The following is a 576,716-nucleotide window of genomic DNA, read 5'->3' as shown; positions in this document are numbered from 1 at the left end:
CCCTAGCTCGAGAAGTAAAGCCTGCAGCGTGGACATTGCTCAGCAGTCCTTTAGTGAGAGAAATGGGGCTATCCGGGTGAAGGTGTGTCTCCTGTAGGAGGGCTAGGTCAACATTGTGTTTGTAAAGGTAGCTTAGAATTTTACAGACCTTTCTGTGATCATTAAAACCATACACGTTCCAAGTAAGCAGGACCAGTGTGTCAAGCGCGCTATCAGGATCAACCACCGATGTATCTGTCATAGAAGGGCATGTAGCTCAGAGGTAGCAAGAATATTCTCATCAGGACCATGTCACGCCAGGGCTGCGCAACATGAATTAACACAACAAGGAATACATCCAAAAACAGTCCCAAAATGTACCCACCTCCACTTGTGTCTGGACAGATTCGGGAGGGCCAGTACTTTTTAGCTGCAATCCCACAATCATGCAGTACGTAGAAGCAATCAGTGTGAGTGAGCCCAACCCCAACTTGGCCACGGTACCATCCCTCCCTCCCAAGAAGAAAACCCACCCATTCCCAAACAATAAAACGCATCCCAGGTGTGATTCACGCAGGGGTGGATGTAGCTCGCACCACAATAAGGGTGTGTGACATGTAAGGTTCCAGCTCCTCACCCAGCCATTCAGAAATACTCACAGCCTTGAGATAGTGGAGTAAAGCATAGCTCAACAGATCTCTCAGAGACGTGGATATATCGTGGACCTCATCTTTAAACCAACCCGGAAATAGCAAAGCGGATCAGTCAATCCTCCCCATCCTCACTTCCAGGTGAGGTCAAGGCAAGGTAGTATGTGGAGGTCAACCCAATGTATTCCCCTCTGTCTAAGAAAAGAAATCCCAGCCCCCTGCAATGTAAGTAAGGCAACCAAAACACCAGGGAACGCCACGGAAGGTCCCAGCCACAGAGGATCTACGGGTCGCACCCCAAACACAGTGCTGTCAAAAAACAAAGCCCCCAGCAACAGCAGGCTGTAATCAACAGTTTGAGTCACCATGTCATAGTCAATCCTGCTCATCCATTGGGCCCCCCAACGCTTCATCCAGGGGATGTTGTTCAGGGTGGGATCTCTTTCATTCAATCTTTCAACACTTTTTGTAAGGCCTTCGGGTCTGTGAAAATATGCGAGTGCCCTTGCCAGTTTACTCTTAATTTTGCGGGGTATAACATGGCGTAGTCCGCTCCAAGTTCCCGGAGTTGTGCCATTATGGGGGCAAACAAGCGCAGAGCCTCTTGGACTTTGACTGTGAAGTGTGGGAACAATGAGATCGTCGACTCCTCGAATCTTAGCAGTTATTTCTCATGGGCCAGCTTAAGGGCAATATCCTGGTCCCTTTAGTTTAGCAGTTTCGCTATGATCGGTCGGGGGTTGTTCCGGCGCTGGTCTCGGGCCAAGAGAGGGGTGTGCCCTCTCCACCACAAACATACTTGAAAAAGAGGAGTCGCCCAGTAGTGTCTTTAGAAGCTTTTCTGATAAGAGCTCCATGTTCCCCGTAAGTGTGGATTCTGGAAGGCCCGTAATGCAGAGATTACAGCGCCTGGAGCCGGCCTCCAGGTCCTCTGTTTTATCCTGTAAGACTTGGAGCACTCTACACAGCTGTTTGTGTTCAGTATTGAGGACAGTTTGTTCTTCCTCTGCCTCCGACAGCCTACGCTCCGACATGTCAGGCCGTTCTGCATGCTTGTCTAATCTTTCGGCCATACGGTCCATCCCATAAGTTAGGGCATCCATCTTGGTGCCTAGAGAGGATATCCTGCCTTGGAGGTTCTTCTCCAATTCCCAACAATAGGCCGCAAATGTCTTGGCGTTTGTCATCAAGGACCTGTTCCTGTTCTCCGACGCCATACTCAGCGGTGGACTCGCCAGACTTGGACCGCTTTGGGTCGAATGACAGTTTGGATTGTGTTCTATCCACTCGCCTCATTTTGGCTTCGCGTACGTGTCACCTCTTGTGTACCTGTCAGCTCGGGCGTTGGGGTTTTAGCGTGGAGCACAGCCGCAGCAACCACAGGGGGAACCGCAAGGTCGTCCTGTCCAGCCCGGGGTCCGCCGCAGTCACTGAGTAATAGAGCAACCACCCAGCGATGTGACAGCAGATGTCTCAAAATGGTGGCACCCCACGAGCCTCTCAGTGTGAATTCAACGGGCAGCACCTCAGTGTTAGGGTCCTTTCCCAGTAGAATTCAGCTGTTTGTCAGGGGGGGCTCCACCAGCAGCGTCTGGCATGAATTTTCTAGAGGGCTTCAAAGAGCTGCCGTCTCCCACCAACCCGTGTTCATTGATTAAAAGTGACCTGCACGCTGCGGGGTGTCCAAAATATCTGGCAACAGTGACCACTTCTCTCCTGGTCAACCCTTGGCCAGCCCGCCGCAGTCTACATAAGTCTGTGAGGGGGTCGCAGGACAGCGCACCCCTCCCCAAGCATGCACCAAGCTGGCTGTGTAAGGCATCCAGGTGTATGGGGCCCAGGGCAGCGCGCCTTCCTCGGCAGGGGGTCCACAGGCACCAGCGGGTCCAGTAAGTAGGGAGACACCACAAGCGCCGGTTCACCGAGGTAGAAAGCAGCAGGGCCCCCCCAGCGGGTCTCAATGTCCCCCAGGGCTCACTCAACGGCATTCCTTCAGGGGTGCCATCAGTAATTCAGGGGGTACAGTCCACGCACTCCCCGGTGCACCAGGCCTCGTAGTGACTCCAGGCCATGCCGTCCCGTCCTGTAGGCAGTCAGTCCCGCCGCCAGGGATACCAGAGGTCGGTAAATTTAGGTAGGGGCGGCAAGAACGTAGTAGAGCCAGGTCGGCCACACCACAATGAGCCGTCCTCCGCCAGAGGACCACAAGAGACAGCAGGTCTAGGGAGGGCACCTCACTCGCAGGGCCGCCAAAAAGAAACTCTGCAGAGGTCCCCTGTCGGACTCAGAGTCCTACGAAGCCAGCTCCCCAACTTCCACTCAGGCGTTCTGGAGGCATCAAAGAGGGCGCGGCCCACGCTCTCCCCCAGGCACCGGATTCACAGTTATCGCAGGGCCGCTCCGCAGCTCCCCCAGGCAGCCGGCTCCACCTCTGGCAATTGCAGCTCAGCAAACACAGGCAGGGGCAGCCCTCCAGAAGCATTGAGGCAGAATCGCCGCTTCGTGGCGGTCGCAGCAGGATTGCCGTGGGTGCCGGTCGTCACCCCCTCGGCCGAGGGGGGGGGGAGTAGGCCTTTGGATCTCAGTGGGCCAGCGTCCAGGCTTGAGCAAGCCCCGGCTCAGAGATGGATGTAACTCCGCCTAGGAGACAGGTAGGCGAGTCGCCCGTCATGCGATCGCCTCGACGAAGCCTCTGGGGATCATGAGTCACCGTGTAGTGGGTAAAGATGAGGCACAGCTGTAGGATATTTCGTGGATATTTGATGGTCTATCGGAGCTCTGAGCTCAAGCGGCCATCTTGGTCCCAAGCTAGCTATGCCCCCAGCTGTTTTTAATTACACTTAATGGGAACATTAGACAATTAGAGACAGGAACTGAGTTTGAGGTAAAAGAAATTTTGGACTCTAAAAGGTCTAGAGGTAGGCTGTACTACTTCATAGATTGGAAGGGCTATGGTCCTGAGGAGCGGTCTTGGGAACTGGAAGAGAATGTTCATGCTCCTAGGTTGATCAAGTCTTTTCATCAACGATTCCCCACAAAACCGAGAGGGAAAGAAGCTGCCTTGTTGGGGGGTACTGTCAGAACCGCCATGCCTAGTGCCAGTATTTGTGGTATAAACACTTCACAAAAGAGTCAGGGGCTCTCTGATTACTGTACTTGGACCGATCGGGTCCATTACTGGAGACATAAGATGGCCGCCGTATTGGAATTGAAGGCGGGCGTTCTAGTCTCCGAGGGCACAGCTTGCTTGAGAGCTAGGTGAAGCGCAAGCGTTTTAATAACAACGCACTTCACTGAAGTTTCCTGCCTAGACAGTCCATTGTGAGGAGCGCTCGTTTCATTTAGAGTTTAGAGCAAATTAGTGTAATTATTTTTCCCCGAAAGCATTCTCTATGAGAAGAAAAGAAGATTTACGACCCTCCTTGACAATTTAATTCAGCCCGAGTGTTTAACCGGAGCTGAGGAATTCGGAGCTGAAGCTGAAGGGAGCCGAGTCCTGTCAGCAGAGAAGAGCAGAATATTCAGAGCTAAGTTAAAAACAAGAAATATAGAACCTGGAAATAATCTGTTGTAAAACTTTGGAACTCAGGACTATGTTAATTTGTAATACACACTAGAAGGGTTAGGGAGAGATAGAGGCTATTAATAAAAAAAAGATTACAGAATGCCACCAAGCAAATAAGTACTGTTCGTTTTTACCTGAATGTCATTCGAAATTCTCAACAGAAGCCAAGGCAGAGGCAAGACTTTACTGGAGATTAACCTGTGTTAGAGAGTAAAAGAAAAGTTAGTTTTTCAAGGGCAAATGAAGGACTACAGAACTAATACTGAAATCTATGTAAATATGTAAATACTCACCAGAGCAGCAGTGGTGTTCTCCAGGATAAACCTAATAAGAGAAGAGGAGAGAGATTAACAGTAAAGGCGCCAAGACAGAAACCCATTTAAAAGAGAGTTTCCTCAGTTAGTGAAGTAAGTGACAATCCTAAACAAAAGATATAATTAACTAGGATTAAAAGATAAGAGAACTAATAATGTTATTTTCTTCCACTAGTAACAACTAACTGATGAGGAATAAAAACATCATTTAAAAAACCAGAAGAGCAGCTAAGGTCCAGGAAAGCCAGGGTGGGTGAGAGTTACAATAGAGAAATTCAAGTAATAGGGTTTTGAATGTTAGATAGTAATGATGCATTAATTTACAGGTTCCATTAACAGAGCAGAGGGTGTTCGCCAACCACTGACGGAAGGAGCCTTTCTGGACCAGTCTCTTCTTTGTTTGTTATTTTATCCAATTTCCCCCTTCCCTTAGGGTAATGATCAGAAGGTTCTGAGTATAGACATGCTGGCATTGCCTAGAGGGAGTTGGGACCTGGCATCTCTGTTCCTGTGCAAGAACCGGTAAGAAATTAAGGCATAAAAACCTCAGGTCTGACAAGTTCCAAGTCGGGAGCACTAACACCCCCCATCTTGTATGGCAACTTCAATATCTTCCAGGCGACGCATGGCTGTTTGCCCGCCGACGCCAGGCGAACCATTAGTGAGTGCAGACGCTGAAAGAATGTTTTGGACAGGACAATGGGGATGTTCGTAAAGAGGAAAAGGAAGCGTGGTAGGACAATCATTTTTATTAATGATACTCTGCCCATCAATGATAGCGGGAGGCTGAACCACCTATCAACATCATATTCCAGCTTGGAGATAGCAACTCCTTAATTTTCTCTCAGGACAACCTCTGAGTTGGTATGTAGCCGTATATCTAAGTATCGCACCGCCTCTTGGTCCATTGCAAGGGATATTCTGGCTCAAATCGCACCGTGGCTGGAGTGAGGGGGAACATGACGGAGTTGTTCCAGTTGACATAGACACCGGAAAGAGAGCCGAAGATTACCACCTCGAGCAGAACCGGAGAGAGGTTGGTTTCAGGCTCTCGAACATAGAGTACGCATATGTAGATACAATTAAGCAATGGTTTGGAAACCGTATGCCCTTCTGCCCGTGATATTCCCTTAGGGCGCAGGCTAGAGGTTCTGCCGTTAGGGCATATAGTATTGGAGACAGGGGGCATCCCTGTCTTGTGCCTCTGCAAACTCGTATGGGGTCAGTGACCAGGGATCCAATCCGGATTCGCACAGTGGGGGAAGAGTACAGCGTCGCGAGAAGTTGCAGGAAGACTGCCCCACTCCCATCCGACCAAGGACCTGTCTCATGAAAGGCCATTCGATCGAGTCGCAGGCCTTTTCCTTGTCCAAAAATACCGCAACTGCAGGGACCTCCGGGCGGGTTTGTTGTAGAGCCGCAAAAACGGTGCGTAGATTATAGGTTAAATTCTGGCTAGGTACAAAGCCTGATTGCTCTGGTGCCACCAAGGTGGTGACAAGCGGGCTGAGACGATTGGCTAGCAGTTTCAAGAAGATCTTTGCATCCACATTCATGAGAGACAAAGGCCTATACGAGGCACACTCATCTGGAGGCTTCCCCGGTTTGAGTATGGCTACAAGAATCACTTCTCGCATAGTGGGAGGCATCGTCCTGGAGACGCAGATATCCTCAAACAGTGCAAGTACGTGCGGAATTAGGAGGTCCCGATACACCTTATAGAAGGCAACGGTGAGACAGTGACTCCCCGCCGTGCTCCCCGCCCTCATCTCCTAGAGGGCCAAGACTACTTCTTCACGCTCAATTGGGCGCATTAAGAACTTACGATGCACGTCGGATAACCACAGGAGTTCAATGTGGGTCAGGTAGTCTAGTATGCGCTCGTCTGGGCTGCAGCCGTGGGAGGAGTAGAGGTCTGCATAATACTTTCGGAACAGCTCCGCCACCTGGGCCTCCGTGAGTGGAGGGTCTCCCGGTTACGGTTTAATGTCTGGTATTGTAGTCCTTTCCCTACGTTGTTTAAGGATCTGTGCGAGGATTCGTTTCTTAGGGGAGGCAAGTGTCAGTAGTAGTGGCGAATGATCTGAGTAGGTACGGGAAAAGATCATGCATGCACAAATATGGTGAAGTAGATGCCGTAAAGCAAACCAGGAGTCGATTCTCGTGTGGATATTGTGATGTGCAGAGTAGTGTGTGTAACCACCTTGGCGTGTGTGTCTGTGTTGCCATACATCACACAGGTCTACCTCAGGGACGTCTCCACCACTCTGGCTGAGGCTGAGGATCGTCTGTCTGGGTCATCAGTCCTATCCAGAGCTGGGTGTCTGGTAAAATTAAAATCCCCTCCCCACAAGATATGATCTTGAGCGTATGGTTGGGTCAAAGTTGTCAGGATAGTATAAAAGTCTGGATGGTCATAGTTAGGGCCGTAGACATTTGAAAGGGAAAATTCCAGTCCCTTTCCACAGCATTTGGATAGGACAAATCTGCTATCTATGTCCCTTTCCAAGGGTGTGAGTGTTATCTGTGTTTTCGGATTCATCCACGTCATGACCCCCCTAGCTCGAGAAGTAAAGCCTGCAGCGTGGACATTGCTCAGCAGTCCTTTAGTGAGAGAAATGGGGCTATCCGGGTGAAGGTGTGTCTCCTGTAGGAGGGCTAGGTCAACATTGTGTTTGTAAAGGTAGCTTAGAATTTTACAGACCTTTCTGTGATCATTAAAACCATACACGTTCCAAGTAAGCAGGACCAGTGTGTCAAGCGCGCTATCAGGATCAACCACCGATGTATCTGTCATAGAAGGGCATGTAGCTCAGAGGTAGCAAGAATATTCTCATCAGGACCATGTCACGCCAGGGCTGCGCAACATGAATTAACACAACAAGGAATACATCCAAAAACAGTCCCAAAATGTACCCACCTCCACTTGTGTCTGGACAGATTCGGGAGGGCCAGTACTTTTTAGCTGCAATCCCACAATCATGCAGTACGTAGAAGCAATCAGTGTGAGTGAGCCCAACCCCAACTTGGCCACGGTATCATCCCTCCCTCCCAAGAAGAAAACCCACCCATTCCCAAACAATAAAACGCATCCCAGGTGTGATTCACGCAGGGGTGGATGTAGCTCGCACCACAATAAGGGTGTGTGACATGTAAGGTTCCAGCTCCTCACCCAGCCATTCAGAAATACTCACAGCCTTGAGATAGTGGAGTAAAGCATAGCTCAACAGATCTCTCAGAGACGTGGATATATCGTGGACCTCATCTTTAAACCAACCCGGAAATAGCAAAGCGGATCAGTCAATCCTCCCCATCCTCACTTCCAGGTGAGGTCAAGGCAAGGTAGTATGTGGAGGTCAACCCAATGTATTCCCCTCTGTCTAAGAAAAGAAATCCCAGCCCCCTGCAATGTAAGTAAGGCAACCAAAACACCAGGGAACGCCACGGAAGGTCCCAGCCACAGAGGATCTACGGGTCGCACCCCAAACACAGTGCTGTCAAAAAACAAAGCCCCCAGCAACAGCAGGCTGTAATCAACAGTTTGAGTCACCATGTCATAGTCAATCCTGCTCATCCATTGGGCCCCCCAACGCTTCATCCAGGGGATGTTGTTCAGGGTGGGATCTCTTTCATTCAATCTTTCAACACTTTTTGTAAGGCCTTCGGGTCTGTGAAAATATGCGAGTGCCCTTGCCAGTTTACTCTTAATTTTGCGGGGTATAACATGGCGTAGTCCGCTCCAAGTTCCCGGAGTTGTGCCATTATGGGGGCAAACAAGCGCAGAGCCTCTTGGACTTTGACTGTGAAGTGTGGGAACAATGAGATCGTCGACTCCTCGAATCTTAGCAGTTATTTCTCATGGGCCAGCTTAAGGGCAATATCCTGGTCCCTTTAGTTTAGCAGTTTCGCTATGATCGGTCGGGGGTTGTTCCGGCGCTGGTCTCGGGCCAAGAGAGGGGTGTGCCCTCTCCACCACAAACATACTTGAAAAAGAGGAGTCGCCCAGTAGTGTCTTTAGAAGCTTTTCTGATAAGAGCTCCATGTTCCCCGTAAGTGTGGATTCTGGAAGGCCCGTAATGCAGAGATTACAGCGCCTGGAGCCGGCCTCCAGGTCCTCTGTTTTATCCTGTAAGACTTGGAGCACTCTACACAGCTGTTTGTGTTCAGTATTGAGGACAGTTTGTTCTTCCTCTGCCTCCGACAGCCTACGCTCCGACATGTCAGGCCGTTCTGCATGCTTGTCTAATCTTTCGGCCATACGGTCCATCCCATAAGTTAGGGCATCCATCTTGGTGCCTAGAGAGGATATCCTGCCTTGGAGGTTCTTCTCCAATTCCCAACAATAGGCCGCAAATGTCTTGGCGTTTGTCATCAAGGACCTGTTCTTGTTCTCCGACGCCATACTCAGCGGTGGACTCGCCAGACTTGGACCGCTTTGGGTCGAATGACAGTTTGGATTGTGTTCTATCCACTCGCCTCATTTTGGCTTCGCGTACGTGTCACCTCTTGTGTACCTGTCAGCTCGGGCGTTGGGGTTTTAGCGTGGAGCACAGCCGCAGCAACCACAGGGGGAACCGCAAGGTCGTCCTGTCCAGCCCGGGGTCCGCCGCAGTCACTGAGTAATAGAGCAACCACCCAGCGATGTGACAGCAGATGTCTCAAAATGGTGGCACCCCACGAGCCTCTCAGTGTGAATTCAACGGGCAGCACCTCAGTGTTAGGGTCCTTTCCCAGTAGAATTCAGCTGTTTGTCAGGGGGGGCTCCACCAGCAGCGTCTGGCATGAATTTTCTAGAGGGCTTCAAAGAGCTGCCGTCTCCCACCAACCCGTGTTCATTGATTAAAAGTGACCTGCACGCTGCGGGGTGTCCAAAATATCTGGCAACAGTGACCACTTCTCTCCTGGTCAACCCTTGGCCAGCCCGCCGCAGTCTACATAAGTCTGTGAGGGGGTCGCAGGACAGCGCACCCCTCCCCAAGCATGCACCAAGCTGGCTGTGTAAGGCATCCAGGTGTATGGGGCCCAGGGCAGCGCGCCTTCCTCGGCAGGGGGTCCACAGGCACCAGCGGGTCCAGTAAGTAGGGAGACACCACAAGCGCCGGTTCACCGAGGTAGAAAGCAGCAGGGCCCCCCCCAGCGGGTCTCAATGTCCCCCAGGGCTCACTCAACGGCATTCCTTCAGGGGTGCCATCAGTAATTCAGGGGGTACAGTCCACGCACTCCCCGGTGCACCAGGCCTCGTAGTGACTCCAGGCCATGCCGTCCCGTCCTGTAGGCAGTCAGTCCCGCCGCCAGGGATACCAGAGGTCGGTAAATTTAGGTAGGGGCGGCAAGAACGTAGTAGAGCCAGGTCGGCCACACCACAATGAGCCGTCCTCCGCCAGAGGACCACAAGAGACAGCAGGTCTAGGGAGGGCACCTCACTCGCAGGGCCGCCAAAAAGAAACTCTGCAGAGGTCCCCTGTCGGACTCAGAGTCCTACGAAGCCAGCTCCCCAACTTCCACTCAGGCGTTCTGGAGGCATCAAAGAGGGCGCGGCCCACGCTCTCCCCCAGGCACCGGATTCACAGTTATCGCAGGGCCGCTCCGCAGCTCCCCCAGGCAGCCGGCTCCACCTCTGGCAATTGCAGCTCAGCAAACACAGGCAGGGGCAGCCCTCCAGAAGCATTGAGGCAGAATCGCCGCTTCGTGGCGGTCGCAGCAGGATTGCCGTGGGTGCCGGTCGTCACCCCCTCGGCCGAGGGGGGGGGGGGAGTAGGCCTTTGGATCTCAGTGGGCCAGCGTCCAGGCTTGAGCAAGCCCCGGCTCAGAGATGGATGTAACTCCGCCTAGGAGACAGGTAGGCGAGTCGCCCGTCATGCGATCGCCTCGACGAAGCCTCTGGGGATCATGAGTCACCGTGTAGTGGGTAAAGATGAGGCACAGCTGTAGGATATTTCGTGGATATTTGATGGTCTATCGGAGCTCTGAGCTCAAGCGGCCATCTTGGTCCCAAGCTAGCTATGCCCCCAGCTGTTTTTAATTACACTTAATGGGAACATTGCCCCGCACCACCAACAGGGAGTTCTAAGACCCTTTTGGATATATTTACATATTTTACAAGTTTTGATAAGTCAAACCCTGGCTTATACTATTTTAAATTAAATTCTAAATCGAATACAAAAGTTACGCTTACCAACACTAAATTGTTTATACTCGGGTTCTTTCATCCTTAAATTGGCGGTGGGTGGCTATGAACATTGGAAAAATACAGTTGATTTAAAATCAGTTTGGGGTTCCAAAACCTGTCAGGTGCAGGGCACAGAAGCTTTGTATTGTGCATGTCTTATAACAACACAAATACTGGTTTTAAACGATTCTATCAGACTACTTGTCTGGGTTTAGCTATGACTAAACAACTGAAGACTCCTGCTTTTCCTTCCCTTGCTGAATATCGAGACTGGAATGTTACTACCAATTATACATTTGAGAAGTTGCAGCCTTTATTTACAAATGCAACATTTAACATCTCGAATTTTGACTCTATGGGGTGGTTGATTTGGCAGACCAGTGCAGATGCATGCCAAATGCGTTTCCATAAAAGGGCTCCAGGTTACACGCAGGATAGGCCTGATCCATGTTTTTCAACAAGACATTCAGTTACAACATACTCTGTTGGTAAATCATGTCAAATATGGTTACAACACTCTACCTTTGCTTCTGTTAAACAGCATTTGTCAATGTTATCGAATGATGTGGATTTATCGGATTTCATAAAAGGCCCGATTGGCCCAAGGCCTAAACAATGGATATATGCAGTTTACAATTCAATTTGGAAATTGTCTCAAATTGAAGCCGCTTCACGTTTAAGGGCTATAGACCAAGCCAATATTGAAAAAGTACTTGCTTTGGTAGATAACAGTATTAATACCCTTTCTTCCAGGATATACATATTGGACAATATTGTTTCTTCTGTTGTTGATATTGTACAGGATGATGTATCTGTGTTATATCATGGTCAGACTGCTCTTGTAATTTAGAGGCGCCTAATTTAGCATGCATTTCAAAAGGAAAACCGGTCCCCTCGAATAAGCCAACATTCACACTGCTGTCTAACGGGAGTTATTAACTTCTGAATAATGAAAAATGTTGTGGCTTGTTAATAGGCATACCGTACATTGTGACTGTGTCACAACGTGTGGTTTGATGCAAAAATGTGCTGGTTCCTCCATCTCGTAGGAGTCCCGATGTCTCAATTTGGCCTTCCATTCAGACCTTGAAGGCAGAGTACGACAAGCTGAGCTGAATAAGAGCTTTATTGTCCCAGAAAGAAGTTTCTCTCACTTCTGCCCGTGAGATCGATGTCCTGCAGGTGGCTAATACAAGAACAGGATTTCAAGCACTTTTAAACACTGACCTCCCACAACATTTTGGTGAGCTAATACATATTCTATCTTCAATGCTTCGCATACAACGGGGCTGGCACATTTTGTTTTAAACTGTGGGCACTGGCCTTGTAATGTCTTTTCAAACTATTTTTGGTGTGATCCCGGCTTTTATTCATTTTATTTTTTCCAGTGTCTTCCGGGGGTTGCCACTAATACTGGCCTTAGCTGCCGGGGTCTTCCTGTTGATTTGCCTGCTCAGAAATGGCTGCCCTTCTTGTGGTCGTTCACAACCCGGCCCCGCTACAGCTGCTTCATAACTGCATGCTTCAGTGCTGCGGTAACTGGCTTGTAATCTGTCTTTCCGATTTCCATGGTACACTTGCATGCAACAAGTTCTCAGGCTTAGAATGTCCTTTTCAAAGGGCTTTGGATCTCTTCCTCACAAACACAGCGTCTCCTGACCACACTTTGCCTTACTGATGAGCACTCTAGAGTCTCATGAGTTGGACTGTTCCGGTATGGGTTTGATAGCATGTGAAGCTGCGCTAGGAGTGCTAGCTCAGTGGGATATCGGTGCAGCAGCACGTGATTTCCTGCAACTGAGTTACATCGAGTATCACGCAAGTTGCTCATCGTTGGTGCTGGAAGCACCCATCATTAATTAGCATGTTTGCTCGCCTATACACTGATGGATTGATAAGACCAGGCTACCCGAAAATTTCTCTTTTTTTATTGTTAATTTTTTCACTTACTGCCAAAAGGATATTTTTAAAACAAACAAGACCTTTGCTCCTTTTGTCACCCACTAGACGTTCTTCGCTTACAGGTCTCATAAGCTCTTGTTACTCAGACTTTTTGAACTCTATGTTCTACTTCGATCAATGTGCATAGCACTGCCCAAGGGGAGGGTGTCATGAGGGTTTAGGGATGCAAGCGGACAGTGCTAAGTTAGCATTAGTTTGTACTTTGCATCACTGCCAAGTTGCCGCTTATGCACACGATACTACAGGCCTTGGTTCCCGTAAATACTCTTGCTCGTGCTGCTTCGCATGGGAACTGTCTGCCTTTCACTATTTCTGTTGTGCTCTGAGTTCTCATCCATACATCGTGTTCAAGGCCAGACAACAACTTCACTGGTTTATAGGCTTTGGTTCATCCCACACACATATAGACATAACATGGAACATAGCTGTGCTACTGACTTTCGGGTGCTTTTAATATTACACAGGATGCAAGTTAGAAACACTTGGAGAAAACTTTTCCAGAGGAAGAGCTGTGCTTGTCCGGAGATGTAAATCCTATCATCTAAGGCTTGAGGTAGGGGGTTCTGCCGTCCAAGCCCAGAGGTCTTCCACTTATATAATAAACATAGCTTGTAGCAAGGGGATGGTGGTAAAGCGCTATAAGGCTTTATCCACTGTCATTATAATATGCTACCCCCGTTCTTATTATATATAATTGTAACTATGCTGATTATATTGTTTTTATGCATTTCTTTCCTAATGTTCGCACGTGTACTGCATTACAGAGCATGTTAGTTGAAATAAACATTTTAAACTATACAGTGTCTCTGGTTACTCACATTGTGAACAGGTAGGAGTATCTAAGAGAAGGAGTGTCTAGTTCCCATGAATTCTGAGAGACCCTGTGTCACATGTTCCAGGGTATCCAATCATTGGTAGCTCTGCTGTAATACGGAGAACACATGGGATACTATAGCTAGCTGGATAGGGGTTCTGGGCACTGAGGCGTTTTTTGGTACACCACAAAAAAACCCAAGGCCTGGGTTCCTGTGCATAGTTCTGTATATGTGCAGAATCCCTGCAACAGGAGTACAGAGGGAGAGGTCAGGCCTAGGGGAGACCCAGGGCAACAAGAGAACCTACCCGAAACACGGGCAGAGGGAGGGAGAAGAAACAGGTACACTATCAACAGGAGACACACGGGGACATCCAGACCCACCACCTAAATTACAGGTGGTAGGAAATACACTAACTACACCTAAAAACCCTATTGTGAATTTATCCTCATACAATTTGAAGCCAGATGAACAAAAAATCCTGGAGAAAGGTCTATCATTTGTACCTACTACACTACCTAATAATTTCAATCTTAAAATGGAATTAGATCCGTTTTTTCGTAAAATACGGTTAAAACGTTATTTCCACAAAGTCCCCTACCAACCTACCTTTTCCTGTACTGGCCTTCGTCCTCCATCCAAATTTGTCCAACCGACCCATCTTATGCCACCCAAGATCATGGCATATGAACAGGTGAGAATGCGTGTTATCACAAAAGCCCTTTCCAGTAGGCAGTATGTCAAGTACAATGTCACACATTCGGAACTTATGGCACTCACAGCTGTCAGCAATAATGCTGAAATAGTAATCAAGCCTACCGACAAAGTACGGATGATTACAAAAAAGAGATCCTATGCCAATTAGGGGTAGAGGGTAATTATGAAAAACTAAGATCAGATCCCACTAAAGAGATTATGAAGGCCATTAAACATATCACACCTGAGGGTCTTGAGTCTGGTTTTCTAAGTGCACATGAGTTTGACTACCTGAATAACAAGTATCCGAGGATCCCGACCATATATATCCTCCCCAAAATACATAAAAGGATGCATGATCCACCGGGGAGAACCATATTCTCGGGTTGCGGCTCCACTTTAGATCCTTGATGCAAGTATATAGATGTATTCCTAAAACCTATCTCTGAGAATACCGTTACTTACCTAAGGGATACCATGTATACAATTCAACTTGTGGACGATCGCCCATTTGATATGAATTGCAACCTCCTGGTCACCATGGATATTACATCCCTATATACGAACATTCTCCAGGGTGAGGCATTGAGCGTGATGAGAGAAGTTCTGAACAAACGTCCCAGGCAACACACAGTCCCAACTGAATTTATCATCAAATTCCTTGATGTAAACATGACTAAAAACTTCTTTAGCTTTCAGGGTAACTTCTACATACAAACGAAGGGAGTTGCTCTGGGGGCAAGCTTTGCGCCCAACCTAGCAATTATCTTCATGGATGTATACGAACAGAACAACATCCTGAGCGAACAAAACCACTACAGTTAGTGTATAGAGCTATGGCGTCGGTACATTGACGACACACTACTGATCCGGCAAGGGAGTAAAACCTACTTAAGGAATTTCACTCTTGGTTGAACAACTGCTCCAAGGATATACAATTCTTTTTAGACTATAGCATTTCCACAGTCATTTTTTGGATCTAGCTATAAAAGCAGAAGAAGGCAAATTTTACACCAGCCTTTATAGAAAGGTGAGTGAACGCAACACTCTCCTGCGTTACTAGAGTCACCATCCACACAATCTTAGGGACAATTTGCCCTTTGAGCAATTCCGAAGGGTGCGGAGGAACTGCTCCAGAAAGGATGACTATTTTCTAGAGTCAGCTGAAGTTATGTCACGTCTGACTGGCAGAGGCTACCCGTGCAGACTATTAAAAAAGGTGGGTAAACGTGCATGGTTCAACAATAGAGATTCCCTTATGGAACCCAAAGAAAGAGGGTCTAATGATCAAGACAAGTTAGTTTGTGTGACTACATTCTGCACAAAGAGCAATACCATCAAGAAAATCATAAACAACCACTGGCACCTGGTGACAGATGAACTTGGTGGACTATCACTTCCATGCATGCGTTAAGCAAAGGCATGAATGTAAGGGAACAGGTTGTCAAATCCCTATTACCCATAGAAACAAGAACTTCCCCGATGACATTTTGTAACATCCCGAACGTGAAGGGAGATTTTAAATGTAGGGAGAGTCCCAATGAATTGAAAACTTTCACACACAACAACTACAAACAGACATTTCAAGATCGTACTAACTGTAACTCCAGCGGGGTAATCTACGCCATTTCCTGTCCATGTGCTTTTGTATATATAGGACAAACTATACAAAAAGTAAAGTACCATATCCTGCAACACTGCAGTCATATACAATGCCAAGTACAGGGAGCACCCCTCGTGGAACATTTTACATCATTTGGACACACACCGTAGAGGCTACGTTGGTGTGTAATGGAGAAGGTACACCAAAACCCCTGGGGAGGGGATTTTGGTAGAGTTCTGAGCCTACGCGAGTGTAGATGGATACATCGCTTTGATACTGTAGCAAGAGGATTAAATTAATACTAGGAGATCACCAGACAGTTTTCCACACTCAGCAATGTTTGTTGACAATAAATCCTGAATGCATAATTTCATGGCAATCTCCTATATAACACATATATAAACGTTGTTTTTTAACCCAATCCTGTTTGCTCCTAATGCAGGCGTCCTATGCCTTTAGATGTGATAATTTACTGTTTCTTTTCTTTTTTAAATGTCTGTATTTATGTTCATTGTGAAGTGCAATTGTGATGTAATTTGTGAATAATTGCGTACCACTAGGTTGGTACTTAATCTGTGAATATATCCAAGCTTCAGCACTGGTTGCTAATTGTCTATACACACGGATTCCTAAATCTGAATTGTGAGACTGCACCTTTTGTTTAATTGTACACTGTTAGTTTTAAATACTCATTGACTGATTGAGTCTATCTTAAATTTTAGAAAGGGGACATCGCACCTTGAGGCGTTTTGTACTTACATTGAAGAAGCTACAGAAAGAGGAGCAGGCTTTTTGTTTAATTGTACATTGGCAGTTTGAATATACATTGAACAATTGTATCTATCTACAAATATTAGAACTGTGACACAGCACTTTGAGGCCTTCTGTAATGCTGTAGAATCTGTGAGCTTACGGAGTCTTTCGACCCTTTTTACTAGTATGTGGTTGACACCGGCCCTTTTCACGGCCACCGCCCCTTTTTCTTAGTATAAATGCTCCAGCGGATTGCTGCTCAGTTGGCTGCTACCGCGGTGAAGTAAGGACGTCAATCAGATCGTCTCCAGGTAATTCTCTTTCACAACTGACCATCACCTAGGAATGCCTTGCGCTCCTTAGATAGTACTTTAATTAGAACTCCCTTCCTCCTTTTTTCTAGTCGTATAAATTACGCTGTGCCTCGGTTTGCATGATTCATTCAGCCAACTCCTGCACACACACAGGCCTGAATATTACATTCCACGGATGGTCTGGGAACCACTATCATGGTTTATATCTACTGAATAACGAGTTGGCCCTTGCCACTTTATGGGTGAGTTGCTACAGCCAGTCCTTGTGTACTTTTAGTGTACAATCCTTATGGACCCTTGACAAAAACTGTTATTATTGAATTGCAGGCATTGGTGTAACCAGATTTTGGACTCCAACAGAGCATTGCAAGATTGATGAGGTGGGTTTAATACATTACTCCTGCCATTTGATGTGCAGACACCACGAATAGGTAACCTATTAGGTCCCGGCTCTAAGTTCCTTATTTTTATTCTGTAAGGTCACTTCACCTGTCCCCTTGTCCTGAGGAAGATCCGCATGGCTGAGGTATTAAAGTTCCTCGGTTGCCGATAAGCCGGATCGAAACGTTGATGCTTCTCCCTACCGCACCTGGACCAGTTTTCCCTTCCCCATTACCCCCGTTTAAAGCCTTAAGGAAACTCTCCTTACAACTTTAGAAAATATAATTCAAATGAATAATTTGCATGTGGCCAGGTTGCATCTAACTGTTATTGGATACCAGTTCTGTACAGTCTTGTAAATATATGCCCTTTACTTCTCTACAAACCTTGAGCTCTCCTGACTCCTATATATACACTTGAGCACTTTTTCTTACACATTCCCCAGAACATTCTCCTACCTTTTTGACCCTCTAATGATTGTTCCTTTAAATGACTAAATAAATATATTGTGATAATACTTAGTGGTTTTTCTGCACATCTGTTTAATTATTTTCACGATTTACAGACGTTTGTGAGCTGATTAATGTAAGCTTGAATTAGTTGATAATTCTGTTAATCTAACTCTTCCTTGAATATTGGGTCCAGGATCATTGTTTCTTTATAATAACCGATACCCATGTCCAGGGACAATTTTGGAATACCCCATTGTTTATAATGGCAAGGTAGCCAACAAACACACAGAACACAACAAAGCCATTTATATAACACACTAAAAAAGTGAAATACCCCACAAAAACAAATTTTGAAATTCAATCCAATGCGATCCATGCCCTAAATGATGTTTAAATTCAACAGAACACACAGAAACAGTTGTTTCATGCACCCATGACTACCTCTGGGCCTACTGGATGAAAGGCCTGTTGGCAGACTAGGCCACAAGGTTGCAGGCCTACTACAACAGCACACTGCCTGGCTTCAAAATGGCCACCAGCCACATGGCCAGGCCCACAACAACAAGAAGCCTAGGCCAAAAAGGAACAAAGGAAACACATACAGCCATATATAGCAATAGCAGCACACTTATAACTACCACCACAAAATGGCCACCAGGCACATGGACACACACAGTCACAAGCAACAAGCAGGAGGCCTGGAAAACAATGAATTGAAACAAGCCTATAATAGCCAGGCAAAGGCATGCTTTGCCAAACAACATTGCTTTAATACAATAAAAAAAATGCAAAAACGAAAATCCACAGGGCTAAACAAGGTAGACACCACACACACAACAAAACCATTTATTTAACACACACCAAAAAAGTGAAATACCCCCCAAAAAACATTTGGCAATTCAATCCAATGCCATCCATGCCTAAATGAGGTTTACGCACACTGCCTGGCTTCAAAATGGCCACCAGCCACATGGCCAGGCCCACAACAACAATGAGAAAGCGAAGACAGACAATACAGGCCTATGGCAAAAGCACACTGCCTGGCTTCAAACTGGCCACCAGCCACATGGCCAGGCTCACAGCAACAAGAAGCCTAGACCAAAAAGGAACAAAGGAAACACATGCAGGCCTGTATGGCAAAAGAAGCACACTTGTATAACTACCACCACAAAATGGTGACCAGCCACATGGAAACTCACAGTCACACGCAACAAGCAGGAGGCCTGGAAAACAATGAACTGAAACAGGCCTATAATAGCCGGGCAAAGGAGGCATGCTAAACAACACAACTGTAATGCAATAAAATTCAAAAACGCAAATACACAGAGCTAAACAAGGTGTGCAAAGAAGGTACAAAACACACCACACACACACACACAACAAAGGCACTTATTTAACACACACCCAAAAACTAAAATGACCCAAAAAGTACACATTTTGCAATTCAATCCAATGCCATCCATGCCCTAAATGATGTTTAAAATAAATTCAACACACACGAAAGGAACAGTTGTTTCATCCTGCACCCATGACTAGCTCTGGGCCTACCCACAATACATTTTATTACAAAATAATGAAAAGTACCGAAATTGTAGTTGCAGCTACTGCAATGCCCCAATCAAACAAACAACACCACCAACTTACTTGTAAAATCTCAAATCCAAAAGTCCTCAAATCCAATGATATATGATGCAGCAGAGAGCAGACACAAAGAGTGATCCTTCCAGCTCCAAATCCAGATGAAAAATGAAGAGGAGTTGGGCAAAGCACTTGAAGGAGCCTGCTGGTCAGGAACAGGAAGTTGGAGAATCGGTGGCACTTCCTTTCTTTCCCCAAAAAGTTTTTTTTTAAAAGGACTCCTTGCACAAAAAAGTGCAGCCAAATGTCAATCTGAGGCGCTTTTTCATCCAAATCATAATTTAGAAAAGGTTTTATGCTGCTCTAGATATTAATCTTCTCCAAATTGTAAATTTTGCGTGTTCGGCATCGCAAGTTTCACCAAACGTCTGCCGGATGTCTGATGGCACGTCTGAATGACGTGTTTGCGATCCCACACTCTTGCGGTGTCTGTTGGTGCGGCGAATGACGTGTTTGAATCGCACACTCTCGCGGGAACACGCGGCCGGCTACCAAAATCTTGTGGCGCACACGAATGGATAGGAAAACTCGTTGGATAATGCAGGGATCCCGGTAAGTCGCTACCGCGCGTGCGGGAACCCATTTTTAAAACGCGAGCAAGGAAATAATTCTGCTACCCCGCGGATCCCGGAATTTCTGGTACTTCCGCGGAATTACTAAAATTCCAGAAGCAGAGCGGATTTTACCGCCCAGGGTTAATCACAGGTACAAGGGCTGTGACCACAAGCGTGTAGTGACAGAGTATTGCCTTAGTACAAAACAACAATATAAAACTGAAGCAGGCCCTGACGCATCAATAAAATAACATTACAGCCTGGGCATGGCGAAACACCACGGAAGACTATGCAGCAGACAATCTATATATAAGTCTGGATAGTACAAACTCTAAGATGGTAGAGAAAGAAGATGTTTAAAGATATGTAATGAGCATACAAATACAATTGAGCATATGATTCTGCTAAGAGAGGTTAGGAGGAATACAAGTTCTAGTTATCTAATATTATATAGTGAGCTTCAGTTTGCTATGGAGACTGAAGTGACGGCATGGTCGCTATTGTGGAGACAGATGTCTTTTGAATTGGATGGGCAAGCAGTTTGGAGCCTGCGGCATGTGACTGTGGAGTGGGTGGTATTTAGGGAAGTTAGCATGCCATGGTTCATAGGTGTACGAGATACTTTACTCAAACAAATAGATGAGTGAAATGACATTCAGCATGCATGGGGAAGCGAACAAGTATGGGAATTAACATGCCTGGCAAAAGTGATAGGCTGATATTTCTACCCTGAATGTAAAATTACTCTGTGATAAGGGTAAGAGGAAAGTAGTGGTGCAGATGGCAGTTCTATCAGGCAGTCACCCATGACAGGGTGGGCACAATACTGATAGAGACACCAAAGCCAACTCTGATAATAGGTATTGATTTTTTTTATTTGTGATGAACTCTAACATAGACAGGACCACAAGGAGGGAGAGGCAAGTCAGTAACAGTAATTTTGTGAAAAACGTAGCCCTGGTCTACCTATGGAGGAAGTCACCTTGAGATGAAGGCAAGATTAGTTTAACTCAAATGAAAGCAATTCGAATTTTAGGTTGAATTATCTACTTTTTTCCCATGTATTCAGCACCAGATTTAGAGACACAACATATCTTAAATATCTGTTGTCTACATTAAAACTCAGGTCACTAAGGCCATCAAGTTAATGGAAGTTAGATGTGTCGAGTTGAGACAGGAAGATGTTGCAGTGTCAGATAACCAAAATGGATAACTATTTGCAGAAGAACATGGGGTTCAGCGATCTTTGTCTGATTCTAGCTAGAACAGCAAGGAAAAAGCAAGAACAATTCAAGAAAAACAGATGCAACTTATCCAACAAGAAAGTCTAATACAAAAAGTGCTAAAAACATGGATCTTCTAATTGCTCCTAACTCCGTTGCCAATACCTGCTGGTACCCTTGCAGCAGCGCAATGAGACCCTAAAAGGGTGAAATGTCAGCGCTTAATAAGATCCAAGAATAATAGAGGATTATCAAAGTATTGTGCAGAATGAAGCCCAATCCGACTTTCGGACCATTCAACACCACCTATATGATATAGGCAATAAAGCTAGTAAACTACTCACACAGTGGAGTAAACATGACAGTAGTGGATGTACAGCGCAGATTAAATATAAGAGTGGAGTTATGTTACATACAGATGGGGAAATAGCTTATGACACTGGCGGAATACTACGGTCTCTTATAGAAGTCAAGAGAAATGGGTCTGCATGAAGAGAAGTAAGGAAGAGGCCCCCATTCCAACAAGTATTTGAAATGCAACCGGTCTCGCCTTTGGGACCTTATATATACTTAGCTATGCAGCCCATTTGCCTGGGTGCTGGAACATCCACTGTTCTTTAACATGTAGGGAAAGTAAGCACCAAACTGTGTGACACGCCAGGTATGGGAACACATGGAGAGAAATGCTGCATTTCAGCGGCAAACGGTATAGTCCAAAGCTCTGTTTAGGTCGAAGCCTAGCGTAAGCTGGTGAGATTTAGTGATACCAGGTGAGATTCACTAGAGGGCTTTAAGGCCCGCCCCGCTTTTCCATTGGCTGGCGTCACCGTTTAGGGTAAACGGGTGCTTGTGGAATACAATTTCTATGGACTGGAATCTAGAGAATGCTAAAATGATTCTGGTATTTTACTGACCTCTGCTGGGCGTTTTCTATCAAGAAAGTTAAAGAGAGGCAGTTGCTAGAAAAAGAAAAAAGAAAGTGAATGAAAGAATAGGCATTTCTAGAGTGCATGGCTACCCGGAGGTATCCCAGCACTTAAAGCGGTCCACTCATAGAACTCTGAGACGTTCTTCAAGGAAACAGAAAAGTTTTAATAAGTTTTCTAAAGGTCAGATGATTAGCTTCAAGATGAATGTGAGTGGGAAGCTGGTCCCACAACTTTGCGATATTGTAGGAGAACAGACAGCCTCCACGCTGGGACCTTATTATCATAAGTCTCTCAGCAGAAAGCAATTCTGGTATTTTACTCACCTCTGCTTGTCGTTTTCTATCAAAACAGTTATAAAGAGGCAGATGAACAGAAAAAAGTCCCTAAGCAGAAGCAGACAAGTCCTAGGGCCGATCTCCAGAGCCCACAAAGTACATACACATATAAGTATATAATAAGCATATACTAAATTAAAATACAAGAGGTCTCGAATGCTCGACCAAAAAATAAACAATGCAGACAGGGAAATGGCGGAAGTGGATGTTACGGTGGAAGAACAATTGGCAAAGCACCAGGTTAAAGGGAGAAAGGCACCAGGACAAAGGAGCTCCTCGCTAAAGTGTATAAGTGGTTATCTTATAGTGAACAGCTTTAAAAGTTAAAGAATTCAGATCTTTCGTTTCTTAATATTTTTCTTTTTAACTTCATTGGTTTAGGAATCTTACTGTGTTGTCTTCTGGCATTAATGTTATTATGCTGCTTAAATACAAAATTGCCATATTTCTTCGAAAAAGGCCTTTAGCACTGTGCCACTGCTACCAAGGGAGAAGCACAGGTGTTCCTATTAAAACTGTTTTTCCCTCACATGGACCTGAATTCCAAGTTTGGTGAAAGCCCCCCAATTAGTATTCCAAGACCTCAAAGAACAGGTATCAAGAGGAAAAGTTATATCTACGTGGCTCATTGGATATAAGGGAAATAAATGGAATAAGTCCTGATCACTTACGGGTAGGTGGGTATTGTGAGGTTGGTGATATGGTACTCTCATTATGTATCCCAATTAATAAACTACGTGATTATAGATGGGTAGATTGAGATAGCACTTCTAGACTACCTTCAAAATCCTTTGCTAGTTGGTGGGATGTGATTCAAGATCCTATCTTCAAGGACACAAGAGGCGTTATTACAATCAATGAACAATGGAAGTTTTCAATTGTAACCCACATTCATCAAAGAATGACTCAGCAAATGTGTGTTGCTTTGTTGAGCCGAGGAGAGGTTTTCCAAGGGTTTATTAGCTCATACTGCACAGTGGGCTATAATCCAAATTTGACAGCACTAACAATTGTAACTCAAAAAGGCATTTGTCATGGGGTGGTGCTACTGCATTGTACATTCGTGGACTTATCATTTGCCATCAGATATGAAGATTGGGTAAGATTGTGAGCTATGTTGAAGGATATGGGTGGCCTCCTCTTCTCATATTACTTTGGTAAGTGCACTACACAATGATAGTTGTGTGGATGGAAAGCAAACATGAACTGTAAACTTAGTGCTGCTTGAGGGGACTCTTCACTTAAGTCATAAAAACTTATTAGTCCTGTTCACACACAAGATCTTACAGAACGGTTAGATAATACACATAATTTAAAAACATTCTTTTGAAAAAACAATTATTTTGAGCACAAAATGTATTTTTGTGGCCTACTACGTATATAATAATATTGGCCAAATGTAAATACTTTTTATATTAAGTCACACGTGTAAAACAAGTGACAGAAGCATCACTGGGGGGGCTTATTTATGGGAAACTAACGCAGCGCGGTGCCGCAAGTTATTTTGCTGCGCCACACTGCGTTAGTTTAGAGGCACAGTGATGCAACATATTTACAGCAACATGTCGCATCTCTGTGCCTTTCCCTGCGCTAGCACACAAACTGCTGCCAAGCGCCGGCGCAGGTACCCTTGCCCCATGGTGCAAGGATGCCTGTGTCGTGGAAAGGTTGTTTTTGTGCAGGAAGGGGCACCTTCCTTCACAAAAACAATCACTTGAGGTGATTTCCTCTTACAACGCGTGCTGTAGAAAGCAGCACGCATTGAAAGAGGAAAAATCGAGGAGGAATGAAAATATTTCTCCTCGTTGCGCCTCGCACGCCACCCCTGAGGGGTGGCATAGTATACTGACGCACTTCCAGGTTTACGATTGCTCGTAAATCTGGAAATGCATCAGTGGACATGAGTGTTGCGTGGGAACACCCACAACACCCATGTCACGCCCCTAATACGCAACAGGGTGGCTTTATGAGTGCTTGTAAATTTCACACCATAGGTTGAGCCATCGCTGCGTCACACAGCGTGATGCACAGACGGCGCAAGGGGCTCATAAATAAGCCCCTTAGTTTTAAAGGAATATTAAGTGAATACAGAGCGCAATGTAACTAGATAGGCTACAGCCTTTAAAAACTGGAAATATTACTTTGCTCAACAAAGGAAGTAAACAATATCAGGGTTCCATCGTGCCTTATCCGTGGAGGCTATTAAAGTTAATTATTCTTGCTTCAATGAACAGGGCAGTCTCAATGCACACCATCTCCTTACAGAGGCCATTTCAGAACTGTGTAACACAACGCACCCATTCATTTGGAACAACTCCCTTTTCATGAATTTTATAAAAAAATATATATTGCTGCATGCTAGTTTGAAAAGTATGCTAAATTAGCAAACGCTAGCCTGGCTGTCAGTAGTAAGATTTCATGTGGGTTGTAGAATTTTGCAGCCAAACAAAATGCTAATATCTGATGTATTTGAACGAACCACAATTTACTCAGGAATGAAAAAGTAACTAACTTTGAGTAGCAGAATCCTCACTATTTGGATATCGCCAGATGCAGGATGGAGCTGGAATTTTACACAGAAACTGATTCTACGTGCTGGCAGGTGGCGCCCTAGAATTCCACGCTGATCTCGCACCACCTTCTGAAGTGACATTGCCAATTCTGCTGTGCCCTCAGACACAGATTTATTAGAACAGACTGGCGATGACAATGTGCCCAGCTTAACTCAAAAACTTCTTCCACTCATAGCAGTCCACTCCATAGAATGGGGAGAAGGGAGGACAATGAAGCCTGCGCTCGCAGAGTTCCACCAGAAACATCACTACCAAAGTTAAGCAATTTGTTCTTCTGATGAATCATTCTAACTGCAGATTACTCACCTTCTAAACACCTACCAAGGCAGTACCTCAAAAAAATGGACAGTCTGAGGAATGTACTCGCACCAAGAAGTCCTGCAGTACCATATCGTCCCTTTTGTGGTCTTAACTGTTGTGGCATTATTTCCTGCAGAATGTATGCACAGACTCCGACGTATTAACCTGGCAGGGTTCCAGGATTGGAATATCCCTCGTCAATATACTCATGAAAGCCTTGGCGCTGGTGTAATGAACCAGTACACCCTTTGGGGGCCCTTCTTGACCAAGGCATAGATTGTTTTAATACAGAGGACAACCCACCTGGACAGGGTTTGTTTCTGCATCATCCTTTAATTCTTAGCAAAGTTAAGGTAAAAAGATGGCTCTTTCTGTGTCTAGTTACTGAACACTTCCCTCCCTCTTAGAGGGGCTTGGTACATTTAAAAAAAAAAAATCAGAATGGACTGGCCCCACAACTATCAGTAGAACGACCTTCCCCTGCATCTCAGGACCACCCCATTGCTCCAGCAATTCAGGAAAGGACTCACGTCCTGGCTGTTTGAATGAACGGAGCACCACCAAGCAAGTAGCAACCTGTTGTGATGTACTAATTACCCAATGCACTCTCCCTACAGTGGTTCTCTGCCTTGCTGCTCAGCCTATGATGAGGTCATATAGAATGTTGAGTGGGTTTGTGTGCAAGAGAGAATGAGTTGGTGTGAAGGACTGAGCAGCAAAGTGGCTGCTCCTGGTGGGGCACTTTTATGGCTCAGAACATCTTCCTGAATCTTAGAACCTGTGATGTAACTTGAAGAATAAATCTACTATCTTTACCTACAAGACAGTGTTAAAACGAAGAATGATGTGCAGGCATGTCTTGTAGGTAAAAGTAGAAGATTTATTCTTCAAGTTACATCACAGGTTCTACGATACAGGAAGACGTTCTGATCCATAAAAGTGCCCCACCAGGAGCAGCCTGTTACAGTTGAAAGAAAAATATGTTGTCCAGAGGTATAGTTAAAGATCACAGCTTGAGTCTTCAGATCAGATCAATATCATAGGCCCCACCAGGAGCAGCCACCTCGCTGCTCAGCCCTTCACACCAACTGATTCCTTCTTACACTCAAACTCTAAGAACATTCCGATGACATCATGTAGGTCAAGCAGGAGAGCAGAGGCAACCATAGAGAGGGTGCATTGATCACTTGCTAGATTACAACACATCCCCTCTTCATCAAAATTATAAAAATACAAGCATGTGAGATTATAGTACATACATGCAATATGACCAACAATTAAAAAATGTGCATGGATGACATACACACATACAAAAAAAAATCAAAAATGAATGTTTTAACACCAGTGACCAAAGACAGGTTGGCCCGGCGTGGACGTACCAGTGTTTGCTGAATTGGGTGAGTGTTCCCCATATGAGTAACTAGAATAACTGAAATTCCTGTCATTCCTCATCACCTGTGAACAGTCAGCCCTAGCCTGGGCCTGCCAGTTCCTGATGTTATTACTGTTGAGCCTGCTGTGTCTTCAATCGTTTATGTGGAGTGTCAGTTGTAACTGGTGCTAAGGTATCACCACCAGTGATGGGTTCTGGAGAAAACGGACACCCCTGTGAGGAGTAACACTTGGGAGGCCTTCTACTTGTTTTAAGCCGGTGGAGAGAGGCTTCTGAGGTGAATGCTGAGTGTGTAAGCCCTGGCGCTCCAGAGCAACGGGAGCAATGTGAGAATTTGAGCCTTGGTACTCCAGTGGAAAGGGGCGACGCGCTGTGATGGAAATCGGCACTGGGCACTCCATGAAGGAACTTTGTGCAATTTCAACCATCCGATCTACGGACAATATCTGGTGTCACTTTTTTTTTTACAATGACTGGTATCATTTATCCTACACGGGACGTCAAGACCAGCATTTGTGGAATTGTACGGAGGCTTCAAGTGGAAAAGTACTTTTGTTCCATGTGAACGGTCTCTCAGCCCCGTTAACTGTCAGTGAGTGTGTAGCTTTTCTTTTATTTTGCGATGATCACAAAGTCTATTTGTGCTTGCAAAGTACTTTGGCAGCCAGTGAAGATGCCATTATTCTCTGAAACATTGGTGAGAGTCTGTATTAGTTGTTGAGCAAGTGTTGGTTAGCGGTTTACATACTTCGCGCAACATTTGAATGGAAAACTAGGGGTCAAATAGTGAGAGAGACCTTACACTCACACAGAGTATATTGACAACCAAGCACACTAAGGTAACCAGGAACACTACACACTCACCTCCCCTTTTCCATACAATTTCAGAAGCAAAGACATTACCAGGTACACACTACCCCCCACCAAAACAATGTATAATAGTAAAACAAAATTAAAGTCTTTCACTCCGGTGAGCGACCTCTCACCCGAAGTCCTCACCCAATTTGAAGTCCTAGACCATAAGCACCATGTAGCTGTAGTCACTTAAGGTAGTTAGGGTGCTTCCAAGTTTCGCCACTCTGGTTTTGTGGCAAGACTTCCCTGCGGCATTCCATGATGTAAAGGTACACTCAGGATAGCCAGCTCCTCGCGGACTCTGTCTGGAGCACAGTGAACTGCAGCCCAAACTCGTCAGCAAGCATGAAGCAGTCACCGCGGGGATCAATTACATATTTATGCTCCTGGTGCTTGTCAAACAATGCCCTTTCACGTGCCTGTAGAGTGCTTAGTGTTATGCGTTCTGTTCATTTGCACGTGAAGTTAGTTCTTTTGGTCGCGCATCTCTTGAAGAATGTTTATCTTCAAGAGATGCATTTCTCGAGGCGTCTTCATACAGTAGCTTCCAACTGTGGCTCTAGGCATACATACAGTTGGAGGTTGCTGGGTGCAGACGTGCTCCTGTGGATATGCTGTCTTCATGGAAATAAATCTTCTTTTACAACCAGTTCGACTCCAGAGTGTTCCTGCATACAAACTAACTATTCTATTTCACATTTTTGGCGATGAAGGACTCTTTTTAAGAAAAAACAGCGTATCACCTACTTTGCACGATCTTGAGATAACCTCATTCATCGGTTCAAGGCTTCTATGAATCTTCACTTCCTGAAAATCCGCCTTCAATTGATTTCTACGGCGAGAAAGCAGATATTTTAATCCTTTTTGAGGATTAACGAGCTCATTGGCAGTTCCTCTGTGACGTGAGCGAGATCGTAGTCTCGTCTCGAACATACGTCATCACGCGTATGCGTGCAGGAACGTAATTACTCATCGGGGGCCATCTTGGATTACCCGATGGAGTAACCATGGTAACGATTTATCGATCGGAAAGAAAATTACCGATCGTGAAGAGAGAGAGCCTTACTGGTGAGCGCTTTAAAAAGGATTTAACGAAATCAAAGCGGTTTACTCACAATTTCATTCCTTATTGAGAGACTTAAGAGATTTAAGTATTTTGAAGTGTTTAAATTTAAAAAGTTTCAAAAATATTTTACGTGTTTTGCTGTCCTAAGTTTAAAAGGACTTTAACTACTTCATAAAAAAAAGGAGAATGGCTACAAATCAGCAGATTGTGAATTTGAATTATTTTTTACCAGTTCCTGGGAAAGCAAAAGAACCTTGGAGACTCTGGTTTAAAAATTTTGAAAGCTACTTGGTTGCCATAGGAGCAGATGAGTACTCTGCAAAGAGAAAAATGGCAATTCTTTACAGTAATTTGGGCAAAGAAGGAAGGCAAATTTTTGACAATTTACCTAATCCACTGTCAGCTTCTGGTAGTGGGGATGAAATGAATGAATATGCTGCTGCAATTTTGAAATTGAATAGGAAGTTCCTTGACAGCCTAGTGTCATACTTGAAAGGTATAATTTTATGAAAAGACGTCAGGAGCAGGATGAGACTGTAGAAGAGTTCATTTCTGCACTAAGGAATCTTGCGGCAGAGTGCAATTTTGGCACATACTTGGACAAGGTTTTAAGAGACCAATTTGTGTACAAATGCTGCCACAAAAAAATACAAGAAAGAATATTGAGCTGCAGAGACCCTTCCTTGTCTCAAGTTTTAGAAATAGCTAAAGGGATTGAGAGGTCAATTGTCTCTTCAAAGTGCATTACTGAAAACATTTAATCTTTTCATCAAACTGACTTGAGTGTGAATGCGGTATATTCCAAAAATAGGTCATTTCAGAGACCATTTCAGAGAAGGTCAAGTGCATTTTGTTTTCGGTGTGGATCTAAGACACACCTTGGTAATAGTCCTGTATGTCCAGCTCAAGGGAAAAAATGTACCTTTTGTCAAAGAAATGGGCCCTTTCAATCTGTTTGTCGAAACAGAAAAGGTTTTCAAATTAATAATATTTCTTCCTTTACAGGTGAAGATTCGGATGTTCAGATTATTGACTCTGAAATGAAAAATACAACCATTAGTTCTGTTGACATTGATGCTTCTCAAGGGGGTCAACAGAGAAGTTTAGTAAAAAAGGAAATTCTTTCTATTCACTTAGTTTCCCTTTTAATGGTTGATTCCATTGGTATGGAACGAGTGAAGGATCCTACTTGTGAGGTAATTGTTGATCACATAGTAATTGATATGATGGCAGATTCAGGCGCACCCATGAGAATTATATCAGATGTTTTATTTAATACACACTGGTCTTGCAAAGTTACACTTGAACCTTTGGATGTCATACCAAAGGGATATGGGGGAAAAGTGATTGATATGTGGGGTTTCTTCATAACAAGTGTGACTTGTTTGGGCAGGAGTATTTATACAAAAGTGTATGTGGCTACTGATGGGAAATGCATCGTGGGTTGGCAGGATCTTGCCAAGATGGGCCTCAAGCTGGTTCCTGGATCCGAATTTCCTGTACAGATAAACGAAGAAAGTAACTTTTGCTCTGTTAATTCTATTGATGTAGGAATTGTAAACAAAATTGTTTCTGAGTTTCCAGAAGTTTTTAATGATTCTGTTGGCATGATCAAAAATTATGAACATCGTATTCGCCTTAAGCCCAATGCGGTCCCTGTTATACATAAGTTGAGGAATGTACCTCTTAGTGTGAGAGATGATTTGAAGAAAGTGTTAATGAAGATGGTAGAAGAAGGAATTATTGAAGCTGTGGACTCATCTTTGTGGGTCAGTCCAATTGTGGTTGTTAAAAAAAAGGACTCTAGCATACGTTTGCGTGCTGATCTTAGGTCGTTAAACCAAAACATCTTAATTGACTGTCATCCTTTGCCAAGGATACAGGAGCTTCTCACTGGAATTGCGGAGTCTAAATTGTTTTCTCTTTTGGATTTGAGAAGTGCATATCACCAAATCCCTTTGACAAAATGCTCAACGGAGCTCACCACATTTATAACCCCTTTTGGGGCCTTCAAATACTTGAGGCTTCCTTTTGGGTTGGCGAGCGCTGCGAGTGTATTTCAAAAATACATGCACGGTGTTTTATGTGATGTTAAGGGTGTCCAGGCGTATCAGGACGATGTCTTGATTCATTCAAAGAGTGTGGATGAGCATATCAGGGATCTACGAGTTGTTTTGACACGTTTCAGAGATGTTGGTATTACTCTTGATGAAAAGAAATGTAAATTCTTTGTAGAGGAATTGGACTACTTGGGTCATTCGATTTCTACTATGGGTATTAAACCTAAACTTTCTCTTACCCAAGCTATCTCAAATGTGCCTGTACCAAGTAATAAGGATGCTTTGAGGTCCTTTCTCGGTCTCACTGAGTATTATTCTAGGTTCGTCATGAACTATTCCCAGTTGGTTCAACCCCTTAGAATGTTAATTAAAAAGGATATTGCATTTTTGTGGAATGCAGAAGCAGATATAGCCTTCAATAACATCAAGAAGGTAATTGTGAATTCGCCTGCGTTATCTTTTACTCCAGGTTTGAAATGTGGCATTTATGTGGATGCAAGTCAGAAGGGCCTTGGTGCTATTCTCTGTCAGTGGAATGGTTCTGTGGAACATACTATTGGGTTTGCATCTAGGTCACTCAACAGTGCTGAGTGCAACTATAGCACCATTGAAAAAGAGGCTCTTGGTTGTGTGTGGGCGGTTGAAAAGTTTAAGGTCTACATTTTGTGTTCTCACTTTTTGCTTTATACTGATCATAAGCCCTTGTTACATCTTTTGAACGGAAATGGCACTGGAAAAGCCTCTTCGAGGTTAGTGAGAATTCTTTCCAAGTTACATGAATTTAACTTTAGTATTCACCACATTGCTGGAGGTAAGAACATGAGAGCTGATGCTCTTTCGAGGTTGCCTTTAGATAATAATGATGATGTGCTGGAGGATGATGTTGAGTGTGTTGTGGCCTCCTTAGAAGACTTAGTGTTTTCTCCACGGTCTATTTCAGAGGAGGATTGCTTTAAATGCTATTCAGATGATGATGTTCTTTTGGCTGTCAAGAATTTGATAGTATCAGGTTGGCCCAGAATACGTTCCCTTCCTGCCCCTTTGAAGTCTTTTGCGCAGGTATCTGGGGATTTAACAATAATTAACGGAGTTATTTTTAGGGGAGATCGATGTGTTCCTCCTTTAGCCTTGCGTAAGAAGTTATTTTTGGCAGCTCACCAAGGTCATTTAGGTGTTGGTGGGACTTCACGTAAGTTGAAGGAACATTACTGGGTGCCTGCCATGGAGAGAAATGTAAATGAATGGATTGACGCTTGTAGTACTTGTTTGGTCTCAGATAAACACTGGAAGTTACAGAATCTACCACTGCACAATGGTCCAGTTCCTGAAGAATCCTGGGACAAGCTGGCCATTGATTTTTCTGGTCCGTTTGAGATTCTTTCGCAATCTCAGCGTTACATAATTTCAATTGTGGATTATCATTCAAAGTGGTTTGATTTTGATTTTTGTGCAAATCCAGATTCTGTGTCAGCAATACGTTTCTTGAAACGAGTTTGTAGGTCAGAGGGTCCTCCAAGAGAAATTGTTAGTGACAATGGTTCACACTTCTGTTCTGGTGTCATGGAGGAGTTTTTAAAGGGGTTTGATGTAAAACACTTAAGAGTTGCTCTTTATTCTCCCTCGTCAAATGGTTTGATTGAGCGTTTGAACAGGTTTTTGAAAGAGGGTATTCAGACTGCAACTTCATGTGGTGTGGATGTTGAGAAATTTTTAAGGGAAAAAGTTTGGGCATACTTAGTTACTCCTCATTCTACTACAGGCATATCCCCTTTCAGGCTGTTAAAAAAGAGGAATCCACATGGTATTATCTGTCCCTCCTGGGTTAAGGATTTGGCTTCAGGAAAGACTAAATGTATAGCCTGTTCAGACAAATTAGTTGTTAAAAGTAATGTTGCAAGACAACAGGAAGTGCAGAAGCGGAACTTTGATTCTAAAGTAATTTCAATTCCAGAGTCATTTGTAGTAGGTGATTGGGTTATAGTGAAGACTGTTGATAGAGTGAAGAAGGGTTTGTCAAAGTTTTCACTTCCAACTCAGGTCCTCAAAGTATCTAAAGGATCACTGTTTTTGGATAAAAGAGGGTGGCGTAACAAACGTGCTGTTGTAAAGTTAACATCTGAACAGGCTAGGAAGGTTCTTAGAACAAAGCATGGTGATGAGAGCCCCTCCTGTTCCTTTTATGATTTTACAACTCAGCCGGAAGCTCCAGTTTTAAATGATGTTCCTTTACCTACTCAAGATATCTTGAGTGATGTTTCTTTTCCTTCTCAAGATATTTTAGGAAATGCTGAAGCTTCTTGTTCTTCCTTCCCCTCTTCCGATTTACCATCTAGGTCTCATAGAAATTGTTCGTTTCCTTCACACTTTAGAGATTTCTATTTAAGTTAAGTTTTCTTGTAATTTCTTTATTTCTTTATATTGTGGGGAGGGAGGAGATGTAGAGTGCTTAGTGTTATGCGTTCTGTTCACTTGCACGTGAAGTTAGTTCTTTTGGTCGCGCATCTCTTGAAGAATGTTTATCTTCAAGAGATGCATTTCTCGAGGCGTCTTCATACAGTAGCTTCCAACTGTGGCTCTAGGCATACATACAGTTGGAGGTTGCTGGGTGCAGACGTGCACCTGTGGATATGCTGTCTTCATAGAAATAAATCTTATTTTACAACCAGTTAGACTCCAGAGTGTTCCTGCATACGAACTAACTATTCTACTTCACAGTGCCACATAGGCATCTTCTGTCATCCAAATGGTAATCCCTGAAGAGTGCGAGAAAGTGTTGGAGCTTGTAGGGTTCATTGAGAACTCCCATGAAAAACGTGATTGGCAAACCGGTAGCGTGAACAGCATGCTCTGCAAATTCCAAGATGGGGGCACGTTGCCTCACGCCGTGCCGAGTTGCTCACGGCATGTTTGTGCAGTAGTGTCGGTCAGCAGCTCGGAGAATGCGAAGATCACGAAGCGTCACTTGAGATGCCACGAAGAATCCATGACGGAGGTATGGGCACGTGCAATAGCAGGCGTGAGGATATTTTGAAAAATGCAACTCGCACTGAGATCCAAAGTCAAACTGCTTCGCCGCAACGAGACTCTGTGTGCACAATGCGCAAAAAAAACCAAAGTTACCTTATTGACACTGTTCAGCCATAGAATGCACTCAACTCCTCCAGGGTTGACAATAAGAGAGGCGGAAAGCCACAATCTGAATAGGCTGGCTGGCAAACGGCTCTTCCAAAGGTTCTCCCAGGCTCCTAGTCCTATTAGCAAGTCCGCTCAAAGTACTCCAACTGTCATAGACTACGCTCCTGGTTCCACTGTAACACTTGTGATGCTTCTCGAGTAAGCACCCATTTTCTCACACAGGATAAACACAGGCAGAATAACATGCAGCGTCAGAGGTTGTTGAAAGGTTTGCCTCAACATGCTATGCTTCCCGGTGTAGGAAGTACTCACTTTGTCCATAAACAATGCAGGCAAAAGCTGCTGTTAAACCACAGTAGTTAAATAGCAGCAATATGCACAGTCAAGTTACAAGGAACAGCAGTAGAAGGTCAACGAACAGAAAGGCAGGTAACATCCAAAACAGAGAAAACCAGTACTACTGTTCACAGGTCACAGGAAAGTCAAACGCTCTGGTCTGCATGATTCACGAAGTGTCTGCCACTTATCTCCTCTGCAATAGCGGTATTTATCTTCTTTTTCGCTATATGTACATGGCGATGTGTGTCTTCTTTTTGCTTTTCTTTACAACACAGTTTGTGGGACAAACAGACCGTGCCATCTCTTCTGCTTATCTGCGGTGACACACACACCTGAAGTACTTTTTACAAGTTAACTCAGCATGGTAATATTACTGTGCTCTTTTATCTGTAAAGTGAAAAGTGCAATTGTTTTCATCTCAACTTTATTTGATTTATCCTGTGGCTTGCATAATGTTTTTTTAATGCTTAAAATGCTTAACATGTAATCTTAACGCATCTTACAGCGTTTCTTTAAATGTAGTTCTATTATTAAGGTGGTCTTCTGTCCCTATTATGTGTAATTTTGGAGGGTGGTGGTTGTTCCAGTTTTGGGTGCATAGGAAGGTGTGTTACCTGTTGTCAGGATTTCTGTAATATTTCTGAATTTGTTTTACTTTGTGTTTATATATACCCATATAGTGTTCAAGTGTGTTTTGGGTAAGGATACCCAGGATTTGCCTTGGTTCAACTAATATTTCTGAATTTGTTTTACTTTCGGTTTATATATACCTATAGAGTGTTCGGGAGTGTTTTGGGTAAGGATACCCTGGATTTGCCTTGGGTTTAACTATACCCCTAGAGTGTCTTGAGTGTGTTTCATGTTTAAAGTTATGCTGGATTTACTTTGGGTTTATATGTACCCAAAATATGTTTGCCTTGGGTTTAAAGAAACCCATAATATGTTTGCCTTGGGTTATAGGTAATCATAATCTGATGGTCTTGGGTTTCTAGTTACCCGTAAAAATGTTGAGTCTGTTTTGGGTTAAAGGACACCCTGGTCTTTCTTTGGGTTTAAAGATATCCATATCAGTTTCTAGAGTGTTGGGATTATAAGTGCTCTGTCTTGGTATATGTGGATCTGATTCCTCTTATTTTAGGTAGACCTGCCCTGCCATTAGTTTGTGCAGTTGAGGGTTGTAGATCCCCATTTTGCTGCAGTCTTGTGCCTTAGTTGTGGCGCAATGGATACTCTGTGTGGTGAGTTGGATTTGTAACCGCAGTGTGTAGTTTAAGAATGTATCTTCTTGTCTTGCATTCCTTGTTGCCTATGATCATTATTAGGGGGAAGGATGTGTTAAAATGTTTTGTTGTTAATGCACCTCCTGTTCTGATATGTGAGTTTTAACACCTTCTTACATTTTATTGTATTATTATTATCAGGGGGATGGTTGTGTTCGGTAATGCATCCTCCTTTTCTGTCTAAGGTGTGTTTTACTATCTCTATGCATTTTTGTGTATATGATCATTATCAGGGGGGGCGGATGTGTTATATGTATTGTTATTAATGCATCCTACTTTGCTGACATGTGTATCTTATCACCTTCAGTCATTTTGAATGTTTTCCATCATTATAAGTGGGGAGATGTGTTGTGATGTACTAATTACCCAATGCACTCTCCCTGCAGTGGTTCTCTGCCTTGCTGCTCAGCCTATGATGAGGTCATATAGAATGTTGAGTGGGTTTGTATGCAAGAGAGAATCAGTTGGTGTGGAAGGGCTGAGCAGCGAGGCCGCTGGTCCTGGTGGGGCACTTTTATGGATCAGAACATCTTCCTGTATCTTAGAACCTGTGATGTAACTTGAATAAATCTACTACCTTTACCTAAAAGGCATGCCTGCGAATCATTCTTCGTTTAAACACTATCTCAGTGCCTCAAGGCCCCCACTGGTAAATTGCCACACTTTACCAATCTTTCATTGATTGATTGAATTGAAGAACAACTCTGCAGCACCAATTTGTGAGGAAAGGTTTTGATGTCCGAGGACATTGACAACACCTACAGCTCACTGACACAGCCTGCTGACGTAATGCCAACGTAGAATACCGTTTTGATAGCTGCTGCAGAGTAAAGCAGGGCATTGGATCAAAAGGCATGCACATCAGAAACTTAAGGACCAAGTTAAGGTCCCATATAAACATCATGAAAGATTCTGGCTGGAACATGCATTTGAGTTATTTTCTTTTAGAACTCACGTCACATAAGCGGACTTGAATAATGAAGGTTGGTCAGGTAAATGCAGAAAGGCCCAAAGGGCTGACAAATACCCTTTAATAGTGCCTATAGCAAAGCTTTGCTGAGATAGTGCAAACAACAAAACGTCATAACTTCAGTGATCAACCTCACCCAATGTACCGAAACAGAAACTGCCCAGTTGAAGCAAGTCAATCTCAGTGCATAAAAGTGTGGGTTGTGGAGATCTGAGTGCAGGACTCTTCCCTGTTTCTGTGATAGGAGGTCCTCCCAAAGAGATAGAGTGAACAAAGGGTAAATGCTCAGGCTCAACAGATTGGGACAGCACATATTACTGACCGCCTAATCTGTAGCTACCAAACTTATATGTATTTCCTGATTGTCTGAACCCTGTACAGGAGACATAGCAGTGGAAAGGCATATAGGAGACCTTCACTCCCACTGCAGAAAGAATGTGTCTCAAAGGGAACTTTCTAGTATAAAGGCTAGTTCATACTGATCATTACACTGCACGCTTTAAGCAGCAGCATAAACAAAGCCACGCCCCACAGGGTGAAAATGCCTTGAGCCAGCTCAAGGTGAAAACTCCCTTTATGGTCTATCAGCTGACATTTGCTCAGCCGATCCACCCGGACATTCAGTGACTTTGCCAAATGATTGGCTATAAGGGCGATCTCCTTTACGCTTACCCATTTCTAGAAGTGCCAGCTCTTCACTGCCTTGCTTGTTGCCATACACCAGGTTATCTAATAAGACCTCCATTCTTTACTGAGGGCGCGCTAGCAGATCACGATAACTTTGTCCGCACTCAGGGGGGGGGGGGGGGAGGGGGGGTGTCCTCCCGACACTTTTTTAATTACACGCAGCTATTTTGCACCACATTAAAGTCTGGTGGTCCCCCTGGCGGTATTGAACCCCCTAAGCATGAACTGATATATGCTACACATCTCATGGGAAGAGGACGTCACGTCACCCTCTGGCTATATAGAGGTGTTCAGGCTCACTCAGGGATTCCATCACTGCCACTCCATGCGAAATGGTCATTGGAGCTGGAACAGGAATTGTCAGACAAGGACTGGTCCACTGTTTTAGAATTCCCTAAGAAAGTGTCCCGCAATGCTAAATTTAAATACATACAGTACATGATTGTCCACAGGGCATACCTCACACCACATCGCCTTAACTGTATGTTTCACAACTCACCTGCCCTAGGTGTCAGAAAGAAGATGCAGACCTCATACATATGCTGTGGGGGTGTCCGCATTTACGCATGTTCTGGCAAACTGTGGTAAATAGGGTGCAGGAGGTCACTGGAACGACTGTTTGGTCTTTGGCGGAAAGCTGCTTGCTGGCTGGGTCTGCATAAATAGCCTAAGGGACGGAAGGTCCAATTCAGATTTGCTGACCTGGATATACTTCTAGCAAAGCGAGCCATCACAATGCGGTGATGGCTCCCCCCCCCCCCCCCCCCCCCCAACACCTCTCTTATGGCAGACGGAAATGGTCCGCTGGGGCACTGCGGAGAGTGTGATTATTAGGCAGGAGGAATTTAGAGGGGTACGGAAGGTCCCTATCGCACAAGTTACTTACCTTCGGTAACGATATATCTGTGAGAAATAGTAGTTAGTATTAGATTCCTTACCTTTGAATATCCACAGGCGTCAGACTGGATCCAGAAAATGTTGCGTAGCAGTACCCCTGCACGTCGGAAGGCGTCGTCTGCAGCTCCGCGGCCGTCGTTGGTGCCGGAATGACGTCGGAGTACTTGGACACCGCCCTCGCGTGCTGACGTCAGTTCTTATGCACAGCTTTTCCGCGCCAGAAAAGCAGAGCCATGATAAAAACCAACACTGGTGCCATGAAAACTAGGGCCCTGAAAGGGGATGACCTTAACCTAGATATCGGTTTGCAGAACGGGGAGGATGGGTGGGGGGGTAAGGAATCTAATATTAAACTACTGTTTCTTACAGATATATCGTTACCGAATGTAACTAACTTGTGCATTTGAAAGAAACAGGTTAGTATTAGATTCCTTACCTTAGAATAGATACCCCAGCAATACCAACCCCGGTGGTGAGTCTGCGAACCAATGATCAAACCATTATTGCTGCAGCCGAGCAATCCAGTCCGTGTTTTCGCCTGTACAGAGAGTCCTGCACTTGGCAGTCAGTGAGAGAAGTGAAGCGAGGAGGCACCAGTTCCGCATCAGCCCCGCATCAGCAGGAGCCGCGGAGGAACCACAGCTACCACCCGTGAGCAGAAAACGCAGGAGAAGCCCAGCACCTGCACCGGCAGCCGCGGCGGGGAACCACAACAAGACTCCCGGGAGAACATCAAGGTAGCGGCAGGAGTCGCAGTGAGACCCCCCACCCCTGGGCAAGCAACCAGGCAACAAGTCAGCAACACAGCAGCAGCGGAAACCAAGACTAGACTCCCGCAGGAACAGCCCGGGAGCACTAGAGGAACAGAGCACTAGAGGGGGCCGCAGAAGGACACTCCCAACCATTTTTTCCAACAACCTCCGAAGGAGGCAGAAGAACATTACACACAGGGAAAGACACTTAGACACGGAGATACTGAGAGGGACTCAGCAGAACCACCATGAGGTCGGGAAGAGAAAGAAGACTTCCAACAAAGCAACCAACTAAACGAAAAAGAAACAACACAACCACGAGCTCAGTGTCACCAGGAAAAAATAAGCGAGCATCTAACACCAAGGAAACCGACAAAACAACCAGCAACACCATCGTGCCGAAAAGCAGCCCCAATGGAACCAACGTCAGCACAACCGATGGTCTGCCATCTGATATAGATCACAGCCCAACTCTATATCCAGAACAAACCAGAAGCAACAAAAGGAAAAATACACACCAACTAATTAACTTAGCAGGACAGCAAACGAAAACAAAATACAACTTCCAGCCGAAAATGTATACAAAATGTACCTTTTTAAAAAACCCAGGGAACGTCATCTATTCTTCAAATGACTATCACAGGCCTCCAATCCCCATTGCAACCTGCCAGCACAAACAACGCTTTGCCCCAAATTAAAAGCTACACAGCAGCAGAAATACACATGGCACGGATGCCAAGGAAGAGCACAGATTATACCGGAGGTGAAGCAGGTGCTGGGGACCACTGGGCACAAGAAGCCAGAAGGCGCCATCAGCCAAGCCCCTTTAATAGAGGGATGCATCGAGGAAATAAACCTAACAAGCCCACTGCCAAAGGCGGACACACCAAGTAAATACGCCCTAGAGCTGGAAGGCTCCTTGGGGCACCCCAGCAGCAAAATACGCTGCCGGCTATCCCAAACTCATCCCTCCTTACTCACCCAGCAGGCAGTGGCAGAGGCAATAAATAAATCAAGAAACAGTATCCCCTCACGTACATGCCTACTCAAATGCAGAATCAAAAACTCAAGGCGACACTGAGGCTCCCGACACACAGGGATTAAAACCCGACCCCGCAAACTCCTTACCAATCATTGTAGAAGGGGATCAATGCTCCCCAGACAGGGACAGGACCTTCCTGGTATCACAAGAATGGAGCGATCTTCTGGCAGCATACAACATCAAGCAATCTACAAACAGCACCAGCGAAGAAAGCTTCCACCTGTCCACAGAGGAGACCAGAGACCCCGTTCACACCTTTTGGGTAACCTTACTCAATACAATACAGCTGTCATCAACGGCACTTCAGTACCAATTGGACAAGCTAGACCTACAACTGACAGTCCTACAAAGGCTAGCAGAGGCCACCATGGGGATAGACAGAAAACTCCCAGATCTCAACGGCCTCATAAAAAGAGGACAAGAGTCAGTTAAACGAACCCAAATTTAAAGAACAAACTGCGTCTGTTCGCCAATCATCGACAAACTATCATCTCTACCCATGATGCTGGGCAACCTCTTGGAGGACATAAAATCAAACACCACAAAGTCTCCCCCAACAAAGGTCAGGTCTGACAGGTCTGTCATAAAACCAAACACAATAAAACTCCCACCAACAGAGGCCAGGTCTGATAGTCCTCCCAACAAAAGGGCATCAGGAAACAGCAACGACCCACAAAAATCAATCATGCAGTGGCGCCAGCCTCCAATCACCACAACCTTCTCAGAAGAGTCTCCCCAGAATACCCTCACAAGAGGACGAATCGAGCCACTGGGGAGCCCACCGAATGCCCGGGCCCGACGAAAGCAAAAAAGAAAGGGCCGGAATAGGAAGCTAGCAGAAGCGGACTGCACAGAACAGAATTGCTATCTAATCACTCCGGGGGCATGGAGCCACCAGGAGCCAGTAAGCACCAAAGGGAGCACACAAATCTTTCACCACAACTTAAAAATTCATAACATGCAAAGATGCTAACAGCAGCTGGAACAGGAACTCTCACGTGAGGGTCCCAGCAAACACTCAGAGCAGAACCCTGTTGGGCAAACTAACAACCCAGCACCCAGTAACCCAACAGAACTGGCACAAAAAGGGCAACGGGTCGGCCAAGTAGCAATAACGCAATCAACCCCGGAAGTCAGAAAGCAGGCCCAAGAGGAGCCTAAACCAACCTGAACAGAGCTTACAACAAATAATTTCCCAAAAAAATGCACCTGCGATAAGACTGAGACCACAATCAACGAACTAAAGAGGAACCCCCGAACTACAAGCGTCACCAACGCAGAAAGCAGTCAGATTAAGGAGCAATTACAGCGGGTGATTTCCAACTGCAGATCAACAACTTCGAATACCCACCAGCCACATGGGGCCATCCAAACCGAGCAACAAACGCACCAGAAAATACTGCCCCCTGGGGAAAAGGACTCGGACACAATCTTATTCATTCCCGAATTTAAATCTAGAGGAAGAGTGGACACTCTAAACAGGGGCAATATATTAAAGCTAATCAATTCAATAGACAAATTAAAAAACATAAAAACCTCCGACTTGCTTACAATCGAATTCCATCCAGCCCCTCACCCACAAAGAAACGAAACAACAAAGTCCACATGGATAACAAGGGATGTAGCAAACTCAATCATGGAGGAATCACCCAGATTTTCCCAGTGGGGAATCAAGCTCGAAGCAGCAAAAAGACTAGCTTACCCTACTCTGTTCCTTCAAGAAAGGAAACAAGAATGCCTCCAATCGGCTAAATCAATACTGAAAGGAGCAGTTACTCCCCAGGACCGGAAAAATATTCACCGCATTCTCATAATCCAATCTCTCAGCAACTAGTACCACGCAGATTAACAATAACACGTACCATACCTGGAGGTGATACTAACTGACGAAGAGCACCAGCCTTAACTTCCAACTCTGCGGTCCCCCTCAAAACAAAATCAATATATGTAATTGGAATATCAATGGACTCTCAGATAAACTGGAGGACCCAGACATTTTAAACTACTTAAAATCTTTTGACCTGATCCTTCTCCAGGAAACATGGGAACCAAACAATATACCTCTACAAGGTTATACAACCTTGACTCACCCGGCAACCAGAGGCTCTCAGTATGCCGCAGCTCAGGTGGCCTGGCGATACTTGCCTCAATATCAACTATTGGAACAACCGAAGCAATAAGAGTAAACATCACCCCACCGAATGCGATACAGGCAATATCATTCACAATCAAAAATATCAGGTCACCCAACAGCTATATGTCATAAACCCGAAGCACAAGCAATCTGGGTCAAGGGAACTCATCAAAGAATTGACAAGGCTCATGGAGGACGGGAACATGGAGAACATACTTGTGGCAGGAGACTTCAACCTCCACCTCTTTGGAGAAAAACCAACAGACGATATGACAAAGGAAATGGACACCATCTGCAAAATCCCAAGTCAATCCATCCCCTCCCGAAACAAACACACGAATACCTCAACCCAGCTAGTAAAAGAACTTGAGCAACTAAACTTGAGAGTACTCAATGGACGAGTCACAGAGGACACCCCTCCAGCACCAACATACTTCTCATCAAGCACTTCCTCACACCTTTTTTACATGTTTGCGACACTTCCACTGTATGAGAAAATCAACTCGTTCAAGATAGGAGACAGTGCTCAAAGCGACCATTTGCTGCTGGAAGCCAACCTAGGACTGTCTTGCGTGAACGAAGCAGTTGAAAGAAGATACATTGGAACAGAACATACCGCCAACTATAGACGAATAAGGTGCAAGACCACTGAGTCTGAGGAACTATCAACTAGTGCAAAAATAATCATACACCAGACATCCAGCTCAAACAAAAACCCACTCGACGCCTGGGCAGATTTTGCAACGGAATTAGGAGCTAAACATGCCACAGAGATAAAAATTCAAAAAGGGAACACCCCAAGGTTTACACACGGCAAAGTAACAACAGCAGAGACAAAAAATATAAAGCGTGAAATAAAAAAGACCCTCAAGCAGCTCCGAATAGAACCAAATAACGAGGTCACCCAAAAGAATCTCTGCATGCTAAAAGCACTGCTAAAAAAGAAGACATGGGAAAGGAAAAGGCAACTGAATGAAAATCTCTGGATAAAAATTCTTCCCAACTCCAAACAGAAGAACAGTTCCAGTTTTTGGAAAACCATCCACAGCCTCCAACAGCCAGGTCACAAAGGCATCAACTCCAATATATCCAAATCCGACTGGGCTATCTATCTATCTATTATTATTATTATAATTAAGTTTGTAAAGCGCTCAGCTACCCGTAGGTTTCCCGGCGCTAGAACCATAAATGAGAGGGGAAAGTCTGAAGAAAGACTGTTAGATGTTGAATAACCAAGTTTTTACCTGTCTGCGAAACCTAAGGTAGTTGGGTTCAGTTCGTAACTGAAGGGGAAGAGAGTTCCAGAGTGAGGGGGCAAGCTAGGCGAAAGAGCGGCCACCCATTCTGGCTTTTTTAATTCTGGGAACTGAATATAGGTATTGGCTAGATGATCGTAGATTGCGAGGGGGACAGTATTGTTGTACCAAGGAATTAAGGTAAGGTGGGGCAAGGCCAGTATTTATTCTGTGCATGATGCAGAGGGCCTTAAATTTTGTCCGTTTTTCAATACGAAGCCAATGCAGAGTGCGTAGGGAGTTGGAGGTAGGGGATGTATTGGGTTATTTGCAGAGCAGTCGCGCTGCCATGTTCTGGACTGTCTGCAATTTACGAATCACCTCTTTACAGGCTCCCAGGAGAAGGATGTTCCCGTAGTCCAGTCTAGAGGTGATTAAGGCCTGGACCACGGTTTTCTGAGTGTCCAGGGGAAGGATCCATATGATCTTACGCAGCCACTTAATGATAGTGATGCAGGTGGAGGAAGTTTTAACCACGTGGTTCTTCATGGATAGCTGGTCATCAAAAATGACGCTGAGGTTACGTGCTGTTTTAGACGGGGTGGGTAAAGTGCCCATTTGAGAGGGCCAGTGTTGAGGTCCCCATAGGGTGGTGTTATTGCCAAACAGAAGAAGTTCTGTTTTCCCCCCGTTCAGTTGCAGTTTGCTGTCCAACATCCAGGCTGCGATGTTGCTAAGTCCTGTACAGAGGGAAGAGGAAGGGGAGTGAGAGTCAGAGGAAAGAGAGTAGATGACCTGGGTATTATCGGCGTACGAGTAAATAGTGAGCCCAGCTTGCTCCGCAATAGTAGCCATAGGTCTGACATACAAATTGAAGAGCAAGGGGCTCAAGATGGAACACTGCGGAACACCGTACGCCGATGTAAAGGTTTGAGAGGCGGATGAGGAAGAGAAATCTTGGAAGGTGCAATCTGAAAGAAAGCTAACAAACCAGTTTAGAGCTGTGCCTGTGATGCCAGATGATCTAAAGGCATTGATAAGAATGGGGTGGGAAACCGTATCAAATGCTGCACTCAAATCAAGCAGGATGAGTGCCACGGTTTCCCCCCTATCCACTCGGCATCGAATGTTTTCAGAGACCCCTAGCAGAGTAGATTCCGTTGAGAAACCAGATCTAAAACCGGATTGAGATGGATGTAAAATTCCACTCGCTTCAACATGGGTTGACAGTTGGGAAAGAACTAGTTACTTACCTGTACACTATGGTTCTCCAGTATTATCTTTCATAGATTCACATGCTTGTATCTTCCCCGTCGTCATGGTGGGAGTCTCCCGGTAAATAATAATCATAGCAGTAGAAGAAAAACTGCCTGAAACCATAGAGTAGAGAAACCAGAGGGTAACCTCTCCTCCTCATTATGTGGCCCAAACTACAGCCAATCAGCAACCAGCCCCAGCCTACACCATTCCCAGCAGAGCCACCATACCTCAGATTTCCTACCGCCCAAGAGTGAGCTATACAGGAAAACCAGAGATAAAAGGCGGTCTACCTAAAGGAAACGGGGAGGCGGGCGGGCGCATGTGAATCTATGAAAGATAATACTGGAGAACCATAGTGTACAGGTAAGTAACTAGTTCTTTCTCCAGTATTCAATCTTTCATAGATTCACATGCTTGTATCAGATTAGATAGCAGTTCCTGTAGTTAGAGCGTTTCCAGGCTAGACCCCTTTCCTATCTCGGGGTTGTGTGCCATAAATTGCTTCCATTACAAAAGAACTTTCCACAATACCAAGGCATGATCAATTAAACATTGACATCATAATTATTTGCGTAAAGAGAAAAGCATATTATACAGTAAACAGAAATTTGCAGAATACAAGTCATAAACATGTACCTTATTTAAAGAGATGTCGCAGGACTGCCTGTCCCACTGCTGCATCTGCTTTCCATTCCGTGTCCAGACAGTAATGCTTGGTGAATGTATGAGCAGTCGACCAGGTTGCTGCTCTACATATGTCTGGAAGGGGTACTCCTGCCAGCAATGCAGAAGACGTCGCCATTTTCCGTGTATCATGGGCACGGACTTTCCTGTCGAGAGGTCTACCTGCTTTCTCATGACAGAAGCAAATAGCGGAAGCAATCCATCTGGATATGGAGGAACGTGAAAGGGCCAGCCCTTTTCTGACCCCTGAGTAAGCAACGAACAGTTGGTTTGATTTGCGAAAGCTTTTAGTCTTTTCAATGTAAAATTTTAGGCATCTGCCGATGTCCAAAGTATGCAAGGCTTTTTCAGCCGCCGTGGATGGGTTCTTAAAATATGTTGGCAGGATGACAGGTTCATTTAGATGAAAATAAGAGGGTATTTTAGGCACAAATTTAGGGTTGGTTCTTAGCATCACCTTATCCGGCTTGAATTGAATGAAGGGATCCAATATAGAAAAAGCTTGTATCTCGCTCACTCTTCTGGCAGACGTGAGCGCCAACAGCAAAGCCACCTTCCATGACAAAAATTGTAATTCTGATTTGTGTATGGGTTCGAAGGGAGCTTTCATCAACTGCGACAATACTGTGTTAAGCTGCCATGAAGGTGGAGGATGCTTGACAGGAGGAAACTTCCTGAACAGCCCTTTCAAGAATTCCTTGATTAGCCTATTAGACCACAAGGAAGGGCATCCTGGTGATCTTCTATACCTGGAAATTGCAGCTAGATGGTCTTTTATGGATGAGTGAGCCAGTCCTGATCTGGCTAAATGTAGTAAATACGGAAGGATTTGCTCAGCCGAGGACGTTAAGGGATGCAGTGCCTTAGTCATGCACCAACTACAGAATCGCTTCCATTTTGCTACATATGTCCTGTTGGTAGACAGAGCCACAGAACTTTGCAGTATTTCACGACATTCTGGGGTGATATCTAGGGACCGGAATTCGTGCTCAAAAGGTTCCAAGCAGACAATCTTAGCGAGGTCAGTTGCGGATGAAGTACTTGGCCTCTGTTCATGGAAATCAGATCTCTGGTTATCGGGAGCTGTATTCTCGGTTCTACCGACAACTGCAGAAGCTCCGTATACCAGAACTGCCTCGGCCATGCCGGGGCTATCAGTATTATCTGGCAAGGTTCTGCTCTCATTTTCCTTAGTAGTCTGGGAATTAAGGGAAAAGGAGGGAAGGCATACGCAAACATCCCTGTCCATCTGAGGTGAAGAGCGTTCCCCCTCGAATCTTGTTGAGGGAATCTGCTGGCATAATGACTGCATTTTTTGTTGCTCTGAGTCGCAAACAGGTCCAGACCTGGTTTGCCCCACACTTTGAAAATCCGATTCAGCTGGATCTGGTTGATTTCCCACTCGTGGCAAATGTCGGATGACCTGCTTAACCGATCCGCTTTTGTGTTGTCCACTCCCGGAACATGTTCTACTTGCAGCGATATTTTCTGACACAATAGCCATTTCCAGATTCTTTGTGCCAGAATCGACAAGGGTTTTGATCTCGTTCCACCCTGTTTGCGCAGGTAAAACATTGTTGTTGTGCTGTCTGTCCGCACCAAAACCGCTGAACCTTGGATCCTGGGAAGGAAAGCCTGGAGGCCCAGAAAGACTGCTTCCAATTCCAAGAGGTTGATGTGACGTTTCGCCTCTTGAGGAGACCAAAGGCCCTGAATTTCTAGGTCTTGCAGATGAGCCCCCCAACCTCGCAATGAAGCGTCTGACGTCATGACGTAGCTTGGTGATTGTGGTTCGAAAGTGAGGCCCTTTGTTAGGTTGCTCCTGATACCCCACCATGACATTGCCCGTTTGATCTGATTTGTTATGACCAGCTTGTCGTCGAAGGAACCCTGGGCTTGGACCCACTGCTTGTCCAGGGCTTCCTGTAACGGTCTCATTTGCAACCGGCAGTTGGGGATCAGCGGAATGCAAGAGGACATCATTCCCAGTAATGATTTGAATATCCTGATGGAAGTGAACTTTTTTGCTGCTAGGGATGCAGTCAGATTTAAGATTTTCATTATCCTTTCCTCTGAAGGGTAAGCTTTCAATTCTTGTGTTTTCAAGATTGCTCCCAAGAACTGAAGAACGCAAGTCGGGACAAAGGATGACTTTTCCTTGTTTATCCGAAGACCTAGACCTTGGAAGAGATCCATGCTCATTTGTAGAGATCTTCGCGTTGCTTGGAACGATGGTCCTTTTATCAACCAGTCGTCCAAGTATGGGAACACCTGTAGACCTTGTTTTCTTAAGTGCGCCGCTATAGGGGCCATGCATTTCGTGAAAACTCTGGGGGCGGATTTCAGTCCGAAAGGTAAAACTCTGAACTGGTAATGGCGCCCCTCCACCATGAATCGAAGAAATTTTTGGTGCTTTTCGTGAATCGGAATGTGGAAGTATGCTTCCAGCAGGTCTAAAGAGACCATGTAGTCTCCTTTGCGAAGCAGTAGCAGAATTTCCTGCAAGGATAGCATACGGAAAGAAATCTTTTTTATGTATGTGTTCAGATCTCTGAGGTCCAGCACCTGTCTCCATTTCGATGACTGCTTTTTCCTTATAAGGAAAAAGTGCGAATAAAAACCTGTTCCCCGCTGGTTTGGTGGTACCTCCTCTATTGCTCCTTTCAGAATGAGCGATAAGACCTCTGCTTTGAGAGCCGTTAGGTGTTGATGAACTCTGCAAAGGGGTGGACGATTTGGAGGTTTTTGCGAAAATTCCAGGGTGTGACCCTGTGTAATAATGTCCAATACCCATCTGTCCGATGTTATGGACTGCCAATACGGGAGAAACTGAGAGAGGTAGTGGAACTGGTTGATCTGAAGCGGCAATAGAGGCGCCTGCGGAACATCACTGTCTGCGCCCAGAGTCCTGCTTTCCTCTGGCTGCGGACTTTCTCCTTCCCTGCTGCTGGAAGGAAGTGTTTGAGGACCGATATTGTTGGTTGGAGGGGTACTGACGGTAGCCCTGCTGGTTATACGGTTGGTACCGATTCGATTGATAAGAGGAACGTTGTTGTTGAAAGTGTCCTCTGGATCCTCGACCGCGAAAGGACTGATAACGGCCCTGTTGCAATGATCCCAAGGATCTAGCAGTGTCGGTATCTGCTTTTATCCCCTGCAACGCCTCATCAATCTGTTTTCCAAAGAGACTTTCTCCATCGAATGGCATATCCAATATCTTAGACTGGACTTCCGGCCGAAAAGACGTAGCCTTGAGCCATCCTTGCCTCCGTAGGGTTATCGCCCCGGCCATTTGGCGAAAAGCTAAAGATGATATGTCCATTGCCACATCTATGGACTCCGACGCTGCTCTGGCTCCATCTTGAAGAATGGTAGTTGCCTCCTCTTTCTTGTCCTCCGGAAGGTGCGACAGGAAAGGCGCGATGTCCGACCACATCTGTCTATTGAACCGACTCAGCAGAGCCATTGCGTTGGTAGCTTTGATGGAAGCCGCTGCCATCACCGCAAAGCGTTTTCCTATGCCATCCATCTTCTTGCCCTCCTTATCTGGGGGCGCCACGCATGTGGCCATCGGGTTCTTGGAGCGCTTCTGGGCTGCTTGAGTCACCACCGAGTCTGGACGAGGATGTCCAATAAGGCATGCTGGAGCCTTCTCTACAGCGCGATACTTCTTGTCCAGCCTGGGTATGGACGCTGGGACTGAAGCTGGATTCTTCATCAATTTGAGTCCTTCCTCCCAGATATGCTCAATGATAGGAATAGCTCTTACTGACTTCCTGGAGGACTCCTTAAAGTCATAAAGGAAGCAATCGTTTTCCTTTACTGGCATAGAAAGCTTGAACCTTGTAGCCGCTTTCTCCATCAGGTCATGAAAGCTGGCTATATCCGCTGGAGGAGAACTTGATTGAGGCAAGGGTGACGCCGGAGATGTTGGAGCAATATATTGGTTCCATTCGTCTCCCACTTCCTCGTCCTGAGCAATTTCTCCTTCTTCCTCCTCATGATCCGACTCATTCAGGTCATCACGAATTGTAATTACGTTTTGAACCTCCTTCCGAGGAGGGGGAGGTGGTTGAGTTATAGGTGCCTCTTTAACAGGTTGAGAGCTTTTCTCAGAGGCCGCCGGAGCATTATCTTCTGGAAAACGCCGATAATAGTTGTCTATCATACTCCTTAAGTCGGATATTAAAGAGATTGGTACCGACATTGACTCATCTCGTGCAGGCGTATCCACTTCCTCCTCATCATCATCATAGTGATAGGCCTGGTGGAAAGACTCATATCTCATTTGGCCCCTGACCGGCCGGTCTGTGAAGGCATAGTCCTCCTGTTGATCTTCCTCATCAGTGTCCTGATGCTTAATATGGAGCTGCGAAGGACTGTACGCCGCTCCAAAAGATCCTTCCTCCTCCGATTCCTGGCCATCTAGAATGGTGGAAGGTAGCAGAGGTGATATCTTTGGCGTTGAAAACTCTCCTTTTCTGCTCGTCTACCCCCCCGTCGACGGAGCAATCCTTTTAACAGAAATGTAAGTTGACGTTATTTTTGTTGGAGAAGACATCTTCAATGATTTATCCGCCGTCGACGGGGTCGTCGACGGGATCGTCGACGGGATCGTCGACGGGGTCGTCGACGGGATGCTCGTCGACGAAGATCTCGCCGTCGACGAAGACTTAACACTCACCGTCGACGGAGTCGTCGTTGTCATCGTCGTCGACGAAGCTGTCGACATCGAGACTGTCGTCGTCGTCGTCGTCGACGGACTGGTCCTGGTCGTCGACGGAACGGTCGTCGTCGCCATCGTCGACGGAACGGTCTTCGCCGCCGTCGTCGACGATCTCGTCGTCGATCTGACTGGATTTTTAACAGATCTCGTTGACGGAAGCGACGACGGAGCCCTCTTTTCTGAGGAAGGCTTGAGAGGAGTTGGAGGGAGTGAAGTAGAAGGTTCACCTTCCTTAGATTTTCCTGCTTTTTGCCTCACATCTCCCTTTTCCTCAGAGGACCCTCTTAACTTCTTAGAGGAGTGTCCCATGGCTTCTCCTTCAGATTCGGAGTCATGAACCTTCCTTTTCTGAAGCCATATTAGGAGGCGCCCTTCCCTATCCCTCAGAGTTTTGGGAGGGAAGTTCTGGCAGTACTTGCAGTCCTTAGGGATATGCTTGGGGTACAGGCAGTACAAGCATTCCTTGTGAGGATCCTCAGAAAAAAGTCTGGCCTTGCCACAGGATCTGCAAGCTCTGAAAAGACTCTTCTTAGAGCTTTCAGACATCGTGACTGAAGTAATTCCAACAAGAAAAAACAGTACCTGAATCCAGCTGACAAAGGTCAAAAGTTCAGTGAAGAGAGAGAAAAAACTGAGCAGAGCTCAGGGAGACTCCTTCTCACACGAAGGCGGTTAGAAATCTGAGGTATGGTGGCTCTGCTGGGAATGGTGTAGGCTGGGGCTGGTTGCTGATTGGCTGTAGTTTGGGCCACATAATGAGGAGGAGAGGTTACCCTCTGGTTTCTCTACTCTATGGTTTCAGGCAGTTTTTCTTCTACTGCTATGATTATTATTTACCGGGAGACTCCCACCATGACGACGGGGAAGATACAAGCATGTGAATCTATGAAAGATTGAATACTGGAGAATTGATGTGCTTTTCCATGATTTTTGAGAGAACCGGAAGAAGTGAAATCGGGCGGAAATTAGATGGGATGCTAGGGTCAGCATTAGCCTTTTTTAGCAAAGGCACAATCATTGCATGTTTCCATGCGGAGGGTACTGTAGCTTCTCTAAGGGAGGCATTTAGAAGATCCATAATGAGTACAAGGGAAGAATTGTCCAACCTTTTTAGTATTTGGGGGGGGGGAAGAGGGTCCAGTGGGGAACCGGATTTAATTTTGCTTATAATATCAGAAAGAGTTGTGATGTTAAGCGGATCCCATGTGTCGATCAACAGTAAAGCAGGAGGAAAGGAATCCCGAGGAAACCTAGAATCACAGGAGAACGTAAGTTTGGGTGGTGTGGGGGGGGGGGTCTGCTGAACAGGAATAGCGGACTTGTCCTCTGAGGTCACACGGTCAGAAGATGGAAATGGGGCAGGTAAGTATGACAGAGAAGGGGGGGGCAAGTTTCTCAAAATTGGAGTAAATGGTATCGATTTTGGCGATGAAGAATTCAGCCAGTGAATTGCATTGTGCAGTATCTAGACATGGTGGTTTGGGCTGACACAATGCGCCCAACAGCTTCTGTACTACTTTAAAGAGTGCTTTGGGACGGTTTTGTGCTTCAAGGATAGTTGTGTTGACATGTTCAACTTTAGCAGTTTTACATAAGGAATGGTATTTGGTTAAGGCAGCTTTGTATATTTGCTTGGAGCATAGGTCATATTTTATGCGCCATTTGCGCTCAAGGTTTTTACAGATGTTTTTTTCTTTTTTTAAGGCAGCTGTAAACCAGGGTGCAGGCGGGTGGTGAAGATTGTGCTTTTGCATGCGTTGGGGTAGGCAAGCATTGGCAGCAGCCTGTGCTAGCCAGACATGTATAGCCTCGGCTGCTTCAGTACTAGTAACTTCCGTGAGAGGTCTAGTGTTCTCAAGACGGGAGTTGAGTTTCTTAAGGTCTAATTTGTTCCAATTTCTGGATAGTCTAGATTCAGTAGGGTTAGAGGGGGTGTTCGGTTGACGACCAATGGTAATAGTGAAAGTCACCATAGAGTGGTCAGACCATACAATAGGTGAGGGAGCCTCACAGTCGATGATTTCTAAATTAGAAAAAAATGGGGTCCAAAAGGTTCCCTGCTTTATGCGTAGGAACAGAATTATGTAGAGTAATGTTTAAAGCAGCCAGGTCCTGTAAAAGATTGCTGCTGATGGAGCAACAGGGATCATTCAGGTGCAGGTTGAGATGACCAATAATTGAGAAGTTAGTGGAATTCTGGATTAGAGGTGCTATGTACTCAGGAAGAGTGGCGTCCCATGAACTCGCAGGGGGGCGATAAATGAGCATCCCGGAAAGAGTGAAGTTGGGAGACAGCAAAAGCTTAAAAAGACCTGCCTCGCTGTTAGGTAATACAAAGTCTTCCCATTTGCAAGAGTACCGTCTGTTGTAAACTATAGCTATCCCTCCACCATCTTTCAGTACTCTGTTTTTTCCAACATAAGTGTAATTGTCAGGGAGAGCAGCAGCGATATCCGGGCCAGAGTGATCTTTTAGCCATGTCTCGGTAAGGAATAGGGCTGCTGGTTCCTCAGAGACGAGTAGATCAAAGATTTCCCTCTTATGTTTGACTAGAGATCTGCAATTTAAGCTAATCAGCGTCCGAGTCTGAGACAGGTCTGTAGCTGTAGGTTTAGGGCGTGAAAGAGGAAAGTCAGATGAAGCTATGTTGGTTATGGAGGGGAGGGAAGTAAGGGGGAGATCGCAAACTGAGCAAGTGAAAGGGACATGGTGGGGATTCATGATAGTGCAGTGTGCACATTGTGGAGGCCTGAGTCTGAGGAGAGCTTCCCTAGAATAGGTATGCAATGGACCAGAGTATGGAAGTCCAGGGGTCGTAGTCCCTAGTCCCGGCCCGTCGTCAGCTCACTTCAACACAGCCAACCCAGAAATGGTCATTTCTAGAGGGGGAGACTGCTTAGATGGAGCGCGTGAGAGCCCCGACAAGATCGGCACACTTAACAACAATGAGAACCAAGTCCACAGGAGGAAACCAACCCTGCTCCATATCTCAACTGTGGATAAAGGTCTACTAACAACTCCCGACCCAGCCGCAAATGGAGAAGAAAATCCAACCCTGGAAACAGCAGACAGGATTAGAAAACGAATCTCAAAGGGCAAACTTGAGGGGGCCTCTGGTCCCAATGGGATCCCGCCGATACTATACAAGCATGACCTTGTCTTCTGGATTAACATCTTGACACCAGTATTCCACGAAATAAGGGAATCAGCAAAAACACCAACATCCTGGAGTGGCTCTATAATAAGCCCGATCCACAAAAAGGGTGCCAGGAATGACCCAAGCAGCTATCGCCTCATAGCCTTAATCGATACCGAGGCAAAGTACTATGCGGGCCTCATCTTGGAGGATTTAACATCTTGGGCAACTGCAAAGAACATCATCCCAGCAACCCAAACCGGATTCCGCAGCGGCCAGGGCACCTAAAAAAAAAACGTCATGGCGCTAACAATTCTGTCTGACGCATCAAAAGCCTCCAAGAGTTCCCTCTTTGTGTGCTTCATCGACTACAGCGCCACATTCGATCACGTAGACCGGCACAAACTCTGGCGGAAGTTGGATAGATGGGGAATTCCAGGCCCACTCCTACAGCAGCTGGTAATGCTACACACCAACACTTGGGTCAGGATCAAACTGGGACCCGGCACGCACCTGTCAAGACAAATCAGGACCAGCAAAGGTCTGAAACAGGGATGCGTCCTAGCCCCCATGTTTAATCTCTTCCCCACAGATCTCCCTGGCAACTGGAGACAGTAAAATCTCACGCTCCTCGGCTTGGCAACATCACGCTCTCATATCTCCTTTATGCAGACGACCTAACCTTCATCAGCCGGTCCCCCATTGGCCTCCAACACCTTCTGGACAAAACCAATGCATTTTCCAAAACCAACACACTAACAATCAACTTGCACAAAACAAAAGTCATGACAATGAACTACCACAAAAAACGGAAATTTGCATTGTTCCTGCACGGACAGAGGCTGGACCAGGTAGCTGCTTACAAATACCTAGGTGTCATAATAGACGGCAATGGCTCTTTCAAACATCAACTAGAGGCCATCCGTCGGAAGGGCACATCATTCCATCTATCGATAAAGCCTTTGCAGAAAGCACTCCCCGACCGGTCACTAGGCCATCTCCTGCAGGTACTAAGAGCTCGCCATCAGCCCATGCTCACTTACGTCAGTGAATCCATGCGAGGCAAAGATGCAACAACATTAGACAACACCATCAGTCGAGCATACAGGGCAATATTTCACCTCCCCACCAACTCATCACCCGCACAAAACCGTCTCGAATTCTGACTGCAGAAACAAACGGTGGAGAGAAGAGGCGTATACATAAAAAGCTGGCAGAAAATCAGAGACGCCGACCGCGGATCCCTAAATGCCCACCTCTGGACAGAACTGTCTGTCAGAGATTACTCACCTGCAAGGACTTATTTAACGGAATCACTGGAGACCTTAGGATTAACAAACCTATGGGAGTCTTCCACTGACCCTGGCACCTTCAAAAAAGTGGTGTCGAAAGTCACTAAGATGGTCTCATCAATTGAGGATAAAGCTACCCTAGCCAAGAGAGCGCATGGATGGGTTGTGTTGAAAGGTTACAGCGCTCTAAAACCACAAGAGTATTTAACAACGGGCCTCACACAGAAGACAAAAAACAAGTTCCTGAACATGCGCCTCGGCAATATACCTATAGCACCCCACCTTGCACCATGGAAAAGGGAAAACTCTGCAATTCAATGCCATCTCTGTCTTTCTGGGAAAGAGGACCTCATACACATTATCTGCATCTGCACAAACCTCTTGGACATAAGGCACGCTCCGCTTCGGCGTTGGAACCAGAAGGGCATAACAAGCTGCAGGCAGGTTGTGATGCTTTGTTTTAATCCCGAAGAAACTCAGCTGAATTGCAGAACAACAAAATTCTTCAATATAGTGGCCACCAGACTAAATGAATTAGCCAGAGGGTTTACTCAAAGCATTAGCCAAACAAAAACAGTGTAAATCTCCCCGGAGACCCTCGCCTCCAAAATCTGCAAGCATCATGGCCACGTAAACCCCAAAGGACCCTATTTAACCCAAACTGAGACTTTTATGTTCTTAAATATTTGAGCCACCAGCTCCTTTTATGTTTTACAAGTAGCTATTGACCTTTTTAAAATATCTGTACGCTGTAAAATTGTGAGTTTTTATTAACTGTACAATAAACTACATCTGAATCAATGATCACACCAGAAAGTCCTGGAGAACAGAACGGCCGAAAAAGCCATCTCTTCGGACTTGGCTGTCCAGGCAGTAGTGTCTTGCGAACGTGTGCAGCGAGGCCCAAGTAGCTGCCTGTCAGATGTCCTGCAAGGGGATTCCCCGACCCAGGGCAGTAGTAGCCGCCGTTGCCCGAGTGGAATGGGCACGTAGCCCCACAGGAGGCTCCTTTTTAGCCAGAGAATAACAAGCCTTGATGCACAAGATGACACAACGAGAAATGGTCCATTTGTGCACCGCCCGTCCCTTCTTAACGCCCACGTAACCAACAAAGAGTTGGCCTTCCACCCGAAACTGGCGTGTGGGATCCAGATAATATGACAGCAAACGTTTGGGTCCAGACAGTGGAGCCTCTCTTCCTCTTTCGAGGGATGCAGAGGCGGAAAGAAGGTGGGCAAGGTGATGGACTGCCTGATGTGGAAGGCTGTGACTACCTTGGGCAGGAAAGAGGGCCGCGTACGCAACACAACTTTGTCCGGATGGACAGAAAGGAAAGGAGGTTGAGAAAAAAGAGCCCTGAGCTCACTCACTCTCCTGGCAGAGGTGATGGCAACCAGGAATGCAGTCTTAAGAGTAAGGAGACGAAGAGGACAGTTATGAAGTGGCTCGAAGGGAGCGCACATCTGATAAGTCAGAACAAGGTTCAAGTCCCACTGAGGCATCACGAAAGGAACAGGAGGAAACATATGAGTGATGTCCTTCAAGAACCTATTTACAACTGGGGACTTGAACAAAGAGGGCCGATCAGGGAGCCTTAAGAAGGCAGAAATGGCAGAGAGGTAGCCCTTTAGAGTGTCCAGAGCAGAGCCCTGCTGGGCAAGAGAAAGAAGAGGAGAACCTCAGAAAGGGGGGCAGAAAGCGGATCCACAGCCTTTGCTGTGCACCATGCCACACATTTGTTCCACATGCAGGCATATACCGATTTTGTGGAGGGACGCCTGGCTGCCAGAATTACATCACAGACTTCAGGAGGCAAGTCAAATGGCGTCAACTGTCGCCGCTCAATCTCCACGCATGGAGGTGGAGGCTGGACAGGTCCGGGTGGAGGACCGTCCCCTGCTGCTGCAACAGAAGGTCCTCCTGAAGAGGCATACGAATCGGGGGATCGACTGACATGCTGAGTAGCTCGGGATACCAGTATCTTCGTGCCCAGTCCGGAGCCACAAGGATGACTTGGGCCAGGTTGCGCCTGATCTTCTTCAGCACTCTGGGCAGAAGTGGTATAGGTGGAAAGGCGTACAACAGAGCGCAACTCCACTTGCGACGAAAAGCGTCTCCGAGCAAGCGCCACCTTGGAAATTCCAACGCGCAGAACTGATGACATTGCGCGTTCTCTTCTGTGGCGAATAGATCTAATCAAGGCTCTCCCCACTGCTGAAAGAGACCTTGCGCCACGTCCGAATTCAGACGCCATTCGTGATCCATCATGCACCGACGGCTGAGTTCGTCCGCCCTGGCGTTCAGGGAACCTGCCAGGTGTTGAACCACCAGGGTCACGCCCTGATGTTCCAGTCACTGCCAGAGGCGCAGAGCCTCCTGGGATAGGGTCCACGACCCCACCCCGCCCTGCTTGTTACAGTACCACATGGCGGTGGTGTTGTCCATGAACCCGTGCTCTACACTCCCCCGGACAGAGGGGAGGAATGCCTTCAGTGCAAGCCGGATCACCCGCAGCTCCAGAAGGTTGATGTGGAGCCGGGACTTTGCCGGAGACCAGAGGCCTCTGATCTCAGCCTCTCCCATGTGGCCCCCCCCCCCCCAGCCCTGGAGGGACGCGACCGTCACAACTACGTGCTCCGGTTGGGGTAGGGAGAGGGATCTGCCGCTGACCCAATCGCGGTCCCTGAGCCACCACTGCAACTGTCTTGCAGTGCCCTCCGAGATCAAGACATGGTCGGACAAGTTGCCCTTATGCTGAGCCCACTGAAACTTCAGGTCCCACTGCAGAGCCCGCATCCGCCACCTGGCGTGATGCACCAGAAGGATGCAGGAGGCTATCAGCCCCAGAAGCCGCAGCTTCAACCTGACACAGACTCGGGATAACGGCTGAAAGATCGGAATCAGAGCCTGAATATCCCGAACCCGCTGTTCGGGAGGAAAAACCCGAAACTGCGCCGAGTCTAGAACGGCTCCGAGAAAGAGGAGCTTCTGAGAGGGACACAGGTGTGACTTCGGCACATTGATGGAGAACCCCAGAAGGTGCAGGAGGTCGGCCGTAGTCTGGAGGTGGCTGACGACTGTCTGGGGCGAGCCCGCCTTCAACAACCAGTCGTCGAGGTAGGGGAAGACTGAAACCCCTAACCTGCGCAGATGAGCTGCGACCACCGCCATCACTTTCGTGAACACCTGTAGGGCGCTGGTAAGGCCGAAGGGAAGCACGGTAAACTGAAAGTGCTCGTGGTCTACCGTGAACCGCAGGTAGCGCCGGTGGGCCGGCAGGATGGGGATGTGAAAATATGTGTCCTGCAAGTCCAACGCTACCATCCAGTCTCCCGGATCCAGGGTAGCTAAGACCTGAGCCAAAGTCAGCATCTTGAACTTCTCCTTTCAGAGGAAGCCGTTGACGTTCTTTAGGTCCAAGATAGGGCGTAGGCCCCCTTTACCCTTCTTGGGAACGAGAAAGTAGGGGGAGTAACAATTACGTCCTACTTCTGGCCCAGGAACGTGCTCGATGGCCCCCTTGGCCAAGAGGGCCGAAACTTCCTCTTGCAGAAGTTGCAAGTGATCCCCCGACACGCGGTGGTACTGAGGTGGCATGGCTGGAGGGGTCGCCTAGAAGAGGAGGGAGTAGCCCCTTCGGATGATTTGCAGCTCCCACCTGTCCGATGTGATGGTGCGCCAGTGGAGGAGGTGATGGCGAACCCTGCCCCCCCACTGGCGTCAAATGGGCCTGAAAGCTCGGACTAGGAAGGCTTTGAGCGGATGCTGCGGGGGTAGATGTGGACTGGCCGCGCCGCTGTCCCCTGTTAACGCCGCAACACTAACCATGTCCGCCACCGCACTGAATGTTAGTCTGCGGCCCGTGGCTAGCAGGACGTGTGGGAGCACCCCTTCCATGGCCACGAAAGGAGCTCTGGGCAGAAGATTGCTGGCGTGGGGCCGACAGGCCCAAGGACTTCGCCGTGGCCCTGGAGTCCTCAAAGCGTTCCAGCGCATGATCTGCCTTGCCACCGAAGAGGTGGCTGCTATCGAAAGGCATGTCCATAAGAGTGTTTTGGACCTCAGCCAGGCGTGGCGGCGAACCGCCACAGACGTGGAAATCGCTCTTCCTAGTGAGTCCGTGGTATCCAGTCCACATCTTATAAGAGTATTGCGCTGCGTCTCTTCCCTCAGCGAGGGCTTGAGCGAGTTTCGACCGGGCTCCTTCCTGGCACTCAGGCAGCACGGACGCAACCATATCCCACAGAGAGTGGGTGTTGACCGACCGCAACCCCAAACTAAGGGAGGAGAACATCTTCTTTCCGAATTGTTCATACCTCTTGGATTCCCGATCTGGTGGTGCAGTCGGGAATGCGGATTGGGAAGTAGAGGCCTGGATAACCAGGCTCTAGGGGGTGGGGTGGGTGCACAAGAAACTAGGGTCGCCCAGGGCTGGGCGGTGGCGCCTAGCGACGTTCCTATCTACAGGGGGACATGTAGTGGGCCTGGACCAAGTGCCCAACAGGACGTCTGTGAGAGCCTCATTAAACGGCAATAGAGGCTCTGGGGAGCTTACCTGCAGTTTAAGGACCTCCGTGAGTATGTTAGACCTCACCGTTGCGACGGGGAGCTCAAGAGCTAAGGCCTTGGCTGCCCTCATCAGCACCACACTATAAGCAGCCCCCTCCTCCGTAGCCACGGTAGGAGGGGAGAAAAAAACAGTGTCTGGGGAGGTATCCAGGCCACTGGCTTCCCCTAGTTCCTGTGTCCAGTCCTGAAATGACTGGCACTCACGTGCCAGAGGGTCCTCCGACCCCCCCACAGTCTCCCCCGTCGTCCATGTCCTGAAATTCAGGGATAAAGGATGGACCCAGATCTTCAAAGAATTCCTCTTCGGCCGGCGCCGAGCGATGCCGCTCCAACGCTGGATACGGTCCGAGGGGTGGACCAGGGACGGCATTGTGCGGTGATGACGCTGGGGATGACACGCTAGGGTCCGTCGCCGGTGGGGTCGTAAGGTCGACCAGCGGCGACCCGGATCCGGAACCGGATCCAGTGGGGCCTTGCGGCGCCGGAACCGAAGTCGCCGACGGCACCGAAGCACCCGTCGGCACAGGGCTTGAACCCGGGCATCCCTACCGGCACCGATGGAATCGTACGACTCGAAACAGATCCAAAAAGGATCGAAAAAGCTTAGTCAAAAAGTGACTAAAGGGTACTACTTTGCTTGCTGGCGCGGAAAAAAGAAGAACTACCATCAGCGCGCGAGGGCGGCATCTAAGTACTCCGACGACGTCATCCCAGCGCAGACGACGGACGCGGAGCCACAGACGACACCTACCGATGCGCAGGGGTACTGCTACGCAAAATTTTCCAGATTAAGTCTGACGCCTGGGATATTCTAAGGTAAGGAATCTAATACTGACCTGTTTCTTTCAGATACTCTAGATTGGGACCAGATGCTTGAAACATTCAAAGCCATTGATATGCTGACCCCTTCATCATCACAGAGCTGCCCCACCCCACATTCCGCATCCCCAAGAGGAGAACTGCTTGCTTTCTGAAAGAGCTGTTCCCCTCTTGTCACTCGGAAAATCTAGAGATCTGTATATATGCCTGATGTGGAATGATCTGTTATTTCATGTGTAGATGCAAGCTTTATTCACATTACACTGTAAGTTAGTGGAACAGGAACTGGGATGGGGAATTTTTTGTATTTGTATTAATGTTTATAATGTTTAGTTTGCACGATATTCATTGGTCTGCTAGGACTCTGCTACCTCGCTATTTTATTAGCAAGTATATCTCATTTTTTCTACTCCTTAGCTAATCTATCTCTGCCAGGATATGTATTCTTGGATATTACTGTCCACATTATCATTTACATTCTGGAACTAATGTATGCACTCATGTTCTATATTTTTTTTCTCATTCCTAGCACCCAATTGCTATGGAACTGCAACACATTTATTATCCTATTTGAAAACTCAAGATTGTGTTAAAAAAAAAAATCTAATAAGACCTCAACCAACCTCCCCTTGATGGATGGGAGGAAGGCCTTCAGAGCCAAGGGAATGGCGCAAAGCTTTAAGAGGCTGACATGGAGCTTCCCCTCTACTGGAGAACAGAGGCCCCTAATTTCCACTTCTGCCAGATAGTGGCCCCAACTCAAATGATGTAACTGTCACTACTGTAAACAGGTTTGTGTCCACCTGCTAACACTGAAGGTCCCCTGGTGTTGAGTCGATTGGAGACAGATGTTCTACTCCACGACTAGTACGTGCCATCGTGCACACTTGAGATCATTAGCAATTATGAGTTCAACAGTCTAATAGGCCTCAGAACTGATGTCTGAACACGGGATTGAGCGTGCCATGTCAGGATCATACCCTGAATATCTTAGACTCGCTGCAGGAGTGGAAAGGGCTTGAACACCACTGTGTACAAGATGGCCTCTATGAAGTGAATCGCCCGCATGAGCATCAGGTGGGACTTCTGTTCATTGAAAGAAAACGCCAGGATGATGGAAGGGTTACTATTGTTGGAGGTAGTCCACACCTCCCTACAGTGAGCACACTTTCTGCAGTCAGTCATCAAGGAACAGGAATACATGCAACTTCAACCTGTGAAGTGCTGTACCCATTTGCATCATTTTCGTAAACACTTGCGGGGCAGAGGGGAGCCAAAATTTAGAGCATCAAATTGTAAATGTTGCGACCCGACCACCAACTGAATGTAGCTTCTGTGAGACTGCAGGATGGGCACTTTAAAGTATGAATCCGGAAAGTCCAAGGACACCATCCAATCCCCTGGATACAGGGTGGACAGGATCTGGGCCAAAGTCAGTATCTTGACATTGTCCTTTTACAGGAAGGTGTTCCGAGGATGAAGATTTAACTTTGGCCTGAGTAACCTTTCCTATCTTTTTTGGGCACTAAGAACCAGCTAGAGTAACACAAGATGCAAACGGGCTGGACTGTCTGCACAGGTTGCGAGAGTTGTTGCTTATGGTAGGAGAAAACACCAGAAATATCTTCTGAACTTTCGGCACTGCCAGTGGAACAGATAAGACTGAGAGGTGAATGCGCCGTAGGCCAGCTGCCCTTAAAGCAATCCAATGCAGAATCAGCCATCAAATGGCATGTCCCTCAGGATTCCGTGCATGTACCTAGCGCATCCTATAGTGAGCATTCATGGCACTGGATCACCACATTGATGCCCATGGATCGTCTGACACAATTACGAATGTCTAGACCAGCTCTCAAAATTTCTTTGGCTGCATTTTGCCCATCTTGGATTGTGTGAGCAAAGAGGTTTCAAAATGTGTTAGGGATGGCCAGCATGATCTCACTGAGCATGCAGGTATTGTCTAAAGAGGCAGGCAGAGTTCAGGGTCCACAAGTCACGCTAGCTGAAATTACTTTTCCAGTAAGGTATGATGAGTTTTGTTTCTCAGTCTAGAGTCAAAAGCATTTGTATTGATTTTTTTTCTAGTAGATGCCTGAACTACCAAGCTCCTGCGTTGGATGATGGATCTGGAAGGCTGAATAACCATGGGCAGGCCTCTGACGCCTAGCTGCAGGGTGACTAACAGGTGGGGGCGAACACAGCTTAGACAAGTTGCCATTGAAGCTTCCTACAGAGCTTCACTGAAGGACAGCATAAGCTCATAGGTTGCAATCTTGTCAAAAAGTGTTCTATGGTTTCTATTGTAGGTAGCTGTAGTTCATGCTCTGAAGTCTACTGCCCAAAGGAGGCACTGTTAAGTCCACTGGCATTCTTCAATCCAGGTAAAGGTCAGCATCAGTATAGTGAGGGGGCACAAGTTATCCACTTTCTCGTCAAATGGGACATTTTAAAACCTTGAAAGGCTTAACAGTCTGACCCGAAAGGAGCTTAAAGCCTACTTTCACAATTGCATCAAGGGCGCAGCTGGGAACTCCTTCAGAGTTGAGGGTTGAGCCTTATCTCATAATGAGAGTTCTAGCACATGCCAAAGTTAGTTTTGGATCGGAGATGGGCATTAGGACAGAAAGCGGTGCCAGCACCAATGGAGTCTATGATAGGGCGGACAGCACTGGTATTGACTATGGCGCCAGTATTGAGGCATGCGTTACAAAAGAGAAGGGGCAAAGGCACCACAAGGTCAGTCAGCGATGGGGCTGCAACCACTGGTGGAAGTGCAATTTAGGGATCCTGCAGCTCTGTGGGCCCTGAAAGAACTACAGGAGTTGACATTTTCTTGAACATTTGCAGCATGGACGGTCTTAAGGCCTCCAATTGTTATGCGGCCGACTACAGAGGGGAAAACACTGAACACACAAGGACCAGACTCAGGACAATGACACTAGAATCAAATCCTTGGGGTGTGGAATTTGAGGCATACCACCAGCTTGGGGGAGGCATGGTGGAGAAAAATCCCACTTGGTATTCTTGCTCCTGTGACGTGATTTGTCATTGGGCTTTGTCTTCGACTCGTCTGAAGACAAAGACTGGGACCAGGACCAGGATCTGGTGAAGGCCCACAACTTCAACATGAGCGGGTTTGATATTTGGAGTATGACCTACTTTGGTTTTTGTGTTCCTTAATGTTAGTTTAGCCTCCTGCTCCCGGTTTGCTTTCAGGTGCACCAGAGAACATTTGTCACACAATTCCGGGTTGTGCCAAGAATCTAGACACCACAGGCAGACAACATGGGTGTGCGCCCCCTTAACATTGAGTTAATAATATCGATGTTTGAAAATAAAATAGACAGTTTTTTTTCTATACCTGATTTTCCACAGCAAAACAATACCGTTGCACCGCAATCTCCGTCAGTTACCACAATTCTATTTTACAACATACAAAGTTTAGACTCCAAGAGAGTATTCTTCAGTCTCTTCTATACCTCAACTCCACATATGTACCTACATGGTACATATGTCTTCAAGGTACTCGCATGTGGAGCTAGGAATAGTAAATCTATACTAAGCTATATGCATTTACCTTTTGATAATTTTTCCCACAATATTTTATGTTTGCTATTAGTATGCCACACTATTGTTGGTGTTGATATTCAGTAGTACAATCAACGTATGCTTCCTGCACTTGCAGCACAGTTTGAAGTCTAACTATTTCAGGGGGACATTTTCCCTGGCACACTGTCTGGAAAAAAAGATTTTGGTGCCAGTAAAATCCAACAAAGTAGGGAGCACAGCTCTGGATCCAAATTGAGGGATGTGCAAGAAAGAAACTGACTTTCGTGCACAGGGGTGGAAACTATATGCAGGTCACACTGTCATGTCCTGAAGCGGTGCGACATCGCACAATCAATGGAGCTACCTGCAAGAGCATAAAAGCAACTGCAATGAAAATTTCAGTTCCAGTCCAGGACCTACATATAATCAACATTTTTGTTTCAACAAGATGAAGCATTGTGGCAACTGTAGCCTAATCCAATAGGCTGCATAAAAACATTCATAATAACATTCATAAGTGACTATGCAGACCCTCCTGAAGAAAGGCGGACTTCAGCACTAAGAAAGATGTATTGGAAAAAGCGCTCAGTGGTCCCCGCAGGTGGACAGAACTTTTCTATCATGGAAATACCAATGTGAGAGAACTGGAGTTACCGATAAGAAACTAAACCTTCTGTCTCAATGGTCCACATATGTTATATCGCCACTTAGCAGCAACAGGCAGGAGTACATGAATGTCTTTGGGGATAAGAAATCATACTTGTGGGTTAGTAGGTGGTAAGTCAAAACAGGGGCCTGCTTTAGGGGCCCTGGTTCTCCAATATTTGAAAGAACATTAATCCCAAGTTATTCTGTTACAAGAGACCCACTTAATACGGCTGGAGAGCATAATTTTTCACAAATCAAAGATGGCTAGAAAAAGTAGTAGTAATGGATCAGCAATATGTACAAAAAGAATACCTATAGTAGTTAAGGTAAACACCAGGCTGGAAGTGCTGAGATACAAGGTTGATGAAGGGGGACGATGGATAGCTGAGAATAAAGTTGGGCAGACTTTGTATACCCTGGTTAGTTATTATGGACCAAATGTGGATGATGTCTCAACATGACCACTCCTTTCTCTAGGCAGTTAAGAGTTTGAAGCCGCTCTTATTCTAGGAGGAGACTTTAACATCCTATTAGATAATAACCTAGAATAGGTCTTCGGTCTGTATTAACCCTTTCGGCGCTATTGACGGAACCGTTCCGTCACGCCCCTCGGGTAGGCTGTGCTCATGACGGAACGGTTCCGTCACGGCCCGCTCGCCGCGCCTGCGGGGCACTGATTTCATTAAGTGGGCGGGCCGTGACGGAACCGTCCCGTCACAAGCACAGCTCACCCGCGAGCCGTGACGGAATGGTTCTGTCACCCGCACAGGTGAGCCGCAGAACAGGGAAGAACATAAGTTACTTACCTGTAAACTGTGGTTCTCCAGTATTGGTGTCTTTCATAGATTCACATGCTTGAATATTCCCCGTCGTCGAAGTGGGAGTCCCACGGTACATAAAATAGCAGTAATATATGCATATATAGATGAAAAAATAACAATCATACATATATGCATATAGAGCAATAAGATATAAAGATATCAAAGTAAAAAAAGTACCATAGAACAGAATAGGCCCATAGCAGCCTAAGGGAGAATTCACTTTAGTAACATATTAGAGTCATTTTAATGGTCCACATTCCAGCCAATCAGGCTACAGCACCCTCTAAAACCTTCTCCTCAGAAGTCCAAGTCCTCAGATTTTCATAGCACAAAGTGATCAAGAGTGCATGAGGAGAAGAGAGCCTCTGAGGGGAGTAAGGGTGGGTCGCATGTGAATCTATGAAAGACACCAATACTGGAGAACCACAGTTTACAAGTAAGTAACTTATGTTCTTCTCCAGTATTAGGGGTGTCTTTCATAGATTCACATGTTTGGATAAGAATAGAAAGCAGTAACGCACAACATGAGTCATAAAGGTAGCATAAGCAAAGTACATAACACAACTGTGCATAATTATGATTAGTTTGAGAAAAAACCTTTATGACTGAAGGCGGGAAGCAACAGAGGCTCACCTTATTGGAAAAGATTCCGTAGCACCGCTTGTCCCACAGCCGCGTCTGCTGATCCGAGATAGTAGTGCTTCGTAAACGTGTGTCTGCTCGACCACGTTGCAGCTCTGCAGATGTGGCGTAGAGGCATTCCCGCAAAGAGGGCTGTGGAAGTTGACACCGCCCTTGTGGAGTGGGCTCGAACAGGAGTAGAGAGGGGCTTTCCAGCCCTTTGGTGGCAAAAAGCAATGGCAGAGGAAATCCTCCTAGTGATGGATTGTTTGGTAACTGGCTGTCCTTTGCAGATAGGGCCATAGGCCACGAAGAGCTGATCTGATTTTCGAAAAGGGGCAGTGCGCTGAATGTAGAATTTCAAACAACGGTTTAAGTCCAATGAATGCAGGGAACGTTCCTCATGAGACTGAGGATTAGGGAAAAATGTCTTAAGGATGACAGGTTCATTAAGGTGGAAATCGCTTGGAACCTTAGGAATACATTTTGGGTTGGTGAGTAGTGTAACCTCTTCTTTGGAAAACTGAAGAAAAGGAGGTTGGATCGTAAATGCTTGAATGTCACTTACTCGCCTGGAGGATGTTAGTGCGAGTAGAAGAGCAACCTTCCACGTGAGGAATTTTAAGCCCGCTGAATGGATGGGCTCGAAAGGGGGTAGGAGGAGCTGAGATAGGACCAAATGTAAGCGCCAAGCAGGCGGATGGCGACGAATGGGGGGAAACATCCGAAAAAGGCCTTTGAAAAACTGTTGGATAATTCAAGAGGAATATAATGACATGGAACCATCATGACGGAAGCGGGAGAGTGCCGCCAAGAAGACTTTAAGGGTGGAATGAGAAAGTCCTGATTTTGCAAGGGACAGGAAAAAAGGCAAAATTTGTTCAGGCTTGGCGGTCATTGGATCCAAGGCTTTAGTGGGACACCAGACACAGAAACGCTTCCACTTTAGTTGATAGGTTTTAATGGTGGATGGAGCATGAGCATGAGCCAGCACTTCTCTGCAATCTGCGTCGATGTTTAGACGTGCAAACTCATTGTGTTCAGGTTCCAGGCATGTAGCTGGAGATACGCCAGATCTGGATGGCAAATTTGCCCTTGCTTCATTGTCAGGAGGTGAGGCAGAGGATGAAGCGGAATTGGATCGCTCTGGGAAAACAGGAGGAGATCCGTGAACCATGGGCGCTGTGGCCATCTGGGTGCTATTAGGATGACATGACAGGGTTGAAGCCTCATCCTGTGTAACAGGCACGGAACTAGAGGGAGCGGAGGGAAAGCGTAGATGAATTCGTTCGACCAATTGATCGAAAATGCATTCCCGCTCGATTCTCTGTGGGGGTGACGACTTGCAAAGCGTTGGCATTTCCTGTTGGAGGCAGTCGCAAAAAGATCCATCTGTGGCTGGCCCCACTGACGGAAGATGAACTCTAGAGTTGGTTGATTGAGTTCCCACTCGTGATCGTCTGTCAGAGACTTGCTGAGTGAGTCCGCTAGGACATTGGAGACACCTGGCACATGGATCGCAGAGAGATGGACTTGATGGTGAATCGCCCAGTCCCATATTTCTTGTGCTTGCCTGGAGAGCATAAGAGACGTGCCGCCCTGTTTGTTGTGGTAGTGCATGCTGGTGGTGTTGTCTGTCCGCACCAGCAGCGATTGGCCCTGCACTACCCTCTGGAAAGATTTTAGGGCAAGGAAAATTGCCAGAAGTTCTAGGCGATTTATGTCCCACGTGCGTTGGAGCGCAGTCCACTTTCCTTTGACGGACAAACCTTCAAGGTGTGCTCCCCAACCCTCCAATGACGCGTCTGTCGTAAGCGTCAGTGTCAGAGTGGTCTCTTGAATAGGCCGTCCCATGGAGATGTTAGGAGGGTGAGCCCACCATTCCAGTGCAGATTGAATGCGGGGCGTGAGGTGAATCTGGTCATTGAACGACCCAGAGATCTGTTTCCACTGCTTGTCTAGTTCCTCTTGCACGACTCTCATATGTAGTCTGCAATGTGGAATCAGATGTATGCAAGAGGAGGCAATGCCCAGGAATGATTTTAACGTCCGGACAGAAACTTACTGTTTTGACTGCAGGGAAAGTACCATTTTGAGAATGCGGTCCTGTCATTCCTGGGAGACAAACACCTTTGCCAGTTGAGAATCTAGCAAGGCTCCTAGAAAATCTCGCTGCTGTGATGGGCGAAAGTGTGACTTTTGGCGATTGACTGAAAGGCCTAAGGTGCGAAAAAGCGAGATGCAGACCTGAGAGTGCTGATTCGCCAACTGGTATGACAGAGCCTTTATAAGACAGTCGTCTAGGTAAGGGTAAAATTGGATGCCCTGAAGGCGCAGAAAAGCAGCTACCGGAGCCATGATCTTTGTAAAGATCCTCGGTGCTGAGCGAAGGCCGAACGGCAGGACTTTGAACTGGAAGTGCAGATGTCCAACTGTGAAACAAAAATATTTTCTGTGTTTGTGGTGGATCGGCATATGAAAATATGCGTCCTGGAGGTCGATAGTGGAGAAGAATTCTCCGGGATTGAGGTCATTTAAAATTTGGAGTAGTGTTAACATTTGAATGTTTTTGCTGTGATAAAATTGTTCAGGGCCCGCAAGTCCAAAATATGGCGCCACTCTCCCGACTTTTTCTTGATTAAAAAGAAGCGGGAGTAAAAGCCCTTGCCCTGCTGCACCTGCGGTACCACTTCGACAGCCCCTTTTTTGATCATCAATTTGACTTGAGCCAATAGTTCTTTGTAATGAGGTGGGGGCGGACCATATGGAAATTTTATAAATTCTAGAGTATGTCCCTTTAAGATCACATCCAGGACCCAATGATCGGAGGCGATGTTCGATCAATTTAAGATGGACTTGGAGATCCCACCTCCAATTTTCATAGACGGTGTGTACTTTACGCTGGGGTTGTCACTGTTTTAGCGTTGGAACCACCTCTGTACATGGTTTTTCTCTGGTATGGTCTTGAATTGATCTGGCGACTTTGAGACTTGTAGTTATTTCGTTGACTATTGTCGTTATAGGAACGATATTGGCTGGAGCCACGAAAAGTGGAAGAGCTGCCGCCCCTGCCACGTGCTCCTCGAAACTGCGGTTTCTTATACTGGAGGGTTGCTAAAGCCTTGGCCGTATCCGTATCCTTTTTAATGGATTCGAGAGCGTCATCAACATGTTTGCTGAAGAGCGAATCGCCATCGTGGGGTAGATCAAGAACTCGTGCTTGGACCTCTGGACGAAAAGCAGTTGACTTTAACAATCCTTAGCGTCGCAACACAGCGGCCCCCACCAATTGCTTGAATCCCGTAGATGAGATGTTGACAGTACAGTCGATGATCTCTGAAGAGATCTTCTCTCCCTCCTGCACAATGGCTTGCGCTTCCGCGCGGATGGCCTCTGAAAATTGTGGAATTAACGCTGCAATTTCGGACCACATCTGACGGTCATACCGTCCAAGAATTGCTAGTGAATTAGCCGCCCTAACTGTTGTGGCCGCTATAGTGGTAAAAATTTTCCCGATGGAATACAATTTGCGGCCCTCTTGATCAGGGGGAGATGTGAGTGGTGTTGCAGGATTGCGAGACCTTTTCTGAGCCGCCTGTGTTATGACGGAATCCGCCTTTGGCTGAGAAAGGAGGCATGCCGGAGAGTTCGTAGGCGCTTTATATTTTTTATCAAGTCTAGGTAAAACGACCAGGATCGAATTAGGCCGCTCCATTAGTTCGAGACCTTCCTTCCAAATGTGCTAGATGATCGGAAAGGTGTGGGATTGCCTCGGAGGAAGGTCTTTGAAATCATATAAAAAACAGTCTATCTGTTGGACTTCTAAAGTGAGGTGAAACCTTTTGGCAGCACGGATCATCAAGTTGTGAAAGCTGCCAATGTCCACTGGAGGCGAAGCTCTTGGCGATGTAGGCGGAGTAGAAGGTGTTTGGGCCCTGTAGTCATCCCAATCAGCGATGACGTTGTTGTCATCTTGATCCGTGTTTTGAGGGTTGAGGAAATATAAAATTCTATGGTCAAGTTGTGTTCCCTAGCGCGTACCCCACCGACTCCATGTACCAGCTTAAAGTGCATGTAACTTCCCTCCTGTGCCAGCTATGAAGACGCAAATACATTTGCGTCCAACGTTAACTTGTTCTCTTTCAGACCCACCCTGAATGGGTTAAATAGTCCGTTCCTAAGTATGCTATGCCAACGTCTTTTTGTAGTGTACTTTACATGTTTTTCCTGCTCTGGCAAAGTAGGCCCTGACTTTCTGCCATCGAGCCTCTTTTTCTGGCTTTTGACTATGACAGCCTCAGCCCAGGCTGCCTCTGTACCCGTGAACTCTGACTTACTTCCAGCGCGGCCCCTCGCGCTCAGCTCAGCCTGCTTTCTGCCAAGACTGACTATAACCTTCGAGTTATCTGTTCCGCTCCTTGAAAATGCATTCCTGCCTACCAGCTTCAGTAAACATCCTCCCCAGCTGCAGAGCCAAAGGGCCGACCCGTCTCAGTGCAAGTAATTCATAGCCTCTGTTACCATGCTTCCATGGAAGGCCCCGTGCCCCCACACTTCTCATGCAGACACTTAGGCGCTTATACACGCATCCACTGTTAACATAGAATAGCTTCTGCCCTAGAGACCTTTTCCGCCCAGATAATATGGTTCCTAAACATCAGATATCAGATATGATAGAAGTACAAGTTGATCTGACATGCCAGACTTCTGTCTCTTTCCGTCAGTGTAAATGTCAAGTCCCCTGCACCCCTCCAATCACACGTCATGCAGCTGCGCGCGCATCCAAGCTTCCGATTTCTGCTGACATTGCAACTTTTCTGTTAACGCCACCCCTTGGTGCCACCCACTTGCGTCACCTATCAGTGACGTTTTCTAGCACACACCTCCAGTTCACGCCTCTTGATTACGTACTAGTACCACGTGTATACTGTTATCTTGTCTTCTCTCAACTGTTACGCCTCCTGCACTGTTGCTTATGATGTGAATTAAGTATATAAGCTATGTATTGTCAATAAAATGCAGCGCGCTCTATCCCTTCTGACACCCCTGTGGTGGTCAGAATCCGATATCCTGGTCATGACCATTCCTTTTTGAGGAATAAAACCCTTAGAAACTCTAACACCACGGACTCTGGTTTTTTCTTTCCGATCTGAGTTATTATTGATTAAGTACTTACCTGCATAGAAATTAAGAGAGTAAATTAATTATTTACGTCATTTTGGCGCCCGAACAGGGACCCTCCCCCACCTCACGCGCCGGTTGGCGCATTGCAAGCTCTGTCCCCTGCCATCAGTTAGATGGAACCAACGCGTACCGGCAGGATTTCCTGCATCTCCCTCTGACCCACGGAGGTGACGAAGACTGAGATCAGTGCCCAGACGAGGCGGTGAGGAGTGCGGAGGATCCCGACCAGAGCCTAGCCGAAAGAAGCAAGGTCCGAGGTGTCAAGAGGCCCACCAGGTTTCCGAAGTTTTCCGAAGTTTTCCGAAGTTTCCCGAAGTCGAGCCGAGTCGAGTCCAGTCCAGTCGAGTTTTCCGAGGCCTTCTGTTTCCGTGCTTCCCGGTGAGTACCATTGCTGGGACGTATCTAGACGGGTTTGGGTACACAAGTCCGGTCTGCACTGTTTTTAGGCAGTGTATCTGTACTGTTTAGCAGTATATCTAGTATTCTGAATTTCTGCACTGTTACACCAGTGTATCTGTACTGTTTAGCAGTACATCCAGTATAGAAAGTAGTCATCTATGTCTCAAATGTTTTCTTGTGTGATTAATGTCGTGGTATGAATGCGACCGTTTAAATGTGCATTATTGTGTTTCTTGTATAAACTAGCTGTATCCAGTATTAAGTAGTAAGGATTGAGTATTCAGTAATAAGTAAACAAGATGCCGTTTTTCAACAAGTTAAAGCAGATAGGAACTAGGAAAGGGATACTGGAGGAAGAAATTCCTATTCCCCCAAGGGACACTCCAGGTAACTTTATGTATCATAAACATGGCATAGATGCCATATTGTATCTAGACTTATGGGCAGATTATACTAAACACCTAGACGAAAGACACAGATGGCCTGTTACCGGAACATGGGATGCCGAGTGCATCATGAAGGTAGAAGAAGTATTATGGAAAAAGAAAGCTAGACAATCACAGAAAGACGCCATAGAATTTTGGCGTAAGGAATCACATAAGCGTGCTGAGAAAGCACTCCGTAGAGAGGACAGACTTAAAGAATCAGAAAAGGCCCAAGAGAACGAGTTAGTTACTGAAGGGATCCGAGTAAAAACAGAACAAATAGACCGTGCCCGAAACAATCTCGTAAATGGTATGCATCTCGCGGCCGAGGGTATACCTGAGGCCCTATCAGAAATACCGAAAAACTTACCGCCACCATTAGTTCCAACTAAAGTAATGCATAAGACTACTAAAGACATATTCCTAAATTCTTATCTAGAGGATGTAGCACCGGCTTACACCAATCTGCCTGTTCGTGCCTTGCCTAATGATAGGGACGGGGGTGGCACCCCGCCCCCGGATCATGTCCCGCCAGTACCGCGACAGACCTCCCCCGCTCCGCCAGCTCCGCCACTTCCCATACCCAAAACTGACCTACCGAAACCACATCTACCTGATCCTACCAAACGACAAATTCAAGTTCAGATACAGACTCCACAGGGAGATAATGCCCAAGCGTCCGCCTCAGGAGGTGCGACCGCGGGTCTTCGGACCCCGCCATTAACACACAGATTCAATCTCAGGGATATGCAGAGTCCTCTCACGTTCAGGTCACCCCGCCTTGACGCATTAAAGGAAAACATCTCAGTTTGCAGATATGATCCAGTACCCGGAAAAAACGATCTAATGATATTGGCATCACTACGGTTAAGATCTGCTACTGATATCTTGCTATGCTATGTAGGAATGAAGGACCGTCTAGATAGAATATATGAATTTGTTCAGACAGGGAAAGACCCTGACAGTATCAAGGATGCCATGGAGAAACAGAAGGTTGACATTCAAGCACAAATATTACGATTTTTCATAAATTGCCTAATAAGAGAACGAGACAGGCCTGGAACAGATCAAAGTGAATTAGATGCACTGAACAAGTGGGGTCAAAATATAGCCGATGGAAAACATGACAAGGGGGCTTGCATAGCCAGTATGTACAAGAAAATTAGAAAAGCAGTGATAACGGTACACCAGAAAGGGAATGACAAAGCTTACTCCAAGGAGGAAGAAGAACTTGAAGAACCAGAAAGGACTCTAGATACTATAGCGTATGTAGGTAAGGGAACTTACCTTAGGAAAGGCATCCGTCCAGAAAGCAAGAGAGTTTTTCTCTCTGCTTTAACAAACCCGAATTCTTCTGAACACCAGTTCCAGGAGACTGATAAAAGACTACGAGAAAGAATGGGGTACCATGTACTCAATTCGATGGATGAACAAGAACTAGCCCGGTCAGCCATCTTATGGGCCGAAAATCCGGACATATATAATGATGATACCTTAGCACAGACGTTTCTAAACCTTTCCCCAGACGAACAGAAATTAGCAGGTGTATACATGATTCAGCACCTCCTCACGAAATACAGAAATAAACATTCCGATCCAGGTCCCTTACACGAAACATTAGAAGCACTACTCATGGATAGATGGAGAGGTTTCAGTACCAAGTTAATACAAATAATTCTAGAACAACGACATAAATATAACACCTTCATAAGTTCTGAATATGTTCCCGCCCCACCTCCAGAAAGGAAAACGTACCACATGCAATGCGGGAGTGGCATTGAAAGTCAGAACCCCTTACGAGTAGTACACCCAGTTATGGGTGCGGATCACGCCTTGAAACGTGTATATGTGCACACGCCACTGACTAAGTTAGAACTGTTAGAAATGAAGAAACTAGTTCCGTGTCATGATAAAGACCCTGCAGGTTTTCACAGAGAGCTTAAAGACATGTTGTTAATGGGGGATTACACGTATGATGATATTATGAAAATGTTAAAGGTGTTGTTGCCCACGGGCATTTACGAGAAATTAAAGGAAAAAGAATGGGAGGTGGGGGACACAAAGATAGCATGGGCAGAAATAGAAGACGAAGAAAGCAAACGGGTCCCAGGGGTAGGCCTTGGGGACAAGACTAAAGCATTACCCGGATTAATAGTACAGGTTTTGCCAAGATTATTGACAACTAGAAAGGAAGATTGGGACGCCATCTCGTCCTGTAAACAGAAACATGATGAAGATACTAGTGACTTAGATTCGAGAAATGTTTCATTATAAATAGTGGCCTACAACCGAGCAGCGAATCATATCCACACCTTTTTGTATCAAAACTAGTCGAGAACTCCCTACCATTAGTTAAAAACAGAGTGTACAAAGTTGAAAGTACTTGGCAGGCAAATACGCCATCCCAGATGTTACAAATGTTACAATATCATCAGAACAGAATTAGAGAAGAACAAAATCAGGAACAGAAACGTATGAAAGACACCAAGATGAAAATGTTAGTAGCTCAGACGGTCCCAGCCGACGGTCAGAGAAAAGGTGGGACCCAGACAAGTCACACTACAGCTCCCGTTAAAGGGACATGTAATTACTGTAAACAGCCAGGTCATTACGTACATGAATGCCCAGTCCTGAAACATAACATAGCAACAGGTAAAACTAAAGAAAGACCGCATCCGCCTAGACAAGACCAGGTTCAGCAACAGACCTCACAGAATACACAGCCTATATATGCTCCATCTCATACAGCACAGACAGTAGCAGGACCACAGCCCATTGCCGCGACTCAACAAGTTTCGCAACAGATGTACCAGTATGCCCAATCTGCATATCCAGATTACCCCCGATATACATGAAACAGCCTAGAGAGGGAAGGTGGTTTGCCTCTTATTGAGATTCCTGTAGATCAAGAAGGTCCTTATGTACACAGTCACGTATTGGGAAAAGACAGAAAGTTTTTAATTGACACAGGGGCAAGTCGCACTACAATCAGTCATAATGAAGTCCCAGGGGCACCCCTCTCAGGCTCACAGAATGTTTCCCTTGGATTTTCAGGACAGCCCATCGTAAATGAAGTATCGGAACCAGTACCCTTGGCTGTGGGTCCATTATCACGAGTTACAGATTTGCTACTTACGAATTCATGCCCAGAAAATCTGTTAGGAATTAAAACTCTGAAGGCTCTAGGAGCTATAATATGCTGTTCCCCGGAGGGAGTTAGACTCTTTCTACGGGATTTCAAGGGTCATTATGTTTTACGAGAATTTGATGTCAGATTGAAAAACGTACCAGATCACCTATGGGCAAAAGGCCCAGCTGACGTAGGTTGTATGCATATCACTCCATACCGTGTTTCACTCAAGCCAGGAGTTGTTTTACCCAGAATCAGACAATACAAGTTACCACCCGATGCTGTAGTGGCTTTACTGAAAATAATTGAAGAGCTTATTGCCCAGGGAGTGGTAGTAGAGACCGACTCCAATATCTGTAATTCACCTATCATCCCAATTCTTAAACGTACTGACCTCAATGCACCGCCAGTATATCGGCTGGTGATTGATCTTCGAGAATTGAACAAATGCATTGTACCACAGTACCCTGTGGTCCCCGATATCTCTTCCCTATTGACTGCTATTGATTCAGAAGCAGCGTTCTTTACTGTAATTGATCTCAAGAACGCTTTCTTCAGTGTACCTATTGATCCGGAGAGCCAATATCTCTTCGGATTCAGTTTAAATGGACGAAGTTTCAAATTTTCCCGCGCACCTCAAGGATTCACAGAAAGCCCCAGCATCTATAGTCAAGCACTGAAAAGACAACTAGATTGTATTCAAATGCCAGTTAACACCGCTTTACTGCAATACGTCGATGATCTACTGATCACCGCACGAAGTGAGCCCGAATGTGAACAAGCATCATTGACAGTTTTACATTTTCTGGCAGACAAGGGACACAAGGTGTCTCCTTCGAAGCTGCAATTCTGTGTTCAGCAAGTTGTATACTTGGGTCACTTGCTGTCCAAAGTGGGGAGACAGCTCACTTCCGATCGCATTCAGTTAATTGTAAACATGCCACGACCCCAGACACAAAAGGAAGTGCGGGCCTTCATAGGCCTCACCTCGTACTGCAGACAATGGATTCCTCAATATGCATTTCTAGCCAAACCACTCATCCAGTTAACGACGCAGGAGGCAGCAACTTCGATTGCCCTCCCTTGGACTCAGGAACACACACAAGCCTTTGAGGAATTAAAGAAAGCATTATGCCAAGCACCAGTTTTAGCGACACCATGTTACAGCAAACCGTTTACACTTTTTGTTACAGAACGTGATGGTACAGCATTGTCTGTCCTCACTCAAGATCAAGCAGGTTCACATAAGCCTTGCGCTTATTTTTCAAGTACATTGGATTCAGTAGCCCAGGCACTCCCTGCGTGCTTAAAGTCAGTAGCAGGACCAGCGTTAGCAATAAGACAGAGCGATTCAATTGTTTTAGGCCATCAGTTAACAGTACAAGTTCCACACTCTGTAGAAGTTCTTTTAAACAGAACTCAGACTCAACACTTGACTATAGCACGATTGACAGGTTACGAATTGACACTATTTCAGCCACACATAGAAATCAGACGCTGCAGTATCTTGAACCCAGCAACACTGTTACCTACCATTATGACAGATCCAGCTCCGCATGATTGCATAGAGATCATTAATGCAGTAACAAAGCCCCGACGAGATTTAACAGATGTTCCATTGACAAATCCAGACCTGACACTTTATGTGGATGGTTCATGTATGAGAACAAGTACAGGAGGGTTAGTGGCCGCATATGCAGTGACCACTGAAACTGAAGTTAAAGAAACACATCGTATTGATACACTGTCTGCTCAAGCGGCAGAGCTCATCGCTCTGACCCGAGCCTGTATTCTAGCCAAGAACAGAAATGTCAACATATACACTGATTCCCGTTATGCGTTCGGAGTTGTACACGACTTCGGCATGCTATGGCAAGAACGAGGTTTTCTGACCTCTCATGGTACCAAGATCCAACATGGTCCCCTCATTCAAGCACTGTTAGAAGCAATACATCTGCCTTCAGGAATATCCGTCATGAAGTGTAAAGCACATACTAAAGTCACAGATTCTGTTTCCCAGGGTAACGACCTGGCAGATCAGACAGCAAAACATACAGCACTGACTCACACTCAGACAACTGATACAACAAAGACAACCGAACAGACAAACTGTATGACAGTCAGGGATCCCACACTAGATGTTATTGATATTCAGACACACGCTACCCCAGAAGAAATAAAGAAATGGATTGAACTAGGAGGGATCCAGACAGATCAAGGTTGGATGACGAAGGGAAAATCTATATGGTTTCTCCCTGACTCTATGGTTCAAGTCATGATAAATACAGCACATAGCCCAGCACACCTAGGAGAGAAAGCGATGTTAGACAGTTTACAAAATCTTTGGAACAATAAACACTTACGAGCCGCAGCGAAACAGAAAGTGCGTACTTGCATGATCTGTTGTCAGTTCAATCCAGGTAAAAGCGTCCCTGTAGAGCAAGGTGGATTTCATCCTCCCGATCACCCTTTTGAAGTCCTCCAGATGGATTATATCCAGATGGACCGTTGTCGAGGATTTAAATATGTTCTCGTAGTTGTCTGTGCTCTGTCCCGCTGGACCGAAGCATACCCAGTCCCAGATTACACTGCTCCGACCACTGCTAAGCAGCTGGTTCGTGAATTCTTCCCACGATACGGCTTGCCTCGTGTCGTGTACTCAGATAACGGTCAGCCATTCTCATCTGCATTAATGAAAGAAGTTTCTTTATTATTGGGATACCAGTGGAAATTCCATTGTGTCCGACATCCCGAAGCCGCAGGCCTTGTAGAGAGGCATAACCAGACACTAAAGATCCGCCTTGCCAAAATATGTCAGGAAAAAGGGGTCGACTGGATAGTCGCCCTGCCAGTGGCACTATTCTACATGAGAATGGTTGCCCATTCGAGATCAGGGCTATCCCCGTACGAGGTGGTCTTTGGCAGACCACCGAATATGTGGGGGACGCCCATTCCGAAAAAGATTACTGATGTTGATTGTAACATGTTGACAGATTACCTTGCCTCCTTGATGTCTGCACTCCAATCATGTCGTTCACAGGTTGCCGCAGCCTTCCCTGACAACACTGATGTAAAGCCGCATGACGTCCGTCCTGGGGACCTCGTCTTAGTGCGCAATTTTGATAGAAAGAGTCCGTTGGAGCCCCGCTGGAAATCACCGAAGACCGTCCTTCTCACCACGAGGACCGCCGTGAAGATCGAAGGGAGAAAGGGGTGGGTTCACACGAGTCATGTGAAAAAATTCTTTGGACTGAAACCTGATCGAGACTCGTCCACCCCCACCAAAGACTGTGTTGAGCCAAAAGACTTTACAGAATCTGAACGAGAAAAAACTCCCCAAGAGGAGTATCGCATGAAACTCCGATCTAGCAAGTCAGACAGTTTAATTGTTTAAGTCCTCCCCTAGGTGAATCGGTTAAATAGTTTCTGACATGTATCCCCTAGATCGAGATAGAGAGAGAGAGAGAGAAGCCAAGAAACGTACATACTGTAAATCACTTCGTAGTCACTGTATAGTGACACTATTAATCATGTTTATTCTGAGTATTTTAATTATTGTTGCTAGCATCCTTTTACCTATCTACTACCCTATTTTCAAGCGTGAACAATCTGTCTACAATGTCTCTGCTGAACACACTTTTAGCAAGTTACCTCCACATGAACTCTCCTACAGACTTGCGCTGCGCAACAACACTTTTATTAATATGCTACACCATTCCCATCAAACTAATAATGCTACAGACTGCTGGATATGTGGCCGACTCCCTCCCTACCAGAATTACAAGGGAGCTCTGCCCCTCTTTCCGTACCCGTTCACTCATAATGGCTCCTGCGGCGCATGGTTTAAAATAATTAATTCCTTAGATCCTGATATTGCTGTTTTCGATGGGGGCTGGGTTTGGGGAAACCTGAACTTAGTCCTGCTCGACGTCTGTTACCCTGATAAGGAGGGACTCCCCACTAGAATAGGAACTGATCTAGAAAATGAAGTGTATGGATTAGGTAACTATACAATTAGCCTTATGATTCTTACTGTTGAATCCGAAGCCGCACCTGTTATACCCACTATGTCAGTATTGCCAGTTACTGGCGAATTATGCATCAGGAAGAAAGGTTCAGTACACTTAGGTCATAGTAAATGCACTACTGTGGTCGAATTCAGCGATCATGGAAAATCGTCCTTTAAAGCTATCAGTCATTCTTACTTTGTTTGTGGTCATACCGCATACATACGTCTACCTCCAGATTGGGATGGTACCTGTTACATTGCATTCCTTCTGCCACCTGTTTTCCTAGCTCCCCCTGATTACCATAGAAATACCAATCTAGTAAAGAATAGACCCAGAAGAGATATCCCACTTGTCGACTACACAGAAACGGCATGGGAACAGTACACTGATTTTAATAAAGGATTCTTTTTCTTTTTAGGACCTGTTCAGAATAGTAAATTAATACGTAGATTAACTAGAACACTTGAAGCAGTAGTGAATGAAACTGCCTCCGCCTTAGGTAACTTAACAGAAGAGCAGTCCGCCATGCGGGTTGTTGTCCTTCAGAACCGTCTTGTTATTGACGTCATCTTGGCAGATAGAGGCGGAGCTTGTAAGGTCATCGGGTCAAGTTGCTGTGTTTTCATACCACAAAACGCACCATCTGTATATCAAGCTATCACACGTCTCCATAAAATTGCAAATCAGATACATCAGGATCCAGGCACCTGGACTTGGTCCGGTTGGTTCTGGACAACGTTAACAGCTTGGGGATGGAAGATCCTATCCTTCCTAGGCATTGGCCTAGTCCTAGTATTCAGTTGCTGCCTGTGCCTGCAGTGTGGGCCAGCGATTTGTGGACTGTGTGCCACCTCTTGTATTGAACATTCCAGGTTTTTATCAAAACGTGAAGGAAAGAAGAACAAATGATGTTACGAGAACAAACTGATCGATTCATGAGGATCGATATATCATGAAGGGTCCGTAGGGAACAAGGAGGGAATGAGGAAATATAAAATTCTATGGTCAAGTTGTGTTCCCTAGCGCGTACCCCACCGACTCCATGTACCAGCTTAAAGTGCATGTAACTTCCCTCCTGTGCCAGCTATGAAGACGCAAATACATTTGCGTCCAACGTTAACTTGTTCTCTTTCAGACCCACCCTGAATGGGTTAAATAGTCCGTTCCTAAGTATGCTATGCCAACGTCTTTTTGTAGTGTACTTTACATGTTTTTCCTGCTCTGGCAAAGTAGGCCCTGACTTTCTGCCATCGAGCCTCTTTTTCTGGCTTTTGACTATGACAGCCTCAGCCCAGGCTGCCTCTGTACCCGTGAACTCTGACTTACTTCCAGCGCGGCCCCTCGCGCTCAGCTCAGCCTGCTTTCTGCCAAGACTGACTATAACCATCGAGTTATCTGTTCCGCTCCTCGAAAATGCATTCCTGCCTACCAGCTTCAGTAAACATCCTCCCCAGCTGCAGAGCCAAAGGGCCGACCCGTCTCAGTGCAAGTAATTCATAGCCTCTGTTACCATGCTTCCATGGAAGGCCCCGTGCCCCCACACTTCTCATGCAGACACTTAGGCGCTTATACACGCATCCACTGTTAACATAGAATAGCTTCTGCCCTAGAGACCTTTTCCGCCCAGATAATATGGTTCCTAAACATCAGATATCAGATATGATAGAAGTACAAGTTGATCTGACATGCCAGACTTCTGTCTCTTTCCGTCAGTGTAAATGTCAAGTCCCCTGCACCCCTCCAATCACACGTCATGCAGCTGCGCGCGCATCCAAGCTTCCGATTTCTGCTGACATTGCAACTTTTCTGTTAACGCCACCCCTTGGTGCCACCCACTTGCGTCACCTATCAGTGACGTTTTCTAGCACACACGCCAGTTCACGCCTCTTGATTACGTACTAGTACCACGTGTATACTGTTATCTTGTCTTCTCTCAACTGTTACGCCTCCTGCACTGTTGCTTATGATGTGAATTAAGTATATAAGCTATGTATTGTCAATAAAATGCAGCGCGCTCTATCCCTTCTGACACCCCTGTGGTGGTCAGAATCCGATATCCTGGTCATGACCATTCCTTTTTGAGGAATAAAACCCTTAGAAACTCTAACACCACGGACTCTGGTTTTTTCTTTCCGATCTGAGTTATTATTGATTAAGTACTTACCTGCATAGAAATTAAGAGAGTAAATTAATTATTTACGTCAGGGTCCTGGTCCTCATTATCAGTATCCTGCTGAAGGCGTACTGGTGATTTGGGTGTTACTGTAGGTACAGAAACTTGTGGTTGTGGAGGAGGATGCGGAGCTTGAGAAGCAGGCTTAGATGGCGGAAACCTGCGATTATAATCATCCAGCATGTGCTGCAAATTAGACACTAAAGACAGTAGTATTTGTGTCATCTGTTCCGATACGGGTGTTTCAGAGTGATCTATGGGGTAAAGATGTGCCCCATCTTCGGTTTCCTCTTCCTCCTCCTCTTCATAGTCCTGGCACTTAATGTTAAGTTCAGAAGGGCTAGACGCGGGTCGAAACGCATCATCGAATTGTTCAGGAAGTGCAGAGCCACTCTTTACAGGACTTAAATGCAGAAGAGGTACCCGTCTTTTGACCATTGAAGTGGTGACCACTGTGAAAGTGGTGGCTGTGGCCAGTGGATGATGTGAGGTTGACGAGCTCGTCAACGAAGCGGCAGAAGATTCTGAAGGAGGCTGAATTGTCAGCGCTGGGTCTGCTGATGTAGAATCCGTAGCCGGATGTGGCTTCCCTTTATTCTTCGTCGACGAAGGTTTTTTTGCCGTCGACGACGCCGCCGACAAAGAGGGTAGCGTCGACGCAGATGTCACCGTTGACGTGGATACTGTCGTCTGAATTTTACTCGTCGACGAGGATGCAACCGTCGACGGAGTTGTCACCATCGACTAAGAGGTTCCCGTCGACGAAGGTGTAGCTTTCGTCGACGAAGATGTACGCGTCGACAAAGATGGACCCGTCAATGGAGGCTTTTTCGTCGACGAGGTCTTGGCAGTCGTCGACGAGATCTTAATGATGGAAGCAATGGGTCTCACCTCATGGGTCGTCGTCGACGAGGTGGATGTCGTCGACATAGTTCCAGAAGACATTGAATATGTCGTCGTCGACGTAGAGACTGCATCAACTGATTTGGTGGTCGTCTATGTCGTCGACGGACGAGTCGACGAGCCCGTCGACGAGCCAGTGCCAGTTTTAGAAGATGATGGCACGGCTTTGGACTGTGACACCAGAGAACCAGGTCCCCTAGGCGTTGGAGGCAAGTCCTGTGGGGAGACATTCTTAAGAGACCTCAGAAAGTCTTCTTTTCTTGAGGAATGGAGAGGGCATCTCCGTCTCAGACCCACGCTTCTGAGAGGCCTTGGAATGAAAAGAAGAGACACTCTCAACCTCCGAGACCACAGAGTCAGATGTCTTCAACCTCTAGCCACAGAAGAAGACGGGCCTCTCTGTCTCTTAAAGTCTTATTAGAAAAAGTACGGCAGTACTTACAGTTCTTGACTTCATGATCCGGATAGAGACAGTAAATGCATTTACTGTGTGGATCTTCATGAAACAGTCTGTTTGCCACAGGATGAACATTGTCTAAATAAAGATTCTTTTGAGGAAGACATTTGTCAAGTGGAAATGAGCTATGAAGTAGAAAAAACAGAGCAGAGCTCAGGGAGACTCCCTTCACATGACGTGCGGTAGAAAATCTGAGGACTTGGGTTTCTGAGGAGAAGGTTCTAGAGGGTGCTGTAGCCTGATTGGCTGGAATGTGGACCATTAAAATGACTAATATGTTACTAAAGTGAATTCTCCCTTAGGCTGCTATGGGCCTATTCTGTTCTATGGTACTTTCTTAACTTTATGATATCTTTATACCTTATCGCTCTATATGTATATATGTATGATTATGTAATTTTTTCATCTATATATGCATATATTACTGCTATTTTATGTACCGTGGGACTCCCACTTCGACGACCGGGAATATTCAAGCATGTGAATCTATGAAAGACACCCCTAATACTGGAGAAATAATGTTTTTCACTGTGGGAACCTTCTCTAGAAAGATAGCTTTATACGCTGACAAATTGATGTTATAAACCTTGAACATTAAACATGCTCTACCAAGTTTGATGGCAGAGGTGAACTTGTTTGGAAAATTGTCTGGCTATGAAATGAATAGTAGTAAAAAGGAGGTATTGGTATGGAATCAGGACCATCAAGGTATCAGGTTATTGAAGGATCTAAGGTATCTGGGTAGAATAATACTACGCGATCTGGAGATGTTCTCTACAGGCAACTTTGAGAACGTTTTTAGAGGTAGATAGGATTTTAAAGAATTGGCAGAATCTCCCCCTTACCCTGTACGGCCGTGTTAACCTGGTTAAGATATCTATTCTACTTAAGTTTTCTTATTTGTTTGACAACATACTGTTAGTTCAATAAAAAATGTCTTGCGTGAAACACAGGGGAGAATCAAATACTTTATTTGGGCTAATAAGGGGATAAGACTTTCCTGGAAGAAGCTGAGAAGGAGGGTTGGAAGTGGGGGCTAGGGCTCTCTGATTTGCATTTGTATTGTTGGGCATACCAACTGCAGAATAGAAGAATGCTTATGCTTCGCCCAATAGCTCATTGGTGGGTCACATGTATTGTGCTATGCTGACTAATCCACCTGAGGGCAGTTTCATGTATAAGTTTGGGGCCCCCAAATTAAAGAAAGTTAGGCCGAAGATCCTAAAAGCTGCTTCAAAAATGTGGTTTGGGGCTCGCTCCAAATTTTAGTATTTCATACTACAGTGATTGGACACCTATGTGGCATTCACCTGGAACTCCGAAGTGTTTACTGGACAGTCTGGCAAACCCCGAAAGACTATGTTATAAGATGCTGGGGTTAGATGGTGGAAGGGGGCAAGTGCCGTTCTTGGGATACTTGGAGGGATTTGGCAGATGGAACGCCATCCAGGTTTAAGTTCTATCAGATATCAGCGTGGCTAAGACATCAGAGGTCGTCGGACTCTGGAGGAACATGTATGGAGATGGATCTTCAAGATCTGAAACCAAGACAGGGGGAGGTATCCTACTGGTATGGAAATCTGGTTGCAGCAGCAGAAGAAAGTATGGGACCCCCTCCCCTGGTTTGGGAAGGATGCTTGCCAAGCGTGGAGTTGGAAAAGTCATGGCAAGTATATATAAGCATGCTTTATTCTATAATAAAATCTGCTGCATTAAGGAGAAGGCTGTTACTTACCCAGTAAGTATCTGTTCTTGGCATGCAGTTCTTTGCAGTCATGAGATAAGGTGACTCCTCCTTTCGGTTATCGGGCATATGGGCATCGACTCCACTGTTAAATTGTTTTCCCATAAGAGGCTGAGAATGGAGTAAGGGAGTGTAGTACGGAGATGTCCATCAGTATGTAATGTAGATAAGGTGAAAAGCAACAATTGCAGGTGCCCGGGGAGGTGGGAGGGCGCTTGTAAATCTACAGCTCTACATGCTAAGAACAGATGCTTACTGGGTAAGTAACAAGCCATTCAAGCATATATGTTGTAGATACACATGCTTTGCATAGACTATATAGCAGTATTCTCCCAAATCAGGGGCTAACCAGTAGATGTTGCAGTTGTCTGAATAGTGTCTTTAGCACTGCTTGGTCTACATTGGGTTGTTGACATGCTAACACATCCACACAGCAGTGTTTGGTAAATGTGTGTGGTGTGGACCGTTTTGCTGCCTTACAGATGTCAGCTATAGGAATGTTACCTAAAAAGGCCATAGTTGCTCCTATTTTGCGAGTTGAATGCACTCTAGGAGGTATAGATAAAATAATTTTAGCTTTAGCATAGCAAGTCTGAGTGAATTTAATAATCCACCTCCGAAATGCCAGATTTAGTGATAGGATTGCCCATGTGAGGTGGTGCAAATGCAACAAACAGTTGCTTTGTTTTACAAGAATCCTTTGTCCTTTCAATATAGTGCAATAGTGCTCTTCTGACAACAAGTGTGTGACTAGCTCTTTATGCTACAGAATCAGGTTGAGGGAAGAACATAGGTAACCCAACTGATTGGTTAAGATGAAAAGCAGAAATTACTTTAGGAAGGAATTTTGGACTGGGAAGAAATACTACCCTATCTTTATGGAGCAGAAAGAAGGGTTCTTCTAAGGTTAATGCCTGTAGCTCACCAACTCTTTTTAACAGAGTGAGGGCAATGAGGGAGACAACCTTCCATGAAAGGAACTGTAAAGGGTAATGGTTCAAAAGGACCCATGAGTCTTGTACGTACAATGTTGAGATTCAAAACCGGTGCTGTAGGTGTTCTGGGTGGAATGTATTGTTTAAAATCTTCCATAAAGGCTTTAATTACTGGAACTTTGAACAAACATAAATGCTGTCTGTTTTGCAAATATGCGCCTACGGCTGCAAGGTTCAATCGAATAGATGTGTAGGCTGGACCAGCTTGCTGTCGATGCAAAAGATATGTTTTGTACAGTACCATCTAAAGAATCAATTTTGTTGTTGTTACAATAGACAACAAATCTCTACCCTTTAGCTGCATAACGAGCTCTGGTGGAAGCCTTTCTTGCTTCTTTAAGAATACTCATACAATCTGGTGGTAAATGGAAGTCTCAAAACTCTGACTTCAGGAGCCAAATCTCCAAGTTGAGCTCCTTGGGGGTTGGGTGCCTGACTTCTCTATGGTTCGGATTTAAAAGGGTGGAATTGTGATGCAACTTTTGATGTGGAACCACTGATAGCTCTAATAGTGTGGTGAACCACAGCTGACAAGCTCATGTGGGAGCTACCAAAATATGTGTGAGCGAGGTTTGCCTGAGCTTTCAAACCAGAAACAGGAGGAGTCGGAGAGTAGGAAAACCGTAGGCAAATATCTCAGACCAATTCATCCATAGGGTATTGCCTTTAGACAGAGGGTGTGGGAACCTAGAGGCGAAGTTTGGGCACTTTGCGTTGTCCACTGTGGCGAACAGATCTATTTGAGGGAATCCCCATTTTTGAAAGAATGGAAAGGGGAATTTAGGGATGAAGTTCCTAATCGTGTATTTGTTGACTCCTCCTGCGGAGGTCTGCAATTTGATTGTTTACTGCTGGGAGGTGTTCTGCCAGAAGATGAATTTTGTGTTGGATTGCCCAACGCCAAATGGTCTGAGAGAGGTGTGACAGTTGTATAGAGTATTTCCCCCTGGTTTTTGTACATAGTACATGGCAGTCATGTTGTCTGTGCGGACTAGGACAACTTTGGCTGTGAGGTGAGACTGAAAGGTTTTGAACGCTTGAAATACTACTAGAAGTTCTACACAGTTTATGTGAAGACGTTTGTGCTTGTTGTCCCAGAGCCCCTGAATTGTGTAGCTGTGGAGACTGGCACCCCAACTTGTGAGAGATGTGTATGCTTTTGGCACGATCTGTGGAACAGGGTTGATGAAGTGCCACCCTTTTGATACGTTTTGTGTGTTCCACCACTGCAGAGAGCAATGGGTGCGGCTGTCTACCAACACTAGTTCTGTTAATTGACCCTGTAATGGATTCCACTGATGTGCTAAGCATTCTTGTAGGGGACACCGGTGTAGTCTTGCATGAGGCACTATTGAGATGCATGATGAAATAATCCCTAGCAGTTGCATGAAGGTCTTGGCTGGTTAAACTGGTTAAACTGAAACTGTAATAACAGTTTGAATATCTCAAATCCTGGCTGTATTGGGAGAGGCTAAAGCTGTGTGAGTATTGAGTCGCTCCCATATAGTATTGTGTTTCATAAGTCTGAAGAGGAGACTTTTGCGTACGGACCATAAAACCAAATTGGTGGAGTTGGTCTAACGCAGTCTGAGTGTGTTGCAAGCACTTTTTGGTTGTGCTGGCTTTGATGAGCCAATTGTTTAGGTATGAGAAGACATGAATCTTTTGTCTTCTGAGAGAAGCTGAGACTACTGCTAGGGATTTTGTGAACCCTCTGGGTGCAGTAGTTACTCCGAATGGGAGTAGTTTGAACTGATAGTGTTTTCCTGCTACCACAAATCTGAGATATTTTTGATGAGCTGCATGGATTGGAATGTGAAAGTATGCGTCTTTTAACCACATCGCTGCTGTGCATTTCCCCCCCGGTGCTGGGATCTTAGATTCCCCACTGTTCATGACGAGCTCAGCTCGTCATCAGCACAGCTCAACTGTGCATCATGACGAGCTGAGCTCGTCATGAGCATGGAAAGGGTTAAGTATAGTGTGGACATAAAATCACCTTGTTGTAGAAGTGGAAGCACTTGTTGAAGTGTTACCATATGGAAATGTTCTGACAGAATGTACCGGTTTAGCTCTTAGATCCAAAATCGTTCTTGAAGAACCATCCTTTTTGGGGATTAGAAAGTACAGAGTAAGGAAAATGCTACTTACCAGTATGCATCTGTTCTTGGCATGTAGAGCTGCAGATTCGTACACTATGCATTAGATCGCTACCTGGTGTTGGGCTCGGATGATTGCAGGTTGTTGTCTTCTTGGAGAAGTCTTTGTAGTCACGATATAGGTGACTCCTCCCTTGGACAATACTGCGCATGGACATCGGCTCCATCCTTAGATTGTTTTTCGCCATGAAGGGAAATGGAGTTAGTATAAGTGAAGAGAAAAAAAGGGATGTCCATCTAAGTAAGATGAGATCTGGAATGGATACAAGTCCGGGGAGGCGGTAGGGCGTGTACGAATCTGCAGCTCTACATGCTAAGAACAGATGCATACTGGTAAGTAGCATTTTCGTTCGAGGCATAGGAGCTGCAGATCGTACACTATGCATCGATTGTGAAGCAGTGTCTCCCCTAGCGGTGGTCGCTTGTATCCATTGCAGTAGTCTGAAATAGTGTTCTAAGGACAGCCTGGCCTACTGCAGCTTGCTGCTTGGTTTGCACATCAACACAATAGTGTTTAGTGAAGGTGTGTGGTGTAGACCATGTTGCTGCCTTGCATATGTCCTCTAATGGTATATTTGCTAAGAAAGCCATAGAGGCTCCTAGTTTGCGAGTGGAGTGTGCTCTAGGAGGAACTGTTAGTGTACGTTTAGCTTTTTGATAGCATATTTGTATACACTTTACAATCCACCTGGCAACCCAACCTTTAGAGATAGGGTTGCCTTTGTGTGGAGGAGAGAAAGATACAAACAATTGTTTTGTCTTTCTAAAGGATTTAGTTCTATCTATGTAGTATAGCAGAGATCTTTTAACATCTAATGTGTGTTAGGCCCTTTCTGCTACAGAGTCTGGGTTTTGGAAAAACACCGGTTACTCTACAGATTGGTTTAGGTGAAAAAGTGTGATAACCTTTGGAAGAAATTTTGGATTAGACCCAAGAACCACTTTATTAGGATGTATTTGAAAAAATGGTTCTTTTATATTGAACGCTTGTATTTCACTTACTCTTCTGAGAGAGGTGATGACAACAGGGAAAGCAGTTTTCCATGTCAGAAATTGCAGTTCACATTTATGTAGAGGCTCAAAAGGGGGTCCCATGAGTCTCGTAAGGACAAGATTCAGGTTCCATACTGGAGAAGGTGGCAACCTGGGAGGGATTACTCTTTTTAATCCTTCCATGAATGCTTTGATTGCAGGTACCCTAAAAAGAGACAGGTGTTGCCTGTTTTGTAAATAGGCTGCAATTGCTGCAAGATGTAGGCGTATGGAAGAGTATGCCAAATTAGACCTCTGTAGATGTAAAAGGTAACAAATGATATTTTGGATGGAAGCATCCAGTGGATCAAATCGTTGCAATATATTGCAAATCTTTTCCATTTGGCGGCATAACACGCTCTAGTAGTGGGTTTCCTAGCCTCTTTAATGATATTCATACAGTCTGGTGGTAGGTTAAGATAACCAAACTCTAAGACTTCAGGAGCCAGATTGCCAAATTCAGTTGGTTTGGATCTGGGTGTCTTATTTCTCCATGGGTCTGTGTTAATAGCGAGGGTGTGAGCTGTACCTTTTGATGTGGAACCAGAGAGGGATCTAGTAGTGTGGTGAACCACGGTTGGCGTGCCCATGTGGGAGCTACTAGTATGAGCTTGAGAGACTGTTGTTTGAGCTAGTGCACTACTAGTGGAATGAGGGGGAGAGGCGGATAAGCGTACGCAAATCAGCCTGACCAGTTCATCCATATTGCATTGCCCTCGGACCGTGGGTGTGAGAACCTGGCGGCGAAGAGTGGGCATTTTGCATTTTCGTGGGAGGCAAACAGGTCTATCTGTGGATGCCCTCACCGTTGGAAGAATGGCTGAAGAACTTGTGTAAGTAGTTCCCATTCGTGAATCTGTTATGACTGCCGACTTAACAGATCCGCTATCTGATTGTGAACTCCTGGAAAGTGTTCCGCTAACAGATATATGTTTTGAGGAATGGCCCATCTCCAAATGTTCTGTGCAAGCTGGGACAGTTGCAGAGAGTGTGTACCCCCTCTTTTTGTATATAGTACATTGCTGTCATATTGTCCGTCCGGATTAAGACCGCTTTGTTCTGTACTTGAAGTTGAAAAGTTTTGAGTGCTAAGAATATCACTAGCAGCTCTAGATGGTTGATATGGAACAGTTTTTGTTGGTTGTTCCATTGACCTTAAGTAGTATGGTGTAAGAGATGGGCTCCCCATCCTGTGAGGGATGCGTCTGTTGTGAGCACTATCTGTGGAACAGGCTCAAGGAACGGCCGTCCTCTGGTCAAGTTTTTGGTGTTCCACCATTGCAGAGAGCGATGCGTACGGCTGTCGATCAACACCAGGTCGGTGAGGTGACCTTGAGCCTGATTTCACTGTTGTGCCAGACACTCTTGTAATGGACGCATTTACAGTCTTGCATGTGGTACTATGAAGATGCAAGATGCCATCATGCCTATTAATCTCATGAACACCCTTGCTTGGAGAGACTGTTGGTGTTGAAAAGTGGAGACTAAGGCTTGAATGCTCTGTATTCTGGCTGGACTGGGATACGCTAGAGCTGTAGATGTGTTTATGGTAGCTCCTAGATGCTGATGCACGTGCGAAGGCTCTAGGTGAGACTGTGTAGTTGATCGTGAACCCTAAGTTGTGCAACAGTTGAATTGTTTGCTGTGTGTGTTGAACACATTGGTGGAATGATATGGTTTTTATGAACCAATCGTCCAGATAAGGGAAGACATGTATCTGGTGTCTTCTGAGATGTGCTGTAACTACTGCTAAGCACTTTGTGAACACACGTGGTGCTGTTGTGACACCAAACGGAAGGACTTTGAACTGATAGTGTTGTCCTTGTATTACAAACCTTAGGTACTTCATGTGAGCAGGATGTATTGGAATGTAAAAATAGGCGTCCTTCAGGTCTAGCGTTGAAAGGAAATCACCTTTTTGCAGTAATGGGAGCACTTGTTGCAGAGTGATCATATGAAAATGATCTGATTGTATTAATGGTTGAGGGGCCTGAGGTCGAGAATTGGTCTTAGTGTCCCGTCTTTTTTGGGAATTAGAAAATACAGCTAGTAAACCCCTGTTCCTTGTTCCTCTAATGGGACTAGTTGAATAGCATCTTTTTGTAGAAGTGCTAGAACTTCTTGTTGAAGCAGTCTCAGGTGATCTGTAGACATAGGACGCTGCCTGGGTGGCATGTTTGGGGGGTTGCTGTAAGTTCTAGGCAGTAGCCATGTTGGATAATCTGTCTCATCCACCTGTCTGTTGTGATGGAGTTCCAGACAGGCAGAAACTGTGTCAATCTGCCCCCCACAGGAGTGGAATGCTGTTGGGGGAGCAGAGGGAAGTCACTGTTTAGTTGTGGAAGAGGAGCGATTGTTGTTGTTACAGTGCCCTCTTCTCGTGTTATTATTGCCTCTGTATCCTCCTCTACGATACTACTGTACAGAACGAAGTCCACCCACATGAAATTAAACGATGGCTCAAAGAGAGTCCACTCACTTTAAGGTACAACTAGGAGCTCACCAAGGGGTGACAGAAAGGTCACAGAGAGAAGAATAACACATATCGATAAAAAAGTTTTTATTTCATTTTTTTCTCCTTATTCTTATTCAGTTTATATATTTTTTGTTCAGAACATCAAATAGCATCATACAAGAATAAATAATTACAAAGACATAACATCAATAAATATACATCATATCGTATCCCGACACCAACCTCTCAGACACATATTCAAGTCTCGTTCAATCACACACACACACACACACACACATCCTCAGATATACAAAACCTCATACACATTCCTCAACGCAATCCTCAGGGTAACATGAGGAGGGGACTCTGTAGGATCTCCGTGGCACACAGCCAGGAAGTCCAGATTGATAACACAGGATCCAAAATTTAAGTAACTGACGCGTGTTTTAGTCCAAGGCCCAGATCTACGGGCGCACCTTCGTCAGGGCTCTCACGTCGAGGTGGGGGGGAAGACATTATCAATAGGCAATATATACCCGTGACCAATCTAGGCCAATGTTTTCGGATCCACCAGGATGCAATTCGGTAGATCGCTAGTCCACTCTGATAGGCCTTGGCGCACTCTGAATCTGCTGCTAACGAGGGTTCCCCCCAGGATTAAGGATCGGTCTCACACGGATGGAGATTTCGGATACCAGTCAGTCTCGAAAACGTGAATCTGCTGCGAACATACGTTCCTCCTGAGATTAAGAGTCGGTCTGTCAGGAATTTACAAATTGCATCTACCTATGTTCCAAAAGTGGGGAATGGTGGAAAGACAATTGTAAAGCCTTGTCGGGTAAATATTTGGTACCCGTGTATTTCCAAATAGATTCCTTTCGTTATCATGTAAATAGGTTCAGGTCATAGTGGGTTTAGTTCCTTCCTAAGATGGCCGCCATGATAGCCGCTGAAGCCATTAAGAGTTTAGTACGTGAGGGCTAGTTGATGTGCGCCTCGCGCAGCGTTCAAACTGCGCACTTCAACTGTTCGGGTTCCTGAGGAAACAGCTAGAGTCAGACGCTCCGTGTCAAGTATTCGTGACAGGAGTTCATAGAGTAGTTTAGTTATATTTTCGAGTCCGCTAACCTAGTAACTTTCCTAGTGAGAGTAACATATGCCAAATGTTACTTTTGAGTGGATTCCTGGAAGTTCGTGAGGTAACGTTCTTCCGTCTGCTGCAGTGACTGAGACTTCGTTCTTCTTCTTCCGTCAACACTGTGGGATCCAGTACTCCCGGCAGAAGCTCGGCAGGGGTTTCCTTCACGGAAGGTTCAACGGACTCCTTTGACCTCTTGTGGAGCCAGCGAGAGGAACAGTAAGCCTGCGACTGCTTCCCTTTCTTCCCCCATTGTCGGCGAACTATGTGCTGAACAGCTATTCCCCTTTTGCGCTACTCCTGTTCTTTCCTTCCCCCCTTTGCCTCCCTTGTTCCTTTTTGCGCGCTTCGTTTCATTCTGCATTGGAATCCTTGGAGCCGCATGTTCCCTGCAAGACATTAACAGCTATCAACAGAACCCCAGTTGGGGCGAATACAGAGAGCTTACAGGTAAAGAAGGAGTGAGAGAGTATAGTTCCTGGGTCGTAGATTTTCAGTAAGGATCATCCAGTAATGTTAGTCTTTGTCCTGCAGGCATGAAGCTCCCTGAAAGTACCTACACATCATAATGAAGAGTAGCAATACCTTTGGGAACAACTGGTAGGATAAGATTCAATATTTACATAGAGTGAGAACTTTGGTAGGTGGAAGTTGTTGTTTATTCTTTCCCCCCCCTTGTTCTGTGCATTAGGCATCTACAGTAACCGAAGTCCAGGTCAAGAGAGATCTACCCAATCGGTGAAGGTGCCAGAAGCTCTCAAGGTGTCTCTTCTCTGTCCACTTCCCCTTTCCCTGTCACTAGTGCGTTCGCCCATGTGGCGGAGTCACTGGTGGAAGGGTGATCGGGTACAGCATCACTGCCTCTGCGAAGATTGGAGCCTTCTGACACGGTCTTACACGGATGGAGGCTTCGGGTTTCAGTCAGTCTATAGGACATGCATCGTAAGATGAAAGGCACAGGAGGTATCATAATTCACTGTCCGCATTCAAAAGGAAAGTTTTCTGTGCCTTCCGCCCACAGATAGAATTCTTTGTATCCACCGGCCGCCTGCTGTGACCAGCTGACGAGAGGGAAGTTAAGCGTACGTTGCCGTATCGGAGAATACAAAGAATTCTATCTGCGGACGGAAGGCACAGAAAACTTTCCTTTCGAATGCGGACCGTGAATTATGATACCTCCTGTGCCTTTCATCTTACGATGCATGTCCTATAGACTGACTGAAACCCGAAGCCTCCATCCGTGTGAGACCGACTCTTAATCTCAGGAGGAACGTATGTTCGCAGCAGATTCACGTTTTCGAGACTGACTGGTATCCGAAATCTCCATCCGTGTGAGACCGATCCTTAATCCTGAGAGGAACCCTCGTTAGCAGCAGATTCCGAGTGCGTCAAGGCCTATCAGAGTGGACTAGCGATCTACCGAATTGCATCCTGGTGGATCCGAAAACATTGGCCTAGATTGGTCACGGGTATATATTGCCTATTGGTATTGTCTTCCCCCCCACCTCGGCGTGAGAGCCCTGACGAAGGTGCGCCCGTAGGTCTGGGCCTTGCACTGAAACGCGCGTCGGCGTTACTTGAATTTTGGATCCTGTGTTATCAATCTGGACTTCCTGGCTGTGTGCCACGGAGATCCTACAGGGTCCCCTCCTCATGTTACCCTGAGGATTGCGTTGAGGAATGTGTATGAGGTTTTGTATATCTGAGGGTGTGTGTGTGTGATTGAACGAGACTTGAGTATGTGTCTGAGAGGTTGGTGTGGGGATACGATATGATGTATATTTATTGATGTTATGTCTTTGTAATTATTTATTCTTGTATGATGCTATTTGATGTTCCGAACAAAAAATATATAAACTGAATAAGAATAAGGAGAAAAAAATGAAATAAAAACTTTATCGATATGTGTTATTCTTCTCTCTCTGTGACCTTTCTGTCACCCCTTGGTGAGCTCCTAGTTGTACCTTAAAGTGAGTGGACTCTCTTTGAGCCATCGTTTAATTCATTTGGGTGGACTTCTTTCTGTACAGTAGTGTCATTTCCCCTGACGTCTGCCCACATTCGTTGCAGGGGGCCCTTTTGTCTATTGAATCCTCCTCTAAATTACCCTTTGTTAGAGGATGTTTGTGTTTGCGTCTTGAAAGATGTTGTGGTATCTGCTCCAGTTTGTTTGGAGCCTCCTCTATAAAAGGAGCGATGAGAAGAACCTCTAGTCTGTGTGGACTGAAGCGCTCCCATTGACTTTGCCGTATCCGTGTCTTTTTCCATTTTCTCCAGTGTGGTGTCTGCTTCTGGGCCAAATAATTGGTTTCAATTAAAAGGCTGGTTTAAAATTGTGGTTCACACCTCTTGTTTGAACCCTGAAATGCGCAACCACGCATGTCTTCTGAGTATGACACTAGTATTTACGGCTCTAGCTGTTGTGTCTGCGACATCTAGTGCACATTTTAATGAGTCATTTGAAATTAATTTGCTTTCTTGTATGAGCTCTGTTGCCTGATCTTTGTATTGATCTGGGAGGTGTTGTAGTAGTGTCTTTAAATGGTCGTAATGAGCTCTGAGATAATGTGAGAGAAGGGTTTGTGTATCTGCTATGCGCCATATATTTGTAGCTTGTGCAGCTTTTCTTTTACCGGACGCATCAATAACTTTGGATACTTTGTCAGGTGGGGGCGTTTCACCAGAAGTCTGTGAATTCGCCCTTTTTCTTGCATTGGACACTACTAAAGAGTCTAGTGGAGCATGTCCTTTAATATAGGTTGGATCAGAAGGTGCAGGCCTATATTTCTTTTCTAGTCTTGGATTTAATACCCTAGTGCGTACAGGATCTTTGAATATCTCTGGAGCATGCTTAATAACTCCTTTGATCATTGGAAGAATTTGAGTAGATCTGTGTGATGACTCAAATGTATCTAACAGAAAATCTTCCTCAATGTCATCAGAATGCATTGCAACATTGTGGTAGAGAGCAGCTCTGTGTAAGAGGTGATTAAACCCAATGCTGTCTTTTGGAGGAGAAGGGTTTTGACGGGTATAACTGTGGATCAGGGACATCAGGCACATTATGTGGTGGAAAAGTATAGATATCCTCATCTAAAGGATATGTAGTTGGGTCTGCATGTGGATCCTCTCCACCATCTAAGTCATACTCCTCATCAGTTTGTGGTGAATGTGATGATGCAGGAGAGGGAACAGGAGAGATTTGAGGTGATATGTAAGGAGGGACAGGAGAGAAAGGAAATACAAGATATGGAGGGTTCATAGGAGAAGTTGCACAGTCCTTCCTTTTGGCAGGAACCACAGGTGGAGGTGATGTTTCTGCTGGTCTCTTTTTATGAGGTAGAGCACCTACATGTACAGTCTTTGGGTTTATGTAGATCTTCTTTGGTTTAGGATCTGGTTTAAACCGTTCTTCTTCCTCTACAACCAACTTTGGCGTCGATTTATTCGGTTCCGACAGAGGTTTTTTTGGGCGTTTTGCCTTGGGAGGTGTTACAGCGTCCTGTGGCAAAGTTCTCGGTGCTGAAGGTGTTGTTTTCGGCTTGGCAGGCGTATCCGAGGACTTAGGAACCTCGGAATCAGGCTTTGTGGGTTTTGGCACTGAAGCAGGAGTCTTCAGAGTGGAAGCTGGCCTTGTCGACTTTGTGGAGTCGGACGCTGGCTTTGCCTCTCTAGTTTTGGTATTCGACCGCTTAGGAGCCGGAGCTTCTTTCCGTGCCTGTACCTCTTTAGGCTTCGGTGCCGAAGGATCTTTCGCTTTCGGTGCAGAAAGATCTTTCGCTTTCGGTGCCGAAAGATCTTTCGCTTTCGGTGTCGAAGGGTCTTTTGGCCTTGGTGTCGAAGGGTCTTTGAGCTCCGAGGCGGATGGAGGTTGTGGAATTGGCACGTGTGGTCTGCTTGGTGCCGAAACACCTGAAGGCGTAGTTGTTTTCCTCGGAGCCGAGCTCGAAGGCTGGGCTTTAGGAGGAAGTACTTGGTCTCGACTGGGCCCCTTGGGCGGAGTGCTGACCTTTGCCTTTGGCATTGGATGTGGTGCAATGGCAGGAGTAATCACGGGTTGACGTGATGGAATCGAGTTATCTGAGTCTTCTGCCCCCAGGCGAATCCTCTTCTGGAACGAGCGGAACCTAGTCATCGAAGATATTCTCCGGTGCTGGGGCTGATCTCATCTCGTGTCGGCGGGCCCTCCGATCACGGATGGTCTTTTTCGATCAGAAGGATGCACAAGCTGTGCAGGTCGACTCGTCATGATCTGGCGATAGACAGAGGTTGCAGACCTTGTGATGATCGCTATGTGGAAATTTTGCTCGCCATACCGGGTATCTTTTGAACAGAGTTCTTTCCATGTGCTGTAGGCCGCACGGCGTAGATAGGCCCAACGGCCTGCGTCGATGGACCGGAATCGCGTCGATGGCGTCGAAAGTTGTATATTCGACGTCGATATTAGTTGTAGGAAGTTTTTGCGCTTCGAAGCTGCTGAAAGTTTTTCTAGCCGGAGCGGAGAAACTTTCATCCGAACCCAGTGTCGGAAAAAAACAATCTAAGGATGGAGCTGATGCCCATGCGCAGTATTGTCCAAGGGAGGAGTCACCTATATTGTGACTACAAAGACTTCTCCAAGAAGACAACAACCTGCAATCATCCGAGCCCAACACCAGGTGGCGATCTAATGCATAGTGTACGATCTGCAGCTCATATGCCTCAAACACCCTTATACCTTGGTACTGTAATGTAACTGGTTCTATGGCTCCCTTTGTCAACAGAAATTGTACTTCCCTCTAATGAGAGATTAGGAGTGCGAGGTGGAATATTTGGAGGATTGGTGGTAAGCTCCAGGCAATAACCATGTCAGTTAATGTAAATCACCCATTTGTCTGATGTTATGGAATGCCAAATGGGAAGAAATTGTTGAAGTCTTCCCCCGACAGGTGTTAAGTGATCAAGGGGAAATGAGGGCAAGTCACTGCTTGTTAGGGGAGAGGGAGTTATGCGTAGTGGCTCCTCTACCCCTACCTTTGGAATGGTTTCCTCTGTACCCTCCTCTATAAAAACATCTAGAGGGAGAGGGTTGTGTGTTGGATTTGTAAGAGGAAGCAGTAGGGTCTGAGGATGTGCTTTTGAACCCTGCTCTGTAAAACGTGCAGTGAAAAGAGCCTCTGTTCGGACTTCGCCACTTCTGTATCTTCATTTTTTCTAAAGCGTCATCGACTTGAGGTCCAAACAGTTGCTGTTTGTCAAAGTGGGTGTTTAAAATGGACTGTTGAACTTTGGGTTTAAACCCTGAAATCCTAAGCCAGGCACGTCTTCTTAGAAGACTGCTGGTATTAATTCCCCTCGCAGCAGCATCTAAAGCACATCTTATGGAGGAGTTAGAAATGAGTTTGCCTTCGTGGACTAACTCTTGTGCTTTAATTCTGTTGATCTGCGAGATATTGAAGTAGTTGTTCCATCTCGTCCCAGTGGGCTTTATCATACCTAGCTAGTAGGCCCTGTGTGTAAGCAATGTGCCAATGGTTAGCGGCTTGAGCAGCCACTCTTACCAGGTGCATCAATTAATTTAGACTCCTTGTCTGGAGGAGGTGCATCGGCAGAGGTTGTGAGTTTGCTCTCTTACGAGCATTCGAGACAACTAACAAGTCTAGAGGAAATTGTCCCTTAATAAAAAAGGGATCAGTTGACAGGTTTATATTTTGTTATCAACCCTTGGAGTTAAAACACATACATGGCATACACAGGGTCTTTAATATTTTGTCAGCAGGTGTTATCATGCCTTTTAACATGGGAAGACTCAGACTTGTCCTATGTGTAGACCCTAGAGTCTCGTATAAAAAATGTTTCCTTGAAAGATTTTTAATGTAATGCAACCCCATGATACTCTGCTGCTCTAGAAATAGGTTCTTGGTAAGCTACATTATCATCTGGTGGTGATGGCTTTGCAGGGTATAGATCTGGGTCAGTGTCCATGGGAGGATCAATAGTGTAGTCATTCCATGGATCTACAGGCAAATGAGTATTATCATATTCATCATCTATATCAGTTGGTGTATGAGGAGACCCCTGAGGTGTTACGAGTAAAGGATCTGAACTTGGTAAGAGTGGTGAAAATGGTAGAGGTGGATGAATAGGGTTTGTAGCCATGTCCTCCTTTTTCTTAAGAGGAATCTTATAAGTAGGGTCCTCTAAATGAAGTTTCAGTTTGGAAGGTGTCTTAGTTAAAATATGTCCAGTATCTGGATTGATGTACATCTTCTTGTGTTTAGGGTCTAATTTTTCTTTGTAAAGTTTCAGGACAGGTACCGGAGATTCCATGAGGCTTTCCTTCATTTTCTGCATTGACGGTTTCAGTGCCGAACAAACAAGTCTAGGTTTTGGCTCCAAAGCATGTTTATCTTTCGGAGCAGAAAGCTTTGGTTCAGAACCAGTCTTGTCTTTCGGAGAGGACGGTTTGGGATCTGAAGACGACTACTTTGGGTGTCTCGATACTGGGCGAGGAGGCTTGACTGTTTGTTTAGGTACTGTGCCAGAGGGCAGGGCATCAGAAATATCGTCTTGGTGCCGACCAAGGCCCGAAAGCAGACGTGGTGCCAAAGCCTCATACTTGATGGAAGAGGTTTTGTGGGGTAAATGGTCTTTAGTACTCACTGTACCCTATCCTGGAGGCTCGTCTTCGGGCTCCAAATCAATCTTGAGTTCAGAATCAGATTCTGGAACAGAGAAGGCTTCTTCCTCTTCTGCTGCCAACGTGTCAACCTCTTCATGTTTGGATTCTTCACCGAAGATATCTGGAGTATATTGAACGCTTTTGGTGTTTCATTTCTCTTCATCGAGCCAGATGATTGCCTAGAGTCTTTTTCAACCGGAACGGCTTACAGGCGTTGAACCTCTTCCTTGTGCTCCAGTGAGAGGCACAAGTTACAGAGTTTATGTAGATTGGTGCGAGGGTACTTGGAGTGGCACCAGGGCAGAATTGGAATGGAGTCTGTTCCATCGGTAGAAGGGTAGACAGACGTGGCTAGGGCAGAGGGTCACTCACGATGTTTGACCGAAGATAAAGGTTTCCGAATCGATTTGATACCCGGAGAACAGGAAAATGTGTACGAGAGTACCGTTGAGGGTACAGTGGATTGCACACCGAAAGGGAACCCGAAGAACGGTTTTAAACCGGAGCGCAGCAATAAACGTCCAACCCAGATGGCGGGAAACAAAAACCCAAAGAAGTTGATGCATATTCGTACTATCACCGAAAGGAGGAGTCACCTTACCTTGTGACTGGAAAGACTTGTTTGAAAGAAAACTTGCAAACATCCAGACCCAACAGTAGATGGCAGGAGTATGAAAAGCATGTGTATCTACAAAAAACATGTGTAAAACCACTTTATTTTACTTTACATTGAGTCCATTGGACCCCGGCGAAGTTGATTAGGATATGAGGTGTTGGGAAGTCCAAATTTAAGAGGTGTGGAGCCAGAGAGGCGGATGATACCCAGGTTTGCCAGCTGTCCGGTCTTGGAAAACCTCTGGAGGAATGTGGGCAAGACAATTCGGACATCTTGGGAGTGGAAATAGAGGTTCTATCAGCTACTTTATTGGATGCTCCTGGCTAGGAGGGGAATATGCAAAATGTGGTGCAACTTGGAGGGAGTGGTGGAACTCTATGAGACTTCAGGGAACTGGGGCAAAAGATTAACTGGAATAGAAGGAAGGCTGAATTTGGCTCATTCTGGAATTTGTGGGAGACTAACAGAAAATCATAATGTCCGATGATTAAACCTTGTGGTCAGCTCTTGATGCATGGTGCTGGTTGGTATCTTGGCGCAGACATTGATTGAAAACAGACCCCACGATATTAGCACTAGAGGAAGTTGAGCTCAGGAGGGTGTTTGCTCATTTGAAAGGAGGGGAAAAAAATCTTATTGCATTCAATGCATGTCTACTTGGACTTTTCCCCTTATGTTTCAACAAGCTGAAGGATTTGGACCACTGTAGCCTAATCCTATAAGCTACACAATAAAATTCTCACGGGACTATGCACGCATTCCTGAAGAAAGGTGAACATCAGCACTTAAAGATTTATTGGAAAAAGTGCTCTGGGGTCCCCCCAGGTGGGCGGGACTATTCAACGCTTAGGACTACACATAGAAATCCCCTTCGAGAGAAATGTCTTTTCCATAAGCATAACTTTGTACCTTTTCAATGACCAACTCCATATTTGCAGAGACAATCAAGACTACAACTAACAATGCAGTACAAAAGGGGGTGGTAATGGACGGAGCATCCGAACCAATCAAACACTCACACCCACTCAAAAGATCTGGGTTTAATCCATCACCGTTCTTTAGCCCACTCTGCCACCCCAGTTCAGACATGGCTATATGCAAATCAGTCTGACCCGGTGCCTCATGGGACCAGTCCAGCCCGAACTGCCAAGCCATGCCTTCCCTGGACCGGAAACAAGCTTCCGAGGACCGGTTTCTGGCATTTCAGCCGTCTTCAGCCCGGCTTGCTTGAATCCAGTGGCAAAGTGAGCAAGGGACTCACGTCTGAGCATACTCTGCCACACTTATGGCGGCACAGGGTCAGACTGATTTGCATATAGCCATGTCTGAACTGGGGTGGCAGAGTGGGCTAAAGAACGGTGATGGATTAAACCCAGATCGTTTGACTGGGTGTGAGTGTTTGATTGATTCAGATGCTCCGTCCATCACCGCCCCCTTTTGTACCGCTTTTGGCCGCCATAAGTGTGGCAGGGTATGCTCAGACGTGAGTCCCTTGCTCACTTTGCCACAAAAAGCAGAAGCCGTCATAGCACCTTTTTTCATTTTCTCTTTAGCCAGGCTGTACAGCATTGTTACAAACCGCTAGCAACGCCAACAGGTCCCCCAAGGCATGACCTATTGGTTTCACAAATGCTTGTTCACACTGCACCAGTCCCTAAACACATCTCAGACTATCCCCAGGGGAACTGTAGTGGATGTGTGTGTGTTAAACGTTATTGTAAAGACAAGTAAAGGAGGGTACAAGCAAATTCCGACATCCCCTCCCATCCCCAAATTAGTGATTCTCAGCCTTTGAAACTTTTTGAGTCCCTGATTTGAATTTTTTTATTTTGTTAAAAAAAAAAGTATTTCATTTAATATGGACACAACAGGCTAGAGAAGGGATGCCAGATGCAGGTTCAGGAGAATCAGAACCATGCCCCATTTTAGGAATTCACACACACACACGAAAAATATACAATTCTAAATAAGACTCACTTAAGTAATGGTCATTTTAAAGATGTGGCATGGATCTGTCCCTCCAGAACTCACAATGGAAGTCCCTTAGCTACAGTGACCAAACGCGCCATTTCAGGCGACCAAACGCGCCATTTCAGGCAACCAACTCCCGCAGGTAAATGAACTTAAATACAACATACAAATAAGATAGTGTTCAACAAGAAAACTTTTTTTTTTTAAACAAATTTCTCACTGTATGTAAAAAAAAACAAAGAAAAAAGGACATACAAAGATATAGAGCCACTGTCATCACCGGCAACAGAAAACAAAACTCAATTGGGAGTGTGAAACAAAGAGACAAACTGAAGCAATGCCTCAAATGAATGCCAGCAGGATGGGCACACATAAAGGCAGTATGAAGACAGAAAATTACTGAGGGTAAGGAACCATCTTCCTCTCTTGTAACAACACCCCTCCCCCACCACTTGTCAGCCGAGGGGTAAATCTGGGTGCATTAATTCTAGTATGATAATTCATACTTCAATTGGATTCGGTGTCTGGTATCCCCCTAAAGAGGACTGTAGCTTTCTGTTCTCCATATCCATGTCCACCTCCCACAGCAGTACCATCTGACGCAGTTGTGTTGCTCAGTAGCAAAAGGCGGCAGGAGCTCTGCAGAAGGATTACCACACCCTGGTACACTTATCAGGGCCCAGAAATTCGAGATGAAAGGCAAAGTGAAACAGCTAGAGTTCAGTTTGCTTTTTGGTGCAGTGACATTTAGATTTTTTACGAGGATATTTTCGGCATCCATAAGTGAAGCACAGCACAAGAACAGGCCTGAGGATATTTTCAGCATCCATAAATGAAGCAGGCACATGAACAGGCCCGAATGGTCTGCCCCAACCTGCCAACTCCTGTCGCCAGCAGCTCAAAAAGAAAACAAGACATGGAGAAGCAGGTCGTATGCCAACTCCCCCTGAACGTACTCCACCAACTTGTCCTTTTCACTGTACTTCAATGTGGGTTGTGTGCACTAAAACACTGTGCTTAATGCCTGCAGTTTGCAACCTTCCTTCTGTGCTTCCACGCCACCACCAGAAGCCCTTCAAAGTCTTGCTCCACATCAATTACGAGCATCAGTATTTCACACAAGGCCAGGGAGAGCATAATTTCCGTGGTTGTACTTCCATAAAGTCATACATGAAGAGGGGACTTCTGCTTCTAAAAAGTTTGTCTGTTCACATAGGTGTGGGCTGGACTGACTTTGCATGTATGATGGAGAAAGATTCGACGGGGACCACATACCTACCTGCAATTTACTTAAGTTTATACTTTACATATATTGTTTCCTATAAAGCCATACACTTATGTGGATAATGCCCAGATAGAGGATGAGAGCCCGGCTGACCAGCCTCACTGCAAAACTCACAAGGTTCACCTTTTATTTCTCAAGCTGAAAACGCTTGCTGAAAGGAGAGAAGATTCTTTAAAGCACATCTTTACTAGTTTAAAATACTCTTGTGTTTAGATTTCCTCTACTCCATGCGCAAAGATCATGACGAGGCCAGGCTCCATCACCATGTCTTCCCCCATGTGCTGGTTCTCGCAGGCCATTACCACCACTGCCTGCTTTCCAGGGATACGCTTGGCCACATAGTTCTCGTAATAGCGCCGGTTCATCTGCCGTGTCTCCAGCGTGGCCAAGCCCTGTGGCCAGTTGCGCTCGTGCGCATTCTCTATGAGCTCGTTGACAATTGAGGTGGGACAGCCACTTTCTACCAGTGACCGTTTGATGACTGCCTGCAGCACCGCATCTGGCGTGGATATCATACCGCCCCATCTCGTCACCCGCGCCGGCTGCAAAGAGTTAACCCACCTATAAGACAAGGAGAGCAGAAATTAGTGACAATTTATAGATGGCTAATTTCAAAGCATGACAAGAAAGTTCATGTTATGTGCAACTATCAAAAGAAAATATAAAAACGTATAAACAATACAACTAGTTAACCCATGTGAATTCAGTGGAGGGGTGATGCAGACAGCTCAAGTTCCTGGTAACATGAGTTGCCCAGTGCAACGCCTGCTGAGCAATGGCAACAACGCCACAAGGAAATTGTAGCAGTTTGCCGTTGCTCTGCACTGTATCAAACTAGACCAGGTTTGGCTTCATCTATAACTAAGGCTCAGAATTTTCTGTTTTTAATGATATTTACAAAATACATACAGACCTAAAAACATTAATTTTCCTGTTGGTATTTATTTTTAAATGCGGATAAAAACAAATAAGAATACTTTGCAGTAGGTAGTACGTTGACAGAAACGCTATTTTCCATAATGCTTTCTTGGGAATGTTAGATCCTTTTCCGTATTGAACTGGTACCAGTTGCCCTCTGGGAGCTACCTGCTCCTGCTAATTTAGCACAAACTGCCTCACACCACCATTGGATAATCTATCCACTAGCACATACCAGGCTCAGAAAGGGACAGAAAACAGGGTCAGGTACCAACATAGAAGCGGGCTTTATTAGTAAATTAGATAGCTAAAAAAAAAGTAGTTAAATATCTGCAAATTGAAGCAGTTCAAACAAGTAAAGGTACGCTGTAAAAGTTTTCCCAAGGTACGGAAGACTGCATGGATTGAGATTGCTGCAGAGGATATTTGTTTTAATTTTCGGGAAATCAACAGCAAAAAAACTGGCCCAGCAGACCGTACAACAGTCTCAGACAGCCAAAAAAAAGGCCCACACACTGGCTGTCAGGCCAACCCACTGAGCACTGCTAGAGTGCCCTGTAGGACAGTCCGACCTTGGTATATACTATTTTAGATAAGGCTTTCGCTCACCACAGCAGCCTGGCTATTCAGGTTTACACACTTTGCTTTCATAGCAGTGGTCTCCAAAGGGCTGTTTTTTATTATTTTAACTAGAATATGTCATACATACATGGCACTCTACATACACATGTAAACAATTACCTCTACAACTTAAGAGAAATGACAAAATAAAGGAAACATTTGTTTCACCGTACATTGCATATTTGCAACTTGCCATGAAACATTCGGTACCTGAAAATAGAGAGTAAAAAGAAATGAACACATCAAACAAGTCCAAGTAGTAAATAATGCCCGCCATTATGTATTTAGGTGGTAAGCCTCCTTTTGTGCTATCCTACAAGTTTAGTGGTCTCCACAGGTCGATGGTATTGACGCTCTAGGCATGATAATCCTACGGTTGTCTGTGAAGGTAAGACACGTGGTCAGAACTATTGGTAAAACTCCTCTGCCTATAACTTGAGAAACAAGCATTGGCATAGCCAATAGGTCTCCCCTTTGGAACCTCATAAGTGTTAAGCCATGCAACAGTTAATGTTGTTGCAGTAAGGATATTGTGCTGCATAACTAAATACTTATAAGGTCCCAAAGGCGAGACCTACTGGCTATGCCAATGCTGGTTTTTTTTTAAGCACTGTTCCAGGTTTGTACCATTGCACTGCTAGGCTACATGCAAATGGCGCCAGTGGCACCCGCAGGGGGATGCCTGAAAACATGTTTTCAATTGTAGGCTTCTGTCGTTTCTAAGAGAATGTCACTAACCGATGTTACTACTGGCCAAATGTATGGTTCTTAATGTACACATTTTGGAAAGGATGGACGACCCATCCTGTCTTTTCTCACCTCCACAATTGGACATTTTTTGTACTTACCAATAGATACAGTTTTGGAAGCAGGCACGAATGGACGAAAAGGGTAAAACACACACACACTGGTCTGACAGCTGTGCACATTGTGGGCTGGTATTTCATGGACACACCACACAGGTTAGGTACAAACCACAAGAACAGGCAATACACAGATTCACTGGCCTTCCCAGCCCTGCTTTGCATTACAACAGCTTTTGGGATAAGAAAATGAAGTACTCACTAGCCCTAACTTGGTTCGTGCCATTTCCTCTGCAGTTCACATAGAAAGAGAGAATGTCGAGGCAGACAACCAGCTGATAAAAGAAAAGCGGGATGTGAAACCCGCCTGTTAGAATCACAAAGTTTGCACGGTTTCACACACTTTGCCAAAGGACTCCTGATAAAGTACAACAGATGTGGACTTTTCACACAAGGCTTGGTGCAGACTATTCCCTTCACATCTGGAGCCCCTCAGGTTTGGCAGGCGGCTTTAGAGAATGGGAAAAATCATGAAACGCTCAGTCGCATGAAGTGTGTGGCTCCAGGGATAGGCTCCAGAACAAAAGCACAGCATACAAAGTCGAGTGTCTTCTTAAAGTATGGCAAGCTAAGCACACTGCCCTTTCACACAACACAGGGCTGCCTGATGGAATTGCTTAACATATCAAGCTACTACAGTTAAGTAACAAGCCTTTAGTAACAACCACTCAAATAAAAAAACAGGTCGGCAAAAGTAAAAGCAGGGGTGCGCGCGCGCGACTGCAAACACGCAAGTGGTGCGCGCGCAGCAGCAGCAAAAGTGAAAGTAATCACGCTCCAAATGGCGCCTCGGGAGCTGAAAGCTGGCGGCAGTGCGCGTGCTAACGTGTGTGACCGCAAGCGCTAGGGTAGCAGAAGCCTGGGGTAGCGCTTTTAAAAGCACATTACTAAATGTCTCGCAGAGCAGCGCATGCGCTGGCTCAGCAAGACCTAAAATCAGAACAAGGGTTTTTTTGTTTCACCAAGCACAAACATGTTTAGCACAGTTCCCTTCAGGGTTTAAGGCATACGACAGGTGTCCATTTCCACATATATGCCGGTTTCCTTTTGAGGTGGACATAAACATGTTACATACACAAGCTCTGCCTTACCAACTCCTTGTCTGGCTTGGAGCCCATTGCAGGCTATGTTGCAGGACTGAAGTATGTTTTTTTCCCTATTCCTTCAATAGAAGGCAGTTGCACTAAACACTACCAGTACTTCAATGTCCTCTAAACCCATTCACTTACAGATGGGGGAGGTGCTAGCGATGAATTAAGTAGGTGGTGACCAGACAGAGTGAGCAGTCCCTGTCCAAGTGGTGAGAAGGGGCAGGACCTTCAAAAGTAAACTTTTGGGCACAGACACTTTAAAAAAAAATAAAAAAATTAAGCACTGCCTAGGACAATTGGTGAATTGATGTTCTCTTTCTCAAACGTATGATGTGCAATGTGTAGTGTAGTGCCACACAATGGATATCAATATAAGTAGAATATACCATGCTGTAGAATCATTTCAGAGATCCACAGTCTATAAAACAATCCTTGCCATAAAATATTTTCTAGGGCCTGTCCAACTATGGCTTAGCAACCTGAGCCCTTTAGGTTATAGATGCAGCTTCCTACTATTAGCCAGTGTCTCCCATATAGTCTAGGCAGTTCCCTTTCAGGTTCAACGTCAAGCATGTTTAGACTTCAGTAAACACTTCGAATGTGAAGGCTCTCAGTTCACATTATCTCACTAAGTGATGTTTTTAAGTCTGTGTTCAGGTAGGCACACTAGAGTGGCTGACCGGACTCCTCCACTTATCTGCTCCTGAGAGATAGAAAGCTGGTAGTTAGTCAGGACCTCTTTGGGCAGTTGCATGTCCGAAAAGGCAACTTTTGCCCTTCATCCTGTGACTGGGATGATGTCTCGCAGACAGGGATGGTTGTTCCGGGAGACTTTGAATTAAACAAGGGCAATGTAACAAGTGCTCAAAGATCGCCACAGCCCTGCTTGGGCTGATCGAGTCCAGATTGGCGCGTCAATGCGAACACCAGACATGGTTGGATAGCAACCCACAGCACATGCCTCACTCTCCGGCGAATGATGCTTAGGTCAAGCAGTAGTTTCACCTTTGTGCACAGCAACTCAGGTCATGCTGCCAAGGATCAGAGTCCAAACTGAGCTCCAGCAATCTTTGGCCATGGTGCGCAGTACCAGCCAGTAAATGGACTGCTGCCTGGTGGCACCAGGAAACTCAGATCTCTGCAAACTTTCTCTTGTGGTAGCCCCTACTGTGATGGAGTTTTGCACACCGCGCTTCTTCTGAACATTCATCGGTCCTGAAGTGGTAGAAGACTCCTTCCCTCTCTCAGCAGAGAGGGGAGGGTTTTTTTAACTTTATTTACCATTTTGTCATAAACAGTCAGATCTCAGCCACCACTCTACTCATGTTATCTGTCATGCAGTAAGTGATTGAACAGCCGGATAAGGGAAAATATGGGGAGCCTCAACCCACTCCAGTAGGAACTATCCCAGGAGGTCGCTGAGGTGATGAGGTCTGCACAGATTCTAGTAAATATGTTTTTAAGGGGTCCCATATATCTTTAGGTTTGGATTTCACAGGTAGGGTAGGAGCAAACAGGTCACTATTTATGTTGCAGTAACTAAGACTTTAGCAGCCGTGCCTTGGTAGTGGGAATACACTTGTTTCCCCAGGAGAGAGCAATTTCCCTTTTTGCCATCAATAATGCCATAGAGGTGTATCGGCGTAACTGTTTAGTGATGTTCCTCACGTATCCCAGAAGGGCAACCTGTGGGGTAGGGTGAGGTCTAATACTTTGTTAAGGCCCAAAGTAACATACATCGTCCTCCAATAGTCAGAAATGTTGCCACAATTCCAAATCATATGCGCAAAATCTGCATAAAGCGCGCAGCACTTGGGGCATGTATTTGGCCTTGTAGGATCTATGGAATGCAGTTTCGTGGGGTCTTCAAAGCCTTAACTGGTCCCTTCCCTGCTTTCCTGAAGTCCCTGATCACCCCTTACCGTCCTCCCCGCACCTTGAGGTCCACCCACCTTCAGCTTCTAGTTATCCCCCGGTTTAAACTCACTAAATCTGGCGGTCGCAGCTTCTCTCACCTGGCTCCCAAGCTATGGAATTCTCTTCCACTGTCACTCAAGACCTCTTGCTCCCTCCTATCTTTTAGGAAATCTTTAAAAACACTGCTCTTTTCACATCCCCACTAAACTCCTCTTGCTCAACCTCAGTGTCCTATCAGCGCCAGGAAACTCATGGTGACAGTGCGCTCAATAAATTTCCCTTAACATTAACATTAACATGTATGCCCACCATAAGAATTTTAAATGGAGCAACTTGAGTCGACTGTTCAGAGAGATTTCCCTAATCTGTGAGCAACGAAAGGACCACCGAGTGTCCGCAATAGTATTACCCAAATCTAGCTCCCAGCATTCACGGATTTTAGCATTTTTAGCCGGAATTAATGATAGAGAGTTTGTAAAATTTGGAGACAAGGTGGTCTCCACCTGCAGTAGTGATCAAGGTAGTCAAAGGTAGGATTGATTCTGGCTCTAGAGGAAATTCACAGATTTGTGCTCTCAAAGCACAGTGCAATCTATTCAGTATGAACTTATCCATGAAGGATGCTTCCCTGAACCTCTCCCCCTCTGTACTGTGAAATGCAGACAGTGGAGTTTCTAGGTGCTTTAGGATAGGTAAACATCTCTTACATCAAGGGATAGACTTCGATGATCTTCCATCACCACTGGGAATACAGCTGTCAGACACCAACCAGCTCTGGTAGCACAGCAGTCCTCGTACTCTGATGTACTCCTTTCCATTGTTAGAGAACTTGAAACTGAAACAAATGGGCCAATGGATTACACACTTATATTTCTTATTCTTGGGGAAGTTGTCATGTTATATGGTTGTCAGAAACTAATCCCTTCTTGTTTACTCGAGAAAGTTTCTAGTGACCTCTGAGCTAGCTGGCATTCACAATTAAGTCTAACATATTCAATAGAGACCTAGTCGACTTCAGTCCTACGTCTAAACTATCGTTTATGTTATTCCAATGCGCTAAGCCTATTGGGAATATAGGAACTACACTACATCTTTTCTGGATTCACATGCTGTGCACAGACGTTGCAGCGGTTTGCTAGTCTTGTGGTGGCTGGGTGGAAGATGAGCGCTGGTTTGTGAATAGATGTAGTAAGACCTTTTGTCACACTTATGCTCTTTATTCAGCTGAATGTCCACACAGTAATGTTTTGTGAACGTGTGCACTGAAGATCATGTTGCTGCTGGGCAAATGTCTTGAATTGGATTATTGTCCAGAAATGAGACTGTTGCGCCTTTCTTCCTTGAGTGAGCCAGCGGGGCCCTTGTAATGTCTGCCCAGCTTGTTTGTTGCATAACTGTATGGCTTGTGCAATGCATCTTGCAATTGTGTTCTTGGTCACTGGTCTTCCCAGAAAACTGTTAGCAAAAGATACAAAGAATTGCTTTGTTTTCCTGTGTTCTTTGGTTCTTTCTATGTAATACACGACTGCTTTCTGTGCTTGTGTCTGTGGTTTATGGAAGAAACTTGGAATTTATATAGTTTGGTTTCTGTGGAATTTTGATACCACTTTTGGAATAAAATGTGGATCTGTTCTCATGACAATCCTATTGTGTATTTGGAAGTAGGGCTCCTGTAGTGGTAGTGCAAGCAATTCACTAACTCCACGTCGTGATGTTATTGCTACTAAAAAGGCCGTCTTTAGTGTGAGCAGTTGTGGCATTGCCTTGTGTAGTGGCTCGAACAGTGCTTTCATCAGCTGAGCAAGTACTGTATTTAGGTTCCATGTGGGTGCAGGCACCGTCTTTGGTGGTGCGATTCTTTTTGCTCCTTCTAGGAACCTTTTTACCACATAAGAAGTGAGGAAACTCTTCCCGGTTTGCCCTCTTGTATATGCTACAATTGCTGCTAAGTGAACCTACAGTGATGTGTAGGTTAGTTGACTATGTATTAAATGTGTCAAGTACTTCAGAACAGTTTTTTCCCCTTGTGATCTTTTCTGAAAGGCGTTCGAGGCACCATTAAGAGTATCTTTTCCATTTTGCTGTGTAACATTTTCTTGTGGTTGGCTTTCTTGCTCCTCTTAGAACTGCCACTGTGCTTTCTGACAGTTTTTGGTGTGCACATTTTATGTCCTCAGGAGCCATGCCACAAGGCTTACGCTCTCGGGTTCTTGGTATAGTACTTTTCCTTTTTGCATTGTTAGTAGGTCTTGCCTTTTTGGCAAGTTGTGCATTGCTCCTCGAGATATCTTCATCAGCTCTCAGAACCAAGTCTGTCTCGCCCACTGTGGTGCGATGAGAATCGCTGTTATGCGGCTGATCTTGATTTGTTGATCACTCCGAGTAGAAGTGGTAACAGGGGGAAAAGCGCATGCAAATATCCCTGACCAGTCTATCCATAGCGCATTCCCCAGGGACTGATTGAAACGTTACCTGGCTGCAAGGCTTTGGCATTTCACATTGTATGTGTTGCAAAGAGGCAGATTTGCGGAGTTCCTCATTTGCTGAAAATTTTGTGGAGTTCGGTTTGATTCAACTCCCATTCGAGGGATGATGACGTTTGTCTGCTCAGTCTGTCTGCTTCTACATTGTCCTTTCCTGGCAGGTGTATTGCTATTGTGTTTATGTTCCTTGGGATTGCCCACATCCAAAGTTGCTGAGCTAGAGTTGGGAATGCTAAAGATTGAGTACCTCCTTGCTTGTTTATGTAAAACATGGTGGTTGTGTTGTCTGTTTGTATTAACATTGTCTTTCCGTAGAGCTCTTTCTGAAAGGCCTTTAAGGCTAGGAACACTTTTTAACTCTAGGATATTGATGTGCTTTACAGCATCCTGCTGTGTCCACAATCCCCTTACTTTGAGGTTGTTCATGTGCGCTACTCATTCTACCTGGGTAGCATCTGTCATTATGGTCACTGCTGGAGTTGGTTGTGTGAAAGGCCTGCCTTGTGCTATGTTTGTTTTGTTCCACCATGGTATTTCCTGATGAAGTGTCTGTGTGACAAACACGATCTTCCCAACTCTGTTCCTTGTGACCATTGTGCTTGAAGCCATTCTTGGAACTGTCTCATGTGTAAGCTAATGTTGGGATTCAAATGAATGCATGAAGCCATCATTCCTAGCAGTGTCCTTACTGTCAGAGTGTGCCCCCCCTGGTATAGATGTGTCTCTTTTAGCAGGGCTAATATTCTCTTCTTGCTTGGGAACACCTTCCCCAATATTGTATTTATTTCTGCTCCTAAGAACACTCTTGTTTTGGCTCTGGGGAGATTTGTCCCAGTTTATGGAAAATCTGAGTTGAACTAGAGTCTCTATCACTTGCTGTATATGTTGTGTGCAGAGACTGTACGAGCTTGCTCTTACCTCTTACTAACCAGTCATCTAGGTATGGGTATACATGGATTCCTTGCCTTCTTAGATGAGCGACTACTGCAGCTAGGCACTTTGTGAACACGCTTGATACTGATCTTAGTCCGAATGCTAGCACTTTGAATTGGTATTGTATTTTGTTGACCACAAATCTTAACAGCCTTTTGTGTCTTTTGTTCATGCGAAAGTGCAAGTAGGCATCTTTTAAGTCTATGGTTGCCATGTAGTCTCCTTTTTGCAACTGAGGTATCACCTCTTGCAGAGTTGTCATTATAAACCTTGGAGTCTTTCTGGATTTGTTGAGAAATCTTCGGTCCAAAATTGGACACAGATTTCCGTCTATTTTTGGAACTAGGATGTTACTTTTCTTGTGTGGTACCGGTTATATTGCATCTTCGGCTTCTAGTTCTTGTACCTCTTGGAGTAGCTGAGATAATTTTGAATATCTTTTTGTTTGGTCTTTTGTTTGGAGGTTGTGTCCTTAGCTCTATGCAGTAACCCTACTGTATTATGTTTAAGATCCATTTGGCTGAGGTGATCTCCCTCCATTTGTGGAGTAAGTACTTTAATCTGCCTCCTACTGGTGTAGTATGCTGTAGGAACTGTTTGTTTATAGGATGTTGTTTTTCTAATGATTGTCTTATTGGAAGCATACCCCGTGATGTTCTTGATGTGTGTGCAGGCTCTGGAATGCAGTCACTTTGTTGTGTTTGGAGCTCCCCCTCTTAGCTGAAGGCATCTTCCCGGGGACGTCCTCGAAAGGATGGTCTTCTTTGCTGGTATAGCCAATTTTGCTGCTGCCCTGGTTGTTGTCCCTGGCTTACTCCTTGGTAAGTTTGTTGATATGTTTGATGCAAGGTTGTAGGGTGATGGTTACCTTTGCCCGCTGGTCTCCTTGAGGGGGTTCCTCTACGCATGCCTCTGAATTGTAGGGCGCCCATTGATCATGCGGTTTCGTTTTTTTAAAAATGGTTCAGCTTGTCGTCCACGACCCTTCCAAACAATTGTTCTCCATTGAACTGTGAGTTCAGTATATTGTTCTGCACTTCTGGCTTGAAACCGGAGATTCGCAGTCTTGCGTGCCTTCTTTCGGTGATGCTGATCATCATTTGTCTGCAGCATCTAGGATCGATTTTTTTTTTTAAAACATTTTTAATTCGCATTTTATCATAGTCCAACATTACAGATACAACATGTCCGTTCATCACTCCCATCTCGACCACCCCCCACCCTCTTATCTCAGCATGGAAGGAACATCCGCCAGCCTTTTTCAGGCCAGCGCGGTGCGAAACGGGGACGCCAAAGGGTCAGATTCCAAAATCAATCGAGGGGTCACTACCAGAACCACCAGTATCCCCAGGAACCTCATCATTTCCTGGAAACTCGGAACTAACAGTATTGGAGGCAAGGGATGTGATACCTATTTTTAACCGGTCCTCACATGATTTAACAACTACTGATATGTCCCTATTAACGAAGGGACTCATTTGTTCCTCATTCCAATGTTAACCTTTTTGAATTATATCAAGACATTCATTCCTTTTTCCGAAAAATTAGACTGCGAAAATTATTTTCTGACAATGAACAATTAGAAGAAGATAATAGAATACATAATATAGTGTCTCTTCCATCAACCTTTACTCCAACCTTGGATCAAATAGGCCCAGAAACTGCTATATTTGAAAAAGTTGTTATGAATCGTCTAGAACAAGCCTGACGGTTTGTACCCAAACCGAGATATAATATTACTAAGGAGGAATACATCTCCCTCAATGAATTAAAAAATAATAAATCTATCATTGTTAAAAGCAGTGATAAAGGGGGCGGTATAGTCCTGTTGGACTCCACCAAATATGAAACCAATATGACAAACATGCTAAACGATCCAGCGTTTTATAAAAAGATTAGATTAAACCCTACAGAAAGAATCATCAGAGTGACTACGAAAGCCCATGAAGCAGGTATTCTAAATGAAAAGGAATATGCATTCTTGAATAAATCAGAAAAGAAAGTGTCCTGCATATATGGATTACCAAAAATCCATAAGAATGAACATGACCCCCCTTATCGACCAATTGTATCCATGATAGGAACCCCCCTTGAAGCGGTCTCTAAATACCTAGACAAAGATTTGCGTCCTTATATTCCCCTTATACTATCTTACATCAAAGACACAGGGGATATAATTTCTAAAGTGGAAAATCTCCCTTTCAATAAATGCACAGATGTCTTGGTCACCTTAGACATCGAATCCTTATATAGTAACATTCCACAAATGGAAGCTATTGATGCGACTATGTGGTTTGTTGACGAATATCACATACCCTGCTCGAAACCCTTCATCAAGGAATGCCTTTCCCTAGTTCTGAATGAAAACTTTTTTGAATTTGGAGAAGATATGTATCTGCAGACACCGGGTGTAAGCATGGGGGCTTCCATGGCACCCTCAATAGCGAATATATATATGTCACTATTTGAGTCCAAATTCATCCATAATGAAATCGCACCCTTTTATGAGTCTGTTTCCCATTGGTACCGGTACATTGATGACATCTTTTTTGTATGGACCGATGGGGAACAGACTCTGAAGGATTTCCTAGCATGGCTCAATCTTACCGATGCCAATCTTCGGTTTACTGCCCACATAGATTCATCTCAGGTGGAATTCCTAGATATCTATATCAGGCATAATGAAGGCTGCCTAGAGGTCGATTTATACACAAAACCAACAGCAAGAAATACCTTACTGCACTTCAAGAGCTATCACCCCTAGGTGCCAAAAATATACTATTCCCTTTTCACAGTTCCTCAGGGCGAGACGGAATTGTACGAATCTTAAAGACTACGATACCCAGTCCATAATAATGAAGCAGAAGTTCTTGGAACAAGGTTATTATCCCCATCGCCTAGTCAGGGAAGCCTTTAAAAGGGCACGGTTTTATGACCGTGATTCCTTGTTCAATGCGCAAAGGCAAAAGCAAGATCAGAAACTAGTTTGTATAACTAAACATTCCACTCTGGATGCCATCGTCAATCAGGTAATCAATTCAAACTGGCCTCTCCTTAATGTTAACCAGACCCACAGTAAACTTGCCAAACCTATGTTTGCGCATCGCCGAAATAAAAACTTAAAAGATCTTATAGTGCGTTCAAGCTTCATTAAGCTTGAAAAAAATCTTCCCTATGTACAGAAATCCATTGATGGGACTAATGGAGTTAAAGGTACCTCTCGCTGTGGTTCTTGCCAATCTTGTGATCAGATCATCACTGGCGAGACTATGGTATTTAATAGCAGTACCATTCATGCAAAAGAACTCTGGACCTGCAATACGCGAAATGTGGTATACCTCATCGTATGCCCTTGTAATTTGGGCAACGTAGGGGAAACCTCACACGCTATTAAGAAACGCATGACAGAGCATAGGTCTGCAATTAAAACTCTGAAATATACAGCCCCTCTGGTGAATCACTTTGTGGAACATAAACATTCTCCCTCAGATGTACAATGGCGGATTTTGGAAAAAATCCACATTACGAATGACAAAGGAGGAGAAAAGATCAGAAAAAAGCAAGAAGTCTATTGGATATTTTCCCTTGGTACTTTTACTCGGGGGCTAAATAATGAGCTCCCGTGGGAAAATGCAATTATGTAAATTTTTCCACAAGAAGTAGATCGTAATGACCCCTCAGACACTTCTCTTAGCTTGTTCTACCTTTGCTGTATTCATGGTATTATTTAGGTTCATATAGTAGCAATTATAAATATTTGTGGTTTTAATCCTTATTTGCTTACTGTCGATAATGTCAGAGAAAAGGACGATAATCATTGGTGCATTTGCCGCTTGCATTTACCGCTGACATTTATGACTTGATTCTGTTAAATATATTCATGGTATACGATCACCTTGCCCTTTAAGAGAGGAAGCTCCCACACCTGCTAGTTATTTGAGAGGTCACATGCATATATAAACTAATCTGGTTCGAGCAGACGAAGCTTTCAATACAGACGAGCTATCAGACGCCAGATACATAGTCAACACTCAGCTTTGAGGAGGTATGTGCGCTGTGAACGAATGACACATCCCCTAAAAAAACTTTTAGCTTGTATAAGCGATTTTTACTAAATCCTATTATAATTATGTTTTGGCAGATTTAAGAACACGCATATATGTGTGTGAAACTTTGCCGTATTAACTTCAATAAAGTATTGTAAAAGTCCTGATCGTACAGCACACTCGAACGGCCACGCTATCAGGTAAAATCTGCCGCTTATAGCCAGATGTAAACATGGCTAATACCATCACAGCTAAAATGTAAAATTTGATAATGGTCTTATTTTAGGTCAGCAGTAGCAGAGACCTTTTCCCTGACCTGCCTTACCCTGCGTCTGTAGCTAGGAATCCTTTGCTGTTTCCTTTGAATGTGTGACTCTTAATTGCAGGTAATATTTCCCTGTTTGACGGTAGCACACAGCGACCTTCGTCATGTCGAAGATTTCTGACATACGGTGTATTTTCTTTAAGTCTTTTTTAGAACGTTGCAAGTGAGATGTGCTTTTAAAGATCTGAATAGAAGTCGTAAGGATTATCGCATAAAACAGAGGACTCCGTGAGTATTATTTCGTGAATCGAAGGTAAAATCTTGCGATAACATGGTGATTCCTAGTTCGGTTTGTGTTATTGAGGCTGCGATCCGTTTTTGACACTGCGATCAGTTCCTTATACAATGAATTTCTCTTTGACAGTGTTGAAGACCGATAATTGCTTCAATTTGAAAGTGTCCCCTACAAATGCGGCATATTTTAAAAGACGCGCTATGAAGGGTGTGGAAAGAAAAGAATAGGTACGCCTTGAAATGAGGAAACTTTGACATTGAACATAGTGGCTTGTATACGTCTCGTTTTTTAAAGATAATCTTTGACCCGAATTCTTATTAGAACTGTGGATGAGTTCCTGAATACACATGTCGCCACAATTGCCTCTCCTAGCGGGTAAAACCATCTCGGCATTCAATAATAAAGGTAATGAGAGCACGGAAATATGACGAAATGCCTAAACCAACTGCCTTTTGAAATTGTGGTTAAAATTTGGGACCAACTTTAAATGCACATATATATATAGAATTTTAGGAGTATCACCCCAAGGCATAAAAGAAATAGATAAATAGGCATGACAGGATAATGTTATCCCTGATCTTAAACATAAAATATATTAATTGGCTCTTTTCTGTATGTTATTTTGTATGCAGCAATAAAGACGAAATTCCTTTTTTATGAGTCAAAACTTTTTTACTCCTGAAAACCCATTTTTTCAAGTCTAAAGGTAAGAGTTTTATCTCCCAATAAGATACAGTACGAGTAAGTTAGGTCTAATGTACCTTTTGTTTATAATAAAAAATAAGATTCCCACATGTCTTAAAAACAATCACCAGACGGTGTTACCTAGAGATACAACTGGAGGCATCTTTAGAAAGTGTAAGGTCGATTTATAAGAAATTAGGAATTTGGTCTAAAATTAGCTAGGAGAATAGCACCAGTAACCTTTTAACTTGTCTCTTTTTACCCTGGTTTCTATTTAAAATGTGCTCTTTTTTCTCATTCTATGAGCTTCTGAATATTTATATTAGTCTCCAGAATGTATATGATCATTTTGTTAAGTATAGGCATTTCTTTGAATCATAATATATGTCTCTGTTATCATGTTAAATTATCATCTTTCTGGCAATAGACTATAATACGACTAAGTTGAATAGCAATGACTGTATTGTATCAAACATAAGGAGAATCTTTAAAATTTTTATCTGTTTAATTTTAGAATCTTGCTGAAATTGTCCTGATTAAGACAATGTATTTGTCGAAACGCGTTGACAGACATCAGCTTCTTCGATTAATTTTGGGAAACATCAATGCTTTAATATTTCCCTGATTATTGTATATCAACTGGACTGGAAAATCGTTTAAAAAAAACTTTTAATAATAATTGTATCATTGAATATGTTAATATCAATTTTTTATAAGTATAATGAAATCTTTCATGCCATCATAGTTTGTTTGTGTTTTCTCCTTAAGTTGTTTTCTCCAATTATATCTCGCTTTGTCAGATAATTTGTCTGGGTTTTTACCTTCGCATCATATTGCTTTACCCTGACCCAGGAAATTTATCCCATTCAGGGGGTCCATGTTTATTTCTAAAACTCATTTCTTTCAAACAATCTCGTTACAGTCTGTATACTTCTACACCATATCAAGTCCTTACATCCCCTATATTCCCCCACTCCTATATCTTTCTTCCTTCCCCACCCTACCTTGTGCCCTAGTTCATAGCCCCCCCCCACCCAATCCATGATATCGTCTCCATTTACCCCAAACTTTACCAAACTTCTTGGGACATCCCCTCGCCTTATAGGTGACCCTCTACGCTGCCATATAGATATCCAACCCTCTCCTTCATTCATCTAGTGTTGGTGGTGCCTCTGCTCCCCAGTACCTAGCTACATCTCTCTTGGCTACAACCAGGGCCAAGACCAGGAAGATCAGTATGGGGCGGGCAAGATCAACATCATTTGTCATTCCTAGTAGCACCAACTTCGGGTCCATCTGTAGGGGGACCTCAAGAATCTCTCCCGGCTCACCTAGCACCTCTTCCCAGTAGGTCTGGATCGTAGGGCAGGACCAAATGGTATGATATAAGTCCCCTCCCATACTGCCACATCTCAAGCATCGTGTGTCTCCTATCCTACCCATTTTATGTAGGCGCACCCTATCGTAATACGTCCTATGCAGAACATTGTATTGGATGAGCCGTAATCTAGACCTGATAGCCACCTCCCTAGGGTGCACCAAAACCGTGTCCCAGTCGACGTTGTCCATTTCCCCCACTTCATTTTCCCATTTCCTCTTGAGGTTATTCAGGTTGTCTGTTATATTGTTCATCAATGTTCTGTACGTGAAGGATACTGCCCTTTCTGGGATTTGTTCCTGGAGCAGCCAGCCCTCAAGGGGCGCAAATTCCGGGAGTGCGTCCAGCGGGATCTTCTCTGCTCTCCACTATCTAGGGTCGATTTTAAGCATGTGTTTGCTATGTTCTTTCTTTTTTCCACTACGTGGCTTGATCTTTTTTGGAATTATTCTGGTAGGTGCTTTAGTAGCTCTCCTACCTCATCCCACTGTTGGAATGCATGCCTGCTGAGCAATGTATTTGACTTTGCTATCCGCCACTGATTTGTTGCACTTCCCTAGAACTTTCCCCTCATAAGGTCAATCCTCTTGCCTTCTTTGTCTGGTGGTGTACCCATGGTGGTTGGTACATTAGCCTTTTTCCTAGCAATGGATGTTAAAATGCAGTCCGCTGCCGCTGACTCCTTGATGTAAATAGCGTCTTTTGAGGAATGTTTGTATTTTTTCTCTCCTCTTGCCTTACATGTGGCATGATCTTTAAATGCTTCTTTCCTTGATCTAATACACTTGGCAGCACAGGGAGGAATTGGCTCCTTGATTGAGTAGGCATCAAAGTCTCTAGTAGAACACATGATTTGGGGTTTTCTTCCTCCAGTTGTACTCCATAGGTATCCGCTGCCTTTTTGATGATTTGGTTGTACATACAAATATCAGGTGGTGAAGGCCTCGAAGGATATGTCTCCACCGCCTATGCTGGGGAGTCTGCGTCGAGATCTTGCCATTGTAGGTTTTGAACCTCCAAGGTTCCTAAGCCAACATAAGTTTGTTCCTCTTCTTCGAAGATGAATTTGTCGTCTTCTTGCTCGTCGAGCGGTTCTGGCGTCATTGGAGGCAGTAACTCTTCGATGCTCTTTTCCACTTCCATAGAAGTTTTCAGCGGTATCTTGAATTGCTTCAAGCTTTTGTCGAACTCTTTCCGTTGCAAAATACTTGCCATTTCTGCTACCAGCCTCTTATTCTTTTTGATCTCAGACGCGCAAGTTTTGACGTTGAGAGCTTCTGCCTTCCTTTTCATGCTGGACGACGCAGACAAGGCAGTCGAAGGCTGTTGTGACCTCTCGCTTCGATGCCGAAGCGTCTTTTTCTTGATCGTCTTTCAACGTCTTTGATCTTTCGAGGGTCTTCGCCGTCAGAGTCTTTGTCCAAGGATCAGATGGAGTGTTTGTCTCTGGAAGCAACTGCAGACGTCGAGTGTTTTGATGCTGAAACTCCCTTTGAGGCCCTGGAGTCTGTTTTTCTTGATTCGTCTAACTTTTTAGAGGTAGATGGTGCTCTTATCTCCTTCAAAGTCTTCTTTTCGACATCTACGACTGGGTCGTATCTGTCCTAGTCGACTTCTGGCCCTTCGGTGACATGGTCCTCTTCTTTGCTGCAGAGGCCCAGGTCTCATAGCAATGGTTCTCTGTCTCCCGCTTACCCTCAGTCTTTGGGGTGATGCAATCGTCACTTCGGTGATCCAGTCCTTTTGTGCGTACTTATGATGCCAATTCTTGCATAACTTGAAAGGTGTCTTGTCCTTTACTGCACACAGGAAGCCCCCTGTATGTGCATTCTCAGTTTGTCGTTGAAGGCTGTTCTTTTCACCTTTTGGTGCACTCTGGCCCCTCGATTCCAAGTCCGGTACGTTGAATCCTTTATCGCTGTTTTCTGGACGTTTTTCCTTTCTTTGTCAATTCTTCTCTCCAAATATCAGGCGCTACTTCCGTATCGATCCAGACCCAACAGCGGAAAAAAAGAATCTGAAGATGGCGACCAAAGGTGGGAGCTTCCAGAGGAAGCAAGTCGATGCCCACCAACAAACAAACAAAAGGACAAACATAACAATTCCGGACCCAACCACTAGATGGCGGAATAATGCACAGCATGTGAATCCAGAAAAGATTCCAGCAGCAAAACAGTGTTTAATCAATTGAGACCTGTAAAATTCAGGGAGATGGGGGCCATAGGTCAGAAAAACCTGCAGCCAATTAGGGACTTATGCCCTGGGAGGACACACAAAGAGGTATTTGCATTGCAATCTATGAAAACTGTTTTGGAGGTTAAAGAGATCAGTATTACAGGGATGTGGAATTCCTATAGCCCGCTGCCCAGGACATGTTGTTTGGGGTCAAGGGGAACAAGTTAAATGTTTATTTTGTCCTTGGGACAAGTAGGCCCAACCCCCTGCAGCACAAACCCTTTGGCTGCCGGTTTGCAGTACCACATTATGGATCAGGGAAGGAGACTATCTGCTGTTAAGGTAATATTTTTGCCCATATGTCACTGCTGTTCAAACTTGTATTTATGGTTCATTAATTGAAAGCCTTTACTATTAGGGTGAGCGCTCTAATTAAATGTTGTCTTTGCAGATCACTGTGTCTGGGGAGGCACAGAAGCTGGTCCGGAGACACCGACGGGCAGAGCGGTGCTCCTCTATACCTGAGCTGCAGCCAGGTGGGGTGAAGCGCCATCACCACAACAAATGGTTTGTGGTGGATCAATTTGACCTGGATTTTGCAGGTGACAATTTTTAACTTCACTTTATAGTAGCAGTAGCTAACAACGGGTCCTGAGAAAGCATTGGTAGTATACCTACATAATGCTGAAACATGTCGACCATCATTGCTCACAGATATTATGTTAAATTTGTTTTTGCACTTTAGTTTTTAGATTTGGAAAACTGAGAAGAAAATTAAAGTTTCATATCTACTCAGTACTATACAATTTTAATTGTTTTTTCACTTACACTTATTTTTTTGCACTGCTTTTTTCAGTCGCCACCCATATTATCCACAATACCTAGTACTGACATCACATCATTGCTAGTGTTTTGGAACAGCCTCAATAACATTAATAGGCTGTCTTTTCTTTGTCCCTTGGGCAAGGAGAACCCAAATGATGTCAATAAGGGCGGTACAGAGTGGCTACTGATGGGAAAATTTACCCATGCCCTCGAGCTTTAGCTCACACATTTGTGTCACACTTGGGTGCATGCTCAGGTCTGCATTAACACACTTATTGTTTTTCCATGTTGAGGCCTTGCTTTCACAGTGAGTCTCTTTGCTTCTTTGACTCCTAGATATAACTATTGTTTTGAGGCTTTGAGAAGCCAGTCATCAAGGTAAGGAAAAACGTAATGTTGCCTTAGATAAGTTGTAACTGGCGATAGACATTTCATGAAGACGCAAGGTGCAGACTTTAGTCTGAAAGGCAGGATGCGGAATTGATAGTGACTGTCAGTGTGAATCTTAGGAATATTTTGAGATTTTGGCATATGGGTATATGAAAGTATGAGTCCTGGAGGTCCAGGGGCGCCATATAATCGTTTCCGTTGAGGAGGAGCAGCCCATCTTAAAAAGACATCATGCAGAACGATTGCTTTTTGAGGAATTTGTTTAAGTTCCTTAGATCCAAGATTGGTCTCCACTTCATCTTCTTTCAGATCAAGGAGAAACAGGAGTAGAAACCTTTCCCTTTTTGTTTGAGAGGAACCTGTTCTATTGCTCCTTTTTGCAACATGTTGGTTATTTCCATCTTTAAGAGATGCAGGTGCTTTTGAAAGCGGGGCAGAGGAGTTGGTGGAGGGATCTTTATAAATTCCAAACAATGTCCAAATTGGATTAGATTCAGGACCAATTGGTCCGATGTTATGGTTTGCCACTGATGAAATTACTGGGATATTTTGCCACCCACAGAGGATGGGATACGCAGGATAGAGTCAGACAGCTGTGGGAGGTCATTGGCGGCGACTGGTCTCCTTGCCCTGGCATCCCGATTTTCCTCTAAAGTAAGCCTTGTTGTAAGCAGCCGCAGGTGCTTGGCGGTGAGTAAACTGGGGCATATATTGTTGGGCAGAGGAAGAATAGGCCGGGTAACTAGATTGTTGGTAGCCTCCTCTGTATGATTAGTCACCTTTCCCTCGTGAGCCACAAAAAGGCATTTTCCCGTACTGTAAATTACCTAGAGACCTAGTGGTAGCTGTGTCCTTCTTATTAGTTTGTAAAGCTTCATCTACATGGCTGCCAAACAAATCTTTCCCGTTATAAGTCAGATCAAGAATCTTTGTTTGCACTTCAGGTCTGAATAAAGTGGCTTTCAGCCAACCTTGACACCTCAAGACGGCCGCTCCCACTAGCTGTTGGAACCGGTGGACGCTACATCCATAGCACCTATTACTTCAGAGGCGGACCTCTCACCTTCAAGAAGAATCTTCTTAGCATCTTCCCTGTCCTCTGGTGGAAGTTTGTCCAGGAATAGTGTCATGTCCGACCACATTTGCCTATTACAACATCCCAGATAATTCGCAGCACATACTGTCAAGGCTGACAGATGAAAAATGCTTCCAGATGTTGTCAACTCTTCTACCTTTATCGGGAGCAGCGGTCAGAGGAGCTGAAGGATTTTTAGAAGGTGTCTGTGCTGCTTGCAAGATCACTGAATCGGGTTTTGGATGACCTATTAAGCATGCCAGAGTGTCATCCGGAGCTTTGTATGTTTTGTCCAGCCGTGGCAACACAGGTGGGACAGGAGCTGGATTTTGCATTATCCTCAATCCTTCTTTCCAAATGTAATCAATTGTAGGCATAGACCTTACTGATTTTTTGTAAGGTTCTTTAAAATCATAGTAAACAGTTCTGTTGCACAGGCATTGGTAAATCAAAGCATCTTGCCACTCTGTCCAGAAAGTTATGGAAACCCCCAATATCTTCCGGAGGTGAATCCACTTGATGGAGAGGAGATGCCGGGGTGGGAATAATGTAGGAATCCCATTCGTCCTGATAAATCTCTCCTCTTTATCTTTATATTTCCTCTTCCAGAGACTATACCTGTTGCACAATAGCCACTTGAGGAGAAGGCTGAACAATTGGGGACCCCAACTGTAGAGGAGGAGAGCGAGCCCGTGCCTGTTATTATTATATTTCTTATATAGCGCCAGAATCGACCCCCGAAGGGGTATCTCCGCGCTTGCCTTGGGAACCCGTCCTGGTTTTTCCCTGTGAGATAGCCCCTACAGGGCATCCCCAAGGTGAAAGCCAGGCATCCCGCCGCAGGGGGGCCGTTGTGGAGATTAAGCAAGCTTAATGCCCTGAGTTGCAGAGTGTGAACCCATGATTAGGTCAGGCACCGAAGCGAGAATTATCGAGTCTGTGGACATTTGAGCTCAACACCCTGCCGCGTCAGGAATTGAACCCTGGTCCCGGGTCGGACCTCTGCTTCAGGGTCTGCCTGCTCTAACCAGTGAGCCTGTGGAAGGGAGGGTAGGGAAGGAGGAGGAGCTTGTTGGATACTCTCCTCTGGAGGCAACCTCTTACAGTCTGCCAGGATAAATTGTAAATCCATCATATTTGAAGGAAGGTACACTACGTCCTGATGTTAATATTGCTGCCGTGCATGGTAATACTGATGACCATAATCCTCTTCATCATCATCAGAATCTTCCCGAAACTTGACATTAAGTTCCAATGGGCTTAAGGCTGTCCCAAAAAGACTATCCTCCTCCGAGCTCTCTTCCTCATCATCCTCTCCTGGATATTGGGATGGCATAAGAGCTTGCACCTGACTAGGTGAAGGTAAAGCTGGAGTGAGTTGAATTTTTTTCAATTTTTCTGTTCCCGTCGACTGTGTTGTCGACGATTGCTGCTTTATAGCCAAACTTCGGATAGTTGACGGAATGTCCTTCATCGTCGAGGGCTGTTTCTCCTTGTCCGTCAATGTAATCGCCTTCGTTGACGACGTACCGTCGGAGACGGGTATCTTTGTTGACTGTAGCTGAGTAGATGCCGTCGTCAAGACCACAGATGACACTTCTGCTGTCGACGACGACGCAATCAGGGTCCCCGTCGACGAGATAGACTATGCGAGTTGTGTCATCGATTGACGGACCGTCGTTGGGAATCTGCCTTTTGACGTCAACGATGACCTTGAAGAGGCAATCTGCTTCGTCGACAATAAAGTTGCCTGACCTGACGACGATGTTGACGAAGACATCGAAGCTGAAGAGACAGTGATGGTAGAGATTGTAGACACAGTCTATCTGACCACAATCACCCCAAGAGAGGATTTATTCATCGACGAGTTGCCCATCGGTGGAGCTGAAGGAGGCTTCTTAAAGATATGCTTCAGGTTCATAGGTGGAGTAGAAGGTTCTGAAGCTGGCTTTCTTAAAGACAAAGTTCTTTTCTTTGTGAGAAACTCTGCTAGCAGACCGACTGCTTCTGAGAAGACATTTTTGGCGCTTTTGTAGGAAGCTGCAACAATTAACCAGCAGGGCCATTTGAAGGTCGTTTTTGAGGAAATTTAGTGGAAGATTTAGAGGAAGCATCACTTTCCTAATCCAAGATCACTGTGTCCCTTTCTTTAAGCCTCTGAAGCCACAAAAGAAGCCTCCCTTCACGATCTTTCAAAGTCTTTGTGGAGAAAGTCCGACATACCTCCAATCCTTAGGCTGGTGTTCAGGATACAGGCAATAAAGGGAGTCCTTGTGTTTATCATCAATATGAAGTCTTTTCTTCCTGCAAGTGCCACAGGCTCTGAAAAGACCTTTTTTAGGTGTATCTGACATGGTGGGCATCAGTTTAAATCACCTCAAGACAGATCCACTAAGTTGGAAGGAAACCTGACTGGAATAATACTCCAAAATAGAGAGAATAGAAGAAAAAGTGGGCAGAGCTCAGTGAAGACTCCCTTAGCATGACACACGGTACAAAATCTGAGGGACTGGAGCTTCTCCCAGGAAGGTTCTGAAGGGTGGAGTCTACTGATTGGCTGGTTCCAAGTTTGGTCCTTTTTTACTAAAGGACAGAGATATGTTACAAACATTTTTAAGGTCTGGGGCCTTAGGTTCTATGTATAAATAGGACATAACTTTTAATAATACTGGGGACTCACATCTCGACTATGGGGAATCATTCAAGCATGTGAATCTATGAAAGTTCCAATACTGGAGTAAACAACAGTTTCTGCATTGTATGACCTTGGAATTCAGTAATACATCTGAGCGAGATGACTGCTGTTATGCTAAAGCCTGTGTTGGCCGATACAGATTAGGGAAGTGGGCCCCTAGCCCTGCTTCTTGATGTAGAACATTGCCGTCCTGTTGTCTAGTAGAATAGTCTATTTTCTCCCTCAGAAGCCGGAGAAATGCTTTTTTTTAACTTTATTTTCCGTTTTCTTCCTTACAACAGAATTACACAGGTATGCTCGTACATCATTTTGTAGTCAAATTGACTTATCAATTCAAAATTAGTGGCCTATGTATTATACAAATATATGTGAACAGGCACCAGATGGTAGAACCAACGGTACTAATAATCATATGTTACATTAGGGTCTAATTTGCGTCCACCCCACTCCAAATTGTGAAAGAGTTCAGCAAATACACCCCTTGTTTCCCTAAAGCCAACATACATCTCGATTCAGCATGCTGACCGTTGTACACAAAACCATTTCAAGTGGAAGGACGGAATCACCCCACTCCCTCCGGGACAATGCCTCGTTCCAGCTGGGACTCTGATTCCTGTTGAAGGGTCTCGATGTACGACCTGAAGGGTCCCCAGGTGTCTTTGGGGCAGGATGTACTGGGCATCAGACTTGCATAGAGCTTGCTGATTACATAGTAATAGACGAGACTGTGTAGCCAACTCTGGGCATTTAGGACAGTCTTCCGCCCCCAGTGCAGGGCCACCTCTCGCAAGCGGGAGAAATGCTTTGTGGGCTAACTTGATGGATAAAAGTTGCAGGCAATTGATGGGACAACCCTAGTGCTGGGGAGCCCTAGTGTCGAATTGTCATCTGGTGCAGATGAGCTCCCTAGCCCATGAGAGATGCATCTGTAGTGACTAGGATCTACAAAAGGCCTCCAGAGCAACAGGTTTTTCTTGTTTAACCAATGGTAGAGAATGCTGGGTTTGCTCGATACCAACACTAGATCCTCTCAACGCCCTTCAACTTGTGCCCATTGTGGGGAAAGGCATTTTTGTACTTGGCAAATGTTTATGTTTAAAGTATTTTATTAAGGCACAAAAACACGGGGAGGGGAGCAGGAGGTCAAGCATACATACAATACAAGAAGCGGAACGTTGCAGCTAGTCAGAAGAAAAGCAGGGAGGCAGGAAGCCCCAGAGGGTAACTAGGCAAATACAGAAGGCAATAAGGCATTGTGAACGACCCCCCTGTTGGCCCCCACTCCCTAAGCAAGGCCAAACCCGAATAGCACCCCGCAACACAGTAAAGGAGAAGCAGACCGTACCACCAACCCCCCGACCCCAGAAAGGAAGAAGAAAGGAGAGCAAAGGAGGAAAAGAAAGAAAACAATACCCCAACATGCCCGTCCGAAAGGCAGCAATAGAAGCATATAACCCCTCTTCCCGCCCCCAACCCCCGGCCCCCAATCCGCACATTCACTCCGCCGCAGCTGCCGGCGGCGTCAGCCTAAGGAGGCGCAAATACCGTGGACACGTGAGCTCGTGGAATTCCGTGGACAGCAATGCCAAAAAGGGGTGCCAGAGCTCCTCGAACTGGTCGACATTCCCAGCCACCGTTAGCGACATCTTCTCCATGCCCAGTACCTGCCAGAGTCTATGCAGCCAACCAGTGATAGAGGGGGCAGTAGGGGTGCGCCAGAGTATCAGTATGTTCTGAACGGCTGAACCTAGCGCAATCGCAATCTGCCTGCCCCTGCGGGATTTCAGCGGGTACATCAAATCATTGGGGAGGCCTAGCAAGACATACGCGGAGAAGCGCGGAAGCTCGATCTCAAAATGCCTATCCACCTCATCTAAGACTTCCTTCCAGTAGGCCGACAGCACCGGGCACTCCCAGAGAACGTGCGTGAGGGTGCCCTCCTGTCCGCAGCCGCGCCAGCAACCTTTATCGCCTATTTTGCGCATCTCATAGAGCCGCTCCGGGGTGTAGTACCAATAGGTGGACACTTTAGTGAAGGTTTCCGTCAGCCCAGTATGGTACGCAGAGTGCCTCGCCCGATACGCAATCCTGTCCCACTCCTTGTGACTCAGGGTCCTGCCCAGTTCCCTGTGCCAGCGCTCCCTCCCTGGGTTATGGTAATGAAACGGCGGGGGTTGGAGAAATTTATACAAATCAGTGATGAGCTTGGCGTCCGAGGTCCGGGTTACCAACCATCGCTCGTAGGGCGTAATTGAACGGGCAGCGACGTCACGCACTGGGGGTTGAAGAGCCCAGCGGCGGACCTGCATGTAACGCAGCCTGTCCCCCTCCGTCAGGCCAAACTCCTGTCGGAGCTGCTGGAAGGGGAGCACGCCCTCCGGCCCGTAGATCTGGAAAAGCGCCCTGCAGCCCGCGCTCACCCAGTGGGAAAAAGCTCCCGGCTCCAAACCCGGGGTAAAGTCCGGATTGCCAGCGATGGGAGTGAACGGCGATGGAAAGGTCGTGAGCTCACGCAGCTCACACACCGCGTCCCACACTCTCAGCGGGACCCGGGTGATAAAAGAGGCGTAGAGATTAGGCGGGCGGTGAGCGCGCCGCAGGAACGGGACCTCCTGGAGGGTACGGCCTGCGACTGCCTGGTCCTGAAAGAGCCAGTGTTTATCCGATTCCCACCGGCTCCACTCCACCAGATACCGAAGCTGCGCCGCCTGAAAGTATCTCCGGAGGTCCGGGACTCCGAGACCCCCCGCCTCCGGGGCTAGCATGGAGAGGACCCGCTTCATCCGAGGCTTACGGCCCTGCCACACAAAGCGGGATATGTCTGCCTGCGCCTGCCGTATCCAACCCACGGGGGGCTGGAGGGGCAGAGCGCGGAAGAGATATAGGATCTGAGGCAGTATCGTCATCTTCACCGCCGCAATACGGCCCAACCACGAGAGTAGGCCCTTGTTCCATCGGCCGAGTTCCTCTTTGATCTTTTTGCCCAGAGAGGAGTAGTTAGCTGCAACCATGGCAGGCAGGGAGGGAGCAAGCAAAATGCCTAGGTAAGGCACCGTGGAGGACCACCACTGCAGAGGAAAGAGACTCTGAAGGTCCCGCCTGGTGGCAGCAGAGAGCGACACATCCAGTGCAGCCGACTTAGTCATGTTCATTTTAAAACCCGCCACACGGGCAAAAGCGTCCAGTTCCTGGACGCAGGCAGGGAGCGACCGCTTGGGGTCGTCCAGGGTCAGCAAGACATCGTCCGCGTATAAGCTGACAGTGTGCGTGTATTGCCCCATCTTCACCCCAATAGCGTCCGGATTATCACGAATCCTCTGTGCAAACGGCTCCATATAGAGGGCAAAGAGGAGCGGCGAGAGGGGGCAACCCTGTCTCGTGCCGCGCTCAATGGCAAAGCAATTGGAGCTGTGTCCATTGACACGCACTGACGCTGATGGTCTCCTGTAGCAGTTAAAGACCATAGTGCGGAACTTCTCGCCGATCCCCAGTTTCCCAAGGACCAGCTCGAGATATGGCCAATGAACCCTATCAAAGGCCTTCTCCGCGTCGACTGATAGCAGCATCCGCTCCCCCGGAATGCGTGAGGCCTTTTCCAGCACGTGCGTCACCCTCTTTGTGTTGTCGACCGTCTGCCTACCGGGTACAAAACCGGCCTGGTCTGCCTCCACCAGACCTGGTAAGTGTAAACCCAATCTGGCCGCCAAGATTCCGGTGTAAAGCTTGAGGTCCACATTTAGGAGCGAGATGGGCCGGTACGAGCCGCACAGGGTCCGGTCCTTCCCCGGCTTGGGGATAACCGACACCGTCGCTGAGAGAAGGTCCGGCGGGATAGCTCCCGGCTCGGAGAAGGAGTTGAACAAGCGAGCCAGTAGAGGCGCGACAGTGGGACAGAAGGTCTTGTAAAACAAGGCCGTATAACCATCCGGGCCCGGGGCTTTGCCGTGCTTTAGCCGTGCAATCGCGGAGATGACCTCCTCCACGTGAATGTCCCTCTCCAGGTGGTCCGCCTGGGAGGGGTCCAGGGCCGGAAGGGTCACGGACTCCAAATAGGCCTCAGCCTCTCCCGGTGGGGAAGGCTCCGCCGCGTACAGTGCCTCGTAAAAGGAACGAAAGGTATCTGCCACCTCCGCGTCACCGGAAACCGGGATCCCGTTCACTCCCACCAGCTCCTTCACCACATTGCGCTGCTGCGCAGCCCTGAGCCTATGGGCCAGGAGTTTACCGCACCTGTCTCCGCCGGTGTAAAAGGCATGCTTCAGGCGCAGCGCAGCATACTCCGCCCGATCTAGATCCAACGCAGAGAGGAGTTTCCGAGCCGCCTTCAGCTGCTTCCAGACACGAGGAGCCCCCGTCCGGCGGTGAATGGCAAATGTTTAACCTGGCATGTGGTACAATCATTATAAACAAAGCAATTCTTCTCAACAGTTTAATTACAGTATGGACAGTGACAGTACGGTGTCTGAAAAATGGAATGTCACCACCCTCCGTTGTTGGTTGGGGTACTCTGCGTTTCCGCATTTAGAACTGAACATAGGAAGGTCTTAATTTGTTGGGGCTGTGTGAGAAAGTGCCCTCTTTCTGCATATTTGCCCCCACTTTTTACTGAATTGCTGATGTGCTTTGACTGAGTGTGCCCTGGGCTCCTGCTAATCAGGTATGCAGGGCCTATGCTTTTCTCCTAATACTGCATTGAAGCCTAAACCCAATTGGCATCTCTGGCCACAGGTCAGCCCCTGGTAAATGGTACCCAGGGCACTGTGACCAGAGAAGGCCTCTAAAGGTTGCAGCACTTATTGTGCCACCCTTAGAGGTCCTGTACCATTACACTCACACACTGCCTTTGCAGGCTGCGTGCTTAGGTGCAGAACAAAGTGAAGAGTCGACATGGCACATATCTCTGTGTGCCCTGCCTACAACCCACCGCCCTGGCATAGGTCAGTCACCCCTCTGGCTGTGTGCACTATACCAGTGGTGAGGGTTCAGGTGCATGAGCGCTGTACCCCTACAGTGACCAAGTCCATTCTCAGACATTGTAAGTGCAGGGCTGCCATTAAAAGTATATGGTGCTGGGAGTTTGTCATAACGAACTCCACAGCACCATAATGGCTACATTGGTATCAAACTTCTCAGCACATTAAACCCACACTGATGCCAGTGTAGTGTGGGATTTAATGAAAATGCACACAGAGGGCATCTTAGAGATGGCCCCTGAAAACTAACCTACCACTAGTGTCCAGGCAGAGTGGCTGCTTTCAACTGCCAATACCAGACATGTTTCTGGATCCCCGGGTCGAGAGCCTGCTGCTCCCTGGGGCCTGAAACAATGTACATCCTGGATGAGATGCCAAGCCTCCTTCCTCAGGATGGGCAGGGTTCACGAAGGGGAAGCTTCAAAAGGATCGCTGCCTTTGTGAGCTTCCCCAGGCCACTTGCTGCTCTCAGCAACTGGTCCCCACTGGCTCTGACCCCCACTTTGGGCGGGAGAACCGACAGGAAAAACAAGTGAGGAAGAGAGGTGTACCCACCTCTGCCAAATCCACCCCTCAGGTGGGGGAGGTGAGGAAGCACAACTCTCAGTTCCTACCATCTTGCCGATGGTGGGGCTCAGCCAACCAGGGACATGCTCATGCTCCCACCCACTGGAGGGTGGCATAATATGTGCATCCATCCAGAGAAGGGACCCATTAGTCCCTACCTTTTACTTACCTGTAACGCCTCCAAATATAGTATTTAGGGGCATCCCTGAACCTTGCTTTCGCGGACCGAACAGCAGTGCAGAAGCTAACAAGAGGAAGACACCCACTGACTTGGCCCCAACCTTACCGGCCTGTCTCCACCTCAAACCTGCTCCTACGAATTCCTGGTGTGTCCTGCAGCCAGCAACCTTGAAAACCCTGGAGGACCTGCCTGACTTCAACCCCAAACACTTTGTCTCCTGTGAACACCAAATTTGTTCATCAGCAACCTCTGGCCCCGGCCGGAAACTGAATCTGCACCACTCTGCACCCACCGTCCACGGCACGAGCTTGAGAGGGCAAACACCAAGAGGAGGTCGCCCAGGCGAATTTGACCCGAGATCTGGCATCCGCTGACCTGCCTCAAGCCTCCAGCCGAAGCCTGCAGCCTAAATCCAAAACGGTCGCCCCAACTGAGACCAGGAGCTGGTAAAGAAGAAACAACCCCAAAAGGCACCCCTGCACCCAACACCCCACGGCCTTGGGTGGCCAAACTGACGATGCCTAACCACCAACCCCCAACTTCCACACTTACCTCTAAGTGGTGGTGTTTGCACCCAGAAGACCTTCGTCCTGAGCCTGCAGTGTTTTTGCAAACCGGAGACTCCCATTGAAAGCTACAAGGCTTGATATGCCAAAACCTCACTCTCCACCCGGCTGCCCCAGTGTTGCAAAGGGGGCAACTTTTGTGCTGGCCTAAACCCCCATTTGCCCTGAGCTCAAGTTCAGGAGCTTTCTTACCACACCCCAGCGGTCTGCTCGTCAGCAGCCACAAACAAGTATCCCCCTATCCCTCAATGGATAACATTGGGCCTCAGCACTCTGCACCCGGCCGCCCTAGTGCAGCTGAGGGTGTAACTAGAGTGCATCCATGACCCTGGGAGACCCCCGAGTCTACCCCTAGAACCTCAACAGCCACTACCAAATACATACCTCAAAACCGATAACACTATTTTCCTCCTTAGGATAGTATTGACTGGTTTTCTGTGAAAAAAGTTTAAGTGAGGAGTTTGAAAAACTAAAGAAATTCTTTAAAATTGTACTATTTAACAAAAACGATTTTACATACCTGTAATCTTACTGAAAATCCCATTCAACGTATTGTATTTTGAAAAGCATTGCATTATCAGTAACACTAATGTAATCAAATCAAAGTACATTTACAATTGCAACCCAAACTGTTACAATCTGTATATTTACTGCAAATTACTTATCACTTTCCTGTGCCAGGCTTGCTTGGTTCTAGAAAATAAAGTAACTAAAAGAATATTTTTAAACAAAAACAATTGGTCGGAAGTTCAGTCTGAGTGTGTGAATTAATTTGCTGACTGAGCGTGTACAACAAATGTTTAACACTGTCCTCGGATACTGCCTTACTGCTCGATCACACTACCACAAATAGAGAGTGAGGTGCTATCTAACTTTCCCTCTGCCTACCTTTGTGGTTCCACTGGACTCTGTGCACACTATACCTCACTTTGGTATAGTATTGTGACATGGCGGGCTTACCTAAGAAGGAATGCGCAGACAACGTGGACTGGTGGACCGCTAAGTCTCTAGCTGTACCTCTCGTTTCTTCCCGACAGGACCCCTGGATTACCGAGACCAGATGCCCGTCCTGCCTAGACAACTCGCTGGGGGGAAGCGTCTGCAATGGGGAATCCCGAAGGACGTGACTACGCCCCTTGACGCCACCTCCTATGCGTCCTTAAGTCAGAGGGAATCCCAGAAGGAGGTGTGGCCCATCACCGAAAAGGGAGACGTGATGGAAGGAGAGAAGCCGGTGCTGTTTGAAGAGGTAGGACCAGTCAATATAGAAGAAGACGTGGAGACCGGGAACTGAGGATGTCTGGAGGAGCCAGGAGGCCAACTACCCCATGAGTCGCCCAGCCACGCTCCTGGAGGAGCGTGGCTTGTGCAGGTACGCAAACGCTTCGCCGGCTAGATGGGGAGGCGGGACAGTGTGCCCCCGTAGTCCTAGAAGCCGTGTCCTCCTTTCTTTGATTTATTTAGTTTTCTTTGCTTTTTGCTTGTTTTTTTGGGGCACATCCACTTGAGAACTTCACCTATTGGAAACCAATTAAGAGTGTGCCACGTGTGTTTGGTTGTCTTCTCACTACCCTCCCTTGCACTTTAAGCTTGCAGGACAAGAAAACTTACACCCGTCTCCTTCTCTTTAGGTTTCCTGCCACATGGACCCGGAGTCTTTGGGAGGTCGTCGCCAGTCCAGAAGAGAACAATTGAGAAGAGAAACCGGGAGAGAATGGAGCCCTTTTAACAAGGCAGACTTTTCTCGACATTCACCAGAAAGCCTGACAACAAGATGAAAAACCTTGTTAAAATCAATAAAACCCTCTTTGCCCCGACTTGGTGTCTGTCCTGGTCACTTACCCACGCAACAACTGGTGTCAGAAGTGGGATCTCATGTCGAATCCATCTGTACCCCAAAGATGGACGCCCTAATACAGCATCTGATAAAGGGGCAAGAAAAACTCGAATGGGCTGTTGAACAGCAAATGACTTCCGCGCAAGCTGACAAAGGCGCCTTCAAAGGGTACCTTTGCTGCACAGATGGAAGGACTGCAGCAGATGTTTGGAATGCCTCAGGTTGCCACCAGAAAGAACCCTGAAGTTTGCCACATGGTCACGCCAGGATTGCCTTACAAAAATATGTCCCGGGTGAGGACCCAGAGGCATTTTTACTAAATTTCGAGCGAGCTGCGAGGGCATGCAGGTGGCCGGAGGATAGATGGCCATTTTTCTTAGCTCACCTGTTAACAGGGAAGCTCAGTCAGCATACCAGGTGGCCAACGCCACGGGCGATACCCCTTACCACGTGATCAAAGACGTAATCATGGATCACCTCAGTTTAGACGCAGAAGCATATCGGGTTCGTTTCCAGAAGGAACGTGGGCAACCCGGGGAGAACCCTAAAACCCTTTATTTTCACCTTAAAATGGCTGCCGATAAATGGTTAAGACTTCACTCCAGTATCAAGGAAGATAGCATGAAAAAAATCTACTTGGAACAGTTCTTGGAGTCGCTACCATATGGGACACAAAGATGGTTAAGGCAACACCCCCCACCTGTCCCCCGAGGAAGCAATAGAAATGGCCATCACCTGTTCAAGAGCTCAGCCTCGCACCTCGCCCTGGGAGGGCAATAAACAAGGCAAACCCCTTATCTGCCAAACAGGAGAAGAAACCCCACCCGGTGGCGGAATCACCCAGGCACAAATCCGCAAGAATCGAGATCCCACCGTTTCATGGACCACAGTGCTTTGAATACGGTGACTGGGGTCACAACGCCCTGATGTGCCCAAAACGGAAGACGAGTGAGGAACCCATTGAAGTGGGCTACGTTCCACGGTCAATCTTATACACCGCTGAGAAGGGGCCAGCGTTCCATGTAAATGTACACGTGAATGGAGAAAGGGTTAAAGCCTTGCTAGACTAAGGGTGTAAACTGTCCGTAATACGTAAGACTCTGATAAGAACACAACAAAATGTCTAGGATACTGTGGTCCATATCAAATGCGTGCATGGGGATATCAAACCTTATCCTTTAGCTGTCATCACCATTCTTCCTCTCCAGGGTCTTCCTTGCACTGTACAGGTTGGGGTGTTAAAAGCACTGCCAGAGGAGCTCATATTGGGAAACTATAATCCTAATTCCTTTCTGCTGTTCACTCACACCATTGAGAGGGAATCCAAGAAACCCCATAAAAAGAGGGAACAAGACCAAACCCCTTCGGCCTTAACCACCCCAGAGCCATGGGTACTAGACAAAAGCTTTAGGTTTGCCCAATCCAACAACCCCACCCTTTTCAATGCATGGGAAACAGCCCACATGAGACAGGATGCCCCTACCCAGTTATACCCTCGATTCCTCATAAAAAATGATTTACTCTATAGACAGGGTAGCCCTGAGGACCCAGAACAACTCTTAGTACCAACATTGTTCCGAGAACAGATTTTTTTTTATCACTCACACCTCACTGCTGGACATACGGAGGCAGAGAAAACTATCCAGAACATTCTCCGCCATTTCTATTGGCCTGGTATATATAAATACATCAAAAGATATTGTCAAGCCTGTGAGGAGTGTGAAAGGAAGAACACACAACGACCCCCAGCAGTCCCTTTACAGCCCCTGCCTATTGTTGGGAATACGTTCAAGAGGCTTGGAATAGACTTAATCGGGCCGTTGCCTCAGATCAGAAAAGGGTACCAGTATGCCCTTGTGATAGTGGATTATGCCACCAGGTTTCCTGAGGCTTTCCCCCTGAAAGCCCCTACCTCTTCAGCTATTGCAGCCAGACTAGTGGAACTCTTCACAAGGGTCGGATTCCCTAGAGAGATCCTCACAAATCAGGGGACGCCCTTTGTGTCACGCTTAATGAAAGAAGTGTGTAAAGTGCTGGATCTCCACCACATCCGGACCTCGAGTTATCATGCCCAAACGGACCACCTCGTAGAGAGGTACAATAGAACTATTAAAACCAACCTAAAGAAGATGTTGGCAGTAGAGGACAAAGAATGGGACCAGTTTTTAGCATTGGCACTTTACGTCATCAGGGCACAAGTCGAATGAAGGTTGGGTTGCTCATCATTCGAGCTGTTGTATGGACGTCAACCCTTCTCCTTACTAGAGCTGTCGAAGGAAGCATGGGCGCTAGAAGTCGAGGAAGAAAACCGAGGAACGTTTGAGTATACCCAGCTGTTAAAATCCAAACTATGGAAACTGAAGGATCTGGCCTATATCAACCTTGAGAAAAGCCAAAAGCGACAGAAGACCTACTATGACCAGGGCAAGAAATGGAGAAGCCTGTCCAAAGGTGATTGGGCTTTAGTACTGCTCCCCTCCTCAACAAAAAAAACTCCTGTCTGAATGGCAAGGGCCTTACAAACTGACAGACGTCCTAGGGGAAAACGACCTACCGTCTGCAAATGACCCCTCGTAGACAACAAACAGACCATATAAATTTACTAAAGAAATGATTAGGGACCCCTCCCAAAGGCGTACATCTGTCCGTACCATCAGCGGGCAAAGAGACAAATACCCTGGATCAGCTCGTAATCAACCAAGTCTTAACAACTAAAGCAAAGACCTCACTACGGTTGACCTTCGATCCCTTTTCTTCCTTATTTTCAGACCTTCCATGGAAAACCACCCTGAAAGAACATCAAATACTGACTATTCCCGTACAAATTGTGAAATTGAGACCTTACCGAATACCTGCAACTAAGCGAGAGGCCGTAAGAAAGGAAGTCCTAACTATGTTGGAATTGGGTGTTATACGTCCCTCCTCCAGTGATTGGTCATCACCAATAGTAATGGTACCCAAACCAAATGGATCAACGAGATTCTGTATGGACTTCAGAGCCTTAAATACCATCTCTTCATTTGATGCATACCCCATTCCCCGCATCGACGAACTAATCGAAAAATTAGGAGAAGCCCAATATATAACACTGCTCAATTTGACCAAAGGATATTGGCAGGTGCCTCTCAGGAAAGAAGACCGAAGAAAGACTGCATCGCCACAGCAGAGGGCCTATAAGAGTTTAACGTTCTCCGTTTTGGCTTGCATGGAGCACCTGCCACTTTCCAGAGGCTCATGAATACGGTGCTACACGCCCATTCTTCCTACTGTTCAGCCTACCTGGACAATATCGTAATATTCAGGAAAACATGGGACGATCACCTGAGCCACTTGTACACCATCTTGACGCCTTAGAACAAGCAGGGCTACACAAACTCAAAAAAATTCAATGTGGCCTATCAAAAAGTGAGGTAACTAGGGTATATGCTGGGACGGGGTCTCATAGCTCCCCAAGCCGACAAAGTAGAGGAAATAGCAGAAGGTCTAATCGGATACTACACAAGGTTTATACCCCAATTCGCAGAGATTGCAACCCCCTCAGATATGCTACGCAAGAATAGCCAATCATAACATTCCAAACCCCCAGTGAACCCATGACACAGGCTTTCGACATCCTAAAAAGAATAATCACCACCAGCCCAGTACTAGCTTCTCCAAACTTCAACAGACCCTTCATCCTGCATACCGATGCCTTCAACTACGGCCTAGGCGCCGTCTTATCCCAACTGTCTGAGGTAGAGGTAGAACATCCCATCTTATACATCAGCTGCAAATTATTTCCTCAAGAAACTAAGTATTCAACCATAGAGAGGGCAAGTTTGGAGGTTAACTGGGCAATAGACAAGCGGAGGTACTATTTAGAAGGAAATCCATTCACGTTGTACATAGACCATGCCCCCTTGCAGTGGATGTATAACAACAAGTCACTAAACCCCAGGGTACTGCGCTGGTTCTTGGCACTTCAACCCTTCTCATTTGTACTTCGCCATAGAAAAGGGAAGGACAATGGTAGTGCAGATTACCTATCGAGGGTCTTCCCTCTCCCCAATCGTTAGAAACGAGGGGAGGAGGTGTGCAATGCGCAGACAACGTGGACTGGTGGACCGCTAAGTCTCCCTCTGTAGCTCTTGTTTCTCCCTGGCAGGACCCCTGGACTACCGAGACCAGAAGCCCGTCTTGCCTAGACGACTCGCTGTAGGGAAGCATCTGCGAATGGGGAATCCCGAAGGACGTGACTCCGCCCCTTGACGCCACCTCCTATGCATCCTTAAGTCAGAGGGAAGGCCCATCACCGAAAAGGGAGACGTGACGGAAGGAGAGAAGCGGTGCTGTTTGGGGAGGTTGGACCCGTCAAGAAAGAAGAAGACATGGAGACCGGGAACTGAGGACGTCTGGAGGAGCCAGGAGACAAACGACCCCACGAGTCGCCCAGCCACGCTCCTGGAGGAGAGTGGCTTGTGCAGGTACGCAAACGCTTCGTGGGCTAGATGGGGAGGCGGGACAGTGTGTCCCCATAGTCCTAGAAGGCGAGTCATCCTTGCTTTGATTTATTTTTCTTTGCTTGGTTTTTTGGGGCACATCCACTTGAGCACTTCACCTATCGGAAACCAATTAAGAGTGTGCACGTGTGTTCGGTTGTCCCCTGACTACCCTCCCTTGCACTTTAACCCCTTCGCTGCGGGGCTAATTTCCCCACAGCACGGGGGGGAGGGGGGACGCGCACGGCGCCGCTGTGCTCATGACGAGCCCAGGCTCTTCATGCAGCACGGTGCTCGTGTGCTGGTGACGAGCCTGGGCTCGTCATGACCACGCCCGCGCAATGGAACGCTCAGCACAGCGGGGAAATTAGCCCCGCGTGTGAGCGTTCCACGGCTCATGGCGAGCCTAGGCTCGTCACCAGCACACGAGCACCGTGCTGCATGACGAGCCTAGGCTCGTCATCAGCACGGAAGGGGTTAAGCTTGCGGGACAAGAAAACGGACACCCGTCTCCTCTAGGTTTCCTGCCACATGGACCCTGAGTCTTCGGGAGGCCGCCGCCAGTCAAGAAGGGAACAATTGAGAAGAGAAACCGGGAGAGAACGGAGCCCTTTTTACAAGGCGGACATTTACGGACATTCACCAGAAAGCCTTACCACAAGACAGAAAACCCTGTTAAAATCAATAAAACCCTCTTTCCCCCCGACTTGGTGTCTGTCCTGGTCACTTACCCACGCAACAAGTATCCTGTTGGGTCTCAGTGCAGCCTTCAACACCTTCAACCATCACCTCATGATACAAAGACTGAGGGATGTTGGAGTAACAGGGCAGGCACTTAGGTGGCTACAGTCCTTTCTCCACGATAGGGTATACTCTGTTTTTGAAGGAGAATGCTCCTCAAAACCAATTCCACTGACTTGTGGGGTGCCTCAGGGATTCGTTGGCAGAAATAGTACTCCCCTTTGGGGTACAGTTCGTCTTATGCCGACGATACTCAATTGATTGTCTCCTTAAAACAATCTAGCCGATTAGACCCGGATCTGGCCACCTGCGTCCAGAAAGTCTCGGGATGGATGAGCAGTTCCTTCTTGAAGCTTAATGGAGCCAAGACCGAGCTTATGCTCTTTGGGAAATCCGCTCCCTTAAATATTGATCATCTGTGGCCTAATTGTTTTGGTCCTCCCCTGGTCCCGAAAAACCAAGTCAAGAGCTTAGGAGTATGGCTTGACTCCAATCTAGACTTTGGAGAGGAATCTTGTACCGTGGCAGCAAACTGCTACGGACTGCTCAGAAGGTTTAGAAAGATACTTCCTATGCTTCAGTTTGCTGCAAGACGATTATTAGTACAGGCCATTGTATTGTCTTGGCTCGATTACGTCAATGCACTATATCTAGGAGCCCCCCAGGCCACTATCAAAAGATTACAAATCGTACAAAACCGTGCAGCACTCATGCTAATGAATGCTCCCAAGCATACTTCTGCTAGGCCAGCCCTGGCCTTTCTTCATTGGCTCCCTGTCCAGCAAAGAGTACATTTTAAAGCCCTGTGTATCATCCATAAATCACTGGCAGGAAAGGGCCCGCCATTGATCCATACTTGGGAGTCCATTGTACGTACCCAATAGGACCCTCAGGTCAGGGAAAAAAGGTTTAATCCATGTGCCCAAGATCAAATATGCGCGAAGCGGAGGCAGACTGTTTTCATATAATGGTCCTAGACTCTGGAACTGTATTCCATTGTACATACGTTCTGACCCGGACCATCTTAAGTTCAGAAAACTTGTGAAAACGTTCCTCTTCCAGTAGTTCCCTCGTAGCTTACCTGGTGTCTTAGTGCTGGGATGCCCCTGGGTAACCGCATGCTCCACAAATGTTCCTTCATTCATTCATACAGAGCCAGCTTCCTACAGGCTGGAGAGGCAACTTTTTTGCACTGATGGTAGAACCTAGTCTGTGAAGCAGACACTGATAGATGGGGGCATGCTAGGCATTGTTGTTTGCTACTGCCACTCAGTCAGTCATCTAAGTACAGAAACAAAAAATGGTGTTTCAGAGAAAAGGAGGAAGAGAATGAGGGTGTGTGCGTGGTAACTGCCTGATCCAATGTAACACTTTTCCACTAGGACAGTAAGGCCACTATTCTTCCCCCGTAATGTGTAGTGCAATCGGGTGTTGGTGTTGGTGGGGGGGATGGGGGGCGTGGGTTGGGTGGACCTGCTTAAGTCTGCTGTGCAGAAAGCAAAAAAGTATAAGCCTACCCCGGAGAAGATCCAGCTTATATCTGCAGGAACATTGTCCCAGATTCATTAGTAGTGTACAATGCCCATAGGCAGGCCTTTGCTCAGACTGCATGAAACACTGCTCATCAGATAAAGAATCCAAAAAGATGGATGCTGCAGGAAAGAGGGCAGCATTTGAGACAGCCACACTTTGATGAATTGCAACTCGGTGAGTCTCCTGTATAGCACAGGAATGAGATTGAGGAGCTCATAAAGCATCTTTCTGAGGCTCACCTCAAAAGGAAATGAGCTGGTCTCAGTGGGTACCTAGCAGTTAGCAATGCTAATATGTTGTCCCCTAGAAGTTGAGTATACTGCCAAGGATGGCAGAACACGCTGCGCACTGTGCTGAGGTAGTCCGGTAGGACTCTACATTTGGTTATTCAACGATCATCCAATAAACAATATTTGTACATGAATCAATCCAGTGATATTACACTCGGTAATGAATGCACTTCACAAAATTCTTTTATATATATCTTCATGAAATTGAAACCAATACCAAAATCAGATTGCAGTAACCATGTGTCTCTGGTTATATCAAAGATCATACATTCAAAGTAATACATATAACATTGTTGTTGAACGAGTTATACAGTTTTCACATGTTCATAAGACATCACAAAACATTTTTAACATGCCCGATGCATTTCGGGACCAAAATGTCCCTTCCTCAGGGGTTATCTGTGAAAGCAAAATTCAACATTTCACTAATAACTTATTTGTTAAATGACATGTACTCATTGCATGAAAATCTCATTGCGCCATGTGCGGGTCAAAAACATGCTTGGAAATCAGTAAGATGAAGTGGTGTGAAGGTCATCAAGTGATTGACTCCTCAAGACAGGTGTGGTAGTGATGTTAATAAAATGTGAATGTAGATCCTATAAACTCATTGAAAGTTAGGAGACTACCAGAATGAAAAACATGCCCCTCAATTTGTGAATTTATACGGACTGGTGGGAAAATAAATGGATAGAACCGCGTGTCCGTTAATAAATTACCGACACATTTTATGTTAGCACTAACACCAGGAAAATGCAATAGACGTGTTGAACAGAACGAGAGGAATAGGATTGAACAAAGCATACCTGGCTGAATACTGCTGATCGCCAACTGAGGCCAATGAAGTCAACAACAGAAAGTTTAGTGTTTGAACATAAACTAAATGCTAATCTAAAAAAGACCATCCAGACAAATACACAAAGGGTCCTACCTGATAGAAAGATTCAGCTATTGTACCACTACGTTTATCAGTTGGTACTGAGGTTCCGTGACAATTGTAAGTGGTGTTTTCGACTCGCACGAATATGGCCGAGTCTGGTATCTATGAACCGCAAATGACGAGTTTAGTAAGTGTGCGCAGTTTCGCTGTGCTAACTTAAACGGTTCGATTGCTAGGTGGGTTTCTCATCTGTACCCACGGGTTCCATCTTAGATACGGCATCCATTTTGTCTCTTGCCCTCAAGTAGCCAGCGAACGGATGCTGTCCGCTTCTCGACCCTGGGACTCCCAAGATATTTGCGGAAGACACATGTTCTTTGTAAGTGTCTTTATGACGAGGGGGATGATACTGTAAGGCAGATGGCCCCGCTCGAGGCTCATCTCGCCGTGCTGGTTTATTGTCCCAGCCGTGCATCTCATTAGGCACGTCCCTTTGATGCCTGTATCTCGTGTTTCCCGATACCTCCCCTTTTACACCCTTTCCGATCTCCCCACTGTCTCCGTCTTCCTCTGCACATGTCCTTGTTCCTATGTTGATCTGTTTTACTGCCGATTGGAATGCACTAATGTTGGGAAGATGGGTTTTTACAGTTGGGAACCGCCAAATGTTTCCGCACTTATGTTCCGGACCTTATGTGTATCAAAGTGACCAAAGCGACCCCTCTGGGGGATAATGGTGGGAACCGGGTTGTAAACCTTTGTGTATCATGTTGTCCTATGGGTAAAAACTGTATAAAAGGAGCGATCCACAGAACCAATTTGAAGCAGTCTCCCCAAGTTGCACGAGTTGTACTTGTCGTGATTTCTGTGTTCCCTGCAGCAAATAAACCTTGAATCTTTGACGCCGAAGGAAGTGTCCCGTGTCTCTGTGATTCGTACGCCGGAGCAGGTTACCCACGAAGGTTTCAGGTGTTGTGCCCTGGCACCGCTGGGTCTTAAAGAACCCAGTCCTTCAGTTGGCGCCCAACGTGGGGCTGCATCAGTGGTACCGGTCCAAGCCCGACTATCGTGAGGAACTTCGTGTGAAATCTCCGAGGGAAGGTGCACTCCGCTTCATCGATCCTGTTGTCGAAATAAGTGGCCCGAAGACTTTTCCCGCGAAGATTCCCGCCTCCTGACGGCTGCGACGGACTGCTGCCCTGACTGTAGACCTGTTTTGGCGCCTGGCGTAGACCTTGGTAGAGCGAGACGATTGACGGGCCTTCCTGGAGACGCCATCGATCTTTGAGTTAAGTATTTGTGGGTCGCTCCCAGAGTTCTTGGTTGTTGACACTTTAGCGAGTGTTTTTGTTGTTAACGCTGTGTGAGTGTTTTTGCCGGTGACACTTTGCTAGCGTACTTTGTTGTGTTATTTGACGACTGCAGCCGCCAAAAACCGAGGGTTTTGTTCTTTGCTGGGACTTGGTAAATCCCGTAACCCTTGAAGTTTGTGAAACTTGGCTAGTGTGCAAGATGCCTGGTCGCAGTACTTTGTTCAGTTGTTTCAGGCCTTGTGGTACGGATTCCCGACTGGAGGACTCGTGTCCGATACCTCCGGTTGGAACTCCCACTTATGAACTGTACAGCAAACATGGGCTAGGCCCGATTACTTTTAATGAATACTGGATCAAATATACGAAGAAAGATGGTGACCTTCGCTGGCCACCACATGGTAGCTTCGAGGCCCCGATCTTAGATAATCTAGAGGTTAAATTGTTCGCGAAGAAGTCAAGGCCGGCCATGTTTGATGCCTTTCGGTTGTGGTGTAAAGAAGCCCGACAGAAAGAAATCAGACAGACTAAGCGAAATCAGAGAGATAGTGCTGGTACCATTGTAAAGAAAGCAGAGCAGTTTCAGCATGATAAGGAGATTAGGGAAAAGGAGGTGTTTGATAGATTACAGCGTATGACTATAGATAAGTGCTATCCTACTTTGCCTACGGAGCCGGAAAAGAAGGATGAGTCAGTTGAGGATCCTTTAATGTCCTATCTTATGAAATCGCCACCTCCGTACGTACAGGGTATCGCAGCCCCTGTGATTCCCCCTGTACCTGTTCCTGCACCTATTCTTCCTTTGCCTGTTCCTCAACCTGCACCCGTTCTTCCGACTGTTCCTGCTCCTTCGTCTGTTTCTATTCCTACTGCTCCTCCGCTTCCACATACTCCTGCTCACGCTACTGCTCCTACTTTATTAACTCCTGTTGTTGTTTCTGTTTCTACTCCTTCACTTGTTAGTCCTATGTCCTATACTTCTCCCTCTACTCGTAGTCTTAATTCTCCTCTTGCGGCTAGTTTCTTTCATTCGCTCGGACCTGTTCTTGGGTCCGCTGGTTCCGATGGTCCTCAGAGACGTAGTCAGCTTCCTGGTAATAGGGAACGTGCTTCGCTATATAATATGGCGATGGGTTGGATGACGCACCCCCTTAGAAATCCACCACGTGTCGTACTCGATACGTTTTGTCAGTTCAATATACCCACCCAGAGATTTGTGTTCGAAGAAATGTGTAAGGTCCTTCGTGATCAGATATCGGCCGATGCGCCTGACGAGGTGCTGACCGCTTTGTCTGATCTACAGCTTCAGTTCTCGACTGGACTGATAGTGGATACCAACGTTCGACGTGCTGTTGAACGATTGTTATCTTTTCGTCCCACTCCTATACCGCAAGCTTTGTTTGTCGAGGATGTCGAAAGACAGCCAGATGAGTCTGGTCAGTTTCCTATGCGGGAAGTTCCACCAGTATTGATGCCAGGTAATCCTGCAGCTAATCCTCCGATCCGGCCGTTTTTCCAGAGAGTATGGATACATCTCCCATGGAAGCGATCAGAAGTGTTACAGGTGAAGCAATCTTTGCCTGACCCTCGTAAAAATCCTGCAGGGTATTACAAAGAATTATCGCAGCTCGTGGATGCTACGATAATGAATCTTGCCGATATCGACATGTTGTTTGGCAATGTCGTACCGCAGCCGGTATGGGCTAAGATTCGCCATGAAAACCATCCGAATGAATTAGGTGGTGCTTGGGCTGCCATTGTAGCGGCAGACGCCGGACAAGTGGGTGGTGCTAAGCCCGACCAGCTGATTACTGATCTTCCCCAAAGAATAATAACATTAATGAAAACTCTTATGCCAGCTATGAGGGTAAATTGGGACAAACTGTCAGCTTGTAAGCAAAAGAAGGACGAGAGTGTTTCCGACTTCTTTACGAGGTTCGAGGAGGCATTTATCGACCATAGTGGTCAGGATATGAGCACTGAGGGTGGTCAAAGGTTGTTTGTGGATAAATTTGTTTCGAACTTATTGCCCGATTTGAGCAATAAATTGAGGAATTCGGAAAGTGCATGGGCCGTTTCTACCTCAGCTCAGATATTGGCTACGGCACAATATTATGAGAACAGAGAGAAAGAAGAGAACGACCGTGCTGATAAAAAAACGAAAGAGCTAAAAACTAAAGTGCTGTTGCAACAAGCGTATCCTCCACGTTCGAATCAGAATAATTCGCAACAAAATAGATCACAGCCGCAATCAAACCGATCCCAAACTCGTAATGACTCCTCTTCCCAAAGATCTTCGTTAGGGTACAATCAATGTGCTTATTGTAGACAAGAGGGTCACATTAAATTCAATTGTCCTGTTCTAAATGAACGTAATAGTGGTAACTCGTCTAGAGGAGGTCGTGGTGGTTCGCAGCAGGCATCACGTGGTAGAGGTCGTGGTGCTCAGAACGATCGCTCAGATAACTCATCTAATTCCGGTAATTGTTTCGATCAACGTGGATCGTCGCAAGGACGATCTGCGCAGTACAATGTAGACGATTATTACGTCGATCAGGGAACTGACGACAGTAATTACTAGGACAGCCAAAGACAAGGAGAGGGAGTGGTATCAGTTCCGGTTGATCAGAGAGGGCCTTACGTCGCAGTTGCTACATCGGGCGTCGTTGAGCCTTTTCTGTTGGACACTGGTGCAGCGAAAAGTTCCATTAAGCATTCGAAACTCCCTGGCGCACCTTTGTCTGGCTTAACAAATGTTTCCGTTGGATTCTCTGGCGCCCCTGTTAGCAATCCAGTTTCACGCCCTTTGCCCCTTAAAATTGGGCCACGTGAGTTAGAAGCACCGTTGATCCTAACCACAGGTTGTGGTGAAAATCTTTTGGGCCTGGATTTGCTTAAACGTTTGTACGCGACTTTGTATTGTTCTCCTGCGGGTGTACAGCTTACGATAGGAGAGAAGGTTGTCTCTCCCATGTACTTGTCTCTCGATAAGCTCCCACCGGAATTGAGTTCTCTTCCTGCGTCTTTGTGGGCAACGGGTCCCAATGATGTGGGCCTGCTTGATATCTCACCATATGTTGTTCAGTTGAAATCTAATGTACGATTGCCACGTATTCCCCAATATCGTATCTCCCTTGATGGTGAACGAGCACTGTTAGCGATCATTTACGATTTGATCGAGAAAGATGTTATTGAAGAGACACGGGGAAACGTGTGCAATAGTCCTGTACTGCCCATTCTAAAACGTACTGATCCTTCAAAACCGCCTGTATCGTTTTGTTATCGATTTACGGGAGGTGAATAAAATTGTGGTTCCTCAATTTCCTGTTGTGCCTGACATCACGGCATTACTGACTCTGATTCCAGCTTCTGCATCGTGGTTTTCGGTGATTGACTTGAAGAATGCGTTCTTCAGCATCCCGATTGCAGAAGAGAGCAGAGATCTTTTCGGTTTCTCTCTTGGTGGACGCAGCTTCCGGTTCAAACGCGCTCCTCAGGGCTACTGTGAAAGTCCATCGATTTACAGTCAAGCCTTGAAGGGTCAACTGGATGCGTTTAGGTTGCCGGCTGGTGCGGCCTTAATCCAATACGTCGATGACCTATTGGTGGCTGCTGATACTCAGGACATTTGCAAAATTGCCACGGTGTCGTTGCTGCAACATCTCTGTGAGTTAAATCACAAGGTGTCACCTACTAAACTCCAATATTGTTGTCAAGAAGTAACCTATCTAGGTCACTTATTGTCAAAGGAGGGAAGGAGGTTGACCCCCGAGAGAATTGCAGCGATTGCGCGAATGGCTGTGCCAACAACCCAAAGAGATGTGCGTGCCTTTCTAGGTATCACGTCGTACTGCAGGCAATGGATTCCTAATTTTTCATTGCTAGCGAAACCATTAGTGGCTCTTACGTGCAAGGATGTTTCGACTCCTTTACCATGGACGGAAGAATGTCAGAAAAGTTTTTCTGAGCTGCGTGATTCATTATGTTCGGCTCCTGTGTTAGGTACTCCTGACTATAGCAAGCCGTTTACATTATATGTTCACGAGAGAGAGGGTTGTGCTTTGAGCGTTTTAACGCAACCTTTTGGTGGTAAGCAACGTCCATGTGCATGTTTTTCCTCGACCTTGGACCCGGTAGCTAGAGCATTGCCGAGTTGTTTACGAGCAACAGGGGCAGCCGCGGTCTCCATCAGACAATCAGCAGGATTGGTCATGGATAATATGCTTACGGTGATGGTTCCGCATGCAGTCGATACTCTTTTGAATCGGACGAAAACTCAGCACTTGACGAGTGCGAGGTTGTCTGGGTACGAGTTGACGCTGTTGGCAAGCCACATTCAAATAAAACGTTGTAATGTTCTGAACCCGGCAACTTTGTTACCAATTAGCTCAGAGTCAGATGAAATAACAGAACACGATTGTTACTTGAGGACTGAAGAAGAAACGAAAGGTCGAGTGGACCTTAAAAACACCCCATTGGAAGATCCGGATGGTACATTGTATGTGGATGGGTCATGTTTTAAGTTGCCGAATGGCGATGTGACTACTGCTTATGCTGTTGTAACGTTGAATACGGTTGTTGAGACTGCAAGATTAAATCAGAATTCTGCCCAAGCTGCAGAGCTGATTGCTCTTACTAGAGCGTGTGTGTTAGCGAAAGGGAAACGTGTGAATGTGTTTACCGATAGCCAATATGCGTTTGGCGTTGCACATAGTTTTGGACGATTGTGGAGAGAGAGAGGTTTCTTGACGTCGCATGGTACGAAGATTCAGCATGGACAGCTTGTGAATGATCTCTTGGATGCACTGACGTTGCCTAAGCAAGTTGCGATTGTTAAATGTAGTGCGCATCGTAAGGTGACGGATGATGTTGGTCGTGGTAATGCGTTTGCGGATGAGATTGCTAAGGAGACTGCCCGGAACCTTAGCACTCGAATGTATGTGACGAGTTCGGTTAGGTGGCCTACAGAATCGAGTATGTGTGAGGACACTATCGAGAGTGTGAAAACAATTCAGGATGAAGCCACCGACACTGAAAAGACGAAGTGGAAAGAAAGAACGGGAAAGTTGGATGCGAATGGTTGTTGGATTGATTTGTCTGATCAGAAAAGATGGATGTTACCCGATGCGTATGTGCTGGCTGTTGTGACAATGGCACATGGGTTAGCACATATTAGCGCGAAAGGTATTTGCAAGTTGCTATCTCCTGTATGGAAGAATGATGATATTACGAAATGTGCTGAACGTCTGGTGAAGAATTGTATGGTGTGCATGATGTACAATCCTGGCAAAGGAACCCCAACTCCTCCTGGCAGTTTTGCTCCCCCTTCATGTCCCTTCGAGGTGATTCAATTGGATTTCATCCATATGGAGAGATGCAATAACCTGAAATACGTTTTAGTTGTGGTTTGCGCATTCTCCCGATGGATCGAGGCTTATCCTCTCAAAGACAATACTGCTTTGTCTACTGCGAAAATTCTGCTGAAGGAATATTTTCCTCGGTACGGAATGCCTAGAGTCGTGTGGTCAGATAACGGAAGTGAGTTTGTGGGTAGTGTGATGAAGAGTGTGTGTAAGGGCCTTGGAATTAATCAGAAATTCCATAGCGCCAATCATCCCCAGTCAGCTGGTTTGGTTGAAGGGTATAACGGCACCCTTAAACTAAAGCTAGCGAAGATTCAGGCTACGACTGGTCTTTCGTGGCCTGACGCTTTACCTTTAGCATTACTGTCAACTAGGGCGACGGTACACTCCCGAGTAGGGCTTAGTCCCTATGAAATAGTGTTCGGTCGTCCTGCGAATGTGTGGGGGGTTCCTAGGCCAGGTATTTTTCGTGATCTTGAGTACCCAATGTTGATCGATTATCTTCATGACTTGACTGCTAAACTGAGGTTAATTCACCAACAGGTTCACGAAGCATTGCCGACGCAGACGGAGGGTCCAGGCCACCAGCCCCAGCCCGGAGATTGGGTGGTGACGCGGAACTTTTCGCGCAAGACCAACTTGGACCCGAGGTTTACCGGACCCTACCAGGTCCTCCTTGCCACGAGAACTTCAGTTCGACTTGAGGGGCAGAAGAATTGGGTGCACGCCACCCACACAAAGAAAGTCCCCATCCCGTTGCCAGCAGACTCGTGGGTGAGGAAAGGCATTGCATCAACTGAAACCGAAGGATTGCCGGCGTTTGTACCTTTTAGCGACGCACAACCTGTCGGAGAATCCTCAGTGCAGCAGAGAGACACTGTTGAACAATTGTCAGCAAAAGACTCAAGACCAAAACATTCAGCTGATCAACAGGACGCTGTCCCTTCAACGGATCCTTTGTTTGACGAACAGACACGTCCTGGGAAAACTCGATACCTTTTGTGATCTAGCACTAAAGACTAATAAAAGATCCTGCTTTGCTGTATTGACAACTGCATTATCCCGTTTTCCGTGATCAGTTTTGAACATTCGTATCATTGTAATTATTTTGTATATATTCGTTGAGCTTTATTCCTTACACTTTTTGCTTCCACAGCTGAGAGACTATTGTTTTGCATACATATATATTGTGCATTAAAGGCCGTAGGGCCGCGCGCGTACTTCCTTCTGGATAGTAGGTCTTGACGTTAGGTTAAAGACCGTCGGTTCCTGGGAACCCCTAGGGATTGACTATTGCTACACAGAACGAAGTGCGTCAAGAAACGTTGCGGACGGTCGTAGGGAATGGCATTCTCGAAGCTGAATGATTTGGAAGGAGCTCAGGCTCATAGATTCAAGCTGCAGCAACTCAGTCGTACCAAATGTTTTATATTCCAACTATTCGTATTGTTTTTGACTGCTTCTGCATTATTGGCGGGTGGGGTGTATTACACGATGTCTTACTTCTTACCTTCTGCTACACCTACTCCTACTTCTGATCCTAAACTTACCTCCACTGTTTCTCCTCATTCCTTTCATATGCTACCCGAACACGAACAGGCTAGACGTGTAGAATTCCGCAACAATTCCTTTATTCAGCTCCTTCATTAGCATCAGTTAGTGGTTAACACTACTAATTGTTGGGTGTGTGGGTTGATGCCACATACTACGGATAAGGGAATTCCATATCTGGTGTTACCGTATAGTTCCCAAGGGTCTGCTCGAGCATTCCAGACAATGTTTCGAAGCGCACTGGGTTTCCACCCCATTCGAGAACCACGTTCTCCCTACTCTGGTCCTACCTCGTATCAAAAACCTTTGTCGATAGCAATAGAGGATTTAGATAGCGATATCTATGATCCCTCGCTTATCCCCGAAGAAGAGGTACAAGCCTATAGGGTCCTAAGTAGAGGTGAATATAGTGCGTTCACCAGTGAAAAGCAGCTTAAAAGCTCGCCTCCGATATGGGTCGTACCCCACACTGGTAATTTTTGTCTCATGGGTCGTGGCCGAAGATCACAAGCCCGACTTGGAGCGAGTGCTTGCACTGAAAATTACATTCTGCCGATGTTCTCGTCCCCTGTGTTTCTGGCTGCCAAGGGTACATACTTTATCTGCCATGATCGTGCATACGCATGGTTGCCCGCTGACTTCATGGGCTCATGCTTCATTGCAAATCTGTTGCCTCCGACGTTCACTGTAGATGCCGATTATCATAAGACTAGAGTTGTGTGAGGCGTAATTAGCGAAGAAGATACTGCCGGTCAAGAGGCAGGAGACTTTTTCAAGGGTTTCCTCCCGTTTTGGGGACCTATGGTTAATAGTAGGAACCTGAGACAGTTGACTCGAGTGGTAGAATCGACAGCTAATATTACTGCCAGTGCCCTTGGTAATATCACCACTGAACTTCAGGCGGATAGACTTATGACGTTACAAAACCGTATGGTTTTAGATGTCATCTTAGCAGATCGAGGTGGGGTATGTAAGGTGATCCATTCGAGCTGCTGCATTTTCATTCCAGATAACGCTCCGACTGTCTATCAAGCCATCTCGAGGTTGCATAAGATTTCCGAATCCATACACGTGGATGTAGGGGATTGGACGCTACTTGGATGGTTTTGGGGCCTGATGTCGACTTGGGGTTGGAAGATTCTGATGATCATCGGAGTCGTTGTGGTGTTCCTGTTCACGTGTTGCCTTTGTGTGCAGTGCGGTCCTGCCTTATGTGGCCTCTGTGCTACAACGTGTATGAGACAGCCACCTGTTACCAAGGAGACTCGGTTGGACAGAGCTATGCTACAGCAACATCTCGATGGTCTGATGAATATCGAATATGATTCCGACTAGTGCTTGCCTACATGAGGGCAAAAGGAGCGTCTGAGGTTCCGTGACAATTGTAAGTGGTGTTCGACTCGCACGAATATGGCAGAGTCTGGTATCTATGAACCGCAAATGACGAGTTTAGTAAGTGTGCGCAGTTTCGCTGTGCTAACTTAAACCGTTCGTTTGCTAGGTGGGTTTCTCATCTGTACCCACGGGTTCCATCTTAGATACGGCATCCATTTTGTCTCTTGCCCTCAAGTAGCCAGCGAACGGATGCTGTCCGCTTCGCGACCCTGGGACTCCCAAGATATTTGCGGAAGACACATGTTCTTTGTAAGTGTCTTTATGACGAGGGGGATGATACTGTAAGGCAGATGGCCCCGCTCGAGGCTCATCTCGCCGTGCTGGTTTATTGTCCCAGCCGTGCATCTCATTAGGCACGTCCCTTTGATGCCTGTATCTCGTGTTTCCCGATACCTCCCCTTTTACACCCTTTCTGATCTCCCCACTGTCTCCGTCTTCCTCTGCACCTGTCCTTGTTCCTATGTTGATCTGTTTTACTGCCGATTGGAATGCACTAATGTTGGGAAGATGGGTTTTTACAGTTGGGAACCGCCAAATGTTTCCGCACTTATGTTCCGGACCTTATGTGTATCAAAGTGACCAAAGCGACCCCTCTGGGGGATAATGGTGGGAACCGGGTTGTAAACCTTTGTGTATCATGTTGTCCTATGGGTAAAAACTGTATAAAAGGAGCGATCCACAGAACCAATTTGAAGCAGTCTCCCCAAGTTGCACGAGTTGTACTTGTCGTGATTTCTGTGTTCCCTGCAGCAAATAAACCTTGAATCTTTGACGCCGAAGGAAGTGTCCCGTGTCTCTGATTCGTACGCCGGAGCAGGTTACCCACGAAGGTTTCAGGTGTTGTGCCCTGGCACCGCTGGGTCTTAAAGAACCCAGTCCTTCAGTACCACCTTGTAAACACCAAAGGGGATCAGGGCCGATTAAAGCTGCCGAAACAAATTGTAAATAAAGACCTCAGTGCTCTAACAAACAATCAACTCTACTAGCTAATCACACTCTAATGGTACACTGTGTAAATTAAATAAATGTCCATAACACTTACCGGCGCGAGAACCCCAGAGAAATCTCCTCCGTGGGAAATATATGACATTCGGCGGTGCCGTTAATCCAAAGATGTAACTCTGCTAGTGTAAATAAGAATAATGAAACCGACCTGCCCGTGAAGGAAATATCACGTTGCGGCATAATCTTAATCGTCATATTTATCAGCTCGTACCTGTATATGTTTTGGAACACTCGCGTCTGCTATTCTCTGTGGTTATCTGAATGTAAATGGTGAACGCGAGAAACACTCGCGGTCGGTTTCAAATGGAGCCCTAATCCACAACACAGAAATAGGACTCGCCGGGAGTGAGTAAAACAAACCCCCTGCGAACCACCATCTTAGAACGGACCATGTTAACGCTGCAACTCTATGGCTGCAATGCTGTCCACTCAATTTAAAATATAAACTAACGAAAAACCAGAATAACGATAATCTACACGCAACTGGAGGCATAGAGATTTATATAGTGTTGTGTAGTGTGGTGATGTTCAGCCAAATAAAAGGGTTGAGTATTCAAATGTTGATATATTAATGCGGGTGCTCAAAAGGAACCCGAATATAGTTCTGAAATCTAGGAAATCATGGCTAATGTAAATAAAACAGAATCCGAAAGTGACAATCACCATTCTACCATGATTTCCTACAGAAAAGGAATATACAAACTCTATAGATCAACAAATAATTCTATTCAATAAAGTTAATCAAAAACTTGCCCTAACTACCCAAAAGAATGGTCGTATGGAGAGGTGGTAAAGGAGAACCCCGGTTAGAGGATGTGCGCGCCAAATAAATTAAAACTAATCAAAGTGTACAAATGAAAATTGTGTCTGAAAAAGGAAAGAACGAAATGTATGTGATAAATACGATATGCACTAAACATAAATGTGTTACCAACATTTAAGTGTCTTGACATTTGAAATAATTCACTTGAAGGATTGACGTGCTGACTGAAAAACAAACTATCTCATTGGCATGTTAGTCACAATATTTACTTCTCCACAGTCAGAGGTGTATCTCCATACTGAATTTACTGGAATGCTACCTGATGACTTTAGGACTTGAATGCACTGTCAATGTTAATTAGTTTCCTCATTAGAACATGAACTTCCATGAGCTTTGAAAGTATGCAAACACCTTATTATAAAAAACAGCTCATATCGAAACGGTCATTAAGACCAATTGGTTGCATGGTACTCAAGTACTGGATCCAATGTAATTCACGTTGTAACAATATCTTGTCAACATTCAAACCTGGTCTACTTTGGATCTGTTCTACGACTTGGACCCTAAGTTGAGAGATAGAATGTTTTGCCTCATCCCAATGGTGCCAATATGAATCACAATCCCTATTTGTATCCCCACATACGAATTAAACGCTATGTAGGCTAACAAGGAAACTGATGAGACCCCGTTTTTCCTTTCAGGCACTGAACGGATGTGTCTAGGCCATCGCCCCTAAATGAGAGCTGCTCACAAAAATTCAATTAGGTAAGAAACCCTCCGTCACGTATATAGGGGTGTGCAACTATGGATTATACCACTAAAACAGTATATTATTATTCCCTTAACAGTGAAAGAACACCATTCACGAAAAACAAGTGAGTGCTCTGTATAAGTGTCCAGAATGGTACAGTTGGTGCTTATTGTTTCTTTCAATTCATGGTTGCTAAATATATGTTTATTGTTTAGGTGATTCAGCGTCGTAAAGAAATTCTAATCAGAAAACAATAATAGAGAGGTAAGATGTGGAAAGGTGGCTGTAGAACCGCAAAACAGCTTGTAGGCTTGAACTAGACAGAAACTAATAAGAGTCCCCTCTCTTTTTTCATTTACAGTTTACGGTCCTGATGAGAACCCCATAACAAAAGGGAGTTTGAAACGCGTAGACCTTACTACTGTTTGAACCATAAGGATAATATAAATGATATTTGCATTTGGATCGATTTATTTGAAAAATTGTATACTATGGTTCTTGTATAAAATTATATAAATTGCACAGAAAATATTTTGCTACCAGAATAATTGAGTGTGTATGTGTTTGATGTGAGAAATTTGTTGGGAGAGAATGTGTATGAAAGTCATGAAAGGGTTTAATGTTGTAAAAAGTATGTATATAGATTGATGTTTTATTGAATTTTCTTTGAACAATGAATAAGTTGCTAAAATAAATGAAAAAAATTACAAAAGTAAATAAAAATAAAAATCAAAGAGATTGACAGCACTGGCAGTTGGTTTTTGGTATAATTTAGGCAGGGTTTGGCCTTGCTGCCTGGGAGCCCATACCCAGTTACATGTATCCCTTTATCCCAATGGACAGCTAAAGTAGATGTTGACGTCTTCGTGCGAATCCTACTCTTGTGCTCAGTGATTATTACTCTTAATTTCCTGGCAGTTTTACCGACGTAAGCTTTACCACAAAGGCATTTTATGCAATAAATGATGTTAACTGAATTACAATCACTAGAGTGTTTGAGTTTGATTTTTTGGCCCGTCAAGGGATGTGTCAAGGTATCTCCTACCGTTATGTTATTGCAATGAATGCAATTGTTACAACGTTTGGTTCCTGAGTAAGTCTGTTGTGTGTGGATCTCTGGTGGCCTGGACAGCAATGTCCGTAAGTTCTGTCCCTTCAAATCGAGGGAACATTTATTAGGTATGGAGTACCACTTATCCATGAACGCGGAGTGGAGATGAAACCTAAATAGCAGTGGTTTAATGGCTAGACGTAAACCTCGGGGTATTCGCTTGGCTTTGTGGTACTGCACTAGAGTGGAAGCGTGCAGTTTTTGGTTCAGTTGACGTCGAGTGATGAATTCTAACTGTCGGAGTTGTTGAGTGATGGACCCGCCATGGGTGCCAGCTGTTTTAACCTCCTGAATTAATGCGTATATGTCACTAGCTTAGTCATTAGTGTATGCTTTTGTATTAGCTCTGTTTTCAGTAATACCAGTTATTGAGTCGAAAGACATTTTTACTTGGGTGCTGCCCCCTGTTGACAGTAATTTGAATACAGAAAATTGGGGGATGGAGGCGCACTCGTTCTGTCTAATCTGAAGCTTTCAATAATTAATTTAAACCAATGCTTTATAAAGGTGCCGCAGCGTAGCACTGGCTGCCTAACAAGTGCTAAAAGACACAAGCTGAGTATACTGCCAAGGATGGCAGAACACGCTGCGCACTGTAATGAGGTAGTCCGGTAGGACTCTACATTTGATTATTCAACAATCATCCAATAAACAATATTTGTACATTAATCAATCCAGTGATATTACACTCGGTAATGAATGCACATCACAAAATTCTTTTATATATATCTTCATGAAATTGAAACAAATACCAAAATCAAATTGCAGTAACCATGTGTCTCTGGTTATATCAAAGATTATATATTCAAAGTAATACATATAGCATTGTTGTTGAACGGGTTATACAGTTTACACATGTTCATAAGACATCACAAAACATTTTTAACATGCCGGATGCATTTCAGGACCAAAATGTCCCTTCCTCAGGAGAAATCTGTGAAAGCAAAATTCAACATTTCACTAATAACTACCAAATAACCAATTTTGTACTTCTATTTATACTAAACCTACAGATAGGAACAGCACCTTGCTATTCACGAGTTTTCACCCACAAGGTCTCATTCGAAATTTACTGTACTCGCAGTTTTTAAGGGTACGGCGAATATATTCTGATCCCCAAGAGAGTATGATGAAAGTGGATCAACAGGCTCAGAAATTTCAATCGAGAGGTTACCCTACTATCATCATTGAACAATGCAAGAAAAAGGCACTGGAGAAAACACGAGAGGAATTACTGCAGAAGAAAACAGTAGAGCTCAAAAATCGCATAGTTTTTGTATCTAGATATTCAACAGTTTGTAAAGTAGTTAAAAACATCATTTGTAAACGATGGGACTTATTACAACAGGAAGTTGAGTTTCAAGGAATCTTCACTGAGAGGCCTTTATTTGCATACACTAAGGGACGGAACTTACGGACATTGCTGTCCAGGCCACCAGAGATCCACACACAACAGACTTACTCAGGAACCAATCGTTGTAACAATTGCATTCATTGCAATAACATTACGGTAGGAGATACCTTGACACATCCCTTGACGGGCCAAAAAATCAAACTCAAACACTCTAGTGATTGCAATTCAGTTAACATCATTTATTGCATAAAATGCCCTTGTGGTAAAGCTTACGTCGGTAAAACTGCCAGGAAATTAAGAGTAAGAATCACTGAGCACAAGAGTAGGATTTGCACGAAGACGTCAACGTCTAGTCTAGCTGTCCATTGGGATGAGGCAAAACATTCTATCTCTGAAACTTAGGGTCCAAGTCGTAGAACAGATCCAAAGTAGACCAGGTTTGAATGCTGACAAGATATTGTTACAACGTGAAATACATTGGATCCAGTACTTGAGTACCATGCAACCAATTGGTCTTAACGACCGTTTCGATATGAGCTGTTTTTTATAATAAGGTGTTTGAATACTTTCAAAGCTCATGGAAGTTCATGTTCTAATAAGCAAATTAATTAACATTGACAGTGCATTCAAGTCCTGAAGTCATCAGGTAGCATTCCAGTAAATTCAGTATGGAGATACACCTCTGTCTCTGACTGTGGAGAAGTAAATATTGTGACTAACATGCCAATGAGATAGTTTATGTTTTTCAGTCAGCACGTCAATCCTTCAAGTGAATTATTTCAAATGTCTAGACACTTAAATGTTGGTAACACATTTAGGTTTACTTTATTGAATCGAATTATTTGTTGATCTATAGAGTTTGTATATTCCTTTTCCGTAGGAAATCATGGTAGAATGGTGATTGCCACTTTCGGATTCTGTTGGTTGATTTATATTAGCCATGATTTCCTAGATTTCAGAACTATATTCGGGTTCCTTTTGAGCACCCGCATTAATATATCAACATTTGAATACTCAACCCTTTTATTTGGCTGAACATCACCACACTACACAACACTATATAAATCTCTATGCCTCCTGTTGCGTGTAGATTATCGTTATTTTGTTTTTTTAGTACAGTTTACATTTTAAATTGAGTGGATAGCATCGCAGCCATAGAGTTGCAGCGTTAACATGGTCCGTTCTAAGATGGTGGTTCGCCGGGGGTTTGTTTTACTCACTCCCGGCGAGTCCTATTTCTATGTTGTGGATTAAGGCTCCATTTGAAACCGACCGCGAGTGTTTCTCGCGTTCACCATTTACATTCAGATAACCACAGAATAGCCATCGCGAGTGTTCCAAGACATATACAGGTACGAGCTGATAAATATTACGATTAAGATTACGCCGCAACGTGATATTTCCTTCACGGGCGGGTCGGTTTCATTATTCTTATTTAAACTTGCAGAGTTACATCTTTGGATTAACGGCACCGCCGAATGTCATATTTCCCACGGAGGAGATTTCTCTGGGGTTCTCGCGCCGGTAAGTGTTATGGACATTTATTTAATTTACACAGTGTACCATTAGAGTGTGATTAGCTAGTAGAGTTGATTGTTTGTTAGAGCACTGAGGTCTTTATTTACAATTTGTTTCGGCAGCTTTAATCGGCCCTGATCCCCTTTGGTGTGTACAAGGTGGTACCAACTGATAAGAACAATTGTTACTTACCTGTAAACAGGTGGTTCTCCAGTATTGGTGTCTTTCATAGATTCACATGCTTGAATATTCCCAGTCGTCGAAGTGGGAGTCCCACGGTAAATAAAATAGCAATAATGCTAAATATATATATATATATATATATATATATACATAATACCAGTAAAGAAGGAAATACATAGAAATCCTCTAAAAACAAATCCTACATAGGAATGCATGGTAGAGAGAAAAAAACATTTGTACAGATTAGTGTCATTATGTTAGTCCAAACTGCAGCCAATCAGGCGCCAGCACCCTCTAGAACCTTCTCCTCAGAAGCTCAAGCCCTCAGATTTTCGTAGCACAAGTAACCAAGAGCGCATGAGGAGAAAAGAGCCTCTGAGTGGAGGAGGGTGGGTCGCATGTGAATCTATGAAAGACACCAATACTGGAGAACCACCTGTTTACAGGTAAGTAACAATTGTTCTTCTCCAGTATTAGGGGTGTCTTTCATAGATTCACATGCTTGAATAGAATAGAAAGCAGTAACTTCCTAGAAAACTGAGATTGCTAGGCATATGAAGAAGAATCAAGACAGTACTAAAATAATAATACAGTCATATAAGACATCATAGCAATCACAGGAAAACACTAAGGAGGAGGGAACAAAGGCTCACCTTACTGAAAAAGATGGCGAAGCACTGCCTGTCCCACTGCTGTATCTGCTTCATTGATGGCCTCCAAACAATAATGTTTGGTGAAGGTGTGTCTGCTGGACCATGTCGCTGCCCGGCAGATCTGATGAAGTGGCACACCAGCAAACAAGGCGGTGGATGAAGACATCGCCCTCGTAGAATGAGCCCTCACTGAAGACTGCAATGGTTTGCCCGCTTGTTGGTGGCAGAAAGCAATGGCTGAGGAAAGCCACCGTGCAATAGTCGGTTTAGAAATTGGATGTCCCTTGCGCAGTCGTCCGTAGGCAATGAAAAGTTGGTCGGACTTGCGGAAAGGGGCAGTTCTGGCAATGTAAAATTTAGGACATCGTTTGATGTCCAGAGAATGTAAGCGCTGCTCCGCCAGAGATTTTGGATCCGGAAAGAAAGTTTTGAGGAATACAGGCTCATTCAAATGAAAATCCGTAGGTACTTTAGGCATGAAAGAGGGGTTGGTACAAAGTGCCACCCAGTTAGGTTTGAACTGTAGATAAGGCGGCTTAACAGTAAAAGCGTGAAGGTCGCTCACGCGACGAGAGGAGGTCAAAGCCAGCAGAAGTGCAACCTTCCAAGTGGTGAACTTGATATCCGCCCTGTGGATAGGCTCAAAAGGTGATTTCATAAGTTGAGATAGTACAACATTGAGGTGCCAAGCTGGAGGAGGGCGACGCACAGGTGGGAACTTGCGGAAAAGCCCTCTGAAGAATTGACGTATAATTCGTGATGAACAGAGGGATGAAGAGCCATCATGTCGGAAACGAGAGATAGCAGCTAAGAAAACTCAGTGTAGCATGAGAGAGTTCTGACTGAGCGAGGCTCAAAAAGAATGGAAGGAGCTGCTCAGGAGTGGAATGGATGAGATGGATATTGGCCGTTGCGCACCAATGACAGAATCGCTTCCATTTAAGTTTAAGTCTTGATGGTAGACGGAGCTCTGGCATGAGCTAGGATGTCTCTGCACTCCTGGGACATGTTTAAACCAACGAACTCAAGGTGCTCAGGTTCCAAGCCCACAATTGAAGCGTTGAGGGATCTGGATGACGCACTAAACCCTTGTCCATGGTTAGAAGGTCCGGACGAGGACGTAGAGGAATGGGCTCACACAGGGACATTAGGAGTAGTTCCGAAAACCATGCCTATCTGGGCCAACGAGGTGCAATCAGCAGATGTGGCAGGGCTGCCTCCGCATCGTCCACAGTACCCGCGGTATCAATGGGATCGGCGGAAAAGCGAAAGCGAATAGATCGCACCAGTTGATCAAAAGGGCATTCCCGCAGGACTTTGGGTGGGGATGCCAACTTGCATAAGACGGGCATTTCCGATTCTCCGGTGTCGCAAAGAGATCCAGATCTGGGTGACCCCATTTGCGGAACACACTATCCAGAGTCGGTTGGTGCAGTTCCCATTCGTGAGTTGAGGAAGTGGACCTGCTTAGAGAGTCGGCCAGGAGGTTGGACACGCCCGGAAGGTGGACAGCTGTCAAAGTGATGTGATGGCGAAGAGCCCAATGTCAGATTGACTGGGCCAAGCGGGACAGAAGCGGAGACCTGGTCCCTCCCTGCTTGTTCATGTAGTGCATACTGGTGGTATTGTCCGTTTGGATTAGCACTGACTCCCCGTGAACAACTGGGAGGAAGGACTTGAGCGCCAGAAAAATCGCCATCAATTCTAGCCTGTTGAAATGCCACGTGCGCTGCGTCATAAACAACTTGCCCTTGATGGATAGGCCCTGAAGATGAGCGCCCCACCCCTCTAAGGAGGCGTCTGTCGTCAACGTAAGGTCTGGAGCATGATCGTGAAGGACACACCCATTCCCAGATTTGCGGTCTGCGTCCACCAAAGCAGGCTCTGTTTCATGCGAGGTGTGACTGCAACAAGGTCGTTGAAGGACCCGGAGACCTGACGACACAGTAAGTCCAGTTCTTCCTGAATGGGATAGGCGCGCAACCTGCAATTTGGGATCAGTGCGATACAAGATGAAGCCATTCCCAAGAATGATTTTAACGTCCGAACAGAAACGGACTGTTTTCTTCGTATAAGGGAGACAAAACAAAGAATCTTTAGACGTCGTTCGTCCGAGACGAACGCTTATGAGAGCTGCGTGTTTAGGATTGCTCCTAGGAATGATCTGATCTGCAGAGGTGGAAACTGTGACATTTCGTTGTTGACGGTCAACCCTAGAGACCGAAACACTTGCTGGCAAAGGTGCGTGTCCCGATCCAGCTGATGGTGGCATTGAGACTTGAGAAGGCAATCGGCTAAATAGGGAAAGATCTGAACTCCTTGTAGACGCAAGTGAGCCACCACCGGGGCCAGCACCTTTGTGAACACACGAGGAGCTGAACGCAGTCCAAAGGGTAGAACTTTGAACTGAAAATGCATTGGCCCCACTTTGAAACGCAGGTATTGGCGATGTCGTTTGATTATCGGAACATGAAAGTATGCGTCTTGAAGATCTATGGTGGTCATAAAATCCTCGCTGGATAGAAGACGCAGGACTTCCAGTAGTGTCAGCATACGGAATGATTGAGACTACAGGAACAGGTTGAGAGCCCTCAAATCCAGAATGGGTCGCCAATCTCCGTTCTTCTTGAGTATGAGGAAGAATCGAGAGTAAAAACCCCTCCCTCTTTGATGTATTGGGACCACTTCGACTGCACCCTTTAACACAAGAAGACGGACCTGATGGAATAGCTCCTTGAGATGTGGAGGAGGAGGGCCACGAGGTGGAGTGCAAGGAGGAATCTCTGTAAACTCCAGGGTGTGACCCCGTTTGACAATGTCCAATACCCAGCGGTCCGAGGTGGTCGAGGACAACTGGGAATAAAACAGATTCGCCCTCCAACACTTTGAGAATGGCAAAAGTCATTGGAGTTTCTGAGTGGTGCCACGATAGGATGACTTTCCTCTGTGAGGACTGGAGGGTTGCTGACGAGACTGCTGGTTGGCCGTGTAACGCTGGCCACTCTGAGTGTAGGAGCGGTATTGTTTCCCACCTCGAAAGTGCCACGTCCGCGCGCACCTCGAAAGGACGGTTTCCGAAATTGGAGCGTGCCCAAGGACTTCGCCGTATCGGTGTCCTTCTTGATGGACTCAAGGGCATCATCGATAAGGGATCCGAACAGTGATTCCCCATCATAAGGCATATCCAATATTTTGGCTTGGACTTCCTGCCGGAAGGAGGTGGACTTCAGCCAACCTGGTCTTTGAAGTGCAGCCGCACTTGCCAGGAGGCGGAAACCTGTGTTAGCAATATCGACTGCACAGTCGATTTCTTACACTGCTCTTTGACCATCGCGGAGAATCTGTTGTGCGTCAGCCTTGGATGCATCAGGTATGAGTGCCATGAAATCTGCAATATCTGACCACATCTGCCGGTCATAGCGTCCCAAGATGGCTAAGGCATTGGCTGCCCGGACAGATGTTGAAGCCATCGTTGAGATCTTGCGGCCAATAGCATCTAGGCGTCGACCCTCTATCCGGAGGGGCTGTGATTTGGGACGCTGGATTCAAAGCTCTACGCTGCGCAGCCGGAGTCACACCAGAATCCGGCTTGGGATGAGAAATCAGGCAAGCTGGAGAACCAGAGGGGGCCTTGTATTTCTTCACAAGGCGTGGAATCTGAGCAGGTAAGGAGTTTGGAGCTTTCATTAGTTTTATGCCCTCTTTCCACACAAAATCAATAATAGGAATAGTGTGTACCTGCTTATAAGGTTTATCTTTAAAGTCATAAAGAAAGCAATCGTCCTCGTGTTGTGACCGTGGAAGTTTGGAACGCTGAGCCGCCCTATCCATTAAAAGATGGAAACTGGCAATATCAACTGGTGGTGATTCACCGGAAGTACCAGGTTGAGGAGAAGGCGTTTGCGCTCTATAATCATCCCATTCGGCCATATCCTGGTCGCTTGCCTCATCATCTGTCTCGTCCGGAACTTCACCATCCTCCCGTTCTGCGTTAGCTTCATCATCCGCATCCTGCGGATATACAGTGGTATGGATGCTAATAGACCTATGAATCCGAGACGAAGTTGTAGTTGGTACGACAGGCGGCAGTGAAGGTGGAGGTAGCACCACAGGAGCGGGAGATTGTGTAGGTGTAGTCTGCGGACTAGCCGGGAAACGGCGGTTGTCATCGTCCAGCATATGTGGGAGATTAGAAATTAAAGTCGAAGGAATGGTGGCCACAGGGGCTTGAATGAACTGCTCCTCTTGCTGAAATTCTGGGCCACCGCCATCATCAGACTCTGTGTACTGACGTTTAATTATTAAATCAGAGGGACTATGTGCTGCCCCAAACGTGTCCTCTTCATGCTCAGAGTCTGATGTAATTGCAAACATCGGAGAAGGTGGTTGAAGCTCTGGTTCTGAGATCTGTTGGCAGGGTACTGTAGTGCGAGAATGTGAAGATTTAGAGGACTTCAAGGGCACTAACGGTACAGATGCAAATGAAATCGGTGCCGTCGTCGACGGAGCTGGTACCAACGACGAGGCTGAGTTAGCTGTTGTCAGCGATAATTTTGAAGAAACATGCGTCGACGGAGTGGTCGTCGACAAGGTCGTCGACGGTGTCACCGTCGACGAGCGATCCATTGTTGAAGTAGCCGTCGACGGGTTCGTCGTCGTCGACTGGCTTGTCGTCGTCGACGGGTTCGCCGTCGATGCTGGTACTGACTCAGTCGACGAGGGCTCCGTCGACGGGCCTCTCTTCGTCGACGAGATCTTCTTAGTCGACAAGATCTTGGTCGACGGTGTCTTCGTCAATAAGGCTTTCGTCTACGGCGTCGTCGACGACGACGATGTCTTCGTGTCTTTCGTCGACGAGGATTCTCTCTTCGTCGACGAGATGAGAATCATCGACGGGACAGGTTTAGACGGCAACGAAAACTTCGTCGACGTGTAAGCAGTCGACGAAACCATCGTCGATGATGAGAAAGCCGAAGTGGTAGTCAGTGTCGTCGTCGAAGATGCAGGGAAAGCCGTTCTCGTCGAAGCGCTCGTAGACGCTCTCGTTGACGGCGGGACTGTAAGAGGTGTGAAAACACCTCGAGAAGTAGCCAAAGACGCCTGAGAGCCAGGTCTCGTGGGCGTAGAGGTGGTAGGAGTGGCAGCAGATACCACAGGAGCCACAGACCAGGCTAATTTCGGCTTTTTGAGGAAAGGAGAAGGAACCTCCTGAACACTACCCCTCTTTGAGGCTGCTGAGGAGAAACCAGATTGTAAACTCTCTGCGTCGGACACAAAAGAGTCCTTGTCCTTAAGACACTGCAGCCAAAGAAGATGACGGCCTTCCCTGTCCTTAAGAGTTTTGGTAGAAAAAGTTCTACAAAACTTGCAGCTGTCAGCCTCATGATCCGGGTATAAACAAATACACTTCTGGTGGGGGTCCTTTTCAAAAAGGCGAAGCTTCCCACAAGAAGAACATGCTCTGAATAAGGACTTCTTACTTGACATTGTAGAAATTTCTGGAAACTAGAAGATAGAGTAGAAAAAACTGAGCAGAGCTCAGGGAGACTCACTTCACACGACGTGCGGTAGAAAATCTGAGGGCTTGAGCTTCTGAGGAGAAGGTTCTAGAGGGTGCTGGCGCCTGACTGGCTGCAGTTTGGACTAACATAATGACACTAATGTGTACAAATGTTTTTTTTCTCTCTACCATGCATTCCTATGTAGGATTTGTTTTTAGAGGATTTCTATGTATTTCCTTTTCTGGTATATTATACCTTTTCTCTTCTGGAGAGTGTTTGCTTTTATTTACCGTGGGACTCCCACTTCGACGACGGGGAATATTCAAGCATGTGAATCTATGAAAGACACCCCTAATACTGGAGAAACGTAGTGGTACAATAGCTGAATCTTTCCATCAGGTAGGACCCTTTGTGTATTTGTCTGGATGGTCTTTTTTAGATTAGCATTTAGTTTATGTTCAAACACTAAACTTTCTGTTGTTGACTTCATTGGCCGCAGTTGGCGATCAGCAGTATTCAGCCAGGTATGCTTTGTTCAATCCTATTCCTCTCGTTTTGTTCAACACATCTATTGCATTTTCCTGGTGTTAGTGCTAACATAAAATGTGTCGGTAATTTATTAACGGACACGCGGTTCTATCAATTTATTTTCCCACCAGTCCGTATAAATTCACAAATTGAGGTGCATGTTTTTCATTCTGGTAGTCTCCTAACTTTGAATGAGTTTATAGGATCTACATTCACATTTTATTATCACTACCACACCTGTCTTGAGGAGTCAATCACTTGATGACCTTCACACCACTTCATCTTACTGATTTCCAAGCATGTTTTTGACCCGCACATGGCGCAATGAGATTTTCATGCAATGAGTACATGTCATTTAACAAATAAGTTATTAGTGAAATGTTGAATTTTGCTTTCACAGATTTCCTCTGAGGAAGGGACATTTTGGTCCCGAAATGCATCGGACATGTTAAAAATGTTTTGTGATGTCTTATGAACATGTGAAAATGCAAATGCTACTTACCAGTATGCATCTGTTCTTGGCATGTAGGGCTGCTGACATTCATATCTGTGCATAGATCGCCGCCTAGTGTTGGGTCCGGATGATTGCACATTGTTGTCCTGGAAGAGTCTTCGAAGTATCACGAGATAGGTGGCTCCTCCCCTGGACTACAGTGCGCATGGGCATTGACTCCATCCCCAGATTGTTTTTAGCCATTGTGGCCGAGATGGAGTGAACTATGTGAGTGATGACCAAGCTATGAGCATATACATGAATACTGCAGCTGCTACAGGCGCCGGGGAGGAGGGCGGGCGATATGAATGTCAGCAGCCCTACATGCCAAGAACAGATGCATACTGGTAAGTAGCATTTGCAGTTCGAGGCATGTGGGCTGCTGAATTCATATCTGTGCATAGAATACATAGCAGTCCCTCCATTATCGGCGGACGCCCGTGCCAGCTGCAGCAGTTTGGAAAAGTGTCTTGAGAACAGCCTGACCTACAGCTGCCTGCTGTTTAGAGTGCACGTCTACACAGTAATGTTTAGTAAATGTATGTGTGGTAGACCATGTGGCTGCTCTACATATATCCTCTAAGGGGATGTTCCCAAGGAAGGCCATAGAGGCCCCCAACTTTCTGGTGGAGTGGGCTCTTGGTGGAATTGTAAGAGTGCGTTTAGCTTTTGCGTAACAGATCTGAATACATTTCACGATCCAACTAGCAATACCAGCCTTGGAAATAGCGTTACCCTTGTGGTGTGATGCAAAGGCAACGAAAAGCTGCTTAGTCTTTCTAAAATCCTTGGTCCTGTCAATGTAATACATCAGGGCCCTTTTAACGTCAAGGGTGTGGAGCATCCGCTCCGCCAGCGACTCAGGATTTTGAAAAAACACCGGCAACTCGATTGTTTGGTTTATGTGGAACTGAGACACAACCTTGGGTAGAAATTTAGGGTTAGTGCGGAGCACTACCCTGTTAGCATGGACTTGGAAAAAAGGCTCTTGGATGGTGAGGGCCTGCAACTCACTAACCCTCCGTAGCGATGTAATTGCTACTAAGAAAGCCACTTTCCAAGTCAGGAACTGAAGCTCGCAAGAGTGTAGTGGCTCAAAAGGAGGACCCATCAGCCTTGTAAGAACCACATTGAGGTTCCATTCTGGAGCTGGTGGTGTCCGTGGTGGAATGACCCTTTTGAGTCCTTCCAGAAAAGCTTTGATAGCAGGCACCTTGAAAAGTGAAAGGTGTTGTCTATTTTGGAGGTATGCGGCCATCGCAGACAGGTGAATGCGGATGGAAGTATACGCCAAATTGCATTGGTACAGATGGAACAGGTAACAGATGATGTTCTGAACGGAAGGATCCAGCGGTTTAATGTTGTGGTTCGCACAATAAATGACAAACCGCTTCCATTTAGCCGCATAACATATGTAAATGTAAATGTAAATGTATTGGCATTTATATAGCGCACTACTTACCCGTAGGGTCCCAAGGCGCTTAGACCGCTGCGAAACCCTTCCTGGCTTCCCTGAGAGATGGTCCCTTAATGGGTATCTCCAGGGTGAGACCAGGCATCCCCGGCGGTCTGGTGGGGCCGTTAGTGAAGATGAGGCAAGCTAATGCCCAGAGTTGCCGAGTGTGATCGCTGATCAGAGTGGGCACCGAGGCGAGAGAATTATCGAGTCCGCTGACCCTGGTCCAGAAACCTGCCGCACCGGGAATCGAACCCTGGTCCCAGGCCGTCCTCTGCTCTCGGGTCTGCCGCCTCTAACCAGTGAGCCACACTACTTAACATGCTCTAGTAGTGGGCTTTCTTGCCTCCCGAATGATGTCCATGCAATTCGGGGGAAGATTGAGATAGCCAAACTCTAGGACTTCAGGAGCCAGATCGCCAGGTTGAGCTGTTGCGGATCTGGGTGCTGAATGTCGCCATGGCTCTGCGTCAGAAGGCTGGGTGTGAGATGAAGCCTTTGATGCGGTACCACGGAAAGTTCCAGAAACGTGGTGTACCATGGTTGGCGAGCCCACGTTGGAGCAACCAGGATGAGAGTCATCGAGTGCTGCCTGAGCTTGCGCGCCACCAGCGGTATCAGAGGTGCTGGGGGAAAAGCGTACGCAAATCTGCCTGACCAGTTCATCCACATCGCATTGCCCTGTGATTGCGGGTCTGGGAACCTGGCGGCGAAGCTTTGGCATTTTGCGTTCTCCCTTGTGGCGAACAGGTCTATCTCTGGATGACCCCACCTTTGGAAGTACGGTTGGAGTACTGACGGATGTATCTCCCACTCGTGCATTTGGTGGCTGTGCCTGCTGAGCAGCTCCGCCATCTGATTGTCTTTGCCTGGGAGATGTTCTGCCATCAGGAAAATGTTCCTCTGAATGGCCCACTTCCACATGCTCTGAGCCAGATGAGACAGCTGCGGAGAGTGTGTTCCTCCCTGTTTCTGAATGTAGTACATGGCCGTCATGTTGTCCGTCCGGATCAACACGACCTTGTTGCACAGATGTACTTTGAATGCCTTTACGACCATGAAGATTGCCATCAGTTCCAGCACATTGATGTGCATCTTCCTTTGCTGTAGTGTCCATAGTCCCTGCACTGTGTAGTGGAGTACATGCGCTCCCCATCCCTGGAGAGAAGCGTCCGTCGTCAGGATAATCTGTGGCACAGGCTCCTGGAACGGTCGGCCCTTGCAAAGGTTTTGTGGATTCCACCAATGCAGAGAGTTGTATGCCCGACCGCTCACCAACACTAGGTCTGTTAGTTGCCCGTGAGCCTGAGTCCACTGGCATGCTAGGCACTCCTGAAGCGGACGCATATGTAACCTCGCGTGCGGGACAATGGAGATGCAGGAGGCCATCATGCCTATCAACTGCATGAACACTTTCGCTGGAAGCGAGTGCTGAGGTCTGAATCTTTGGATCAGCGTCTGAATACTGGCGACTCTCACTGAATTTGGCTGCGCAGTGGCCGCCAGAGTGTTTATTGTCGCGCCCAGATACTGCCGTATGTGGGCGGGCTGGAGATGGGATTTCGGGTAATTCAGTGAGAACCCCAGATCGTGCAGGAGATGAATGGTGCGGGACACGTGGTTGGCGCACTGTTCCGACTTCGCCTGAATGAGCCAGTCGTCCAGATAGGGGTAGACGTGGATGTTTTGACGTCTTAGATGCGCCGCCACGGTACTTTGTGAAGACCCTGGGCGCTGTGGTGACCCCAAAGGGCAGAACCCTGAACTGGTAGTGCTGGTTTTGAATGGTGAACCTTAGGTACTTCCTGTATGAAGGATGCAGGGGAATGTGAAAGTATGCATCCTTGAGATCCAGAGTAGCTAGGAAGTCCCCTTGCCGAAGCAGCGGGAGAACCTGCTGCAACGTGAGCATATGGAAATGTTCTGACAGAATGTACCAGTTGAGGGGCCTGAAGTCCAGGATGGGCCTGAGGGATCCGTCCTTTTTGGGAATTAGAAAGTACAGAGAGTAAACTCCTGTTCCCCTTTCTTGCAGTGGAACGAGCTCTATTGCCCCTTTTTGCAGCATGACTTGGACTTCCTGCTGCAACAAGTGCAAGTGCTCGCTGGACATAGGACGGTTTCTTGGGGGTATGTTTGGTGGAGTGGAAGTGAGTTCCAGACAATAGCCGTATTGGATAAGAGATTTGACCCACCTGTCCGTGGTGATGGATTTCCACGCGGGCAGGAACTGCTGGAGTCTCCCCCCGACTGGTGTGTGGTCGGGGGGCAGTGACAAGGCGTCACTGTTTGCTGGCGGTGGAGGACCTGGAGCTGTTATTTCCACGTCCTCTGCCTTTGACGTTGTTGCCCCGGTAACCACCTCTACCCTTGTTGGTGTATGAGGATTGGGTGTTGCTTTTATAGTATTGCGTGGATTGTGATGCTTGACCCCTTGAGGTGCCTCTGTTATTGGAGCGACGAAAGGAACCACCCCGAAACTGCTGGGACTGCAGGGCACCCATAGATTTAGCAGTGTCAGTGTCTTTTTTCATTTTTTCAAGGGTTGCATCCACTTCTGGCCCAAAGAGGTGGTCTGGATTAACTGTTTGGTTTAAGATGGTAGTCTGAATGTCTGGTTTAAAGCCTGATATTCTAAGCCATGCATGCCTACGCAGTAGCACACTAGTGTTTATAGCTCTGGAGGCGGTATCAGCCACGTCCAGAGCGCACTTAATTGAAGCATTGGTGATAAGCTTCCCCTCCTGAATCAACATTTCAGCTCCCTCCTTGTACTGATCAGGTAAGTGCTGTAGAAGGGTTTCTAGGGTGTCATAGTGTGCCCTATCGTAGCGTGCAAGTAGCGCTTGCGTGTTGGAAATGCGCCACATATTAGCTGCCTGCGCAGCAATACGTTTCCCTGAAGCTTCAAAGACCTTCGATTCTTTGTCTGGGGGAGGAGCATCACCCGTGGTCTGTGAGTTCGCCCGCTTCCGTGCGTTGGAGACAACCAAAGAGTCCAGTGGCAACTGTCCCTTGATGTACGTTGGATCAGTGGGCGCTGCCTTGTATTTTTTGTCAATACGAGGATTGATGACTCTTGCCCGGGTGGGCTCCCTGAAAACCTCAGGCGCATGCTTTAGCACTCCCTTTAGCATTGGCAATGTCTTGACAGTCTTTTCAGCCACTGAGAAAGTGTCAAAAAGAAAATCCACATCCACTGGGTCAGCATGGAGGTCGACATCATGATTGGCCGCAGCTCTTTCAATTAGAGCGTTGAAGGCTGCAGAGTCCTCTGTTGGGGAAGTTTTAGCAGCAAAAAGCTGCGGCTCGTGTCCTGACTGAGGGTCCTCAGGGTCGCCCCCAGCAGACCATGGCTCATTGCCATCCTCTGGATCCGAGTACGCTGGATAAGTATACTCCTCCTCCTCGTCCCCGTCACCCTCCCCAGCGTTAGAGTGAGTGGGTGAGAGCTCCAGACCTTGTGGAGATGCAGGCTCCATAGGGGCAGATGCACCCGCAGAGTCCAACTTCTTTTTAAGGGGAATGTGGAAATGCTCCAACACAGGCTCCGGGGTGATCTTCCTTTTAAGGAGAGAGAGCTTGCCTGTGTTGGCGTCGATGACAACCTCTCGACGCTCCTCGTCCGCTAGTGGCTGGTGCCGTGGCTTCGGCACTACCAAGGATGCTTTCGGCGTAGAAACCAGCCTCAAGGGCACCCCGGCCCCATGTTTCGGAGCAAAAGCCTTCGGGCCGTTTTTGGCGGCAGCGTGTAGTGAATCGGCGTCTGCGCCTTTGCCGGTTTCTGTGGAGGCTTCGGCGTCACATCCTTCGGCTCGAGAGCCACTGCCTCCTTCCGAATACGCTGAAGGGACTCCGTGACCTTCTTGGTGAGCGAGGGGGAGGGCCGGACCGGCTCGAGCGAGTCCTCCGAGTCCGGAGGGCGACCAAAGCCGCAGTCTTCGGAGCCGACACAGCACCTCCCCTTGCTTTGTCGACCGGGATCGGTGCAGCCAGAGACTTGGGGTCGTCCTGACGCTTTTTCGAGGCCTTCTTATGGTCATCGAGCTTCTTGGCGTCGGCCCGGCTCTTCAGAGCGTCGACCAGCTTCGGCGCCGGCGCGTCGGGCGTTTTCGCCTTCGGCTTCGACACGGGGGTCTTTGGATCGGCTATTTTGGCGTGGCTTTTGAGCTCGGCGGCCATCTTGGATTTCTTCGGCGCCGAGGCCTCTGGAGCCTTTGATCCAACCAGTGCGACTTGCACTTTCGGTTTCGATACAGATGGTGCTGACCCCGATGGCTTCACTTTCGGTTTCTGTACCGGGAGTGGCGCATCACCAATGTCCGTGGCCGGGCCCGGAGGCCGGGCCGTGTATTGAGGTCTTGGGTAAGGCCCGAAGGCGATCCCTCGACCTGGGCCTTATTCTGGGGTTCGGCCCCTGAATCAGTACGAGGATGCTCCTCTTCCGAGCTATCCTCTACGGTGGCAATGGCCCCGTCGTCGTCCCCTACCTCCTCGACGACTTCCTCGAACTCTTCGTCTCCCGCGTCGTAGTCTTCTTCGCCCTCCGACGCCGGGTTAGAGTCCGAAACATTCAGGACGGTGTCGTCTTCAACATCTTCTTCAAAGATGTTTGCTGGTGGGGGTGCCGATAACTGGGCCTGCAGTCTTGTGGCCCGACGTAGCTTGAGAGTCTTCTTCGACCGGAACTTGGAGCAGGCCATACACTTGGCCTCGTCATGGTCCGGCGACAAGCATCTGTTGCACACTGGGTGCACGTCGATGTGCGAATACTTTGAGGCACACACTGGGCACCTCTTAAATGGAGTTCGTTCCATGTTGAAGTAGTCTGGAGCGTCGTGTAGGCCCGTCCGCGCCGACAGCACGCGGAAGGGCAGCAAGTGTTCGGAACCCGAACGATAGACAATACCGACGCGAGTCCTAAAGACCTTTTGGTCTTAAGCAAAGAAAGTTAAACAACTATCGATTCCGACAGAGGGAACCGAAACACATCCGAACCCAATGGCGGAAAAAAACAATCTGGGGATGGAGTCGATGCCCATGCGCACTGTAGTCCAGGGGAGGAGCCACCTATCTCGTGATACTTCGAAGACTCTTCCAGGACAACAATGTGCAATCATCCGGACCCAACACTAGGCGGCGATCTATGCACAGATATGAATTCAGCAGCCCACATGCCTCGAACCTGTATAACCCGTTCAACAACAATGTTATATGTATTACTTTGAATATGTAATCTTTGATATAACCAGAGACACATGGTTACTGCAATTTGATTTTGGTATTTGTTTCAATTTCATGAAGATATATATAAAAGAATTTTGTGAAGTGCATTCATTACCGAGTGTAATATCACTGGATTGATTCATGTACAAATATTGTTTATTGGATGATTGTTGAATAATCAAATGTAGAGTCCTACCGGACTACCTCAGCACAGTGCGCAGCGTGTTCTTCGTAGGCATGCCTGACGTGGGGTGTTATGGTTTAAGCCAGAAATGAAACTTTACACCCTAATGTACCTTGACGATTAGCATCTTTTCAGCACACAGGTTGATCAGGTTCTCAAGAAAGATACAGACTTTGCAAAGTCCCTGGTCTCCCTACAGACTCCCACTCAAATGTCCTAGCCGCTTTTTGCCGCAGCACCCCAAGGTAGGTAACAAGCAAGAGACTCTGGCCATAGATCTCCTTGTCAACAGTATCCACAGCCCTTTCTGACCATCAACAACCTACATTACCCAGTATGCATCTGTTCTTGGCATATAGAGCCTTAGAGCACTATGCTTTAGCATAGATCGCCATCTGGTGTTGGGTCCAGATGTTTGCAGTTTGTTTTTGTTGGAAGAAGTCTTGTAGTCACGAGGTAGGCGGCGACTCCTTTAGGTGATAGTACGCATGGGCATCAACTACATCCCCAGATTGTTTTGCCATAACGGGTGATGATGGAGTTAGTGAAGTAAGAAAAGAGATGTCCATGTAGATTAGATCTAAGTAAGATACAAGTGCAACAGGTAAAGTTACCCGGGGAGGCGGGTGAGTGCATATGACTACAGGTCTATACGCCAAGAACTGATGCATACTGGGTAATAACATTTTCCTTTCGAGGCATATGAGCTGTTCATCATATGCTTTAGCATGGGCTATAAAGCAGTTCTTTAAAAGCGTTGGCTATCCTGTAGCTGTTGCAGTGGTTTGAAATAGTGTTTCTAAAACTGCCTGGCCCACAATAGCCTGTTTTGCTAATACATCCACACAATAGTGTTTTGTGAATGTGTGTGGTGTAGACCATGTTGCAGCTTTGCTGATGTTGTCTATGGGTAGGTTTCCTAAGAAAGCCAAAGAGGCCCTAGTTTGCGTGTAGAATGCGCCCTAGGGGGAATTGTTGGTGTGCGTTTAGCTTTGAGGTAGCATATTTGGATGCACTTAACTATCCACCTTACAGTGCCTAATTTTGAAATAGGATTGCCTTTATGTGGTGGAGCAAAAGCCACAAAGAGTGGTTTAGTTTTCCTAAAGGGCTTTGTTCTTTCTTTGTAGGAAAGTAGTGCTCTTTTTACATCTAATGTGTGAACGGCACGTTCTGCCACTGAATCTGGTTGAGGTAAGAAGACAGGCAACTCAACAGATTGGTTAGTATGAAAGGCAGAGACGACTTTAGGTAAGAATTTAGGGTTAGTCCTGAGAACCACTTTGCTTTGGTGTATTTGCAAAAATGGTTCTTCTATGGTTAATGCCTGAAGCTCACCCACTCTTCTTAGAGAAGTGATGGCTATAAGGAAGGCTACTTTCTAGGTAAGAAATTGTATTTCGCACTTGTGCAACGGCTCTAATGGTGGGCCCATTAGTCTTGTAGGAAATACGTAAACTTTCCATACCGAAGAAGGTGGAAGTCTGGGAGGAATGAGGCTTTTGAGTCTTTCCATAAAAGCTTTAATAGCTGGTATTTTAAAAAGGGACAAGTGCTGTCTATTTTGCAGATGTGCAACTGTTGTAGCGAGATGCAAGCGTATGGATGTGTACACTAAATTAGAACGTTGCAGGTGTAGTAAATACCAAATGATGTTTTGTATTGAAGCATCTAGTGGGTTAATGTGGTTGTTGCTGCAATAAACAACAAATCTTTCACTTTGCTGCGTAGCATTGTCTAGTGGTATGCCATCTAGCCTCCTTGATAACATTCATACAGTCTGGCGGAAGATTAATGTAGCCAAACTCTAGGATTTCAGGTACCACATCACAAGAATGAGCTGACTGGGATCTGGAGGTCTTATCTCTCCATGGTTCTGAGTTAGGACCTGGTAGGTCCTACTAATAGTTCCAATAGGGTTGTGAAGCACAAGTTACTACTTGTGTAACGATATATCTGTAAGAGACATAAGTTAGTGATAGATTCCTTACCTTAGAATATCCCCAGGCGTCAGACTGGATCTGGAAATTTTTGCGTAGCAGTACCCTTGCGCGTCGGTAGGTGTCGTCTGCGGCTCTGCGTCAGTCGTCGGCATCGTGATGACGTAGTCTGAGTACTTGGACACCGCCTCAGAGTGCTGACGTCAGTTCTTAGACACAGCTTTTCCGCGCCAGAAACGCAGAGCTATGCTAAAAACCAACACTGGTGCCATTGAAACTAGGGCCCTGAAAGGGGATGACCTTAACCCTAGATATCGGTTCGCAGAACGGGGAGGATGGGTGGGTCGGTAAGGAATCTATCACTAACTAATGTCTCTTACAGATATATCGTTACACAAGTAGTAACGTGTGCATCTGAAAGAGACACGTTCGTGATAGATTACTTACCTTAGAATAGGTACCTCAGCAATACCAACCACCGGTGGTGGGTCTGCGAACCAATAATCACACCAGAAAGTCCTGGAGGACTGAACGGCCAAAGAAGCCATCCCTCCGGACTTGGCTGTCCAGGCAGTAGTGTCTTGCGAACATGTGCAGCGAGGCCCACGTAGCTGCCTGACATATGTCCTGCAAGGGGACTCCTCCGCCCAGGGCAGTAGTAGTCGCCGTGGCCCGAGTGGAATGGGTTTTCAGCCCAGCACGAGGTTCCTTTTTAGCCAAGGAGTAGCACGCTTGGATGCACAACACAATCCACCGAGAGATGGTTTGTTTGTGCACCGCCCGTCCCTTCTTAGCGCCCATGTCCCCAACAAAGAGTTGGTCATCCCCCCCGGAACTGGCATGTGCGATCCAAATAGAATGAAAGCGCACGTTTTGGGTCCAGACGGTGGAGCCGCTCTTCCTCCTTTGAGGGATGTGGAGGCGGAAAGAAGGTGGGCAAGTTGATAGACTGCCCTATGTGGAAGGCTGTGACTACCTTAGGCAGGAAAGAGGGTTTTGTCCGCAACACAACCTTGTCCGGATGGATAGAAAGGAAAGTAGGTGTAGAAGATAGATAAGAGGACTGTCAGTGGTTTAGTATAGCTCTAATTGGCGCCACTTAGAAGGTCTCACAATCTTTTTCTTTTTCTAATGACTTATTTGACGGTGCTAAAAGGTAGAGGGAACCACCTTTATCCCCCCCCCCCCCCCCACAAGTACGGCTACTGCCTTCAAAAACTGCAATGCTCCTTAGCACACGTAAATTACAGTATTGCTATATATGCAAGTGTTTCCACCAGTTGTTCCGAAATAGTAACGATGAGTTCTTGGTCTTGTAAATCAGGTTCAAATTTATTTCCGTTCACTGGAAACTCTCATACAGCCGACACGTGTTTCGTCGTATTTGGGAATGTAACCCACAACTTTTTCAAGGCTATTTCCAGATCTGCTATTTCATCAGTAGTATGCGGTGATAATTCCAACCTGCATAGGGGTTCTACGGGAGTCATCCGTTGTGTTAAATCCTTATAAATTGTCTGTCTAGTTATGACTCCAGTTTCGTCAAGGTGGCTTTCGCCAGTTCGATTATCTTTGAAGGAGTCCCCCGTTCATGAGCAGCGTGTCCGCTCGATTAATCCGTCCGTCCGTCCGTCACAACTACGTGCTCCGGTTGGGGAAGGGAGAGGGACCTGCCGCTGACCCAATTGCGGTCCATGAGCCACCACTGCAGCGGTCTCGCAGTGCCCTCCGAGATCAGGACATGGTCGGACAGGTTGCCCTGATGCTGGGCCCACTGAAACTTCAGGTCCCACTGCAGAGCCTGCATCCGCCAACGAGCGTGATGCACCAGAAGGATGCAGGAAGCCATCAGCCCCAGAAGCGTCAACCTGACCGAAACCCGGGATAAAGGCTGAAAGATTGGAATCAGAGCCTGTATATCCCGAACCGGCTGTTCGGGTGGGTAAACCCGAAACTTCGCCGAGTCGAGAACCGCTCCGATGAAAAGGAGCTTCTGAGAGGGGCACAGGTGTGACTTCTGCACATTGATGGAGAACCCCAGCTGGTGCAAGAGGTCTGCCGTCTGGAGGTGGTTGACGACTGTCTGGGGCGAGCCCGCCTTCAACAACCAGTCGTCGAGGTAGGGGAAGACTGAAACCCCTAACCTGCTCAGATGAGCTGCGACCACCGCCATCACTTTCGTGAACACCTGTGGGGCGCTGGTAAGGCCGAAGGGGAGCAGGGTAAACTGAAAGTGCTTGTGGCCTACCGTGAACCGCAGGCAGCGCCGGCAGGACGGGGATGTGGAAATAAGTGTCCTGCAAGTCCAACGCTACCATCCAGGCTCCTAGGTCCAGGGCAGCTAAGGCCAGAGTCAGCATTTTGAACTCCTTCTGGAGGAAGCCGTTGACGTTCCGTAGGTCCAAGATAGGGCATAGGCCACCTTTGCCCTTCTTGGGTACCAGAAAGTAGTGGGAGTAGCAACCACATCCTACTTCTGCCCAGGAACGCGCTCGATGGCCCCCTTGGCCAAGAGGGACGAAACTTTCTCCTGCAGAAGCTGCAAATGATCCCCCGATATGCGGTGGTATTGCGGTGGCATGGCTTGAGGGGTCGTCTCGAAAGGGAGGGAGTAGCCCCTTTGGACGATTTGCAGGACCCACCTGTTCGATGTGAATGTGCGCCAGTGGGAGTGGTGATGGTGAACCCTGCCCCCCACTGGCGTCACATGGGCTGAAAAGCATGGACTAGGAGGGTTTTGAGGCGGATGCTGCGGGGGAGGGTGTGAACTGGCCTCGCCGTTGTCCCAGGCCTCCTCAACGGCAATTTCCACGGCCGCCACCGCGTTGGATGTTAGTCTGCGGTGGGTGGCTGGCAGAACGTGTGGGGGCTCCCCTTCCTTGGCCACGAAAGGAGCGAAAGGCACACGTTTGCTGGGCGGTGCCGAGAGGCCGAAGGACTTGGTCGTAGCCCTGGAGTCCTTAAAGCGCTCAAGCGCATGGTCTACCTTGGCGCCAAAAAGGCGACTGCCATCAAATGGCATGTCCATCAGTGTATTCTGGACATCGGCTGAAAAGTTGGCGGACCTCAACCAGGCGTGGCGACGAATCGCCACCGTTGTTGCCATCGCTCTGCCTAGTGAGTCGGTGGTATCCAGCCCACACCGGATAGAATATTTTGCTGCATCCTGGCCTTCCACAAGGGCTTGGACGAGTTTGGCCCGTATCTCTAACGGACACTCTGGCAGCAATTCCGCGACCGTGTCCCACTTAGAGTGGGTGTAGCGGCCCAGGAGGCATGCTGTGTTGGAAGACCGCAGTCCCAGACTAAGGGATGAGAATACCTTCTTGCCGTACTGCTCATACCTCTTGGATTCCCTGTCTGGTGGAGCCGACGGGAACGCGATCTGGGAACTGGACGCCTGGATGACCAGACTCTCTGGGTGGGTGGACAGGAAACATGGGTCGCCCGGGCCTGGGCAGTGGCGTTTGGGCGCGTTCCTATCTACGGGCGAACCCGTAGCGGGCCTGGACCAAGTGCCCAAAAGAACGTCGGTCAAGGCCTCATTAAACGGCAGCAGAGGCTCGGCCGAGCTTGACTGCGGTTTAAGGACCTCAGTGAGGAGGTTAGTCCTCACGGCCGCGACGGGGAGCTCAAGGCCCAGGGCCTTGGCCGCCCTCATCAACACCACACTGTAGGTTGCCCCCTCCTCCGTAGCCACGGTAGGAAGCGAGACAAAGCCAGTGTGTGGTGAGGTGTCCTGACCACTGGCATCCCCAAGTCCACCTGTCTAGTCCTCTTGAGAATGACACTCTCGGGGCAGAGGGTCCTCAGACCCCTCCCAATACTCCTCTTCACCCATCCCCTGATAATCAGGGTTGTCAAACGATGGGGCCGGTTCATAGAAGCTAAACTCCCCAAGCGGCGTCGAAAGCGGCACCCAGCGGCGCCGTTCCGATGCCGGAACCGGAGTGAGGGAGGCATCGGGGACGGCGCCGCCAGAGGAAGGCGCCGGAGGTGACACCTGAGGGACCGGCGCCGGTGAGGTGAGGTCAACCGGCGACGACCCGGATCCCAAAGCTGATCCAGTGGGGCCCGAAGGCGCCGGGCCCGAAGGTGCCGAATCCCGCGACCCGCTAGGGGTCCCAGACGGGTCCGCAGGGCCCGAAGGCGCCGCGGAACCAGTCGGGGAAGAGAGGGACCTCATGGCCATGAGGGAACGCTCGATCTCCCCCGGCGTCGCGTCCTGCCCAGGGACCGTAGGGTCTGGAGCAAGCCGCGCCGCCCGCGACGCCGCGTGGGCGGTGTCACTCGAACCCCCGCCCGCGTCGCGCGAGCGTCGGGGGGAGTCAGAAGAGTGATGACGTCTCTTCGACTTCTTGTGCTTACCTGACGACGGCTTCGACCCGGAGGAGTGATGTCGACTCTCGGAACTGTGATGGCTCCGACCCCGCGACCTCCTGTGGAACCAGGACCTCTCGTGGCGGGGGCCGACTGCCGGAGTTAGAGTCGCTTGCAGGACCGCTCCCGCCTAGCTTTCGAACTCAGGGCCCGGCAGTCGGGGCAGGTCTTGTCGTCGTGGTCGACGCCGAGACAGTGGAGACACCGACAGTGCGGGTCGGTGACCCACATCAGTCGGTCGCAATCCTCACAAGGCTTGAAACCTGGCATCCCTATCGGCAGCGTCCGGAGTCGCAAGACTCAAGAAAAATGATTAAAAGGGATCACAAAGTCTAGTCAAAAATTGACTTAAGTACTGCTTTTTCCAGATCTGCGCTTGCTGGCGCGGAAAAAAAAAGAAGAAGAACTGACGTCAGCACGCGGAGGCTGCGTCTAAGTACTTAGACGACGTCATCACGGCGCCCACAACGCCACCGACGACGGACGCGGAGCCGCAGACGACGCTTACCGACGCGCAAGGGTACTGCTACGCAAAAATTTCCGGATCTAGTCTGACGCCTGGCGATATTCTAAGGTAAGGAATCTATCACTAACGGGTCTTTCAGATCGATCCCTGACCAATTCATCCATGGTGTGGATGTCTGGACGTGAAGTTAGGGCATTTTGCTTTTGGTGGGTGGCGAACAGGTCCATGTCTGGGAAGCCCCACATTTTGAAGAACGGCAGGAGAACTTGAGGGTGAATTTCCCATTCATGTATCTGTTGTCGTTGACGGCTGAGCAGTTCCGCAACTTGGTTGTGTACTCCTGGAAGGTGTTTCGCAAGGAGATATATGTTTTGAGGTATGGCCCATCTCTAGATGCTCTGTGCTGAAAACTGTTGAGTGTATCCCACCTTGTTTTTGTATGTAGTACATAGCTGTCATTGTGTCCGTGAGGACCAGGACAGCTTTACCTACTAGATAAAATTGAAAGGCTTTCAATGCTAGAAAAATTGCTAGCAGTTCCAAGTGGTTTATGTGGAGTTGTTTTTGTTGTACAGTCGACATTCCCTGAATGATAGGTTTTCCATGTGTGCTCAACAACCAGTAAGGGATGAGTCTGCTGTTATTTGTGAAACCGGCTCAAGGAATAGCCGTCCCTTGGAAAGGTTTTTATGTTCCACCTCTGCAGAGAGCGAGGAGTATGGCCATCTATCAACACCGGATCTGATAACTGAGCTTGAGCCTGGTTCCACTGACATGCTAAGCATTCCTCTAGGGGACGCATTTAGAGAGTTGCGTATGGAACAATTAAGATGCAAGAGCCATCATTCCGTAGTTGCATGAACACTCTGGCTGGAAGTGAAAGCGGAGGTTGAAACTGTGAAACTAGAGTTTGCATGTTGCGAATCCTGACTGGGTTGGGGTAAGCTAAAGCTTTGTGATTGTTTATTGTGGCTCCTAGATACACTTGCATGTTGGATGGTTGGAGGTGAGACATTGCGAGGTTTACTGTGAACTTCAAGTTGTGAAGTAGTTGGACTGTCTTTAGAGTGTGCTGTATGAAGCTTTGACGTGATCTGGCTTTTATTAGCCAGGCATCCAAGTAGGGGAATGAGTACATGTGTTGTATCCTTAGATGAGCTGCGACAACTGCGAGGCACTTGGTGAAAACTCTGGGTGCTGTAGTTACTCCAAATGGGAGGATTTTGAATTGATAGTGTTGTTCGTCCACTACAAACCTTAGGTATTTTCTGTGAGCAGGGGGAATGTGAATATAGAAATAGGTGTCCTTTACATCTAGAGTGGATAGAAAGTTACCTTGCTGAAGTAGTGGGAGTAGGTGTTGGTGTGACCATGTGGAAGTGGTCTGACTGTTCGTAGCCGTTCAGCTGTCTGAGGTCTAGTATAGACTTGAGAGAACCGTCCTTTTTGGGGATTAAGAAATACAGGGAGTATACTCCTGTTCCTTGATGTATTAACGGAACAGGTTCCATAGCGTGCTTTTGTAACAGAGATAGAAACTCTTGCTTTAACAGAGCGAGGTGTTCCGGTGACATTGTATGTGCTCTTGAAAGAATGTTTAGAGGAGTGTTTGTAAGCTCCAGGCAGTAACCATGTTGGATAATTTGTAGTACCCATTCGCATGAGGTGATAGAGTTTCAGATAGGTAAGAATTGGGAGAGATGTCCCCCGACAGGAGTGGGATGATCGGGGGGTAGCGGAGGGAAATCATTGTTTGTTTGCGGGGGAAGAGCGCGTGGAATTACCTGTCCTCTATTATTGTTCCCTCTATAATTTCCTCTAGCATATCTTTTGTGGGAGGGGGGGATTGATTGTTGCACTTCTAAGAGAAGGCCTGGTCAGAGGAGACAGTTTTTGCGCCACCACTGTAAAATGAGCAGCAAAAGGAACCTCTAGTGGCCGGTAATTGTAAAGCCTCCATTGACTTCGCAACTGCAGTGTCCTTTTTCAACTTTTCCAGCATGGTGTCAACCACTGGGCCGAAAAGATGCTCTTTATTGAATGACTGATTAAGGATGGAAGTTTGCACCTCTGGCTTAAAGCCATAAGATCCTGAGCCAAGCAAATCTGCGCAGTAAAACACGTATCTTGATAGCATGAGATGCTGTGTCAGCAGCGTCCAGTAACCATTTTATAGAGGTGTTCGTAATGGGCTTACCCTCTTGTATAAGCTTGTTAGCTTTCGATTTGTATTGGTCAGTGTAGTATCCTGTCTTTATTGTTATCATATGCACTACCAGGGGAATGTTCCTATGATAATGTGTTATGGAATCTTGGGAGCTTGTCAGAGAAAGTCTTGACAGGGGCTGAGCAGCATGCTGGCTGCTCCAGGTGGGGGCTAGTCCTGAGCTTAACTACAAAACCTGTAACCAACCACATTAAAGTCTCCTGAACAGACTCAGTTACTTCATTTTATTGGCGACGAGCTTGAAGCCAACCTGCGTGTGCCACCTAACAGAAACTTCAATCCTATACAAACTCCAAGATACAGATCCTCTTGCAGCTAAAGCTTCACAGCAAACTGGTACCGCTGATCCCCACCAGTGACCTTTTCATCTATCGCCCCAACGAAATGTGCCAGTCCCTGCTCTTCTTGCCCTGCTGCTTTGAAAGAGGTGTTTATCTACTGCTACGGTGTCCATCTTCATTTGGACTGTCCTTTCCTTGTGTGGAATTTCGCAGAGGAGAGACGAAAATGAAAGGGTTTCATTTTGCCCTGCAGCGATCTGTGACTTTCGCACTGATTTTGCCATCCTCCTTATGTGCGCGCATGATGAGAAGTTCATACACCTACGGCAAGACTTTTGCCAATCCAGCCTTAGCGACTTTAGCTGACTTTGTATTGCGGAGAGCGACAATAAGAAGGAAACTGATTCAGAAAAGGGGGTGGTGATGAACAGAGTGTCTGAATTAAGCAGACCACTCTTACCCAGTCCAAAGATCAGGGCTAGATCCATCACCGTTATTTATCTCACTGCACCATCCCAGCTCAGAACCTGGCTATATGCAAATCAGTCTGTCCGTGGCCCAGTGCATCATGGGAAAAGGGCAGACTAAACTGACGGCAGACGGCTGAAATGCCAGAAACCGGTCCCCGGAAGCTTGTTTCCTTCCCAGTATAAGAATTGGCTTGGTAGTTTGGTCTGCCCTGTTCCCATGATGCACTGGGCCAGGGTCAGACTAATTTGCATATAGCCAATTTCTGAGCTGGGATGGTGCAGTGAGCTAAAAAACGGTGATGGATCAAGCCCTGATCTTTGGACTGGGTAAGAGTGGTCTGCTTAATTCAGACACTCTGTTTATCACCACCCCCTTTTCTGAATCATTTTTGTCCACCATAAGCGTGGAAGGGTATACTCAGATGTGAGTCCCTTGCTCATTGCACCATCAGGATTCAAGCAAGCCGGGCCGAAGACGGCTGAAATGCCAGAAACCGGCCCCCGGAAGCTTGTTTCCTTCCCAGTATAAGAATTGGCTTGGTAGTTTGGTCTGCCCTGTTCCCATGATGCACTGGGCCAGGGTCAGACTAATTTGCATATAGCCAAGTTCTGAGCTGGGATGGTGCAGTGAGCTAAAAATCGGTGATGGATCAAGCCCTGATCTTTGGACTGGGTAAGAGTGGTCTGCTTAATTCAGACACTCTGTTCATCACCACCCCCTTTTCTGAATCAATAAGAAGGAAACTGTCACCTCTCGTGTGTTTTGGACCAACATGCCACGACTACCATGTGAGGTGTTTTTTGCTCATAGAAAAGTGTTCCGTGTTTTTAACTCTTGCTGTAACGGAGTTAATCAACCTACTGTGGTCTGCGCCTTCAGATAGCAAAAAGATAACTTTCATTGTCACCTGGAATTCGTCATCAAGGACTGCACAATCAAGGGAAGTATGCAGCGTTATTTTTTTTCTCACTCCAAGCATGTTTGCAGCATAGCTTTCAGACAAGTTACATGGTAAATTCGATTGTGACCAGCAACGTCGATGTTTGTTCACAAGCACAGCAACCGTTTTCAATTTGGACTCCGCAGTAAGATGTGTATCGAATATGCTACTTACCAGTATGCATCTGTTCTTGGCATGTAGGGCTGCTGACATTCATATCTGTGCATAGATCGCCGCCTAGTGTTGGGTCCGGATGATTGCACATTGTTGTCCTGGAAGAGTCTTCGAAGTATCACGAGATAGGTGGCTCCTCCCCTGGACTACAGTGCGCATGGGCATCGACTCCATCCTCAGGCAGTTTAATTTAGCAGCGTATGGAGTCAAGTTATGTGAGAAAATGTTGGTCTATTATTGTTGGTGACAGTTGGGACTTCACGACGTTGGTGTTAACAAACCGTCATCATGTTTGTTTAAAAAGAGGCACAAGCTACATGGGCGCGCGCAAACCTACCAACATCTTGCTTACGGGTGGATCTGTCTCTCCAAGTCTTCATCATTCGGATCGCATTGAACTGCTGAAGGTCGCACGTCAGCATGGGCGCTCTGTGAGCCATCCGGCGAGGCGTGATTAACGTCCCACCATCTTTCGATTGCTGCATGACTACCTTAATTTCTGCCAACCACCTTCTCCTGAAATTGGCAGAACACGATTTGGAGGCTTATCGGAGGGGTGGTGATTTTACAACTTGAACAGTGACTCATTTTATTGCTTGTTCAAGTGCAGCGTGGTAATGTTCAAAACTGTGGGGTGGTCCCATTACTATTGTGCACAACATTTGACCTCTCGAAGGTGTGTCTTATGGGGCATAGTCCCATCTCTACGGTGCACAACATTTTACCTCTACACAAGGTGTGTTGTATGGGTTACAGTCCCATTTCTATGGTGCACAATGTTTGGTCTCTGCATGAGGTGTGTTATATGGGTTAGTCCCATCACTACAACATATGACCTCTACACGAGGTGTGTCCCTGCACTGACCCTGTTCGTATCTCATAGGTTGAGTTCTTCTTGCCCTCATTTAGGGTATGTTTCTTGGGTCTCACCCCATTTGTTTTGTTTTCTCAACGTTATTTTTTCATTTGTCATGTTTTTGAATATAATATTATGTTCATACCATATTTTTGATCTATTTGTTAATTGTGTTTGATGAGAGATCATATTTTATTTTCTCTCTTCTTCCCTATTTCTTGCTTGTGTTCAGTTTTCCTCCTGATGTCTATTCCTTTTGTGATCTGTGGATTCTGAACTCTTCTATTAGGGTCAGTATTTTTTTTCTTCTCTATCTGGTTTCACCCTAGTGTTGTTTGGGTGCTATGCCTTACCTCCTTGCATGTCTGTCTGGCCAGCTAACATGGTTAAGGGGTAGTCATTTGTGCTTTCGCGTTGGTCTTCTTCCTTGTTGTTTTCTTTCGCAGTATTTTTCTTTCGCTGTGTGCTTTTCTTCTATGTTATTTTATAGAAGGGAGGATGGATCATATTTATCTGCTGCTTTCCTCGCCAACTTACCCGTTGTTTCCTCACTTTCTCTTCTGTTTTCCTATCTTCATGTTCCCTATTGGTTGTTTTCTTCTTTTTATTGTCTATCTGGTTTCTTCCTTCTTTTCCTATTCTCTACTGTAGTAGTTTTTTTGTTAACCATGTGGAAGAAAAGGGGATATGTAGTATCCTGTCTTTATTGTTATTTATCAAATACTCTGCCAGTGAAATGTTCCTGTGATGATGCGTTATGGAATCTTGGGAGCTTGTCACAGACCGTCACAGTTGACAGGGGCTGAGCAGCAGATAGGTGTTGGATTAGTTTTTCTAGCTCATCATAGTGAGCTCTGTCATAACGGGCTAGCAGTGCTTGGGCATTAGCAATGCACCAGTTCTTTGCAGCCTGTAAAGCTATCCGTTGCCTGAGGCATTGATAAGCTTTGATTCTTTGTCAGAAAGAGGGGTGTCTCCTGTGGCTTGGGAGTTAGCTCCCTTGCATGCGTTGGATACTACAAGAGAGTCTAAGGGTAGTTGTCCTTTGCGATAAATAGGATCTGTAGGAGCGGATTTGTATTTATCTATTCTAGGAGTGATAATCCTAGCCCTCTCGGGATCCTTGAATACCTCATCCGTATGTTGAGGCATACCTTTTAGAATTGGTACGGTAGGAGTTGTTTTTTAGGGAGGAGGAAAACGTCTCAAAAAGAAATCCTCTTCTAAGGCTTCTTTGTGAAGTTCTACCCCCATGGTAATTAGCGGCCCGGTAACCGATGTTGTCATCAGGTGGGGAAGGTCTAGAGGGATACAAATCAGGGTCATTGTATTTGGGTCTGTGTGGTAATCATCCCAAGCATCATTGTCCTCATCCTGATCCCCCGTCCCCTTCATCCTGTGGGTCAGGTTTAATAGGCCTAGTAGGTGAATGTATAGGTGTAATGAGCAGGTTCTGATTAGGAGGAGGAGGAGGAGGATTGAAGGAGGAGAAGGGTTAGTACCCATATTCTTTTTAGGAGGGGCCTGGTGGTCTTCTTGTAAGTCAGCTTTCGGTTTCTTTGGAAAAGTTGCTTGGATATGTCCAGTTATAGGATTTATGACCAATTTCTTCTGTTTTGGGTCGAAAATTGGCTCATGAGAGGAAGTTCCTTGGTGAAAGTGTCTTTATCTTTTCTTGGAGACTTGGCACTTAAGATTTCGGCTCCGAGCTCTTGGGTGCTGGTAATTTCAGCTCTGTGTGTTTGAGTTTGTCAAAGTCTTTGGTTTTGGAGGATTTCGGTTCAGAGTCATTGGTTTTGGAGGATTTCGGTTCGAATCTTTGGTCTTGGGAGGATTTAGGCACAGAGTCCCTGTTTTTAGATGGTTTCGGCTCAGAGTCTTTGGACTTGGATTATATCTAGGTCTGAGTCTTTAGGGTTGGAGGATTTTGGCTCCGAGCCTTTCGGCGTGGCAGGTAAATCCTTCGGTCCCGAAGGTACGTTGCTTTTATGCTTCGAAGCGGAAGGTGTCAATTCGATATCGGAGCAGGGCTGGCTTGAGCCAGAAGGCTTTTCTTTTTTTTTTCGGCGCCGGGCCGGAAGGCCGGGCATCAGAGACGTGTGAGGGTCCGGAGTCTGTCTTTTGTGGATTGGGTACAAGGGGATTTTTACTCCCGGTATGCTGTCCCGCAGTGATGTCTTCTTCCTCCTCCATGTCAGTCTGCTTCGGAGACCTGCTCTTCTTCTGGCTCCATAGCTGCAGGTTGGATGCCGGAATCTTCTCCAAAGAGGTCCGGAATGGAGACGCTGTGGTGCTGCATTTCGTGGTGCTGAGCCTGACAATCACGAAGTGTCTTTTTCGATTGGAAGGATAGACAGGAGTCACAGCTTCTTTCTTCGTGTTCCGGGGACAAGAAGAGGTTGCAAACTTCATGCAATTCTGTGCATGGAAATTTAGCACGCACTCGGGGACAGTTTAAATGGAGTCCGTTCCATCGACTGCTAACGCGGTCGGCACAGGTAGGCCAGACGGCCTGCCTCGAGGAATCCAATGGAAAGTTTTCCGAAGTCAGACGATGCGTGTCGAATGAGGGATCGCGATTGATAACAATAGCGTCGAAGGTAGTGGATGCACGTTTAAGGGGTACGAAAACGGTACCGAACCGCAGCAATACTCATCCGAACCAGATGGCGGAAAAAACAATCTGGAGGTGGAGTCAATGCCATGCGCACTATCACATACAGCTCATATGCCTCAAACACGTTCTTTAGCCAGTGGATGGTGCAGATGTCTGGAACAAAGATCAGAGTATTGACTGGCCAACCAGAGTCTGTTTACAGGTTAGGATATCCACAAAATAGTGTTTGTTAAATGTGTGTTGAGTGGACTAGGTGGCTCCTTTTCATGTCAGCCTGCAGGATATTGCCCAAAAAGGCCATGGTCATGCTTTTTCTCATGGGTCAAGTGCGCCTTGGAGCAAAGAGGTCATGTTCTTATCAGTTTGTGATAGGTGTGGATCACTGGACTATCCACCCTGCCTTGTGATGGAATGAGATCACGCAGGATAGTCAAGCACTCATGCTGGAGACTTAGACAGGTAAACTCTAGGACCATAGGGGCCAGATCGCATAGGTGAGCTCTAGGAGGTCAGGGTGCCGGATTCAGTTTTAGTTCTTGCTAGAAGTTCCAGCCTTTTGTGAGCTTCTCAAGGAGGCTGATGGACATCGAGGAGTGTGGAGTACCCCCAGCAAGAACAACCAGGAGTATTGTGAAGCATGTCTGCTGCATCTTACATACCATGTGCAGAATGAGTGGGAGAAGAGAGTATAGGCAAATATCCCTGACCAGTTCATCCATGGAGCATTACCCATGGACTGTGGGTGTGAGTACCCGGGGGCAAAGTTTAGGCATTTTTTCGCTGTTGTAGATGGTGAACTGGTGTATCTGTGGGGCACCCAAAGAGTGGAAATGACTTCCGTCATGAGTGAAACTTCCCTGTCTGCTTAGCTCAGCGACTTGCCTGTTTTCCACCCCTGGTACATGAACTGGTGTCAGTAAAATGTCTTTCAGGATGGCTCATTTTCATAGGACTTGTATTAATTGTATGAGTGGATATGATATCATACACCCCCCCCCCCCTGAATTAGGTAGAACATTGCTGTTGTGTTGCCGGTTAGTTTTGTATGGTCTTCCTCTGCATTTGGCTCTGGAAATCATAGTACCAGAAGTAAAACGTTACTTACCCTGTAAGCATCTGTTTGTGGCATGTTGTGCAGTAGATTCACATGCTGTGCATACTCCTGCCATCTAGTGTTGGGTTACAGCCCTATCAAGTACCATGCATCAGGCGTTCGATTAAGGCATTTTAGTGTGGTGATCCACATCACCGCACTAAAATACAAAGTCACACATTCACTGCGCCTCCTGAAGTTGCTGACCACTTTAGCAGGAGACGGGTGCGCTGCTATTAGCACTCCTCTGGCAGCCGCAGATTATGTGACAGAGTGCACTGCTCTGCAGCAGCATTCATGTGACATGGTGTCCAGTGACTGCAACATTGTGTCCATTAATTGCAGAGAGACAAGACTTGAGTCACTAGTAGTGGGCTTGCTACCCACAGTGCAACTAGCGGGCGGCAGTTATGTTTATAAGTTTAACTTGGCACAGGCACCCTTCCTTGCTGCCCGTGCATTCCATCATGCAGATGCTGCCCTGCAACCGGAAGGCTGCTGGAGACTCATCGCCGCTTGGCTCACAGTCACGGATACTCAGGTCTGTAATATCCGAACTTATTAAAAATATTTAATTTGAGAGCGTCAACCTGAGCCTAGCTCACTCTCCTCAGGTACAGGCTGGGCAGCGGTCCGCTCAGTTGACACATGATGCGACTGTTAACACTTACAGTGGGCTGGCGGTGCGAGTCGACCATGCAGGCCTGGCTGAGAACATAGCCTTCATCTCTTTGTTTATCTCAAGGGCGCAGGCCACTGAGGCTTGGGGGCATAGCATTCTTCAGATTTCAGCGATGGAAGGGGCACTGGGGGCATGGGGCCACGGGTATTGCTCAAGGACAGCAGCGTGAGAGACGGGATTGCAGTCAGTTGCTACTTCCTGTTCTATCTTGAAAGAACCTTCTCTGCTCTGAGCTGCGGTTGGGTTTAGCCGAACCTAAATGACAAGCACATAATAAAAGTCCAGTTTTTCCTCAAACTGTTTTATCACTGAAAGCTGAGCGTGTGTCAGTGTGAGCCTGTAGCTCAGTGCTCGTCTCCTCGACCTGTGCTGGAATGGTGCCCAGGTGGGCTGGGGAGCACAGCTGCAGTTGCTCTATATAATGAATTTAGATTATAGCAGCCTTGCAACCGCAGCCACCAATCGAAAAGAACTCTTCCACCCCAAGGAAGGTCTTTAGGTGTGTAGTCTGAAACATTGCCTCCATCAATCCCCTGAAGACTTGATCAGATGTGGAGGGCGCAGTAGTGGTGCTGAAAGTAGAGTGGTGCTGCAGCACCTCCATGAATCTCTGGATGACAAAGTTGTAGGCTTGGTCATCAACCATGCTTTCATGGTTACCCCCAATTTATGTTGGTGCCATTAGGTTTTCTGACTGGGATCCTGCAAATCAGGACCCCAGTATGTGCTTCTTCCCTAAATTGGACCATGGTGGGTGCTTAGGTACGCCTCAGATTGGCTACTGGTGTACCCTTGTAAGTCCCTAGTATGTGGTACTAAGGTACCCAGGGCATAGGTACCCTAGGGGTCACCCATGGGCTGAATCATGTACTATGCCACCCATGGGAGATCACTCAAATGGAGACTATAGGCCTGACATTGCAACCTACAATCCTCTGGGTCAATTCTCCAGGGTTGTAAGTGCATCAGCCATTACACTGCATAGAGTGGCTATGCGACATCAAATTGTCTGTAACAAACCCTGGCATGTTTGGTATCAAACATGTTGGAATCATCCCTAAGCACCGTAAAAGGTGGTGGAGGTATGATTCCATGCACTGTAGGCTCATCGGGGAAGCCCTCAGCGCTCCAGATCTGGAGAGCTAACCATGACTGCTGCCGACCAGAGACACAATTCAGCCCTTCTGCTACTGACCCAAGTTCGAGCAGGGGAAGGCAGACCAATAGGCTTCCTGTCACAGGGAGGTGTGACCACCTCCCAGACAGGGCTTAGTTAGTGTATTGGGCCATGGAAGGGGTGCATGCCAGTGCCACTAGATTGCTTTGAAGGGCACATTCGGTGCCCTCCTTACCTACTCCAGTTGGAACCAGTTGTTGGAGCTGTTGACTCCCGCTCTGGCGTGAAACTGGACAAAGGACATGGAAGTATGCTCCTCACTGTCCAACCCCCCCAACCCCCTGCGGGAGGGACCCATGAATCGTCCTAACCTTTTCCTTAGGGTACTTAAGGGCTTACCTGTGGGTGGTTCCTTGGATTAGTCGTGGGACAAGATTCAGATCCTGAACCACTTCATCTTCACCATCTGGGCACTTTGGACTCTGCTTTGGGAACCGAAACTGCAGCTGGGAAGATTCTTGCTGCTCCTGGTCTGGTCGTCCAGCCAGTCTTCTGCGTCTGTGCTTGTGCTCCATACAGGTTCTTCACCAGGCCTGTGGACATCCAAGACACCCGGAGGAATCTCCCTTGGAATGAAGGAGTCACTTCCCTGCATCTGCAGCCATCGTAACAAAGCGAACCGGTCTGCTGTTACTGAGCTCCCACAAACTACAAAAGGTTCAGCAACACAGGTGGTGGTTCTGCAACTCCCTTGAGGCCCCCACAGTCTTCACAGCAAGTTTGAAGTCCGTACCCCTCGTCGTAACCGCTGGAGCTGTACCCCTGTGCACTGCATTGACCTGCCGTTGCCAAGGCTTGTTGACTTCACCAGAGACCTTCGGGCTCCAAGCTCCATCCTCCAGCATCTCTTGCTACAGAGATCTTAGTCCTCACCGCATCCTCTATACCATGGGCCTGCATCACTGGTGAGCTGCCCGAAGTACTCTTGCGACTCCTGTGCCTTTGGGGCCTCTTGAAGATATTATTTGGCTCCAGTGGGCTCCCCTGTTTGCTCTGTGCCTACTCTGACTTACCTGCTTGTGGCGAGTCTGAAATCCAATATGGGACAGCTTGTGACCAGCTCCTGGTTTCCCAGAGTCACCTAGTCCATACAGCTACAGCGCCAAGGTTACCATCATCTCGCCTGCATCTTCCGACATCGGTGGGCATTAGTCTTCCGTGCCTCCTGGTCACTTCTGAGTGGCATAGACTCTGTCTCCTCTACGTGCATGCACTTATCTTCCTGAATCCACCTATGGGTTCCACCGGACTCCTTCACCTTCTTCGCCAGCAGCATCTTCACTGAAATTTCCATTGTGGTCTACAGTGGTTTCCGAGGTCACTTCGCAACTATGCACTTGGCTTCCGTGGCGTAGGTATCACAGTTCCTTGGGTAAAACGGGTGGGGTGACTCTCACCTTCCATCTTCCACAGGGTTTCTTCAGGGTCCGCTGGGAAGGGTTGTTGTCCTTAAACTGCAACTGCGACTTACCTATTGACTTGTATTGAGCACGCAGTGGTGTTCCCACTCTGCACACAACCTCCATGGGGTTCCTGGGTACTTACCTTAGGTGGTTCTTTGGGTCCCCAGCTCTTTTAAGTCTTCTGGGTCCTGTCTCAACTTGCACTTTATTAGTTATATGGTTTAGTCTCCCCCTGGAGACCACTGTTTATTTGTTATACTTACGTGTTCTATTACTAAAGTATTGTGTGTATTGTGATTCTATCTCCAGGTAATAGACATTGCAATGTGTTAGTGAGTGTTTATAATAAATACATATTTTTATAATTACACTGTGTGGTTCTTTTTCACTTAACCAACACTATATGATTATTACTGGTAAAACAAGCTGCTTTACACTCCTTCAGGACTAAGCCTGAAAACTGCTCTCCACAGCTACCACTTAGAGAGCTTTCTAAGGTTGTCTAAGAACACTAAAATCACTATAAGGGTTGTCTGGATTAGTGCAAGGTGGTACACTTACATAAGTGAGCATCCTATACTAAGACAGCCTCCTACAAAAGTGCTGCTAATTCGGTTTTCTTGAAATTACTATCCCTTTCTCCCTGTGCATGTTAAAAATATTATGATTTTAAGTAGTGAAACTTTGGCTCAGGCTGGGGTACATGTGAAAGGAGAAAGCCACACAATCCCAGAGGTGTTCTAACACACATATTAAAGCATACTTACTTTACAAACCAAACTTCTTATCTCAAAAGTGCTCCCTCCTTACCAATCGCAATTTGTAAAAAATGAATATATGGAGATCCACAGGGGTCTTCCATCAGCCCGATTCGGTTTAATGTGTACCTACGACAATTGCTGGGGATCATTAAAATGTATAATATCAGTGTGATCAATTACGCCGATGACACCCAGCTCATTGTGTACCTGGAGGGTGACCAAGCAGATTCATTGGAACGCTATCATGCCTGCATGTCTCAAATGGCAAAATGGCTGAAAGGCAACTAGCTTCAATTTAATAGTGAGAAGACAGATTCTACACTGCAAAGTGGTAAAGATCTCTCGAGAATTGCCAAATGATTTCTGGCCAACAAACACAAACGGCTAGCTGGCACCAGTATGCTCAGTACGCAATCTGGGGGTCAGCTTTAATGAGAAAATGAACTTGGAATCCCACGTTAACAAAGTAGTAGGAGCCTGTTTTACTCTTATTCGAGGGCAGCGTAAAAGATTACTGTGGTTCTTGCCTGGACAGGCAGAAAAGGTAGTCAGGAGCATTATATTAAGCAGACTAGATTACTATAATGCCCTGCTTTTGGAATCCCCTGGATATTTGATTGCCAGACACCAGAGTGTCCAGACAACCGCAGCCAAGCTTCCGCTGAGCCGTCCACATCGCTCCTCGACAACACAGGCATTAGCGTAGCCTCATTGAGGAGAAGTGTGGCTCAGGGGTTAGAGGCGGCAGACCTGGAGCTTGAGTTCGGCCCTGGACCAGGGTTCAATTCCCCGCCTCGGCGGGTCTTGGGCTCAATAATTCCACAGACTCGATAATTCTCGCTCCGGTGCCTTCTCGACTCACGGGTTCACACTCTGCGACTCTGGGCAATAGCCTGCTTAATCTCCACATCGGCCCCTCGCGGTGGGATGCCTGGCTTTCACCTTGTGGATACCCTGCCAGGGTTATCTCACAGGGGAATACCAGGACGGGTTCCCTAAGCAAGCGCGGAGATGCCCCAGGGTAAGTCATGCGCTATATAAGCTTCATACATTTACATTTACATTGACTCCCAGTGGTGCAAAGGATCCTGTTCAAATCCTTGTGCGTAACGTTTAAAGCACTTCATGGGCAAGGACCAAAGCCGACCCAAGCCAAATTTCAATGGTACGTACCCACTCGTAACCTTCGATCTGCATCTGCCTACTCGTTAAGGATACAAAGGACAAAGAGAGCAACCATGGGGGGGGGGGGGGGGGGGGGGGGGGGGGGGGGGCAGCCTTTAGTGTGGCGGTTGCCCGCCTTTGGAACAGCCTTCCCTTGGAAATTAGGAGCAAGAACCTAATGCCGTTCCGCAAGAAAGTCAAGACCTGGCTCTTCCCTAAAGTCTCATCCATGAGTCTAACTCTATATCACTGGCGCCCATCTAGCTCAACTGTCTAGTATTCCAGTCCTTTTTTTGCTGTCTCAGCTCCAGGATGCCCGCAGGGTTACAGTGCGCTCTACAAATGGTCAAAATAAATAAAATATGGTATACCGATTTCTTTTACAGCAAAATACGATGACTTTTGGGAGCGAAGCTAAAGTCCTGCTTAAGATGGCAGCTACACAAAGTTTACGCCCTTCAATTTTTAGTGCTTTACAGCAGTTTAACTCCTTCCGTGCTCATGACGGCTCCCGGCTGTCATGAGTCACAGTAGGCATGTGCTCATGACGGCCAGAGCCGTCTGAACGTTGCCACTTCGCCCACATGGTGTTAATTCCCTGCCTGTGCAAGAGAAATGACCAGTGGGCGGAGTTCGGCCGGCTCCCGGCCGTCATGAGCACACGCCCACCGCGAATTATGACGGGCCGGGAGCGGTCCTGAGTACGGGAGGGCCACGCCCAGCCTCGCCCCCACCTCGCACTGCGGCGGAATTTGCCCCGCGGAGAAGGGGGTAAAGACCTTCTCAGAAGTTCTTGTTGCTCAAATGGGTTTAATTTATGATATTTATAGGTTTCCCTCGTCTTCATAGCTTAATTTCGATCGCAAGAAAGTGTCACTTATAGTTGTTCAATGTCACTCATAATTACTGTGAGAAAGTGGCTATATATACTGGACCAGAATAAGGTATAGAGTCCACAAACCCCAGAGGTATAACAGAGGTTAAAGCCAGGTGTGACCTTACTCTCTAAAGTGGTAGCTTGGTTGAGCAGTAAGGCAGTACCAGAGGACAGTGTAAAACATTTGTTGTACACACTCAGTCAGCAAAGGGTTTCAGACACTCAAAGACTTAACTCCAAGCCAAGTGATTTTATATGAAAGATATAGTTGTTTTATTTCTCAAAATATACTGTTCTCAATATGAGAGGTCTCAGATGAGTACTTTGCAGAAAGGCAATAAAGTTTGTAAACACAATAGGTACAGTGGTTGCAGCAGTCAACACAATTCTACACACAATTTAGCATTGAGCTCAATGGGTTTTCCTATATAAACACGGTTCATTACTCTGTAGATTACTTTGGTAGTTCCAGGACTGGATCCTAGATTCAGTCCTGGGGTCTAAGCTGAATTTTTTTTTGTAAAAACGTTTTAGTTATTGCAGTGATTTTTCAGTAATATAAAGCTATTTTAAAAGTTCACACTTAGAAACTTTCCAACAGAAATCTGGCAATGTTATCCAATGGGAGAAAATTCAGGTTGCAGGTAAAGTACGATCTTGTTACTTTGGTAATCCTGTACTGGGCTCCTGGGTTCAGCACTGGGGTCTCAACTTAAAACAGGTAAGTAATTACGTTTTAGTATTTCGTATGATTTTTAAAGAATATTTCAAGTTTTCAAAAGTAGACAGAAGAAATTTCATAGAAAAGCAGACAATGGATTCCTATGGAGAAAATACAGATTAAGGGTAAACCCGGTTCGGATTACTTTTGTGGTTCGAAACTGGGCTACAAGGTACAGTATTGGCTTCTCTCCTGATCACAGGTGAGTACTTCAGAATTCGTTACTCGGCCGATTTTATAGGAATATTTCAAGTTTTCAAAAGTAGATTTTTCAAGTCAAACCAGTCAATGTTATCCAATGGCAGGTAAGTGAGTTAACTGATTCCAGGTGAGTACTCGGCCGGTGAAGTTAAGGTTCTGGGCTTAGAATCAGGGGTCCACCAGGGTCGGGAGGTACAGTTGGTTCACCCTCAGCGGCACAGGGGCAGCCGGGTGCAGAGGTAGTTAGGCCCAATGTTATCCAATTAGGGGCAGGGGGCCTCCGGTTGGTGGCTGCTGGCTAGCAGGCCACGCGACTGAGAGCTGAGCTCCTGGTCACTTGCTCAGGGCAAGTAGGGTAGGGCAAAGGTGGCACGGCCAGCGGCACTTAGACGGCTGGGTGCAGCGTGCTTTTGAGCCGTCTGGCGCTCAATGTTGTTCAATGGGAAAGGTCACAAGTGAACAAAGGCTGCAGGCTCGGGACGGAGACTCTTCAGGGGTGACCACCACTTCGAGAGGTAAGTTGGGATCTTGGAGCACAGATAGGTACCCCAAAGGAAGGCACAGGGGGCTGTAGGGCGCAGGGGTGTCTTTAGGTGTCGGGAAAGCTTACCCTCGGCTGGTCGCAGTTGGAGGGGCCCCTGGTTCTGAGTCTGCAGGCGTCGTCTGGTTCGTCGCGGAGGGTCTTTGGGCACTAGACTTCGGGTCCAAGTCGCCGGGGGGACATCCTCGTGGTCTTGGATCACTCTGGCACGGGCCGGGCTCGGCGGGTGCCAAGTGGGCTGGTCCGGAGCTTCCTGGCTGGTACCAGGGGTGTTGTTGCAGCAGAGCCTCTGCTGATGGGAGTCCCAGTCTTTAAGAGGGTCAAGGCAGGCAGGTTCTCTGGGTGTCCCAAAATTGCTGTTCGCCGGAGTTTGGGCAGGAGCAGGTTCCAGGATCGACAGGCGGGTAGGGCTGGGGCCAAGTCAGTTGTGGTCGTCCTGTTAGCAGCTGCACGGAGGGTCTTCCTCCTCTTGATCTTTCTGCTTTTCATATCGGGATCTGAGGAAGGAAGGTTCAGGGAGCCCCTAAATACTGAATTTAGGGGCGTTACGGGTAGGGCAAGGGCCAATCAATCCATGCCCAGGGGTGGGTACACCCCCTAGCCTGTTCCTCTCCTGTGGGAGGGGGGGGCAGGAGCCTAGCTGTGATTGGGCAGGGCTCCCCATCTTCAAGATAGCCGGAGCCCGGGGTCGTGCTTCACCTCGTCTCCCTCATCTGAGGAGTGGGGTTGGCACAGGCTGGCACACCCCCCTTCCCGACGTAGGTTTTCCCTCCAGTCTTCCCACCAGAGTGGGAGTCAGGACTGGTGGGGGCCAGTTGCTGGGTACAGCAAATGGTCTGGAGAAGCTCAAAGAGGCAGCAGGCCTTTGAAGCTTCCCCCTGCCCATCTTGGGGGAGGAGACCTAACACCTCGCCCAGGATGTGCATTGTTGCAGGCCCAGGAGAGCGGGGGTCTCTCCATCCAGGGGTCCAGCAACATGTCTGCTGTGTGGAAGCCTAGGCAGACTCTCAATCCAGACGTGGATTGTGGTTAGGTTTCAGGGGGCATCTCTAAGATGCCCTCTGTGGTGCATTTTTCATGAAATCCCACACTGGCATCAGTGTGGATTTAATGTGCTGGGAAGTTTGATACTAAACTTGTCAGTCTTCAGTGTAGCCATTATGGTGTTGTGAAGTTCGTAATGTCGACCTCCCAGCACCATATACTCTCAATGGCATCACTGCACTTACAGTGCCCAGGAATAGCCCTGGGTACTGTAGGGGAACAGGGCTCATGAACCTGTGCCCACACCACCCGCATAGGGCACCTAGCTAGAGGGGTGACTGAGGTATGCCAGGGTAGTGCAAGTAATTTTTATTGTTTTCGGTTAATTAATTACAAAAATACATTGATAGCTCATACCTTCGGATAAAAGATTGTAAGAAAAATATATTATTTTTAAAACAAGAGAACTTTGATAAAAACAGTTTGGTGCAGGTGTGAGGTCCAAGTGTGGTGTCTAGGCCAATATTCAACTAATCCGGTCTGGTGCCATCTTCCAGGTTTTTTAGTTTCAGTTCCAGACATTTCAGGAATTTGACCAACTTCCCATTTAATGGGGAAGGCCTGGGTCGAAACAAGCAAGAACCGCTTGTCTGCGTGTGCGGATTTTTAGTTCATTGAAGGCAGTTTTTAACAGGGCTACTCTTTCCTCTTTCAGCATTGGGCAGGTGCATAGTAGATGTAGTGGGTTTGTGGGCATGGCACACGGGGATGTGTGCCATGTCGACCCTTTGTTTAGTTCTGTACTTAGGCACTCAGCCTGCAAAGGCAGTGTGTGGGTGCCAGGGTACAGGCCCCCTAAGGTTAGCACAATAAGTGCTGTAGCCCTTAGGGGTCTTCTCTGGTCACCATGCCCTGGGTACCATTTACTAGGGGCTGACAGGTGGCCAGAGATGCCAATTGGTTTTTAGTTTCAACACAGTGTTAGGGAAGGAACACAGGCACTGGGTACCTGGTTGGCTGGAGCCCAGGGCACACTCAAAGCACATCAGCAGTCAGAAATAAGTGGGGGCATACCAATTTAAGAAAGATGGCACTTTTTCACCATTACACTAAAATTATGAAAAGGTCACAGCAATCTGAAACCGTGGTAGCTATGGGTCTTGGAAGTGTGCAAGTTGTTTTTCTTCAAATAAGTATTTGAATCACAAGGTATAGTGCGTTCACCTATTGCTGGCAATGCACACGGGCATAGGCTCCATTGTTAGATTGTTTTTTCCACATGAAGGATGAGGATGTAGATGGAGCATAGAGAAATAGAACAGATAACAATGTGAAGGAAAGGTTAAGTATTACATTTGAAAATGCCTGTAACATCTAAATGTGTCCAGGTAGCAGGGTGGGTGCATGTGAATATACTGCACTACATGCCACAAACGGATGCTTACATGGTTCCATGGCATGTGTAGCTGTAGGTAGGTACACATGCATAGACTATAAAGCAGTCCTCCCAGAAGCAGGGGCTAGCCAGAGGATGTTGTATACAAATTGAAAAGTGTGTTACAACAGCCTGACCAATGTTAGCTTATGTTTCGTAAATGTGTGGGGGGCAGACCATGTAGCTGCCTTGCAGAGGTCAGCAGTAGGAATATTACCCAAGAACCCAAGCTTCTTTTTTTGTAGGTTTTGGGAGAGAGAGGCATAGGTCTTTTGGCTTTAGCATAACAGGTTTGTATACATTTGACCAGCCAGTGTAATACATAAGCTCTCTTTTGACGTCTAATATGTGAAGAGCTCATTCTGCTACTGATTCTGGATGTGGGAAGAACAGTGGAGTTTTATGGCTTGATTGATGTGTAAGCTAGAGACTACCTTAGGCCGGAATTTGGGGTTTGTCCTGAGGAATACCCCATTGTGGTGTACTTGGAAAAATGGTTCTGCCAGGGTAAGAGCCTGTATCTCACTAAGAACCCTGAGAGAAGTGACAGCTACCAGGAAAGCCACCATCCAGAAAAGAAACTAAGGGACAAGACAGAAGGGGTTCTAAAGTAGGGCCTATTAGTCTAGTGAGAACAATGTTAATGTTCCACACAGAAGTTGGTGGCACCAGTGGTGCAATAATCCTTTTGAGCGCTTCCATGAACGCTTTGATACCAGGCGCTCAGAAAAGGGACCGGTTTTCTGTTTTGTAGAGACGCAGCAACAGCACCCCTGATTGTCTAATGGATCAACTGGCTCTCCCTTTAAAAAGAGCGGGTCTCTTGAGATGGGGGGATTTATGTGATGCATCGAAAGTTTTAAAATGGGAATCCCTAGTTGGTTTAACCGGTGGTACTCTCACGAGATTTAAGTTTTATCAACTCTCTGCTTGGTGGGGAAGCCAAAACTGGGATACAGATGACGAGAACCCTCTGTTGGAGTTAATTAGTAATCCTAGAGGAAGGAAAGGGGAGATGGCACAATTGTATAAGATATTACTAGATCATAAAGACAATCTAGTATTAGAAATCGCTACACTATAGGATCCTTCTCCAGTCCAAACCTTAGAGGATTTAGAGAAATTGTGGTTAGACTCCTTCTCTATGTCTCAAAAAATAATTAAACCTTCTAACTTAAGAAGAAACCATTTATACACAATGTATAGAGTGTATTGGACCCCAGCAAAACTTTCCAAGATCTCTGCAGTCCAATATTCTTGTCCAAGGTGCAATCTACAGAGCGCAAATGATATCCATATGTTTTTTGAGTGTCCCAATATATGTAACTTCTGGGGACAAGTGTGTAAGTTTTTAGAGGAGGTACTTTCAGTCCCAGTCTTATGCACTTCCAGATTAATCTTCGTTGGCCTTCCATCTGATTATGTAGTTAACAGTAATTTGTCCCAGTTTATTTTTTTTGTAATAGTGATTGCTAGAAGAGAGATCTGTAAAGTCTGGAAGTCAGCATCCCCTCCGACGTTTGCAGATTGTCTTAAAAACATCATGGCGGTGAGTAAATTAGACATTTTATGTGGGGGTGAAAGGTCTGCCGATTTGTGGTCAGCATTGAATGCCTGGAGTGAAAAATAAACAAATAGTCCAATGATTATGCCAGAGGTTTGTGGTCCTGTCCTTCCTAAGCAGCAAGTACCATTACGGGAGGAAGTTGGGCGGGTAACAACCATACCTCTGGGCAATCCTCTATAGCTATCCACAAACACGAGGGCTGGGAAGGAAGGTTTGTGTTAGTGGCTTGAGGAGCACCTACTTTGAGTATTTACTAACTGGTGGCATGTATGAGGACAAAAAAAAAATATTTATTAAAAAAAAAAAAAAAGCAGTAGGAATATTACCCAAGAACCCAAGCTTCTTTTTTTGTAGGTTTTGGGAAAGAGAGGCATAGGTCTTTTGGCTTTAGCATAACAGGTTTGTATACATTTGACTAGCCAGTGTAATACATAAGCGTCTAATATGTGAAGAGCTCATTCTGCTACTGATTCTGGATGTGGGAAGAACAGTGGAGTTTTATGGCTTGATTGATGTGTAAGCTAGAGACTACCTTAGGCCGGAATTTGGGGTTTGTCTTGAGGAATACCCCATTGTGGTGTACTTGGAAAAATGGTTCTGCCAGGGTAAGAGCATGTATCCCACTAAGAACCCTGAGAGAAGTGACAGCTACCAGGAAAGCCACCATCCAGAAAAGAAACTAAGGGACAAGACAGAAGGGGTTCTAAAGTAGGGCCTATTAGTCTAGTGAGAACAATGTTAATGTTCCACACAGAAGTTGGTGGCACCAGTGGTGCAATAATCCTTTTGAGCGCTTCCATGAACGCTTTGATACCAGGCGCTCAGAAAAGGGACCGGTTTTCTGTTTTGTAGAGACGCAGCAACAGCAGCTAAGCGAAGTCTGATAGAAGGAGAAGCAGGGCTGGACTTCTGCAAGTCAAGCAGGTAAACTATGTTCTGGACTGTGCTCTGAGAGGATCAATGTTTAAAGGGAGACAGTAGGTGTATAAACTGTTTCCACTTGGCCATATAGCCACATAGCAGGCTCTGGTTGTGGGCCTGCATGCATCTTTAAGAACAAATATGCTACTTACCAGTATGCATCTGTTCTTGGCATGTAGGGCTGCTGACATTCATATCTGTGCATAGATCGCCGCCTAGTGTTGGGTCCGGATGATCGCATATTTTTGTCCTGGAAGAGTCTTCGAAGTAGCACGAGGTAGGTGGCTCCTCCCCTGGACTACAGTGCGCATGGGCATCGACTCCATCCTCCGATTGTTTTTAGCCATTGTGGCCAAGATGGAGTGAATCTAAGTGAATGATGATCATGCTAGAAATATATGTGAATTCTGCAGCTGCTACAGGCGCCGGGGAGGAGGGCGATATGAATGTCAGCAGCCCTACATGCCAAGAACAGATGCATACTGGTAAGTAGCATATTCGGTTCGAGGCATGTGGGCTGCTGAATTCATATCTGTGCATAGAATACATAGCAGTCCCTCCATTAACGGCGGCCGCCCGTGCCAGCTGCAGCAGTTTGAAAAAGTGTTTTTAGAACAGCCTGCCCTACAGCTGCCTGCTGTTTGGAGTGCACATCAACACAATAATGCTTTGTAAATGTGTGTGTGGTAGACCATGTGGCTGCTCTACATATGTCTTCCAAAGGAATATTTCCAAGGAAAGCCATGGAGGCCCCCAACTTTCTGGTGGAGTTGGCCCTTGGTGGAATGGTGAGAGTACGCTTTGCTTTCAGATAGCAGATCTGAATACATTTGACGATCCACCTAGCTATACCAGCTTTGGAAATGGGGTTACCTTTGTGTTGTGGCGCAAAGGCAACAAAGAGTCGTTTGGTTCTCCTAAAATCCTTGGTCCTATCCATGTAATACATCAGGGCCCTTTTGACGTCAAGGGTGTGGAGCATTCTCTACGTCAATGACTCAGGGTTTTGGAAGAAAACAGGCAATTCAATAGTTTGGTTAATATGGAATTGAGACACTACCTTAGGAAGGAATTTAGGGTTAGTGCGAAGCACCACCCTGTTAGAATGAATTTGAATAAATGGCTCTTGAATAGTTAGTGCTTGGAGCTCACTAACTCGTCGCAGCGATGTAATCGCTATAAGGAAAGCCACCTTCCATGTCAAGAATTGAATCTCGCAGGAATGCAGTGGTTCAAAGGGAGGACCCATCAGCCGGGTGAGGACCACATTGAGGTTCCACTCTGGAGCTGGTGGAGTCCGCAGAGGAATGACTCGTTTGAGTCCTTCTAGAAAGGCTTTAATGGCAGGCACCCTGAAAAGTGAGAGGTGCTGCCTGTTCTGGAGACAAGCGGCCATTGCGGATAGATGTATGCGGATGGAAGCATAGGCCAGATTACATTTGTACAGATGGAAAAGATAACAAATGATGTTCTGAATAGACGCATCTAGCGGGTTAATGTTGTGGTCTGCACAATAAATGACAAACCGCTTCCACTTTGCCGCATAGCATGCTCTTGAGGTAGGCTTCCTCGCCTCCCGGATGATGTCCATACAGTCAGGAGGCAAGTTTAGGTAGCCAAACTCTAAGACCTCAGGAGCCAGATCGCCAGGTTGAGCTGTTGCGGATCTGGATGCTGAATGTCGCCATGGCTCTGCGTCAGAAGGCTGGGTGTGAGGCGTAGCCTTTGATGCGGTACCACGGACAGTTCTAGAAACGTGGTGTACCATGGTTGGCGAGCCCACGTCGGAGCAACCAGGATGAGAGTCATCGAGTGCTGCCTGAGCTTGCGTGCCACCAGCGGTATCAGAGGTGCTAGAGGAAAAGCGTACGCAAATTTGCCTGACCAGTTCATCCATATCGCATTGCCCTGCGACTGTGGGTGTGGGAACCTGGCGGCGAAGCTTTGGCATTTTGCGGTCTCCCTTGTGGCGAACAGGTCTATCTCTGGATGACCCCACCTTTGGAAGTACGGTTGGAGTACTGATGGGTGTATCTCCCACTCGTGCATTTGGTGGCTGTACCTGCTGAGCAGGTCCGCCATCCGATTGTCCTTGCCTGGGAGGTGTTCTGCCATGAGGAAGATGTTTCTCTGAATGGCCCACTTCCACATGCTCTGAGCCAGATGAGACAACTGTGGAGAGTGTGTTCCTCCCTGCTTCTTAATGTAGTACATGGCCGTCATGTTGTCCGTCCGGATCAACACAACCTTGTTGCACAGATGTACTTTGAAGGCTTTTAGTGCCATGAAGATCGCCATCAGTTCCAGAACATTGATGTGCATCTTCCTTTGCTGTGGTGGCCATAGTCCCTGCACAGTGTAATGTAGTACATGAGCTCCCCATCCCTGGAGAGAAGCGTCAGTCGTCAGGATGATCTGTTGCACAGGCTCTTGGAACGGTCGTCCCTTGCAAAGGTTTTGTGGATTTAACCAATGCAGAGAGTTGTATGCCCGACCGCTCACCAACACTAGGTCTTTCAACTGTCCGTGAGCCTGAGTCCACTGACGTGCTAAGCACTCCTGAAGCGGACGCATGTGTAGTCTTGCGTGCGGGACTATGGAGATGCAGAAGGCCATCATGCCAATCAACTGCATGAACACTCGCGCTGGAAGAGAGTTCTGGGGTTTGAATCGTATCAGCGATTGAATGCTGCTGACCCTCACTGAATTTGGCTGTGCTGTGGCTGCCAGAGTGTTTATTGTCGCACCCAGATACTGCCGTATGTGGGCGGGCTGGAGCTGGGACTTTGGGTAATTCAGTGAGCATCCCAGATCGTGAAGCAGGTGAATGGTGTGGGACATGTGAGCGGCACACTGCTGGGCTGACTTCGCCTGAATGAGCCAGTCGTCCAGATAAGGGTAGACGTGAATGTTCTGTCTCCTAGGTGCGCCGCCACTGTCGCCAGGCACTTTGTAAATACCCTGGGTGCCGTGGTGACTCCGAAAGGCAAAACCTTGAACTGGTAGTGCTGGTTTTGGATGGTGAACCGGAGGTATTTTCTGTGTGATGGATGCAGCGGGATGTGAAAATACGCATCCTTTAGGTCTAAAGTTGCGAGAAAATCCCCCTGACTGAGCAACGGGAGTACCTGCTGCAGGGTCAGCATATGGAAGTGCTCAGACAGGATGTACTGGTTGAGGGGTCTGAGGTCCAGTATGGGTCTGAGGGACCCGTCCTTTTTTGGTATCAAGAAGTACAGGGAGTAAACCCCTGCTTCTCTTTCCTGCACAGGCATGAGCTCTATTGCCCCTGAACTGCTGGGACTGTAAGGCACCCATGGACTTAGCAGTTTCCGTGTCCTTCTTAATCTTTTCTAAGGTGGTGTCAAACTCTGGGACAAACAGGTGATCTGGATTCACTGTTTGATTAAGGATGGTGGTCTGTATCTCCGGCTTAAATCCGGCGATTCTCAGCCAGGCATGTCGTCACAGCATAACACTAGTGTTGACCGCTCTGGCTGCCCAGTGCACACTTAATCGAAGCATTAGAGATCAGCTTCCCTTCTTGAATAAGCATCTCAGCTGCCTCCTTGTATTCATCAGGCAGGTGTTGCAACAGGGTCTCCAGTGTGTCATAGTGTGCCCTGTCATACCTCGCTAGAAGCGCTTTTGTATTGGAAATGCGCCAGATATTGGCAGCCTGTGCTGCCACCCTTTTCCCTGATGCCTCAAAGACCTTAGATTCCTTGTCTGGGGGAGGAGCATCACCCGTTGTCTGAGAATTAGCCCTCTTCCGGGCATTCGAGACGACAAGAGAGTTCAGAGGCAACTGTCCTTTAATATAGGTAGGATCCGTAGGCGCCGGCTTATACTTCTTTTCAATCCTAGGATTGATCACCCTTGCTCTGGTAGGCTCTTTAAAGATCTCTCCAGCATGTTTTAAGACACCTTTTAACATAGGCAGAGTTTTTACAGTCCTTTCTGAGACTGAAAAGGGATCAAAAAGGAAATCGACGTCAATAGGGTCAGCATGGAGCTGGACGTTGTGATTTTTAGCTGCCCGTTCAATGAGGGCATTGAATGCTGCAGAGTCCTCTGTAGGAGACGTCTTCACAGAATAGAGTTGAGTATCTTGTCCAGAATGAGGGTCACCTGGGTCAGCACCAGCAGCCCAGGGTTCATTGGTATCATCAGGGTCTGTATAGACAGGATAGCTGTACTCATTCTCATCATCCCCCTCCCCAGCGTCCACATCAGAGTAAGTGGGCGAGACATCTAGAGTCTGTGGAGAAATTGGTTCCACCAGGACAGGAGTGGAAGCAGAGTCCTTCTTTCTCTTGAGAGGAATTTTGTAGGACTCCATTGGTTGTTCCGGGGCAATTTTCCACTTGTGGAGGGAAAGTCTGCCCGTCTTGGCATCAATAAAATGTTCATGCTGTTCGTCCACCGAAGATTGTCGATGCTTCAGGGCCGACGCCCCCGTCGACGACTTCGGCACCGAGGACACCTTCTCGGGGACGCTGGCGACCGCTTTAGGGGTGAAAGCCTTCGGCGCCACCTTCGGCGGCAACGTAAAGTGAATGGGCGTCGACGCCTTGTGAGGTTTCTCGACTGGCTTCGGAGGTGGAGGATCTGTTGGTCCGACAGTCGAAGTCTTCTCCCTGATGCGCTGTAGGGAGTCCGTCACCTTCTTGGTGAACGCGGCGGACGGGCGTGCCGAGTCGACGGGATCCTTCGAGGCCCCACTAGTAGTGGACTCTCGGGGTGCGCCGCTCTTGGCCCTGTCCTGTTGACGCGGAGTCTCGAGAACTTTCGGGTCGCCGAGTCCTTTCTTCGGGTCACCGAGTCCTTTGTTGGTGTCGACCGCCTTCGGCGCCGACTTAATCGGCTCGACCACCTTGACTTTAGTCTTTGGCGCTGCAGACTTCGTCTCGACGCCCTTGACTTGAGCCTTCGGCTCGACAACACCCTTTTGCTTCTTCGGCGCCGAGGGCTCCGAGACCTTGGATCCGACCAGAGTGATGCGCACTTTCGGTTTCGAGGCGGGCACCTGCGCTGTATCTTGTGTCAAGACCGTAAGTTTCGCTTTCGGTTTCGATTTACCAGGGTGCGGCTCAATAGCAATGTCCGTGGCCGAGCCTGAAGGCGGGGCCGTAGAACCCATCGAAAGATCTTGGGTAAGGCCTAGTGGCGATCCCTCGACCTGAGCCTTATGAATCGGTACGATTCCAGTGTCCGAGCGAGGTAGCTCTTCGTCCGAGCTATCCTCCATGGCCCCAAGGGCCCTGTCGTCGTCCCCATCCTAGTCGACGACTTCTTCAGCTTCGAACATTTCTGCGTCCGCATCGTAGTCGACGTCCGACACGGGATTCGACAGGTTGTCACCGATGTCCCCAGTAACTTCTTCGACATCCCCGGCATCGAAAATGTCCGCAGGCTCGGTGCAGTTCGCTGGGCCTCCTGGCGCGCAGCGCGTCGATGCTTAAGCGTCTTCTTGGACCTGAAGCGGGAACAAGCCATGCAATTGGCTTCATCGTGGTCCGGCGACAGACACTTGTTGCACACCAGGTGGACGTCGATGTGGGGATACTTCGAGTTGTAGACGGGACATCTTTTGAACGGACTCCGGTCCATGATGAACAGTCGATAGGGTCTGAGGCGTCGACTGGGCCCTCCGCGTCGAAAGCACGCGGGTGATGGAATCCGGCTCGGAACTGAGCTGGAAGAGTTAGGCACCGAACACAAGACAATACCGACGTGTACTAAAGGCATTTTGGTCTTAGGAAAGTTATTTTAATCGATTCCGACTAGAGGGAACCAATATACATCCGAACCCAATGGCGGAAAAAAACAATCTGAGGATGGAGTCTATGCCCATGCGCACTGTAGTCCAGGGGAGGAGCCACCTATCTCGTGATACTTCGAAGACTCTTCCAGGACAACAATGTGCGATCATCGGACCCAACACTAGGCGGCGATCTATGCACAGATATGAATTCAGCAGCCCACATGCCTCGAACTGGTTGTTGTAAGAGAGTGCCCTCTTTTTGCATGGCTGCCCTCACTTTTTGCTAAACTGCTGATGTTCTTTGACTGAGTGCACCCTGGGATCCTGCAAAAAAGGTACCCAGGGCTTATGTTCTTTCCCTAACTGCATTTAACACAAAACCCAATTGGCACTCTTTGGCCACAGATCAGTCCCTTGTAAATGGTACCACAGGTACCAAGGGCACTGTGGCCAGGGAAGGCCTTTAAGGGCTGCAGCACTTATTGTGCCACCCTTAGAGGCCCTGTACCTTTAAACACAAACACTGCCTTTGCAGGCTGTGTGTTTTGGTGCAGAAGAAAGTTAAGAGTTGACATGGCACACATCCCTGTGTGCCATGTCTACAACCCACTGCCCTGGCACAGGCCAGCCACTCCACTAGCTGGGTGCACTATACCAGTGGTGAGGGTACAGGTGCCTGACCACTGTACCACTACAGTGTCTAAGCCAATTCTAAGACATTGTAAGTGCAGTAATGCCATTAAGAGTATTTGGTACTGGGAGCTTGTCATTAAGAACTCCACTGTACTAAAAACTGGGAAGTTTGGTATCAAACTTCTCAGCACATTAAACCCACACTGATGCCAGTGTGGGATTAGACGAAATATGCACACAGAGGGCATCTTAGAGATGCCCCCTGAAAAACACCTTAAAACTAGTGTCCAGGTAGAGTGGCTGCTTGCCAGTTGCCACCACCAGACAGGTTTCTGGACCCCTGGGTTGAGCGCCTTTAGTGTTTTTTTAAAGATATTATGGGCAGGCCTAAGTGTCTCTTTAAGCATAGGCAATTCTGCATAGACCCATGTGTGGAGAAGAGGGTCTCTAAGGGAGTACTTCTCCTCTGGCTGCTTATGCATCTCCACCTTCTGAAAGGTGGCTGCTTAGTGCAGAGCCTCGTGATATCTATTGGCGTCATCTTGTGCCGATGGCTTGGCTGAATAAAAGTTCGGGTCAGTATCAATAGGGGGATTCACATTAGTCATCTTAAGGGGCGTTGTGGGAATGTGCACCTTGTGGGAGGTCATAGAGACACCCTGGACTCCTGCCATCACTACCGCCGTGCTAGGCAAACAAATTATGGACGGAATGCTGAATAAGTCATACATTCACCCATAGTCAAGAGATCTGGGTTAAATCCATTGTTCTTTTGCTCACCATGCCACCCCAGTTTACAACCAGCCATATGCAAATCAATTCCACCCTGTGCCTCATGGGAACAGTCCAAACCGAATTGCCAAGCCAGGTCCGCCCTGGACCGGAAACAAGCATCCTGGGACTGGTTTCTGAGTATTACCCTTCAACCGCGAGGCTAGCTTGAATCCAGTGTCCCGGTCCGTCCTCAGAAATGCTTGTGAGATGATTTTCCCCAAATTACTGTGAAACCAAGTGTGTCTAAAAGAGATGCCACCCTTGTCCTGTCTTTTTTACCCTGTTTGGCTGGTAAAGGAAAACCCATTCAATCATTCAGATAATGATAGAAATGCTTAGCCTGGTCTCCTGTTGTGTGCTGCCACCACTGCCAGGGTCTTTGTGAACATTCCTAATGCAGATTTTATTCCGAGGGGCAGAACTTTTAACTGATATATTTCTCCATTCATTAGAAATCTTAGGTTTCCCTTGTGTGGGAAGAGTATTGGAATGTGTAAGTAAGCGGTAGACCGAAGGGGGGTATATTAAATTGGGTTAGACAGTTCCATTCTTATGAACTTCAGGAGATTGTCATTGATAGTTTCACTATAAGGATATCCTGGCTATCACATGGTAACTCTGCGGACATTATACTCCTTAACGTTTACTCTAGGCGGCTGCAAGGTGGGAGGGCATCAGTTACAATAGATCTTTTAGATATTTTTTTAACACATCACAGAGACAACAGCAACATTATAATTGCAGGAGACTTTAACTGCACCTATGAACCCCTTGATTGTGAGGACATGACCAGTGGTCGATTCCACCACTGGATCTTCCTCCAATAAAAAAGTGGACAAGAGCAGCACTCCAGTTAAAAGCTCTCTGCCTGAAACAAGGGTTAAGAGCAGCAAATGGTCGTACAAAATCAGACAAATTAGGGATGCCAACATTTAGCAATGGTCTTCGTTCTAGTAGTATAGATTATTATATCATAAGTAAGGAAATGTTGCCTGAATTGCTAGATAAGAAGGTGGAAGCCCGACCGGAGAGTGACCACAACCCACTCATAGTTTTAATGCGGGCTCTTGGCCCTAATTGTGGAGAAGGTATGTTGAATTGTCCAGACTTTGTAGAAGGCAACCTGTCAAACGACACCAGATGTCTTAAATGGTGCAAGGTTGCACTTGATTCCGAGAAGCTGCTAGCCATGAGTAATCTAGTAGCAAATACTATTGTTACTCTTCAGACAGAGGCCGAACTGGGGGTGGTTAGGGGGAGATTTACCCAGATTCATGAGCATCTTTTTAACCAACTGAAAAGTTTTTTTATTACCAATAATAAAAAAGGGCCAGCTTCATCCACCACAAAGGGGGCACCGTGGTATAACTAATTGTCGTTTAGCCTATAAATCCCTGGCAGTTGCAATTAGGAGCAAGGAACAGGCCCTTATTAGAGAAAGGAGGCAGGCCTATAAGGTAGCAAAATCCAAAACTAAACGCGAAAGGGATGAGGCACACTGGGCGGAACTCCTTGAGGCTTGTTCGGGGAGGGATAGGTCTCGATTTTGGCACCTGGTGAAATGGGGGAGTGGCACTCCCAGCAATGTTCCCGCTAATCATGTGGAACCGGACCAGTGGATTTGCCACTACAGTGGCCAATTTGCTAATACTCTGGGGGCTCAGGACACCTTTGCAGTGCCGTCGCCCTCTGTCCCACTTAACATCACCAAAATGGAAGTAGAACAAGCTCTTCTCCAAGTTCCGAAAGGCAGGGCCCCAGGCCTTGATTGCATTCCTGCGGATCTTTTCGTTCAAGACCCGACATCCTGGGTAATGTGCATCCAAATCCTGATGAATGCCATTGATGGAGCAACGATTCCTATTTCGTGGACAGGAGCGGTTATCCTTCCAATTTATAAAAAGGGGGATCCCTCCCAACCAGGAAATTATAGGCCCATAAGTCTGATTGACCGTATTCAGAAGGTTGTGGCAAGAGTGATTTTATGTAGAATACAGGTATGGATGGACGATTTCCATATTCTCTCAGATTTACAAGCAGGTTTTCGACGAGGGATTAGCACGGTGGACCAGGTGTTAAGGTTCATCCTCATCTATTGGCGCACTGTTACCTGGGGGAAAGGGTCTATCTTCGCAGCTTTTGTGGACCTTAGGTCTGCATTTGACCTAGTACCGCGCTCAAAATTGTGGCAAAATCTTATAAAGTTGGGTATGCCATTGGAAATCCTGGCCTTTGTGGTTAAATTGCATTCGGCCAACTTTGCCCAGGTTAGATGGGACAATGCAGGCCATACCACTGAAAAATTCTTGGTGGTAAAGGGGGTAAGGCAGGGGTGCGTTCTTGCACCCACTCTTTTTTCTATCTATATTAATGGGGTATTAAAATATTTTGGAAATTGCCCCACTGATGTACCCACCTTAGCCGGCAAAAAGATCCCGCTCCTAATGTTCGCCGATGACAACCTCATACTTTCTAAGACACGTCAAGGGCTCCAACGTGCTCTATATATATTTGAAGAGTTTTGTGCAGATCACGACTTGGCTGTCAATGTAGATAAAACTAAATGTATGATTCTCAAGAACTCTAGCAAACCCATCGGTGAAGTTAGGATGCATGGTGGTGCTTTAGAGCAAACAGATTTTTTCTTATTTGGGAGTAACATTAGACAAACGGATGAGTTGGAAGCCGCAAATTGATTGTCTCTCGGTTAGACATGCCCAGCTTTCAGATGTGCTGCTTAAGGAGCATAGTCGCTCCCCCACCAAACCCATATCCCAGTATTGCACATCTACAATTCCAAAATTAGTGCTTCAATTTTATATGGCTCAGAGCTATGGGCCCACGCAAACTGAGTCTTTGGTGGTGGCACAAAACAAATTTTTCGGTCATTGATGAGGTTGCCTTAATCTACCCCCTTGATTCCCCTGTATTTGGACCTGGGGTGCCTCTTTATTAGAGATATAGTTAGATAGATGTTACTATTATACTGGAGAAGGCTTTGGGTGACTCCAGAACTTGCCATCTATGCTTTGGCTGTTTTAGAAATTCGAGACATGGATGTGAATAACAAAATTAGGTTGGGTGTTTCAGGAGTATTAAAAATGTTCTATGTGAATTGGGTATGAATCAATTGTGGATTTCCCCTGGTTGGCAGCCCATTCCCGAGTAAAACAGAGCTTAAGGCAGCATACTGGCATCTGATATATTCCAGGCAATTTGCCTCTTCCAGCAATCCATCCCGGTCTAGTATCTTTCTCCAAATCAAATTTGAACCCAAATACGAACCATATTGGGATCTAATCACCTCATCTCGTGATAGAAAACTTTTTCATCAGTTCAGAGTAGGAACTTTACCTACAAAGGATTTTACCTCTAAGTGGTCTAATTTGCATTCTAATTCTAGTGATTGTCCCTTCTGCTTGGGCAGGCCTGAAACTGTGAATCATATGTTATTTGCTTGTCCGGCGTATCACAATCCGAGAAGACGCTGGTTGAAACCAGTGTGCTTAACTCTGGGAACAAGGGTTCACAGTGAGGCCTATAGATTATTTAAAACAGCAGTGGATGGCCCCCTTGCAGTCGCTCTAGCTAAGTTTTTGGGCTGGGCGTGGGTGATTCGTTGGTGTGCAGGGAGGAATCGATAAATCCCTTCCATCTTTTTAACATGTTTTCATGTCTAGAATTTGGATCTCTATTTTACTTTTGTATGAAGATGCTCTTTTAAAAAGATACTGCTCTCTTCGTCGCCACTTTGGCTTGGTTTTATAGTTGTATTAAATTATTTATTGTTTTAACAATGTTATAACTGTTGTGATAATCACCCCATGCTTCTTGTGTCAGTGTAATGTTATCAATTAACTCAGTCCCTGTGTCAGTTCTGTGATGACTTTTGTGATTTATTTTTAAAATCGAAATAAAGTTTATAAACTGAACTGAAACTGTAAGTAAGCATACTTGAGATCTACTGTTGTCATTTGGAACCTTTGTGGCTTTATGTAGCTGTTCACAAAGCATAAATCTAGGATATGTCACATGGTTATGTCCTTCTCTGGGAGTACGAAGTAAACAGAGTATACACCTGTGTTCCTTTCCTTAAGGGGACCTTTTCTATTGCATTTTCAACAGCAGTTCTTGCACCTGTGTGTCCCGGACTAGTAACTGGTCCTTTTTGTAGTGCTGTTGTTTTGGCAATTTTGTTGGTCCCTTGGTATTAAGTCCATGCAATAACCATGGTGTATACAATTTAAAACCCAACTGCCGTGGTAATGTACTCCCAGTTGTTTATGAAGTCCTTTATTCTTTCCCCCACCCCTAGAGGTGTGTTGGCTGTATAAAGGGGGTGAGGGGGCAGTGGTGTTCTCAAGCCACGTAAAGATACTGGAGGCAGACCCCTTTGTGTCTGCCATATGATTTCTTTTTGTCTGAAGAAAAAGGCTCTGCCGGCTGTTGTAGCCACTCTGGGGTGGAATCTGATAGTTAGCTGGCCCCTGGTTGTCTTAGCAACTGTGCACCAAAATCATCCCTCTGCTGTCTGGAGGAGTTCTTCTCCTGAATGAAGAATTATACACTTGGAGGGCTCTCGTGGCCTCTGCAGTTGTTAGATTTTTCATTCACTCTAGGGTTGGTCCACTCCTGGGCCAAAGAGGTTGTTACCTCTGAGGGGCATTTTAATGATAGACTGTAAATCAGGTTTAAAACCAGAGATGTGTAATCATGCAAGTCTCTCACCCCCTGGCCAGCTGCTGTTGCCAGTTAGCTGCTCTTTGTGTCTGCAGCGTCAAGTGATAACCCAAGGCACGAGTTACCTTCCTTCCCCCATCCCATTTAACACTCACGACCTTGTTATGAAATTCTTCTGGGAGAGCAACATAAGGCTCTTCTGGTCTTCTCAGTGTTGATGAGCATGCCTTACTAGTAAGGCACGTGTGAATGAATGCATGAATTGACATTTGTAGAGCGCATGGCTACCAGAAGACCTCCCAGCGCTTAGGAACAGAACCTACACAAATGGTCATTAAACATCTGGGAACAGGAACATTTTGAGCGGTCTTCGGAAGGACAGATAGTCGTCTTCAAGGTGAATGTAATTTGGAAGAAGGTTCCAGCTTTTGGATGCGATGTAAGAGAATCTTCGCACAAGGATCTACTGGGACGGTATGGAGACATGATGGAGCGCAAAATTGGTGGGCCATTTGAAGATAGTATCTTGTGAGCAATGCAGAGGGCTTTGAACGGAACTCTCTCAGGGACTGGGAGCCAATGTATAAGCTATTGGAGGATTGCGCAGATTCCCTATAGGTGGCCTGTAGAAGGAGGCACGCTGTACAGTTTTGCACTGTCTGTAGCTTCTTTATCGTTGAGCACGGGGAGCCTAAATAAAGAGCGTTTGCATAATCTAGACGTGAACGGATCAGAGCTTGAACCAGCAGTCTCCTGGCATTGAAAGCCAGCAGGGGAAGGATTTTCCTCATTTTCAGAATTTCTTAACAGATCCCTGCTTCCTTCCAAGATTGCTTCTTCATGTCTAGATTGCTGTCGAGCCAGACTCCATGGCTTTTGATTTGTTCTTTTTTTGGGCGGGGGCATACTATCCAAACACTTGGGCCATAAGGAGCTGTGGCCTAGGTGGGAAGTTTTGCCCAGAAACATCAGGTCAGTTTTTGCTCCATTCAGTTTTAAATAGAGCCTTCCATCCATGCAGACACTTTTTCCAGACAGCTGGCCAGATTATTTGTCCCATTCTCCAATTGGTTTAGGGAAACAATCAGTTGGGTATCATCTGCATAGGTAATGATCTGTATCCCAAAGGGGTTGACGATCTCGGCCAGAGGGCTCATATCAACATTAAAGAGGGTGGGGCTTAGGGACGAGCCCTCAGGGACCCCACAACTCAGCGGCATACTTTTAGAGATGGAGTTGTCATCAAAGACTTGAAATGATCGGTCATCTAAGAAGGACTCCAACCACTTAAGTGCAGTTCCAGATACTACTGCGTCTCTAATTCTAGTAATAAGCAGTTGGTGATTGACAGTGTCAAATGCCGCGCTCAGGTCGAGAAGGACAATTGCTGCAGAGCCCCCAACATCTAGAATTTTCCTGGCTTCCTCAACTACCACCAAGGCCGTTTCTGTGCCCTGCTGGGGTCTAAAACCGGTTTTTGAGGGATGGAAGCAGTCATTTTCCTCTAAAAAGGTGGACAGAATGGAATTGACATACTTTTCCTCAATTTCTGCGGTCCCTGGTAAAAGTGAGATCGGCCTGTGGTTAGCAAATATTTCAGGGTCCAAGCATGGTCTTTTAAGCAGTGCTCGGACCATGGCCTGTTTCCATAGAGAGGGAACAATCCCGGAGGCGAGTTAGAGATTAATGAGGTCCAGCATGGTGGCGCCACAATCTCAAAGGCCTGGTTCAAAACGACTATGAGGGGGGGGGGGGGGCACATCTCCAGGGGAACCAGATTTCAGTTTATTATAATAAATTTTTAAAGATTTCATGTCCAAATTGGGGTTGTTTTAAGTAGGGTGGGTCATTCAGAGGGGCTGCGACCGGAGACAATGCCGAATAAATTGCTGCGATTTTTTTTTTTTTTAAGTATTCTGCCAGATTATTCCAATGTCCTAAAGTATCATCAGCTGGCAGCGCTAGGGGTTGGGGAGCTAAGAAGAGATTTGGCAATTTAAAAAATTTCACGAGGAGCATTAGAGGCTGAGGTAATCCTTGTAGCATAATGCGAGGAATGGGCCCTTCTGATTTCTGACTTGTATGTTTTTAGTAGCTTCCCTGTAATCACTCTTCTTCTCATTGGAGAAGTCTTTCCCCCAATGCCTCTCCAATTGTTTACATTTTTGTTTTGAGCTCTATGAGCTTGGGCGTGTACCATGCAGTCCTTTTCAAACCCTTCTTATTGGTTGACAATTTTTTGGAGCCACCAGGTCCAGGGAGGATTTGAGCCATTGATTAAACTTGTTGTTGGCGGATTCAGGATCAACCTCAAACACTGGTTGGGTGTTACTGAGAGTAAACGCCCAGGTCTCAGTAGGAAGCTTGGCCCAGTCAAGGCTCAACTTCTTTACCGTTTAGAATGGCGGACCACTAGTTCAGGGGGTCCATGAGAAGGGTATCATATAGTGATCTGACCAAGGCATCGGAATAGGCTTTTCCACCATCAAATTGTTAATGTTGGAGAAGATGGGGTCAAGTAAATGGCCTTTTTGGTGAGTGGGATTGGTCACTTTCAGGTTGAGTAGGAGAGCACCCAAGCTGTCAGTCATTTCCTCCACAAAAGGTGAAGAGATATCAAAATGGACATTCAAGTCACCAATTATGGAAAAGTTGGAGAGGGAGCTGACTGATTTGGCTATTATATCAGGTAGGTCTCTGTTCCAGTGCCCAATAGCTCCTGGGGGTCAGTAGATTAAGACCCCGGAGAAGGTCAATTTATGGAAGAAGCTGATGGCAAAAGAGACTTTCACAGTCGGGAATCAGGCCTGTTTTGGTCCGACAATTAAATGCATCTTTATAAATGATGGCCAGGCCCCCTCCTCTATTTAATACCCGATCTGGTCTTTCCTGCTCTATATCAATTTCCATCCCAAAAGCACTGGCAGTTTTACCATTCTGTGGTATGTGGAGATATTAGGGGATGGTCTCAAGGGGTACACATCTAATTCCGTCTGAGGTAAACATGTATTGATGTCTTCTCAAGATTTCTTCTTGTGGAATATCAAACATAACTTTGGGGGTCAATGTTAAAAAGAAACCCCTCTTGCCCCATGTCTGTGATTTAGCCTACTTTGTGAGTTTCTTCTTGCTCTGGGACTAGTGTTTAACCTCTAAAGGCGTTTCTTCCTTTTGAGAGGTCACACCTTCCTCAAAAGCATTCTTTATAATCAGATTTAAGACTTCTGTCTCCAGTACCCTCTTTTTTCTTCTCAACTTCGAGGACGTTGGAGGTTTTGTGTTCCCCATGGAACTTCCCTCAGGGGCATCCTCTTAATTCTGTACTTGATCGTCCTCATGTGTTGAGGTGACACCCCTCTGCATATCCTTTACCAGCGAGTCATTCTTTCCCAGTAGGAAGGGACGTTTTTTTTTACTCCTTCAACTGTGCACTCCCTCGCCATAGAGGGCTTTCTCTTTTGTGAGAATGCTTTTGCTTGAGGACTAGCGCTTCAGCGTCTTGGGAGGTAGCTTGAGTGTATTTTCTTTGGACACCTTTCGTGGCTTTCAGGCTTTTTGCACTCTAGGTTGAGTCTGGTCGGCAGCGTTTCTAGAACTCATATGAGATGTTGTGGTCTATGTTTTATTTCCCCTATGCCTTCTCCGGCTCAGAGTCCGAGAAACCAATTTCCTCTGTTGAAGAAACAAAAGTCTTATTTTTTTAGCTCAGAATGTCCCAGCCATATCTGCAGTTGTCCAATGTGAAGGATGTTATATCTGTGAACCAGAGTTCTTGGTTTTAAGTACAAGCATGGGGCGCAGACCTCAGACTCATGGCCTATTGGGAGGCAGAACATACACACAGAGTGGGTGTTCATCATTTAGAGCAAAATTTCAATGGCAGTTCATGAATTAAAATGGTGTCAACGAACTCCAGGGATTACAACCAAACTAGAAACCATTCTCTGAATGTCGGTTCTCTTAATTAACTCTAACATCTGGTGAATAGGTATGCACATGTCCACAGTGTAATAGGTGGCAGTTCTGCTACAAGTAGAAAGTCTGTAAACTAGTACTGCCTTACAAGGTTCTCCTTTCACCTTCAGCTAATACCTTGGATTATAGGGTAAGTGGTGGAAAAGCATAAACCAATATCGTACGCAATCCCATCAAAAGGCGTTTCCCCACAACTTTGATTGTGGATGCCTGCTTGCATAAAATTGGCATTTCTTGCTTCTCTTGGAAAACTGATCATTCTTTGATTTTTCTCCATAAAACAAACCCTATTGAGAGTACGGTCCCTCAGCACCTTTATCTGGCAGTTGTGTAACAGTCTGCTGAGGCGATCTGCTTGCTCTTAGTATCCCAGGACGCATTCCACATTTACGACTACGCAATGGCAACTGGCCCAATGACATGGTCCGCCGATAAAGTGAGAAAGGGTACCTCCTTATTTGTTGATGCAGGACATTGTGGTAGTATTGTCCATATGGACCAACATTGACAATTTTTGGAATGTGTGGAAGAAAACATTGTAGAACACTACTTACTGCTCTAAAAAAACTTATAACCTTTATATAAAGTGCCTTTCTTGATGGCACACAAGTCCTCTTGCTGAGAGGTCCTAAAGGAGGGCACTCCACCATTCACTGATGTATACAAAATCAACCAAAAAAAGAGGTTGCGATAGTATGAATGTAAGCCCTCTGCCTGTATTGTTTGCAGGCATCCACCAGAGAAGTACTTGCATCATTCTTGGAGTTATTTGTAATCGACCGTCAAAAAATCCTGTTGCTTGGATCCACTGGTTCTCCAATTCCTCTTGGAATGGTCACTTGCAAAGTCTGTAGTATGGGAATAGTACCAAGTATGATGACATGCTTATCACTTGAGGTACATGTTTAATTTAGGCTGCTTGTACAAATGGATTGCAAACGCGAAGACAGCAGCTTGCCGGTCTTGCAATCAAAACACTTAGGCTTATTTTGAGTTAAATTACTGTCCCCAGCAACTGAAGCCTTTTAGATGGTTTCACAGAGAATTTACTCTTGGTGAGGTTGAATCCTAGTCTCCTGAGAAGTTTGAAAAAGGTTGAGACTGAGTTTACAAATGAGCTTTTGACCATTCAATTGCCCTGAAATGTGCTCTCAGGCAGGTCGCTCCCCACGCTGCTGCACGGCTCTGCCTGCATTGTTTTTGCCTAATCTTGTATTTTCCCCTGTGCCTAACTTGCTTTCTTGCCCAGACTTGTTTTTATTCTCCTGTGCCAGTACTTGCTTTCTTGCCCAGACTTGTTTTTATTCCCCTGTGCCAGTACCTGCTTTCTTGCCCAGACTTGTTTTTATTCCCCTGTGCCTAACTTGCTCTCTTGCCCAGACTTGTTTTTTTTTCCTCTGTGCCTGTACTTGCTTTCTTGCCTAAACTTGTTTTTCCTTCCTGTGCCCAGTTCTCCCGCGGACCCGCCCGCTTTCCCCGCCGCTGCGTCCATGCCCACCTGCAATCCCATTCGCCGCCCCGCTCCTGCCTCCTAGCTGCTCCTCCCTCCACCATCCCCTCATATGGAAGCCGCTACGCGGCCACGCTCAGCGGGGGCGCCGCTGGCGCCCCTCTTGCACACCTAGGGCAAGCCCGTCTGCGCCTGTCCGCACCTGGACCGCGCCCAGCGCCGGAACCCCTGGCCTCCACGCCCCCCAGCGCACCCGACCCAGACTCAGCTATGACACAGACTCCCTCCACGCTCTCAACACCAGCCGAGACCAACGATGCAACCAGGCCGCCCCGAAACACACCAACGGACCCTTCTCATGCCGCAGTTGCAGATTCACCTGCGACAGAACCATCAAACCACCAAGAACCTGACCCAACCACTTCCGCTGCATACTCCTCAACACCCGCTCCGCACGCAAACACGCCATCGAGCTCTGGGACCTGCTCGGCACCACAGGCCCAGACGTAGCCTTCCTGACCTAGACGTGGTGGAACGACTCCTCTGGACCAGACATCGCCGTAGCCATCCCAGACGGATACAAGATCAACTGCAGGGATCGCGCCAATGGCATCGGAGGAGGAATAGCCATCGTCCACAAGTCCACCCTCAAGGTCACCCTCCACGCAGACGACTCCCTCAACACCGCCGAACAACTGCACTTCCGGATCCGCACCGATCCCAACACCACCCTCAGAGGAACTCTCATCTACAGACCCCCCCGGACCCCGGGCCCGCTTCAGCGACTCCATCACTGACCTCGCCAGCACCCACGCACTCGCCTCCACGGACTACACACTCCTCGGGGACCTGAACTTCCACCTCGAGAACAACGACGCCAACTCCTCCACGCTGATCGACAACCTCGGCCTCAGACAACTCGTCAGCGCGCCCACCCACGCCGCCGGCCACACGCTGGACTCCATCTTCTCCACAAGCACCCATGTCACCTTCGACCACACAACCGAACCCCACTGGACCGACCACCACTGCATTCACTTCACCTTCAAAAAACCAACCACGCACCATCACACCCAACAGCTGTCTCGCCGCTGCTGGAGCAAAGTCACCGAAGATCAGCTGATCACCACCCTCTCCAAGAACCCACCCACCGACCCCACCAACCCAGACGCCGCAACCCGCAACCTCAGACAGTGGATCAATGACTATGCCAACACCCTCGCCCCACTGAAGAAACCCTCCAACAACCACGCGAGCAAGAGAGCCACCTGGTTCACCGACAAGCTCCTGGCCTCCAAGCGCGCACGCCGGAAACTGGAGAAGAAATGGCTCCACGAACGCACACCGGACAACCACGCAGCCCTCAAGGACGCCTCCCGCAGACACCACCACCTCATCAGATCAGCCAGGAGATCCTCCTTCAAAGACCGCCTGGATAACAACTCACACGACAGCAAAGAGCTCTTCCGCATTGTAAAAGAACTCTCCAACACCAGCGCCAACACCAACGACATCCCACCCTCACAGGAACTGTGCGACTCACTGGCCATATTCTTCCACCGCAAGATCGCCGACATCCACGAAAGCTTCAACACCACGACCGACCCGACCACGCCAGACTCCACCCCTCTCCCAAACACCAACAGCACCAACCACCTGACCTCCTGGTCCAACTCAGCGACGTCGAGACACGCAAGGTCATCCACTCAGGATCACCGACAGACTCGTGCCCACACCACATATTTAACAAGGCAGACGCAGCCATCGCACCTCAACTACAGAAGATCATCAACATCTCCTTCGAAACAGCGACATTCCCGGAAAGCTGGAAGATCGCCGACATCAACGCCCTCCTTAAAAAGCCCAAGGCGGACCCCTAAGGACCTCAAGAACTTCCGGCCCATCTCCCTGCGAAGGTCATCGAGAAAATCGTCAACATCCTGGACCAGTCCAAATCCGGCTTCAGAAGAAACCACAGCACCGGGACAGCACTCATCGCCGCCACAGACGACATCAGGCGCCAATTAGACAGCGGCGAAACATCTGCCCTCATCCTCCTGGACCTCTCGGCCGCCTTCGACATGGTCTGCCATCGCACTCTAAAAACAAGACTCCATGAAGCTGGTATCCAAGAGAAGGCCCTCGACTGGACCACATCCTTCCTCTCCGACAGATCCCAGAGCGTCCGCCTCGCACCTTTCCGATTCGAAGCCACTGACATCATCTGCGGCGTCCCCCAAGGCTCCTCCCTCAGCCCAACGCTGTTCAACATCTACATGGCCCCCCTTGCACAAGTGGCCCGCCACCCCAACCTCAACATCATCTTCTACGCTGACGACACTCAGCTCATCCTCTCCCTCACCAAGGACCCACGCACTGCCAAAACCAACATCCACATTGGAATGAAGGCCATCGCCGACTGGATGAGGAGCAGCCGTCTGAAACGGAACTCGGACAAGACGGAGGTCCTCATCCTCGGACCCAACCCCTCAGCCTTGCACGATTCCTGCTGGCCAACCACTCTGGGGACAGCACCGACACCCACCGACCACGCACGCAATCTTGGATTCATCCTCGACTCCCCCCTCTCCATGTCCAAACAGGTCAACGCCGTCTCCTCCTCCTGCTACAACACCCTCTGCATGCTCCGCAGGATCTACAAGTGGATCCCGCCCGAAACAAGAATAACGGTAACACAGGCCCTCGTCAGCAGCAGGCTGGACTATGGCAACGCACTCTACGCCGGAATCCCAGCCAAACACCTACGACGACTACAGCGCATCCAAAATGCCTCCGCCTGACTGATAATCAACGCCCCCCGCCGCAGCCACATCACCCCCCCACCTGAGAAACCTACACTGGCTCCCCGTCGACAAGAGGATCACCTTAAAACTCCTCACCCATGCACACAAAGCACTCCACAACGCCGGACCAGCCTACCTGAACAGCAGACTCAGCTTCCACACCCCTCGCCGCCAGCTCCGCTCCGCCAGCCGCGCCGCCGTCCCCCCCATCCAATGAACAACCTCAGGCGGCAGATCCTTCTCCTACCTCTCTGCCAAGGCCTGGAACACCCTTCCTACCCACCTACGGCAGACCGAAGACCTACTCGCCTTCAGAAGACTCCTCAAGACCTGGCTCTTCGAACAATAGCTAAGCTTCCACTCCCCCCCCCCCCCCCCCCCCCCCCCCCCCTCCCTCAGTGCCTAAACCTAAACCTGGTGTCTTAGACATCGTACATGTGCGGCAACTGGGCCATGCACTTTTGGGGAGGATTTAGACCAAAGGGACGTACAGTGAACTGATAATGGCATACGGCTACCTCAAATCTGAGGAACTTGTGATATTCTCTGTGTACAGGAATGCGGAAATAGCATCCTTGACGTAAAAATATGTCGTATTTTGGTTTCTCATGAGTAGAAGGAGTACGTCTTGCAAAGTAACTATCCTGAAGGTTTATTTCCTTAGGAACAGATTGAGCAGGCTCAAATTAGGAATGGGCCTCCATTTTCTTGAAGTGTTCTTTTTCTAATGAAATACCTGGAATAAAAGCCTACATCATGCCTTTCCTCTGCTACTGGCGCTCTGACTCCGTTCCACAGCATGATGGGATTCCTCCCCCCCCCCCCCCAACAGATGTAAATCCCTGTGTTTGATCTTGGACCGAGCGGTGTTTTATTGATAGGGGTGGAATAAATTCCAGAAAGTGACCAAACATAATGGTTACTGATCTGTAGGAATATTTTTGGAGCTTCAGGACTATTCTGGAACCACAGGTGGAGCGTTATTCTGCCATCTAGTGGTTGGATGTCGGAAAGTCTATCTTTATTTTGACACCGACCAGGAGGTGGGTTTATCCCTCCCTAAAACACCAGATGCACCCCCACAGCCCTTGTGTGAGTTTTTCACCTTAAGAGACTAGACCCACTTTGGGGACTTCACAATTGTTATCTTTGCCCATTTCATTTAATGCTATTTATGAAAAAAACTAAAAAAAAACTCTTCTAGGTTAAGTGGGCAGGTTGGATGTGAATCCAGGAAAGTTTACAAGCTGCAAAACTGCTTCTGCAGGTAAACAACCATTTAATTTTGCAATGCACATTGATTAGATAGCAGTATTATTCTCTTCCAGGACATTGGGTTGAAGCGAGTAGGAGTTTGCGAACAGTTGTCTTAAGGCATCTGTCCTACTTGTGCTTGCTTATTCACTTGTATATCTATATTATGGTGTTTTGAAATTAGTGTGGATTATGACCACTTAGCTGCCATACAGATATTTGATATGTGGTTTGTAAAACCTAAGGTAGCTCCCTTTTTCCTGGTGGAGTGTGCCTTTCACCTCTCTTCTAGAGATAGCTCTGCTGTAGAGTACCATGTCTGGACAGTGTGCACTATCATCTTATGATGGTCTGCTTTGTGACTAGAGACTTAATGTTCAAGGGTGAAAAGGAGACAAATACTTTGGTCTCTTCCCCTGTGCTACTTTGTTTCTTTGAGGTAATCTATTACTGCTTTTCAGACATCTAGCATATGGAGTGTCCTTTCTGCATGAGTTTTTGGTTGCTGATTAAGTGGGGGGCACTTGTGTTATCCCTTTCTGCAAAAAGGAATATGCTACTTACCAGTATGCATCTGTTCTTGGCATAGAGGGCTGCAGAGTGGTACATTATGAATAGATCGCCATCTGGTGTTGGGCTCGGATGATTGCACTTGTTTTTCTCGGAGAGTCTTCTGTAGATTGGAGACTCCTCCTTTGGTTGCTAGTGCGCATGGGCATCGGCTCCATCCTTAGATTGTTTTGCCATAGTAGGGTTAGATGGAGTAGTATGATAGAATACAGATAGAAATGCCCATGTAAGTGTATCTAAATAAGATAGTGTTAGAACAGACACAGGTTTCCGGGGAGGCTGGGAGGGCATGTACCACTCTGCAGCCCTCTATGCCAAGAACAGATGCATACTGGTAAGTAGCATATACCGTTCGAGGCATATGGGCTGCAGATGGTACATTATGAATAGACTATACAGCAGTTCTCTCCCTAGCGGTGGTCACCCGTGTCTGTTGCAACAGTCTGAAATAAAGTCTTTAATACAGCTTGTCCCACTCTAGCTTGTTGTGTTGTGTGCACATCTACACAATAGTGTTTTGTGAAGGTATGCGGTGTAACCCAGGTAGCTGCTTTGCATATGTCATCTAGTGGAATGTTTCCCAAGAATGCCATAGATGCTCCTAGTTTACGTGTAGAGTGAGCTCTAGGAGGAACAGTTAATGTCCTCTTTGCTTTTAAGTAGCATATTTGTATACATTTTACAATCCATCTGGCAATGCCTGCTTTAGAGATGGGATTGCCCTTATGTGTAGGAGAAAACGCCACAAATAGCTGTTTTGTTTTTCTGAAAGTTTGTGTTCTTTCTATGTAGTACAATATTGCCCTTCTGACATCCAAAGTATGTAGGGCCCTTTCCGCTACCGTCTGTGGTTTTGGAAAGAAGACCGGTAGTTCCACTGACTGATTGATGTGGAATGCTGAAATTACTTTAGGCAAGAATTTTGGGTTTGTTCTAAGAACCACTTTGTTTTGGTGTAACTGCATGAATGGTTCTTGTATTGTAAACACTTGCAATTCACTTACTCTTCTGAGTGAAGTGATAGCTATGAGAAAGGCCACCTTCCATGTGAGGAATTTTATTTCACACCTATGCATAGGTTCAAAGGGTGGTCCCATTAGTCTGGTAAGTACTATGTTGAGATTCCAGACTGGGGAAGGTGGCAGTCTTGGTGGAATGACTCTTCTGAGTCCTTCCATGAAAGCTTTAATTGCTGGTACTTTAAACAGGGAAAGATGTCTGTTTTGTAGGTACGCCGCTATAGCTGCGAGATGAACTCTGATAGAGGTGTATGCTAAGTTACATTGCTGCAAGTGTAGTAAATAGCAAATGATCCGTTTAGTGGATGCGTCCAGAGGGTTGATGTGCTTACTGTTACAGTGTATAGCAAACCTCTTCCACTTTGCTGCATAGCATGCTCTGGTGGTAGGACGTCTTGCTTGTTTAATGATTTCCATACATTCTGGTGGTAAATCTAAATATCCAAACTCTATGACCTCAGGAGCCAGATCGCTAGGTTCAATTGTTTGGGATCTGGGTGCATTATTTCTCCATGGTTCTGTGTAAGGTGCATGGGTAATAATCTTAGCTTTTGATGTGGCACCTGTGAGAGTTGTAGTAGCGTGGTGAACCACGGCTGTCTTGCCCACGTGGGTGCCACTAGTGTCGTTGAGTGCTGCTGCAGTTTCCGAACCACTAACGGAATTAGTGGGAGAGGGGGGGAAAGCGTAAGCAAATCTGTTGGACCAATTTATCCATAGTGCATTGCCCTGGGACCGTTGGTGTGGGTACCTGGATGCAAAGTTTTGGCATTTTGCGTTCTGATGATTGGCAAACAGATCTATCTCTGGTTGCCCCCATCTTTGGAAGAATGGCTGCAGTATTTGGTCGTGCAGCTCCCATTCGTGTACTTGTTCTGACTGTCTGCTTAGGATGTCTGCTATTTGATTTTGAACTCCTGGTAGGTGTTCTGCTAACAGATAAATCTTTTGAGGAATGGTCCATCTCCAAATGTCCTGTGCTAGTTTGGATAGTTGGAGAGAGTGTGTCCCCCCCGTTTATGAATATAATACATTGCAGTCATGTTGTCTGTTCTGATCAGGACTGCCTTGTTCGTTATTTGCATTTGGAAAGCTTTTAGTGCTAGAAATACCGCTAATAGTTCCAAGTAGTTGATGTGCAGTTGCTTTTGCTGCACACTCCACTTCCCCTGCACTGTGTATTTGTCCATATGCGCTCCCCATTCGGAGAGCGATGCGTCCGCTGTTATTATCTCTTGTGGAATCGGTTCTCTTGGAAATGTTTGTTGTGTTCCACCACTTCAGAGAGCGATGCGTACGGTCGTCTACCAACACCAGATCTGTAATCTGACCTTGAGCCTGATTCCACTGTGTCGCTAGACACTCCTGTAGTGGACGCATTTGTAGTCTGGCATGTGGTATTAGCAGTATGCAGGAGGACATCATGCCTAACAGTTGCATAAACACTCGTGCTGGTAGTGAGTGTTGTGGTTGAATTCTTTGTATCAACCCGACCATTGTTTGTATCCTGATCTGATTGGGGTATGCTATTGCTCTGTGTCTATAGTAGCCCCTAGGTATTGCTGAATCTTGTTTGGTTGCAGGTGTGATTTTTTGTAGTTCACCGTAAACCCTAGGTGGTGCAGCAATTGAATTGTCTTCTGTGTGTTGTGAAGACATTCTTCTTGTGACTTGGCCTTTATTAACCAATCGTCCAAGTAGGGGAAGACATGTATTTGTTGTCTTCTTAGGTGTGCTGCCACCACAGCTAGGCATTTTGTGAACACTCTTGGTGCCGTTGTGACCCCGAACGGAAGGACTTTGAATTGATAATGTTGTCCTTCCACTACAAACCTTAGGTATTTCCTGTGGGCTTTGTGAATTGGGATATGAAAGTAAGCGTCTTTTAGATCCAGTGTAGAAAGAAAGTCCCCTTTCTTCAGTAAAGGGAGTACCTGTTGGAGCGTGACCATGTGGAAATGTTCCGAATTTATGTATGCATTGAGAGGTCTTAGGTCTAAGATTGGTCTTAGAGACCCATCTTTTTTGGGGATTAGGAAGTATAGAGTATACTCCTGTCCCTTGTTGATGTTTTGGAACCTTATCTATTGCATGCTTTTGTAGCAGTGCTAGTACTTCTTCCTTTAACAATGTCAGATGATCTTGACTCATTGGACGCTGTTTGGGGGGGATGTTTGGTGGGGTAGCTGTGAGTTCTAGGCAATAACGATGTTGGATAATTTGTCTCACCCACTTGTCTGATGTGATGTTTTCCCAGACAGGTAGGAACTGTGATAGACGTCCCCCGACCGGTGTTATGTGGTCTGGGGGAAGTTCTATTAAGTCACTGTTTTGGGGTTGAGGCGTTGCGGTAGTTATTATTTCCGCGGCCTCTACCCTTGTTGTTGTCACCCCTGTAACTACCTCTTGAATTACCCTTGGGTGATGTAGGTGTGAAAGAGGTGGATTGCTGATTTGTTCCTGTATTTTTTGAGCCTCCTCTATAGGTGGATCTACGAAAGGAACCTCTTTGTGTTGGCTGTTGCAATGCTCCCATTGACTTAGCCATTTCTGTATCTTTTTTCATTTTTTTTAAGGTCTCATCCGTGCTTGAGCCAAAAAGTGTTTTCTGATCAAAGGGTTGGTTCAATAAGGATGTTTGTACTTCCTGTTTGAATCCTGAGATTCTAAGCCATGCATGTCTCCTTAACATGACACTGGTGTTGATGGATCTTGCTGCAGTGTCTGCTGCGCCTAGGGCGCAGCAGACACTGCAGCAAGATCCTTGGGCTTGGGTTTAACACCCTAGGCTTGGGTTTAACACCCTAGCCCTCACTGGGTCTTTGAATATGTCTGCTGTGTGACTGAGAAGACCCTTCAGCATAGGTAGAGTGCCTGATGTTCTTTGTGCAGCAGGTAGTGTTTCTAATAGGAAATCCTCTATTTGAGGTTCTGTATGTAGATCTTAAATATTTTTGGGGGAAGGGCACTCCTTGGTTACTTCACTTTTACCACCTGTATAAGAAAAATACTCAATGCGTGCTACTGAGGTTCGCACAATGTCCCAATTGCGCCTGAAACATAAATAACAACCAAGCGCGACCGCTTGTCCTCCGTGCACTGTTGCTGATCCCTGTTGGGAATTGGTAATCAAAGTTTATCAAAAGTGCTTCAAATCATTCCACAATTGTTCAAATTTGATTTTGATCAATGATTTTTACTGCAAGTTATTAATCCATCCGAAAATTATTATCAATCATAATATCCAGTGTACATGTACATAACTTTCCGTTTAGCAATCCAATTTTTTCCATGCATGATCAAAATGCCCAATGCATTTCGGGCCCATGGCCCTTCGTCAGGGGCTGTATCTGCAAAACAATAAGTAATACATTCACTACCCAATCAGAACTTCAATGACATGGATTACAGTCTGTATGTAGATCTGCCTTATGGTATTTTGCTGCCCTATTAATCAGCTGTTCAAAACCTGTGTTATCCGGTGGTGAAGGTTTTGAGGGATATAACTCTGGGTCGTTATCATCTGACCCTGCATCATAATTCTCCCATGGGTCTTCCTCATCTGGGATAGTGTCATCATCCCCATGATGTTCTCCCTCCCCTGTGTCACTGTCTACATCTTTCTGAGGTGTAGATGGTCTTGGTGTAGAAGGTGGAGGAATAGTTGGCATAGTGTGAGGGATAGGAGAAGAGGGTGTGACTCTAGGCCGAGGAGGAGGAGTTGTATTTGTCCCCATTGTTCTCTTCTTAGGAGGAAGAGCTTTGTCATCTAGCTGTTCATTCTTTCTCTTTTTCGGTGATTTTGTCACTACTTTGCCAGTTTGTGGATCGATAAACAAAGTCTTTTGTTTTGGATCTGTTTGCTGCTCCTGTGTCGGTACTGAAGTTTTTGGTTCCGAAAGGTGTCTTTGCTTCCGATCGTCAATGTTCGGTGTTTTCGGCACCGAGGATCTGCTCGATTCCGATTTTTTCGGTGTCGAGTGAGTCTTCGACGTCGAAGCATGTTTCGGTTTCGACATGGAATGTTTCGATGCCGAGCTTTCCCTTGTATGAAGCTTCGGTGTCAAAGTCGATGTCGGCCGTTTCTCGGATCCGACATGGTGGGAGACCGAGAGTTTCTGTTTCTGTTTCGGTTTCGTTGCCGGGCCCGAAGACGGAGCGTCGGAAACTTTCTTCAGCGGTCTGACCGGGCTCGAAGGCGGGGTCGTTATCGCACGGGGTCGTTTTTTTGGTAAGGGGACGTCGTCACTCACGGTTTGTTGAACGTCGATTTCCTCGACATCCGACTCGTCCACTTCCGACCCCGACTCTTCTTCATGTTCCTCTTCTTCTTCGAGGTGCTGTCTTCGAACAGCTCCGGGATTGCCTCCGACTGCGTTCTCAAAACCTCGTGTCTTCGAGCTCGACGGTTTCTAATTGTAGACTTAGAGGAGAATGCTGCGCAGGCTTCGCAGTCCCTGGATTCGTGTTCAGGTGATAGACAGAGATTGCACACCTCGTGTAGGTCCTTATGTGGGAACTTAGCACCACACGTTGGACATTTCTTAAATGGAGTCCTTTCCATGGACCCCGGGCTTGACTACGTCGAGAAAGGCCTCTCGGTCGTCGACGTAGACTAAAGTTTTTCTTTAATGTTGGAGTCGAAACGCGTCGGAATGGAAATGAAATCGCGTTCGATAACAATACCGTCGAATTGGAAAGGGAATACGCGCCGAAATATCACTTCTTCATAAAGTCGATCTGGAGCGCTTCGATCCTCATCCGAACCCGATGGCGGAAAAAAACAATCTAAGGATGGAGCCGATGCCCATGCGCACTAGCAACCAAAGGAGGAGTCACCAATCCACAGAAGACTCTCCAAGAGAAAAACAAGTGCAATCATCCGAGCCCAACACCAGATGGCGATCTATTCATAATGTACCATCTGCAGCCCATATTCCTCGAACACATATTATCCTCATTACTCCTCTGTCCTTGTAAACCTGTATGTAGGGCCCTGTATCAGGACAGCCTGTAGAAAGCGGACTATGCAGTAATGTGATTACTATTAGAAACGTTTTAGGAATGTTATTTGTGCTTTGAGCCTAGGCGCAAATGTTAATTTCATCAGTTTTGTTAGTACCAAGTTGAGGTTCCACATGGGTGCAGGTGCTGACCTTGGTGGTACTATTCTTTTTACACCTTCTATAAATCTTTTGACAAAGTTGAGAAGCTTTAACTAATATTCCCCATGATTAAGCCACAATAACTGCTAGGTTCACTTTTACTGCTGTGTTTTTGGTCTTGTTAGTGTGTAAGGTATCTAAATCACTGTGGTAACTGTCGTGCTGGCATCTTTTTTTAGCACCATTGTTCAAACCTGTTCCACTTCACAGAGTAATATTGCCTTGTAGTTGCCAGGGCGACTGACACCAGACGCTGGGGCTCACGGTGCGATCCCCGGCACCGGTGGCAGGTCAGCCTGCACCATGTGACTCTGGGAAATAGCTCGCTTAATCTTCATGACGGCCCCCAACGCCGGGTTGCCTCCGGGTAGCTGTGCGCTTTACAAATACTGGAATTACATATCGAAATTTCATTTCCTCAAGAGACATACCACCAAGTTGAGGCTCTTTGGTTCTGGAAGACAGATCTGTCCCTCTTGTATGGTTTGCATGTTCTTGTGCGATTGGCAGCCTCCTTAATTTGCCCTGTGCTATTTCTACCACGACTGAAAACAATGTCTGTCATGTCCATTGTGGGACTGAGTGTCAATGACATGCGTGTCTGTCTAAACCGTCCTATGACTAATGGTATAAAAGATACTGGTGGGAAAGCATATGTAAAGATAATTGACAAACTAAATCGATAGGGCATTCCCTAGAGAAGGTGGTGTGGGTACCCAAGTGCGAAGTTAAGTGCAATTTGCTTTGCATGTTATGCAAAGGGTGGTATAGGTGGTTTGCCTCACTCAAACAAGACCTTGTTCAATACCTTTTCAATGAGTTTCCAAACGTGTGACGAGTTTCCTAACCTTAGGTCTGTTTGAGTCTCCTTTCTTTTTGTGTGTTTTAGCCCATTTCCAAATCTATTGTGCTAGGCTGGGTAGGGCATAGGATTTCACCCCTTCTGGCTTGCTGAGGTAAACTCGCCAGGTGTGTTGTCTGTTTGAATTGGTACGGTCTTCCTCCTGATACCTGAATAAAAAGCCATCAAAGTCAGGAACACTTTTGAGTTAAGGATGTTTATGTGCTTGATTGCCTCCAGAGAACTCCACTGACCCCTGATGTTTTAGAGTCTCCAAGAATGCTCCCCTTCCTCTGTGGGAGGCATCTGTTATGATGGTCACAGAGAGAGATGGTTGTTCGTATATTCTGCCTTTTGAAACATTTTGAACATTGCACCAGTGCATCCGGTTTTGAAGTCGGTAGATCTTCCTAGCTCCCAGTTGACTGTGACCACTGGCTTCATAGCCCTTCCTGAATTGGTCTCATGACAACCTTGAGAATGGAATCAGTGGTATACAAGATGCCATCATACCCATTAGTTTTATCAGAGATGGTCCCTTCTGGTAGAGGCACGCCTGCCCTATCAGCACAGTGTATTCTCTACTGCTCTGGAAAAACCCGCCCCCTTCTTGGAATCGTTTATCCCCCTAGGAAAACTTTCAGTTTATCAGACCTTGTAGATAATTTCTCTATTTTCAATGTAAAACCCAACAATTTCATGGTGCGTATCAATATGGTTATGATTTTCCCTGCACTTTTGCCTACAACTTGCGTTTGTACTCCATCTAGGCAGGGGTACAAATCCCCTGCCTTCTAAGGTAAGCTGCTACCACTGCAAGGCATTACGTGAAGAGCCTTTGTACAGATTTAATCCTAAAGAGCAAAACTGGTAATGTGAACGGTTTACTGCAAACCTGAGGAGAGGGTGGGGTTTGGGGGGGGGGGGGGGGGTTGACCTACCGCTCACTCGAAAGGGGTGCAATTGTTCTTTGGGGTAACATTGAAGGATTCCCCTTCCTTTTGGCCGCCTAATTGGCACTGTACCTCTTTTTAAAAAGTACCCCTGAATTGAAATGCGCCCTTGGCCTCTGCTGTGTCACTGTACCTTTCAATTTGTTGGAGTAACTCATCCACAGTCAGACCATACAAGTTCTCTTTTGAGAAGGGCATTTTAATTATGGAGGCTGGCGCCTCCGGTTTAAAACCCTAAACGCTGGGGGCGTGGCTTGCAGCAGAGCAAAATGGCCGCAGCCTAAGTGAGCTCAAGGTGCGCTTTAATCGGAACGAAGGCTGAGCAGATTGCAGCAGTACGGAGCTCCGAAGGACTAGCGGCTGCCGAGATCTGTGCGGTGGTGCCGGAGGGTCTTCCTGCCTGGCAGAAGCCGGGGCCTCGAGTGCGCTGGCACTCCGCAAACCTGGTGGGGGTGGCAGCGCTGGAGGCGAAGATGCGCTGCAGACGTCCGGAGTCGTCATCGGGAGGATGCTGCACTCGCCAGTTCAGGAGAAAGAGCAGATCCCCACCGGCTGCCGCAACGGACTACCGGGTGAGCCTTGCGGAGTCCGACTAAACCGCTTTTCAGCCCTGCTTTGTTCGCCATAAGTTGGCAGGGTATGCTCAGACGTGAGTCCCTTGCTCACTTTGCCACTGGATTCAAGCAAGCCTGGCTGAAGATGGCTGTAATGCCAGAAACCAGTCCTAGGAAGCTTGTTTCTGGTCCAGGGAAGGCATGGCTTGGCAGTTCGGGCTGGACTGTTCCCATGAGGCACAGGGTCAGACTGATTTGCATATGGCCATGTCTGAACTGGGGTGGCAGAGTGGGTTAAAGAACGGTGATGGATTAAACCTAGATCTGTTGACTGGGTGTGAGTGTTTGATTGGTTCAGATGCTCCGTCCATCACCACCCCCTTTTGTACCGCTTTTTACTGTCTCTGCCACAAGGAGAAATTATTATGCGGGGAGACTTCAATGCCGTAATAGACGCCTCTATCAATAAGCACCCACCCAGGGACACCAGCAGTACAACTCTCAAACTAACGGACTTCATTGAAGCCATTGGTCTAATTGACGTCTGGAGGACCAAACACCCACAAGATAGACAATACATCTACCATTCGGGGGTGCACAATAGCTTTTCCAGAATTGATTACATCTTTACGATCGCGACTGGGTTAGATCGGGTTATCGAGATTCAACACCTGCCACAGGGAATATCAGATAATTGGCCTTTGTACATGACATATGCATCTCATACCACGACATGGCGACGAATATTCCCAATATATCCAGAGTATCTCAAAAACGGCAAGATAAACAAGGGATTACGCACGGCCACAAAGAACTATTTCGCTGAGAATGAATGCTCAGTGTCTTTCCCTTTAATACTTTGGGAAGCCTATAAACTGTACTGCGCAGTCTCATGCGATTTCACTAATAGCTGGGCACAAGAAGTCACAGAGGCAACAGTTGGAAGACTTAGAACAGGGCGTGGCCGCAGCGGAGGCAGACCATGCACATGATGACAGACGACAACGCATGCAATAAATTTAGCGCAACAGGAATATAAAGCATTGGCGTGGGAGAAAGCGAAGGCCAAACTCACAGCTACACAGCACACTATTTATGAGGTGGGCGATAAGGCAGGTTAACTTCTTGACTGGCTGGACAAAAAAGCCTGTGCTAGTAGATGGATAGCCCAATTCCATTTTGAGAATGGGAGATGTGGCCTCGGACCCGCAACAAATAGTAGACGCACTAGCCCTACATCACGTGGCAGTCTACACGCCCACAGCAACTAATACAATTGATGGTAACTTAGCCTTCCTCAAAGATATTTGCATGCCCACACTGCCACACGACGCCGCTTTGGCGCTTGACACCGAGCTAACGCGGAAGAACTCACCTTGGCAATTGGGGTGCTTCATACGGGGAAAGCCCTGGGAACAAATGGCATCTCGGTAGAACTCTATAAAAAAATGGGGACCCAAATCACACCAAACCTCCTTAATATGTATAAAGCTAGCCTGGACGTGGTTGAGCTCCCCAGGGACTAACGCGTGGCGACCATAGTCACAATAAACAAGGTGGGCAAACCACTGCATGAATGCACGTTCTACAGACCAATCTCCCTAATAAACGCTGAAACGAAAATATTGGACAAGGCACTAGCAACACGACCAGCCATATTTGACCACACTGATTCACCTGGATCAATCAGGCTTCATGCCAAATCGCAATATGCCCCTGAATCTCCGGAGGCTTCAGGGTGTCATAGCGCGAAAGTCAACTATTGCAGAGGATGCAGTTATTCTTTCGTTGGATGCGCAGATGGCGTTTGACATGGTGGCCCTTCCTTTTTGCAGTCCTCTGACGTATGGGATTTGGGCCCAAATTCTGTGACTGGGTACACCTACTATATAGTAAATCCTAGGCGCACATTGTAGCGAACGGCCGAACTTCAAAGGACTTCCCCCTTGGTAATGGAACGAGACAGGGATGCCCACTTTCCCCACTCTTGTTTGCGATCGTTCTGGAACCCCTGGCGGCTTGGATATGCCAAGATCCGGTTATCAAGGGGCTTAGATGAGCTATGGGATGGGAAGATCGCATATCTCTATATGCAGACTATGCGCTACTCTACATGTCATCACCATCGCGATACATTAACGGTCTATTAGACATTTGTGCGGCCTACGGCAAAGCTTCAGGCTACAATGTAAATTGGTCAAAATCACTGCTTTACATTCTTCACGGCCCTTCGCCCAGATTGCTGCGAAACTGTGAAACCCAGATTGCGGACCGAGGCTTCAAGTACTTTGGCATATATATCACCCTTCAAGTCTCGGATTTCACCGAAGAAATTCGAAATGAAGCCCTTGGCCCGATTCCGACGTGATGTGAAACACTGGCGTTCGCTACCGCTTACCCTTCTGGGAAGAGCAGTCCTCTTCAAAATGATGGCGCTACCCAGATTTTTATACATCCTTCAAAACACCCCCTTTCAGACCCCCCCCCTCCTTTTTCACACTGATAAATACTGAAGTATCTAAACTCCTCTGGGATGGAGGGTCAGCCCGTATCGCCATGAAAAAACTGGTGAAGGGCTGGTACGACTGATGAATCGCTCTCCCGCGCATACAAACATATAACTGGCCGTCGCAACTGAATGTAATAAACCAATGGCTTCATGCACCACAGGAAGTTCCGGCATTCCCTATGGACCAGCATCTCCTCAATCCAGAGGGGGTAATGGGGACACTCTACAATAGATCCAAGAAATCACATTACACTGCCCCCACTGCGCGCACACTACAAATTTGGCAGACGGCCCAGCGAGCACTGGGCTGGGAGGGTACCCTCACGCAGATGACACCACTTTGGGACACCCGCAAATTAGGGAGAATAAGAAATACCAAGGGATTCAGAAAATATGATCCGTTAGTTATCTCCAGGGTGGGGGACCTATGGAAGAAGGCCAAGGTCGTTCCCTTTACTCAATTGCAAGCTACCTACAAATTGGCGCAGACTGAAATCTTCAGGTACGCGCAGATCCGCCATGCACTTATAGCAGTGATTTCGGCAGCCACACAATCACAGGAGGCCTCCACATTGGAGGAGAGACTCCTCACAGACCACCTGCAGAAAAAAGCCATTTCCCTAACATATAAGAAAAAAATAAATAACCAGAAAGACCCAATGCGGGCGCTGAAAGAGAGATGGGAGGCAGACCTGGGGGACCTAGACGAAGAGGACTGGCAAGCAGCCCCGGTGTCCCAGAGGGAAGTCGCAATACCCTCTACACCAAAGTTACTGCAAATAAAAATCCTGCATCGCATTTACTATACGAGAACCCTGCTACACAAATTAGGCAAGGAGCATATACTCCTCTCTGCCTCAGACAATGCGGTTCCGAAGGCACCTTCTGGCACACAATCTGGGGCTGCCAGACAGTAACTCGCTTCTGGGAGGCCATCCTACGCGAAATGTCACAAGTAGCCAGAGTAAAGATTCTGCTTAACCCAAAATGATGTTTACTTAACATCTGGGAGCCTACAGATCTGAATCACACAGACCAAGACTGAGTAACACTAGGAACGACTTTAGCCAAACGTAATATAGCACAACTATGGGGTTCGGGACTGTCCCCCTCATATCAGCAATGGTGCTGGGCTATGGACCACAGGATGGTGACAGAGAAATCGGTGTATATTCACCGGGGCTGCCCCCAAAAATGGACGCGTATATGGGGGAAATTGAATCTATTTCGGGGCGACATCTGTGAACCTCCCCCAAAAGAGCAGGAATCAGACGATAGCGATTGACCGGGGTGAACTGACAGGTTGAGACATGTACTACCACACATATTGTACTACTGATCAATAAGAGGCTAGACGCCTATGTGCTGTTACGCAAGATGTACCACTGTTGAAGATCTTTAGCTCATTGTTGATGTAGGTCATTGATCACTCCACTGCAATTCTGATTGCTTACATATGTTTAAAATGCCAATAAAGACATGTTTAAAAAAAAAAATAAACTGAGCCAAGCATTTCTCCCAAGTGTGGTGCCTGGTACAAATTTGTGAGCTAGTGCATTCTGTAGCATCCTGAGCAGATTGAAGGCATGCATTAGCAATTGTTTTACCGTCCTGAACAATTGTTTTGTCCCTCTTCGTATACTGATCCGGCAGATGTTGCATCAGATCTTATATTTTACCACACAGTTGGATGTCGGTAGTGGTTTTTAAAAAGAATTCATGTTTGCTATCCTCCACTGTGTGGCCGCTGAGCTCTCTACTGTTTTGCCCACCATGTCAATTCCTTTACTCTTCTTGTCCAGTGGGTGACCTTTGGAGGAGGGAGCCTTTGACCTCTTCCTAGCCATGACCACATTTTCCGAATCTGCTTGTGAACTAGATCTATATCTTGTTTAGATGGCTTATACCTTTTCACTACCCTCATTGTAATTAATTTAGGAGACTGCTAGCTCCCCAAATCTGCTTTAGCACTAGACCTATATCTTGGTTAGATAGCTTATACCTTTCCACTACCCTCATTGGAATTGGTGTAGGAGACTTCTAGCGCCCCCAAAAGCTTCTTTTCCTTGGACAAGTACGCTGGGCAGCATTGGCAGAAAAAGTGTGCCAGCAGTAGTGTCTCTAGTAGGTAGCATGCTTCTGTCTGCTCCTCTTCTGGTTTGACCCCACAGGTGTCTGTGGTTTTTATAATACACGGGTCGTCTGGAGCTAAAGGTCTGGAGGGATATGCACTTTTTCTTCCTTTAATAAATGAACGACTGAAGTAGCCCGAATCCCTGTAGAGCGGTTCACAAAAGTTACATTTTTTTGAATCCATCTCGGAAGTCTTACCTCTCAATCATTTAATGATTTTGTAGAGAATATTCTACATATCCAGCAGTCTTTTGCCTTATGCAACAGACTGTAAACAAACCTCATAAGGGTAACCTCTGAATTATATTAAAATCCCACAAGCACCATATGTCTTAAACAGGCTGTTTTTAGCAGATGTTCGATAGTAAACATGATTTTCCCTTATCCAAAGATAGCAGTGGAATAAAATTGTCCGCTTGACCAACTTAGAAAGTACTTCAGTAGAATATTCAAAGCAATTATAACTTATCTTGTCTAAAGGTAAGAGCAAAGCTCTGGGACATCCAACAATGTCTGGTAAACATCTGAGGTAAGAAGGCCACAGGGTGGAGTCGGGCTTAGGGCCATCTCACCTCACTGGCTGGAGTTTGTGTCTTATCCAATGAGGTGTAATTGCTGACAAAGCAACACAGTTAAAAGGTCTTTCAGACAGGCCATGCCTTTTAGTGAGATTTTGAAATACCATGGGGCTTTAATCACTAGGACTGCAAGTGAATCCAGGAAAGATCTAATGCTGGTAAATAGGTAGAAAAAGAATCGATTAGGAACACGGAATTAGAACGAACAAGAAAGCAATCCAATCATAAGTGAGCAGCTGACCCAAATCGCACTTTCAAAATAAAACAAGATACTTGCCTTCAGTAATGCACTTTCTGGTAGCGACTTAAACTGCACATTCCTCACCTTCTCAATAGTTCCCAGGCATCAGACTTGATCGAGAAAATTCTAAGCAGTACCCCTGCACACAGATGGTGTCACATGGCTGCACTGAAGTCACTCCGCTCGCAGTCATGCACAACCTATATACAGTGACATCAGTTGCTCTCGGAACTGTCCGCACCTGAAGAGGGGTAATACAGTCTTTAGATTAGTAGTGATCAGTGTGCAGATATCTCAGTGGGATCCTTTTAAATTAGAAGAGTCAAGTTGACAGAAGTTGGAGGATCGGTGATGAATCTGCAGTTAGAGTCTATACCAGAAAGAGTTACCGAAGGTAAGAAATTAGTTCTTTAGATATAAACTTCTAACCGCAGATACCTCACCTTTTGAATAGATACCAAAGCATCATCTCCCATGTTGTGGGTCTGGGAATGGACTCAAACCAAAAACGTCCTGCAGGACCGAACAGGCAAAGTGTCCTTCTCAATGGATCCGATTGTGCAGAAAGTGCTTCATGAACATATACAGGGATGCCCAAGTCGCTACCTGGCAAATGTCCAGGACAGTCACCCCACGTACCTATGCAGTGGTAGCAGCTTTGGCTCTGGTAGAGTGACCCTTAACTCTTCTGGGGGTTACATTTTGGCCAAAGTTTAGCAGATCTTCATGCAGAGCACAGACCAGTAAGAAGGCTCTTTGCTGCACAGCCTTGATTTTCTTTGCTCAAACAAACAAATCAGATAAAGAGTTGATCGTCCAAATGGTGTTCTCTTGTATGATAAATCTAGAAACAAAGGTCCCTTTTCGGTTCTAATCGATAGAGGAAATAAGGAGGTGAGTTGGAGAAAATAATGCTGGAAGGGTGATGCTCTGCCCGACATAAAATGGCGTCACTATCTTTAGAAGGAGGGAGGCACGCGTCCATAAGACCTGCCTATCTGGATAGAGGGTGGTGAAAGGCGGTTAACAGAAAGTGCTTCTAACTTGTTACCCTGCTGTGCCAATGTTATGACTACAAGAAATGCTGTTTTGAGGGTTACCAGGCAGAGAGGGCAGCTATGAACAGGTTCAAAGGGAGTACACATGAATATAAGAACCAAGTTCAAATCTCATTAGTCTTAATAAAAAAAGAAGGGGGGAAATAGACTATATGAACAAAGTGAACTGTATGAACTTGCTCATCAAGTAAACAAAGAGGGCTGGTTTGGCAACCACAAAAAGGCAGAAAAGCCTTCAGCTAGCCTTTAACTCCTTGAGTGCTCATGATGTCTCCCGGCCGTCATGAGTCACAGTAGGCGTGTGCTCATGACAGCCGGGAGCCGTCCGAATGTTGCCGCTCTGCCCACACGGTATTAATTCCCCGCCTGTGCGAGAGAATTAATCAGTGGGTGGAGTTCGGACGGCTCCCTGCTGTCATGAGCACACGCCCACCGTGACGTATGACGCCGGGAGCCGTCCTGATTACGGGAGCGCCACACCCAACCTCACGCCCCCTCGCATGTGGCAGAAATTGCCCCGCAGCGAAGGGGTTAACACTGCCCAATTCAAGTCCTTGCTAGGCTACAGTCAACACAAACACCATCACTTTAGACATCTTAGCATAAAGTGGGGCATTCTACTGGTCAACACACCAACCCACATACATGTCCCAATGGCAGTCTTATACAGGTTTGATTGAGTGACACCTGGCTGCCAAGAGGACGTCAAAATCTTCGTGAGGAAAATCAAAAGCACTCAATTACAACCACTCAATCTCCAAGCATGGAGGTGGAGAGTGGGCAGATACGGATGCAGGACACTGCCCTGCTGCTGTGACAGGAGATCCTCCTGAAGGGCAGCCTGATCGGAGGTCAGATGCTCATGTCCAGGAGTTCTTGATATCACACCCTCCATTACGGGGCCACAAGGAGAACTTTTTCCTGATCTGCCTCAGAACTATGGGCAGAGGGTACGATAGGTATTGTCGGAAAGGCGTAGAGAAGTCCCAAGGACTATCCTACAAAGAACGAGTCTTCAAGCGAGTCACGACTTGGAAACTACAACACGCAAAGTTGCTGACATTGCGCATTCTCAGCTATCCCTAAAAGATTGAGCAAGGGCTCTTCCCATTCACTGGAAAGACCCCGTGCCACCTACGTATGTAACTGCAGTTTGTGATCCGCAAGACATTGATGGCCGTTTGTCTGCTCCAGAGTTTAGTGAACCCACCATTTGGAGTGCCATCAGGAAAACTCCTTGCTGTTTTAGCTATGTCCAGAGAATCAAAGGCTCCTGGCACAGGGTCTACAGCCCCAACCAGTCCTGTCAGGCAAAGAAATGCACAGCCTCGGTCGAGGTCAAGCGGCACTGTCTCAGTGCCAGACAGCACTATGGGTTGGCTGTCGTTGTCCAGAGGCGATGGCGCCAGCATCTGTGGAAATTTATTCTGCCATGGGTTGAGAAGCCGAGGAGAGAACTGGCACCGAAGCCAGTGCAGAGCCCTGAGCAAATCCAGAGTGTCCAGCTGGTGCCAAGGGCAGACTTCTACCTTTTGGGGACCATTTCTCAGAATGACATGAATCTCCTTAATAATCCACTTTGCTGCATTATCGAATCCTCTCTTTTCATCACAGATGTCCGTCCACTAAGTAGTTAATCAATTCTGTAGGCTTGACCATATGAAGGCCTCCAATAAAAAGTTCTACACATCTGTCAACATTACAGATAAACACAACACACCACAACAACCACAGAACATACACAACCCAATACTACTGGTATCTCAGAACATTAAACTATCATTACTGAAGCTGAACACTCACTTGGGCACTTCAATACACTTCCCCAACCCTGCCACTACAACCACATCTCCCTCAAACCAGAGTTCTAGGACTCTTTGGTACCCCCTGCCACAACAGGCCCTTGGAGTACTCACTCTAGGATTTCATTGTACTCTATTGTTTCTTCCAAGTTCTGCATGTTGGGGTTCACACTTCGAATGGCTCGCATGTAGGCTTTGAGAAGCTGGATATCACGTTTCTGTAACAAAGGCAGGATAAACAAATCAAATCAGAGACTGGAACAAAGGACCTGTAGTTAGGCAAAGACAACAGGCTGAAATACGCCACATACTAAGAAGGATAATGTTACTTACCCAATAAGCATCAGTTCTTGGCATGTAGAGCTGTACATTCACATGCTGTGCATAGCTTGCAATCTAGTGTTGGGTCCGGATGTTTGCACTTTGTTTTTCTTTGAAGAAGTCTTTCCAGTCAGTCACGAGGAAGGCTATTCCTCTTTTCGGTGATAGTGCGCCTCGGCATCAACTCCATTGTTAGATTGTTTGCCGCAGAGGGTAAGAATTGAGTAGTAGTAAAGAATAGAGATTTCCATGCATATGTATGTAAATTAAATAGAGAACTAAAGCAGATACAGGTATCTGGGGAGGTGGGTGGGCGCAAGTGAATCTACAGCTCTACATGCAAAGAACAGATGCTTACTGGATAAGTAACATTATTCGTTCAAGGCATGTGAGCTGTAGATCATATGCTGTGCATAGACTATATAGCAGTACCCTCCCTAAAGCGGTGGCTAACCTGTAACTGTTGGAGTTGTCTGAAATAGTGTCTTAAGTACTGCTTGACCCACATAGGCTTGTTGTCTCGCTAACGCATCTACACAATAGTGTTTAGTGAATGTGTGTGGTATAGACCATGTTGCAGCTCTGCAAATCTCAACTATGGGAATGTTTTACAAAAAAGCCATGGTGCCCCTAGCTTGCAAGTGGAATGTGCTCTAGGGGGTACAGTTGGAGTACTCTTTGCTTTCGCATAGCAGGTTTGAATGCACTTAATCCACCTTGCAATAACTGATATGGAAATAGGATTTCCCTTGTATGGTGGCGCCAAAAGCAACAAAGTTGTTTTGTTTTACGAAAAGATTTTGTCCTTTCAATGTAGTACAAGAGTGCTCTTCTAACATCTTTGGTGTGTAAAGCTCGTTCGGCCACTAAATCAGCTTGAGGGAAGAATACAGGTATTTCTACCGACTGATTTATGTGAAATGCAGATACTACCTTAAGTAAAAATTTAGGATTGGTACGAAAAAACACTGTCTCTGTGTAGTTGGAAAAATGGTTCTTGTACGGTTAATGCCTGTAATTCACACTCTCCTTAAAGAAGTGATTGCAATGAGGAAAGCGGTTTTCCAGAAGAGGAACTTTGGTTTGCATTTGTGCATGGGCTCACAAGGTGGGCCCATTAATCTTGTGAGGACGATGTTAAGATTCCATACTGTAGCAGGTGGAAGTTTAGGTGGTATGACTTTTTATTCCTTCCATGAAGGCTTTGATCACTGGTACTCTAAACAACGACAAATGCAGTCTATTTTGTAGATATGCAGCTATTACCGCTAGGTGTAGTCTGATGGAGGTGTAAGCCAACGCAGACTGTTGAAAGTGTAACAGATAGAAGATGTTTTGTATGGAAGCACCAAGAGGGTTGATGTGATTGTAACCACAATAAACAACAAATCGCTTCCACTTAGCTGCGCAGCAGGCCCTTGTAGTGGGACTTCAAGCCTCCCTAATGATAGTCATACATTCTGTTGGAAGGTTCAAGTAACCAAACTATAAGATTTCAGGAGCGAGATCAGGATGTTCAGCTGTTTGAGATCTGGGTGTCTGATTTCTCCATGGCTCTGTGTGAGGAGACTGGAGGGTAAATGCAGCTTTTGATGCTGAACTGGAGATAGCTCCAACAGGGTTGTGAACCAAGGTTGACGTGCCCATGTGGGACCTACTAGGATTAGTGTGAGATGTTTGTCTGAGCTTGTGAACCACTAATGAAATGAGTGGGAGAGGTGGTAAGCGTAGGCAAATATCCCTGACCAGTTCATCCATAGCGCATTGCCCTTGGATTTCGGGTGTGGGCACCTGGTGTGAAGCTTCGTCATTTTGCATTTTGGTATGTGGCGAACAGGTCGATGTGAGGAACTCTCCAACTTTGAAAGTATGGGATGAGAACCTGAGGGTGGAGTTCCCATTCACGTATTTGCTGCTTCTGTGGGACAGTTGGATAGAGCCCCCACCCCCCTGTTTTTTATGTAATACATAGCTGTCGTGTTGTCTGTATGAACCAAGACAGCTTTGCCCTCCAGAAGGGTCAAACTCCTTTAGGGCTAGAAAGATTGCAAGCAACTCTAGATGACTGATGTGTAGCAACTTCTGCTTGTTGACTCCACAGGGCTAGCACTATGTGCTGTTGTAGATGAGCTCCCCAGTCAGTGAGGGACGCGTCCGCTGTCAGTACTATCCGTGGTACAGGGTCTAGGAACGGCCGTCCTTTTGACACATTTTGTGTTTTTCACCACTGCAGAGAGTGAGGAGTACGGCTGCTTACCAACACAAGATCAGTCAATAGATCCTGTGACTGGTTCCACTGACTGGCTAAGCTAAGCATACTTTCAGTGGACGCATGTGCAGCTTGGCATGGGGGACAATTATGATGCAAGATGCCATCATTCCCAGCAGTTGCATATAAACCCGAGCTGGAATCCAATGATTGGGTTGAAACTGGAGAACTAAAGCCTGAATATTTAGAATTCTGGCTGCACTGGTGAAGGCCAGAGCTATTTGAGTATCTAGCGTGGCTCCTAGGTAGTCCTAATTATTGGCTGGTTTGAGATGTGATTTTGTCACATTGATTGTGAACCCTAGTTGATGTAGTAAGTGAATCGTTCTGAAAGTGTGCAGAAGACATTGCAGATACGTGTTGGCTTTGATGAGACAGTTGTCCAAATATGGGAAAACATGGATGCTTTGTCTTAGGTGAGCAAGTACCACCACCAGAAAGTTTGTGAAGACTCTGGGGGCCGTGGTGACTCCGAATAGGAGTACCTTGAACTGGAAGTGTTGACCCGCTACCACAAACCTGAGGAATTTGCGATTGGCAAGGTGGATTAGAATATGAAAATAGGAGCCTTAAATCTAGAGTAGACAGAAAGTCCTCTTTCTGCAGCAGAGGAAATACTTGTTGAAGTGCTACAATGTCCTACCTGGCCGCCAAGACCTGGAACTCCCTCCCGACCGACCTGCGCCTGACCCAAGACCACCTCTCCTTCAGGAAGAAGCTGAAGACCTGGCTGTTCGAGCAGTAACGGCACCCCCCTCCCCCCAGCGCCTTGAGACCCTACGGGTAAGTAGTGCGCTCTATAAATGTCTTTGATTGATTGATTGAATGATCTGACTGACTGTAAAGAATGAGTTCTGAGATCTAATTTTGGTCTGAGAAAACCATCTTTTTTTGGGTATTAGGAAGTAAAAGGAGTACACGTTTGACCCATGATGTTGGGGGGGTAGGGGCACTATAGCCCCTGTTAGAAGTAGAGACTGAACCTCTTATTTGAGGAAGTGTAGGTGATCTGGTGAAAGTTTGCGTGACGTTGGTGGAATGTTTGGAGGAGTGTTGATGAACTCCAGGCAGTAACCAGAACGGATAATTTGTAGTACCCAATTGTCTGTTATTGACTGCCAGATTGGTTAGAAATCTGACAGCCTTCCCCCGACAGGTGTTAAGTGGGTGAGGGGAAGTGGAGGAAAGTCACTGCTTTGTATTGGCGGGGAGGCGCGTGTGTTTAAACCCCCGTCTTTGCTGTTATTACCTCTAACTCCCTCTGAAATACCCCAGGATGGAGAGGGTTGGTTATTGCCCTTATAGGTAGAGGTGGTCTCTGATGAAGTATTTTTAGAACCTCCACGGTAAAAATAAACTGAAAAGAACCACAGCAGTGTTGACAGATGGGCTTCCATGGATCTGGCCACTTCAGTGTCTTTCTTCGTTTTCTCTAGTAAAGAATCTACCACTGGGCCAACAAGATGTTCCTTATCAAAGGGTGTATTTAATATGGAGTTTTGAACCCAGATATGCGAAGCCAAGCATGCCTCCTTAAGAGGACACTGGTGTTTATAGCCCTAGCAGCAGCGTCTGCAGCATCTAGGAAACATCTTATTGCGTTGTTAGAATTAAGTTGTCCTTCACACACCAGGTCTTGTGCTTTAGATCTGTGTTCCTGGGCAAATATTTGATCAATTCCTCCATCTCGTCCCAGTGCGTATGGTCGTAACGTGCTAGCAATGCCTGAGTGTTGGAAACACGCCAGACGTTTGCTGCCTGAGAGGCTACCCCTTTCCCCGAAGCATCAATAAGTTTGGATTCTTTACCCCGGAGTGGAGCATCTCCTGTTTGGGAGTTGGCTCTTTTCCTTGCTTTGGACACAACCAGGGAGTCTAGTGGTAACTGTCCCCTTATATATACTAGGTCCAGTGGTGCCGGCTTGTACTTCTTGTGTACTCTACGGGCAAGAATACAAGCTCTGACCAGGGTAATTAAAAATGCCATCTACATGCCTGATCATCCCTTTGAGCATGGGTAGTGTGTGATGACTTATGCGTGGTACTGAGGGTTTCAAAGAGGAAATCCTCTAAGGATTCTTTATGTAGCTGCACTCCATGGTAGTTGGCAGCTTTACACAGTAATGCAATGTAGCCTACACAGTCATCTGGTGGAGAGGGTTTGTTAGGGTACTAGTAGGGATCATTGCCTGTGGGCGAATTGGTGTTGTAATCGTCTCATAGGTCTTGTAGTGGCTGATTAACATCCCTATTGTCATCCCCATCATCCTGGTTGTCAGGTGTATCTGGAGGTAAATGTTCAGGTGAAATTGGATGAAACGGAGGGGAAGGAGGTGATGGAAGAGGCAGAGGAAGGAGGGGAAGGTTAGTTCCAACCGTTCTTTTCTTCAAAGGAATGTGATATTCCTCTTCTGTATCAGCCCTTCTTCTTAAAGTCACTTTAGTGGTGACATGTCCAGTCTGTGGATGAATACACAACACTGTTTCGGACACGGTTTTTCGATTGGAGCGTCGAAACTGTGCTTTTTCGGTGTTTGGCGCATCTGACTGTTCAGGCGCCAAAATGTTCGGTGCCGGAGTCGTAAGCGTTGGTGTCTTTGGACCCGAAGTGTGTATCGGGGGCGGAATGGTGGGGGTCGGTGCTGGACTTTTATTTCGACCCCGAAGGTCTCGGCTCAGAGCTCGATTTGGAGGGAGTCTTTTCGGAGCCAGAAAGAAGGCTTTTTCAGTAGGCTTTGATGCAGAGCCATAAGGCAGGGCATCAGAAGCGTGCTCTCGGTGCAGACTGGAGCCAGAGGGTATGGGTTGGACCAGAGCCTTCTTTTTCTGTGTAGTTGTGTCTTGGGACGAGGGGGTAGCTGTACTCACGGTACATTATCCATGTGGGATGTCGTCCTCTTCGATTTCGAGCTCTGAGGTGGCGACCAGCTCCTGCTCCTCCTCCTCCTCGGTTCCTATGGCCTTCACGGCCTCTTCAACCGAATGGTTCCTGAAGATGTCCGGAATGGAGCTTGTGTGCTGACTGCATGTCGTGACGTCTAGCCTGACGGTTGCAAAGTGTTTTCTTAGAGGGGAAAGCCTGGCATGCGTCGCAGTCTTGCTCTCTGTGTTTGGGGATAAACACAGGTTACACACTTCGAGTGAGTCGGTGGGCGGGTATTTCGCCTGACACTGATCGCAGAATCTGAAAGGGAGTTTGTTCCATTGACTGCAGGTCGGCCCGATACCGGTAGGCCAGACGGCCTTCCTCGAGCTTTCCGATCAAAAGATCATTTTTAGTAAGTAAATACAATACGCATCAGAAAGGGAGATGGATTGAAAACAACCCCATCCAGTGCGAGTACCTTGCACACCGAGGGAAACCGAAGGAATGGTGTCGAAGCGCAGCCATAGAAGTCTGAACCGGATGGCGGGAAAAAACTAACAATGGAGTCAATGCCCTTGCGCACTATCACCAAAAGGAGGAGTCACCTACCTCATGACTGGAAAGACTTCTTCGAAGAAAAACAAAGTGCAAACATCGAGACCCAACACTAGATGGCGAGCTATGCACAGCATGTGATCTACAGCTCACATGCCTCGAACTTCAGATTTCCAAGACTTCTGTGCTATGATGAATCACTGTCATGTCACCATAAACAGCTAAGCACAGAAGAACTAGTGGCGGGGATATCATGGAAGAAGTGGGTTGATTGGCACCCATCAACAAGAAAAAAAAAATGTTTGCATTGAAACTGCAAGCAAATTAAATCTCGTCTGGCTGTTTGGGGAATAATCAATCCCCCTCCTCCAGGTTACTTGTTCTTGTAGGGACCATATTTTATCAATAAGAAAACCTACAACTTTTACCAACTTTTTGGGTGTGGGTGCTGGGCCGAACCTAGTACGCCACCATAGCTCATTCCAACGTTTTTCAGAACCTCCCAACACTACAATGTCTGATTTGCCTGAATTTAGTTTCAGATAGAGAGCATGCAACCATTCTGCTACCTCCGAAGACTCAACCAAATTCTTCCTAATTTCATTGCGCTCATCTCTATTGATAAGTTGAGTGTTGTCGGCATACATGATGACTTCAAATACTCTTCCCAATATTAGCTAGTGGTGCCAAATTGATGTTACACAGTGTAAGGCTCAAAGAAGAGCCCTGCGGGACTCTACAATTCAGGTCTTTGGGACTTGATTTAAAAAGGAAGCAGCTGCACAGATTGAGATATATTATTTAGAAAGGAATAGAACCAGTGTAAGGTGGCTGACTGCAGGCCAATTTCATGCAGCCTTTGAAGTTGGTGATGGAGAGACAGTATGGAAGAGTGCAGACAGAACTGGTAATAAAAGCACTTGTGATTTGGTTTACAAAGGATTTGATACTGTCCATTACCACAAGTAAGGTGGTTTCGCTGCAATTCTTTGCCCTAAATCCATTTTGAGCTGGCTCTAGGATATTATTCTTCTCTAGGTATTGAGTAAGTTGAATATTAACTAATCACTCTAATACTTTGCTAGGTAGGGTGTCAATGAGTTGTACTCTAATTGGAGAGTGGAAAACTCCATTACTTTCTTCTTGTCTAATGGGACAACAAAGGCCAGTGTCCAACATGTAGGAAACTCTTCTTCCTTCAGTGATTTATTTAAGAGGGATGTTAAATGAGGAGCAATCTCAGGGGTTAAAAGAGAATAAACAAAATAAGTACAGGGGTCCAAAGCTGATCCAGACCTCATATTCCCCAATGTCTTTTCCACCATCCCAACGGTCAAGTCCATAAACTCTCCCCAATTAGAAGCTGCTTCAGGATGCATTGTAGTGAATATCTGTTTATATTTCAATGGGGGTTGGGGCTCAAATATGAAGTAGATTGACATAATTGGATCATTAAAAAAACTTAAATCCGCACAGAAAGATTCAAAAGTTTCAATTGTTTGGCGCAACAGTAGATTTACTCCACATTTAGCACAAAGTTAGAACTTTACTTTGAAAGTGCTTATTTTGCAATTTTCGTCCATTCATCAGTTTTCAAAAAATGAGCTTTTACAGAGAGGATTGGGTTGAACTTGAAGGAATTAACCCTCAGAAACAAATACTTATCTGGATTGTTTGGCTAGTTTATGGTACCAGGGTACTCCCTTAGTAACAAAATAAGTAATAAAAAACACTCAAACCCGTTTGTTGGAGTTTCTCTCCCCATCAGTCATTTCGATTCTACGTTACCAGTCCCCACAGTAGTGAAACAATATGACTGGCAGGCTGCAACATTGAAGGAAATGTAGCAGCCTCCATTACAGGAAGTGTCCTAAGTTGTGAGTTTGAGTGAAATAGGGCATATAAAAGGGAAATGATGATCACTCTATCACCACCCTGAAGGGCTGGGGTCACTGGCACCATGGTACTAGAACAGGACACAGCAAAGCCCCACAGTACCCAAATAATAATAAAAAGAACAGTCTCCTCTCTGTGGGTTGTGCCGAAGAACATCCGAAACAGACTGGTCACATGGATTAGGAATCAGTCCCTGTGGCCAACTCCAATGTGCGTGGCCATACTGCGTGTGCAGCGGTGGTTAGCTGCTTCAAACCGGGTTCGGGTGGGGGGGCCAAAGGTTGAAGGTTGAAAAAGTATTTGAGTGTATACACACCTTAAAATATTATCCCAAAAAACACACAAATTAGCTAACAAAAGGTTAAATTAATGTGAAGTTTAGGTTATGAAGTGTTGAGAGCTAATGTTTAAAAAAAAAAAGAAAAACACTAAATTTGCCAGTTACAAGTTAGTGAACTAACAATAACTTGCACCTCCGCCATGCACTGCTTATGACGTCACATATCACTCATAACGGGTTATATAACATAACTAATACATCTGACAATCGATGTAAAGTGTCCTACATGCTTTGTGGACCGGGGGTAATTCTACAAGCTACACCAGTGCCCGATTTTCCATCACCAATCAAGTTATAATGGGTACAACCATAGGCAACATGCAAGACACATCATATCTGCCAACTCACTCACATTTGGAGTATGTCAGCCTCTTTTCCCTGGTATTTAACCACCTAACAAAATGCTTCCACAGGTTTAATAAGGTCACCCAGTTTTGAACTTTAAACACTCCTTAAACATGTTGTTCTCAGTTCACCTTAATGGGATAACCTTCTTAAAGACTTCACAAGACAATCAATTTTTAGTCAAGAAGGTGACAGGTATGCATTAGCCACTGAATACAGACCTTTAGCCAGGCACAACGGACAAACGTATGCAGTTTGGTAAAGTACTGTGCACACATTCCGGAGATAGGTAGAATGGCATACAACCTCGGAGCAACACTTACAACCACACTAAGTTCAGTAATATCCAAGTGTTTCACCCCTACATTTTACATTATCCAATAATGTGCTATACCTCAAAATCTTCTGGGAAGTTTTGGAAATAAAAATACCCACACCTTATAAATATACGCTTTACATGTAATTGGTCTATACAACTATATAACAACTATTTAACATGGGCACATATCCAGATATCCACTGGTGGATAATCTATTATGAACAACATTTGTGGATTATCTCAGATTTTTGAAAGATGCTTCTGCTTTAAGTAACAAACTACTGAGAAACATGTGCCAGCAATACAAACTAGGAGCGCTCAGGCTTTACCATGCATAACTTGGAGTACCAATCATATCCACATATTTACTGGAAGGTAAACCTTGCACTATATAACTTTCGCCAAGCTCAGCCACACTTGACTTCAGGACCTACAATATTTCCATTCTATGGCACCAAAAGTGTACTCAAGAGTAAATCTATGATGTATTTAAAAATAGGTCCTTTACCGCCAAGTTTCATTTTTAAAACGATGCAAATAGCGTAATGTGAATAGCAGTACATGTTGTCATCACCTGTTATTTGAGAACAACAATGGCATAATTTAACTGGTCATGAATGTTGTAATATGTGAGGTCATAAGCAGTGCTGGGGTCACTAGTTTTAGTTTGTGCGGTAAGCAGTACCAGCATCTGTAACACAGCGCCAAAATAACCAACAGGAGAAAAAGCTCTCTCAACCTACCAGAATGGCCTATTTTTTGGGACTGCAGGAGTCCCATGGGACAAACTGCCCAGGTATACCTCACTGAGGGTTTACCCCTTCATGCGCAACCAGAGCCCTCTTTAAATGTTATTTTCTTTAAAGCAGCTGAACAGATTTAAAATAAAATGCAAAAAGCATGCTTCTGAAGTATAGCTCTAAAGTTTGCTAAGTTTAGTATAATTCTGGTCAGCCTCTTTCTGTATTGCACAACTAACATAGTAAAACACACTTTTGGAATCCACTTTTTTTCATGGTCCCTGCTTGATGGATTGGCATGAAACCTTTCCACGAAGGAGCAAGATGGCCAAACTTTTTGGGAGAAAGTTGCGTGCAGATTTGTCAAACATAGGCAAATTACTAAAGAAACAAAAAATGAATTTCCTTGGAAACTCTGAACTAGCAGGGCCAGACTGGCCGTAGCGGGCACCAGGCCTTTTACCCGGTGGGCCGCTAGGTTTGGGGGCCGGTTTTTGGACCCTGGGGGCCGATTTTGTTGCAGGGCTATTTTTGCAGCATAGCTGCAATATTGGCCGCTGTAATGAAATCGGCCGTGACAAACAGCTAGGCCGCACTCCCAACACCAGGGAGGGGGCGGCAAAGCTCTTTGCCAGGGCCTGTTTTGGTTCCCTGCTAACTAGGACTACTCAGTGGCAACAGTCACTGTGTAATACATACATAAAGGGTTTGTTGGGAAGCCCAGATACATCTAGTGACAAGCTTCTGTCTGGCTGAATTAGCTCAAAGTTCCTTTTTCTATTAAGAACCACCCTAACTTTTATAGAGTCCCTTAATTCCACCTCAACGCCTTCAGAGGAAAGCCCTTGCACTTTGCACATAGGACTTGTGAATCATTTGATTACTCAATCTCAGTTGCTCTCAATTATTCTCTCTCTCAATCCCTCGCTCTCATTCTTAAGGAACATTAGTTGTGCAAGGTGCATTTCTAGCATACTCTTCTTTTCAGGCCCCTTGGCAAGTCTATGCTGGACAGTCACCTTACGCAGGACTGATTACTTCCTAGCTGTCTCTGTAGAAAACGAGCATGTTACTTACCTTTTGCAAAGCTCTTTCTGGTATACACTACCAAGCCACATATTTCTCAGCTTTTGAATATTCTCCAGGCATCAGATTGGCTCTGGACACTTTCCAGAAGCACTTCTGCATGGCGGTAGGTGGTGCTGTGCAGCTCCACACAGACATTGTTCCCCCTCTGGAAATGATTGAGGAGCCTATGTAGAGGCCACTCATGCGCTGAAGTCAGTGGATTTAGAGAATGCCTGTGCCTACTGAGACCAAAAGCAAATTATCAGACCAGTGTAGATTCCTAGACTTGGGATCCTATTAATGGACAGAATCCCATCACAGAATGAAAAGAATGGGATGGTCCGTGAGTGATCTGCGGCTACATAATCTCTACCAGAAAGTGTTACTAAAGGAAAGTAACTTGTTCTTCTTTTAGAACATTCATGCTGCAGATTCCTAACCTTTTTAATAGAGACCAAATCAGTACATATCTACTGCTCCTGACTAAGCGTAGACTTGCCATTTATTAGGGCAGACACACAACTCCCGACCTCAGGTTATGGCTATGGGACACAACATATTGTCAGGAGCAGCTCGAGGTGTACTAGGAGAATATGTAGCTTCCCTTGATCAATTATATTGTCTCACAGACAGAGACTGGAACCTATGGGGACACCTGCAGCGTCAGTTTACATGATGCAGGTCCTGGCTTGGCAGTTTGGGCTGGACTGTTCCCATGAGGCGCAAGGTCAAGACTGATTTGCATATGGCTGGGTTCAAACTGGAATGGCGAGCAAAAAAACGATTAATTTAGGCCCAGATCTCTGTACTGGGGTGAATGTATGACATTGTTCTGCATTCTATCCATCAATTGTTCTTTTTGCATTTGTCACCCCGAGTGGGACGGGTATTCCCAGATGTGGGTCCTGTGCTCTCCATGCCACTGGAGTCAAGCTATCCTAGCTGATGATGGGTGAAACCCCAAAACCGGTCCTAGGATGCTTGTTTCCAGTCCAGGGAGAACCTGGCCTGGCAGTTTGGGCTGGAATGTTCCCATGAGGCACATGGTCAAGACTGATTTGCATATGGCTGGGTTCAAACTGGAATGGCATGGTGAGCACAATAACAATGAATTTAGGCCCGATCTCTATACTGGGGTGAATGTATGACATTGTTCTGCATTCTGTCCATCAATTGCTCTTTTTGCAGCCGTCCCCTAGGTGGCTGTGCTGTTAGGAATGCACTGATCAGTTTCTTGTTCCTTGCACCAGGTGTTTTTCCTGTTCATATAAGATTAGATGTCTCCCGCTGCTACAGATCTACTGCAAATCAATGGACAATAGATACTGTGCCCTAATGTTTGTCAAACTGCCTACTAGTCTGTCAATTTTTCTGCTACGAAATTTGTTGTGATGTTACTGACCTCATGTACTCTACATTGTGACACCCTATTCCCCTTCCCTTGTTCCGCTGTTCCTACAATTTGTCTAACTGTAGCAACAAAATAAAAAATAATAAGTAACACATATCTGAATGTGTGCCTTGTGGATTCACTCAAACCAGAAAGTGCTGCAGGGCCAAGCAAGCAAAAGGCCCCTCTCAACGAACTTGACTGCCCAGACTATAGAGATTTCTGAATATATGGAGGGACCCCCTCGTAGCCTGCTGGCAAATGTCTAGGACAGGCACTCTGCATGCCAAAACAGTGGTAGCAGCTTTGTCCCGGGTAGAAAGAGAACACAGTACACAGAGGCAGCTTCTATGTCAAGGTAAAGCCAATCTAAATGCAGAGCATGAACCAGGGAGAGCTGGTTCTCTTCTGCACAGGTGTGACTATTCTCGCCCTACTCTGTGTTCCTTAGTATGATCAATAGAACAGATAAGAGCTTTCTTGGGTTACAAACAGAGTCTCTCCTCTTCAGAGGGCGAGACTAAGCATAGAATACTGGCAAGGTAATGTTTTGACCGATGTGGAACTGCATCCCAACTGTAGGCAAGAAAGATGCCTGTGCCAGCAAAACCACCTTGCCTGGGAAGGAGGTGCACGCAGGACGATAGAGCCTCAAGCTCACTCGCATGCCAATGTTATACATAAAAATAGCAATAAAAATGCTAAAATATATGTATGTGAGAACATAACATAGGAAATAATAGAAGTAAATACACAACTAAAACCTCTAAAACAATTTCTACATAGGAATGCAGGATAGAGAGAGAAAACACTTGCAACATATCACTGTCATTATGTTAGTCAAAACTACAGCTAATCAGGAGCCAGCACCCTCTAGAACCTTCTCCTCAGAAGCACAAGCCCTCAGATTTTCGTAGCACCAAAGTGACTCAGAGTGCATGAGGAGAAGAGAGCCTCTGAGGGGAGGAGGGTGGGTCGCATGTGAATCTATGAAAGACACCAATACTGGAGAACCACCTGTTTACAGATAAGTAACAATTGTTCTTCTCCAGTATTAGGGGGGTCTTTCATAGATTCACATGGTTGAGTAGAGAGCCGTAACCTCCGAAGAGCTGAGATTGCTAAGCACAGCATGGAAAAGCTCAAAGACAGTAATAATACAGTCATGGAAGCATTGAGCAATCACAGAAAAACCTAAAGGAGGAGGGAACAGAGGCTCACCTTATTTGAAAAGATGACGAAGTACTGCCTGTCCCACTGCCGTATCCGCGTCATTGATGGCGTCCAAGCAGTAATGCTTGGTGAATGTGTGCCTGCTGGCCCATGTGGCTGCACGGCAGATCTGATGACGCGGCACACCAGCAAACAGGGCGGTGGATGAAGACATTGCCCTGGTAGAATGAGCCCTCACTGAAGACTGCAAAGGCTTGCCAGCTTGTTGATGGCAGAAGACAATGGTTGAAGAAATCCAACGGGCAATCGTTGGCTTAACTGGATGCCCCTTACGCATACGTCCGTAAGCAATGAACAGTTGGTCGGACCTGCGTAAGGGGGCAGTTCTACTTATGTAAAATTTAAGGCATCGTTTGATGTCCAAGGAATGTAATCGCTGTTCAGCCGGAGACTTTGGCTCAGCAAAGAAAGTTTTTACATACACAGGCTCATTTAGATGGAAGTCCGTAGGCACCTTTGGTAAGAAAGATGGGTTGGTCCAAAGCACCACGCCGTCAGGTTTGAATTGAAGAAATGGTGGTTTGATAGTAAAGGCATGGAGGTCACTCACGCGACGAGATGAGGTCAGAGCAAGAAGAAGAGCAACCTTCCAGGTGAGGAACTTTAAGTCCGCCCTATGGAAGGGCTCAAATGGTGTTTTCATTAGTTGTGTTAAAACAACGTTGAGATGCCACGTTGGAGGAGGGCGCCGAAGAGGCGGGAACTTCCGGAAAAGACCTTTGAAAAACTGACAGATATATTTCTGGACGAGAAGAGGGAGGAGAAGCCATTTTGCCGGAAACGCGAGATTGCAGCTAGGAAAACTCCCAAGGTAGCATGCGAGAGCCCAGTTTGAGCTAGACTCAAAAAGAACGGAAGGAGCTGCTCCGGAGCAGAATGGATTGGATGGACATTTGCCGCCACGTACCAATGACAAAACCTCTTCCACTTGAGTTTGTAAGTTTTGATGGTCGATGGAGCTCTAGCATGAGCGAGGATCTCTCTGCAGTCCCGCAAGACATTTAAATACACGAACTCAAGGTGCTTAGGTTCCATGCTGACAATTGTAGAGTGGATGGATCTGGATGGCAAATCTGGCCCCTGTCCATCGTAAGGAGGTCTGGACGAGGACGAAGAGGAATGGGCTTGCACTGGGACAGAAGGAGCAACTCCGAGAACTACGCCTCATCGGGGCCATCGAGGGGCAATCAGGAGAATGTGGCAGGGCTGCCTCCGCATCTTCCACTGTACCTGTGGCACTAACGGGATCGCGGAAAGGCGTAAGCGAATAGATCGCACCAATCGATCAAAAGAGCATTACCGCACGATCCGGGGTGGGGATGCCAACTTACGTAGGACGGGCATATCCGGTTCTCTGGTGTCACAAAGAGGTCCAGAGACGGACGACCCCATCGGTGAAACAAGAGTTCCAGAGTCTGCTGATGTAGCTCCCACTCGTGTGTCGATGATGCGAACCTGCTGAGGGAATCCGCCAGAATGTTGGACACGCCCGGCAGATGCACCGCCGTCAGGGTTATTTGATGACGGATAGCCCAATCCCTGATTGACTGAGCCAGTCGAGACAAGCGTTGAGACTTGGCCCCGCCCTGTTTGTTCACGTAGTGCATACTGGTGGTATTGTCCGTCTGAATAAGCACTGACTCCCCTTGAACTACAGGAAGGAACGACTTGAGTGCCAGAAAGATTGCCATCAACTCTAGCCTGTTGATATGCCAAGAGCGTTGGGGCAGAGACCATTGGCCTTTGATGGAGGCCTTGAAGGTGAGTACCCCAGCCGTCCAGAGAGGCGTCCGTTGTGAGCGTGAGATCTGGCGCGTTGACAAGGAAGGACGTTCCAGTCGCCAGGTTGGTCGGCTGCGCCCACCAGTACAGAGCTGTCCTCATGCGAGCGGTAACAGTCACCAGGTCGTTGAAAGAACCGGAGACCTGATGCCAATGTACATCCAGTACCTCCTGAATGGGACGGGTCCGCAGTCTGCAATGTGGGATCAGTGCAATACAAGATTATGCCATTCCCAGAAATGATTTTAATGTCCGGACAGAAACATACTGTCTTGATAGAATGAGAGCCACTAAGCGGAGGATCTTCTGTTGACGTTCGTGAGAAACAAATGGCTTTGAAAGCACTGTGTTTAAGGTTGCCCCTAAGAAACTCCTGGTGTGAGCTGGTGCTAACCGACTTGTCGATGTTGATGGCCAAGCCGAGGGATTGAAACACATCTTGACGAAGACGAGTGTCTTGGCTCAGTTGATGGCGGGATTGAGATTTGAGGAGGCAATCGTCCAAGTATGGAAAAATATGGATGCCTTGGAGGCGTAGGTGAGCCACCACTGGAGCCAATACCTTTGTGAACACACGAGGGGCGGATCGGATGCCGAAAGGCAACACTGAACTGGAAATGAGTCTGTCCTACTCTGAAACGCAGGTACTTTCGATGCCGTTGGAGAATTGGGACATGAAAGTATGCGTCCTGAAGGTCGATGGTGGTCATAAAATCACCTCTGGAAAGAAGACGCAGGATCTCCAGTAGTGTAAGCATGTGGAAGGATTGGCTCTTTAGGTATCCGTTGAGAGCCCTCAAATCCAGAATTGGTCGCCAATCTCCCGTCTTCTTGAGTACGAGGAAAAAACGATAGTAAAACCCCTCTCCTCTCTGAGACACTGGAACCACTTCGACTGCACCCTTTTGAAGAAGACTGACTTGATGGTAAAGCTCCTTGAGATGAGGAGGAGGCGGTCCAGACGGTAGAGTATGAGGAGGAATCTTGATGAACTCCAAAGTATGTCCTTTCATCACAATGTCCGAAACCCAGCGGTCTGAGGTGATGGAGGACCACTGAGAATAGAACAGAGGGATTCGACCTCCAACACTTGGGGGGGAAGACAAAAGTCATTGGCGTTTGGGAGTGGATCCCCGATATGAAGACTTTCCCCTATAGGACTGTCGACTGTTGTTGGTTTGACTGCTGTTGGTTGGAAGAGTAACGTTGGTTACTCTGATTGTAGGAGCGATATTGAGATTGTCCTCCTCGAAAAGTGGAAGAAGTGCTGCGTCCGCGTGCACCCTGAAATGGCTGTTTCCGAAATTGCAAGGTGCCCAATGATCAAGCCGTATCGGTGTCCTTTTTAATGGACTCTAGAGCCTCGTCTATGTGTGTCCCAAACAGCGATTCACCATCAAATGGCATATCAAGGATCCTGGACTAGACTTCCTGCCGGAAAGAGGTGGACTTCAACCAACCATGGCGTCTTAGGGCAGCCGCACTAGCAAGCTGACGGAAACCAGTGCCCGCAATATCCACTGCGCAGTCAATCATCCCTTCAGATGTTCTTTCTCCGTCCTGGAGGATTTGCAAAGCGTCAGCTTTGGAAGCGTCAGGGATGAGGTTGACTAAGGCAGACATGTCCGACCACATCTGCCGGTCGTAGCGACCTAAGATGGCTAAGGCATTAGCCGCCCTTACTGTTGTGGAAGCCATGGTGGAGAATTTGCGTCTAATAGCGTCTAGGCGCCGACCTTCTCTATCTGTAGGTGCTGTGATCGGAGACCCTGGATTACGGGACCGACGCTGTGCCGCCTGAGTTACCACCGAATCAGGTTTTGGGTGAGGGACCAGGCATGCTGGTTAAACTGTTGGGGCCTTATACTTCTTCTCAAGGCGCAGCATTTGGGCAGGTAACGAATTTGGAGCCTGCATGAGCTTCGCTCCCTCCTTCCAAATAAAATCGATGATCGGAACCGTATGGATAATGCTTGAAATCGTAGAGGAAACAGTCCTCCTCTCTCTGTGTCCTGGGTAATTTGAAGCGCTGAGTCGCTCTATCCATCAGCTGATGAAAACTGGCAATATCTACTGGAGGGTAATCTCCAGGTTCTCCTGGCGGAGGGGAGGGTGTCTGTATTAGGTAGTCATCCTACTCTGCCATGCCGGTTGCGGCATCATCATTGTCCCTATCATCATGGACCTCTCCGTCTTCCCGTTCTGGAAGCACATCATCATCATCATCCTCCTGTGGATACAAAGTTGTGTGTATCTTGACCGATGTTTGAACCTGGGGTGAAGGCGTCGGTGGCAAAGGTGGCGGAACAGAGGGTAGAGCTGCCGCAGCAGCCGGTGGTCTAGGAGTACCTTGTGGCGTAGGAGGAAAACGCCGGTCGTCGTCCAGCATATGCTGGAGGTTTGAAATCAGAGACAATAGCAATGTAGCAGTTGGAACTTGGATGAACTGTTCCTCAGCTTGAGACTCCTGGTGGACGCCGTCGTCGTCACTGCCATAATTTTGGCATTTGATGATCAGATCTGACGGACTGTGTGCCGCCCTGAAAGTGTCATCCACATCATTACCTGAGTCCGAATCGTGCTCAGAGCCAGTGGCAAACATAGGTGAAGGTGGCTGCGGATCTGGAGCAGAAAACTAGTGGCATGGACTTTGACGGCGATGGTGTGAAAGTTCTGTGACGATAGATGCAGAACCTGAAGATGGCAAAGGCACTACAGGCGATGGTGCCACCGTCGACGGTATCGTTGACGGTGCTGATATGGCCGTCGATGAAGATGACTTCAATGGATCCATTGTCGACAAAAGGACCGCCGACTAAGCGGTTGTCGACGGAAGCACCATAGACGGCAAAGCCGTCGACGCAGAAGACACCCCTGTCGACGGAGCCCTCATCGACGGAGCTTTGGTCGACGGAGTTTGTCGACTATGAAGACTTTTTGATGGCTTTCGTCGACGATACTGGTTTCTTCGTCGACAAGGAGGCGATAGGAATCGTCGACGAGACAGTCTTAAAGGCCAATGAGACTCTCGTAGACTTGGAGGCCGTCGACGAGACCGTTGTCGATGAAGTAGAAGCTGACGTCGTCGTCAGTGTCGTCGTTGACGATTTAGACACAGATGATCTAGTCGTCGGGACACTAGTCGACGCTCCCGAAGACGAAGCATGTTTTTGTGCGTAAACACGCTGTGAGGCAGCAGAAGATGCCTGAGAGCCAGGTCTCGTGGGCGTAGAAGTAGTGGGAGCAGGTGGGGACACCACAGAGACCAAAGGCAGGGCAAGATTCTTCCTTTTCAGAAAAGGAGAGGGCACATCCTGTACACTACTACGCTTAGATGCTGCAGTGGAAGGTCCAGATTGAAAACTCTCAGCATCAGACAGAGACGGCCTTCCTGTCCTTAAGAGTTTGTGTAGAAAAGGTTCTACCAAACTTGCAGATGCCAACTTCATGCTCAGGGTAGAGACAATAAATACATTTCTTGTGGGGGTCTTCTTTAGAAAAGACGCAACTTCCCACAAGAAGAACAAGGTCGGAATAAAGACTTCTTACTTGACATGATGAGAAGACTGGAAACGTAGAAGAATTGAGGAAAAAACTGAGCAGAGCTCAGGGAGACTCCCTTCACACAACATGCGGTAGAAAATCTGAGGGCTTGTGCTTCTGAGGAGAAGGTTCTAGAGGCTGCGCCTGATTGGCTGTAGTTTGGACTAACATAATGACCGTGATATGTTGCAAGTGTTTTCTTTTTCTATCAAGCATTCCTATGTAGAATTTGTTTTAGAGGTTTTAGTTGTGTATTTACTTCTATTATTTCTTATGTTATGTTCTCACATACATATATTTTAGCATTTTTATTGCTATATTTATGTACTGTGGGACTCCCACTTCGAGGACGGGGAATATTCAAGCAAGTGAATCTATGAAAGACACCCCTAATACTGGAGAATGCTGTATGAGCACAACATGTCGACCAAGCAGTAGTTTGAAATAAATATGGTTTGGTTAATCATATGATAATCACAAATTGTTGAATTTGTAAGGTATATTCCTTCATAGTGTTGCATGCCTTGTCCAAGTGACTTAGGGGCTTGGTCTTGTGCTTCTACATATGGCCCTCATCACAGCATGAGAGGAAGAAGTCATCAAGAGAAGATGGCATGTATGGGTCACTTTCTATTTCGTCTCATGAAGCATCAGCATTTACGTTCTCCCAGATCTTCTCTTCTTTCACTACATCTTTTTGTATGGAATATTCCAGTTTAATCCTCCTTTTCATCTGTACTATGTAGATGTATTGGTATGGGAGAAGGCATTACTAAGCTTTCCAAAAGATGCAGGACTGTGCTCTTCTCTTTGCAATTTGCACCCTGTTCCGCTGATTTCCTAAATTAAAGCCTCATCACAAGATGTATTTTTCTAAAAGAGTTTATCACTTTTGACCACAAAGTGTCTCATTCAGTTTTCGAAGCGGAAAGTCTCTAGTCTTTTCCACATAGATATGACTTTTTGGGGGCTTTCGTTCAAAGTTGAGACCTAGACCGTATGTACAGCTTTACTGGTAGTTTTGAGCTGGAAGGCATTCATCTTTCAATAAGGTATGTATACTTTATCTTTTTGATAATATGGAATATGCTACTTACCAGTATGCATCTGTTCTTGGCATGAAGGGCTGCTGACATTCATATCTGTGCATAGATCGCCGCCTAGTGTTGGGTCCGGATGATTGCACATTGTTGTCCTGGAAGAGTCTTCGAAGTATCGCGAGATAGGTGGCTCCTCCCCTGGACTACAGTGCGCATGGGCATCCTCTCCATCCCCAGATTGTTTTCCGCCATTGTGGCAGAGATGGAGTGTAATACTGAAAGTGATGACCATGCCTGAAAATGCTTCTGAGAGCTGCAGCTGCGACAGGCACCGGGGAGGAGGGCGGGCGATTTGAATGTCAGCAGCCCTTCATGCCAAGAACAGATGCATACTGGTAAGTAGCATATTCCGTTCGAGGCATGAGGGCTGCTGAATTCATATCTGTGCATAGAATAAATAGCAGTTTCCTCCTTACCGGCGGGTGCCCGTGCCAGCTGCAGCAGTCTGAAAGAGAGTTCTGAGAACAGCCTGTCCTACAGCGGCTTGCTGTTTAGAGTGTACATCTACGCAGTAGTGTTTGGTAAATGTATGTATAGTGGTCCATGTGGCTGCTCTACATATGTCCTCTAGAGGAATATTACCCAGGAAAGCCATGGAGGCCCCCAATTTGCGTGTGGAATGCGCCCTAGGGGGAACGGTTAGTGTGCGTTTAGCTTTCTGATAACAGATCTGGATACATTTAACAATCCACCTGGCTATACCTGATTTGGAGATAGGGTTGCTTTTATGTTGTGGAGAGAATGCAACGAATAGCTTTTTAGTCTTTCGAAACTCTTTTGTCCAGTCGATGTAATACAGGAGAGCTCTTTTGACATCTAAGGTGTGCAGTGCTCTGTCTGCCACCGAATCTGGGTTAGGAAAGAAAACGGGCAGTTCTATGTTTTGATTGATGTGGAACTGTGAAACCACTTTTGGCATGAATTTAGGGTTGGTGCGAAGCACCACTCAATTCGCATGGATTTGCAGGTAGGGTTCCTGAATTGTGAGGGCTTGCAGCTCACTGACCCTCCGCAGGGATGTAATAGCTATCAGGAAGGCCACCTTCCAGGTGAGGAACTGTATGTCACAGGAATGGAGTGGCTCAAAGGGTGGCCCCATCAGTCTGGTGAGAACGATATTTAAGTTTCAGACTGGTGAAGGGGGTGTCTGGGAGGGATCACTCTTTTAAGGCCTTCCAAAAAGGCTTTAATGGCAGGTACCCTAAAAACAGAAAGGTGTTGCCTGTTTTGAAGGTAAGCGGCTATGGCCGCCAGATGGATCCTGATGGAACTGTACGCCAGGTTGCATCGGTACAGATGCAACAAGTAACATATGATGTTTTGCGTAAATGCGTCCAACGGGTTAATGTTATTGTTGGAGCAGTAAATAACGAACCGCTTCCATTTGGCCGCATAGCAGGCCCTGGTAGTTGGTCGCCTTGCCTCCTTGATGATGTCCATACACTCAGGAGGCAAGTTCAGGTATCCAAACTCTATGACCTCAGGAGCCAAATCGCAAGGTTCAGCTGTTGTGGATCTGGGTGCTGAATGTCGCCATGGCTCTGCGTGAGGAGGCTGGGGGTGAGGTGCAGCCGCTGATGAGGCACCACTGAAAGTTCCAGGAACGTGGTATACCAAGCTTGCCGTGCCCACTTTGGAGCAACCAGGATGAGTGTCGTGGAGTGCTGTCGCAGTTTGCGCGCCACCAGAGGTATGAGGGGGGCTAGCGGAAAAGCGCACGCAAATCTGCCTGACCAGTTCATCCATATCGCATTGCCCTGAGACTGCGGGTGTGGGAACCTGGCGGCGAAGTTTGGGCATTTTGCGTTCTAGCTTGTGGCGAACAGGTCGATGTCTGGATGACCCCACTGTTGGAAGTACGGATGGAGAACCGACGGGTGGATCTCCCACTCGTGCATCTGATGACTGTGCCGGCTGAGCAGGTCCGCCATCTGGTTGTCGACACCCGGGAGATGCTCCGCCATGAGGAAGATGTTCCTCTGAATGGCCCACTTCCACATGCTCTGGGCTAGGTGAGACAGCTGTGGGGAGTGCGTGCCTCCCTGCTTCTGGATGTAATACATGGCGGTCATGTTGTCTGTCCGGACTAACACGACCTTGTTGCACTGGTGCAACTTGAATGCCTTCAGTGCCATGAAGATCGCCATGAGTTCCAACACATTGATATGCATCCGTTGCTGTTGTGCTGTCCATAGTCCCTGCACTGTGTAGTGGAGGACATGCGCCCCCCAACCCTGGAGAGATGCGTCCATCGTTAGCACTATTTGTGGGACAGGCTCCTGGAACTGTCGTCCCCTGCAAAGGTTTTGTGGGTTCCACCAATGCTGAGAGTTGTAAGCACGACCGGTCACCAACAATAGGTCTTTTAGATGTCCATGAGCCTGGTTCCACTGACGGGCTAAGCATTCTTGGAGGGGTCGCATGTGCAGCCTCGCGTGCGGGACTATGAATATGCAGGATGCCATCATGCCGATCAGTTGCATGAAAACCTGTGCTGGGAGGGATTGCTGAAGTCGGAACCTCCGGATGAGCGCTTGCATGCTGTTGACCCTGGCTGCGGCCGGCTGCGCCGTGGCCGACTGGGTGTTTATTGACGCCCCCAGGTACTGTTGCACATGGGCTGGCTGCAGGTGAGATTTTGCGTAGTTGAGAGAGAACCCTAGACTGTGAAGGAGGTGAATGGTCCGCGACATGTTGTGGCCGCACTGTATGGCAGACCTTGCCCGGACGAGCCAGTCGTCCAGGTAGGGATACACGTGAATACCTTCCCTGCGCAAGTGCGCTGCCACAGTTGCCAAGCACTTGGTGAAAACCCTGGGAGCGGTAGTGACCCCGAATGGCAGGACTTTGAATTGGTAATGCTGACCGCTGACTGTGAACCCGAGATACCTTTTGTGACTTGGGTGAATGGGAATGTGAAAATACGCATCCTTGAGGTGCAGGGTGGCTAGGAAGTCGCCCAGACGGAGCAGCGGCAGTACTTGTTGTAAAGTTAGCATGTGAAAGTGCTCCGAGAGGATGTATTGGTTGGAGGGGTCTGAGGTCTAGAATGGGCCTTAGGGACCCGTCCTTTTTTGGAATCAAGAAGTACAGGGAGTACACCCCTGCACCCCTTTCTTCGGCAGGCGCCAGTTCTATGGCTCCTTTTTGCAACATGGAGAGGACTTCTTGCTGCAATAAGTGCGAGTGCTCTGCGGACATAGGACGGTTTCTTGGGGGAATGTTGGGGGTGGGGGGGGGTGGAGGTTAGTTCTAGACAATAGCCGTAACGGATAAGCTGCCTCACCCACCTGTCTGTTGTGATGTCTTCCCAGAGTGGCAGGAACTGCTGAAGTCTCGGCCCGACAGGTGTTAGATAGTCGGGGGGCAGTGACAAGAAGTCACTGTTTGTTGGGAGTGGAGGACCTGGCGTTGTTATTGCCGCGGCCTCTCCCTTTGGCACTGTTCCCATGTTATCCACCTCTGGTGTTTTTAGTGTATGCAGACTGCGTGTTGCCCTTGGCGTACTGGGAGTGCTGTAGAGCTTGTCCTCTTGTTGCTTCCCTGTTACCGGAGCGACGAAAGGAACCGCTCCGAAACTGATGTGACTGGAGAGCCCCCATGGACTTTGCCGTCTGTGTCTTTTTTCATTTTTTCGAGTGTTGTGTCAACATCGGGACCAAACAGGAAGTCCGGATTAACCGGCTGATTGAGAAGAGTAGTTTGGATCTCAGGTTTAAACCTAGAGATGCGCAGCCATGCGTGGCGTTGCAGCATCACGCTAGTATTGATTGCCCTTGCTGCAGTGTCCGCTGCGTCCAGTGCGCACTTGATGGACGCATTGGAGATCAGTTTACCCTCCTGTATAACCATTTCCGCAGCCTCTCTGTACATATCAGGCATGTGCTGCATTAATTGTTCTAGGGTGTCGTAGTGCGTCCTGTCGTACCTAGCCAACAGCGCCTGTGTATTGGCTATTCTCCAAGTGTTAGCGGCCTGCGCAGCCACCCGCTTCCCAGACGCCTCACAGATTTTGGACTCTTTGTCCGGAGGGGGAGCGTCTCCTGTTGATTGAGAGTTAGCCCTTTTGCGTGCGTTAGCCACCACAAGGGAGTCCAAGGGGAGCGGTCGTTTGATGTAGGTGGGGTCCACTGGAGCAGGCCAGTATTTCTTGTCGATCCGTGGATTGATAACCCTGGCTTTTGTTGGATCCTTGAAAATGGCTGTGGCATGTTTGAGGACCCCCTTAAGCATGGGCAGAGTCTTGGTGGAGCGTTCAGATGTGGAGAAGGTGTCGAATAAGAAGTCTTCATCCACTGGCTCAGCATGCATTTCGACGTCATGATTGAGGGCTGCGCGCTCTATAAATGCATTGAACGCCGCAGTGTCCTCAGATGGATTGTTTGACATTGTAGGACTGAGAGTCAGGGGCGGTATGGGGTCATCGCCTTGATCCGCTGCCCCTGACCATTGATTTGAGACATCCTGATCAGTGTCAGTATTGTAAGAGAAGCCCATATGGCTATAGTCCGCAGTTAAGTCTTCCTCACTTTGAGTTGGAGAATGAACAATGTGGTGCGAGTAGTCCTGAAGAGGTTCAACAAGAACCGGAGAGGTGGCGGAGGCCATCTTTTTTAGGGGAATTTTGTAACCCTCCAAAGGGTGTTCAGGCGTTATCTTCCGCTTGTGAACGGTAAGCCTGCCCGATTCCGAGTCAATATACAGTTTCGTTTGGTTGTCGTAAGAAGGCTCATGATAGATGACCTGTGCATGCGAGGACACCTTTGCCACCTTGGAGGCCTCTTGAGTCTTTGGACGGGCCGTGGGCGGAAGGCCAAACTTAAGTGGCGTCGATTCAGCCTGCTTCGAACCGGAAGCGCCGGCTTCGTGTTTCTTCGACGCCTGAGTAGGCCGCTCGCTTGAGCGCGTCGAATCGACCTCCTTGCGCGGTGCGCCTCCGTCCTTGGGCGTTGACGAAAATTTCGGGGTGTCCATGGTCGAGGCTTCGACCCTCTTCGCCAGCCCAGACTTGAGTCCCGAGAGGGGTGGCTGGAGACCTTTCCCGAACGGAAGTCCCTTGCCCTTCTCGGCATGCTTGGTAGTGGACGCAGGCGCCGAGGCCTTCGAGGCGACGGTCTTGGTGGCAGAGCCCTGCTTCGGAGTCCCAGTCTTGGCGCCGACAGGCATCTTCGGCGTCAAAGGATCGATGACAACCTTCGAGGCGTGAGTCGACATCGAACCGACCACCATTTTGAGTAGTTTCGGTTTCGATTTCGTCTCCGTCTGTTTCGGTTTCGATTTCACGGAATCGACCGATGGCTCATTTGAAAGGGTCTTAGCCTGGCTATGTCGCGGGGCTGTAGACCGAAAGGATGGATCTTGGCTAAGGCCTTTTGGGGGATGCCTCGGCCGGAGCGGGCTGAATGTCAATGATAGGCCCTGGAACTGTGGGCGGACTCGGTTCACCACCGGAGTCGTCATCAACAGCCGCAAGGGCCTGATCGTCGTCCCCTACCTCGACGACATCCTGGTCGTGGGCGAACTCCTCGTCTGGCTCGTCCACTTCGAAATTGGAGTCTTGCTCCGACGCCGGTTCCGACATTTCTTCGGGAATGTCATCTTCCGCCTCATCCTCATCTTGGAAGAGTTCCTCGTCCCCGGCATCGAAGATGTTTGCAGGTGCTGGAGCCGACTGTTGGGCCGACTGCCTCGCCGCACGTCGAAGTTTAATAGTCTTCTTTGATCGGAACCTTGAGCAGGCGAAACATTTTGACTCGTCGTGGTCGGGGGACAAACAGGTGTTGCACACTGGGTGCACATCTAAGTTCGAATATTTCGAATTACACACAGGACACCGCTTAAACGGGGTCCGTTCCATCGTCGATGTAGTCGGGGCCTGAGTCGTCGAGAGAATCTTTTTTCGACACCGATCGAACAGAAAGGGCCAGGCACCGAACGATACAATAACGACGTTAAGAAGGCCTTTTGGCCTTAGGAACAGAAAGAGTACAAGTTAAGTAACTGGAGTAAGAGATTAGACATCCGAACCCAATGGCGGAAAAAAACAATCTGGGGATGGAGAGGATGTCCATGCGCACTGTAGTCCAGGGGAGGAGCCACCCATCTCGTGATACTTTGAAGACTCTTCCAGGACAACAATGTGCAATCATCCGGACCCAACACTAGGCGGCGATCTATGTCCAGATATGAATTCAGCAGCCCTCATGCCTCGAACATGTATGTATGGTGGTCCATGTGGCTGCTTTACAAATGTCCTCTAGAGGAATATTACCCAGGAAAGCCATGGAAGCCCCCAACTTGTGTGTGGAATGCGCTCTAGGGGGAACTGTTAATGTGCGCTTAGCTTTCTGATAACAGATCTGGATATATTTAACAATCCACCTGGCTATACCCGACTTTGAGATAGGGTTGCCTTTATGTTGTGGAGAGAATGCAACGAACAGTTGTTTAGTCTTTCGAAACTCTTTTGTCCTGTCGATGTAATACAGGAGAGCTCTTTTGACATCTAAGGTGTGCAGTGCTCTGTCTGCCACGGAGTCTGGGTTAGGAAAGAAAACTGGCAGTTCTAATTTTGGTTAAGGTGGAACTGCGAAACCACCTTTGGCATGAATTTAGGGTTGGTGCGAAGCACCACTCTATTCGCATGAATTTGCAGGTAGGGTTCCTGAATTGTGAGCTTGCAGTTCACGGACCCTCCGCAGCGATGTAATAGCTATTAGGAAGGCCACCTTCCAGGTGAGGAACTGTATTTCACAGGAATGGAGTGGCTCAAAGGGCGGCCCCATGAGTCTGGTGAGAACGATATTTAAGTTCCAGACTGGTGAAGGGGGGTGTCTGGGAGGGATTACTCTCTTAAGTCCTTCTAAGAAGGCTTTAATGGCTGGTACCCAGAAAACGGAAAGGTGCTGCCTGTTTTGAAGGTAAGCGGCTATGGCCGCCAGATGGATCCTGATGGAACTGTACGCCAGGTTGCATTGGTACAGATGCAATAAGTAACATATGATGTTTTGCGTAGATGCGTCCAACGGGTTAATGTTATTGTTGGAGCAGTAAATAACAAACCGCTTCCATTTGGCTGCATAGCAGGCCCTGGTAGTCGGTCGTCTTGCCTCCTTGATAATGTTCATGCACTCAGGAGGCAAGTTCAGGTATCCAAACTATGACCTCAGGAGCCAAATCGCAAGGTTCAACTGTTGGGGATCTGGGTGCTGAATGTCGCCATGGCTCTGAGTGAGGAGGCTGGGAGTGAGGCGTAGCCGTTGATGAGGCACCACTGAAAGTTCCAGGAACGTGGTGTACCAAGCCTGCCGTGTCCACTTTGGAGCAACTAGGATGAGCGTCATGGAGTGTTGTCGCAGTTTGCGCGCCACCAGAGGTATGAGGGGGGCTGGCGGAAAAGCGTACGCAAATCTGTCTGACCAGTTCATCCATATCGCATTGCCCTGAGACTGCGGGTGTGGGAACCTGGCGGCGAAGTTTGGGCATTTTGCGTTCTCGCTTGTGGCGAAGAGGTCGATGTCCGGATGACCCCACTGTTGGAAGTACGGATGGAGAACCGACGGGTGGATCTCCTACTCGTGCATCTGATGACTGTGCCTGCTGAGCAGGTCCGCCATCTGGTTGTCGACACCCGGGAGATGCTCCGCCATGAGGAAGATGTTCCTTTGAATGGCCCACTTCCACATGCTCTGGGCTAGGTGAGACAGCTGCGGGGAGTGCGTGCCTCCCTGCTTCTGGATGTAATACATGGCGGTCATGTTGTCCGTCCGGACTAACACGACCTTGTTGCACAGGTGCAGCTTGAATGCCTTCAGTGCCATGAAGATTGCCATGAGTTCCAACACATTGATATGCATCCGTTGCTGTTGTGCTGTCCATAGTCCCTGCACTGTGTAGTGGAGGACATGCGCCCCCCAACCCAGGAGAGATGCGTCCGTCGTTAGCACGATCTGTGGGACAGGCTCTTGGAACGGTCGTCCCCTGCAAAGGTTTTGTGGGTTCCACCAATGCAGAGAGCTGTAAGCACGACCGGTCACCAACACTAGGTCCTTTAGATGGTCATGAGCCTGGTTTCACTGACGAGCTAAGCATTCTTGAAGGGGTCGCATGTGCAGCCTCGCGTGCGGGACAATGAATATGCAGGATGCCATCATGCCGATCAGTTGCATGAAAACTTGCGCTGGGAGGGATCGCTGAGGTTGGAACCTCCGGATGAGCGTTTACATGCTGTTGACCCTGGCTGGGTTCGGCTGCGCCGTGGCCAACTGGGTGTTTAGTGTCGCCCCCAGGTACTGCTGCACATGGGCCGGCTGCAGGTGAGACTTTGCGTAGTTCAGAGAGAACCCCAGACTGAAGGAGGTGAAATGTCGCGGCCGCACTGCTCGGCAGATTTGGCCTGCACGAGCCAGTCGTCCATGTAGGGGTACACGTGAACACCTTCTCTGCGAAGGTGTGCTGCCACGGTTGCTAAGCACTTGGTGAAAACTCTGGGAGCAGTAGTGACCCCGAACGGCAGAACCTTGAACTGGTAATGCTGACTGTTGATTGTGAACCTGAGATATTTTTTGTGACTTGGGTGAATGGGAATGTGGAAATACGCATCCTTGAGGTCCAGGGTGGCTAGGAAGTCGCCCTGACGGAGCAGCGGCAGGACTTGTTGTAAAGTTAGCATGTGAAAGTGCTCCGAGAGGATGTATTGGTTGGAGGGGTCTGAGGTCTAGAATGGGCCGCAGGGCCCCGTCCATTTTTGGAATCAAGAAGTACAGGGAGTAAACCCCTGCACCCCTTTCCTCGGCAGGCACGAGTTCTATGGCCCCTTTTTGCAGCATGGAGAGTACTTCTTGCTGCAATAAGAGCGAGTGCTCTGCGGACATAGGACAGTTTCTTGGGGGTATTTGGGGGGGGGGGGGGGGGGGGGGGTGGAGGTTAGCTCTAGACAATAGCCGTAACGGATAAGTTGTCTCACCCACCTGTCTGTTGTGATGTTTTCCCAGAGTGGCAGGAACTGCTGGAGTCTCCCCCCGACAGGTGTTAGATGGTCGGGGGGCAGTGACAAGAAGTCACTGTTTGTTGGGAGTGGAGGACCTGGCGCTGTTATCGCCGCGTCCTCTCCCCTTGGTGTTGTTCCCACGGTATCCACCTCTGGTGTTTTTAGTGTAGGCAGATTGCGTGTTGCCCTTGCCGTACTGTGAATGCTGTTGAGCCTGTCCTCTTGTTGCTCCCCTGTTACCGGAGCGACGAAAGGAACCGCCCCGAAACTGCTGTGACTGGAGAGCCCCCATGGATTTCGCCGTCAGTGTCTTTTTTCATTTTCTCAAGTGTTGTGTCCACTTTGGGTACAAACAGGAAGTCCGGATTAACCGGCTGATTGAGAAGAGTAGTTTGGATCTCGGATTTAAACCCGGAGATGCGCAGCCAGGCATGGCGCCGCAGCATCACGCTAGTATTGACTGCCCTCGCTGCAGTGTCTGCTGCATCCAGTGCGAATTTGATTGACGCATTGGAGACCAGTTTACCCTCTTGTATAACCATTTCTGCTGCTTCTCTGTACAGGTCAGGCATGTGCTGCATTAATTGTTCTAGGGTGTCGTAGTGCGCCCTGCCGTACCTAGCCAACAGGGCCTGTGTATTGGCTATTCTCCAAATGTTAGCGGCTTGCGCTGCCACACGCTTCAAAGATCTTTGACTCTTTGTCTGGAGGGGTAGCGTCACCAGTTGATTGAGAATTAGCCATTTTGCGTGCATTAGCCACCACGAGGGAGTCCAACGGGAGCTGGCCTTTGATATAGGGTGGGTCCACTAGGGCAGGCCTATATTTTTTGTCGATCCGTGGATTTATAACCCTGGCTTTGGTTGGCTCCTTGAAAATGGCTGTGGCATGCTTGAGGACCCCCTTAAGCATGGGCAGAGTCTTGGTGGTGCGTTCAGATGTGGAGAAGGTATCAAACAAGAAATCCTCATCCACTGGCTCAGCATGCAACTCTACGTCATGGTTGAGGGCAGCCCGCTCTATTAATGCATTGAATGCTACAGTGTTCTCAGTTGGTGATGGTTTTACAATGTAGGACTGAGAGTCTGGTGCGGTATGGGGGTCATCAGCGTCATCACCTTGATCTCCCGCTCCTGACCATTGATTTGAGACATCTTGATCAGTGTCTGTAGTGTAAGAGAAGCCAATTTGGCTATAATCCGCATTCAAGTCCTCCTCACTTTGTGTTGGAGATTGAACAGCATGGTGCGAGTAGTCCTGAATAGGTTCCACAAGAACCGTAGAGGTGGTGGAGACCATCTTCTTTTTGAGGGGAATCCTGTAACCTTCCAAGGGGTGTTCAGGCGCGATCTTCCGCTTGTGGACGGTAAGCCTGCCCGACTCTGAGTCAATAAACAGTTTTGCCTGGTTGTCGTAAGAAGGCTCATGACAGACGACACCTACTCCATCTTGGAAACCTCGAGCTGTTTTGGACGGGCCGTGGGCGGAAGGCCAAACTTAAGTGGCGTCGAGTCCGCATGCTTCGAACCTGAAGCGCTCGATTCGGGTTTCTTCGACGCCTGTGTAGGCCGCTTGCTCGACCGCGGCGAATCAAGCTCCCGGTGCGGTGCGCCTCCATCCTTGGGCGCCGACGACAAAGTCGGGGCGTCCTTGCCCGTGGCTTCGACCCTTTTAGCCAGCCCAGTCTTGAGTCCTGAGAGGGGTGGCTGCAGACCTTTTCCCAACGGAAGTCCTTTGCCCTTCTCGTCATGTTTGGTAGATGACGCGGGCCCAGACGTCGAGGCCTTCGAGGCGACCGTCTTGGTGGCCGAGCCCTGCTTCGAAGTCCCAGTCTTTCACGCCGACAGGTATCTTCGGTGCCGAATGGTCGTCGACAGACTTCGAGGAGGTCGTCAACGTCGAACCGACCACCATTTTGAGTAGTTTTGGTTTCGATTTCGGCTCCGTCTGTTTCGCTGAATCGACCGATGGCTCCTTCGAAAGGGTCTTAGCCTGGCTATGTCGCGGGGCTGTAGACCGAGAGGATGGATCTTGGCTAAGGCCTTTCGGCGATGCCTCGACCGGAGCCGGAGAGGGCTGAATGTTAATGATAGGCCCCGGAACTGCGGGCGGACTCGGTTCTCCACCGGAGTAGTCATCAACGGCCGCAAGGGCCTGATCGTCGTCCCCTACCTCGACGACGCCTTGGTCGTGGGCGAACTCCTCATCTGGCTCGTCCATCTCGAAATTGGAGTCCTGTTCCGACGCCGGCTCCGACAGTTCTTCGGGAACGTCGTCTTCCGCCTCTTCCTCATCCTGGAAGAGTTCCTCGTCCCCGGCATCGAAGATGTCTGCAGGCGCTGGTGCCGACCGCTGGGCCGACTGCCTTGCTGCGCGTCGAAGTTTAATAGTCTTTTTTGAGCGGAACCTTGAGCAGGCAAAACATTTTGACTCGTCGTGGTCGGGGGACAAACCGGTATTGCACACTGGGTGCACATCCAAGTTCGAATACTTTGAATGACAAACGGGGCACCGTTTAAACGGGGTCCGTTCCATCGTCTATGTAGACTGGGCCTGTGTAGTCGAGAGAATCTTCTTTCGACGCCGATCGAAGAACCGAAAGGGCCAGGCACCGAACGATACAATACCGACGCTAAGAAGGCCTTTTGGCCTTAGGAATAGAAGGATTACAAGTTATTTAAGATTAGATTAGACATCCGAACCCAATGGCGGAAAAAAAAATCTGGGGATGGAGAGGATGCCCAGGCGCACTGTAGTCCAGGAGAGGAGCCACCTATCTCGTGATACTTCGAAGACTCTTCCAGGACAACAATGTGCAATCATCCGGACCCAACACTAGGCGGCGATCTATGCACAGATATGAATTCAGCAGCCCTCATGCCTCGAACACATAACTCAGTGAAGGAGTTTTACCCTTGATGTTTAATTTGTTCAGCTCTGAAGACTTGTCAGAAAAAGACTTTGTCTGCACTGACTGTTTCAGTATTGATTAAATATCCTTTACACGTTTTCAGAGTTTATATACTTTAAATAAAATTCAGGTTTCATCAATATTAAGGTCTACAAATGAGTCCAATGCCCCTTCAAATCACACCAACTCAGCTAAGCCTTTCTCCTGAGACAGTTAACTCATCTCTGCTAAGGTTTTATCTCTGTTCCATACTAAAATGTAAACCAGGAGAGCACAGGGTAGCCAGGATTATAGGTATTCACTGAGTATTTCAGGGACAAATCAATTTACAAACAGCACATGTATTCTTGAATTGATTTCATTCTCTTTTGCATCACAAACATTTCTTCTCATAGGTTACATAGGTGTACCATTTCCCAGCAGCATTTTTTCAGGTTGCAATTGTACTCATCCGGCACGTTTCGCCCTGGTGTAATAAGGCCTTGAACTTTTTCATAGAAAGTTATCACGTGAAAGAAGTTGCAACTTACAGCGGTAAAGGAATTAGATAGCTTTTTAAATCAATAAAATACTTCTTTGGTGCTACACTGGAGAGGCAGAGCAAACAAGAGTTATGCATTACAATGGACACTAAGGTAGGGTGAAATGTGTTTGAACAACTATTTAGGTCAAATATGTATAAGAACAATCCAAAAAACGCAAAATATTTCTTTTAAAGAACAAAAATTCAGAAAATGAAGAAAATAAACGTGGATCGGGAAGAGAGAACTGAAGGATGTATCAAAGGTATATAAACACCATCAAACAAGATCCCTCTTTGGAAAAGAGACAAATTATCAATGGAGAACTTCACATGTATAGTGAGTATGGAAGGGCCATCTCGCGTAATAGTGTGGTTAAGAATTAGTAGGTAGGAATGACCGATAACACAGGAAAACAGTGATACAGATACATGGCAGAATAATGCACAGCATGTGAATCTAGAATAGGTCCGATTTGCTGACATTTCTTTAAAAATTCCTAATTACACACCCTCGCCTAATCCACACTTAGTCATCATCTTCTAAACAACTAATTTCGCTCCAACTCACTATACCTCATTGCCATTCCACCAAACATACCCACCCCCTTAGGAATAAAGGCATCACATTTTCATCCATTTGCTCATTTTCTCATGATCCATACAGAATAATGAATAGGAGCCCGTACCTTCTTGTGGCCTGAGCAGCTGGGGAGGATTTAGTGTCCCAGCAACCTTGGGACCAGCAGGAGTGACACTTTCCCCGCCCAGAGGCATGGAAGCAGCACGAGACTCTCCGGGGCCAAGGTCGGGCCACTCCACTTCGCAAGCAGGACGCAGGCGCTCTCTTCTCCCGAAGAGACACATGGAGCACAGACCCAAGTTAGTAGAAAAATCGTTGGTTTATTGAGCTGTTACTCAGTCGGCCATTACGCGTTTCGGTACTGACGTACCTTGATCACATGATATATTTGCGAACGCTATTGCCAGTGGAGCTTCCATCCCAGACTCCTGGAGGAGGCGCAAGATCTTACCAATTTAAAAAAAAGGTGATCACTCAAACCCCAGCACCTACAGGACAATAAGCCTTATTGAGGCTATACAGAAAATAATGGCAAGTATGGTGTTAAACAGATTCCAGGATGGATTGCGGACAACGATATATTGACACTTCTACAGGCAGGATTCCGCATCCATGTGAGCATGGTTGATCAGGTATTCCTCTTCATATTTATATACTGGTGTGTTGTAGTGCTAGTGGGAGGTACCATTAACTCCGCATTTGTGGACTTAAAGTCCGCATTTGACCTGGTCCCCGTGACAAACTTTGGTGGGTACTCAAGGACCTAGGCATGCCATTACAACCATTATCTGTTGTGGTGAGGCTGCATGAGGAGAACTTTGCTCAGGTGTGATGGGAAACGCAGGGTAATACCACAAATTGATTCCCTGTATACAAAGGGGTCCGCCAAGGGGGTGTTATGGTCCTAACACTATTTTGACTATTCATCAATGGTGCCGTTACCTATTTTACTGCCTTCCCGTCCAATGCACCTACACTCTTGCAGGTATTAAAACACCTATACTCATGTTCGCAGATGACATTTCGAAAACACAGTGGCCTGCAGCTGGCGTGAACGAGGTTTGAAGAATTCTGCGATGCTCTTGTTCTTGTGAATAACACAAGTAAAAACAAATTGATGGTCATCCACAAACTTTGGGCTATTAAGGGGAGGGTATCGCTAAATAATGAATATCTTGACCAAACAGATGTTTTTAATTATCTGGGAATCGCTCCGGGGAAAAAACTTAACTGGAAACCCCCAGATAGAAACCATGGCCCCAAAACATCCCCAGCTAGCAGGTGCATTGTTGGAAGAACATAAGTCCTCACTAACCAAGCCTATAAGTCCAGTTTTGAAGATAAGTAACACCAAAGTGTTAGCTTCTGTACTTTATGGCGCGGAACTTTGGGGTTATGACAACTTGATGCTACTAGTCCTAGCCCAAAACAAAATTATAAGTGGCATCACTGGTCTACCACAAAGCACTCCACTCAAGCCCCTATACTATGACCTAGGCTGTAAGATTGAATGAGATTGAAAATGCAACTTAAAGTATGCATCTGTTCTTGGCATGTAGAGCTGCAGATTCACACATTATGCACAGATAGCCATCTGGTGTTGGGCCGGGGTGTATGCAGTTTGTTATTGTCCTGGAACAAGTCTTTGGAAGTCACGAGATAGGTCACTCCTCCTTTGGACAATAGTGCGCATGGGCATCAACTCGATCTTCAGATTGGGGGGCGTGGCTTGGACGCCGATCGGGATGGCGGCGTGAGCTCGCAGCTCCGCGCGGAATCCCGCTAATTCTCCTGTTTTCGGGACCCTAGGCTACCCGAAGACGACGTTCCTGCCCTCTGAAGTGTAAGGGGACAGCTGGGCTCAATCGGAGAGTCGCTGGGGGACTGCTGGCCCCGAGAAGGTCGAGAGAAGAGGCGGCCGAGGTGTTGCCGAGGGTGCGAAGAAAATGGCGGCGAGGAGGTCGGACGGCCCCGAACTTCAGCCCTGAGCCAAGTTGTCGCCGAGTGGCAAGAGATCCTGCACTCGGCTGCCCGAGGCACTAGGATCGGCGGTGCTGTGTCCTGAGACCAGGGGACGCTGACCTGATTCGCCCAGGAGCTTGGGGACCTTCGTTGGCCACCGCCCTAAGACTCATCCTTCCCCCCTCAGGCTTCGGAGGGGGGTGACGGAACGGAGCTCGACTACCTGGCCATTGCTCCTGAGAGCGTCGGTGGGGACATTGCACTGCCCGGTGCCCGGAGACTGGCACGGAACCACGGGCGTCAACGCAAAACGGGCGACTGGACCTGTGACGCAGCACCCTGGCATGGCGGCGAGCGGAGGGCCGATGCCCGGGAGTCGCGAGGGGGACTCGGCGACATCAACACGGCTGAGCGAGAGTCCCTCCCCGGAGCTTGACCAAGAACAGCGGCTGAACCGGCGTTTGGATGCCATACTTGATGCGATCACCTCCACTAAGGAAGCATTGCACCATGACATTGCCCAAGTGGCCACAGGCCTGGGGCTGCTACGTGCGGATCACGCGAAGCTGGCGGACAGGGTCAAGGACCATGACCAACTGTTGCTGGACCTGAAGCCATCGGTGGTGACCGCGGAGCACAGGATCACGGACATTTTGGCCCGACTGGACTCACTGGAGCGGAGGGCGGAGGATGCCGAAGGCCGCAATAGACGGAACAACGTGCGGGTCGTAGGCCTGCCGGAACGGATTGAGGGGGAGGATGCGGTGGCCTATATGGAGAACTGGTTCCGCACTGTGGTAGCGCCGGAGGGGCTTACTCCTTTTTTCACCCTGGAGCGAGCTCACCGGGTGCCTGCTCGCCCGCCGGGGCTTGGCCGATGGTGGTGCGGCTCCTCCACTACAAGGACCGGGATCTCCTCATCATAATGGATGGCTCTACGCACTTTTTTCAGATACCGGATGAAGTTTGGCAATGGCTGGAGTCATATAGAGCGGGGACGGACAGATCGCATAAAAGTAGGCGAGACCAACCCAAGCAGCCCCGGGTGAGGCAGTCACAACGCATCAGATCCCGCAACAGGCGCCAGCGGGAGAAACGGGAGGCTCAAATGGCGGCGGAGAAGAGGGATGCGCTCGCAGCGACGGCGGCCATTACAGGGTCGCAACAGAACAGTGAACGGGCAGAAACGGACTCGGGAGGAGAAGGCAGCAGGACGGGAGAGGAACTTTCAGAGGCGGATAGCTCGAAGGGGCCGATAGTGACCCCACAGACATCGGATGGTATTTTCTGCGGCTGAGATAGAATTGGGACTAGATCGAGACTTCATGGTAGGGTGGTATCCTGTTGATGGAGGGCGGGTTGCCGGGAGGGGGAGCTGTGTGCTTCGGAGGGGATGAAGGCGCGGGGCGCGGGCTCCGCTTGCTGGGGTCGGCGGTGACTCACCCCCCTTGGGCCCTTAAGGCCGACTGTGGTGGAGACCACAGGGTAAGAGTGCGAGAAGTTGGTTCAAGGTTTGGATGGGGGCGGCCATTGGGTTCGTGTGCTCTGTCCTGGGGAGTGGGGTTTGGGAAGTTTTTCGGTTTTGGGAATGTTCGGGGGGGGGGGCAACTGCATTGGGGGGGATATGAACCTTCGTTATTTGAAATGGACTGTACGAAGTTGGAATGGGGACATTACCTAATTTGAAATGCCTGACGTGGAATGTCCGGGGGCTGCGGACTATGGTGAAACGTCACAAAGTACATGCATATCTAGTACGCAGGGGGGTTCAGATTGCTATGCTCCAGGAGACTCATCTCACCAAAAAAGAGTGCGCTGCCTTGCAGAAAAGATGGCGGGGCCAGGTGGTTGGCACCACTTACTCAGCGTATGCCAGGGGGGTGTTGATCTGGGTGAGGGCGGGGATACCCTTTCAAGTGCTGAATCAAGTAGTGGATCCGGATGGCCGGTTTGTGGCGGTGGAGGGGCGGTTATATGGACGGGATGTGGTTTTCTGCTGTGTCTATGCACCGAACACTGACCAAGCTCGATACTTTGATAGCCTCTCGGGGTCCTTGGCCTCTTTCCTGGCGGGTCCGATAGTGTTAGCGGGGGACTTCAATTCGATCACGGATGTAGCTCTGGATAGGTCCCATCCCCCCCTGGTGGACTCCCCGGTGCGCAGGCTGGCCGCGCACAGGAAGGACTGGCAGAAACGATGGGGGTTGCTGGATGTCTGGAGGGAGCGGCACAGGGGAGCCAGGGATTATTCCTTTTATTCTGCTCTCCATGATCTGCATGTCAGGATTGATTCGGTGCTCTGCGGTGGATCCCTAGCCCCATTGATTTCCCATGCGGAGTACCTGGCTAGGACTATCTCCGATCATAACCCCCTATTGGTACACATTCAGTGGCAGAGAGAGCGCTCAGTGATACCAACATGCGGGTTCGGCCGGAGACGCTTGAGGATTCTGTGTTCAGCGACGCGATTCGGCAAGGCATTGATAGCTATTTCGGAGTGAATGAGGGCACGGCTACGAGTAGGTCCACTGAATGGGATGCAATGAAAGTGGTGGTGAGAGGGGTGTGTTTGGGTAGGTTCTCGAATGCTCGCACAACTGTGTTGAACGACCTAATGAAAGCGGAAGAAACTTTGAGGGACTTGGAGCGCCGCAGGCCGGCTAGGCCAGATTTACAGGCCCAGTTATTGGAAGCGAAGGAAGTGGTTGCCACCGAGACGGAACGTTTAAGGTGTTATGACTACAGGCAGTATATCATCAGGGCACATGCAGAAAGGGACAAGGTGGGTTCCCTCTTGGCCAGACTAGCTAACCCGGAACTTAGGGGCTGCCCGATCCTCAGCATTAATAATGCGCAGGGAGAAATGGTGTACTCCCAAGCTGCGGTATTGGAACGTTTTAGGGGGTATTATGAGGAATTATACCAGAGTCAGCTGGGAGTGGGGGTTCAGGACATTGCGGAATACCTGGGGGAGAGGCAGCTTCCGGTCCTGGACGAGGAGGACGCGAAGGAGCTGGGTAGCCCGATCACGCTCACGGAAATACGGGTGGCCATCAAACATATGGCCCGCAACAAGACGCCCGGGGTGGACGGACTGCCGATTGAATTTTATCAACAGTATGTGGACAGCTTGGCTCCCAGGCTGCTGGTGGTATATACGGAAGCTTTCGAGGCGGGGGCATTGCCTGGGTCCATGCGGGAGGCCTTGATTGTACCGCTCCTAAAGCCTGGCCGGGATGCCGCGGATGTGAGGTCTTATCGCCCGCTATCCATGCTGACGGTAGATTATAAGATCCTGAGCCGAATCCTAGCCACCAGGCTGGCCCCACATATGACGGGCCTGGTACACAAGGACCAGGCCGGGTTTATACCCACGAGGAGCACGGCGCTGAATATCCGCCGCCTGGTGGGAATAATGGACGCCATCTTGGACAGGGAGGGAGCTCCGGCGGTCCTGTCTGTGGACATCGAGAAGGCCTTTGATAGTTTGGAATGGTCTTTCCTGGATGGAGTGTTAGAGAGGTTTGGCATGGGCGAGGGGTTCCGAAGGTGGACGAGGGTCTTATATACCTCGGCAACGGCGAGAGTGCGTTTGGGCGGCCTGGTGTCTGCGGCATACCCGGTGGGCAGGGGCACACGACAGGGATGTTCTCTCTCCCCCCTATTGTTTGCTCTGGCGATGGAACCCTTGGCGGTCCATGCGAGGTCAGGTGACAGGTACGCGGGGATAGTCAGCGGCGGGCAGTGGCATTATATATCGCTATATGCGGATGACTTGCTCCTGTACCTGGCTGACACCTCGGGGGCGTTGGTCGGAGCGATGGATCTGTTGTCTGAGTTCGGCCGGCTGTCGGGCCTTAAGGTCAATTGGGCGAAGACTTGTGTGTTCCCGCTGCGAGCGGGATCGCCAGTCCCTGGCAGCGATTTGGGTGTGGTATGGGAGCCCTCTTGCATCACCTATTTGGGTGTTCGCATCTATCACGCGACTGCGGACCTATTGGAGGGCAACATTGGTCGCTGTGTCCGGGCACTGCGGGGCAGCTTGTCTTTCTGGTCGACCCTCCCGCTGACGGTTCTGGGCAGGATTGCACTGTTGAAAATGGTGGCGCTCCCCCGCTTCCTCTATTATTTCCGAACGCTGCCTGTCTCGATTCCCCAGGGGGTATTTAGAGACCTGCGGTCAATGATAATTGGCTTCCTATGGGGGCATGGCCGCCGTAGAGTGGCCCTGAGCACGCTACTTCGCCCCAAGCTAGAGGGGGGCATGGCTGTGCCCGACCTCGAGCTGTATTATCTTGCGGCGCAGTTGCAGGTCCTTACACAGAACGTAGCTAGGGTGTTTCGGGGTCCAGAGGAGGACCGGGATCGGGGGACACAACGCCACGTGCTGTCCTACATCATCATGCAACAGAGGCTCGAGTTACGGGCCCTCACCATGGAAGAGCGGACGCTCAGGCTGTGCTGGCAGAGGAGCCTTCGGAGAGCGAGGGCATCGCGGCCTTATGCACCGGAGATCCCGATCGGAATGCTGACGGCTTTGCCGCACGGGGGAGATTGGTCCCCGTTGCTGGATTGGGAAGAGGCGGGACTGCTGGTAGAGGGCGACTTGTACATAGACGGGGCTTTGGCGCCGTTCGAAGTGCTCCGGGACCAGTTCGGGCTGCCTGATGGGGGTTTCCTACTACACGCGGCAGTGGTGGCTGCCATACAGAAGCACTGGAAAGGGGGGCTCATGGAACCCACAACGACTATGGCGTGCCAATATGTGGTGATGGCGGCTGGTACGTTCAAAGCTGTGACGTGCCTCCATAATAGGATGCTGAATGAGGGACTGGAACCACTCCAAGGGCTCAAGGCTAAATGGGAGGTGAGCGTAGGCCGACCCATACCGGATACGGCATGGGGCCACATCCTGCGGCGCACGTGGAAGGGCACGAGAAATGCGCGCTTTCAGCAGGTACATTTCTATGTGCTTCATAGGGCTTATTTAACTCCTGAGAAATTACAGCGGTACTTTCAGGTGCCGGATGCCCGATGCCCACGGTGTTCGTCTCTGGGAGCGGACATGGACCATTTGTTTTGGGGGTGCTCACACCTGGGGACCTATTGGGCGGAGGTAGGGGAACTCCTGAATGAAGTGACTGACAGGGAGGTGGAATTAGATATGGCGGCGTGCCTGCTGCTCTGGTTCCCGCATACTAAACACACCAAGGTGACAAGCAAATTCATAGACTTGGGTCTGATATTGGCGCAGAGGGAAATATCGTGGCATTGGAAGTCCAGGGGGGGACCCTCACTGCGTAGATGGAAGAATGAACTGCTGCGGTGGTCTGACTGCGAGAGTGTGCTCCGGATGAAGCAGGCTGTCAAGATGGGGAATGAGAAGGCATTGGATGTGGCGCGTGCATGGGAGTTAGTGGTACAAGCTTTGCCTGATTCTTTGGTAGAGGATGAGGATGGGGAGAACTAAGCCGATGGACACCGCGGGGCGAACACAGAAGTATTGTACCACGCACTGTAGTGGATCCATCCAATTCGACAGGACGAAGCACACACCTTAGCAGTTGCCAGGGGAGGGGGGGGCTGGTTACCGGGAGTTTGGGGTGGGCCGGAAGCCATTAGATGGTTGCTCGTTAGGGCACCTTGGATCTACTAGGACGGTGGGTACTGTGTGGAGTGTGGAATGGCTGGGGAGAGCGGCCAGGTGTGACAACCCATAGCGCCTAGGGCAGGCCCCGACAAGGGCGGTACCACTGATTATCACTGGGATGGCTGACGGGAGTGATGTTGTGGGTGGGGGGGGGGGTAAAAGCAGATACGCAAAACGACATTTCAACCATGGTCCCTATGGGACGTGCACCGTGATGTTTTCCCATTGAACGAAGTAATATGCCGCCCGGCCTCCGGGATGCGGGCTGAATGGCTGTGTACGACTGGGATTTCTTATTGGACGGGGGGATATCACGAGTGAACTGGCTGATTAATTGTATCCTGTGGTTTATAATTCTGCAATAAAAATATATTTAAAAAAAAAAAACTCGATCTTCAGATTGTTTTTTCGCCAAGAAGGGAAAAGATGGAGTTTTGTGAGAACAGAAAGATGTCCACGTATGTTATATCTAATTAAGATAATACTGGAACAGATAAAGGTAGGTGGGTGGGCGTGTGTGAAACTGCAGCTCTACATGCCGAGAACAGATGCATACTGGTAAGTAGCATTTTCCATTCGAGGCATATGAGCTGCAGATCACACAGTATGCATAGATTGCATAGCAGTACTGTCCCTTTAGCGGCAACCACCAGTATCTGTTGCAGTAGTCTGAAATAGTGTTTGGAGGACAGCCTGGCCGACAGCAGCTTTTTGTTTTGCTTACACGTCTACACAATAGTGTTTTGTGAATGTGTGCGGTGAAGACCATGTAGCTGCTTTGCAAATATCTACGGGAATGTTCCCTAAAAAAGCCATGGAAGCCCCCATTTTGTGAGTGGAATGAGCTTTAGGGGGAACAGAGAGTGTATGCTTTGTGATAGCAAATCTGTATGCATTAGACAATCCACCTTGCAATTCCAGACTTTGATATGGGATTGCCTTTATGTGGTGGTGAGAAGGAACCAAAAAGTTGTTTTGTTTTACAAAAGGTTTTGTTCTATAAATTTAATAGAGAAGCTCTTTTTTTACATCTAGTGTATGAAGAGCCCTTTCTGCAAATGTTTGTGGATGCGAAAAGAATATTGGCAACTCTACCAATTGGTTGAGATGGAAGGGAGTAATAACTTTTGGAAGGAATTTAGAATTTGTTCGAAGAACCATTTTATTATGATGGAGTTGTAGAAATGGTTCTTGAATAGTTAGTGCCTGTAGCTCACTGACTTTTGAGAGATGTGATAGCGACAAGGAAAGCGACTTTCCACGTAAGAAACTGTAACGCACATTTATGCAGAGGTTCAAACGGAGGACCCATTAGCCTAGTGAGGACGATGTTTAGATTCCACACTGGAGAGGGTAGTACTCTTGGAGTAATTATTCTTTTGAGGCCTTCCATGAATGCTTTAATGGCAGGTACCCTGAATAATGATAGATGTTGTCTATTTTGCAGATAGGCTGCTATGGCAGCGAGATGTAATCTGATTGATGTGTATGCTAGGTTACATCTATGAAGATGTAGTAGGTAACATATGAGATTTTGAATAGACAAATCTAGATGATTGATTTTGTTGTTGGTACAGTATATTACAAATCTTTTCCACTTGGCTGCATGGCAGGCTCTAGTGGTGGGATGCCCGTCTTCTTTGATGACATTCATACAATCACATAGAAGATTGAGATAACCAAATTCTAGGACTTCAGGAGCCAGATCGCTAGGTTGAGCTGTGCTGGATCTGGGTGTCTGTCCTCTCCATGGTTCTGTGTTAACAGTTGTGGGGAGAGATGTAGTTCGTGGTGCAGGAGTACGGTTAGTTCAAGCAAGGTTGTGTACCAAGGTGTCTGGCCCATGTTGGAGCAACTAGGATCAGTGTTAGTGATTGTTGCTGCAGCTTGCGTACAACTAGTGGAATAAGTGGAAGAGGCGGAAAAGCGTAGGCAAACCTGCCTAACCAATTCATCCATATCGCATTGCCTTTGGACAATTGGTGTGGATATCTGGCAGTGAAGTTTGGGCATTTTGTGTTTAAATGTGTGGCGAAGAGATCTAGGTCTGAATGTCCCCACATTTGGAAAAACAGGTGGAGGACTTGTGGGTGGAGTTCCCACTCGTGAATCTGTTGAGTCTGCCAACTTATTAGATCTGCCATAGGATCCTGTAAACTTGGAAGATGTTGTGCTAAAAGGAATATGTTTGGAGGAGAGTGCGTCCCCCTTGTTTTTGCAAACAATACATTGCTGTTATGTTGTCCGTCCGGACTAAAACAGCTTTGTTTGATACGCGTTTCTGGAATGCTTTTAATGCCAGAAATATCGCTAGTAGCTCCAAATGATTGATGTGGAGTAGCTTTTGCTGTGGTGTCCACCTGCCCTGTATGGTCTGAAGTAGTAGATGAGCTCCCCAGCCGGTGAGCGATGTGTCTGCTGTTAACACCATTTGGAACCGGCTGTAGGAACAGTCGCCCTTTGGAAAGGTTTTGGGTGTTCCACCACTACAGAGAGCGATGTGTGCGGCCGTCTAACACCACCAGATCTGTTACCTGACCTTGAACTTGGTTCCACTGGCGAGCTAAGCATTCCTGTAAGGGGCGCATCTGGAGTCTTGCATGAGGTACTATGAATATGCAAGAGGCCATCATCCCTTTGAGATGCATGAACACTGGAGCTGGTAGCGAGTGCTGCATTTGGAACTTTGTTATAAGGGCCTGCATACTTGCTATCCTGGCTAGATTGGGGTATGCAAGGTCTTTTGAGGTGTATTGTGGCACCTAGATATTGTTGGATGCGGGATGGTTGGAGGTGAGACTTAAGAGTGATTTATTGTAAACCTTAAGTCGTGCAGTGGTTGGATTGTGATGTGTGTGTGACTTACACACTGAGTATGTGACTTGACTTTTATGAGCCAGTCGTCCAAGTATGGGAAGACATGAATCTGTTGTCTTCTTAAGTGGGCTGCTACCACTGCTCGACATTTTGTGAATACTCCGGGTGCTGTGGTAACTCTGAATGGGAGAACTTTGAATTGATAGTGCTGACCGTCTACTACAAACCGAAGATATTTAGTGTGAGCAGGGGGAATGTGGAATGTGGAAGTAGGCGTCCTGCAGATCTAAAGTGGCAAGAAAATTGCCTTGTTTCAGTAGGGGAAGGACCTGTTGAAGAGTGACAATGTGAAAATGGTCTGATTGTATGTATAGGTTTAATGGTCTGAGGTCTAAGATGGGCCTCAGGATTCCATCCTTCTTTGGGATCAGAAAGTATAGGGAGTAAATACCTGTGTTTTGATGGTGAAGGGGAACTGGTTCTATTGCATGTTTGTGCAGTAGGGAAAGCACCTCTTGTTTTAGAAGCATTAAATGTTCTGTTGACATTGGATGCTGTTTGGGTGATATGTTGGGGGGGGAGGGGCAGTGAGCTCTAGGCAATAACCAGACTGGATAATTTATCTCACCCACCTGTCTGTGGTGATATTGTTCCAGACCAGGAGGAATGAATATGCTACTTACCAGTATGCATCTGTTCTTGGCATGTAGGGCTGCTAACATTCATATCTTAGCATTAGATCGCCGCCTAGTGTTGGGTCCGGATGATCGCACATTGTTGTCCTGGAAGAGTCTTCGAAGTATCCTGAGATAGGTGGCTCCTCCCCTGGACTACAGTGCGCATGGGCATCGGCTCCATCCCCAGATTGTTTTTCGCCATTGTGGCAGAGGATGGAGTGAAAAGTGTAAAGGATGTCCATGCTAATGAACGAATACAATAGTATATCTGCAGCTGCGACAGGCACCAGGGAGGAGGGTGGGCGATATGAATGTTAGCAGCCCTACATGCCAAGAACAGATGCATACTGGTAAGTAGCATATTCAGTTCGAGGCATGTGGGCTGCTAAATTCATATCTTAGCATAGAATACATAGCAGTCCCTCCATCAGCGGCGGTTGCCCGTGCCAGCTGCAGAAACCTGAAAAAGTGTCTTGAGAACAGCCTGTCCAACAGCCGCTTGCTGTTTGGAATGTACATCAACACAGTAGTGTTTTGTAAAGGTATGTGGTGTAATCCACGTGGCTGCTCTGCAAATGTCCTCTAAAGGAATGTTCCCTAGGAAAGCCATGGATGCCCCCAATTTGCGTGTGGAGTGCGCCCTTGGGGGTATTGTTAAAGTGCGCTTGGCTTTTTGATAACAGATTTGAATGCACTTAACAATCCATCTGGCTATTCCTGCTTTGGAAATCGGGTTGCCTTTGTGTTGTGGTGAGAAGGCAACAAAAAGTTGTTTTGTTTTCCTAAAGTGTTGTGTCCTGTCTATGTAGTACATCAACGCCCTCCGTACGTCTAACGTATGGAGCATTCTTTCCGCCACTGTTTGTGGGTTCTGGAAGAATGCCGGCAAGTCGATAGTTTGGTTGAGATGAAAATGTGACACCACCTTTGGAAGGAATTTGGGGTTAGTACGTAGCACTACCCTATTTGGATGAATCTGAATGAATGGCTCTTGGATTGTGAGCGCTTGTAGCTCACTAACACGCCTTAGTGACGTAATAGCAATTAGGAAAGCTACTTTCCACGTTAGGAATTGTAGTTCACACGAGTGCAGTGGCTCAAATGGTGGTCCCATCAGTCTGGTGAGGACCACATTGAGGTTCCACACCGGAGCTGGCGGTGTTCTTGGGGGAATGACTCGTTTCAGACCTTCAAGGAACGCTTTAATGGCAGGCACCCTGAAGACCGAGAGATGCTGCCTGTTTTGAAGGTAAGCTGCGATGGCGGATAGATGTATCCGAATAGAAGTGAACGCTAGTTTGCACTTATAAAGGTGTAACAGATAGCAAATGATGTTAGGAATAGATGCATCTAGCGGGTTTATGTCATTGTCTGCACAGTAAATGACAAAACGCTTCCATTTTGCGGCATAGCATGCTCTGGTTGTCGGCTTCCTCGCCTCCTTGATGATGTTCATGCATTCAGGAGGTAGGTTGAGGTATCCAAACTCTAAGACTTCAGGAGCCAGATCGCTAGGTTGAGCTGTTGCGGATCTGGATGCTGAATTTCTCCATGGTTCTGCGTCAAAAGTCTGGGCGTGAGGCGCAGTCTTTGATGCGGTACCACTGAGAGTTCGAGGAACGTGGTGTACCAGGCCTGGCGCGCCCACGTTGGAGCAACTAGGATGAGTGTCATCGAGTGTTGCCTTAGTTTTCTCGCCACCAGTGGTATCAGAGGTGTCGGGGGAAAAGCGTACGCAAATTTGCCTGACCAGTTCATCCATATCGCATTGCCCTGCGATTGCGGGTGTGGGAACCTGGCGGCGAAGCTTTGGCATTTTGCGTTCTCCCTTGTGGCGAACAGGTCTATCTCTGGACGACCCCACCTTTGGAAGTACGGCTGGAGTACTGATGGATGTATCTCCCACTCGTGCATTTGATGGCTGTATCTGCTGAGCAGATCCGCCATCTGATTGTCCTTCCCTGGGAGGTGTTCTGCCATGAGGAAGATGTTCCTCTGAATGGCCCACTTCCACATGCTCTGAGCCAGGTGAGACAGCTGCAGTGAGTGGGTGCCCCCCTGCTTTTGGATGTAGTACATCGCGGTCATGTTGTCCGTCCGGACTAACACCACTTTGTTGCACAGATGTACAATGAAGGACTTGAGCGCCATGAAGATCGCCATCAGTTCTAGATAGTTGATGTGCATCTTCTGTTGCTGCGTCGTCCATAGTCCCTGCACCGTGTAAGTGAGCAGATGAGCTCCCCATCCCTGGAGAGATGCGTCCGTTGTCAGGATAACCTGTGGCACTGGCTCCTGGAACAGTCAGCCCTTGCAAAGGTTGTGTGGAGTCCACCAATGCAGAGAGTCGTATGCCCGACTGGTAACCAACACTAGGTCTGTTAATTGTCCCTGAGCCTGTGTCCACTGATTTGCTAAGCACTCCTGGAGCGGGCGCATATGCAACCGTGCGTGAGGGACTATGAAGATGCAGGAGGCCATCATGCCTATCAACTGCATGAACACTCTCGCTGGAAGTGAGTGTCTTGGTCTGAACTTTTGGATTAGAGACTGCATGCTGTCTATCCTGACTTGGTTTGGTTGCGCCTTGGCCGTCAGGGTATTGATTGTCGCACCCAGAAACTGCCGGACATGTGCCGGCTGAAGGTGTGACTTTGGGTAATTCAACGAGAAACCCAGGTCGTGAAGGAGGTGAATGGTAGTCGACATGTCCGCGGCGCACTGTTGTTCCGACCTGGCTTGAACGAGCCAGTCGTCGAGGTAGGGGTAGACATGGATGTTTTGCCTCCTGAGGTGCGCTGCTACTGTCGCCAGGCACTTGGTAAACACCCTTGGGGCTGTGGTGACTCCGAAGGGTAGGACTTTGAACTGATAATGCGTGCCTTGGATAGTGAACCTGAGGTACTTTCTGTGGGACGGGTGTAGTGGAATGTGGAAATAAGCATCCTTGAGGTCTAAGGTTGCTAAGAAGTCTCCTTTGTTTAACATGGGAAGAATCTGTTGCAGTGTAAGCATATGGAAATGCTCTGACAGTATATACAGATTGAGGGGACGGAGATCCAGAATTGGTCTGAGAGATCCGTCCTTCTTTGGAATGAGGAAGTACAGGGAATATACCCCCGTGCCTTCCTCCCCCACTGGCACGAGCTCGATTGCTCCTTTTTGCAGCATCACCACCACTTCCTGCTGCAATAAGTGCAAGTGCTCTGCGGACATAGGTCTTTGCCTTGGTGGAATGTTGGGTGGAGTGGATTTTAACTCTAGACAATAACCGTACTGGATAAGTTGTCGCACCCACCTGTCTGTGGTGATGTTGATCCAGACGGGCAGGAACTGCTGTAGTCTCCCCCCGACAGGTGTTAAGTGGTCGGGGGGCAGTGACAGAGAGTCACTGATTGCTTGGGGCAGAGGAGCGTGAATTGTTGTTCCCTCTGCCGCGTCCTTTGTTGCTGTTTCCCCTGTAGCCCCTCTTGTTCTGTTTGGGGTACGAGGATTGTGCTCCACCTCTAGGGAATTGTGACTGCTGACCCATCTGTCCTCTGGTGACTCCACGGGCACCTGAGCGACGAAAACTATTGCCACGAAACTGCTGTGATTGTAGGGCCCCCATAGATTTAGCAGTTTCGGTGTCTTTTTTAATTTTTTCTAGGGTGGTGTCAACATCTGGACCAAACAGTCTATCAGGATTGACTGGTTGATTAAGTATGGTTGTTTGAATGTCAGGTTTAAACCCCGATATGCGGAGCCACGCCTGTCGTCTCTGCATGACACTAGTGTTAATGGCCCTAGCGGCTGTGTCCGCGGCATCAAGTGCACACTTTATGGCCGCGTTGGAGATCAGTTGTCCTTCCTGTATAATCATTTTGGTGCCCTCTTGAAACTGTGGAGGCAGGTGTTGCACAATTTGCTCTAGTGTGTCGTAATGTGACCTATCATAACGTGCCAGTAGTGCCTGTGTATTTGCAATATGCCAGAAATTGGCAGCTTGCGCAGCCACTCTTTTGCCTCCTGCCTCTAGCACTTTGGACTCCTTATCCGGGGGAGGAGCTTCACCCGTTGTTTGGCAGTTGGCCCTTTTACGGGCATTTGCGACCACCAGGGAGTCAAGCGGCAACTGTCCCCGAATGTATGCAGGGTCTGCAGGCGCTGGTCTGTACTTTTTTTCAATACGTGGATTGACCACCCTCGCCCTGGTAGGCTCTTTAAAGATGTCCGCAGCATGCTTGAGGACCCCTTTGAGCATAGGCAGTGTCTTTACAGTTCTTTCCGAAACTGAAAAAGTGTCGAATAGAAAGTCTTCTTCAACTGGGTCAGCATGCATGTCCACATCATGATTAGCAGCTGCCCTCTCAATGAGTGCATGGAAACCTGCAGAATCCTCTGTTGGGGATGCACGTGTACTGAAAGCCTGTGGGTCCTGTCCCACATTTTGGGTGCCTCGGTCCCCAATGTCATCATATGAATCCGGCTGTGCACCTGGTTCATTGACTGGGAAAGTGTATTGGTCATCTTCATCATAGCCCTCACTTTCAGAGTGGTCTGGAGACGGAGTTGGGCTCCTTCTTGGAGGGGGCTGGATAGGTTCCATGAGGCCTGAGGAGTCCTGTGGAAACTTTTTCTTCTTCAGGGGGATGACATAGGATTCCACCGGCTGTGAAGTGATCTTCCTTTTGTAAAGGGTCAATTTGCCCGTTTCTGCGTCTATAAAGCACTCCGAATCCTCTTCTGAGTCGAGTACTCGACCTGAAAGTGCCCCTGCCGTAGAAGATTCCGACTTCTTTGGCGTCGATTTTGATGAAAAGGCCTTCGGCGCCTCTTTTGGCGGCAGAAGGAAGAGGAGTTTACTTGCAGGCTTGACCGGAACGTCTGTCGCCTTCTGCGGCGATGGCGCCGGCGCCGACGAAGCAGAGGCCTTCTCCCTAATTCTTTGTAGTGAAGAAGCAATGAGAGACGCGTCGGTGACAGTGGCCTTTGGCACCGACGAGGAGGCCTTGCCTTCGGATTCGACGTTCTGTTGGTCCTTCTGAGGGTTGGACGATGATGCCACGTCCGCCGACCCCGAGTCCCTGGACCGATGCGCAGATGTGCCAGCCTTCGATCCGTGTGACTTTGACGGCTCTGCCTCTACCACGCGTCCGACAAACGAAGTCCCAGTCGGAGCTGGAGCCGTGTCGCTGGCTTTGGCGGGCTTTGCCGGCGTCGCAGCGCTTGTCTTGTGCGTGCCACCCTTCTTAGAGGATCTCTCCTCCGGCGCCGATTTCGACACTGTGGAATCGCCAGATTTCTTCGACTTCTGTGGACCGGAGGTCGACGGAGTCGATGAGGCAGCAGGCTTAGTCGTTTTTGGTGGTACGATCGCCATCTTAGGGACGCCCGAGTCCTTAAGTTTCGGTTTCGGGTCGGCCATTTTAGGTGTAGTCGATACCGTAGCTTTCAGTTTCGGTTTCGATACCCTCTGCGCAGCAAGTATGTCCGTGGCCGGGCCCGAAGGCGGGGCCGTGGCTTGCGCTACGGGGTCTTGGGTAAGGCCGACAGGCGATCCCGTGACCCGCTCTTTATGTCCGTAAACTTCGGGGCATAGCTCGTCCTCTGAGCTATCTTCCGCGGCCCCATAAACCTCTTCGACGTCCCCTACCTCGTCGACGTATTCAAGGCCTTGACCCACGACTCCGTCGTCGTCTTCCGGATCTGCCTCGACCTCCGTCTCAGGCGGGGAGATTTGAAGATGATGGCTGTGGTCCTCCTCTTCTTGGTCGTCGAAGATGTTATCCGGATCCGGGGCCGTTTGTTGGGCCTCAAGGCGCACCGCGCGCCGAATCTTGAGTGTCTTCTTGGACCTGAAACTCGCACAGGCCCTGCAGTTTCCTTCGTTATGGTCTGGCGAAAGGCATTTGTTACAGACCGGGTGCACGTCTATATGTGGGTATTTGGACCCACAGAGCGGACAGAGTTTAAACGGACTCCGCTCCATGTTGGAAACTCGCTGTCGAGTCGCGATGAGAAGGCCTCGATGTCCGAAGAGTGCAAATACTCCGCTGATTCCGGCTCCGAGAGACGGAAGAACTCGAGACCGCACGCAAACAATACCGACGTAAAGAACACAAGGCCTTTTGGCCGTTTAAAGTTATGTTTTCTCGGTTCCGACAGAGAGACGTCGAGACCGCATCCGAACCCAATGGCGGAAAAAAACAATCTGGGGATGGAGCCGATGCCCATGCGCACTGTAGTCCAGGGGAGGAGCCACCTATCTCAGGATACTTCGAAGACTCTTCCAGGACAACAATGTGCGATCATCCGGACCCAACACTAGGCGGCGATCTAATGCTAAGATATGAATTTAGCAGCCCACATGCCTCGAACTTGGGTTTATCGTCCCCTCGACTGGAGTAGGATAGTCCGAGGGGGAGCGACTGGAAGTCATTGTTTTGAGGTGGTGGCAGTAAGAGTATTGGTAGCCTTGCCTCTACCTTTGTAGGCTCCTCTGAAATAAACTCTGGTAGAGGAGGTCTGTGTGGGACTTTTATATGAAGTGGAGGAGTTATTGGTGTTAAAGCCTCTAGAGGCACCCCTATAAGAGGAGCGACAAAAGGAACTTCTGGGAGCTTGCGATTGCAAGGCTCCCATTGATTTGGTGGTATCCGTGTGTTTTGGTTTAGTATGGTTGTTTGAAACTCTGGTTTAAACCCGCATATCCTTAGCCAGGCATGTCGGCGTAACAGAACACTGCGTAATTAGCTCGGGATGCTGTATCTGCGGCATCAAGAGCACATCGAATAGAGGAATTAGTTACTAGTTTACCTTCATGTATGAGAACATGGGCTTTTGTCTAATATTTATCTGGAAGGTGTTGTAGTAGGATCTCTAGTTCATCATAGGGCACCCTATCATACCTAGATAGTAAAGATTGTGTGTTAGCAATCCTCCATATGTTGGCTGCTTGTGACACTGTTCTTTTGGCAGATGCGTCCAAGAGTTTTGACTCTTTGTCAGGTGGTAGAGCATCGCCTGAGGTTTGAGAGTTGGCCCTTTTCCTGGCAGTGGAAACAACCAAGGAATCTAAGGGAAGCTGTCCCTTAATGTATGCAGGGTCAGTTGGGGCAACCCTGTACTTTTACTCTATCCTAGGGTTAATGACTCTAGCCCTAAAGGGGTCTTTAAAGACTTCAAGAGCGTGTTTAATGACCCCTTTTAACATTGGTAAAATAGAGGTGGACCGTTGAGATGTTGCAAAAGTTTCCATGAGGAAGTCTTCTTCTATGGGGTCTGTATGTAAATTTACCATGTAGTATTCTGCAGCTCTGTGTATTAGTTGAGTGAAACCTATAGTCTCCTCTGGAAGGGATGGTCTAGATGGGTAGACATCCTCTTGTGGTACATTAGGAACATCTGGTGTGCCATGGGTCATTTGGGATGTAAGGATGACTAGGTTCCCCTAGAGGTTCATCATCCCCTTGGTCATCAGGGGTACCGTCATAATCTGTAGGTGGAGGAGATTGTGAGGGTACTGGAGATGGGACAGGAGAGATGTATGGTAGAGGAGGAAAAGGAATCCTTAAAGGGGAAGTAGCAATGTCTTTTTTCTTTGAAGGAATTGGAGGTGGTGTAGGTTTGTCCATTTTCCTTTTGTTGGATGGACTAATCCTGAGATAACCTGTTTCTGGGTCTATTGCCAGAGTTTTTTGTGTGGGATCGGGTCGAAACGGCTCCTCCTCTGAAAGATGATGTTTTGGTGTTGATTTTCTGGAGTCCAAATGCCTGTGTGGCATTGTTTTGGTGTTGTTTTATGCTCCTTTGGTTTGGAATCGGGAGCTTTGTTGGGTTCCAAAGGTTTGGCTGGAGTCTTTGGAACCGGTTGTTTGGTCGGCTCCGATGATTTTTTCGGATCTGAGGTGTGCGTGCCAGATGGTTTTTGGAACCACTTGTTTTTTTGGTTCCGACGATTTTTTGGGATCAGAAGGTTCATTAGTGGTTTTTGGAGCCGCTGGCTTTGTTGGTTCAGAGGATTTCTTTGGATCCAAAGGTTTTGGTGCAGAAGGCGCCGGTGTTGAACCAGGCTTCGGCACGGTCAAAGACAATGGTTTTGGTTTCTCTTTTGCTGGTGCCGAAGATGAGGTTTTGGCACCGACGGTAGGCTGGCTCGATCCAGAGTGGCCTGAAGGCTTATATGTAGACTTCTTTGCTGGGCCCGAAGGCGGGGCGTGGGAAGTTTTATCCCGGTGTGCACCTAGGCCCGAAGGTGAAAGTGTTACCGAAGCCTTTGAATGAATGGATAGGGGTCGACGTCAGTACTTACGACCCGTTACCCCGGAGTGATGTCTTCAAAGTCGGATTCTTCGCTAAAGGTGCCTTCTTCCATCCGCTCCTGCACATCGATGCCTTCTTGGAAGATGTCGTCTGGTATCGATGCTCGAGCCATGCTTCTTTGAGCTTGACGATCTCGGATGGTTTTCTTGGAGCGGAAAGAGGCCCAAGCCGGACAGTCTTTGGTCTCGTTTTCAGGTGAAAGGCAGAGGTTACACACCTCATGAAGATCGGCGTGTGGAAACTTGGATCCACATTGAGGACACTTTTTGAAGGGAGTCCTTTCCATGAGCCAAAAGGCCTGTGGCGCAGATAGGCCTGAAGGCCTGCTTCGACGACTGGAACCAAAGTAAAAGCTTGTAGAGATGTGTGTAGAAAGGGAAACGCAATGTTAAACAAAACCGAAGAGAGGGTAAAGATTGCGCATCGAAAGTTAAATCGGTAACAATACTGAACTGGAATGCATCGAACACATCCGAGCCCGATGTTGGAAAAAAACAATCTGAAGATGAAGTCGATGCCCATGCGCACTATAGTCCAAAGGAGGAGTCACCTATCTCGAAACTTCCAAAGACTTATTCCAAGACAATATCAAACTGCCAACACCAGATGGCGATCTATGCATAGTGTGTGATCTGCAGCTCATTTGCCTCGAACAGCAAGGTTTCGCCCTATAGCATTCTGGCGAAGATTATGGACCACTCCAGAGCTATCTCACTACCCTACCGCCCTGAAAGATGTCGGGGAAGCAGACACCTCGTGTAAAATGATATGGTTGCAAACAGTGAAAATCACATTGGTTAACATCGGTTTGCGACATTTATGGGGCAATCCAGTGGGTCATCAGTTCCCCTCTAAAAAAGAAATGAAAGAGCTCTACTGGTCTATGGTGGTAAAGAATAGTACCCGAGCCATTGAGTGTGCTACATTGACAGGCAAATTCATAGGGTTCAAGTCCTTTCCTCAGTATGAAGCTTTCTGGGATGTTATATCCAAGCCTAGAGACAGACTACTCTACTTTCAATTCCGGGTAGGTACACTCCCAGTGAAAACCATGCACAAATGGCTTAATTTAAATGACCGCAAATGCCAATTGTGTGTGGATTTTGAGGAGACTTATTCACACATTCTATTAATCTACCCGGCCTATAAGGGCACCCAGGACAAATGGTTAAAACTTTTATGCAGAAACATGGGTACCAGGTGTACCACCATTGCAATAAGAATACTGTTGACCAACATAAATGACGTGTGTATAATATCAACTGCTAAATTCCTACGTTGGATGTGGTCAATTCAAGAAAAAATTACAAAGATTCTTGTGCCCATTGAACTTAGTGGTTAGCATAAAGAGTAAGTTGACATACATAATGGCTAGGACAATGTTGTATTGGCAGAGCAATAACAAACGATTAATGTCAATTTCTGTCTGTTACAATTGTGCTCCCAGTTCTTGAACTTTACATCCATTCTAGTGCTCTTTTCACTAGTTTATATTTGATAGATTTCATGGCAACCATTTATGGCCATTGGTTGTATCATATTTTATATTTCCTAATTAATAAGTTCACTTTTATGATATTTTGCATGCGATAAGATATTTTTCATTTTTTAAGACAATATGAATGTTTTACATATGTGGTACAGTGGTTTTATGACGTTTTTTCTGAATATCCTAATCTTTATATCACCTTGAAGCCTTCGAACTCCAACTCTTTTTTTAAAATAAATATGCCAAGCACTATAGCTACAGGGTGCACACACCCAGATTCGAAATGCAGTGTGTATCGCTGTTAATGTCTTTTGTGATCCTGGTGATCGAAATAAAGATTATGAAACATAATAGGAGGCATTACCTGTTCAGAGAGCTGGTGCTTATTCTCAGCCGAGGACTTTTCCAGGTCAGCAATTCTGGTTTGCTGCTGCTGCACCACTGACCTCAAGTGCTTAATGCAGTTGTGGTTTGGAAGCTCATCTTTTGGCATCTCCAAGCTGTGGAGGATAAAGAGGAGGAAACAGTCATAATGAATTAGCCACATTCTTATCACAGCGAGGAAAAAAGCTATTTGGTAGCAGTGAACTTAATACAAAGGTGCAGAACACGATGTTATCTTCACATAAAAGGAAAGCCTTTCATTTCTTGTGTAGTCCCCTGTAGGCATCACTAGCCTGCTAAGTAGGCACAGTTAGTTTAATAGGGAATTTGAAAAGATTTAGTTCGTACTATTGATCTGCTGAAGACACACTAACTTATCTGCAGCATCTTACTGAGTATTTTTAAAGCGCTATTGTAATGGCTGGTATAAATAAAGGTTAGATGTTCAGTCTTAGCTTATTTTTCTGTGGACTTAGAGGTGCGACAAGAAAAGTAATGGGAAATTTTCACAAAGTACACTTCCTATAATGAGTTACAAAGCAGTTTCCGCTGACCCACAAATCAATTTTTCTGAAGAGTTTTCTAATTTACTAGCAGAACTCCACTGTACAAAGTCTGTTCAGCATTTATATAAACATGGAGACTGGCACACCTACATACTTTAATACTTAGAGGTCAGCATAAACTCCGGGCTCTACACATAGTCCTTTAGACTCCACACTTCCAGTGCACTTACTCAAATCCCTAATGCAAGGCCTACAGAAAACTGGTCTCTCATGACAATTAGAACGTATTTATGCAGCATTACATATTGCAATTCCGAGGCTTCTCAGAGCTATATATAACAGATATGATTACTCCATTTCACAGCACAAAATTTAACAACTAAGGAAAAGAGTCAAAGTTAACCTTGGGAACATTTAAACTTGTGCCCTGCAGACAAAGCATATGTCCGCAGCAGTATTTTCTCGCTGTGCCATCTTGCTGGATTTTCTTCTACCAAACCAAACCTCATGCCCCCCAACCGCTGCACACTTACCCACATCCATGCTCACAGGTCACAGGGCGTTTGGGATTGTGCTCGCAGTCGTTAAGGTGAGACATCAGGTTGTCGAGTCGAACCACCACAGAACAGCCAAAAACAGCGTTGTCACAAGTAATCTGCAGCTTAGAGAGCATGTTCCGCATGATCCGCGGAACAGGGCGCAGGTGAGCCACAGTCACCACACTGCGGTCCACCGGGCAGGTTTGCTGTTGCGAGAACCACTGGGTAATGCAAGCATTACAGAAGGCGTGCTCACAGTGAGGAGCCTAGGGGGAGAAAGAGGGACAACGGTTAGAAAAGTTCAAAGTATCAGAGCTTCATTCCCATTAAGTCTCGCATTGTGTTGCATAGTCTGATCTAGTGGTAACAGTCATCATAATTGTGAATCTGCGGCTCCAAGCACCTAGGTTGCTATCATCATCTGTGGAGTTCAATGCTATCCCACCACTGCAGGAAATGGGAGAAGGAAGACTAGTCTATTTACACAAAAATAAAAGGCTGATAGCCTCCCTTTTAAAAGAGAAGTGGTGTTGAATGGATGTTACTGGCTCACAACACCTAGTGGTCAGGCTGAAATTTTTTGGCCACAAATGTCCCTACGGGTCTTGTGGCCTTTGTCAGGACCGGAATAGTGGACGGCCAGAATTCTGAGTGCTCCACACAAGGTGTAGGTGAGTTTCTCACTTACCACTCTTCGTCAAGGAGCACGTTCTGCTCAGGACTGATTGGGGTTATAGAAATCCCAGCTGTTTTGGAACCTTTCCAGTTTTACACCTTGTGCCCTCTTCACCCCCAGGTATTACCACTCACGTTTGTGATCTCACATCCCATGCGGTTATATGAACAATGTAGTGAAGTAAATGCTCCTTCATGCTATGTTTGCACTTTGTGAACCTCTGCATTAGGAAGCAACAAAAATGAGGGCACGTGTAGTCTCTAGGAGACCTACTGGACTTATGTTTTTGTTTGCGAACACACCCATGATAAGTGGGGTGCTCTGGTATCATTAGGGGAAGATCCACTCACTGACACTACACACTACCACTTCCCTGTACAGTGGATAAAGTGTGCCACCTAAACTTCTCCGGTTGTGGAGGAAAATAAACCAGTAGTCACGTATGTTAAAGAGGAGACAGGACTAACTAACCAGCAACTAAGAGTAAGAGGAGCAGCATTACACTTCTGAGAAACTGCAATGGCTCCAGGCTTAAGCTACACCTATAATATCCTGCTACAATCCTCTTTAGTCACCTACAACAACAAAATACATCAAAGTTAAGTTCGGCATTGACTACCCCCGTACCAAGCTATGTGCTTCACCAAGGAAGAACTAGAAAAGAAAAAAAAACACAACTTTGTACCATTTTAAGAAATCAACCACTTCAATAGCTGTACTCCCACATACCATCCATCCCAAATAATTGAATATATATAGGTTTCTTTTACCTTCTAAAGAAGACTTATCCATCAAATGTAGTTCAATCAGTCGAGTGAAGAAATGCATTCACAGGTAGACAACAGGTAGAGGTACAACTGTAAACCCCAAAGCACTACCAGCAGTGTATAAGCTCTAATACCCATTAACGAACAAGTTACTTACCTTCGGTAACGATGTATCTGTAAGAGACATAGGTTAGTTATAGATTCCTTACCTTAGGATTTCCCCCAGGCGCCAGACTGGATCTGGAGAATTATTTCTTTAAGCAGTACTCCTGTGAGTCAGTAGGTGGTGTCGATTGACTCCATGGCTTTCGTCAGCGTTGTGGTCGCTGGGTTGATGTTGCAGTGCCTACTTAGACGCTGCCCAAGCGCAATTACGTCAGTTCTGATACGCCATTTGCGAACCACCAAGAACCGATGGCTGAGTTAATCTGCCCTGGTGTTCAGAGAACCTGCCAGGTGTTGAACCAGCAAGGTCATGTCCCGAGTCATGTCCTGATGTTCCAGAAATGTCCAAAGCCTCTTACACAACTGCATCCCACCCTGTTTGTTGCTGTACCACACGGCGGTGGTGGTGTCCGTGAACACCGGCACTGCCTTCCCCTTGAGGGAGGGAAGGAATGCCTTCAGTGCCAGGTGGATTGCCAGGAGCTCCAACAGGTTGATATGGAGCCCAGATTCCGCCAGAGACCAGACTCCTCTGATCCACTCCTCTCCCAGGTGGCGGCCCCATCCCAGGAGAGGAGTGATGCATTGGTCACCACAGTGAATTCTGGTTGGGGAAGAGACCTATGACCCAATCCTTGTTTGCTAACCACCAGTGCAGTTTTGTGCAATTCCCTCAGAGATCTGGACGTAGTTGGAAAGATTCCCCTGATGCTGCGCCTAATGGAACTTCAGGTCCCACTGCAGAGCCCACATATGCCATCTGCCATGATCCAACAGCAGGATATCAAGCTGTCCAGCAGCCGCAGGGTCATTCTCACCGAAATCCGGGATAGAGGCTGAAACATCAGTATCATAGCCCGAATATCCAGGAATTGCTGTCCGGGAGATTAGACCCGAAACTGCACTGTTCAGAACAGCTCCGATGAAAAAGAGCAAGTAAGAGGGAGTCAGGTGTGACTTTAGCACGTTTATAGTGAACCCCAGTAAGCGCAGGAGGTCCACCGTAGTCTGGAGGCGACGACAGCCTGGAGGTGACGACAGCCTGGGGCGAACAGGCCTTCAACAGCCAGTCGTCGAGATAGGGGGAAGACGGGAACACCTGATCTGCACAGATGAGCCGAGACCACCACCATCAATTTCGCAAACACCCAAGGCGCACTGATAAGGCTGAAAGGGAGCACTGTGAACTGAAAATGCTTGTGGCCTGCTGTGAACAGTATGTAGCGTCTGTGGGCTGGCAGGACGGGGATATGGAAATAGGTATCCTGCAAGTCCAATGCCACCATCCAGTCTCCAGGGTCGAAGCCAGACAGGACCTGAGCCAACGCGAGCATTTTGAACTTCTACTTGCGTAGGAAGCGGTTGGGGGCCCTGAGGTCTAAGATAGGACGCAGGGTTTTGTTGTTCTTGGGCACCGGAAAGTAGCAGGAATAGCAACAACGGCCTACTTCTGGCACAGGGACCTAATTCGATGGCTCTCTTGGCCAAGAGAGCTGAACCTTCTTGGCAGAGATGCACCAACTGATCCTCCGACATGCCATTGAAAGATAGTGGCATGGAGAAAGGGGGAGTCTCGAAGGGGAGGGAGTAGAGGTGATGGCGAGAATGTGGACTGGCCTGCCTGCTGGTTCCCAGACCTGCGGGATCGCTGGGTCCCACGTCTGCGGCCACCCAGAGGCTGGACAGCTTGCGTGAACTGGTGGCTGGACTGGGCCGGATGTGGCGGGGGGCCCCTTCCATTGCCACAAAAGGGGCGAAAGGCAGACTGTGGGAGTTGAGAGGGCACAGCGAGGCCCAAGGATCTGGCCGTAACTCAGGAATCCTTGAAGCGCTTCAGCGCCGAGTCTGCCTTCTCAACAAAAAGGCGGCAGCCATCAAAGGGCATGTCCAGCAGAGTTGCTTGAACATCCCCCGAAAAACCAGACTCTCAACCAGGCGAAGGGCTACCGACATGGCAATCGTTCTGCCCAGTAAGTTGGTGGTATCCAGTCCACACCGAATCGTGAATGTTGCTGCCTCTCTCCCTTCTGTTACTGCTTGGGAGAGAAGAACAATTGTTACTTACCTGTAAACAGGTGGTTCTCCAGTATTGGTGTCTTTCATAGATTCACATGCTTGAATATTCCCCGTCGTCGGAGTGGGAGTCCCACAGTAAATAAAATAGCAATAATATACTAATATATATATATACCCATATATAATCAGAAGAAAAACCTGAAACATGTAAAAGAGGCATAGATTGCCTACCCAAAATTCTACATAGGAATGCATGGGAATGGAAAAGACCTAATGCAGCCTATCCCTGTCATTATGTTGGTCCAAACTGCAGCCAATCAGGCGACAGCAGCCCTCTAGAACCTTCTCCTCAGAGCTCAACAACTCAGATTTTCGTAGCACAGAGTGACCCAAAAGAGTCTATGAGGAGAAGAGAGCCTCTGAGGGGAGGAGGGAGGGTCGCATGTGAACCTATGAAAGACACTAATACTGGAGAACCACCTGTTTACAGGTAAGTAACAATTGTTCTTCTCCAGTATTGGGGTGTCTTTCATAGATTCACATGCTTGAATATAGAATAGTTAGCAGTCCGTACTAAAAGACAAAGTTTCCATAGATACAATGCATAACAAAAGACTGAAAAAATGTATGTGTATTGAACACATGCAATATAAAAATATATATATATACCTATATATTACCTACTGGCGGTCGCCAGTAGGTAGTTATAGTTAGGAATATTTTCAATAGGAAATCGCAACATTCTATTGTCAATAACTTTGGCGTCGGTTGAGGAATCTGCCTGAAAATTTCATCAAATTTGCCTCGCGGCACTCCGGTCCTTCCCAAAAAGTTTGGGGGGGGGGATTCGTCAAGCAGAGGCCGAGAAAAAAAGGGGGGGTCCCAAAACGTGTTTTCCCCATTTTAATTTCCATAGGGCGGTCGACCTCACTTTTAGCCCGAACGGCTGAATGGATTTCCACGAAACTTGGCAAAATTGTAGGGACTGGTAGCCCGATGTGCCTTTGCTATGTCTCAAGATATGTGCTCCAGTGGATTTTGAGTAATTTAGGTTCAAATAAATATATATATCTATAAGCGCGCCCCGGTACGCGCACCGGGGCGCTAACCAGCGCGCTACGCGAGTTCGAGCGCGTAAAGCTGATTGGCTCTCGGGTGTCTTTCAACATTCCAAACAGTCTGGAGCGGCCGCCATCTTGTGTCTCGGTAGGATCGAGACACAAGAGGTGGCAAAAACAAAGGGGGAAATGACCATAAGGGGGTAGAGTAGACCCCCCCTGACCCCCTAGGTTTGATATGTCATGAGTGATGTAATATGTGACGTCCTCAGCAGTGCATTGCAGGCGCGCTTGTTATAGTGAGTCCAACTAACTATAACGTTGGAATTTAAATGGTTTTATGTCAGTAAAATTTCCAGCTAACTATAACTGGTGTGAAACCTATGTTTTTTTCAGTGAATATATATATATATATATATATATATATATATATATATATATATATATATATATATATATATATATATATATATATATATATATATATATATATTAAACAGTCATAAATCATATGGAAACTAATAGGAGGAGGGTAGAACAGAGGCTCAACATATTGAAAAAGATTACGAAGCACAGCTTGTCCTACTGCGGTATCCCCTTCATTCATGGCACCCAGACAGTAGTGTTTCGTGAATGTGTGCCTGCTGGACCACGTGGCTGCTCTGCAAATCTGATGCAACGGGACACTGGCAAAAAGTGCAGTAGAGGACGCCATGGATCTGGTGGAATGGGCCCTTACTGCAGCCTGCAAAGGTTTGCCTGCTTTGTGATGGCAGAAAGCAATAGCCGAAGACACCCAGCGGGCTATTGTAGGTTTGGTGACTGGACGTCCCCTTTGAAAGCGGCCATAGGCTACGAAAAGTTGATCCGATTTTCGGAACTGGGCTGTTTTGCTGATGTAGAACTTCAAGCACTGCCTAATGTCTAAGGAATGCAAGCGTTGTTCCGCAGGAGACTGCGGGTTAGCAAAGAAAGACCTCAGAATAACAGGCTCATTGATATGGAAATCTGAAGGTACTTTAGGAAGAAAAGTAGGGTTAGTGCGTAGCAGCACACAATCCGGCTTAAACTGAAGAAAAGGTGGTTTGATCGTGAATGCATGAATGTCACTCACTCGACGCGAAGACGTCAAAGCAAGAAAAAGCGCAACCTTCCAGGTGATGTACTTGAGGTCCGCTCTATGTATTAGCACAATTAATGAATGCACCATTTGAACGAAGACAATGTTGAGGCGCCACGCAGGAGGACGCCGCCGAACTGGTGGAAATTTACGAAAGAGTCACTTGAAAAATTGACGTATTATCCTAGAGGAACATAGGGAGGCGGAGCCATCGTGGCGGAAGCGTGAAATTGCTACCAGAAAAACTCTTAAAGTAGCATGAGACAATCCAGACTGAGCTAGTTGAAAAAAGAAAGGGAGGAGCTCAGCGGGCGTTGCACCCAAGGGATGCACACCGGCCTCAGCACACCAATGGCAGAAGCGTTTCCATTTTAACTTGTAAGTCTTTATAGTTGATGGAGCTCTGGCCTGAGCAAGGATGTCTCGACACTCTTGAGGAATGGCTAGATGTGCAAATTCATAGTGCTCAGGTTCCAGGCTGATAAGCTCAGAGAAGAGGGGTCCGGATGGTAGACTAGGCCCCTGCCCATGGAAAGAAGATCCATCCGAGGATGAAGAGGGATGGGCTCGCATTGAGACAGAAGGAGCAGCTCCGAGAACCACGCCTGCCGTGGCCACCTGGGAGCAATGAGAAGGATGTGGCAGGGTTCTCTCCGTATCTTCCAAAGTACTCGCGGCACCAGAGGGATTGGAGGAAAGGCGTAAGCAAACAGATTCGACCAATTCATCAAAAGGGCATTGCCCTGTGACCCTTTGTGGGGATGCCAACTTGCGTAAGCTGGCATTTGCGGTTCTCTGGAGTTGCAAAGAGGTCCAGCGCTGGGCGACCCCAGCGACGAAAAATCATGTCGAGTGTCGGTTGATGTAGTTCCCACTCGTGGGTTGATGATCCGGATCTGCTTAGGGAATCCGCCAGGAGGTTGGACAACCCCGGGAGATGAACTGCAGTGATTGTGATTTGATGATTGAGTGACCAGTCCCAAATAGCCTGTGCCAGGAGGGATAGCACCGGAGACTTCGTTCCGCCCTGCTTGTTTATGTAGTGCATGCAGGTTGTGTTGTCTGTCTGTATGAGAGCAGACTCCTTGCAGTACGGGTTGAAACGATTTCAGGGCTAGAAAAATAGCCATGAGCTCCAATTTGTTGATGTGCCAGGCTTTCTGGTGTAGAGTCCATTTTCCTTTGATAGACAGGTCTTGGAGGTGAGCCCCCCAACCGTCCAGAGATGCGTCCGTAGTTAGCATCAGATCTGGGGTGTTTGACAGGAACGACATTCCTGCTGCAAGATGCAGTGGCTGTGCCCACCATTTGAGCGCTGTTCTCATGCGAGTCGTGACACGAATCTGATCGTTGAAGGAACCGGTGACTTGACGCCAGTGTCCGTCCAGTTCTTCTTGAATGGGTCGTGCACGTAGTCTGCAATGAGGGATGAGAGCGATGCACGAAGAAGCCATCCCTAGAAAGGACTTCATCAGTCGAACTGAAATGCACCGTTTTGACAGTAGAAGAAACACTAGGCGTAGAATCCTCGGTTGACGTTCCAGGGAGACAAAAGCCTTTGCCAGCGTGGTGTCCAGTGTGGCCCCTAGGAAATCCTTGCAAGTTGCCGGATGCATTTGGGATTTTTCCGGGTTAATGGAAGACCCAAGGAACTAAATACCCTCTGACAAATGGAGGTATGGTGCAACAGTTGTGAGCGGGACTGAGACTTTAGGAGGCAGTCGTCGAGATATGGGAATATCTGGACACCTTGGAGGCGAAGAAAAGCCATGACCGGAGCCAATATCTTGGTAAAGACTCTGGGGCGGACCGGAGGCCTAATGGAAGGACCTTGAACTGGAAATGCAGGTGCCCCACCTTGAATCGTAGGAACTTCCGATGACCTGGGAGTATTGGGACATGGAAGTAGGAGTCTCGGAGGTCGATGGTTGCCATGAAATCTCCGACCGAGAGCAAACGCAAGATTTCTGCAAGCGTTCGCATACAGAAGGATTGATCCTTGAGATATTGATTGAGCGCTCTCATGTCCAATATGGGTCTCCATTCTCCGTTCTTCTTGACGATTAGGAAAAATCGGGAATAAAACCCCTTTCCTCTCTGAGACCTTGGCACTACTTCTACTGCACCCTTCTGAATCAGAAGGCGAACCTGATGAAATAGTTCCTTGAGGTGCGGAGGTGGCGGTCCGGAAGGTGGCGTCGGAGGAGGTACTTCGACGAATTCCAATGCATGGCCCTTGTCTACGATGTCGAGTACCCAACGGTCCGTTGTAATGGAGGACCATTGAGAACCAAACAGATTCGACCTCCAATTTGCAGATTTATAGGCAAGTCATTGACGCTTGTTGGAAGTTCCCCTGTAAGTGGACTTTCCTCTATACGTTTTGGCAGGCTGCTGACGAGAAGACTGTTGTCGGTTTACGGAGAAACGCTGGTTGCCTTGGTTATAGGAGCGATATTGTTTCCTCCTCGAAAATTTGAGGTAGTGCCTCGTCCTCGAGCACCCCGAAAGGGCTGTTTCTTAAATTGAAGGGTACCTAAGGCCCGTGCAGTGTCAGTGTCTTTCTTTATGGATTGCAACGCTTCGTCAATGTGCGTTCCAAAGAGTGATTCGCCGTCATATGGCACATCAAGAATTTTAGTTTGAACTTCCTGCCGAAAAGAAGTCTAGCGCAGCGAACCGTGCCGACGTAAGACGGCCGCTCCAGCGAGTTGCCGAAAACCAGTGCAGGCCACATCCACTGCACAATCAATTAATTCTTCGGATGTTCTCGCACCTTCTGCAGAAGCTGCTGCGCTTCCGCCTTGGAAGCATCCGGAAGTAACGCCACATAGGCGGACATATCTGGCCAAACTTGACGGTCATAGCGACCCAAAATGGCCATAACATTAGCCACTCGCACAGTTATAGAAGACATTGAGGAAAACTTGCGACCTATTGCATCAAGGCATCGGCCCTCACGGTCTGGAGGAGCGGTGATAGTAGATGCTGGATTTCGCGATCCTCTCTGAGCTGCATGCGTAACGACAGAATCAGGCTTAGGCTGGTCCGTAAGGCATGCCGGAGATCCCACCGGCGCCTTCTATTTCTTTTCTAATCTTGGTAATTGTGCTGGTAAAGAGTTTGGAGTCTTTATGAGTTTTACCCCTTCAGCCCAGATGAAATCTATAATTGGGACAGAGTGAATCTGTTTAAACTGTTGGTTCTTAAAGTCATACAGGAAGCAATCTTCCTCTCTCTGGACTCGTGGTAACTTGAAACGTTGTGCCGCCATGTCCATCAATTGATGGAAGCTTGCAATATCCACTGGAGGAGAATCCCCTGGTGTCACCTAAGATGCTGATGGTGTCTGTGCACGATAGTCATCCCACTCCGCCATCTGATCACCATCCACATCCGAAACTTCTCCATCCTCACGCTCTGAAGGGTTCTCTTCGTCATCATCAGGATAAAGAGTTGCATGAACCTGAACTGATGTGCTTCTATGAACGGTAACAGGCGGTGTTGGTTGCGAAGGAGCGGCTGACCGCTCTGTAATCGGGTTCAAAACAGATGGGACAGTAGACACTTGTGTTGATGGCGGGAAACGCCGATTATAATCATCCAACATGCTTTGGATGCTTGAAATCATTGACAAAGGCAACATCGCAGCTGGCATTTGAGACTGAACTTCATGATGCTGGCCATACTGCTCTTCTTCATCATTACTGAAGTCTTGGCACTTTATATTCAAGTCTCAAGGACTTTGAGCCTGGCAGTCAGACTCCTGATCCGAGTCCGCGGCAAACAAAGGAGAGGGTGGAAGAGTCATTCCCCCTTCTGTAAAAGTTGCAAAGTGGTCCGATTTGCTGGAAGACAGCGGCAACAAAGGCAGTGAGGCAAATGAAGAAGTTGTCATTGAAACTGCATCTTGCGACCTTGTCGACGGCAATCCATCCGTCGACTGAGCCATCTGAGTCATCGACGATGCAATGGATTTCGTGGTCTTCTTTGAGGAAGCCGTCATCGAATTAGTCGATGAGGACATCGTCGACTGGGACGTCAGCAGTGGAGCCGTCGACAGAACCTTCATTGACGTAGCTGTCGACGGAACTTTCAGTTTTAACTTTTTCGTCGACGGAGCAGTCGTCGACGGGATAGCAGTCGACAGGACAGAAGAAGAAGACACCCTCGTCGACGGGACAACCGTCGACAGAACACTCGAAGGCGACGACGAAATCAACATCTTCAAGCCTTTTGTCGACGACGATCGGACTGTCGACGACGGAGGTTTCTTCGTCGACTAGGACGAAATTGGGATAATTGATGACAGTCTTGGAACTGAGAATGACCCTCATCGTCGACGCAGGGGCTGCAGACGATCCAGAAGCAAGCGTCGTGACCGTCGTCGTTGACTTTGATCCAGAGATCGCCATTCTCGTCGACGGAACTGTAGCCACCATCGTCGACGGAAAATCAGTTTCCTTCACAGAGAAACTGGAAGTAGAAGCAGAAGGAGCCTGAGAGCCAGGTCTCGTGGGCCCAGAAGTGGTAGGATGTGGTGAAGACACCGCAGGGGTTAAGGAGAGACATCCTCTTTTTCAAAAATGGAGAAGGCACCTCCTGCACACTACCACGCTTAGAAGCGGCTTTTGAATGGCCGGAAATGAGACTTTCAGCATCAGAAAGTACATTGTCTTTATCCTTTAGCCTCTGAAGCCAGAGTAGTAAACGGCCTTCTCTATCTTTTAAAGTCTTTGTGGAGAAAGTTCTACAAAACTTACAGCTTCCCACCTCATGGTCAGGGTAAAGACAGTAAATACACTTACTGTGTGGGTCCTCATGAAAAAGCCTTAACTTTCCACAGGATGAACAGGCTCTGAAAAGAGACTTCTTATTAGTAGACATTGTAGAGAACAGGAAAAAACCTGAAGAGAAGAGAAAACTGAGCAGAGCTCAGGGAGATTCCCTTACACACGACGTGCAGTGGAAAATCTGAGGTGTTGAGCTCTGAGGAGAAGGTTCTAGAGGGCTGCTGTCGCCGGATTGGCTGCAGTTTGGACCAACATAATGACAAGGATAGGCTGCATTAGGTCTTTTCCATTCCCATGCATTACTATGTAGAATTTTGGGTAGGCACTCTATGCCTCTTCTTTTACATATTTCAGGTTTTTTCTTCTGATTATATATGGGTATATATATATATATATATATATATATATATATATATATATATATATATATATATATATATATATATATATATATATATATAGTAAATTATTGCTATTTTATTTATCGTGGGAGTCCCACTCCAACGACGGGGAATATTCAAGCATGTGAATCTATGAAAGACACCCCCATACTGGAGAACGGTAATGGACCGCAGTGTCAAGCTGGAGGAAAAGAACATGCACTTCCCAAGATGATCCAGCTTCTTGGATTCCCTGTCTGGGTGTGTAAAAGAGAATCCATCCTTGGAAGAAGAGGCTTGGCCCACCAAGCTCTCGGGGGAAGGGTGTTGGGTGAGGAAAATGTAGACACCCAGAGCCGGGCGGTGGTGGAGGTAATCACCCGTTCCACAGGAACCCCTGTGCTGGGCTTGGACCAAGTGCCCATAGGAATGTCAGTGAGTGCTTCGTTGAATGGCAAGAGGGGTTCAGAGGAGGTTGCCGCAGGTTGAAACACCTCTGTCAGGAGGTTAGTCCTGACTGCCACTGAAGGGGGTTCCAGGCCCAAGGCCTCGGGTGCCCTATGCACCACCACAGCATAGGACGCTCCCTTCTCCGTAGCCACGGTAGTGGGATAAAGCATGCCCAGGCCTGGGAAGTGTCCAGAATACTAGTGTCAATGAATTCCTCTCTACGGTCCGGCTCTTGAAGCTGGTCTGCCAAAGGGTCCAGCGACCCCTCCCAATCCTCCTCCCCACCTTCAGAGCGATAGGGAACACCTGGGATAAATAAGGGATCAAAAGTACCCTCTCGTATCGGATCCGAAGTCGGTCCGGCTCCATCTCGGGGGAGAAGATGGAGACGGAGTCGGCCGGGGGAACAGCCGATGCTTGGGGCATCGTCAGGATTGGCGCCAGAGAAGGTCGCGCAAGGTCGATTGGTGCAGATCCATATCCAGGCCTGGATGCTTGAGGGCCCTCAAGCGTTGCGGCGAAAGCCTCCAGCATCGAAGGCCCAGGACCCCGACCGACTCTGCAGGGACCCAAGGCGCGCTGGCAGAGTCGGGATGCCAAAAGATGTTGTGAAGGGCTTTGTAAAAAGCACGAAGCTGGGTAGGGGACGCACAGGCTTGCAGAAACAGAGGGAGGCGCAGAGTCATCCCTGAAGGAGGCTCCGAAGATAAAGCCTTAGAGCGACGACGCTTCGGATGCCAGTCACATCAGCGACTGACGGGGAGAAGGCGAAGAGCAACAATGCTACTTTGCCTTCTTGTGCTTCGCCTTACCAGAGGAGAGCGAAGATTTGGACATGGTGTGATGGCTCTGCGAGGAGTCTCAAGATCTTCACCCCTCGAGGAGCAACGTGGTGCCGACTGCTGGGCATTCCAAGAGCTTCGGGGACCGTTCTCACAAAGACTTTGGAGCATGACTTCAGGTCATGGTCATGCTTCAGACACCAGATACACACAAGGTGCAGGTCAGTCACAGACATCAGTTAATGACAGACCTCGCAGGGCAGTAGGTCGGTCCAACGATGGGACATTCCTCACACACCAGGAGACGACTCGAAAAAAGAAGAAGTCGACAAAAGTGGAAAAAACGTAGTCAAAGAGTGACACTCTCTGTATCTGGGCTAGGCTGGTGCGTGAAAAGACAGTACTGACGTTAGCGCTCGGGGGTGGCGTCTAAGTAGGCAACACAACGTCATCCCAGTGACCATGACGCAGACGACTGATGTGGCGTCGACAGACTCCACCTACAGACGTACAGGGGTAATGCTAGGAGAACAAATCCTCCGGATCGAGTATGACACCTGGGGGAAATTCTAAGCTAAGGAATCTATAACGACCGGTCTCTTTCAGATATTACATTTAGGAGCTATTGGGACAAAACTCTAAAGAGGCAGAAAAGCTGTTGGTGGGCATGCCTGGTTTCTCCTCTGGTAAAGTCTACAATTTGTGAATACACTGAAGTTACTGCATGGTTTTATTGGGCTGTTCATCAGCAGAACGTAGCCCATCTGGTGTTGGGGGGTGGGGTCACTCCCAGTGAGACCAAACATCGCTGAAGACAGGAACATCCATCTCACCGCTGGCAATGAAGTTACTGGCACATGTAGAAGTGAGATTTTATGTAGGGGCCATAGATCTTTTGACCTGTACCAATGTAGGGAGAGCACCAACAAGCTGTCCTGAGGAAGGTTAATCAAATGTTGCCATATCTGGGGTGGTTTGATGACCCTGCCTTTGTGGAAAATGGGTATGTATACTGTGTATGTAGGAGAGTAGGATCTGCTTACTATGGTTAACTCTACTTTTTGGCTGGTGTTTACACTGTTTTTTTTACTTTAGTTTGGCTGTGTCCCAGCTATCCAGGACTCCAGCCTAGCTGCTTCCTCTCTAAATTGATTGCATGTACTTTAGGTACACTCCAGTTTGGTTATTGGGGTACCCTTGTGAGTCCCTAGTATATGGTACACTAGGTACTAAGGTAATAGGTACCTCAGAGGCCTACCAGGGGCTGCAGCATGTATTAGCCACCACTGGGAAGCCTTCCAAAATGACACCACAGTATTGCTACTCTACTTCAGCCTGAATAAGGTGGTGCATGCAACCCTTACTAAGATATATGTTACCTATATCTACCTTAAATCACTGCACATAGAAACCTATCAGTCACCCTTATGGCAGGCCTTATCAATCCTGAAGGCAGGATGCCTAGTTTTGTGAGAGAGGGTGCCCATGCACGCGCAGGACCCCTCTGCAGCCTTCGAAATCTAGTCTCTGGGGCTGTTCTGTGATGCAGCCAGACCATATACTCTTAAGTGCATTATAACCTTGCGGTAAATGCTAACTTTAAGAATGGCTGCATGGATACATGTCGTGTTTGGTGTTAAACACTTTAGAATCCTACCTTCCCACCCCCCCCCCCCCCCCCCCCGCCAGCCCTGGCAGAGGGGGTAGATTTCCACACTAAAAGGGGGAGAGACATGTACACACCTTTATACCCGGTACCAGTTTAACCCCTTCGATGCTCATGACGAGCTGAGCTCGTCATGAGGCACAGTGCTCCTGTGCTCATGACGAGCTGAGCTCGTCATGACCACACCCGTTTTTATTATGGCCCAGCATAGGAGAGGGATATCATCAACAGGGATGTGGTTAAAAGAGCCCTGGCATCACAAAATGGATGCTACAGCCACAAGTCTGGCCTCCTGCTGCTGACCGAAACTCCAGCAGGGGAGGCCTGGAGAAATGCGTTACTTACCTGTAACAGCAGTTATCCAGTATTGGTGTCTTTCATAGATTCACATGCCTGAATCATTCCCCGTCGCCGAGACGGGAGCCTCCGGTACATAAAAAAGTAATGTCCTAAGGACATACATAGAGAATATAGGCCGAAGGGCCTCCCCTTTGGGGCCTTTCCACGTCCTTATGTAAAAAGGACCGAACTCTCATCGTTAGCCAATCAGCTCCGACCTCCCTCTAGAACCTTCCCGGGAGGAGCCTCAGTCCCTCAGATTTTCGTACGCACCCAGCTAGGGTGTCGCACTGTAGACATAGAGGTACGTGAGTCCTTACCGGGGAGGCGGGAGGGTTGCATGTGAATCTATGAAAGACACCAATACTGGATAACTGCTGTTACAGGTAAGTAACGCATTTCTTATCCAGTATTTGGGTGTCTTTCATAGATTCACATGCCTGAATCAGAGTAGTTAGCAGTTACCCATGCATAGTGGCAAAGCACATTCTCACAACCAGCAGGCCTGCATAAATCACAGACAACGTGAGAGAAACATGGTAATATACAGTCATGCATATAGCAGAGATAAACAAAGACCATGAAGAATGTGCATACCTGGATGGCGGGACTAGGTAAGGTTCACCTTATTGGAAGAGATGGCGCAGCACCGCTTGTCCCACTGCAGCGTCCTTCTGCAGTTCGATGTCCAGGCAGTAGTGTCTGGAGAAGGTGTGCGGGGACTTCTAGGTCGCCGCTCGGCAGATGTCCAGGATCGTCACTCCAGCGAAGAGCGCCGCTGACGTTGACATCGCTCTGGTAGAGTGGGCAGCCACTCGGTCCGTCAAAGGCCGTCCGGCCTGATCATGGCAGAAAGCAATCGCTGAAGAAAACCAGCGGGAGATGCTCTGTTTCGTCAAGGGCAACCCCATGCGCGGGTTGCTGTAGGCTACAAAGAGTTGAGAAGACTTTCTGACGTCTTTGGTCCTGTCCAAGTAGAATTTGAGACACCTTTTAAGGTCCAAGGAATGCAGCGCCCTTTCCGCCGCCGTGGAAGGGTTCGCAAAGAACGACTTGAGGACAATTGGTTCGTTCAGATGAAAGTCCGACGGCACCTTAGGGATGAATTTAGGGTTGGGCCTGAGTACCACTCGGTCGTGCCTGAATTGGAGATACGGTTCCTGAATAGACAGCGCCTGAAGTTCGCTGACCCGTCTGGCTGACGTCAGGGCTAGCAGGAGTGCCGTTTTCCAGGAAAGATGTTTGAGTGAGGCCCGGTGTATGGGCTCGAATGGGTGTTTCATGAGTTGGTTGAGCACCAAGTTCAACTGCCAGGTTGGAGGGACTTTCCGAGGCCTCGGAAAGGACCTGTAGAGCCCTTTTAGAAATTGCTTTATCAGTCGACTGGACCATAGTGAGGGTCCAGATGGGGTCCTTGTGAATCTTGAAATCGCAGCCAGATGAACCTTAATGGAGGCGTGAGCCAGCCCCGATTGAGCCAGGTGGAGGAGGTATGGTAGCAGCTGTACCGGGGTGACCCGGAGGGGGTGTAAGTCGTGTTCCGAACACCACAGGCAGAACCTCTTCCACTTGAGCGAGTAGGTTTTGTTCGTGCTGCCCGCCCTCGCTTTGGCCAGTACTGCCCTGCAGTCCTGCGGGATCTCTAGGTCTCCGAACTCTCGGTGCTCAGGAGCCAGGCCGATAAGTTGAGCGAACGGAGGTTCGGGTGGTGTACCTGGCCTCCGGACATCGTTAAGAGGTGCGGGTGTTGTTGCAGGTGAATCGGGGGCCTGATGGACAGGCGAAGCAGGTCCGAGAACCAATGTTGTCTCGGCCAGTACGGCGCAATCAGTATCAGGGTGCACGGTTCTGTCTTCATCTTCCGGAGGAGCCTCGGTATCAGCGGGAACGGAGGAAAAGCGTACGCAAAACCCGCTGAACCAGCCGATGGAAAAAGCATTTCCCAGTGACCCCCGTTGGGGATGCCAGCTTGCGTAGCTTTGGCATTTGGCGTTCCCTGCCGTCGCGAAGAGATCGATCTTCGGGGTCCCCCACTGCGAGAAGACGTGGGCTACCGTGTCGCCGTCCAGCTCCCATTCGTGGGAGAGAGAGGTCTGTCTGCTGAGGGCGTCCGCGATAGTGTTGTCCTTCCCGGGAACGTACTCCGCTTTGAGGGAGAGTCCGTGGGCCACCAACCAGTTCCAGATTTTTTGCGATTCTCGTGAGAGAGAGAGAGAGATCGCGTTCCCCCCTGTTTGTTCAGGTAGTGCATCGTCGTGGTGTTGTCTGTTTTGACGAGCACCGGGGAAGTGCCTATACGTGGCAGGAAGGCCTGCAGAGCCAGATACACTGCTCTCAATTCCAGTAGGTTGATGTGTAGTTGTTTCTCCTGGGCGTCCCATTTTCCGCTGACGCGAAGGTCCAACAGGACTGCCCCCCAGCCTTCCAGTGAGGCGTCTGTCGTGATGACCAGTGGTGCCGGTGGCAGGAGGAACCGCAAGCCGGTCGTCAGGTGAGTTCGGTTTCTCCACCACAGAAGGGCCCTTGTGATGGCCGGTGTGATTGTGATAATGTCCTCGAAGGAGCCGGAACTCTGTTTCCATTGTCTCGCCAGCGCCTCCTGCAGGGGACGCATGCGGAGCCTGCAGTGTGGTATGAGGAGAATACATGAAGACATCATCCCTAGCAAGGAGGTGAATGTCCGTACCTTGATGCGAGGCTTCTTGGCCACCGCCGCGGCCAGGGACAGTATTTTGTTGGTCCTGTCCTCCGAAGGGAAAGCCTTCGCGCGTTTCGTGTCTAGGGTAGCCCCCAGGAAGGTGATCCTCGTTGAAGGGGTAGTGCAGGATTTCTTGAGGTTGATCGTCAGACCCAGCTGTTGAAAAAGAGTGCTGCAGGCGTTGGATGAAGCCGTCGTGCCTTCCGGGGAAGGCGCCTTCACCAGCCAGTCGTCCAGGTAGGGGAACACCTGGTGACCCCTCTGCCGCAGGAAGGCTGCCACTGGCGCCAAGCACTTCGTGAAGATACGTGGTGCGGATTTGAGGCCGAAAGGCAAAACCTTGAACTGGTAATGTCTGCCTGCTATTTCGAACCGTAGGTACTTCCTGTGCCTTACTAGGATGGGGATATGGTAGTAGGCGTCCATTAAGTCCAGGGAGACCATCGAGTCTCCTCTTTCCAGTGCTCCCAGGATCTCCTGGATTGTGACCATCCGGAAGGATTGACTCCGCAGGAAGGCGTTGAGCGCCCGGAGGTCTAAGATCGGCCTCCACTTGTCCCCTTTCTGTTGGACTAGGAAGAAGTGGGAATAAAAACCCTTCCCCTTCTGGGACTTTGGGACTCTTTCGATGGCTCCTTTGACCAACATGGCGGATACTTCCTGGAGAAGGAGGTGCAGGTGTTTGTGAGCACGCTTCAGCGGAGGAGTGTTGGGAGGGGTGTTGACCAGTTCGAGGGAATGTCCAAATTGAATTATCTGCAGTACCCACCGATCCGTAGTGATTTTTTGCCAATTTTTGAGGAAGTGGGTCAGCTTTCCCCCAATTCGAAAGGATTGAGACGGTGGTGGGACTGGCTGGAGTAAGTGGTCACTGGCGGCCGCCAGCGCCCTTCTTGGCGGATTTGCCTCTGAAGGACGACCTCCCATAGGACGACTGACGGGACTGTTGTTTGTGCTGGGGCTGGTTCCTGTTGCTGTAGGAATAGGACGACCGATTTTGGTAGGAACCCCTGTAGGAGTACTGACCTCTGGATCGGCCCCCCCGAAAGGATTGGTTCCGGGACTGGAGGGAGCCCAGAGCCCTCGCCGTATCTGTGTCTTTCTTGATGGCCTGGAGCGCTTCGTCTATCTTTTCTCCAAAGAGGAATTGACCATCGAACGGCATGTCCAGCACCTTTGATTGGACCTCCTGCCGAAAGGACGTTGCTTTGAGCCAGCCTTGGCGGCGGAGCACGGCACCCCCGGCCAACTGGCGGAACCCCGTCATGGCTGCGTCGATGGCGCAGTCGATAATTTCTGCCGCGGAGTTTTGTCCTTCCGCTAGAAGAGCTTTCACCTCGTCCTGGACCGCGGCCGGCAGACTTTGTAGATAAGGAGCTATGTCTTCCCATAGCTGGCGGTTGTAGCGGCCTAGGAGGGCGATGGAATTCGCTACCTTGATGGTCATGGCGGACGTGGTAGAGAACCGTTTGCCTATGGTGTCCAGCTTCCTTCCTTCCTTGTCAGGGGGCGCGGACAGCGGCGAGGAAGGGTTGCGGGATTGTTTTTGGGCCGCCTGAGTCACAACCGAGTCCGGTCTGGGGTGGCCGGTCAGGCAGGCAGGCGCGGTGTTCGGGGCCTTATATTTCTTGTCTAGGCGCGGAACCACCGCAGGTACCGAAGCAGGCGTGAGCATCAGCTTCTTGCCCTGTTCCCACAGAAAGTCTATAAGTGGAATAGACTTGGCCAACTTCTGGCTGTGTTCCTTGAAATCATGGAGGAAGCATTCCGTTTCCGCGGATTCCACTGCCATGTGAAACCTCTTTGCAGCTCTGTCCACCAGTTTGTGACTTTCTTCTGCGAGTCCGCCATGGACGAAGCTTTCTTATCAGATTCCGACATGTAGTCGAAGATAGGATATATAACCTTTCCGTACAAAGTGTACTTCAGCGAAGTTTGAGACTTCGAAGCCAGGAAAACCTGAAGAGCTCAGGTTGGAGACTCCCTAGCACAACGTGCGGTAGAAAATCTGAGGGACTGAGGCTCCTCCCGGGAAGGTTCTAGAGGGAGGTCGGAGCTGATTGGCTAACGATGAGAGTTCGGTCCTTTTTACATAAGGACGTGGAAAGGCCCCAAAGGGGAGGCCCTTCGGCCTATATTCTCTATGTATGTCCTTAGGACATTACTTTTTTATGTACCGGAGGCTCCCGTCTCGGCGACGGGGAATGATTCAGGCATGTGAATCTATGAAAGACACCCAAATACTGGATAACAATAGGTTTCCTGTCACAGGGGGGTGTAACCACCTCCCAGACAGGCTTTAGTGTATTGGGGCTGGATGGGTGCACTCTGAGTGCTTTTAAGTCTGCACTGGGGGCACATTTGGTGTCCTTGTGCATAGTCCAGTTCAAACCGGTTGCAGGAGCTACCAGCCCCTGCTCTGGCACAAAACTTTTTATTTAATTTAATGCGATTTTATATAGCGCAAACTTTACCCGAAGGTGTCAGAGCGCTTTACATAAGAACCAGTTTCAAAACATAAGGACTAAGGATTACATGTGTTACATAAAAGATAAAAAAAGAAAAAAATTGCAAATATACAAGATATAAAGTCACAGAAAGAAGAGACTGGTGATTAGAGTTCTCTATATACATAGGGAAGGGCTGCGACTGGATATACTCTAAGAGCCACATAGGAATGGTAGAAAGTACAAAGGTCTACTGCATATACTAGTGATTAGAGTTCTCTATATACAAAAATGCAGAGTTCCATTAAGTGGGGTCGGAGGGAGGATGCAGTCACAGCACCAAGGGAGGGACAGAGAAGGGCAGGAAAGTGAGACAAACTAGAGAGGGAAGCAGATAGTAACGAGTAAGACAGCAAGGAGTGTGTCAGGAGAGACAATAGAAAGGTCGCTAGGACAGAGGGAGGAGGTGAGAGATCGCTAAAATGGCGGAGGAGAAAGGTAGAAGAAGAAACAAGTCATAAAAAGAAAATGGCAGGGAACACAGAGGTCCAGGTCCGAAAGTGTAGGAAGAGGGCTGCCATAGCCAACAAGTCCGGGGGGAGAAAGGCAGTCCGCAGCAAAGTCACAGCCTCATCGTCCATGAGGAGCTGGGGCAGAGGACTTCGATCCAGAGACCAGGTGTCAGGGAATAAAGACCACAGGCGCCAAGACAGCTGTTCGCAGAACGGGAGGCAGTCCCAGGATGAGGGGAGAACATGCCACAAAGCCGTCCCACATCATCTGGGTCAAAATGGAGGAGCCTCAGCAACGCGGACGCTGGATGGGCACAGGAGGAGAGTTCTTCAGGCTATGCTTTGGCAGCAGTCGATCGCGAGCTTGATAGTCTGTCCGGGGAGTCATTGGCACCGATGTCCCAAAGGCGCCGCCATTTTGGGGTCGAGCAAGCCCCGGGGCAGAGCAGACTGGCGCGCATCTCTGAGGAGAGCAGCGAGGGCGCCCCGTTAGTTGCGGTGGGGCCCGGCTTACCTCTAGTGCTGGTGTAAAATGGGAGGCCAAGGTCTTCAGGTGGCAACCTCCGCTGGCACCACAGGATCCAGTGAACAAAGCCGCCCGGCAGCTGCCATTTTGCCTCACAAGCACGAGATCCCCCCCGAGGTCGCGCCAGGGACTATCCTGCATCTCAAGAAGCATCTAAGCGCTCTCCAGATGAGCGCTGCACCTTCTGCTTCCGAGGCGTGTTGGAAACAGGCCCCGGGCCTCTGGGGAACCACCAAATTAAGCTCCCGAGCAGCACTGGAGCCGAGACTGATGTAGCCACCCCTCTTTTTAGATCCTCCCATAGGTGGGTCCCCAGAGTATGTCCAATCCCTTTCTTGGGGATAAGGAAACGCTGGCAACAGGACTTTAGATTACACCTGGATGAAATTCTGAACATGAATCCTGGAACTTCGACACTCTACTAAAGACTAGAGGACGAATCTCCCTTGGGGTCAAGGAGTAACTCCCCTGCTTGGCAGGCACCAACGAAGCATTTGCTGGTCTGCATCTCTGATTCTCCCACTGGACTCCGAAGTATTTACAGACCAGGAAGAGGATTTCCAGACTTCTCAGAGGCCAACCAGAGTCCCCAGGAAAGCTGAGACCTGCAACCCTCGTGAGTGATGTGGACTGAAACTCCTGGACAACATGCACATTTGCAAGTGCATGGACTTCTCAACGTCTCTTTAAGTTGTGCTTTGGGTTACGGGTAGCCCAAGCCCGAGCACCATCTCCACTGAAGATTGTGGGCCTACACTCCACGAGTGTTCGTGAGCCCGCTTCTTGCATTCACGCTCGAGGCTCCTTCGAGATCCATGGTCCGTCGACTGGTGGGTCCCTGTGAAGGCAACTCTGATTTTCCTTGGGCTTCCCTGATTTCTCCAGACGTGCCCTGACTACCCATCGTTTGGTGAGTGCCTCGGACATTGCAGGTCCACACCAAAGCATTTCTTTGATTCCTGTGTGGGTTGCTGTTGCCAAGGCTTGTTGGGTCCAATCCGGGCACAGACACCACAGCACTCAACATCCTTCGTGAGACAGCTCGATTCCAGAACCTTGTCATCGTCGACACCTCCTGGTCCTCGTGGCTGAAGAGTCAAACTTCACCTCTCACCTGAAATCACCAGACATCGGTGGGCATTCGAATATTGTGCCCCTGGTCACTGGCAAGTGACCCAGAGTCTGTCCCCTCTGCTTTCAGGTTCTTCTCATCTTTGATCCAGACTTGGATCACACCAGACACTTTCCACTTCGGCAGCAGCACTTTGCAGCAGATCGCCATTGAGAACAAAGACTATTCCAGACACCAAAAGACATCTTTGCACCAGGCTTTCCTGGGTAAGGTAACTCTAGTACTCCGGTGTTGGACCTAGAACCCCTTAAGTCTAAAGGGGTTTGCTCAAAGTCCTCTCCTAAGTGTCCTTTATCTTTAAATTTCCAACTGCGACTTTCCCCTTAGAAGCGAACGGCTTCTCGCGGCTGTTCTCACACTGCACATGTCCCCCCGTGGGTCCCCTGTGTCACTACCTTGGGTGGTTCCTTGTGGGCCCAGTGATTCTACAGGCTCTAGGCCTCGTGTCTAGTCAAGTCGTGGTTCTTATACCAATTTCTGAATATATGGTTAGGTACGCCCCTAGGGCTCAACATATATTGTGCTAATATACTGTGTGATATTAAGTGTAACTTATGTGTTTTGACCTCTAGCCTCATAAAGAGGCTAGTAGGGTGTGTTTAGAATATATATATATATATATATACCTATACCTGGTGTGGTTCTCCTTTCATTTGGTTATTCAAGAGATTATAGACTGATACAACTACTGCTTTACATTCCTCCAAGACTTAGCCTGAAGACTGCTCTCCATAGCTATCACTAGGATAGCTTTCAATAAAGGTTTTCTTTAACCTATCACCTCTAAGAGGTTGTTTGGACTGGGTCAAGGTACCCACTATAACTAGTGGACAGCATATGCCAGGCCAACTTCTCCTAGTGTATCAAATATGCTACTTACCAGTATGCATCTGTTCTTGGCACGTAGGGCTGCTGACATTCATATCTGTGCATAGATCGCCGCCTAGTGTTGGGTCCGGATGATCGCACATTGTTTTCCTGGAAGAGTCTTCAAAGTATCACGAGATAGGTGGCTCCTCCCCTGGACTACAGTGCGCATGGGCATCGACTCCATCCTCAGATTGTTTTTAGCCATTGTGGCCAAGATGGAGTGAAACTAAGTGAATGATGACCATGCTAGAAGTATGTGTGAATGCTGCAGCCGCTACAGGCGTCGGGGAGGAGGGCGGGCGATATGAATGTCAGCAGCCCTACATGCCAACAGATGCATACTGGTAAGTAGCATATTCGGTTCGAGGCATGTGGGCTGCTGAATTCATATCTGTGCATAGAATACATAGCAGTCCCTCCATTAACGGCGGCCGCCCGTGCCAGCTGCAGCAGTTTGGAAAAGTGTTTTTAGAACAGCCTGCCCTACAGCTGCTTGCTGTTTGGAGTGCACATCAACACAGTAATGTTTTGTAAATGTGTGTGTGGTAGACCATGTGGCTGCTCTACATATGTCTTCCAAAGGAATATTTTCAAGGAAAGCAATGGAGGCCCCCAACTTTCGGGTGGAGTGGGCCCGTGGTGGAAAGGTGAGTGCGCGCTTGGCTTTCTGATAGCAGATCTGAATACATTTAACGATCCACCTGGCTATACCAGCCTTGGAAATGGGGTTACCTTTGTGTTGTTGCGCAAAGGCAACAAAGAGTTGTTTATTCTTCCTAAAATCTTTGGTCCTATCAATGTAATACATTAGGGCCCTTTTGACGTCAAGTGTGTGGAGCATTCTCTCCGCCAGTGACTCTGGATTTTGGAAGAACACAGGTAGTTCTATAGTCTGGTTGATATGGAACAGAGACACTACCTTAGGAAGGAATTTATGGTTAGTGCGAAGCACCACCCTGTTAGAATGAATTTGAATAAATGGCTCTTGGATAGTTAGTGCCTGGAGTTCACTAACTTGTCGTAGCGACGTAATCGCTATAAGGAAAGCCACTTTCCATGTCAAGAATTGAATCTTGCAGGAATGCAGTGGTTCAAAAGGGGGACCCATCAGCCTGGTGAGGACCACATTGAGGTTCCACTATGGAGCTGGTGGCGTCCGCGGAGGAATGACTCGTTTGAGTCCTTCTAGAAAGGCTTTAATGGCAGGCACCCTGAAAAGTGAGAGGTGCTGTCTGTTTTGGAGATAAGCAGCCATTGCGGATAAATGTATACGAATGGAAGCATAGGCCAGATTACATTTGTACAGATGTAAGAGATAACAAATGATGTTTTGAATAGATGCATCCAGCGGGTTAATGTTGTGGTCTGCACAGTAAATGACAAACCGCTTCCACTTCGTCGCATAGCATGCTCTGGTGGTGGGCTTCCTTGCCTCCCGGATGATGTCCATACAGTCAGGAGGCAAGTTTAGGTAGCCAAACTCTAAGACCTCAGGAGCCAGATCGCCAGGTTTAGCTGTTGCGGATCTGGATGCTGAATGTCGCCATGGTTCTGCGTCAAAAGCCTGGGTGTGAGGCGCAGCCTTTGATGCGGTACCACGGACAGTTCCAGAAACGTGGTGTACCATGGTTGGCGAGCCCACGTCGGAGCAACCAGGATGAGAGTAATCGAGTGCTGCCTGAGCTTGCGTGCCACCAGCGGTATTAGAGGTGCTGGGGGAAAAGCGTACGCAAATTTGCCTGACCAGTTCATCCATATCGCATTGCCTTGCGACTGTGGATGTGGAAACCTGGCGGCAAAGCTTTGGCATTTTGCGTTCTCCTTTGTGGCGAACAGGTCTATCTCTGGATGACCCCCACCTTTGGAACTACGGGTGGAGTACTGATGGATGTATCTGCCACTCGTGCATTTGGTGGCTGTACCTGCTGAGCAGGTCCGCCATCTGACTGTCCTTGCCTGGGAGGTGTTCTGCCATGAGGAAGAGGTTTCTCTGAATGGCCCACTTCCACATGCTCTGAGCCAGATGAGACAAGTGTGGAGAGTGTGTTCCTCCCTGCTTCTGAATGTAGTACATGGCCGTCATGTTGTCCGTCCGGATCAACACGACCTTGTTGCACAGATGTACTTTGAAGGCTTTAGTGCCATGAAGATCGCCATCAGTTCCAGAACATTGATGTGCATCTTCCTTTGCTGTGGTGTCCATAGTCCCTGCACAGTGTAATGGAGTACATGAGCTCCCCATCCCTGGAGAGAAGCGTCAGTCGTCAGGATGATCTGTGGCACAGGCTCTTGGAACGGTCGTCCCTTGCAAAGGTTTTGTGGATTCCACCAATGCAGAGAGTTGTATGCCCGACCGCTCACCAACACTAGGTCTTTCAACTGTCCGTGAGCCTGAGTCCACTGACGTGCTAAGCACTCCTGAAGCGGACGCATGTGTAGTCTCGCGTGCGGGACTATGGAGATGCAGGAGGCCATCAAGCCTATCAACTGCATGAACACTCGCGCTGGAAGCGAGTGTTGAGGTCTGAATTTTTGTATCAGCGATTGAATGCTGTTGACCCTCACTGAATTTGGCTGTGCTGTGGCTGCCAGAGTGTTTATCGTCGCACCCAGATACTGCCGTATGTGGGCGGGTTGCAGGTGGGACTTTGGGTAATTCAGTGAGAATCCCAGATCGTGAAGCAGGTGAATGGTGTGGGACATGTGGGCGGCACACTGCTGGGCTGACTTTGCCTGGATGAGCCAGTCGTCCAGATAAGGGTAGACGTGAATGTTGTGTCTCCTTAGGTGCGCCGCCACCGTCGCCAGGCACTTTGTAAACACCCTGGGTGCCGTGGTGACCCCGAAAGGCAAAACCTTGAAGTGGTAATGTTTTTTTTTGTTTTTTTGGAAAACCTTTATTATGTAAAGAAAAATACAATTACAGACCTACAACCACGGAGGCTGATCAGTCGCACACAACAATATCCACATCAAAGTACACAGCTCTTCAGCCGACAACCTGAGGGTCCGGCAGCAATATCTCGTTTACTTATAAAAACATGTGGTATAAATAGGATTAGTGATAGGTTTCGCATTTTATATTTTATACAAATAAACAATAAACAAAAAAGATCGAAGCATTACTGAATAATAGATTGGCTGTCCCTCATGGCAGTGGGAGACTAGTGGAAGACATGCTGCAGTAAAAAGAGGAAAAATCCTAGGGAGGGCGGGGGGCGGGGGGGGGGGGGGGGGAACCAGTGGCAAAACAATGCAGTATAGTCAACGAAGGCTAAGTAGTGGGAACGCACAGTCAAGGGAGAAGAAGTGGATCTACAATGTCGGTGAATGGGGGGGGGGGGGTGCAGATCTCTCCTCGATACTCGTTCCATTGACCCTAGATCCTACCCCATTTCTTAGGTCTGCCACAGGAAACATATACAGTTTTTTCCCTGAACATGGACCAATCCATGTGGTCTTTCCACGCTAGGAGTGATGGCGGCCTCTGAGAACCCCACAACTGGGCTATATCTCGTTTAGCAACCATATTACCCAATGTGACCCATTGAGTTTGAGCAACAGTACAGTCATTTGGCTCCCAAACATTCAACAGACAGCGTCTAGCCTCAGGCAATAACACAACACCCGCCACCTCACCCATAACTGCATGCACACGGCGCCAAAACGTCGCCACCTCCGGAAATTCCCAGAGGATATGCAAAAATATACCTAACATACCACATCCACGCCTACACAACCCATCCGCAGAAAAACCCATATGTACCAGTCGTGGGCCCATGACATACACCTGATGCAAAATTTTAAGTTGCACCAGCCTAAGACGTGCTGGAATCGCGACCTCTTTGGGGGAAGATATCGCAGCCTGCCAGTCTTCATCATCCAGTTCTAACCCGTCACTGGTCCAAGCAGTCCGCAATTGTAGAAGGAGATCCGATCGATCGTTAATCAGCTTCTTATAGATAAGAGATAAAGTGCTGTCGGGGAGCTATCCGTCAAGAACTCTATCCTCAAGAGGAGAGGACTTCGGGACCGTGGTACCGGCCGGGAAAACCGAATTAAGCGCATGGCTGACTTGAAGGTACCGGTAGTATTCCCTGTCACTCAGTTTATATTCCCGCTGGAGTACCTCAAAGGTCTTAACCTTGCCCTTGGCCCAAAGATCTCCCACCCTGCTGATACCGATGAGATCCCATCTGTCAAAACCCTTCGACGTCCATAGGCCACCCAGCGCTTCCGCGGCGTACAATGGGGTTGATTTCGTCAGTTTATCTGTCCATCCCGTGGTGGCGGTCGCACTTCCCCAGACTTGCACCGCGACTGCAGTAGGACCCGTGAGATACTTCCGGTCGGCTCTAGAATAAAGCACTTGATTGTAATCCCCCCCGGGCAGTTGCCATCTGTCCATCTCAAACGCGGGGTTCGGGACAGGGCCATACATAGCGTGGTTCACAGCACTCAACTGGGAGGCCCAGTAATAGCGCTTGATGTCGGGCAACGCGATACCTCCATCATACCATGGCAAGGTCAATTTCGCCAATGTGATACGCGGTCGCCCATTCCACATCAACTTCCTCTGCAATCCCTCGATCTCTCGAAAATAGCTAGCAGGTACCAAATCAAGTGTATTTTGAATAGCGTACAGGAAGCGGGGGAGAGACATCATTTTGAACAGGGCCGCCCTTCCCAAAGGGGAAAGTGGCAAGCCACACCACGCCGCAACATCCGACCGAAGCCGGGAGAGCGGAGGCAACAAATTCCGCTCGTAGCGGGCTTTGGGGTCCAGTGAAATGTAGATCCCCAAGTATTTAAAACCAACTCTAGAGACCGGTATCGGACAGATGCGCGGAGGAAGAGGCACACCGTCCGTGAGTGGATAAATACAGGACTTGGCCTAATTAATGACTAAGCCAGAATTCCTCCCAAAGGAGCGTAACACATCAAACAGGACACCCAACGACTTACGAGGAGAGGTAAGATACAACAAGATATCATCAGCATAGAGCGATATCCGATCCTCGAAGTCGGGCGACCATCGGATGCCCTTGAGCGATGGTTCCCAACGTAGCCATGCAGCCAGGGGCTCACGGGCAAGCGCAAAGAGGAGCGGTGACAAAGGGCACCCTTGTCTCGTTCCGCGTCCGAGGGTGAAGGGCTCCGAAGCCCTGCCATTAACCACCACCTGTGCCAGCGGCTGCTCATACAATAGCTTAATCCACCCAATGAATTTAGGGCCAAAACCAAACTTAGGAAGGACAGCCCATAAATATGGCCATTCCACCGTGTCAAAGGCCATCGAGGCATCCAGGGACACCAGGATGGCCGGCTCACCAAGAGACCCAGCCCTTGCCAAGACGCCATGGAGGAGACGTAGATTGAGCGCGGTATTACGGTGGGGTATAAATCCAGATTTGTCCGGATGGATCAAGTCAGCAATCACCGCAATCAGCCGATTTGCCAACAGTTTGGCGAGAATTTTGGGCTCAACATTCAAGAGCGAAATCGGCCGATACGACGAGCAATGATCACGGGGCTTGCCATCTTTATAGATGACCACAATAGATGCTAATCTCTGATCTCGAGGAAGAGATCCGAGATCTCGTGAGGAGAGGAACATCCGATGAAGATGCGGTGCCATTTCGTCAGGGCATAGTTTGTACAATTCCACTGGTATCCCATTCGGGCCCGAGGCCTTCCCGGAACGAAGTGAACGGATAGCGAGCGCTACTTCATCGGTGGAAAATCCGCCTCCATAAGCTCTTTGTCCGAATCCGACAGGCTAGGCAGGGCAATATCTCGAAGCAATTAATGCGAGTCCTTCTCCGGCCTGTCAGAGACCGGCACATACACCGCCTGGAAGTGCTATGCAAAAACTCGGACTGTATCAATCGGGTCCACGACACGCGTGCCATCCATCCGTTCAACAGGCACCACCCGGTTCAATCTCTCTTTTTTGTCCAACCATGCAATCAGTTTTCCCGCCTTATCACCCACATCATACAAACGCCCCTGCTGCTCACGGTGCACCGCCTTACCCGCATCAGTGACCAGCGCCTTATAGTCAGATTGTTTCAGGGCCAGAGAATGCACCAGCTCCGGAGTGACCCCGGACTCCATCCGCCTTTCCAAGTCAGTGATTTCAGTTTCCAGATCCACCACCGCAGCATTCATGCGTCTCCTTTCGCTGGCAATGAGGGACAGGACTTGACCACGAATCACTGGTTTATAGGCCTCCCACAATGTAACCGGGGAGGATACCGATCCCTCATTCTCAGCGAAGTAGTAGTCCATACACTTCACCACCTCCGCCCTGATTGTACGATTACGAAGGTGCCAGGGGTTGATCGGAGCGATCCGGCCCTCAGCACCCAACTTTATGTCGACTGTAAGCCAAAGTGGAGAGTGATCAGATATCCCCCTGGCCAAATGCCTAACCTCCTGTACCGAGACCATCTGCGCCGCTGGTACAAGAATATAATCCAATCTCAATAGACTCCCATGGGCTCCCGAATAAAAAGTAAATTGGAGCTGTCCAGGGTGCAGTTGCCTCCAACAATCGACTAGACCGAGCGTATCCATGAGCTTCCCGAGCCAAACCTGTGCCGCAGGTAAAGCTCTTGGGGGGCTACGATCCTCATCCCCACTAACTACAGAGTTAAAATCGCCACCCACTACCAATATGCCATCGGGAAGCCCCAGGATCACATTACCCAAATCAGCAAATGTGGTGGTCTGCAGGCCAGGGGGGACATACACAGACAAAATGGAAATAGTCTTCCCCTCCCACCGACCCGTGATAGCCATAGCGACAACACTATATCATCTATCTCCAGGGGGAGGGAAGTTCTTATCAGGACCCCCACTCCTCTCGACCCGGAGGTAAACCCCGAATGGGCCACCAGACGGAAGCCCCGTCTATTCAGTGCATGGCATGTATTGCCAAGTGCGTTTCCTGGAGTAATATCACATCTGGGGCACAGCGTTTCAAAAATTGCAATACAATTCCCCGCTTTATCCTATCACCAAGACCGTTAACGTTCCAACTCAGCACCCTAAGCTTCCCCCCCCCCCCCCATCCCAGCACTGGGCACCCAGCCACCCCCGCCCGGGAACAAGCACACAGGATAAAAGACAGTACATAGAGCAGCCTCGAACAAAACAACAAGGAAAAGACCCCCCCGCCACCCCCAAGGAACCCCGAAAAACACACCCCCCCACCCTGCACCCCTGTGTTAGATCAAGAAACCACCCCAACTTGCAGTGTGCCTGTCGCCCCATTAAACTAACCTACAAGAAGAGAGAAAAAGTCCCCAGAGGAGGAAGAAGAGGCCCGATTCCCCCCACCCCCGGGTATCTATAGTATAAAATAAGTCTATTATACAGCCACTGCTAGAAGTCCATTGTAACCGGCTCGCCGATGCAGACTCACTACTCCTGTTCAGCCAGGCCCCCCTCGGCTCCTCTCGGGCTCTCGCTGCTGGTGCTGTTTGATGGCAATGTGTCCAGCCAGTCACTGACCACCTCGGGGCGATCGAAGAAAAACGCCCGCTCCTCATACTCGATCCTCAGTCGGACTGGAAAAAGCATGGCATATCTAAGTCCCATATCCCTAAGCCGTCTCTTCACGCCAGTGAAACCCATGCGTTGTTTCTGCACCGTCTGGGAGAAGTCTGGGTAGAAACTGACTGAGGCATTGTCATATTTAGTGGGACCCATGGTACGTGAGGCCTGCAGGATAGCGTCCCGGTCTCGAAAGTTAAAAATCCTGGCGATGATAGGCCTTGGTGCGGCCCCCAGCTTTGGCTTCCCACTGGGAATTCTATGTGCTCGCTCCACAGTAAAAAAGTTGCTAAGGCCCTTAGGTACAAGATGTTTCAGGATCAAATCCTCCACCAGAAGTTCCGTGGATACATCCGCAGAGTTCTCCGGAACCCCCACGATGCGGACGTTATTTCGCCTGGCCCGGCTCTCGAAATCCTCCAGCCGGCGGGCAAACTGGTCATTGGAGGTGCGGAGAGTGCGAACCTCAGCCTGGAGGTCCGAGACATCAGTGGTCAAGCTTGTGGTTTTAATATCCAGGGACTTGACCCGTTCATTCGTCTTACCCAGGTCGGCCCTAATGAGGTTAACCTCGATCGCCACCGTGTCCATCTTCGCGGCGAGAGTCTCATATTGGTGGCTCATGTCCGTCCGACCACTGGTGATGGCGCCCATAATGTCCTTCAATGTGGACTCCTCTGTCGAAGGAGTACCATCTCCTGTCCCCTCGAGAGCCTTGCTCGCTCCACCTGGGGACCCTTTTGAGCGAGTGAAACGCTCTATGGTCTGAGTTTGAAGAACCCCACAACGATGTGTGCCCCTTGGTGTTTCGCTTCTCGGCATCCGCTTTGCCCGCCATAGTGGGCGACGAACTCCCACGGAACCGGTGGGATCTGGTCAAAATTATCCTGCTCTCAATGGTCCTCAAGGGCAAAAAGGGCTAAGATCCAAAATTAGCGTAGGATCTGTCGCAAGAACGAGAAGCCAGACGGGGCGACTGTAGAGCGCCAACAACAATGACCCAAAGCGAAACCGAAAGTACCGCAGGGGCTATGGGCGTGGCACACTGGCCGTTGTTGTTGAGTTGCCACCTGGGTACCTCAGGGACTCAAGCCCGGGGATGGTCTACGATGTAGGCCGCAAACTTCAGGACGCAGCAAGTCTGGTTCTCGGTGTCCGATTTGATTCCGGTAAAAAGTTTTCAGAATCAGCAGGGCATAAGCAAGAAATACCAGTCGTTCAAATCAGGATTTGTGGCAGGATAGATGCGGGAGGCGAAGAGTGTCTCAGGAGCCCTTTGTTCACGCGGCCATCTTGGAACCGCACGAAGCTCCTCCCCCGGTAATGTTGGTTTTGGATGTAATGTTGGTTTTGGATGGTGAACCGGAGGTATTTTTTGTATGACAGGTGCAGCGGAATGTGAAAATATGCATCCTTTAGATCTAAAGTTGCGAGAAAATCCCCCAGACTGAGCAACGGTAGTACTTGCTGCAGGGTCAGCATATGAAAGTGCTCCGATAGAATTTACTGATTGAGGGGTCTGAGGTCCAGTATGGGTCTGAGGGACCCGTCCTTTTTTGGTATCAAGAAGTACAGTGAGTAAACTCCTGTGCCTCTTTCTTCCACAGGCACGAGCTCTATTGCCCCTTTTTGCAGCATGACGAGGACCTCCTGCTGCAATAAGTGCAAATGCTCGGCGGACATAGGACGGTGCCTGGGGGGTATGTTGGGTAGAGTGGATGTTAACTCCAGACAATAACCGTACTGTATAAGCTGTGTGACCCACCTGTCTGTGGTGATGGATTTCCAGACTGGCAGGAACTGTTGAAGTCTCCCCCCGACCGGTGTTGCGTGGTCGGGGGGCAGTGGCGAGGCGTCACTGTTTGTTAGTGGCAGAGGATCTGGAGTTGTTGTTTCCACAACCCCTGCCTTTGGCGCGGTTTCCACGATATCCACCTCGACTTTGTTTGGTGTATGTGGTCTGCAGGTTGCCTTTATAGTACTGTGTGGTTTGGGAGAGCTGGCCTCTGGAAACACCTCTAGTGCTTGAGCGACGAAAAGAACCGCCCCTGAATTGCTGGGACTGCAGGGCCCCCATGGACTTAGCAGTTTGTGTCCTTTTTGATCTTCTCCAAGGTGGTGTCTACCTCTGGGCCAATCAGATGATCAGGGTTTACTGTCTGATTAAGAATGGTGGTTTGCATCTCTGGCTAAATCCCGAGATTCTGAGCCAGGCATGTCGTCTCAGCATGACACTAGTGTTGATAGCTCTGGCCGCGGTGTGAGCCGCGTCCAGTGCACATTTAATAGAAGCATTGGATATTAGCTTCCCTTCTTGGATGAGCATTTCAGCTGCCTCTTTGTATTCGTCTGGCAGGTGCTGCAACAGGGTCTCCAGTGTGTGATAGTGTGCCCTGTCATACCTTGCTAGAAGTGCTTGTGTATTTGAAATGCGCCAGATATTGGCCGCTTGAGCTGCCACCCTTTTCCCTGATGCCTCAAACACCTTAGATTCCTTATCTGGGGGAGGAGCATCACCCGTTGTTTGTGAATTAGCCCTCTTCCGGGCATTAGAAACAACAAGGGAGTCCAAAGGCAACTGTCCCTTGATGTAAGTAGGGTCAGTAGGTGCTGGTTTATATTTCTTCTCAATTCTAGAGTTTATCACCCTGGCTCTGGTAGGCTCCTTAAAGATCTCCCCAGCATGTTTCAAGACACCCTTCAACATAGGCAGAGTCTTGACAGTTCTCTCCGAGACGGAAAAGGTGTCAAAAAGAAAGTCCACTTCAATGGGGTCAGCATGGAGCTGGACTTCATGATTTTTAGCCGCCCTTTCAATGAGGGCATTAAACGCCGCTGAATCCTCTGTAGGCGACGTTTTCACAGCATAGAGTTGAGTGTCTGGGGTAGAGCGAGGATCACCTGGGTCAGCACCAGCTGCCCAGGGCTCATTGGTATCATCTGGGTCAGTGTAGACAGGATAGCTGTACTCCTCATCATCATCACCTTCCCCAGCGTCCACGTCAGAGTAAGTGGGTGAGACATCATGGCCATGTGGAGAAAGTGGTTCCACAAGAACAGGAGTTGAAGTGGAATCCTCCTTTTTCTTTAAAGGAATTTTATAGGACTCCATTGGCTGTTCTGGGACAATTTTCCGTTTATGAAGGGAAAGTCTGCCCGTTTCGGCATCGATACAATGTTCTTGCTGTTCTTCCAACGAATATTGTCGATGCTTTAAGGCAGGGACCACTGTTGTCGACTTCGGCACCGAGGGCACCTTCTCGGGCACGCTGGCGACCATCCTAGGGGTGAAAGCCTTCGGCGCCACTTTCGGCGGCAACGTGAAGTGAATGGGCGTCAACGCTTTTTGAGGTTTTTCGACAGGCTTCGAAGGTGGGGGATCTTTTGGCCCGACAGTCGAGGCCTTCTCCTTGATGCGCTTTAGGGAGTCCGCCACCTGCTTGGAGAAAGCGGCGGACGGCCGCGCCGAGTTGACGGAATCCTTCGAGGCACCACTAGACGTGGACTCGTGGGTTGTGCCGCTCTTGGCCTTGTCCTGTTGACGCAGAGTCTCGAGAACCTTCGGATCACCGAGTCCTTTGCCGGTGTCGACCATCTCCATGATGATCAGTCGATAAGGTCCGTGGCGTCGACTGGGCCCTCCGCGTCGAAAGCACGCGGTTCTCTGGAATCCGGCTCGGAACCGACAAAAAAACTAAAGGCCTTTTGGCCTTAAGAAAGTTTATATCGATTCAGACTAGAGTGAACCAATATACATCCGAACCCAATGGCGAAAAAAAACAATCCGAGGATGGAGTCGATGCCCATGCGCACTGTAGTCATGGGGAGTCAAGTCAAGTCAAAGAATTTATATAGCGCACTACATACCCAGAGGGTCTCAAGGCGCTTAGGGAGGGGAAGAGGCTTACTTGTCAAATATCCACGTTTTAAGTTGCTTTCTGAATGCTAGGTGGTTCTGGGTAAGGCGAAGGTAAGCGGGGAGTGAGTTCCATGTTTTAGCAGCCAGGTATGAGAAGGATCTGCCTCCCATGGTTGTCTTGTTGATGCGAGGTACAGTGGCGAGGGCTTGGCTGGAAGAACGTAGTTGGCGGGAGGGGGTGTAGAAGGACAGTCGTGAGTTGAGGCATTCTGGTCCGATGTCGTAGAGTGATTTATGTGCGTGGGTTAGCAGTCGGAAAGTGATCCTCTTATTGACGGGTAGCCAGTGGAGGTCTTTCAGGTGACCAGAGATGTGTTCGTTACGCGGGATGTCTAGTATGATCCTGGCTGATGCGTTTTGGATTCGTTGGAGTTTCTTCTGGAGTTTAGCGGTAGTACCTGCGTAGAGGGTGTTTCCGTAGTCCAGTCGGCTCGTGACCAGAGCATGGGTGTTTTTCTGGTTTCGGTGGGGATCCAGCGAAATGTTTTTTTGAGCATGCGAAGAATGTTGAAACAGGATGAGGATACGGCGCTGACTTGTCTGTTCATTGAAAGTGAAGAATACAGGATAACGCCTAGGTTCCGTGCGTGGTCTGTCGGGATGGGTGCTTTTCCAAGGGCTTCCGGCCACCAAGAGTCGTCCCATGCAGAGGGGGATGTGCCTAGGATGAGGACTTCTGTTTTATCGGAGTTCAGTTTCAGACGGCTGTGTTTCATCCATTCGGCAACTTCTTTCATTCCTTCGTGTAGGTTAGTTTTGGCGGTGCTGGGGTCATTGGTGAGAGAAAGGATCAGTTGAGTGTCATCCGCGTAAGAGATGATGTTGAGGTTGTGTTGGCGTGCGATGGCCGCGAGGGGGCTCATGTATACGTTGAAGAGGGTGGGACTGAGTGAGGATCCTTGTGGTACGCCACAGATGACTTCAGTGGGCTCGGACTTGAATGGTGGAAGGCGGACTTTCTGGGTTCTTCCGGTGAGGAACGAGGTGATCCATTCAAGTGCTTTTCCTTGTATTCCGATGTTTCTGAGGCGTTGTAAAAGGGTGCTGTGGCAGACTGTGTCGAAGGCTGCAGAGAGGTCGAGGAGGATGAGGGCGACTGTGTCTCCATTGTCCAGTAGAGTTCGAATGTCGTCTGTTGCTGCGATGAGGGCGGTCTCAGTGCTGTGTTTTGCTCGGAAGCCAGATTGTGAGGAGTCGAGGGATTTGTTGGCTTCGAGGCCACCTATCTAGTGATACTTCGAAGACTCTTCCAGGACAACAATGTGCGATCATCCGGACCCAACACTAGGCGGCGATCTATGCACAGATATGAATTCAGCAGCCCACATGCCTCGAACACATGTCTTACAGTAGTATGGGTTAATAAAAGTAGGTGCATGGGTACATTAATATGCTGGTTGCCCTGTCAACTGCTTTGACCAGGTTGAGCATGGCTGTGTGCTGTTCATGGCTTTTCCATGAAAGTGTGTAAGTGATGGGATGCCATCCTTTCATTTTGGTCACAGTAGATTTCCTTTCAGATGGTAAAACTCGTTCCACCCTCCTTCCTGTACTGCTGTCATGGACCACTTATTCTGCTCTGGCAACATGCAAAAACTAAAGGACTAGCAGGATGTTGCACTACTCCAAAATTGTCGGAAGTAGTTGAATTTTGAAATAGGCTGCCCTCTAGTTGTCCCTCGATTCCTTCTTGTACCAAAAATGCATATATAATCGCTCTTCAGGTCCAGAAGTTTCACATCATCTACACACCAGAAAGTCCTACACACCTGTGTTGGGTACATATGGACAGATTAGTCTTTGTGAGAGCTGCCCTCTGTTCTGGAACCAGGGGGATAAGTAGATGGAAAGCCTTGGAAAGAGAGAAACTGTCTTACAACAAAGGTTCACACACTGCCCAAGGTAAAAGGTAAGGATCTGTTTGGAAGGTGCCTTACGGAACTGAGATAGTAAAGAGAAACATGAACCTGACCATCAGGTTGGCCTGGAAAGAAACACAAAGACCACAGATAAGCATGCCCTCCCGTTGTGAGAGGCCTTAAAGTTTGGATCATCATACAACGGGTTGTTAGCTGGTTCCACTGTGTAGCTTACTAAAAGCTACTTGCCTTCTGTCACCATTTTTCTGGTGGCTACTATCCACGTGCAGATTTCTCACCTTTGAATAACCAAGGCACAAGACTGGATGCAGAAAGTCCTGCAACAGCTCTCTGCCACAGGTAGGTAGTGTTGACTCAGTCTAGACATCAGACATGGAGCTGTGATGACATCATCAGAGCCATACTGCACCAGGATCGTCGCCATGATGTCATGTCTACTACTTTTTTGCCGTGACTTACGAGTCATATTTGAAATAATTAAACTTGTGTATAAGTGATGAGCATAACTAACTTGGCATCTTATTTTATTGGGTAATACCACTTTCTCCAGAAGAGGGGATGGTGTGAGGTTCAGTGAAAAATCTGCAAATAGATAGAATATCCACCATAAAGATTGTAACCACTGCTAAGCAACATTTCCTTCAAACTGATACTTCTACCTGCAGAGTCCTCACTTTTGAACCGATTCCCAATCAATACTTCCGTCCACGGAGGGAGGGAAATTGGGGAGGAATTGGAGAAAAAAAAACTTTTGAGGTGACATCCTCTTCTTACTTCAGAATCGATAAAATAATAATTGGCAAAGATGTGGAGAGAAGACCTCATAGCCGCCTTGCATACATCTGCCACAGAGGCACATGCCTACCTACTACTATTGTGGAAGATTTGGCTCTGGTGCAACAAACTCTTACTTCTTCAGGTAGGTCTTTCTTAGTCAAGAGTAGCAGACTTTAATGCAAAGGGGAATGCATTTAGAGATTGTTTCTGAACCGCTTTACCCTTTTTATACAACCAATGTAACCAATGAAGAACTAGTCCTCCAATCTTATGTCCTTAGTGCAGTTAACTTAAAGATCATGGCTCTTCTAGGGTCTAGCCAGTGTAGCCGTTCTTCCTTTGAAAATTGTGAAGGCAGGCAGATTTCAGTAATGTGATGGATTGTCCCAGATGGAATGGGGAGACCATTTTCAGAAGAAAAGCAGACTTAATTCGCAGTACCAACTTGTCTGGGAAAGGGGAGTGGGTTTTGGGTGTACCAAAAGGGCTTGAAGCTCTCTAACTTAACAAGCCTAAATTAACGTATTTGAGCTTATAAGTATTTGAGCTTATATAGCGCACAGCTACTCGCAGTGGGTTTCCCGGTGCTTGCTTAGGGAACCCGTCCTGGTATTCCCCTGTGAGATAACCCCGGCAGGGTATCCACAAGCTGAAAGCCAGGCATCCCGCCACGAGGGGCCGTTGTGGAGATTAAGCAAGCTATTGCCCAGAGTCGCTGAGTGTGAACCCGTGAGTCGAGACGGCACCGGAGCGAGAATTATCGAGTCCGTGGACTTTTTAGCCCAAGACCCGCCGAGGCGGGGAATTGAACCCTGGTCCAGGGCCGATCTCAGCTTCCGGGTCTGCCGCCTCTAACCCCTGAGCCACACTTCTCCACATGGCTACCAAAAAACAGTCTTGTGGGTTAATAGAGTCAACTGACAACTGAAGGGTCTTAATTGAAGATCCCCCCCCATAACAAAAGTTCAAACCAGGTTAAGGTCTCATTGGGACATGATATATTGGGACCACAAGACACTTGCTTGTCAACCCTTCCAGAAATGTTAGAATCACCAGATATGAAATGGGAGGGTTGATGCTACAGACAAAGGAACACTGACAAGGCTGAAAGATACCCCTCTACTATAGCAACTAAGCAGCCTAGTGGAGTCAAGAACAGTGTGCTGTAGTTTACTGGACAGAGATGCTTTAACATGATACATCCCAATTTACCGCATGAGGAAATAGATTTGTTCCACCTCCCTGAATAAATCACGTCTACCTTTTCCAGTGTAAGAAGAAAGATGCTCAGATTGCGCCGCTCAATCTCAAAGGTGTAGGTTCTGAAGAACAGGGAGCAGAACCTGCCCTCCAGATTGTGACAACAGAGCATCTGAATGGAAGAAGAGGGGTTGCTACAGTGAGGTGCCATAGATCTGTGTACCATAACCTTCTCGGCCAGTCTGTAGCAATGATAATTATTTGGGCTCGGAATTGGCAAATCTTTAAGAACTTGAGGAATTAAAGATATGGGAGGAAAAGAAAGGTGAAGCGGAAACCTCCACATTACCTGAAACTCATCCCTCATGTCTCATCACAACGGACATAAAAATTAACAGTTTTTGATTGCTGTATGGCCCAACTTAGGCTAACACCCGTACTTTGACAAACCTAGATATGCCAGTCATACTGGATGAGGAAGTCTCACCCATATTTTGTGGCACGCTTCATTGGCAACCCCATACCACCCTGGCAAAAAGTACTACCAGGGCAAACACAACATAGTTGATATGGAGTTCTTTATAAGAAGTGGACTGAATAAAGACAGGAACTAGATATAAAAGTACATTGAGTTAAACCCAAGGGTATACCTTTATTAGTGGGTACCCCAGATGCATTTAAAAACAGAAAAGGATTGATGATAATTAGGTTAAATTACTCGTTCCTCCATGTTGAGCCAAGATGTTTCTGCCCTATCCTGTGAAAATACAAGTTAGGGCATTTGTCAACCAATTCGGATCCTGGTCTCAAATTCTAATCCCCTTAAACTATACCCAGGAAAAAGGGCACAGTTGTCGGAAAAATGAGCTCCTACCTCAACACGGGGCAGAAGTAAGAATTCCCTAAATGCGGGATAACTGCTTCTTGGTCTGGTTAGAGGAGGTATCACCAGTAATCATACATTCAAGGGGTGTACCCGCGAGGTTACTAGTTAGCTTCCATACACCAGCGGCATCAGGCTGACATTGTTCAGTCTTCCTATTCAAACACCAATAAAACCAGAGCCAGTGACAGCATCATTAACTTGTCCTTCCGTAGGAACAAATTCAGGAACCTGAGGTATAGGATTGAATGAAGACCGTTATCTTCCATGTGTACTAGGAAGTACATAATCCAATTTCCTGCTACAATTCCACTGACCCTCTCTGCAGCAGAACTGGACGAGGACAACAGTGCAGGAAGGAGAAGAGCAGACAAAAAGAGAAGTTAATCTCTTTTCTACAATCTGAAGGATCTAGCAGTCTGAAGTAATGGCCGTCCAGGCTTGCAGAAATAGGTACGCTTCCTCCCTTGATATGTTTCTTCACAGTCAAGCTAATGTCTACTTTTGTGGTGGTGTTGGGGAAGAAAAAGAGAAAAGTGTAGATGGAAGCAGCTTGGCACACCCTTTTCCTCATCCTCTGTAGTGACTAAAGAAAGGGGTTTGCGGTTGCTGACCAGGAACTTGCGCTTTGTGTGGTTTCTGAAAACCTCTGGCAAATGGACTAGGTTTTAGAAAGGGAAATATAGAACCAGTTGGAGATTGCAGGCCTACTGATCTGGCGGTGAACATGTCTTCTAAAAGACGTTCCAGGCAGCATCTACCTTTTGGCAAAGAGACGTTCCCATCAAAGGGAATGTCCATCAGAGTATTCCGAACATCAGTGGAGAATCCTGAAGATTGAAGCCTAGCGTACCTATGTAGGGTGACAGATGCACACTACCCTGACCACTCAGTCAGCATTGTTGAGGCACTCTTATAATATGGTTGGAGCGTCCGGACCATCTTTCATCATCTCCATAAGGTGGTCCGGGCAGGTTGAGCGCAGCTAATGCTGCCATAGCTCAAAGGGATTGTGAATAGCAACTAAGCACATGCACCATCTTTAGAGATCTGAGGGCAAGGCTTCTGCCAATCAGGAGTTCTTACTCATAACCTCTAGTTTTTTGGATTCCCTATCCAGAGTGTGTGGACAGAAGGCACCCAGATCGAGGGAGAAGTTTTGACCACTAAACCTTCTGGGGTTGGGTGTGACAAGAGGAAGGTTGAAAACCTCAGACCCGAGATGGTCTGTACCAGCGAGGGATGGCTCAGTGAACCACTGGAGAACAGGATGTTTTAGACCAGGGCTCCTTGAATGCCTCCATTATCTCATAAAAGGGAAGCAGATATTATTGGTGGCGGCAGGTGATGGGGAGGGGTGGGGGTCTGCCATTGGGAAACATTTGTAAGAATATTGGGATGATATTCTGTAGGCAAGGGCAGCTCATGAACATCTGCAGCCTTTCTTAATACAGAATTGAACAGAGTCATCTAAGGTGAAGCGTAACAAGAAGGATCCATGTTGATGTGCTTGGAGGTATCTAGACTGCTGGCCACCTGTAGAGTCAGAGTATGGGAAGAAGGACTGTCAGCATCACCTTGCTGAAACTGATCATTTGACTCCATAGCCATATGGAAAGGGAGTTACAACTGTTCAGGATGTCAACATTCTTCAAGTAGACAAAAGGTGTCACTTCTGGACCTGTATGTCAACACCCAGCAAGGTCTCCAAGGCAGGCTGCAGTGTCTGTGCCCGCGCTGATTAACAGCGTTGTGCGCAGTGCTGGGTCTGAGTGGACTTGAAGTGGAGAGTCGGTTGGGGCAGATAGGGGTACCAACGTAGATACTGGGGAGAGTCTTGAAGCTATCTATGAAGGAGCGGAGCCAATACTGGCAGTTACATTGGGCAAATCTGCCTCAAATTGGGGTGTCGCTGGCAAAAACCTATATGGCATCCTGGACAGATATGGTAGAAGACCAAAAGGACCACCGACCTGCCTCAAGGAGCAGTCGTGCTCCAGAGGGGACAGCTGACTTCCTAAAAAAAGTCTGCTATGGCTTGCAGGAAGCCAGATGGATAAGCAACCCAATGCTGGGTACTCTGGGCTGATATACTCCGATATAGATTGAGGAGGTGGAGTTGGTGATGGGTGTGGAGGAGACAGAGCCTGGTACGGGACAGTCTCAATGACATCTCCACCAAATCTGGCTCCCAGATAGATGGAGCCAGGTATTTTACCTGTACTTGTGAATGGGCAAGGAAGAGCTCCGCTTCTTGTTGTAATTATATTTTTTTCCTCCCTCAAACACTTGGCTGAGGGTAATCTTTAAGGACATCTGGTACTTGCTAGTGATCTCGACTCGGACCTCATTAGTCAACAGCTCTTACAACAGTCTTCAAGGCAAGCGATAAAGGGTTTGTCTGGTGTTGCTTGATGGCCTTTGAAAGACTGCTTTGAAAGGCATGGGAAAAAACCCAGAACTGATGTTATGTCCCCAATCCTCTTGTTATATGGCTCCGTTGGCGTAATTACGGCTCCACATCGGACGTCAAGATAGATTCAAGGTAACCTGAAGGAGAACTATTGCGGAAGCTTTCTGGATACAGACTTGCTACTGGAATATTCAAAAGTGAGGAACCTGCATGTAGAAGTATCCATCAGAAAACCCATTCTATTTGTGATATATCAATTGTTACAAGTTGTGGTTGGGTTCTAATCTGTTGGAGGTTTGGGGTACAATGCTATTCCCCATCCTCTGGATGCCATCACACAGAACAAAATTCGCAGAAATCTGTATCTCATAGTAGTAGTTACTAAGAATAGACTTTCAAGGATAGACACCCCAAGAAGGGGGCTAGTTGGCCCCGGAACTGGATACATATTTGCCAACAACATGGTCACAGACTAGAGACACACTAAAAAACTATGAGTTTATTGGATGGGAATCTTTTTGTTTGAGAGATGGGTTTTTGGCCAAATGCATGTTTTTGTTATGTTTCAAATGACACCCCAGCAGTTAGGGCTTCAGTCCACTGAGTTGCTTATTTGTATGCACTGCTGGGATACGTTTATCCCTGCAGTGCATCAAGGGGCATACATATGGCAATGCTGCTATATTTAATTATTTTTATCGAACATAGCTACCCTACTGAATTGAACGTGAACTATTTGTGTCCATTTTAGTGCAAAACATCACAAGCTTGAAGATGTACTGTCAACACGTGTGTAGCCTCGTAAGATTACATTGGTGGTAGGAAAAATACTGAACAAGCAAAACTAGTGCAGAATACATAAGTGCAATAATGTTTGAAGGCTAAATCTACATCCCAAACGTTTCTAGCACTGTCTGGGTTTCTTTGTGAATGACATTTCTAATTGCTCTGTTTTTTTTTCACCTTTAATTGTCTGAGTGTTCTTTGAAAACATAGTAGAGGCTGGACTCCAAATATTATGAATGGTTATCGAATAACCAGGCTCTATGCACATTTTTATCTCCTAGTAAGAAGTCACAGCTCAAATTCACTCTGCATTTGTAAAGGTTCACAGTGCTTACAGGCGTTCTAAACATAAATATTAGGTGAAATGCAGTGAAAATGAACCGGTCTGTTGAGTGAAGCATAGAGACACTTCAGTTCAAGAAGCAGTGCACTATAAAATTAAATTAGCCACCAAAAGAATCTAGTTTGACTTGCTTAGTATCCACAAGTGCCATAAACTTATTGCGAAGCAAGCCTTGAGTAATTTTACCACAGTCTGGCATAACAGAATCTTATTACTACTGATGCGGACCACAATAAGCTTGAGATGAGAAATATCTGTAATTGAAACTTTGAAGCGGGATCCCTCAGATCCCTGCTTCCAGAACCTTAAGGAGAGATGGGAAGACAAGTTGTCAACAGAACTAATGGAAGCCGCTTGGCACAGATGTCTGGGGTCCGTCAAATCAGTTATACAAAATGCTAGGTTCCGCTTAACACAATTCAACTATTTGCATCACACATACCTCTCCTCAGACAAAATAGGCAAAACGTACCCAGGCACACAAACACAATGTCTCGGATGCCAACAGGTTGAGGGGGACTTTATTTATATGGTGTGGGTATGTCCAGTGATCTCAGATTACTGGCAATCGGTGACCGCTTGTATTTCTACTATTAGAAATTCCATACTAGCCTGTGACCCCACTCGTTGCATCCTTAACGCAGAGATAGTAACAAAAAAGACAAAACAATTGATAAGCTTTCAGGGTCTGGTAACTGGTTCTTGCGAAGCGTCGTATTGCTATGTCCTGGAAAGCAGTGACTGCCTCCTAAATTACGGCATGGCGGACTGATGTGGCTCGTTGGGTCTCGCAGAGCTCTCAATACGAGCTGATATACAAGCCAGAGATGGGAGGTGTACCCTCATGGAGCAATGGAGTGACTATCTCACTAAGTTGAAGGACCTGCTGGCCCTAGATGGGGACACCCAGATGTCTGGATGGGAGGCCCGGAAAGTGACGAGCCACCTGTTAAATATCACATATATATATATATATATATATATATATATATATATATATATATATATATATATATATATATATATATATATATATATATATATATATATATATATATATATATATATATATATATATATATATATATATATATTCAAAACAGTCTCTCTCCTACCAGCAGGAAGAAGGAAGTGTGGCACAGCTCCGGGGGAACAAAGGTTGCTTTTAATGATGTAAAAGCGCTGACAAATTAAAGGGTCCCTGAAACGCTAGGCAGACGCGTTTCATCCATAGTTGGAATCTTCAGTGCCCGTTTCAGGCCGTTACCATTAGCGAGGGTCCATTGCTTTAATGTTTTTGAAGCTGTGACCACATCCCGTTCTGTAGCCACGCCCTGCTTGTGCCTCACAGGTGTGGAGCTCAAAGCGCCGTGCCTGCGCCACCGCTGCATGCTGGGTATTGTGGTTCACCGCAGGAGCCCATACAGTGAAGGGTTATGCTGAATACCAAGTGATACTTCCATCAGTCGTGGACGGTGTTCCACCCCCAATGCGGCCATAGTGCAGGAATTAAAAGTTCTCCTCTGTCCCCCTTGATCAGGCAGCCGAGTACTGCCTCCTCTCTCCCCTCGTGAAGAATGACCGCCAAGTGGTGATTGCAGCACAAGGGGGGGTGACACGGTTGCAGTTCCATGCAGACAAGTCCAAAGGTTAGCAGGTAACACCGTGTCCCACCAGACCGAGAGGGCGTCCACAACACGCCAGCACCTGCTAGCTGGCGAAAATATTCAAAACAGTCTCTCTCCTACCAGCAGGAAGAAGGAAGTGTGGCACAGCTCCGGGGGAACAAAGGTTGCTTTTAATGATGTAAAAGCGCTGACAAATTAAAGGGTCCCTGAAACGCTAGGCAGACGCGTTTCATCCATAGTTGGAATCTTCAGTGCCCGTTTCAGGCTGTTACCATTAGCGAGGGTCCATTGCTTTAATGTTTTTGAAGCTGTGACCACATCCCGTTCTGTAGCCACGCCCTGCTTGTGCCTCACAGGTGTGGAGCTCAAAGCGCCGTGCCTGCGCCACCGCTGCATGCTGGGTATTGTGGTTCACCGCAGGAGCCCATACAGTGAAGGGTTATGCTGAATACCAAGTGATATATATATATATATATATATATATATATATATATATATATATATTCATGCTGAGAGGAGAGGTGGGATGACATACGATGGTGGGTAATGGGCCTGGTTTTTGCGCATAAGCTAATTTATTTCTCGTTCTGTCAAACCAGTATCATTGCATCTAATACTCTATTCATTTCTTTTCATCTTCCTTGCCCTTAGGATAAGAGTAAGTGCGCTCTCTTGCTATCATGCACTTTACAAATGGTCCTTCGTGACCCCATTTCCTCCACATATAAGAATCCTCTAGACATCATCAAGACCAGTTACATACAGGTATGTGGAGAGGTGACTAGTTTGTATGAGAAGGGGCTCACAAGAAAACCTGCCAACAAAGGCCTCACAGTGGACATCATCATGAAGAAACACCTACGTTGATGAATTATGTTAGGTAACACAGGCTTTATGTTACGTTATATTATGTTTACTCTAAGAGTGCACGTTCGACCCAGGAGGGTATCCCAGTGCTAATAAGATGGGGGTTTCACTGCCCGTGCTTTGAACCTAGGTAAGGAGCCATGTCATCAGTTCCGTGGGGAATTCAAAGACTGAGGAGGCCGCCTTGATGTGCAGGGAAGGTTGTTCCATGCTTTGTGTGTGCTACAGGAGAAAGCACAACCTTCGGCTCTGGTTTTGTAAATGTGGGTGTGTACGAGCAAGAGGCAGGCCGAGCTTTCTGGAAATTAATGTGGATGTTGAGCTAGGGGTGGTGTATGGTGTGTGAATGTGTGTAGTTAGAAGAGTGAGAAGTCATGAACAGCAGGCCATGGGTAGTGATAGTGGTGGGAATTTATGTGTGTAGGGTGGGAGCCTGAGTGCAAGTCTGGCTGCTACGTTTTGAATGGTCTAGAATCCTATAGTTGGCACCGCTAGACTCCCAATAGAGGCCATCTGCATCTATAGCGAATGACTACAGATTGCAAGAGCAGTCAGTCATACCATTTTGGTTGATAGCAACACTTTTGAAGTAATAAACAACTTTCAACCAAGAGCTGTATTGATTTGTTATCCTCCAGTGTTTAATTTCCAAGTTACAAGGCAGAACAAAAAGAATATGGCATACCTGGACAGGCTCCTCCAAGACCCCGCTGCAGATGGGGCAGATAAGATCTTCATCCACATCGCCCTGAAACCGGGTCACATCATACCCCATTGCTCATTACCAGCGCCGAAGCCCTTGCAAAGAAAAAGATGGCATGTCAGCCGTTCGACTAGATAAAGATACTCAAGACAACGGCAGACAATAGTACAGGAAACTATAAAATAGCATAGGGCATAGGTAACTAAAAGACTGCGTAAGGACTGAACAAGCCTAAGCCAGTAAAACAAGAGACACCGGACAGGAGGTAGGTCATCCAACAGAAATGCAGCATGGGTGGAAAGTAGGAGTAGGTTTAAAATTAACACTACACCAACCCCCTAATTAATAACAAACACGTTTATTTAATCGCGAGTTCTTGCAGCATTTTGAAGAAGCCAAAACATGAGCAAAAGCTGAAATCTGAATCCCTTTCCCGCTGAGGCATCTTTCCAATTTCTGGATGAAGAACAAGATGTAGCTAAACAAATATCTAAGATTAGCTTTCATCACTTAAAATCCTTGATAAGCTCCAGTGAAAATTACACTACCGTCATACTTCCTCCTTGATATTGGACAATGGGAAGCATTAGAAAAAAGCAACATTTAAAAAACTGACGCAATATCCAGAGGTTTTCAATATTTATGCATTCGGTATCAAGAGCAGCTGCCTCCAGTTAATGAGTTCATATTTCAGAATTGTGACAACCAGAGATTAAAAACGAAATAAAACATTTGCAAAAAAATGGCAACGAGATAAACATCAAAAAATTACTTGAACACCAAATCACAAAAAACATGCTAAACAGTGCAGTGTTTGCAAATATTGTGGGTTGTTCTAAATTATTATACCATTTTCGAAAACACAATCTAAACGTTCCAGAAGCGCTGTTCTGCAAGCATCAAGAAGTACTACTGATGGTGCAGCTTGAGAGTAACTCTGGCCTGTAAACTACTACTGTAAAAGTTTAGCTTAAGAGTAAAAAGTTTTGGGTTGATTGAACTTTTTTACTTTTACAAAGAATTGCACTGGAAGGAAATGATTTAGCTGGTTGCATACCTTTAGTTTACCTTTTATATGAGGGACTCTTAGTGGTTTCCTTTTGCCTTCTTGGGTGGCTTTCCCACAGCACTATGAACGTCAATATGTCAGAACAAGCATTTACAATGCAACGGTCTCGCCTTTGCAAAAGTTAGAGCTATTGTCATTGTAAATGACATTTTTTTTATTTATGTGTTGGTTTTGAAGACAGATAAATAAATGGCATTGTCATTTACAATGCCAATAGCTTAATGTGGATGTGGTGGTGGCGGGGGATGTGGCGGTGGATGTGGTGGTGGAGGTGCATGTGGAGGGGGTGGTGCATGTGGAGGGGGTGGTGCATGTGGAGGGGGAGGTGCATGTGGAGGGGGTGGTGCATGTGGAGGGGGTGGTGCATGTGGAGGGGGTGGTGCATGTGGAGGGGGTGGTGCATGTGGAGGGGGTGGTGCATGTGGAGGGGGTGGTGCATGTGGAGGGGGTGGTGCATGTGGAGGGGGTGGTGCATGTGGAGGGGGTGGTGCATGTGGAGGGGGTGGTGCATGTGGAGGGGGTGGTGCATGTGGAGGGGGTGGTGCATGTGGAGGGGGTGGTGCATGTGGAGGGGGTGGTGCATGTGGTGGGTGTGGTGCATGTGGTGGGTGTGGTGCATGTGGTGGGTGTGGTGCATGTGGTGGGTGTGGTGCATGTGGTGGGTGTGGTGCATGTGGTGGGTGTGGTGCATGTGGTGGGTGTGGTGCATGTGGTGGGTGTGGTGCATGTGGTGGGTGTGGTGCATGTGGTGGGTGTGGTGCATGTGTTGGGTGTGGTGCATGTGTTGGGTGTGGTGCATGTGTTGGGTGTGGTGCATGTGTTGGGTGTGGTGCATGTGTTGGGTGTGGTGCATGTGTTGGGTGTGGTGCATGTGTTGGGTGTGGTGCATGTGTTGGGTGTGGTGCATGTGTTATGTTATTATAAGCTTGTAGAGCGCTATATCACCCAGGGGTATCTGGTGGGTGTGGTGCATTTGGTCGGTGTCGTGCATGTGGTGGGTGTGGTGCATGTGGTGGTTGTGGTGCATGTGGCGGATGTGGCGGGTGTGGTGCATGTGGCGGGTGTGGTGCATGTGGCTGGGGTGGTGCATGTGGCGGTGGTGGTGCATGTGGCGGTGGTGGTGCATGTGGTGGTGGTGGTGCATGTGGTGGTGGTGGTGCATGTGGTGGTGGTGGTGCATGTGGTGGTGGTGCATGTGGTGGTGGTGGTGGATGTGGTGGTGGATGTGGATGTGGTCCCGAATCACTAGGTCAGTCGCCAGTCCCCCGGCTTCACAGCAAAACGAACGTGAGTCTTACCTTTGCATACAACCTTGTTTTCAACCCCTCAAGCCGAAACACTTGTTAAAAGCACAGGAAAGTGCGATTGCCAGGTCTAGACGAAATTATTACAATTTCGCCCGCTGAGTCTTCCTGCAAAACACTTGCAGAATATATATTTTTTTTAAAGAATCATGCAGATCTATTCACTCCCCAATCAACAATTGTATATCATATCACACTTACCCATCCATAGTAACGGCCCTACCAGGACTAGCTCTCAAAAGCTGAGTCACATTCAAAGTTCTGTGCCCATCGAAGTGCACATTGGAAAACTGCCTCTTACTACAGTCTTGCAGAGGCTGAAGTCCCTTAACTCAAGGCGGCCGGCTTCCAATGCCGCTCAGTAAACTAACCAATTGGTTACCAAGAGCGACCCTGTGGAGAAACACGCGCCTCGGTTTTAGGCGCCTGACAGACCTAAAACAATCGAGAGGAGTTTGAAGATTCTTCACTTCAAGATAAGCTTCAAATGCTTTCATTCTTGTGCTTATCCTCCCAGCGCTCTTCAGATACTACTAACCTATGAGGGTCTGGTTTACTGAATATTTACATCACCTTGTAATGCTCGCTTAGTACCAGCAACATCTGTGCAATCTTCATCCACAAGTGCTGTGACCTGGCTTTTGATAGTAACAGTACTATATAAATAAAATAAGCACTCGCCATGACGTGAGTTTTCTTTTTTAGCCCGTCCTTTTCAGACTGGGCGCATTGACTTACTGCTGGTGTAAAAGGTTCCTTATTTTCTTTATGGGGACCCATAAAGAAGATAAGAAACCTTTTACTTCAGCAGTAAGTCAAGGAACCCAATCTGAAAAGGACAGGGATTAAAGAGAAAGAAGAACGTCACTAGGACCTCTTCTCCAATGGCTGGCCACCGGTTAGGAGTCAGGCCAATGGAGAAGTAGGGCGGGCTTAACCTCGCTAGTGATGTTCTCTCTATCTCATTAAATCTCGCCAGCGAGACTTCGCAAGCGCAGCCATTGCAGGCTGAGACCTAAAAAAAGGACTCCATCACATGGGTGGGAGAATGGCTGGAGGAGAACTGTCCCCTAGCATGACCAACCGAAGTTGCTTGGAGGAGGAGTAATAAGCACATGTTGGTGTGACAGGATGCAAGTGAGTGGGGGGCTGTGGGTAGAGTCCCAAAGTGCTTGGGTATTCGATCCTTACATCCCTCCACCTAACCCAGTCAGCTATAGTAAGGTTATTTTCCAACAAACGTCTATGGAGCTCATGCATGCCAGTCCGCTATGGTGAGGTTATGCGTTGATGGTTTCCAACTAACCTCTACGTGAGAAACTAGAGTGGTGCCCCATCATGCCATCTAAGTGATGGCAAGTTACATTATCGCAGTTTTGTCTTTGGGGCTCAATTATTTCATCACTGGTTTATATATTTGCATTAGGTATTAGCATAACACTACTTTTGCTCTCAAAGGTAAGATGGACCAAACAGTCCCATTTCGCAGGTTGCTCTTTATCAATAATGGTTGAAGAAACTGCTTTTTAATCTGCAACACCATATACAGAATGTCAGCAAGGAGATGGCAAGGCAAGGTCTCACATTGAAGGTAAACGACGTTTACCGCAAATTTTTCTCCCCGTAGGGAATCACAATGCAGTAAATTATACTATTCCAACATCCAGCTCCCCTCCCTCCGCAAGTCGTTCTTCAGACTTGCGGAGTAATGTTATGCAGAATCACAACGCGGTCGTTGTGACGACCGCGTTGTGATTCCCTGCGGCGAGAAATACTGCGGCATTACGTCACACATTCCACATTGAATGACCACTGCTGAAGTCTTGAGTAGGTTGAAAGAAGCTTTCGCTTCTACTGTTACTCTAGACAGTTTGCCTCTCTGAGGCAGAGCTATGCAGATAGACAAGTCTTTCAGTAGTGGCTCCCAAGGGGACCCAGGTATCTTCCCTTCAGTATTAGTGTGTCTTGCGGGAGTCAGTTATTCTCGGTTAAGGATTGTACATAGTGCGTGTTTGAGTCAACTTAAACAACTTATGCATGCATCTTTGCCTACATACTCGCTGCTGTAGGTAGCCTGGGATGTGTAATCAACTCCACTAGTTATTGGCTTTCACTTACTGCTCAATGTTATGGGTCACGCATTACTCAAGCCCCTCCACAATGACTGAATCTTTCCAAGTGTGATTTTACTTAGTGGGCATATATCCAGAGAAGAAAACATCTGTGGTAAGGAGAGGCCCAACAAAGGATAAGTAGAAGCTGGACTCACAAATTACTCCAACGGGGAAAATGCAAGAACTGAAAGGGCATTCATCAATCCACAGCACAAAATCTCAGAAGTGGAAAAATAGTTTAGAGAGCGAGGTAAACAGTACTGGAGAAACATTAAAACAAGCATTTACAATGCAACGGTCTCGCAGCTATTGGCATTGTAAATGACAATTTTTTTATGTATGTGTTTGTTTTGAAAACCGATAAATAAATGGCATTGTCATTTATAATGCTAATAGCTTAATCTCTCGCAAATGTGAGACCTATTGCATGTGCAACCACACACACACACACACACACACACACACACACACAGCCACACAAAGAGCACACACACACACACAGATGTGGTGGATGTGGCAGTGGTGGATGTGGCAGTGGTGGATGTGGTGATGGCGTTGGATGTGGTGGACGTGGTGGTGGTGGACGTGGTGGTGGTGGTGGACGTGGTGGTGGTGGTGGACGTGGTGGTGGTGGTGGACGTGGTGGTGGTGGTGGACGTGGTGGTGGTGGTGGACGTGGTGGACGTGGTGGACGTGGTGGACGTGGTGGACGTGGTGGACGTGGTGGACGTGGTGGTGGTGGTGGTGGTGGTGGTGGTGGTGGTGGTGGACGTGGTGGTGGTGGTGGAGGACGTGGTGGTGGTGGACGTGGTGGTGGTGGACGTGGTGGTGGTGGACGTGGTGGTGGTGGACGTGGTGGTGGTGGACGTGGTGGTGGTGGACGTGGTGGTGGTGGACGTGGTGGTGGTGGACGTGGTGGTGGTGGACGTGGTGGTGGTGGACGTGGTGGTGGTGGACGTGGTGGTGGTGGACGTGGTGGTGGTGGACGTGGTGGTGGTGGTGGACGTGGTGGTGGTGGTGGACGTGGTGGTGGTGGTGGACGTGGTGGTGGTGGACGTGGTGGTGGTGGACGTGGTGGTGGTGGACGTGGTGGTGGTGGACGTGGTGGTGGTGGACGTGGTGGTGGTGGACGTGGTGGTGGTGGACGTGGTGGTGGTGGACGTGGTGGTGGTGGACGTGGTGGTGGTGGACGTGGTGGTGGTGGACGTGGTGGTGGTGGACGTGGTGGTGGTGGACGTGGTGGTGGTGGACGTGGTGGTGGTGGACGTGGTGGTGGTGGTGGACGTGGTGGTGGTGGTGGACGTGGTGGTGGTGGACGTGGTGGTGGTGGACGTGGTGGTGGTGGTGGTGGTGGACGTGGTGGTGGTGGACGTGGTGGTGGTGGACGTGGTGGTGGGACGTGGTGGTGGTGGACGTGGTGGTGGTGGACGTGGTGGTGGTGGACGTGGTGGTGGTGGACGTGGTGGTGGTGGACGTGGTGGTGGATGTGGTGAATGTGGTGGTGGATGTGGTGGTGAGTGTGGTGGTGTTGGATGTAGTGGATGTGGTGGTGGATGTGGTGGTGGATGTGGTGGTGCTTTTAATTACTTAAAGTCCCGCCATACATTGACAACAATGTGCGTGTCGAGTGGGATGTCCGCTGAAAGTTTACTTCCCAGACTATTACCAATAACAGAGCCTGTCGCCCTCATTGAAATAGGCACGTGCTGGTGGCAGTAACAAAGCCACCTGTCCGTAAACACTGAAAGCCACTGGTTTTAAACCCAACACATATTTAACCTCCCAGACACCTACAGCCATTAACCGTGCAATATTTACAGCAGCCTATTTTTCCATGATCTCAAGGGAGGGTTTGCCACAGAAAAGATGGTTTGTTTTCCCTATTGGTTTTCACCGGGTTGAGCAGTGAGCTAAGATGGGCCAAACGAGAAATACAAACGTTTGACCAAAGGGGCCATTAGGAACAGCTGGTTGTTGAAAAATAACTTCGCTCTGCAAAAAAAACACAAGACTTTTAATTTTCACAGCTGTGAGAGCAGGGTGGAGCTCGCCGCTGATCTTGGGGTAAAACCAATGGAGCTGACGAGACCAGACAGTGAGTTCTCAGCACTTCGAGCCGAGCTAGCCGCACACTGCTCTTGGGGTGAAAGCACGGAGGATGACAAGAGAGGTTGCCTATAAAATGAAGACATCCATCAAGCAGAGACTGTGCTAACGAAAATGTATACTTACTCGTGCCAGCCTGGCAGACTGAAGGCTCTGAAGCAGGGAAGGGGCAGGGATCCTCCAGGGGCCAGGACTCTCGCAGATCACCCCGACCGTGCCACGTGCAGAGTCTGGACACCTAACTCCCAAGTTAAGTTGGCCCGTGTAAGCAACCGAGAGGAGGGGAGAGTCGTGGCTGCCTGCAGCCAGCGTCGCTCTGCTGTTACTTCCTGCAGCCTGCCTGCCTGCCTGCCTGCTGCAGGAGCTTTCACAGGACACAACCTGCAAAAACTTGTTTAGAGTGGCGCTGAAGAGGGGGCGCATAGTAATGCATAAAATGAGTTAGTAGAAAAGTGACGGGTAGGAAGAGCAGTCGATGTTACCAACAAGTTGGCCTGGAGCGAGCCTTGGAAGAGACGCGGGAGGGCAGGAGTGTGATGCCGTGAGCGTGCATATTGGCGTTCCCTGCGGCTCGCGCGTTCACAGACCGGTGTCTGCTCGTGCACCAGTCTGTACCACTTGGGGAGGCAACACAGCGACAATAAGGCTCGCTAATATGGGGAAAGATGGCGCCAAGGGCGCTCTTGACAGAGGGTACGGATCTTCGTAGGAGGCCGCGGGAGTGCGCCGACTTCAGCTCCTGCGTTTGTTGCTCGTGCATGTCCACTGAGAATGGCTGGACGGGGAAGTTCGCATTAGATATTTACATTAAGGGTTGTGTCAGTGGAATGGGGTCGGCCAGGAGGGGTGCTTTTGCTGCAACACGTAATGCAAAAAAAGAGAGATAGGAGGAGCAGGGGACTGAGGACCTGAGCGTCCCACTCACGGCCTATTGGTCTCGCCAGACTCTGCCTCAGCCGATATTGCTAGACTGGACCAGAAAGAATCAGCCTTCTGATTGGCGGTTCCTACTCCTGGATGCAGAGGGGAGGTGCATCGTGGGAAGCTCCCAAGCTCAGAGCATCCTTGCTGGCAAAGTGAGACCGGGGCAGGAGCAACATCCTGGAGAGAGCAGGTAGGGAACCTGAGAAAGAGGAGGAACGAAGTGAGTGCTGGGAAGGACTACATAAAGGCGAGGGGAGGTAGGGGCAGAGCTGCATCAGGGGGGAAATAATGGATGTACTGGAGCTGAGGAGAGCAGTTATGGTCGTCATTTAAGGCCGCTGGGAAAGGAGAAGAATAGGCTGAAGCGGCGTGAGCAATAAGTGCAGCCCAGGGAAGGTATTATATGCGCTACAGGAAGGAGTATATAGAGGGAGTGGGAGGGGCGCCCACTGCAACCTGGAGAGGAGCAGGTATGCGCTACAGCACGGAAGGAGGGTGCAGACGCAAGGACTGCGGCCGAGGGCTGCTGGGCAGGGAGGAGGAAGATGCTGGCGGACTGCAGTTTAAAAAGCTGAGGGGAGGCGAGGCGAGGGAAGGGGCTAGAAAAGAAGGAAAGCATCCAGGAGGGAAGCAGGAACTGACTGATGAAGTGATGTCTTAAAGGGCGGGAGGGGTCGGGGTTACTACAGGTGTAGATAGTGGCCTGGGGGAAGTGACTGATATGGACAGTAGTTATGAAGGGCACGGAACGATGTAGTGCAGTGTGGGAGAGTAGAGTGCAGTGTGGGGGAGGGTGTATTGGAGTGCAGTGTAGAGAGAGTGCAGTGTGGGGGAGGGTGGATTGGAGTGCAGTGTAGAGAGAGTGCAGTGTGAGAGAGTGGAGTGCAGTGTGAGAGAGTGGAGTGCAGTGTGGGAGAGTGGAGTGCAGTGTGGGAGAGTGGAGTGCAGTGTGGGAGAGTGGAGTGCAGTGTGGGAGAGTGGAGTGCAGTGTGGGAGAGTGGAGTGCAGTGTGGGAGAGTGGAGTGCAGTGTGGGAGAGTGGAGTGCAGTGTGGGAGAGTGGAGTGCAGTGTGGGAGAGTGGAGTGCAGTGTGGGAGAGTGGAGTGCAGTGTGGGAGAGTGGAGTGCAGTGTGGGAGAGTGGAGTGCAGTGTGGGAGAGTGGAGTGCAGTGTGGGAGAGTGGAGTGCAGTGTGGGAGAGTGGAGTGCAGTGTGGGAGAGTGGAGTGCAGTGTGGGAGAGTGGAGTGCAGTGTGGGAGAGTGGAGTGCAGTGTGGGAGAGTGGAGTGCAGTGTGGGAGAGTGGAGTGCAGTGTGGGAGAGTGGAGTGCAGTGTGGGAGAGTGGAGTGCAGTGTGGGAGAGTGGAGTGCAGTGTGGGAGAGTGGAGTGCAGTGTGGGAGAGTGGAGTGCAGTGTGGGAGAGTGGAGTGCAGTGTGGGAGAGTGGAGTGCAGTGTGGGAGAGTGGAGTGCAGTGTGGGAGAGTGGAGTGCAGTGTGGGAGAGTGGAGTGCAGTGTGGGAGAGTGGAGTGCAGTGTGGGAGAGTGGAGAGAGTGGAGTGCAGTGTGGGAGAGTGGAGAGAGTGGAGTGCAGTGTGGGAGAGTGGAGAGTGTGGAGAGAGTGGAGATAGTGGAGATAGTGGAGATAGTGGAGTGCAGTGTGGGAGAGTGGAGAGAGTGGAGTGCAGTGTGGGAGAGTGGAGAGAGTGGAGTGCAGTGTGGGAGAGTGGAGAGAGTGGAGTGCAGTGTGGAGAGAGTGGAGATAGTGGAGTGCAGTGTGGAGAGAGTGGAGAGAGTGGAGTGCAGTGTGGAGAGAGTGGAGTGCAGTGTGGGAGAGTGGAGTGCAGTGTGGGAGAGTGGAGTGCAGTGTGGGAGAGTGGAGTGCAGTGTGGAGAGAGTGGAGTGCAGTGTGGAGAGAGTGGAGTGCAGTGTGGAGAGAGTGGAGTGCAGTGTGGAGAGAGTGGAGTGCAGTGTGGAGAGAGTGGAGTGCAGTGTGGAGAGAGTGGAGTGCAGTGTGGAGAGAGTGGAGTGCAGTGTGGAGAGAGTGGAGTGCAGTGTGGAGAGAGTGGAGTGCAGTGTGGAGAGAGTGGAGTGCAGTGTGGAGAGAGTGGAGTGCAGTGTGGAGAGAGTGGAGTGCAGTGTGGAGAGAGTGGAGTGCAGTGTGGAGAGAGTGGAGTGCAGTGTGGAGAGAGTGGAGTGCAGTGTGGAGAGAGTGGAGTGCAGTGTGGAGAGAGTGGAGTGCAGTGTGGAGAGAGTGGAGTGCAGTGTGGAGAGAGTGGAGTGCAGTGTGGAGAGAGTGGAGTGCAGTGTGGAGAGAGTGGAGTGCAGTGTGGAGAGAGTGGAGTGCAGTGTGGAGTGCAGTGTGGAGAGAGTGGAGTGCAGTGTGGAGAGAGTGGAGTGCAGTGTGGAGAGAGCGGAGTGCAGTGTGGAGAGAGCGGAGTGCAGTGTGGAGAGAGCGGAGTGCAGTGTGGAGAGAGCGGAGTGCAGTGTGGAGAGAGCGGAGTGCAGTGTGGAGAGAGCGGAGTGCAGTGTGGAGAGAGCGGAGTGCAGTGTGGAGAGAGCGGAGTGCAGTGTGGAGAGAGCGGAGTGCAGTGTGGAGAGAGCGGAGTGCAGTGTGGAGAGAGCGGAGTGCAGTGTGGGGGAGAGTGGAGTGCAGTGTGGGGGAGAGTAGAGTGCAGTGTGGGGGAGAGTAGAGTGCAGTGTGGGGGAGAGTAGAGTGCAGTGTGGGATAGAGTGCAGTATGGGAGAGTGGAGTACAGTGTGGAGAGAGTGGAGTGCAGTGTGGGGGAGAGTGGAGTGCAGTGGGGGGGAGAGTAGAGTAGTGTGGGGGATAGTGGAGTAGTGAGGGGGAGAGTGGAGTAGTGTGGGGGAGAGTGGAGTGCAGTGGGGGAGATTGGAGTGCAGTGTGGAGAGAGTGCAGTGTGGGGTAGAGTGGAGTGCAGTGTGGAGAGAGTGGAGTGCAGTGTGGAGAGAGTGGAGTGCAGTGTGGAGAAAGTGGAGTACAGTGTGGAGAGAGAGGAGTGCAGTGTGGGAGAGAGCAGTGTGGTTTGGGAAAAATTGCGTTGGTCTTGGAAAAAAGGTAACCTGAGCGCAGGCGGGATATATTGGGAGTCATGGTCTGCGTATTATTTACTGATTGTGGGCAAGCGCAGGTGTGTGAGGCGCACCTTCGCACATGCGTATTTGAGGGGTGCGACCCACTTTAAAATACAAATTATGTATATGCTTCAGTCACTCGTAAGCACCCCGAATTCCCCAGGGTTGCGTTCCATCGCACAAGGGGGAACAACCATTTTCAAATCCTTTTTTCTCTACTCGAGAAGGAGTGCAGACCGAACTGCTGAGATCACACGGTGCGTGTTCTGCAGATACCTCACTCTGGTATTTTCGCTGAAGTGCAGGGGTCGCAAATGCCTGGCAATATCTCGTGCCCAGGCTTGGTAACGTTCAGTGCTTGCACTGCACTTAACCCATGCCAACGCTGCCAGGGGCGACTCCCTCCCTGAACACCCCCGCAGGTCTGCAGATGGCGCTGCAGCTCCATTCCAAGTGCGCAGCAGCTCTCTGCTAATAATGACCGTTTGCATAACCCTTACCGGAGAGAAGTATTATCTTGACTGGTCTTTACCGAATAGTTAACGGTGTCGATATTAATATAAAATAAACACATATCTCTGAGTGGGTTGACCATTTGCTGCAGAAGTCTATGCTTAATCTGCATTTTACAGTTTAGAATCCAGGCGTGCGGCCATTCCTGCGAGCACGATGGACAGATCGCTATTAGTTCAGTAATAGTTATTTCTATTATGAAAAACAAAAATATTGTGGGCAACAGCGGTAGTGTGTTTGCGTCGGCTGAGCCTACAGCAGTCTCTGAACTGAGATGTATTTGACTTGAAGCACAGCGTAGCTTTAGAAACAGCACCGACAATGCCTTATTTTCAGGATCGTTTGCGTGCAGTACACCTCGAATGCGTTTTACTAATACTGCTAAAGTAGAACGCGATCTCTGTTTGAAGGTCATTTCCAGTCGGTATATCTACAAATCTCGCGTAGATGGACGACAGAGGCCACGCGCAGAGATTACGTCACTAGTGCACAAACTGGGCTGCACAACTCTAACTGCGTTCACTCGTGGTGCCTTGGCGGGGCTTGCTGGGCTTGCTTGTGTGCTTCCCAGAGAGACAGGAGATTGGGAACGCGCGCGGCCGGCTCCGATCGCTTTCCTGAGCGTGCGCGTGACAGTCTCCTGTCTCCTGGGAAGCAGACCCGGCAACAATAGTATCGCGCCTGCGCGATGGCATATGGCTTCGCCATATGTATCGCAGGCGCAAGACCTAAAAACAACCTCCACAAAATAGACCACACTGACCGACACAAAAGACCACAACACTTCTTGGGTCTGTAATCTGTGGTGTATAACAAACATTCTGAAAAATGTTCATCTTTGTTAGAGCTGCCTTTTCAAAATTCAGCTAGGATACTTCCCAACTGCACTGTTATGATTTTTCCTTTGCTTGAGCGATTCATTGGGTGAAATTATTAAACACCCTTAACAGCATTTGTTGTCCTTGGCATACATCTGAGTTCCAACAGACTTGCCTCCAACTGCAGCTAATTCACTTCCCTGTATGTGTTGCACTACTTGTATGCTTATGTTGATGGTTGACTGGCACAGGATTGCATTTCAAATGCATTTCTATTACCACTTGAACCCAGAAATGTCTGCCCATTCTGTGGTGCTACTGTCCTCATTAGTGACTCAGTCAACATAGTTTATTTCGGTCTTATGCCACAAAAACACATCACATCTTGAATTAAAAAACACAATAAATAACGATAATTTGACCTGCTGTATCACACCGTAAATCAGTACACCATGGTACATGATCATGAACTTTTTTTAGTCATTCCTCACAAATGACTAAATAAATTAACTGAAAAGGGCACTCATCACTTTAATTGCTGCTCTAACAGAGCTAGATACATAGTAAACCATGAAAATGGGATTCATCATCAAAGGTTTAAAAAAAAGCTAGTCTAGAGATTCGACGGTCAATTGACAGCGATACAGGTCGTAGATAACTCTTCCTAGGAAGAAGATCATAGATGTTACAAGAAGGTGACAAATGTACATGTGTTTTAATTTACATACCATTGCAAGGACAAGGGGGGGTAGGGGCACTTTAGGGAGATCCGGCAACCAGACCAAATAGGTTCTTTTTTGATACACAGTAAACCATCAAAGATATTTCTCCATTATAGCACAAATCTTGTTGATAGCATACGATCCTACAACATAAGACCCAACAGGGCTGATGCACTGAACTGAGACTGTTGAAATCAACAGCTTGAACCTGAAATTAGCTTACAAGGTCTTTTTGATTCCTTGTACTCCTGCTCACTAAAGAGGAACAGGTGTTGGCAGTGGCACAAGTGGTATGAGTTTCCATATGTCGAGTTTTGTATGTTAACTCCTCATTAACTATGTAAGATTAAAGTGATTATTTTGCTACAGAACTCTGGCTCCACTCCAGTTCACCTTTCCTGTTCCCTACAAGCAGACAGACTCTTACAAAAAAGACAAACATTGCATAACGGGTCTAGGTATGTCCTTGGGAGCATCTAAGCCTAATACACTAATGTACAGTTTTGCTCCATCAGTACAGGCTTTGTTTCTGGAACCATGGCCACCTCTTTTTACCCGTGCTTGTGAATTTACATGGAACTCAATTCCTTGATCCTTAAAAGCAATGCATCTTCGTACAAGAAGAGAATCCAGTAAATGGTAAGCCACTTAGTTACTCTGACAGTCTACAGATATAAATCAAGCTTGGATTACACTAATCGAACAAACGAACCATAGTTGTGTTCGTGTTAATTAAGAAGAATCTTTAATAGGCACTAATAGCTGAAATATGATCACCATTTCTCAATCACCCAAAATACAAAAAACTATGGAGAGGCCACCAGATTTTGCCAAAGTTCTTTATAAATAAATAAATTATAGATCAAGAGTACACGTTACTCAAAACGCGTCGCCAGAAAGGTTATAAATAAAAACAAAACATCTTGCCTGAAGCTGTGGGGTCTGCCTCCTTCTATTACCTACCTATTAAGGTATATATAGTTAGGACCTAGTTAACATAGGAAATTCCGAACATTCTATTGGGAATAACTTTGGCGCCGATTGAGGGATCTGCCTGTAATTTTCCTTAAATTTGCCTCGCTGCGCTCCGCTCCTTCCCTGAAAGTTTCGGGGGGATTCGTCAAGCGGGGGCCGAGAAAAAAGGGGGGTCCCAAAACGTGTTTTCCCCATGTTAATTTCCATAGGGACATTCTGACAAGGCTACAACTCGAACGGCTGAACGGTATTAGACCAGATTTGGCAAAATGGTAGGGACTGGTATGCAGCAGTGCCTTTTGTATGTTTGATGAAAATCCCTCCAGTAGTTCTTGAGAAAATTGAATTTGAAAGTTTTCAAATGGCATTTTCTATGGGACCTTTAGACACGGCTACAGCCCGAACGGCTGAACGGAATTACACCAAACTTGGCAAAATGGTAGGGACAGGTATGCAGTGGTGCCTTTTCTATATTTGGTGAAAATCCCTCCTGTAGTTGTTGAGAAAATTGAATTTGATCAAATTATATATCTATATACGCTCACTGTACGCGTATGGTACGCGTACCCTTACATGCGCGAGCGAGTTTCTGATTGGCTGGCAGTAGACTGTCAACATTCCAAACTGTCCAAACCAGGAAGTGTTGGCCACCATCTTGTTTTTCAGGAGAACTGAGGCACAAGAGAGCCCAAAACAAGAGTGAAAACACGAAAAGGGGGCAGGGTAGAGACCCCCCCAACCCTCTAGCCCTTCTCAGGGGGTCCCAAAAGGACCCACAAGTGCTATTTTTTTTTTTTTTAAATAAAAAAAAAAAAAAAAAAAAAAAGAAGATCGCTGGGTACGTGCACCGTGCGCGTACCCTGCGATTTGAAAATAAAAATAAAAACATTTTTGCACTTGGTGGTCCTTCTGGGACCCCCTGAGAAGGGCTGGGGGTCAGGGGGTCTCAACCCTGCCCCCTTTTCACGTTTTCCACTCTTGTTTTGTGCTCTCTTGTGCCTCACTTCTCCTGAGAAACAAGATGACTGCTCAGGTGGTCCCAGAAGAATATTACCATATATAAACGTTATCCGCTAATAGAATTAGCATTTACAAAACCTTTGAAATTTATTGGAAAAAAATGTAGGTTTCACGCCCGATATAGTTAGGAATTAGCATTTAAAAAACCTTGCAAATTCACTTAAAAAACTAAAGGTTTCAGGCCTTATATAGTTAGGAATTCGCATTTTAAAAACCTTGCAAATTCACTTAAAAAACCGTAGGTTTCAGGCCTTATATAGTTAGGAATTAGCATTTAAAAAACCATTGAAATTGCTCCTATATAGTTAGTTGTACTAACTATATTTCGCGCACCCGCAATCCACTGCTGATGATGTCACATATTACATCATTCATGACATGGTCAGTGACATCACTGATGACACCTCAAATTACATCACTGATGATCTCATTTGACATCACTGATCACATCACTGATGATATCATTCATGTGATAATACGATGCACCTCCTCACACTCTAATATAACCTTTGATACACCCAGTGTTATATACAGACTACCATTCTTGAAACCATTGACACACCAATACCAGTTACTACATACGTACTCACTGATTCCTAGGTCTACACACATTCACTCATTCACCCATAGAATCACTCATACATACAGTCACTCATCAATACAACACTATCATATGCACTCATACACCTATACATACCGTCACACACTGCCACTCATCCATGGAGTTACTCACACACCTAGTCAATCATGCAAAGAATCAATCACACTTCCATTTCCTCAACTATACAGTTATACACACAACACCATACTTATACAAACATATACTAACACATACTTACTCTCTTATACAACCGCTGATACAAGTACACAATGATCCATATAGCCACTCGCACATTCGCTGGCTCTCATGTATAGTCATTTATATATGCCAACTCACATGCACTGTGTTTTATATATGTACTTACTTGCGCATGTAGCACTGAGATATCCATTCACTCACCAACACACCCATGCACACAGTCAACCGCCCATATAGCTGTTTCCACATGCACTCTTGAACTCATACACCTAGTGAATCAACTGCTCACACATCTATGCACAGAGTCACACACCTACCAGCCACCCACACACACACACACACACACACACACACACACACTCAGTCAGTCTCCCATTCAAATACTTGGGCAACCAACCAATAACCCATAAATGTTAAATGTTAAATGTCGTATACTTGTAAAGCGCACAGCTGCCCCAGCAAAGGGGCGTCCCGGCGCTGTATACCACTGGGGAACCCATCCTGGCTTTCCCTGTGAGATGGTCCCTCCTGGGCATCTCCAAGGTGAAGACAAGCATCCCCGGCGCTGATGGGGCCGTTAGTAGAGCTTAAGCAAGCTATTGCCCAGAGTTGCTGAGTGGGACCCATGGTTGGAGTAGGCACCGAGGCGAGAATTATCGAGTCCGCTGACCATGGCCCAAGACCCTGCCGCGTTGGGAATCGAACCCTGGTCCCGGGCCGACCTCTGATTCCGGGTCTGCCTCCTATAACCAGTGAGCCACACCACTCCACTCCACATATAGCCACTCATATAGCTACTGATCAACACATGCAGCAGCTTACACAACAGACATACTGATGCACACATTCAGACAGTTTAGTCACTAACCCATGCATTTAGTAAGACACATTTAATCACTCACACATACAGTCGGTCACACACCTACTAAATCCTTCATCCAGACACTTATACATCCACTCATTCTTCAATATGTAAAACATATTTAAACTTTACAGAAACACAATCACTGGATGATGTCATCAGTGATGTCAAATGAGATGTCATTTGAGATGTCATCAGTGATGTCACTGACCATGTCATGAATGATGTAATATGTGACATCAGCAGGTGCATTGCGGGTGCGCGAAATATAGTTAGTACAACTAACTATATAGGAGCAAATTGAATGGTTTTTTAAATGCTAATTCCTAACTATATAAGGCCTGAAACCTATGTTTTTTTAAGTGAATAATATATATATATATATATATATATATATATATATATATATAGTTAAGCAAAAGCCCTTGAGCTTCGAGAGGGCAGCCGACGCTAACTCGCACCTTCCAGCAATGTATGCCTTGCTGAAGCTTCGTTACTGACATCTTTTAGTGATTTCTTCAGATCCGACGCGTTTCGAGGCTGGGAACGCCCCTTATTCATGGAATGCTTCACTTGGGGAAATGAAGACTCTGTGCTGATATCTATATATCTATCTATATCTATATATCTATATCTATATCTATATCTATATATCTATATCTATATATCTATATCTATCTATATATCTATATCTATCTATATATCTATATCTATCTATATATCTATATCTATCTATCTATCTATATCTATCTATATATCTATATCTATCTATCTATCTATATCTATCTATATATCTATATCTATCTATATATATATATCTATATCTATCTATATATCTATCTATATATCTATATCTATCTCTATATCTATCTCTATATCTATCTATCTATCTCTATCTCTATCTCTATCTCTATCTCTCTATCTATCTATCTATCTATCTATCTATCTATCTATCTATCTATCTATCTATCTATCTATCTATCTATCTATCTATCTATCTATCTATCTATCTATCTATCTATCTATCTATCTATCTATCTATCTATCTATCTATCTATCTATCTATCTATCTATATATATATATATATATATATATATATATATATTCACTGAAAAAACCATAGGTTATAGACCATATATAGTTAGGAATTCGCATTTACAAAACCTTATTTTACTCACACAAAACCATTGAAATTCCATATATAGTTAGTTGCACTAACTATATATCGCGCACCCGCAATCCACTGCTGATGATGTCACATATTACATCATTCATGACATGGTCAGTGACATCACTGATGACATCTCAAATGACATCACTGATGACATCACTGATGACATCACTGATGACATCACTGATGACATCACTGATGACATCACTGATGACATCACTGATGACATCACTGATGACATCACTGATGACATCACTGATGACATCTCATTTGACATTACTGATCACATCACTGATGATATCATTCATGTGATAATACGATTAACCTCTTCAAACTCTAATATAACCTTAGATACAATCAGTGTAAACAGACACTCACAGACTGTCACTCATCCATGGAGTTACTCACACACCTAGTCAGTCATGCAAAGAATCAATCACACCTCCATTTCCTCAACTATACAGTTATACAAACTTTACTTATTCAAACATATACTAACACATATTTACTCTCTTATACAATCCCTGATACAAGTTCACAATGATCCATACAGCCACTCACACATTCACTGGCTCTTATGCACAGTTATTTATATATGTCAACTCTCACATGTACTGTGTTTTACATATGTACTTACTTTGACATGTAGCACTGAGATATCCATTCACTCACCAATACACTCATGCACACAGTCAACCGCCCATACAGCTGTTTCCACATGCACTTTTGAAACCATACATCTAGTGAATCAACTGCTCACACATCTATGCACAGAGTCATACACCTCCCAGCCACCCACACACACACTCAGTCTCCCATACAAATACTTGGGCAACCAATCAATAACCCATATAGTTACTCATATAGCTACTTATCAACACATGCAACAGTTTACAGAACAACAGACATAATGATGCACAAATTAAGACAGTTTAGTCACTAACCCATGCACTCAGTGAGACACATTTAATCACTCACTCATACAGTCAGTCATGCACCTACTAAATCCTTCATCCAGACACTTATACATCCACTCATTCTTCAATATGTAAGACATATTTTAACTTTACAGAAACATACAGTCACTGGATGTTGTCATCAGTGATGTCATTTGAGATGTCATCAGTGATGGCATCAGTGATGGCATCAGTGATGGCATCAGTGATGGCATCAGTGATGGCATCAGTGATGTCATCAGTGATGTCACTGACCATGTCATGAATGATGTAATATGTGACATCATCAGCAGTGGATTGCGGGTGCGCGATATATAGTTAGTGCAACTAACTATATATGGAATTTCAATGGTTTTGTGTGAGTAAAATAAGGCTTTGTAAATGCGAATTCCTAACTATATATGGTCTATAACCTATGGTTTTTTCAGTGAATTTTCAAGGTTTTGTAAATGCTAATTCCTAACAATATATGGTCTATAGCCTATGGTTTTTTCAGTGAATATATATATATACATACATATATAAACATATATCATCTGTATATCTATATAAATACAAACATAAATGCATGCATACATATACTTATATGCATACAGATGCATGTTATTTACATGAAAGTTGAAAAAACACTAATAAAAGCAAAGCTAAAAAGCCACCTCATTACAAACAGAATGGCTTTAACTTAAACGAGGGCGAGATCTATTGCATTTTCAATGCTTGTTTACTTTGGTTCCATCAAGAAGGCATTCAGATGTGTCACACATTTGCCATAAATTCTGAATGTTAGCACTCTAGTTGCACATTAGATCACTGTAGTAAAGCTACTGCTCACCAGGGACGCCTACTGCTGGTATCCAAAGTGCATGTTTCAGTCTGCATGTCAGAATTTTTTTTATGAAATAGAAGAGGATTTGAGAAGTCACTCAAAATGATCCCTAATTTTTCTTTCTGAAGCACTAATCATACTTTCTATGGCAAAATTAACCCCCTCATGTTGTTCCTTTTTAAATTGAGTGTTTTCAGACTTACCACTTCATTCCAATCAAGATGGCTTCTGGTGTGCCATACTTTTGTGATAAGTAAGACTGTTAGCGCTCTAGTTGTTCTTTAGAACACTCTGGGACATTCTGTCATTGGGCTATACTTGGGGTACATCTGGGTGATATTTGGGCTACATTTAGGCTCTTTTGTCTCTGGTGGCCATCTTGGGAGACTGTATGTCAGAATTTTTTTATGAAATTGAAGAGGGTTTGAGAAGTCACTCAAAATGTGCCCTAATTTTTCTTTCTGCAGCACTAATCATAATTCATATGGCAAAATATACCCCCTCATTTTGTTCCTTTTTAAATTAAATGTTTTAAGAGTTACCACTTTATTCCAATCAAGATGGCTTCAGGTGTGCCATACCTTTGTAATAACTAGGACTGTTAGCGCTCTAGTTGTTCTTTAGAACACTCTGGGACATTCTGTCATTGGGCTATACTTGGGCTACATCTGGGTGATATTTGGGCTACATTTGGGCTCTTTTGTCTCTGGTGGCCATTTTGGGAGACTGCATGTCAGAATTTTTTAATGAAATAGAAGAGGATTTGAAAAGTCACTCAAAATGTGCCCTAATTTTTCTTTCTGCAGCACTAATAATACCTTCTATTGCATAATATACCCCCTCATTTTGTTCCTTTTTAAATTAAATGTTTTAAGAGTTACCACTTTATTCCCATCACGATGGCTCCAGGTGTGCTATACCTTTGTAATAAGTAGGACTGTTAGCGCTCTAGTTGTTCTTTAGAACACTCTGGGACATTCTGTCATTGGGCTATACTTGGGCTACATCTGGGTGATATTTGGGCTACATTTGGGCTCTTTTGTCTCTGGTGGCCATTTTGGGAGACTGCATGTCAGAATGTTTTAATGAAATAGAAAAGGATTTGAGAAGTCACTCAAAATGTGCCCTAATTTTTCATTCTGCAGCACTAATCATACTTTCTATGGCAAAATATACCCCCTCATGTTGTTTCTTTTTAAATTAAATGTTTTAAGAGTTACCACTTTATTCCAATCAAGATGGCTTCAGGTGTGCCATACCTTTGTAATAAGTAGGACTGTTAGCGCACTAGTTGTTCTTTAGAACACTCTAGGAGGCTGCAGTAGAACACAAAGGAATCAACTGACAGTCTCTGTCCTTGTTGGATGTACATGTTTTACTGAGAATGTCAGACTTCATTTTCACATGACTGAGAAAGATAATGTGAATTTACAGAAAATATGCTTTCAGTTTAGCTTATAGATCCCCTTCCAAACCACTGTGGGAAAATCATGAGATATTAGTTTTCTTTCAAACAATATTCATGATATCACAGCAGAAGGTTTTTTCACATGGTAAAATCACCTTAGAACCCACCACAATTCCTAAAACGAGTATGGTACCATCAACAAATGATTTATAATGTAACTAAAGTCCTAAAACCCTCTATTAACTACAATGCTTTTTAATGAGGTGCTATCATGTATATTGGTCCTAAGATGGCTGCCAACACTTCTTGGATGAAGTGCTGACAGCCAATCAGATCAGATGTGTGGTTAGGCTCCGCCCAGATATATATCTTTTTTTGAACCTATATTACTCAAAATCCACTGGAGCACATATATTGAGACCTAGCAAAGGCACATCGGGCTAACAGTCCCTACAATTTTGCCAAGTTTCGTGCAAATCCATTCAGCCGTTCGAGCTAAAAGTGAGGCCAACCGCCCTATGGAAATTAACATGGGAAAAACGCATTTTGGGACCCCCCTTTTTTCTCGGCCCCCCCTTGATGAAACCCCCCCAAATTGTCAGGGGCTGCTCAGAAACAAATTGTTCCATTTTCCTGAAAATTTCAGCCAATTCCGTCCACAAACGCCAAAGTTATTAGACATAGAATTTTCAAAAATCCCATAGAGAAAAAAATCCTATATATATATATATATATATATATATATATATATATATATATATATATATATATATATATATATATATATATATATATATATATATATTTTTACTTTCCACGGCTCTTTCGCGGCGGAACCTCCCACAGTCTGGTGGCGCATTTCCAGCTGGCAGAGCCCCGCCAGTCAATCGCTTTTCCAAAATATCCAAGTTAGACGCGCACTCAGAGGTTAAGTGGTACACAGTGTCGCTTTAAAGCGACACTGTGTACCACTTAACCTCTGAGTGCGCGTCTAACTTGGATATTTTGGGAAATTATATATATATATATATATACACACATATATACATATATACATATATACACATATATACATATATACACATATATACATATATACATATATATACATATATACACATATACACACATATATACACACACATATATATACACACACATATATATACACACACATATATATACACACACATATATATACACACACATATATATACACACACATATACACACACACATATATACACACACATATACACACACATATATATACACACACATATACACACACACATATATACACACACATATATACACACACATATATACACACACACATATATACATACATATACACACATATACATACATATACACATACACATACATACACATACACACATACATACATACATACATACATACATACATATATATATATATATTTAGTCCTGCGCCCTTACACCGACCCTGCTAGGTGGAAGAAGCCTGACAAGTTGTAGGACTGCAGTTGGTTGGAAAAAATATATCCATACATCCATACATGCCTCCGGTCTCCATCCTAAACACCTAATAAAGAGCATCCTGTATAGTGAATTTCTTAGATTACATCAAACCTGCAGCTCGGTAGATGTTTTAAAGGAATGCTGTGAAGCAGCTTTTGAACGATTTATAGCACGGGGTTATGACTCAGGCATTTTAAACCAAGCAATAAATAAGGCAAATGGGAAATCTAGAGATTCCATTTTATTTCAGACCCCCGACAACACTCACCAGACCTTTGAGTAGAACCCATTTGTTAGCGAGTATAACATTAGACTTATCACTGAGTTTAGCCGACAGGAAAGACAACTCAGATCTATTATAAAGAAGCAATGGCCATTGCTTTTAACAGACATTACATAGGGTCGGTAAACAACCTTTACAACACGGCCAAAACACTGCAATACATTTACACCGCAGCATTTACAACGCAAGTCGTTACCACGACCTGCACTGGAGGGCGCTCTAGACTAAGGAATAGTAGATTTACTATTCCAACACCTTCCCTACTGTACGTAGGCTGGAGTTCGAATAGTAAATTATACTATTCCGAAGTCCAGCACCCTACAGCACAAGTCGTGGTAACGAGCTGCGTTGTGATGTACCGCGATCATTTTGATCACGTGGTAACGTCATACATCCCATAGGGTCATGTCCTCCCTAAAAAAAACAAAAAACCCTCACGTTCAGAAGAGCTCCTTTAATGAGCAACTTGTCAGTCAAAAGCAGTCCGTAAGTTACAATAAAAGCCAATTGTTTTTTTAAATGTACTTGTCGTGCTTGTATATTTGGAGTCAATATGCCAAGCTATAAAGCGGCTTTTGGCGAGAGATCCATTGATATTAAAGGTCATTTGACGTGTAGGACGGAGTTTGCTATTTATGTCCTACAATGCTTGTGTGGCCTACTTTATGTGGGTAGCACAAAGCTACCAGTTCATACCAAGACTTTGCAGCATCTTAGGGCCATTGTTAAGTTTGACCAGACTTGTCAAGTAGCACGTGATTTCAAAATGTTACCTAAGAACCACCTAAATGACCTCAAATAGTTTGTGATTGGTGCAGTACCACTTCTGAGAGGAGGGGGCAATAGGGAAAAGCTGTTGAGGCAGTTTGAGTCAAAGGTTATACTCAAACTAGACTCCAAGATTCCCAAGGGACTTAACACCAGTGAGGGTTTGCACAATTTTTTATGATAATACAATCATACAGCGAGCAGGGATAGAATGAAATGATGTCCAATAACTAGTGAAAAGAAGGCTATTTTCTGATATGTAACAACGGCTATTTAAATCTGACTTAACTAATATCAGCAAAAAATGTGGATATGTTAAGTCCTGTTTTTTATCGCTACCAGTTAAAATCCTGGTGTGCAGTACCGGCTCATATGATTAGGTTTAGTGGCCATAGTGTTTTTTAGGTTGATACATGAATATATATACGGGACGGGAGCGGAGCGGAGGAAATGTTTCAAGCGGAAGAGGCAGGGGACAACCATGGAAACGCAATTGGCGCAAGTAACTGCCACAAAGAATCAAACCATTATCAATCTAACCGATATCCAACTGAATGAAGCGGAGAAACAACTGCTAACACTAGGACTGAGCTTTTGCCCGGAAAGCAATTTCAACTTTGTACAGACACGGGTAGATGTGTACAAATTTATTCGAAAATTTTAATTAAGAAAGTATTATACCATAAAAAATCATGGCCAAAACAAAACAACGATACCCACAACAAAACGCCGTGGGGAAGGAGGTTTAACGGTGGGGGAGATCCCACTATATAAAACACTCCACAATCTAAGGAAGGATGCAGACCCGATGGAGGTTTTGAGAACAAAGGGGTTGGAAGAACTAGAAAATATCAGAATGGGTGCATCAGGCAATAGCTCATTCAGAGCTCCCTCTACCTTTGTCCCAATAATGCCCAGCGATGCCATAGACTTATTTCACGAAAGAATAACGGATGAATTAAAAACTTTATACAGGAACACCTGCAACAGCAAGACTAAAATTAAGAACAAGGATAAGGCTTACTTCCAATTGATGAGCAAATTGAAAAACAATGACTCGGTGGTTATAAACAGAGCAGATAAGGGAGGAAACATTGTCCTGTGGGATAAGAAAACTTACAGAATAGAGGCGTTTAGACACCTAAATGACTTTGAATTGTATTGTTATGAAATAAGCAATGGAGCTCAAGTGCGAAAAATTAATGGAGATTATAAAAATGGCCTTCTAAAATGGCAAAGGGAAGGACTTCTCACAAAAGATGAATTTAAATTTTTGTTCAAAGAACATCCTACCCTACCAACATTCTATTTAATACCGAAGGTGCATAAAGGAATAGAACCATTGCAAGGAAGGCCCATTATTTCAGCCATCAACAGTGTGTTTGAAAATACCTCGAGGTATGTAGAGTCCTATTTACAAGAATTTATGGTCAAATTACCATCCTACCTACAAGACTCAAGACTTTCTCTTAAAACTGGAGAATAGGCAATGGCGTGAAGGATATCTGTTTTTAACATTGGACATTGCTTCACTCTACACCTGCATCAAACATGAAGATGGTCTTAACGCCATCGAATTTTATTTAAAAAACAGGAACATTGAATTGTATCAGCACAACAAAATGCTCTTAAGCATGATACATTAGTGTCTATATAATAATGTATTCTTGTTTGATGGAAAGGTGTATCGACAGAAACAGGGGGTGGCGATGGGGGCATGCTTCTCCCCCAGCTATGCATGTTTACACGTAGGCTGGTGGGAGGAGCATGTCCTCATGCGAGAACACCGGGCTGTGTGTGAAAAATTTGTGGTACAAATGTGGAGATACATTGATGATGTGTTTATCGTTTGGAAGGGATCTGAAAATGAGGAACAAAAATTTGTTGAGACCCTCAATACTAACAATCTTAATCTCCGGTTTACCTCCAAAATCAATTCCCTAACTACCAATGTCCTAGACATAGAAGTTTATATTGAACAAGGAAAAATAGAAACACGCCTGTATAAAAAAACTACGGCTGGCAACACATTGTTGCACGCCAGCAGTTTTCACCCACATCATACAATTGCCAGCTTGCCCTATGGCGAGTTTTTGTAAACTCGCCGAGCATGCAGTACAGAAACAACACTTCGGGAAGCCCAAGCATCCACTAAATGTAGATTGATGGAGCGGGGATATAGTCAAAAAAAGCTAGATCAGGCTATGAGTAAAGCCAACCTTAAAAGTAGATCAGCTCTAATTAAACCTATCCTCAATTCCACCATCGGATCTACTTCTCTCACACATACATCCGAGGAGATCGTTGACAGTTAAAACCGAGAACCCATGTAGATTCATCACCACATATAGCAGGCAATCCCAGAAAACACAAAAAATCATTAATGCTCAATGACCGATAGTACTAACAGACACTGTTTTAAGCAATGTTTTAGATTCCAAACTGAATTTTACCTATCGAAAAGCATACTCCATGAGTAGTGATCTGGTGAAAACAAGCCCAGAAATGTTTCACAAAGAGAACTGGCTGTCTACCAAAAATGGCTTTTCGAAGTGTAGTACATGTAGGGCTTGTAAATTCGGCGTTAATACTAAATCTTCCACGAGCGCATTTTCTGATATTCCCATTAAAATCAAGAGAAATTATACATGCCGGACAGACTATGCCGTGTATGTACTTAAATGCAAGTGCGGCCTACAGTATGTCGGCAGCCCGAAGTTACAAGTACACGCTAGAATTTTACAACACCTAACGGCCACCGTGAATTCAGATCCTACATATCCGGTGGCCAGGCATGTCAAATTACATCATGACAATCTCAGTGCATTACAATATTTTGTAATAGATAGTGTACTACCCAGTAAAAAGAGATGTAAGAGAGAAAAACTATTACGCCAGTTAGAGACAAAGTACATCCTGGAACTCGATACAAAAAGTCCGAGAGGGATGAATATTTGTGAAGACGTACACCATTTAAATAATACCAACTTAAATAATACTAATATAAATGTATGGTTTGTACGAAAGTCACGGACAACTATCACATAATATGCTATAAATAGGACATTTTATCATTTCAACTCAGATATTTATAAGTATTTAATGCTTTTAGAAGTCAATTTTAGCTTTTTGCCCTGGTGTTCGGATGATTGCATTTTATCATGAATTTATTTATGATTTTATTTGGTGGAGAAGTGTGGCTCAATGGTTAGAAGAGGCAGACCATGAAGCAGAGGTCAGACCCGGGACCAGGGTTCAATTCCCGACGCGGGAGGGTCTTGAGCCCAAAATGTCCACGGACTCGATAATTCTCGCTTCGGGGCCTGCTCGAATCATGGGTTCACACTCTGCAACTCCGGGCAATAGCTTGCTTAATCTCCACTATGGCACCCCGCGGCGGGATGCCTGGCTTTCACCTTGGGGGTGCCCAGTCAGGTTATCTCACAGGGAAAAACTAGGACGGGTTCCCAAAGCAAGCGAACGTTGGTGATAGTGCGCTATATAAATATAAATTACAATTTTGACATCACTGCATGGGCTGTTTTTGACCGCTGATCACGTTGTTAAGATAAACACTATTTGCTCAGCCTAAAAATCACAATTGGAGTTGGGAAAAAATTTTCATAGCACCCAATTAAGTATTTGGGGATCGTCTTACCTGAGCTAACCCTTTTCAGCACGCCGAGAACGCCGACTTCGCCGACGCTTTGACCTGGGATCTGCCACTCGTCCCTGCGGCCTCCCCGTGTCCAAGGAGGGATTGACCGCCTGAGGCCTGCGCTAACATCTTGCAGCACCCGCTTTGCGGGTGCCGCTGCGCGGCGCCAAGGTGTGGGGTCGAGGCTGCAGGTCTTCACCCAGCATTCATCACCCGGGAGGAATAAAGAAGTGAGCAAGGTAACTGGGGGCGCGTGAGGCTGGGACTCCATAGACCAGGAGTCCCCGCGCTGCACAGGTGTGCACGGCCGCGCCCCCAGCCAGCCACGCCCCCGGCCGGCCAAGCTCTGTTAAAGAGCGGAACCTCACAACGCTCAGTGGGATCGTCTTACCTGAGCTAACCCTTTTCAGCACGCCGAGAACGCCGACTTCGCCGACGCTTTGACCTGGGATCTGCCACTCGTCCCTGCGGCCTCCCCGTGTCCCAGGAGGGATTGACCGCCTGAGGCCTGCGCTAACATCTTGCAGCACCCGCTTCGCGGGTGCCGCTGCGCGGCGCCAAGGTGTGGGGTCGAGGCTGCAGGTCTTCACCCAGCATTCATCACCCGGGAGGAATAAAGAACTGAGCAAGGTAACTGGGGGCGCGTGAGGCAGGGACTCCATAGACCAGGAGTCCCCGCGCTGCACAGGTGTGCACGGCCGCGCCCCCAGCAAGCCACGCCCCCGGCCGCAACACCCCCCACAAATAGAGGGTGGCAACGCGTAGCGGGACGCGAGCGGGACGCCGAGCGAAGCCCGGGCAAAGGGCGGGCCCTCTGTGGCCCTCAGGGGCCAGAAGAGGCCGGGCTGGGCCAGCCCCCTAAAAATTGCCCTTTCAAAAGCCGTTGTTAACAGTCTCTCGGCACCTAGCCTGGCTACTGGCCATCTTCATCGACACAAGCTACATCCGGCCGTTACTATCCAACACAGTACCCCCTGCAATGAGGAAAACCGCTAAGAAGACCAGGATGCCTACCCTAAGATCGAGTACAAAAGCCAAATCGGATCATCCACCACCTTTACCGACCCTAACTGCCATCGACAAAATGCTCAAACAGACCATAGGGGCGGTTTCCGATGCCATAGCTAACACTGAGAGAAGAATGTCTCTACCACCTGTAACTATCATCCAAGATACCCAGGAATCATTGTTTAACCTTTCAGAAGCCTCCGATGACTTGGTAGAGGAGACCTACACTAGCCGGCCCATAACCCCACCATCTTTTGCTGACCTTCCTTGTGCCCAGGCGCCCGCTGAAACTAGCAGGGACAGACCTGGCGCACAATTAAGCACTCAAACAAACACTAAGGACACAGACGCACTCCCCGAGGAGAAAACGCCGCACAGGGATGGCCGCAAACAAGGGAGGAAAAAAGGTCATGTAAAGTCCAGCAATCACAACCTGATCACGCCCATCAACCCATCCACACCTGGAATACCATGCTGGATAACCAACATGGTGGCGGATCTTAAATCTGACCTGGAGCATTCCATCACGGTGCTGTTAAAACCCCTCATAGCAAAAATAGATAGACTAACATCACTAGTTAACAACAAGGGGATCAGCCCGAAAACCCATCCCGTGCAGGAACGGGATTCGACAAAACCAAAGGACCCTACAACAACAAGCCTACCAAAAGATAAGGTCTCTTTAGCACACAATGGGGTTTCCAAACCCAACAACACCAACAACACCAGTGTCACGCAGAAAGGAGCTAAGGAAAAACAGAAGGTCGCCTCCACCCCACAAGCAGGTAAAAATAAAAATCAAACACCGATCGGCAACAATAAACCTCCACCCGGATCTTCACAAATGCTAGAAGAAAATAAGGCCTTAACCCCGAAGGCGGACCCTAAGACCTCCCGGATCCCCACTGCGACAACCACCAACGAAAAGAAAACCGCAACACGCTTCAGGACAATTAATCTTCCAACTGAGGCATTGCCATTTGTAGTTGTCCTTACAGGAGTGCCCCCTTTAAAGGAGGGCCAAAGGGAATCACAAATCTAATTAAAAAACAAATGTGCACAGTGGCTGCAAACACATAGGCCCCTGCCCCCAAACATCTACGGGGAAATCCTCTCAGTGAGAAGGGGCGAGTGGATCAGCAAAGGTACCAAGATCATCGCAGGGGACATCATCACGGTGAATTTTAGAGACATGGCAGCAGTCAACTTCATCTGCAACGCCCCCCCCCGAGTTACACCCGATCACAAATTCACCCGGTCCATCTATCTTATTTCTACCCCCTTGCACCTCAAAGGCCGAGGCAGAATTTTGGCCATAATAGAACACCGCACTTGGGTTTCCAATATGGCCCACCCCAATGGCAAAGGTTAAACCCTGTATTCCCTACCTATGACTCCTCAATAATGCAGTACGCCCATTGGAACAGGTTCAGCACACTCGAAGGGGTGGACTGACAGAGAATGGACCGTTTTCCACCAAAGATCCAAAACAGGAATGAGCCAAGTCTTCCACCATTAGGGGCGGAAGAAGGAGCAGCCTATGGACAAATTGATGTTACGGGTCCAGTGCACACTACAGGAGGCAGGAGCACACCACCAAATAGCACCCAGGGCAAAGGGGAGGGGATAAATTCCGACAGAAGAATCGCCACACCCCCCGGGCCGCAATCAAGCCGGGCCGCCGTACCTGCAAAGGACAAACAACCAAATCCTTTGCCAGGCGTAGGAAAAAGCACTCCCAAGGTCATGATTCATGATAACCTACTAATAGCTACCTGGAACATCGCAGGGCTAGCGACTAAGTTCGCATCTCAGGACTGGCTCAGCTACATAAGGAAATTTCACATTCTATGCCTCCAAGAGACCTGGGCCACCGAACTGCATGATTATAGCATGGAGGGCTATAAAAGCTTCTTTGTCCCTGCAAAAAAAGCTACCTCAGGGAGAGCGAGTGGGGGGCTCGCGATCTATGTCCACTTAGATATCAATGGCACCTGGTCCAATACCAAATGGGTCACACGCAACCTCCAAGTACTAAGGTTCACCTCATCAAGTTTAACATTCCTGCTAATGAACTGGTATAACACACCGGCTATAACGGAGAAGGGCGTAGCCATAAAAGAACTTGAAAATTGTTTGAACTTTTTATCCAAGACACCAAAGCCCACGAGTTTAATTCTAATGGGAGATTTTAACTGTCACCTCTGTGAAAATCTGATACCCTTTAATAACGATTGGTCAAAATGCACGATCATGAAAGGCCCACACTTCACCCACTCAACAGAGGGCTGGGACCTAGAAAGACTAATGAAAAGGCACAACCTTACCCAAACTCTGGACCTTGCCATCTTAAATGAGAAAGGAGAACTAACTCCAACATTCAAAGGCAGAGGCTGTCATTCTTATATCGACTTTGCATTAGTCTCTCCTAATTTAAAAAGACGCATCAGTACAATCACCATAGAGGCCAGTAGCTTCAGTGATCACAACCCGGTGATTATTAAAATGGAAGGTTTTGTCTTTTCAGCCCAAAAGAGACCTGCCATCCTGGAAAGAGCAGTGGACCAGGGTAGAAGAATTAAATGGGCCAAAATTGATGGGAACAGCTTTTATAAAAAACTCCTACTCGAAGCCTCAGCAGCGATCGATAAATGTCTCGACCCCTGCGTAACCGGAGGTGCGGTGGTGAAGGCATTCGAAGAAATCGCGCAGGTTGTAAATAATTCCCTCCAAACCAAAGGAGCTAATAACAAAACTCCCCCAAACCCCCGCTGGTTTGATTCAAACTGCACAAAGGCGCTGAAAAACCTGAAGGTTAGTCTCCACGCCCAACCAAGGGATAAAACGAAGGTGGCAAGGAACAGAGCCGAATACAAAAAAGCCGTGAAGGCACGAAAGCAGAGTATACAAAATCAGGCTTGGGAAGATCTAAGGGATGCCGCAGAAAGAAAAGACTCTATTGCCTTCTGGAAAGTGATCAATGCTCCCTGCTTCCAGGACCAAGGGGCCCCAAAAATTATGAACACCATCTTGCCGGAGCAATGGCAGAAACATTTCCAGAGTTTATATAACCATTCAAACCAGGCACCCCAAGAGGAGTTATCGAAGGCCCATCAGCCCGCTAAGCTAAACTTCGGTCGAACTAGGAATAACCGGACTCAGCAAAAATAAGGCGCCGGGCCCGGACGGAATACCACCAGACCTATTCCTAAGCAAACCAGAACTATGGGCTCCGTTACTCACGAGGGTGCTAAACGAGGCAGTGGAGGCAGGCCTCCCCCAGTCCTGGTCAACGGCGACCATAGTCCCCATTTACAAAAAAGGCAACCGAGATGACCCCCAATGTTACCGACCCATCTCGCTCATCGACGTGACAGCTAAGGTCCTGGGTCGAGTCATCCTATCGAGATTGCAAGACTGGGTAGAGGAGCAACAAATCCTCTCCGAAATCCAAAACGGCTTCAGGAAAGGCAGATCTACCACCGACCAATGCCTAAATTTATACCTCCTGATTGCAAAATACACCATCGCCGGGAGGGGGTCAATACACATGGGGTTTATGGACCTCTCAGCGGCCTTCGACCGTGTAAACAGGAGAAAGCTCTGGGCTATGCTAATGGATCTAGGAGCGGATCAATCACTGGTTGATACCCTACAAAATCTACACCGCAACACCTCAGCAAGCGTGAGATACAGCCAGGAAGGAAAAAAGACCGATCCCTTCATCTGCAATAGTGGAGTAAGGCAGGGATGTATCCTCGCTCCATTCCTCTTCTCCATTTACATTAACGCACTGGAACAGGACCTCCTTAAGCTTAAAGTTGATTCACCCCAAATCGGTCATCGAGCTGTACCCGTACTACTCTACGCCGATGACGCGGTTTTGCTCTCGAGAACACCCTTGGGCCTGCAAAAACGAATTGACGGGTTTGTCAAATTCATGGACAAATTGGACCTGGCAACAAACCTGGAAAAGTCCTTTATTATGACATCAGGGAAACCCACAAAAGGATCTTTTACATATAACATCGGGTCACATAAAATAGACCAGGTCAAGTCTTTCACATATCTGGGGGTGTTATTCGATCACAATCTATCGTTCAAACCCTTGATTGAAAAACACTCGACAAAATTGGCGGCCGCAGTAGGAGCTATCATGGGGTATGGGCAGAGACTAGGGAAATGGTCCCCGGAACAAATCCTGACCTTATACAGATCCATCTGCTGTGCGAAAGTAAGTTACGGAGCGGAAGTGTGGGGCTTCCTGGGTAAAAAAGCTCAGTCACTCCAGACGGAAGAAAACAAATTCTTACGAAGAATATTAAAAGTCCCACAGAGTGTTTCGGCCCACATTATACATGAAGAGCTGGGAGAACCCTTCCTAGAGGACAAAATCAAAACCAAACCTCTTCTGGCATGGGTGAAGGTATGGACCAACCCCGAGGCGGCCCTAACCAGACAAATCATCGAGGATTGCCTCAAAAGAGACAAAGGCCACGCAATCCCCTGGCTGAAATTTGTTAAGGAGTCGTTAACAGATTGGCTGCTCTAAATACTTCCTAGCCCCCGACTCTTTAACCCCGGAGTGTAAAACCTTGGTCAAAAAACTTTTCCTCACACAGCTGAAGTCAACAAGGGCAGAAAAAGAGAGGCATAAACCCACCAATCTTTCTTACAACAATCTCACACCGAAGCAAGGCATGGAACCTTACCTGAGGGTCATGTACAATGCGCAGGATCGCTACCTCATAACCCGATTTAGAATTAACATGTTACACCACATCCTTGCAGTGCCATCTGGGTTTACCCACACAGTGGAGGAGAAGGGTACCTGCGGATGCGATCTTAGATCTCCGCAGGATACCCTTCATTTTGTTTTACTGTGTCCATTCTACACGATACCAAGATGCAAGTTCCTGGTGGGAATCCTGAAAGAGCTAAAATTCAAGCATGCGAAACTGGCGCTGAGATTCCTACAGGAAGCGGAGGACGCTTATACCCTATTTTGCACGATAAACTTCATTCGGATCGCAACAAGACTGAGGACTACCAGAGACATTGGCCCTTAACGTATTTGAACATTTAAATTCCTTAAAACTTCCCTGGCCCTCCCCTCAAGTACATAAAATTTTAACATTTATACTTTTTTAAACTGAATATCATTAATGACGTTTTTTAATCTTGTGTATATATATTGTATCTGTGCTTTTATGGTGTCTTTTTAAGAACCGAATAAAGATTATAAATTTGAAATTTGAAAGTATTTGCACTGTTAAATTTAAACTGATTGAAAAACATTATAATGATAGCTACCCCTGCCTCTACCCCTGCCCCTATAAATGAAATTTAATGAACTAGTATAATTAAATCCTCGGCTGGGGGCTTTTAATGCACCGTTGATGCACTTGCACTTTAACACGCGCATCTCGACTGCCCATGGACTAGAAAAGATGTAGTCTAAAGGAAATACAAACATGACTAGCCATAGAACAATTCATGTCGGTATGCATATTATACTGAAAACTACAATGACAACTATGGTTACCTAGACGCCCTCCATTTGCAATTGTAACAACTAAAATACTATATTCGCCATTTGGTATTTTTTGGAGGCACAGCACTATGCACTTCATCATAAATTCAAAATAAAAATTCACCTGCAACTGGTTTGATTGCAAGAGTCCGTTTCTCCGTTTTGGTGTTGAGGAAGAGCATCGTGGAGTTTGGAGCGAGATATATATATATATATATATATAAAAGTAGAAGCTTTCAATCGCCATGAATTATTGTCCCCTAAGGAAACTGATGTAGTCATCAAGCCTGAAGAACCCATAAGGTTTATCACTACCTATAGCACTCATGCATGGGAGGTTAGGAGGAGCCTAAAAAAGTTTTGGGAAGTGCTAAAAACAGATAAGGATTTGAAAGACTGTATAGGAGATTATCCATCTCTGACCTTTCGCAAACCCAAGTCTTTAAGAGACCAATTATGTAACAACATGATCCCAACCCCCAAAAAAGAAAATGCAATCAAAGGGTTTTTCACATGCAATCAATGTAAGGCCTGCAAATACAGTAGCAGCATCAAAACAGTGAAATTCAACAATAACGATGCCCCGTGGGTTATACAAAAACACCTGAACTGTAATACGGAATATGTGGTGTACATTCTCAAATGTCCATGTTCTAAGTATTATATAGGAAGCACCATCCATCCAGGAAAGAAAAGTGTTAGAACACCTAAGGGCTATCAATAAGAATGATAAAACATATCCAGTGGCCCGGCACTTTCAAGAGAAACACAACAGTAATGCCAATCTTATCAAGTTTGCTGCCATTGATTGTGTTTTTTCTAATACAAGAGGTGGCAACAGATTGCTAGAACTCAGAAAATTAGAATCCAAATTCATAATTAGATTCAACACCATGGTGCCCCATGGGTTGAATATGGATGAAGAGTTATCTGTACATTTACATTAACATGCATATTTGATTCAATTTGTTGATGCATATCTGCCGCTGTTACTACTTGCTGTTTTTAGAAATTTTGTGTAACTTCTGTTACGATACAAAGATTTTAATAGACGTTCTGTCTTTTTTCAAGGTAACAGATACTTGAGGAAGAAATGATGAATTGGCTATCCTCCGAACAGTTTGCACTCTGGGGCAACACGCCAGCTATTTTCTTTCATTTGATCTAGCCCACTGGGGCATTATTGAACTGTGCTCATCAAAACATGTGTATTTATCAGGACCCCCATGTTCTCAAGATTGTATGATATTGAGGCAAATAATGCGTAAATATTTACTTATATAAGGGCTTCGTTTCACAAATTGAATGGTCCATTACAAACAGTCATGTTTGTGTTTGATAGAGTTTGTTTTTTGATAGATACTGAGAATTATCAGTATTATTCACATATTTTAATTGATACCAGATATTACGCACATGGTATGTTTTGCCCACTGGGGCATTTAAAAACGATGAAGCTAAAATTTGAAACTGGTTGCAGCAGGTATCTATACCATTTACAGAAGCAAGCTTAACTTAAGCAGCACTCTTTCGGAAAGATATGAATCAGTATTCCCGTGGCGCGGTGGACTAATACACCACTGCTCAACTTTTTGACCAACAGGGGTTCGAATCTTTAATCGGCTGACTTTTATTTTACTCACACGGTATTTACTTTAACCGCATTTTTGTCAACCAGACTTGAGCACCATTCCTTACATTGAATTTATCATTTGAAAGATGGTCTTTAACTGTTTGAAGTTTACGAGTGCCAGTTGAATGCGACACTCGAACGCTGTATGTACAAAGCAGGGAGCTCCCAATCGTGCTAAAATACTGTTCCAGAAATGCTAGTCACTTACCTTCCGTTGATATTTAAAAAGCCTTGTAAAAATGTTTTATTATTGCAAACACTCATATGATGTATAATATGAAGAAGTATTTTGTTTATGTTTACTAAATCACGTGACATGTTGATTAACTTTATTAACCTAAATGAAATGCACAAAGTTTGCCCGTGACGAAGGAGTGTTCCACTCCGAAACGCGTAGGACGTTTGTGTCTGAATAAATCTGCACCGAAATAGAGGCCACGGCTCCTGTGTGATTCCTTTAGATTTACTGGGGAAGGATTGCGCCGGATTTCACGTGTGAATATATATATATATATATATATATATATATATATATACACACACACACACACATATATATGTTCAGGAAGCTAGAAGTGAACATACATAGGTCAGAGGACAGTAAGCACTGTATGCGATCTTTGCACATTTGTGTGTTGGTTCCATATTGTCACATATAGGTAATGCAAGTAAATAGGTTTTTTTGTATATACCCAACTGTTATGATTATGCTTCATGCTGCAAGGAGGCATCCATTTCATAAAATACTTTAACACATTAAGACACTTTAGGGGAACTAAGCACTTTATCAGGAATTTGTGGGGCAACAAGACTAAAGTCAATGAGAGATCTCGGTATTATTAATTTGATAGAGCTCAATCTGTAGTGCACACATTAGTATACTGGTTTTAAGCAAAACATGAATGGATGGGAAAAGCGAATGAGGTTCAAAGGAGCTTTTTAAATAATATTTACGAAAAATGTCTGCTTATTTTAAATTGGGAACATAAAAGTGCTACTAAGTGTACTAACGTTTCAAAGGAAATATTTGCTGAATTGAGGCAGAGATAATGAGAGAAGACTCATGTTATGAAATCTATATGGCGGATAGAATCTCTTCCCCATAGTGACGATTGTGATGCATTAAGTAATGTATTAAGCAGTAATAGGACTGATATAGTTGTATATGTAATATTTGACAAATGCATCAGTTTTGCCATGTTTGTACGTACTGTGCTTTGTGCCTTAATTTGAGTAGGTATGATATGAGCAATGGCAATAATAAAATACATTGAAGAAGATTTCTCTATGCCATCGGTCTATTTACCAATATGGATGAAATATCCAAGAACATATAGTCTGTTGCCATTTTCTATTTTCCATTGTCATGCGTATACAGGGGTTTAAAAGTCGTGACCTATCGCAGCACAACTATGTGATCAAGGCCGTAGTACAGCGACCTAAACGTGTCATGGACAATGCACTTGCACTTCAAAATGCTAAAAAAATAAGAGAAATAATTTACTCACTATTATGGAGTCCGTACTTGCTTTCTGTGAAAACTAATTTGGGGGTGATTCGTTAGGTGGGGGCCGAGAAAAAAGGGGGGTCCCAAAACATGTTTCCCCATGTAATTTTCCATAGGGACCTTTAGCCAGGGTTACAGCCCAAACGGCTGAACGGATTTACACGAAATTTGGCAGAGAGGTAGAGTTCCTTTCGCATATTGTACTTTTTGTTAAATGGTGTAAATCCGTTCAGTAGTTTGAGAAAATTGCAAGAAAATCATAGCGATATCTAGAGACAGTTCAGTACGCTTACTGAAATCTGGTCAATTACGAGCGCGAGCTGCAGCCTGATTGGCTGTGACCTGTGTCAACACTCGAAACCAGGAAGTGTAGGTGGCCATCTTCTGCCGCGCTAGAACAGAGTCACAAGAAAACAGTAAAACAAAGTTGAGAAATCAGGGAAGGTGGTAGGGTAGAGACATTCTGTCCCTCTAGGCTTGCTCAGGGGGTCGTACATGGATGTTTAGGCTCTATTTTTTATTTTTATTTTTTAAAGAAAAATCGTGGCGCACGTGTATGGAAATACGTACAATTATGAGCAGGAGCTGCATGCTGATTGGCTGTCAATACTCCAAACCAGGAAGTGTTGGCAGCCATGTTGTTTGTCAGGAGAGCAGAGGCACTAGAAAACAGTAAAACAAAGTTGAGAAATAAGGAAACGAGCAGGGTAGAAACATTCTGAGCCTATAGTCTTGGTCAGGGAGTGGTACATGGATCTTAAGGCTCAATTTTTATTTTAAAAAAAAAATGGCGGGGTACTCGTGCAGTACTGTACGCGGTGGAAAAGGTGAAAAAAAAGTAGAAGTCCATTTTATTCATTAGGTCCCAGGGGGGCAAATTACGGGGGAAATTTTTCTGCATAATGGGGGCTTGTAAGGTGCCCGAGCACTGGGGAACGGCACTCTGGTTTTATTTTGAAGAATGCGGGGGGGGGTTACGGTCCTACTCCCCGCAGTCTCGGTGAGCAGTACCCCTCGGGTCTTTTTTTAAAAAAAAATATGATTTGAGCTCTCTCTCTCTCTACCCGAACACGTCGCGGGGAACGCCACATTTCTGGGGCAGTAATATGTAAAATGGCCTTCCAGCTCCGGGTACCTGCATTGTCTGGAGTTTTTTATTAATGTTGGGAGGGTGGGCTTGACAATACGTCCTTGTAAATTCCCATAGAAGCCTATGTTCTGGTGTTAACATGGGCTTCTATGGGAAATAACAAGGCCGTAATTATGAAGCTCATTATCGCCGTTTTATCTGCAGTTTCCTGCCAATAGAACCGCGATAATTTTAACACCGGTCCTTGATAATATGCACCTAAGTTTACTGGTCAAAAAATAGAGCAATGGGCCATATTATCAACAAAAGGCGATACATTATCGTCGCTTTTATTGGCAGGAAACTGCCGATAAAGCGGCGATAATTGGCTTGATAATATGCAGTTGTGAATAACCATAGCAGCCCAGGTTAACATCAGAACTTGGGCTGCTATGGGAATTTACAAGGGCCTATGGTTTTTTATTAATGTTGTGAGGGTGGCTTGATATTACGTCCTTGTTAATTGCCATAGAAGCCTATTTTCTGGTGTTAACATGGGCTTCTATGGGAAATAACAAGGCCGTATTATTATGGTCATTATCACAGTTTTATCGGCAGTTTCTTGCCAATAAAAAGGCGATAATTGTAAAACCGGTCTTTGATAATATGCACCTAAGTTTACTAGTCAAAAAAGAGCAATGAGCCATATTATCCACAAAAGGCGATACAATGTCGTTTTTATCGTCAGGAAACTGCTGATAAAGCGGCGATAATGGGCTTGATAATATGCTCTTGTGAATAAACATAGGAGCCTAGGTTAATACCAGAGCCTGAGCTGCTATGGGAAGTTACAAGGGCCTATTATCAAGCACGTTATAGCCGCTTTATCAGCAGTTTCCTGTCGATAAAAGTGCGATAATGTATCGCCTTTTGTTGATAATATGCTCCTTTATTTCTATGATAGTATGTAAAGCTTTCCTTTTTTTTGGTGTAGCAGTTGTACTCTACGCATGCTCAGCGTCGTTTCGAAGCCCACGTTTTCTTTTTCTTCAAGTTCAACAAGCAAACCTTTCTTTATATCAGTTAGTAAATCGGTCGCTTTCTTTTCCCGGTTCGTGTGTGTCATCCGCTGCTGTACTTTTGTACAGTATTAATAGGCATATTTTTTATATATTTATTTGAAAGATAGTGCCGAGGCGCCAAACGTTGATTACGTACTCCGTCCAGCGCCATTTTCGTAGTTTCTCACCGTTGTTTTTATTATATCTGTTAGTTAGAACTCAGTAGTTTTCAATCCTAGTCTTGAATATCTTACTATAGTATTTCAACATTATTTTTATTGTGGGCCGTCATACCCCTCCCCCACAAAATAAAAGAAATATGTAGTTTTTTTATAATTAACTTTTATTAAACAATAAATTTAAACAAACCTCAATTATAACTATATTAGAATTGGGAAAAATAACAAACAATGTTATAAACAAATTGTGAAATGGATTCCAAAAGCTGTCCGATTGGTAATCTGCAAAAGAAAAAAGTAAATTAGAGTTTAGAATTATGTAGATGTGAGTAAATGAGCTGAAGCATTACGGGGCATATTATCAAGAACGGCAATAAAATTACCGCAGTTTCAGCGGCAGGAAACTGCAGCTAAAGCGGCGATAATGGGCTTGATAATATGCTGTTGTGAATTCCCATAGCAGACCAGGTTCTGGTGTTAACCTAGGCTACTATGGGAATTCAGAAGGGCATACTATCAAGCCTTATCGCCGCTTTAGCGGCAGTTTCCTGCAGCTGTAACAGCGATAATTTTATCACCGTTCTTGATACTATGTCTCTAAAGTTTTGGTAACTCTACGGTTTTACATGTGCAGTGTGACTCGTACATTCCAGTTCTGTTATAGTGCTGCGTTAAAGTGGTGTCTATATGGTAGTGCCTACTGTGTTACTGACGCCCGTTATGGAGACTTATTTCTAATGCATTCCTATGAATGCTTTGTACATATCGGCCTCTGTGCTTACCGTTTTATAAACCTTGCGTGTAAACATTTCAGGCAGTTGGTGTCACAACTTATTCTGAACAATTCTTCTACACGTCTACACATTCAAGACAGCAGTGTCTAAGTTTAAGAGAGAAAGAGAAATTATGTCACAGAGAGCGAGAGAGAGAAAACAACATTTAAAACTGTCGCAGAGTCTGGAGTTGAGATTTTTTCTTGAAAAAGATTTACTAGCTCCTTTCATCACTTTACCCATGTTAAAAGTGACTCAAAAGTGGCGTAATAAGGTTGTGGATCTGTTTGTCAGACTGTTGTAAGCTACCTGTTGTCACTGCTTGGAGGTAATTATAGATTTTGCAGAGAAGCTGCTGTACAGTACGCACTCTGGGCCATAATATGAAGCTGGGCGACAAAATTATCGCCACTTTATCGGCAGGAAAGTGTCGCTAAAGTGGCGATAATGGGTTTGATAATATGCTCTATGGAATTCCAATCGAATCTCATGTCTGATGTCCTTCACATGTAACATGAGCATAGATTGGAATTCCATAGAGCATATTATCAAACCCATTATCGCCACTTTAGCGGCACTTTCCTGCCGATAAAGTGGCGATAATTTTCTCGCCCAGGCTTGATAATATGGCCCTCTCCCGTTTCACAAATAAAGCTAACAATACAGTTTTACGAGTGCAGTGTACCTGGTATATTTCAGTTGTTATAGTACCGCGTTCAAGTGGTGTCTATATGGAAGTGCCTACTGTGTTACTGATGCCAGTTATGCCGAATTATTTCTAATGCATTCCTATGAAGGCTTTGTAGATCTAGGCTGCTGTGCTTGGTTTGTATAAAGAGTGCGGCCACCGGAGTTAACCATTCGACTTGAACTCTGCTTCTATACGTCAAAGTATATTCAATAAGTTGCAGAGATATCCATTGCTGTTGCTCGATAGGCCGTGGTCGCTTCTGAACGATGTTTGCTGAAGAAAAGAAAAGGACATTTTGATTAGTCATCGTAAACTGAGTTGCGTAACTACTATCAAAAGTGAATTTTAATGTGGGTTCTTAATATTCCGTAGTTAAGACTGTTGCAGCTCCAGCAAACAAAGGAAGATCAATAAGTTAAGAGGCCTGGGACGGCCTCGTGACGCATAAAAAAAAAATACTATCATGGACGCCCAAATAATAATAATAGAGGCTTAAGCACGTGGCGTAGTAGAGAAATACGACACAAATTTATGCACGCATAATTTTTAAGATTAGAGGTGTATAGGACCTCGTGACTTATAAAGAAATATTTCAATTATGTAAGTACAATTTAAAACCATTGAGGGGTAGGAAAGCCATATGAAGGATAAAAAAAGAGCATTATGCATATACAATTTACAGTGGAGGCTGATGTTGTGACGTCTTCTCTTACCTTTGCTTCTGTCATCTTTTGTCGTGTCTTGAAAGGCTGCTGTTTCGCAGAGTCTGGGGTGTTTGACAGTCTGTCTGCCGCCGCAGCAGAGGCAGGCAAAGGAGAGCGTGCTCAGGTCAGTGCCCGCATTATATGGGAACCGCGGGGGATGACCAAACCAAGCCCAGGGCTGTCATTGGTAGCGTTTTCGCGGTCTGCAAGAATGATGGCCCTGGGGGACATGCCATTGGGTAATGTATTGGTTTGCAGACCAAAATGATAGCAAGTATGCTGGGTGGTGGCATGTGGGTAGTGTGGGCGGGCGTGCACCGCGCATGTGCAAGTATGAGTGTGTGCACTAACAATTAACAACAGAGAGAGATGGGAGCAGTGTTATAATGTACGCAGAGGCAGGCCCAGAATCGTATCTGCAATGAGTGAGCACTTCTAATCATTCTCCTTAGCGCGCCCTGAGCTCTGATTTGTCACGGAGAGGATGATCGCACCATAGTTTGTACTGCTGATCATACTCCGGGTGTACCCGCGCATAAGGTATGAATATGCTTTGACGTTACGTGTCGTATTAAAGCTTCGGTGTGACGTCATGTACGGTGTTCTGTATGCGAAAGGGGGCAATGTTTCTACTGGGTTTAAAACATGTATGTATTTAATGTACATACTAAGGGCAGATTTGGGATAACTATGAATTTTTTTAATACTTGTAATAATCATATATTACTTTTAAAAAGAATTACACAAATCGCGGAAGATCATGATGCGTACTCTTATTGAAAGAGCTGCGCAAGCGCATCATGAGCGTACGCAAAGCCATGTGACTTTAAAAAGGAGAGATTTGATTGGTTCATAACTTTTCCTATAGCGACTGTTGAAAGTTCCGTCCCATAATAATTATTCGACTTTGACTTTCTAAAAAGAAGCATTTGTTCTGAGAATCTTCTCAAATAGAAGGAAGATCACAATAATAAGAGCAATGGAGTCATCTTCCAGCAGTTCTTCAGAGGGAGATTTAATTCCTGAAGAACGTCCAAAGAAGAGGAAAGAAGCTCTAATTTGGAAGTTTTTCACTTTTCCAGAAGGTCAAAAAAGGGTAATGCTCCAAAAGTAACCTGTAAAATTTGCGAAACAACTCTTTCAAGGGGTGATCCATGTAAAAAATACTCCTTTGGCACAGCAAATATGGTGCGACACGTGAAGAACTTGCACCCCAAGAACTTTGCTCGGGCTGCAAGACTGAGGTTGCACGAGAACCCACCTGCTTCTGCACCCAGCACATCAACTGCGGCAGCAGCATTTTCAGCAAGCAGTCCACACCCACATATTGATTCTGACTTTGCTAAAGTTAAAATTCTATGCATTTATTGCAATAAACTTGTGTTATGGGGAACAGTCTATAGACTTGATGAAACGCAGGATGCAGGATCATTGCTGTCCTCTACAGTAGTTGTTCTTTTTTTCATTCTTTTGTTCCGCTTGGAATTTGTTGAGAACACAAAAAGAATACAAAACAAAAAAAACTTTTTTAGAACTACCTTCACTGGTCAAAGAAAGAACTATATTTCTATGTTAGTGTGTAAAAGTTTGTCAGAATGAAGGTGTAGTTCATAAATGAATGAATGAATGAATGAATATGTTACTAGTGTATGGAGAATGTGAAAGTGCAGAACTATAAGTTACTGCTACAGCATAAATCTATAAGGTGTTTATCTATAGTATACTGTAGTATGTCCGAAGCACTTGAACGTATCATATGTACATAAATATGTTACAAGTCTTTGTTTCAATTTGCGCTACTGGTGAAAGTGCCTGGGTGAATTTGTATGTGTTAGGGGTGGATTTGCAATCCCCTTGTGCCTCTTTTGCACAGCCGTTGCGTCACTTTTGTGACAGCGGTGGTGCAAAAGATGTGCCATGGTGTGATGCCATTAACAATGTGACGCTTCTGGAGGGTGTATTACATTGTAAAGCGCTGCGCCAGAAGAGGCTTTCTTGTGCAGAAGGGGGTGCAGCAAGGCCTCCTAAAAGTGACTGAGTGAAATGTAGAACATTTTATTCAGTGACTTTTGAGCTTATGCTGCGTCAAAACCTTGCACATGCTTGAAGCAGGTGTAAGGATTGATACAGCATTGTGTGCATAGAGCCCCAAGAGAATTGCTGGAGCTGTGTTATACTTGCAACCGACGTCAAGCAATAATTCATCCAAAAATTACTTTGCAATTTAGTGTTATTATTTTATAATAAGAATATGAAATCTATTCTAAAAAATAAAATATATAAAAAAATATAAGAAATTAGTATAAAAAGAAAGACATAATATTTAATACATTTATAAATTATCATTTACAAAACCTTTGAAATTCAATGAAAAAAACCATAGGTTTCACACACGTTATAGTTAGGAATTAGCATTTAAAAAACCATGCAAATTCATTGAAAAAACCATAGGTTTCACACGTTATAGTTAGCTGAACATTTCTCTCATACTAAACCTTTGAAATTCCTCCGTTATAGTTAGGTCAGCTAACTATAACTTGCGCGCCCGCAATGCACTGCTGATGACATCACATATTACATCACTCATGACATGATCAATGACATCACTCATGACATCCCAATAAGTGTTCCCACCTGCAATTGTGACTTTTGTTTGAGCCAGTGATCAAGAGCAGAGAGGTGCTCGAAACGCGTTTGGCTGTGTTTATGACTCACCAAAGGAGTGAACACGATGTGCTGAATGCTCGTATTAAAGAATGGAATCAACTCTCTTGTGCGGTGGCGTTTTTTCGAAGGGCAAACTGTTACGTTAGAATATGAGCGGCGCGCCTCGCCGCAAAACGCCCCTTTTGCATGAAATCAGACCTTTGGCTTTGGGACTTCCGTGAGGCTTGAGGACAAGAGAGCCCGCTGAATGAGAGTTTGGATATACGAAGCATGTCTTGATTCTCCTCCAGAGGTAACCCACTTGGGATAAAAACTTTATTAACAACAAATAGTGACATTAATACGAAGGAAAAATGAGAAATACAAGGACCATGAGGCAATGGGGCACAACGCCCACTGGGGCGGGTCTGTAAATAAGTGTTCTCACCTGCAATTGTGACTTTTGTTTGAGCCAGTGATCAAGGGCAGAGAGATGCTCGAAACGCGTTTGGCTGTGTTTATGACTTACCAAAGGAGTGAACACGATGTGCTGACAGCTCGTATTAAAGAATGGAATCAACTCTCTTGTGCGGTGGCGTTTTTTCGAAGGGCAAACTGTTACGTTGGAATATATATATATATATATATATATATATATATATATATATATATATATATATATATATATATATATATATCCATACAAATTTAGTCCTGCATCTCGTCCGACTTCGTCCAGTTGGATGGCGGGTCGGTGCAAAGGTGAAGGGTGCAGAACACAATATAAATTCCACACTCACTCGTCCTACAGCGCAAGTAAAAAGCCCAAATTCCAAATTGATTTTAAAAGATATTACGGCTGATGCATTTCGACCTGCCCGGTCTTTGTCAAAGCCACATAGCAGTGAAAGTGCCCTAATTCCTCAAAAAAAAGAAGGAAACTGCACACACAAAATAAACAGACTTGTGGAACGATTAACAAATACATTCTCCATAAAAAAAAGACTGGTTATGCCATAAGAGACAGAAAATCACAAACAAAAGTGTGCCCCCAAATTATGAACACGCCAGGAATGTCAAACAATAAATAATGACGAAATTTCAAAAACATTTCAAATTCACCATGTTAAAATGTCCGCCACTTTGTAAATGGTCATTGGTGGCGCTTTCACAGTTTAAATACATGTTATGGTGAAAAACAAAGATGCAATTTTCAAAAAATTATTCAAATTTCGACACGCCATAAAGCCAGCCATGCTTGTAAATGGTCACTGCGGCAATAGTATTTTACATTCCCGCAGCCACCACCCCCTCAATCTAAAATTGAGTATCCCTTATGGGCAACTTTAAGAGCAAAAAGGAATTGCTGCAGCAATGATGCATTTCGTGCTGAAGAGAAGAATGGTGGGAAGGTTTAGGGTCCCATTATCCAAGGAATGTGATAAGGGAAGCCTGTGACAAAGTTGCGGGTATCAACAGGAACAGTCTCCTTAAATCCAAAAAGAAGGGAGGGGATTACAAGGTAGTGAGACTCATCACCACTTACAACTGGCAATCTGTCACGGTTTGCAATATCGTGAGAAAGGATGGGCACTTGGTGAGATCAGACCTTATCATTTGTCAACTGGTAAGTTCCCGTCCTCACATCGCCTGCAGAAAAAGTGAATCCCTTAAATATCTGTTTGTACACAGCTATACTAAATCGGCAGCAGAGTAGGACTAATACCTGGTTGAGGGCATTACCAGGCTTCAAGTGTTGGAGATGCACGGCATGTGCCTAGAGGTCCAACAAGAAAGCACATTTGCTGCCGATAGGGAGGAAGGTCAAGATCAAGAAATTCATGACCTGCAAAAGTGATTTTGTTGTGTATGTTCTGGTCTCCTTCTGCAGTTTGCACTATGTAGGGAGCACGATTTTCCCATCCAAGAAACTAGAATAATGATCAGTTATCTTATTGCAGACATTGCAATCTCAGACATACATCAGGCACTGATAAAATCTCATTTTTTGGCATTGCCTGGGTTCTCTCAGGGAACATGCTCCGAGGAAGCTGGAATGAGAATATATCAAATGTCTTAACAGCAAGCACCCTGGCATCCTCAACCAGAACGAGGAACTTCATGTCCATATAGGCTAGTCTCTGTGGTTTCACCAGTCTCTGTGTGGTTTGATGCCAGGTTAGCATCATTACTAATTTCCAAGCCACTAGGCAGAAAAAGATCTGTTATAAAATGTAAAAAAATAAAACTTAAGTATGCACTCACTACATCAGGCATTACCCCTGTTTACTGGATTGTCATTCAGGAATGCTAGTACGCTTCATTTTTTATTGATTAGACATTTAAATAGGTTATATATATAATTTTTTAACACAACATGTATGCAAATTATTTACACGCCCGTGCATTTTGGGCAACCATTTATGAGCGTGGTTGGCTTAACAGCATGCGGAAATGGTAATCATTTTTTAAAAAATTGAATCATGAATTGTTTTTCGCCATAACATGTATTTAAACTTTTGGAGCGTCACCAATGACCATTTATAAACGTGAAAGACATTTTAGCATCTCGATTTGAAATGTATTTGAAATTGTCATTAATTATTACAGCCACTTATCCAAAAATCCTTATTTTTTTCTTGATTTACATCACTTTAGGGTTCAGGACATGAAACCAACGCATTTCAGTCGAAGTCTTAAACAGGTTTATAGAGTTTTAGATGTGCAGAGAGCATTTTCTAAAGGAACAATTACTTTCATACCACCACCATTAAATACAAAGTCTAGACTGCTGCTTTGTTCCCAATTATGATACAATCTTGCCACTATGTTATTTGAACTCCATTTCAGGAGATTTTCCACAACTTGCATTGTTATTAATTGAACACACAATTGTTTGCAATTATATTTTCTACTTTTATGCATGTTTTTTCCCCATGCAAATGACACTTTTTTTAAAAAACTATTTCTACAATTCCGGTTAAGTACCCGTTCTCAACTGCAAAAGAGGGGGAGAAGAGAGATGAGAGATATATGAACACATAAGCAAATGAGCAAACGGAAGGGAGAAATTATCCAAGGCAATAGAGGCAAAATTGCAATTCGGGGGGGGGGGGGGGGGGGGGTACGTGGTTTGCAGCCGAGAGGAATGGCCGCGTTATGAAGTGGCTCCTCGGCCCTCGCCGAAATATCCGACACTACTCCGATATTTGTGCACCTATTCCCCCCTATTTTCGGGGGAAATGCCCTATTGACCACCTGTGCGTGAGCGACTTTCACATCGGTCGCCCCGAAGACCTGTGGCAGTGATACGATCCAGAGGCTCCGCAGACCCTGCGCTGCAAAGATGGCGGCCGCGACCGCCAACCGCTGTGGTGCCAGACTCCAGGACGGCGACCAGAGCCCAGGCGGCACTCCCGGAGCAATGACAGCGCGACGGAGCAGCGGGGGATGGATGCCTACAGCCTAGAGTGGACCCAGCCCTAATGACATCAAGTGAGTGGCGGCTCCAGCCGATGGCAGCAGGCTCTGGCCCACTGCATCCGAACTGATGTCTTCATTAAGGGCCTCCATTGGACTGACGAGATTACTGACAAGATTTGCCTTTACGCCGATGATTTCTTGGTTCATGTGACCTCCCCTCGATCCCCTATTAACAGCCTCTTCCATGTACTCACCAACTTTGGGAAATACTCGGGATATTCCATCAACTGGTCCAAATCTGTATTATATATTTTGCATGGTCCCCCCCCCCCCCCCCCCCAATGCCCCGAGGTTTTTCCATTACGACCGCCCATGACTGCTTTAAATATTTAGGCATTTTTGTCACCACAGATCCAACGTTGTTCTGCGATCGTAACCTGCTTGGCCTGCTACGTAGCTTACATAGCGACATAGCTCATTCGAGATCGCTGCCACTTTCTCTCCCTGGTGGACCAGCCCTATTTAAAATGCTAGCGCTCCCGCGTTTTCTATATGCCTTGCACAACTGTCCCTTTCCAGTCGCAGTCTCCTACTTTAATGCTGTGGAGGGGGACCTACGCCTACGGATTTTGTTGTGTGTGGGGCGGCTCGCATTGCCCTCCACAAGCTCACGAAGAGCTGGTATAATGGGGGCATTGCTCTACCTAACCTACGCCTCTACTATTGGTCGTCACACTTGGTGGCCACTAATCGCTGGATACACGCCTCACCCTTTGATCCAGCCTTTTCTTTAGACAAATGCCAGACTGGGCGGGAGGGATATTTGGGAGCCCTCTACAGTAAACCGACCCGAAAAAGATACATAGGACCCATGGCACAGACAGTAACGTTATGGCATCGAGCCAATAAAAGCATGGGTTGGTCGAACAAGCTCACCAAAGCAACGCCACTGTGGTCATCGCAACAACTAGGCTCCCTTTGCTTCCACCTAGGTTTCGACAGATGGGATACCATAAGAATTGACAATTGGCGATCTGATAACCAGGGGCAAATTACTGACGTTTCAGGAACTGCAGGTCAAATACGAACTGGCACACACAGAACCTTTCTGCTACCTCCAAATCAAGCATGCCATCTTCACTGCTATTACTGATCTTTCTTCACTACCAGAAACCTCTCCCCTAGAGGACAGACTGCTTTCAGAACCCCTCCCGTCCAAGGCCATATCATACACTTACCGCAAACTATGTAACAATCTCCCGACCTCTTTCAGTCCCTACGAGACAAGTGGCACACAGACCTGGGTAGCTTAGATGAAGAGGAGTGGCAGGCAGCCTTGATGTCCCCCAGGGAGGTAGCGATCAACCACCACTTTCGACTAATTCAACTGAAGATTTTACACAGGACCTACATGTCCGCCCCTCTCCTGGATAGACTGGGGAAGACGGGAGGATGAGCTCTGCCTTAGGGGCTGTGGCAACATTGGCACCTTATTTCATGTCCTATGGGACTGTCCAGTGATACAGTATTTTTGGAGGGGCACAGCTCAGAAAATGGGAGCCTCCCTGGGAAAATCTATTCCACTGTCAAAAAAAGAAAATATCCTCAACATATGGGGGCTACGGATCTGAACGAGTTACAATGGGCGGCTTTGGGTTTCCTACTGGTTAAACGATCCTTTGAAATGAATTGTGGTGTTCCGACATAGTGGTGGGATGGGTGGCTGAAATGGACCGCTGCATGCTGGATGAGAAAACAGTATATAAACTGAGGGGCTGCCCTACAAAGTGGGACAAGAAATGGGGTCATCGGAACAAATACCGGGGTGAACTTTGTGATTCTCCAACGGTAGAGATGGCCATGGACCGGGCCGGTTCCTCGCGTCGAACTGTAAATTGCTAAGTCATTTTTTTTTCTGAATCGAAACCCTGTTTAATCCGGTCATGTTTTATAATATGAATGGACTACTCTGCTTCTCTTGCTCAATAAAATATTATGTTAAAAAAAAAATAGCAATTCTGAATGAAAGAGAATTTAAACTCAGAAAATAATAAGAGGAGGAAAACAAGAGTGCTGTAATGAATTAGAGACAGTTTCCAAATACATATCCTTTGTGCCTCTCTTGTTCTAAGGTGCCATACTAGTCTCTAGCCACAGACCTCTAATGTGTATAGCCATTTTTAATGTTTATCTCAGTACATATGTCTCTATTTTCATATCATCCTCCTTTGTATTGCCTTAAAGTTTTTTCAACATACATGTATACACACACACATATATACACACATATATACATATATATATATACATACATACACATACACACATACATACACATATATTACCTACTTGCGGTCGCCAGTAGATAGTTATAGTTAGGACATACTTTCCATAGGAAATCCACAACATTCTATTTGGAATAACTTTGGCGCCGGTGGACGGATCTTCCTGAATTTCTCCAAGAAAATGGCCTGCTTGGTTCTGCTCCTTCCCTGAAAGTTTGGGGGTGATTAGTCAAGTGGGAGCCGAGAAAAAAGGGGTGTCCCAAAACATGTTTTCCCCAAGTAATTTTCCATAGGGATCTTTAGCCAGGGCTACAGCCCGAACGGCGGAAAAGAATTACACGAAATTTGGCAGAGAGGTAGAGTTCTGTTCGCAGATTGTGCTTTTTGTTAAATGGTGTAAATCCGTTCAGTAGTTTGAGAAAATTGCAAGTAAAATCATAGCGATATCTAGAGACGGAGTTCAGCACGAGTACGGAAATCTGTTCAACTACGAGCGCGAGCTGTATGCTGATTGGCTGTGAACTGTCTGTCAACACTCGAAACCGGGAAGTGTTGGCGGCCATCGTGTGCCTCGCTAGAACCGAGTCACAAGAAAATATTAAAGCAAAGTTGAGACATAAGGGAAGGGGGTAGGCTAGAAACATTCTGACCCTCTAGGCTTGCTCAGGGGGTCGTACATGGATGTTTAGGCTCTTTTTTTTATTTTTTTAAAGGAAAGTCGAGGCGTACGCTTTTGGAAATACGTACAATTACGAGCAAGAGCTGTATGCTGATTGGTTGTCAATACTCCAAAACAGGAAACGTTGTCAGCCATCTTGTTTGTCGCGAGAGCCGAGTCACAAGAAAACAGTAAAACAAATTTGAGATAGAAGGAAAGGGGGCAGGGTAGAAACATTCTGACCCTATAGTCTTGGTCAGGGGGGTGGTACATGGATCTTTAGGCTCAATTTTTATTTTAAATTTTTTTTTTTAAATGGCGTACTTGTACGCAGTGGAAAAGGTGAAAAAAAAACTAGAAGTCTGTTTTGTTTATTAGGTCCCTGGAGGGGGGCGGGGGGGGGGCAATGTTTAGAGCTGTATTTCTATGACAGTATGTAAATCTTTAGGTTTTTTATTTTTGCTGCATCAGTTGTACTCTCTACGCATGCGCATCCTTGTTTGCAAGTGCACTTTTTTTTCTTTGATGCGACGCGTAACCTCGAAGCATATTCGTAGCGTATGCTGAGAATGATTAGAAGTACAAACTATGGTGCAATCACTCTCAAATCAGAGCACAGGGCGAGCTATGAGAATGGTTAGAAGTGGTCACTCATTGGAGATCCAATTCAGGTGTGTGGCTTATCCACAGTATCATAACGTTATTTTTTAACCTGGTTAAGTTTGAGGTTTGCATGAAATACTATGCTATAGGCAGATATGGATGTTTAGGGAGCGGTTATCTGCATGAAGCTTGGTTATTACTATTTACATCTAGGTGTCTGAGGGAGGGAAAAGAAGTCTATGTGAATGGCGAGGATTACACAATAGTACCAGATCACTCCTTAATTTGTAGACACCTACAATTGCATGGCTCTTGTATACCAGATGCGCCTAATTTGGACTGAGTTTTGAAAGGTAGTCCGATACCTGCTATCATAACGTTCAGTTTACTGGAAACGGAAGTCATTTACTTTGAAATAATGGAGATTGTTGTGCAATGCCAGCAGGCATCGCTTACATGGTTACGGTAACTTAGCGTGTGGTTTGAAAAAAAAAAGTTGTGTTAACTCCTCTGCATGGATGTTTCCCATCTGGCTGTATTTCGACCTTGAAAGCAGAGCCTCAAAATCACCAGGCTGTGATGGCTTCACAGCCCAATTTTATAAAACCTTCTGCAACTAGCTTGCCCTCCCTGACATGGTTGTACAGCTCCTTTGATGACTCTGGCTCCCTGAATCTCGGGCTCCCTGAATCTTTGGAGGCGTAGAAACAATCAATAAAAAAATATTTCGATTATTCCCAAGCCAGACGAGGATCCCGCCCTGTGAGGATCATACAGACCAATCTCTCTTCTTAACCTAGACGCCAAGCTTTTTACCGGTATACTGGCACACGACCTGAACCCACTCAAGCCTTGCCTAGTGGAGTCAGTTCAAGCAAGATTCATTCCAACACAGCAATACGGCGACAATACCAAAATCACATGCACCTTTTAGATAAAATTCACCGGTCACAGAAAGAAGCCCGCCTTTCCATCAATGCTTTTGCGACTCTGAAAGTTTGGCATGGTTGACAAAATCATCAGATGGGTCAAATGCTTATAGAACGCCCCCTGCATGTCAGTCCGAGTCAATGAGTGTTATCCTCCACATTTCCTAAATTATGCAGAACTTGTCAGGGATGTCCCCTCTCCCACCTTCTTTTTGTTCTTTATATGGAGCCCATGGCGCAAGGGCTGAGGGAAGTCCACATATTTTGAGAGTTCCTTTTGGTGGAGATCATCATCTTATTAGCCTTTATGCGGACAATTTCATTCCATCATTAATTGACCCGCTGACCTCGCTACCTGTGCTACTTGAAGAACTTCAACTCTTTGGAGAGGGTTCTGGCTTCAAGATCAATCTACAACAAGCATTTGCAATGCAATGGTCTCGGCATCATTAAAGGTAGAGCTATTGGCATTGCTCATGACTTTTTTCTTTAAATCAAAAATAAATGGGCATTGTCATTAACATTGCCAATACACAGCACTCTGCACTCAACAGCACACAATGCTCTGCGCCCTCACCACTCTGCCCTCACCACTCTGCCCTCACCACTCTGCCCTCACCACTCTGCCCTCACCACTCTGCCCTCACCACTCTGCCCTCACCACTCTGCCCTCACCACTCTGCCCTCACCACTCTGCCCTCACCACTCTGCCCTCACCACTCTGCCCTCACCACTCTGCCCTCACCACTCTGCCCTCACCACTCTGCCCTCACCACTCTGCCCTCACCACTCTGCCCTCACCACTCTGCCCTCACCACTCTGCCCTCACCACTCTGCCCTCACCACTCTGCCCTCACCACTCTGCCCTCACCACTCTGCCCTCACCACTCTGCCCTCACCACTCTGCCCTCACCACTCTGCCCTCACCACTCTGCCCTCACCACTCTGCCCTCACCACTCTGCCCTCACCACTCTGCCCTCACCACTCACCACTAAAAATACAGAAAGCGGACACCTCCCTGTTAGAATCCGAGGGAAGCGAAGACGCGCCCAGAGATGACCACGTGAGCTCGTTCGCATGGGGAAGGAACATCGCTTAATCTTAAATACCATGAAGTCATTGTACTGTGGAAGAACGCCGCTACTCGGCCAGCATGGGCTCCAACTTGTTAAGCTCTTGAGATAACAAAATTAATTAGCGTGAATGCCCTTGTGGGAAATCAGCCCATTCTCTTGTACAAGCCGCCCGTGAATACAAAGAGAACACAGGCTACCTGATGTACGGCAGCCAACCAAAACACCGGCGGAAAGCAATTACTTTCCGTCAGGCCCGTACACTTCTCATAATAAGCGCCAATGGACGCGACATAAAGCAATCTGCAATGCATCTTTGTTCTGCGAAATAACCGCTCGTGGCCCGCATCGCTATTGTTTAGGCACTAATCAAATGCTACAGCTGGCTGCGCCGCACGACGCCAACATAAATAAGGTCGGCACTTTCACACTCACCCCTTGCATGCAGCCATTGTAACTCCACAGACCACACTTTGTCCCCAGCAGTCTCTTAGTATCGCAGCCGCCCCGGAAGTCAGGCACGGTCGCCTGTGACGGGGGCGGGGCCACGTTCAGACCGGAAGAGGAGGCAGGCGGAGTCGTTGCGTCTCGCGGCCGGGGCTCCTGTGAGCGGTGTAGAGCCCCGGGCAGGAGGTTGGGCGCCGCGTGCTGAGGTAAGGTAAGTTCCAAAAGGCTGGAGCGGGATTGGTGCACGTGTGTGTGTGTGTGTGTGTGTATGTATGTGTGCGACGGCGACGGCGGGGGGGGGGGGGAGGGGGGGCCTCGGTGCACTTGTGTGTGTGCGCGCGCGTGTGTGTGTCAGGGGTGGTGTCTCTGTATGTATGTATGTGCGTGCGTGCATGGGCGCTTGTGTGTGTGTGTATGCGCATGCGTGTGTGGTGCTTGCGCTTCCCAGGAGACAGCGCCTGGCCACAGCGCGCGTTCCAGTTACAAATCGCCTCGAAGGATGCGCGCGGCCGGGACTGTCTCCTGGGAAGCATAGTCGCTGACAAAAGATCTCGGCGGAGACACGCTTCCGCGCGTTGACGCCGAGACCTAAAAATCCCAGACTCTGAATCGCTCCGTCACTACCCCACATGAATCTACCCTGCGTTGTCAGTTTGTCCAGGTGGCTAAGACTCTTCCCAAGACCTTGGCCTCAAACAAAGCTGTCCTTCACTCCAAGACGAATGGCACCCTGTCCTCTTGAAGCAGACTACACCTCTCTTGGACTGGTCACAGTCAAAGTTACTATTCTCCCATACACACTTTACATCTTTCAAACTCTCTCCCTGTTAGCCCACCCCCACCACCCCCCACCCAAACTAATCCGCTCATTGTAATTAGCCATTGATAGATTAATATGGGATGGCAAGAAACCCCTACTTAACCAAAATATTTTATCGTCAGAAACGTGACGGAGGTTTGAGGCTCCCCTTAATAGCTCACTATTATCAGAGTACACAGCCCAGTCCTTAGTGGAGTGGAATCGCACACTTTTGGAATAAGCATTTGCAATGCAATAGGTCTCGCATTATGAAAGTTTGAGCTATTGGTCTTGTAAATGACAATATTTTTATTTTTGTGTTGGTTTTGAAAATAGCTAAATTAATAGCTTTGTCATTTACAATGCCAATAGTTATAACTTTCGCAAATGTGACATAGCATTTGTAATGCAAAACTTTTTAAAAAAATTAATACTTAAATAAAAGTTATTGTAATTTATAATGGCAATAGCTTAAACTTGATTATGTTTAGTGTATTTTATTGTGATGAAAATCCAAAACAGAAGTGAAATATTAACATCTTTTTGTGACATTTGTAATAAAGCTTGAAACATTGAGAGAACATATTTGACCCAGTTGTTAAAATTGTTGCAGAGCGATGCAGTGGAGGCCCAGGGCGATGCAGTGGAGGCCCAGGGCGATGCAGTGGAGGCCCAGGGCGATGCAGTGGAGGCCCAGGGCGATGCAGTGGAGGCCCAGGGCGATGCAGTGGAGGCCCAGGGCGATGCAGTGGAGGTGCCGAGTGGTGGAGCCGAGTGGTGCGCCGTGGTGGAGCCGAGTGGTGCGCCGTGGTGGAGCCGAGTGGTGCGCCGTGGTGGAGCCCAGTGGTGCGCCGTGGTGGAGCCCAGTGGTGCGCCGTGGTGGAGCCCAGTGGTGCGCCGTGGTGGAGCCCAGTGGTGCGCCGTGGTGGAGCCCAGTGGTGCGCCGTGGTGGAGCCCAGTGGTGCGCCGTGGTGGAGCCCAGTGGTGCGCCGTGGTGGAGCCCAGTGGTGCGCCGTGGTGGAGCCCAGTGGTGCGCCGTGGTGGAGCCCAGTGGTGCGCCGTGGTGGAGCCCAGTGGTGCGCCGTGGTGGAGCCCAGTGGTGCGCCGTGGTGGAGCCCAGTGGTGCGCCGTGGTGGAGCCCAGTGGTGCGCCGTGGTGGAGCCCAGTGGTGCGCCGTGGTGGAGCCCAGTGGTGCGCCGTGGTGGAGCCCAGTGGTGCGCCGTGGTGGAGCCCAGTGGTGCGCCGTGGTGGAGCCCAGTGGTGCGCCGTGGTGGAGCCCAGTGGTGCGCCGTGGTGGAGCCCAGTGGTGCGCCGTGGTGGAGCCCAGTGGTGCGCCGTGGTGGAGCTCAGTGGTGCGCCGTGGTGGAGCCCAGTGGTGCGCCGTGGTGGAGCCGAGTGGTGCGCCGTGGTGGAGCCGAGTGGTGCGCCGTGGTGGAGCCGAGTGGTGCGCCGTGGTGGAGCCGAGTGGTGCGCCGTGGAGGTGCTGTGGAGGTGCTGTGGAGGTGCTGTTGAGGTGCTGTGGAGGTGCTGTGGAGGTGCTGTGGAGGTGCTGTGGAGGTGCTGTGGAGGTGCTGTGGAGGTGCTGTGGAGGTGCTGTGGAGGTGCCGAGTGGTGCTGTGGAGGTGCCGAGTGGTGCTGTGGAGGTGCCGAGTGGTGCTGTGGAGGTGCCGAGTGGTGCTGTGGAGGTGCCGAGTGGTGCTGTGGAGGTGCCGAGTGGTGCTGTGGAGGTGCCGAGTGGTGCTGTGGAGGTGCCGAGTGGTGCTGTGGAGGTGCCGAGTGGTGCTGTGGAGGTGCCGAGTGGTGCTGTGGAGGTGCCGAGTGGTGCTGTGGAGGTGCCGAGTGGTGCTGTGGTGGTGATGCAGAGTGATGCCGAGTGATGCTGTGGTGATGCAGAGTGATGCCGAGTGATGCCGAGTGGTGCTGTGGAGGTGCTGTGGTGGTACTGTGGTGGTGCTGTGGTGGTGCTGTGGAGGTGCTGTGGAGGTGCTGTGGAGGTGCTGTGGAGGTGCTGTGGAGGTGCTGTGGAGGTGCTGTGGAGGTGCTGTGGAGGTGCTGTGGAGGTGCTGTGGAGGTGCTGTGGAGGTGCTGTGGAGGTGCTGTGGTGGTGCTGTGGTGGTGCTGTGGAGGTGCTGTGGAGGTGCTGTGGAGGTGCTGTGGAGGTGCTGTGGAGGTGCTGTGGAGGTGCTGTGGAGGTGCTGTGGAGGTGCTGAGTGGTGCTGTGGAGGTGCTGAGTGCTGCTGTGGAGGTGCTGAGTGGTGCTGTGGAGGTGCCGAGTGGTGCTGTGGAGGTGCCGAGTGACGCTGTGGTGGTGCCGAGTGACGCTGTGGTGGTGCCGAGTGACGCTGTGGTGGTGCCGAGTGACGCTGTGGTGGTGCCGAGTGACGCTGTGGTGGTGCCGAGTGACGCTGTGGTGGTGCCGAGTGACGCTGTGGTGGTGCCGAGTGACGCTGTGGTGGTGCCGAGTGACGCTGTGGTGGTGCCGAGTGACAATGTGGTGGTGCCGAGTGACAATGTGGTGGTGCCGAGTGACAATGTGGCTGATTTCTGCTTTTGGGACAGGGGTTTGAATCAGGGCATCAGGCCACCAGAACGATGACCAGATAGAAGGCGTTTCCCCGCCTATTATTACTTCTGTTTTGTTGCCATTAAGTTTTAGGCAATTGTTGATCATCCAGGAGGCTAGCTCTTCTAAACATTAAGAGGACTGAGTTACAGCCGCCTCAGCATCCTGAGATATAGTTATTATGAGCGGCATATCATCCGCATATGACAATTGCTACACTGTTTTCCCATGATTTCTGCAAGGGGACCAATATAAATATTAAATAGAGAAAGGCAATATAGAGCCCTGTGGGACCCTTTGTGTGAGAGGGACGTCCTCCCCTGCCTGGTTGCTGAAAGGATATAAACAGAGTATCAAATCTGGAGCGCTAACTATGTTTTTAAATGACCTTTATTGCCGTCTTTCACCGGTGGGTCTTCTCCACCCCTCTCCCCCTTTATAAAGCGCTTCGATACCCTCACAGGTCTAGTTTGCGCTATATAAACTTTATAAATAAATACATGTCGGTGGGAAATTGTGGTAATTTCAATGGAAAATCTGCTGATGGCAAACAAGTGTGTTACCACTGTGTCGGCGTTGGCTGGCTGCCTGGCCCCCCATCAACACGGCGTGGCTGGGCCCTAGGCAGTGACCGAAGCGGGACCTGAGGGGCAATAGAGGTGGCTGGGTGATGAATTGCCCCGGGACTGCTCGCTCCTGATCAAAGCTGCCTGCGGCAAGGAAGTGCAGCTGAGGGGGGAGTCCAAGCTCGCTGCTGCCCACAAGAAAAGCTGAGCTCTGCTACTCATGGAGAGGACGCTGCACTGCTTCCAGCTGGGCTGCAGCCGGACTGGAGTTGCTGCCATGGTGATGGTGAGAGGCCGCAGCGGGCCTGATGTCTCTACCCCCCCCCCCCTTCCCGCCCCCCCCCCCTCGAATTATATTGCTGCACTTCTGTCTGGAGTGGGAGGCCTTGCTGGGACCCAAAAGCAGGGAAGAGCTATGGTCGCGGAGACCACTGGCACTTTGGGTCACTGCTGCGAGGCAAGCCCGATCATACACTCCTGTAAACCATGTGAGTTGTTGCTGCCCCTGGGGGCCTACACTATTCAAGCTGCTATCGGGGACAGGCGGGGTGTTTCGCTGAAGGCTGCAGAAGGCATTGTGCGGCGCTCTCCCTCTTGGAAATGGCTTGTGGGGGGAGAGAAGCTAGAGCAGATTGGCAAAGGAATGAGGAGGCCTGGACAGTGGCGCCTCAGCTAATGCGACTTGGTTTTCTCAGGGGTAGGCATGCAGAGGGATGCACAGATCTTAAGAGCTCACCCGACGTGGACACTCCTGTTCTGATAAGCTTGGGAGTTTGAGGGCATGACGGCATTGGGGCTCCATACAGTTGCAGCGTGCCTCGATATGGACACCCCTCTGCGATGCCCTCGACTAGAGAACTGGGAGTTGGTGGAACTGGGCGTTGGTGGTCTGAGAGGGTAGTGTACAGCTATAGCACTGCTCCTTTAATGGACACTCGCACACCCCAACTGCCATTTGGACGTGGTCAGAGCTGGAAGAAGGCGATATGGGGAGATCAAACAAATTCCAAGCTAAACTACAGTTTGAGCCACGAAAAACTGCCAAGCAGGAAGCGGACAAAGATGCGTTTGAGTCTGGCTCGGAGGCTGGAGAGAAGGTGGAGGACCCAGATCTTAAACAAATTCTAGCAGCAATGCAAAGAAGCCGAACCAGATAGATGGGAAGATAGATGCCTTATCATTTTGCATGGACAGATTGTCGGAACGCTTAGATAAGCGCACGGAGAGGCTTGACTTGGTGGAAAAGTGAGTGTTGGATGCTGAAGATTCTTTAAACAACTAGCTCCCAGACGCATAACAAGATGGATAATCTACAAGTGGTCCAGGCCAAAGCCGAAGATCTGGAGTCGAGATCTAGCTGCAGCAACATAAGGCTGGTGGGAATAGCGGAATCTACCAATATCCCAAATATGGAACTATTTGTGGAAGTTACTGGTCTCCCTCCTAGGAAGAGATACATTCTCGAGTAGAGCGTGCCCACCACTCTTGCGCCTAGACGGGTCTCGGGAGCCCCTCCGCAACCCATAATTGCCAAGCTGCTTAACTACAGGGACCTGGACGTAGCCCTAAGTAAAGCAAGGGAGTTGCGCACATTGCGATACGAGGGTATGGACATTTCCCTGTATCCCGACTTCACTCAGCAGGTCCAGGAAGCTAGGCGAGTGTTTCTCCCAATCAAGCGGAAACTTCTGGACCTTAATCTTGATTACAACATGAGGTACCCGGCTAAATTGCGCATACAAGCCGATGGAAAAGCAGTTGTTTTTACTGATCCAAAGCAGACACTACAATTCATTAAAAAAACTGGGAGAGTGGGTGCATTCGCCTGGAAACATCGTGCTGGCCGGCTTCCAAAAGAGATGAGGGCCCGGAGTTGGATGAACAGCTAACTCAACTAGGCATTTAGTGCATTGAATCAAACAGACAGTGGAGCTCTGTGAATGAAAATGTGTAATCAAGTCAAGCAAGCTTTATTCGACGATTGTCATAAAAGCGTACAGTACATATGAAATATATATATATATAAAATGAATAAATACTCTTAAAATTGCATAATCATAAAAATTCATAAAACCACTACTAGTATACGATCAAGGGAACTATTACACATTATTTTGACAGGGACATTTTATCACCCATAGTATAAAAATTAATCTGATAAGTCTACTTCTAATAATCCATGCCCACCCCAGGAATTTTGCCACAGCTACATACACAGTCATATTTGTACAGGTACAAATTATTCTGACTGCAGCCAATCCACTGCTGGTGCCCAATACCCTACACATTGGGCGTAGCAAGATCTGGCGAGGAGCCTCATACACAGGGTATTCTAACAATAAGTGGCCAATGGATTCCGAAAGTGCCGGGCAGGCTGGACAAGCGGCTTTGGCCCCCCCTAGACCATCTATTAGTAAATGCCCTTACAGGTAGACTCCAGATTCTCAGTTGGAAGTAAAGTTTGCGATCTAGGGGTTTTGCGATGACATCCCAGAAAGCTTCCAAGTTTGGCCCCTCTTTGATGTCCATAAACATGCCATGTCAGTTTTCTTAAAGGTTTTAGAAGCCACAGACTTCCAATACAGATCATTGAGAGTTTTCTTTGAGGGAAACCTGGCATTTGCCGGGTCTTCCAACAGTTCCCTTAAGCCCAGCTCACTCAGAACACCCCGGATGTGCGCTAGCCACTTGATTTTATGAGAAGTGTTGTTTCTAATAATGTCCAGCAATCCCCTGGTGTATGTTTCCAATTCGGGCGTAGTCCAGATCCACCTCCAGTATAAAACTGGGCGGAGGGATGCAATAAGAGCTATTGGGGACAATCCCAAATCAAGAAAAAGGGGATTCAGGGGAGTGCTCTGGGGTAATTTTATGAAATTCCTTAAAAACGAATTTTCTGAAACTGACATCCCTCTGAGGTTCACATATCTCCAAATTTCCACTCCATAAAGGGTGGAACTAACCACTTTACCATTGTAACCCGTTAGTACAGGGGCTATTGGCTTGGTAAGGGACCTCCGAGTGTTCCAGACTCAGGGCTCCTGTAAGCTGCCAGTGTTTCAGAGTAGCCAGCTCGATCTGCTGGTTCCAGCATAGATCGTGATGGATACAGACCCCCAAATAACTAAAAGCCTGGACCCTCTCCAGGGGACGCTTATTCATGGTAACAGTACCCTTAAAAGTTTTTGAAGCATTAAAAGACAAACTTTGATTTAAGTACATTAACTTCTAAACCACGAGCGGAGCAGAATTCTTCAAAAAGCAGCAAAGCCTTCTGCAACCCGCTTGGGGTTTTCGCTACTATAAGACAGTCGTCTGCAAACATTAAAATGGGGACTTTGGCTTCTGCAAGGATAGGTGCGTCAACATTGGAGTCAATTAATATTCTGGCCACATCATTAATATATAAAGAAAATAAAGTTGGCGCCAGAACACAGCCCTGGCGCACTCCAGTTTCAACTGGAAACTGGGTAGTGACATTACCAGGGCTTCCCTACCTCATCTGAGCATAATTCTGCTCATGAAGTTTTTTGACTAGCGAGAGGAGGGGCCCGGGCAGACCCATATCTTTGAGGACATTCCACAGGATAGAGCGAGGGACCAGATCGAATGCCGCTCTTAAGTCTATAAACGCAGCATATAAGCTGCCACGTCCCATTACCACAGGCTTCCAGTACAGCATAGTAAAATGCAATACCTGGTCGACTGTGCTGATGGAGGTTCTGAAACCTGCCTGCAAATGGGACAAGATGTTATGGTCCCGTTCCCATACCAGTACTTTATTAAGGATCAGCCTGCCAAAGATTTTTTGGGAGGTGTCGATCAGGCTGATCGGGTGATAGTTTCCGGGCTGGGATTTGTCTCTTTTTAAATACAGGTATGATTTCAGCCCCATTCCATGAATGGGGTATAGGGGGTCCCCTCGCAACTATGTTTGACAGAAGGAGTATGTAAGGGCCCCAAGAATCTCTATCCTGCAAAAATATATCCGCGGGTATGCCATCAATACCTGGCGCTCTACCAGGGACCACTAGGTCTAAAGCACAATTCACATCTTTCAGAGTAAATGCATCTTCCTCGAAAGGTACCTCTATGGATAGGTTTGCGACACCACCCTTCGCGTATTGTGTCTTGAAACAGGATACCCATTTTTCCTTGGGAACCCAATTCTGCGGTTTGTCTGGATTGCCTTCCACACCCCACTTGTAGACATTCCAGAACCTACGTGAATCTTTATGGGATCCTGCCTCCTTTAGATCATTCCAACTACGCTCGTCCCAATCGCGTTTAGCTTTTGAGACAGCATTTTTATAAGTCACCCTGACCAGCCGAATGTTCTGGCTTGACCCGTTTTTGATTGCTCTACCCAGATCCAAGCGGGCATGCCTGCATTCCCCTGAGTACTGACGTGGTGGTTAAGTTGTGCGGGAACCGTTTTGCTTACAAGGCCTAACAAACAAACTTTTCAGATCACCAAAAAAGGCCTCATGGATCCTGGTTCCCTCCTCTGTTGATGAGTGCAATATATCCTCTTTAAATAATGCCTCTAACTCGCGTGTTGCTTGGGCAAGCTTGCTAGATATAAAATCAACCTTCTCTTGGTTTATCGAAACTTTGGACCAGCAGACGTGTAGTGTGTCTTTTGATAATGCAGTATCAATGGAAGGAGTGCCACCCTCCTCCTCTCCTAGATGGTCTGGAGATTTCCAGTAGGTGAGATCATACACAGGGGGTTGTGATCGCTCTCTACCCTTTCAATAACTGACATATCCTGGAGATGTCTCCAAAGACCCAGGCTGACCAAGATGTAATCTATTCTACTCTCACAGGGACCATTCTTAAATGTATTTGCCCCCGGACTTATCGCCAACGGTCCTGCCATTGGTCGATCTTACACCTTTGTTAAGACAAATAGAATTAATTTGAATCGCTAATTCTGACCATCTTTTGATTGGTTCGAGATCGAGTTTGGGCACCCCCCACTCCCTGTCCTCTTCGTCTGATATGTTCCAATTATTATTTAAAAGAGGTTCGAAAGTTACATTAAATTCTCCACCTACAATGGAATTGGAATGGACAGAGTGACATTCAAGCAAATCTTCCAGGAGTGACAAGACTTGGGCTTTTGATTTAAAAACTCAAGTCTTAAAACCTGCAAATCCCTATGATTAGTAGGTATGGCTTTGATTATCACAGCTAGGTCCTGTCTGACCCATATCGACAGACCGCCAGATGGGCGGCCTCTCCCTCCCTTCTCTGCTGGAATACTGTAATTCAAATACCCAGGGGAGTGGATCTAATAACCAGGTTTCCTGGAATAAACATATTTCGTACTGACTGATAAATGATGCCCACTCCGGTGATTCTATTTTGGATTTCAAACCTGCTATGTTCCACGAGAGAACCGTCCCGGATTTGCCGATGGTGGGCACAGTACCATCATTTTGAGCTACCTCTGCAGCAATGTCTGGGGTAATAGACATAGGTAACGTGTAGATCAGCAGCGGTGACATTTTAAAAGAGTTATCCAGGACACTAATTGAATCCTGCCCAGTATTTTCGCCATTAGATAAATCGCTATGTACTTCTGAAGGGTCTTGCAGCTGTAGTCAATCATTACAATCTAATCTCAAGCTTACCATATGAGTGCCCCTATCAGGATTACCACTTTCAGTCAGCCAATTCTGGGGGGGGGGGGGGGGGGGTTAATGTCTTCTGGATACTAGAATAGTCCGGAGAACAAGATCTAAATTCTAAATTTAATAGTTCTCCAGCTATCATTGGGTTTTTGAAAAGTAATTCAATACAGTCATAAGCATCACCCTGGGAAGTCAGCATCACTGCGCGGGAAATATCCTCCCTAATAACTGACCTACATCCACTTACATACCTAATCCAATGTATTGCTTTATTGGTCAGAGCTTCAGATTATTCGTACTCCCTGCCAATAGGTAACTTTGGAATGTTGATCAGGTACACTGATGGAGGTTTACTTGGGTGGGGATTGTGTGGCGGGACATTGGTACTAAATGGAACAGATCTTTTTTCCTGGTGGCTACTTGCGACTTTCTGTTCAGCCCGTCTTGCTCTGGGGGTACACTTGCCCCCCCAGACTCCCTGGTGCGCTACTTGGTGGTATTAAAGGCACTGTTCCACGACTTAGGGAGTTGTGTTTAACTTGAGTTGCTCTCCTCCCTGCCCTAACCACCTCACTAAACGAGGAACTAATAACTGAAGGGACATCCGGTAAGCTAAGTGGGGAGGGAGCGTTCCCAGTGCAACCCGCTGTACTTCGATTATTTAAACCTGTGGGTTTAATTACCATAGAGCCACATGAGCCTTGACCAGAGTCCACCCTCAAGTTGTTAACTACAACAGTCAATTGATCAATCTTAACTTGCATACTTTCCACCAGATCACATAGGTGTTTTACAACTTTAAACAAGGGATTATCATTTGGTTCTGCTAGCCGAGACGCCTCCAAGGGAGTAAACACATGGGAAATGCCTTCTGTTGAGGGAGGACCACACACACGAGTGCTTCGGGCCCATTTTCGGAATAACAGTTTTCAATTTGAGCTAAAACAGAAAACCTGTTGCTACAGGCCAAAGCAACTGTATCTTCAGAACTCTGAACAGGAGCTGTGGTGGGATGGTTCTGATCTAAATTAGATTCATCCCCCTCGGCTAATCCCAATTTAGCCCCGGCATTAGTTTTAGGTAAAAACATTTCAGGAATTACTGCTGCCCCCCTCTTCTGGCTCCTTCCTTCTTGAGCACCCAGGTTACTACATCCCACAGGGACCCCCTCTCCAGAATTAGGGGCCATTGTTAACAAATCTGAACAGTCTTGTACAAATTTGTCAATCCGATCCATTATTATTATTATTATTACTACATTTCTTATATAGCGCCAGAATCGATCCCCGAAGGGGTATCTCCGCGCTTGCCTTGGGAACCCGTCCTGGTTTTTCCCTGTGAGATAACCCCTACAGGGCATCCCCAAGGTGAAAGCCAGGCATCCCGCCGCGGGGGGCCGTTGTGGAGATTAAGCAAGCTTAATGCCCAGAGTTGCAGAGTGTGAACCCATGATTAGGTCAGGCACCGAAGCGAGAATTATCGAGTCCGTGGACATTTGAGCTCAACACCCATTACACTATAAACCTCTCGCGTGGGGCAATCGCTTTCTAGGGGGTTTGCACCTTTGTCTCTTAGCTGGTTTTCTTCCCTTGGCCACCACACCTGCAGCTTTACTGGTATCCTCAGGGATTTTTCTTTTCCCCATTGTTACAGTGCTTAGTACCAGCGAACAGATTGTTGATATTTAATGTACAGTACCTTTGAATACAACTGGAAGAGGGGTGGCCCAGCCCTGCCCTTGGCGACGCGCGTCTCGCGGCGCGGTGGCAGAGCTGTGCTTTGAAGTGCCTCCAGGGGCGTGATTGGTGGTGGTGGCTGCTGCTGGGGAGCCTGGTAGTCCTTCTCCTCACTGCGGCCGCTGTGATGGTGTAGCGGCGGCGGTAAAGGAGGACGGAAACCCAGCAAGCAGACTCGAGTAAGGTGAGGTTGTTGTTTAGTAGCCCCCTCACGAGTGGAAAATACCCCTGCTCCACCGGGGCAGAGCTGTGCTTTGAAGCGCCTCCAGGCGCGTGATTGGCGGTGGCGGCTGCTGCCGCTGGGGAGCCTGGGGCTGGTAGTCCTCCTGCTCCTCACTGCGGCCGCTGTGATGGTGTAGCGGCGGCGGGAAAGGAGGACAGAAACCCAGCAAGCAGATTCTAGCAAGGTGAGGTTGTGGTTTAGTAGCCCACTCACGAGTGGAAAATGTGTAATCACTAGCTATGTTTGATTAATGCTTCTGATACAGTAGGCAGTTGAGTCTATGCCAGATCAGGGGGCTGAGTTATAATAATAATAATAATAGTAATAATCCACATTTGTAAAATGCAAACAATCACCCGTAAGGGTCTCTAGGCGCTGGAGGCCGTCGGGAATATTAAGCAAGCTATTGCTGGAGTCACATGGTGCAGGGCTAATCTGCCGCCGGCACCGGGGAGTTATTAAGACTGAGTAAGCTCTTTGGGTAGGGAGGAGAGGGGGAGCTTGTTCTTGGGTTCGGGTAACTGGGGGATGGGTTCTTTTTCGACTATGCTTTGTTGGGGACTGCATAGTGTGGAGGGCGTTTATGGCACAAGTTCAAATACAAAGAGGAATGCTTAGGCTCAGCTGAGTTGGCTGGTCATGTAGGGAATTAAAACAGTGAGCGGGAAGCTTTGATGAATGTGTCTCCACCAAATGATGTAATGCCGCAACAGCCAAACAGTTCGATTCTTGTCCTGGTATGTGAGAGGGTTAAATGATATCAGGAAACTGCACAAAGTGGTGGCTTATGTCAAGCGTCACCATGTAGATGTAGCACTCATTCAAGAAACACATTTGGCCCCTCAGGGCAGTATGCTTACACAGATGGCTACAGGGAAATTATAATACAGCAGTGTTCACTTCACATGCTAGGGGTGTGCTCAAGTGGGTGAACTCAAATTCAGGAATTACTTTACAAGAACTGGCTGTGGACTCAGGTAGTAGATTTGTAATTTCACAATGCTATAAAGACGGGTTAAGTGTCAAGATAGTGAATGTCTATGGCTCGAACTATGAAGAATCTCACTTTTATAACACATTAGCCCTACGTATCCTTAAAGAGCCAGATCTCCCTCTGCTCTGCTCTGGTGAGCTGATTTTTATTGCGCGCTGGATCCGTCCCATGATCGATCGGGGGGCCCACCCCTCGAAGGCCTTCTGCTGTAGCCAGGGCTATAAAAGACATTGATCAACTAGGCCTGTTAGACGTCTGGCGCTGGCATTCTCCTGCTACCCCAGGGTTCTCCCACTACTCTGCTCCCCCTGACATTCATACCAGGATAGACTTTTGGCTAGCTTCTAAATAACTTAGCTGTAACGTTAAAGACTGGGTACCTCTCCCTTGTACATACTCTGATTACTCCCCTGTACTCCTGGAAATAGCCTTAACCCCGGCAGTACTGAACGGGAGTTTGGGATTTGTGTCCACCCATAATGGGGATGCTTTTCAAACTCTATGTGAACTTTCCAAGTTCATTCGCAAAATGTGTTTGCATTTCTTCTTTAAACAGGCACCACAAGAAGGAACCATAACGGATGCCAATACTGGTTTAAAAAATACGATTGACTTTTAATCCTCCAGCTCATTTGAGACCGCACAAGTGTTAACATTTGAGAAGGCAGTAAATGAAGATGTGGCAGCACTTGGCAAAAAAGATCAAAACTCCTTTTGTAATCTTCCCAAGAGAGAAAGGCTAGCCCTTGAGACGCTTACTAATGATGACAAGATAACCATCAAGCCAGCCAACAAAGGTGAGCGATTGTGGTGCTAGATAAGGAGATCTATCGCACTGAATGCTTACGTCAGTTAGGTGATAGAAGAGCATATAGCAGTTTGAAAGATGACCCTACGGAAAGAATAAGGAACACAATTTCCACAATGGTGGAAGAAGCTATGAATGAAGGCTGGGTAACTACTAAAGAAGCAGCATTTTTGCAAACAGCATACCCAGTTATGCCGTATTTTTTTGTACTTCCTAAAGTACACAAACCACAGAGGCATCCTGTGGGAAGACCTATCATATCAGGGCTGGGATCAGTCCTGGAACCCTTATCCACTTTTGTGGATAATTTCCTTAGACCAATGGTCAAGGAAATGCCCACTTATTTGCAGGATACAAAGGATGTACTTCGATTCTTACCGGAGGCGAATTTTGATATGGCAACTGATGTGCTAGTTTCATTTGATGTAGAGTCCCTCTACAAGTCGATCCCAAAAGGTGACATCAGAGGAAATTGAACAATTACTATCTGAAAGAGATTTGGACTCCATCACTCCTGTGTGCTTTATATGTGCGCTCAACTCGCAATGAAGGAGAACTTTTTCAAGCTCGAAGATACGATCTACCTACAAGTCTCCGGCACCAGCATGGGAAGCGTTTTTGCTCCTAGTCTGGCTAATCTATATGTCCATGGCTTCGAACAAGAGCATGTACTCACACAGACTAACCCATTTTGTGACTCGATAAGTCTATGGAGGCGTTATATAGATGACGTTTTAGTCGTGTGGCAAGGAGAAATAGAATCCATTGGCCTTTTCCTGACGAGGCTCAATAGCCGGAATGAATTCCTGAAATTTACTGTGGATTTCAACAAAGAAGCTAGCTTTTCTGGATTTGCTCATCGTAGCTACACCTTCGGGTCTGGAGACAGAACTATATAAAAAGCCAATGGCTAGAAATTCGCTATTGAGGTAGAAATGCGTTACTTACCTGTAACAGCAGTTATCCAGTATTGGTGTCTTTCATAGATTCACATGCCTGAATCATTCCCCGTCGCCGAGACGGGAGCCTCCGGTACATAAAAAAGTAATGTCCTAAGGACATACATAGAGAATATAGGCCGAAGGGCCTCCCCTTTGGGGCCTTTCCACGTCCTTATGTAAAAAGGACCGAACTCTCATCGTTAGCCAATCAGCTCCGACCTCCCTCTAGAACCTTCCCGGGAGGAGCCTCAGTCCCTCAGATTTTCGTACGCACCCAGCTAGGGTGTCGCACTGTAGACATAGAGGTACGTGAGTCCTTACCGGGGAGGCGGGAGGGTTGCATGTGAATCTATGAAAGACACCAATACTGGATAACTGCTGTTACAGGTAAGTAACGCATTTCTTATCCAGTATTTGGGTGTCTTTCATAGATTCACATGCCTGAATCAGAGTAGTTAGCAGTTACACATGCATAGTGGCAAAGCACATTCCCACAACCAGCAGGCCTGCATAAATCACAGACAATGTGAGAGAAACATGGTAATATACAGTCATGCATATAGCAGAGATAAACAAAGACCATGAAGAATGTGCATACCTGGATGGCGGGACGAGGTAAGGCTCACCTTATTGGAAGAGATGGCGCAGCACCGCTTGTCCCACTGCAGCGTCCCTCTGCAGTTCGATGTCCAGGCAGTAGTGTCTGGAGAAGGTGTGCGGGGACTTCCAGGTCGCCGCTCGGCAGATGTCCAGGATCGTCACTCCAGCGAAGAGCGCCGCTGACGTTGACATCGCTCTGGTAGAGTGGGCAGCCACTCGGTCCGTCAAAGGCCGTCCGGCCTGATCATGGCAGAAAGCAATCGCTGAAGAAATCCAGCGGGAGATGCTCTGTTTCGTCAATGGCAACCCCATGCGCGGGTTGCTGTAGGCTACAAAGAGTTGAGAAGACTTTCTGACGTCTTTGGTCCTGTCCAAGTAGAATTTGAGACACCTTTTAAGGTCCAAGGAATGCAGCGCCCTTTCCGCCGCCGTGGAAGGGTTCGCAAAGAACGACTTGAGGACAATTGGCTCGTTCAGATGAAAGTCCGACGGCACCTTAGGGATGAATTTAGGGTTGGGCCTGAGTACCACTCGGTCGTGCCTGAATTGGAGATACGGTTCCTGAATAGACAGCGCCTGAAGTTCGCTGACCCGTCTGGCTGACGTCAGGGCTAGCAGGAGTGCCGTTTTCCAGGAAAGATGTTTGAGTGAGGCCCGGTGTATGGGCTCGAATGGGTGTTTCATGAGTTGGTTGAGCACCAAGTTCAACTGCCAGGTTGGAGGGACTTTCCGAGGCCTCGGAAAGGACCTGTAGAGCCCTTTTAGAAATTGCTTTATCAGTCGACTGGACCATAGGGAGGGTCCAGATGGGGTCCTTGTGAATCTTGAAATCGCAGCCAGATGAACCTTAATGGAGGCGTGAGCCAGCCCCGATTGAGCCAGGTGGAGGAGGTACGGTAGCAGCTGTACCGGGGTGACCCGGAGGGGGTGTAAGTCGTGTTCCGAACACCACAGGCAGAACCTCTTCCACTTGAGCGAGTAGGTTTTGTTCGTGCTGCCCGCCCTCGCTTTGGCCAGTACTGCCCTGCAGTCCTGCGGGATCTCTAGGTCTCCGAACTCTCGGTGCTCAGGAGCCAGGCCGATAAGTTGAGCGAACGGAGGTTCGGGTGGTGTACCTGGCCTCCGGACATCGTTAAGAGGTGCGGGTGTTGTTGCAGGTGAATCGGGGGCCTGATGGACAGGCGAAGCAGGTCCGAGAACCAATGTTGTCTCGGCCAGTACGGCGCAATCAGTATCAGGGTGCACGGTTCTGTCTTCATCTTCCGGAGGAGCCTCGGTATCAGCGGGAACGGAGGAAAAGCGTACGCAAACACGCTGAACCAGCCGATGGAAAAAGCATTTCCCAGTGACCCCCGTTGGGGATGCCAGCTTGCGTAGCTTTGGCATTTGGCGTTCCCTGCCGTCGCGAAGAGATCGATCTTCGGGGTCCCCCACTGCGAGAAGACGTGGGCTACCGTGTCGCCGTCCAGCTCCCATTCGTGGGAGAGAGAGGTCTGTCTGCTGAGGGCGTCCGCGATAGTGTTGTCCTTCCCGGGAACGTACTCCGCTTTGAGGGAGAGTCCGTGGGCCACCAACCAGTTCCAGATTTTTTGCGATTCTCGTGAGAGAGAGAGAGATCGCGTTCCCCCCTGTTTGTTCAGGTAGTGCATCGTCGTGGTGTTGTCTGTTTTGACGAGCACCGGGGAAGTGCCTATACGTGGCAGGAAGGCCTGCAGAGCCAGATACACTGCTCTCAATTCCAGTAGGTTGATGTGTAGTTGTTTCTCCTGGGCGTCCCATTTTCCGCTGACGCGAAGGTCCAACAGGACTGCCCCCCAGCCTTCCAGTGAGGCGTCTGTCGTGATGACCAGTGGTGCCGGTGGCAGGAGGAACTGCAAGCCGGTCGTCAGGTGAGTTCGGTTTCTCCACCACAGAAGGGCCCTTGTGATGGCCGGTGTGATTGTGATAATGTCCTCGAAGGAGCCGGAACTCTGTTTCCATTGTCTCGCCAGCGCCTCCTGCAGGGGACGCATGCGGAGCCTGCAGTGTGGTATGAGGAGAATACATGAAGACATCATCCCTAGCAAGGAGGTGAATGTCCGTACCTTGATGCGAGGCTTCTTGGCCACCGCCGCGGCCAGGGACAGTATTTTGTTGGTCCTGTCCTCCGAAGGGAAAGCCTTCGCGCGCTTCGTGTCTAGGGTAGCCCCCAGGAAGGTGATCCTCGTTGAAGGGGTAGTGCAGGATTTCTTGAGGTTGATCGTCAGACCCAGCTGTTGAAAAAGAGCGCTGCAGGCGTTGGATGAAGCCGTCGTGCCTTCCGGGGAAGGCGCCTTCACCAGCCAGTCGTCCAGGTAGGGGAACACCTGGTGACCCCTCTGCCGCAGGAAGGCTGCCACTGGCGCCAAGCACTTCGTGAAGATACGTGGTGCGGATTTGAGGCCGAAAGGCAAAACCTTGAACTGGTAATGTCTGCCTGCTATTTCGAACCGTAGGTACTTCCTGTGCCTTACGAGGATGGGGATATGGTAGTAGGCGTCCTGTAAGTCCAGGGAGACCATCGAGTCTCCTCTTTCCAGTGCTCCCAGGATCTCCTGGATTGTGACCATCCGGAAGGATTGACTCCGCAGGAAGGCGTTGAGCGCCCGGAGGTCTAAGATCGGCCTCCACTTGTCCCCTTTCTGTTGGACTAGGAAGAAGTGGGAATAAAAACCCTTCCCCTTCTGGGACTTTGGGACTCTTTCGATGGCTCCTTTGACCAACATGGCGGATACTTCCTGGAGAAGGAGGTGCAGGTGTTTGTGAGCACGCTTCAGCGGAGGAGTGTTGGGAGGGGTGTTGACCAGTTCGAGGGAATGTCCAAATTGAATTATTTGCAGTACCCACCGATCCGTAGTGATTTTTTGCCAATTTTTGAGGAAGTGGGTCAGTTTTCCCCCAATTCGAAAGGATTGAGACGGTGGTGGGACTGGCTGGAGTAAGTGGTCACTGGCGGCCGCCAGCGCCCTTCTTGGCGGATTTGCCTCTGAAGGACGACCTCCCATAGGACGACTGACGGGACTGTTGTTTGTGCTGGGGCTGGTTCCTGTTGCTGTAGGAATAGGACGACCGATTTTGGTAGGAACCCCTGTAGGAGTACTGACCTCTGGATCGGCCCCCCCGAAAGGATTGGTTCCGGGACTGGAGGGAGCCCAGAGCCCTCGCCGTATCGGTGTCTTTCTTGATGGCCTGGAGCGCTTCGTCTATCTTTTCTCCAAAGAGGAATTGACCATCGAAAGGCATGTCCAGCACCTTAGATTGGACCTCCTGCCGAAAGGACGTTGCTTTGAGCCAGCCTTGGCGGCGGAGCACGGCAGCCCCGGCCAACTGGCGGAATCCCGTCATGGCTGCGTCGATGGCGCAGTCGATAATTTCTGCCGCGGAGTTTTGTCCTTCCGCTAGAAGAGCTTTCACCTCGTCCTGGACCGCGGCTGGCAGACTTTGTAGATAAGGAGCTATGTCTTCCCATAGCTGGCGGTTGTAGCGGCCAAGGAGGGCGATGGAATTCGCTACCTTGATGGTCATGGCGGACGTGGTAGAGAACCGTTTGCCTATGGTGTCCAGCTTCCTTCCTTCCTTGTCAGGGGGCGCGGACAGCGGCGAGGAAGGGTTGCGGGATTGTTTTTGGGCCGCCTGAGTCACAACCGAGTCCGGTCTGGGGTGGCCGGTCAGGCAGGCAGGTGCGGTGTTCGGGGCCTTATATTTCTTGTCTAGGCGCGGAACCACCGCAGGTACCGAAGCAGGCGTGAGCATCAGCTTCTTGCCCTGTTCCCACAGAAAGTCTATAAGTGGAATAGACTTGGCCAATTTCTGGCTGTGTTCCTTGAAATCATGGAGGAAGCATTCCGTTTCCGCGGATTCCACTGCCATGTGAAACCTCTTTGCAGCTCTGTCCACCAGTTTGTGAAAACCTCCCAGGTCCGCCGCCTCAGAGTGGCGCGGTCGCGGGGATGCCGGGGTAGACGAATGGTGTGATGACGCAGCATCGGCATCGTCGTCTCTGGGGTCCGAGGCGGCGTCTTGCACCTCGCCTTCCTCTAAGTCCGTCTCCTCCTCCTCGCTTTCGGACGAGTCCTCCGCCTGAGTTTGCGGTCGAGTGCGAGGTTGGGGTTGGTTCCGAGGACGGGCCTGGGGAGCGGAAGGTTGCGAGGCCGATGGTTGCGCTTGGGTGACCGGCACGCGGGTGCCGCTGTCGGCGTCCGGGAACCGTTGCTTATAATCCTGCACCAGGGATTTCAAATCGTTGACCAGAGACAGTGGCAAACAGATCATTGGGGTGTTCACCGTGTCGACGTTCAGGGAGCGCCCCTGTTCGTCCCGGATCTCGTGGACGTCCTGGTGTTCCTCGTGATCCTCCTGTTCTTCGTCTGACTCCTCACTCTGGAGTGTCTCCTGTTCTTGCTCGGGTGCCAACTCCACCGTTGGGTGAACCGAGGGCGTTGGAATCGAGTGAATAGAGGCTTCGACCAATCTCGATTCTTTCCAAGATGGCGCCGGGGTCTCTTCCGACGACGTGCGTGAAGATGGCGCGCCCGCCGTGTGTGTCGGTGACTTGGGCACCTCCGTTAGGGTCGATGGCACCAAATTTTGCGGGGATAAGAGTTTCGCCGGCTTACTGGTGGTAGGGCCTTGGACTTGAGTTATCGTTGTCGAAGGCGTGCCTTTTGAACTTGACCTCGACCGTTTAGGTGACGATCCTTCGGTATGAGATGTTTTCGGCGAAGGCGTACCTGTAGATTTAGACCTCTTAGGTGACGAAGACTTTGTATTCGTACTGGATTTTGTATTCGTACTGGATGAAGGTTTCAGAGGAATGGTCGAGGAGACCGGTGCGCCTGAGGACGCAGTGGTGGACGTCGCGGCCGTCGCGGAGGGCGATGAGGCCGTGGTGGTCGACACAGTGGTCGTGACCGAGGTGGTCCGCTTAGTAGATGGAGCGGGCTTCTTGAACCTCTGGCCATCCTTAACAGACACGGAGGAGGTGGTGGAACGTGCCTCCGAAGGTTTCCTGTGCGCCTTCTTAGGAGGAGTGTCTGTCTCTTCAGGGGACTGCACCCTGGGTCTCTTCTTGGAGACTTTGGAGGTCGCGGAGACACTACCCTCGGAAGATTCCAGAGTGTCTCGGACCTTAAGCCTGTCGAGCCACTCGCGGAGGCGAGTTTCCCTTTCCTTAACAGTCTTCTTTGGGAAGGCTCTACACACCCTACACTTGTCAGTGACGTGGTCAGGGTACAGGCAATATAAGCACAGGTCGTGCTTGTCCTCCGCTTGAATCCGTTGCTTGCCACAGGAGGAACAGGCCCTCAGAAGGGCTTTCTTCTGCGAGTCCGCCATGGACGAAGCTTTCTTATCAGATTCCGACATGTAGTCGAAGATAGGATATATAACCTTTCCGTACAAAGTGTACTTCAGCGAAGTTTGAGACTTCGAAGCCAGGAAAACCTGAAGAGCTCAGGTTGGAGACTCCCTAGCACAACGTGCGGTAGAAAATCTGAGGGACTGAGGCTCCTCCCGGGAAGGTTCTAGAGGGAGGTCGGAGCTGATTGGCTAACGATGAGAGTTCGGTCCTTTTTACATAAGGACGTGGAAAGGCCCCAAAGGGGAGGCCCTTCGGCCTATATTCTCTATGTATGTCCTTAGGACATTACTTTTTTATGTACCGGAGGCTCCCGTCTCGGCGACGGGGAATGATTCAGGCATGTGAATCTATGAAAGACACCCAAATACTGGATAATGATAGTTATCATACCAAGTCTCTTAGAGACAATTTGCCCGTCGGGCAGTTTCTTCGAGTCCAAAGAAATTGCTCCACCAAAGAGTTTTGTAAATCATGCGTCAAAACGGTCTAACCAATTGCAGGCTAGGAATTACCCTAAGAAACTGTTTCGACGATCTTTGAAAAGAGCTTCTAAAAATAAAAGGGAGGCTTTGTTGGACTCATCAGTAAGAAAATCTGACAAACAGGATGACATTTGTTAATACCTTCAGTACGATGTCATCGGGAATTCAAAAAGTGTTTGGAAACACTGGAGAATATTGAACATAGGTAACTAGGGTATACCACCTCCCCTATTTGCCTTCAAAATGAGTACCAACCTTCGAGACCAGTTGGTCCATACAAGACCTAGAACAAAACCAGCAATAGGGACCCTTTGGTATTTGCCAGCAGCTCAGGGCCATTTTCCTTGTGGCTCCTGCGCTGCGTGTCCTCAAACGAAAATCACCAAAACAGTGGATATAAGATTAGATTCGACCATGGATACTGAAAAAGTTTTCAAATTGCAATAGCGAGAAGTTAATTTACATGATCACATGTCCTTGTGCCTTGAAATATGTGGGCATGACCACTCGCAAAGTGTGACTGAGAATTTGAGCACAAAAGCACAATAAGGTGCAGGAAACAATCAACAAGATTAACGAGTCATTTCTTAGAAAATAAACATGGTCCGAAAGACTTAAAGTGGACCGTATTAGAACAACCACTGATTCCTGGACACATCACTGATGTGTAAAAATCCTTGGTGATAAGGGAACAGAAATGGGTCTTCAGACTCCAAAGTGATAAGAGGGGGCTCAATGATGCTATACCTTGGACTATGTTATAAGTTAGATATTCATATCTTGGAGTGCTCCGATTTTAGTCTGCTCTGTTACCTACTCACTATATCTTGAATATATGTATTCTTGACACTGCAGAGTGAGGTTAAAAAGGGTCTTTAGATATATGCATAATACTTATTATACCCTCAGAATTAAATTGAAGCATCACAGAGCATTACATTTATTGTAATTCATGCAGTTCATGTTTATGGACATGGGTCATTGGTAGATCTATATTTTGTGAAGAAACAATCTTTTTGCAGAATCACTGTCTAAAAAATGACACCGGACATCCAAAATGACAATTTTAAATGACATGGATTGCTTTAGACGATAATCAACAAACACACTAATAGTGGATGTAGTTGGTGGCTATGGTGAAGTACATATATGTACAGATACGCAATATATGCATGCATGTGGTTGGACAGACTGTATAAGAATTGTACCTGCACCTACAGCGGATATGGTTGGCATTTTCTTGAATGAAGCCAGGAGGTTGCTAAATGTAAACTTTCTAATTTTGGCATGCCGGCGGCATACTATATTTTAAACATCACGCAGTTGGTATTAATGTTGGCAAGATGCGAAGTCACGTGCTATGCTTAGTTACCGGACATAACAGTTATATACAGTCTTTACACTTAAAAGATGCAGACACTTATAAATGAAACATTGATTAGGCGGTGAGTCGGTTGTTTAGACTACATTTCCCATGAGTGACGCAAGCGAGATAGTGTCTGTGTAACATACACGCGATAGGCTACGTACACGCCCCGGAAGTGCGTGTTTGAGAAGATCGGACACGGCTCTTGTAACCGCCAGAGGTACAGACGGACAGGTAGGCGGCCCTGTTAGATGATCCGCCCTGTTAGATAGTCCGACCGAGTTATTTTACTGAACTTGAAAAGCAGTCTTGGTGATTTTGAAACTTAGTGTAGCATTTGGTGAATTTAACCTTATTTGATGCCGATAGATGTAAATAGAAGAACATCGCGACACGCTAAAGTATTCTAGAATTTCCCCATTTGGTTTTATGAAACATTACAGATGTTTGTTCTGGTCGGTTTGTTCGGTTAAAGAAATGCGCATGAAATGGTCCGTGATTGTGTCTGTAGATTTATAACTGCTTAAGCACAACAGGGAAGCATATTTTTAGAAACGTGACTCCCATTGAATAGACACAGACTTAACATGATGTTTAAAGACATCAGGGAAGTATACATTTTTGAAACTTGACTTTCCCATTGAAGACGCACTGACTTATGTGCTGTCAAGCCGCCGCCTTCAAATAAGATTTTAAGGCGCTTTATAATTAAATATGCGATCAGACACAACAATGCTGTTACTGACGAGGGACTGTATTGGTATATAGTGCCACAGTCCTCAGTCTATGGTATATGTTTAGACCAATTTGAATTGGCATAGCTTGTCCTTACTGGCTGCGACTGATAAAATTGGGCACTCATAGTAAATATCTGTAAATACGATGGTTTGGGCTGCATACCCTTTGGGATACCATATGCGGTTCTTTTTCTTTTTCTTACAGCGGTGCCTCCTATGTTCTGAGCCGTGGCCAGGTGAGGCGAGGTCTCACCCTCTTAAAAGACGGGTAAGTTGTGATTATACATACAAGAGGTGTACATTGGTTTGACACAATAGAATTTATTGGTCATAAGGATATAATGTAAAAAAATTGGAGCTATATTAACAACTGGTTCGTTCTGTTTTTTACCTTTATTTTTCATAATATAGATATATATACTGTTTTGTGTTACAGAAATCGTCATACAGAGGAATGGTCAGGTAAAGAGGTTGTATTAGTTCCAACTCTTTGCAAATGCGACACATGATTTATTCACAATATGCACTTGCAATATTAATGGTCCTGACGAATGCATTGGATAGTATTCCCTTATTGCTGAAACATGTTGACCTTTCACATCTAGACAGCTATTTATTCAAAACTGTCCTTTTTGCATTTTGATCCTTTTGAGGCGAGAATAAATAATTTTGCCTACCATTGGTCAAAATTTAACCCACTTCATTTATACATATCACTTATACACATCACTGCAACCACGATTCCCATAGAATCGACCATTCACATCTAGAGGTCCTACTATAGAGCCTGTTTTAATGGGTTGTAACATCTTCGGTTTATAGCCCTGAAATGCCACTAATGTGACATTAGGAGGAGAACCAGATGATGACATATGTCACCATTGGTGACTGCTGGGAATCCGTCCATCTTAAAGCTTTTTTTTAATTGAATGGATCAGATTGTTTAAGTTGTTTAGCTTCTTTTGTTTATACTGCCTTATAGACCCGTGGATATTTGTGTTTATTCTTGGTTTACACATTAACTTTACCCTGTTCGAGAGGCGGCCTTAATGCCCCAGATCTAGAGCTGTACTACAGTGGCACAAGGTTCACACACTCGCTACTGGATCCATGAACCACAGAACTTGCTGCATCTGCATAATGAGGCAGTTGCTGCCAACCCCTATACTCTTCCCCTAGATGCGATTCCAAACTCCTGACAGAAAGACGGGGATATTGAACTCAAACTCAACTGTCCATGCTTGGCACAACCTACTTAATAGACATGCGTGTGTCCTATTATACTCACCTTTGATCCAGATCTACTGGCGTTATTATTTTTTTACTGGTTGTGATAAAGAAGCTGCATCCGCACTGAAACAATTAGGAATCCTGAGGATGGGTGATCTTTTTCAAGATTGAGTCGCCAGCAAGTGGGAACACATGACAATAGAGGAGCAGGCACCAACCCCCTAAAGCAATACCACTTTCATAGAACTAGGCATGCGCTGAGAGCTTCTTGGGGAGGACCTGGTGGAACCCATGGAGACTCCGTCACTCTACTGCATCCTGCGCCCCACTCCTCCCACTAAGATAGTTACAGTCATGTATAACCTGAAAAAAGAATGCCAGGGGACCGATGCAGAATAAGCCTCGACAAGACTGGCAGAGCGACCTAGACATGATAATCGATGACAATACCTGGCGATATTGCTGTGAACTAAGAACATCTCCCTTAACGGCAAACATCGTCTGATCCAGTTTAAATATCTTAAAAGGGTTTATTATACTGAAGAGAGATTGAAGTGTTATGGCTTACGTGAGTCAGCTGCTTGCCCTCGCTGCAGGGAGGGTTGGGCGGGGCTTCCCCATCTGGCCTGGCTATGCCCCCGGATTGGTGGTTACTGGGACAAGGTATTTTGCACTATAAACAAGATCACAAGCACTGACACCAGACCCTCTGCTTGAGATACTACGTTCCAGTAAGAACATACGCAATTAATCCAGACAACTGGTGGATATGGGTCTACTTCTTGCTAAACGTAGGATTTCCATGTTTTGGGGTACTGGCCCAGTCCCAACTATGGCTGAATGGGAGAAAGACATGCTCCATTGCAACATGCAATCGGACACTTATAGTGAGCTCCTCCCTCCACAGAGTCACCCCAAGAGTTTCTGGGGACTAGATCAACAATATCTGGTGGAGAAAGAAACTGGTGAGCCTGAGGGAAGCTAAGACTACAATGAGTTGCTATAAGGCTGGCCCTTCTGATTAAGAGAAGCTACTAGAGGCTGTGCGCGGAGGGTTAAGTTAACCCAATATGAATGTATACGCTTGAGAGCTACATTGTATTGCCAGTTAATTGCTCTTTTGCTAGTATTCGCTCTGTTTGGCAAACATGAGTGTATCATAGGAGAATACCGCTGGCCTGCTCAGTTAACAGCCAATGTAATTATGTACTGTACAGGGTAACTGTTCAAATTTGCAAACTTTAAATAAATTAAAAATAAAAGTGTGCTACCACTTCATGCTTCTGGTATGTAATTATTAAAAGTGATTAGAGGGCGTGGCTAGCGGCCGAACATGGCGGCAGCATAGAGGACTAGCTCCGGCAGGGAAGCGGCCTCTCCAACTATCCGCACATTAATCCGTGGCTAAATCTCACCTCAGACGGAGGCACCGAACGCCCGAGACCGGGCGGAACTGGCAACAAGTACCCGGACAAAAATCGAGGGCCGGATGACGGAGTTATCGTCGAGTGCTGAATCCATCGAAACACAGGCCTACCTCCGGGGAGTCCAGTGGCGAGTGAAGAAGACCGGAAGTGCAGTCTGATCGGCTGCCCCAGACAGGAAGTGATCGGTGCTGAGGAAACACCCCGCGCAACGACCAGCGAGCAGGGTCCCTGTCTAGGGACGGAACATTTGCCATAACTGAAAGTGGCTCGTTGAAGGAGGTGCCCGAGAATCCTCAGGAATACTAAAGAAATAATATTCTGCCGGGAAGGCACTGACCATCTGCTCCGTTAAGACCATCGGGGCTTTTCCCCCATTGCTGCAGGAGCTTCTCTTTGGACTAGACTGAGAGCCGCGCTGTAGCAGCGGTTGCTCCTGGTGCTCCCTCGCTCCGAAGAACTGTATAATTTCCGTGACCGAACTATGGCCGGGAAGGGTGTTAAAGGCGGTACGACTCAGACACGTATCGAACGATACACTAACGACAAAACCGCTTCCCCTCCAGCGGATGGAAGGCACTCCTCCACGAAAACAGGCGAAACTGTGGGGACAAAGAAGGCGACGCTGGATGATGTTATGAAGGCTCTCACACAGGTTCAGACGACGGTGGGTTCCATCTCGACCGAAATCACCCTCATCCGAGCGGATCTTCACAAGATGGCCGAGAAAGTAGGTTCATTGGAACTGGTTACGAAATCGCTGGTTGAGGATGTATCGGAACTACAGACGGCCATGGAGGCGGTAATGGCGGAGAACAAAATCCTAAAAGATAAGCTGGACGACCAAGAAGGACGCTCCAGGCGAAATAATGTACGTATTCTTGGTGTTCGAGTCGGAGGGCACAAGAGCGATGGATCTGTACGTGGAAGACCTCATTAAAACACACCCTCAACCTAAAAGACTGTCGGCCTTCTTTTCAGTCGAGAGGGCACACAGAGTCCCGGGAGGTCAGCCTAAGCCAGGGGCCTCGCCCAGGCCGATCCTAGCGAGAATGTTTAATTACCGCGACCGGGACGTCATCCTTCAAGCGGCACGGGTCTCACCACCAGTGAAAATTCAGAACTCTACAGTGGCGTTGTTCCCGGATTACACGGCGGAGGTGGCCAGGCGGCGGAAAACTTTCCTGGACATTAAAAAGGAACTCAGGAAACGAGAACTTCCATATTCTATGATCTTTCCGGCCAAGCTCCGGGTGGTGGCGGAGAACAGGACCTGGTTTTTCGACAACCCTGAGACTGCACGAGACTGGCTGGACGGCTGGCGTCCTGCCTCCCACTCTCGCCACCCTGGACGAACTAAAAGTGGCCAACATCCGAACGACCGGGACGACGCTGGAGACGCTGATATGAACAGTGGCAGAAGCTCGCCAGTTAGAGACAGTGTCGACGCGAACCAGGAGGTAGACTTATGAACACTCGACAGGTATGAGACATTGTTTGGGATTGCGGCTGGAACCGCCATGGACACTGGGCCGAGGGCCTCTGCAGAGGGTATGAGGGGTCGCTAATTCCGGAGAACTCCTCACCCCCAACAAGCAAGTAACTGTGTGTTTTCCTTGGGGTGGGTCTAAGCACTCTGCTAAATTGGGGTGGCGGGCAGTTTTGAGTCCGTGTAGCAGGGAAGCCGGGCGGGAGTTCGGGGAACGGGGGGGGTTTCGATGGTTTGTTAGTTTGTATTGTTTGGCTCTAATGATCATCTGGATGTTACTCGTAGTCACACGTGGCCGCATTCCATACACCGGGTGTACCACTGCTGATCTTCTAGCACTACAAAGACTCCAACATGCGATTAGTTACACATGGAGGGGAAGACCTCCATCGACCGCAGTTCCGTCCTATCCCATGGAATCCCAATTTACATACACGTCCAAACGATGGCGGACCACCCACGACCTAATAACATAACAACTGACACTGGGATAGGGCCTGTGCCACCGCTACAAATAATGTCATGGAATGTCCGAGGGTTGGGGGACAAAGTAAAGAGGGGACTGGTTCTGTAGTGTATCAGGAGATTGAACTGCGACATCGCCCTGATTCAGGAAACACACTTGGTGGGTGCAGCTACCAGAGCTTTAGACAGAAGGTTACCACATGGTTGTACATTCGGATTTTACTTCAGGGTCCCGAGGGACGGGTGTTTGGGTGAGAAAAACATCTCGCTTCATACAACAATCCACAAAAACGGACAAGCATGGCCGCTTTGCGGCAGTGTGTGGGCAATGGGAAGGTGTGCCCATTAATGTGGTGTCTGTATACATCCCGCCAGCGCTACTTTCATCGGCACTTCCGGACCTGGGCAAATTTCTTCTAGAACTCCCGGATGGGGACCTGATGGTGGGCGGAGACTTCAATGCACTGGCCAATACTGACCAGGATAGATTCCCGGTTCGCACCCTCACCACTGGCCCACCGAAATTCGGGGACTTTTTGGAGGCACAGGGTCTGGTCGATATATGGAGGCAGCTCCACCCCACGGATCGACATTATTCTTACTATTCATCCACTCACGACTGGCTATCCCGTATTGACTACTTCCTTACACTGGGGGGTGGCAGACTCACTATTACTGACGTGCAGATTAGGCCTCGGGGTATATCAGATCATTCCCCCCTGACTGCCACACTGTCCTGCACAGCAACGGCGCGCAAGCGAATCTATCCCATCTACCCTGGTTATCTTAAACTCGATCTGGTTCAAAAAACCCTGAAAACAACCACTAAGCATTACTTCCAAGAAAACGCCGGCTCGGTATCTTCCCCGACGACACTGTGGGAAGCGTATAAGACGGTGTTGCGAGGCCAGGCGATTGCGGCCATAACCGACCATAAACGCAAGCAGAAACAGGAACTAATAGAGCTAGAACTGAAGTTGGAACAGGCAAACGCGGCCCATATGGCCGTACCGTTGGACGACAGTCGACACGCATTGCACCTCTGCCAGCAGCGACATGACGACCTTCTTAAACGACGGACGTTAGAGAATATAGAGACAACGGCGCATAGGATTTATGATGTAGGTATCTTCCCCGACGACACTGTGGGAAGCGTATAAGACGGTGTTGCGAGGCCAGGCGATTGCGGCCATAACCGACCATAAACGCAAGCAGAAACAGGAACTAATAGAGCTAGAACTGAAGTTGGAACAGGCAAACGCGGCCCATATGGCCGTACCGTTGGACGACACTCGACACGCATTGCACCTCTGCCAGCAGCGACATGACGACCTTCTTAAACGACGGACGTTAGAGAATATAGAGACAACGGCGCATAGGATTTATGATGTAGGCGATAAGGCCAACAAACTATTGGCCTGGCTAGACAGGAAACAAGGCGGCAGCAGGCACATTTTGCAATTGCAGGACCCGGAAGGGACGTGCCACACAAGCCCCTCCAAAATTGTTGACCTCTTAGCGGATCACTTTCAGGCAGTCTATACCCCGGGGGTGGTGGTCACGGCAGAGGCGGCAGAGCTAGCTCTCCAAGATGTAGAAGTAGAGACGCTGTCGCCGGAGGCAGTGACTGAGCTGGAAGCGGACCTCACGGTGGAAGAACTCCGTGTGGCGATAGGTGCACTGCATACAGGTAAAGCGTTGGGCCCTAACGGGATACCGATCGAATGGTTTCAAGCAATGACGGATACCTTGGGCCTACCGTTGTTGGCCATGTTCGAGGACTGCCGAGGAGCCGGGACACTGCCTTTGGACCAGCGTTTAGCGACTATAGTGGCCATCCCGAAACCTGGCAAGCCTCCTGCGGACTGCACGTCGTATCGCCCGATCTCGCTCCTCAATGCAGAGGCGAAGATTTTGGCAAAACTGATTGCAAATAGGCTGACCCCGCACCTATCCCAACTGATCCACCCGGACCAATCGGGCTTCATGCCACATAGGAGCACAGCGCTAAATCTCCGTAGGGTGCATGGCGCATTGGCTCGAGCACATTTGCTGAAGGAGCCGGCGGCCATTTTGTCGCTGGACGCCAGAATGGCTTTCGATATGGTAGAGTGGCAATACCTGTTTGCAGTTCTGACCCGGATGGGCTTTGGACCAAAATTTTTATAGTGGGTTAGGCTCCTCTACACGGACCCGGTAGCCCATGTGGCGGCCAATGGCCACATCTCCCGAGCGATTCCTCTGGCGCGTGGGACTCGTCAGGGTTGCCCCTTGTCCCCGCTATTATTCGCGCTAGTCCTTGAACCGCTCGCTATTGTTATTAGGAGCACACCGCTGCTGAAAGGTATTAAATGGACTGATGCCTGGGAAGACAGAGTATCCCTGTATGCTGATGATATGTTGGTCTACTTATCTGACCCTGAGTCGAGTGTCCCGATATTGTTGGCACTCTGTGATAAACATGGCTCGACCTCCGGATATACCATTAACTGGACAAAGTCGGTCCTTTACGTCCTGAAAGGCCCTATACCAATCCTTCCTGAACAGTGTCCTTTAGTGTTGACTGATGTCTCCTTTAAATACTTGGGCATACATGTCACCGGTGACACAAGCGTGTTCTATGATCGGAACCTGGCGCCCCCCCTCCTTCGCCTGAAAGCAGATGCCCGACACTGGACGGCCCTGCCACTCACGCTATTAGGGCGCGCTGCCTTATTTAAAATGATGGCACTACCGCGCCTCCTGTATGCTCTGGAGAACACCCCAGATGTGATTCCGCTCTCCTACTTTCGTAAAGTCACCGCAGTGGTGACTACCCTGTTGTGGGGTGAACATCCACCGAGAATTGCCCACGTTAAACTTAACCGCGGATGGTATGATGGGGGAATAGCACTACCGAATGTACAACTTTACTACTGGGCATCCCAACTTAAAGTGATTAATCAATGGATCCACGCACCACACGATGACCCGGCATATTTGGCTGATAGGGCCCAATTGGGAACGCATAGTTTGTTGGCCCCGTTATACAACCCGAGTCTTCTTAAGGGACTGATTGGCCCAACCAAGCATACAGTTACTTTATGGTACAGGGCGCTCACATGGCTTAAGTGGAAGGGGGTCATTACGAAGCTGACTTCACTTTGGGACACTAAAAAATTGGGCTGCCTTAGGTCCAGCAAAGGGTTCACCCAGTGGGATAACATAGGCATTTCAACGGTGGGAGATCTTTGGACGTCCACAGGGGTACTTCCCTTTACACAACTGCAACAACAATACGCACTGGGCCCCACTGAAACCTATAGGTACATCCAGATAAGGCACGCTTTGCTGGCAGTACTAGAACCGGGGTCCACCATCCCAGAGTCCTCACCTCTAGAAGACCGGCTTCTTACAGACTTTCTGCAAACACGTGCCACTACACACACACATACAAACTATTGCATTACCATATGAAGTGTATGACTGACCAGATGTACTGATGTTATTTTGATGGCAATTGTCAATAAAAATCTTACACAAAAAAAAAAAAAAAAAAGTGATTAGAGAAACACTCCTGCCCACTGCCCGGATGAGAATGCGGTTAATGAACCAAGAGGAAAGTCAGCCGTCATGTGTATCCTATATGTGGCTAGATTAGAATTATATACGGAGCAAAGGTTTAGTCTATAAAAATTAAACATACTTTTTTTTGTACAGCAGACGTACTGAACTAGTGTATTTGAAGGTGCTCTCATATGTGATAAAGAAGAAAATACCCAGGATCGCATACATTGGAACCAGTTTATGGGTTAAGAGCATTGTAATTTGGTCGAGTAGATTTTTTAATTCACTAGACCTGCAGGTCGTTACATTTTGATGATTTTTCAAGGCCTGTAAGTTAGCAGAGATAAAGAGCACAGAGTCCTAAAAGCCAACAAAAACAGGTTCATAAAAAAAAAAAAAAAAAAAAAAAAAAAAGATGGTGGCGACGCTGCAGTGAGGGCCAAGTCATTATTGGTAGCTGGGGATTTTATGGTTAAAATCTTTTTATTAAGTATGGTGCAATCTTAAACATTACGCCCACCTACAACCACCGGCCTGCGGGGGAACGTACTTATACAAAAGTAAACTTTATTAAAGTCAAGTCAGAGATTTATATAGCGCGCTACATACCCGGAGGGTCTCAAGGCGCTTGAAGAGGGGTGAGGAGTTACTTGTCGAATATCCAAGTTTTAAGTTGTTTTCTGAATGCTAGATGGTTCTGAGTGAGACGAAGGTGAGTGGGGAGTGAGTTCCAGGTTTTAGCTGCGAGGTAGGAGAAGGATCTACCTCCCATGGTGGTTTTATTGATGCGAGGTACGGTAGCAAGGGCTTGGTTGGAGGATCGTAGCTGGCGGGAGGGGGTGTAGAAGGAAAGTCGTGTGTTGAGGCATTCGGGTCCAAGTTCGTAAAGTGCTTTGTGTGCGTGAGTTAGGAGGCGGAAAGTAATCCTCTTATTGACGGGGAGCAAGTGGAGGTTTTTCAGGTGACTAGAGATGTGGTCTTTACGCGGGATGTCTAGTATGAGTCTGGCTGATGCGTTCTGGATGCGTTGGAGTTTTTTCTGGAGTTTTGCGGTGATACCGGCGTATAGGATGTTTCCGTAGTCCAGGCGGCTTGTAACTAGAGCATGGGTGACCGTTTTTCTGGTGTCAGTGGGGATCCAGCGAAATGTTTTTTTGAGCATGCGAAGAATATTGAAGCAGGATGATGAAACGGCGTTGACTTGTCTGTTCATAGAGAGTGAGGAGTCCAGGACTAGTGTGGAGTGGCGACGGGTCCGTTATGTGGGTTGTAGGGAATCGCAGGACACGGAGGTAGCGAGGGCAGGTAAGCTCTATGAATTCATAAGATAAGTAAGCCACCGTGGACCCCCAGGTCTTATCGAATTTAGGGTGTGTGTAGTGGTTCCCTACGGTAATCCGCTCCATCCCCACAACAACTCACATTTTGTGTAGCCAATCTAACTTGGTCGGGATGTCGGTCGAGCCCCATTGTGCCAGGAGGATCTGCTTGGCAGAGGGTATGTGAGAGGATTGGGTAGCCCCAGCAAGATGTAACTAGGAAATCGGGAGAGTTTCGTCTGGTATATCTGATCGACTAAGGGCTGAATAGTTTCTTAAAATGCCCATATCTTAGGGAAATGCCATAGGATATGGGACAGTGTACCCTCCTCCCTGCAGTTGCGCCAACAGAGATTGCTGCTACAGGACTTCTATTTGGCGACCCTCTCCGAGGTATAATACCAATAGTGTGCTATTTTCTGGAGCATTTTCTTCCCTGAGGTGCTGCACGAGGATGCCCGGGCCCTGTGAATAATATCCACCCACTCCTCTGTTCCGCCTCCTACCTACGCTGCGTCGGGGATTTGGCCTGGGTTCTCACCTTGTTGAGGAAGCCATAAATATCTGACAGAAGGCGTTTGTTGGAGGTGCAGTGATGTACCAAATCTCAAATTTTGTGAGGAACCGACCAGCATGGGAACGGACCAGGGGCGGTGTGACCCAATGGCGCAGCGCCAGGTACTGCCAGTATGCGTCTTTGGGGATCCCATAATGAGCCACTAGCCTGGGGAAATCCAGGATTCCCCGCTTGTCGAATAAGACGCCTATACACTTACAGTTTGCCTCTTTCCATTTTAGGTAGACGTTGTCCACTAGAGGGGGGGTGGGGAGGGGGGAGTCTGGGTTTCCAATAAAAGGAGTCACAGGTGAAATGGCGGAGGACAGCTGACACTTATCTTGGACCCTATCCCACACCTGCATAGTGGCTCGCAGGACTGGGGAGAGATACACACCCAGCGGCCGGTGACATCTGGGTAGTCAGGGAACCTTCCAGATGTGGATACCGGTGGCCCCCCTATCCATAAAACACATGTTTTTCCAACTCTAGTTGATACCACTCAACCATCCATCGCAGTTGCACCGCTTCATAGTAGCGCCTGAAATGCAGGATACCGAGGCCGCCCACGTCCTGCTTTAGATAAGTGAGATGTAAAGCCTTACGCGGCTTCTTACACCCACCCACCCCCCCCCCCCCCACCCCACCCTCCCCCAGATAAAGCTGTTAATGAGTTGCTGCATATGAGCCAGTGTTGTGGGTGGCGGACATAGGGGGAGCGTCTGCATGATTTTAAGCAGACGGGGCAAAATCAGCATTTTGACAGCGGCAATCTTGCCTAACCAAGAGAGGGCGTGTTTTTTCTAACTGTTCAGTTCGAGGCGCATTTTGTTCAGAGCCTCTGTGTAGTTCGCCTGAGCAGTCATTGTGGTAATAGAGAGAACCCGTAACCCTAGGTAGGTGATATCGGTAGATGCCCAGGAAAATGGGAAGAGTGAGGCTCAAAGCCAGAGTTCTTTTCAAGTTAATTTTAAAACCCGACGCCGCACTAAAAGCTTCGACCTCAGACAGCAGATGGGGAAGAGACCAACCGGTCCGATAAGAAAAGGAGCCCGTCATCACCGTATAAGGAGATCTTATGTTCCCTACCCCCAATCCGGATCCCAGTGACCGAGGGGAGTTGGCAGACTTTCGCCGAATGGCTCCATATAGAGCGCAAAAAGAAGGGGGGTGGAGACAAGCCTGTCGTGTGCCGCGTCCAACCTGGAAGGGACGAGAAACCACCCATTAACCCGGAGGCGGACCGGTTGGCTGTGGTTTACACAATTCACCCATCTTCTGAACCTGTCACAGAGTTAGAAGCGACAGAGGACTTGTTGCAAATAAGTCCAGTGGGCTCGGTCAAATGCCTTTTTGGTGTCCACTGAGAGAAGCAATGCTGGGATCTGGGTTTGTTGCGTCTTATCCAGTAAATGTCAGAGTCTGCAAGTCCCAACCCCGCAATTCCAATCCGGGATAAAACCCGTCTTGTCGGGATCCACCAGGCCCTGCATGTGGGGAGAGAGTCTGGAGGTCAAAATATTAGAGAAGGTTTTCGGGTCTAAGTTGAGCAGGGAAATGGGGTGGTATGAGGCCCACTCGCGTGGGTCCTTTCCCAGCTTGGGAACGACCACTACCTCTGCCATTGATATCAACGGGGTGAGTTTCCCCGGAGGTGCTAAAGGTGTTGAACAACCTCGCCAGAAGGGGAGCGAGGTTAGGCACAAATGTTTTATAAGTCTACTGGGAAGCTTTCCTCTCCTGGCGTCTTGCCAACCGAAAGTCCCTGGATAGCCCGTAAAACTTCATCAGGGCTGATGTTCGGGTCCAAACTGATTGCGACCAGGTCCACCAGCGGGGTCACCGGTGCCTCTTGCGCATAGTCCCCGGCCACAGTAGGATCCGGAGTATCGGCTGAATAAAGAGCCTTAAAGAAGGCCTCAAACTTGGACGCTAAGTCCCCATCTGCGTGCAGGATTTCACCCTGTTCAGTCAGGATTTCCGCGTCGCCGTCTCAGCCCGCAGGGCGTGTACAAGGAGATTACCCCTCTTCGTAATAGCACTGTTTGGTACGGAGCAGGGCGTATTCGGCACAGTCTAGATCTAATGCCCGCAGTTGCTTCCTCGCCTGTGTGAGTAAGCAGCGAGTTTTAACCGCCCCATTGCGGCAGTGCACCACCTCGAGCACCCGGATTCGGTCCTCCTGTTCCCCCCTCTTGGCCTTGCGGCCCTTATTCAGGCCCGCTGCGATCGCAATACAGCGGCATCGGATGACGTCTTGATAGTGCCACGTAATTCAACAATATTCGCGTCGTACGGGAGTAGTTAGTGGTTTAAGCGCCACAAATTCTGCTGCGAGAAGCAACGTCAAGACGACCTGAGAATGATCCGACAGCGCCGCGACCCCAATGGATACGGTGTCTGTGAAGGCTGTGACCCTGGGGAAAGTCCAAAAAAGGTCAATGCGAGCATATGTTTGATGGGTCGTGGAGAAGAAGGTATACTCCTGTACTGTCGGGAAGCATTGGCGCTAGGCATCTGCGAGACTCGCCTCCCTCAGTCTCTGAAGGATCATGTCAGAGATCGAGCGCGTTTGCCCCACTCTGCCCTGCAATGGGGACTAGGTTAAAATCACCTCAGATGAAGAGGTCCTCATCAGGAGACTCCAGGATCGGGCTTATAGCATCTCGTAAGAAGGCCTCTTTGTGCTTGTTCGGGCTGCAGACCAAGTCTATCGTATGTGCCCTCACCCAGCAGCACCCTCAAAGGAGGCAAATATTGCACTTAGCATCCCTCAACAAGGCAAGGAGCGCGCGGGCTGTTTTGTTGGCGAGTTAGGCCCCGCACATTGAAGCTCATAATGACTACTTTAAGACGTGTCATGTAGGAGGAAAAGGGGGCACAATCGCGCATTGGACGAACCTGTCGCGGAGGAAACAAGCGGCAGCAAGACACCCACTCCTTCCCTCGCACGCTCTGCCATGGGGTCCCAGCGCCCACCGTCCCCCCACGTGCATTAGCTCTACATAGTGGACTTCTAGTGTAACAGGGCAGCCCCAACATGCGTAAGGGGAGGCCTGGCAGTGCCTCGAAGCAGGCAACCAGCGCAGCCCAGTAAAGGAGAAGCAAATAAAGCACATAGACCACCTTCGCCCTGTATGTACAGCAGGACCACCCTCCAATCTCCTTCCGCCGCCCCCAGCTGCCAAACAATGAGTCACCCTACCGGTCCGTGCTAAGCCCCCCCCCCCCTTCCCCAGTCTTCTTTACTCCCGGCTTTTGGAGTAAGTCTAATAGAAGATTTCTTACTTGGGAGGTCCTTTTTGCATTGTGGGGTGGCCATGTCCGACAGCATGCAGATGGGGGACCGGTGCTCCTTCAACAACCGTAGAGTCCCGTCCCAGGGGCTGTCTCTGATCCTCTGTGGGTTTTTAGCGCTTGTCCGAGCCAGCCACTGCGGGAAGCGGTCGGGCCTGTTGCCACAAGCGGATCCTGAGCGTTTCACCCAACAGTCGCGACAGGCTCTGGGCTTCAGGGGCCAACCTGAAGTTGCAGAGGGCCTACTCACCCAGATTCACTTGTCACGGTGAGTGCCACCTCCAGGCAAGGCGATCCACTGCTTTACCCCCCTGCGACTCCGGGGCTCCACAATGCAGGCTGCGTGGAGCTGGGCCCCACCTGGTGTGTCGGCCCCTTCGCTTCAGGCGCTACCTAAGTGTTGGGCCCCACCTCCAAGCCCGTAAGGCCCTCGCGTCACTGAGGCCCACGTGGGGGCAGGCAATGGAGAGACGAATCAGCCTCAATGGCCAAGGCCACCCCTGTTGTCCAGTCGACCTCTCTGTTGTGGGGCAGTCACTTACTAGGCTTCCCAAGGCATCGCTCCGTGCCCCCCAGTGCAGTGCCCACACGGCGTGGCTGTTGCACAGCGATCGCCCCGCTGGGTTCAGTCGCCACACGTGGTGCCCATGTTGATCAGCCCACTCTTGCTGCCAAGGAATCAGGTGCAACACCCCTGGGGGAGATGGCCACTCGAACCACCCAGACCGCGCTCTCACTTCCGGGGTATCCCGCTGCTCACACCGCTCCTTTACTGCGGGGCTGAGCACTGCAACTTCGTGGCACGCCAGTATATGCGGGCCTCCCCCTCTGAGCCAGTTCCACCGGGCGGTCGAGATTCCCCACAGCTACGCAGGTCGTCACAGCCGTCAAGGGTGCTGGCTGCACGCCCCCCAGGCCCCGCCAAAGATTTCCCTGGCACGGCCTACACGTTCTTGCCGCCACTGGGCTTTCTGAGCGGTGGCGATCGTTCAGCACCGAATTCCGCCCTCCACAGCAAGCGCACAGGTGCTGCTTGCGTTGCGGATGACACAAGACCACGATCCTGCAGGTTACCAGTCTCTAAGCCACCGGTGGATGCACTTTCTCAGCCTCAGCGAGCGGAGTCCCTGAAGAACGGTGCTACTCCGCCGCCATCTTGGCCACGTTCCTAGGTGGGGATTTTAAAGGAACATTTAAGTCTTTAGAAGGGAATACTTTACATGCACAGAGTATGAAGAATGGGGCATCTCCTCGTTATTAGCACCCCAAATAGGGGGGGAAAGCACAGCTTTAGTAGCAACTTTTACATTATCACATGGGCTGCGTGCCTGTAATGACCAAACTCCTTCTGATAAGGAAGCAGCGCATAATTTCAAGAGACAGGGAATATCACTGGCAAAATAGACTACATAACGCTAGATCTAGGTTTGTGGTTCTATATCCCTGAAACTGAAGTTTTTTAAAGAGGGGACAGTGATCTCAATGCTTTATCGTTGATACTCAAAAGGATTACCTCTCACATTGCTGATCCCAACAGACGGAGTAGGGCTTGAAAAATCAATAAAATTTTACTAGACCTGCAGGTCTAGTAACTTCGATAATCTAATCAACCTAACCTTAATGTACTTGACCCATGAACTGGTCTCAAATTATGTGACCCTAGGCAAATATTTTGTCTTATGGAGCCGCTTTTTCCTTATTATCTCATAAGAGAGCACCTTCAAATAAGCAAGTTCACTATTTCTGCTGTACAAAAAAAACAATTTACTACACTGAACGTTTGCTCCATGTAGAACAAGAATTAATCCCATATATAGGGTACACATGCCCCCTGGCTTGCCTCATAGTTCACTAGTGACAATGTCATTTGGGCTAGAGCAGTAATAGTTCTCAGTTCATGTTTAAAAACTCACTTTTCCTAAATCTATTACTAAAGCCTGATGTTGTAGTGAACTGTCATTTACAGATAGCCTATTTTCAATAAAATAGCCATAAAACTTTGAAAATAACATGAAGTTTTACTGATAATAGCGCATAAACAATGTTTGGAAATTGGGTTTCAGCAAAAATATTTAAAATGGACACCTCACCAAGTAAAGCATTCTGATTTGTTTATGTCCTATACAAATATTTGTTTCACCACAGAATTCCAAAAATGTGTAAGAATTGTTCACAGTATTAACAGGAGAGATGTTAAGTGGCCATATATTATGATGAATACAGATAAGACTATATATGTATAAAAAAAATCATTGTTGCAGATAGCTGCTTGGAGCCATATGCATATGTTGCAGATACTCAGGTCCCGGATATTAAAATTCACACTATTGGAGACAGACATTTTTTTTTATACGGAAGGCACAACCCCTCAGATACAAGGAAACACTCTGGTTCGATGGCAATTGCAGGGAAGCTAGATCAAAGCTTATATTTTTAGGTAAAAATGGCAAGAGGCTAGCCATTCAGTAAAGCAGGAAAAAGTATAAACTACTACAAGCTGATGGCTGAAGGAAGAGGGAGGAAAATAGGTGGCATGACCGTTAAATGCTTTAAAGGGTAAAGACACTAGGTCGTTCTGGCACCTACTTACATTTGGAAGTTTCAAAACAACTACGAGCGAGTAATTGATACAGTCAAATGCATGGCATCATACTTTTTCTGAATTATATCATTCTTATCAAGCAGAGGCCCAGTTTCCAGCAATGTACAGCAGTGGTGAGAATACATTCCCTACAGAACCAGTGCTTCCCATCATTTTTAGGTCTCGCCTGAGCCAATGCGCTTGCGCATTGCTCCGGCGACATTATAGTAAGGGGAAAAGAACATTCTACCAAAATGGCGGATTAGACACAGTTCATGTGATCTATGCGCGTGCACAGTGCCAGCCACGTCACACACCACCATTTGTCTGTGCCTCGCATCAGACTTCAAAGGCTGCTGCTACCCCGCCCCAGACTTCAAAGGAATGCACTCCCGCGCCCCCGCCCCAGCAATGCAGAGAGCTTGTTTTGCTTGCTACTCCTTGCCCTCTGGTCTCCACCTGCTCTCCCGTGTGCTTGCCTCTTCCTTCCCTGGCCCTGGGTGTTTTCTGTGTTCTCCCATTCAGTGCCTTCTCGACCCCGTACTTGATTGCTGTCCAAGCCCCAGCCCTCCCTGCCTCTATCAATATAATTTCTCCCTGTGTTTTCATGTTTCCCCTGGCTTTTTCCCGGCTACATCATTCTGTGCTTTAATAAACTGAACATGCTTTGTAGCACTCAACCCTGCGTGTTCTTAGCTTCAGTCTCTGTGCTGCTGCACCACATCACTCGGGGACACCACCACATCCCTCTGGGACACCACCACATCCCTCTGGGACACCACCACATCCCTCTGGGACACCACCACATCCCTCTGGGACACCACCACATCCCTCTGGGACACCACCAAATCACTCAGCCCAACCGCATCATCACTCAGCACCACAACAGCACTGTCCATGCTTGCTACTTATAAGCATTGCCATAGTGAATAGGACTCGCATTAGTAAAGTCTAAGCTATTGGCTTTGTGAATAACAATGCTATTAATTTATATATTTTCAAAGCCAACACATATTTAAAAAAATTGTCATTTACAATACCAATAGCTCACACTTTCCTAATGCGAGACCTATTACATTGCAAATGCTGGTTTTCTTCTGCTGATGCTAATAACATTTGGATTGTTGTAAGCCAGTAAAGAACCTGGTTTGGACAAGATATTAGATTTATACAAAAACATAACTGTCTGGGGTCCCTATATGAATAGATTTATGTAATGCATTTGCAGTTGGTTCCGGCATTCCAAAAGTGTGGAAAGGGGCAGAAATCATCTCTATCTACAAGAAAAGTAATAAAGAGAATCCAGCAAATTTTAGGCCAATAAGCCTGATCTACAACACATTTTTTTGCTAGACAAATACTAGATAAAGTGCAGGACTGGATAAAGGAGTGTTAGGTTCTCTCTCACTCGCAAGCTGGGTTTAAGCAGAAACCAGCACTATAGACCAGGTTCTTCACTTTGTGTTATTCCTCTGGAAAGTTGTACACCAAAGCCATGGCATCTCTCAGCGATGGGTTTATTGACCAAACTCTTTAGTAGGATAATCAGACTACATGGCGATAACTATGCTCAGGTAAGACAGGGAGGGACGCGGGGAGGGTGAACGGACAGACCCAATAAAACCAGAAAGATGTCAGTCAGGGCTGCATACTAGCCCCAACTTCACTCACCCTATTTATCAATGGTGTGATTGATTTTTGTATACGATTGTGGGAACGATTCCGCCAATTTGGCCGGTCACAAGATCCCAGTTCTGCTTTTTGCAGAGGACACTTTCGTTTCCAAGACTCTAATGGGTGCTCAATCACTGCTTAATCGGTTTGCTAGTTTTTTTGTAAACTCCATGGTCAGGAAATCAATTTAGCGAAGAGAACATTCATGATTTTTAGCCCACACAGATCTGTTTGAAAGAAATTGAAAATGGGGAACACAGATAGAAAGGGTGACAGATTTCGATTACTTGGGGGTGAGGTAGGCAAAATATGTTCTGGTCCCGCCAAATCACCAAGAGCAGTATAACCTTGAAGCATACGGCTTTTGTCATATTGAAGTTGTAGAACTCCCACTTTTTGAACCATATCACCAATGATCGAGATGTATTGAGCCAAAACAATTGGGGCACCGCTGTAAGTTGTCGCAGCACTCCAATGTGCTGAGATTTGGGGCCATTGAAACTGGACTAGCTTAGTAAAAGTTGAAAATAAATTTGGTAGCTTTTTGCCCAACATGCCTCAACTAGCCTTCTGAGGCAGGACCGGAGCTTGAAAAACATTGAAAAGATAGCCAATTTGAAACCCTTTTTTTATTGGCTAAGAGTGTGGTCATGTACCAAAATGGAACCTTAAAGCAATTCTATTCAGGGGCTAAGAAGATTGGAGTGCAAGTTGCCATGGTTTAGAAATGTGAAATTGTGCTTCCATTTACTCTGGATCCCAAATTTGGAACAAGCTTGATTCCATATCTAAAACAGATATTTGCAGGTTGTTTTTGAAAAAATTAAGGAGAAAATCAGGAAACCTGTATGGGATGTTCTTGGATATTAAATTGATCTGTGAGTTTTACCCATATTAGATAGAACAGAGCCACCAGAAGCAAGATGTTTGTATTTGAAATTTAGGGCAAGAATTCTTCCAGTCTAGTGTTTCTGTTGTAAATGGCACACAACCCCAACATTTAAGACAATTGTCCAACTTGCAAGATTTATGGCGTATCTGGTGCTCATTTTTGTTGTTTTGCACAGCCTATTATCAGATTAGGAGGGAATGGATAGCTCCCATCTGCAGAAGGTTGGATATAAGAAAATATCAAACTGCCCTGAGGCGGTTCAAGTCAGCACTCATACATGGGTCACAACGGTCTCCAGCTGGCTGGGATAGTACTGGGAAAGCCTAAGAACTTATGGAGGATGCAACTCTTGGTGAGACCACTAAGCAGCTAGCATTTGTTTAGAACAATGCACTTGGGAAATAATTGCTTGCACTGAACTGCAAACACTTGTGCATCTTGCATAAATCACATAGGGGAAAAACAAACTATATGCAAGACCAAGCAACTCATCACCTTCAAAATCTCCAGAGCAAGCCATAAGTGGAAGATTGTACAAGATAAGTTTAATCAACCAAACACAGGGGCAAATCATGTGCATCCATCAAAATCAAAGGCAACCAATTGTGTAAAAACAGCTTTTTCCTATTTTACAGAAAGCCTTGGGCAGTCCAGAGTAAAAATACCGCAAATACGACAACATGCTAATTAAACCACTTGTTGGAATTAACCCCCTTTTATAGCCCTGCTATGAAAAGTTCACCCTCTTTGAATAGCTCAATGGGATCTACATGGCACCAAGACTTTTTAAAGAAAAAAACTACTGCTACAAGAACATCTCCGCAATAAGGTTAAGGGAAAATCTTTTTGTGTTAAGACAATCTTCTAAAAGCAACTCAAAATACATAAACATGATTAGGATTTGTAACTTAGAAACTGACCTGTGTTGTCGCTTGCTAACCCATTAGAAGACATCCAGTGGGCCCTTTCAGCATGGATCAACGAATCTGCATTATCCAGGGAGATCCTTCTGCAGGGAACACGCCGCCGGCACCAGACACAAAGTAACCTGCAGAGATAAATGCAATGTATTGCAACATTAGCACTCTTACGTCTGAAAATGGCTTCATGCAGCTAATGGCTTTTTCTAACAAGAACAAAATGCAACCAGTTTGGAAAATAAATAAGCAAAAAAAAAGAAAAAAACATTAGTTACACAAGGTGGCTCACAGAAAAAGCATCAAGATTTGTTCTAAGGTAGTAGAAGTAAAATCTTTCAAGAAATAGATCGCTTCCTTGTCTCATTGCTGTGGGACAGAACACGGAGCAAAGTCTGACTGGCAATAATATTGAAGCTAGATTCGGGAGAAGGGAGGATTGGCCTTCCTGAGTTATACTCCATCGCCTCCCAATTGCAGCTAAGTGGTGTGAGGAGACCCAAAATTGGGAACAGACTCCTAGAGGGTGTAACAGAGGGAGATAGCTTGCCAGTTTACTTCATTACAGGGGCAAACTGGCCGGATAGCTTCCATGCGTAGTGCAGCACCTGGCTAATGCATGGGGACAAGTAGTCAAACAAGTGCTCACGTACCTGCCCTTTAGTAGATCCCAGTCAACTGAATGGCTACAGCCATTTTGCCAGATCTGTGAAGTTAAGACGCTGACAACCATGCTAGGCAACCTTTATCCAAGGAATGCATACCTAACCTTTGATTAGGCTTTAGCGACATTTGGGATCACTCTAGGACGCTTTATGCAATTCACCAGGTTGGTGGGTAGTTCCAGGGAGGTGTTGATTGGCTTTCCCAGTTACATCGCAACTCTCCAAGTATTCAAATTAATTCTGGAGAGTGATGTGTGAAAAGGCCTGGTGTCACGTATAAACCAGACATTCAAAGAAGGTAAGCCACCTGTACATTTTAGGGTGCGGACAGTCTAAGATAGGGAATTACTGAGCCCCATGATGGATGAAGAATAGACTAGGGCACGTGCACAGGTTCAAAAAGTGGCCAGGAATGCCTGATTCAAAATGACGCATTTTAATCATCTGCATAGCACAAATCTGGCCCCTAGTAGAATACATCAGATATACCCCGACATGCTCTCAACCTACTCCAAATGCGGCAAGCCCAAGGCCACCTTCCTAAACATGGTGTAACAAACTGGTGATATAAAGTAAAGAGACAGCGACTTAGCTCAAAAAATCAACGGAGATACCCCTACAGTTCATAATACAACCCTGCCTACAGAACATTGTACCCGAACGAGGGAAGATGACCTACTGATTCGCAACCATGGGTCTCCTGCTGGCAAAACACCACATAATGATGCACTGGTTGTCACACAGAAAACCCAAAATAACAAAATGGTGAGGCACTCACTGAAGAAGAAAGAACATCGGATTAAGGTCAATCTGAACAGATACGGTGGAGGAGGACCTTACAGAGTGAGTCAGAGATGTTGGACAGGTTGGCAGACAATCAAGTTACCCAGAATGAGTAGGACGATATCACTGAGATAACTCAATCGACTGGGGTGTCAGACTGCAACCCTGGTGGTGACAGGGTGGTGGAGGGGACAGATGATTATGTGACCTGTCTGGGTTTTTTTTAACTCTTGATACAGGCTGCAGTGGTAACAGTCCCCTTCTCCCCTTTGAAAACAATTCACCAAAGAAGAGTGGCCATTTAAAAAAAATTAAAACATTTAAAAAAACACCACAGAACTAGAGGGAAGTTCCGAAGATGATGTAGAATTTTTTGGGGGTTGAAATCTTTATCCACAGCACAGTAAAGGATTAATGTGTACACAGCAAAAAGTGTATGGGTTCAATGGTTAGGTTAGATAGGAATAAGTACTTCACTGTTTTATTTAATTTTTTAAAACAGACTGAGTTTTCAAGGTACATATCCAAATGGATCTCAAGAAGTATTAGCACTATATGAAAAACGCCGCAGGCATAGGAAAGCAAGTAATCACAATGAAAACAATCCCTTCAATTTCAATCGTCCAGTACTCCCACTTGTGGGACAGGAGAATAGCATTCATCATACCAACGGTCCACCTCTAACTCTTTACTTAGTGACAACTTTATACAATATTCAATCCACTAGGATCTCTTCTTTCAGTCATTGTGCTCCCTTTACAACTCCAGTTTGCCCCTACCCAAACTCCTACCCTCCCACACGCCCCAGGCATTCCGCTAACTATCAGCCCAAAAAAAACATAATCTAGGGTTACACCAGAGTGTGAACTGTTTTCTGCTCCAACTACCATGCGCCATTGAAAGTTTGGTGGGGTATGCTCAATATGGGGGGTCCGGTCTGTTGAGTGGTCAACAGTCAGGAACGGTGGTAGTGCCGGGCGATCAGTCGTACCTGTCAGGGCCCTCTCCATCTAGGCTATCTTCCCGATCCTCAGCTGGGTGTCTCAGGAGCTCCAGTATCGCTATCCATGCCAGAGTCGCGTTTTCTCGCTCCCTGTCCTTTTAGCCATTTGCATTCTGCCTGTCCCCTCGCATTCTGCCTATCTTACAAATTCCCTCGTCCATCTGGATAGGTTAGGGCCACCCCTCGCCTTCCAATGACTTGTTATTTCCCTTTTAGCCAAGACAAGTCCTAAGTCCAAAAACGTGCTTGTGACCTTGTTCCTGGCCGTGTGAGGGAACCAGTGCAGCAAACCATACCCTGGGGCCGTCACAACTACTCTATCCGTTGTATTCGCCAAAACTGTGGTGACCCCCTCCCAGTAGTGCCTCAAGGCAGGACAATCCCAGAACATATGCAAAAACCTTGCACCCTCCATGGAACATCGTGGACAAACATCTGACTGAACACCAAAGTATTCATTAATCTTACCCGGGTGAGATATGCAGTATGCAGTATGCAGAACATAGAAGTGGACCAGCTGGAATCTGGCATTTCTGGAGCTCTTCCAGGCTCTCTCCACCAGCTTCCCCCACGGTTTCTAGTCTATGGCCTCACCCAAATCCTCCAACTTGAGGCCTAATGCAGTCAAAGGTTGCAGTATTTCCTGCGTTAGGCACCTATAAAGACAAGTAACCGCCTTAAAAGTTCCAGCTGATATCACTATATATTGGCAAATAGATTATGTCTGAGGTTCAGTGATCCTTGCCAGTCAGTGTTTCCACACAGCTGCGGTAAGGGCTGCATGCAGAAGAAAATCTCCCATTGGTAGAGCATATCGTTCTTGAAGGTCATTGAAGGTGAGCAGAGTGTTCTCGTCGTACAAGTCTCCTATTGTGGACATTTCCGCTTCCCTCCAGGCCTGTAGTCTATGCCAATTCCCTCAGTGGGGGTAAAGCCTTGCATATGATCAGTGGGATGCCAGGTGCATATAGGCACTGTATCCGTACTCGCCGGAGAGACCTATTCCAACATTTGCGCCCTGTACTCAAGTCAGAAGGGACAGAGTGAACCCGAATAGGGAGACTCAACAGCACTTGTGATAATAGACGCAAACATGAAACATAGTCCCCAAGGTCGTCTGTGCTCGGAATGCGCTGCACCATCCATTTCGTGAACCACTGGAGCTGCGCAGCAAGATAACAGGCCTCAAAGTCTGGTACCGCAAAGCCCCTACGCTCTAGGCCGCATCATGGTAGTAAGTGCCACCCTTCATCTCCCAGGACCCCAACAGGAAAGTCATAACCATTGTTTTGAGCTGAGCGAATAGTCTAGGTGGTATCCAAATAGGCAGTGAGCCAAAGTACAAGAGTCAAGGCAGAGTCACCATCTTTAAAAGGGAAACTCGGCGCGCCACTGACAGCTGGAGGGTCCCCCCAGAAGTCAAAGTTGCTTTTGGTGGCTCGCAACGCTCTCCCTAGATCGCCTTGTGTGTGGTATATTTGGGTACCCAGGTAGTTCAGGCATCTATCCTCACACTTCACCCCCTCAGTCTCCGGTGGCCCCGCTCTGTCCGGCCTTGTCAGAAAGAGACAGGCCTTTGACCAGTTCACTCTAAGCCTGCCACTCTCCCCAGCGCTTTTAGGAGTTCTTTAGCTCCCCAAAGTGCCTCTCCACAGTTAGCCAGAAACATCAATAAATCGTCTGCATATAATGCTATATATTGAATTTGATCAGGTAGTAGCGCACCGATCTAGCATGCACAGCCAGAGGCTCCATCACCAGGGCAAACAGCGAAGGAGACAGTGGGCAGCCTTGCCTTGTTCCTCGGCCCATCCTTCAGGCATCTTAGATCATTCCCCTCCCATCCTGACCAGAGCAGTGGAATCCTTGTACAAAAGAGCCATCCATTCTACAAACTGCTCCCCCAGTTCAAATTTCCACATGACTGAAGAGATACGGTCCCTCAAGACTATTGAAGGCTTTCTCCATAGGGACTGTGAAAATAGACGCCTCCCCTTTCTGTAGGTGTCCGCCTAAAAAAAAAACTCATAGGAGTCAACAGATATTTATTGCCGTATTCCTGTCTCGGATAAAGCCCGCCTGGTCAGTGTGGATTAGCGTTGTGATATGTGAGAGGAGGCGGGAGGCCAGTATACGACTTAAGATTTAGTAGTCTAAATTGAGAATGGAGAGTGGGAGGTATGCAGTCTTATCCCAAGCCGGTTTTCCGGGTTTTAAGAGCGGAATAATCACTGCCTCTTGTCGAAGCAGGTAAGCAGCCTTCTTGTTTCACACAATTATAGGGCGCCACTAGTTTAGAAGCAAAAACATCTACGTACGGCGAATAAAATTCTGCCACTCATTAGTCCCCGGTGTCTTATTTCTGACCATATGTTTAATGACCCCTCGCACCTCCCCGATCTCCAAGTTTTTACCAAGATCTTCCGCCACCTCTCCATCTAAGCTTAGAAGCTTCATTTCTCCCATGAACCCAGCTAGCTCTTCGTTGCCTGGAGCCAGTCTACTCTGATATAGGTCAGTATAGTATTCCAGAAATTGGGCGGTAATATCTTGCTGTCTATAAAGATCTCGTCATTCCCCTTCTCGCTGGATTAGCCAACCAAGCCAAGAGAGTCCCGGAATTCTCTCTCTCAGCATGGGCCCGGGTAGTATAATTTTTACAGTTGAAACAACGTAGCCGTTCTACTTGTGTTGCCATTTCCTCTCTAGCCTCAAGGAGGTCTGTTTGCTTATCCACCCTCTCCAGTCTCTCCATTTCACGGAGTTGCTGTTCTGCCCTTTGTACATCCTGCAAGAGGACCTTACGTGCCCCCACCACTCCCCCAATGCAGTGGCCCCTAATAACAGTCTTAAAAGCGTCCCTTTCTCTGCACGGATTTGTCGCCGTATTAGCGTTGTCTAAAAAATAATCCTTAATAGCTGAAGCCACGGTGGCCCGAAAAAGACCCGTTCTTCCAGTGCCTCCGGCCTTAGGCGCCAAACGGGTATTTTAGGTCGAACACGGAACCAGTCCAGAGTCACCAACAGAGGGTTATGATCAGAGACCGTTCTGGTTAGGTACTCACTCGTCTTAACCCCCCCCCCCCCCCGGTGCACATTCGGAGAACACAAAATAGCATCCAGTCGAACATGATGCTGGGACCTCCAAGTATCAATCAAAGCCCATCTCTGCTGCTAATTACGTCTGGCCTCTGCAACTTATGTATGGGAGCGTATGGGAGCGGTGGGTAGGAGCGATCCAATCGGACGTCAGTTACACTGTTAAAGTCGCCCCCCTCCCAGCAGTACCGATCCGGTCAGTACTGTGGCCAATGTCCGTGAAAGCTCTGCCAAAAATGCTTTGTTCTATGTTAGAGGCATATAAACTCCCAATCATTATGTCCCTACCAACTTAACACCCCAAAACCACTACAAATCTTCCCTCTGGATCAATTATTTGTCTAGTGCATTGAAAAGAGACCCCCACCTTCACCCAGACCAAGGACCCCTGGCAAAGGCTGAATAAGTAGTATAAAACACCTGTCTCCTCCACCCGCGTTGAAGTGCAGCACCTTCCTTCTCCGTTAGGTGGGTCTCCTGCAATAGGGCAATTTGCACCCCCCTCCTTACCAAGTACGCATGAATTATATGCCGGCGTAGCATAGTATGCATCCCCCTGAAGTTCCAAGACAAGCAGCTTTCCTGAAAGAGACATGCCTGGCCCGAACAAGTACCCATGAACAATGAAAATCATCCCCCCCCCCCCCCCCAAGACAAGTTCAGAGAAACAAGTTCCCATCCAAACTTGAACTTATGAGAAGAAAGTCTGATAGTGGTGGGGTGCGAAGGTTACCCTTACGGACCCGAAAACCCTCCAGGCTACACCCCCCAACATCATGAAATAGCTGTCAAACAAAGTGGTTAAATCATCCTCGATCAACTGCTGCTATGCCTGAACCCCAGCATGAGGCGCACGCAGATGCATTGGCACCACCTGAAAGACTTCATGGACCTTCACATTCAGGCTATTTCATCCGCTGTTTGAGGAGGAACTTCTGGGAGATCAGTTAGGAGTCCTCATTTGCACTACCTGGTAACAAACTTTCAACTCTGTCTATTTCAGGAACACTTTTGCTCGAACCAGAGCTGGTACCTCCACGGCTAAGTTCCGCAATTGCCTGCCGTGCTTGGTGTCGCTCCAATTGACTTTCTTTGGGAGATGGAGCTATGGAGGAATGTTGGCTCTTGGTCAGATTCTGCTGAGTTAAGTCCGGGGAGGAAGTACAAGCCTCTCGATTCCACCGGGCATCTAGCCACTCCTATGCCTCTTGCAAGGAAATGAAGTGCGTCCCTGACTGGTCAACCATCCAGGGGGAGTGCTGGAAACAGCATTACATATGGGATCTGTAGCTGTCGCAACTTTCGCTTGAGGGCCAGAAATTAAGCCAGTTGGCGTTGCACTTCCCTGGTAAAGTCTGGGAATATTATCAGCTTGCTTTTTCCAATCTGCAAATCCTGTTTTTGTTGGGCTTGTTGCAAGATATGGTCACGGTCCCGAAAGTGAAGAAGTCGCACCACAAGTGGAAGAGGGGGGGCTCCAGGCTCAGTGGTCTGTCTGGGACTATGAGCTCTCTCCAGCGCATAGAAGGCGGAAAGGCCCTCAGGGGCCACTTTTGTCTTAAGCCAGTCCTCCAGAAATAACACTGCATCTGCACCTTCCGCCCGTCCCGGAACCCCTACAATGCACAGGTTGTTTCTTCGGGACCTACCCTCACTATCCGCCGCTCGCTCTTCCTGTATTTTAGCCTTGGCCTCCATACTTTAAGGATTTCTGTAACGTGGAAACTGCTTCCGGGATATGAGGGGGTGTTTTTTCAGTGAGCCCCACCCTCTCCTTATGCTTGCGGTGGTCCTCTTACAGCAAGAGAAGTTCAGTCCCAATCGAGTCTATCTTCGTCTTCAGCGCCTCCCTTGAGGCAGTGATAGCTTGCATGATGTCCGCCAGGGTGGGCCCCTCAGGGGCAGTATTTTCCTCGTCTCAGCTGTCTCGTCTTGATCAAACGTTTGATAACACGTAGTCTCCACGTTGAGGGCAGCATACCCCTTATTCTTGGTCACTTTCCCCATTGTCAGAGTCCTGCTCTCACCCAACGGGCTACTTCCGTCTGGTGTTGTTAGTGTCCGTTATCTACCTGCGGCGCAGTAGGTTCAGGGCAACCTTGGGGATCCAGCCTCAGCCTCAATCTTTCCACACACTTGGAGTGCCAACGGGCGAAGGCAGCCCTCCTTGGGCAGGCGCACACAGGTGGCCCACCGGACGACTCTTTACAGGGCCTAGTCACCCTCCTCCACTATGGCCTCTCAATACCCTCTGCTTGCAACCAGGCAGCCCCACATCCACACTCCTCGCCACAGCGATGAACCTCTTGACCAGGCACCCTTCAGTTCAGTGCTCATTTGCCGCCTCTGCTGTCTGGGCGCGCTACCCTGCCCTCTCTGTAATTGTGTGAAGGCCTCCCCATGTCAGAACTGTTGTGGTGTGGAGTGCAAACAAACAATGGATTATGTCCCAGATCTCTGTACTGGGGTGAATGTATGACATTGTTCTGCATTCTGTCCATCACCTTTGGTTTTTGCATTTGTCACCCCGAGTGGGATGGGTATGCTCAGACGTGAGCCCCATGCACTCCACACCACTGGATTCAAGCAAGCCGGGCTGAAGACGGCTGGAATGCCAGAAACCGGTCCTCGGAAGCTTGTTTCCGGTCCAGGGAAGGCATGGCTTGGCAGTTCGGGCTGGACTGTTCCCATGAGGCACAGGGTCAGACTAATTTGCATATGGCCATGTCTGAACTGGGGTGGTGTGGAGTGCAAAAAAACTATGGATTTAGGCCCAGATCTCTGTACTGGGGTGAATGTATGACATGGTTCTGCATTCTGTCCATCACCTTTGGTTTTGGCCTCTCCTCTAGCACCTTAAGTCAGGTGGGACCCTGATATTACTCAGATGTAGGCCTGCGCGGCTGTCTCATGTGACCTTATAGGCAATTGGGCTGCAGTTGTCCGTTTTGGTGAGAGATTCCTTACCAGGCGTTATGTGGTTCATGCCATGGGACCCCTGCCTGTCCTGGGCCCTCCTAATGTGGCACTTCAATTCTGAGGCCTCCTCCTACCACCCGTATCAGGTGTGCAGCCCCCTGCCAGTGAAGAGCTCTCTACAGCCTCACCAGAGCTAACGTCCTGCCTTGTGTCACTGACCTGTATCTAGGGTCTCAGCCACCGGGGTTTCCTCTCTGTGACACACACCAGCCTCTCCACTGCACAGGACTCGCTGTCTGTTCAGCCTCGGCCCACAGCTCACCTCCACCGCTGTCAGGTCTCGTCTCTGCATTCCGTGGCCGACATCTCACGTCGATGCAGCAGGTCCTGCGTAACTCTGGGCACGCGCCGCTATAACCAGTTGCCTGGAGCTCCGGCTGTCCTCTGTCATGCAGCCGTGCACTGGTCCTTTCACAGCCCAGGACTCGCCTGCTGCTCAGCTACGGTTCTCCGCTTGGCTCCATAGATGCTAGGAGCCCTCCCCTTAGACTACTGTCGCCATCTTGCGTCCCGCTTCGAGTCAGGAGATGAAACTTTGATTTCAGCGCCGCAAAAGGTCGCAAATGCTCCTTCCGCCAGCCCAGATTGGACCCTGGACGTTCCGCAGCCCGGAAAAAGATACGGGTTGCGCTTAATACTCAGGCTTATGGTGGTTGGGGGAATATAGAGGGCAGAGCTCAGGAGTCCGCTCCCTCTCACATCAGCACCTAGCCACACTCTTCCCCCCCATCTAATAAGTACTTCACTCATAAGAGCACTACATGAAGTGATTAACTGAAAAGTGGTGTTAGCACCATTTTACACATTTTAGGCAAATGAGAGAAGGAGTCAACAGACCTGCACTTGAACCAGCAACCGACAAGTTCACACAGACCTCAACAGCAGTTCACCAGATTTAACAAAGATATAGTTAACCTTTAAAGTCATACACAAACATATGGAAAAAATGCACAATTCTGGGAGAGATAAATCTGTATCTGGGTAATATATCCTTTTGGGATGGGAATCTCCCATGCTTGGCTCACAGAAGCATGCATCCCTTTCTTATGCTTCCCTCAGCAAGTCTCTGTGCCCTTTATAAAGCAGAGCTTGTGGTCCAGAAGGGGCTTAATCTTTAGTCAAAAATTACAGGCCATTTGGGGACTGAGAAATACTGACAGACAATTCTAGAAGTGGGTGCAAGACTTTTCCCTGTTACCTACAAGGGAAGAGTACACAACATGCCCCATCTCTGCTAAAAGAAGGGTTCTGCCAGACCCTCCATGTAAGTCCTCTGCTCTATATCTGTGCAACATGCAGGGTGCATTTATCTGCTTGCCTTGTGGGTAAATGAGTGGGTGGTCTCCACACATTGAAAGGTTTTAGTTAACCCTTTCTGTTAACACAGGAGAAAGCACCACTTTGTATATTTCAGGCTTTTCCCCCCCTCAAGAACATATATACATATACATATATAAGAAATAGCAAATGCGCACCTGCGCTTCCAACAGGCACTTGCAACGCTCCTTGCCATCCAGCTTAAACGCCTCATGTGCCCTGGAGCCCTCGTTTTTCATTCATATTCCTCATGCGCCCGACGCGTTTCGAGGCTTTCCGCCTCTTCTTCATGGGGCTTCTTTCAATAAAGCAGGCAATACTCATCTTTCTGTTACCAACTTTATTTCATTGGGAGGGAACCGCCCTCAGTGGGCGTGGCTTCATCGTCTATTTGCCAGTAGGAATGATGGTTATCGTAGTCCAGGATGGGAGTGTCAGTGTTTACCCTAAGTAGGTTGCCTGTTTGTTGAATCATTTCGCCATTGTTTTTATACCCTTGAGTAGGGGAGAACTTCAGGATCCCAGGGCAGGTATGGTCTTCAGAAGCGTTGCACCTAAACAGCCTTGCACAGAGCAACGCATTGGCTTCTCCGCGCTGTGTGCCATTTACACTGCAGCCAGTGATGGTGCTCTGCTGCAAATCCATCTCACCAGAGAGAAGTGATTGTGAAGACTCACTCTAAATAACGAAGACAATGAATTCATTAAAACCGCAAAAAGAGCAACAGTAATTACCGGATTACAGAAATAATAACTAACTCACCATAGAGACCGTATCATTTACAAACACAAGAAAGAACACTGTGTTCTTTGTAACTTCTACAATTCTAAAATGCCCCCTAACTAGCGCAATATTGTTGTACTTTATTTAACTGGTAAGGACATTGGAGTGAAGGAACTCCATTAACCAGAATGCACCAGTCACAGCTGTTGCGGTGCTCTAAACATAAAAGAAGCCTTATGACATTGTACAACATCTCGTGAGCAAGCCTCAGGTTGAGGTGAATCGCGTCGGGCGTTATTGGTTTGCAATAAAGCCGCTGTATGATCTAAAATTACTACTCGAGTGAGTGAGTGAGTTCTTTATTTGCTATTTAATTAGCCACCGTATGAATATTTTTCGGTTTGATATAGATATAGAGATATATATATGGACACTCGAACAACTTCCAACTACCGCTGTGGCGGTTTGGCGAGGAAAGAGACACAGACCACACAGTTTAAGGACAAGAAATCTTCCGTTTATTCGACCCCCCAACACAACGCGTTTCAAGCCCTGAAGCCCTTGTTCGCGTGTAAAAGCTGTGCAAAACGCCATCTTACTTTTAAAGTTTAAAAGTAAACATACCCCCTGTTTGACATCACAGGTCACATGGTAGCATACATAAACAACAAACTGCTCGTTGTTCGTTGTACTGATATATAAACATCAGACATAGTACCTAAACAACACTTATTGCACATTATTACTTAAAATACATATAAATACTAATAAACACATGTTTATGTGCAAATAAGTAATATTAATACCATTTGTTAACGTTTTTCTCTTTTAGTTGGATCAATCCAACTTATGCCCATAACGAACAGTCATTAATGTTAAACAAGTTTCGAACTGGATAAATCCACCCATGCATAAAAACTGTGTCCCATTTACAGCAAATTCATTTTTCTTCTGTTTTTTCCCCATTTGTTTAGTGCAAAGAAGTGTGTACTGTGCAAAATAGTGCAAATATAAATATAAAGTGCTAAAGTAGACGACATTAGAATTGTAAACAATCTAAGATCTGATCTTATATTTTACAAATGCTGGTATATGTTAAATATATCTTTCCTTATGTAAAATGTCAACAAGGGACACCATACTATTAAAAACATATACAAATATATATCACCATACATTATAAAACCTAAAGAAATTCATTAAAAAAACAGATCATAGAAGAAAAGAGAAAACTATATTTATCTACAAAAAGTGGAAATAAAAAACAATTCATCAGAGTCAATACCTGTATACTAAAAATCATATGTCTTCCTGTGGGATCTCACTGCATTATAGATATGTACAAATTAAAAACCATTCAATTGTTAGATTCATAAAAAAATTGTACATATCATCAGTTGTGTTCAGACCGTTGGGCCATTTACAATCGAACTCTAAAATATATTTGGTTTCTAACTGCCTAAGCTGGCGTTCTCTGTTGCCCCCTCTTCGTGATTTGGCCACAGCATCAATAACATAGTAAGTGAGGCAGTTGATATTATTAGCATGAGCTCGTTTAAAATGTCTGGCCACAGGATAAGTCGCATCACAGTGGATGATCGCCCTTATATGCTGCAATATCCGGGCGTGCACCTGCTGCTTAGTACTACCAATGTAGTTTAGCCTGCAGGTGCACGTCAGGACATATACCGCATACTCTGTCTTACAGTTGTATGACCCTTGGATGGAAACAGGATCAATAATAAATGGGGTGGTATACTCAGTTTTATTACACCCCAATGTACATGCTTTGCTTGTTGTGCATTTTTTGAAACCCTTGACAGGTCCCAGCCAAGATGTAACTTTCTTTATTTCAGGCGATAGATACCCTGTCATGAACTGTTCCCATAGTGCTACCTCTCCTAAAAGTAATGATAGGGTTATCTGCTAGCCTATAATGGAGGATATTGTCAGTAAGCACTATAGGCCAGTGTTTGTTAATTATGCTTCTTAACTTATATTCCTCCCTGTTGTACGTCGTAATCAATCTGGGAGTATTTTTGATTTTATATTCAGCTATTGTCAAACAAACATCATTTGCCGCCATTACCGGCGAACCCTCAGGTCACGCCCCTATCGTGAGGCCAGGCCCCCCCCCCTTCGTCTCCTCTCTCCATAAATAATGTGCATTTTCCGGACGTGCAGCGGACGAGCGCAGCGGGCGCACCGAAGGCGCGCCTAAGGCAAGCCCGTCTGCGCCCGTCCGCGCCAGCTCCGGGCCAAGGGCCAGCCATGCTGCCGGTTCCCATCTCTCACAGAAGCAGGTCTGGTCTAGATCACAGCTTCTGGATCTAAGAAAGACAATGTGCACTCCATCTACACAGTGCAACCTCTCACTGATTAGCCCCCTCCTTTTTAAATGTAACAGCTGCCCTTTCTCCTTATACAAAATGCCTTCATGCTTAATTAATCAGCCATACCACACCCATACGAACATTCTATGGGATTACTGAATTGTCGCTCTCTGCCATGCTGCGCTAGCGACATTTGGCTGCTGCTATCATCCATGTCCTTGGACCTACTCTTCCTGACGGAGACATGGATTAAAGACTCCTCCAACCCAGATATTTCCCTTGCCTAGCCCCCGGGTTACCGCCTTACAGGCATAAGCCGCGAAGGCTTCAAGACCGGAGGCGGAATCACAGTTATCCTACAAACTCACCTGACGATCACGTCCAGAAAAATCACGAATATAGGGCCCATAGAGGCACTATATTTCTCCATCTCGAACACCGTAACAGACATTTTTTAAGGGATCCTGGTATACAGCCCTCCCAATACCGCTCAGTCTGCCATTTCTGAACTGTTAGCAGTTACTGCAGATCTGTCTCTCAAACACCCTCACTTCACGGTATTAGGAGACTTTAACCATCACGTAGATGTAAGTGACTAGTCGTGCCAACCATCTTTTAGATTCCATGCAAAGTATGAATCTGACTCAAGGGGTTAGTGGCCCCACACACGTTGCGGGACACACCCTTGATCTGATCTTCTCTAACTGGACGGAGCTTAAAATTCTCCCCTCCACACCTCTGACATGGTCTGATCATTTCCTGATCCCGTTCGAGGTGTCTCTATCCCAACCTCTTAAGAAGGAATCTGCCATTAGAGAACAAGGTAGAAAATGGCATAAGGTCTCTTGTACTGCCCTGGAGCAAACGTACAATAATAGCCTAGACTCACACCCTGACAACCTCAATGCAGCGGTATCTATATTTAATAAAGATCTCATGACTGCCATTGAGAAAGTCGCGCCCTTACAGACCCTCACCTCCCGCAGATCAAAACCGTCAGCTCCCTGGTTCACCCAGGAATTAAGGGAAAACAGAAGCAGTTGTAAAAAACTAGAGCGCCTTTGGCGCCGGACCTATGACCCGGCAACCAAATCTCTTTACAGACAGGCCCTCAAAGAGTTTCATAAACTCAAACGTAACACCATGAGTTTATACTTTGCAGAAACTATTGTTAACGCAAAAAACTCCTCTAAGGCCTTCTTCAACATCGTTAAAGAGTTTACTAATCCTACTGCTCTGTCCGTTCCCGTTACCCCCGGTCAAGCACTTAGTGAAAGCCTATCTGACCTTTTTCTGAAAAAATTGCTAATATCGCGGCAACAATCCTTCAGAATCGTACAGAAGTAACCTCAGATCTCGACAACACCTGTACTAAAGTATTTACTTCTTTTAAACCACTTACTAAAGAGTAGGCCCTGACTATTTTTAAAATGTAAATCAGGCTCACCGCTTCATCCAGCCTCGGCACTGATCCTGAATGAGATTGCCCGCTTGTAATTAACCCCCTGCTTGAAATCTGGAACTCCTCCCTACATTCAGGTATTGTCCCTTCCTTATGGAAACACGCGTTGCTAATCCCTATTAAAAAAAAGAAAACTGGTGTCGACCCTATGTGTTTGAGCAACTACCGACCGATTTCACTCCTACCCAAGCCAGCCAAAGTGCTCGAGAAGGCGGTACAAGAACAACTTCCCGACTATCTTGAGTCAAACTTGCTGCTCCATGACTCAGTCTGGAATCAGACCGGACTTCAATACCGAATCAGCTTTACTAGAAGTGTCAGAGTCGATTCGCGAGTGCACGGATAGGGTAGAAGAGGCCATGCTGGTCCTCCTTGACCTATCCGCAGCATTCGACACCATCTCCCATGAAACTCTACTAACACGCCTTCAGGAGGTGGGAGTTGGTGGGATCCCTCTTGCCTGGGTCAAATCATTCCTTACGGATCGATTCCAACAAGTGATGCTGGGCTCCTTCTTTTCCACCATGAAACCGTTGACATGGGGGGGTTCCACAGGGATCTGCCCTCAGTCCGCTCCTGTTCAAAATATACCTGAAGCCTTTGGCAAAAGTGGTGGAATCATGGGGCGTCAGAGTGATCTTTTATGCTGACCATACTCAGCTGGTGTTTTCCTTCAAAGATCACTCTGAAAGCTCTTTGCTAAATTTTCGCCACTGCATGGTGAATATCGCCTCTTGGATATCCTCAAATAACTTAAAACTGAATACGGATAGGACGGAAGTCTTATTTTTTAATCAGAAATCCCCCATCTCTACTAGCCTCTGGTGGCCGGCTGAATTAGATCCTCCCCCTGAACATGTCCAAGCTGCCCGCAATCTGGGCTTCCAATTTAACACTGCCCTCTCCTGCAAAACCAAAATTAACAAAGTCACAGCGTCCTGTTTTGGAAAGCTCCGTATGATCAAAAAAATTATCCCTTTCCTACTATTAGATTCACGCAAGACAGTAGTCCATGCCCTCATAACATCCCATTTGGACTACGCTAATAGTTTGTACGTTGGAGCTCCGGCGTATCTCATTAATCAATGGCAAACAGTAAAGAATTCAGCGGCTAGGTTGATCTGTAATGTCCCCTACCGTCATTCCATTTCACCTCACCTGATAAAACTCCATTGGCTCCCAGTGAGACTACGTATTCAGTTCAAATCCCTGACCCTTGCTTTCAAAGCTCTTAATGGTTGAGGCCCCGCCTACCTGAGACAAAGACTGAAGATCTCACAAGCACCTCGGAATCTCAGATCTACCAATCTTCGCCTAATGCTCTGCCCCCGCTTTCGTCTAGCGCGCACGGCAGGAAGGGCCTTTGCAGTGGCCACCTCCAGACTGTGGAATCATCTGCCATTGGAACTGAGATTTCTGACTTCAGAGCCTCTGTTTCGAAAGAAACTTAAGACCTGGCTCTTCTCCTTGATCTAGCCCATTCTTTATCCCCCTGAACTTCACTGAACCTCACTAGATGTGTCTTCAGCACCAGGACACCCCCGTCGGAGGGAGCTGTGCGCTTAACAAACTTCTAAATAAATAAATAAATAATAAATTGTATCGGGGATTAGGGATGTATTCTGCTCTTGACTAAAGAGGCTATTTCTAGATCTTGTGCTAGCCTTCTCCATAGCCTCTGTAAGAATTTTATCTGAATACCCCCTGATTTTTTGCCTGCTGACCAGCTCAGATTGACAATTCTTAAAATCTACCTCATTGCTACATATCTGCTTCAACCTAAAGAATTCTCCGTAGGGAATACTGGCACTTAGGAGTCCTGGATGCGAGCTGGTCGCATGTAAGGTAATTTTGCCAGAAGTGTGTTTCCTGTATAGGGTACTCCCAATTTTCTCATCTTTGACATACAGCCTTACATCTAGGAATTCCATTACTGTTGTAGGAATAGGAATTCCATTTCTGTTGTGTGAATATGGGAAGTGAATCTGAGATTAAGAGTATTGTTGTTAATTTCCTCTATAAATCTACAAGCTTCCTCTTTGGAACCCTTCCACAGAATGAACACATCATCTATGTATCTCAAGTATGATACAATATGTGTAGCGTAGCGTGCCCGATGGGTGGTTTTGAGGACTATATACACATATATATATATATATATATATATATATATATATATATATATATATATATATATTTATTTATTACCTACTGGCGGTAGCCAGTAGGTATATATAGTTAGGACCTAGTTTCCATAGGAAATCCCCAACATTCTATTGGGAATAACTTTGGCGCTGGTTGATGAATCTTTCCAAATTTCTCAAAGAAGATGGCTCGCTCCGCTCCTCTCCTTCCCTGAAAGTTTGGGGGGGATTAGTCAAGTGGGGGCTGAGAAAAAAGGAGGGTCCCAAAACGTGTTTTCCCCATGTTAATTTCCATAGGACCTTTAGACACGGCTACAGCTTGAACCACTGAAGGGAATTACACCAAACTTGTCAAAATGGTAGTGTCTGGTACGCAGATCACGCTTTTTGTTAAATAGTGTAAATCCCTCCAGTAGTACCTGAGAAAATTAGAAGAGAAATCAATTATATATCTTTAAGCGCGCACAGTGCGCGCACCCCGCGATTTTTCGTTTTTGGGGGGGGGGGGGGGGGGGGGGGGCTTGGGGGGCTTCTTTCTTATTTTAATGTATTTAATTTCGAGGGTGCCCACCCCTCGTTTTGCCCCCCCGAGATCACCGCCGCCCGAGCTGCCTTAAGATGGCCGCCGCCTGGTTGTGGGCGGGGCCGGGAGGACGTGGTTTCCGCTTCCCCCTGCCTGAGGGAAGCCTTTGCTGTGCCCGTCCGGTCTCCCGTGCCGAGGGGAGACCGGGTGATGTTGCCGGCCAGTAAGTATCTAAATGAGGAAGACGGAGGTAATGCCTCAGTTACTACTCCGTAATCTCGGGGTGAGGCAGCTGAGGCGCGGCTGACCGGCGAGGCCCCGGAGAGGAGACGCCCCGCCCGCGGTAGCCGAGGAGCTTGCAGCTGGAGAAGGAGCCGCTCTCCGATCAACAGAAGCCGGTGAGTGCGGCGCCTCTGCAGAGAGCTCCTCAGCTCTTGGGGGCATAGTTGTTTCGAGTCCCACGAGTGGGACTCCAACGAGTGGGAGCATTTCTTCTGAGCCCACGAGAGGCTCCAACAAACAAACACAACGCACACCATACTCGCATTCCTCACATCGCACACACCATCACATCGCACGCATTCACCACGCAAACCATTACATCGGACTCCGCATTCACACGCATGCAAAAGACGTTTTCATCGCACACTACGACCACGCATTTTATCAGGTGGGCTAAACAGGAAGGTTTAAAGCGGGAAGATCTAGGGAGAGTAACCGTTAACCCTTTCCATGCTCATGACGAGCTCAGCTCGTCATGATGCACAGTTGAGCTGTGCTGATGACGAGCTGAGCTCGTCATGAACAGTGGGGAATCTGAGATCCCAGCACCGGGGGAGAAAATGCACAGCAGCGATGTGGTTAAAGAATTCCAGCCGCCTGAGAGATGGGATGTGTTTGGTAAAAGTACAGCGCAGGTACGTGAAACAGCATGTAAAAGTTTCAGAATCTGTGTTAAACAACTAATTTAAAGGCTTGCCAATGCACGATGAATAATGAGCACTGTATGTTTTTAAATAAGCTCCGGTGAAATATGCATGTTTGGAAAATAACAGAGGGCAAGCCACCGTCAGTGAGCTATCGGCAGCTAGGCACACGTATAAAGGTTAAAAGCTGGGTAAACACGTGATACATCCAAATGCTTAAAATAACGCGTGTATTTGCATGAGAAGTTCAAAAGCTAATCCCTCGAGTATGCTGATAAAAAGAGAAAAGTAGAGCGAGAACTCAGAATAATGACCGTTATTGCAATGGCATGTTTATATAAAGCAATCATAAACACTTAAGTTTATACATCCAGAGGGGGTAGCGAGGGTTAGTTTTTTCTGGTCTGATAATTGTGGGGTTACCACTGACACCTGCTAGAATATTAGGAGGAGTTTAATGTAAAAAAACGTTAGTGTTGTTTCGCGCTCAATTGTCCGGATAATAATTTATGAACTGAGTCTTGTTACTGTTTTTTATATTTATAGTGACCCCTGAAGAAGTGCAACTGTGCACGAAATGCATTGGGTTTTTAATTAAATAAACACTGTCCTGAACGAAGAATGCTTCGTTCGTGTTTTCACTGAAAGGTCTGGATGGACATAGTGGTAACATTAGAAACCTGGATAAATGGCATGAACAGGCCAAGTGAGGAATACGCTTCCATGTGGAAAAACGAGAATTGGAAGAAGGACGATTATTTGGAATAGAATATAAAATGGTATAAGTGATGGATAATGTGCCAGAAGCATCTTGCTCCGGTCCAAAAATCGGATCCCTAGGGCTGCTCAGGTGGTCCCACAAGGATATTAACATATTTAAACGTTATCCGCTAATAGAATTAGCATTTTCAAAACCTTGCAAATTCACTGAAAAAACCATAGGTTTCTGGCCTTATTCAGGTAGGAATTAGCATTTAAAAAACCTTTGAAATTCACTGAAAAAACCATAGGTTTCTGGCCTTATTCAGGTAGGAATTAGCATTCAAAAAACCTTTGAAATTCACTGAAAAAACCATAGGTTTTAGGCCTTATATAGTTAGGAATTAACATATAAAAAACCATTGAAATTCACTGAAAAAACCATAGGTTTCAGGCCTTATATAGTTAGGAATTAACATATAAAAAACCATTGAAATTCCTCCTATATAGTTACCTGGACAGGTCATTGATATAAAACCAATGAAATTCCACATATAGTTAGTTGCACTAACTATATATTTCGCGCATCCGCAATCCAATGCTGATGATGTCACATATTACATCATTCATGACATGGTCAGTGACATCACTGATGACATCTCAAATGACATCAATGATGACATCTCATTTAACATCAATGATCACACCACTGATGATATACTTCATGTGATAATACAATGCACCTCCTTACACTCTAATATAACCTCTGTTGCACCTAGTGTAAAATACAGAGTATCATTTTTGAAACTATTGACACACGAATACCATTTACTACATACGCACTCACTGATTCCTACGTCTACACACACATTCATTCATTTACCCATACAATTACTCGTACATACAGTCACTCATCATTACAACACTATCATATGCACTCATACACCTATGCAGACACTCACACACTGCCACTCATCCATGGAGTTACTCACACACCTAGTCAGTCCTGTAAAGAATCAATCACACTTTGATTTCTTCATCTATACAGTTAAACACAGAACAGCTTACATTTTCACAGATATACTAACACATACTTACTCACTTATACAATCAAATCCTTCATCCATACTCTTATACATCCACTCATTCTTCAATATGTAAACCATATTTTAACTTTACAGAAACATACAGTCACTGGATGTTGTCATCAGTGATGTCATCAGTGATGTCATTTGAGATGTCATCAGTGATGTCACTGACCATGTCATGAATGATGTAATATGTGACATCATCAGCATTGGATTGCGGATGCGCGAAATATATAGTTAGTGCAACTAACTATATGTGGAATTTCATTGGTTTTATATCAATGAAATGTCCAGCTAACTATATAGGAGGAATTTCAATGGTTTTTTATATGTTAATTCCTAACTATATAAGGCCTGAAACCTATGTTTTTTTCAGTGAATATATATATATATATATATATATATATATATATATATATATATATATATATATATATATATATATATATATATACACATACACACATACATACACACACCTTAAGTGTGCTGCTGCCGGATGGAATAAAAAAAAGGCGGCATTGAACGTTGGGTGTGGTATTCTCTCTTATGGAGCAAGTTTGATTGGCATATGTAGTGGCCCGCTCAGGTCACGAGAATACCACACTGCAAAACGAGCAGGACCGTGATTTTCCGCACAGAGGAACAACTTGACTGTTTCAGCTGTGCAAATACAGAAGCATACCGGCCAAGTCCTGGGCAGTGACCCGATGGGATTTATAATTTCGGAGGAAAAGACACAGCAGTGCCACTTACTATAACTTCGAGCTAAGAAAACTACAATGCCTGATAATGACAGTCCCAGGTGGGGGTCTTAGAAACTATCAACACCTGAAAAAGCCCAGTGCAATGCGGTTTTATTTTCCCCAGTGCCAAGCCGGTAAGCAAGGGGAATGGTCCCCGAAACGCGTATGGCTACTATGGTGTAATTTTCCACTGTCCAGGTTTGTCTTAAGTTTGCTGCTGCCGGCTGGAATACAGAAGGCGGAATTGAACGTTGGGTGTGGTATTCTCTCTTGTGGAGCAAGTTCGATTGGCAAATATACACACACACAAAAAAAAACACGGAGAGTACCTCACGTTTTAATCAAAAAAACACATTATCGTTTATGCTCAACACTAACCGAGATTTCCCACCAAAAACATCTTCATAAGAAGAAATAAGGCAAGTGGATTTTATTCTCTCTGCCATCCATCTCCACATGAGGTGATGCTACAGCATTGCATTTCCCATCATCCATCTCTACAGGGAGAGACATAATTTCCTGTCTTCTCCACACATCAATCAACTATTCAACACCTTATCTAGCAAGGGGTATACACAGACAAGGGCATTGTCCATTTGGGCTAAGAGCCTTGATTCTGAACACCTGTTACACTGCAACCTTCAAGACAAGGGGGCAGACAGCCATGCCGTGAGGAGTGACGGCGCAAGCTCCAAGCAATACCCGACCCACAAGGGCTGCCACACATGCCCCAAAGCCTTTGGAGTGCGGAGCTCTTGAATGGGGCCGCGCCGCTGCTGCAGTGGGCAAAGACTTCGGCCCGAGCGATGTGCACTCAAGATTGCCAACTGCTAGAGAGCTCCCAATGGGGGATCATTATAGGGAGTGGTCCCCTGGAGTGCCGCCACCCCCCAAGCCTCCATTCCTGGGGATCCGTGGAAAGTAATCCCACAATCCAGCAGGGCCGAAACAAGAGATATGGAGGCTCACGGCAAGCACCTTGCATCAAGGGTGAGGCAGGAGGGAATCCAGGCTGCTGGGTGCCTCCTGTTCACCTGGAGTAGAGGCGAATCCCCGTCCCACAGGAAGGGGATGAACACAAGTTGGGTCGAACTGAGGGGGGTTGCTGCTGCAGGCTCCTCAGTCTCCAGGACGCCACGAGCTGCCGGTGCCGAGAATGGTTTTAGTATGGTGGCAATATTGGAGGGGAGGAGACGTCACTGCGCACACCTGAGATTCAGCTCCCTCAGACTGCAAGGCTCAACCGACCCAAAGTAAAGAGGTCTGACTGCTGCGGGAATGTTGTCCTGCCTGGGGCACGTTGACCACAGCCTGGCTTGCTCCCCCACTATGTAGTGCAACCGCAGGGACAGGACTAGCGGCTGGGGCTCTTGGATGTTGTTGGACTTATCTTTAATCCAACCAACCAGCCGAGACCATAATGTTATGCTATATAATATAATGTTTATGTCTACATTCTTTGCGCTCACTTCCTGCTAATACTGGCAGATTATAGCTACGCTCAGTTTAAATGGCACATCTTTTTTAAACACCATTGTAACGTTTTCATTTTGTGTTTAGACTCTATTGTAAGCGCTCCAACACCTTCAGGTAAAGTATGCGCTATATAAAAAAGAAAAAATAAATAAATAAAATTACCGGTCCTGCATTGCTAGCGGCGGACACAGAGGGAGGATCATCTGCTCCGTTTGTGCGAATTGCTGCTCTGCAGGTCCATCAAAGAGCTTCCAGGCCTCTGGAACCCAGAGGGAGCTGGCCACAACTGCCTAACTGGACCGCTACACTGGTGGCGATGAAGCCTGCGCGTAGGCGGGGCATGCTCTCTTCATGAAACCAGCCCTGCCACTGAAGCCCTTAATGCCCAGGACCTAGCTGGACAGTAGCACTGGGGCGGATGGCACAGAACAGAGCACAAGGGGATGTGTGCCTGCCGGGGGAAGAATGCTCCCCCTGCTGAGAACTAGCGCCGGCGGAGTTCTGGGGTTCCATCAGCTACAGAGTTACATTAAATGCACTGGACTGGACAGGCCCCCCCTCTGGCCCCCATCTTACCGGGTTGCAGGGGTTGTTGGGAGACTTGTGGAGTCTTCACCGGAATTTAGACTGGTGCAGAGACCAGCATAAACCCCAGATAAGGGGACTGCTCTTTCATCACCCAGGACCTCTACTGCCTTGGAGGTGCAATCCCAATTGAGTGGTGGTAGGGGACGGAGTCCAACCTCAATGGAATACTACCGACCTGCTCATCCCCCCCCACCCCGTGGCCAACCAGCAGCAGGGTAGCCCGTTGTTAGCACGACTCCAGTTTGGAACACCCACATGGTGCTGCAGACACCTGGGGTGGTGGGGTTGACTTTAGAGCCTAAGGACTTGGGGATGCAGACGCTGGGCGGATCCTATGGTGGACTGGGACCTTTGTTAGATGCAACAGGGGGTCACTTTCTTCCCTCCCAGCACAAACTGGAATAGTCATGGTTGAAGGAGTTGCCTCTGGCTCCCGACCCTACTCGGTCATGCTGGTAGCCACTATGGTGCTGGTCTGTACACTCGGTGGATGTAAACCTGAGTGCCCCTCAGGAACAGCCCATAACCTAGACTTGCAGGGTGCTGGCCTGACATCCAGGGTACTCTGGCTCCACGTTTTATCTGGAACCTTGATTTCTTAGTTGGTGGTTGGCGCAGTAGTCACGTGAGACTTCCCTAGATGCTACGTGGGCCCCACCTGCTGCCTGTACCAGAGTAGCAGCACTGCAGACCGATAGTGGAGGTCTGATCATTCTTCACTGGTGCATACAGTGACGCTCCTTATACCATTACTGTCTGTGTGGTTAAGGACACCATGGGTCGCACACAAGCCAAGAAAGATGCATCCACAAGCGCCTTCCAAGAGGGGATCAAGCAAGGCATGAGGTGGGAAAACTTCCTCCCTTGACAGCAAGCTTGATAACCTCTTGGCTGCAATAGATGGGGAAAGTTTGGAGGGGAAAATAGATTCCATAGCAGTGGAACTCTACCTCACCTGCGAGAACTCCAAGAAACTGTCAGATGGATCACTGCACTGAAAATCCCAGTGCAGCGACTGGCAAAAGCAGTGCAGTCACTGGAACAAGCAGTGCAGTCTATATAAAGCCGCCTCAAAGAGTTAGAAGCCCAAACGAGTAGATGGGATGCTTGGCGGGGTGGTCAGGAGGGAAGGGCCCGCCGGAATAATATCAGAGTAGTGGGCGTCTCGAACAAATTAAGAGTGACTCTTTGCTGGTCTTCCTTGAAGATTACCTTCAGGAAGTTGTGGCCCCGGAGAGCCTATCTAAACATTGTGGCTTGGAACAGGCTCACCGCGCTCTGCAGCCTTCTGCCTGGAATGGACTACATTGCGACCCAGATTAGACTGTTCACAAGGAACGTGCAGGGCCTTTCCAACCTCTCTAAACATTATTTAGCTTACTTGAAGGGCAGAGGGGTGCAGATTATATTCCTACAGGATACTCACCTTAAGAACCGGAAGGTTTGGCCCTGCGTAGGAGATTGAGGGGGTCAGTTATATGTTACTACTTATTCGGCTTCAGGAAATAATTGGCTTCCATGGTCGTGTGTTGGTGCTAGGCCAGCTGGATGGTAGAGACATTGCCTTGTTGAACATGTATGCCCTAAATGTAGACCTATCTGCTTTCTGACTAGCTTGGCTCCTCTGTTAACCAGCTAATGATCCCTTATATGAGGATTGGGGGGGGGGGGGGGGGGGGGGGGTGACTGATTGGGTTGCCAACCCGGGCTTAGATAGATCTCAACCCCCCCCCCACCCCTCAGTGCAGAGAGACAACGCATATATATTTGCAGAGGCTGCCCACTCCCGATCTGTCCAGTGGGACCTCATCAATTGCTGTAGAGTGGAGAACCCGAAAACGCAGTTTAACAGAGTTTGTTGCTGCGGGGTGACATATGGGAAGGTAGATAATACAAGACTTGATGAGGACATATTCCAACCATTCTCCTTGCGTTCCTTTACATGGTCCCCACATAGGTCATTGATCCCCCACCTGGTGCTTGCAACCTACAATGCTCTAGGATCAGGCTTATGGACTTCTATGGGTGAGCAAGCTATTGGTTTGATAATGCAGGGTCGGCTTCCTCACCGGGTATGGAACGAAGGTAATAGTCATGGGTTCTGAATCTCTGAAAAGATTGGGGTATGAGCACAGCTGCACTCCAACATACAGTGGCAGGAGGCAGAAGAGAGAAGTCAGGCAAAAATCGCATTGACTGTCGCTTTTCAGGGCTAGAGGTAAACTGGAGTAAATCCTGTGTTTACCCCCTCCAAGAATGTCAGGCCAGGAACAGGCCCATCCTGAATGCCTGGACCCTGTGGTGGGAACAGACAACCATTCACTATTTTGGGGTGACCGTATATAATACCATGGATTTGCTTTACGAGGGAAATTTGTGCCGAGCAATCGTTACCTTGAGACACTCAGTGACCTTTTGGTCCACCCTACCACTATTGGGGGCTGTAGGGTAGCGGTCTCTAAGACAGTGGTGTCACCTTGACTTCTCTATTTATTTGCATTTCTTCCAGTGGAGCTTCCGCTGAAGCTCTTCAGGAGAGTTAAACGGCATCATGTTACTGCTGTATTAGGGAAATTTGTGTCCCCACTCAGCGCCAGCCGCTGGAGGATGGGCTAGCTGGGGGGGATTTTGAACTTTACTACGTAGCTGCACAACTGCAATGGGTAACCCCCTGGAGGTCTGCACTGTGGGTTGTCGTGAGCGTAGCCTACCTTCCAAGCACCTTTTAATCAGTATCTTGCTTAAACCCAGACCAGTATCCCTGGTCGTAGATATGAATGTACTAATTAGAACGGCGTGCTATGGGTGGGCGCTACAGCAGAAGCACACTGAATTGCCATATACCGCTGAACTGCCGTTGCCCGGCACTTGGGGCAGATTAGCGGTTGGTCGGGACTTACTTAGTGGACAGAACTGGGGGGTCACTACAACAGGTGATCTATTTCGGGGGGGTTTGGCCTTTCATGGAACTGCAAGAGACATACGAACTGCCAGCAGGACATGTTTTTGCTCCGCGGATCTCTGTTGCACGAGGTGAGAGTGGTGGAGTCATGGCATTATGGAACCACCAGAGCACGAGTGCCTGCATTATATATTTCGGATAACAGGCTAGACAAAGGCGGTCATCTTGTTTTACACAGTACCATTGAAGGGAGCACAACTAGACCTGATGCATTTAAGACAGCCCTGGGGACGCCATTGAGTAACCAAGCTTTGAGGTGGGTGTTGGAGTTGACACTCAAACTTTCCACGAATACGCATGTCAAGCTCATTTTGCTCCACTATCTACATAGGGCATACCTCACCCCTATGCTCACACATGCCATGTTCTGCGATGCTGGCTTGTCCTCATTACCTAGAGGAGAAAGCTTTTTTCACAGTCTGGTCTTGCTCGTCGTTGGCGTCATACTGGTCCACCGCGCTCCAGGTCATTTGCCATGCTATTGAGTTGACTTTCAAGCTTACTCCTCAACTGTGTTTACTGAGCCTACATGAACGTAGAGCTGCTCGGAAAGCGACAAACAGATTGAAAGACTTGCCACTCACACTTGCTCGCAAACAACTGAACATGAGTTGGAAATCTGCATGAGGTCCCAAGTGTGGGGATTGGAGTTTGTGAAATGGGCAGAGAGGGAGGCGATCTGAAAGGAAGAGAATAGAGGTGTATGTAGGATCCAGATTTTTATCTGTGCAGGATGCTATACTGTTGGCTTGCCCCCGACTGTGTCCTGGTGGGCGAGTTATGGAGGAGGTACCACTGTTTGGGGCCTCTTCCCCTTCCACTGACTGGCGGGAATGGTTCTGACCCCGCTGACCAACCTTTAAACAGTTCTGAGTGACAGCTTGGCAGGCTGTGGGCGCCTGCCATGGTTGAAAGCATTGATGGATGTCTATGGTATTGGTGGGTGGGTATGGGGACATTCTTGTGAACTGCCCCCGCGAGTGAGTACCGGGTACGTTGGCCCATCTGCTGCCTTCCCCCCCACGGATGTACGATTGATCCTTTATAGCTGCTACATTACGTGGCACTCTACCTTGATGTATATCACGTTTACGGAGCATCTGCCTGCCTATTGTACCCCTTTGATGTGTTTTTTTTCTAAGTGCAAAGAAAAAATAAGTCAACAAAACAAGATCGAATCATGTGCCTCACCCAACATCGCCGATCACCACAATCAGATCTAGACCACACGCTCACATAGCATCTTCACAACACAGACCCCAACGTCATACACACCCCACTAACCATCAGATACTCAAACCAATGTGCAAACATTCAAACTCATGTTCATTAACATATGCCATGCAATACTCCACTATCCAGCCATCACAGATTATCACCCATCACAAGTTTGACAAGTTATTTACCACAAAAACATTTGTTGCCCCCACATTCTTATAGGCTACAGCATCCATTGTCTGGACCCAACACTTAAAAAGAGAGGAGGTGGTCATAATATTTCCTACTGGTCCTGCATTCTAGGCAGGAGAGACTCAACTGCATAGAGCTTCTCATGTGCCACTTCCCACTCTCTGTAACTAACTCCACCATCTTCCATCTCGCCTACAAGCTCTTTAACCCCTTCGATGCTGATGACGGAGCGGTTCCGTCATCAGCATCGGTTGGGCTGTGCTGATGACGGAACCGCTCCGTCATCAGTACAGCCCTGGGGGGGGGGCGGGCGCTGGCGCTCCCCCCCCCCGTGCAGCGATCTTACTTATTTTTGCAGGGGTGGCAGCGGTGCCACCCCCTGGCCCCCCCACGCTTCCTGGTGACGTCAGCGCGCGCCGACTTCATCAGGAAGCACTGGACGCGCTTGTAGCCATTTGTTTCCAGCGCGTCCAGGATCAAGGTGCGCGTTTGGTGCTCCGGTGGGGCGGGGGGGGGGGGCGGCGGTTTTCGGTGCCTTGAGGCATCGGGGGGGAGGAAACTGTTTCCTCTCCCCTGATGTCCCAATGCAGGGCATTCCTGGTGCACGATCGCGCACAGCGTCGCGATCGTGCACCAGGAATGCCCCACTAGACACCAGGGATTTTGTGTGTGTGTTTATTTGTGTGCAGGAAGCGACCCCTTGGGCAAGGGTCGCTTCCTTTTTGGGCCAAATTATGTTTTAGACTTTTCTGCCCCCCTGCCGTTTTTTTGGCCGATCTACACCCAGGGTGGGCAGAAAAGCCCACTAGAGCCAGGGATTACTTGGTGTTTGAAATCGGAAGCGACCCCTTGGGCAAGGGTCGCTTCCTTTTGGGGGCAAATAATTTTTCAGACTTTTCTGCCCCCCCCCCCCCCCCCCCCCGGGGCAGATCAGCCGTTTTTTCGGCCGCATCTGGACCCAGGGGGGGGGGGGGGGGCAGAAAAGCCCACTAGACACCAGGGATTTGTTTTTATTTATAAAGAAAGCGACCCCTTGGGCAAGGGTCGCTTCCTTAGGGGCATACAATAATTTTCAGACTTTTCTGCCCCCCCCTGGGGCAGATCGGCCGTTTTTTCGGCCAATCTGCACCCAAGGGGAGCAGAAAAGCCCACTAGTCACCAGGGATTTGTTTTTATTTGAAAAGGAAGCGACCCCTTTGAGGAAGGGTCGCTTCCTAGTGGCCCTAATATTTTTTTTAGACTTTTGTGCCCCCCCCTGGGGGCAGATTGGCCGTTTTTTGGGCCGCGTCTGGACCCAGGGGGGGGGCAGAAAAGCCCACTAGACACCAGGGATTGGGTTATATTTATAAAGGAAGCGACCCCTTGGGCAAGGGTCGCTTCCTTAGGGGGATAAAAAAAATTCAGACTTTTCTGCCCCACCCCCCCCCGCCCCCCCGGGGCAGATTGGCCGTTTTGTGGCCAATCTGCACCGGGGGGGGGGGGGGGGGCAGAAAAGCCCACTAGTCACCAGGTTGTTTGTATTTTGAAAAGGAAGCGACCCCTTGGGGAAGGGTCGCTTCCAGGGGGCATTATAAATATTGTAGACTGTTCTGCCCCCCCCTCGACTGTTTTTTTTTTTACTGTTTCTGGACCCAGGGGGGGATAGAAAAGCCCACTAGACTTCAGGGTTTTTTTTTTATAGGGAGCGCCCCCTTGGCCAAGGGTTGCTTCCTTGTGCCCATTTCAAAAGTATGTTCTGCCGTGTCTTTATTTGAGCTCTCTGCCCTCCGTGGGGTTGCTTCCAGGGGTCCCACGTTTATAATGATTTATAATCTTCCCCCCTTGGGGACAGACCCCCCATTTGTGACATAGCCTGTTGTAATGTGTATTGTTTTTGTTTCTTCTAATGTGTATTGTTTTTTTTTTCTCTTTAGAGTGTTGCAGTGTGCGGTTCCGTTACTGGTGGTTCTGTTGTTCTGCTGTTTCTGTAGTTGTATGTGTTTGGTAAGAGACCTCTTTTTTGTTCAATTGTACTGTAATTGTATTTTTTTGCAAAGTGTGTAGTAAAATACGGGTATGTTTGGTTTCTGTTTGTTGTGATTGTAAAACATGTTTTGCATTTGTTTTTGATGTGTCCTTCTGTAGATGTAAGTTTTTTTTCTTCTTCTTTCTAGTCGGATATCGTTGCCTCTTTGCTGTGTCTTTGCAGAGTATGTGCTGGTGAGTGTAGTTGTGTCTTGTAAGTGAATTGTATATATTTTCAAAATTAGTTTTTTTTTAAAAAGGCTTACATTTTTTATCTTACTTTGCGCAGTGTTGGGGTTGTTGAGTTGTTTGTGCAGACTCCTTTATTTGTAAGGATAATGGCTAGCTGCCGGATTACTGCTCAGCAAGTTGTTGGATTGCTTTTTGATTCTTCCTCTGACCATGGTCCAGAGTCTGACTCTGATTCTGATCCAGAGATGGGAGGTGAAGATTCAGGTAGTGAGTTTTCTCTACACATGGCTTCATCTGATGATGAAGACACTCTGAGTGCTGATGAAGCTACTTTTGGTGTGGATGATGTGCCTGTGGTTGCGGAGGACATTGCTGCGCCTGTGGTTGCAGAGGACATTCCTGTGCCAATAGTGCGGCAAGAGACATCTGGGCTGCAGCCTGGGGTTGCTAGACTTTCAGTTGGTGCAGTGAGACGAGAGGCAGCTGGGCGGCAGCAAGACTTGATGTTGAAAGTTCTGACCTCTGGGTTGCACCAGGCATGGTGCAGCCGGCATTGCCTGAATTTACTGGTGTTCCAGGGTGTAGGGTGAACACTGAAAACTTTTTGCCTATTGATTTTTTCAAGTTGTTTATGGATGATGTGTTTTTGGCAGAGATTGTAGAGCAGACTAATTTGTATGCTGAAATTTTTTTGACGGTGAACAGTGCCAGCCTTAAGCCCCACGCTAGAGCTACCCGGTGGACTCCCACAAATTTGGAGGAGATGAAAAAGTTTTTGGGTTTAACTTTTTTGATGGGCTTGCTTAGGAAACCATCAATGGCTTCATATTGGTCTACTAGTCCCTTGATGGCAACAGCTATATTTCCGGCAGTCATGAGTCGTGATCGGTATTTGCTTCTGCTTCGGATGATGCATTTTGTTGACAATAGTCTTGCTTTGCCACGAGATCACCCTGATTGTGACCGTCTTTTCAAGATTGGGCCTGTCATTGATCATTTCGTTGATCGATTTTCTGAGATCTTTTATCCTGGGAAAGAAATTGCAGTGGACCTTACATTCCTAGTAAGAGGGCACGCTATGGAATCAAACTGTATATGCTGTGTGACAGTGAGACTGGATAGGTCTCTAATTTCAGGGTGTACACTGGTAAGGAATCCAGGATTAACCCCCCCTGGTTGTCCGTCGACTTTTGGAGTGACTGAGAAAATTGTGTGGGAACTTGGTCGTGGATTTTTTAACAAAGGCCATCATTTGTATGTTGATAACTTCTACACTGGTGTGCGGTTGTTCAGGGAATTGGGCAAAGTGGACACTGTTGCTTGTGGCACAATCCGCTCAAACCATAAAGGTTTCCCAAAAGAACTTGTGTGTCAGAAGCTTGCTCGGGGACAGTGTAGTGCATTGCGTTGTGAGGAGCTTCTAGCTGTTAAGTTTTCAGACAGGAGAGATGTCTACATGTGGACTACAATACATGATGAAAGCACTGAACTGGTGACTGTTTGGGGTCAGGTTGCAGAAGTGTGCAAACCTGTGTGCATAATGCACTACAATAAGTACATGGGTGGTGTTGACAGAGTAGATCAGAGGTTGGAACCGTATGCTGCTCTTCGTAAGGCTTACATTTGGTACAAGAAGTTGGCTATCCATCTTTTCCACTTGGCAACCTTTAATGCTTTTGTTGTGTTCCAGAAATCTTGTCCCCAGTCAAAGATGACTTTTGAAAAGTTTCAGGAGTCTGTAATAGGCAGCCTTGTTTTAGTGGAACAGGCAAGTGTTCCTAGAGTTGGAGTGGTGGAGGATATTGCCAGATTGAAAGATCGCCACTTTCCTGATACAATTCCTCCTACAACCTCAAAAGACTTTCCCAGTCGGAGATGTAGAGTCTGTTGGCGAAGAGGTTTGCGGAAGGAGGTTCGTATGTACTGCCCTGACTGCCCTTCAAACCCCGGGCTGTGTGTACCTGCTTGTTTTAGATTGTACCACATGCAAAATAATTTTTGGGAGTATCAATGAGTGGTAAAGTGAACTGGTTGGTCTTATTGTTCAGTTTCAAAGTTTGCATTTGTGTAGTCTTTTTAGTTTAGTTGTCGAGTTAGTAGATTTGTATCAATTTGCAATTTGTTTTTGTTTTTCTTTTATTTTCTAAAAAAACTAAAGTATGATGTTGGTTTGCGTGCAGTGTCCATTGTCTGACGGTGTGCATGGTTTGGCGCTTGGCTGCCGGTGTCTGTGGACTGGTGCTTGTCTGGCGGTGTCTGTGGACTGGTGCTTGGCTGGCGGTGTGCCTGGTCTGATGTTTTGTTGGCCGTGTGTGTGCTCTTGCGCTTGCCTGGTGTTGTGTTTGGATTTGTCCTTGGCTGGTGGTGTGCGTGGAGTGACGCTTGGCTGGTGGTGTGTGTGGAGTGGCGCTTGGCTGGTGGTGTGCGTGGAGTGATACTTGGCTGTCTGTGCACGAAGTGGTGCTTGGCTGGCGGTGTGTGTGGAGTTGCGCTTGGCTGGTGGTGTGTGTGGAGTGGCGCTTGGCTGGTGGTGTGTGTGGAGTGCTACTTGGCTGTCGGTGTGCGCTGAGTGGTGTTTGGCTGGCAGTGTGCATGGTCCGGTGCTTGGATGGTGGTGCGCGTGGAGTGGCGCTTGGCTGGCGGTGTGTGTGGAGTGGTACTTGGCTGTCTGTGCACGGAGTGGTGCTTGGCTGGCGTTGTGTGTGGAGTGCCGCTTGGCTTGCAGTGTACGTGGAGTGTTGCTTGGCTGGTGGTGTGTGTGGAGTGGTACTTGGCTGTCGGTGTGCGCTGAGTGGTGTTTGGCTAGTGGTGTGCATGGTCTGGTGCTTGGATGGTGGTGTCGGTGGACTGGTGCTCGGCTGGCGGTGTGTGAGTAGTTACTTTCTGTTGGTCACTACACACACTGCTAGGTGAGTGACACTCCACGCAGTCCATCATTTTGTGTTGTTGCAATGTCAGAAATGTGGGCGTGTGAAAGTGATGGGCCCTTGAATGGCGCTGACTGCTGGTGTGAGTGTTGAAATGTGATGGGTCCGCGGCTGGCGGTGTGAATGTTTTGTATGTGTCACACGTACGAAAGGTGTATGAATGGCCTGTAAAGAGGTTGGTGCCTTGACGTGGCTTTACAGCTCACGAGCTGTGAGTCAGTGGTTCAGTTTATCATACTTTCAATTATACGCAGTCTATTTCATTTTTGTGAAATTACTTGCGAATACAATTGTATGTACTGAATCATCACTCACCCTCGTGCCAAATCCAACCAGAATGTGTGTGTGCTTGCGGATTAGATGGCTGTGCAGTAATGTTTGTCCTTTATCTCTTTCTGAAGTAGGATGTACCTTGTCCCTTATTGTGATTGTTGTAATGTGTTGCTGTTCTTTCCGGATGGTGTCAATGGTCTGGTTTGTATCGGGTATGAAAGGTGCGTGAATGACCTGTAAAACGGTTGGTGCCTTGTCGTGGCTTTACAGCTCACGAGTTGCGAGTCACTGGTTCGGTTTTTATGCATTTATTTATTGACAGAGCATTTCATTTTTTGAAATATCTTGTTAATAAAATTTTATGTACTGAACCATCACTCGCCCTCGTGCTAAATCCAACCTGTATGTGTGTGTCTTTGAGGAATAGTTAGCCGTGCCTTGAATGTATGACTTTTGAGTAACTCTGTTACGGTGTACATTATAGCTATAAATAACTTACTAAATTGAGTTATTATTGTTAAACCATGGAAGTATATGGTCATGTCTTTCTGGTGAATTCTATTGTTGATTTTTATCCAGAATCTCCTGCAAACTTGAAATTGTCTGTCACAATTTCCTTGAATCACACGCTCTCAAATTGAAAACTTAATTCTCCACCGTACGATTTGGACCGTTTCCTGTTGCAGCCACTATGCCTACCCACGCAAGAGAGGTACCATTTTTAATCGGGAGACCTGGGGGAACGCTGGGTGGGAGGAAATTTGTGTGAGCCCAGTGATGCCACGCTTTCCCATGCAAAAAAGTGTGAAAAAACGGATTTTTTTTAGCTAAAATTTAGGTTTGCAAGGGATTCTGGGTAAAGGAACGTTGGACGATCCACGCAAGCCATACCTCCTTGGAAGCCCCCGGGTGTCTACTTTTCAGAAATGCATGGGTTTGGTAGGTTTCCCTAGATGGCCGTCTAGCACGGGGCCAAAAACCCAGGTAACCCCTCTTGCAAAAGCTGGTTGTATTGAGGTGCAGGGTTTTCTGCCTCTCTCAGATCTATCTCAGGGGTACGGCGTTGTTTCACCCCACCTTTTCCAATATTTCTAACTCCGGCACCGGCTCACTCACCCTGACTATGCATCATTAGTTGGCAGACGACTGACGGATTTTGAACGCTGGCTAATGACAAAAGACTCTGATAAACGCCTCATCTCGGAACTCTACCGGCTGCTCACACCCCCACTCGCGAAAGCCGCACGGCGGGACAGAAATGCTGGGAGGCAGAGCTAGAGAGGTCGTTGACGGACCGGGAATGGCGCTACGTATACTATAGAGCTTCCCACTCAACAAGCAATACTGCCGGTAGAGAAGCGGCGGTGAAACTAGCTATCTATTGGCACCTTACCCCCGTCCAGCTCCACAAAGGGAACCAGACTGAGCGCGTTTTGCTAGAGGGGCTGCTGGAAGCGGGGCACACTGGCTCACCTCCTCTGGGATTGCTGAGTAGTCAGGGACTACTGGAAAGTGGTATTAGATGACAGACAGCACATTCTACACTGAAATCCCGTGGTTTCCTGCCTACACTCTCCTGGGCCTTCCCAATGCGATCACCTTCCCCCTGAAATCCGTACGTGGGCGTCAAATGGGGATTGCCATGCAAGCCGCATCCCAACACGTTCTGTCACTTTGGGGCACAACCTCTAGGCCCACTCACACAGGATGGCTACACAAAATCTAGTTTACACTGGGAACGGAGCGCATCCAGGCCAAACTTACACAGTCAGCTGACACGTTCCATAAGATTTGGTTACCATTACTGTCCCTTCTTTCAAAGTAATTTAACGAAATTAAATGCCCTAGATACCTCCGATTATTGCGCCTTACAGAGATTCCGACTGATCCTCACCTACCCCAGGAAGAGACAAGTTGAACGGGCTGTGGAGGCCTTGATGTTTGCTCTATTAGTTTGGCACACTGGTTGGGGCGGGGGAGGTTGGGGAGGGAGGGGAGTTTTGGTTTGTGTTCTTACAATTGCATTTTCCTACCAAGCTTCATACATATGTCTTTTGCCTCATACTCATGGCTCGGACCACGTATCCAGATTACCGATTGCATTATAGAGAAGACATGCTGGTCTGTCTCGTACGCTACTTGTATGTGGAACCCTCCTTTTGCAATGTATTGCCTGTGCTTTTTTCTAGAAACCAATAAAACAAATTTGCATTTAAAAAAATGCCATCAATGGTGTAAACAGATGTTGAATGCTCCTCATGACACAAGGACTGCATCAATCCCCTGACAGACCATATCCCACACTTCACAGACAAGTAATACAGCATTTATGTCTTACTCAGTGAACAAAATACAAATAACAGAGTCTGCTATTCCTCTATGACCCACCATTTCTCTAGGCATACTGCATAGGTTGTCCTTCAAAGCCCTATCTCTTGCAGAATTTACTGACATACTCAATGCATTGAAAGCCATCACATAAAAAGGTATTTCATTTTGGCCTTCATCAAAGCTCTCTTCAGAAAGGTTCTCACTCCTACTCCCCACGAAAGGCATCTCTCAAGACCATTCCTTAAAAATCCTGAATTATACCCAGATGACCCCTGCCAACTAACAGCCCATCACTAACTTAGCCTTCATTTGCAAGGTTGAAAAAAATCTATGCTCAACTCCATCTACTACTGCATGAATACCAATCTGGTATCAGAAAATAGTGCGGCCCAGTAACAGCTAATTTACACACTGTAAAAAATGTCTTCCTGATTAAAGATGAAGAAAGACCTTTGTCTACTAATACTGATGTATTTTCCAGAAGCCTTCAACATCAACCGCCCCACCCAACTGAACACCCTAGAACCTTGAATGGGATTCAATGGCAACATCTTCCATTGGCTCCTATAGCTTCCCCAACTAATACCAGTGTTTTTACGTGAACCCCCCCCCCTCCCCCCAGATCACCGAAGATCACCTGCAGAGCTCCACATGGTTCCATGTTGTCCACAGGCATCTGCAAGCTCTACAGAAAGCCTCATGGAGATCTACCCATCAAAAACACACTAATATGCAGATAAAGCACAACTCAACAAACATCCATCACTTAAAACACGATCTACACCATATCCAGGCCTCAAGTTCCAGCACGTACCCAAAGCTCAACACTACCAATACTGAGTGCCTGTTATCTGCCAACTTCAAGCAAGAAATAGTACAAATCAAGCTATTTGACAAATATTGACAGCTTCGCATCCCAACCATAGCTCCATGCCAAAACATTTGGGTTCACACTATACACCAACCTCACTCTCAAGTAATGGAGTGCCAAGCAAAAGAGAACCTATACTACTCTACTAAAGAAAGTAAAACCATTCCTCTCAGAAAAACAATTTCAGAATTGCTGTTCAAACCCTCCTACTCTTGCATCTGGATGGTACAGAAAACCTGCTCCACAGCATCTCTCTCTCTCTATATATATATATATATATATAAATAAATAAATAAATAAATAAAAACACAGCACATCTACTACAGGGCCTGAAAATAAATATCCTCCAGCAGGAACTCCCCTGGCGCCCATTGCGGACCCGCACCATCTTTAACCCCTTCGACGCTGATGAAGGAGCGGTTCAGTCATCAGCACCGGTTGGGCTGTGCTGGTGACGGAACCGCTCCGCCATCGGCACAGCCCTCGGGGGGAGCGCTGGCGCTCCCCCCCCGGGGCATCGATCTTCAAGCCTCAAGCGGGGGTGGCGGCGGAAGTCTTTCCGCTGCCACCCCCGGCCCCCCCCCACACTTCCTGGTGAAGTCAGTGGGCTGTTGCGCGGGCCGACGTTATCAGGAAGCGCTGAACGCGCTGGAAGCCATTTGCTTCCAGCGTGTCCAAGGAAACAGGTTGGTGTTTTGGTATCAGGTGGGGCGGGCGTCTCTCGGTGCCTTGAGGCATCGGGGGGGGGGGGGGGGGAGTGGGAGGAAACTGTTTCCTCTCCCCTGATGTCCCAATGCAGAAATGCCCCCACTAGACACCAGGGATGTTTTTTTGTTCGTTTGGGAAGCGACCCCTTGGGCAAGGGTCGCTTCCTTGGGGGCAATTTAATTTTCAGACTTTTCGGGCGAATTTTTCCCGAATCTGGACCCGGAGGGGGGGCAGAAAAGCACACTAGCCACCAGGGATTGTTTTTTTTTTTTTATAAAGGAAGCGACCTCTTGGGCAAGGGTCGCTTCCAAAGGGCTAAATAATTATTTTAGACCCCCCCCGCCCGAAAAGCAGTTTTATTTTCGATTCTCGACCCGGGGGTGGGGGGCAGAAAAGCCCACTAGACACCAGGGATTGTTTTTTTTGTATAGTAAGCGACCCCTTGGCCAAGGGTCGCCTCCTTGGGCCCATATTTTTTCAAAAATATATTCTGCCCCCTCTGGGCAAGGGTTGCTTCCAGGGGGCCCACATTTAAAAATATGTTTATTCTGCCCCCATGGGGACAGACACCCCATTTGTGACATACCCCGTGACATAGCCTGTTGTAATGTGTATTGTTTTTTTTTCTCTTTAGACTGTTGCAGTGTGCGGTTCCGTTACTGGTGGTTCTGCTGTTTGTGTAGTTGCATGTGTTTGGTAACAGACCTTTTTTGTGCAAGTGTGTAATAATACGAGTATGTTTGGTTTCTGTTTTTTGTGATTGTAAAACATGTTTTACATTTGTGCTTGGTGTACTTTGCTTACTGTAGATGTACGTTTTTTTTCTTCTTTCTAGTGTGATATCGTTGCCTATTTACTGTCTCTTTGCAGAGTAGGTGCTTGCGAGTGTAGCTGTCTCTTGTAAGTGAATTGTATATTTTTTCAGTATATAGATCTTTGTGATAAAGGCTTAAATGTTTTTACTTACTTTGCACACTGTTGGTTGTAGAGTTGTTTGTGCATTCTCCTTTTTTATTAAGGATAATGGCTAGCCGCCGGATTACTGCTCAGCAAGTTGTTAGAATTATTTTTTAATCTTCCTCTGACCATGGTTCAGAGAGTGACTGATTCTGAGGCAGAGGTGGGAGGTGAAGATTCAGGCAGTGAGTTTTCTCTACACATGGCTTCATCTGATGATAAAGATACTCTGAGTGCTGATGAAGCTACTTTTGCTGGGGATGGAGTGCCTGTGTATGCGGAGGACATTGCTGTGCCGATAGTGCAGCTGGGCTGCAGCCTGGGGCTGCAAGACTTCTCGTTGAAAGTTCTGACCTCTGGGTTGCCCCAGGCATGGTGCAGTCGGCACTGCCTGAATTTACTGGTGTTCCAGGGTGTAGGGTGAACACTGAAAACTTTTTGCCAATTGATTTTTTCAAGTTGTTTATGTACGATGTGTTTTTGGCTGAGATTGTAGAGCAGACTAATTTGTATGCAGAACAGTTTTTAAGGGAGAACTGTGCCAGCCTTAAGCCCCACGCTAGAGCTGCCCGGTGGACTCCCACAAATCTGGAAGAGATGAAAATGTTCTTGGGTTTAACCTTTTTGATGGGCTTGCTTAGGAAGCCATCAATGGCTTCATATTGGTCTACTAGTCCCTTGATGGCAACTGCTATATTTCCGACAGTCATGAGTCGTAATAGGTATTTGCTTCTGCTTCGGATGATGCATTTTGTCGATAATGGTTCAACTTTGCCACGAGTTCACCCTGATTGTGACCATCTTTTCAAGATTAGGCCTGTCATTGATCACTTTGTTGATCAGTTTTCTAAGATCTATGTTCCTGGGAAAGAAATTTCAGTGGATGAGTCTTTGTTGTTGTTCAAGGGCCGCTTAGTTTTTAGGCAATACATTCCTAGTAAGAGGGCACGCTATGGAATGAAGCTGTATATGCTGTGTGACAGTCGGCCTGGATAGGTCTTTAATTTCAGGGTGTACACCGGTTAGGAATCCAGTATTAACCCCCCCCGGTTGTCCGTCCACTTTTGGAGCGACCGAGAAAATTGTGTGGGAACTTGGTAGAGGATTATTTAACAAAGGCCATCATTTATATTTTGATAACTTCTACACTGGTGTGCGGTTGCTCAGGGAATTGGCTAAAGTGGACACTGTTGCTTGTGGCACAATTCGCTCTAACCGTAAAGGTTTCTTAAAATAACTTGTTTGTCAAAAGCTTGCCCGGGGTCAGTGCAGTGCATTGCGTTGCGAGGAACTTCTAGCTGTGAAGTTCTCAGACAGGAGAGATGTCTACATGTTGACTGCCACACATGATGAAAGAACTGAACCGGTGACTGTTTGGGGTCAGGTTGCAGAAGCGCACATCCCTGTGTGCATTGTAGACTATAATAGGCACATGGGTGGTGTTGACAGAGTAGATCAGAGATTGGAACCGTATGCTTCTCTTCATAAGGCTTACATTTGGTACATGAAGTTGGCTATCCATCTTTTCCACTTGGCAACCTTTAATGCTTTTGTTGTGTTCCAGGAATCTTGTCCTCAGTCAAAGATGACTTTTGTAAAGTTTCAGGAGTCTGTAATAGGCAGCCTTGTTTTAGTGGAACAGGCAAGTGTTCGTAGAGTTGGAGTGGTGGAGGATGTTTCCAGATTGAAAGATCGCCACTTTCCTGATCAAATTTCTCCTACTTCCTCAAAAGACTTTCCCAGTTGGAGATGTAGAGTCTGTTGGCGAAGAGGTTTGCGGAAGGAGGTTCGTATGTACTGCCCCGACTGTCCTTCGAACCATGGGCTGTGTGTACCTGCTTATTTTAAAATGTACCACACGCAAAAGAAATTTTGGGAGCATCCATGAGTGGTAAAGTGAACTGCCTGACCTCTATTCTTTAATACTTATTGTTCAGTTACAAAATTGGCATTTGTGTAGTGTATTCAGTTTTAGTTGTTGTGTTACTAGATTTATATCAATTTGCAATTTGTTTGTGTTTTTTTATTTATATAATAACAATTCTAAAATATGATGTTGGTTTGCGTGTGGTGGCGATTGTCTGGCGGTGTGCGTGGTCTGGCGCTTGGCTGGCGGTGTCTGTGGACTGGTGCTTGGCTGGCGGTATGTGTGGACTGGTGCTTGGCTGGCGGTGTGCGCGGTCTTGCGCTTGCCTGGTGGTGTTTGGATTGGTGCTTGGCTGGTGGTGTGCCTGGACTGGCGCTTGCCTGGTGGTGTGTTTGGTTTGGTGCTTGGCTGGTGGTATGCATGGAGTGGCGTTGACTGGCGGTGTGCGTGGACTGGCATTTGCCTAGCGGTGTGTGTGGACTTGCGTTTCGTTGGCGGTGTGTGTGGACTGGTGCTTGGCAGGCGGTGTGTGTGATCTGGTGCTTGGCTGGCGGTGTGCGTGGGCTGGCGCTCGGCTGGCGGTGTGTGAGAAGTGACTTAATGCAGTCACTACACACAGTACTATTGAGCGCAACTCCATGCAATCCATGTGTTTGTCTATTTGCTATGTCAGAAATGTGGGCATGTGAAAGTGATGGGCCCTTGAATGCCGCTGTCTGCTGGTGGAAGTGTAGTTATGTGATGGGTCCACGGCTGGCGGTGTGAATGTTTTGTATGTGTCACGCGTATGAAAGGTGTGAGAATGGCCTGTAAAGAGGTTGGAGCCTTGTCGTGGCTTTACGGCTCACGAGCTGTGAGTCAATGGTTCAGTTTCTCGTTCTTTCAATTATTAAAAGTGCATTTCATTTTTTGTGAAATCACTTGCTAATACAATTGCATATACTGAACCATCACTCACCTTCGTGCCAAATCCAACCAGTGTGTTTGATGATTGTAGTAATTGTTATTTTTTTTATATTTTATTTTACTTTTTGAAGCAGGGTGCACCTTGTTCCTTTTTTTTTTAAATGGTGTGATGTGTTGCTTTCGTGCCTGGTGGTGTGAATGGTCTTCTGTGTATCAGGTATGAAAGGTGTGTGAATGGCCTGTAAAGAGGGTGGTGCCTTGAAGTGGCTTTACAGCTCACGAGCTGCGAGTCATTGGTTCAGTTTTTTTGTCCATGTAATTGACAGTGCATTTCATTTTTGTGAAATCGCTAGTTAATAAAATGTTCTTTACTGAACCATCACTTGCCCTCGTGTCAAATCCAACCAGTATGTGTGTGTGTTTGAGGAATAGATTGCTGTGCGGGGATCTTGGTCTTTTCAGTCTCCCTGCCAAGGTGTACATGCCACCTACGAATAACCTACCAATTGTAGATATTGTTGAATACCCATGGGAGTACATGGTGATGTCTCTCTGGTGAAATCTAACAAGTTATTTTATCCACAATATCCTGCAAAACTCACAATGCCAGTCATATTTTCCTTGCAATATTGCGCCCAAATTGTCACGTTGCAGAAGTAAACAACTAATTTTGTCAAAGCTATTTGGTTTTCCTAGGGGGTCACATGGGTTTTTCACTCCGTGCTCGGTGGCCATCTAGGGAAACCTACCAAACCCACACATTTCTGGAAACTAGACACCCGGGGGCTTCCAAAGAGCTATGGCTTGCGTGGATCCTCCAACGTTCCTTTACCCAGAATCCCTTCCAAACCTCAATTGTAGCTGAAAATAATCGTTTTTTTCACACATTTTTGTGTGGGAATGCGTGGCATCACTGGGCTCACACAAATGTCCTCCCAGCCAGCGTTCCCCCAGGTCTCCCGATAAAAATGGTACCTCACTTGCGTGGGTGGCTCGAAGACCCGCAGCAGGCAGGAGCCCAAAACCTAATGAGGCGACATCAAAATAACCTATCACAAACCAATCTGGTTTTGCAAGGGGGTTCCCACAAGTTTTTGGCCCGGGGCTCGGCGGCTATCTAGGGAAACCTACTGTAACGAGGTAGGGATGCGTACCCCTCGTGAATGGTGGAGTCCTTGCCCTGCTGACCATACATCCCCTCCTTATTTACAGACTGAACAGTGGAAGGACAGTCTGATCGGACCGGACGACGAGGAAGAAAATAGCGGCTCCTTTAACTGGGCGTTCGCATCTGAGGAGGAGGAACTGCCCCGAAGGACGTCAGCGAGACAGGATTGGTTAAAAGACGGGAAGTGATGTACACAGGGTGTGCGATCACCCCGGAGGAGAAAAAGGCGGAAGCAAGCGGCACGGAGCAGAGCAGAGGAAGCGGAGGAGACTAAGAAAGAGGCATCCCGAAGGAACATCGCGGAGAAGACGGGACTGAGACCGGAGGAAAGCCAGGAGGCCAACGACCCCGTGAACCGCCGTGCCACACTCCTGAGGGAGGCACCTGAGTTTTTTGTCCCGGGCTCTGCAGCCATCTTGGAAAACTACAAAACCCAAACGTCGAGTGATGCTCGCGCAGAGTTGTCATGCTCTGGTGGCGGCGCAGAGTGATGCTGGGGGGGCGCAGAGTGATGCTGGGGGGGCGCAGAGTGATGCTGGGGGGGCGCAGAGTGGTGCTGGGGGGGCGCAGAGTGGTGCTGGGGGGGCGCAGAGTGGTGCTGGGGGGGCGCAGAGTGGTGCTGGGGGGCGCAGAGTGGTGCTGGGGGGGCGCAGAGTGATGCTGGGGGGGCGCAGAGTGATGCTGGGGGGGCGCAGAGTGATGCTGGGGGGGCGCAGAGTGATGCTGGGGGGGCGCAGAGTGATGCTGGGGGGGCGCAGAGTGGTGCTGGGGGGGCGCAGAGTGGTGCTGGGGGGGCGCAGAGTGGTGCTGGGGGGGCGCAGAGTGGTGCTGGGGGGCGCAGAGTGGTGCTGGGGGGGCGCAGAGTGGTGCTGGGGGGGCGCCGAGTGGCGCTGGGGTGGCGCCGAGTGGCGCTGGGGTGGCGCCGAGTGGCGCTGGGGTGGCGCCGAATAATAGTGTGGAAGGGAAGAACGAAAGAAGGAAGAAGGGAGGAAGGAAAGAAAGGAATGAAAGGGAGGGAGGAAAGGAAGGAAGGAAGGAAAGGAAGGAAAGAAAAGAAGAAAAGGGAAAGAAAGGATGAAAGGAAAGAAAGAAAGGATTCCAATTTCAAGTGTCAACACGAACAGGCTTGTTTTGAAGATGTAGTCCCCAAATTTGAGATTCCAGGACAGAGAGGGGCTGTGAAGGACAGAGAGGGGCTGTGAAGGACAGAGAGGGGCTGTGAAGGACAGAGAGGGGCTGTGAAGGACAGAGAGGGGCTGTGAAGGACAGAGAGGGGCTGTGAAGGACAGAGACGGGCTGTGAAGGACAGAGACGGGCTGTGAAGGACAGAGCGGGGCTGTGAAGGACAGAGCGGGGCTGTGAAGGACAGAGCGGGGCTGTGAAGGACAGAGAGTGAAGGACAGAGACGGGCTGTGAAGGACAGAGACGGGCTGTGAAGGACAGAGACGGGCTGTGAAGGACAGAGACGGGCTGTGAAGGACAGAGCGGGGCTGTGAAGGACAGAGACGGGCTGTGAAGGACAGAGCGGGGCTGTGAAGGACAGAGCGGGGCTGTGAAGGACAGAGCGGGGCTGTGAAGGACAGAGCGGGGCTGTGAAGGACAGAGCGGGGCTGTGAAGGACAGAGCGGGGCTGTGAAGGACAGAGCGGGGCTGTGAAGGACAGAGCGGGGCTGTGAAGGACAGAGCGGGGCTGTGAAGGACAGAGCGGGGCTGTGAAGGACAGAGCGGGGCTGTGAAGGACAGAGCGGGGCTGTGAAGGACAGAGAGGCAGAAGCCACGCGCGGCGGACATCAAAGGAAGGGTGGAACGCATTAGCGAGAGAGAAAAGCCATGAACAACAGGGGGGTGGGGAAGCAGATTGCCTTCAAGCTTTCAAGCCTTTGAGAGGCCAAGCGCGCGCCTGGGGAAGCTTCATGGTTGAGCGCACAACATGCATTGCACGAAATCCGGCTGGTTTCAGAGACTTTCGTTCAGTAGTAATAGGTTCCGAGTTATAAATAACTCTCCCGAAAAAGGGGTCATTTTTCAATGTGAAATTGAGGTGCGACCACGTTGCATTTTGCGCCGTTTCCTGTCGCAGGCACTAGGCTGACCCACGCAAGTGAGGTACCATTTTTCTCAGAAGACTTTGGGGAACGCGGGTGTGTGGAAATTTGTTTATCCACGCAGATTCCAGAACTTTCCACCACAGAAATGTGAGGAAAAAGTGTTTTTTTGGTCAACTTTAGGTTTGCAAGGGATTCTGGGTAACAGAACCTTGTGGGAGGCAGTCGAGTCACCCCATCATGAATTCCCATGGGTATCTAGTTTACAAAAATGTATAGGTTTGCTAGGTTTCCCTACGTGCCGGCCGAGCTAGGGTAAAAAAACTACAGCTAAGCACTCTGTCAAAAAAGGGTCATTTTTCACTGCGAAAATTGAGGTGTATCCACGTTGTGTTTTGCGCCGTTTCCTGTCGCAGGCACAAGGCCAACCCACACAAGTGAGGTACCATTTTTATCGGGAGACTTGGGGTAATTCAGATTTGTAAAGTAACTGTTATTTCCTGTTGAGTTTTGATGCATTTATGCCTTCCAAAGGAAAGACATTGTGTAAAAAAGAAGTAATTTTGAAAAATGACCAAAATTTCTCATGCTAGTATGAGTATTCCCGATTTTGAAAATGTGCAAATATGTACAGTTTCTAAACTCTATAATTCGTACCCATTTCAGAAATACATAGGTGTCTTTCATAACGATTTTTCCATGTATATATTTTCAAATAATAATTGCTCTAAACCCGGTACATAATAAAATTCCATTGCAAGTTGCTGCGCAGCTTTTGGCTCTGGATTCGTCGGGTTCTTGGCAAACCCACAAGTCCTATATATTCCTGTAGGAGAGTAGGGTCTGCTATCCTATGGTCACCCCAAATTTTTGCTTTTTGCTTCACTGGTTTATGACTTAATGTGGCTGTGGGCCTGCTAATCAGACCCACAGCCTGCTGTTCTCTCTCTAAATTAATGCCAATGCACTCTAGGTGCATTACGAATTGGAACTGGTTCACCTTATAGGCCACTGTAACAGTGTACCATAGGTACCCAGGGCATAGGTGTAGCCAAGGCCTACCAGGGGCTGCAGCATGTATTGTGCCACCCCTGGCCTGGCCTCCATATTTGACACAACTGGCTGATCACTCAGCTGGGGTAAGTTGGTGCAATCACCTCTTAATTAGATATAGTATACCTATATCTAACCTAACTGGACACATGGTAACCTATAAGCCACTCCTATGGAAGGCCTCTGCAATCCTGGAGGCAGAGTGTGTGGTTTCATGTGAGATGGTGCTCTAGCATGAGCTGAGCCTGTCTGCAGCTGTGGGAAACAACTCCCTTAGCTGTTCCGGGATATTGCCATACCATATACTCTTAAGTGCATTATAATCCTCGCGGTTATATGCTAATTTTGGTTTGGCTTTATCAAAACATGTCGAGTAAGGTGTCATACGATTTGGAATACTATCCCCTCGACAGTTCTGTCGACGGGGATAGCATTCCACCCTTCTAGAGGGACACAACATGTACATAACCTGAACCCCGGTTAAAGTTAAACTCGAGCCTCAGCATCACAAAATGGATGCTGCCACCACAGACACAAGTCTGACCTCCTGCTGCTGGGAGTCCTTCCAGCGAGGGAGGCTTGGACAAAGGGTTTCCTGCCTTGGGAGGTGCGAGCACCACCCCAGACAGGATTTTGTGTATTGGGTAGGACAGGGCTGAATAGAATCAGACATGCCTGGGGCACACAAGGTGTCCTCGTGCATAAGCCAGTCCAAACCGGTGCTGGGGCTTTCCAGCCCCAGCCCTGGCGCGGAGCTGGACAAAGGAAAGGGGGTGTAACCACCCCCCTTCCTGGTCCCACCCAGAGGAGGGACCTAGCAGGTGATCCACCCCTCAGATTGGGAATAAGAGTGGGAGCAGTGCCATAGCACCTCAGATCATCCTGAATCAACTTGAAACTAAGAAGACGACTGGACTTCGACATTCTGCTGCACAGAAGACTGAAGAGCATCTCCCTTGTGGCCTAGGAGTGGCCACCCTGTAAACACAAGCACCATCCAGCAACTCGGCGTCTGCTTTGCCGCCGCCTCCTGCCGGAGCCCGAGCCCAGAGCCCGACGAGACCCAGACTCCCAGACTTCTCAAAGCCTGATCCACAGTCCCTGCAAAGAAGGGAGCACCGAGAGACGTGGGACCAGACATCTTGAAATGCGCAGCACCCGAGGCACCCTGGACGCTGTGCTTTGGGGTTAGATAAGCCCCACAACCGAGCAGCCCTTGCACCGAAGATCAGCCCCCCAGCATCTCCACGATCTGCGTGGCGCCCTTTTGCATCGTGCCACTCGACGCGCCATCCCGGCCACTTGCCACGTGGTCAGCGGCCATCTTGGCGACGAAACCTACAATTTACACTGCGGGTCTGGTTGCTCCAGACTTGCCCTCGCTCCTATGAAAAGGAGCACCCGCTCTGACCTTGCTTGTCCGAGTGATTAGCTTTTTCCACTTCCTGCGTGGCTTGCATTAGCCAAGGCCTGTTTGCTCCAATCAAGTTGCCGACACCGCCATCAGCTAGAGCCTTCGTGGGACAGCTCGTGATAAGACTCCTGGACGTCCTAGACCTCTTTGTGTCCACGTGGCTGAGGAGACAAGCTGCACCTAATCGCCTGTTTGCACCCGACATCGCCTGGTTCCATCCTGGTTCCACGGTAGTCACTGGCTAGTACTTTGAACATTGTCCCCTCTGCTTTCAGGTCTTCGCCACTTCAGATCCACCCTTGGATCCACCGGAACTCTTCTTGTCTCGACGCCTGCAGCATCTTCAGCTCCAAGCACCATCGACCTGCGTGATGAAACCCGACACTACTTCGCACCCGCTTCCTGTGGGTGAGGGAACTCCGCAACGCCGGTGTTCCTACACTGGTACACACCTCTAGTGCCTAGGTCTAAAGTTTTGTCCTTCTAGGTCAGCCGGAAGGTTCCTTAAACACTAACTTTGTAACTTTTACACACCATTGACATTGCATTGGTGTATGCGTGCACTTTCAGCACTGCACCCGAGTCCCGCGGGCCTTTCCAGACTTCTTCGCTGTTAGTCCCGAACAGCTCCAGCGATTCCCAAGGCCCTAGGCCTACTTCCTTTCAGCTAGGTGGTTCTTATACCACTATTTTAGTATATGGTTTAGGTGGCCCATAGGGCTCATCCATATTGTGCAACTTTTGTGTATTTTAACTGTGTTTTGTTTTAACGCATTTGCTTCTGTGCTCATAAAGAGTATAGGGGATTTTGTAGTAAATAAATATATATACATTTTCAATATATATCTGTGTGGTGTCCTTTCATTTGGTATTCAAGGGGATTGTGTATGGTAAAACAGCTTGCTTCACATGCCTTAACAGAGTTTAGCCTAAGACTGCTTTGTCCACGCTACTAGGATAGCTGGTCTATAAGGTTGACTTACAACCAATCATCATAGGGGTTGCTTGGCATGGTACAAGGTGATCACTAGAACTAGTGAGCATCATATACCAGGCCAACTTCTCACAATTCCCACAACCAGGAAGGTCCAGCAAATGTAACTGTATATTGCTTGCAAAGAGCAGTCATAATTATAAGAAGTTACAGGTGAAAACGTTGACACAAAAGGCTGTTTTTTTCAACTAATTTTCATTTTCTCCAATATTTAACTGCTAGTTTCTATAAATAAACTTCATGGATTTAGACAAATGACTCCATCCTGAATTCAGAATTTTGTCTACTTTAATTAAATGTATAGCTTTCCAGGATCCATTATTGCTTTCATACTCATTTTTACCATTAACTAGAAGGAGGTTGGAAGCACTAAAATAACACAAATATGCTATGTCCCAGAAAAATGCCAAAACTGTGTGAAAAATGTTTGTTCTCTGATAAAAGACTGCCATTTCCTAAAAGCTGGGGAAATGGTGATTTCAGCCCCACAACCCCTTTTTTATACCATTTGCAGGGAAAACCCAGAGGCCTTCCATTGCAGCCTGTTTTTCCAATTTTTCAGAAAACAATTTCACTGTATTTTGCTTAATTTCTGGGACCCCTCCAAGGGAATCCACAAACCCTGGGTACCTTTAGAATCCCCATGATGTTGGAAGAAAAGGACGCAAAAATGACGTGGATCCCTTATGTGGTCAAAAAGTTACAGGGGCCTAAGCACGCACTACCCCAAATAGCCAAAAAAAGGCTTAGCACAGGAGGGGGAAAGGCCTAGCAGCGAAGGGGTTAAATAGCTGCATCATTTACAAAACCATCACTATTAGAAACCCTGACAATCCAGGCGACAAGTTCACTATCTTTGGTGGCTCTCAACACACCAGCAGCCAGGAAACCAGATTAGAAAAACAGAGAAGTGTAAACAAATTAGACAACAGGTCATTTTTCATGTGTGGAACCAGGATCTTGAACAACATCAACGTATACATTAGGACCGTCCCAACCCTGCTTCGATTCTGTAATGAGTTGAAAATGCACATTCTTAAAGATTACTACATCACAATACAATAAAAGTCCACAAACTAACTAATCCTAAAATCGATTTTGTTATTTTGACAGGGACCCGGTAGAACTCCTCCATATCTAGCAAGGTTTACAGTGCATAAATACCAAGTGCAACGAACTCCGATGAAATTACCTCTACCTACCCAAGTGTGATCTTGTAGTAGCTTTAACACCTGAAGTTTCTGTGATCACACAGATGTTATTTAAACCACAGCCTCACTTTTTTTTTTTACTGTACATCGGTACGGTTTAAATAAACGGGAAACATCATTTACCACGAAGGCATTACCACTACTAACGTTTACCACGTGACACTTACCACGCAAACGTCTTTACAACGAGGGTGCCTTCCACGACGTCTTTACCACGGGCTGGGGGGGAGACGTGGTATTCCTTCAAGTCGTTCTGCGTGGGCTTGGGGGGGCAGAGGGGGGGGGGGCTCGGAGGGGGTCTGGGGGGGGGGGGGGGGTCTCCCCCCCAAAAAAACAACAAGCAGGTTACTTTAAAAAAACGAACATAATTTAAGAAAAAGGAAAGAGCCTCCCCCAAAGACGTGCCGTGTACGTCAAAAAAGCAGTCCTTTTTTTATTTTGGTATACGTGTTTTGACGCTTGTTTCCATGGAGGATGGAAGTAAGGGCTCGTAGAGAAAGACGTGCAGGTAAGACGTTTCTACGCGTAGTAAAATCCTACGTTGTAAATACCAGCGTGGTAAAGCCACTTGCAATGTAAAATTCGCGTGGTAAAGCCATGCGTGGTAATTGAAATCGTGGTATAATCATATATTCTAAATAAACAATATGTTAGTCTCCATAACAGCAAAGCTATTATCCACTTACGCCAGTGGCGTAGCTAGGGGGGGCAGTCCGCCCCAGGCGGCACCTTTTTTGAGGCGGCCGCGGAACTGCAGGCCCGTTGCGGCCGCGGCGGCCCTTATAATTTATTTGGGATTGGGAATGAAGGAACACAGTGTCCCCACTCCCCAAATAAATTATAAAGGCGGCCGGGCCGCAGCCGGGCCCAGTTGACAGTAAAAGTGAAAGTGCAAGCCAGCCGCGCACCAGCCTGCACTCAGACCTTCTGCTTTCGTTAACTGCAGGCTGCACATGGCAGTGCACACAAACGCAGCGGTTCTTACTTTTTGGCAATTTAATTGATAGCACCGGAGCGTCCGCCTGCAACAACAGTGCTTTCAATTAAATTGCCATTGCCAAAAACTAAGTCCCGTGTTATGCACTGTCCAGCCTGCAGTTACCGAAAGCAGGTCAGGAGTGCAGGCTGCAGCTCGGCTTAAGTCCCGCTCCCGCCACGGTAGTGTGTCCACACCTATAGAGCAGGCTTGCCTCAGTTTGGAGATTTGCAGACTCCATCAAACATCCAAAGAGGGAAGGCTGGCAGAGGGGCCTGCTGCTTTACTCACAGGCATTCAGACACCATTTTTTTTCTTCTGGTTAATGATTGCATTCTTTAACCACTAACAAAGGGGCGGGGCACCCACAAACTTTATAGTACAAATAAGACAATAAGGATTACAAGGTGTAGGAACCACATGTCATACCGTTAGACGTTTTAAGAGTATTGTGACTTTAGAAGCACAATTAACTCATGATTTAAAACGTACCACAATGATTGGGTACAGTGATTAACTTTGCTAATAAGAATTTATTTCTACCCAAAATAACTTTGTAGCAACATTAGGATAATGAAAGACTGGGCCCAAAAAAATAATCTTACATGCAGTTTGCATGCAGCTTTTTGATAACAGTCCAAAGGAGACTGCTATATTAGGATTGTAACTTATGAACTGCAAATGACAAAAGGATTTCTGTCACCAAAGCAGTAGCCCATTGATCTATTCACATAAAATACAGTTCTGTGATCTGTATGATACACGTTCTTTGCAGCACGCACGCTAACCCTCAGAGTTACTTTATGATGAGTCAAAACTGCCTCTAGACAAAACCCTGATCTCTCGCAGCAGAAAAATTAATCACTAGACTTATCTTGACATTTTTATTGAAGCCTGAAAACTCCACACAAGCAACTCTCCAGCAGGTGCTTTTAAACCATAAGTTACTGCTATTATTTCCAAACACAGCGCCCCCTGTGGTCAGCGCCTGGTGTACTGCCTAGGAGGTAGAAGGTGGGGAGATGCACGAGGAGGGGCCATAAAAATATATTTGCCATTGCTTTGTTACAATATGGGCCAGAGATAGACCATGCAGCTGTGTGTTCTCTCTTGTACTGCCAGTCACCGGTGTATTCACCTGTGTAGCCTTGGACTGTGTCATGTATGTGCATGTAACTTGCATGAACAAGGTAACTATTAGAAGCAATACTACGTGTCTCTCGGACATCTTTCAAGTGCTCACCGTCCTTTTTCCCTAGCACCCCTCCCCCCCCATAGGGGCGGCAATCTGAGGGATAGCCCCGGGTGCCACAAGCTCTACTTACGCATACTAAAAAGAAGTTTATGGCCCCTAAATATTTTGTACAAACAGCAGAACGGATACAAATTAATATTGAGGTTAGATATCTACCGCTTAGACATGGACTGACATGTCTCATACACACATTTAGCGTTCTAAAAAAAACACTTAACATGACGAGCAGTCCACACAAACTACACAGAAGCTCAGATTAGCTATATGAAGGGCATTCAATAGATCATTGATGCAAAAATGTAATTATGAAATAGATATTATTCCTCTGTTGCTGCAATAGTCAAACTGCAAATTGACACCAGTTTAGTTTGTTGCACCCGAGTTACACCTCTGCAACTACCCCCTCCCAAGTGCTCCCTTCCACATTTTTTAAAATCAGTCCCATAGTCTAGGGCTGAGGTTACCAAACGGTCGGTCACCAGCAGATTTCTGGTGGGTCACAAAAGAGTTATAAAGATGCCTTTATATTTTGGACTAATATGGTCACTTTTTTGTGCTTTAGAGACAGTCAAATATCAGACTTTGTCTTCAGCAAATTGCTGCTTATTTTAACTTGGGAATTGGGTTTACTTTCTTTTCTCTGCAAAGAAAGAGGGGTTTTTAAAGTGAGCTATCTGACAATCCAGCTTATGTGAAAGGAAAGGTTGGAAGAAGATATTTTTTATAACAAAATAGAAAATCATGCAAATGAACTGTACCTTTATTTCAAAATGAATTAGCAGTAAGGAAAGCAAAAATTAAGCACTTTTTGTAATTAAGTGTGACGTAAACAAAGATTTTAACAGACAACACAAATCAAGACACTTTACTTGGTGATGCACAAATGTAAAATATTCACTAAAACCCTATTTCCACGCATTATAATTTGTGTGCTATAGAGTTTGATGGATACAACTGTACGACTGTGCAAATTTAGTGGCTATTTCAACGAAAATGTGATGTCTGTAAAGGACAGTGCGTTAACTAATGATGCTTTAGTAATCTATTGCTACATAACTTTGACTAATATTAGTTTCCCCAAGAAAAGGGACTATATTAGGAGTACTATTAGAGAATATATATTTTAGCTTCATTCTTTTTATTTTCACCCTACTGTGGGACCGAACTTGTACCACTAAAAGAAACAAGCATTTGCAATGCAATAGGTCTCGCATCAGGAAAGTTTGAGCTATTGGTATTGTAAATGACATTTTTTACTTGTGTTGGTTTTGAAAATAGCAAAATTAATAGTTTTAACTTTTGCAAACGTGACACATATAGCATTTGTAATGCAATATGTGTTTATTTACGTGACTTAGATGTATTGATATTACAAATAACAATGGCTTTTATTTTTTTTTAAAATAATTAATACTTAAATAAAAGGTATTATAATTTATAATGGCAATAGCTTAATAGCTTAAACTTTTGTAAATAACTTGTGAAGATTATGTTCAGTGTGTTTTATTGTGACAAAATCCAAGAACAGAAGTGAAATAACATCTTTTTGTGACATTTGTAATAAAGCTTGAAACATTGAGAGAACATATTTGAATCAGTTAAACGGTTGCACAGATTGATGCTGTGTTGACTCTGAATGATGTTGTGGCGGCGACGAGTGATGCATTGGCGTTCAGTGATGCTGTGGTAGCGCATAGTGATGTTGTGGTGCCCCTGAGTGATGCAATAGATAGAGGGAGGGCCAAAGATAGAGGGAGGGCCGGAGTGTGGGGCGGGGAGGGAGGAATGGATGATTGGATGGAGTCGGGGGAGGAATGGATGATTGGATGGAGTCGGGGGAGGAATGGATGATTGGATGGAGTCGGGGGAATGGATGATTGGATGGAGTCGGGGGAATGGATGATTGGATGGAGTCGGGGGAATGGATGGATGGATGAAGTCGGGGGAGGAATGGATGGATGGATGGATGAAGTCGGGGGAGGAATGGATGGATGGATGAAGTCGGGGGAGGAATGGATGGATGGATGAAGTCGGGGGAGGAATGGATGGATGGATGAAGTCGGGGGATGGATGGATGAAGTCGGGGGAGGAATGGATGGAGTGGGGGAGGAATGGATGGAGTGGGGGGATGGATGGATGGAGTGGGGGGATGGATGGATGGAGTGGGGGGATGGATGGATGGAGTGGGGGGATGGATGGATGGAGTGGGGGGATGGATGGATGGAGTGGGGGGATGGATGGATGGAGTGGGGGGGATGGATGGATGGAGTGGGGGATGGATGGATGGAGTGGGGGATGGATGGATGGAGTGGGGGATGGATGGATGGAGTGGGGGGATGGATGGATGGAGTGTGGGGATGGATGGATGGATGGAGTGGGGGATGGAGTGGGGGTGGAGGGGGGGGATGGATGAAGTGGGATGGATGGATGGGAATGTATCTAATATTAAGTATTAGGAATACTGTGCTTGGCACCATTCATCACTGGGGAATGGAGCCAGACAGGAGCTGTAACTAAAATGGAGAAGCCCTGGAATGTCCTTGTTATTGAACCCGCTCATTAATTCCGGCCCTGACATATCCACATGTATGAATACTGCTGCTTCCTAACTGTGGTTTGTAGGCCCGTGGAACATTTTGGTTACAACCTACATCCAAATAAATACATTTTTGCAACCCCTGGCTTTCATGCTCGCATGCCCCTGCATGAACACTGCGGGGTTTCTTAGCATGCTATTCTTTGGGGGCAGATCTCAGAGTATCTTCTACTTCTAAAAGCCTCAGTACAAACTCCACAGTGGGCGTGGTACGATCTCTCTAGATGATCCACGTAAAACAAGCAGAAACAAGCATTTACAATGCAATGGTTTCGCCTTTGTTAAAGTTAGAGCTATTGGCATTGCTCTTGACATTATTTTTATTTATGTATTTTTTAACATAAATAAATGGCATTGTCATTTACAATGCCACTAGCTTTATCTCTCGCAAATGACACACAGAGCCCCCCCCACACACACAGCCACACAAAGCTCCCCACACACACAGCCGCACAAAGCTCCCCACACACACAGCCGCACAAAGCTCCCCACACACACAGCCGCACAAAGCTCCCCACACACACAGCCACACAAAGCTCCCCACACACACAGCCACACAAACCTCCCCACACACACAGCCACACAGAGCCCTCCACACACACCCACATGGCACAAGCAGGCAACAGGGGCACACTGAGGCACAAGCAGGCAACAGGGGCACACGGACGCACAAGCAGGCAACAGGGGCACACTGAGGCACAAGCAGGCAACAGGGGCACACGGAGGCACAAGCAGGCAACAGGGGCACACGGAGGCACAAGCAGGCAACAGGGGCACAAGCAGGCAACAGGGGCACAAGCAGGCAACAAGGGCACACGGAGGCACAAGCAGGCAACAGGGGCACACGGAGGCACAAGCAGGCAACAGGGGCGCACAAGCAGGCAACAGGGGCACGAAAACTGAGGCACAAGCAGGCGACAGGGGCACACGGAGGCACAAGCAGGCAACAGGGGCACACGGAGGCACAAGCAGGCAACAGGGGCGCACAAGCAGGCAACAGGGGCACGAAAACTGAGGCACAAACAGGCGACAGGGGCACACGGAGGCACAAGCAGGCAACAGGGGCACACGGAGGCACAAGCAGGCAACAGGGTCAGGAAAACAAGCACAAGCAGGCAAAAGGGTCACAAGCAGGAATTGTAATTTAGACGGGGCTGAAGTGGAGAACGGTCAGTAGGGAAGTAGTGTGGCTGGTGCAGTGGTACCAAGTGGTACCAATTATTCTGCAATTGACACTTGCTTTATTCCCACCTTTCTGTTTACAGACTACACTCCGAGCTACTGTAGTGGCAGTATCCTCTGAGCTCGTGTCGCAGAGCTGCCAGGTGGCGCAATGTATATTCAAGAGCACGTATGGGCCCCTATGTATAATATAGTCTCGGCGTGAAAGCAGCAAAATACAAAAAATATGTATGATTACAGCTTTACAGATGAACAGCAGTAAAGATGCATGATTAGAAATAGTGAGTTTAAACTACTAGTGTGAACTTTTTGGGTGTGTTCCTGCCTAATCAAATATATGAAGAATGCTACCTTTTTTTACTGGATCTGTACTATAAATGTATTAAAATGTGTTTTATTGGAATACAAATAGCTTAATTAAATCCCTCCTTCAGAAACAAAAAGAGTAGCTTTGGGTTCAAAAAGAAGGTTGTGTGCTAAAGGTCACACTGTGTGACAGAGCTTGGGTATAGTAGTCGTTTTACAAAGTGCACTTAAGCCGAAGCTGGTTTAGCATTTACTGTATTTTTGTAGGGACCTTGTATGTAGGAGACCTGTTTGTACCTTAGTAAATATGGGCCAAAGCTTTAACGACTCACTCATCGAAACAGTTTGCTAATCCTGCCACTATTTAATTAAATTCCAGAAAAAATATGTAATGCGTTTTTAAAGACCACTTGCTGATGGCAGCTGCGTCCTTTGCCATGGTGGTCCCCTGTCATGCTCCATAAATGGCACATGCCATCCAGGTTACTTTGGAGGGTGGCACAGGGGCACAGCGTGGCGATCTCTTTCACGCAGAGGGACGGTTTCAAGACCTCAACAAAGAGAGGCATTCGCCCCTCCATGCCCCCTGCGGGGGGCGTGTCACAACTAGCAGGCCTGGCGTGCACCAAGCACATCTGTCACTTGTGAGGAAATAAATGGCTCTCCGTGTGGCCAATGGGCTGGCAGTGACTCGGGAGGTCAGCCAACCATGGCAGCCCACCAGCACCTGCCGCCATTTACGCGACACCCCGGCCAGCACGCACAAAGCCAGGCCGCACTCTCTGAACCCGGATCACCAAGGGGTGACCTAAGGCACACAAAACATCCCCCCCAAGGAAGGTTGGCATTTGGAACCCTCCACCCAGCCTTTGTTACAGCGTGGCCCTACACCAATGTCTGCCAAAAAACACCTGCATTACCATAATGTCTGTGCGGGTTCAATGTGCTAAATTACATTAACGCATCTCTCTCCTGCATACATACACAGAACCGTCTGCTTCAGAAACGTGTTTCTAAAACTCCCGTCAAAGTTTTATCTCTCTACTTTGGTTTCCAGTTGATTTTCCCATACTACAAACGGGCTGCGTTAAACCTCTTTACTTCAGGTGTGTATCTTGTGTACAATATGTGATCTCTTTACTCGCTCTCTGATTAACCTGTAGCAGTTAGAATCAAGGAAAGGCGAACTCCCCGTTTCATCCTTCCGAGGTCGATACCCCCACCATCATGCAAACGGGTGATAGTAACACCTGTTATGTACAGCGCCTATTGGTGGCAAAAAGTGCAACATTAAGCGCTGTAAATAATATTTCATGCTGGCTCCTACTCAGCCCCCAGGTGCCTTCCGTCAACCTCAAAAATTGAGCCCCATCAGGACCACGGATCACCTCTTTCCTAAAGATGCTTTGCACAGCTGTGCACAGGAAGGCTCAAACAACAGGCAGAATTTTTGGCTGTCTTCCTTGGAGGAGTCTTCTTTGGGGAACAGAGTAAATAAAAGACCATGGCGGGGATATTAACCTAGTCTTAAAACATAAAAAATTAGCCTGGTCTTAAAACATAGCCCGAGTCCAGTGCCCCTGGTGGGCACAGGATAGAGGCAGCCTGAGAGGAGACCACAGCAGAATTAACAAGCGTGTCATGCCTTGTAGAAACCATTACAAAGGATGGTTCGATATACACTGATGCACTGTGTAACAAGTGCACTTTGCACAAAACTCAATTAAATGAATGACATTCCTATGGAATGGTTTCACATGGTCATGCTAAAGTTTTCTGCCGAGTCATCCAAAGACCTTCCTCCTTCCAGTGTCCTCCCTGACACTCCTGTCGAACTGCCAAGATTCTGCTCCCCTTACCTACCTTGCACCAAACAGAGCAGCAATCTGCAAAACCAGATCGCTCAAGGTCCCTTCTGCCTCGTGTAAGTGGTTCATTTTAACTAAGTTATTTTATTTGTATTCTGGGTCTTGTAACTGATTTTCTCATTATAAGCCCGAGAATGCAAAGAACAAGACTGGACTGGATGAAAGAGAAATAGAATGAGCATCTCAAACAAAGACCTGGAGGGTCTCACCCCTGCCCCAGTTCATCCCTGTAAAACCAGTCACCCTGAGCTCCCCTGCAGAGTGGGCCTCCACGCTGCGCATTCGCACACCAACTCTCCACACCTAAGACGTAGGCGTAGCAGCCCTCACCGAGACCAGCCACACACCTTGTTCTACCCACTCTAAGCATCCACGCACCAAATCTAAAATCCGAGAATCACTCCTGGGAAGCAATCAAATTTTGAGCACACCAAAATGACCCAGCCAAAGTTTTAACCCAGAATATACACCAGAACTGATCAAATAAGAAACTTTACAATGCAATGTTAAATCCCAGAATAAATACGCATGCCTTCCATGGGCACAACAAAGTCTACAATTAGGACGAATATGCAGTCCTTACTATCATGGCTGGGTGACTGGGGTAATATTAAACAAACGCTGCACCCAGATCTGTTCGCTCCGAAGCGAACAGCGTTTCTTCCATGAAAGCAGCATTGCATGTTACTCAGAAAAAAAATTACAGCAGATTTAGGAAAGAATGACAGCAGTTTCGGGCTTACATTAAGTTGTGTACTTCCTGTTGCAAAAGGAAAGATTGCTAGAGCAGATGGTAATTAAAGAGGGTTGTGCTGCAGTTTAAAGGCGTGTGTCTGGGTTATTGTACTACAACATCACTACAAGCAGGGAGCTGTCACACTGTGGCGTCACATTGTTGCTGTAGCTAGTTGGACGGTCAAGGGCATCACATTTGAAACGAAACATACACCACATATACAAAGAGGCATGCAGACAGAAGTGCACACAGGACAGGTGCACCGACACCTGCACACAAAGAGCAATCCAGACACACTCACAAACAGACGCTGCCCCAAACATATACACGCGCACGGGACACCCGGACGAACCACACCGACTCGCCCTCGAAGAATACACAGACTCACGCTGTCACACACAAACACACCGACATAAAATGCACCGAAAATAAGGTAAGTGGCATACAGACACCGCAATACCCAATCCCACACACAAAAAGCCCTCACTCGCACTCAGTTGAATACAGAGTCACACACTCTCCGACTGATACAGATACCCCTCTGCACACAGTCACGCAAACAGGTGCATACACCGACTTAAAAATACACGTAAACTCAGGGGCATGGCACACAGAGACCGGAACACGCGAACTCACACACTAAAAACCAACATGTGGACACAGCCAATACTCAGGCACATACACGCCGGCAAACACACAAAGACACAAATACCCCTGTGCACACCAGCACTCACAGTTACACAAACACGCCACAAATGTGCGTTCTCTACCTAACGTCGTGCAGTGAATCTCTGCCGCGTACATAGCTTCGGGTGCCCTTCGCTGCACCTGCAGACACCCTGCCGCTGCGCATGCTCAAACACTAAAAGGCGCGCTCCACGGCACAGCAGCCTGGCACACTTGTGGTCACTTATAATTCGGCGCTTAGAAGCACAAGAACCCACTGCAGTGGCCTGTAAAGCACTACGGGGCACATGTAATTCACATTATATTCCAACATAGATAAGTAGTACCTCAGAATGAACAGAGAGGAGGATGAGATGTAGAGGGGTAGGTGGATGCAGGGAAGCATGGATGTAGAGGAGGATAAGAGGTAAAAGGGTAGGTGGATGGAGGGAAGCATGGACGGAGAGGATGATAAGAGGTGAGGGGGGTAGGTGGATGGAGAGAAGGATGGATCGACGGACAAGGGACAAATGGAAAGAGTTTAGATTGAAGGGGTGGATGAGAGAAGGGTGGACAGAGGGACAGACACAGATGAGTGGGTGGATGGAGCTAGGGATGGCTGGGTGGGAGGAGAGAGGGACAGATGTATCAATGGACGTACCTCCTGTTCGCGTACCTGTGTCAAGTGCTGCTCATTGTGACGCGTCTCTGACTCGCGCTGTGGTAGCCTTTGAGGTTCACTGTGACGTGTGTCAGACTCGGGCTGTGGCTGTCGTTGATCATTGTGACGTGTCTCGGAGTCAAGGTTAGGCCGTGGTTGTTCGCTGTGACGTGATTCTGTCTCTCGCTGCGGGGTTAACGTCACACAGGGCTCATGCTGCACTTGGCATTGACGTGCTTCTAGTCCACGCTGCTGCTGCGACGCCTCTTGCGGTGCCTCCTTTGCTGATAGTGTTGTCAAGCCTATGTCGACCTGGCGCTGGGGTGCCTCGAGCTGCTGCAGCGGGCCCTGACGTCTTTCGTCCACCTCGTGTATGCTGCACTTGGCATGGACGTGCTTCTAGTCCACGCTGCTGCTGCGACGCCTCTTGCGGTGCCTCCTTTGCTGATAGTGTTGTCAAGCCTATGTCGACCTGGCGCTGGGGTGCCTCGAGCTGCTGCAGCGGGCCCTGACGTCTTTCGTCCACCTCGTGTCCCGACGAGGGCGCAGCATTGCCTCTGCCGCCATCTTGGGACCCACATAAATAAAAATTGTAACCTCCCCATTCCGACGTCTCTTGAGAGCGCATGCGCCACGTAGACATTGAAAACGGCTTCCGATTTTCTCCACAATCTTTCTCTTCTCCTAAATAGTAACGAAAATAACCCTGTTTCAACATGGCCACAAACGAGCGCAGACGCCACATTGACATGGGATGGTAAACTAAAAAAACTATCGCCATTTTTAAATGGTAATATGACCCAGACTGAGATTATAGAGTCAACTGGGAGGGTTCATTCAATAACTGAGCATAAACCTGTAGACGCAGATTTTGTATTTGACGATCGTGAACAAGCCCGTCAGACATAAAACAAGTCTCACGCTTCCCGCGTGAGACGCGATCGGCCCGGTCGGGTCTTGTAGAGCGGATGGCCCCCCTGGTCTACAGGACCCACTCGGGGGGGAACCACCGACCTCAGGGCTATCCAGGGGGAGGGAAGGCCCAAGGACCCAGCGCCGCCTCAGTCACGCGGGCGGGGGCTTCGTTTGCAGCCTGCTGGACCCGACCGCTAAAGGATTCCAGCGGGAGGGGCTGGAGCGCTCTCGCAGCGCGGAGCTGCAGGCAGGCAGAGAGACACAGAGCGGTGCGAGTCAGCGGGAAGGGGCGGCTCGCACCGCGGGGGATATCAACAATACCTTGGCACTTGCAGGCAGGCTGGCAACCCCAAAACCAAGGGGGGAAACAAACGTTGCGGGCCCCGAGCCCGATGATGGTCTCGGTGGCGGCTTTTCTCCGGGGACAGATGCGACACGGGGCAGGAGAGACGTAGAAGTGCCGGCAATGCCGGACCAGACACGGGGGCGTTCCCGGCGTCGCGTGACGTCGGCAAAAGCCAAAGAATGTCGGGAACGCCCCCGTGTCTGGTCCGGCATTGACGGACAGGCCCCTCGTCCAATGGCAAGGCTCCGTTTACGGAGCCAGCCAATCAAGGACGAGGGCCGAACAAAAGCCACACTACGGTTCTCAACAGGATTTCGCCTGCGCGGAAAAGCTGCGCAGAGCGCAGCTTCCGCTAGGCGAAACCTAAAAATGCTCTTAAGATAAACGTAATGGCATGTCGAAAAGCTGTTTATTTTACAGCAGATACATGCATCTGTCAACGTTCATATGCAATGATCTGCTCGGAATAACGCAACAAGGACGGGGTACTAGCGGAGGGGGGCGTTAATTAGCAGCAACACACAGGAGATCGGGCGGGAGTTAAAAGCAGAGGCGTGAGAGGAGGAAGGGAGGGACTGGAGGTGACTCAAGTAAATACCCAGCGGAGGGGGTTGTGCTAGATCGGACGGCCTGGGAAAATGCTAGATCGGACGGCCTGGGAAAATGCAATCATATATAAGGTACATTGCCCATGCCACGCTAGCAGACGTGTGTGCGCGAACACAACCAGAGCTTTCAGCCAGGATTTAACAGCAGCGCAGGAACTTCTGTGAACTGCTCCGGTAAATAATAAGTGAGCATTAACGTTCACGCGCTCCCACAGCTGAGGCAATGTTCTTTCCTTGCAGGAAGTTTACTCTGACAGCAGTGCGATTTAAAGACCCAGAAGCTGTACTAGGGAAGAGGCCACTGCAAAGCTGCTGGTAACATTTGGGCTCGATCTTTAAATGCACAGTAATTGAAAGGAGAAAGCATGATTTACAAGCAGGCTGCCAGTGGGAGGGAACGAGCATATGGCGAGCGGCGGGGGAGTCTGGTGCGAGGCGTGGGGGGCGGGGTAGGAGGAGCAGGCATATGGGATTTGAGTGAGGCCAAGCACGCGCCTGGGGAAGCTTCACGCTCCAGTACACAACATGCATTGTGAGAAATCCGCTTGTTCAAGAGAGTTTGGTCACAAGTAATAGGTTCAGAGCAATAAATTGCTCGACCTAATAATAGGTCCAGAGCAATAAATTGCTCGACCTAAAAACTTGTTGTCATGGGACAGTTAGCTACCAAAGAACATTCAGTGGCTCATTATACCTACATGATGCACAAGTACTTAGATGGGTATTTGTGCTCGTTTTGTGACTTCTGGTCGGGTGTTTGTGCCAGTTTTGTGACTTGTGGTAGTCCATGTCCCCTGCAGGAGAATGAGTTGAAAACCAAGTTTGGGGTTTTCAGCACTTCTTTCTTCCAATATTGATTAAATGAGTAGCAATGGCTTAATGAATAGGAACTCTTCCTATTTACAATTCTAACAGCATTGGTAAACCAAATAGTCTCGCGTATGTAGGAGCTATTGGCATTGCCAATGTGTTTTAGCCATGAAGTACAACAGTGCGCCTGCCGTTCAGCATGGCTAAAAGTTAAAAGCGTAGAGGGAGTTGAAGGGCGGGGAGTTGAGGGATGCAGAGGGGCACTGAGTGGCATAAAATGTCAGAGTGGAGGGGCATGGAGTGGAGTATGCTTGGTATGATAGTGGACTTCCATTACAAGCAAAGCATTTTCAATTGCAATGACCATTACATTTGCACTAACAAACAATTTTAATGATAAAACTACAGCACACAAACGATGTGTGGAAATATCACTGGGTGCATGGATTTATTTTGAATGTATTACAATATTTGTTTCCCGCACACTTCAAAATTACAACAACAAAAAATTCTTAATTTGTTCCCAATTCTGATATATTCTGAAAATAATGCACAGTTCATTTACAGACATTGAAACTTTGTGGTGTGCTAGGGAAAAAAAAAAAGTGTAAAGCATTCCTTCAGCACACCCCCGGTACCCAGCATGATTGTCATAAATCCTCTCACTTTGAAGTCAGAGAAAGAAAAGTAACTAAGCTCACTCGGAAGGCAGAGTCTGACATTTGAACTCGGTCTTTGAAAGCACAGCACGTGACAAGTGAAGAATAAAATGTATAGACCTGTTTACAGAAAGTAAGCACGTGTGGAAGAATACAATACACAGGAGGGTCTAACGCCAGCTGGACAGCCTAAAACAAATGAAGCCAGCAAATAAAGCAAACAACTGAGTTACAAAAACACAACACCAGTAGTAAGCAATGAGCAGAATGTATTCCCACAGAAGCTTTCAGAATGTCCCAAAAAAGTCTTAAGCAAACCAGACAGATGCACAGTCTAATAGGCTTCACCCTAAAGTGACGGATGTTACATTAAGGACAGCATAAAACAAGTTTGCATCCATTTGGTTAATGAAAACAATTAAAGTTTCAATGGAAAATAACGTTTCAACAGATACAGACTGCAAAACATCAAAACCAACACATCCCTAAAGTACTAAAACATATCAGCAGAGGTGCTTCTTAAAAATAAAAAAAATACATGTACACATAGTGCTATATAAATAGCAGAACTTTTCCTGAATATTGCAGGGAGTCATGGAGCAAGTCAACGCCGTCTCATCCTCCTGTTTCAACACCCATAGAATGCTCCACAAGATCTACAGATGGATCCCCACCAAAACCAGAAGGACGGTCAGCCAGTCCCTCGTCAGCAGCAGACTGGACTATGGCAACGCTCGCTACACGGGAACCACGGCCAAACTCCAGAAGCGACTCCAACGCATACAGAACGCATCTGCACACCTGAGCCGAGACATCCCTCGCCACAGCCACATCTCGGAACACCTGAGAGACTTGCACTGGCTCCCTGTCAACAAGAGGATCACCTTCAAGCTCTTCAACCACACTCACAAGGCACTCCACAACACCGGACCAGCATACCTGAAAACACGAGTTACCTTCTACACCCCAAACTGCCAACTCCGCCCTGCTGACCTAGCCCTCGCCACCGTCCCATGCATCCGAAGAACGACCGTCGGCGGCAGGTCATTCTCCCACCTCACCGCCAAGAGCTGGAACACCCTCCCCATCGACCTACGGCAGACCCAGGACCTACTGACCTTCAGGAGACTCCTCAAGACCTGGCTGTTCGAGCAGTAGCAGCGCCACCCCCCCCCACCCATCCCCTTCATCGCTGTGAGACCCTCACTGGTGTACAGTGCGCTTTACAAATGTTTTGGATTGATTTACTGAGGATCATTCAGAACTGGTTAAGAATTTTTCCAAAAGTGCCATAGCTGATTGTTCTCAGTACCACTGACATAATTAAGTATTCTGGCGGTATCAATTTTACCTTAAATCCTGTTAAATACTATGCATTAAGTTATGAACATTATTTAGGGGCTAGTTACAAGTTGGCCCGAAACACAGTTTGCGTCCAATCTCGATAATCTGACATGGCTGATAATGCCGCACTTCAGAGATTTTCGCACTTCAGAGATTTTCTTGCAAATACAATTTTACAAGGTTTCAATTTGAACAAAAAGAAAATCTGCAGAAATCGGATTAATAAATTCTGATGCTGCAAAATATTCCTTATTCCAATCTGTGAAAACCTAAATGGGGCAGTAATTTTTCCACATCGTAATACCAGAGGGTCTTGGAATTATCCCAAGTCAAAGTTTTCAGCCACTAGATGTGACCAGCTCTTGATGATGGCCTAAGTATAGATAGTAATGTAGTGGATAGGATGGAGTTGACCAATATGAATATGTATTCCTTTTAGGTTTTCCATTAATTCCTTGTAGGTATAAAAGCATGTAAATGTGATCATAAATGTATGTTTTAGGCCAAATTTACCTTTGTGAAAATGGCAGTATAGGTGTATATAACACATGGTAAGCCTCCAATCCTACTCTAAAAAACGGTCTCTTATTTCTTTATAACAGTAGAGTTGTGACATCATAATGCCTGCTGCTAGAGCCAGCAGCCAAGTTTAAAAAATAAAAAAAAAACAACAGGTCAGGAAGCATCACTATAGATGTGGTTTAAGCAATAAAATAGAACTGTTTTTCCTTGCTCTTATCTGTTTATCTAAAATGAACAGTGATCAACAGAAAGGAGAAATTTATGTCCCCAAAAAAATTTGCACAGGGTTTTTTAAGCAAGACAAAAACAATCTCTGGATACTCTGCCGGTGCAGACCCCATGTCCTGTTTTTAAACTGGTAATATGCTTTTTTAGCTCTCCTACTTGCATCACATCAGGTTCTGGGCTATTCCTGTGACAAATCTGTGATATTTTATCCTGCGCCGTCACTACCCTCATTCTAATTAGCGCTGTATTAATTTTAAATATTTGGCATCTCACTCACCTGATAGCACTCGCCTTTCTCCTCTGTCCGCCACAGCTTGTGCGGAGAGACGAAAAGGCGTCAGTTTCACTTCCGGTTCGTCGGCTCACCAACCGGAATTGAAGTTAGCACTCTAGCTTCTGTTCACCAGCCTTTCAGCCTTACAAAAGGCGGGGCAGCGGACTCGCGCAGCGGTGCGCCAAAGGCAAGCCAGTCTGCGCCAGACCGCTGCCAGGACCCCTGCCCGTTTTATCTTAAATTTTGTTTATTTTGTCTTTTCCTTTTAAATAGTTGCCACCAAAATGTCCCTGCTTAATTACTCTAGTCAAGAGTTGAAAGATCTTAATCCTCTATTATCCAAACAATTAGCCGGACTAGAAGTTGCTAAAATCAGTGGGGTGCATGAGACTCCCTGTTCTAATTTACCAGCTCCCACTTGTGAAACTCAAGTCTCTTGTACATCTACTTACACTAAAACTTTCAGACCACTAAAAGCACTATATTTCAATGCACGTTCCATTCCTAAACATGCGGTTGGAATATGGAGTCTTATTGACTCTGAATCACCAGATATTTGCTTCGTTACGGAAACCTGGTTACATGAGCATGCCTCTCCAGATGCAGCCATTGCGTTTCCTTCACAATACAACATTATAACAGTGGACAGGGAAAAGAATAGGGGAGGTGGACTACTCATAGCAACAACTCCGGATGTGAACATTACCTCTCTAGAGTCTATAAGCACAAATAAAACGGAACTATGCGTTTTTAAAATGGATGGTCTGTTAGGAGGAACATGGCGAGGAGCATTGGTATATAGCCCTCCAGGCCCCCAAAATAACTTTCCATATAAGCTATTGGAGATTATTGCTCCACATGTATTAGCCTCCGACGCTTCCTTCTGTTAGGTGATTTTAACTACCATGCAGAACTATTACATGACTGACACAGATCAGTTAATCTCAAGTATCAGTAACCTGGAACTATTCCAATTGGTAATTGGGCTTACGCATATCGCAGGTCACACACTTGACTTATTGTTAACAAACTCTACAGTGGTTAAGGTTGAGTCTCCGTTACCGTTATTGTGGTCGGATCATTTTCTAATAAAATGTGTTTTTCTAGATCATACCATCAATGCGGTCCCCTGTAAGGAAGTTAGTTTGGAGACCATCTTGGTGTAAAGTCACCTTACCTCTTTTTACTGCTACCTTCAGGCCAGCTCCACCTAGCCCAAATGATAATATCTATCAATGTGCGATTTCCCTAGATAGAACAATAACCAATGCTTTGGACAAAATTTCTCCTCTTACCAAAGTTACAATTAAAGCTAGAGCCGCTCCTTGGTTCACTGAACAATTAAAGCTAGGGAAGCTCTCTTGCAGGACCGTGGAGCGGAAATGGAGGACAAATAGAGACCCAATAGATCGTGAATTATATTAAAAGGGTTCACCATAAGTACATGGAAAATATAAGGCAAACAAGAAAATTATTTCTTCTAAATCCTATCGAGAAGACAGCAAATTCAAATAAAGAGCTCCATCAAATTCTAAAAGAATTCTCTACCCCGCCTGTTCGGACACAACTTTCTACTTCTCAGGGTTGGATACTCTCTCTTTCAAAATGTTTTGATGATAAGATCATGGCTATTCATAATTCTTTCCCTGCACAAGATATTAGTAATGACACGGGAAACTCTTCAGCAACTGCCTTTGATCCCGCTCATATTTTGGAAGAATTTACCCAGTGTAGCTCTGAAGAAGTGATCGCAACTTTCATAAAAGTAAAATCTGGTTCACCTAAAGACCCTTTGTCACCGAAAATCTTTCCAACTGTAGCCCCAGCGCTTTTAGACTGCCTCACCGATTTATTTCAACAAATCATTGTCAGAATCTGAATTTCCCAAAATATGGAAAACTTCCAGAGTTAGGCCTATATTAAAAAAATCTACTGCAGACTCAAAACTTATTTCCAATTATCGTCCTATATCGTTGCTCCCTCACTTCGGTAAGATGCTTGAGTCACTGGTCAATAAACAGCTTGTTGTCCATCTTGAGAGCCATGGATTTTTTGACCCCTCCCAAGCTGGCTTTAGGGCAGCCCACAGTACCGAAATAGCTCTGCTGGAGGTAACTGACAATATCAGGCTGGCATTGGACGGCGCAGTCATCTATCCTCGTCCTGCTAGATCTCTCTGCAGCGTTCGACACCATCTCCACAGCATTCTCTAACGTCAGCTTTGGGAGATTGGTGTCAGAGGAAAGGCTTTACAGTGGCTCAAAAACTATCTAACCGATCGGACTACGATAGTACAGGTGGGATATACCAGCTCCTGTAGTAGATCAGTCAGGATGGGAGTACCACAGGGCTCTATTTTTGGTCTTTGAAAAACAACAACGGTCCCATGCATACAAGTTATATGCGAAACAATGAATATAGACTAAATCAATTCTATATTTGGAGCGACATGTCCAGCCGGACAGAGGTCTTCAATTTTTACTCAATTGAAAGTTTTATATACAGAAGGAATACCTTCAACAAATCACCAGTGTGGGGCACAAGCCTGTACCCAGACACAATCAGATCAGTACAGAAGGGTGACAGAAGACAAAAACAGGGCTTTTTTTATGGCAAAAGCAGCGATTTCTGTTAGAATTCCAGTGTACAGAAATATCAGAAAAGCACCATTACATATACATAACATATAAATCAAGTTTTTTGTATAAGGTGCACAACAGGTCGACGGCGTTTCGGTCCCACTACTTAATCATGGGGACCATCATGAGGACACTTAGTAAATGCCTTAATGTTTAAGCCTCTAATGCCAGGGTGGGTATATCCCGGTAGGTACGAACAGCAGCGAGCGGTTTCGTAGCCTAGTGAAGGCGAAGTGGCCCACAATGGGGCGCAATTCGGTATAGCCGCGTTACAGTAGTGTAATTCCGCGGTACCAGGAGCTAACCGGGTGAGTCGGTAGCTAAGTCTGCTTCCTGGCTTCCTCTATTTTTGGTCTGACACTCTTCAACCTTTAGGTGACCCCTCTGGCCAAAGTGATTAGGTCCTATGGCTTTGATGTTGTGTCGTATGCCGACGACACTCAGATCCTGGTCACTCTTGGTCCAGACCCATTGGAAACTAAGACCTGTTTCAAAGATTGCATGTCTCAAATCGATAAGTGGATGTGCACAAACCACCTGCAGTTGAATGGAGGAAAAACCAAGATAATGCTGAATGGCAAGGCTTATGAGCATTGGTCACCTGATTGGTGGCCCTCGAGCCTTGGCCTTAGTCCTACTCTAACTCAGTCGGTGCGAAATCGGGGCTTTCAAATGGACAACAAATTGTCCATGAAACACCATTTAAATAAGACAGTTGGCTCCTGCTTCGGTGTTATGCATAGCCTGCGCAAAGTCTTTAAGTGGATTCCGACGGAGGTAAGAAAACCCCTAGTCCAGTGACTAATTATTAGTCGTATGGACTATGGGAACGCCCTGCGGGCTTCCGCAAATTAAAACCTTCTTTCAAAGATGCAGGTTCTGCAGAACACAGCAGCGAGGCTGGTACTTAATCTCCTACCAAGATCCCCATCAGCACCCATACAGAAACTTCTACACTGGCTGCCTGTAAGAAAATGAATACGCTTTAAGATTCTTTGCTTGACGCATAAGAATGTGTACGTAAAAGGTCCAGATTTTTGGGCCAAAAAGTTAAGCTGGTATCAACCTGGTAGAACTTAGATATCCAGCAACCAAGCACTCCTCGCATCTCCCAGAATCCGTACCAGATGTGGCGGGAGATCTTTCTCCTTCCGTGCTCCGTCTTTCTGGAACAAACTGCCCTCATATCTACGCACCACAAGTGATCATAACTGTTTTCGTAGGAATTTAAAAACATGGCTGTTTGACATCTAACTACACCAAATCTAGTCCTTCTCAGAGTCATCCACCAGCGCCATGAGACTTTCGAGTGATATGCGCGCTTAATAAATATTCTATGATTTGATCTCTACGTGTTACAACTCTTTCTGAGCTACAGACAATATTTTAATCTGATTTACATAAGTGATTATAATTGTTAATGCTATAAATTACTAATTGTTATTTGGTGAAATTAAATTTGCACTACAGATTTAACTTGTAGTCTTAATGTTTATATCCATACTATTTCTTTCATATGAAAAAAGCAAGACCAAGGATTTAAGATGTTTGTGGGAAAAGTGATAGTGTATCTATGTATTATAAGGAATAACATACCCTCTGCTGTATGTTAAAAGGATATTGCGAACCACCTGGAAGTTCTATGACTTTATAAATGAAGTCAGCCTTTGGCCTGGTTACTCTACATGGCCATGGAACACCGCAGTGCCACATGATATCCTTACAATATATGGTAGGAATGTGTATCCGATATATAAAAGAGAATACAAATAAACAACTGTGCATTATGATTCCATACAGGTGTCAGTAAAGTTGCAGAGCTTAGCACCCTGCATGTATTTTTTAAGCCTCTCCAACTTTGTGAAAGTATGAAAATGGTAAAGTCTTTGTTTTAGGTTTCCATAGCTCCACAGGTCATGAATCGCATTATAGAGTAACACTCTTACTAGTTTGGGGGAGCTGCTTACATCCCTTTCTCCATACTTAAGGTCCTGGGGCAGATATTCAGATAGCGAGTGGGCAATGGGAAGTAATGTACTCACTGTCCAGCTGCCTCGCGGGGTGAATGAAAAAGGGACAGCAATTGCCTGCAGCTGGATATCCTGCTAGATTTCGGATTACAGCTAATAGGATGGGTGTGGTGCAAAAGGAATGGACATGTTTATAAAGCAGATAGAGCTAATACTATACATTAAATGCGGGATGCTCGTGATATTTTTTCAACTATCAGTCATTTGGAAATGTCAACATAACCCTAAAATAGAGTATAATATAGCTTTCATGCCATGCTTTTCTTAAACCGTAGTACACCATATTCCCCTACGTTCCGACCTTTTTATTGTTCACTATACCACTTCTGAGAAATATGGGTTTTGAGAACTCTGCTGAGAACATTTTTCTTATGATCTAAAACCTAAATACCATTAGCTTTCATAACTTATGGTAAGTTATGGTTAACAGCACCATCAACTTCCCAGCCAATACATGACCATTAGACAAAACATGCCTGCGGCAGAATTTAAGGATGGCTATGCTTAGGGGGCACAAGACAATGGCCAGCGTCCTTGCCCTATAAACATATCCTATTTCCACTGCCGCTGTGCTCGGGGAGAATTGTGCATGAGCTGCACCCATGCCCTTTGCTCAGTAACCATGCCGGCAGTACAAATCGGTTACCAGACAGGACGAATGTTCCTATCAATTAGACCCATCATTACTTAAGTTTTACAACTTTTATTTCTTATTCATTTTTGACAGACCGACTACATAGATATTCGCAGGCCATCAACATTTCATCATGGCCAATTCAAAGCAAACATCATGGATCATCGCCATAGCTATCCCTGCCCTCATAAGCACTCGAAATGTATTTACCAAATGAGATTTAAAGCTACATTACTGTTTCCTCTAGCTCCCCCAAACTACGATAAAGCATCCTTGGAAAGCCTAATGTTCACCAAAGCCCACTCATACCAGTGTGCGTGTCTCCAAAGTTAGAGAGCTCCTCGGTCACACCAAGCACGAATTGTCCTTCGCCGCGGTCTCCTCGCCACTGAATCCTGCGTTCCCCTCGTATGAATCTTGACAGCCTTTCAAGCTCAAAGGCGAAGATACACTTTCCCGGTGTCCTGTTAAGTGGTGTGTTCACTCTCCACAGTTGCCTTTCTCGGCCTTTGTGTAATAATCTACTTCTTCATCTTGAAGAGCCGAGGCCCGTTTCTTCCCGCTCCGGTCGCCCCGAACGGAGCATTCTCCGCCCCCGATAGCTCCACTCCCAGACTCCCCTGAGATACCGTCTCCACCTCCGGACTCAAGGCGCTGGTGCTACGCAACGCCAGAGCGGAAGTGCCCGCCCTCTAGTCCAACAGGATCGATGTGTGAGCGACCGTAAACGTGGCCAATTGGGGGCATAGCAACACCAAATGGGCGTATCTGTACACCACCCGCCAATTGCAATCGCCCTCCAGGGTTGACACACAGGTGGTGAATCAGGTGACAGCAGACGTCATAGCGGATAGAGGTGGTGACGCAGAGCGTGTTCCAGGGTCTGGGCGGTTCTAAAAGGATTCGTACGTCGGCAGCTGTATGGACTGAGCCAACAGGAGGGATGTAGAGAAAGGTTGGTCCTTTAATGTAGTGGGAGTGAAGCCCAGTGAGACGTGGAGTTGGTACTGGACAAAACACATACATTTATAGAAAACAGTAGATAATTTAGAGATAGAACATATTATTATACACCTGAGTCCCACCTTTTGGTTTCTTTAATTACTTTTAACTCCCTTCCAGGTTTCTACTTAGTAAGGGGTTTCCAGAAACTAGATGTTTTCCTTTTGCCAAAAAGACGTCCGACGGTCAGACTTGACTATTTTATTGGCCGTGCTATAAGTGTACATTTCTAAGTCCACGGTGCTTTTTGTCTGTTAGAAGGCTCAGGTTTCTTTGCAGATTTTTATGTAGCGTGAGCTCGACCCGAAGGTATTCCTTACAGGCTTCAAAAACATGTTGCCCAATTAGAGTACAGAAGATGTTTCCTGCGGTGTTTTTAACTTTAAAGTTACGTTATCGTGACGCAATCAACATAGCCATATCGTTGACCTTTTTATATTAAACATCATTTTCTTTCTTATCTTCCTATAATGGCATCTGTGTTGAACGCAGGCCAGTTAGCAATGGAAACTGCTTTCCCTCATGCCAGTGTCAGCGTGCTAAACCGCCTCCGCTTTAATTCCCAAGCGCGCTGGCAAACTGAACCGTGAGCAGTGCAAGTCTACTTAACGGACTACGGTGCTCCCCTCGACCGGTCTTTCTTTTGGTATTGTAAGCTTTAGTCATGATGCAATGAAAAAAAACACGTTCCACTCATAAAAAGACAGACAAGGGTGTCTAGTTTTTCGATTGACTCAAAATAGTTACAACAATACACATATTTGCGCGGGATTACCAGCTCAGGATATTTTCTATTACCATACTCACCTGGGCCCATAAAATTTACACACCTTAAACCGGTAATCTCTATTTTCCCTTCCTGCCTTTCAGTGATTTATTTTTAATACCTGTATACCATAACTTACCAATTCTATTACAGGACCGGAGGCTTCATATTATGCTTCTCTTTCATTTTAATGCTACACACAGCAGCCAATGAAATCTTGGTATATTAGAACAAAACTACATTTCCCATGATGCAAACACCACATCACTTCCTGTAGTAGCCCATAAGAGCCAAGCAATACCGATATCCCTCTTTTTCTTTGCTACTCACGCAGCCAGTTAAGTGCTTTTCCCTTATTTAGCGTTATGCTAATTTTGTTGGAATTGTATTGTATGCTTATGCATGTATATTTATGCTGCTTTGCAGCGCTTGTTCTGTGCGCCCGCGCTGATCTGTTCTGCCTGCTTGTGCGTGTATTTCAACTGTGTACGCCGCGACATCCCGCTGCTACCGGGGGTGTACGCGCGCCTTCTGTGTCCCAGCGAGTGCGAGGGTTCTTCAGACAGCGCCTCTCACTGTAGCGGGAGACGTGCGCTGTCGGATTGCACCCTGGAGCAATTTGATCACCCGCGCGGCGGGAGGCTTTGATGCAGCGTCGCTTAGACGCGCGCTGCTTTTCTAACGCAGTTGGGTTCAGAATTACCCGCAAGGCGGGTCCCTTGTTGCAGTGCTGCTGCGTGTGTGTGCAGAATGTCACCAGTTACCGGCCTGCCGTCGGTGGGCTTATTTTATGTTTTCAAAGCACAGAGGCCTCCCCTGATTGTCCAGAATCGCTGGGGCTATAATTTTGTCACTTTCACTTTCCCCCTTAAGTTTCGATGTGCAGAGCCCAATTGGGCTAGTTTTTGGTAGGATTGGGCTACGTAGCTCGCTACTGCCCGGTTTTCACTCGTGTTTTCTCCATTCTGGCCAGGATTTTGTCCGGAGCAGTTCCCCTACGCCTGACTGGCTGAAAAAACGTTTGGGCCTCGAGGGTGCATACCTCTTTGTATTTTTCCTGGTGCTTTTGCCTCCTTTACGCCCTGAAGGGCTGCAAGAACTTTCTACAGCACTGCTGAGGAGCTAGGTACTGGTGACTTTTTTGTGCAGTGGGTTGGCTCCCCCCTTTTTACTCCCCTCAATCTACATATCTGTGCCCCATGAACAGATCTATTTACAAATTTGGCACCACCATGGAGGACTGGGTTACTTATGCAGAGGGTGATGATGTTTATCAGGAAGAAGTGCCTAATCCTTCCATTGAGGATAATATTGTTGAGACCCTGGATACCTCTATCCAGGATTCCATCAAACAAGGCCCTGGAAAAGACCGTTCCTGGAACTGTACAGATGGCGCTGGCCACTGCATTAAAGCCTATAACTAAGCAGTTAGAAAGATTTGCCAAACGCCATGGTTTGTCGAAGTCTTCCCCCCCTAAGAAAGACGGGGATTCTTCTGGTTCTCACACTGAATCTTGGCTTCACACCTATTCCTTGTCCTCTCTTCCTAAAGAACCCCACAAGCCCAAGGATACTGACACTACATCAACTGATACCCCGGACGAGTCTCCCCCCAGGAAAAAGACTAAGAAGTCTAAGAATGTTGACCCCTCTCTTCCTGTGTCTACTCCCTTTACCTTCAATCCGGCTGACATTGTTCACCCAAGGTCATCCGATTGGCTCCCGGCGCCAGAAGTTGATGCTTATTTGCATGATAACTTGCGCAAAAGTTTTGACAAAGAAGTGAGAAACAGGCTCCGGTCGGAGTGCCCTAGACCGGATATCGCCGATAAGGTTGCAGAAACCCCTGACATTGACTCTAGCATGCTGACTTTCTTGAAAAAGTTCACAAAAGACACGAAAAAGGGCATTGATAGGGCCTGGAGGGGGTGTCAGGACAAACTCCTGGATGTTGCTGGACCCCTCGCAAAGATTTTAGAGATGGCCTTGGAGGCACAAGAGTCAGGTGCCACCATGGATCCGCATGTTCTGGCTGGCTGGACCCAGAGGGTGATTTGCCTCTTGGGCAATGCTAATTGTGCGATTTCCACAGAGAGACGTAAATCTCTCCTTGTGAGGATGGATTCTAATCTCACCGAGCTAGCGGCAGCAGAACCGGGCCCCCTGGCAGACGGCAACCTATTCGGTGATCGGTTTGTCAAGGATGTGGCTAAGTACGTGGGTACCTTTACTACCCTCGATAAGGCTCAGTCAGGAATAAAACGAGTTTTCCAAGCTGGTGTTTTTAACAGGGCCGGACGAGGCCGGGGACGCTCGTTTGGCCGGCAGAATTTCCAAGGCCCCCAAAGAGGTGATTTTGGCAGAGGTGACTGGGACTCCACCCGTGGGGGAACTTTTTACCCCACCAGGCAGCGTTTCAACAAATGACACTTCAACAAAGGCAACTACCGAGGTGATTTTCAGGCAGCAGAACCTTCAGGTGAGCGCTCCGGATACCCCCCGCTTTCTCTGGGGGGTCCTATCCGTTATTTCTTTCACAATTGGGCTCAATTGTCTCAGGATGCATGGGTTTTAGAAACTGTTCAGGGTTTTCATCTCAATTTTTTTCAGGTTCCCTCCCAGTACAATCCACCCAGGCAGCTGTCTTTTTCCTGAACAGAATGCGATTTTATAGATTCAGAAATCAAAGAATTGCTGCAGAAACATGCAATAGCACGTTGCGGCAAGGGCCCTCACGGTTTCTGCAGCAATATTTTACTAGTTGAGAAGAAGGGCGGAGGTTACAGGTTGGTACTCAATTTGAAGGATTTCAATCAGTATCTGGTCTACAAGCATTTCAAGATGGAGGGTATCCATCTCTTAGCGAATCTTTTTATAAGCGGGGACTGGATATTTCGTCTAGACCTCAAGGACGCCTATCTATCGGTCCCGATTTTTCCTCCTCGGAGGTTTCTGCAATTCCAGTGGAAAGAACGGTGGTACGAATATTTGTTCCTTCCTTTAGGTCTTTCCTCAGCTCCATGGTGCTTCACCAAGGTGTTGAAGCCAGTTGTAGCCTATCTCAGGGAGCAGTGGATACGCATCATTGCGTATTTAGACGATATACTGATCATGGCACAGATGCAAGAGTTGGCAGCACAGCATTTGCGCATGACCATTGTTACGCTTCTGAATCTCGGGTTTGTGGTCAACAAAACCAAATCCGTGCTGTGTCGGTCGCATCAGGTGGAATTTCTGGGTTTTGTCATACCCGCAAGCGGCTCAATTGAGCCTTCCACGGTCCAAATTGTGCAATGTACAGAAGGAGCTTCGCGCCCTATTGTCCAAACAAGTGGTCTCTTTGAGAACGATCGCCAGGATAGTGGGCTTCCTGGCGTCATCTATTCAGGCGATCTTCCCGGGACCCCTCCATTATCGAGCGCTTCAGCGGTTAAAGATTCAACATCTGCAGAAGGGTCTCTCGTACACAGACCTGGGCCCTCTGTCATTGGAGGTTCGGCAAGCGCTCCAGTGGTGGCTCAGTCATGTCGAGGCATGGAACGGTCGGGCCATTATCGGCTCCCTTCCAGAGGTTGTCATAGAATCCGACGCCAGCCGTTGGGGCTGGGGAGAGCACTGCGGAAATATTTCCACAGGAGAACGGTCGTCTCTACAAGAGCTAGATCTCCATATCAATTGTCTAGAGCTACTCGCAGGTTCTTTCGCCATCAAGACTCTATCCCCCAAGAAAGTCTCATGTTGCATCCTTCTGAGAATGGACAACATTTCAGCAGTTCGCTATATCAACAAGCTGGGAGGTACAAGATCCTCCATGTTGGTAGAAATAGCAAAGGATTTCTGGCACTACTGCCTAAGTCACCAGATATCGGTCATAGCGGAATACATTCCAGGACAAACGAACGTGGTGGCAGATTGGCATTCAAGCCACCTCAAGGACTACAGCGACTGGCAACTCCAACCGCAGATAGTTCAGTGGCTACAGGTGATCTGGGGTTCTTGCCAGATCGACCTCTTTGCGTCCAGATTGAATCGCCAGATGTCTCAGTTTTTCAGCTGGAGACCGGATCCGTTAGCCCTGGCAACGGATGCTTTCACTCAGAACTGAGCTTAGTCTCTGAATTATGCGTTTCCCTCGTTCATATTGATTCCACGTGTGTACTCACAGTTATTGTGCCAAAGGGCGGAGTTGATTTTAGTGACTCCTCTCTGGAAGTCGCAGCTGTGGTTCCCGAGCCTCCTGGAGGTGAGTTGCGACTTGCCCAGGAGGATTCCGGACTCCCCGATGATACTCCAGGGCCCTCATTGAGAGACACATCCAATGGTAGTGTCGGGGGCCTCTGTTCCTGGTGGCCTGGAGACTTTCCGGCAACGTTGGCAAATGCCAGGGTTTTCAGAACAGGCTTCAACCTTTGTCAACCAGGCGTGGGCTCCCTCCACCAGAAAGAGGTACTCTTCAGCTTGGAGATGCTGGGTTTGTTTGTGCGTGGAACAACACGTGGATCCCGTGGGGGCGGGATTACCCTGCATTGTGAATTTCCTTTCCCTGAAAGCCTCATTGGGTTTAGCATACCGGTCGGTTAATAATTTCCGCTCCGCAATTTTGGCGGGCCATTCTCAAATCGACGGTAAGCTTGTAGGTATGCACCCGCTTGTCTTGAAGCTTTTGAAGGGCATAAGAGTAGCTAATCCACCTAAACCCAAATATACCTCTTTATGGGATGTTTCTCTCGTTCTTTCCCTGTTCAATGCGTGGCCCCTTAATGACACATTATCAAGGAAACAACTCTCCGCTAAATTGGCAATGCTGTTATGCCTTTCGGCATGTCGACGGTCTTCGGATGTCAAGGCCTTGAACGTTACAGGTAGAGTATTTACTCCGGAAGGGGTCTCTTTTAACATTACTGCCAGAACCAAAACGATGTCTAGAAGTGTTGATCACCATGCTTTTCCTAGCAATGTTAAACTGTGTGTGGTACAGTGTCTTAAGGCGTATGAGGAATTTACGAGGTCTTTACGGCCTACAGGTGTAACCCAATTGTTGATTGCTCTGCAAAAACCGTTCAAACCTGTTACTGTGGCTACTGTAAAATACGTAATGCAGGTGGGGAGGAGCCAAGCTAGTGACCGAGATGGCCGCATAGACGCTCGGCTCCGTGAGCCCTCTCACCCCGCGCATACATCCTGGCAACTATCCTGCGCCGTAACGGCATATTTAAGTAGGCGAAGGAAAACTTTCACTGACCGTTTGCTCCTGAGGCTTCTAAGTGCGGCAGGCCCGAAGAAATGTCCCCGACTGTTTTGTGGCCCTCACGGAGCTGGGACCGGGGTGTCGAGTGGAAGAGCAGCCGGCCGCGACTGTGACAACAGCGGCCATTGGTGGAGGTGAGGAGTCGTCCGGAGGGCGCCGGAGATTTGATGGGCCGATGGCGACAGTGACGACCCAGTCCATCTAGCGGAGTGCCTCGTGGGGATGCGTGGCAAAGCAGGGTCGAGGGGAGTGCACGATATTTGGCCCCCTTTCCAGTCTTGTGTCCGGGCATAACTAAGGACTTCCCCCGGAATCGGCGGGCGGCTCCCGGGGAGCGGCAGAGATTTTGTTTAGCCCTTTGGGGACTCTTCCCTGGGAAGCCTGCCTTGACTTTCTGGGTCCTCGCTGTGAATCCTGTTGCGCCCTGGTGTGGGGCCCGGTCCTGAGGTGAGGTGAAGAGGGACGAGGCCGGATCAGTTAAGATGGCGGCTAGCACCCCCTTACGCAGACCACATCTGGGTAGAAAAGCTGCCGTGCGGGAGAGTTCAGGGGTCTGGCGGCACGAGAAAGAACCCACGTCCAAAGATATATTGGCTGCTCTAACGGCCCTGCATGCGACCCTGATCTGTTACGCCCGGGACCTGGGAAGAAGGATGGCCGCCATTGTTGCCCCGCCGTTCCACACGGGCACAGTTCGATCTCAAGGAAGTGCCGACGTGCCCGCCTCTATGTCAGTGAAGAGTGCTCCAGCTACGCCTAGGTTCGTGGAGACGCTGGAAGAACCGGTTCATTAGATCGCCTTGGACAGAGCTGTAGTACATGTGAGTGACTCGTCGGGGCACATATCTAATCAGCGGCTGGGGAAACAATGCTGATCTATGTTTTGGGCTGCCCCGGCGACGTCTCGGTGCTTGCGGGATGGTGTGACTCTCTTTCCCTGGATGGTGAGACTGTGTTCGGACTTGAGGATGTTTTCAGGGTCGATACCGAAACAAACGGATTTCCGCCATACACATTCGGCTGGGTTTTGGTTGCTGAAGTCCCATGGAGTAATAACACGGCCCGGTCCGCCCGGATCACTTGGACCCTCCACGCCGCTCTGTATGCCGATTGATAAGTGGACGTATGTTGGTACTATTGATAGAAAAGGCCAGGGGTGATACTGTCTAGGATCCAGTGGACTTATTGTTGGCTGACGGTGATTTGGGGGACACTCAGCGGGGATTTTATTGACGGTGCTATTGGTGATTAATGTTCTCCATGGCTATTCTGGTTTTGCTTTTAGGATGTTTACTGGGCGCGGGGTTGGGGGGGGCGGATGGCAAGATCGAGGGCCCTTCTCCATTTTTTTCTTCTTTTCTACTTTTTTCTTTCTTCTCTTTTTCTATATTTCGGGTCTCTTATTTAGGGCGACAGGCACGCTGCTGGGGGGAGGGGGAGGGGGTAGGCCGTGGCCTTCTGCAGGGGTGCAGGGTGGGGGGTAGGGGGATGGGGTTTGTTAACTTGTCCGTTATTTGTTTCTATGGCCCTTTTGTCTTTCTTCCTTTTTGGTGTCGTCGTTTTTCATGTTTCCTACAGTATGTTTCGTTTTGAGGGGTGGGGTGCAGCTTTGCTACGGAACAGGTTTGTGTTTACATTTATCCTGACTCGTATACCTTACCCCCCAATACTTCAATTGTATTTGCATTATTTGCGGATTTCCTGATTCATGCTTGTTATTGTAGGACCATGTATGACCGTATGGCATTGATTCTTAGTTTTTCTTTATTGTAAAATGAACCTTCATGAATCCTGAATTTCGGCCAGTATGCTTGAATACAAGTCATATCCTGGACACTTGTTAGACCCCGGTTTTCAGCTGCTATATTTTCCCACATTGATTTGCTGTACTTACGACTTGACTAGCGGCCGGCCGGGGTGGTTGTAGGCCCATGCTTGTATTTGCTTGAAGTAATAATAATGGTTCCCCAAAAATTAAAAAAAAATACGTAATGCAAGAGGCGGGTATTGATACCCAGGTTTGTGGGGCAAACTCTGTTCGGGATGCCATGGCCTCTAAGAGATTCATGGTAGGATCTACTGTTCAAACTTTCAAACAGTTTTATTACAAACCGGGGGGTGATATTTCCTCTGTAGTGTTTATAGAGTGTTGAACTAGCATAATACGAAGCCTCCGGTACTGTAATAGAATAAAAAATTAGCTAGCTATCGAGCAAATAATTTTTAATTCTATTAAGGACAAGGAGGCGAGGATTATCCCACCCGGTTATATTACATGTATTGCAATATTTTGCCCACCCGTGATTTATAGTCTGTTTTGCAGATTTTACGGGCCTTCTTTCTCATCCTTTCAGGTTCTGAGAAGAAGATGAACTGAATATGTTTCCGGTTAAAAAGGAATTCTTTCCAGTTGGGTGTTCTTCCACGTTGGAGGATGTTTATGTTGGACTTCAGTTATTTATGGACTTAACGTTCGTAGCAAAGAAAGAGGGGGATATCCGGTATTGCTTGGCTCTTACAGGCTATTACAGGAAGTGATGTGGTGTTTGCATCATGGGAAATGTAGTTTTGTTTTAATATACTAAGATTTCATTGGCTGCTGTGTGTAGCATTAAAATGAAAGAGAAGCAAAATCCTCGCCTCCGTGTCCTTAATAGAATTTAAAATTCTTGGCGCGATAGCTAGCCAATTTTTTATTCCTAGTCACTTATGTTTACTTTAACCACTTAGGTGAAGTTGGATCAGGATGTTAGAATAATAGGTAATATGACATTTCATCCTTATCATGAAATAACCACAGACTCGGGGAAGTTTAAACACTTAGCTATGCAATATTTTGTGAGTCAGGTACCAAAAATACAGAGCAACCAAAGACTTCAAGTAAAAATATAACGATCAAGGTAAAAATATTTAGAGACTTAGTAATATTAATTCTAGGCATTGGAACCTGGGAAGGGTGGGAAAGGGAAACGGTACATGGACATAACACACAGATTTATATTTACCTAGAATGGTGCGAGGACCAACCCCTGGCCAAGGGCTGGAAAGCAGAATTGCTCCCGACTAATCAGAAGCCAACAGGCAGGACAGGTAACCTCCGCTAAGTGCAACATCATTGTTACACCCCTCTCTACTGCTACTCTCGGACCTCGACTGGTTAGATCGATTCTTTTCCTCCAGAAAACTCCAGATTCTTCTGTCCAAGTGCTCAACCAGCACTCTGCTCCTGATTCTCCTTCAGCATACGTTGGGTCAATGACAGGTCTGTGACAAGTTGGACAATCTAACTGACTAAGCCTCCCTTAGTTATAGCATTTCCAGGGACATGTACCACCCCCAATGTTGCAAATTGGTGTATTCCCTTTATTCGATTGGTCAGAAAGACAGGTAGAAGTCATCACACCATACTAGTATGAAGTCATTTTCAATATTTTAATTTAGCTAGGTTCCCGCCCATATTTTACTTTCCCATAAAGTTTATTCCACCCAACATTATTTAATTTAATTTCGAATACAATGTATAACTTTTCATTCAGTTTCTTCTTTCCTCCAGGTAATGGGGTGAGGTTCCCATACACAATGTGGGTAAGACAGGACTTGGCTGCTTGTCAATGGCAGCTTCGAAGTTTTCGGTGTTCGGACACGCATGTGCACAAAATTCAAGATGGAGATTTGTGGTACCCTTCAGGCCAAAATACGAGCTATTAATAAAGTCAAAGAAAAACATGTTAAAATACAGAAATAAATGAATGCACTATATACCACTTATTCCTACTCTAATCTCATTATTGTTATTTTAACTATAGCATTAGTAGTTAGGCAGAACACACAAGGTTTAGTTCAAGCATGTGCATTAACATGTAAGGGTTGAAGCGGCCATCTTAGGCACTATTGCGCAACTGCAAGAATTCCCACCAAAAGCAATAGAACGTCACACTACGTAGATGCAGTAGACGCATGCGCAAAAGGTTCCCATGTTTTCAGCGGCCATATTAAGACACTCAGGTTACTGGTTAGTAAAGCACATATGCAAACTTCCCCCTACATGAAAGAAATGTTGTGTGGTGCAATTATTAGTATTTAAAAAACATGTTGGTTAATTTGTTACAAGTTATTTCAAGAGGATTGAATTCAAGCAAGTTTCTTAACGTATGAAACCTTGCTCCATCACATATATGTTCAATAAGAATCTGCACTCTCAGATTTCGGGCCGAGAGCTTATTGGTAAAGTATATCAGAAACTTTTAGTACTTGCTAGCGATGACGGCATACAGGTTGCAGTAAAGTTAAGTTGGATCTTTGAAATTGCTATAACTAGAGAGGAAGTGCAGGAATCTCTGGAAACTATAGAAACAGCGGTAGCATCAGTGAATTTGAAATTACAGCAGTATAGGTTCATATTCATGCTGTACTACACTCCAGAGCTTATTTCCAAATGGTCTCTGAATCAGCCATCCATTAAAACATACTGCCCAAAATGCCAAAAGGATGCTGCTGATCTACGACATATGTTTATTACATGTTCAAGGTTGTGCCTATTTTGGACTGATGTTAATCAAGTCCTTTCAATATTGGTTGGTCATGATATTCAGATGAAAGAGAAGGAAATAGTATTGGGGACAATGCAAGATCGGGTTTGCCTTATGGGATTATTTGTTTCAATTTTAATTGTATGTGCCCGTTTGTGTATTGCTAAAGTTTGGATTCAAAATACATGTCCTAGTATTAAAGAATTTTGGGTTCTGCTTAGAGAAATTTACGAAATGGAGTTGGCGCTAGCCACTTTCATTGTTAAAATTTAAACAGGTGTGGGCCAGTGTTCAGTGGGAATGAATTTATGTGATACATTAATTTTGTCTATAGAGATATTTTTACACTTTTCTCTGATTGTATAATGTAAGCTCTTTCCCCTGTGCTCTCATGTACTTTCATGTATTTTATTTTCTTCGGATTAGGCTTTGGTGTATATATTGGTTCTCTCTTGTGTTGTATTGTATTATACTTATGGCTAATATAATAAAATAAAATAAAAGAAGCCAAGAACTCCAAGGTCTAGCAGTGGCAAATCCAGCGTAGATCGCCTTCACAGAATGGGGACAGGGTCTCCTCCTTATAATGAAAAACCTCATTCTTTTAGAGGACTTTAAGCCAATGATTTCATACATTGACTACATTATTCATGGTTCACAGGCATTTAACCAATGAGAAGCAAGCAAAGAGAACCATTAAATACAGAATACCTTTGGTGATTCTTTCACCATTCTACTACATTGATTTGGTTGTTTCACAGCTTCCAGTTCACAAAAAATCTGTAAATGTCAGATTAAAAAAACCTAACCAAGGGAATGGGGATTCCGCTGAATGCGGGGAAAAAACAAGACCCCTGTCCAAAGAAAATAAAATTATTTTCTTGAGTCCCCTCGCTCACCCAGGGCTACCCTTAGGTGACCTGCTTCATCATTGTGGCCATTCCAAACAGCTGTTGCTTCGGGCGTACTGCGACTTGCGGAACTACGTAGGGGCACTTTTTTGTGAAGAAATGTGTAGTGCAGTGTTCGTGGAGTGGTGAAAGTGATGTTAAAAATACCTAGCTAGAGAACTAATATTTTTTTCTCTCTCCAACATGTCAACCGTATATTAGGTACTGTATACTTTACTTTATTCTTTATTTCGGCAAAAATGTTTACCATAAAAGACATTTGTACATTATAAAACACTTTAAAATACAAAAATTTAGCAAATACAGCAAGTCCTTTGCATGGAGTTTCATCACATTGCAATATAATTGTTTGCTAAGCAGCCTTGATACATTTACTCCTAAGAGACCAAACAGCACCTAGGTACTTGGCTACTTTGAATACAATGTGGTTGGGCAAGTCAGTTTTAAGAACTCTAAAAGCAGCTGAGCATTCAGTAAATCTCAAATTTCTGCACAGAGGAATAATCCATTTCCTACGTGACGCCTGATAAACAGGGCAAAAGAAAGTTATATGGAGCTCAGTCTCATCGGCCAATTTACAAGCAGGACATATACTGTTTGCATGTTCATTCCACTTGTTTGTGAATACTCGTACTGGGAGAGACCCATGTCTCCTTTGTAAATACAGCTTCCTGAGCAGGGAGGGATAAAGATTGTCTAATACTGGCTCAAAAATATAAGTGTCCTTAGTCCAAAGAAATAAATCGGTTAATGTCCCATTGTTTTGGTGGCGGTACAATGCCGTTAGTTTGCAATCATAGTATGTTTTGGCCAATAACTTTTTGGGAAGCAGTGGGCAGGCGGTTATAGGGTCGGTCCACAATTTCAAAAGGCCCAGGCCCTCCATCTCTGTTTTTATAAATTTCAGCCATTTAATTTCTCCTGCGTTAGGGATTGCAAGTACCTTCTGAAGTCCTTGTCTATAACTCTTTAGTTCCGGGACAGACCATATCCTGAGCCAATATGCTAATGGTCGGAAGGCCAGTTCTTCGTTAAGTGGTCGCATCCCAAGATCCATCCTTAAAGGAACAAGGGGGGTGCTGGGGGGAAGGGCTACAATCCTTCGGATAAACTTGTTCTCCTCTTTTAGCAGATCCTGGGAGGGTACATGGCCCCAGAGCTCGCACCCATACATGGCAGCCCCCCTTGCCTGTCCCCTGTAGATCTGCAGTGGTGGGCCCACAGGCCAGATGGATGACTTGTTATTACACAGAAGCTTCGTGATGCCGCCCGAATACTGAGTCAGTTTAAGAAGTGCCTTCTCTTGATGGGTGCACCAGGTCATTCTTTCATTTAGGATAATTCCTAGGTACTCGAAGGTCCTCACCCTTTCCAGTCTCTTATGTTCAACAGTTAGGGAGGATCGGAATTTTGGGGGGGGGGGGGGGGGGGGGGGGGGATTAAACACCATAAATTTGGTCTTCGAGGTGTTAATTTCTAGACCGTATTCCCCACAGAAACCCGCAAAACCATCGAGTACTCTCTGGATACCCATCATGAACTTAGAGAGCAACAAGGTATCATCGGCGTACATAATCGCCGGTACTCTGGATCCTGCTAGCTTGGGCGCGTCAGAATTGGTCACCCCATTGAGGTAAGAGATAACCCCGTTGACGTAGAGGCAGAACAGGGTTGGTGCAAGTACGCAGCCCTGCCTTACCCCTCTGTCAATGGGGAACCTATTTGACAAGGCGCCATCCTTGCCACATCTTACTTGTGCAAAATTGTCAGTGTGGAGACGAACAATCATCTCCAACAGGCCCTTGGGGACACCCAATCTGGCTAGCACATCCCATAGTTTTTTACGGGGGACCAGGTCGAACGCTGCCCTCAGGTCCACAAATACAGTATAGAGGCTGCCACCCCCCAACTGTACCGTTTTCCAATGGATGAGGGCAAGACGGAAGAACTGGTCCGTCGTTGAAACTTTCTCTCTGAAACTTGCCTGAAGGGGGCTCAGTATGTCGTGTTCCGTCATCCACTCTGATAGACGGTCCAACAATAGCCTGGCGAATAGCTTTTGTGAGACGTCTATCAGGCTTATTGGCCTGTAATTGACCGGGAGCAGAGGGGAACCCTTTTTAAAAATAGGTACGATCTCTGCCCCCAGCCAGGTGGGGGGGATCATCATACCATTCAGGATAGTGTTAAACAGCACCTTAAGGTACGGGGCCCAAATTTTTACTTCGTGTTTATATAAAACACCTGGAAGCCTATCGAGGCCTGGCGCCTTTTCGGGCGCCAGCCCCAAGATCGCCATAGTAACCTCTTCCAAGGTGAATTCATCCATGGGTACCGCGTTTTCGGTGTGTTGGTCCAATATATGTTCTAAAGGAGTCTCAGGGCGTTCAGGTTTATGTGAACTATACAGATTTTTTAAATGTTCCTCCCAAACTACAGGTGCTATATTTGCTTCGACTGCGGGTAGGGGTTCTGCTGATCCATGCTTAACAATTTGCCAGAACTTCCGGCTGTCACCAGTGTTAAGTGCGGCTGTCATATCAGACCAGTTTCCCACATCCCACTCTATTTTTGCATTGTTTAGGGTGGATTTATAGGCAAGTCGTTTCGCCCTGATTTCGCTTAGGCTCTCCTTATTTTTGACTGACTCTAGCAGTGCAGCATTTGCTCTCCTACAGGAAGCGTTGAACAATGTGGCTCTTTTCTTCTTATGTTTCTTAGGCCTTGACACAGGGTTTAGTACTTCTGCCATGTTGATACATAACTCAGAGTGAATAACCCCTAGCACAGGGAAATCACCAGTATTAATTACATTGTTATTAGGTGACTCAAGTACTTCTAAAGCAGGAGGATCAGTGGCAGTGACTGGGTGCGAAGTAAGGGCCTCGACTTGTTCTAGCGTGTTGACCACCGCTACATACAGTTTTTGAATATTATTTGGGTTTATTAGGAATTTTGGCCACTTAATTCTGCGCCTACTGCTTTGCAGGACCAAAGCAGCTGAAGAGGCTGAATTTTCTTCTGCCGACCCCATAGGGAGACCCTGAGCCATAAATATTAATGAAAGAGCATTATGGTCGCTATCATTCCTAGAGACTATCCTAAAGTCCTGTACTTTATCCCAATCCTTCAACGAGACCATGATATAGTCTATTCTGGACTCGTAACCTGGCCTGTTGAAGGTGCATTTAGGTGGGATATCTCCTTCGACTCGGCCATTACATGCCCTCAGTGAGTGGTGAAGCGCTAGGGAGGTAATTTGGGTGGCGATAGGTGTCCAAGCCTTTACCGGTGGAGCTACCGGGGGGGGGATCCCCCAAAGATCATCCTCATCACTCGTAACACCCACTAGATGGTCTGGGAGAGGCTCAAATTGGGTGTTAAAGTCCCCCCCCCCCACGATAATTGTGGAGCTTAGTCTAGCAGAATCAAGGAATAATGCTAAATCCTCGATTGTTCTCGAGGTGCCTGCTACCCCTACCGCTCTAGCGTATACATTAATTAGTGCTATGCTAGGGCTGTGTGCCCATTCCAGCTCAACGCACTGAAAATCAGCTGAGTCGGTTTCGTGGAGTGTTGCCCTACAACCAAGATGAGAAGCCACCCAGATCAGAAGCCCCCCGATGGGCGACCCTTCCCGCACCAGTTTGCCAAAGTTTCAAACGAAGCATATCCTGTGTGGGAATGCTTCTCCCTGGCCCATGTTTCTTGGAACAAACATATATCGTAGCCTTCTATTAGTTCCAGCCACTCAGAGGAGCCTATTTTATTGGACAGCCCTGCGATGTTCCAGGATAGAATAGAGAGTCGGCCAGGGGTCACAGACTGATCGGTGTCGTTATTCCCCTGGGAAGCCCCGCTTGCCCTTAGATGTCTTTGCAAATAATTGTGAGGCGTGCATTCTTTTGTCATTGGGGTTAATTGAAACATTTCCTCTAGAGGAGAATTATACTTAGTAGTTAAACCACTATTGACACTGAGTGACTTGTTAAGTGTAGTTATCTGGGTATGTATAGTTCCTTCTAAATGGTCAGCGGAAAGATCCTCTTCGTGCCTGTTCTCATCTGCAGATTGAATGAAGTCTCCAGACCGTGAGATTGATGGAATGGAGGCAGATCGTGCCAAAGGGTGGACAGAGCAGTTAGATAAATCTGCTTGTGGTGGTTTAATTGTGAGCTTATGAGAGAGTCAATCCACTTCCTCAAGGCACCCAAATCTGTTGTAGACTGGGGCTCCTGACCACCCACTATGTGTGTTTGCCCATTGGTTGTAAGTCCCACCATGCATACGTTTCCTCTCTGGGATCCAACTCCAGTTTCCTCCTGTGTTATAATGAGGGAGTGGAGGATAGAAGAAAGTTAAGGGTCTTGTTGCTATAGGTGAGTTCGCGGTGTTATAATTCCAGGTGTAAATATGGTGTGCGGTATTGGGATTTTCGAATGAAACAATCACACAGTCACCATCAAAGGACTTATGCGAGGTACCTATCCAGGGTACTCGGCGCACCATGAGAATTTTGCTTCTCAGGTGGTTGGGTATAGGCCTGTACGTGTTAAGCCAGTGTATGACTTTGTTCTTAAGTGACCCAAAATCTTCCTGCTGATGATATGACAATTCTGGCACCCCCGTGAGCACAACTACATATGGCCTAACGTCAGGGGGAAGATCTACATAGCCCCTATATTGATTTGTGTTAGGTTTTGCTCTTGATGTTGTTGAGTGGGGGTTATTCTGCTCGCTAGTGGTAGCTGTCCTGATTGTCGTAGCAGGAGCAGGGGGGATCACCTGCTGGTTTACGCCTGCCACTACGTTATTGGCAGGAATATCATTAACACCCTTATGCCTAGGTTTTGGAATGGGTTTGGCTTTTAACCACATGGCTGCTAGGCGTTTTCCCGTCCTGCGCTGAAGTACCAAAATAACCATTAATCATGACGAGCTGGCCTTGTCATCCGCGCACGGCAGGTAAGCGCCATGACGAGCCCAGCTCGTCATTAGCTTCGAAGGGGTTAAGGCCTTTGTAGGGTTTGGTGCAGATGATAGTGTGGCAACAGATGATGGTAGTGGTGTGTTATTGGAAATGGTCAGTGGGCAGGGTGGTTTGTTTTTGTCGGTTATACTGAGAGTGGCTAGATTTAAGATGCTTTTTTCTATCTCTAACAGCTGGGTTTCTATTTGTATTAGTCTCGCTTTGATGGGCGTTAAAAGATTTTTTAGTGTTCCCCACACAATTGTCAGAAATTCCACATCCTTCCCTTTTATTGTGCAGAGTGGGACCCCGCCATCCTCACCATCAATTACCAAATTATTTAGGTCACTCTCTTCCTTTGCAGCGGCGCTGGGTTCTATTTCTGGATTCGAAGGGGATTTGGGCGGTGTATGAGGCAGTGCCTTGGTGGGTAGTTGGGCTTTAGCTACCTTGGCCTTTTTCCTTGAATAGGCAGAGGTTTGGTTGCGCTTTCTTTTAAGGTTGAAGTTAGGGCCCTTTTGACTGGGATGCGGGATCCCCCAGATGTTTTCCATAGTTTTGGTAGTAGGGACCGTCTTCAGCGGGGCCCCCTCACCGGTTATGTCAGTCCCAGCCTCCCCGCTTGCTAAAGATGTTTGAGTAGGAGATATTGATTGTGGGGACTCCGCCTTAGGTATGTTTGCCATAGGTGCTAGTGGCTGATGAATTTCGGCCTGTGTGACAATCCTAGTGGGAGTAGGTTCAGTTGTGCGGTCTGGCGATTTGGCAAAAGCAAAGTGCCCTAGGGAGGATTTTTTAGCCATGGCCAGTTCTTGGGATAACCTTCTCGCTGCTTCTAGTTCGCAGGACACCCTACGCTGCATTTTGTCAATTTCCTTGTCTATGGCTATATTGGTCTTGGAGATGAAATCGTCCAAGGTTCCGTTTTTAAGCTTCCCCTTCGCTGCCCTACTCTTGTATTCTCGTGTTGACATTGTGCGTGGTCTTTTGAAAGATTTTGAGCAGTGTAGCAGGGGTCAGATTTTAAAGCAAAGAGCTGTGGCACAGTCCAGTCTCCAACAGTCTCTAACGGCCTCAAACGGCCCGCTCTTTGCCCGGTCTTCGCCCCGTTCTTCGCCCCGTTCTTCGCCCCGTTCTTCGCCCCGCGCGCGTCCCGCGTCGCGGTAGTGGAGAGGCTAGCAAAATACTAGGAGGTTGGGGGCGTGGCCGCCAGGGGAAGAGGCACCAGCTGTGTAAAGCTGAGGATGCTGGTCCTCGCAGTCCCCCGGTAGGCTCCACGCACTGGTCTCTCGCCTGGGGGCTCAACCTGGGCCGTCCTCACCTGGGAGCGCGTGTGCTCTCCGCCGACTGCGGAGCCGCTCACACCAGGAAGGAATGACCTCAGGGAGCAGCTGAACGGCACCCGCGAAGCGGGTGGCCCGAAAGGTGGAGGGCGATCTGGTCGGGCAGGCAAGCAGCAAAAGACTGTGGCAACCCTCGCGGCAAGGTAAGATCCTGTGTGTGAGTCACCCAGTCAGCCGGTGTTCACAGCGTTGATGTTGCTGGAGGCTGGGGGCGTGGCCGCCAGGGGAAGAGGCACCAGCTGTGTAAAGCTGAGGATGCTGGTCCTCGCAGTCCCCCGGTAGGCTCCACGCACTGGTCTCTCGCCTGGGGGCTCAACCTCGGCCGTCCTCATCTGGGAGCGCGTGTGCTCTCCGCCGACTGCGGAGCCGCTCACACCAGGAAGGAATGACCTCCGGGAGCAGCTGAGCGGCACCCGCGAAGCAGGTGGCGCGAAAGGTGGAGGGCGATCTGGTCGGGCAGGCAAGCAGCAAAAGACTGTGGCAACCCTCGCGGCAAGGTAAGATCCTGTGTGTGAGTATACACATAAGTTGTATCTTTTCCCTACTATTTAAACACTGTTTATCCTTACCAACTAGGAGCGAGAATAAAATATTCGCTCACTAGCTTGGTATTTCTAACATCATTTTCACCACTCCACAAACACTGCACTACACATTTCTTCACAAAACTGTGCTCCTACGTAGAATTTTCTTTTCTTTGTACAGGGGTCTTGTTTTTTCACACATTCTGCCCCATTCCCTTGGTGAGTTTTTTTTAATCTGACATATGCAGATTTTTTGTGAACTAATGTACATTGGAGGGTGAACCTAACCAGTACCTCCACCTCCCCCCTTCTTTGATTGGTTTTTACAGCTTCTTCATATAGAACATGAAATGTTACATAGTATGTTAATCAGACTGGGATAGTTGGCTTGTCCTTGGAAAGCTACATTTCGTCTGACTTGGTGGGAAAGACTCCTTATGGTAGCAAAGCCTGAATGAAGTTCTTTATTATAGTATAGTATAGAATATATAGCAGAAATGGTCACATTGTAGAATGTCCTTAGTCGGACAGTTCGGATAAAAAACAGGACAGGGGGCGTGGCCAAGATGGCGAGCGGGTAATGCGTGTGTTGCTTCGTCTCCCCGTCATCGATGCCCGAAGTGCCCTGAGACCAAGTTATTCATCCCCAGCACATCTGCAGCCTTGTAAGAGGGAAATTGGGGCTGGGGACCGAACGCTTTATCTGAGCGGAGCATGGCAGCAGGGCGACGAGATCGGAAGAAAATGGCGGCCAGACTCTGGTAGAAGCTGGCGCCTGGCAGGCAGAACTGGTATCCGACACTGACAGTGGCATCGGAGGCGCTGCAGAAGCTGACCGACCAGCGCTTACCTTCATTGCTTCACAGGTGGCCCCCCGAGCGTGAATTAGGGATCCCTCCCACATGCGAGCCGGAGGGTGTGGGGGAGCGGCCCGGGGCATGCAGCGAGGCCGCTGCCAGGGGAGAATAGACGGAGGCGCGCCACGGAGCAATGGCCAAGGGACAGGTTGGCGCTTCGTGGAGGGACCGGCAGCAAGCACCAGGAGAGCTCTTCCCCCTCCCCCTCCCCTGCGGTAGCGGTGTCTGGGCAGCGGAGGGGCACAGCGCATCGACGGACGTCTAACACCCCCAGCTAGACTCGAGCAGCGGTAAGGGGCATGTTCGAGGCATGTGGGCTGCTGAATTCATATCTGTGCATAGATCGCCGCCTAGTGTTGGGTCCGGATGATTGCACATTGTTGTCCTGGAAGAGTCTTCGAAGTATCACGAGATAGGTGGCTCCTCCCCTGGACTACAGTGCGCATGGGCATCGCCTCCATCCCCAGATTGGTTTTTTCCGCCATTGGGTTCGGATGTGTTTAGGTTCCCTCTGTCGGAATCGATAGTTGTTTAACTTTCCTAACTTGAGACCAAAAGGTCTGTAGGCTTGGCGTCGGTATTGTCTTTCGTTCGGGTTGTCTGTTCTTCAGCTCCGAACTCTTGCTGCCCTTCCGCGTGCTGTCGGCGCGGACGGGCCTACACGACGCTCCAGACATGGAACGAACTCCGTTTAAGAGGTGCCCGGTGTGCACCTCAAAGTATTCACACCTCGACGTGCACCCAGTGTGCAACAAATGTTTGTCGCCGGACCATGATGAGGCCAGGTGTATGGCCTGCTCAAAGTTCCGGTGTAAGAAGACTCTCAAGCTTCGTCGGGCCGCTAGACTCCAGGCCCAGTTATCGGCGCCCCCTGCCAGACAACATCTTCGAAGAAAACGTTGGAGACGACAATGTCTTTCAAGTTTCGGACTCTAGCCCGGCGTCGGAGGAAGAAAACTACGACGCGGGAGACGAGGAGTTTGATGAAGTCGTCGGTGAGGTAGGGGACGACGATGGGGCCATTGCCACCGTGGAGGATAGCTCGGAGGAGGAGCATCCTCAAACTGACTCAGGGGTCAACCCCCACTATACGGCCCAGGTCGAGGGATCGCCTTCGGGCCTTACCCAAGACCTCATTAATCGTCCCACGGCCCGCCTCCGGGCTCGGCCACGGACATTTCTGATGCGCCACTCCCGTTGAAGAAAACGAAAGTGAAACCATTGGGGTCCACACCAACGGTTTTGAAACCGAAAGTGAAAGTCGCACTGGTGGACCAGAAGGCTCCAGAGGCCTCAATGTCTAAAAAAATTAAAAATGGCCGACATCAAGAGCCACGCCAAGATGGCCGACCCGAAGACCCCGGTGTCGAAGCCGAAGACGACCGACGCGGCCGCGTCGGCGCCGAAGATGGTCGAGGTCGATGACCCGAAGAAAGCTTCGAAGAAGCGTCAGGACGACTCCAAAGCTCTGGCTGCGCCGACTCCGGCCGTCAAGGCCAAGGATGGTGATGTGTCGGCTCCGATGACCGTGCCTTTCGCCGACCCGACTCCGGACTCGGGGAAATCGCTCGAGCCGGTCCAGCCCTCCCCAGCCTTAACAAAAAAGGTTGTGGAGTCCCTGCAGCGGATTCGGAAGGACGCTGTGGCTCCCGAACCGAAGGATGTGGTGCCGAAGCCTACACCAAAGCCGGCAAAGGCGCAGACGCCTATCCGCTTCACGCTGCCGCCGAAGACGACGCCGAAGGCTTTCGCTCCGAGGCATGGGGCCGGGGTGCCCTTGAAGGTGGTGTCAACGCCCAAGGCGTCATTGGTAGTGCCGAAGCCTCGGCTCCAGCCACTCGCAGATGAGGAGCGTCGAGAGGTTATCATCGACGCCAACACCGGGAAGCTCTCTCTCCTTAAAAGGAAGATCACCACGGAGCCGGTGTTGGAACATTTTCGTATTCCACTCAAGAACAAAAAGGACTCTGCGGGTACTTCTGCCCCTTAAGAGCCTGCATCTCCACATAATTTGGAACTTTCACCGACGCATTCTATCGCTGGGGAAGGTGACGGAGATGAAGAGGACGAGTACAATTATCCAGCATACTCGGATCCAGAGGAGGTACATGAACCTTGGTCTGCCGGAGGCGACCCTGAGGACCCTCAGTCGGGTCATGAACCGCAGCTTTTTGCAGAGAAGACTTCTCCAACAGAGGACTCTGCAGCCTTCAACGCTATGATTGAGAGAGCTGCAGCTAATCATGATGTCGACCTACATGCAGATCCTGTGGATGTCGATTTTCTGTTTGACACTTTCTCAGTGGCTGAAAAGTCAGTCAAGACATTGCCTATGCTCAAGGGAGTGCTGAAGCACGCGCCAGAGGTTTTCAGAGACCCCACTCGGGCGCGAGTCATCAATCCTCGTATTGACAAAAAATACAAGGCAGCGCCCTCGGATCCAACGTACATCAAGGGACACTTGCCACTGGATTCTTTGGTTGTATCCAACGCACGTAAGCGGGCGAATTCGCAGACCACGGGTGACGCTCCTCCCCCAGACAAAGAGTCAAAAATATTTGAAGCCTCAGGAAAACGAATTGCTGCGCAGGCAGCTAATATTTGGCACATTTCAAACACGCAGGCCCTACTTGCACGCTACGATAGGGCGCACTACGACACCCTAGAAACACTTCTGCAGCACTTACCTGATCAGTACAAGGAGGCAGGTTAAATGTTGATTCAGGAGAGGAAGCTGATCACCAACGCTTCCATCAAATGTGCGCTGGACGTGGCTGATACCGCCTCCAGGGCGATAAACACTAGCGTGTTGCTGCAGAGACATTCATGGCTTAGAATATCAGGCTTCAAACCAGATATACAGACAACCATCTTGAACCAAACAGTTAATCCAGACCACCTGTTTGGCCCCGAGGTGGATGCGACCCTTGAAAAAATGAAGAAAGACACGGACACTGCTAAGTCTATGGGGGCCCTCCAGTCTCAGCAGTTTCGGAGTGGTTCTTTTCGCCGCTCCAACAACAGAGGCACCTCAAGGGGTCAGGCATCACAATCCACGCAGTACTATAAGAGCAACACCCAAACCTCATACACCAACAAAGGTAGAGGTGGTTACAGGGGCAACAACGTCAAAGGCAGGGGACGCGGAAACAACAGCTCCAGGTCCTCCTCCACCAACAAACAGTGACGCCTTGTCACTGCCCCCCGACCACACAACACCGGTCGGGGGGAGACTCCAGCAGTTCCTGCCCGCGTGGAAATCCATCACCACGGACAGGTGGGTCAAATCTCTTATCCAGTACGGTTACTGTCTGGAACTTACTTCCACTCCACCAAACATACCTCCAAGAAACCGTCCTATGTCCGGCGAGCACTTGCACTTGTTGCAGCAGGAAGTTCAAGTCATGCTGCAAAAAGGGGCAATAGAGCTCGTTCCACTGCAAGAAAGGGGAACAGGAGTTTACTCTCTGTACTTTCTAATCCCCAAAAAGGACGGATCCCTCAGGCCCATCCTGGACCTCAGGCCCCTCAACTGGTACATTCTGTCAGAGCACTTCCATATGCTCACGTTGCAGCAGGTCCTCCCTCTGCTTCGACAGGGGGACTTCCTGGCTACGCTGGATCTCAAGGATACATACTTTCATATTCCCCTGCATCCTTCACACAGGAAGTACCTCAGATTCACGATTCAAGACCAGCACTACCAGTTCAGGGTTCTGCCTTTCGGGGTCACCACAGCGCCAAGAGTCTTTACAAAGTGCCTGGCGACTGTGGCGGCGCATCTACGACGCCAGAACGTCCACGTCTATCCCTATCTGGACGACTGGCTCATTCAGGCAAAGTCAGAACAGCAGTGCGCCGACCACGTGTCCCGCACCATTCATCTCCTGCACGATCTGGGATTCTCGCGGAACTATCCAAAATCCCATCTCCAACCCGCCCATATACGGCAGTATCTGGGCGCGACAATAGACACTCTGGCAGCCACTGCGCAGCCAAATTCAGTGAGAATCGCCAGTATCCAAACGCTGATCCAATGATTCAGACCTCAGCACTCGCTTCCAGCGAAGGTGTTCATGCAGTTGATAGGCATGATGGCCTCCTGCATCTCCATCGTCCCGCACGCGAGACTACATATGCGTCCGCTTCAGGAGTGCCTAGCACGTCAGTGGACTCAGGCTCATGGGCAACTGACAGACCTAGTGTTGGTGAGCGGTCGGGCATACAACTCTCTGCATTGGTGGAATCCACAAAACCTTTGCAAGGGCCGACCGTTCCAGGAGCCTGTGCCACAGATTATCCGGACAACGGACGCTTCTCTCCAAGGATGGGGAGCGCATGTACTCCACTACACGGTGCAGGGACTATGGACACTACAGCAAAGGAAGATGCACATTAACGTTTTGGAACTGATGGCAATCTTCATGGCCTTGAAGGCATTCAAAGTACATCTGTGCAACAAGGTCGTGTTGATCCGGACGGACAACATGACGGCCATGTACTACATTCAGAAGCAGGGGGGCACACACTCTCCGCAGCTGTCTCATCTGGCTCAGAGCATGTGGAAGTGAGCCATTCAGAGGAACATCTTCCTCATGGCGGAGCATCTCCTGGGCAAAGACAACCAGATGGCGGACCTGCTCAGCAGGCACAGCCACCAAATGCACGAGTGGGAGATACATCCATCAGTACTCCAACCGTACTTCCAAAGGTGGGGTCATCCAGAGATAGACCTGTTCGCCACAAAGGAGAACGCAAAATGCCAAAGCTTCGCCGCCAGGTTCTCACACCCGCAATCGCAGGGCAATGCGATGTGGATGAACTGGTCAGGCAGATTTGCGTACGCTTTTCCCCCAGCACCTCTGATACCGCTGGTGGCACGCAAACTCAGGCAGCACTCGATGACTCTCATCCTGGTTGCTCCAACGTGGGCTCGCCAACCATGGTACACCACGTTTCTGGAACTCTCCGTGGTACCGCATCAAAGGCTTCATCTCACACCCAGCCTTCTGACGCAGAGCCATGGCGACATTCAGCACCCAGATCCGCAACAGCTCAACCTGGCGATCTGGCTCCTGAAGTCCTAGAGTTTGGCTACCTCAATCTTCCCCCCGATTGCATGGACATCATTCGGGAGGCAAGGAAGCCCACTACTAGAGCATGTTGTGCGGCTAAATGGAAGCGGTTTGTCATTTACTATGTAAACCACGATATTGACCCGCTGGATGCTTCCATTCAGAACATCATTTGTTACCTGTTCCACCTGTACCAATGCAATTTAGCGTATTCTTCCATCCGCATTCACTTGTCTGCAATGGCAGCATACCTCGAGAATAGGCAACACCTATCACTTTTTAGGGTCCCTGCTATCAAGGCTTTTCTGGAAGGACTCAAAAGGGTCATTCCACCACGGACACCACCAGCTCCGGAATGGAACCTCAATGTGGTTCTTACAAGGCTGATGGGTCCTCCCTTTGAGCCACTGCACTCTTGTGAGCTTCAGTTTCTGACTTGGAAGGTGGCTTTCTTAGTAGCAATTACATCGCTACGGAGGGTTAGTGAGTTGCAGGCGCTCCCCATCCAAGAACCTTTCTTCCAAGTGCACGCTAACAGGGTGGTGCTCCGCACTAACCCTAAATTCTTACCCAAGGTTGTATCTCAATTCCACATGAACCAGACAATTGAGTTGCCAGTGTTTTTTCAAAACCCAGAGTCGCTGGCGGAGCGGATGCTCCACACCCTTGACGTTAAAAGAGCCTTAATGTACTACATTGACAGGACAAAGGATTTTCGTAAGACCAAGCAACTTTTCGTTGCATTTGCCACACACCACAAGGGAAAGGCTATCTCCAAAGCTGGTATTGCTAGGTGGATCGTGAAATGCATTCAGATCTGTTACGCTAAGGCTAAACGCACTCTCACAATTCCACCAAGAGCCCACTCCACCAGAAAGTTGGGGGCCTCTATGGCTTTCCTAGGTAACATTCCCTTAGAGCACGGGTACTCATAGTACGGCCCGCGGGCCAGGGGCGGCCCGGCAAGCCTTCCCTGGCGGCCCGCGGACCTTGCAGACATGTACCCGTGTTTAAATTTGGTTTTTTTACAGTGTCAGCAAAAACCCCTGCGGCAGCGCGACTCAGACTGCTGCTCTGTGGGGGCCGGGCGATTCCCTTCGTAGTCAGAGTGGGGCTGCAGGGGGGCTAAGAGGTGACAAAGCCTCATTAACATACGAAGTGTCTTTTGAAGACGTGTGAAGTGCTCCGGTGAGGCTGTGTTTGTGTGTGTGCCTGCCCGGAAGCTGCCTCAGCCCGGGCACACACGGGCAAGGTGGAGGGAGGGAGACAGGGAGGGAAAGGGAGGGCGAGAGACAGGGATGGAGAGGGAGGGAAGGAGAGTGAGGGAGAGTGATGGCAGGAGAGTGAGGGCAGGAGAGTGAGGGCGAGGGAGAGGGAGGGAGAGCAAGGGAAGGAGAGAATGAGGGAAGGAGAGAATGAGGGAAGGAGAATGAGGGAAGGAGAGAGCGAGGGAAGGAGAGAGTGAGGGAGAGGGAGGAGGAGGGAGAGCAAGGGAAGGAGAGAGCGAGGGAAGGGAGAGAGCGAGGAAGGGAGAGAGCGAGGGAGACCAAGGGAAGGAGAGAGCGAGGGAAGGAGAGAGCGAGGGAAGGAGAGAGCGAGGGAAGGAGAGAGCGAGGAAGGGAGAGAGCGAGGAAGGGAGAGAGGGAGGGAGAGAGCGAGGGAGGGAGAGAGAGAGAGTGAGGGAGAGTGAGGGAGGGAGAGAGGGAAGGAGAGAGCGAGGGAAGGAGGGAGAGAGGGAAGGAGAGAGCGAGGGAAGGAGAGAGCGAGGGAAGGAGAGAGCGAGGGAAGGAGAGCGAGGGAAGGAGAGCGAGGGAAGGAGAGCGAGAGTGAGGGAGGGAGAGTGAGGGAAGAAGCGAGTGAGGGAAGGAGGGAGAGGGAGGAGAGAGCGAGGGAAGGAGAGAGCGAGGGAAGGAGAGAGCGAGGGAAGGAGAGAGTGAGGGAGGAGAGAGTGAGGGAAGAGAGAGTGAGGGCGAGGAGAGAGTGAGGGCGAGGGAAGGAGAGAGAGAGTGAGTGAGGGAAGGAGAGAGGGAGTGAGGGAAGGAGAGAGTGAGTGAGGGAAGGAGAGAGTGAGTGAGGGAAGGAGAGAGGGAGGGAAGGAGAGAGGGAGGGAAGGAGAGAGGGAGGGAGAGTGAAGGAGGGAGAGGGAAGGAGAGAGTGAGGAAGGGAGAGAGTGAGGGAAGGAGAGAGTGAGGGAAGGAGAGGGAGGGAGGGAGGGAGAGGGAAGGAGAGTAAGGGAGCCCGACAAGAGTGAGGGAGCCCGCTAAGAGTGAGGGAGCCCGCTAAGAGTGAGGGAGCCCGTTAAGAGCGAGGGAGCCCGCTAAGAGTGAGTGAGGGAGGGAGACGGAGTGAGGGAGGGAGACAGAAGGAGACCGAGGGAAAGAGGGAAAGGGAAGGAGGGAGAGGGAAGAAGAGAGGGAGACAAAGGGAAGGAAGGAGAGAGGGAGACAGAGGGAAGGAGGGAGAGAGGGAGACAGAGTGAGGGAGAGGGAAACAGAGTGAGGGAGAGGGAAACCGAGGGAGAGGGAAACAGAGTGAGAGAGAGGGAAACTGAGGGAGAAGGAAACAGAGTGTGAGAGAGGAAAACTGAGGGAGAGGGAAACAGAGTGAGGGAGAGGAAAACTGAGGGAGAGGGAAACAGAGTGAGGGAGAGGAAGACAGAGATGAAGCGGTAGACAGAGATGGAGAGGGAGATATAGAGAGTGAGACATTCAGAGTGAGTGAGACAGAGGGAGAGAGGGAGTGAGCAAGACAGAGAGAGAAAGAGTGAGACAGAGGGAGAGAGGGAGTGAGACAGAGGGAGAGAGGGAGTGAGACAGAGGGAGAGAGGGAGTGAGACAGAGGGAGAGAGGGAGCGATACAGTCAGAGTGAGGGAGACAGATGGAGACAGAGAGACAGAGGGAGAGAGAGGGAGGGAGAGAGAGTGAGGGAGAGAAAGAACGAGAGAGAGAGAGAGTGAGAGATGTGTGTATGCCGGGTCTGGTGGCTCAGTGGACGAAGGCGTCCGCTGCGGGGACCTGTGATCAACCTCATGGTCACAGTTTTTTTCTTGTTGCTCTAGCTCCGCCCCTTTCCCCACTGACCCCGCCCCCACCCTTGCGGCCCTCGGACATAAACCACACTGTAAATTTGGCCCCCTAGAGAAAGTTTGTGAGTACCCATGCCTTAGAGGATATTTGTAGGGCAGCCACATGGTCTACCACACATACTTTTACTAAACATTACTGTGTAGACGTGCACTCCAAACAGCAGGCAGCTGTTGGTCAGGCTGTTCTCAAAACACTTTTTCAGACTGCTGCAGCTGGCACGGGCGGCCGCCAATAATAGGAGGACTGCTATGTATTCTATGCACAGATATGAATTCAGCAGCCCACATGCCTCGAACTGCAAATGCTACTTACCAGTATGCATCTGTTCTTGGCATGTAGGGCTGCTGACATTCATATCGCCCACCCTCCTCCCCGGCGCCTGTAGCAGCTGCAGTATTTATATATATATATATATATATATATATATATATATATATATATATATATATATATATATATATATATATATATATATATATATATATGCTCATAGCATGGTCATCACTCACATACTTCACTCCATCTCTGCCAATGGCTAAAAACAATCTGGGGATGGAGGCGATGCCCATGCGCACTGTAGTCCAGGGGAGGAGCCACCTATCTCGTGATACTTCGAAGACTCTTCCAGGACAACAATGTGCAATCATCCGGACCCAACACTAGGCGGCGATCTATGCACAGATAAGAATGTCAGCAGCCCTACATGCCAAGAACAGATGCATACTGGTAAGTAGCATTTGCACTCGTGCTTATAAGGGCCAAAACTGCTGGAGAGGATTTCGGCCACAGCACTCGGCTGGCTCCTCCTCCGTGTGGCGGGGCTGTGGTTGGGCTGGCGAGCCTTTGCTGGTTTTGCTGCGGCGGAGGGGAGGTGGGACGAGAGATGCGGCCCTCGGGCCCTCAGTGGGGCCCACTCTTTTAGACTGCATTTGAGGCCCAGACTAGGCCGGCGGCGTGGTGGTGGGTGCCGAGGGCCGGCAACCATGAGGGCAGAAGAGTGAGGGGGCGCAGGCGTCGTCGTGGCCCGGGCCTCCTCCCCGACGGTCCCGGGAGATCTACCTACGCTTGGACCTGGTGGGCTCGATCCTGTGGCGGTTCCTGGGCACGCTCCGTAGCGGTGGACTGTGGGCCTTGGGTGGGGGGGGGGGGGGGGTTAGAGGGGTACCGCGTGGCCAGTCTGCGGGGTCCCTTCGACCCCATTAGCAACTCTGCGGAGGGAGGCACTCAGTGCCTGGAGGACCCTAAGAGACTGGCCCCCTTCTTTTGAGGTACAGTTATCGGCCACTTTCGACACGCTGCGACAAGAGTCAAGGAGAGGCCCTGAGGTGGACGACTGGAAACCATCTCCCCAGGCCATGGCGCAAGACCCCGGGACCCCACCACTGCCGACTGCCGTCTCAATCTGCTGATCAGCTGGTGAGGGGGGCCAGCGCCCCAGAAGGACATCCAGTGCAGCCTCCTTTGGGCTGTTATTCCCCACTACTTTTCCTCAGTGCCGTGGCAGCAAGGGTCTCACAGTGCGCCACACTAATGCTACAGGCCTGGGGGCCCTCACTCGGCGCCGTAACCAGCCTATCTGAATCTACTAGAGGGGCTAGCCCGTCAGAATATTTGATATTTTATTTGATATTTATTGGTTTGTATAGCGCTGAATCACCCATGAGGGTATCTCGGCGCTGGGGAAGGCGGAACATCTGAACAGGAGGGAAGAAATTTAGAAGAGGTGGGTTTTTAACATCTTTCTAAATTGAATCAGATTGTTTCCTGAGCGTAACTGAGGAGGCAGGCTATTTCAGAATCGGGAGGCAAGATAAGAAAATGCCTTGCCACCACTGCAAGCATTTTTGATTCTGGGAATGGTGAGCAAATGTTCGGTGCTAGACCTGAGAGTTCGTGACGGGATAGAGGAGGAGAGCTTGTTGGTGAGATACATGGGGCCCTTGCCATTACGGGCTTTGTGAATAATACAACCTATTTTGAACTTTACCTTTTTCTTTATGGGGAGCCAGTGAAGCTGATTGAGTAGGGGTCCAGAGGGTGTTCTAGATGGGGCATTGTTGGTGAGTCGGGCAGCAGTATTCTGCACTACCAGGAGTTTTATTAATGGCACTTTCGTTGGCCGAAAACTGGAGGACATTACAATAGTCAAGCCTGCTCAATATTAGGGCCTGCGTGAGTGTTTTTTTTGTAGAGGAGGGTAAAAGTGGAAAAATCCTACGCAGAAGCCATATCAATGCAATGAGGAAAGAAGAAACGTACCTTGAAGGAGATGTTATCTAAACCAGTGTTTTCCAAACTGGGGTCCGTGACACATTCCCAGGGGGTCCGCAGGCAGCAGTTTTAAAAGCACTGCAAAGTCCCTTGTAGAATTAGCAGCTTTCGAGACACAATGAAAATGTCAAGATAACACCAGTGATTAATGGCCTTGCTGAAGAGAGATGACAGTATTGTCCAGTGGCAGGTTTGATGTATCTAATGTAGCACAGAGGGTTAATATGCCTGCTGCAAAGAACGTGTACCTTGCATTTTAAAAAACAGTATTTTATGTGCAAAGGTCAGTGGGTTACTGCTTTTGTCACAGAGAACCTTTGGTTACTCTGCAGCTTTTTAGAGACAATCACTCTAGCACAGTGACCTATAAACGGTCATCAAAGAGCTACTTACAGACTGTATGGTACAAGTTAGTAACTTATGTTTTTGTCCCAGTCTTTCATTATCCTGATGCTGTTAAAGGAGATTATTTAGGTGAAAATACATTTTTATTGTTAGTCAATGCTAACCACTGTTATGTTCTGAATCCTGAGTTTGTGCTTTTCCAGACCAAGCACTCTTCAAAAATGCCTACCAGTATGAATGACATGTGTGTCCTACACCTTGTAGTCCCCTTTACCATATGTCACATTTTCTCTACACTGATTTACAAGTATGATTCATTGTCTATATTTGTGTGTGATGTTAAGTGCTCTGACATCCTATAATTGTATGAGAGATGCTATAAAACAAATGAAATTCATGTGACTGGTGTGCTATGGAAAAATGAGAGGCACTGTTGAAGGGTGGTAATAAGTGATTCATTGAAGAACCCCAACACAGATTGTTGTATCCTGGTGCATACTAAGATCATCATTTACTATTCTTTAAAAGATAATACAATTCAATATATAATGATAAATGTGTTGTGGAATGCACCATTGTATCCTAAATTCTCTGGGGGGGGGGGGGGAGCCCCCTTTGTAGTGGTCAGGCTCACTCACTGCACTTGGTGTGCACTGTATGAGGGCTGGTCTGAAAAGATATGCCAGGGCTGCTTTGGGTTTCCACTCTGGCCCTGGCAGGAGCAGGAGCCTTGTAGTGCCAAATAAAACTAACCATTTAAAATTGAATCACGGAGATGCAGCACAAACCTTCACATTAAAATGTTCTGTTTTTTTGCAAACTCTTGCAATATAAAGCACTAAAATCCTTAGTAATTTGAGTATTTGTTTTGTGTGCACGTGTGTTTATTTTTTTCAAATTACTCTTTTAATGTTTGAAAATTAAATCATACAAATTGCTGGGGGTCCCCGGCTTCCAGTGGAGAGTCAATGGGGGTCCTCAGGAGTCAAAAGTTTGGGAACCACTGATCTAAACCATTTCAGGCCAATGCCGTTCCGGAAGAAGTCGATGCCTCCCATAACAAAATTCTTCCTAGAGGCCTTATTCAGTACTCTCCAGGAGGACTTCCAGACTCTAAAAAGTGAGGTGGCGGGGGAGGTCCGTGAGCTCCGGCGGGAGGTGGACTCCATGGGCGACAGGGTGGTAGCCATTGAAGACCAGGAGCATGCCAAATGCGAGGAAGTCTTGCAATTGCAGCAGGAGGTGATCCGCCTGCGGGATCAACAACTAGATCTGCAGGCCCACGCTGAAGAACTCGAAAATCGCTCTCGGCGGAATAACATCCGAGTCCTTGGGGTGCCTTCTGAAGTAGATGGGTCGGACATCACCCAGTACCTGCGGGCCTGTTTCGCGAGATTCTGGCAGCCTCCTGCGAGACGGAGATACGCATAGATAGAGCCCACAGGGTGGGCCTGCGGCGCAGACCTAGGGTTCCGCCACCGGATATACTGGCCTTCCTCCCGTATTACCCCTTGAAGGAGCACATTATCAGAGAAGCTTGCCTACAACACCATGTCCACTACCAAGGCCATCACATCACTTTGTACCAGGACCTTGCAGCCAGCACACTGCAGAAACGGAGGGAGTTTAAAGACGTTGTGGCACATTTGAGAGAGAAGGGGTTGGCATACTCCTGGGGGCATCCCTTCCGCATAATATTCAAATGGAATGGCGCACTTCAACAAATTTGCTTGCTCTCCGAGGCCTGTAAGATGCTGGGGCTACCACCTGCGAGCCCGGAAACAGAGAATCTATTGAGTCAATGCGGTCCCCTGCGGGCTGGCAGACAGTGAGGAGAGGGCGATCTACTGGGGCCTCTCGGGGTCCTGACTCAGAGGCCATGGCGCAGAAACATAGAGACGCGCTTGCCACAGTCGTCCGAGATGCAATCTCCCAAGATGGTGTTTGAGACAGACGGTGGGGATGTGTACACTTTCGGGGCTTGAGGGGCAGGCGGGGGACGAAGGCTCCTGCGGAACCACTCATGCCACAAGAGGCCCTGGCACACCTTTTTCTACCACGAACACACTGCCTTTTTAAGTGGGCTCTGGACACTTTAGGGGGGGGGGGGATGATTTTGCAGTTGGGGTTAGGGTTTGTGTTGGGGGGGGAGGATGGGGAGCTGGTGTGTCATGGGGGGTAAAGAGAGCGGGGGAGCAGGGATACGTGGGAGGAGGTGAGGTTCTATTTCTCAGCCAACGGACACAGGCTCAGGAACGGCCTGATTATCTTCCCTTGATATGTTGGAATCAGAGTTACCCATCCTTACCCTTAACGTTAAAGGCCTGAGTAGCCCCAATAAGCGACGCTCAATACTGTCATGCTTAGAAAACTCTGGGGCGGACCTCAGTCTGTTGCAGCAAACGCATTTATTGGCACGCGACTGGCATAGAATGAAGGCTAGAGCATTCCCCTATCAATACTTTTTCTCCACACAAGATAAGAAAGCGGGGTTGCAATTTTAGTGTCCAGACGCTTTAAAGGGGCCGTGGGGGACAAGGTAGCAGAACTAAAGGGGAGGTTGCTCACACATCGGTTTTGAATTAATGGGCTAGCTCTCACAGTGGGGGTTGTCTACGAACCAAATACAGGTGAGGAGGCTTTCCTCAGGGCCGCCTTGTCCGCAGCTCTGGAGATGCAAGATTGATTCATTTTGGTAGGAGGGGATTTGAATTTAGTAATGGACACCCAAACGGATAGATCTGGCAGCCAGTACTCCCAGACGGGGGAGATCTCCTTGGAGGACAAGCGCTGGGTGCAGAAAAAGGGGCTCATAGATTTATGGCGCTCAGCACACCCCCAGACCTCCCAATTCTCCTATTACTCAACGTGCACCACACCTATGCCAGGCTTGACCACTTTTTAGGCTCCACAGGAGTTCAGGCACAGGTAAAAGACGTTTACATCACAGCTGCAGCACTTTCAGGTCACGACGCCGTGGTGGTGACACTAGCGGTCCCCCGGTGGCTAGGCCCGCGGGAGGGTGTAGGTTGCTGGAAGTTATGATACACAAACCTACAGTGAGGAAGCAACTCCTTGGTTACATTAAAAAGTACTCACAGCTGCAGCACTTTCAGGTCACGACGCCGTGGTGGTGACACTAGCGGTCCCCCGGGTGGCTAGGCCCGCGGGAGGGTGTAGGTTGCTGGAAGTTATGATACACAAACCTACAGTGAGGAAGCAACTCCTTGGTTACATTAAAAAGTACTTGGAGGTTAATGATACTCCAGAGGTTTCCATCGCCATGTTATGGGGGGCACTTAAGGCGGTATTGAGGGGAGACCTAATTGCCATAGCTGCTACGGAGAACAAGGAGTGAAGAAAGAAATATGAGGAACTCACTGCTCAAGTGCCTAGATTGGAGCAAATCCATAGTCGGATGGGAGCGCCGAGAATTTGGCGGCAATTGAAAAATGTGCGCGCCCTGCTGGCGGGGCTTGACTTGGAAAGAGCTGAATATCTGTCTCTCTGGCTTAAGCATTCATATTACGTGGGGGAGGACAAGGCGGGTCGCCTGCTGGCTAGCAGATTGAGAGCGTGGACGATACAGGCCAAGGTAGAGGAGCTTGCAGGACCACAGAGTGTTACAATTGGAGGCGATGTTGAGATAGGACAGGCCTTCAGAGACTTCTATGCAGACCTATACGCAGGGGACCCCACAGCTGTCCCACAGGTTGATGCCTATCTTTAGGGTGTGGCATACTACAGCGCTCAACCAGCACAATGCTGAGAAAATCGACAGCCCTATTCGCATTGAAGAGGTTATAGGAGCAATCTCTCGCCTTAAACCTTTGAAATCGCTGGAACCGGATGGATTTTCCGCCAGGTTCTACTAGGCCTTTTGCACAGCTATAGCGCCAATACTCACCAGGCTCTTTAACTCCTTCACCGGCCCAGGCACAATTCCTCCAGAGATGTTCACTGCATCGATAGTGGTGCTGCCCACACCGGGCAAGGACACCACTAATAATAATAATATCTTTATTTGGATATAAAATATCCTTAAAAGAGCACCTCGGAGATACCAACAGCAATACACATTATTAAAAAAGAAAAAGGAAACTCGACATAAAACAGTGATTAGATAAAAACTTCCAAATTACATAGGAGGCTTCAATAGCATATGAGTGATTAAAAAACATAATGTGCAAAACAGCAATGTCAACATGGCGTTAAAACACAAGAGATTTGTGGTACTAACAATTAGCAATGTTGAGCTAGTAGATACAATCTGGTGTTCAACAAATAGCAGCAGGTTATGATAAGGTGCAGTCGGATGAAAACAGTTTTGGCAGCATAAAATAAAGTGCGATTTAGTATAGATTGTTACTTAAAAGAAAAAGGCATTGGCGGGCCCTTCCGGTTACTGAGTGAAATTACGGTATGCATGACATATAAAAATTGTAAGGCCTATATTTAAAGCTGTATTTTCAGGAGTCAGAGCTGCGATAATTGCCTGTCTGCAGGTCCGAATTCCCAGCCTATTTTACTCAGTTTTCAGTTTACGTCTGCGCTGTGACATTAGAGCGGGGCAAAGACAACCCACATGCTCCAGGGTTTCAGCCATCTTGCCACACCCTCTGCACAATAAATTATCTGACGTACGACGCCAAGAGGGCAAATCTTTTAAAGCTAAGTTTTAAGTACAAGGGGTAAGTGCTGGACAGATAGGAAGCGGGAGATATCCGCCCGTAAGAATTCATTATTGCCCATGCGTGTCTGCGGTTAGCGAAATTAGCTTTATCAATAATTAGGGACCTCATTCTGGTACGTTACCTAATGCTGGTTTTAAATACTGTCTTGCTGGGATTGAGGTCCCATAGGTCGCCCGCAGACATTTGCTGGATGGGATCCTTAAAAAAACGGCGGTAAGAGCCATCTGGGAGATATCTAACCAAACTAATGACTCCAGTGAGCCTGTGTGTGCTTGTTTAAGTTTGTGGCACAGATTTAGATATGTGCCAATGTTAGAAATTTCATAGTTTAATAAGCCCAATTCTAGTCTGATCTGTGCGGCAGAGGCAGTTTTAGGCAGGTGGAGGACTTTTTTATACATTTTGGTCACATGTTGGTTTAAACTGGTATTCAGTTTACCCCTAAAAATCTCATTGCCATACGACAGAGTGGGCCCGATTTTTGCTCTCATAACTTCCAATAGTGGTGATAGACTTGGGCCACACAGATTTTTTGAAAGCTTAGAGAGGTTCACCTGAAGGTTCATGGCTTTTACTGAAAGTTCATTGCGCTGTTTGGCAAAGTTACCCCTGAAGTCAAAGTTGACCCCTAAATATTTATATGTATTTCCTGTTGAAAGGCTCATGTTGTTATACAGCCATCCACCACCGAGGTTACGTTTTCTACCGAAGATACCCACTTGGGTTTTCTTTAAATTAACCTCTAAGGTATTCATGGTGGTATAGCTGTGTAGTTTGTTTAAAAGCCTTTGCAGCCCTACCCGTGTGAGACTGAAAAGGACCAAGTCGTCGGCATATAAAAGGTTACTTATTGGCAAACCTCCCATCTTGGGTGGGTGGCTGTTTGTTTCTTCTAGGGTGGCTGGCAAGTCCGCTATAAAGTTAAAAAAAAAGTGGGGCCAGCACACATCCCTGTTTGACACCTCTAGTTGTCATGATTTTCCGAGAGAGATATGTGCCGGCCCCCAACCACTTGAACCCATGGGCCTGAGTGCAATTGGATAATCGCCTCCAGGAGTTTTGCTGGGAACCCCCATTTTTTAGCTTTTCCCATAGAGCAGCCCTGGGGACCCGATCGAAGGCGGCTTTAGAATCTACAAAGCAGCAAAAAACAGCCCTGGATGTAGTAAGTGCTTTGTCAACAGTTATAGACAATGTCAGTAGGTTGGTCAAAGTGCTGGAGTTAGCGGTGAAGCCGGTTTTCTTCATTCTGCTCTGCCCAGGTTCTCAGCTCCTCCAGTAGAGTACCTGCATAACACTTAGCCTCAATATCTAAAAGGGCAATTCATCTATAATTGTTTGGAGAGGCATGAGAACCTGACTTGTATATCCGATGGATTATTGCACCTCGCCAAGAGTCCGGTATGGTTGAGCTTCTTAACGCAAAATTGAAAAGGTTGGTTAGGTATCCCGACCAAGGGTCTATATTTGATTTGAACAAGTTATGTGGTAGGCCATTTGGACCCGGAGCTCCATCTGTTCTTCCTTTTAATAATACTTTGGTGACCATTTCTTGGGTGATCTGCAGATCTTCACTTCGAGGATCTAAACATTCAGTGGGCCTGCTCCAGCTCTTACTCGGACTTATTTTCGTCGGGTTAAGAGCACATGTCTGTAGGCGCTGTTCCCTCTGAGGACCTAAAGTGGTCTGTCAGGAAGGCGGACCAGTTGGCTTCTGCAATATTTGCCGTCCCAAAGCTGGATGAACTAGAGTTATGACGATTAAGGCCCAGAATTTTCTTGAGTTGCGATTTTTGCTCTCCCATAGTAGTTTGCACCAGAATTGGCCTAGGTGAAGTCGTTTATCTTTTTGTAGAGCCTGCCTAAATGATTTTGGGGCCGTTTTGTACACATTCAAGAGCTCATTGTTTCCTGGGGATATCTTGAGGGTCCGCAAGACATTATTTCTGGATTTCTTCAGTACCCTAGTTTGACTTGAGATTGAAAACTGGCGACTAGAAGAAACCTTATGGGAATGCTGTTTAGCTGGAAAGAGGCTTATCATTTGGGAACAGAACATCGACCATCCGACAGTGGGAGAGGCCACCAGGTCAGAGCCTCCTGTTGTAAAGACCGAACATGCCTTCATAACGTTGGAGCAGATGTCTTCGCTCCATATTAAACGTTTTAGGTTTTGAGTATAAGTTCCTATGCATGTTGTTGAGGCAGATTTGTGATGCTCTGGCTGTACGTTGAGGGTAACGACTTGTGGACGGTGGTCGCTTTTCGATCGAGGATGAATACTATAGTTACCCAAGTGTTGGAACAGGGCTGAATTACAGATGGTATAGTCAAGATTGAAATGTTTGCGGCCATTTGTCCAAGACCACTTTGGTGGAGTGTCGTTTGTAGATCTACCATTCATTACCAAAAATCTGGCACTGTAAAGTTGCAACACACAAAGCTCTCCCAGACCACAATAAGCTTGATTTGGTGGTTTGGACTGTGCCTCTACTTCTGTTAATGTGGATGGTAAAAGCCCTTCATAGTCAGCAGAGTTTCCCTGAAAGATATTAGTGTTGAAGTCTCCGGTGATCATACAGTCTGAATGGGGATGATCCGCAGCCAGGTCACACACGATTTTCATTAAGCGTGTTAGATGGTCCTTTTTCAAACGTGTGCTCGGATTAATGTAGACATTAAGGAGTAGGCGTGGTCGCTGTTTGCTCCATGAACTGATTTTAACTCTGAGTAACCAGTCTTCATCAAAATTCAATAGCACGATCGGGCCTTTTAAGTTATTTGAGACGTAGATCGAAAGACCACCTTTAGGGGGGCCATAAAGACAGTCTCTAATTGCCGGTTTCCAGAATTCAATAAAGCCTATCACTGGACAATTTTGGGTGGCCCATGTTTCCTGAAGGGCTATTAAATCGTGCCCAAATGTAAAGGAGTGCATCTCCAAGTTGGTAATTTTCTGGTGGAGACCACTGATGTTCCATGAACACAGTGTAAAGGAGGACTGCGGCTAGGGGTTTAGGAGATTTGTAGGAGGAGATGCTTGGGGTCTTGATTGGGCCAGGTCCTTGCAATTTGGGTCTGCAGAGTATTCATCGCATGGTCAGTCTGATATTTTGCGGGACAGGGCGACCGGAAGCCATCCCAATCTGGGTTTTTTTCAGGGTTAGGGGCTTCAGCCCATAAATTTTCAGTCGGTTGTGTTGTTCCTAAGGCATTTTTTAAGATTGAGTATGGCCTGTTTTTAACTCCAATCCTAGGGCATTCAGCTGTTGACGGGGTGGCTGGCTGATTTAGTAGCACTGTGGGGTAGCCTGGGATGGAATAAGGATAGATTTTAATACCTGATTGCCGAAAAGTATCCTTTTGGTCTAAGAATGCTCGGGCTCAAGTAACGGACCTGAATGACAACAGAGTTACCTCGGAGGGTTGTATGCCTCTTGGTGGAAGGAATTCAATGGACTCAATGTCGCCCTGTTGTAACGCATCTAGGGCTCTTCTGTAATTTTCCCGATTCATGCCCTTATATAGATATAACTTATCAAATCCTTATATAGGCATACGAATCATAACCATATTTAGACACAGCCAATGCAGTCCAAATACGGCATGGCTACTTCCACTAAGCTCCCAGAGTACAACGAGTTCTTGAAGACAACCAGCCTTCAGCAGTACGGGAATTCCCCCTGCTTCAGTATTGATTTGTCCCAGAACTCCTGGAGTGTGTAAAGAACTTCGAGTTCTTAGTGACGTTATTATGTCCACCCTTACGTCAAACTCGGCACCTTCCAGGTATAAGTATGCCCACATCTGCCCTAGCAAAACACACGGTGGTTTTGGAGCAGATCGACTAACTACTTGCCCGACGCCCTGCTGTACGCGTGTGCCGAAGGAAGCTGACCCTCCCTGCTGACGCACTGAGAGAGACACTGTCTTTTCTACTGCCGAGAAATCCAGCTCCAGTGTTTCCCTGCTACCCTTGCAGGTTACTGGGAGATCGAGTCCTGAGAGAGAGATACAAGACCTCCTTCATTCTATAACCAAGGTACGAAGCTGATTAAACCCTTAGAGAGTTCTTGGATAGATTCTTGGCAGAAACTATTTAACTCAAGCTACACCTCACTTACTTCTTCCCTTGTACTAGACTTAGGTTAGGTACACCGGGGTAGGCGTATTTTAGATGCACCAGTTGAGTACTTTTAGTCATTATTTATCATTGTATGTATTTTATCTATTTTAAGTATGTTATGGCTTAGAAACCATATAAATGCATTTACAGTATTATGGTAATACTCCTTTTACTGTACGCACTTTACTTCATAGCAAGTATTACGATTGTTGCAATTAACTTCTCTTGCATGAGAAACAAGACTTCTCAATAAATAACCTTTTCATTGAAAACGCCCGTCTCACTATTTCTCTGCACTTCTGGCGAAACGAAGCATGCACGATTGACTGAGTGAAATAGCCATCTATTGTTTCCGCGACTCTGGAGATATATTCCTTATTCTTGTGGAACAAAGTTGTCATGTTATATGGCTGTCAGAAACTAATCCCTTCTTGTGTATTCGAGAAAGTTTCTAGTGACCTCTGAGCTAGCGGGCATTCACAATTAAGTCTAACATATTCAATAGAGACCTAGTCGACTTCAGTCCTACGTCTAAACTATCGTTTGTTATTCCAATGCACAGAGCCTATTGGGAATATAGGAACTACACTACATGGCGCCCAACGTTTGCTAAGGCGATAATTTAACGCTAGATACTAAAGTAACTCAGTCGTGCTTTTCACACAGACCCCTTTTCCCGTAAAAACTCCAATAGACGTCTGGAGTGGGTAAAAGGTTAGTATCCGCCAGAACGAAGTAGGACGAGAATCGTATGTATTAGTTTTTTGGTTTATTCAAAGTTGAAGGATACAGTGTTCCAAAATATTGTGCACCTAATCTTTGCTTCCTTGAAACTTGCTCTGCAAACTTTCTGTCAGCAAAATGACAACGAAAGGAAGAGAGCTAGAATAGCAACTCAACTATTAGAAGAAGACACAAGTCTTCAGCAAAATGACCTGGATGCAATAATCATCTCGGTAAATGTAAGAAAGAGTGTAACTTACAAACTAATAAATAGTGGTGTATCATCGAGAGGTGGTACAGTCATATTTGTGGTAGAGGCACATGAATATCGGCAGACAGAGGTATTCTATTCATGGATAACTTTTCTAGCAGCAAATGCTGTGAGACTCGAGATCCACTACTACAAAGCAGGGGAAACTCCAGCGGAATACGTTCCTTTCGAGGATGTTGAAATTCCACTAACTTACCAGGAGCATCAGCTCTGGTTTAATGGCTCCCTAAAGCATCAAAATCACATTACCAGGCTCAGTCCACTAGGTAGACCAGGAGCCACATGGCCGGTTCTAGCCAGCTATATACCACATCCTGACATTGAAGAAATGTCAGACAGAGAACTATTAGTTCAATTAAAACAATTAATTAAAATACATAGACAATTGGTCCAATATGTCATGCGGACTTTAACAGTCCAACCAGCAATAAAAATTCCACAGCACACCCCTCACCAGAGGAACACAAATAAAATTACACCACAGACTATACAATCAGTCATTGGTAAATTACCCGCAAAACGGGAACAAATTCCGTTCTGGTTGGCTCAAAAGATTACTCAAATAGAGGCAGTATTCCCTGATAGTACACCTCATGAAAAACACAGAGTTCTGACAATCTGTTTACCAATGGGGATCGCACCACATCTGGAGGACTGTGACTCTTGGGGAACAGTCTTTGTTTCAATCTACCCAAAAAGACATGGTGTTCCGTCTATTGCGGTTATACCAGACGTACTAAGACAGATTGAAAATGAATACAGTCCAGAGACGGCTGTACATTTAGGTATGAAATTACTGAAAGACTTTAAGCAAGTCTCGGCTACACTACTAGCCAACATAAAAGGAGAAGCAGCATCTGTGGCGATCCGCCAAAAATTTAAAGAAACAGAAATAGCAGACCAGCCTTTTGAACTTGCCAGAATAATTGAAAAATCCTATGAAGAATTAGGTAGAGATAGTTTGGGTGGGAAACCACTAAAACCACAACTAACAGAAAATCCTGTAAAGACTTTCATTAAAAATAATTTAATTACTCTGAAAAAGAAATGGGAAACTACCAGACAGACTCTTCCTAAAGAGAAACAGTTTCAGTCCAGAGGAAGGTCTCCCCAAAGGAGAGATAGATCTCCAGACCGGGGGGGAGGGGGGGAGGGGGGTTAGGTCTCCACACGGGAGCCCTCTGAGAAAAGATATAACCTTAGAAATAGTGATAATTTGAAAAAACCTGACAGATATCAAGATAATGATACACGTCCCTCTCGATCTTTTCAAACTTACAGAAATCGGAAAGAAGAGGACGGTCAGAACATAAAGAAGAGCGTGTCAAGTCCAAAGATAAGGAACCCTCTCACCAAAGTAAAAAATCTCAATTTCCCAAAAAGAAGGTAGCAAGCATAAAGATAAAACATGCTGAGGATCCTGAGGACACAACTCAAGAACGGGGAGTGGGCCCAAACAGTGCTAGACAGTGGAGCAGAAGTGACCATAGCTCGCAAGATCCTGATGAATCTTCTTGAGACAGTGGACACGAATGAGTGCATTCAGGTGGAAACTGCAGACACCAGAGTTAGTGTACCCCATAAATTATATGAAATAACATTGCGTATAGAAGGGGACATAACTAGGAAAATAAGAACTCTCTTTTGGGAGAAACTATTTAAAGGCTACGATATTCTTCTAGCTGAGAAAGACTGGCCACCAGAATGTGTTAGGGAGTGCCCACATGGCGAAGAAATGATTATGCCTGCCTTCTCAAATCATATTCCAAATCATAAAAAATACACATATGCAAGAAAATGGGCAGTGGCCCAAGCTCCTGCATTATATAAAAATCATGTAGGATGGGATGAGGAATCTCCTCACCATAAAATCCAGTTAAGAAATCAACTTACTGCACAAAGGCAGTATCCTGTTAAGCAAGAAGCTAAAAAACAAGTCAGGGAGATCTTAGATCAACTTGAGTACCGGGGGGGGGGGTGTAGGAGAGTAGGGTCTGCAATCCTATGATCACCCAGATTTTTTGCTTTTGTTTCACTGGTTTACGACTTTCTCTGGCTGCGGGCCTGCCAATCAGACCCACAGCCTGGCTGTTCTCTTTCTAAATTACGAGATGTACCCTAGGTGCATTTACCAATTGGTACTGGGCCACCTTATCAGACCCTGTAACTCAGGGCATAGGTGTACCCAGGGCCGCCAGGGGCTGCAGCGTGTATTATGCCACCCCTGGCTGGCCTCCTAAATTTGACACAACTGGCTGCATGACAGCTGGGGCGAAGTCGTGTAATCACCCTTTGCTTTAGATATAGTAGCCCTATATCTAACCCTCCAATGGACACCCGAGTTCCTATCAGTCACTCCTATGGCAGGCCTTGACAATCCTGAAGGCAGAGTGCATGGGCTCGTGTGAACTAAGCTCTGGCCCGAGCCGAGCCCGGTTGCAGCTTGCGGAATCAAGACCCAATGGCTGTTCCAGGATAACGCGTACCATATCGGTAACTTCGGTGTCGCGTTATCAAGACATGTCGAGTAAGGTGTCATACGAATCGGGATGCTGCCCTCTCACCAACTCTGGCGACGAGGTTAGCATTCCGCCCTTCTAGAGGGACACGACATGTACGTAACTGTGAACCCCGGTTAAAGTTAACTAAAGCCTCAGCTCCACAAAATGGATGCTGCCACCACAGACACGAGTCTGACCTCCTGCTGCTGGGAGTCCTTCCAGCGAGGAGCACTTGGACAAAGGGTTTCCTGTCAAGGGCGGTGTTCGCACCGTCCCAGACAGGGTTTGTGTATTCTGGGTAGGTAGGGCTTTTGCGAGAAGGTGACTGCGGAGTGGCACCCCGGTGCTCACTACGCATCTGCCGGTTAGAACCAGTCCCAGGGGCGACAGCCCTGGCCTGGGGAAAGTCCGGCAGGGGAGAGGGGTGTAACTACCCCCCTTCCTGGTCCCACCCTTAGGGCAGGACCTAGTCATGTACCCACCCCTTTCTTTAGGATAAAGGTCGGAGCGGGGACCCTTCCAAATTAGATCATCTTTGAATCAAGAATACTTTCTACGAAAGGACTTCAAGACTCTTCTCAAGATTTCTCCCTTGTGGCTAAGGAGTAGTCACCCTGCATCAGCAGGCACCATCTAAGAACTCTGCGGTTTGCTGTAAGTCCTTCCTCAAGGAATCCGACGGCCCAGCTCGACGAGAACCGGCTTCCCTGGCACCTCTGACCTCTACCCACGTCATCAGCTCAGCTGTGATCTGTGGGTGCGACGAGACCTCGAGGGACCGGCCATCATCAGAACCTGCACGCTCTTAAAAACCAGCACGACCATCGAGGTAACTCTCTGGTGAGTGCTCTGGGGTCCGAGAAGCCCCGACCCTGAGCCGCTCCAGCACCGAAGTGCAGTCTCCCAGCATCTCCACGATCTGCGTGGGGCCCTTCTGCTCGCTGCTCAGCACGTTGTCTGGTCACTAGCCGCTGGCTTGTGTCCTTCTGTGACGACATCCGAAAATCAACACTGCCGGTCTGGTTGCTCCAGACTGACCCTTGCTTCCATCTTTTCGAGAAGCACCCCGGACCCTCCTGGTCCACTCAAGACGCCGACAGCGACATCCGTCGTGGGACAGCTCGCACCTCCACCGTGGTCGCCGACAACGCCTCCTGGTCCGTGAGACTGCAGAGCCTAGCGTCGCCCACTCACCTGGTCGAGGTGACGGCCAACCGGTGCCTTCCTGGTACCCTCAGACTACTGGCTAGTAGTACGAACTTGGTCCCCTCTGCTTTCAGGTTTCATCAATCTCCGATCCAGGCTTGGATCCCTACGAACTATTCATCACTGGTCGCCGGCTAGCAACTCCTTTTCTTCCGGCTCCTGGCTCGTCAGCGAAGACCCCGACGCCTGTAAGACTTGCAGCCGCAGCCCTCGTGGCTAGGTAACTCGGCATTTCGGTGCCTGCATAGCCTCCTTACTCTAGGGTCCCGAGTCCCTCGCTTCCGACTTGCCTTAACCTTTCCGTGTCCCCGGACACTTGTTTTAAACTGTGCACTTGAAGTATTTGCTAAAGAGATTTGGTTTGTGCTTAGTACCCTGTCCTCATAAAGAGTACAGGGCTGTTGTGATTCTTAATAAATATACTGTTTATTTTCATAACACTTGTGTGGTGTCCTTTCACTGGGTGTTCAAGGGGTACATGTGTGGTAAACAGCTGGCTTAACGCGCCCTCTCGAGTCTTTAGCCTTAGACTGCTCGTATCCACGCTACTAGGATAGCTGGTCTATAGGTTGACTTACAACCAAACACCATAAGGGTCGTTGGAACGATACATAGCGGTCGCTAGAATAGCGAACGTTGCATATCGGGCCAACTTCTCACATTGGTGGCAGCGGTGGGATTTGAGCTTGCTGTTGTTTTACCACACGTATCCTAAGAATATCTTGTTGAAAGATCACACAAGTACTGTTAGTACATATAACTAAAGCTTAGAATACTCTGAGTTCTACAGAACCAGCTGTTGTAGCTCCTCAAGGCTTAGCACACCTTGGCTACAGCTCTTAGAAAGGGAAAAGTAGGTAAACACATAGTGTAGGTAGGTGCATCACTTACACCACACTAGAAACAGTATGTCGGACAAAGGAGGAAACTCTGAGTCTCCCCTTGTGTCAGTTGACCCTCCACAGGTCATCCCGTCAAGATATACTGCGCTTAACTTCCATGAGTTACGACAAGTATGTACCTCTAGGAAGATTAAGCAAGGGGCTAACCCCACCACCTCCTTTCTGATTGGTCTCCTAGAGACTTATGATGCCAGAAAGGCTGAGAAGCTTCTTAGCCCTTCTAATCCAGAAGGAGGCATGCCTCCCCTCGAGGGAACCCGGGACGATCCTGACCTCATTCACCTCGCAACTGAGAACGAAGATGGCGAGGAGGATGAGGATGAGGATCTCTCAGGGGACGAGGCAGATAAGGGACAGGTAGAAGTCGTCAGACTGACACGGTCCAACTTAAGCAGACATGATAGTGGTACTGGGGGACCCCCGGCGCTACTGTCAGGTGCGCTTAACATTGGGAATGGACGAGTTAGGTCTCTATCAAGAGGCTCTAACAGATCCGTTCGAACCAATGGCTCTCGCAACTCTTCTCAAAGAGGGATGACGTCCCCTCAGAGGAGAGTGTACGAAGCTAAGGAAAGGGCAGCTAATCTGAGGATCGAAAGGGAAGAACTTGCCCTGGCCAAAGAAAAGCTTGCTTTTGCTAGAGAGCAACAGTTAAGTGGGGCAGTCCCCACTGGTGGCAGCAATGTACCTAGTAATAGGGAAAAGAGTTTCGATACGAAACACCTTGGGAAGATAGTGCCCCCCTTTAAACAAGGGGACGACATCCACAAATGGATTACTGCTTTGGAGAGGGCCTGCACTGTGCAAGGTGTTCCCCAGAGTCAGTGGGCAGCTATCTTGTGGCTCTCCTTTGAAGGTAAAGGAAGAGACAAGCTCCTCACCACAAGGGTAGAGGACGCTAACAATTACCAAGTCTTGAAGAATACACTCGTTGAAGGGTTCGGCCTAACCACTGAGCAGTACAGGGTGCTGTTCAGGGATACCCAGAAAACGCAGACTCAAGACTGGTCTGATTTTGTCGATTGTGCCACTAAGGCTTTTGAGGGCTGGTTGCTGGGCAGTAAGGTTACTGATTACAAAGGATTGTACAATTTGATGATGAGAGAACAAATTTTAAACAATTGTCAGAACCAGTTGTTGCATCAGCATCTTGTCGACTCGGATCTGACCTCTCCCCAAGAATTGGGGCAGAAGGCAGACAAATGGGTTCGTACGAGAGTTAAACAGAACCAGGGCCAGAATCAAGGTGGTCAGAAGAAAGCAGACCAGAAGGGTAAAGATTCTAAGGGGGAACAAAATGACCAGAAGTCTTCGACAGGTCCCCAACAACCCAAAGAGGGTGGGGGTCAGGCTCCCCAAAAGAAGAAAGAAGGCCAATCCAAACGATGGTGCCAGTACTGTAAAAGTAAATCTCACTGGTTTAGTGAGTGCACCAAGAAAGGAGGAGGGCAGACTCCTGCCACTGCAGCCCCTAAGGCACCTGTGCCCCCTAGTACAGTCAGCAGTGGTAGTGCGCCTCCCAAGGGTTTAGTAGGGTTAACCCTGGGTTCTGAGGGGCGTGACAACTTAGTTGGCACACTCACTCAGGCTGTCCTTGTCGGTACAGGGGACGTGGACGTGTCCCCTGACGTAAGCCCCAATACTTTGGGCAAATACAGACAGACGCCTTTCATAAATGGAAAGATGGCTCAGGCCTATAGGGACACTTGTGCCAGCGTCACCATGGTGACGCCTAACTTTGTGGACCCTGGACAGATCATGCCAGGTACAGAATTCCTGGTAACCAATGCAAGCAATGTCACTACCAATCACAGTATGGCAATTGTAGCTTTCTCCTGGGGAGGGGTAACTGGCCAAAAGAAGGTTGTAGTTAGTCCAGACCTCCCAGTGGATTGTTTGTTGGGCAATGATTTGGAGTCGTCACAATGGTCAGAAGTGGAGCACCGGACTCACATGGAAATGTTAGGTTTGCCAGCACATGTGTTCGCTGTGACTAGGTCACGGGTCAGGAAATGCCCCACTGAACAGGTGCTGGATCCTGGAACAACGGACCAGACACCTCCCAAGAAAAAGAGCAGTAGGGTTAAGGCTGCGCCTTCCCCCTTGCCCCAGGTCGAGGATCAAGTCTCAGAGGAGGCTGACCTACAGGAATTGAGGGAAACTGAGCCGAGAGAGTTCGAACTTGATCAAGTTGAATTCTTGGGCTCAGGGGGACCCTCAAGGGAAGATCTGGGGAAGGACCAGTTAGACTGCCCTTCTCTTGAACCCCTCAGACAGCAGGCTGCTGCTGAGGCTGCTGGGAACGCCACAGGTACCCACAAGGTATACTGGGAAGATGGACTCCTGTACACTGAGTCAAGAGACCCCAAGCCTGGCATGACCAGGAGGCTGGTCGTCCCCTTGTCTCAGCGTGGTTTCCTACTTACCTTGGCCCACGAGATTCCCTTAGCAGGTCACTTAGGCCAGACGAAAACGTGGGACAGGCTTGTCTCGCACTTTCAGTGGCCTCACATGAACGAAGATACCAAGGAGTTTTGCCGCTCCTGTGTCACTTGCCAAATCAGTGGTAAGTCAGGTGGCACGACAAAGGCCCCCCTTATACCAATGCCTGTGGTGGGGGTGCCCTTTGGTCTGAAAAATGCACCTGCCACCTTCCAACGGTTGGTGAATCACGTCCTTACTGGGCTGGATGACTTCTGTGCGGCGTATCTCGAAGATATTGCTGTCTTTAGCTCCACCTGGGAGGATCACCTGGTCCACCTGCGGAAGACGTTAGAGGCACTGCAAGCAGCAGGTCTCACTATCAAGGCCACCAAGTGCCAGATAGGGCAGACACAGGTTGTATACCTGGGCCACCTTGTAGGTGGAGGTCAGGTTCAGCCACTGGAGAGCAAGATACAGTCAATCAGGGACTGGGCTCCTCCAACCACCCAGACTCAGGTTCGAGCTTTCTTGGGCCTGACTGGTTACTACAGGAAGTTTGTCAGGAACTATGGTTCCATCGTGACACCATTAAATGAACTGACAAGTAAGAAAATGCCAAAAAAGGTTCAGTGGACAGCGAGCTGTCAAAAAGCATTCGATGACCTAAAGCAGGCCATGTGCACGGCGCCTATCCTCAAGAGTCCGGACTACTCCAAACCATTCATTGTCCAAACAGATGCTTCTGAGTTGGGTGTGGGAGCTGTTCTTTCTCAACTGAATTTTGATGGTCAAGACCAGCCCATTGCTTTTATAAGCAGACGGCTGACCCCTAGAGAGAAGAATTGGTCAGCTATTGAGAGGGAGGCCTTTGCTGTGGTTTGGGCCCTGAAGAAGCTGAGGCCATACTTGTTTGGCACTCACTTCAAGATTCAGACCGACCATAAGCCCCTCTTGTGGCTAAATCAGATGAAGGGTGAAAACCCCAAACTGCTTAGGTGGTCCATTTCCCTACAGGGGATGGACTTCACAGTGGAACATAGACCTGGTACTGATCATGGCAATGCCGATGGGCTCTCCAGATATTTCCACTTAGAACAAGAAGACTCACCTGGTCAAGGTTAGCTAGTTGTTCCGACGTTTGTTTATGCCTGCCTTCTCAAATCATATTCCAAATCATAAAAAATACACATATGCAAGAAAATGGGCAGTGGCCCAAGCTCCTGCATTATATAAAAATCATGTAGGATGGGATGAGGAATCTCCTCACCATAAAATCCAGTTAAGAAATCAACTTACTGCACAAAGGCAGTATCCTGTTAAGCAAGAAGCTAAAAAACAAGTCAGGGAGATCTTAGATCAACTTGAGTACCGGGGGGGGGGGTGTAGGAGAGTAGGGTCTGCAATCCTATGATCACCCAGATTTTTTGCTTTTGTTTCACTGGTTTACGACTTTCTCTGGCTGCGGGCCTGCCAATCAGACCCACAGCCTGGCTGTTCTCTTTCTAAATTACGAGATGTACCCTAGGTGCATTTACCAATTGGTACTGGGCCACCTTATCAGACCCTGTAACTCAGGGCATAGGTGTACCCAGGGCCGCCAGGGGCTGCAGCGTGTATTATGCCACCCCTGGCTGGCCTCCTAAATTTGACACAACTGGCTGCATGACAGCTGGGGCGAAGTCGTGTAATCACCCTTTGCTTTAGATATAGTAGCCCTATATCTAACCCTCCAATGGACACCCGAGTTCCTATCAGTCACTCCTATGGCAGGCCTTGACAATCCTGAAGGCAGAGTGCATGGGCTCGTGTGAACTAAGCTCTGGCCCGAGCCGAGCCCGGTTGCAGCTTGCGGAATCAAGACCCAATGGCTGTTCCAGGATAACGCGTACCATATCGGTAACTTCGGTGTCGCGTTATCAAGACATGTCGAGTAAGGTGTCATACGAATCGGGATGCTGCCCTCTCACCAACTCTGGCGACGAGGTTAGCATTCCGCCCTTCTAGAGGGACACGACATGTACGTAACTGTGAACCCCGGTTAAAGTTAACTAAAGCCTCAGCTCCACAAAATGGATGCTGCCACCACAGACACGAGTCTGACCTCCTGCTGCTGGGAGTCCTTCCAGCGAGGAGCACTTGGACAAAGGGTTTCCTGTCAAGGGCGGTGTTCGCACCGTCCCAGACAGGGTTTGTGTATTCTGGGTAGGTAGGGCTTTTGCGAGAAGGTGACTGCGGAGTGGCACCCCGGTGCTCACTACGCATCTGCCGGTTAGAACCAGTCCCAGGGGCGACAGCCCTGGCCTGGGGAAAGTCCGGCAGGGGAGAGGGGTGTAACTACCCCCCTTCCTGGTCCCACCCTTAGGGCAGGACCTAGTCATGTACCCACCCCTTTCTTTAGGATAAAGGTCGGAGCGGGGACCCTTCCAAATTAGATCATCTTTGAATCAAGAATACTTTCTACGAAAGGACTTCAAGACTCTTCTCAAGATTTCTCCCTTGTGGCTAAGGAGTAGTCACCCTGCATCAGCAGGCACCATCTAAGAACTCTGCGGTTTGCTGTAAGTCCTTCCTCAAGGAATCCGACGGCCCAGCTCGACGAGAACCGGCTTCCCTGGCACCTCTGACCTCTACCCACGTCATCAGCTCAGCTGTGATCTGTGGGTGCGACGAGACCTCGAGGGACCGGCCATCATCAGAACCTGCACGCTCTTAAAAACCAGCACGACCATCGAGGTAACTCTCTGGTGAGTGCTCTGGGGTCCGAGAAGCCCCGACCCTGAGCCGCTCCAGCACCGAAGTGCAGTCTCCCAGCATCTCCACGATCTGCGTGGGGCCCTTCTGCTCGCTGCTCAGCACGTTGTCTGGTCACTAGCCGCTGGCTTGTGTCCTTCTGTGACGACATCCGAAAATCAACACTGCCGGTCTGGTTGCTCCAGACTGACCCTTGCTTCCATCTTTTCGAGAAGCACCCCGGACCCTCCTGGTCCACTCAAGACGCCGACAGCGACATCCGTCGTGGGACAGCTCGCACCTCCACCGTGGTCGCCGACAACGCCTCCTGGTCCGTGAGACTGCAGAGCCTAGCGTCGCCCACTCACCTGGTCGAGGTGACGGCCAACCGGTGCCTTCCTGGTACCCTCAGACTACTGGCTAGTAGTACGAACTTGGTCCCCTCTGCTTTCAGGTTTCATCAATCTCCGATCCAGGCTTGGATCCCTACGAACTATTCATCACTGGTCGCCGGCTAGCAACTCCTTTTCTTCCGGCTCCTGGCTCGTCAGCGAAGACCCCGACGCCTGTAAGACTTGCAGCCGCAGCCCTCGTGGCTAGGTAACTCGGCATTTCGGTGCCTGCATAGCCTCCTTACTCTAGGGTCCCGAGTCCCTCGCTTCCGACTTGCCTTAACCTTTCCGTGTCCCCGGACACTTGTTTTAAACTGTGCACTTGAAGTATTTGCTAAAGAGATTTGGTTTGTGCTTAGTACCCTGTCCTCATAAAGAGTACAGGGCTGTTGTGATTCTTAATAAATATACTGTTTATTTTCATAACACTTGTGTGGTGTCCTTTCACTGGGTGTTCAAGGGGTACATGTGTGGTAAACAGCTGGCTTAACGCGCCCTCTCGAGTCTTTAGCCTTAGACTGCTCGTATCCACGCTACTAGGATAGCTGGTCTATAGGTTGACTTACAACCAAACACCATAAGGGTCGTTGGAACGATACATAGCGGTCGCTAGAATAGCGAACGTTGCATATCGGGCCAACTTCTCACATTGGTGGCAGCGGTGGGATTTGAGCTTGCTGTTGTTTTACCACACGTATCCTAAGAATATCTTGTTGAAAGATCACACAAGTACTGTTAGTACATATAACTAAAGCTTAGAATACTCTGAGTTCTACAGAACCAGCTGTTGTAGCTCCTCAAGGCTTAGCACACCTTGGCTACAGCTCTTAGAAAGGGAAAAGTAGGTAAACACATAGTGTAGGTAGGTGCATCACTTACACCACACTAGAAACAGTATGTCGGACAAAGGAGGAAACTCTGAGTCTCCCCTTGTGTCAGTTGACCCTCCACAGGTCATCCCGTCAAGATATACTGCGCTTAACTTCCATGAGTTACGACAAGTATGTACCTCTAGGAAGATTAAGCAAGGGGCTAACCCCACCACCTCCTTTCTGATTGGTCTCCTAGAGACTTATGATGCCAGAAAGGCTGAGAAGCTTCTTAGCCCTTCTAATCCAGAAGGAGGCATGCCTCCCCTCGAGGGAACCCGGGACGATCCTGACCTCATTCACCTCGCAACTGAGAACGAAGATGGCGAGGAGGATGAGGATGAGGATCTCTCAGGGGACGAGGCAGATAAGGGACAGGTAGAAGTCGTCAGACTGACACGGTCCAACTTAAGCAGACATGATAGTGGTACTGGGGGACCCCCGGCGCTACTGTCAGGTGCGCTTAACATTGGGAATGGACGAGTTAGGTCTCTATCAAGAGGCTCTAACAGATCCGTTCGAACCAATGGCTCTCGCAACTCTTCTCAAAGAGGGATGACGTCCCCTCAGAGGAGAGTGTACGAAGCTAAGGAAAGGGCAGCTAATCTGAGGATCGAAAGGGAAGAACTTGCCCTGGCCAAAGAAAAGCTTGCTTTTGCTAGAGAGCAACAGTTAAGTGGGGCAGTCCCCACTGGTGGCAGCAATGTACCTAGTAATAGGGAAAAGAGTTTCGATACGAAACACCTTGGGAAGATAGTGCCCCCCTTTAAACAAGGGGACGACATCCACAAATGGATTACTGCTTTGGAGAGGGCCTGCACTGTGCAAGGTGTTCCCCAGAGTCAGTGGGCAGCTATCTTGTGGCTCTCCTTTGAAGGTAAAGGAAGAGACAAGCTCCTCACCACAAGGGTAGAGGACGCTAACAATTACCAAGTCTTGAAGAATACACTCGTTGAAGGGTTCGGCCTAACCACTGAGCAGTACAGGGTGCTGTTCAGGGATACCCAGAAAACGCAGACTCAAGACTGGTCTGATTTTGTCGATTGTGCCACTAAGGCTTTTGAGGGCTGGTTGCTGGGCAGTAAGGTTACTGATTACAAAGGATTGTACAATTTGATGATGAGAGAACAAATTTTAAACAATTGTCAGAACCAGTTGTTGCATCAGCATCTTGTCGACTCGGATCTGACCTCTCCCCAAGAATTGGGGCAGAAGGCAGACAAATGGGTTCGTACGAGAGTTAAACAGAACCAGGGCCAGAATCAAGGTGGTCAGAAGAAAGCAGACCAGAAGGGTAAAGATTCTAAGGGGGAACAAAATGACCAGAAGTCTTCGACAGGTCCCCAACAACCCAAAGAGGGTGGGGGTCAGGCTCCCCAAAAGAAGAAAGAAGGCCAATCCAAACGATGGTGCCAGTACTGTAAAAGTAAATCTCACTGGTTTAGTGAGTGCACCAAGAAAGGAGGAGGGCAGACTCCTGCCACTGCAGCCCCTAAGGCACCTGTGCCCCCTAGTACAGTCAGCAGTGGTAGTGCGCCTCCCAAGGGTTTAGTAGGGTTAACCCTGGGTTCTGAGGGGCGTGACAACTTAGTTGGCACACTCACTCAGGCTGTCCTTGTCGGTACAGGGGACGTGGACGTGTCCCCTGACGTAAGCCCCAATACTTTGGGCAAATACAGACAGACGCCTTTCATAAATGGAAAGATGGCTCAGGCCTATAGGGACACTTGTGCCAGCGTCACCATGGTGACGCCTAACTTTGTGGACCCTGGACAGATCATGCCAGGTACAGAATTCCTGGTAACCAATGCAAGCAATGTCACTACCAATCACAGTATGGCAATTGTAGCTTTCTCCTGGGGAGGGGTAACTGGCCAAAAGAAGGTTGTAGTTAGTCCAGACCTCCCAGTGGATTGTTTGTTGGGCAATGATTTGGAGTCGTCACAATGGTCAGAAGTGGAGCACCGGACTCACATGGAAATGTTAGGTTTGCCAGCACATGTGTTCGCTGTGACTAGGTCACGGGTCAGGAAATGCCCCACTGAACAGGTGCTGGATCCTGGAACAACGGACCAGACACCTCCCAAGAAAAAGAGCAGTAGGGTTAAGGCTGCGCCTTCCCCCTTGCCCCAGGTCGAGGATCAAGTCTCAGAGGAGGCTGACCTACAGGAATTGAGGGAAACTGAGCCGAGAGAGTTCGAACTTGATCAAGTTGAATTCTTGGGCTCAGGGGGACCCTCAAGGGAAGATCTGGGGAAGGACCAGTTAGACTGCCCTTCTCTTGAACCCCTCAGACAGCAGGCTGCTGCTGAGGCTGCTGGGAACGCCACAGGTACCCACAAGGTATACTGGGAAGATGGACTCCTGTACACTGAGTCAAGAGACCCCAAGCCTGGCATGACCAGGAGGCTGGTCGTCCCCTTGTCTCAGCGTGGTTTCCTACTTACCTTGGCCCACGAGATTCCCTTAGCAGGTCACTTAGGCCAGACGAAAACGTGGGACAGGCTTGTCTCGCACTTTCACTGGCCTCACATGAACGAAGATACCAAGGAGTTTTGCCGCTCCTGTGTCACTTGCCAAATCAGTGGTAAGTCAGGTGGCACGACAAAGGCCCCCCTTATACCAATGCCTGTGGTGGGGGTGCCCTTTGGTCTGAAAAATGCACCTGCCACCTTCCAACGGTTGGTGAATCACGTCCTTACTGGGCTGGATGACTTCTGTGCGGCGTATCTCGAAGATATTGCTGTCTTTAGCTCCACCTGGGAGGATCACCTGGTCCACCTGCGGAAGACGTTAGAGGCACTGCAAGCAGCAGGTCTCACTATCAAGGCCACCAAGTGCCAGATAGGGCAGACACAGGTTGTATACCTGGGCCACCTTGTAGGTGGAGGTCAGGTTCAGCCACTGGAGAGCAAGATACAGTCAATCAGGGACTGGGCTCCTCCAACCACCCAGACTCAGGTTCGAGCTTTCTTGGGCCTGACTGGTTACTACAGGAAGTTTGTCAGGAACTATGGTTCCATCGTGACACCATTAAATGAACTGACAAGTAAGAAAATGCCAAAAAAGGTTCAGTGGACAGCGAGCTGTCAAAAAGCATTCGATGACCTAAAGCAGGCCATGTGCACGGCGCCTATCCTCAAGAGTCCGGACTACTCCAAACCATTCATTGTCCAAACAGATGCTTCTGAGTTGGGTGTGGGAGCTGTTCTTTCTCAACTGAATTTTGATGGTCAAGACCAGCCCATTGCTTTTATAAGCAGACGGCTGACCCCTAGAGAGAAGAATTGGTCAGCTATTGAGAGGGAGGCCTTTGCTGTGGTTTGGGCCCTGAAGAAGCTGAGGCCAAAATTGTTTGGCACTCACTTCAAGATTCAGACCGACCATAAGCCCCTCTTGTGGCTAAATCAGATGAAGGGTGAAAACCCCAAACTGCTTAGGTGGTCCATTTCCCTACAGGGGATGGACTTCACAGTGGAACATAGACCTGGTACTGATCATGGCAATGCCGATGGGCTCTCCAGATATTTCCACTTAGAACAAGAAGACTCACCTGGTCAAGGTTAGCTAGTTGTTCCGACGTTTGTTTATGCCTGCCTTCTCAAATCATATTCCAAATCATAAAAAATACACATATGCAAGAAAATGGGCAGTGGCCCAAGCTCCTGCATTATATAAAAATCATGTAGGATGGGATGAGGAATCTCCTCACCATAAAATCCAGTTAAGAAATCAACTTACTGCACAAAGGCAGTATCCTGTTAAGCAAGAAGCTAAAAAACAAGTCAGGGAGATCTTAGATCAACTTGAGTACCAGGGGGGGGGGGTGTAGGAGAGTAGGGTCTGCAATCCTATGATCACCCAGATTTTTTGCTTTTGTTTCACTGGTTTACGACTTTCTCTGGCTGCGGGCCTGCCAATCAGACCCACAGCCTGGCTGTTCTCTTTCTAAATTACGAGATGTACCCTAGGTGCATTTACCAATTGGTACTGGGCCACCTTATCAGACCCTGTAACTCAGGGCATAGGTGTACCCAGGGCCGCCAGGGGCTGCAGCGTGTATTATGCCACCCCTGGCTGGCCTCCTAAATTTGACACAACTGGCTGCATGACAGCTGGGGCGAAGTCGTGTAATCACCCTTTGCTTTAGATATAGTAGCCCTATATCTAACCCTCCAATGGACACCCGAGTTCCTATCAGTCACTCCTATGGCAGGCCTTGACAATCCTGAAGGCAGAGTGCATGGGCTCGTGTGAACTAAGCTCTGGCCCGAGCCGAGCCCGGTTGCAGCTTGCGGAATCAAGACCCAATGGCTGTTCCAGGATAACGCGTACCATATCGGTAACTTCGGTGTCGCGTTATCAAGACATGTCGAGTAAGGTGTCATACGAATCGGGATGCTGCCCTCTCACCAACTCTGGCGACGAGGTTAGCATTCCGCCCTTCTAGAGGGACACGACATGTACGTAACTGTGAACCCCGGTTAAAGTTAACTAAAGCCTCAGCTCCACAAAATGGATGCTGCCACCACAGACACGAGTCTGACCTCCTGCTGCTGGGAGTCCTTCCAGCGAGGAGCACTTGGACAAAGGGTTTCCTGTCAAGGGCGGTGTTCGCACCGTCCCAGACAGGGTTTGTGTATTCTGGGTAGGTAGGGCTTTTGCGAGAAGGTGACTGCGGAGTGGCACCCCGGTGCTCACTACGCATCTGCCGGTTAGAACCAGTCCCAGGGGCGACAGCCCTGGCCTGGGGAAAGTCCGGCAGGGGAGAGGGGTGTAACTACCCCCCTTCCTGGTCCCACCCTTAGGGCAGGACCTAGTCATGTACCCACCCCTTTCTTTAGGATAAAGGTCGGAGCGGGGACCCTTCCAAATTAGATCATCTTTGAATCAAGAATACTTTCTACGAAAGGACTTCAAGACTCTTCTCAAGATTTCTCCCTTGTGGCTAAGGAGTAGTCACCCTGCATCAGCAGGCACCATCTAAGAACTCTGCGGTTTGCTGTAAGTCCTTCCTCAAGGAATCCGACGGCCCAGCTCGACGAGAACCGGCTTCCCTGGCACCTCTGACCTCTACCCACGTCATCAGCTCAGCTGTGATCTGTGGGTGCGACGAGACCTCGAGGGACCGGCCATCATCAGAACCTGCACGCTCTTAAAAACCAGCACGACCATCGAGGTAACTCTCTGGTGAGTGCTCTGGGGTCCGAGAAGCCCCGACCCTGAGCCGCTCCAGCACCGAAGTGCAGTCTCCCAGCATCTCCACGATCTGCGTGGGGCCCTTCTGCTCGCTGCTCAGCACGTTGTCTGGTCACTAGCCGCTGGCTTGTGTCCTTCTGTGACGACATCCGAAAATCAACACTGCCGGTCTGGTTGCTCCAGACTGACCCTTGCTTCCATCTTTTCGAGAAGCACCCCGGACCCTCCTGGTCCACTCAAGACGCCGACAGCGACATCCGTCGTGGGACAGCTCGCACCTCCACCGTGGTCGCCGACAACGCCTCCTGGTCCGTGAGACTGCAGAGCCTAGCGTCGCCCACTCACCTGGTCGAGGTGACGGCCAACCGGTGCCTTCCTGGTACCCTCAGACTACTGGCTAGTAGTACGAACTTGGTCCCCTCTGCTTTCAGGTTTCATCAATCTCCGATCCAGGCTTGGATCCCTACGAACTATTCATCACTGGTCGCCGGCTAGCAACTCCTTTTCTTCCGGCTCCTGGCTCGTCAGCGAAGACCCCGACGCCTGTAAGACTTGCAGCCGCAGCCCTCGTGGCTAGGTAACTCGGCATTTCGGTGCCTGCATAGCCTCCTTACTCTAGGGTCCCGAGTCCCTCGCTTCCGACTTGCCTTAACCTTTCCGTGTCCCCGGACACTTGTTTTAAACTGTGCACTTGAAGTATTTGCTAAAGAGATTTGGTTTGTGCTTAGTACCCTGTCCTCATAAAGAGTACAGGGCTGTTGTGATTCTTAATAAATATACTGTTTATTTTCATAACACTTGTGTGGTGTCCTTTCACTGGGTGTTCAAGGGGTACATGTGTGGTAAACAGCTGGCTTAACGCGCCCTCTCGAGTCTTTAGCCTTAGACTGCTCGTATCCATGCTACTAGGATAGCTGGTCTATAGGTTGACTTACAACCAAACACCATAAGGGTCGTTGGAACGATACATAGCGGTCGCTAGAATAGCGAACGTTGCATATCGGGCCAACTTCTCACAGGGGGATTGAAACATGCACCGTACAAATGAACAATCCTTTGTTTCCTGTCTCCAAACCAGACAATTCATATCGTCTAGTCTTGGACTACAGACACTTAAACTCTTGTTGCAAAACATTTGCAGTACAAAATTCACACAGTGCAGCACTGATGAATAACTTTGTGCGCAAAAAATATAAAACAACATCAGATATTTCAAATGGCTTCTTCTGTCAAAACATTGCACCAGAAAGCAGGTATTTGACCGCTTTTTCAAATATGGGGGCCCAGAGGCAATTTTGCCGTCTCCCCCAGGGATTCAAGAATAGCCCAGGATTATTTTCAGCCAGAGTAACAGAGTTACTACAAATGTATGATGATGATGCATTATCTTATGTCGAAGACATCTATCTAACAGACGATGATTTGGACAGGCACTTGAAGAGAGTGAACACCATTATACTTGGGTTCACATTTGAAGGGTACAAATGCAACTTTAAAAAATCACGGATTGCCCACCTCATTGTCCTATTTCTAGGATATGAGTTATCAAGTGAAGGGAAAAGCCTAGCAGCCAATTTCTTAGAGAAATGTGCGCGGATGTATGACGTTAGCACGCATACTATTACCACGCATACCTTTACAACGCGGTATTTACAACAAATACCGTTACAACGCATAGCGCTTTGAGGTGCTGGATAGTGGTAAGTATAATTTTATATTCCAACTCCAGTCCCCGTGGACATAGGGAAGGTGTTGGATATAAAATTAAACTTATTCCCTATCCTAGAGCGCCCCCCAGCGCAATGCGTTGTAATGGTATGCGTGGTAATGCCTGCGTTGTAATGGTAGTGCATGGTAAAAAATGCGTGCTAAACGTTGTAAACCAATGTGCGCTGCTCCAAGCACCAAAAACGCTGAAAAACTTACAATCAATTCTAGGTTTCCTGAATTTTGGAAGAACTTATGTTCTGAATTACGAAGAGAGGGTTAAACCTCTCTACGAATGAATAAAACCTGATTTCAAACAAACTAATTGGACTCAGAAACACACAGAAATTTTACGTTCAAAACAAACAGACATGTTAGCTAAAACAGAGCTGCAAACACACGTAAACGTACGCAACCTTGTAATCCGAGTCATCCCAGGAAGATGCGGATTCACGTACCTAACCTATAACGAAGGTGAAACGGTACCAATAACTTACAAATCACACTTGTACACACAAGCTGAAATAAAATTCACTTCAACTGAGAAAATTCTGACAGCGGTTCAAACTGCTATAGCAAAAGACAGAGCCCTCGCACAGGGAAAATGCATATCAGTTGTTACACCTGTAACTGCCTTAGAGGCAGTAACAAGAGCGAGCATTCCAAATGCTAAAGCTTTACATCCAAGATGGATACAATGGGTTAATTCTCTTGCTGCAACAGACGTTGAATATGTTTTTGACCCTAGCTTGAAAACACAAGAATTTCTCCAATACGAGTACGAATGTCCTCTGCCGACCGAAATTCTGCCTCTTGAACATTACGGCTGTATAATATATACAGACTGATCAGCACAGCCCGCAATTGGGGGTAAACAAGCCTATAGTGCTGCGTGCGCGATTGTAAAAGGTCGCTGGCACGAAGGTAAATTCCGACCTATTGACACAAAAACTCAATCACTCAGAGACTGTACAGCTCAGCGAGCTGAACTACAGGCTTTCAAGATGGCGCTTGAAAATACAGATCGCGAATTCCCCACACTCATAGTGTGCAATTCGTATCACTGCGTCCAATCTTACAATGAATACTTGCAGAACTGGGTTCAAAACGGTTTAAAAGATGTGAAAGGTGGCACAATAAAGCATAAAATGCTTTGGGAACAAGTAGTTCTTTTACAGAAATAACTACAAAAGACTCATGTGATCCATACATTGAGTCATCAACGTGATGGCGTTCACGTTGCAGGGAATTCATTGGCTGATGAAGCCGCAAAGGCAGCCGTCCACACGGCTTCTGTAGCTGCAATCACTCGTTCAAAAACGAAAATAGACAGCGACATAATGCAAGCTGTCACTGCTTCAGTAAAAAACAGTGGTAAAACACTCCCTGAAAGGCTTTCCAGTAAAGTATTCATATAAAACTGATGCAAACAATATTCCTTTTGCTCCAAACTTTGAATTGGGGGATAGGGCACTTCCAAACATGGAACATAGGTTAGGACTAATCTTAGCACGAAGGTCTCGCCTCTGCACATGCAGGTGTTTCCACCACAGTATCTTTATTAAAACAGAGGTATTGGTGGCCGCGCATGAGGAAACAGACTAGAAACTATGTTCTAGACTGTGAAATATGACAAAAAATTCAAGTATCAACAGTGAAACGTCCTGCGCAGACGCCCCTTCTGATCTCAGATAAACCATTAGCCTGTGTTTACCTGGACCACTGTGGTCCCTTACAAAGGGACGGTAACTATAAATATATCATTGTTGCAGTGGATTCCTGCACAAGATTCATTTGAATGTGGCCCCAGCGCTCGGCTGACACCAGAACTGTTATAAAAGATTTGTGAGTCTTTATCGGCACATATGCAATTGGCACTCTACATTCTGACCAGGGTCCTGCGTTTAGCTCTCGGGCTTACAAGGAGGCCATAGCCAGCTTGGGCGTTGCATTGCGGTACTCTAGTCCCTTCCATCCTGAGGGTAATGCGGTAGTGGAAAGAAAAAACCGTGACATAAAGCAATCTATAACAGAGAGGGCATTAGGTTCCGGTGATGGGTGGGTCAAACATCTAATAAGTGTCCAACGTAGTCTTAATGAGGCTTTGTTGTTCTGTCGCCCCTTCTCAGAGTCCCTGGGGGCTCTGTTGAGCCTCAGAGTTGTGCAGGCGAGAGGAACAGCCGCATCCACAGAGAGAGCGCGGCCGGGCGCCCCTCCCCTTGCTGCCCCATATTCTCTTCCATTAAAAACCATGCAGTGTTTTTAATTCAACAAAAATCAACTGTTTCTCTCACCTGCAGTAACGTGCTGTTAAGATACACCGTAGATTGCAGGGCGCTGCTTTCCCCCGGGAGTTACGTCGGCAGCTGCTCCATGGAGCTTGGAAGCAGACACCTATTGGTCTCAAACGGGCTTCAGTCCCGTCCCCCCCTCCCACCTCCTCCCCCCCCTAGTGTGTCAGCCCGTGCTGAGCAGCCTCCAGGACAGACACGTTTTTGATCTGCCAGCCGCACCCGAGTACTTCACAGGTCTTTAAGACCATTGACTTGTTAATGAGGCTTTGTCCGCAGCCTCAAGTGACTTTCCACAAGAGGTGGCTGGAGGCGTGCCAACGCCCTCATTCGTAAGGATGTGCCAGTGTCCATGCGATGTTTTGAAGGTCGGCTCGCATTTCCATCACAGTTCGGAAGGAAGGATGGAAAAGAGAATAGGAGGGGAGTGGGGCTGTAGGAGAGGAATCTGGGGTCGAGGGAGATGCAACAGATTCTCCTTCAGATATATGGCCAGTAAACCATGGAATGCTCTACCAATTGAGCTTCGTATGGAACCATCGGAGTTGAGGTTCCGACAGAAACTGAAAACCTACCTCTTCCCGAAATAGGTTGAGGCTCTTTATTGGCCCCTACCCGGTACCTGTCTGTCGAGCTGTTGGTTTGGTCTTATGTCTTCAGAGCGCGGGGAGACACTGTTTTCTAGTGTAACCAGGCACTTTATAAATTTTGTTATTACTATTATTATTATTAGATGCGTCTGTGAGAAAGTGGGTGCATTCTGTGACAGGCCGGTGTCCCTAGAAAGACATGTGGGCTGGGGCAGGATCAGTCACGTGCCATTTAGTTCCTTAGCTGAGCAAGCGGGACCTGAGACGGATGGCAGGTGAGTGCCTGATGGGGCCCTGGGACTGCTGGGGGCCAGAGCCTTCCGGCACGGGCCCTGGGGCGACTCCGCATTTTATCCTTGAAGTGCTCCTCATTGTGTCATACCCCCAGATGAGTTTTTTTTTTTTGCGGGCTCTAGTTTTACCTACCCTGCTGTTTATGTTAATGGGCTTCTCGTTCCACTGCTCCTCCTCTTATCACCGGCTGCTCCTCCTCTTATCATCTGCTGCTGCTGTGATTTCTGCTATAATTTGCATGGGGTTACGAGGATAATTGTCTTAGGCTTGCATTTCATAATGTTGTTACATACTGGTGCTTCTCTTTTTATCGTGCACTTTCTGTTGCCTGCTACTTCTGTCATCCCCGTCCCAGGCCGTTTAGTGCTCTCAGTGTTCTCATTCGGCTGCTCCTCCTCTTATTACCCACTGCCGCTGTGATATCACTCTACACTCTGCTGTGTTTCCTGCTATAATTTGCATTGAGTTATGAGGAACGCTGTCTCAAGATTGCTTTCCATACAGTTGTCACATACCGGAGCTCCTCATTTTATCGTGCACTTCCTGTTGTCTGCTACTTCTCCTGTCATCCATGGCCGTGTAGGGGCATTACTTCTCTCCAGTGGTGGCGCTCCGCCACAGTGTTGGTCTGTTTTACCTACCCTACTCTGTATATTAACAGTGCTCTTTGTGTTATTGCGCGGCTGCTCCTCTCTTATCATATGCGGCTCCTCCTCTTATCTTCTGCTGTGTTATCGCTCTGCTGTGTTTCCTGCTATAATTTGCATTGAGGTATGAGGATAATTGTCTCAAGATAGCTTTCCATACAGTTGTCACATACTGGTGCTCCTCATTTTATCACACACTTCCTGTTGTCTACTGCTTCTCGTCATCCTCGTCTGTGAATCTTTAGGAGCATTACTACCCTCCAGTGGTGATGCTCCGCCAGTGGTGATCAGTGTGCCCTCGGGGGCTGACTGCAGCAGTCATTGCTGTGCAGGTCTTCTTGTTAAACTCTCACTCCTGGAGGTCTCTATCTTACTCCCTTCTAATGGAGGAAGGATGCTCTGGGGGTTCAGTGCTGGGCAGGGTCTCACCCCCCCTTAGCTGACCCTTTTAACACCATCAATGCTAGAGGTATTTTCCCAAGGTGCTGCATTTCCCTTTTTCCCATTGTTCATGACGAGCAGTGTACTGCATGACGAGCTGAGCTCGTCATGAGCATGGAAAAGGTTAATGGCCGGATGCTGTGGAATCAGTGCTGGGCAGGGTCTCCTTGTTAGCCTCATCTCCCGCCCCCAACCCCCGTAACTGACCTTCCCACCCTCTTCTAATGGTGCCAGGATGCTGTGTGGGTTCCGTCCTGGGCTGAGTCTCCTTGTTAGCCTCACCCACCCCCGTAACTGACCTTCTAATGGTGGCAGGATGCTCCGGAGTCAGTACTGTGCAGGGTCTCCTTGTTAATTCCCTCCTCACAGAGCTCACTCTCTCACCACATTCTAATGGTAGAAGGATGCTCTGGACTGGACTGCCTTTTATTGCAGTAGTGTACTTCTACTTGAATCGTGTACTCTTTTGTAACATGCACACATGTCACTTTTTCCTCCTGTAACGTATCGTTTGCTACCTCTTGTATTTTGTTTGCTTTTGTAACATTCTCACTTGTAATTTTCTCCTCATGTATCACTACTGTTCCTATTGTGAAGCACTCTGACACCTTCGGGTAAAGTCCGCGCTATATAAAAACGCATAAAAAATAAAATTAAAATAAAAAAGTGTGAGGGGATGTTGGAGGGAGGGGAGGGCAGGAGAGGAGGGAATAACAATGAGCAGTGAAGGATGAAACTAACACTGCACAGAAGTTTGGGGTTCTTAGGTGGGGGGAGGGGGCAGCCAGGCTGCAACTGTTCATTATACCACCAAGGATTAAAAGTGCAAGGTGTGAAGGGCGCTCCTTCACATTCCTAGCCCCTAAACTCTGAAATGTTTCCCCTCTCTCTCCGAGGGACCTATAAAACCATCTTAAGGCCATCCAGAGAACGCAGAAATGGTCTCTCTAAGCTAAGGGGGAGCAGAGACCTATAGACGATTGCACTGTGATGTGCATGTTTTTTTAAATTCTGTAGCACAGATTGCTTTCCACGCTACTGGAGAACACACCAACAAGGTTAACACATGGCTGGTAGCACCATGCTATGGTAGTGATATCACTACCATAGCATGGTGCTACCAGCCCTGTGTTAACCTTGTTGGTGTGTTCTCCTGTAGCGCGGAAAGCACTCTGTGCTATAGAATTAAAAAAACATAACAGGTATAGGGGTACGTTTCCATCTTTAGTTACTACTTGAGCTAATTCACTGGTAACCATTCAAAGTATATTGTTAGTTCAGGAAGGCATTCTCTCACGGCTCCAAAACCACAGGTCTATCTAGTTTAAAATTCGGTAATGGTGACTTGTTTGAATAAGTGTCTGGCATTTCCATAATTTCATTATTACGTACAGCACGCAAATTATTTGAAGTGTGCTTATTACTAAGGAGAAATTGCACACTAATAAAGATAAAATTGTCTTTCTCTGGGCTTATTGCAAAGCATCCAGCTATCCTTCACGCCGAGAGTGGTGCTGATGTCCAGCAGGCGGGAGCTGGGGTAGATGAGGGGAGCAGGAGTTTGATTTATAGTAGTGCTTCTTTCTGCTCGCACTTTCCTGGTACTCTTCGGTTGTATTTATCTGATCATGTTGATAGGCACCTACGGCTGAAATAGTGTCAAACCTGAAGAACTTAGTTTTGCTTGGCCGCACAGGAACATAGATGCCTTGTCCCGAATCCACCCTGACAACAACCCAGAGCTCGTTTAGTGACGAGACTCCAAATTATGATCTTGGGGGGGGGGGGGGGGGGGGGGAGGAGGGCGATATTGGATAAAATAACAAACAGAGAAGAGAAGAGAAGAGACTGTCTTGGCTGGTCCTTTTCGTCTAGTCTATCCTGTAGACCGTTCGATAGGGTACCTGTAACAAAACAATTATTACAATCTGAGACTTCCTACTCTAAAACTCTTACTTCTGGTTTTACTCTGTTAACTCCCTTTTACACCTACCTATAGCTTCCAAGAATTAGCCTCTCTCCTACTGCTTGCATTAGGTTCAGTTTTCACCACTCGTAGCCCTCTGTTGTATATTCACAGTGGAACAGTGATGTGACTCGTCTTCTTCCTAATGACCTTCTCTCTTCTCTAGTTTAACGATTCTGTGCATTTAATTAACATTTGTTGGGGAGGCGCTAGGGGGCGCACAGCGGAATGGCTGGTTAGCATCACAGCTCCGCCGGACAGCCACAAACATAACAGGATATCCCCCACTAAATGCCCACCAACTGAACATCGGCGCATAAATACCAGCATGGGAAGGTCTTGAGAGCCCTGCACAGCGTATTTCCAGGGACAGGTATGCCGAAATTCAGGGATTAAAGCATTTAGCGTCCGCCGAAGACGACATGCATCCAAGACGCCGGCGGCCTGACGAAAAAAGACTGAACTGTCGGAGGTCAAGAGGTGTGTGCGCGGGCGTAATCATATAATGCTATCCTGGTTGTCCCGAGCCCACTGCTGTGATCCCGACGCTATGTCAGCTACCGACACAGAGCTTAAACGCCCGACAGAACGGAGGAGGATACCCGGTTCTTCTCCAACATGCCCTCACAAAATAGCGGCGCCCATTACAGCGTAGTTGCCGGAGAGGAAGGGGTGCAACGCAATTGGCGCCAAGTTCATGGTTGTGTACTGACGGCCACCCTACAATGACCCCGGCACGTATCCTCGCGCTGAATTTTTGAAGACTGTATGCAAAGAGTCTGTGGAATTACCGTGTCTCTGACGCAGAGTTAAACACCCGTATGGCAAGGCGAACACGTCAGGCAGCACTGAGCCGAGCAGTCGAAGCTGAGTGCGGCGTGATGTCCCGCCTCTCTTCCCCAACACGCGGCACCACACATTGCTGAGACCTGACGGCCCCAGACTCGCATCCTGGATGTAATCGGGACAGAGCATTACCCCAAGCCGGTGTTGTGAAACAGCTGCATACGTAGTGAAACTGCCTGAGGACCATATCACAGATTTAGTCAACGGCGAGGGACGCTACAAACAACCAGCATCGCGTCTGAACCGGTTTGCGCTGACTTGGCGATAGGAACCTGCAACCTGCTGAGGTTGTGCTAGGGTCAGTTCTGCTTTGCCCTATATCTATCCACTAAGAGGTAAATTCTTGGTGCACTTTGCACGTAAACACGGCGGCAGGTACCCGTAAAACCACAGCCACAACGCAAGACACCGTACCGGTGACCGACCTGTCAGAAGCAATGGTGCGCTCAGACAGGCAACAGCCGAAAATAACATTTGAAAACAAAAAAGCTCCAAAAAACACAGAAGAACCAGCGGTCACTGCCACTACTGCAGAGCAACCAGCAAGCAGCAATATGGAAAAGATATTACTAGCTATACAATCGCATTTACAGGACATCAATGGTAAGCTGGACCACCTGACGTGTCGTGTAGACAGCATGGCAGCCAAGCTGGAAAAACATGGCGGAAGATTGGAAACGGCCAAAACACGTATCTCTGCAGTAGAGGACGAGTCACATACTACTACGAACAGGTGTGCTGGAATGGAACTCGTACTAGACGTAATCAAGGCGAAGGCAGAGGAATTGGAAGCCCGCTCCAGGCGCAACAACGTTCGCATTACGGGCCTGCCGGAAACAACAAACACTGGTCACATGGAATTATATGTGGAACAATTGTGTAAAGAAATATATGGAGCGGAGGCACTGTATTCGTCGTAAAAAGAGCGCATTGATTACTCGCGCCCAGACCGCCAACAGGAGCCCCGCCGAGGCCCATAGTAGCAGGATTATTGAACTATCGCGACCGGGATACTTTGCTGCGGCTAGCACGTGAAAAAGGTACTATCACGCATCAAGGGAACAACCTGGCATTCTACCTGGACCACACCGTAGCCGTCCAACAAGCTCGGAAAGAATTCTCATCTGTGAAGGCGAAGCTTCGAGATCTCCACATAACCTATTCCATGTTGTACCCGGCCAGGCTGAGGGTAATGTGTGATGGAAAGGCTATCATCTTGGCGAATCCGAAAGCTGCACAGGAATTCGTTAAAAAGGTGACGAAGCAGAATAAAGAAACAGCCCGTAGGGAACAACATCAAGATTCGGACTGAACACAGGACTTCGGTTTGGCACTGACATTACTCATACAGCGGTAAGGTTCTCTTTTTTTGCTTGGGTGGAGTAATAAGACATTGTACCCCTCTGGTTCGACATCATGCTGGATAAACGCACCATACACAACTGGCAGAGAAAGGTACTTGTTTGGATGTAGAGTGTCTAACTCTCCTGATTAATCGCATGCCGGTTGTGCTCCAAAGTGCGATAGGACGCAGTTACAACTGAATCCCGAACTTTATGTATGGGTTTGGCACACCCGTGATATGTGGCAACGGACTATGTACTAACGGGCGACGGTCGATACCTGTCTCCATCATGCACTGTTCCGTTGAATCTGTTACTATAGTTGTTGGAGCGGTGCCTGGCCGTCATGCTCTCCGGTCATGTCACGTTGCAGCACCATTGGCAGCGCTACATAATCACTCGGCCTAAAGCCACAGGCTGACTCCATGACATGATTACCTATTATTGCTTAAGACTGCTTATAATTTCCTAGGCCACTAATACTGCTTAACAAGTTTGTTAAACACGTTTCATAGTCTGTTGAATACGAGTATTGTAATATTGTGTGGCATTGTGGGAATCCCTACAACACGCGCTTATTGATGTTGATATTTAGAGTTGTCCACATCCATTAAGTTGAGTGGCGAGATGTGCCCCAAGCGGACCTCCACAAGGGTGATCCCCAACCCAGTTCTGTTCTTGGGAGATGTTCTGAAAGGTACGAGGCTTCGGCAAGATTGGGTTGCTGAAGTGGGTTGGAGTGGGAGGGGGCAGGGGAATGTTCGAGTTCAAAGACCAAGTCAATTAAGATATGTGCCCAAATTTCCTGTTGCGCATCAGATGGTACTTATGACAGAAATGAAAACTTACTCTAATAAGTTCTGTAGGGCTGTTCTTAAATGTAACACACTACACATTTATAGATCTTTCCTCTTTCAATGCCACAACTGACAAAGGGCGCCGGTAGAGCTCATGTTATTTTCCTCACGTGGAATGTTAGAGGGTTCACGCAGCCCAATAAGATCAGACAGGTGTTTGCCTACCTGAACAGATGGGACATAGATATAGCCTTTCTGCAGGAGACACACATTGCCCCTGACATACATCTAGCTATAGGCAAACGCTGGGCGAAATCGACATACACAGCAAATTATTCGTCTTACTCGCGAGGAGTGATGACGCTGTTTCGCAAAGGCACAAGTTTTGAGATGCAACAAGTGATACAAGACCCTAATGGCAGATACGTTATAGTGATAGGCATGCTCCGTGGCCAGAGATTGACATTGGTTAATGTTTACTGTCCAAATGTGGATGCTCCCGAATTCTTTCAGATGATGTGGGAACACATGCATACATCTCTAGACACACAGATCATATGGGGAGGGGACTGGAATGTAGCACTGGTGGATAAGACAAACAGGTCCTCTAACTCCACCGTGCCGCACAGACAGGCCAGGGCAAAACTCATACATATATTAAAAGATATGTCACTGACGGATCTGTGGAGACACAAATATCCAAATACACCGGGTGCGACACATATTAATGTCATTCATAACAGCTGGTCACGCATTGACTACTGGTTTGGCACCGATAGCATTGCATTATGACTCACTGACATAAGTGTTCTCCCAAGGACACTCTCAGACCACAATCCCGTTCTATTGAGGCTTACAATTCCGAACTACACACAACCCCCGTTTCACTGGAGATTCGATTTGAGTGCCCTGAAAGATCAGACCTATGCTGACACCATTCTTAAAGCGATCAAGGAATACTTCCAAATCAATGAGCCGGGCATTCTATGGGAAGCGTTCAAAGCTACAATACGGGGGGTGTGCATGAGCACCACAGTGGGTACATTGAGAGACATAAGACAACAAATAAAGAAATGTGAGGAACGCATGAAGGAATTAGAATTAGCCTTTGAGAGCACTCAGGACCTCACACTGCTGGGAGACTTGCGTCAAGCGCACACAGAACATCAGACCTTTGTAGAGGATGAAATAAAATATCTTAACAAGACGCATGTGGCCAGGGCTTTTGGAGAGGGTGGCAGAACTGGGAGAGTACTGGGAGCCAAAATCTGTGAGGGTAAGAGTCACACAGCCATCTTGCGTATCAAATCAAAGGATGGCACAGTGCACACGCAGGCGACTAATATTTTAAATTGCTTCGCCGACACCTACAGCGCATTATACAGATCACAGCAGACAGCGTCGGCGGCAGAGACTTTTGCTTATCTAGATGACGTGGCAATTGCATGGTTGTCGGATGGTCAGAGGGAATTCCTGGCGCCACCTATAACGGTGGAGGAAGTCACTTATGTGATAAAAACCTTACAGAACGGTAAAGCACCTGGCCCAGATGGGTACACTAACGAATTTTATAAACAATACGTGGACATTCTATCTCCACACCTGGTTGCAATGTACGGTACCGCATTTGACCAGGCAGAGCTACCCCCAACGCTCAGAGAAGCGGTAATAACAGCCCTTTTGAAACCCTCCAAAGATCCGGAAGCATGTGACTCCTACAGGCCACTGTCGCTTATCAATGTCGATTCTAAAATTCTAGCAAAAGTCTTGGCGGTACGGTTAAACCCGTTGATGACGAATCTGGTACTCCCCGACCAGGCGGGCTTCATCCCGACACGATCCACGTCACATAACACTAGGACGTTATTAGCCCTCTCCCACTACCTCACACCTACTACGAAAGCAGTGGCGGTGATGTTGGACGTCGCTAAAGTGTTCGGTTCTATAGAATGGCGCTACCTAATTACCATCTTACACAGAATGGGATTTCCCAAGCGGTTTGTACAATGGGTGTCCCTACTATACACAAAACCACGTGCCAGAGTCAGAATCAACGGGTACATCTCGGACGCTTTTAACATTGAACGTGGAACCAGACAGGGATGCCCATTATCGCCCCTACTATTCGCTCTTGCCCTTGAGCCGTTAGCTTGCCGGATTCGACAGAAGTACAAAGCATCTGCATTACATTTTCATCTAGACCACTCCATATCTCTTCATATGCAGATGATATGCTATTGTATGTACGGGACCCCGCGGAACATCTGAACCCCTTGTTGAGGGAATACATTAAATTTGGGTGGGCACTCTGGCCTGACCATAAACTGGTCGAAATCGTCGATTATCCCTCTGACAGACACGACTACTCAACACGACACTGACTACCCCTTGGAGTGGCAAACAGACCCTATACGATACCTGGGAGTATATTATCACAGAGACCCAGAGGTAGTAGTCCGAGCTAATTATGGGTGCACGATCTCCAAATTAGAGGAAAAAAGTGAAGCGATGGACACAATTACCATTATCATTAGCGGATCGCATTGCGATAGTAAAAATGAACATTTTGCCCAAATTCCTTTATCTTTTTAACAACATACCCATCCACCCTCCCGGATCGAATAAAGTCACTGGTGTTGCAGCTCATATGGGCTGGTAAGCAGTCTCGCATAGACCTCAGAACACTGACTCTCCCATATGAAAGAAGAGGTTTCGGAGTGCCAGATTTCCTACTGTATTATTTATGTGCACAGGCGCAATATGCAGCGTACTGGTACCACAAGATACCGTACCTCACCCACACTGCCGTAGCGGAAGGTGATGCGAAACCTATACCATTATCGGCCATTCTGACACATGTGAGGCAGCCCCTACATGCACAAGACATAAATACAATCGACACCACAGTGAAAGCATGGCGGAAATTAGGACAGTTGACCAATAAAATCCCGCTATATGCACCAGAAATGCCGCTACACCACCACCAAGCGCTATCGGTCACGAACGAAAGTGTAGGCATGTCTCTACTACGACAGGTAGGCATAAAAAAGATGGGTGACCTATTTCAGGATGGGAAATTCAGGGACATTGAGGACTTAGATTACATTCTAAACAAAACACAACTATTTTGCTTCACACATTACAGATTAAAACGGGCCTTGAAGGAACTCTTCCCCTCATTCTCCAAAGAACCAGACAGTTTAAATACTCTACAACTCATAATCAAAACCCAGGACCTATCACATTTAGTGTCGAGACTATATACTACAGCGCAAGCAGAAATACCATACACCACACATAAGGCTAAGACAAGATGGGACACAACACTGGCAGACCCGTTGACAGAGAGCGAATGGCGACAGACATGTGCCTTAGTGCGGATTCTTACACCTAACGGAAATCTACGAATCATTCACTACAAATTCCTCCATCAAGCATATTATACACCTGCCAAAATGTATAAATATGGTTTGCAAGATGAAGATAGATTCAAAAGATGTGGTGGGGAGGGAGCAGATTTCGCACATTTAGCTTGGTACTGCCTGAAAATACAGGATTTTTGGAGGGCGATTACTGCCAAAATATCAGTCATGGTGGGCGTAGAGTTGGAATGTGAGATACGTACTTGCTTGCTAGGCATCATACCACAAGTCAAGGCTACTAAACGTAAGTTTTGTGTTGTATCATGTTTGCTGGCAAAGAGATAAATTGCACAATGCTGGAACCGTAAAAATGTGCCCACCATCTCTCGCTGGCTGCGAGACATAGCAAGCTGCAGAGATAAACTTCTGATGTATGAGGAAGACCTACCGGTGATATCTAGACCAAAAGATTACTGGAATTACTTTACAGAATACATGAGAACACTGAACGATGATGAAGGAGTATGACCCGCAGGACGAATTGTCATGTATTAGATCACTATATTACATTTAGAAGCCTTATTACGCTGTTGCGCAGGAACACTGGGTTTAACACATATGTCACTAGAATAAGTTGCGGATTGCACTGGTCTCAATGTATGTTTATATTTGTTTGATTGATTGATAGGCTTTATTTCGATATATAAATATCATAAAAGTATGTACAATAAATATAAAACACAGCACTTAAAACGATCAATTTCCAATTACACAAAAGGAGAGAACAGGAAGAAAAGTGTTGAAAACAGTTAAAACAGAATTAAATTGACAATGAAAGCCTTCTTGCACGAATCAACCAAGACCACTTTAAAAATGTTGACACAGTACAAACAATCAAAGTGGATGTGTCAGGCATTAAAATACGTAACCCCACTTTATGTTGGCGGGTACCTAAAAGTCTACATAAGGGTTTAAGCCATCGCCTCCTAGGTGCACAGTAATCCGGACATTCAAAAAGAATGTGGGCTACCGACTCAACACGAGTGGGACAGCGCGCACAAAAGGGAGAGAACTGGTAAGGGGATTTCCAACTGGCAACTAGTTCACCTACTGGTAAGGTCCCCACTCTGAACTTAAAGTACAGGGCACGGTCAAAAGGGATGGGAATCATGTCTAAGTAGGGTTCATGGGCCACCACATCTTTAATCCTCAAAAAAGCTACAGTGGAGTTGCAATAACTTGGATCTGAGAGTAGTTTGGAAGAGACCCAGTTCCAGTACAGTTTCTTAAATATAGCTTTAGGAGGGGCAGTTCTCAATGCCCAAGCCTCGCCTAGCCCTATCTCCACTAGCACACTAGCAGCCATTTTACGTCCCTCAACCATTTAATCCTAGACCAGCCTACCATGGCCATTACCTCTGATAGCGCCTCTGCGTAGGAGGCTAGTTCGGGCACCCGCCACAACCGGGTCCAAAGAAGCAGAGGGCGAAGTTGCGCATGATCCTTGATCGATTTACAGCCTAAATCGAGTGACACTGGGACGGTTGGAGTACTCAACGGGAGAGCCATCAGATCTTTCAAAAATGTGCTCTCCGATTTTTTTGCTAGTACATCCAGGTTACAAGTACCCCACAACTCAGCCCCGTATAGGGCAGCGCTAACCCCTCTAGCTTTGTAAATCTCCACGACTGGGGCTATAGGTTTACTTGTGGAGGAGCGTTGTTCCTTGAGTAATACTCCGCCCACCCAGGGGAGAGACGACGCCGCCGATCTCATATAAGTTTGCGGCGTTGCTCAGGGCCTGGCGGTGACGGCGAGAGAGGCAGGGCGAGCATTACTCCCCAGACCCCGCAGCCCAGGGCTCACGGAACACCAGCAACCGGCATAGTGGAGGGAGGCAGGGTTGCACAGGGAGTGTCGAGCTGGCTCCTGCCCTGGAAACCTAGGACACAGTACTGGCCTTACAACGGATGTCCACAGTGGAAGTGCCCCCTCTGTTCCTCGCCGTGGGGGCCTGATTGCGATGTACTTGCACAACCACTTGAATGAGAAGCAGGTGTGTGAAGCCTGGAGTTGGAGCAAGCCCTTGAGAGGCCACCGTAGATAGCTACCGGAGCAGTATGAGAGTGGGGTGTCCGAGCCTTCTCGATTGACAACTGCCCTTCCCCCCACTGCCGCCATCTTGAGGAACAGTGACTAGGCGGTAGGCCGGCCGCCATACAGCGCGATAGCTACCGGAGCAGTATGAGAGTGGGGTGTCCGGGCCTTCTCGATTGACAACTGCCCCTCCCCCCACTGCCGCCATCTTGAGGAACAGTGACTAGGCGGTAGGCCGGCCGCCATACAGCGCTCGACTGCGGTGCCGCCTCTTGGATTGCGACGGCTATAGCCCTGACCCGGTTGGGTGGGGGTGCACCCAGATACGGCACATCCCTGAGAATGCACAGCCACGCTTAGTGAGGAAGCTGGGCCGTTAGGTGGGCCCGAGAACACTGTGAACATTATATAAACGATACCCCCTGGGGACGGCAGGTGCGCTGTCCAGTGGGGCGATTGGGAGCTCCAGCGCGGACATACCTGGTCTGTCACGACACTTGCACCAGCCTTGCTGAAAAAAAGCCCTGATCTGAACTGGGGGGAGGTCGGCTTGGAGACTCTGTTGTCCGGACAGGTGCAGCAGACAAAACGATCCACCCTTGGGCTGTGCAACGGTGTGCTATCTGGAAGCTGAGGGTGCATGATACCCGGAAAACTGAGTAGCACAGAAGGTTCTACTATAACTATCAGGGAGAGCGCAGCAGAGTGAGGTCCACGTTGGTACAAGGGAGCTGAAGAGCACAGACCGGATAATTGGAGTGCCCGATCGGAATTTTATACGACTCTGGTACCGTGAAACTGGCGCAGTTAATGTCCAGCAGATCCACCATGGGTAAGGGTGACAGGACTCAGACCAAACTGTCATTCGATCAACGTAGAACGAAG

General features: G+C 47.3%; 2 protein-coding genes across 3 annotated transcripts; one reads left to right on the top strand and one right to left on the bottom strand.

Moving 5' to 3' along the window:
* Nucleotides 1-100,454: 100,454 nt before the first annotated feature.
* RNF41 (ring finger protein 41) lies at nt 100,455-503,173 on the bottom strand. Of its 2 annotated transcripts, XM_086963877.1 has the most exons (8): nt 502,796-503,154; nt 433,387-433,514; nt 375,191-375,282; nt 338,032-338,144; nt 292,688-292,959; nt 291,629-291,764; nt 237,711-237,814; nt 100,455-102,473 (listed from the first exon to the last, which is right to left on the bottom strand). In XM_086963877.1, the coding sequence occupies exons 4-8, from the start codon at nt 338,119-338,121 to the stop codon at nt 102,122-102,124; spliced, it is 954 nt and encodes a 317-aa protein (XP_086820003.1). In that variant the 5' UTR covers nt 338,122-338,144; nt 375,191-375,282; nt 433,387-433,514; nt 502,796-503,154; the 3' UTR covers nt 100,455-102,121. The 2 variants fall into 2 exon arrangements, with proteins under 2 accessions (XP_086820003.1, XP_086820001.1); XM_086963875.1 differs by lacking the exon at nt 375,191-375,282 and having other exon boundaries at nt 502,796-503,173.
* A 3,061-nt stretch (nt 503,174-506,234) lies between these two features.
* LOC147748792 (uncharacterized) lies at nt 506,235-508,359 on the top strand. Its single transcript, XM_086928528.1, has 2 exons — nt 506,235-506,667; nt 508,028-508,359. The coding sequence occupies exons 1-2, from the start codon at nt 506,235-506,237 to the stop codon at nt 508,357-508,359; spliced, it is 765 nt and encodes a 254-aa protein (XP_086784654.1).
* The last annotated feature ends 68,357 nt before the right edge of the window (nt 508,360-576,716 follow it).

The sequence above is a fragment of the Lissotriton vulgaris genome, chromosome 1_1 (genome assembly GCF_964263255.1).
Source record: "Lissotriton vulgaris chromosome 1_1, aLisVul1.2, whole genome shotgun sequence".
NCBI classification, from domain to species: domain Eukaryota; kingdom Metazoa; phylum Chordata; class Amphibia; order Caudata; family Salamandridae; genus Lissotriton; species Lissotriton vulgaris.
This window is presented reverse-complemented; position numbering and strand designations above follow the sequence as displayed.

What these genes read in the sequence shown, in the direction of transcription:
- RNF41 (XM_086963875.1), bottom strand. Translation starts at nt 338,121, where the DNA reads ATGGGGTATGATGTGACCCGGTTTCAGGGCGATGTGGATGAAGATCTT. An exon ending in ACCTGTGAGCATGGATGTGG is followed by an intron (nt 291,765 to 292,687) that starts GTAAGTGTGCAG and finishes TATCCTCCACAG; the next exon opens with CTTGGAGATGCCAAAAGATG. An exon ending in AGCACCAGCTCTCTGAACAG is followed by an intron (nt 237,815 to 291,628) that starts GTAATGCCTCCT and finishes CCTTTGTTACAG; the next exon opens with AAACGTGATATCCAGCTTCT.
- LOC147748792 (XM_086928528.1), top strand. Translation starts at nt 506,235, where the DNA reads ATGGCCTTGGAGGCACAAGAGTCAGGTGCCACCATGGATCCGCATGTT. An exon ending in TTTTTACCCCACCAGGCAGC is followed by an intron (nt 506,668 to 508,027) that starts GTTTCAACAAAT and finishes ACATTTCAGCAG; the next exon opens with TTCGCTATATCAACAAGCTG.